The sequence below is a fragment of the Rhinatrema bivittatum genome, chromosome 14 (genome assembly GCF_901001135.1).
Source record: "Rhinatrema bivittatum chromosome 14, aRhiBiv1.1, whole genome shotgun sequence".
Lineage (NCBI taxonomy): Eukaryota > Metazoa > Chordata > Amphibia > Gymnophiona > Rhinatrematidae > Rhinatrema > Rhinatrema bivittatum.
Window position 1 is genome coordinate 52840890 of NC_042628.1, and position 576716 is coordinate 53417605.

General features: G+C 46.5%; 3 protein-coding genes across 10 annotated transcripts in view; all 3 read left to right on the forward strand.

The window, feature by feature from the left end:
- Window positions 1–837: 837 nt before the first annotated feature.
- On the forward strand, window positions 838–267596 carry POU2F2 (POU class 2 homeobox 2). 7 transcript variants are annotated; one of them, XM_029577335.1, is made up of 18 exons: window positions 838–999; window positions 27322–27374; window positions 164490–164602; window positions 215739–215804; window positions 220369–220403; window positions 220493–220549; window positions 222230–222334; window positions 223996–224181; window positions 248471–248576; window positions 257243–257334; window positions 258981–259142; window positions 259601–259742; window positions 260812–260960; window positions 262126–262302; window positions 262649–262715; window positions 263785–263986; window positions 264380–264453; window positions 265191–266216. In XM_029577335.1, the coding sequence occupies exons 4-18, from the start codon at window positions 215747–215749 to the stop codon at window positions 265511–265513; spliced, it is 1935 nt and encodes a 644-aa protein (XP_029433195.1). In that variant the 5' UTR covers window positions 838–999; window positions 27322–27374; window positions 164490–164602; window positions 215739–215746; the 3' UTR covers window positions 265514–266216. The 7 variants fall into 7 exon arrangements, with proteins under 7 accessions (XP_029433195.1, XP_029433194.1, XP_029433193.1 ...); XM_029577334.1 differs by lacking the exon at window positions 164490–164602; XM_029577333.1 differs by lacking the exons at window positions 838–999; window positions 27322–27374; window positions 164490–164602 and adding an exon at window positions 195463–195597.
- A 37414-nt stretch (window positions 267597–305010) lies between these two features.
- Window positions 305011–311122, forward strand: LOC115076041 (zinc finger protein 574-like). Of its 2 annotated transcripts, none has more exons than XM_029577127.1 (2): window positions 305011–305148; window positions 307991–311122. In XM_029577127.1, exon 2 carries the CDS (start codon window positions 308097–308099, stop codon window positions 310827–310829), a length of 2733 nt encoding a protein of 910 aa, XP_029432987.1. In that variant the 5' UTR covers window positions 305011–305148; window positions 307991–308096; the 3' UTR covers window positions 310830–311122. The 2 variants fall into 2 exon arrangements, with proteins under 2 accessions (XP_029432987.1, XP_029432986.1); XM_029577126.1 differs by lacking the exon at window positions 305011–305148 and adding an exon at window positions 305210–305362.
- A 53307-nt stretch (window positions 311123–364429) lies between these two features.
- Window positions 364430–576716, forward strand: part of GRIK5 (glutamate ionotropic receptor kainate type subunit 5) — a 248979-nt gene continuing 36692 nt past the window's right edge. The window contains 7 exon segments of the mRNA XM_029577154.1: window positions 364430–365861; window positions 545094–545231; window positions 546553–546717; window positions 548695–548792; window positions 553253–553418; window positions 555276–555454; window positions 555697–555750. Of these exon segments, the coding sequence (XP_029433014.1) occupies window positions 545147–545231; window positions 546553–546717; window positions 548695–548792; window positions 553253–553418; window positions 555276–555454; window positions 555697–555750 (747 nt within the window). The 5' untranslated portion in view covers window positions 364430–365861; window positions 545094–545146.

Here is a 576716-nt window from a genome sequence, read left to right on the forward strand (position 1 = left end):
AACAGAAGGCATGGGATTACTACCCTTAACCAAGGGGCAAGCATGGGACAGAGATGGAGGGGGATCATGAGAAAAGGGTCATGAGATCAGGTAAAGACATGGGGAGAGGAGGCAGGAGGAGGTTTGGAATGGGCAATTTGGTCATTATTTATCATCTACTATGTTACCTTGAGTTTCTCGTTAGCAGCCTTGTGCAGCTAGCCGAAGCTGGGACTCTTTGTCTAAAGCGTTGGCTAGCATTACTCTGTTACTTTTTCTTTTTTGCAGTTAATAAAAAATAAAGGCTTGCATCCTGTTCCCAAGAAAAATGTCTTTTCTTCAGGTAAGACCAAGCTTTGTCAAGGACGAACTCCCTTTACAATAGTTGATGCTGGACTTTAATTGTATTTGAGTTCTATGTTTTGGTAGTTGTATCTTTGCATCCCAACTGTTTTCTTAATGCTTCTTGTAAGAATAACAATAGCATAAAAAGTGAATGCAAGTCACACACAAAAAAAGAGAGGGGATGGGTCTTGCTTCTGTCAATAATTGTGACCATAGGAATCACTTTATGTCTTTGGGCCTGAGCTCTATGGTTTGACTTTGCCACTATTTGGTGTGGGTCCTTGCTTTAAATCGCTTTGTTTTCCTCTGCCTCCCTGTCACTGTGTGTCACTCTGGTACGACCCGAGCTTGTCAACGGGTGGGGGAGGGGTAGTCAGTGTATCGCGTTTTCACTATGGCTCTTCTCTGCCTGAGGTACTTCCTTCAAGGGGCCAGCAGGTGGTGCCAGCGGGCCCCTTATCCTAAACACGGTCGGACACGCGCTCCGGAGTTTCCCCGCCCCTCGATGGCGGGAAGCCACGTCTCCATAGCGACGCGCGCAAAGGTGGGCGGGAGGAGGAGGAGGCGGCGGCTTGGCCTAGGGCGCGCGCTGTTCCCTCCTACTCCTGCTTTGGCCGGGCCCACCTCGCGCGCGCATGGCGGAGTCAGCAGCGGCGCCCACCGATGGAAGCAGGGGTAAGGTGCACGCTTTTTTTTTTTTTTTTTTTGCCTTCCTCTCTCTCCATTTAAAAATCTTTAAAACTTTGCATATTAATATCTGCGCTTTGCATAATCTCACCCGCGCTTTATTGATTGCAAAATGCTTAATGCAGCAGCCGCCGGCCTGTGGCAGGAGCGCTCCAGCTCTTGCCCGGCCGCTGCCACAACAAAATGTGGGGTTTCTTCTCCCCGGAAAAAAAAGAAGCGAGAGAAGGAGAGAGGAAAAAAAAGAAATAAATGCAACTAGGAGACATAAAAAGAGCGAATGCTGCAGGGAGAGCGGTTTCCCGGCCAGGTCCCGCTTTGTTCCCAAACTGGGGGCTGCCTTTAGCAAATTAAGCTGAAAAGGGAGCTTTCCTCTCCCGGCAGCCGTGCAAGGGGCAATTTAGAGATTTGCCCGTGGGAAAAAGGGGGAGCAATAATTTGTTCTGGGGATAGGGAATATGTTATTGTTATTATGGAAATTGGGTTTTTGCCCCCCATTTATTTGTGTGCGAGGGGGGAGTACTGTTGAGATTTATCGCCGCGGCCGGAATCGGGAAGGGAGGCTAAATTGGGAGCGGGAGCCGGCGGTGCGGGGACCGGGGCAGACCTGCCCCCTCCTCTCCAGGCCCTGCACTCGCTGACCGGCACCGGGGGGGGGGGGGAGCGGGGCAGGATCGTACCTATAACCCCGTGCGGTGAGGAGGAAGGACGAAGCGAATGAATGGGAAACGGCGTGAATAGGAATAAAAGAGCGAGTGACAGGAGGAAGAAACCGCACGAATGAGACGCGAAAGGAAAATGATTGATGGACGGGAGGATGCTCGGAGAATGGAGGAATAAATAAAGGCGAGCGAGGGGAGCCGGCGTCCGGCCCGGGACGGGGCCGTGTCCCAGCCGCACACTTTTTCTTTCCTTCTCTTCACCCTTTTCTCGGTTTTCTAATTTTATTTTCCTTTCTTTCGGTTACTTTTTTTTTGTTCCGTTTCCGCCAGTTCTTTTCTACTTTTTTAAAGCTCGTGTTGGCTTTTCTCCTTTCCTTTTCTCAGTCCTTAAAAGCATTCTAGTATTTAAAAAGAGACGGAATGGAGCACTTTTTCTTTTCTTTTTTCGCTTCTTCCTACCTCGCAGTTTTTTTTTAAATTTTTCTTCTTTAAGCCTCTTTTTTGCCCTTTTATATCTTCACGTCCTTCATTATTTCTTTCCTCTCTTCTTTCTGCTTTCTTCTAGTTTTTTTCTTTTCGCCCTTCTTTTATATAATTTCTTATTATGCCATTTTATTTCTTCTGATTTTCTTTCCTTAAATCTTGTATTTGTCGTCTTTCTTTCTCTTCCTTTTCCTCTCCTTCTGTCTTAATTTCTCTCATTTTTCTCTTTTCTCGTTCCTTCCCCCTTCTTTTCGGCATGTTTTTTTTTTTTACGTCAAGGAGATCGATGCAAAGCCGAATTAATTATTAAAAATCAATTAAAAGGAGGAGAAGGAGCAGGAGAGGGGCCGGCGGAGGAGGAGGCAGCTGCGGCGGCTTATAAACTGCAGCAGCCGGGCACGAGCGTAGAGCTGCTTCGGGAGAGAAGGCAGGAGAGGGAGCAGAGCCGGGGCTTGCAGCAGGTGCAGCCCCGGATCTCCGGGCTCAGGAGCTGGATGTGGGTCCAGGGCCGCCGCCGCCGATCCCCGGGGTCTGGGACTGGATCCGGGGCCGACTCTTTCCTTCGGATTTGTCCTGGGAGCCGCCACTGCAGTGAACCTCCGAGCTTGCTGCTCTTTCTTCCTTTTACTTTCCTGTCTCTTCCTCACTGTTTTTCTTGCTCCTTTCTGTTTTTATTTTTCTCCTTTGCCCTCCCTGATCTATTTCCCTCTTATCCCTTTTTTTCTTATTAATTCTTGTGGTGTTTTCTCCTATTCCATTCCTCCCCGTTTCTCTTTCCCCTTGTCCTTTTCCTCCTTCCTTCTCCTCTTATTCCCCTTTCCCTGCTATTTTCGATCACGTCCTTAAGCTTTCATTATGAATTTTATCCTCCCTTGCAGTAATGACCTCTTCTTCTTAGCTACACGACTAGGATTTCTCTTGTTTTTATATTACTGTTTGTGAACCTATATTTCAATTCCCTCTCTTTCTACCTGTCTGTATATCTTGTGAATCTCGCCCTTCCGATGTGAGGAAAACAGGCCAGCCAAGAAAATATAGAGCCGTATTGATCCTAGCATCTTTCTTTCCAATTAAAAGCAGAGGGGAACTTTTGGTAGCAGAGGCTGCAGAAATGGAGGATTGGCGCGGGGGGAGTCGCTTCCTGTGGTTGGGAGCTGAAAAAAAACCAGACTTGAAAAAGAGGAGTGCAGCCATGGCTCCTGCACCCAAGGGTGACTCGAGGGGCTGCATTAGTTCAGCAATACTAGACCTTGGCTCTCTGAACATTTAAAAAAAAATTTTTTTTTTTTGCTGCTGCTCTAGGGTTATTGGGCAATGCAAATTTGTCGATATAGTATAATTACTATTTAAGTAGTGGAAAATCATGGATGGCAAGGAAATGTTTCTTTTGCTAATTAGATATTGACAACAGGGATAATGATAACTATTTAACTATTGATGTACTGAGGTTAGGTTTCAATGGCTTTTCTTCCTGTTTTGGTGGAGGAGGAAGTTTGCATAGCCTTAACCTGTTTAAATGCACTAAAAAAAAAAAAAAAAAGGGAGGGTCATCACCTGTCCAGTTCATCCACTTGGAAGGAATAATTAATGCACATAATGTTCTTTTACAATCTTGTTTCTCTTCTATTGTCTCTCAGGCACTTAGGTGCACTAAAATGTATTTTTGTAACTAAAGAAAAAAATATTTCTCCACCTCTTTAGGTGGTCATGATTGATCTGCTTGCTGGATGTTTATGTTGGTTGCAAGCCTACTTGGGGCAGAGTTGCAGAATTTATTCCTGCAAAAGCGCTTGATTTTGAATTGTTTTAGTTATTTATTATTAATATAAAGACATACGTGCTGGGATTAGTTCCTGGAGCCTATTCCTGCTGCTGAGTCTCTGGAGTTGATCCTTGATTGCTAGTCTGCAGTGTGAGTTTCTTGGTGTCTGCTGTGAATAACTCCTTGGTTTCTGGTATCTAGGAATCTCCTGCTTACTGCCTTGTTTCCTGGTATGGGGTTGGTGTTCGTCTTTAGAGGGAGTTTCTGTAGGGCCTGCTTCCTGTGTTGTCTAGATATTTTGGGATCTGACCTTCTGGAAGGAAGGGATAAAAAGGGGATACTTTCAGCAGTGGATTTATACCCCCTGGCTGCCTTTAAGCATGTGGTCAGCCAGCTGTTCCCTCTTCCCCCCTCCCACCCCTACAAAACACAGCACCACAGCTGATGATGTAAAACTAGTGACTAGCACTGCAGGGCAGCTGCCCATAGGCACTCAACAACTCTGTCTATTGGTAAATCTTTCCCTGGATATTTTATACCAGTCTGATGCCTAAGCTGGTTGCTGGTTTGGTGGAACAGGGCCCAGTCCCCTCTGGGTGGGCAGTGCCAGCTTCTTTTCCTGCAAGGATTTTGATTATGGGACAATACCTGGACCCTGATCTTTCCCAGGTTTGAGAGATGATTTGAAAGTGGGTCCCCAGATGCAAAAAAAAAAAAAAAAGTGCCAGATCTACACATTTTTACACTAAGAAATTAACGCCTGCCCAGAGCAGGCGTTAATTTCTGAGCAGCCCAAAAAGTTGTACAGAAAAGTAGAGGAACCAAAAGTTTAAAAGATTAAAAAAAAAAAAAAAAAAAAGGGGGCCGGCGGTCAAGTTAGAGAAATGGATGCTTAGTTAACGAGCTTCCATTTTCCGAACATGTGGCTGTGCTTCATTTAGGAAAACGGGCGCTGATAAATTCAGCATCTGTTTTCTCAACCCGCTGACAGCCGACCTCTCCTGGGTTCCTGCTGCCAAGGAGGCGCTAGGGGTGCGCAATCAACCCTAGCGCCTCCTTGGAGGCGGGACCCATAATTTAAATATTGCACGGCGCCCCCAGAAGAGGTGCCTGGACACCTATTAGCAAAATGGATGCTGAACACTGAGCGCCCACTTTTTTGGCTCACTTTTATTGCATTGGCCCCAAAAGGTGTTCTAATCCCACTTTGGAGGCTAGAGGCCAGGTTGAATAGTGTAGTTTGCTTGTATAGTGTTTAAATGGCACACATTTTCCTACCACCTCTGGAAAGGAAAACAGGAATGCCACAGAAAAAAATTGGGCAAAAGTCTCATAGCATTTCTTGCTCTTGTCTTTTTTTTTTTTTTTTTCCCCCTATGGAAATGTTTTTGGCTTCTTTTAGTTTTACAGCTGAATTGGAACTGGTTCCTACTGGGGCTGCGGCTATTTGTAACACTTTACCTTATAGCCCAGCAGCCATTGGCTAAGAGGCATGGACTGCAGGTCTCTGGCATAAGTGCACTCTCAAGCAGCCAATAGGTGTCACTGTTGTACAATGTCTGGGGCTTCCTCTCACTGTAGGAGGTGCTGGATGTTGCTGGCTCCAGGAACTAAGCCCAGGTCTCCCACACAGCAGCATGCAGCTGCTGTGCCATTGGCCCATATTATTTTTTTTTTAATGTTCTGGGGATGGAATGTAGTGATGCAACAGACCATCTCTGACCAGTCGGATCGAAGTGATGTCACAAAGGTAGAGAGAGACAGAGAGAGCGCCTTCACCAGCTGTTAATGGCATTACCGTGACAGCAACCTTTGGGCTGCCAACTGGTTGATCCAGTTCTGCTTTCACCTCACTGTCTTCCTGTATTTGTAGTTCTGGTGCCCCTATTGATTTCCTGAAGAAAAGCGAGTGGAACAGCCTGTCCTGAAAATCTGGAACCAGTTGGCAACTCTCTTCTCAGACCCAAGCGGTTCCATTAAGAATTAATTTAAAACAAAATATCCTTCATTTGCAGGGCTTAGAGTTACGACTTATGAAGAGGGAGGCTTCCAGAAAGAAACATTAAGGATCTGCTTTATTACGTTTTTTTCTCCCCATAGACACAGAATGGTGGCTGAATGGCTATGCTATGCATTGCCATGGGGAAGGTCCACAGTTTGATCCCCACTTTGATGCTGGAGTTGCAGCGTTTACAGGGCCCCCCCCCCCCCCCCCCCCAGAAGAGAGACAGTTACGATCACTGCTTAATACTAACAGCTAGTGTCTGCATGCAGGGATCATGATTGCATAGAAGCCCTAGTGCAAGTTCCCAGCCCAAGACCCTCGCTGCAATGACCAGCGATGGGGGATGGGAGGCAGAGGGTATAAAATAGGAGGAGAAAAATCCCCTGGTAGTTCTGAATGAAGGCTCGGAGAGACAGGTCCCAGCCCTGCTTCTGACTAAGCTGGAAGCAGAAAGGAGCAGGAGAAAACCGCCAGGTCCAAACAAAATGAGTAAAAACCTTTAGTAAATCAGGCTCTGAGTTTGCAAAACGCCCCTCCTACTCAGAACCCTTGAGAATGAAACCTTTATCTAACATTGGTAGTGTGTCTGTAATTTATTATTGGTGTAAATCATGCTCTAGGAGGTGGAGATAGCTATCCCGACTTGTGGAGTGAGTCCTAATGTAGAGTGCTTCTGGAGTTTGAGGATGCGGAGAGAATGTTTGCCAGCTCATTGTATGTGAGGAGGGTTGTGTGACATTTTTGGCCTTGTGCTGTGGTGCTTGTGCCCGGCCTGGTAGGTTATTGCACTCTGTGGTGCAGGGCACCTGTGCGGAGGAGCCCTGGCTTAGAGTTTAGCAGCACTCCAGATGCCCAACAGGCTCATCCGTGGGTCTCCTCTGCCTGCCTGCGCATTGGCATCATTAAGAATGTGGCATAGCAACTCCCGGTTTTTGGCAGTGTCCCTTCTACTGCTATGCCTAGGAGGCTTTTCCCCTCTCTTGTGGTCACTGATGTTTCTGGGTGCCTGTCTGAACACCTAGTCAGTTGCAGCCTGGACCCATATTACTCCTTTGCACCCCACAGACTGCTCCCCCTGCTTTTCCCATGGTTTCTCTTATATTGTTCTCCCTCTTCATTTTTTATTTATTTATTTAACTTTTTTATATACCAACATTCAAGACGGTGGTCCCATCATGCTGGTTCACAAGAAACAGGGGTGCAATTATAATAAACTTTACCATTTAAACAATAGTGCAGAAAAGCAGTTACATATAACAAGGAAAACAATAACTTGGAAAGAGAAGGGAAATGAAGCTCAGATAGTTATATATATGTATAAATAACATTGTAAGAGGTGGCTATTAACGCTAATACTAGTGGAGCGTGTTGAATGAAGGGAGTTAGATGGAGTTGGAGTTAGGAAAGGCCTGCGTGAACAGCCACGTTTTGAGTCTTTTCTTGAATGTTGAGATGTTGGGTTCCATTCTAAGATCCGGGGGAATGGAGTTCCATAATGTTGGACCGGCTGTGGAGAATGCACGATCTCTAAGCGTGATGTGTCTGGTAGTCTGATGAGTGGTAGTCTGATGTGTGGTAGTCTGGTAGCGTGATGAGTCTGGTAGTCATAAAAGACAGCAAATCTTATAAAGGCCTCATTTTAGAACAAGGTGTAATGATCATCATCGAAGAAGAGTTGTACTGTGGGGGACAGGACCCTCAAGTCTGGGAGCTCAGAGGTGAAAGAGGGAAAAAGAGAGGGAGAGGCATCTGATCCTTAAGAGCTCCTGCTTGCTGCTCTTTGATACGGCCGTCTTTCACACACAGCCTTGCAGAAACCTGGATTTTTTTTTTTTTTTTGCAAGTTGTGATAGAATGCAAGAATTTCCCAAAGATGAGGGCGCGCGTGATCTTTCAGGATCACGCAGATCCCTTCTTCAGATATGTGCAAGGTGATTTGATTTTTTTTCAACTGTTAAAGTCTTGAAGTTCATCCACCTTCCTGCAACAACACAAACTGACGCTGAGATTGGATTTTCAGTTCTATTGCCTCAGAAACAGTGAGCGGTAATGGTGTTGGTGGGGATGTGTGTGTGTGTGTGTGTGTGTGTACATGTGTTTGTATGTCAGTGGGGGTGGCGACAGTCATGTCCTAGAGCACAGCCTTGATTTAAAGTCCCTGGATGTGTGCAGGCCGCAGAGCCTGCGTCTGCCATGGGCAGAAAGACCTCATTCCTCAGCCCTGACCTTTCCCATTACTGCCTGTGCCTGTAACCCTTGCAGTGCCGCGCTGCCCCTCTCCCTCCCCCGCGCCCCCCCATTGCACTGCAGCACAGCTGCGTGCCCTGGCTTTGCACACTTGAGGGGGTGGGGGGGAGATGTTTCCCTCTGTCCACGGAAGGCTGGAGCTCCATGCTAGGTTGAACTTTGCACGGCCAGGGGCGTCCTGCTTCCCTTCCTGTGCTGCTGTCGCTTGGAGCTTGGTGACAGCGCACTGCAGGGACCCCTGCTGCTCCCCCTCCTCTTTCTCTAGCTCTTTCTTTTAATTGGAATTTGCCATTGAGACAGATTTTTTCCAGCTATAGATTTGTGATTCTGGTGCTGCTATTTTTTCATGGTCTTGGAGAATCTTTTTTTTTTTTTTACTCCTTTACCTTGTGGCTTTTCTTGAGGTTTGTGGCTTTTTCACTGTGAAATTCTGTAAAGATTATATATATCTTTATAGAATATATATATATTATAATAGATTCAAACCATAAATCTTTCCACAAGTTATTTTTGTAGTTTTTCCAATCCCTATGTCTAATCTGATCCTTCTTTGTCATTTTCCTTTCTATGATCTCACTTCATTTTAAATCCCTCGTTATGTGTTTCTATTTAATTTCTATTAACGTGGTGCAGGAAAAAAAAATCAGAAAATTATCATTTTAGTGTTAACTTAAAACCAGATAAATAAAGTTAAAAAACCCCACTGTGTGATTTTTTTAAAATTTGTATTATACTTTATTTAAATATTGACCAGAAGTCCAATACGAGAAACCTTGTTTTCAGCTGAATCCCAGGTTGCCTTTCCTGCTGAATCTGCAGACATGCATGTACGTTTACATCCGTGTGCGCACATGACGTTGAGGCATGCATCTACATGTCCACGCGTGCAGGTTGTGGAGGGGTGTGAGAAGACCAGACCCCCGTGGCCAGGAGTCATTTCAAATGGTGAAATAAAAAATTCAGCGCTTTGTGCAGAGTGGGGTGCAGAGCCGGGCTCCTTGCCTTTCACAGGGTCTGTGATTAGGGTTTCACCGCATTGAGTCTGAGGCGCCCTCAGCGTAACCACCAGCCCTCTTCTGTCGTCTCTTCATGGCTCATTTTCCCATTTTCAGTCTTTTTATTTTATTTTTTAAGCCTTCAATTTAGCATACACGGCCTCTTTTCTTCTGGCCCCTTGGTTTTGCTTTTGCTATCGATGACTTGTGTACATGGGTAGCATACGTCAGGTTTGGAAGCAGCAGTTTCTTCTAATTCGGTGTACAGTCTGGACATAGGGTTCCTCCAAGCCTAGTGAGCTGTGCTTTCAAAAATTAACTTGCTCCCACCTTGCGAAGAACAGTCCCTACAGCTCTGTAGATGAAATGTGTGAGCTGGGGGAAAAGGGGTAAGAGTGAGAAATTTAGGGGTTATGTGGGAAAGACTTCCCTAGTTCAGTAGCTGTGCGAGTCCTGCAGAAAACTGCTGGCTGTGAAGTCGTTTTTTTTTTTTTTTATTGAGCCACTGTAAATTCTCCAAAGCTGGTGTTGGTCATGAGGTTTCCCTTCTTCAGATGTGACCAAGTATTTCCTTTTCTGCAGCTCTAGTTTTCAGGGCATCTTCAAATCCTCTGTTTGCTTCTTAGAGCTTTTGGTTTTATGGATTTGTTAGTAAATTGTATTTTTGCACCTTCTAGAAGAGCGAAAAGCAAACCATCCTCATTTTGGAATCAGTCACAAATAATGAAACAATCAAAATAACAAACATTACGAAAATATATAAAATGCCAGAAGACCATCAGACTTTTTTTTTTTTCTTTAAAAACAAGTAATCATTATAATGCATACGTTGTATGTGATTCAAAGGCATTTTCAGTTGCTTTTTTGTAATAAGACTCTTCCCTAAAGTTTTTGCTAATGCCTTGCTTTTCCTTTTGTTATGGTTAATTTTCTAGCGGGGAGTTATTTTTAATTATGTGGAGAGACAGGCAAAGCATTGAGCGGTGGAGCTCAGAGCCCTTATCAGAACTCCATCATCAAATAGCTCCTGTGTGTCACCTGCTGCCTGCACCTCCCTTCTTGGTCCTGCAGGCAGGATTCTTTATTACTGGGGATAAATTAAAACAAATAATTTAATTCCTCCTCGTTCTGGAGAGGGCTCCCTAATCTCCAAGAGTTGTTTTTTTTTTTTTTTTTTTTGGTCCGAGCACAGTGGGGGAGGATCCGCTTTGTGCTCTGAATGCCATAAGAGAGTCTTTCTCAGGACACACATCAGCAGGGCTCTTACATTTTTACTTCCTTACAGATTTGAAACCATTTCATAGGTAATTTTTTTTTTTCTTCAAAAGCTGCTACAGCTAGCGCTGGCGAGGGAGGTTTTGGGGAAGAAAGCCGAGGGCCGCACAGCGCAATCTGTCCGTGACACGCTCTGGCCTGGAGGAAGGTGCACAAATGTGTATCTTTAAATGCATTCGGAAGGAGATGCCTGCCTAACAAGGGGCACTGCTTGTTATCTGGGCATAAATGCATGTATAAAATTCAATAAATACAAATGATCCCAGAAGATGGGAGATAGCCAGGATTAAAAAAAAAAAAAAAATACCAATGGTAGAGGATTTTTAACCAGTTAAAATTATTCAGTTTTTTTAGTTTCCTTCCGAACGAAAAAGAATAGTTATGAGTCCAACACCGTGTACCTGCTGTGGAATTCTAGCAGAAGAATACCAGACGCCATACTCTTAGATCTGTTTGTTTTTTTTTTTCCTGTCATCCATTATATTAAAACGCTTTTTCTGGAAAGCTGAGTATGTCTTGTACTGAATCTTTTATAATTTGCAAATAGATCAATTAAATTTTTTATAAGTGTTTGTTTTATGGATATGAGCTTACTGTATAAATTGGAAAGGCTACATTGCCCACATATGAGTTACACAGTGTAACATTATATTAAGGACATAACACCAATTCTCCACACTATCTGCGCTGCATAACGTATGCATACAAACCCCATTTCCCACGCTGTCCTCATTACACAAGTTGTCCTGTAAAACTTTATATTTTGGATAGAATTTTCCCTTTCCTGTGCCTGATGTATGATTGTATATTAATGGTGAAATGGGCAATATCCTGAGAGAGAGAACGGCAGGGGACAGTAAGCTGAGAGCTTGTGAACGTTCCCGTAAGTGCCGCGCTGTGTGCACAGGTCTTAAAGGCTTGCACACTACTGTTGCTTCATTTTGTGACTCCACTAGATCCACGACACTGCATCATGAAAGGCAGCCAAAACGAGACCAGATTGTATTCTCTTTGAGAGAGATATATTCCTAGACTGGACCCACAATGGACAGAAAACGGAGCTGAATTAGCACAAGTCTGAAACGTGTGTACAGCAGTGCCAGTTGTCAAGGATTCAGAGTTTGCGATTGGGGGTTGTACATTACATTTACGCAGATGAATTCAATTTGATGTGCCCAGTATGAATGGCACCATTCCAATGGCAGAACCTCAGCATTGTATCAAGGGAAAGGTGATTGGCTAAGGGGACATCATTTAGTGCTGAATACAGCAAAAACTTCATTACTGTGGATAAGTAAATAGACTCTACCAAATGTTCAGATAACACTTCTTAATACAGGAGACTCATTAGTACATAATCTGTGTCATTATAGACTCAAACATACTTCCCCAGTTTTAACAAGTAGGTAAGAAAACATTTTATAAGCTAAAAATGCTGATGTCATTTAGACTGTTGAGTTATTTCGATCTGTTGTGCAGTCATTAGCACTTCGTCATCTGGACTATTGTAATAGTTTGTACATTGGGCTTCCAAAGAAGCATTTGAAAACGTTGCAATTAGTCCAGCATGCTGCGGCTCAGATTTTAACCAGGGTGAGCTGGTTCAAGCACATTACCCCAGTACTGAGACAGTTACATTGGCTCTCAATTTGTAAGAGAGTTCACTTTAAAATTGTGCTCGCAGTATTCAAACTGCTGCAACCTTCCAATTGTTCCAATTTAGCAAACGTCCTGCATACGTATGAACCTGGAAAACCCTGTGATCACAGGATACAAGCCTGCTGAAAATACTCCCATTAAGAGATTATAAATCATAAGTCACACATGCATCTGCTTTCTCCTATATTGCTCTCACATTGTGGAATATTTTGCCTATGGATATTTGCCAGATTAATGAGAGAAGATTATTCAGAAAGCAGGTTCAGGCCTTTTTTAATGAAGAATGTTAACTGATTTGATGTAATGTTTTATATTTTTATTGTTTGTCACTTGTGATCCACGTTGATCAATTTCTGGAGATTGCAGAATTTTAGAATTGCTAAATAATAATTCAACCCCTTTTTATATTTAATTCTTATGAGAAATTAAAAAAAACCAAACATCACAACTCCCAAAAGTTACTTAAAAGCAATTAGGGAGAGAGAATGTCCCCACAAATAACCTAAAACTGAAACCAGTGGTGAGGAGAAATATATGTAGTGGCTGGTAGAGACTGATTTCCTGAACCCTCCTGCATTCACAGAGGAAGGTGGGGTCCCTTAGTACTGCCACCACCTATCTCTGTGTCTGCATGTTACTTTGGACCAGATGACTTTTCCTTTTTCTTCTTGCTCGCTCGGAACCAGCACAAGGATCTGGCGCCATGAGCCCTTTGTTCACAGCTACCTGGGGATTTTTCCTGCTCCTACTCTTCCTAGTCTAGTCATCACAGCCACAGTCCTGAGGCTGGGAGCCGTGCATCAGGGGACCTTCTCGAAATGATGACCGCCCCTTGGCAGGGGCTGTGTGTGCTGCCTCCGCAGCATCTCCCGCCCCCACTGACCTGGGGTGCAAGAAGCTAGATACAGACTTGAACCCCTCCAGGGCCTGTCTGCATACCATGTTGATGGGGTTTTAGTTTTCTGACTTTCATCCCAAGACTTCCTGTTAGAATGTAAGGGTGAAACACTTTAAAACAGAAGTCAGTCTCCCATTCCACACTGACACTGAGTTGGGTGGGGTAGACTTGGGCCTCAGCATCTTTCCTTATCCTTCGCTAACTTTTTTGAAGGGCTGCAGCATCTCCTTCATTCTTCCCGCTGCCTCACCCACCTGGGCTTCCTTTTCTTTTTATCTTTCTCTATTTTTGACATCTTGTCTCTTCTGAGATTTTCACGGTTTCTTTTCCCTTCATCTCTGTTTCCTCCGCTCTTCTGGTCTCTTACTCCTTTACCCTCTACCCCATTCTGGCTTCCCTGCTCCCTTTTTGATTCTCCTTCCTCTGTGGGTAATTGCTGATTTGGGGGCCCGGCTTGGGAAGAAAGCTTATTATCTGGGGGAGGAAAGGGCAGGATGGATCTACTATTAATAACCTTGCTCATCTGCTTCGGCACTGGCACACTCTCTGCGATATGCACTTCTTGATAAATGAGTCTGATAAGATATAGTGTACAGCTCCTGAATTATGCCTGTATGCAGCAGGTGGGGACATACATTCACGCCTGTATGCCCAGATTAATCCGGCAATGGATTCATGTGCTCTCTTGCCTCATTATCTTAAAAGAAGCTTGATTCTGTTTCCTCTCCCTTTTTTTTTTTTTTTTTTGCTCTGGCATGGCTCTTTCCCCCTCCCTTTGACCAACTGTTGGGGGTGGTGGAAGTGGTGTGGTGTGTGCAGTCTCCTGTGGGGGTGCGGCAGGAGGTGGTGTGCTGCAGTGCCTGTAGTCTCCTAAGGAGGTGCAGGTGCTGTGGTGCATGTGGTCTCCTGTGGAGATGGTGTGGGGTGGTGTGTGCAGTCTCCTCTGGGGACGGAGGTGGCGTGGGATGGCGCGTGCAGTCTCCTCTGGGGACGGAGGTGGCATGGGATGGCGCGTGCAGTCTCCTCTGGGACGGAGGTGGCGTGGGATGCGCGTGCAGTCCTCTGGGGACGGAGGGTGGCGCGTGCAGTTCTCCTCTGGGGACGGAGGTGGCGCGTGCAGTCTCCTCTGGGGACGGAGGTGGCGCGTGCAGTCTCCTCTGGGGACGGAGGTGGCGCGTGCAGTCTCCTCTGGGGACGGAGGTGGTGCGTCGTTCCACGTGCAGTCTCCTCTGGGGACGGAGGTGGCGTGGGGTTCCGCGTGCAGTCTCCTCTGGGGACGGAGGTGGCGTGGGGTTCCGCGTGCAGTCTCCTCTGGGAACGGAGGTGCGTGGAGTGGGGACGGAGGTGGCTTGGAGTGGCGCGTGCGGTCTCCTCTGGGGACGGAGGTGGCGTGGGGCGGCGCGTGCGGTCTCCTCTGGGGACGGAGGTGGCGTGTGGTTCCGCGTGCGGTCTCCTCTGGGGACGGAGGTGGCGTGGGGCGCTGCCCGCGGTCTCCTCTGGGGACGGAGGTGGTGTGGAGGTGGTGCGTGCGGTCTCCTCTGGGGACGGAGGTGGCGTGTGGTTCCGTGTGCGGTCTCCTCTGGGGACGGAGGTGGCGTGGGGCGGCGCGTGCTGTCTCCTCTGAGGACGGAGGTGGCGTGTGGTTCCGTCTTCGGTCTCCTCTGGGGACGGAGGTGGCGTGGGGCGGCGCCCGCAGTCTCCTGTGGGTTTCTTTGTGCAGTCTCCTGTGGGGGCAGAGGTTGTGTGGGGCGGCGCGTGCAGTCATGTGTGGGGTTGGAGGCAGTGCAGTCATCTGATATTATACTGTATTTTTCTAGGGCTGTACTAATTCATGTGTTTATTAGAATACCAGTTATAAATTGTAGACATAAATCTTTCTGGATAAATATATGTTTATAATGTGATCTATAAATCTAGAATAATGAGGCTCCTGGGTGCAGTCTGCTCTATTAAAGACATGTATTCTTCCTTTTATTCTGTGTACCTTCCCCAGCACCATCTCTCCCCTTACTACTCTCTATCCAGCTCTCATCAGGGAACTATCATTTGGACCCTCTCTCTCTCTCTCTCTTAATGGAGCCATTAAGCATAGACTCTCTTCTTTTCATCAGTGAGCCATCGTGCATACCTCCTCTCCTTACCCCTCTCCATCTGTTGTGCCCAGCTTCTCTCCTTATACCTGTCCATCTGGTTCTCAGGAAGTCAATGTGCAAAGCTTCTCGCCTTATTCCTTTCCATTGAGCTCTCATTAGGGAGGCTGCATACCCTACCTCCAGTATCTTCCTGTTACTGGCCTTGCCTCCCACGTTTGGGTAACACTGCTCTCTTGTAATGGGGAGAAGCATGCTACTTGCTGAGCAGCTATTAGATACTGCTTCGAGGGGCAGGAATCTGGCTGGACATGGTGCCAGGTCCACTGCTTGGTACAGCTGGGAATGGAACCTAACTCTCCTACATGGCAGTGCAGAATCTGCACGGCAGGAGCCAGAGCCAGGAATGGAATCTAGTTCATGGAAAACAAGAACCACTGAGGCTTAGATGCAGATGGTTTTAGTTTGAAATGGAATTATTAATTTTTCTAGCGAATGATTTCCTTTATTGCTGTGAATGAATGTACTTGCGTACGTGCATGAATCTATTTGTGTGAAAGTGGTTTTCAGGCGTGCTTTAGAAGTTGACTTGAGGATGTTTTGCTGATCCATCTTGGCTAGTGATCTGCAGAGACCCAGGTCAGTGTATTATCCACATGCATCCTACTGGAGAGAAGGAAACGGAGAGCGGCAGATCGAGCTCCCCCTTCCCCTCCCCCAGCCTCGTGACCTTTAGGAGGGCAGTTTACAATACATATTTATGTGTTCCATTGCTGATAAGGTCCCTTCCCCCAGCTCTCCACCCTCAGGGCCAAGGAGCAAATTCAACCCCACCATCTGATAAATTAACCCTGTGACACATGGGGATGGGCAGCATTCTTACATGGTGAACAAAGTGAAACACACACACACACACACACACACACACACATCTGTAAGCACACAATCTAGAGCAATATTCAGTGCATTTAAATATACTCAGCCCACCTCATCTCACCCAGTGGAAAGATGAATTATAAATTCACATGTACTGTATAGAGGCCTACATGTTATAGAATTACACACACTGACAGGCTAGATTTGTTAAATGACTTACCTCCTGTTGTTTCTATGGAAGAATTCTTAGTACACTAACTTCCTATATACATACACACAGTTATCCTGTGTACATAAATGCACACATTGCATGTAAATAAAATATACAGGTACTTCGTCGGGCCCTCTGATAGGTGAATGGTATCCCATCCATGTTCAGTGTAGCGGCATTGTGATGTCATCAGCCAGTGTGAAAGCTGCTGTACTACTATTGGCTGCCTGCTTTGTGATGTCATGAGGCAGTATTATTGGTATTCTACAGCAATATTCTCTTTTGTGACTGAGCCCTATGAAAACTACTGGGCTACTGTTGGCTAATAGAGGGATAGAAAGGCATTTAGCAGGAGGTGATGCACATTCTCACAGATCCGGGATAGGGGTGCTTAATGTCTGTGGCTTTTTTTCACATTCTACAGAAAACTACAGTAAAAGCCCTGTTCAGCAGTCAGATAACCAGCAGGGCTTTTTATGTGTTTAACACTGCTGCTAAGAAGGTTTAAATGGAATATTAATCGGCATTAGGGAGCACAGTAACTGTTCTCTACCCTGCTCTGTCCACTTTTGCATCACCTTCTCCCTTCCTGTTCCCTGCATGGACAGGAAAGAGAGGGAAGGGATAGGAGGGGAGGGGCTGGATTAGGAAGCAGAATAGATTTCTTTGCTCTCATCTGTCCACTCAAGCATCATCTCCTCCCAACATGTTCCCTGCAGGCTGCTGCCGGAAGTAGGAAGCAGGAGGCTTTTAACTGCATGGACTATTCCCTATGCATGGCAGATAACAGGGCTTTTGCTATCACATAGTAGCATATACACAAAGGATTGAATTAGCACTAGTTTGAAATTTGTTAGCAGTAACATAGTAATGATTGTTTAAAAAAAACAAACAAAAAACAAAACATTCATCTAGTCTGCCCAGGATGATTCTTATGATAGCAACTGCGGCTCTGTGCAGATTACCCCCATGTTTCTGTTAAGGGGTTAAGGATAGTAACTTCCACTCTGTATCAATTACCTCCAACCCTTATGTTAAGGGTAGCAATATTCCATAACAAAATTACTGCTAGCAACATAGGATGAGCAGCCTTCTTGATAATTCAGACAATGCTGCTTGAACGTGCTTTGCTTTTGGACTTGGCCATAGAAGCAGTCCTGTGCTTTTTCTTTAATGTCTGCATGTCAGCATCCTGGACCGTAAAGGTCCGGGCCCAGAATTGGCTGCTGTCTGAATCCAATTCCCCTTTTTCCCCTTGCCAAAGTGGGGAGTGATGTTGCAGTTGCATCAAAAGCATCAAGGCTAATTGGTTAAGGGTAGTAATCCCCATGCCTTCTGTTAAGGGTAGTAATTGCTGCTCCATGCAGGTTTACCCCGTGTGCCTCTAGCCTTTGGGGATCTGCAGTGTATAGCCCATACCCTTTTGAATTTGTTCACTGTTTTCGTCCTCGCCACCTCTTCCAGAAGGCATCCACCACCCTCTCCATGAAGAAATGTTTTCTGATGTTGGTTGTCATCTCCTCCCTTGAGTTTCATTTCATGGCCCCTAGTTCTATGGAGAAGGTTTGAGGATCGTACATCATTAAAACCTTTCCGGTATCTGAAGGTCTGCATCCTATCTCCCCTGCACCTCCTCTCTTCCAGGGGGTACTTATTTAGATCCTTCAGACTTCCCTCATAAGTTTTTCGAAGGAGACCCCACACCATTTTGGTCGCCCTTTTCCGGACCAGCTCCATTCTGTCTCTGTCCTCTGAGATATGGGCTCCAGAACTGAACGCAGGACTCCAGGTGAGGCCTCACTAAGGACCTGTATAATGGCATCATCACCTTTTTTTTTTTTTCCTTACTGGTTATTCCTCTCTCTGTGCAGCCCAGCATTCTTCTGGTTTTAGCTATCGCCTTGTCACATTGCTTCACCGCCTTCAGATTGCCAGACACTATCACCCAAGGTCCCTGTCCCAGTTGTTCAGACCTCAGTCATAGCTACTGTCTATTTGTGCATCTCTTGTAAGCATTCATAATTCAGTCACCTTAAAAGTACAAAAAAATCTATTAAAAGTAAATCTTTCATTCACTAACTTCATGCGTAGATCATATATGCCCAGCTCTTATTGATCCAAGCATGAGGTGAATGAATGGAAGATTTACTTTTGATAGATTTTTTTTTTATGTTTTTAGCTGATTGAATTATGAATGCTTACGAGAGATGCATGAATGGACAGTAGCTGGAACTGAGGTCTTAACAATTGATGCTGCTGCTCACATAGTTCAAACTGGTGCTTATTCAACCCTTTTATTTGTATATTTTCAGGTACTAGTAACTAATTTTTTTTCACCCAAAATGAAAATAGTTTAAAATAGAGACAAAGTACACTCTTTTTTTTTTTTTCTTCAGAGCACAGTTACTGTGCTGGGACAAAGGCAGGGCTAGTTCATTAATTAGGCAAACTAAATGGTTGTCTAAGGTGCCGACACTTCAGGATTAGAAAATCTCTAGGTGCTGACTACCCACTTTAAGGCATGGCACCACAAGAGAGAAGGGAATGATGTGAGTAGAGGAGGGGGTGTGTGGATACAGAGGAAGCTAGGTGAGTGAGGGAGTTCGGAGAGAGAGTGCTAGGTGGAAGGGGAGAGAGGATTCTGATTAGATAGGGGGTGGAGAGAGGATGGTGGTCACGGCAAAGAGATTGGGGTGATGCTAATATACTAAGCATGGACTGAAAGGGAGAAAGAGGAGGATGTTAGGTAGAGCAGAAGAGAGCAGACATGCTGGACAAGGGAGATAGGGAGAAGAGATGGTGTGCACTGGGTGAAAAGGGGGTAAGGAGGGAATGCAAGATTCGGCAGAGGGTGAGAGAAGGGAGGGATGCTCTGCCAGAGCTGCAACCGATAGGCAAATAAGGGGGAGGGCATGAGATTGAAGGTTGGCCTAGGATGCCTAATGCCCTTACCTTGGACAGATTAATTTGGATTGGATGATTCTGGAACTTAAAATTCCAGATTGAGTCCTTTTTAGACCTTGGTCTTTGGGTTGCAGGGGCAAAAGGTTTGCATAGGAAGAAGGTATATCTAGTGTCCCTGCTGCTAAATAAAGTCCCCCATGCAGGGCAGAGAGGAGAACACCCTAGCAGTCTCACTCATCAGTATTTGCTGGAGCCTCTGTGGACCACAGAAGTGTGCAGACCTTTTTGGTTTTCTTAATCCGTCAGCAGAACGGTTCTCTGTTTCACTCTATAAATTAGTAATTTTATTTCTGTCATTTTGTATTATTACTTTCCTGTGATTCCCTCTCCTCATCCTCCCTCCTCCCTTCCATAAACCTTCCCTCCCCCCACCCCAACTATAGACTGCCTGGAGGAAGCTGAATGCCATGGGGCTTCTCCATCTTTCTTTTTTTTGTCTTTCTATCCCCTACCTCCGATTTTTTTTTTATTTCACTTTCCCTGTTTTTCTGCACTCACCCTTCTCTCATTTAATAAAATTTTATATACCATCTTCACAATCAAAAAGACCACCCAAAGTGGTGTGCAGAAACGACATCCAAGTACATCCAAGCAAATGAAATAAAAACAGACCCAACCAGTATAACTGAAAAAGAGAGCAAACCATCCAGGTGCCAGATGCCAAAAGAAATTACCTTAACTAATGGATCTTAAGCTACCATCCACTCATACAGCCACAGACCTCCATATAAACAGAATTAGGAGCTACCAGGCCAAACCTGTCTCTAACCTAATATCACCTAAACAGTAGCCAGCCTCATTCTGCCCTAGTCTAACCACAGCAGCATATGCCAGGAATGTAGCTTTGCCTACCCCAAACCCTATCCATTATCATTTTACTGAGAAGGTTCAGGTTTTCAGCTCCTTCTGGGAGGTGAGCCAGTTTACCTCCTACCTAACATCCAGGGGCATCCTCTTCCAGAGCTTAAGCACTGCAGTAGAACATGCCCTGGCTCAGGAGCGAGACAGTCGCATCTCATGCACTGTAGGGGTACTAATAGACTTCCTTGGCTGGATCTGAACTCTCACTCAGGCCTGCACCACTCTAACCTGGTTATCAAATGAGGCAGAACTTTACCCCGAACAGTGCAAAGAGGCAGGATGAAGATCTTACAGCTGGCCCTAGCAACAATGGAAAGCTAATGCAAAGTGCACAGTGGCAGAGTAGCCCTGCTACAACATTCTAATATCTGCAGTTTATATGTGGGATTTGTTGGTAAGCACAGATAGAAAGCATTGTAGTAATCAGTTGGTGACATCACCAAAAGGTGTATCATCGTCGTAAGTGCTCATGGATCCGAGAAGAATCACAGCTTTGCATATGCATCACACACTACCGTGGAAATATGGGTCTTCAGACTCAGCCTTGAATCCAGCATAATCCCTAAATTCCTTACTCCTGCTAGTGGTTCAACATAAACCTCCCTTTTATCATAGGGGCTGTGTTTTAAAGCTGGTATATTCACCTTTAGCACTCTCAGGAGCTCAGTCTGACTTCTTTAATACCAATCTGCTATCCTATAGCCAATGCACAATCTCCTCTAGATATTTATGTAATTGGTTTATATCAGTGCCTGGATCTTTGCCCAATGGAATGATCAATTAGATATCGTCAGTGTAAAGGTGTCCCTTAAAACCAAAGAAATGGAAAATCCTCCCTAAAGGGCATATAAAGATATCAAACAGCCGGGTTGAGAGGGAGGATCCTTGTGGCGCATCACAGCTGAAGTTCTACTAATAATTCGGACAGTTTAGGACCTTCTCAAAAGAAAAGAGAAAATCCAGCTGATAACATCATCAGTCAAGCCCACAGATCTTTTGCATCCTTCTAATAAAATAGCATGGTCTAATAAGTCAAATGCACTAGATGGATCCAAAAGAGCTACTAATATTGACTTTTCCTTATCTACAGAATGAGGAGCATCATCAAACACTGAAACCAGCACCAACTTTGTCCTACAGCTTGCTCCCCCCCCCTTATTTTTTCTCTCCCATTCCTCTCCTTTTTCTTTATGGGGCTTCTCCCTGTTTGTTCTGCATTTTCTGTTCAAGCTAACTCTTCTGGGTTACTTTCTGTCCCATGACTGGGGGGACTGCAAGGGAACAGGGAACTGAAAGCCTTAAGTAGGAGTGATGGCCAGAAAGTGTGAGAGAGGCTGGTGATAGAAGATGAAATGGGTGGTCAGCTTTCACGTTTTCGGCACAGGGCTTCCTCTTTGTCTGGAAGGACAAGTGTGAGTGTGTAGTTCAAAGCAGTGGCCATGAGAGGGAGTCCGGAAGACATCATCTGCCGCCCAGGGAGAGGTGCTGGGAGCTGTCAGGAGCTGAATCTTTCCCCATGGATGCAGAAATAAAGCTGTCTGTCATTCCCAGGCTGTAGAAGTCACTGGGCCTTAGCAAGAATGAAGCTTTACTTCGAGCCTTTAAACACAGAGCATAGCAGGCTCTCACCAACTTTTCCTTTCTTTGATATATGTGCAGGCGCTTGAGATTACGTAGGGCCATGTCTGCCTAGCAACGAGCACGCATGATAATGTCGGGCTGTCCTCACGCTAGCATGTGCACACATGGGAGAATTTGTAGGGTTTTATATATATATATATATATATATATGGGTGAAAATCTGTAAAGCCATGTTGGCATGCTAGTGTGCGGTCCTGCTTTAGCATACACAGAGTTAGATCTGCATGCCTTTGTGTGCCACCTGTATGAAACTGGAAGGGGGATGTATCTGGATGGAAGAAGATCCCTCTCCTTGAGTTCAGCACTTGTTCCACTAGCTCACCTTTTGGTAATTACCTGTTTGAGATGAACCACTGTTAGGCAAAGTCCCTCTTCTGTTCCCCAGGAACTCTTTCCTTCCTGACCCCAGGAAGATGAGCAAATCTTGGTATCTGCTCTCATCAATAATGTTATTTTTGTTTTGTTTTACTAACCTGGAATACTTTGTGGCTGCCAGAACTTCCAAGGTAATTATAAAGATCTTTCCTGAAAGGCTGTGTACATGTATCAAGTTCACAGAAATAGAGAAATGTGATGGCAGAAAAAGACCCTATGGGCTATCTCTAGTTTGCCCATCTAGACCAACTACTCAGCTCTGCAGCTCCCTCTGAGATCCCCCGTGTTTGTCCCATGCTTTCTTGAGTTCAGATACTGTCCTTGTCTCCACCACTTCCTCTGAAAGGCTGTTCCATGCATCCACCACCCTCTCTGTAAAGAAATATTTCCTTAGATTACTCTTGAATCTGTTCTCTTTCATAATCATCCCATGACCTCTTGATAAAGAGCCTCGCCTCCTGTATATTAATACCTTAGTGGTATTTAAATATCTCTCTCATATGTTTGGGTATTTACCAAGTACTTATAGCCTGGATTGGCCACTGTTGGAAACAGGATGTTTGGCTTGATGGACCCTTAGTCTGACCCAGTATAGCAACTTCTTATGTTTTTATATCTCTCCTATCCTGCCTTTTCTCTAGGTATACATGTTTAAATCTTTGTCTGCCCTCATATGCTTTATAATGAAGACCACAGACAATTTTAGTAGCCATCATTTGGACCAACACCATCCTGCTTATATTCTTTTTCAGGTGCGGTCTCCAGAATTGTACACAGTATTCCAAATGAGGTTTCACCAGGGACCGATAGAGGGGCAATATCACCTCCTTTTTTCTGTTGATCATTCCTCTTCTTATGCACCCAAGCATCTTTCTGTCTTTTGCTGTCGCTTTATCCACCTGTTTGGCATCTTGTGATTCTCAGAGACAATCACCCCCAGGTTTTGCTCCTGTTTTGTGCATTGAAAAATGTCACCCTGTAGATGCTACCGCTTCCTTGGATTTTTGTAGCCCAAATGCTCGACTCTGCATTTGTTAGCATTAAATCTTAGCTGCCAGACTCTAACCCATTCCTCAAGCTTTGCTAGATCTCGCCTCATGTTTTCTATATCTTCCTGGCTGTCTAATCTGTTGAATATTTTAGTATCATCCACATAAAGTCAAATCTTTCCTGATAGCCCTTGTGCAATATCGACAAGTACCAGTCCAAGAATCGATCTCTGCGGCACACCCCTAATAACGCCCCTCTCCTCAGCATGAACTCCTTTTACCACTAGCCTTTGTTGGCTCCCACTCTGTTGGTTTCTAATATAGTCATTTTAGGGCCCATCCCAAGGATGCTCAGCTTATTTTTATGTTGCCTATGCTTAACTGTTTCAGCCTTACTGAAATCTAAATACACTACATCTAGTGCTGTCCTCATTCTAATTTTCTGGTCAACCAATCAAAGACATTGATCAGATTTTGGTAAAACCATGCTGCCTTGGATCTAGTAATCTATTGGATTCCAGAAACTGCACTATCCTCTGTTTTAGCAAATATTCAACTAATTTACTTACAACTGGTCTGCAGTTCCCAGCTTTCTCCTTACTTCCACTTTTGTGAATAGGAACTACATCCATCTGTCTCCGGTCCTCTGGAATTATTAAAGGAGCATTGAAAAGGTCAGCCAGCGGAGTTGCCAGAACTTCCGTAAGCTCCCTTGTATGTATCACATCTGGCCCCCATCGCTTAGTCTACTTTTTTTGCTAACTCCTCACAAACACAGTCTTTTGAAAATTGTTTCAGGTTTACCTTGCTTCCAGTTCTATTTATGTCCATTTTCTGTGATCCTATTCCTGGCCATTGTGAATACTAACCATGAAAAATTAAGCCTCTCTTCCTTGCTCAACCTCTACATATTCCTCCCCCCACCTCTGAGTCTCCCAATGATATATTTGCACGTCTTTCTATCACTAACACATTAAAAAAAAGGCATGCCCCCTTGTTTTACTGTATTGGCTATTTTTTCATCCATTTGCATCTTTTTTTTTTTTTTTTTTTCAGCTTTTCTTAGCTTCTCCCAGATATTGTCGCCTGTCTTCCTCTTTTTGCGATCTCTTGTAATTTATAAATGTTAACTTTTTCCCACTTACCTTTTCGGCTGCTTCTTTGGGAAACCACTCTGGCCTTTCCTCTTACCTTTTTGTTAGGAAAGTAAAGAAAGGTATGTTTCCCTTACGATATCTCATTCTAGTTTTGCCCACTGCTCTTCTTCTCCCTCTACATTTTTCCCATCCAGCCTTGAGATACTCCCCCATTTTGACTAGGTTAGTTTTCCTGAAGTGTAGGACTCTCGTCTTTGATATTATGTCTTAATTTCTGGATTGATATTGTAACAGATCGCATCAAGATACCTTGATATCAATGTTTCACTGGAACTAATAAGAAATAAAAATGACAAAACTCCCATGTAAGAAATATCCATCACAGACCACAAAATGGGAAGAAACAAAGGAAAGTAAAAAAAAAAAAAAAAGAGGGCAACTTATACATAAATCTCATACAGTTCTCCTGATGAGAAATTAGGAACTAGCAATCATTGGTGTGAGCTGTCTCAGGCATATCTCTATTAAACCTAAATCCTTCCAGCATTATCCATCCTTGCCAAACATTTACAGGGAAATTGTAACATAAAGGTGGCCACAAGTGCCTCGTCTTTGATACTAATACACACATGCATGATATTACATATGCACATGCATGTGACTGAGATTTCTTCCCCTGTGATTGACAGGTTGGACTGGAAGGTTCCCTCGACCTGGACAGGTCAGGATGGAAGAATACTTTGCTGAAAAGCTTACTTTTTTCCTTCTCAATGAACAAGCAAACTTTGTTCCCATTCTGCTTTGCTGCCTCCCGTTGTCTCTGGGTTTCCTCCTTGTAGGCTTTCCAACTTATCGATAGGTTAAGCATCTAAGGTCAGGGTTATTGACCATTTGATTAGGTCCTTGTCAGATAAATTCCTAGTTAATTTTTCTCCCCCTTCCTCCTGTCCCAGTCGGGGAAGCGTACACTCCCTGGGCATTGATTTCTCTGTGCCTCCAGCACATTGTGGATCTAACATCTCCCGCTGACCTGCGTGCTGACACATTGATCCGCCCGATCCCTGCAGCAGTTCTTCACTTTCCTGCCAGGACTGTGGGAGCCCCCTGGGAAGGGGGAGTGTGTGTGTGTGTGTATGTGTGTGTGTGGGGAGGAAGAATTATGTCATTAGCAGTAATATCTTCTTTCCATTAGCATTCAGGTAAACGAAGCCTGGTTGAACCTGCTGTTGCTGCCAGCATTATGAGCATGGAACTAGCCCTCCCCATAATGATGAACCAACCTGGGTTACCCCACAGCGCTCACCTTATTTGTTCACTTGGGTCTCTATGCTGAGTTGCAGTGCCAGTTGGATTTTAGATGTAAGTTCTTGCTTTGCTAAACCCAAGCTCAAGGCAAATTACATTCCCTGCCCAGGAGGGCTTACAATCTAAGGCCCTGTTTTTTAAGCATTTTTCCCATATGCACAGAATGGGAGAAAATCTTCAGTAAATAGGGCCCTAAATTTGTATCTGAGGCAGTAAAGGGTGAAATGACTTGTCTAAGATCCCAGGGAGTGCCAGTGTGAGAAGCAGGATTTGGACCCTGCCTTTCTTGGTTCTCTGCTCTAACAGCTAGGCTACTCCTGCATGCCAATTGTCGGGCCACTGCTGTGAGGAAGCGCCTGCTGATGGGGACCATTGCCTGTATGGCCCCTGTGGCCTTACTTGTAACTTTTAGCTACATAACTTATAAAATGCAAGTGCCAAAGTGAAGAAAAATGTAAAAATGTGTGTTAGGCGTGAAGGACAAACTGCTGTGTGTTATGGTGCTGTTTTGTATTGTTTTCTTTGTGGATGGCATGGCGGTATTGTTGCACTCTTCTGTTGTGTTGCTGCAATTTTGCTGTGTTGTGCTGCAGTTCTGTGTTTATGGCACTGCTGTATTGCATTGTTTTATGGTGTCATTGTAGTATTGGGTTGTGATGGGAGGTTGCTGCTGGGTTGTGATTTTATTGCTCTTATCAGAGTGCTGTGCTTTGCTCTTTACCGTGTGGCTCTGTTTTCTGTTGCTGCTGTGTTGTGTAGTTGTACCGCTGCTTGTGTGCGTGTGCCCTCTCTTTCTACGTCCAATACAACTGGTATAAAGTGATGGTTTTGCTGTATTATGCAACGTTGTGTCGGTCTGTGTAGGAAGCTGGTGTTGTGTCTTGATGTCTCTGTGTGTGTGTTGCATTGCTATCCCATTCTCTTCCCCACTGCAGCTGGACTGTGGGATAAAGTTTGCAACTGGTGGAATCGGCAGAGGCTTTAAGGCAGTCTGGGAACCACCCCCCTCCCCACCCCAAACAGCTCCCATCACTTACACAAATATTGACGCTAATGCCGTGTAGGTACGATGTCGAGCATTTCTCGCTTCTAATTGTTTTGACTCTGAATCGGCAAGGCGATTAAACACCATTGATTTTCTCATACTAACTGCATTGATTTTTAAATTTCGTATTGATTCTCGTGCTAAATCTCTTTAAACAAGACTTCACTCCACAGATGACATCCACTGATTAGCTGGAGTAACCACATGGGCGTTAAACTTTGGAGAGCGAGACTGTTAATCTGCCTTTTTAGAGGCGCTGGGAGGACCCCCCTACTTTGCTTTTCCCTGTTTCTCGCAGCCCCCCTGAACCTTGATTTAAGCAGGCCTCTGGAAAGGAGACATCAATAACCAGGAACGAGCTGGAGCATCTTTAGCTGCTGAAGATCGGGGAGTACTAGTGCAGCCTGCAGAATGACTTGGGTAGTGGGATGATCCCCACACCCTAAAACAGGGGGCAGTTCATGAAATATGTGTGCATTATGATCAGCATATGTACATGGTTTGAATTAGGTCTATTTCCATGAAAGTATTTGTGTGTTATTTCAGTGTGTTAATCCAAATATGTGTACCAGTGTATTAGAAAGTCTATAAAAATGTGCCTTTGGAGCCATGTCCCAAGGCACCCACCTATGCATATATTTGCGAGTATGTATGGGTGCATATGTTTACATATCTGCGAATGGTTCAATTGTGTGTGTATGTGTGCATCTTTGTATCTGTGGAGATAACTGGGAGCATGTGCATGAGTCTGTAAGTGCCTGTAAGTTTTCATGTACACTGTGTACATATGCCTGTGTATGTGTTTCCTCCTCTGCTAGTTTTATGTAAATTGTTTACTAAATGTGAAAATAATTCAGAGAATTTCTTTTACAGGGTACAGATTTCACCGGTTTGAATGTTGCTTCCCATCCCACGCTGTGTGTAAGGTAAGGTGTTGTTTTATAGCCCCACATCTCTGGCTAGACAGACGGTATGGTTCATGGTATACATTTGTTTGCTATTTTGGTGCTCCCAGGGTACTGAAAGGTGGCTGCAGGATTGGACACATGTTGATACCAATCCACTTGTGAAGAAATTTTGGTGCCAACTGTTTGGGTCATTACTCAGGTTACATTTACTCTGGATCAGGACCATGGAGAGCTCCATGTGTGCTTCGACTTTGTCTCTTTAATATAAGGATCAGGAGGGTGGAACCTGCCAAACCTGTTCCTTTCTTCTCCTATAGAAACAAAGTTGCAGCTGATTAGGTTTTTAGGGGGTAATTTTGAAACTGGCCACATTGGTGAAAAGTCTGTGGATACTTTTTGCCTGCCAGACTTGACACCATTTTTCAAAGGGAAAGCACATGTACTTTCCTTTTGAAAATGATCCCATCAAAGCTGCCAGCATACAATTAGTCCTGCTAAAATGTGTGCAGAGTTTTTTTCAGGAAAAATTAAATGCATACAGGCCGACAGTTTTGTAAAAGGTTATTTCTGTAGGTAAAACACTGTTTTACCTGTGGAAATGACTTTGAAAATTACTCTCTTATTGGATTAACGTCACATATTTTTGACTAGCTTTATTGTTGATCTTTTGTTGCTACCTATTTTAAATGGAGTAACACAGGAGCCACACTACCTTGTTTTCTCCTGTAGAATTGCTTAGGATTTCGGAATTGAGTGTGCTACAAATCTCACTATCTTACATAAATCTTGTGAGCTATAGCACCAGTTGTCAAGGCTTCAACTGTGGCTACTGTCCATTTGCACATCTTCCATATACATTCATAATTCAGTACATTCATAATTCAGTTATTTTAAATTCTGTCTAAAATGGAAGTACATCCTACAGTCACCTCATGCATGGATCAGTAAAAGCATTCTGGCTCATGCTTTTAATGAGTTTCATTAAGAAATGTAAATAGTGGGGAAGCAAGTATGTAGAGGAATGAGACTGAGAGAGTAGGGTTTAGGAGAGAAGCACACTTTTTTTTTTAAGTAAATGCAGGAATATTCACGTTGAAATGGAGGATGAAAGTCACAGAAATATAGCCAGAGTCATATATTGCCACTGATTGGCAACCCTAAACAAGGTGAATGGGGTAACCTGAATGGTGTGGCAGTTATACCTTGCTGAGCAGACTAGATGGGTCATTGTAGTCTCTATCTGCCATCATTTATTATGTTACTATCATCCTGCCATCCTCATCTTTTTCCTATATATATTTCATAGCTTGTTTAGTTCTGTTTAAGCTTTTGAATTGTGCAGCTCACTTAAAAGCACTTTTTGACTTTCATAGTCAAGTGATCTCAACCATACGGGAAATCCATTTCCTAGGATCTATTAAGAGAGTGACCTTGGTATATATGCAAAATCCACCTAACCCTATTTTCATAGAAAAATGTGTGCATTTATTGGACACATGGTGACTTCTTGTATCTGTTATCATATGTCCAATATATGTGCAGATATTTTTATGTGAGTCTGAAATGGAACAATGCCATGCCATATGCTCATGCTCGCATATAGAATGGATCAGGACCATGGAGAGTTTCCTGAGGAGTCTGGCACTGTAGCATGGGATCAGGACCATGGAAAGTTCCATATGTGCTGTTGGCCCTACTCTCTTCTATGGATCAGGACCACAGAGAAAATAGCCTAGGTCCTATATCCCATTCGCATGTACAATTAGTTTTACCATTTAACATCACAGGAGATAACATGCCTCAATCAAACTTCCATGGTGCCATTTGCCAACATGAAGTCTGAATCTCCCTTTGATTGTATGGAAGTGAGGTATATCATAATAGTCAGTGACACTTGTCTATAAAATCAGAAATGTGTGGTCTGTTGTGGTTAATGATGAACATGTGTCCTGTAGCAAACTGAGAAGAACAGGCAAAAGGGAGAAAGCCAGGGACAAAGAACTTTGATAGAGATAAAGGACAGATCTACATTTTTGACAAAAATGTTGCAAAGTGTCTACAAGTAAGTTTGCACAATTTAAAAATGGTAAATCTTTTGCTAAATGATTTAATTTGTTGAAACTTTTAAAAAGGGGGGGGGGGGAAATCACCAAAATATCCATATGAACAAAAAACGTGTACAAAATGCAGGCTGGGGCTTTTGTCCAGTTCTTAAATTCGGTCCTTAGGAGGAAAACGTTCCAGAATGTATTTTTTGCAAACATCTCGGCTTGTACAGATTATTTTTCCCCCTAATGCTGGTGAATTGTAAATCCTTGGGCAAAAATTTGCCGGTTTCAGACTTGTGCCAGAACCCTGCCTGGTGGGCTGTTTGCCCTTATTTTGCCCAGTCCTTATAGCTGGTCCAAATAATGGATGGAAGAAGAGCCACAGGCATGGGAGAGAGGATGGATTAAGTGAAATTATGCATCCTGTTTGCAGACTTTGGAAACTTCCACTCAGTCTTTCGCGGATGGCAGAAAGCAGACCCATCTGTGAGTCTTTCTGCTTTAGGAGCAGTAGGAGTGAGTGGAAGCTTGACGTGTACACCCCCTACCCTTCTTTCTGTGTCTTTCCCCATCCTTGGCGCAGACTTGCAGGAAGTTGGAGAGCACTCACTGTGTGTGTGCAGGGCCCTGGAGAGGACTTGACTTTAATTCCTTTAAAACCTGCTGTTAATAGCCAATACTGCGGAAGAACTCCAGAAGGATTTAGTGAGGATCATAGGAATAATTAATAGCATTAAAAAGGCAGAAGTAAAATGGTCTATAGCACGATAATGTGATGTTACAATTGACATAGCCATGGACTGAGATAGTGACATGTACAGACCAAGGGGCCTATTCACTAAAGGGTTTTCTCCCAATTTAAGTCTCTCTAGAAAAAAATTTCACAAATACTTTTGAGGCATTCCAAACATAGAAGATACTGTTTCCTTCAAAGTATGGTACATGGCTGAATTGAGGAATATATTTCCCTGGGTATAGCACCGTGTGTATGGAGGGTAACCTGGGATATAATTCCTGGAGCATGGTATAAAATAAGCCTAGGATATAACATGTGAGGATGTCAAAGATTAAATTGCCCTGCAGGGGAACGGGGAGCACTTTGGGTTAGGTTGTTGTGCAGGAGTGCACCTGCTTAGCGGGAGGGATGGCAGGATTACAGGGATTAAATGAAGGCTGTCTGTAATTCCAGCACATGCAGGGGGATGTAGCCGCACACATGCTGCCCGAAGTTCTGCTTCAGTCTTTTAATGTTTGCCTTTTTCAGCTGCTGGACTGCTCTTCCTAGGGAAGGCTCCAGCCACCAGAGAGAAATCCCTAGGGGAGTGCAGAGGGTGCGAGTTCTGCTCAGCTGAGGCACACAGTTGATTTTCAAAGAAAATGGTAACAAGAAACTTAAAAAAAAAAAAAAAAAAAAAGCATGACTCCATCTTGTTTAGTTTCTGACGATTGTATGGTGGCCCTGCTGGATCTTGGGTTTGCAGCTTCTGGCTCCTGCTTCTGCTGCAGATTAGGAGAGAAACCTAGGATTCAGTGCAGTATTGCATGTGAATATGGGAATGTCTGTGTGCACGCGCAAGGCGGGGGCAAGGAAAAAAATTGCTTACACCCCCCCCCCCCCCCCATTTCCTCTGTATGGGTAGATGGCTGCTTTTCCAGTCTCTTCCCTCCTCACCAGTAGAATCTCTTTCCTGCTGTTCCAGTGTCAGAAGAGAGTGGGATGAGAGGTTAAGTGCTTTTCCCTGCTCCTGTAGGTTCCATGGGGTGGAGTCAGGTGCTGGGTGGCTGTGGCTGGGTCTCCATGCTCTGTGCACCCCTCCTGTTCCCAGCCCCCCTGCAGCTCATGCACCACATGCGGGTGAAGGCTTTGCAGAGCTGTGCAGAGGAAGCTGGCTCCCTCCTTTCCTGAGGTGCCGGAGGAGCGTGAGGTGTCCTGGAGACGGAATGTCTCCGCAGTGCAGATGGACACCACGCGTCTGTGCTTACTAGTGGTGTAGCCAGTACACCATGCATTGTTAATATCTGTCTGTCCTTTTAGAATCTGCAGATATAGAAATAGATAGTTGTCATGTAACTAGCAAGAGAAACCTAACATCTGTACATGGGTATATACCTGAATCCATAATGATACAATTATTTATATATGTGTATACATACACACTGCCTCTGAAAATATTTATATAAATACATCCATGTATGTGTAGCTGCTGCCTTCAACATCACAAGGAAATTATAGGAGAAAAGTGACAAAGAAGTATTCCATTAAATATTTGTTTCTTATACCATTTCTTTTCTTTTTATATAAAGACCTAAATATATCTATTACACCTATACATTTAATGATACAGAGGGGTAATTGTCTGCAAATAACAAATAGGTAAATATGTTTGCAAATGCCCCTCTGTCAATATATTTACAGGTGCAGCAGATATACAAGAAATAAGAAACCGATATTCAAGGGCATCATATTTGTGTCACTTTTTTTTACTCCTACAATAATTTCTGTATTTATTTGTTAATTTTCTTCCAGTCTGAGATGCTGAAGCCAGCAGGTCCCCCTCACAAACACGGCCATGCAGGCACTTACCTACTACAGAAAACGAGTCCACCTGCAACAATTGACAAAAAAAAAAGGAAATCCTAATTTTGCTGCATCATATTTTTCTTTGTGGTTGCAAGATTTTTTTACTTTAATTTTTATTTTATGAAATAAGTATCTCTTCATTTTATCTTTTTTTTTTCTGTTGGATTTGAAGGGTTTCCTTTTAGGCTTCCACAATTTTTCTTTCTTTAATTTTCAACTCAATTTTAAAAAAAAGTATAAATATGGTGACAGAGAAAACAGGATTGTTCTTTTTAGTCTGTGTGCGAGGATGGCAATAATGCAATTGGTGTCTTTTTTTTGGGGGAGGATGGTTGAGTTGGGTGGCCAAATTTGCTTTTTTTTTTTTCTGTAATAAAATGTGCTTTCCATGTGTAAACCGCTCCTTGAGTGTTTGAATGTCAGGCGTGCACTTCCTCGCGTTCCCCGTGGAACCGGTGTAGCCCCATAGGCCTGGGCGTTTTCTCTGTTTCAGGGGTCTCCAACCAAGGTCACGGCTTGGCTAGCTACTGTCTGTTATTTGTCCTATTTTTTTTCATATTTCCAGCAAAAGAACTGTAGAGAAAGATGTCACAGATATATCTCCCAGTGTACTCTATATTGCTATCCTTTCCTTTTCTGGGTTTGGGCTAGTCAGAAAATAAATCCAATTTGTACTAATTTGTCTCTACATCTAGCCTCTTCTACAGATTTACACATGCATGTAAAAATAATAGCAGAATTTAAAAAATTAAACATGACAGTTTTTAGAAAGTGGTGGTATATTCTAGTGGGTTTTTTAAATTTAAAATAATAGATACAGTTATTGGCACGAAATAAAAAAACATGTATAGAGGTTATATTTTAGGTGAACAGCCACAGACTTTGTATGTGGTGTATGTGAATGTTTGTTTTTCCTTTGGGTAAAAAGCTTTTTGTTAACATTTTTGCACATAGAAAGCTAGAACTAAGTAAATGCAGCTAAACAGAGAGCTCTGAAACCGGATTGTTCCATCCTCTTGGGAATGGGGTGTGGAATTAGAGAGAGGAATTTTATAAAGGGCAGTGCATCCAGAGCAAAAAAAAAAAAAAAAGACTTTCGAAGGGGGTGGGGGATTAGATCAGTCAGAAGGGACAATTACTGAGGGTCGCAGTGGGCGGATAAAGAGGAGCTGACCCCCAGGTTCCTGGTCACCACACAGGGACAGAAGGGAAACTGAGTGGCAGGTTAACACACAACCTGCTGCGCCGGCCGCTTTCTGCCTCCTGCCCTAGCACAGGCCACTGAAGGCTGCAGGATTTCTCTTTCTGTCTCTAACAGATATCAACTAAAGAGAGCCCTGCATACGTATCTATATAAATCTATTGCTGCAGCCTCTCGGAAAGGGGCTATTTTGTTAACTTGCCAAAAATAAAAAAAAATGCCAAGAAAGCTGGAGTGTCTCCAGAGCTGGCACTTTTAAACCCTTACCTCTCCAAGGCTATCATATCTCTTCACCTATTCTCTCGGTATGCTTCTCACCAATTTCATTTTCTTCTGTCCCCTCCCTCTGTCTGCCCGTCCGTCCCTATCTAGCGCTCTTCGCACCGCTTGTTCCAAGTTCTGCTGAGAGCAGCAGCTTCCCTTACCTTGGGTGTCTCATTAAAATGGTTTGAGTGTAGGGGGTGAGGGACCCGGGCTACAGCCCTGCCAATTAAACAGCCCCACCGTCGCAGAGCGCTTTTCTGTCCCTTTAATTTTTTCCTAAAGTCCCAGGGGAAAAAAAAAAGAATGAGCTAAAATTGTTGGCAATTATGATCTTTTAATCTAAGATAAAAGAAAATTAAATTTCAATTATATTTTTTTCTGTGCTTTGTAGGATAGCCCTTTGCTCATCTAATAAAAAAAAAACCAGAGGCGGAAAAATATAGAAAAAATGCTTAAGGCAAACAGAGCAAAAAAAAAAGAAGCAATACAAGAAGAAACTGTAAAAGGAAAATAGAAAGGGAGAATAGAAGGCACATAGAATTAAAATAATGTGAAAAAAAGAATAGTGGTTCACACAAAAAAGAAAAAATAAAACAAATGTTTGAGAAAAAAAAACCCAGGATTTGTTTTACCATGTTTTATTTGTATGTGTAGCTGTCCTAATCTCATGTTTTATGTTTTCTGGAATCCGTTTAGGACAGCTGCAGGAAATAGGTGGAATATAAATGAATCTAAATAAATGAATAAAATAAATGAGCGGGTGCCCCGAGCCGGGATTCGACCCGAAATGCTGGCGCTCCAGCGGACGCAGCCCGGCTCGGCCATGCGTTTGCACTTCGCGCGGAGAGCTGGGGGAGCGCACGTTAGTGTTGTTTTTTTTCTCTCCCCCCCCCCCCCCCCCCCAAGAGCTCTCTCTTCCCGAGGGCAGCGGGGAGGACCGAAAGTTGTTTGGCGCGACTTAAAAAAAACCTCACTTACTCCCCCTTAGCGCTGCTTTGCCTCTCCTCTTTCCCCTTTTTTTTTCCGACTAGAGAGAGATCCGATTCCGAGGGGAAGAAAAGTGTTGGGGAAGGAGGACTTGAATGGCCCATAGACAGGTGGAGAGGAAAGTAAAGGGGGGGGGGGGGAGGGCTGCCTGAGCAGTGAGGCAGAGTGGGCGCTTCTCCGCTGCTTTTTGTGAAGATTTGCTTTGCCCTCAGATAGTGGCGGGTGGGGATCCGGAGTTTTAGAGGGGTGGGGGGAGGAAGCTGCTTTTAGTGACTGTGTCTTATAATGTAATTTTGTTTTAACGGTGGCTGCTATCAGCTCTTCTGTACCTGGCAAACGGTGTTTGTGATTTGGGGGAAGGTGCGCCGAGATGGGTTTTCCCCCCCATTTTTCTTTTATTGGGAGAGATGTTAGAGAACTAGAAGGAGTTGTTAATCTTTTTTGTTTCTTTCCTTGTTTTTTTTTCCTTTTCTTGTACCCACACTCTATTCTACCTAAGAAATGATTGCTTTTGTCTGGGTGGACTGGACTTGTATTGAGGGTCTGTTTGGGGGTTGGGGGGGGGGGGGGGGGGGGGAGGTGGTGGTAAGGGGGAGGGGAGGCTGTGAGGGAGCTGAAAGGAAACCAGGGGGGACTGTGAGGGACGGAGGGCTTGGATCACCGCGGCTGGATGTCATCTGTCAGACCTGAAGGGAGAAGCAGGGAGAGGGAGAAGGAGGGATAGATAAGAGGGGAGACAATAAAGTGGAGATCAGAGGGGGCGAAGGGGGGGGCCGTGCATTGTTAAGAAGTGGCTTGGGAGAAAGCGGCGAGGCATTAATATTCTGCTAGGAAATAGCGGCGCTCACACAAGCAAGCGGCGCTGACTGTGCTGGTGTTCCTACCCCTATAGAGAGCCATCGCGCTCTATGTACATTACATACACAGACACTGACAGACACACTCACTCGTAGAGGAGAGATGCCTGCTCAAGGTGGTTTTTTTTTTTTTCTCCTTCCCTGAGCCCGTAGCGGCTGAGCCATGAGCGGGAGAGCCTTGCACCTTTCTGGTGGCGGTGCAGCCTAGTGCAGCCTTTCCCGGGCGTGGGTGCGCGCCGCTTGCCCATGTAGCCCGGCTGCAGCCTCTGATCCGGCGCCCTTTATATGTCTCTCTCCACGTGCTGCCAGCGCTGCCGGGCTGCTGCTGCTCCTCCTCGCGGGCGCCGCCGGGTTATGCGAGGCTGCCAGACGTCGCCACGATGTTCATCCCGCTGCCTCTGCCCTTCGTGTTCCGGCGCTCGGGCTCGGAGCCGGGCTGGTGCCTGAAGGCCGCGGCGCACGGTAAGCGGGGCGGGGTGTGTGTGCAGTGCCAGGCGGCGGCAGCGAGCGAGTGAGCAGCGCCCGGCCCGCGCCGCTTCTTTTTATGCAGCCTCGTATCGATTCGCGGCTGTCACAGCCGGAGCCCGAGCCAGCTCCGGCGCTCGATCGATGGGGGGGAAGGCGGCGGCGGAGCGGCGGGGATTAGAGGTCCTGAGGGGGGAAACAATAGGCTACGATCGGCATTAAGCCGGCAGTAGATGAGAGAGGGCGACAGGTTGAGGGGGGGGGGGGGAGGGTCAGGAATTTTATTCCTTTTTTGGGGGGGGGGGGGGGGGTTAACCCTTCCCCCCCAGGCCCGTGCGAGGGAATCTGTGGGGGAGAGGGGACGTGGAGTGATTGATCGCAGCTTTCTTGGAGTACTTGTTCCCCACTTCCCACCTCTTAGGGTGCGTCTCTGCTTCTATTTTTACCCCCCTCCTGGCCCCAAACTCTTCCATTTTAGGGTGCAGTTCTCCCTGCTGTCCTGTGTTAGGCTGTATCCGCCTCCACCCCCCACACACCCACTCCCCTCTTGTGTATTTCTTTTTTCACCACCCCTTCTCCTTAGTTGCCCATTTTAAGAGGCATCTCTTTTGCCCCACTATCTCCACTTCACTGTCTATGGGTGCAGTCATATTTTCCCCACTACCCCATATGCACCTCTCTTCTGCCGCCTGCTCTTCCCATTCCCTCTTTTAAGAATGACGTTCTTTCTCATGCCCACTTTTCTCCTTTAGTTGATTTAATTAAAAAAAAAATCAAACAAAAAGGTGGAAGAGATGAACATATTTTATTTGTGCTCATGAATTATGCAGTGGGGAGCTCATGAATAATTCAGCACATGGGGATATATAAAATATATGGGCCCTTGCACTCCGAAGTGATTTTCCTGCTCTGGCTGTGGGAGGGCCGGAGATGAATCTGATTTACAACATTACCGCAACCCAAGCATACAGTCCATTTGCCCTGTTGGATGATGTTTTGTATCATTCAGTTATTGGTTTATTTAATTTTAAGTTAATTTTTTTTAACCTCTTCTACCTTCTGTAGTGTACTTGTTTTGTGCATCTTTCCTCTCTTTACAGCTCTGTTACCATATTTTCTTTTGGTAAATATCCTTAGCATTTTGCTGAGGTTGGTTTATGTTCGGCTCGAGAGATGTGGATGCAGGGAACGTCACCACTTATCCCTCTCTGCCATGAGCGACAAGGGAGTGGATCCGGGATCTGCCAGGTATCTCTTGGTGACCCGGACTGGCCAATGCCAGAGACAGAATGCTGGGCTCGATGGACCTTTTGGTCTGACCCAGCGTGACACTTCTTAATGTTCTGAAGGTGCTTGGCAGATTTTCGCTATATGCATTGTGATGCCACCTAAAGATATTTCAAAGTAACTTGTATAAAAATACTTCCCTGCTTGGAATCCAGATCCTGAACACTAGCAAGATGCATTTAATTGAATGAGAGCCACTCTGTGCATTTATAATTTGTATTACTCTCATTCTCACATGGACAGCAGTTACTGTTCACATTTCATTAGGGGGTAATCTACAAAGGTCTTTGTTTTACCAAATCCGTGTCTGTGGCGAAAAAAAGCTTACTGGATCATGTCCTGGATATATCCTATCTCAGGTAAAAGTGAGACCCTTGCTTTTTAGGACCGAGGTCAACGGCACAAGGACAAAATCTGCATTGTTTGGGTGTATGTCTAAACCAATAAGTGACCTTATTTCTACAAGGAGACAGGCAGTCTAGGCCAGACCTGGCTTTGTACACCCCCCCCCCCCCACACACATACATACATGCTCATTTTATATATTTTTTTGGCCTAACAGAGTCCTCCTAGATTTCAATTGGAATCAGCCTGTGTCGGGCTGCAATTCCACAAGCCTTCATTTGCATCTACCTGGGGGGGGGGGGGGGGGTTCCCACTTTTTACCTAGCTCAGCCTCTGCTGTGCTGGCCCTTGACTAGGGCCTGCAGATTGTGGCTGCTTCTGGAACCTGCAGCCTAAATGCAGCCAGGGTATGTATTGTCATTCAGCAATCTCAGAGACTCCCTCCTTCCTTCCCTCCGCAGCAGCATCCCCGGTTCCAGCAGCCCAAGGAACCTAAGTCAGTTTCGGACCCAAACCCGGGTCCTCCGCAAGACACTGCACAGTACTGCTAAGCCACTGGGCCAGTCACGGCTTTATTTTCAAATGAAAGAAGCAGAGGCTACAGTTACTACAGTGCACTGGGATGTGAGTTCAGAAACGAGGATCAGTGACGTCTTCCTTCAGGACCTGGCTCCTTGGTAGCTCTGAAGTGCATGTATGTGTGGATGTGATGGATATGAGGAGGGGTGTGTGTGTGTGTTGATACATTGAGTATGTGCACCTCGCTGGGAATATATATTTCTGTGTATTCTTGAGCACAGTCTGTAGGTATTTCCATAGTACCTGACTTGCTGTTTGTGTTTGCCGGGCCACTGAATTGTGTCTGTTTCCCAGGCACTGGGCTCTTATCCTTATGCTGTATTTCTCTCTACAAGCCCCATGTTCCACCTTGGATACCTCTGCTTTCTGAACCTCATACATTTATTTATTGAAATCTAAATACACTGAGGCTATTAATCCAAAAATGTTTGCAGTTAATTACTTCAGTATGAAAGCACTTGGGGTAATGTTCTCCAGGGGCTGTAATGCATTTTCTTGGTATTTCCAAAATATGGTTTTCTCAAGAAAGCGTAAAGATATAGGTGATTTTAAGTGTCAACCAGAGTGGATGCACCTTATAAATCACCCAGCAGTTATTACTACAAAAATAATTTAATTTCAGTCGGTTTTTATATGCTACTAAAGTTGATTTTCTGTCACAAAGTTGCTAGAATAAAGGAAAAGCAGTGAAACAATTTGAATTATTCTGCCTCTTAAATTAATCTGATAATTTGGGAAAAATTATCCCCCTCCTGGCATCCATTACCTAGAAGATAAAGGGGATTAGCAGGTGTTGTCCTGCTGACAAGTTTGGCCATTTTTAAACTTGGGCTAAGCGATGACATCCATTTGCAAGCTGCTGACCTGTGGTGCTTTTCTGAGCCGTCTCCAGGCAGACGGTTGGGAGTGGTGCTGGTTTGCAGGTTCCCTGGCTGTGTGAGCTTGCACGCAGGGCTGGATTAAGGGTGCCTTGGCCCCTAGGTGGTACCCCAGCTATGGCCTGCCTTCACTCCCATTACCCTTAATTCTCTAGGTCTGCACCCTGGGTGACTGCCCTATTTGCCTGCTCTGAATTCATCACTGCTCACGTGGATGCCTCATGTCATTTGAGCTGGGAAGCTGCCTTGTCAGAACTGGGAGTGGAAGACACTGTTTCTAGAGGATAGGCTGAGGGACCAGCTGGATTTTGACTGTATTACTTGATATTTACATTCCTCCTCTTGGGCTTGTCCTCCTGGGATCTTGGGAACTCCTTGATCATCTGGATCTCTGGAGGATTTCCTGGACAGGGAAACAGATACCATAAGGCTCTATCTAGTCTTCTGTGTGCATGTGTTCCTACCTGTCTGTGTATATGTGCTCATGCACAGGTGTATTTCTATCATCAATAAAGGGAATTTTGAATATATTCAAAAAGTGAGTATAATTAAAATCACACCTTTAAATGATGTATACAGCTTCTAAATATTCAAATTAATTTCTAAATAAACACAACAAAGTAGTTGGACAGAAAAAGAGGGATAAACAACACAATACAATATAGACAATCTCAACTCACATACCACATCACAACTAAGAAACACCCCACACCTAAAACTAAAATATAATTCCAAAATCCATTATTTTAAATAATAAATACAAGAGAGTTATCAAGAATGAAACAAAACAGCTGTTTCGCCCCAAAAATGCAATCATTAAATAATAAGCAGCTGTATAGTTAGTCTTGTCCTCTCAAACTGTCTATGCCAGTTTGTAGTAATTCTTAGTCTTGCATATCAGACACTTTGTTATTGTTTTATATGAGTTTAAGAAACAAGTTGTTAAAGTCTGTATTGCCACCTTTACAAAGTGAATATTAAAATCCCAAAAGTTCAACAAAGGCATAGATAGCGGACTTGAGGTTGTGTAAATCCTTCAAATTTAGATGTTAATGAGCACATTAGAAACAGCAATCCAAGTCCAGATCTTCAATGTGGCTGATTACTCATATGAGCTTGCATCACTGCTTGCAAATGATGCGGGAACAGATGAAAACTCAACAGTTGTAAGCCTGACATGTTTCGTCCTACACAGGTTTCCTCAGGGCCTACTCCATGCTGACTGTTCCCCATCAAAAAGTCCAACTACAAGAGAACACCAAATAAAATACAAAAAGCATGCGGATGATACAAAATTATTTAGAGTAGTTAAATCACAAGCGGATTGTGATACATTACAGGAGGACCTTGCAAGACTGGAAGATTGGGCATCCAAATGGCAGATGAAATTTAATGTGGACAAGTGCAAGGTGTTGCATATAGGGAAAAATAACCCTTGCTGTAGTTACATGATGTTAGGTTCCATATTAGGAGCTACCACCCAGGAAAAAGATTTAGGCATCATAGTGGATAATACTTTAAAATCGTCGGCTCAGTGTGCTGCAGCAGTCAAAAAAAGCAAACAGAAAGTTAGGAATTATTAGGAAGGGAATGGTTAATAAAACGGAAAATGTCATAATGCCTCTATATCGCTCCATGGTGAGACCGCACCTTGAATACTGTGTACAATTCTGGTCGCAGCATCTCAAAAAAGAGATGCGGCGACCAGAATGATAAAGGGGATGGAACAGCTCCCCTATGAGGAAAGGCTGAAGAGGTTAGGGCTGTTCAGCTTGGAGAAGAGACGGCTGAGGGGGGATATGATAGAGGTCTTTAAAATCATGAGAGGTCTTGAACGAGTAGATGTGAATCAGTTATTTACACTTTCAAATAATAGAAGGACTAGGGGTCATTCCATGAAGTTAGCAAGTACCACATTTAAGACTAATCGGAGAAAATTCTTTTTCACTCAATGCACAATAAAGCTCTCGAATTTGTTGCCAGAGGATGTGATTAGTGCAGTTAGTGTAGCTGGGTTCAAAAAAGGTTTGGATAAGTTTTTGGAGGAGAAGTCCATTAATAACTATTATTCAAGTTTACTTAGGGAATAGCCACTGCTATTAATTGCATCAGTAGCATGGGATCTTAAGAACATAAGAAAATGCCATTCTGGGTCAGACCAAGGGTCCATCAAGCCCAGCATCCTGTTTCCAACAGTGGCCAATCCATCTTCTTAGTGTTTGGGTAATTGCCAGGTTCTTGTGGCCTGGTTTGGCCTCTGTTGGAAACAGGATGCTGGGCTTGATGGACCCTTGGTCTGACCCAGCATGGCAATTTCTTATGTTCTTATATACGTTGAACCTAATCCCAGGGAAAACAAATCACCTCTCCACAAGGGCTCCCAGATGTGCAGCAAACGATCCCCTGATCCCAAATTCCAATCCTAAAACCCCTTCTAAACCAACACCAGCTAAACTGCTGATCACCTCTGCTACAATGGAATACTGCAGTCGTCATGCCAGCCCTAAAGAACAACCTCACCCGGGTGCAAACCGGTCCACCTTCTCATTCAAACCGAATGGTCAAAGTCAACGAAGAAATCCACTGCTCTGTTCATGGAGATAATATTAATCGGCTTCTTCTAAGTTCAGTGGCGATGTATTATATCCCAAAAAACCAAAGCCCATTAGTTTTGTGGCCCTATTCTATGCAGTGCTGTCTCACAGGCACATCAACATGACCCCTCTGAATGTAGCTCCTGTTCTCATGAAGGCACGTCTTCACTGGATGGAGTGTTTTGCCTACATATAGCAGACGACAAGGGCACTGTATTATATAAATAACGAGATGAGTATTGTGTAGAATAAAACACAAGGAATTTGATTAATTGAATACGGACACACCACAAAATGTCCACAACTATGGTGAGCCTACACTCGTTATCAGCAATGTTCATTACTGGAAACAAGTAGGAAGAAACCAACCAATACGTTTATTTCCAAGATCATTTAAAAGTGAACAAAGGCATCCCTTCAAAAATGGAATGGCACTGTAAGTGGCCATTGTTTCTTTATTATACCCATCTGGAGTGTGAGTGTGTGTCTATATTGTATTATGTTGTTTGTCCTGCTTGTTCTGTCTACTTTGTTGTGTTTATTTCAAGGTTATTCTGATTATTTAGAGATGTGAACATCATTTCGAGGTGGATATTAATTATACTCATTTTTTTTGAATGTGAGAAATTCTCTGTATTGTTGAATGTCTATTTTTTTTTTGTATTTGTATTATAGTTTGGTGACAGTTTTTTTGAATTTTTATGTGTACATGTTGAAGTGTATACTGTGGGTTTCTGATACTTGCATATTTGTGTTGTGCATGTATAGGATGCTATGCCTTTTAGGAGAACATAGAAGGTTTTTTACAAACCGCCCTTCATGCACGGCTCCTTCCCAAGCACATTTATGGGGAAGCCTTAGCTGTCTTGTGAAAACAAGTGATACGTTTGGTCAAACGAAAATCTAATGTAATCTGATTTCCCCTACTCCTGGTTTACATTGGTTATAAACTTTCTTGTATGGGAAAATATCAAGTTAAGTCCTACGCTTGCAGTGTAATGTAACTCTGGCTGCTGTTGCGTACAGCTATTATCAGGAAAGGGTAGTGGCTTTGTGATGCCGTTTCTCATTGTGAAAGCTGTTTTGCATATAGCATCACTGTGATGTTGTCATCTATTGTGACAGCTTCTCTCCTGCTATTAGCTAGCGACTATTCTGATGTCATCATCTATTGTGATGGCTTCTCTCCTGCTATTAGCTAGCGACTATTCTGATGTCTGTTATTGAGAAGATTATGTTCTTCCTTAGCTTGGTGATCAATAACTTGCTTTATATGAGGAAGTTTTATTTGTGTATGTAAAAATGTGTATTAAATTTTAGTGGAGACAGAATTTGGTAATCCCAAACAATACAGGTTGGTGTATTATGCCTTCTCTTTCTCTGTTTCCATTGCTCTTCTTCTCTCTTTATCTTGTTTCTCTTTCTTCCTCCCCCTGCCACCTCAGTTTCTGTCCTCTGAGAAACAACTTTTACTTCCTCAGATCTTCCAGCAATGCCACAGAGGTGTGGGGCGAGGCTGGAATAAAGAGGGTGCCACTCGTTACAAGCCCAAATCAATTTGTCTTTGGCATCTGCAGACCTGCTGCTACCCCTGTTCTCCCCGCCTCGTGTTATAACATTTTATTCCCATCAGACTTCTTACAATAATGAAACTCAGCTTCCAGGAAGCAAACCTGGTTTAGACACAAGGATCGATTCTCCACACAGTATTACACTTCCCAGGCTGCCGTTTGCTCTGGAGTGTGCACGCATGCATAATTATGTGTGGGTGTTTCTGTGCGGAGGGAGGTGGTGGTGTGCACTTCTGTGATGGCGGGCTTGCATGTATGTTCACGGGGCTGTGTCCACGTTTGCGAGAGAGATGGAACTTCTTCCTCTTAGCTTATAAGATACAGTGAAATCCTGCAGTGAAGAGCCCTGTTAGCTGCAGAAAGTTTCCTCTAGTACCGAGGGTCTACAGTTGGGTCTTTATCGGGAAACCCCTCTGAAATGGAGGAGACTGTCATCTTTATAATCGGAAGAAATTCACTGGCCTCTCTATAACAGGGTATCTGGAATATATATATAATGGGAGAGCTCTCAGTATCAGGCCTGACCCTGACTATTGTTGGGTGTGAGGAAGAGAAGAGAAGTCAAGGGCGTATTGTTGCACTTAATAGGATCAGACTTCTATAGGCCTGATGTCCGTCAGACTGGAAGAGAAGTCTGCGACTCTGTAGCTATTGTTTTTGTCTTGGCAGTTTCCTCCTCTGGGCTTCCAGTTAAATTGGAACTAGCCTCTTCATGTGCAATCATCTAGGGTTTTCCTAATTTATAACCCTCTCCCCCCTACTTCCCTTCCCACTGCCTGGCCTAATCAATGCAGTTGTAGCTTCCTTCTGAAACCAGGTATGCGTGCCCCTGAGTCTGGCTTCTTAGCCGAGGGGCTGCAGACACCAGGCCCCTGCCAACCCAAGAAGCGGACATCGGACTTGAGAGATGAACCTGCCTCCCATATAAAGGTGCAATGTACCTCCATCTGTGGCTCCTGTGTGTCTGACTCTGCATTCTCTCTCCCTCACACCCTCTCTCCTTCATTCTCTTCCTCTGTCTCCCCCAACCTGGTAGTCCCTGAGATGAGGAATGTGTAGGGGTGACCCTGCTGCCTGACCTCTCTCCATGCTCTAATTTGCTTGTTTTGGCAGTGAATGGCTACCTCACGCTGGCTCTCTGTTGGACCCTCTTCAGCCCTTCTACTGTGCTCTCCCTCCTTGTCTCTCTGCCTTTCTTCCTCTCTCTTGCTCTTTCTGGCAATCGGGATGAGGTACAGATGTACACATCTGGGTTTCCTCCTCTCACTGCCTTGTCGGTCCCTGACCCATGAGAAATTGCTCCTTGTATTAGGAGTGGTAGCAGTGGGAGCTTCCTGGCTACTCTGTTCATATTCTGCTTGTCAGGGAGTGGGGGACGGTCTGTAATACTCGTATCTTTTATGAGAAGGTAGAATTATTTATAACATGCCATCAATGTACACAGCACTGTGCCGTCACAAAGCGACTGTCGGTGTGCAGAGGGATGTACAGTCGCTAAGCAGGGATTATTGTAAGTAGAGACATATCGAGATCTATTTCCCCACACATGCGGGTTATATTTTATATTACCTCCTCTGAGCAGGGCTTGACTTCTGTATTCTGCTCTTTGTTTTTTCTTTTTCTTTTTGCTGGGAGGGGTGGGGGGTCCCCAATATTATAATTCGATAAAGCAATCGCGAGTGCTTGTTGCCTCCAATCAAAAGCCTGTTTATTACAGTGCCCGCATGATTGAAAATGACAGAATGTCAGTGTGCCTTTGTTAGGCAAGTAATGAAGAATCAATGGGAAGCAGCACACGAGACTGCTGGCTCTTCCTGCATTCACAGTGACACAGGCTTGCTCTGCTCCAGAGCCCCTTCCTCCGATAATGAAGGGCAGCGCAGGCAAGCCTCCAGATCACCCCTCGGACAGCCCCATTCTTTATTCTCTCTCTCCCCCCCCCCCCCCCCCCCCCCGCGCCTCTCTCCAGAAATCCCAAGTTCCCGGATTTCTGTACCCGGTAACCCTTCTTGGCCCCCTCTTTCTACTAACCTGAGATCTTCAGACGGGAGAAACTTTCTTGGCAGGGCACTTTTTGTGTCGCTAACTGGGGAAAGGCTGCAGCCTGACGTAGCAGACTGGCGGAGGTCTGCCAAATTCAACAGCTGACTGCTCATAAGAAATCTCTAACCACACGCAAGAGAAAGTAGTAAAAGGGGAAAATTACAAAGCACAGAAGAAAATAACAGACAATTCCAGGCTTCTCCGGATATTCCGGGTTACCTCTGCTCAGATTTCATTTCTGGCCTGGTGGCAGGAGACCACGTATTTTGCTGCTGTAGCTTTTTCTCCCATTTCTCCTACGATTAGACTGAGGTTTTCATGCTCATTCTTTTGTGAGAAGCTTTTTTTTTTTTTCCCCTACTAGTTTTGGGAAATGTGCATGTCGGATATCTTTTGCATTTTGCACACTACAGGAGGAAATGTGTTTTCTGTTTGCATTTCTCTGCTGTTGCACTGCATACAGAGTCGGGCTTCTCGAGGTTTCCAGTTCAGTTGGTGTCTGCATGTTTTTATTTCTATGTTGTGGTCACACAGTCTGCATTTGGGAGGGTCTAAGATGAGGGCTGCTGCTAGTGTGTGCGTTTTATGTAGAGATTGGTAGCCATCCTTATTTTGTTTTCCAGTCTACCTTCAGGTCTTCTAGAGCCCCTTCTGCTGTTACTATTTGAAGTCTTGCCTTTTCATAGGTAGGAGTTTTGCAGTTGTGCCTTGGGAGTTTGGCAGATGCTGAGCTTTTTGGGGGGAATGCTTTGTGTTATTTTACAAAGTATCTGGTAATGTGAGGAGTTTGTGTCATTGTTGCTAAGGTGACATCTGAATTTGAAAAATGTTTTCTTACATGCCAATGCAATATAGCATGCTCAGCTGAGCGCACGGCTTTACATGCGATTGGGCGTGCGTTTTGGACATGCATCCATAACCCCGATGCAATAGAGGGATTAATGTGTCCAAAATATGCGTCCAAACTACTGCGAAGCTAATAGCGCTCGTCACGTGTAAAATACATGTAGATGAGGCTATTAGCTAATCCCTGCGATTAAAAAATTTCCCATGCAGCCAATGCGCTCATTGCAACGCGGCAAATTTTACATCAGCCTGGGGTTGGCGTAAAGGTCTGCCACACTCAAGGGCTCATTGGAAAAAACAAAATAAATCCAGCTTTCTGTGATTCCTTCTCCTAGTATCGGCAGAAAGCAGATCCAGGTAAACAAAAAAGTCTTGAAAAAAAAAATTCTGGGCGCCCAATATACATGCACAAGATACGCGGTCCAGGCTGCGTATATTGTGCCAGTAGCGGGAGAAAATAGACAGTCGTATTGAGCATCCATTTTCCTAACCCACACTGATAGCCATCGATGCCGAGGAGGCGCTAGGGTCGCACAGTTTTTCCTAGTGCTTCCTTTTTAGTGCGACCCCCATCATTTTAAATATTGGACCCAGGAGAGGTAGCTGGGCACGCACCCATATTGCATTGGCCTGATGGTGAGCAGTAAGGGGAAACATCCTAGTTCTACTTTGTACCCTTTGTAGGGGGAGTTTCTGTGGATGTAGCATATATATTACAGAACTGGAGGTGCACGGTTTCTATGGGGGATTCTGTTCCACTCTGTATAGTTTTGGGTTAATGATGGACTCCTCCTACAATGGGAGTGATATGTAAATAGGTTGAATAATGATAAAGAATAATTTTAATAATAGTTATAATATGAGGGGGAGAGAGAATAGGACCAGGGTTAGGCAACTCCAATCCTAGACTGCCACAAACCAATTTGGTTTTCAGGATATCCACAATGAATTTGTATGATGTATTTTTGCATGCACTACCTCTATTGTATGCAAATCTCTCATGCATATTCATTGTGGGCATCCTGAAAACCTGACCTGTTTGTGGCATTCCAGGGCCAGAGTCGCCTACCCCTGAATAGAGGGGGAAAACTGGCGAGGAGTTTCTTTATTGCATAGAAAAGGTGTTTGAAATAAAGATCAACAATGTTCTAGGTGATATCTCAAAGGAGCAGAGCCCTCAAAATTTAGCTAAGATGGTACTGAATTAGTCCGATAAGAAAGGGACACCTACAAATGGCTGACCCCTATTCAGGTGGACTAACATGGCAGCGACACTACTTTTGTGCTCAGAGGAGGTGGAAAGAGGGGGTGCATGGAGGAAATTAGGATGAAGGACAAAAGCCTTCCAGTCTGCACTTTCTTGCTCTCCCACCTCTCCATGTGTCTTGGGTGCTGTTTTCAGGCAGTACTGGCCCACAGTGAATCTCTACCTGGAAAAGCAGCGTTCGTGCTGGTTCTGCTTCCACCTGTGCATCACTGTAGCTTGGTGATGTCACACCTGTGCTGTGATGCAATTAGGTATCAAAGCTTCCTTACCATTGGTCAGAGCTTCAGGACCTATGCAAATGAAGGCTGCTCAGCTGCCTGTGGATGAGTCGTGTCACCATCCTACACTGAGAACTTGCCCGACCAATCAGGAATCAGACTTTCCCATGTTTACTTTATATTAACAGTTAATGGACCATTAACAACTTAGCTAGTGCAAGCTAATTAAAGAGCAATTGATTCTGGTAGGAGTACTAACTGATATTTAAGTCTATTAGTCTTTAATTACCTGACTAATTTGTTAAATGTCCATTAAATGCTCAGTGGAGGCACTTAAGTGATTGCTGCCTGTTCTGTTTCCTTTTCTCTTCCTTGCTGTCTCTCACCATTCTTTGTAGTCGCATTCTGTGCCTGTTTTTCTCTCACCTTCTCTTTTCTTGTTGCTTTCTCTCTCTTCCTCCCCCTTCTCTTTCATCCTTTCTCCTCTTACCTCTTTCAAGAAACTGCCTTGGTTTCAAAATTTGTGCATGAATTGCCAAAGTAATACATAGTGGTGAATGGCAAACAATGGTAGTGCAGAAGAGAAATAACAAAGATTATTCCCGGATTCTGGCGCTGGTTTGCATTGTCTCCGGTCAGATTAGGTTGCAGTCCTGATGGCATTGTACAGAGTTTTTCCTGATTATTTTGGGGGAGGTCTTTGATTTTTCTCTATCAGCTTTGGGAAATGTGAATCTCTTCCCTCTTTGTACTTTGCACAGCCAGGAGGAAATGCCTTTCTGTTTCTTTTTCTCCAGTGCTGCACTCCATGCTGAGTCCAGCTTCTTGGGGGTTTCCATTTCATTTTTTGTCTGCATATTTTAGATTTCAATTTGTGGTCATCAGTTCTGTATTTGAAGGTCTTCTGTGACCCAGCTGAGGGATTCTGCTAGTGTGTAGACTGGGCTGCTGCAGATCCCTGTGAAGGGATCTGCAGCAGCCCAGTCTATGCTCTTTTCCATACCGCACCTCTCAGTAGGAGCTGTAGTGCTGCTGTTGTAGGGTCCAGTGTAATGTTTTTGCATGTTCCCTCTGTACCTTCCAGGCTGTGCAGCCCCTATCCTGGTATTGTGCAGACTGCCAGCCTTCAGACCTGATGCGGCTGAATTCTTTCCCCTTGGCTAGATGTTAGGACAGACGCCAGTGTGTGCTTCCTGATAGCAGGCCAGGGACACAAATCACCTGTCTGTGAAGACAACACAGGCTGCTGGGCTCCGTGACACTTAGAACTAATCCAAGAAGCCACATTTACAGAATGTTGTCTATGTTCTTTCTAATGGAGTGGGTGTTTTCTGGCTCTTGTTCTTCATCTTTTCCACATGCTGTTTTCCTGCTTCTTTTCTTTGCATGCCTCTCCACCTTCCTTGCATTCTTGCTGATGGAAGTGACTGTGGAAGTATGCACATTCCTCTGCCCCTGGGAGAAGTGAGCTGTACTGTTCTGCCTCTCTTCCTTCCCCTAGTCCTGCTGGAATAGATGTAGTAACTCTGCTTCTCCCCTCCTTACCCCCTGCATTGTAGCCCCCTTCATTTCCTGTATGGCGTAAGCTGTGTGGTGATCCTTCCTCTGCCTTTATCCTTGTACACCCCAGGATAGAGTAGAGCTCTGGTTCTCCGTTGAAAAGCAGGCGTGAGGTAGCCATAGTGCTTGGGGTGATGTCATCCAACAGCGCCAACATGGATCCAGATCTCAGAGCTCAGTAAAACTTTGCTGAGCATGTGTGTGCGAGTTCCCACCTATGTGCTGCCTTATGAGCCCTTCCGTGTCCAATTTACTGCATAGACACATTCCAGTCTCTGATTTTTTTCATCTTATGGCCTTGTGCTTGTTACTGTCTTGTTGCTGTCTATTTTCTTGCTGCTGTCTCTGCAGCTCTTCAAACAGAACATTTCAGTTAAAAAAAAACAAAACAAAACAAGATAAGTATGGTGAATGCCAAGAAGCTTGCATTTAGAGGGTTCAAGGCCTGTATCTGTGGGCACTAGAGATCTGTTACAGATATGCACACAATCAACTATTGCTGTCTGGGCCCAGATCTTGACGCTCCAGCTGCTACAGCTGTGGCCAAATGACCTCCAAGGTACAACAGCATTGTGCCTGGAAGATGGAGGCCCTGAGGAGCGTGCCAGCAGGTAAAAGTCTTAAGCCTTGGTAGGGCGTTGAACAACAGAGGTGCTCCTTATCTAGAAGCTGAGGTATCGTTGGGTTCCCAACGCGGGGAGTCTAGGTGAAATTCCTTGCCATCTTGACCCTCCCTTTCCCACCCCCCCAGCGCCAGCTCCAGGTCAGGGGTTGAGTGTGGCACAGAAGCCTGTGGCACTTGATGAGTTGCCAAGAAGAGCACCCAAATGAGTTGAGGGACCCCCTTCAGTGTTATCCCCCTCAGAACTGAAGAGAGAATTTTTGCTGTTATCACAGGGTTCTACCAGAGTGAACCCCCTCCTCCGACACCAAGGTGGGAGATAGCCTCATTGGCACAGGTGCCTTCATCCATTATGGCACAGAAGATTTCCATGATGCAGAGTCTTTTTTATTTTACCTGGGTTGACCAAGGTGCTGTTTGTATCCTTGGGGCAGAGCTCTCACTCTAAGGCCCAGACATCCTGCTCTGCATGGCATGCCAAGACAGCGTGCATTGTATTGGAGCTGAGTGCTTTGGTGTATAAACTCAGTAGTCCCACCACTGTGGTAAGGGCTCAGCAGGAGAAGTAGTTAGTGCAGTCTAAGGACCAGGGCAACATTCAAAGAGAAGTGTCAGTGCTTTCGGTATGTGTACAATTCTGGTCGCCGCATCTCAAAAAAGATATAGTTGCGATGGAGAAGGTACAGAGAAGGGCAACCAAAATGATAAAGGGGATGGAACAGCTCCCCTATGAGGAAAGGCTGAAGAGGTTAGGGCTGTTCAGCTTGGAGAAGAGATGGCTGAGGGGGGATATGATAGAGGTCTTTAAGATCATGAGAGGTCTTGAACGAGTAGATGTGAATCGGTTATTTACACTTTCGAATAATAGAAGGACTAGGGGGCATTTCATGAAGTTAGCAAGTAGCACATTTAAGACTAATCAGAGAGAATTTTTTTACTCAATGAACAATTAAGCTCTGGAATTTGTTGCCAGAGGATGTGGTTAGTGCAGTTAGTGTAGCTGGGTTCAAAAAAGGTTTGGATAAGTTCTTGGAGGAGAAGTCCGTTAACGGCTATTAATCAAATTTACTTAGGGAATAGTCACTGCTATTAATTGTATCAGTGACATGGGATCTTCTTAGTGTTTGGCAAAACCAGGCCACAAGAACCTGGTTTGGCCTCTGTTGGAAACAGGATGCTGGACTTGATGGACCCTTGGTCTGACCCAGCATGGCAATTTCTTATGTTCTTATGGGGTGCCTTGAAGTTGGCCACTGCCATGGCAGACACAGCTATCACAGTACATAGTTCTTCTGTGATTATGTAGACTTTCCTTAGTAACGATGAGCTGATTTGGGTTTCTGAAGAGGATGTCTCTCTTCCAACTCTAGAGTAGAGGCTTAAAGGGTCTCAGTTATTGGAGTTAATAAACAATTTGTTTGCCTCCTTAAGCCCTGGAGATCAGAGACGGAAAATGAAACCTCTTCTAACCAAGATGGAGGAAGTTTTCCTATATAGTGGGGCCACCCAAGGTTCTGTATCAGTATGTGCCTCCCCGTAGGAGCTTCTGGAGTTAAGAGTAAGTCCTCACCACAAGATGGTGGGTTCTGCTTATCTAGGGGAGCTCCCTCATAATTCAGAAGGGGATAAAATGGACTCTTTCCATTCTGTTCTTACCAGATAATTCCTTCTCAGAGCAGCAGTAGCCCTCATGCTCATTGGCATTGTGGCTTAATATTCCACCATGGTCAGGAGAGGAAGAAGATCCTATGGGGGATTCCTTCAGATCCACTACTTGATTTGTCTCAGCATGCCTCTCTTCTGGAGGATCTCTGCTACCCCCAAGTTCTTGGCTAAGTTGTCAAAGATGTGGTCAGGAAGGAAAAAGACCCAAGAACAGATGTTTTCAGGCTTCTTGTGTTCCTTCAAACTCCAACGGATTCTGTGGCTACTCCATTTCACAAGCTTCTGTAGGTCCTCCAAATGAGGATGTGGCAAACACCAATATCATTTCTGCAAGTGACCCAAAAGTTGGATTTAAAGTTCAGGATCCAAGCCTCCTTGGATTTTGGAATTTTCCAACTTCCCTCCACCAATCTGGAGTGATGAAATGTGCTATACACATTCATGATTACTCCAGCATACCTCCTGGGAAGGACCCAAAGGCATTGGACAGATTTGGGGGAAAAGGGGGTCCATGTTGAGTGTCCAGATCTCAGCTCACTAGGTCTACATGATGCAGCATCTGTACGAATGCATGTAAAAGTTAAAGCCTCTGACAGATTCAGCAGACTCAGAACAGGCTGAGCAGTAGAGGGCATGGAAGAATGTGTAAAAAAACCTCATCTATTCCGCTTAGAAAGCTTTTGATACTGTAGTCAAATCTTTATCTCTTCTATAGGAACCTTACAGCTCATGTGGCTGTGAAAGAGTGGTCTCCAAGATGATGTGCACATTTATCTTGCTGATGTGCCTTGCACGGGGACAATTTATTCAGCAAAAAAGATCAAGAGAGTTGGCTTTGATTAAAGAACATCAAGTCATCTTGCAATTATGTCAGCCGTGGCAGGGGACCAACTGCCCCTTTCCAATGCCAGTATTTTCTCCACATATTTCTTCCTAAGAGACCCCTTCTGCTGTTTTTATTGTCTTTGAGCTCCTCCCATTCTTCAGCAACAGTTGCCCACCCGAGGTCAACAGAGGGAAAGACATCAGAAAAAAGCAGTATAACCAGCTGAGGTCTAGGACGGGTTTTGGGTGAATCAGAGACCTACCTCCTCTGGTGGGGTGAAGAGTTCAGTCCTTCCTCCTGGAATAGCTCTGTATCTCCAAAGACTGGTGGGTCCTGAAAATTGTGGAGAATGGCTGCCACTTAGGATTTTCTTGCCCTTCTGTAACCCAACGAAAATCATTCTTCAGATCTGACCCTTCTCAGTCAGCCTAATTTAATTGGAAGTGGAGTCGCTCCTTCAGCAGAAGGCAGTCAAACTTGTCCCTCCTCAGAAGTTTGGCTGAGGATTCTATTCCAAGTATTTCCTGATTCCCTAGTTGGAGTGTCTAAGACTTATACTGGACTTTCAGAGACTAAACAAGTTTTTGGTGCCGGGGAGGTTAAAGATGAACTGCCTCCAGATGATTCTCCCTTTCATTCAACCAAAAGATTGGATGTGTGCTTTGGATCTGAAGGACGCTTGTGTATACATTCCCTATTCACCCTGCCCATCAGACAGAGAGGTATATAGATGAGACCTTCAGGGACATAGTAGTCAAGTCCCAACTTCAGACTGGCAGCCCTGGTGCTGCCTTGGAGGAAGAAGGTCTCATGATGGGAGAGCACCAACCAGGTGCAGCAGGAAAGGATCCTGTAGCAAGGGCCTGCTCTCCAGGTGATGCATTGTCCTTTCGCACTGAGGATATCTCCCCAAGGCCTACTGCCCAGGAGGGAAGGGTTAGGGCGGCCGTCATAGTTGGTGATTCGATTATTAGGAATATAGATAGCTGGGTGGCTGGTGGGCGTGAGGATTGCCTGGTAACATGCCTACCTGATGCGAAGGTGGCGGACCTCACGTGTCACCTAGATAGGATTTTAGACAGTGCTGGGGAGGAGCCGGCTGTCGTGGTACATGTGGGCACCAATGACATAGGAAAATGTGGGAGGGAGGTTCTGGAAGCCAAATTTAGGCTCTTAGGTAGAAAGCTTAGATCCAGAACCTCCAGGGTAGCATTCTCTGAAATGCTCCCTGTTCCACGCGCAGGTCACCAGAGGCAGGCAGAGCTCCGGAGTCTCAATGCGTGGATGAGACGATGGTGCAAGGAAGAGGGATTCAGTTTTGTTAGGAACTGGGGAACCTTTTGGGGAAGGAGGAGTCTCTTCCGAAGGGATGGGCTCCACCTTAACCAGGGTGGAACCTGAATGCTGGCGCTAACCTTTAAAAAGGAGATAGAGCAGCTTTTAAACTAGAACAAAGGGGAAAGCCCACAGTCGCTCAGCAGCGCATGGTTCGGAGAGAGGTATCTTCAAAGGATACTAATGATGCATTAGAATTAGGGCATCCCGACAGTGAGGTTCCAATAATTAGAAAAATAGTCCAAGTGCCTGTAACTAAAAACTCACCTGAGCTAAAAAATTCTAACTTATCCCTATCAATTAAAAAGCAGAATGAAAATACAAACAAAAAACAAACTTTGAAATGTTTGTATGCTAATACCAGAAGTCTAAGAAGTAAGATGGGAGAATTAGAATGTATAGCAGTGAATGATGACATAGACTTAATTGGCATCTCAGAGACATGGTGGAAAGAGGATAACCAATGGGACAGTGCTATACCGGGGTACAAATTATATTGCAATGACAGAGAGGAGCACTCGGGAGGAGGTGTGGCGCTTTATGTCCGGGATGGCATAGAGTCCAACAGGATAAACATCCTGCATGAGACTAAATACAAAATTGAATCTTTATGGGTAGAAATCCCTTGTGTGTCGGGGAAGACTATAGTGATAGGGGTATACTACCGTCCACCTGGTCAAGATGGTGAGACGGACAGTGAAATGCTAAGAGAAATTAGGGAAGCGAACCAAATTGGTAGTGCAGTAATAATGGGAGACTTCAATTACCCCAATATTGACTGGGTAAATGTATCATCGGGACACGCTAGAGAGATAACGTTCCTGGATGGAATAAATAATAGCTTTATGGAGCAATTGGTTCAGGAACCGACGAGAGAGGGAGCAATGTTAGATCTAATACTCAGTGGAGCACAGGACTTGGTGAGAGAGGTAATGGTGGTGGGGCCGCTTGGCAATAGTGATCATAATATGATCAAATTTGATTTAATGACTGGAAGAGGAACAGTGTGCAAATCCAAGGCTCTTGTGCTAAACTTTCAAAAGGGAAACTGATAAAATGAGAAAAATAGTTAGAAAAAAACTGAAAGGAGCAGCTACAAAAGTAAAAAAATGTCCAAGAGGCGTGGTCCTTGTTAAAAAAAAAAAACCATTCTAGAAGCACAGTCCAGATGTATTCCACACATTAAGAAAGGTGGAAAGAAGGCAAAACGATTACCAGCATGGTTAAAAGGGGAGGTGAAAGAAGCTATTTTAGCCAAAAGATCTTCATTCAAAAATTGGAAGAAGGATCCAACAGAAGAAAATAGGATGAAGCATAAACGTTGGCAAGTTAAATGTAAGACATTGATAAGACAGGCTAAGAGAGAATTTGAAAAGAAGTTGGCCGTAGAGGCAAAAACTCACAGTAAAAACTTTTTAAAATATATCCGAAGCAGAAAGCCTGTGAGGGAGTCAATTGGACCGTTAGATGATCGAGGGGTTAAAGGGGCACTTAGAGAAGATAAGGCCATTGCGGAAAGATTAAATGATTTCTTTGCTTCGGAGTTTACTGAAGAGGATGTTGGGGAGGTAGCGGTAATGGAGAAGGTTTTCATGGGTAATGATTCAGATGGACTGAATCAAATCACGGTGAACCTAGAAGATGTGGTAGGCCTGATTGACAAACTGAAGAGTAGTAAATCACCTGGACCGGATGGTATACAACCCAGAGTTCTGAAGGAACTAAAAAATGAAATTTCAGACCTATTAGTAAAAATTTGTAACCTATCATTAAAATCATCCATTGTACCTGAAGACTGGAGGATAGCAAATGTAACCCCAATATTTAAAAAGGGCTCCAGGGGCGATCCGGGAAACTACAGACCAGTTAGCCTGACTTCAGTGCCAGGAAAAATAGTGGAAAGTGTTCTAAACATCAAAATCACAGAACATATAGAAAGACATGGTTTAATGGAACAAAATTAGCATGGCTTTACCCAAGGCAAGTCTTGCCTCACAAATCTGCTTCACGTTTTTGAAGGAGTTAATAAACATGTGGATAAAGGTGAACCGGTAGATACAGTATACTTGGATTTTCAGAAGGCGTTTGACAAAGTTCCTCATGAGAGGTTTCTAGGAAAAGTAAAAAGTCATGGGATAGGTGGCGATGTCCTTTCGTGGATTGCAAACTGGCCAAAAGACAGGAAACAGAGAGTAGGATTAAATGGACACTTTTCTCAGTGGAAGGGAGTGGACAGTGGAGTGCCTCAGGGATCTGTATTGGGACCCTTACTTTTCAATATATTTATAAATGATCTGGAAAGAAATATGACGAGTGAGATAATCAAATTTGCAGATGACACAAAATTGTTCAGAGTAGTTAAATCACAAGCAGATTGTGATAAATTGCAGGAAGACCTTGTGAGACTGGAAAATTGGGCATCCAAATGGCAGATGAAATTTAATGTGGATAAGTCAAAGGTGATGCATATAGGGAAAAATAACCCATGCTATAGTTACACAATGTTGGGTTCCATATTAGGTGCTACAACCCAAGAAAGAGATCTAGGTGTCATAGTGGATAACACATTGAAATCGTCGGTTCAGTATGCTGCGGCAGTCAAAAAAGCATATAGAATGTTGGGAATTATTAGAAAGGGAATGGTGAATAAAACGGAAAATGTCATAATGCCTCTGTATCGCTCCATGGTGAGACCGCACCTTGAATACTGTGTACAATTCTGGTTGCCGCATCTCAAAAAGGATATAATTGCGATGGAGAAGGTACAGAGATGGGCTACCAAAATGATAAGGGGCATGGAACAGCTCCCCTATGAGGAAAGGACTTTTCAGCTTGGAGAAGAGACGACTGAGGGGGGGATATGATAGAGATGTTTAAAATCATGAGAGGTCTAGAACGGGTAGATGTGAATCGGTTATTTACTCTTTCGGATAGTAGAAAGACTAGGGGGCACTCCATGAAGTTAGCATGGGGCACATTTAAAACTAATCGGAGAAACTTCTTTTTTACTCAACGCACAATTAAACTCTGGAATTTGTTGCCAGAGGATGTGATTATTGCAATTAGTATAGCTGTGTTTAAAAAAGGATTGGCTAAGTTCTTAGAGGAGAAGTCCATTACCTGCTATTAAGTTCACTTAGAGAATAGCCACTGCCATTAGCAATGGTAACATGGAATAGACTTAGTGTTTGGGTACTTGCCAGGTTCTTATGGCCTGGATTGGCCACTGTTGGAAACAGGATGCTGGGCTTGATGGACCCTTGGTCTTACCCAGTATGGCATTTTCTTATGTTCTTATGTTCTTAAGTTCCTCAGATTTGTGGTGGACATACACTACCAATATAAAGTGCTCCCCTTTGGCCCTGAAGGTATTCACAAAATGTCCTGTGGTAGTGGCAGTACAGGCTCATTGGCAGGGAGTCTGCAGTGTTCCCATATCTGGACAATTGGTTGTGATGGGGCCCACCTCTGTTAGGAGTTCTGGAGTCCCTGAAGAAGAACATATGGCTCCTTTAATCCCTGGGTTTACTGGTCAACTTTGCCAAGTCAAACCTGGTTCTGTCTCAAAGATTTCAGTTCCTAGAAGTCTGGATAGACTCACTTCAGAGAGTGTTTCTCACAGGACAAGCAGGATGGTAGTCTCACATATGGGTGACATCATCAGGATGGAGCCCAATCACAGAAAACTTCTATCAAAGTTTCCAGAACTTTGATTGGCCCCTACTGGGCATGCCCAGCATGGCACTAATCCTGCAGCTAGCAGGGGTCCCCCTTCAGTCTTCTTTTTTTCCTCGCTGCAGTAGCCTTGCGGTTTAGGAGCTCTGTGGAGATTCCTGACATGAATTTTTCTCACGGAATTAACTAACGTTAAATTGCCCCACAGGGGTCCCTCCTCTAACTTCTCTCTAGCCACGGTACTTCGGTAAGTTTTTTGACAGTTTTCCATCGATTACCATCGAGTTTGGCCCTTGCGGCCTACTGGCCGTCGTCCGTCCCGCGGCTCGATTTTTTTCTATGGCCATGGCGTCGGGGTTCTGCCGGTGCCCGGACTGTACTCGCACCATGTCTATCACAGACCCTCATGGCGTCTGTGTAATGTGTTTAGGCCGGGAGCATGATGTCCTGACTTGTACCAAATGTGCCCTCATGACACCCAAAGGTCGCAAGTCAAGGATGGAGAAGATGGGACTTCTCTTCCATGCTCACACCCCGACGCCGTCCATCACATCGACGTCATTGGAACCGGCACCGTCGACGTCGCACCAGCATCGACCACCATCCGGTGACCGTCCGCCATCGACGTCTTCACGGCCATCGGCGCCCGTTACTCCCCCTCAGGATCGAGGGGATCATAGGGAGAAACATTGCCATCGGCATCGTAAGACTCGGACCGTCGAGGGAGCGAAATCATCGACCTCACCACCGTCCGAGCCACCATCAAAGAAACCCCGTCCAGGAATGGCACCGACCATTCCTGCGACCGAGGCATCGAGGCCACCCTCACCCGATCGGGGTTTGGGAGTCGCGATTCCGCCTGTAAAGGTGGTCCCTCCGACTGTGCCTCCACCTCCCTCTTCTGTCACGGAGCTGAGGCTGCTTGCTCCAGGTCTCCGGGAAGAACTGGACTGGCTGGTCCAGGAAGCCATCGACAAGGCGATGCAACGACTCCAGGTCCCTTCGGCACCGACACCGGCACCGATTGTGGAACCAGTCATCGACCCGATTCCAGCAGCGCTGGCACCGCTGCTATCCCGGATGGAGGCGCTCATAACCGCCCTTCCACCGATGGTTTCCGGGTCTCCGATGGCTCCGGTGCGCTCCCGTTGACAGCTTCATCGGGAGGAGAAACACCGTTCCGCATCCCTCCTTTGGGAGTTTTGCCTCAGCCATCGATGCCAATTCGTTCCTCGCCACCGATTCATTCATCGATGCCTTCGATACTGGCACCGATACCCTCCAGCCCGTCCACGGTGCCCCTGGCGATTCCTTCGATTTTCTTGGAGCCTCGGCCGGGGCCTTCGGGTATCCAACCCCCTTCTCGTCCTACAGGTCAGTCTGCTGATCCTTGTGACACCTGGGGTGATGATACTTCTTCAGACGCCGATGACTTACCTTCACCTCCCTCTCCTACTGAAAGTTGAAAGTGTTCTCCTCCAGAGGACCTTTCTTTCATTAATTTTGTGAAGGAAATGTCTGAGTTGGTCCCTTTTCAGCTTCAGACAGAGCAGGATGATAGGCACCAGATGATGGAGCTTCTCCAGTTCCTGGATGCCCCTAAAGTGATCACTTCTATTCCCATTCATCAAGTTCTTCTTGACCTCCTCAAAAAGAACTGGGAAAACCCTGGATCCATTGCCCCAGTCCATAGAAAAGCTGACACTACCTATTTAGTGCAGTCAGCCCCCGGCTTTCAAAAATCTCAGCTCGACCACCATTCAGTTGTGGTAGAATTGGCTCAAAAGAAAGCAAAAAGGACGAAGCCTCACTCATCTACCCCTCCTGTTAAGGAACACAAGTTCCTAGACAATATTGGTCGATGAGTGTTCCAAGGGGCCATGCTCATCTCCAGAATTGCTGCTTACCAGCTGTATATGACCCAATACAATAGGGTCATCTTCAAACAGATACAGGACTTCTCTGAAACCCTGCCTGAACAATTCCAACACCAGCTTCAAATCCTTGTCAACAAGGGGTTTGAGGCAGGAAAGCATGAGATAAGAACAGCTTACGATATCTTTGACACCTCTACTAGAGTGTCTGCAGCTGCCATTTCAGCAAGACGATGGGCCTGGCTCAAATCTTCTGACCTTCGCCCAGAAGTACAAGACAGGCTGTCTGACCTACCATGTGTAGGAGACAATCTGTTCGGTGAGCAGATCCAGCAAATGGTGGCTGAATTAAAGGACCATCATGAGACCCTTAAACTGCTCTCATCGATACCTTCTGACTTCCCCTTAAGACAGCCCTTCAGGAAGGACTCTAAGAAGTCATTCTTCCGTCCAAGGAAGTACTATCCTCCACCAGCAAGGTCCCGAACTACGAGACCTTATCAAAAGCCTCAGCCTCGCCAGGCCTGAAAGCAAAAGCCACAAGCAGCTCCCCAGCCGGGGCCTGCTTCATGTTTTTGACTTTCACTTGGAGAGCAGCAGCCTGTTCCTCTGCCAAGCATACAAGTGGGAGGTCGATTGTGCCACTTTCACAACATGTGGCAATCAATCACAACCGACCAATGGGTGCTAGCAATCATTGCTCAGGGTTACCACCTAAACTTTCTTGCTCTTCCACCAGACTCACCACCTCTGCAGGTGTGGAGAGTATTCGACCACTCTGTCCTGGAGCAGGAGGTTTCCCTTCTTCTCCAGTTAAGAGCAATAGAACCCATCCCACTCTCTCAGCAAGGCCTAGGGTTCTATTCCCAGTACTTTTTGATCCCCAAAAAATCCGGGGGGCTTTGTCCAATTCTCGACCTACATGCTCTCAACAAGTACCTCCAGCGGGAAAAGTTCAAGATGGTAACCATGGGCTCGCTTCTACCTCTTCTACAAAGAGGAGACTGGCTTTGCTCTCTGGACCTCAGGATGCATACACCCACATTGCGATAGCTCCAGCTCATCTCAAGTACCTCCGGTTTTTAGTAGGCCCAAAGCACTATCAATATCGAGCGTCTGCACCACGAGTCTTCACCAAATGCCTCGTGGCTGTAGCAGCTTTCCTCAGGAAAGAAGGTGTGCACATCTACCCCTATCTGGACGACTGGTTAATCAGGGCTCCAACCCAGCAAACTGCTCGGTCGTCCCTCGATTTCACCCTTCACACTCTAATTTCTCTAGGATTTCTTGTCAATTACGGGAAATCCTATTTAATCCCATCTCAAAACTTGTCGTTCATTGGGGCAGACTTGGACACTTTACAGGCAAAAGCCTTTCTACCTCGACAACGAGCGCTAACACTCGTGGCCCTCGCTCACCAGTTGCAGTCTCAACATACAGCAACAGCTCGCCAATTCCTCATCCTGCTAGGACACATGGCGTCCTCCGTCCATGTTACACCAATGCATGAGACTCATGCATTGGACTCTGAGGTCACAATGAATTCAAGCTGTTCAGCCTCTGTCGACCATTGTCCACATCACCAACTCACTCCGTTTGTCTCTCGCCTGGTGGAAAGATCAGACCAGTCTCCTCCAGGGACTGCCTTTTCAAGTGCCAGATCCTCAACTCATTCTCACCACAGACGCTTCCAACCTCGGGTGGGGAGCCCATGTGGACAATCTACAGACACAAGGATCTTGGTCTCCAGAGGAAGCCAAACATCAAATAAACTTCCTAGAACTTCGAGCAATGCAATATGCTCTCAGGGCTTTTCAGGAATGCCTATCAAATCACGTCATCCTGATTCAGACGGACAACCAGGTGGCCGTGTGGTACATCAACAAACAGGGAGGCACAGGCTCCTTCCTCCTGTGTCAGGAAGCTGCGCAGATTTGGGCGGAAGCACTCTCCCACTCGATGTACCTCAGGGCCACCTACTTGCTGGGAGTGGACAATGTCTTGGCAGACAAACTGAGTCGCGTCTTCCAGCCACACGAGTGGTCTCTCAACCCCTCAGTAGCGACCTCAATCTTTCGCCAATGGGGATACACCCAGACAGACCTCTTTGCGTCCCCTCAGAACCACAAAGTGGGCAATTACTGCTCCCTCATTCGGAGCGAATGCTCTCAGCCCAGAGATGCATTCTCCCTCTCGTGGGCAACCGGTCTGCTCTATGCATTCCCTCCACTTCCTCTTCTTTCAAAGACTCTCGTGAAGCTACGTCAGGACAAGGGAACCATGATCCTGATAGCACCTCACTTGTCACGCCAAGTGTGGTTTCCCATACTCCAGGATCTCTCCATCCGCAGGCACATTCCCTTGGGAATGGACCCGCATCTGATCACTCAAAACGACGGATGCCTACGCCATCCCAATCTTCAGGCCTTGTCCCTGACGGCATGGATGTTGAAAGGTTAATCCTTCAACCACTTAATCTTTCAGATTCGGTTTCTTGTGTCCTGATTGCTTCACGGAAGCCTTCCACAAGAAAATCTTATTCCTATAAATGGAAAAGGTACACATCATGGTGCAGTTGATCCCTTTTCCTGTCCAATCCCAAGGTTTTTGGACTATCTCTGGCATCTGTCAGAGTCAGGTCTAAAAACCTCTTCCATCAGAATGCATGTCAGTGCAGTAACCGCCTTCCATAAAGGTGTCGGGGATGTCCCTATATCAGTACAACTCCTCGTAACACGATTTTTAAAGGGCTTGCTCCATATCAAGCCACCTTTACATCCTCCGGCCTCTTCTTGGGACCTTAATTTGGTTCTCGGTCGGCTCATGAAAACTCCATTCGAGCCTCTTCACTCCTGTGACCTAAAATATCTCACATGGAAAGTGATTTTCCTTTTAGCTATCACTTCAGCTCGCATGGTTAGTGAGTTTCAGGCCCTAGTTACCTATCTGCCTTACACTAAACTCCTGCAGGACCGGGCGGTACTCCGCACTCACCCTAAGTTTTTACCCAAGGTAGTTTTGGAGTTTCACATTAATCAATCCATCATACTACCTACCTTTTTTCCCAGGCCCCATTCCAATCCAGTGGAACAGGCTCTGCATACCCTTGACTGTAAACGGGCTCTAGCTTTCTATCTAGACCGTACACTTGCCCACAGGAAGAGCACTCAGTTATTCGTCTCTTTCCATCCCAACAAATTAGGGCAACCTGTGGGTAAGCAGACTCTCTCCTCCTGGTTGGCGGACTGCATATCTTTTTACTACCAGCAAGCAGGCATTCCTTTTCAAGACCGTGTTAAAGCACACTCTGTGAGGGCCATGGCAACATCAGTAGCACAGCGACGATCAGTGCCGCTTCCTGACATTTGCAGGGCTGCCACCTGGAGCTCTCTCCATACCTTCGCAGCCCACTACTGCTTGGACAAAGCCGGAAGACAAGATTCCATCTTCGGCCAGTCTGTCCTGCGTAACCTATTTCCAACTTGACGTACCAACACCCTTCCGCCTGCCCAGTGGGGTTCAGGATGCCCTCTACCAAATTCCACCCCAGTTGTTGTGCCTGTTGCATGCCGTTCGGTACATTTGGTGCATGTTCAGACATCCTCAGCTCGGTACTCACCCATATGTGAGGACTACCATCCTGCTTGTCCTGTGAGAAAGCAAGTGTTGCTTACCTGTAACAGGTGTTCTCACAGGACAGCAGGATGTTAGTCCTCACGAAACCCGCCCGCCACCTTGCGGTGTTGGGTTCATAACGTTTTGTTGTTTTATTTTTTCGGCACTGCCTGTAGCTATCAAATAAGACTGAAGGGGGACCCCTGCTGGCTGCAGGGTTAGTGCCATACTGGGCATCCCCAGTAGGGGCCAGTCAAAGTTCTGGAAACTTTGACAGAAGTGTTCCGTGATTGGGCTCCATCCTGTGATGTCACCCATATGTGAGGACTAACATCCTGCTGTCCTGTGAGAACACCTGTTACAGGTAAGCCACAATTGCTTTCTCTCCGTTGAAAGAGCCACATTGCTGATAGGCCTAGTCAGGGCCAGCAGAATACCTTTTTGGTTGGGGGGGAGGGGGGGAGGTGAGCAACCAAGCTCTGCCCTTAGGTCCACTCCAACACCACCCCCAGCTCCTTCCCCACTCCTACTTTCTTTGCTTAAATCATAGAATATAATTATTCATTCACAGACTAATAAAATGTTCAATGATAGAAAACCACTGGGGTCTTCTTTCTGTCTGTGGGCGGGGATGATCTACCCCTGAGAAAAACAACTTTATTAATAGTGTCAGTACTAAGCAACTATTCTGTACTATGTATGGAGAGAGAGAGAAGATCATCAAATACCAAGAGATGTAATCAGAGACCAATAAAATGTGGCCTGAAGATAGAGAAACAGTCGTATTTGCACTTGATTAAAAAGAACATCAAAGCTCATCTCAATATGCCGCCTCAGCATTCCCCCCCTCCCCCCCGCTGGGGAAGTGGGAGATGGGTGAATGGTAAGGGCTCATGTGTGGTGAATTCTCTTAGGGTTGGTGTAGGGTTATTAGGTGCCCTAGGCGAATCTTACAGCCTTGTGCCCTCTCTGCCCTCAACATATATAATAATTATGCAATAACAGATTTTACATGTAAAAGGTCATTCAAAGTATAGTCTTCTGAGGTAAAATCATTGACAACAGCATGTATGTTATATTTACACTGCTGTTTCGCCAATGAGAAAACCCTGCAAGAAAGACACTCGGAATCTCTATTATTAGGCCTATTTTAAAAGTGTGTTGGGTTTGGACATGGCCCTCAGAAAGCCATAAGTAAACTGAACTACAGTTACAATATAACAAACCTCCCATATAAAACCCCCCCCACTAATTGCCAGCATTCAAACAATAAGAATCCTGCCCATGAAAATGCAACACTGCAAATATTACTCCAGGCCCTAAAACACCAATACACATCCCTATTAGGAAAAAGGTTGGGCTGCTATAGATCGCCACACAGAAACTATTCGCTAGTAGAATACCTCACCTGTATCACATATGCAAAGACAGACATACTCTCACTATATTATAGAGAATAAAACGTGCAGACAAAAACTGAATTGAAAACCTCAACAAGCAAGACTCTGTTTGCAGTGCAACAATGGAAAAACAGAAATGTCACCATTCCTCATAAAACAGCAAACAATACAATAAAAAAAAATATAAAATGCAAATCATAATAATAAAATCATACTAATAAAAAGAATAAATATTTCAAAACAGCTGACAAATAGGATAACATTATATAATTGTAGAACAAATTTTAGTTCCCAAAAATCTATAAAAAACAATTCAAAGCATCCAACAATAATTAAAACTAATAAGGGTAAAATACATTTCCCACTCTTCTATGAAATTTTGATTTCTAGTTATCCCGCGATTGCACTCATTCACACTCACTCTCACTTTCTTCTCCTGAAACCAAAAGTGTAAGCAATTTCCATCTGCAGCTCCTGGATCTGACTGCACTCCTTTCCTCTTGGGGCTTGGGCCATTGCTGATCCTGCTCCTTCCCACTTGCACAGGCTCATGTGATACATCTTTCTTTTCTGGATCCAATCGGGAGGGAAGTACAAGGAGTCACAAGCATTGCAGTTTTGCCACTGCTGTCCCACCCCCAAAACTGTGGAGTTTTAGGCAGCTGCCAAGTGCTTCTACTAGCCCTACACCCTCTCCCACTCACTCCCACCCTCCCAAACAATGTCATTCCCTTTCTACTTCCCAACCTTTCCCTATTACTCCCCTCTCCCATTTCACTCACACCCCTTCCCTTTCCGTTACTCCTTACATCTCCTCTACCCACTCAATCACACTTTCCTTCTCTTCCATCCCTTCTCACTCTACCCCTTCCCTTCTCCCCTCTTTCACTCACCTCCTCATCTTTCCTCTTCTTCCTCACTCACCCCTATCCCATCTCCCTCCTCTCCCAAACCCATTCCCTATCCACACTCACACACACGCACATTCTCATTCTCTCTCACTGACTCCCTACAATCCCATCCCTTCTCCACACATTCTCATTGTCTCTCTATCTTTTTCACTTACTGAGCCCTCCAATCCCATTCCCTCTCCACACACATTCTCATTCACTCGTCTTTGGTGCTGTGGAGTCCTCACTATTCTGTACTGCAGGTCCTCTTCCTACTCAGGAGGACTGGGAACCCTGTGGATGCCTCAGTACTCCGCACTGCTGCGGGTCCTTTTCCTGTCTACGGAAGGGTGGGAACCCCCATGGGTGTTTCACCATTCTGCGATACCCCAGGTCCTTTTCCTGCCCATGTGGGGTGGGAGCCCCATGGGTATGTCATCATACCACACTGCCGCAGGCCCTCTTCCTTCCTGCAGGTGTGTCGTCATCCTGCGCGGCCATGGGTTTTCTATCTGCTGTGAGTTATTGCTGGTGCAGCCCAAATATTTTCTTGAGGGAGGGCATGGCCCCTGTGGTCTCCCCCATTCTGTCTCTCCTTCAGAAGGATCTAGTGTCAGTAAGGTCAGTTCTGATACTTCTTAGAGAATAGCTGCTGTGGTGCATGTGGTTCCTTTGACTCATTTCACCATGATCCCTCTAAATCTTTGTGATCCCTGGGATCAGAGCATCCTTGCAGTAGTGGATGAATCTGGGTTTTGATGCACGTTCCATCAAGTGACTCTGTCTACTGACACTTCCACCAAGGAGTGGGGTGCATACCAGAGATGTGTGGTCCCCAGCAGAGAGTCATCTACAAATTAACCATCTGCTATGCCCTCAGGGCTTTCTCTCACCTTCTTTTGTGTAAGAATCTTGTTCTAGATGGACAAACAAGTGGCTATGTTCTGCACAAATAAGCAGGGAAGCATGGGCTCTTATGCCCTCTAGAAGGAGGCCTGCTACATCTTGTCATTAGCAGGTTATTACAATACCCCTTTTCAGGAGACCTATATTTTGGAAATCCAGAACACATTTGTGGATCACCTCATCAGACAGTTACAACTGCATGAGTGGTCCCTGGATTAAAGGATCGCAGATGATTTATTCAGTCACTAGGGAATGCTGAGGAAAGCTGGCAATTGATCTGTTCACCTCAGAAGGCAACAGAATGGTAAAAAAAATTCTACTCCATGCATCTGAGCTGCTACAGACAATCCAAAACATCCTTTGGGACAAGGAGAGGATAATATTCATGGCACTAGCCTGACCATGACCGGTGTGGTATCCTTTATTTTGTCTGTGTCAATTCAGTCTCGGGTTCCAATGGGAACATCTCTGATTCTCATCCTACAGGAGGAAGGCAGGCTTTGCCATCCAAACTGGCCCTCACCTCATGGATGCTGAATGCATAGTAGTATCCTCTTTGTGCCTTCCCAAAGAGGTTGAGGATGTTCTGATTTCCACCAGAAAACCTTCGACCAGAAGATCTTATGACTTCAGATAGAAGTTTTTGACTTGTAGGGCCAGCAAACTGTACCTCTTCTCATATAGCCTGAGAAACCTAATTCAGTATCTTTGTTCCTCTTGTCCTCAGGCTTTATCACTTCTGTAGTCAAAGTTCACCTCAGTGCCATTGTGGCATATCTCCAGCAAATAGAAGAGGCTCTGATCTCTACCCATCCCCTGGTATCAAGATTCATGAAAGGATTGTGATATTCCAATCTTCTGCTCAGTAAACCTCCAGTGGCTTTAGGACCTTAATGTAGTTTGTTCTCAAGTCATGAATCTCCTTTTCAACCTCTTGAGTTGGTGGACTTGAAGTTTCTCACCTCGAAAGTGTTTCTCATGGCTGTAATTTAGGCACAAAGAGTATTTATTGATTTATTTATTTAGGTTTTATATTCCACTTTTTCAGACACTTCAAAGTTGCTTAGATTCAGGTACTGTAGTGAACTACAGGCTCTGATTTCATGTTCACCATACTTGCAATTTTTTTTCACAACAGAGTGATTCTACGAACGCATCCCAAGTTCCTTGCAAAGTAGTATCTGTGTTTCACATTTAATCAAGTTATTGTGCTGCTCACATTCTTATCAAGACCACCTGTGCACAATGAAGAATAGATTCTTCATGCCTTGCACTGTAAGAGAGCCCTAGTATATTACCTGGAGAGGACTTGACTTCACCATTAAGCTTCTTAACTGTTCAAGTCCTTCGATCCCAACAGATTGAGAAAGGCAGTTGCCAAACGAGCTCTTGTTGACTAGCAGACTGTATGGCACATTGTTTCACACTGGCTGGCTTACAGATTACAGACTCTGTCAAGGCTCATCAAGCAGGAGCCATAGTGACCTGAGTGGCTCATCTCAGGGCCACTTCCAAGGTGGAGATATGCAAAGTTGCTACTTAGTTATCAGTTCACACTTTCATGTCGCACTATTGTCTAGAACCAGGGATGAGCAAACCTTTTGAGCTTCAGCCCCACTCTTCCATCCATATGATTTGTTGGGCACCCACCCACCAAAGTTGGGTTACATCATGTATATAATATACATTTATATGTGTCAGTCTCTCATCACCCAATCAGCTATTGAACCGTTTGCCAAATAGCAGGCAATCACACTGCCAGCCAGAAACCCAAAATTAAGGTTTTGATTCTCTTCAGGTTGCTGATAGGAGCAATCAGATACACACAAACACAAAGAGAGGCAGATACCACACTACATCCAGACAGGCACCTCACAGTAACAGCAGCACAAACTCCTTCCACTGCCAGCCACATTGTAAAAAAGACACTAAAAATCTATACAGCAAACTTATCATAACGTAACAGTAGTTAACACCAAGAACTCAAACAAGAGCCCTACCTGTGAAAAAGAAGCACACTAAATATTACACCGAGTCCCAGAATACCAATACACCACCTTCTGGGGAAACAAAACAAATCCAATTGCTATGGATCCCTACACAGACACTACATGCTAGCAGAATCTCTCACCTTCATCACACACACAGAGCAGAGACTGTCACCAAATACAGAATAAAGGATCACAAATTAGAACCAGCAATATGCAGACAAAAAGTGAAACGGAAAGTCCAAAAAGCCAGACTCTGTCTAAAGTATAACAATGGAAAAACAGAACCAACATTCCTCATAAAACAATAAAATCAAGAAAGCATCAATTATAATAGAAGAATCATAGTAATAAAAGAATAAATATTTCAAAACTACTGACAAATAGAACAACTCTATTAGTCATATACATTAAAAAAAAAATTTCCCAAGCACCCATAAAATATTTCAAAACAGTACACATATCAAATAACACCCAATAATGAAAACTAATAAGAATAAAAAAAAAGCTCCTGCTGTGTCCATACCTGGGAGCTTGATTTCCAGTCACACTGAGATTGTTGATAATAGGTGACTAGGGGGACCACCCGAATTTTATTCTCTCTTGCTCACACTAACACGCTTGCATGTTCATTCTCTCTCACACATATACATACGTAAATGCTCTCATACATACCCACACACTCATACACAGGCTCTAAGTCCCTCTTCCCCCATGTTTCCTCATACACACACAGACTCTCACCCGCACAAACCCCCAGGCAGGCACCCATTCATTCTCACACACACACAGATCGTCCCCCAGGCATGCACCCATTCTCTTACACACATAAACATACATACATACTGTCATATATACCCACACAGCCTCATACACAGGCTCTAAGTTCCTCCCCCCCTTGCACACAAAAGCTCTTACTCCCCTAGATTCCCTTACGTGCAGTCTCTCACCCGCACAGACCCCCAGCAGGCACCCATTCATTCTCACATATACTCACACACACACACACACACACACACACACACACACACCGATCCCCAGGCAGGCACCCATTCTCTAACAAACACACACAGGTCGACCCCCAGGCAGCCACCCATTCTCTCTCTCTCTCACACACATAGGTCGAGCCCCAGGCAGCCACCCATTCTCTCTCTCTCTCACACACACAGGTCGAGCCCCAGGCAGCCACCCATTCTCTCTCTCTCACACACACACACACACACACACATACAGATCCCCCAGGCAGGCATTCATTCTCTCTCTCTCACACACACCCACACCAGGCAGGCACTCATTCTCATTCTCTCTCTCTCTCACCCACACTCACACCCACACACCAACCCCCAGGCAGCCACCCATTCTCTCTCTCACACACAGAGACCCACAAGCAGGCACTCATTCTCACACACACACACACACGGACCCCCCAGGCAACCATTCATTCTCTCTCTCTCACACACACCCACACACATGCACAAGCTCCCATTCATGCACACACTGAAGGCATGCCCCCTCTCTTTGTTTTGCTGGCAGCCTCGGAGCCTCTTTCATTCCTGATGCCGTTGATACTGCCACCTCATGGCTATTAGGGAGAAGTCAATCCCTCATCGCTGCTTCTGGCACTGCCCGTTCTGCTGCTGCTTCCTCCTCTGTACAGGCCTTGCGATATCAAAAATTGGCAGGACTAGCACTTCCTCCATACTGATCTTGTGCATTGTGAGATAAGCATAGAGAAAATGCTATTCTTGTGAATTCTAATATAGCGAGCCTATACAGACAGGGTGTCCTTCTCTGCTCAGCTGCTGGTGGGATTGGGTCCAGTGGCGGCCACATGCACCTTCCCCCACAGTACGACATTTGTGGCCCCCTGGAATCTCATTCATGGCACCCTCCCGTTTGAATACCCCTGGCCTAAATCAGTGTTTCTCAACCTATTGTATGCCAGAGACTGGCTTGCTACTTTCCTTAAATAATGTGGACCAGTTGCAGCGCTGATGATTGGAGTTTGAAGGGGGCGGGAGATATATTCTCCCCACTACCTGGTCTTTAATCTCATGAATCAGCCCTGCAGCTGGTCTGTGTCATTTTAAGAAGGTATCTAGCCAGTTTATGAAAACTTTCTAAAATAATAATAAAAAAGCACTCTTTCTTCCCCTCATCCAATCAAAAGTATAGTTCTCAGAAAAGAAATAAAAAATCTCTCTCCTTCTCAACCAGCCACTGCTTAGGACGAGTCTCTGTTGGCTGGTGCAGGGTAAGATTTGCTTCCTCTTCATCTTACTGCAATCGTTCTGCAGACTGGCAAAAATGCGTTTGGGTACTGGTGCCGGTCCATGGACCAGTGGTTGGGAAACCTTTTGGTTTAGCCCAGGGGTGGGCAGATCTGGTCCTTGAGGGCCACCAACCAGTTGGGTTTTCAGGATATCCCTAATGAATTTGCATGAGATAGATTTGAATGCAGATGGCCTCAGTTGTATGCAAATGCACCTCATGCATGCTCATTAGGAATATCCTTAAAATCCCAACCGGTCAGTGGCCTTCAAGTACTGGAGTTGCCCACTTCTTCTCTAGGCAACATGTCCTGAAGAGTAACTTTGGACAAGCAGTTCTGTGCAGCCTGTTCTCCCAGTAGCCCATTCTGCACTTGATGGGGTTGAAGTTTTTCAGTAAATGCCCGCTTGCTGACAGACAAACACATTTTTTTACCTGTAAACAGGTTTCTAGCTAGACAGTAGAGAGAATTAGCCGTACTGGATACCTGCCCGCCTCCCTGGAGAGTTGACTACTTTGGTAAAGGTTAAGCTTTAGAACAGACTGAGGGGTTTATGGGGCTGCACACATGAGAACTCCTGAGCATGCTCAGTAAAGATTTACTGAGCTCTGAGACCCGGGACTGTATCAGCGCCATTGGATGATGTCATCCTAAGCATTATGGCTAATTCATACGGTCTACGGAGAAAGGGCGCGTGCCTGTAAACAGGGAATTTGCTTGATTGTGCCTCTCCCTGTCCCCTGAATAGTATAGTTGCACTGATCTGCCTCTTGCTTTTCTTCTGGCCTTGTATTTCTCCCTTCCAGAGTGGCTGTGGCAATTCTGCCTATCCACTACTTCTGGCCTTGTCTCCAGTCCCCACCCCCCACCCAACCTTGGATGGAGTAAACTGTGGTGATTCTCTCTCCATGCTCCTTTCCTTTGTTGTGAAGAGGAGGGCAGTGTGACCCTCTGTGACCTCACTCTCAGCCCCCTGATGTTCGAAATGACTCGGAGCATTCCTGTTTCACAGCTTGTATCCCTCTGCCAGACCAGAGTGACAGACAGCTCTTCCAATCGCCCAAATTACTTGGAGAAGGGGGGAGGGGAGAGAGACAGAGAGAGGGAGAAATGAGGGGCACCGAGAGCCAGAAGAGGGGAGGGGAAGAGGGGAGAGATACACAGCAACGGCGAAGAGAGGGAGGAGAAGGCAAGGATAGAAGGAGAAAGGAAGATTGAAGCACATGGGGAAAGGCAAGAAAGAAAGGCAGGGATAAGAAGGATTTAGGGGCCAACTGAAAGAGAAGGGGAAAGGAAATGGCAGAGCTAGGGCTTCCGTGTCGAATTAAAATCCTACTGTGAGATCATTCATGGCCAGTGGAAGCTGTTTCCTGGGCCGAGGTCTCTGAGGAGGAGGTGACAGGACTCTGCTAATGTCCCTCCCCAGGATCCTCCTTGCTGGAGAGAGGTTTGGGATCCTGAAGGCTGTCAGCAGAGTGCCTGGGGGATCAGAAGGCTGATTTTCAAGAGCAGGGTTTGGTGCAACCTTTGCTACAAATTTTTGCACAACACCAAATCTGTGTTTTTCAGACGTGCACAGGATAATTGATTTCCAGCATTTCAGTATCTTTTTGGGGTTTTTTGCACTTTTAAAATCTGTTACAAAATTATTTGACTAATAAAAATGGAAGCAGATGGTGACGAGCTTCAGATAGGGCTGGTGCCAAGGGTATTAGGCACCTTAGGCAGATCTTCAACCTTGGAATTCCCTCCTCCATTAAGTTTCAAGCCCATAGGTCACCCCCCCCCCCCTTTCCTGAGATTTTGATAATTAAACTCAACAATGATGAATCCTGGAAACAAAAGAAAACACATAATTGGACATCATACTTTTAAATATTACATTTTCTTTCATCTCTCCATCTCTATCTATATGCATGTGTGTGTGCATATGTATGTGCTGTATATTATTTATTACACGTTGTACAAATGTTCTAGAAGTCATCTATGTCTGAGAAATGTGTCATTTGTGATTTTTAAATCCATACTGCATTGGCTGAAGGTAATCTCTGAAATGATTGGCTGGCCTGAACTAGAATTTTTTTCCCTAACTAACTCACCATAAAAAAAAAAATGGACTTCTATTGTTACCTCAACAAGAGTGACATAAACTCCCTCCATTACCAGAGACTGTGAAGTAACACAAAACCCTGCAAAAAAAAGTCACTAAGAGCCTATATAGCAGGCCTGCCATACTAAAACAGCACTAATTCCAGAACTCAAACAGTAACAACCCTACCAGTGAAAAGGCAGCAATGCAAATATTACTCAGGGGCTTACAATGCAAATACACCACCTACTAGGAAACAGAAGCTGCTATAAATTCCTTCACAGAAACTACAAGTTTGTAAAAGACTTCACTTCAGTCATAGAAATAGAAATATGCAGACAAGGCCTAGTTTTAAATCACCGGCGTGCATAAAAACTGGGAGAGACCTGCTTGGCTGAACGCGCCGCAGGGATTTTTAAAGGCGCGTATCTCCTAGTACGCGCGGAGAACCGGCGGCTTAAAAAAGGGGCAGGCTGGGGGAGGGGCATGGGTGGGCCGGGATAGTGCGTGCTGTGCAACTTATTGCTGCTCTGGGGAGCAGGTAATTTGCAAAATAAAAAACAAAATTAGGTTAGGGGGCTTTTAGGGGTCAGGCGGATGGGGAAAAGGGAGGAAGGTTAGCTAGGGGATTTAGGAAATTCCATCCCAGTCCGCTCTTTTATTGTCCAGACCCCACATGTTTCTTAAATCCCCCCCCCCCCCCCATTTCACGCGGGTATCGGATTTTATAACATGCATGTGGCGACATGTACGTGTTTATAAAATCGGTGCGTCCATGTGTGCGCTCTGGGAGCTGCCCGTGCATGGACGCCCATATGCGGCTTTTAAAATTTACCTGAAACTGAATTCCATCCTGACCTTCCTCCCCTCTTATTCCCTGCTGGGCTGCTGGGAACATGTCACTCCCAAATGTACTGACTGTCCTGCTAGTCCAGGAAGAAAAGTTGCTTGCCTGTGCTGTGCTACCACCTCATGACGTGAGGGGGGGGGGGGGGGGGGCAGAGCCGTTGCATCACTATGTAGTGCCCTAGGTGAACCTTTTGTCATGTGTCCCCCTCCCCCATTGTATCTACAGGCAGCAGATCTGGCCCAGCATGCCAGCCTCATGACAGAAGTGCCTCCAGCCACTGTTGGCTTGAGGACAGCACTCCTCTGGACCGTGCACTGTGGGATTTTATCAGCCCCCCCCCCCCCCCCCCCCCAAATTTTGGCGCTTGTAAGCAACTGCCTGGTTTGCCTTGGGAAGAACCGGCCCTGGGAGAGAGGCTGGATCATGGAGCTGGAAGCCTACTCTTCCTCCTATTCCGTGCCAGCTGCTTGGAAGGGGAAGGTCTGGAGCAGGAAGCAGAGATTTAGGGCAGAGTCCTGGGTACTCAGGCCTAGGTGTGAGGTTCCCCCCTCAAATCGCTGCGCTCTAGGTGACTGCCTAGTCCTTCCGATAGGAAGAACTGGCCCCGGCTATGAAGGGATCTCAGAAAACGGAGTGAGGGATGGTAAGGTAGCAGGTGACTTTAAGCTTGGAGAAGTGTAAAGCAATGCAGATGGGGAAAATATTCCAACCTTTTCGTACGTATTGATGGGCTGAGGCTGGGCCAGGAGCACTCGGAGTGTCGGTGAACAGATCCGGTGTCCGTCTTTCACTCACACTCTAAGGCCAGCGAGGAGGAACTATTATCTGCAATATGGATACAAAAAGGCTTTTTTGGGGGGCGAGGGGGTAGAAGTTGTCTTAGATATCTTGCTCCCTGATATACAAATGGGGCCAACGTAATGAAACCCATGAAAATGTATAGCACAGGTTTTATTTTACTTGCAAGCTGGAAATCCCTGGTACCAAGGGATGCAGTAAACTACTGGCTTGTAAATGCTCCGTGATTAAAAAAAAAAAAAAGCATGCTAATTGTAAAAAAAAAAAAAAAAAAAATGCATTTTTAAAATTCACAGGCCATTTTCATGCCTTTAAACAGACATTACAGGCAAGTGTGCTGTCCCCAAAAACAGCTCCTACCCAGCTTATTTCTTATGAGGCTAGCAAGATGAATTTCAGCACCTATTTAACCCAGAATAGATTACCTGAATCCATCTTCCCCCAAGGTGTTTAATTTGAGAGATTCTCCAAATATAGTGCAAATGAGAAAGCAAAGCATGATCTTCGACAGTTGAACAGGGATACAGCAAAGTGAAGTCAGACCTTTTGACTTGTCTTATTGTAGCAGAGTCGGTGGTGATTTTAGAGATGGAATTGCCTTTCTGGGCAAGATAGGGGTGGATTATGGAAACTGGTGCAGTGCTGTGTCCCTCATTTGATGCTGTCGTATGATGATTTATGTTATGAAATAATGTGTATACGGCTACTTCTGCAGTCTGTGCTAACGGTCCTTGCTGGGGCCCTGGACTTTCCACAAAATCTCCATTTGTAAACTGTAAATAGAACCAGAGTGCCCTATGCAAACAGTGCATTGCAGAACTAGTGAAAATTGGGCCTTTTGCTTCTTTTTGTAACCTTGCTTTAGAGCGTTTAGTGTGAATTTTGGCTGACGTGACTCATTGTGTGTTAAAGGCTGTCCGGAAATGGATGTAGTTTTAGCACAGGGAAGGATCAATTATTTCTTGTTCCCCCCCCCCCCCCCCCCCTTTAAATCTGCTAGGACATTTCTTAGCGATTCATGCACTCAAAATTGTTGTCACCCTGACTTCCAAAATATACTCTTTTTTTTTTTTCCTCTAAAATTCATGTTTGTGCGGAGAGCAGAGCCACCTCCAGCCTGCCTTCCTGCAGGGTAATAGCGGACGCCCTGATAACATGGGCTTAGCATGTCCCTGTGCTAATCCTAGTGGGGGTTGTAACTCCTGTGTTACCGTTTGTGTTTTTTTTCAGTGCTAGAATCCCTATTACATATTGGGGTTATGTTTAGAGCCAAAAAATCTGCGCAAAAACAGGAGTTAAAAGCTGCGTTAGGGTCAGCCCGGCTTATTACGACGGCCCCTGGTACTCATCTCTGTGCAGATCTCTAATTACTTCCTCACAAAATGGTGACTATGTGTTAGATGAATAAGATGCCTTGCAACAAGCTTTTCCTCACTTCGCTTGTATTTTTCTTTCTTTCCCTATGTGACTCTCTTTTTAACTTTTTCTTCTTCTCTCCCTCCTTTCCTCTCTGCCCTCTTCTCTGACTCCTCCCCCTCCATTTTTCTTTTTCAGTCCCTCTCTCCCACTGTCTCGCTTCCTTTGCCTCTTTCTCCCTCTCTGCTAGGTGTTACAATGACATTGGGCTGTATCCTTGTGAAAAGTGGAGAGGCTGTAGCAGACATGCTATTTCCCAGAGAGCACTGGGGAAGTGGCATATTGCAGAGACAATAAAAGAGCCATAGAAACAGCAGGGCCAGTTTGCTGAGTATGTGTTCTGGTATTTCAGCAGCAGCCACTATGGTCCACAGCATTAACCGCCCTGCTGCCAGATGTCTGGCCAGCAGAACAGGGAGCTCCAGGTCCAGAGTGAAGATTTCTTATCTGAATACCCATCCTAGGACGTGTCTGGGAAGAGAGCAGAGTAAGAGAAATGCGTGCTTATCAGTGCCCGGTCTATGCCGTCTCTTGCTCTTCATTGTCCGTACCATTCCTGACTGGACTCAGATACTTATGGCGAAGGGCACTGTAAAAAAATAAATAAATAAAAAATAATTTCTTTTAAGAAACCCAGTCAGTGCAGAGTCTTTATCATAGTGGTGGTGTGCACAATTAAAAGGAAATTGTATCTATTACTTATTCTATTACACTCCAGTTTTGTCTTTTCCCCCTCCTCACCCCTTCGAGCATCCTCCACACTGGAACGCATGCCTGGGCAATACGTGCCCTTGCCAACCAGGAGGGCTTGAGGGAACATTGTGGTGCTTTCGGCCAGCAGGGGTTGCTGCAGTAGAGGTAACCATCTTCCTTCTGGCCTTGGGATCGAGCGCATGATGCACGTGGCTTCAGCAACTCTCAGAATCCTTTCAGGTCCTGTCGGACAGGAGACCTGAACTGAAGTCTCCTGCACTGTATCACCTGAGTCAGTCCTCAGGGAATGCTGACAGCAGAAGCTGCCATCTGCTGGTGGGTAAGTAGTACTTGCTGAGAAAGAGTGCTTAAATCCTGCAAAGGAATTGGGAGGGCTGAACTATTAATGTGTGTGTGTATATTCATTAGAGCTTGAATTAATCCTGCGTGTATTTTGAGGACGAAGTTCAAAACTGCTTGTGTGCACCCATTTATGCGTGCATGTGGGCACATGCAAATTCACTACTGTATTTTATAATCTGCGCGCAAATGATTTATGCAGGTTCTAAAATACGAATACATATTTGCGCAAACATGCTCCTGTATATAGAAACTGCGCAAGTTCAGGCTTATCCAGATAAGTAGCAGCACTTAGCTGGATAAGTCTGAAAAGCATTACTTGTTCATCTAAATAGCGCTTTTATGTAAGATTGCCAGATAAGTCTAAAAAGAAAAAAAGTGACGCTTACCTGGCTAAGTCCGGTAGCTGGATAAGTCTAAAGTGCTACATATCCAGCTAAATCTGATAGCCAGTTAAGTAAAGTTTTTAGACTTATCCGGCTATCTGACCTTTTTGGCTAAATAGCGCTTGCACAAATCTGAATATAGTTGGATAAGTTTAGTTTAGTTTATTTAAAGTTTTTGTTTACTGCATTCATCATAAAAATATTGAAGCAGTTTATAAATGCAACTACTTATCCAGATAAGCTAGAATTTATCCGGATATGTATACGCAAATGATATACCCATGTATTTGTACCCAAATTTTAAAGGGATACATGAGTAGATTTAACTCATGTTATTTAGACACATTTATCCCCATAACTCGATTGTTATATGCGTTGCAATTAAATAACCAGTTTTATCAATTAGTCTGCCAGTTCACCCAGTTTATCTACAGCTCATACCCTATCTCACCCAGACCCTTACCCAGTCATTTATAATTCTTTAAGATGTTTATGATCACTTACTCCTGATAATGAGTAGGAGTAAATATATGCCAGTAAGATGCTACATTTACATGTGTTTATTGCTTATAGAATAGCAACATACTCGAATCAGTGTTGGCCCCTCCCCAGAACGCCCCTGGCCCACCCCTTTTTTACATATGTAAACGTACTTGCGGATCCTAATTTATGCATGCATGTTGAGGTTTTTAAAATCACAAAAACTGAAAATCCAGAAATGGCTGGAAACTACTAAATAGCAAAATATATTAAATCCAGCTATGAAAGATAAGGGTAAATGAAAATTTTTAAACTCTGGAGAAACCTCATATAGTGCCACTAGGGGCTACAAGCTTTTGATTGGAGCTCTAGAAGGCGCTAGGGCTTTTTAATCATTGGTCACCCAGAGTCTATGATTCTTCATTAGAAGCTATCAAGCACATATTCTGTATGATAGGTTTAAGTCCACCTTATGGTTGAATAGATAAGTCTTTATGTTACCAGTCTGTGTGGAGTTCACAATTAGGTTGTACCGGGCTTCATTTATAAAATGTCTTGTGCTGTCCGACACTGCAATGTTTCGGAGGACACTCCTTCAGGGAAACAGAGGATGCTTGATGCTGGCAAGTTGCGACTGGTGGGTAACCTAGAACAATGTGCAACAAAAAACCCTTTAAATGATGAATAACATCTAAATATGGAGGCACAACAGGATTTGGGAGGACACCTACTTCGTCTATGTGGAACGGTCAATTTATCATTAGGACCAAGACCGCTGAAAAAAACGAGCCAAAAGTTCTAAATTTACATTTTGTGCAAAATCCAATTCTATATTATTGTGTAACGGACTACAGCATAAAACTTACATGCGCGGCGAAACATGGCCTACCTGCTATATTCGATGAGTCCGTTATTGACAATTGCCCGCTGTAAAACGCTGACATTTATATGAAAAACTTCCCCACCGGCCTGGAGGATTGACAGGCGGATGTGAAGTGAGTATATCCAAAAGTTATATATGTCATTCGGCGGCCAGTTTGGAAAAACAGGGAAAGCCTAGGTCTCCATAAATGGGTATGTACATCATCTGGAAGCCATCTTGAAAAAAGAAAAGACCTTGTAACATTGTCACATCGGAGAATACCATTCAACTTTTTCATTCAATCCAACGGTTCAATGCACTGTAAGCGGTGGATCCATTGATTCTCCTTAAAATTAAGAACATTAAGCAACATGTGGTCAGGGCAGCTCTCCAGACTAAACCAGCAGCCAGTGCAGTCTGACAAACCCAGTGTGGGAAATGCATCTTCTGTGCACAAGCACTCATAGGCATAGAATGGATTGACCCCAGAAGTGGTATTAAAATATATAGAAAACAGGAAGTAGACTGTAACATGAGCTTCATGGTATATGGCCTACAATGTCCTTGCCTTTTGACATATGTTGGCCGCACAAAATGTAAAATCCGGACACGATTAACCGAACATAAAAGTCGCGTTAAAAACAAGGATCTCAAAGCACCCATTGTACAACATTGCATCTCTGCCAATCACTCCTTTGAATATCTCAAATGGTTAATTTTAGAGCACGTCCCCCACTCGTGACGTGGAGGGGACAGACATTCGATTCTTAATTTTAAGGGGAATCAATGGATCCACCACTTACAGTGCATTGAACCGTTGGTTTGAATGAAAAAGTTGAATGGTATTCTCCGATTTGACAACGTTACAAGGTCTTTTCTTTTTTCAAGATGGCTTCCAGATGACGTACATACCCATTTATGGAGACCTAGGCTTTCCCTGTTTTTCCAAAATGGCCACCGAATGACATATATAACCTTTTTTGGATACTCACGTCACATCCACCTGTCAATCCTCCAGGCCGGCGGGAATCTTTTCATATAAAAGTCAGCATTTTGCAGTGGGCAATTGTCAATGATGGACTCATCGGATGCAGCAGGTAGACCATTTTTCACCGCTCATGTAAGTTTTATGCTGTAGTCCGTTACATAATAATATAGAATTGGATTTTGCACAAAATATAAATTTTGAACTTTTGGCGTGTTTTTTCCAGCGTTCATGAAGTCTCGATCCTAATGATACATTGACCGTTCCACATAGACCAAGTAGGTGTCCTCCCAAATCCTGTTGCGCCTCCATATTTAGATGTTATTCATCATTTAAAGGGTTTTTTGTTGCACATTGGTCTAGGTTGCCCACCAGTTGCAACTTGCCGACATCAAGCATCCTTTGTTTACTTGAAGAAGGAGTGTCCTCCGAAACATTGCAGTGTCGGACAGCACTAGGACAGCACAAGACATTTTATAAATGAAGCTCGGCACAACCTAATTTTGAACTACACACAGACTGGTAACATAAAGACCTATTATCTATTCGACCATAAGGTGGATTCAAACCTATCATAGAATATGTGCTTGATAGTTTCTAATGAAGAATCATAGACTCTGAGTGACCAATGATTAAAAAAGCCCTAGCGCCTTCTAGAGCTCCAATCAAAAGCTTGTAGCCCCTAGTGGCACTATATGAGGTTACTCCAGAGTTTAAAAATTTTCATTTACCCTTATCTTTCATAGCTGGATTTACACACGTAAGTGCTATTTTTTACATACACAACTTTTGAAAATTCACCTTTTAAGATTTGAATTAATTTAGAGTTTATAATTGTTTGTGTGTGCTGGAAAATAGACTGAGTTTGCAAATTCACTTGCTTGATCTGAGAAGGTGTGAGTATTGATATCCTGAGCAAGTGTCACAGTTGTGAGCCCTTGGGCTGGGACGTGGTTGACGCAGCCTAATAAGTGAACCTACTAGGCCCATGCCGACAGCTGGCGGACATGCCCTTACTGGGATCTGAGCTGGAACTTTACCTGTGCTAGCCCCATTCCCTGCGGGTTGATCCTTTGGGTTCCAGAGGCTGGCAGGGCTTAGGCAAGTGTCCTTTAAGGGCAGGCAGCGAGCATTCGATATCTGGGTCCAGGCCAAGGGTCAGAGCAGACAATGAGAGACAGTCAGAATCCAAGGCAGAGGTTAGAACTGGAGAATTAGGCAAGACAGATAGAGACAAGACATTAAGGGACAAGACAGGGCAAGGTGGAAGGTCAAAGCAACGGAGGCAAGGCAAGGGCAAGGATAGCAAAGTAGGCACAGGGTCAGCGAGACAAGGCATAGGGATTAGCAGCATGCACTGCAAGGCAGGAGGACCTTTTGTTGAGTTGCTGAGGAACAGGATGGACTGGGCTTATGAGGGCAGCCTCCCATGGCATCATCAGGCAGCGCTGCCATAGATTTCCTTCTGTGGGGCCAATTTGAGAGGAGAGAGTGAGCACAGCCGCAAGTATGGGAGCACACAGTAGCAGCGGTGTTCCAGCTGTGAAGGAAGCAAGTTTGGCTTTGGGTGGGTCAGCGGCTCCAGGGGGTAAGTGTGGCCGGACGCGGGGCTGTCCCATAACCTGTCAAGTGTTACAGTACTCCCTCTTCTAAGCCCCCTCTTCAGGCCTCTCAGCTTCAACTTCTGGGGGAAGTGCTGTCTTACATGCTTGTGCTGCTGTTCTACAGAATGTGAAAAGATGAGGATGTCATTCAGATATACCACAAAATGGGAGTATAGGAGGTCCAGGAAGATCTTGTTCACCATATGTTGGAAGATGGCATGGGCATTGCAAAGGCCAAATGGCATGACCTGATATTCATAATGGCCATCCCTAGTGTTGCATGTCGTCTTCCACACTCGTCACCCTCCCATATATGATTATATCCTTTTCGCTGGGACCCTCCTCGGGGTAAGAGACCGCCAACGAAGCTGCCGCTCGGGGTAAGAGGCCCCCTCCGAAAGCGCTGCACCGCCGATCGACCCCCACCGCAGCACGGTCCACCTGGCCTGACGCAGACCTTGCCCCCTCCAACACCACTGGCCTATCCGAGGCCAGACCCAGCACAGACGACTTCCGCCTGAGATGACCGGAAGGCCCTTTAAATCGGGGCACTCACCGCTGGCACCCTCCTTTTCGCCGGGACCCTCCTTGGGGTAAGAGACCCCCAACGAAGCTGCTGCTCAGGGTAAGAGGCCCCCTCCGAAAGCGTCGCACCGCCGATCGACCCGCACCATCGCACGGTCCACCCGGCCCGATGCAGACCGCGACCCCTCCAACACCACTGGCCTATCCGAGGCCAGACCCAGCGCAGACGACTTCCGCCCGAGACGACCGGAAAGCCCTTTAAATCGGGGCACTCACTGCTGGCGCCATGCACCGGAGTGTGACAAAGGGGCCTGCCCCTTAGAGTGCCCCTTTGAGCAGCACACTTGAGCAACCACCCTACCTATCTTACACGCCTGAACCTGCTGCGAGCACACCCGTGCGATCGACACTGACCCACCGGGGTCAGGGTGCCTAGCCTCCAAACGACCTGTCCAGTGAGAGAGCTCGGCCTACCTCTGAAGTCTAACAACTACACCAACGCCTGCCTGCCGCAAGTGACCGCCCCCCCCCCCCCCCCCACTGAACTGATAGCACCACGAGGGGCGTCATACCTGGACTTGAAAGTAGGCCCAGACCACCGGCAGCGTGCGCATGGCGCACTACTTAGCATAGACCCATCTCTCACTGCGCTTTCCTCCACCCCTAATCTCCCCTTAAATATACTCTTAATCTACCCCACCCGCTTCCCTCTCTTTCATTGCCATACTCATACATAGAATATTATTCAAACATAAACAGCGCACAACCCAATGCAAGAAGAGAGCGCTAATAAGACACACTCATAATAACAATTTCCCATTCAAATTAACCAATTCAATATTCAACTATGGCAACCCACACCATCCCGATCATCAAACGCAGAATATCCAAAAACACACTTCTTCTCATCAACATGCCCACAGCACACAGAAAATCCCTCATTCCTATCACAATCTCCCTCCTCACACAGCTCCTCAGCCTTACCACTCTCTCCATCATCTTATTCAACTCTCAATCCCTAGGGAAAAAATCCTCCATCCTCAACAACCTCCTCATAGACTGTAAACCTGACCTATGTGCAATCACGTTAAACCTGGTTAAAACACTCTGACACAGTCTTCCTCAACCAACTCCCTACCCACTCCTACGACATCCACTCAATTCCTAGGGCAAAGAAAAAAGGTGGGGGATCCTGCTTGCCGTAAAAAAGCATCTTAACATAAAACCTATATGCATCGATCCCCCACCCCTGGAAATTGGTCTTTTCAAATCCCAAGAATTACAAATTTGCCTAATATACGCCCCTCCAAACCTCCTGGAGCAAAATCCCTTTCCTCTCATCGAATACATCACAGTCAGTCTAAACACTGATGCCCCCACCATCATCCTAGGTGACTTTAACCTGCACATAGATGACACCAATCCCTCCACCTCCTGCAAAACCCTACTTAACGCCCTCAATGCACTAGGATTCCAACAACTCCTTAACACTCCCACACAGAAAGCCGGACACTCCCTCGACCTAATATTCACCAACTCCCCCATCCACGCATCCCAACTCCCTTCCTGCACACCCGTGCCATGGTCTGACCACTACCTCATAAAAACACACTTACACATAAACTCCCCCACCACAACCCCTCCAACTCGTGACAAAACCATACAATTTAAGAAACCTTGCAAGAAAGAGGACCTCACAGCTGCTCTCACTAACTCCCTACACAACTTAGACCTTACCAACCCTGACCTAGCCCTGGCCTCCTGGAACAACATCACCACAAACATTGCCAACACACTCTGCCCTCTCACTTCCAAAGAAATCAACCACGTGCAACATACAAAAAATCCTTGGTACTCCTCTCTCCTAAAAAACCTTAAACTTGACCTTAGACTTCTCGAACGAAAATGGCGCAAGAACCCCTCACCTGACCAACTCACCCTATATAGGTCCACCCTGCAAATCTACAAAATAACAATCCTCAAAACTAAACGCGACCACTGTGCAGCAAAAATTCATGACTACAAATTTAACCCCAAGGCCCTATTTGCCTTAGTTACAGAACTCGCCAAAACCAAACCCCCCAATAACCTAGACATCGATCCCAAAAGCAAATGCGAAGAACTCACACAATTCTTCCATAACAAAATAAAGAACATCTTGCTGCGTTTCTCAACCCCTTGCCCCCTAACTTCCACTATACATTGCAACAATAACACAATGATGGACACACTAGACACTACCTCTGCTCTAGAAATTGAAACCATACTAAAAAAACTCAAACCATCCTCACACCCCCTTGACACCATACCCACCAAAGCACTGCTAGACATCCCAGATATCATCGCCAAACCCTTAGCGCAAATAATCAACTGCTCACTCACCTCTGGCATAGTTCCCGAGCCCCTAAAAATTGCAGCAGTCAAACCCATCCTGAAAAAATCTAACCTTGACACCTCAGCCCTTGCCAACTACTGACAGATATCCAACCTCCCCCTCCTCGCTAAAGTCATAGAAAAAGTGGTCAACATCTAACTCACAACTTACCTCGAAACCCACAACATACTTGCACCCAGCCAATTTGGATTCCGGAAATTCCTGAGCACCGAAACCCTGAAGCTTTCCCTTACCGACACCTTGTTAAAAGGAATGGAGCTTGGCGGCTCTTACATACTAGCCCTACTTGACATCTCTGCTGCCTTTGATACCGTCAACCACGACACCCTAATAAGACGCCTTTCTGAAATCGATATCACTGGCTCAGCCCTCCTCTGGTTAACCTCCTACCTTAAGGATAGGCGCTATGTAGTCAAAATTGAAAACTCCAAATCCACACCCACCCTACTCACCCAAGGGGTTCCCCAAGGATCCACACTCTCATCCACACTATTTAACATCTACCTCCTCCCCCTCTGCCAACTACTCACCGACCTAGAGCTCCCACATTTCCTCTACGCAGACGATGTCCAAATTCTCATTCCTGTCCAAGAATCACTAGACAAAACCATAAAAATATGGGAGAACTGCCTCAGCTCAATACACCTTGCTTTGAACACTACAAAAACAGAACTCATCATCATTTCCCAGCATAACACCACCAAGGATCTAATAGACAGGAATTTGCATGCACACGCAATTTCCCTTCAACCACAAGCTTGTAGCCTCGGCGTCACTATTGACAGCCAACTCAATTTTAAAAAATTCATCAACGTCACGATAAAGGATTCATTCTTCAAACTCCACACCCTTAAGAAACTTAAACCCCTCCTACACCTCAACGACTTTCCCACCGTCCTTCAAGCTACCATCCTCACGAAAATTAACTACTGCAATGCAATCCTCCTGGGACTCCCTGCGTCTTACATTAAACCCCTACAAATACTCCAAAATGCTGCAGCCAGGATACTAACTAACACGTGTAGAACTGACCACATAACTCCAATCCTTAAGGATCTGCATTGGCTACCAGTTTCCGCCTGCATCCTCTACAAGAATTTACTCATTATACACAAATCCATACACAACAACAACATTAGCTGGACTAGAAACCACATTCACCTATACATCTCTGAATGCCCCATCAGAGCAATCCACAAAGGCACCCTCTGAATCCCACCTCACAAGACCTATCGTCTAACTTCCACTAAAACACGTGCCTTCTCTATAGCGGGTCCCACACTTTGGAACTCCATGCCATCAGACCTGCGACTGGAAACAAATACGCAAAAATTCAAAACAAAGCTTAAAACTTGACTTTTTAGAAAAGCCTTCCCAGATTAACCTCATTTATCCATCCCTCCCCCCTACCTCCCCACCTTCCACTACCACCCCATCCTTTCCCATCACTCTTATCTGCCCAGTCTAATGGTAAAAACTAACTCCAATGTCATGGCTTTTGCCTTATTTATGATATGCAATGTTTATCCTCCAACACAGCTTGATAACTACTCGTTAACTAATTGTAAATACTAACTGCAATGTTATAGCTTTTCCCGTTTTAAGATATGCAATGTTTGACTCTAACAACTTTTCTTAGCTATCGTCTATATACCCTTCCAAGTTCAACATTCACCCTGTTTAATGTATTTCCTTTCTGTTGCACGTTACATGTAAACCGATTTGTTTCGACGAATACCGGTATAAAAAAACTTTAAATAAAAAACAAGATTGTAGGCCCCTCAGAGATCCAGCTTGGTGAAGATTCATGCCCCTTGCAGGTGGTGGAATAGCTCTTTAATGTGGGTATCTATTCTTTGAGTAATGGCATTGAGGCCCCTGAAATCAAGGCATGGCCTAACAGAGCCATCCTTTTTGCCCACAAAGAAGAATCCTGCCTTCTCAAGAGACAAGGAAGGGCAGTTGAAGTCCTGCTCTAGATTTTCCTGGATGTAGTTGGTCATGGCTGTGGTTTCTGGGGCTGTGAATGGCTAGACCCTGCCCCTAAGGGGCATCTTACCTGGCAGGAGGTCAATCAGACAGTTGTAAGACCTGTGAGGCGGCAGGGTCTCTGCTTGCTGCTTACTAAAAACATCAGAAAGGCCACGTACTGAGGGGGAAGGCCCAGAAGTTCTGGGATCTGTGTCCAAGCAAGGGTGACTGGCAGGAGGACCCGGGAGAGACAGCATTCTTGGCAGGAAGAAAATTTTCCAGCGGGAAATTTGTAGTATCCCCCCTCCCCCTGCCAATGGAGGGATTGTGGAGCATGAGCCAGGGTAATCCAAAATCGATGGGGTTGACAGCCTTGGGTAGAACATATAAGGAAATTCTCTCCCAGTACAGGAGTCCCATCTGGGTTTCACCTTTACCAACCCCTTTCCCCGGAGGTTGAGTCCTTGGGTTCAGGGACTGCCAGGACTTGGGCAAGTTCCCAATGGTTGAAGGAAGTCTGGGTACAGACCAATGGTCAGGGTGGACAGCGGTGAAGTTGGAATCCAGGCTGAAGTCAGGGCAGGCGTGCATGATGAGTCAAATACCAGACTGAGGTCGAGTCAGGAAGCATTCAGGGAGAGTCAGATAACAGGCCAAGGTCAAGCATGAGAGATCTGTCCGAGAGGAACTAAGGGTTAAGGTAAAGAGAAGAGGGAGGTAAGAGAGAGGTAAGGGCAGGAGCAGGGAACACAGATAGAAGCAGGAAAACAGGAAGCACACACAGGATCAGGAACGAGGCACAAACAGGATTAGGAACAGTGAAGTAGCAACATGCATTGTAGAGCAGGAGGACTTGTTGCTGAGGCGTTGGCTGGTCACAGGAGACTTCCTTATATGCTCATTCCAGATGTGATATCATCAGCCAGCGCTACACGAAGTCCTGGCTGAAGGATCTATAAAGGAAGTTCAGAGCTACAGGAAGTTCTAGCCAGGGTCCTTGGAGCAGCTTGATGCTGGAGTCTCTTCAGAACAGAGATGAGGGGCATTACAGTATCCTCTCTTTTAAGCCTTCTCCCCAGGCCCCGTGGCTTGGGCTTATGGGGATAAAGGCTATGAAATTTCCTGGTTAGCTGAGGGGCATGAACATTTGATCAGGCTCCCAGGTATTTTTCTCAGGACCGAAACCTTGCCATGATATGAGATAGTATAACTTGCCTCAGATGTGCTTCAAATTTAAGATGGCCTCCACCTCATATTCTATATTCTTCTGTGACTATATTGTTCAGAGTAGTTAAATCACAAGCAGATTGTGATAAATTGCAGGAAGACCTTGTGAGACTGGAAAATTGGGCATCCAAATGGCAGATGAAATTTAATGTGGATAAGTGCAAGGTGATGCATATAGGGAAAAATAACCCATGCTATAATTACACAATGTTGGGTTCCATATTAGGTGCTACAACCCAAGAAAGATCTAGGTGTCATAGTGGATAACACATTGAAATCGTCGGTACAGTGTGCTGCAGCAGTCAAAAAAGCAAACAGAATGTTGGGAATTATTAGAAAGGGAATGGTGAATAAAACGGAAAATGTTATAATGCCTCTGTATCGCTCGATGGTGAGACCGCACCTTGAATATTGTGTACAATTCTGGTCGCCACATCTCAAAAAAGATATAATTGCGATGGAGAAGGTACAGAGAAGGGTTACCAAAATAAGGGGAATGGAACAACTCCCCTATGAGGAAAGACTAAAGAGGTTAGGACTTTTCAGCTTGGAGAAGAGACGACTGAGGGGGGATATGATAGAGGTGTTTAAAATCATGAGAGGTCTAGAACGGGTAGATGGGAATCGGTTATTTACTCTTTCGGATAGTAGAAAGACTAGGGGGCACTCCATGAAGTTAGCATGGGGCACATTTAAAACTAATCGGAGAAAGTTCTTTTTTACTCAACGCACAATTAAACTCTGGAATTTGTTGCCAGAGGATGTGGTTAGTGCAGTTAGTATAGCTGTGTTTAAAAAAGGATTGGATAGGTTCTTGGAGGAGAAGTCCATTACCAGCTATTAAGTTCACTTAAAGAATAGCCACTGCCATTAGCAATGGTTACATGGAATAGACTTAGTTTTTGGGTACTTGCCAGGTTCTTATGGCCTGGATTGGCCACTGTTGGAAACAGGATGCTGGGCTTGATGGACCCTTGGTCTGACCCAGTATGGCATTTTCTTATGTTCTTATGTTGGTAGACTCAGGGATGGTACGGGATGGCCAAAACAAAATTAATGTCTTGAGCAGAGGCGTGGAAATTGTTATGCATTTTGATAGTAAGAGGCAATTTCAATAGGACACAGGACCCCCTTGACAGAGAATTAGGAATGGGCCAATGTATTTGGGTGCGAATTTCATGGAAGGTATCTTCAGTCTCAAGTTTGAGGGAGCTTAACCAAATTCTGTCCCCTGGATTTGAAGTTGGGTGCCAGGTGATATCTTTTGTACCCTTGCTTCTTTTATTTATCCACAGTTGCAGCTAGGAGTCATTTAGTTTCTTGTGATAACTTTCCTAGTTGTTGACCCATGGCGTCCACCACCGGGGATGGTATTACCAGTGGGAGTGGTAACAGCAGGTGAGGTTGCCTGCCATAGGCTATTCAAAAGGGTGAAGACCTGGTTGCCTCGCTCATATGGTTGTTATGGCAGAATTCTGGTTAGGGTAGCAGTGATGTCAAATTGTCCTGTCGCTCATTTACATAGGCTCATAAAAACCCTTAAGAACTTGGTTTGTCTATTCTGTTTGTCCATTGATTTGAGGGTGATAAACTATGGTGAAGTCCAGGGAGATAGATATTGAACTTGTTGCACAGACTTCTTCAAAATTTTGAAGTAAATTGTGTTCCTCAGATAAGATTCTCTGTGGTAGGCCATGGAGTTAGAAGACATGTAGTAGGAAGAGTTGCACCAATTTTTGCACCAAAAGCAACCCGGGCAACAGGATGACGTAAGCTATATTGGAGAAGCAGTCTACCACTACCCAAATGATGGTGCAGCCATCAGATAGTGGATGGTCTGTCACAAAATCTGTGGCTAACTGGAACCGGTAATGGTTACAACAAGCCCCAGGGATGGGCATGTGAAGATTTATGGGCCACACAGGTGGGACAGGATTGTACGTAGTTCCATACATCATGCTTCACTTGTGGCCACCAATAATGGCGTGATAATTCCAAAGTTCTTTGAAACCCTGGATGGGCCAGCCAGTTGAGAATCGTGTGCCCTTTGTAGTAACTTTTCCTGGAGGTGTTTAGGAACAATAGTTTTTCCTGGAAGTACCAGGAAGTTTGTGGCTATGAGGATCTTTGCTGGATCTATGATATGATGTGTTGGGTCCGGGGTGTTTTCAGCTTCAAATGAGCAAGAGAGGGCATCAGCACATTGGTTCTTTTTTGCTAGCCAATACTTAATCTCAAACTCAAAGTGGTTAAAGAATAATGACCAACGGGCTTGGAGGGGGTTCAGACATTGTAAATTCTTACGGTCTGTGTAGATGGTTATAAGGTGTATGGCTTTCTTGAGCAGTGGCGCCATTCCTCTATTGCCAGTTTTACTGCAATTCTTTATCACTGATAGTGTCATTTTTCTCAGCTGGTAAGAACTACTTGGAGAAGAAGCAAGGCATCAAGCTGCCTTTGTCATGCTGGGCAGAAGCATCTACCTCTATGACAAAGGGCCTGGAGGTGACGAGGTGTTGGAGTCACGATGCATTGAGGAAAGCCCTTTTCAGGTGGTTGAAAGCTTTCACAACTTCTTCAGGCAAGTCTGTGGCATTGGCTCCCTTCTTGGTGAGAGCCATGAGTGGTCTTGACAATGAAGAGTACTGGTGGATAAATTGTTGATGATAATTGCAGAAGTCCCTTAGTCTTTGTACTTTTTGAAAGAGTAAACAACCAATTCACGTTTACCCATTCCACTGTAACCTATCATCTGAAACAGTCGCAATACCTGAAGCCTGGAGGGTGCTCTGTGTAATGCCAGTTTTTAAAAGGGTCTCCAGTGGTGATCCGGGAAACTATAGTCTGGTGAGCCTGATGTTGGTGCTGGACAAAATGATCTTATGGATAGGCATGGTTTTATGGGGAAGAGTCAACAAGGTTTTAGTAAAGAGAAGTCTTGTCTTACCAATCTTTTAGGTAAAGATGAGCCAGTTTCTATACTGTATTTGGATTTTCAGAAGGCATTTGACAAAGTCCCTCATGAACAAGTCCTCAGAAAATTAAAAAGTTATGGAATAGGAGGCAGTGTCCTATTGTAGATTGGTAACTGGCTAAACGATAGGTAGAAAATAGGAGCCAAAATGAATTGGGTGGGAATGATCGGTAGTATGAGGTAGAAATTATTTTGCATACTATGATAGCCATGGAAATGATCTAATGAGTTGGGCATAAAGATGAGAGGGAGGCTAGTGTCTACTGGCTAAGGTGGATAAGCCTGGAGGAAGAGAAGCTCTTTACCTTGCGGCAATATGTCAGGGGCTAGTCTGGCCTGTGTCTGAAGCAAGTTCCAGAGCCTGGAAATGAATGTGTAGAAGGTGCACCTGCGGGTTTGGGCTAGCCTAGCAACTTTAGGAACCCATCCGTTTTGAATCAGAGATTGCAAGAGGGTTTGTAGGGGGACAGGTGATCCTATAGATTGTGCCCTGATTGTTTAGTGTCTTGACGGCAAATACAGAAGGCTTTGAATTGAGCCTGGTAGGAAACTGGTAGCCAGGAGCTTTAGGTTAATGTGGTCCCTGCAGCTGCAGTCAGATAACATCCAAGCTGCAGCGTTTTATACTAATTATAGACATTTTGAGGGAGACCCATGTACAGTATGTTGAAGTAATCTATTCAGGACAGGACAAAAGCTTATATCAGAGTGGTCATGTTGCCTTTATCCCCATATAGCTTTACCTGCTTTGTTCAACGAAGGTGGTAGAAGATGTTCCTTGCAACTCAGGAAATTTGGGTTTCCATGTTTAGTTTGGAATTCAGGAGGGCACCCAGGCTTCTGACCTCGGGCTTTGAGAGAGATGTATCATTCAGTGAAAGCTGTAATTCTTCAAGGGATACAGGAGATGTATGTAGTATTAATAGCTCTGTTTTGCTGGATTAAACTTGACTTTATTAGCATACCTGGGAACTTTTGATTTCCATCACCCTGAGAAATTTGTGGATAGATCTGGGGGGAGGGGAATGTTGGTAGGAACATCAGCTTTCTCCTCTCTTACACACATTTTCACATGCTCACGTACATTCTCACTCCTCTCATTCTCCATTTTACATGCGCACTGTCTCTAGCACATACTCAGTCTCACGTCTCTCCCTCTTCCTCACTTACACTCACTTCTCTCCTTCTCACACATACATTCTCCCACTCTCACACACATACTCACCCATTCTCTTTCTCCACCACCTCTTTCTCCCCCCCCCCCCCCCCCCAGGGACAAGCCAGCAGCCTCCTCTTTTGGGCCCATGTGGTGGGTGGGAAGCTTTTTCTTTCTGCTGGCCACATGGGCTGATGACACCCCTGCTCCTTCTGCCGGTGATGTGGGCTGACACTACCTCTGCTGCTATTTATGGTCACATGGCTAATAGGCCGCCACCTCCTTTCTGCTGCACATTGATTCTCGTTCTTTTGCCTGCCCACATCGACCCAGATGACTTCCTTTTCTGGGGCTCGCATAAGCTACCTCAGCTCTGCACCCAGAGTTTGTTTGCCCAGAGACCAAGGAATTCCTTTGTAACTTTGGAGCCTTTGGGTCAGATCCAGAGAGTTCCCAGGTAGGTTTATTCGAGGTGGCCCATCTCCATATTTTTGCAAGACAATTGTTTATCTTTTGTTTGGCTACTTTTCTGTTAGATCCACTGATACAAAAACCTGAATGATACTGGTGTAGACAAAATATTGGAGACTGGATTTCTTAATTATTTCATTTAGTGGCTTGAAATATCGAAAAGGATTGTTGAGAAGATTGATCCTTGTGGAGGAGTAGCCTAGTGGTTAGAGCAGCATGCTGTGAACCAGGGAAGCCAAGATTCAAATCCCACTTGACCTTGGGCAAGTCACTTTACCTTTGCTTCAGGTACAAATTTAAGCCTTCTTTACTAGGCATTTTTCCCACAGACCCAAAATGGAAAAAAAGCCTTAGTAAATTAGGCCCTTAGATTAAAAGCCATCTGGGGACAGGGAAACACCTCCTGTGTTCCTAAATGTAATCCACTTTGAAGTGGCTGACTATTCATGAAAGGCAGAATATGAACTGAAAAATAAATAGAACCCTACAAGGCAGGAATTTGACAGAGGAGGAGGTATTCTGTTATGGTATGTCCATTAGGAACGGCTAAAATCATAAGACTGGGTCCTTCATACCGTGCCTATTTATTAGGACATTGTGGTATCAAAGGCAGTGGAAAAATCAAATAGGATCAGGATGGAGGGCTTTCTTGCATCAGAGGCCCTAAGGATGTCATCCAGTAGAGCCAGGAGAATAGCGTTAATATTGTGGTCCTTCCTGAAACCTGATTGCAATTTGTCAAGAGGATGTCCTTCCTTCAGCAGAGACAGGAGCTGATGGAAGGCTATCTTTTTGATGATCTTGGCCAGGAATAAGGTCTTTGATATGGGCCTGCAGTTATCTGAGATCTTGGGGTCTAGGGAGGCTTTCTTTGAGGAGTGAATGAACAGTGACCTTCTTTAACATGGCGGGAATAACACCCTTAATTAGTTTTTATGAGTAGGAAGTTGTAGTATTCTTTTTTTTTTTTTCCATCAATTGTGAGAGGGTTTGTAGGGAGATAGGCCATGCTTCAGATAGATTGGATCATGGTCATTTAGTGATCTGACGTGTATGTGTCAAAGAGAACTCTACTATATAAGATACTTGTCATCAGTAGAAAAAGTAGCTGGTGACAACTAACAGTAGAGTATGACGGTAGATAAAGATTGTAAAGCCAATTTAGTCTACACAACTTATTTTCTGTTACCATACCATAGACCCCCCAGCAGGAGCCAAGTCACCTGGGCACCTACAATTTGCCACCTGATGCTTAAAATTCAGAAAAGCAAAAAATAAAAAAAGCCCTAAACTGTAAAATAGATTAAGCAGAATAGCAGCAACAACAAAAAAGAGAAAATGAGAAAAATATAAGGATACATTTTCCCTGGCTCCTAAAAAATATTTGACTGCCTAAGTTTTTTAAAAATGATTTTTCACTCCATGACCTCAGTTGATCTGATTCTTTTTTCACCTCCTCATAATTTAAAAAAAATACAGACTTTGACAAAATGGGGATGTACCTGGAGGAAGAAATTAGAAGACTGGGAGAAAATGGGCTAGGTGGAGCAATAGTGGGCTAAATTAAAAGGAGCTATTACTAAAGCAACAAATCTATATGTTAGAAAAGTAAACAAATGTACGAGGGAAAAGAAACCAATTTGGTTCTCAAAGGAGGTGGCTGCAAAAATAAAGGCAAAAAGATCAGCTTTCAGGAAGTATAAAGGATCCCCAAAAGAAGAACACCGGGAACAATACCTGGTGAAACTGAGAGAGACGAAGAAAGAAATCAGAAAAGCAAAAGGTCAAGCAGAAGAAAGGATTGCCAAAGAGACAGAGAGGTGACAAACATTTTTCAGATATATAAGAGAAAGAAGGAAAACCTGAAGTGGTATAGTGAAATTGAAAGGTGACGAGGAGCAATGTGCTGAGACAAACAAGGAAATGGTGGAAATCTTAAACAAATACTTCAGTTCTGTGTTCACTAAAGAAGACCCTGGAGAAGGACCGTTGCTGGTTCATAAGACCGTAGAAGGGAATGGGCTAGACACAACTCCTTTTACAGAAGAGTATGTATGGAAAGAGCTAGGAAAACTGAATGTGGACAAGTCCATGGGGCTGGATGAGGAACATCCCAGGATACTACGAGAACTCAGAGATGTGCTGGCGGGTTCACTAAATGACCTGTTCAATAGATCCCTGGAAACGGGAGTGGTGCCATGGGATTGGAGAAGAGCTATTGTGGTCCCGCTTCACAAGAGTGGTAGCAGAGAGGAGGCTGGAAACTACAGGCCGGTTATCCTCACCTTGGTGGTGGGAAAATTAATGGAGACTCTACTGAAATAAAGGATACTGAGCTATCTACAATCCAGTAAGTTGCTGGACTCGAGGTAGTATGGATTCACCAGAGGAAGATCCTGTCAGACAAATCTGAATTATTTTTTTGATTGGGTGACTAGAGAATTGGATCAAGCAAGAGCACTCGATGTTATCTACTTGGATTTCAGCAATTTTGATACCATCCTGCGTAGGATGTTTATGAACAAAACGAGAAGCTTCGGAGTGAGCGTGGATTACAAACTGGTTGACTGATAGGAGACAGCATGTAATGGTAAATGGCACCTACTCTGAAGAGAGAGCCATGATAAGTGGAGTGCCACAGGGATCAGTATTGGGACCGGTTCTGTTCAATATCTTTGTGAGCGACATTGCGGAAAGGATAGAAGGTAAAGTTCGTCTATTTGTGGATGACACCAAGATCTGCAACAGTGGACATGAATGAATAGTGATTTACAAAAACTTGAAGAGTGGTCGAAAATTTGGCAGCTGGGATTCAATTCCAAGAAGTGCAGTGTCATGCATCTGGGGTGTAGTAATCCAAAAGAGCTGGTTGTGATGTGGGAGGAAGTGCTGATGTACACGGTCCAAGAGCAGGATCTTGGGGTGATACTGTCTGGCGATCTGAAGATGGAGAAGCAATGTGATAAGGCGATAAGAAAAGCCAGAAGAATGCTGGGCTGCATAAAGAGAGGAATAACCAGTAAGAAAATGGTGGTGGTGATGCCCTTGTACAGGTCCTTGGTGAGGCCTCACCTGGAATACTGTGTTCAGTTCTGGAGCCCATATCTCAAAAGGGATAGAGATAGAATGGAGGTGGTCCAGAGAAAAGCAACCAAAATGGTGTGGGGTCAGTATCAGAAAACCTATGAGGAGAGACTGAAGATCTGAATATGTATACCCTGGAAGAGAAGAGGCGCAGGAGTGATAATGATACAGACCTTCAGATACCTGAAAGGTTTACTGATGTACAAACGTCAAACCTTTTCCGTTGGAAAGAAATCAGTAGAACTAGAGGTCACGAAATGAAATTCCAGGGAGGACGTCTCAGAACCAACGACAGAAAATTTCTTCACAGAGAGGGTGGTGGATGCCTGGAATGCCCTTCCAGAGGAGGTGGTGAAAACCAAAACAGTGTGAGAATTCAAAAGTTCATGGGGTAAATACTGTGGATCCCTAAAGGCTAAAGGATGGAAGTGAAGAAAAGAGTGCATGGGGTAACTTGCTGGTGCGGCGGTTACTACCCTTAACCAATAAGCCTTCATACTTCGATGCAACTCAAACATTGCTCTATGTTTCAACATCGGGGAAAAGGAGAATTGGATTCGTACAGCAACCAATGAGAGCCCTGACTTTTATGGTCTGGGAAACTGATAAGCATGGGGTAAACTATACAGCACAGCTTACTGGGCAGACTGGATGGACCATTTGGTTCTTTTCTGCCGTCATTTCTATGTTTCTGTATTTCTATAAATATGGATCCTGTGTGCTTGCATGAATTATTACTGATTTGGGATTAACCTCCTTTTCTGTAAAGAATTAACTATATTTTTCTTTCTATTGTATTTTTTGCCTTTGAGCTTCCAGCTCAATCAAAACCAGTCTCTATTGGCCACTAGTGTCATGCAGGGCCAGTGCGTCCATTAGGCAAATTAGGCGGTTGCCTAGAGCACCAATATTTTAGGGGGGCAAAATCCCATCAGCGAGAGGCACAGAGGTGTGTTTTACCAGAGCCAATACCAGCAAAGAAGGAAGCCCTGGTGCTGGAGCCACTGCTGCCAGGAGGAGGGAGCGCTGTGCCAGAGCTGCCACCAATAGGTAAGTTGACGAGATAGGTGCATGACCAAAGGTTCACATAGGGTGCCAGATACTTTTACACCGGTGTCACGAACCTTTATTTGCAACTGCTTGGGCTATATTTCCTATTTTTATAACTTTCCCTGGCTTAGTCATTACAATAGTGGTCTGTGAGCCATAGGTTGTGATTCCCTCTGGAGACTAGTATGTGTTGCCACTGAGCAATGCTGATACTTTTTCTCCCTGCCCTCCATTTTTGCCTTGCAGTTTCCTCGGCCCCAGCCAGGTCAGGAACTGAACCCCAGTATTTCACACAGCAGAGCACAGCAGCACTGCTGAGCTATTAGGCCAGCCCAATAAATATTTTCTAATATACTCCTGTCTACCCTCTGTCATGTGATGAACTCTTGTTCTAGAATTTTCTTTCTGCTGCAGTGTTTGTATATTATACCTTTGAGATATTTGAATGTTTTTAATGTCTCTTCTGTCCTCCTCTCCTCTCCTCATTCCATAGAAAGTTTGGTGCCAAATCTACACTATTTTGGTAGTTCTATTTTGTCTATAACCTTTTGAGAATGTGGCCTCTAAAAATAGACATAATATTCTAGAGGAGGTCTCACCAGTGATTTTTATAGAGACATCTCCTTTTATTTACTGGTTGTACATCTCTGTGCACCTAGGCTCTGAGATAATTGGATATAATCATCCTGAGGTCTCTTTACTGTTTGGTACACATCACTTTCTGATCCACAACATATTTTGTTCTCTTGTATTACAGTACTCTACATATATGACTATATATATTTTTTTGCATTGAATCTTGGTTGCCAAATATTTGACCATATCTCAAGCTTCATTAGATCATGCCTTATTTTATCTTCTCCTTCAGGAATGTCCACTTTGTGCAAATTTTAATATCATCTACAAAAGGACAAACCTTTCCTGCTAATTCCTCTGCAGTATTTATAAAAATATTGAATGGAGTCAGCATTAGGATTAATCACTGAGGCAAGGAAATGATAACCCCCTTTTCTTGAAGTGAACTCCATTTATCACTGTTTAAAATCTCTATCTTGGAAGCCCATACAAGATGTAGTCCCTACATTAGAAAAAGTATAAAGAAGACCAAACAACTGCCAGCATGGTTAAATGTGAGGTGAAAAAGGCTATTAAAGCCAAAAGGACATCTTTCAAAAATTGGAAGGTAGATCCAATTGAAGAAAATAGGAAAGAGCATAAACACTGGCACGTTAGATGTAAAGTGTTAATAAGGCAGGCCAAAAGTGAATTTGAAAAGAAGCTTGCCAGAGGCAAAAACCTAAAATAAAAACTTTTTGAAGTATATTCGAAGCAAGAAGTCAGTGAGAGAATTGGTTGGACCGCTAGAAGAATGAAAGGTAAAAGGAGTACTCAGGGGGAAGACAAGGTCATAGTGGAAAAACTGAATGAATTCTTTGTTTCGGTCTTTAACTGAGGAGCATGTTGAGGAGGTTCATATGCCAGGCACATTCTTTGAAGGTGGAAATCAAGATGAACCAAGAAGATGTAATAAAGCAAATTGACAAACTATAAAGTAAAAAATCATTGCGTCTAAAACTAAAAAAATGAAATTGCAGACTAATTACTAGTAATTAACTTCTCATTCAAATCAGTTTTAATACTTGAGGATTGGAGGATGGCCCATGTAATACCCATTTTTAAAAGGGTTACCAGGTGATCTGGGAAACTACAGAACGGTGAATTTGATGTCGGTGCTGGGCAAAATGGTAGAAGCTAGTCTGAAAAACAAAATTACGGCTATCTGGATTGACATAGATTAATGAGGCGGAGCCAATATGGATTTAGCAAATGGAAGTTTTAAAAATCTGTTAGATTTTTTTGAGGAGGTTAATAAGCATGTGGACCAAGGGTGAGTCAGTTGATATAGTGTTTGACAAAGTCCCTCATTAGAGGCTGATCAGGAAATTAAGAGTTATGGGATAGGAGGCAGTGTCAGTTTGTTGACTGGTAAATGGCTAAAAGACAGGAAATGGAGAGTAGGACTGAATGGTCATTTCTCGCAATGAGAAAGGTAAATAGTGGAGTGCCCAGGGATCTGTTCTGGGACTGGTGTTCTTTAAAAAATATATTTATAAATGATCTGGAAAAGGGAGTGATGAGTGATTAAATTTTGTAAATGACACAATTATTTATAGTAATTAAATCACAAACACGCCAATGCAGTATGGGTGCACGAAAAACGAGAGCTCATAATTGAGCATCCGCTGTCCTAATGCACCTCTCCCAGGCGCGCAATGCAGTAGGCTAATGAGCTGCTGGGTTAAAAAGGATGTGCTGGGGATAAATTATGTGTCCCTAGCGCCTCCTTGGCATTGGTCATCCAGGAGAAGTGGCTGTGGGCGGGTTAGAAAAATGGATACTTGTAAATTGAGTGTCCATTTTCTGAACCTGACCGCTGTAGAGACTTTTTTCTTAATTTTTTTTCCATGTTGCTGCTTTCTGTAGTTCCTCCAAATTAATGTTGCGACAATAGTAAGCCAGAGGAACCACAGAAAAGCAGAATTATCTGCTTTCTGTTAAATTTTGGGGGCTCCTCAAGACTTAATGCCAGCTCCAGGGCTGGTGTTAATTTTTGAGGATTAAAATGTGCACCTCGGGTGCACAGTTCTTTTTTACATCGGGAGTACTAGCTAATAGCTTCATCAACATAACATTTACATGTGATGAGCACTATTAGCTATACACTGATTTGGATGCACGTTTTGGATGCGCTGATCCCCTTTTTGCATCAGGGGTTATGGACATGTGTCCAGCCACGAGTTAACTTGTGCGCTAGCCTGTGCACACAGTATTGCATCGGCCTGAAACTGATTATGAGGAATTGCAAGAGGACTTGCAAGACTGGGGGATTGGACATTTAAATGAGAGATAAAAGTTAATGTGAACAACTACAAAGTGATGCAAATAGGAAAGAATAATCAAAATATAGTATCATGATGCTGAGTTCTGTATTAGGCATTGCAACCCAAGAAAAGGATCTTGATTTACTGTGGACAATACTTTGAAATCCTGAGCCCAGTGTGCAGTGACGGTCAAAAAAGCAAATAGAATGTTAGATATTATAAAGAAAGGAATGAAAAATAAAATGGAAGCTATCATAATGCCTCTGTATCAACCCATGGTGCAACTGCATCTTGAATATTGTATGCAGTTCTGGTCACCCCATCACAAAAATGTTATAACAGAACTAGAAAAGGTGCAGAGAAGGGTAACCAAAATGATAAAGGGGATGGAACAGCTCCCCTATGAGGAAAGGCTGAAGAGGTTAGGGCTCTTCAGTCTGGAGAAGAGGCAGCAAAGATGAGATAGAGGCCTATAAAATCATGAGTCGGGTGGAACAGGTAAATAGGGAACGGTTATTTTCCCTTTTCAATAGAACTAGGACTAGGAAACACTCCATGAAGATAATAGGTAGCACATTTAAAACAAATGGGAGAAAGTCTTTTTTCACTTGGTGAACAATTAAACTATGGAATTTGTTGCCAAAAGATTTGGTTAAAGCAATTAGTGTACTTGGGTTTAAAAAGGGTTTGGACAAGTTCCTGGAAGAAAAGGCCATAAACCATTGCTTATATTTGTTATGGTAAAGAAGGATTGGATTTATTCTTTGGGATCTTACCAGATACTTGTGATCTGGATTGGCCAGTGTTGGAGATGATAAGCTGAGCTTGATGGAATTTTGGTCTATTTCAGAATGGCATTTCTCACAGGACAAGCAGGATGGTAGTTCTCACATATGGGTGACATCATCAGGATGGAGCCCAATCACGGAACACTTTTGTCAAAGTTTCTAGAACATTGACTGGCACCTACTGGGCATGCCCAGCATGGCACTAACCCTGCATCCAGCAGGGGTCCCCCTTCAGTCTCCTTTTTTCCACGCAGCAGTAGCCATGCGGGTTAAGGAGCTCTCTAAAGATTCCTGACAGGAATTTTCCTCACGGAACTTCTTTCAAATTTTTCAAAACATTCTATCCCATAGGGGTCCCCCTATTGATTCAGTACTCCGCGGTCAAAAGTTAAGGCTTTACCCTCATTTGCGGTCGATTCACGTCAAGTTTTCCCTTCAGAGCCTACCGGCTATCGACCACACCGCAGTTAAAATTTTTGTTGAAGCCATGGCGTCGGGTTTTTGTCGGTGCCCCGACTGTCCTTGGACAGAGTCCATCACAGACCCGCATATGGTTTGTGTGTTATGTTTGGGGTCCGACCATGACATCCTAACTTGCACCAGATGTGCCCAAATGACACCGAAGGGCCGTAAGGTCCGCTCAGAGAAGATGAAGTTTCTTTTTCAGGCAAATCCTCCGACTCCATCGACCGCTTCAACATCGTCTGAGCTGGTGCCATCGACCTCTCGCCAGCAGCGGGACACCGGTGCTGCCCGACCAGCACCGACTACTCCGAAGGTGTCGACTTCTTCCTCATCAGCTCCGGAGAAGGACCGAGGAGAGCATCGTGAAAAGCGTCGACAACGTCATCGGAAGGCTCAGTCTGCTGATCAAGGCAAGCCCTCGGCATCGGCGTCGACAGAGCCACCGATAAAGAAATACCAACCAGAGAAGGCTTCATCCTCCTCTGTGACTGGGTCACCGAGGCGTTCCCCACCTTCATTGGTGCCGGGAGCCGCGACTCCATTTTCACTGGTGGACCCTCCAGCTACGCCAGTATTGCTTCCTACTCCGGAGCTGGAGTCCCAGGCTTCATCGAGGAATTGGATTGGATGACCCAAGAGGTCATCGGTAAAGCACTGTGTTGCTTCCAACCCCCATTGGCGCCGACACCAATGCCAGCCCCAGTCACTGACCCGATACCCACGGTGCTCGCACCGCTACTTGGCAGACTGAATGCGCTGATCGGTGCCCTTTCACCGGTGGAGTCGAGGACACCGGTATGTCCACCGCCTTCCACACCGATACCTTTGTCATTGGAAGATGAGGAAACACCAATGCCAGAACCTATCCCTGGACCGTCTGGGATCTTGCCACAGATTCGCCCGTCGATGTCACGGTTCCATCGGTGCCTATTCTGCCATCGATACCGCATCATCCTCAATCGGTGCCACCATCGATGCCGTCTGTGCCTAGGCCTGATCCTTCAGGAATAGCACCATTACTCCCCTCTGGAGATCCTATGGGAGCTGGTGATCAACCTTACGATCCTTGGACCGATGATTCTTCCCAGGGTACTGATGATCTACCTTCAGAGCCGTCTCCCTCTGAGGAGAGAAGATGTTCTCCTCCAGAGAACCTGTCCTTTATTAATTTTATAAAGGAAATGTCTGAAGCCATACCATTCCAACTTCAGACAGAAGAGGACTCCAGACACAAAATGCTGGAAGTGCTCCAATTCATAGATGCACCCAAGGAGATCATGTCCGTACCTGTTCATGAAGATCTCCTGGACTTGCTGAAGAGGAATCGGCCATCCTTCAAGCCACGGAGATGTTATCCTCCTGCTACTCGAGATCGCCCCTCCAGACGTTACCAGAAAGGTCAGGCCAGACAATCCTGGCCTCAGAAGACTCAGCCAGCCCCTCCACCGGTGCCAGCTGCTGGATTTTGACTCCTCGCTGGAGAGCATAAGCCAACCTCCTCTACTATCCGTACCCGTTGGCGGTCGGTTGTGCCACTTCACCAACATATGGTGAAACAGTAAATTTACCCCCCACCCGGACGGGCTCAGCCCCGATCGCGCGACCGCTCCGGCAGCTTAAAAATAAAAAAAAAGAAAAGCAGCAAATATAAAAAAAAGAAGCGCGCCGAGTCCCGCCCACCATCCTGAGGCCACCAATCAGAGCCAGCCCTGCTGGGCTTTAAACGGGGCTCTGCGGGCACCATTCCTTCCTCTTCTCGTCTTCTTCGCTGGATCGCTTCACCTGGGGTAGGCCTGCGCGATTGGCGCCAAGCCCCGTCGGGGGAAGGTCAGTAAATTTACCCCCCACCCGGACGGGCTCAGCCCCGATCACGCAACCGCTCCGGCAGCTTAAAAATCAAAAAAAAGAAAAGCAGCAAATATAAAAAAAGAAGCGCGCCGAGTCCCGCCCACCACCCAGAGGCCACCAATCAGAGCCAGCCCTGCTGGGCTTTAAACGGGGTTCTGCTAGGTGCTGTGCGCCGCGCGCCGAAGGAGCACGACAAAAGGGCCAGCCCCTTTGTGCGCCCCTTCGTGCAGCCCTGAGTGGAGTCACAGCAGACAGTCCAGGTCAACATCTCTCCACTCCCACGGCGGCCATATCTCCAATTCCTCCCACAGCAGGGTAATTTCAGCAAGTTCTGAGCAATTTTCAATTCCGACCAGTCCACCATCAAATATAGTTCTCTCCAGCTCCAGCTCTACTCCCTAGACCTTCGAACCTCGTTTCATACTCTCTAGATTCAACAACACTCCACCTCCTACATCCCACAGCCCACCCTATAATTTTTACCTTCAACACACCCTCCACAAAAAAGCAAGCATGGCTGCCTCACCCATCACCATCATCCATAACATCAAGAGAACTCCAGCAAAAAAACAAGCTATACCACACACTATACAAAAAAGATTCATCCCTATTATTATCTCGCCCCTGAACCAACTGCTAGGCCTCTCACTATTCACTTTATCTTTGCTGAACGCACAGGCTCTCACAAAAAAAACTCACCTTCTTCATGACTATCTTCTTGATACACACACTGACCTTTGTGCGATCACTGAAACCTGGCTAAAACCAGAAGACATTGCTACAATCAACCAACTCCCTGTGCACGCATATGACATATTCTCCATCCCCAGACTGAAAAAAAGAGGAGGTGGTCTCCTCCTTGCAGCTAACAAAAAACTAGGAATCTCTCTACAGACTACAATATCCTTACAATCTCTAGAATTTGCTGTATTCAAATCCTCCCACCTGCAAACAGGTCTCATATATACCCCCCCAGGATGCCTTGAAGCAGACCCATCACCTTTGATTGAAAGCATAGCGAATCACATCAATACCGACATACCAGCTATACTCCTGGGGGATTTTAATCTCCATGTGGACTCCTCTCCTCGTTCACCCAGTTGTGAAACTTTCCTCGACACACTTAACTACATGGGTTTCATACAAATAGTTAATGAACCCACCCATAAAGCAGGTCACACGCTCGACCTCATTTTCATTAACCACGGCCTCTCTCCCTCCTCCATTTTAACTTGTCTACCAGTGCCTTGGTCTGACCATAAGCTCATCACCACCGCACTTAAGATACACCAACCTATCCCCCCACAAAAGCAGAACAACACAGTCCAATTCAGAAAGCTTTGCAGCCAAGAAACTCTCAGCAATAGCTTATCCACAGAACTTAACCAACTGGACCTCACAGACGCGAACTCAGCCGTTGATTCCTGGACCAACATCACCAAAAAAGTGGCCGATACTATCTGCCCTACTATCACCAAAGCCTCTCAAGCAAACAAAGGCAACAAAAAACCGTGGTACACTCCAAACCTGAAATCCATGAAACAGGAACTCAGAAAAAAAGAACAGCTTTGGCATAAAAAACCTTCATCCACCAACCTCACAGCATTTAAGTCAATGATGCACCAATACAGAATCTCCATCCTCCAAGCAAAGAAAGACTTTTACTCACAAAAAATACACCACTTCCTCTTTGACCCCAAGGCGCTTTTTTCCTTGGTTTCGTCCCTCACCAAACCCGCCTCGACGTCTATACCAGATGATAAAGCTGCAAGCAAAGCAGAGGAACTTGCGACCTACTTCAAAAACAAGATCCCAAACCTATTAACTCAAGCCAAGAAAAACAAAGATAATACGCCTTCAACACCTCTAGCTGCCAATCCACCACAAAAGGCAAGCCTTGGAGAATTTGAGCTGACCTCATCCTTAGAAATCGAAAACATACTAAAAAAAATTAAACCTTCTTCTCATCCTCAGGACACCATCCCAACTAACCTCCTCATCACCTGCTCTAAATCCATCTCCAAACCTATAGCCCAAATCATCAACTGCTCCTTATCCCAAGGGCTAGTTCCCGACCCTCTCAAAATGGCAATTGTAAAACCACTCCTAAAAAAACCAAATCTCTCTTCAGATAACCCGGCCAACTTTCGCCCAATAGCAAATCTGCCCCTCATCGCAAAAATCATGGAACGAATTGCAAATAAACAACTGACAGAATACTTGAGTAACAACAACATACTGTCCCCTTCGCAATTCGGCTTCTGCCAATCTCGAAGCACAGAAACTTTTCTAATCTCATTAACGGACTTCATCCTACTGAACCTCGAAAAAAAACAACCTTGTCTACTCATCCTCCTTGACCTAACAGCAGCATTTGACACGGTCAATCATAATACACTGATTGATCGTCTGTCAGACATTGGCATCAGAGACGTCGCCCTCGCCTGGTTCAAATCTTTCCTTCAGAACAGGCACTATAAGGTTAAGATCAACAGGGAGGAATCTCAACCAGTCAACTGCAACTGCCCCGGAGATAGCGAGGACATAGAGGGGTAAGTCCTCTGCTTTCCTTTTCATTTTGGGGGCATCTTAAAATCCTCTGAGAAAACTTTCCAAGAGAAAAACGCCGGAGCAGTCTCACTGTGCTGTCGATCGAGGCACCATCTTCCTGTTTCCTGTCTTTTAACCAGTTTTCCAATCCACGAAAGGACATCACCTCCTATCCCATGACTTTTTAGTTTTCTTAGAAGCCTCTCATGAGGGACTTTGTCAAATGCCTTCTGAAAATCCAAATATACTACATCTACCAGCTCACCTTTATCCATATTTATTAACCCCTTAAAAAAAAATGTAGCATATTTGTGAAACAAGATTTCCCTTGTGTAAATCCATGCTGGCTGTGTCCCATTAAACCATGTCTATATATATGTTATGTAATTTTATTCTTTATAATGGTTTCACAATTTTTCCCAGCATCAAGGTCAGGCTCACCGGTCTATAGTTTCCCGGATCGCCCCTGGAGCCCTTTTTACATATTGGGGTTATATTGGCCACCCTCCAGTCATCAGGTACAATGAATGATTTTAATGATAGGTTACAAATTACTAGTAATAGATCTGAAATTTCATTTTTTAGTTCTTTCAAAACCCTAGGGAGTACCCCCATCTGGTCCAGGCAATTTGTTACTCTTCAGTTTGTCAATCTGCTTTACTACATCTTCCAGGTTTACCATGATTTGGTTCGGTTCATCTGACTCATCCTTGAAAAACTTTCTGGAGCAGGAATCTCTCAAACATCCCCATTTGTAAACACCGAAGCAAAGAATTAATTTAGCTTTTCCACAATGGCCTTATCTTTCCTAAGTGTCCCTTTAACCCCTCGATTATCTAATAGTCTCCCTCACAGGCTTCCTGCTTCGGATATATTTAAAAACATTTTTTGAATGTTTTCTTTTAAACAATGTCCATGCCCGTTTTACACACTTAACTTTTGTAGCTGCACCTTTCAGTTTTTGTTTTGGTTTTTTTTTTTTTTTAATTTTCCTCATTTTATCAAAGTCTCCCTTTTGAAAGTTTAGTATGAGAGCTGTAGATTTACTTAATGTCACCCCTTCCAGTCATTAAGGCAAATTTGATCACACTATGATCACTGTTGCCAAGTGGCCCCATCATTAAATCTAAAATGGCTCCCTCTTTCGCTGTTTCCTGAACCAATTGCTCCATGACACAGCCATTTATTCCATCCAGAAAACTGACCTCCCTAGCATGCCCTGTCATATATACCCATCAATATTGGGGTAATTGAAATATCCAATTATTACTGTGCTGCCAAATTTGCTAGCTTCATTAATTTCTCTTAGCATTTCATCATCCATCTGATCAATTTGGCCAAGTGGATGGTAGTATACTCCTAGCACTATACTCTTATCCAACACACATGGGATTTCTACCCATAAAGATTCTACTGTGCATTTAGTCTTTTGCAGGATCTTAACCTCCTTCAGAACATCACTAATCCATGGAAAAGCTCAACTCTACACTACATCAACATGAAATATCAGATCAGCTAATTCTTTCTTGATACTCCAACTGCAAAACACATGAGACTAGCAATAACTCGGGAAAGAGCATTTTCCATTGTAAGGCCAGAAATCTGGAACTCAATCCCGCTAGAAATAAAGTCTATATCCAGTCACAAGGAATTCAAGAAAAAAAGTACCTATTTACTCAGGCCTTCCAATCAGAAAATTTGCCTTCTTTCTGCAGAGAATGTTCCTTGATTACTGTTATGAACCTGTTTTGTTTGAAAATTTTGTATTGACTGTTGCCTTTTAAAATTGTGTATGTTATTCATGTAACCCGCCCCGAACCTTGGAGTGTGCAGGATAAAAGTAATTATAAATAAATAAATAGTAAAATCTTGGTTTCTATGCCATCCCTAAAATATTTAATTGGTAACTGGATAAAAGACAAGAAACAAGGTTAGTACTACATGGTCCGTTTTCCAAGTGGAGAAAGATCATTAGTGGAGTTCCCTGGGGTCTATAGTGCTATTTAGCATATTCATAAATGATCTGAAAAAGGGAAAAAGTAGTAAGGTGGCCAAATTTGCAGATGACACAAAATTGTTTTGAGTCGTTAAAACAGCAGCAGGTTGTGAGAAACTGAAAAAGGACCTTGTGAGACTAGGAGACTGGGCTTCTAAGTAGGGATGTGAATCGTGTGCCCGATCGTCTTAACGATCGGGTTTGGCTAGAGCAGTGGTTCTCAACCCTGTCCTGGGGACCCCCCCAGCCAGTCGGATTTTCAGGATATCCACAATAAATATGCATGAGAGAAAATTTGCATGTTATCGAGGCAGTGTATGCAAATTTTCTCTCATGCATATTCATTGTGGGTATCCTGAAAACCCGACTGGCTGGGGGGGTCCCCAGGACAGGGTTGAGAACCACTGGGCTAGAGGGAGAAAAAAATCTGATCCGTGGTGATGTGAATCGGAATAGGTTCTGATTCACATCGTAAAAATTTTTTTAGTGAGGCCCAACCCTTTAAAATTGACCCCTTACCTTCCCCCACCCTCCCGAACCCCCCCAAAACTTTTTACGAGTACCTGGTGGTCCAGTGGGGGCACGGGGACCGATCTCCCGCTCTCGGGCCATCGGCGCCATTTTGGCTGCCACTCAAAAATGGCGCCGATGGCCCGATAAAAAAAAACCCCACCAGAGAAGGGTTTGAGTGATCCGGCTGTCGGGTCGCAGGAAGGAGAATGCGACCCGACCTCGGAAGTATTCTCCCTCAGCCCTTTGGATCAGAGACTACCTCCCGCTGAACGGGGAACCTCGACACCCGGCCCGACTGGAAGCCCTGACTAGGACGTTCGAGTTAACTGGGAAGAGGGGTTAGTGCCGGGGAGAGACACCGTTCAGATACCTGGAGGAACCAGAGAGAATCTTGCCAGAGGCCTTGTGCTGGAAACTGAAGAGGGGCAAGTCAATGGAAGTGGTGAGAACCTAGATTCCATTCCCTCTATTAGTCCTGGCGAGGTTATAGTACCGATAAAACCGGAGATAGTAACATTAGACTCTTTGTAGCCTTTAACATCCACCCTAGCAAAATCTCTATCGGAATGTTCTGCAAATATAAATTCTCTATCATCTCAGATGTGTTTAATGAATGAAAACTCTGAATAATTCAAACAGGAAGCAGTGGGAAAATTTCAAAAAAATGGAAGAAGATATAATAGATAAGATATAAAGTTAAAACGGTTCAATCAACTATGGTACAGAACTATGGGGCTATTAATAGAAAAATAGACTATCTGGAGAATGTGATGAGACATCTAAACCTGGGGATTTTAAACTTCCCCAGAGTGGTAGGAGAGTTACCTCGTTTGACTATCAAAAAAAGATACTTTAATGAAATACTTGAGATTTCCGCTGAAAAAACTCCACCTCTGGATAAGGTATACTTTCTCCCGATATGAAAAGCTCAACCGAAGCAAATAACCCCTAATGTTCTTGAGAACTTAACTGTTTTTTTTTGAATCATCAGCATATGAAATTGTGGAGAGAACAACCTTGTTAATTTCCTTCTTCAACGAAAAAGATCTTGGAGATATTTTAAAAAGACTAATTCCCACATTATGGGTGCATGTGTAAGAATATATCCTGACATTACAAAGACCAAGTAACAGAGGAGGAAGGCCTTCCTTGATTTGAAGCAAGAGATACAGGCACTGGGAGCGTCCTTTTTTTTGCGCTTCCCGTGCAAGTGTATTATAAAGTATAAAGATGATAGTTATATTTTTTACCAGCCGGAACAACTGAAGAGTTTTGCAGATGGGAAGAAAGCTCTACTACAATTGAGTAATAATATGTCTAATCCATAATATAATGAAGACGGTTTGAGAGGCTCTTTTTCTTCAATAATTTTCCTTAGTTATCTCCTAAAATGTGCAGTTACCCATCCCCCCTATCTAGAGGTCTAACAGGTAATACAATGGAAAGAATTATTTCCTAAAATTTGAATTCATAGTTGTTTGTTTAATCAAGGCTATATATTTTTCTTTTCTGTATTGTAATACCACATTTCACATCAAAGTGGATACTTTATTAATTTTTCAAAAATTTTACAAAGAGAAATTAAAAAAAAAAAAAAAAAGACAGGAAACAGAGAGTAGGATTAAATGGTCTGTTTTTTTCAGTGAAGAAAGGTAAACAGTGGCGTGCCTCAAGGATCTGTTCTGGGTCTGGTGCTTTTTAATATATTTATAAATGATCTGAAAAAGAAAATGATGAGTGAGGCAATCAGATTTGCAGATGACACAAAATTATTCAGAGTTGTTAAATCACAAGCGGATTGTGATAAATTTCAGGAGGACTTTGCGAGACCGGAAGATTGTGCATTGAAATGGCAGATGAAATTTAATGTGGACAAGTGCAAGGTGATGCCCATAGGGAAAAGTAACCCATGCTGTAGTTACAAGATAAGTACCACGTAGGAAAAAGATCTTGGCATCTTAGCAGACCATACATTGAAATCCTCGGCTCAGTGTGTGGTGGCGGTCAAAAAAGCAAACAATGGGTCATGTTGTGTGAGCCCTTGCACTGTGGTGAGGTTGGTGCTGACCAACTGATGTTCCAGTGGGGCCCCTACCACCAGCAGGCAGACTTGTAGTAATGGGGGCCAGATCTGAGCTTCATCTTTACCATCCCCTTCCTCCTCAGGTTGAGCCCTTGGATTCGAGGGCCGACAGGACTTAGGTGAAGATTCCATAGAGAACAGCTAGGGCCAAGGAGCAAGGGCAGGTGATAGACAGGCATAGTTGAGATTCAGACAGTGGTAAGGCCAGGGTCAGAATCAAGTCAGAGAGGACGGAACAAGAGAGACAAGGATCGAAGCATACAGGGAGCTGGACTGGATCAATAAGGAGAGGAGCAAGGCTGGGGACAGGCAAGAGCTAAGGCAGGGAGACCAGGAGCTGGACAAGGCAGGAAGACTAGGATCTGGATGTGAACCACGGCTGTAGGATGAAGAGTAGGACAGGAAACAGTCAGGCACAATGAAGAGAAGCAACAAGCACTGCAGACAAGGCAGGAGAGCCTGTTGCTGAGATGCTGGGTGGTAGAACTGAGTTTCCTTATATACCAGAACTGGAATGACCTCATCAGTCAGCGCCCACAGGAAATACTGGCTCAATGGTCTATAAAAAGGTTATAGGAAGTGCAGGTGGTTTCAACCAGGCCCTAGGATGCAGCACACTTCAGAAAGCTGTGCCAGGGGTGTGGAGATAAGGGGCATTATAGAATGTTAGAAATTATTAGGAAAGGAATAGTGAATAAAACAGAGAATGACATAATACCTTTATATTGCTCCATGGTGAGACCACACTTTGAATAATATGTGCAATTCTGGTTGCTGCATCTTAAAAAAAAGATATAGTTGCACTGGAAACAGTAAAGAGAAGAGCCACCAAAATGATAAAAGGAATGGAACGGTTCTTCTATGAGGAAAGGCTAAAGAAGTTAGGGCTGTTCAACTTGTTGATGGCTGAGGGGGGATATGATAGAGGTCTATAAAATCACAAGTGGACTAAAATGGGTAAGTGAATCGGTGATTTACTCTTTCAGATAATAGAAGGACTAGGGGGCACTTCATGAAGTTATCAAGTAAAACAAATTAGATAATTTTTTTTTCACTCAATGCACAAGTAAGCACTGTAATTATTTGCCTGAAGATGTGGTTAAGGCAGATAGCATAGCTGGGTTTAAAAAAGGTTTGGACAAGTTCTTGGAGGAGAAGTCCATAAACTGCTATTAACTAAGTTGATTTAGGGAATAGCAGCTACTTATTACTGGCATTAGTAGCATGCGATTTATTTATTGTGTGAGTATTTCCCAAGTACTTGTAACCTGGATTGGCCACTGTTGGAAACAGGATGCTGGGCTTGATGTACCCTCAGTCTGACTCAGTATGACAATTTCTTATGTTCTGATAGGACACTGACTCCTATCCCATGACCTCCCAATTTCCCAAGGAGTCTTTCATGGGGGACTTTGTCAAATGCCTTCTGAAAATCCAAATGCATTATATCAACTGGTTGACTTTTATCTGCATGCTTATTTACATATTCAAAAAAATGTTCTTCCATTCCCCGACACATCTGGAAAGTCTGTTCACCTTTTATTGTATTAGATATTTTTTCCTTTAGTTACTACCTTCCCTGCTTCTCTCAGCCTTTCCACATACTCTTCCCTGTCCTCTTGTTTCTGAGTTCCCTTTTACTTTTTGAATGGTAGTTTCCTGTACCGCCTGCATTTCAGTTGCTTGTAATATTTTTAAATTAGGTACTACTCTTCCACCTTTTCTGCCAATCCTATCCTTCCTGAACAGACTATAGCCTGGTACAGCTGTTGTTCCTTTCCCCTCTCCAGACCGAATTTCATTTCATGTTGGTTTCTCTATGTGCCACCTGCCTTCCTGTTCTGTAATTCTAGCTCTTTTTCCAAATGTGGGCAGCTAGGAGACATCAGCAGTAGCTGCAGCAGGCAGGATGTAAGCATGGGGTCTGTGAGCCCAGCATGCTTACAGGCCCTTCGGTAGCTCTTCTCCCTCCTTCCTGTAACACCACCATGCCCAGTTACCTTGGGGGCATGTTCCTGGGTCTGGGACTGATCTGGTGGGAGCCCGCCTCGGGTGGGCTACATCGGTCCTCGGGTGTTTGGCATCTGGTGCCTCCACCTGGGGAAGAAGGTGTGAGTGGGTGGGATTTCCCTCCCTTCACCCTAGGAAAACCCCAAAAAACAGATCGGACTGTAAACAGGGCTGGCAGTATTTACAAGTATGTCCAAATTTTATTAGACTGTATGACTACATACATTTTTATAAGGTTTCAAAGAGCACATTTAGTGACTTGGTCCCCACAAGATATCACTATATAGAAAAGAAAGAACCTCTTGCATTCTCTTTGATCCAGTACAGTTACGCTGCCCCTCATTTTCTTCCCACTGTACCCCATCTCACCTATGTGAAGGAATGCAACTGGACCAGTGGGTACTGCCAGTCATAAAAGGTGGGGGGGGGGGGGGTTCCACTGTGTCCAGATTGCAGCCACTGGGTCCATCTCCTCCTGAGGACTGCGATTCCACCCCTGCATAACCAGTCTCTGCACAGCCATGCCCCAGAGCATCCTTTTTCAAGAGAGGGCTTTCTGTCCTAAGGGTTTGTAACTTAGCTAAGCTTATGGCTTGTCCAGCTGAGCAAAGTTCATGACTTGCTGTTATCTTTTACCCAGATTGTAGACTCCTCCTCTCAATCAGAAGGCTGAGATTTAGGAAGAAGGGAGAACATGCAACTTCTCCTATCCCATCTGGCCTTATCTGTTTTATTCTAAAACTCAGATGCCCTAGGCGTAGGCTGTTTTGACCCCCCCCCCTTCCCCCTTGTCGTGCAGGGTGTGAATCTGTTTGTTTGATCATCCTGTCCTTCAATACATAAGAACATAAGAACTTGCCATACTGGGTCAGACCAAGGGTCCATCAAGCCCAGTATCCTGTCTCCAACAGTGGCCAATCCAGGTCATAAGAACTTGGCAAGTCCCCAAACACTAAGTCTATCCCATGTTACTGTTGCTAGTAATAGCAGTGGCTATTTTCTGGTCAACTTAATTAATAGCATATAATGGACTTCTCCTCCAAGAACTTATCCAATCCTTTTTTAAATCCAGCTACACTAACTGCACTAATCACATCCTCTGGCAACAAATTCCAGAGTTTAATTGTGCATTGAGTGAAAAAGCACTTTCTCTGATTAGTTTTAAATGTGCCCCATGCTAACTTCATGGAGTGCCCCCTAGTCTTTCTGTTATCCGAAAGAGTAAATAACAGATTCACATTTACCCGTTCTAGACCTCTCATGATTTTAAATACCTCTATCAAATCCCCCCTCAGCCGTCTCTTCTCCAAACTGAAAAGTCCTAACCTCTTTAGTCTTTCCTCATAGGGAAGCTGTTTCCAACATAAATTCCTCTTTAAGTCAAAGTTATGAAATTTAGGACTTTACCGCTATCGGTTTGTGAAGTGATATTTGACTGTAATTCAGCAGTAAGAGCCAGGGGTTGTCATATGCAAGCCCCAGTCTGAAACTGTGACTCATACTTTTACAATAGGGGCTAATCACCTTCAAAGTAAGGGTCTTGATCACCTTCCAAGGCTGTCTGCTCATGTTACACTGTCTCTACCTATTGAGGCATATTTCAATGGTAGCATGCTCGTCCCTCCACCTCCCACTGGGGGGTCATTCCCCTCTAGATCTCATTTGAAAAGGGAGCGGAGGTTTTGCATGGCCTGCCAACAGTCGCTAGCCAGTTGGCAACCCTAATAGCTATGTGCCATTCATGAGAATCATTGAACCACATCTTTTTAAGAATAACAACCATATTTCATTTTTCCTCTACTATTTAGGCTTGCAAGTCTGTGAATTTATCTAGTCCTAGACCATGAGCATTTGTGCTCATAGAGTTAAGAACATAAGAACATGCCATACTGGGTCAGACCAGTAGGGGAGCTGTTCCATTCCCCTTATCATTTTGGTAGCCCTTCTCTGTACCTTCTCCATTGCAATTATATCTTTTTTGAGATGTGGCGACCAGAATTGTACACAGTATTCAAGGTGTGGTCTCACCATGGAGCGATACAGAGGCATTATGATATTTTCCGTTTTATTCACCATTCCCTTTCCCAACACTCTGTTTGCTTTTTTGACTGCCACAGCACACTGAACCGACGATTTCAATGTGTTATCCACTATGACGCCTAGATCTCTTTCTTGGGTTGTAGCACCTAATATGGAACTCAACATTGTGTAACTATAGCATGGGTTATTTTTCCCTATATGCATCACCTTGCACTTATCCACATTAAATTTCATCTGCCATTTGGATGCCCAATTTTCCAGTCTCACAAGGTCTTCCTGCAATTTATCACAATCTGCCTGTGATTTAACTACTCTGAACAATTTTGTGTCATCTGCAAATTTGATTATCTCACTCGTCGTATTTCTTTCCAGATCATTTATAAATATATTGAAAAGTAAGGGTCCCAATACAGATCCCTGAGGCACTCCACTGTCCACTCCCTTCCACTGAGAAAATTGTCCATTTAATCCTACTCTCTATTTCCTGTCTTTTAGCCAGTTTGTAATCCATGAAAGGACATTGCCATCTATCCCATGACTTTTTACTTTTCCTAGAAGCCTCTCATGAGGAACTTTGTCAAATGCCTTCTGAAAATCCAAGTATACTACATCTACCGGTTCACCTTTATCCACATGTTTATTAACTCCTTCAAAAAAGTGAAGCAAATTTGTGAGGCAAGACTTGCCTTTGGGTAAAGCCATGCTGACTTTGTTCCATTAAAGCATGTCTTTCTATATGTTCTGTGATTTTGATGTTTAGAACACTTTCCACTATTTTTCCTGGCACTGAAGTCAGGCTAACTGGTCTGTAGTTTCCCGGATCGCCCCTGGAGCCCTTTTTAAATATTGGGGTTACATTTGCTATCCTCCAGTCTTCAGGTACAATGGATGATTTTAATGATAGGTTACAAATTTTTACTAATAGGTCTGAAATTTCATTTTTTAATTCCTTCAGAACTCTGGGGTGTATACCATCCGGTCCAGGTGATTTACTACTCTTCAGTTTGTCAATCAGGTCTACACATCTTCTAGGTTCACCGTGATTTGATTCAGTCCATCTGAATCATTACCCATGAAAACCTTCTCTAGTACGGGTACCTCCCCAACATCCTCTTCAGTAAACACCGAAGCAAAGAAATCATTTAATCTTTCCGCGATGGCCTTATCTTCTCTAAGTGCCCCTTTAACCCCTCGATCATCTAATGGTCCAACTGCCTCCCTCACAGGCTTTCTGCTTCGGATATATTTTAAAAAGTTTTTACTGTGAGTTATTGCCTCTATGGCCAACTTCTTTTCAAATTCTCTCTTAGCCTGTCTTATCAATGTCTTACATTTAACTTGCCAACGTTTATGCTTTATCCTATTTTCTTCTGTTGGATCCTTCTTCCAATTTTTGAATGAAGATCTTTTGGCTAAAATAGCTTCTTTCACCTCCCCTTTTAACCATGCCGGTAATCGTTTTGCCTTCTTTTCACCTTTCTTAATGTGTGGAATACATCTGGACTGTGCTTCTAGAATGGTATTTTTTAACAATGACCACTCCTCTTGGACATTTTTTACTCTTGTAGCTGCTCCTTTCAGTTTTTTTCTAACAATTTTTCTCATTTTATCAAAGTTTCCCTTTTGAAAGTTTAGCACGAGAGCCATGGATTTGCATATTGTTCCTCTTCCAGTCATTAAATCAAATTTGATCATATTATGATCACTATTGCCAAGCGGCCCCACCACCATTACCTCTCTCACCAAATCCTGTACTCCACTGAGAATTAGATCTAAAATTGCTCCCTCTCTCGTCTGTTCCTGAACCAATTGCTCCATAAAGCTATCATTTAGTCCATCCAGGAACGTTATCTCTCTAGCGTGACCCGATGATACATTTACCCAGTCAATATTGGGGTAATTGAAGTCTCCCATTATTACCGCACTACCAATTTGGTTTGCTTCCCTAATTTCTCTTAGCATTTCACTGTCCGTCTCACCATCTTGACCAGGTGGACAGTATACTCCTATCACTATAGTCTTCCCCCACACACAAGGGATTTCTACCCATAAAGATTCAATTTTGTATTTAGTCTCATGCAGGATGTTTATCCTGTTGGACTCTATGCCATCCCGGACATAAAGCGCCACACCGCCTCCCGGGTGCTCCTCTCTGTCATTGCGATATAATTTGTACCCCGGTATAGCACTGTCTCATTGGTTATCTTTCCACCATGTCTCTGAGATGCCAATTAAGTCTATGTCATCATTCACTGCTATACATTCTAATTCTCCCATCTTACTTCTTAAACTTCTGGCATTAGCATACAAACATTTCAAAGTTTGTTTTTTGTTTGTATTTTCATTCTGCTTTTTAATTGATAGGGATAAGTTAGAATTTTTTAGCTCAGGTGAGTTTTTAGTTACAGGCACTTGGACTACTTTTCTTATTATTGGAACCTCACTGTCGGGATGCCCTAATTCTAATGCATCATTAGTATCCTTTGAAGATACCTCTCTCCGAACCATGCGCTGCTGAGCGACTGTTGGCTTTCCCCTTTGTTCTGGTTTAAAAGCTGCTCTATCTCCTTTTTAAAGGTTAGCGCCAGCAGTCTGCTTCCACCCTGGTTAAGGTGGAGCCCATCCTTTCGGAAGAGACTCCCCCTTCCCCAAAAGGTTCCCCAGTTCCTAACAAAACTGAATCCCTCTTCCTTGCACCATCGTCTCATCCACGCATTGGGACTCCAGAGCTCTGCCTGTCTCTGGTGACCTGCACGTGGAACAGGGAGCATTTCAGAGAATGCTACCCTGGAGGTTCTGGATCTAAGCTTTCTACCTAAGAGCGTAAATTTGGCTTCCAGAACCTCCCTCCCACATTTTCCTATCTACGACAGCTGGCTCCTCCCCAGCACTGTCTAAAATCCTATCTAGGTGATGTGTGAGGTCCGCCACCTTCGTACCAGGTAGGCATGTTATCAGGCGATACTCACGCCCACCAGCCACCCAGCTATCTATATTCCTAATAATCGAATCACCAACTATGACGGCCGACCTAACCCTTCCCTCCTGGGCGGTAGGCCTTGGGGAGATATCCTCAGTGCGAAAGGACAATGCATCACCTGGAGAGCAGGTCCTTGCTACAGGATCCTTTCCTGCTGCACCTGGTTGATGCTCTCCCATCATGAGACCTTCTTCCTCCAAGGCAGCACCTAGGCTGCCAATCTGAAGTTGGGACTATATACCTCTCTGTCTGTCTCAGCTTCTCCAGGTCTGCCACTCTAGCCTCCAGAGATCGGACTCGTTCTCTGAGATCCAGGAGCTCTTTGTATCGCATGCACATGTACAACTTCTCACCGGTGGTTAAAATCTTACATGTAACACTTGATGCAAAAGACTGGGAAGCCCCCTTCTTGCTGCTGGACTGCTGCCTTCATCTCAATTTTGATCAGTTCCTAGTTAAGTATATTTGGTTGAGGTACTTGTGGCCAGTAGAGTCCAACAGGTAGATAATCAATTTGTAAATGGTATCTAATGGCACAGCAGAAGATGAACAGGAAATAGCAAGGTCAGGTTTGAGCTGATGTCAGTGCCTGGTTGTGGATTAGAGGAAACAGGGAGTGCAGGAACTGCAAAGGTCCAGACAAGCAAGCAGCAGCAGGTGAAATTCCAGGCGAGTAAAAACAGGCCATACCTAGAATCATGGGAAGCAGGTCCAGAAAGTCCATTGTACCAGTAGAGAGCCAGGATTGCAAATGGATCCCTTGCTGGTCTAAAGAACTGGCTACTGGGAAAAACCCAGGTAGACAGAGAGGACTGAAGATAAAAACAAAGAACATGATGGCCGATAAAGACCACATAAGGCCCATCCAGCCTGCCCACCTCTTCTGCTTTTTCCTCTTCCTCGGTGGCTCTCCCATGTTTTCTTCAGTTCTGATACTATCCTTGTCTCCACCATATCTATAGTGAGGCTGTTGGATGCGCTATCCACCCTGTCTGTAAAGCAATATTGACTTAAACTACTCCTGAGTCTTTTCCCTTTCATCCTCATCTCAGAACCCCTTCTTCTAGAGCCTCCTTTCCGTTTACTCCTTGCAGGTATTTTTAGAAACAGAAACGTGATGACAGAAAAAGACCATAGGGCCCGTCCTAGTCTGCCCATCCATCTAGTTAAATTTAGCATTATAATTCCCATCATTTCCTTAGAGATCTCTCATGCTTTCTTGAATTCAGATACTGTTTTGTCTCCACCACCTGTACTGGGAGGCTATTTCTTAAGATTATTCCTAAGTCCATCTCCTTTCACCCTCATCCCATGATCCCTTATTTTAGAACCTCTATAAAGTAATAGCGATAATATTCAACATCGTTCATTCCAATAACATGGACTGCTAGGAGTGACATTACAGTCCTACAACCCTAAACGAACACTAAAATCCCAAAATAAAGATCTCCTGAATATTCCCTCTATATGGAACACACATTTGACGCAAATAAGAGAGAGAGTATTCTCCATAGCAGGTCCAAAGATCTGGAACTCTCTACCAGAAACTCTACATATGTTACCAGATAGAAAGAAACTTAAAAGTGAATTAAAAACATGGCTATTCATTAATGTATATAATCTAACTTAAACCTCAGAATATATGAACCCAATAAAAGACAAGAAAGACAAATGATAATCGCAGCATGAAGAATAAATCAAACGAGAGAATGCATGATTCTCAAATAACCCATAGACTAAGAAGTGAAAACTACCTTATCTGTGATTACCAACACTCCTAGCCTTATGTTCTGGTCATAATTCCATTTGCCCCAGAAACCATCTCTAGATAGATGGAAATAATTAATACCTACATATGAACTCCAACATCATAACCAATCGTTTTGTTTTGTCTATGTTTTGTCTGTTTTTCTCACAGGACAAGCAGGATGGTGGTCCTCACATATGGGTGACATCACAGGATGGAGCCCCAATCACGGAACACTTTTGTCAAAGTTTCCAGAACTTTGACTGGCCCCTACTGGGCATGCCCAGCATGGCACCAACCCTGCAGCCAGCAGGGCTCCCTCTTCAGTCTTCTTTTTTCCGCGCAGCAGTAGCCACATGGTTAAGGAACTCCACAGAGATTCCTGACAGTTATTTTCCTCACAGAATTATTAAAAAGTTTCATACCCCACAGGGGTTCCTCCTTCAAATTTTTGACTTCGCGGTACTCCGGTAAGTTTTTACCCGTCTTCGGTCGATTCCCGTCGAGTTTGGCCCTCGCGGCCTGCTGGCCGTCGACCGTACCGCGGCTCGAGTTTTTCATGGCAATGGCGTCGGGGTTCCGTCGGTGCCCGGACTACAATTGCACCATGTCCATAACAGACCCTCATAAGGTCTGTGTAATGTGTCTCAGATGTGAGCATGATGTCCTGACCTGCACCAAATGTGCCCTAATGACACCAAAAGGTCGCAAGGCCAGAATGGAGAAGATTTAACTTCTCTTCCGTGCTCAAACCCCGAACCTTCTATTGCATCGACGTTGTCAGAACCGGCTCCATCAACTCCATGCCAGTATCGACCGTCCGGCATCGATGACTTCTCGGCCTTCAACCACCTCTACTCCCCCTCAGGATCGAGGGGATCATAGAGAAAAACATCGCCACCGACATCAGAAGTCTCGGACCATCGAGAAAGCGAAATCATCGACCTCGACATCGTCTGAGCCGCCGTCAAAGAAACCCCGTCCAGAAAAGGCGACCGGGTCACCGAGGCAGCCCTCACCTGAAAGGGGATTGGGAGCCGTGACTCTGCCTTTAAAGGTGGTCCCTCCGGCTATGCTTCTGCCTCCTTCTGTTCCAGAGCCGGGGCTACTTGCTCCAGGTCTCCGAGAAGAACTGGACCGGCTGGCTCAGGAGGCCATCGACAAGGCGATGCATTGACTCCAAGTTCCTCCGACACCGGTACCGATCATGGAACCGATCGCTGACCCGATTCTGGCAGCGTTGGCACCGCTGCTCTCGAGAATGGAAGCGCTCCTCGCTGCTTTTCCACCGATGGATTCCGGGTCACCGATGGCTCCGGTGCCCTCTCCGCTTACCTTGACATCGGGAGGGGAAACACCGTTCCGCATCCCTCCATTGGGAGTTCTACCGATGCCTCAGCCATCGATGCCAATATGTCCATCGATGCAGATACGTCCATTGGTGCCACCGATCCAATCATCAATGCCCTCGATGCCTGCACCGGTGCCTTCGATGCCTTCATCGGTGCCTCTAATTATTCCTTCGATTCCTTCGGAGCCTAGACCAGGACCTTCAGGGATTCCACCATCCTGTCCCCCTAGGGCTCCTAGAGGGGCAGATGCCAATCCCTACGATACCTGGACAGATGATTCTTCACCAGACACCGATGACCTGCTTCACCACCTTCTCCTTCTGAAAGCAGAAAGCGTTCTCCTCCAGAGGACCTTTCTTTCATAAACTTTGTAAAGGAGATGTCTGAATTGGTTCCCTTCCAATTACAGACCAAACAAGATGACAGGCATCAAATGATGGAGCTGTTGCAATTCCTGGATGCTCTTAAGGAAATAACCTCCATCCCTATTCACCAAGTTCTTCTGGATCTCCTCAAAAAGAACTGGGAACCACCCTGGCTCTGTTGCTCCAGTCAACAGGAAGGCTGACACAACTTGTTTGGTACAGGCAGCCCCAGGTTTTCAAAAATCTCAATTGGATCACCACTCTGTCGTTGTGGAATCTGCCAAAAAGAGGGCAAAGAGATCAAAACCTAACACTTCCTTTCCCCCAGGCAAGGAGCAAAAATTTCTAGATGCCATTGGTCGCCAGGTCTTCCAGGGCTCAATGCTCATCTCTCAAATCGCCTCTTATCAGCTCTATATGACCCAATAAAACAGGGTCTTATTTAAGCAGATACAAGACTTGACAGACTCCCTGCCTCAGCAATTTCAAGATCAGCTCCAAACCCTAGTAAACAAGGGTTTTGAGGCGGGCAAGCATGAGATGAGATTATCTTACAATATCTTTGACACTGCTACCAGGGTATCTGCAGCTGCTATCTCGGTGAGAAGATGGGCCTGGCTCAAGTCTTCGGACCTTCGCCCTGAAGTGCAGGACAGATTGTCCGACCTGCCCTGTGTAGGAGACAATCTGTTCAGCGAACAGATTCAACGAACGGTGGCGGAACTCAAGGACCATCATGAGACCCTGAGACAGCTCTCTCTGATGCCTTCTGACTATGCCTCCAAGCAGCCATTCAGGAAGGATACTAAAAAGTCATTCTTCCATCCAAAAAAGTCCTATCCACCACCGTCTAGGACTTGTTCCATGAGACCTTTCCAAAAGGCCCAGTCTCGTCAGATACGAAAACAAAAGCCGTAAGCAGCTCCTCAGCTGGGCCCTGCTTCCGGTTTTTGACTCCTGCATAGAGAGCAGCAGCCAGCTTCCCCTGCCTCAGATACCAGTGGGAGGTCAATTGTGCCATTTCTACAAGTGGCTCACAATCACCTCGGACCAGTGGGTTCTCGCCATAATCTCTCAGGGTTATCACCTGAACTTTCTCTCCATCCCACCGGACTCCCCATCTCGGCTGAAGTGCGGAGCATCTGACCACTCGCCACTCCTGGAACAGGAGGTCTCCCTCCTTCTCCAGTCCAGAGCAATAGAACCAGTGCCCTATTCCCAACAAGGCCTAGGATTCTATTCCTGGTACTTTCTAATCCCCAAACAAATCAGGCGGCGTTCGTCCAATTCTGGACCTACTTGCCCTCAACAAGTACCTCCAACGAGAAAAGTTCAAGATGGTAACCTTGGGTTCTCTCCTTCCTCTTCTGCAAAGAGGAGACTGGCTCTGCTCTCTAGACCTCCAGGACGCATACACTCATATTGCGATAACTCCATCTCATCGCAAATACCTGCAATTTCTAATAGGCTCCAAGCACTATCAGTACTGAGTGCTTCCATTCAGCCTCGCGTCTGCACCATGAGTCTTCACGAAATGTCTCGTAGTAGTTGCAGCCTTCCTCAGGATTCAAGGTGTTCACATCTACCCCTATCTAGACGATTGGTTGATCAGGGCTCCCACTCAGCAAGCTGCTCTGTCGTCCCTACATCTTACCTTGCACACCCTGATTTCGCTAGGATTTCTCGTCAACTACAACAAATCCTACTTAGTCCCATCTCAAACCTTATCATTCATAGGGGCAGACTTGGACACCTTGCAGGCAAAAGCTTTTCTACCTCAACAACAAGCTCTCACTCTCGTCTCTCTCGCACACCAGCTGCAGTCTCAGCGCTACATGACTACACGCCGCTTTCTCATCCTACTGGGACACATGGTGTCCTCAGTTCAGGTCACCCCAGTGGCCCGCCTAGCTATGACAGTCATGCAGTGGACTCTAAGGTCACAATGGACTCAATGCATTCAGTCCCTGTCGACCATTGTCCACGTCACTGACTCACTCCGTCAGTCTCTCGCCTAGTGGAAAAATCAAATCAATCTCCTCCAAGGCTTGCCCTTCCAGGCTCCAGACCCTCAAATAATTCTCACCACCGATGCTTCCAATCTCAGCTGGGGAGCCCATGTGGCCAATCTGCAGACACAAGGCAATTGGTCTCCAGAGGAAGCTAAACATCAAATCAATTTCCTGGAGCTTCGAGCAATCAGATATGCTCTCAGGGTATTTCAGGATCGCCTCTCCAACCAAGTCATCCTGATTCAGACGGACAACCAGGTGGCCATGTGGTACATCAACAAACAGGGAGGGACGGGCTCCTACCTACTGTGCCAGGAAGCTGCGCAGATGTGGGCAGAGAAGTCCTAATTAGATGTACCTCAGGGCCACCTACTTGCCGGGAGTGGATAGTGTGTTGGCAGACAAGCTAAGTCGCGCCTTTCAACCGCACGAGTGGCCTCTCAACCCCTTAGTGGTGGACTCGATCTTCCAACAATGGGGTTACCCTCATATAGATCTCTTTGCGACATGTCAAAACCGCAAAGTAGAGAACTTTTGCTCTCTCACTCACAACCAACACTCACAACCAAGAGATGCGTTCTCCCTCTCGTGGGCGACAGGTCTCCTATATGCATTCCCTCCACTTCCACTTCTCTCAAAGACTCTCGTGAAGTTACGTCAGGACAAGGGAACCATGATCCTGATAGCACCTCACTGGCCTCGCCAAGTGTGGTTTCCAATACTTCAGGATCTCTCCAGTCGCAGGCACATTCCCTTGGGAAAGGACCCGCTTCTGATTACACAAAACGACGGGTGCCTGCGCCACCCCAATCTTCAAGCCTTGCCTTCACGGAGAAGGTGGTGGATGCCTGGAATGCCCTTCCGGAGGAAGTGGTGAAGACCAGAACTCTGAAGGACTTCAAAGGGGCGTGGGATAAACACTGTGGATCCATCAAGTCTAGAGGACGTGAATGAAGAGTGGGTGGCTCACGGGAGTGACGGCTACTGCCTGGAGATTATGCCCTTATTCAATGAACATGCGCATGGTTGGTGCGACTCCAGCGTTGCTCTGGGCTTCAGCAGCAGGAGGAAGTGTGGAAAAAAAAAAGGATTTGCATTCACGAAAAGCGGGGAGTGGCTTGCTTGTCACGGCAGTTGCTGCCCCAAACTAAATAGGCCAGATACTTTACTTTCAATGCATATCCAGCATAGCTCTCTGCTTCAACGGCAGGGGAGAAGTCTGATACTTCAAGCAAATCCAACATAGCTCTCTGCTTCTATGGCAGGTGAGAAAGTCTGATACTTCACTTCCAACACACATCCAGCATAGCTCTCTGCTTCAACGACAGGGAGAAGTCTGATACTTCAAGCAAATCCAACACAGCTCTCTGCTTCAACGGCAGGGGGAACGTAGAAAGGTGGATCTATATACAGACAATAACCAACAAGGACTGAGTTACATAGTCTGGGTAAACAAAGGCATTGGTGTAGCTTGCTTATTGCAGCGGTTACTACCCCTAACTATGGTAGATATTCACTTGGATGCAGTTCCAACACTGCTCTCTACATTAATGGTGCGGGTGGAGGGGAAATGGAACCAAGGGGTTACTAAGAGCCATGAGTAACAGAAATATGAGAGAAAGAAAAAAGAAAGTGCATAGCTTACTGGGCAGACTGGATGGACCGTTTGGTCTTCTTCTGCTGTCATTTCTATGTTTCTTTATATATTGTCCCTGACGGCATGGATGTTGAAAGGTTAATCCTTCAGCCACTTAACCTTTCTGAATCAGTTTCCTGTGTCCTGATCGCTTCACGGAAGCCTTCCACGAGAAAATCTTATTCTTACAAATGGAACAGGTTTCAGTCATAGTGCTCAGCTCAATCCCTTGACCCCTTTACCTGTCCAATCACAAAGTTTCTGGACTATCTCTGGCACTTGTCGGAGTCAGGTCTAAAAACTTCCTCCATCAGAATGCATGTTAGTGCGGTGGCCGCCTTCCATAAAGGTGTCGGGGATGTTCCCATATCAGTACAACCCCTTGTAACACGTTTTCTGAAGGGCTTGCTTCACCTCAAGCCTCCACTGCGTCCTCCGGCCCCTTCTTGGGACCTCAACCTGGTTTTGGGTCGGCTCATGAAACCACCATTCGAGCCTCTCCAATCCTGTGAACTTCGCTATCTCACATGGAAAGTGATCTTCCTTTTGGCAATCACTTTGGCTCGCAGAGTTAGTGAGTTACAGGCCCTAGTTACCTATCTGCCTTACACTACTGCAGGACCGGGCAGTACTCCGCACTCACCCTAAGTTCTTGCCTAAGGTAAGGTAGTATCGGAGTTATATCTCAATCAGTACTACCTACCTTTTTTCCCAGGCCCTACTCCAATCCAGGAGAGCAGGCTCGGCATACCCTTGACTGTAAACGGGCTCTAGCGTTCTACCTAGACCGTACAGCTGCCCACAGGAAAAGCACTCAATTGTTTGTCTCTTTCCATTCCATTAAATTGGGGCAGCCTGTGGGTAAGCAGACTCTCTCCTCCTGGTTAGCGGACTGCATATCCTTTTGCTATCAGCAAGCAGGCATTCCTCTTCAAGACCGTGTTAAAGCACACTCTGTGAGGGCCATGGCGACTTCAGTAGCACTCCTATGCTCTGTGCCGCTTCCTGACATTTGCAGGGCTGCCACCTGGAGTTCTCTCCATACCTTTACAGCCCACTATTGCTTGGACATGGCCGGAAGACAAGATTCCATCTTCGGCCAATCTGTCCTGCGTAACCTATTCACAAAATCATGAGAGGTCTAGAACGGGTAGATGTGAATCGGTTTTTTACTCTTTCGGATAATAGAGAGACTAGGGGGCACTCCATGAAGTTAGCATGTGGCACATTTAAAACTAATCGGAGAAAGTTCTTTTTCAATCAACGCACAATTAAACTCTGGAATTTGTTGCCAGAAGATGTGGTTAGTGCAGTTAGTATAGCTGTGTTTAAAAAAGGATTAGATAAGTTCTTGGAGAAGAAGTCCATTACCTGCTATTAATTAAGTTGACTTAGATAATAACCACTGCTATTACTAGCAACGGTAATATGGAATAGACTTAGTTTTTGGGCACTTGCCAGGCTCTTATGACCTGGATTGGCCACTGTTGGAAATAGGATGCTGGGCTTGATGGACCCTTGGTCTGACCCAGTATGGCATGTTCTTATGTTCTTATGTTCTTAACTTGACGTACCAACACCCTTCCGCCTGCCCGGTAGGGTTCAGGATACCCTCAGCCAAATTTCACCCCAGTCCTAGTGCTTTGCACACCTGGGTACATTTGGTGCATACTCGGACATCCTCAGCTCGGTACTCACCCATGTGTGAGGACTACCATCCTGCTTGTCCTGTGAGAAAGCAAATGTTGCTTACCTGTAACAGGTGTTCTCACAGGACAGCAGGATGTTAGTCCTCACGAAACCTGCTTGCCGCCCCGCGGTGTTGGGTTCGTTACGTTTCTTATTTTATTTTTCGGCACTTCCTGTAGCTTATTAAACAAGACTGAAGGGGGACTCCTGCTGATTGGCGCTCCATCCTGCTGTCCTGTGAGAACACCTGTTACAGGTAAGCAACATTTGCTATCTGTTGAATGTATAACTATGAATGTCATCTTGTAAACCGTTATGATCTATACATGGAACAACAGTATATAAAATGTCTAAATAAATGAATAAAATATTCAAAGAGGCTCACCTCCTGAGCATGGAAACCTTTGAGTTGTTTAAATGTCTCTATCATATCTCCCCTATCTCGCCTTTCCTCTAGGGTCTACAGGTTTAGATCTTTGTCTGTCCTCATGTGCTTTAGAACGAAGACCACTGACCATTTTAGTAGCCACCCTCTGGACTAACTCCAGTTGGTTTATATCCCTTTGAAGGTGCAGTCTTCAGAATTGTACAAAGTCTTCCAAATGAGGTCTCACCAGGGACCTCTGCAGGGTAATATCACCTCCCGTTTTCTGCTGACCATTCCTCTCCCTATGTAGCCAGGCATCTTTCTGCAGTTTTATTCACCTGTTTGGCCACCTTAGGATCATCAGATACAATTGCCCCCAGATTCTGCTCTTCCTTTGTGCTTAGAAGAACTTCACCTCCAATACTGTACATCTCCCTTGGGTTTTTGCACCCTAAATGCATTTCTCAGGATTTTTAAGCATTAAATCTTAGTTGCCAGATCTTAGAGTATTCCTCAAGTTTTGCTAGATCCCTCATATTTACCACAGTTTCCTGGCTGGCTACCTTTTTCAAGGTTTTGGTATCATTGCCAAAAGACAAATCTTTACCAATAATCCTTATGTTGAAAAGAATTGGTCCAAGAAAACCTCTAGTACTGCTCCTCCCCCTCAGTGAAAACTCCATTTGCCACTACCTTTAGTCGCTTCACACTCAGTCAGTTTCTAACCCAGGCAGTCACTTTAGGTCCCATACCAAGGACGTTCAATTTATTTATAAATCTTCTATGTGGAAGCGTGTCAGAGAGGCAGTGCTGGAAGCATAAGCTCGAACGTAAGCTTATGCTTCCAGAGCTGCCTCTGACAGAGCAGCGCTGAGGACCCCTCACACCTGGCAGAGAAAAAAAAGGTATTGGCAGGGATGGGAATGGGGTGCAGGAGAGACACTTTCCTTGTGGGTGGGTAGGTGGGGGGGTAGGCAGGCTGAGCTCCTTTTGAAGGTAAAATTGGAATGTGGGCCCAGTTAACAATACCGGACAAATCACTACTATTTTAAAAGATTGGAGGGGTTAGGGAGGGGAAGAGGCAGCTTATTTTGTTCTTTTCTTTAGTAGATGATAGCGCTACTTAGCCGGATATCTGGTTCAAAATATCCGGTTAAGTAGTGCATTATCCAGCCACACTTTAGACTTGCTTCAGAGCATGTAAGTTATCCATCTAAATGGCTGTTGAAATTGACCTCTTTAAGTATAATTAGCTCCTTGTGAACACATTGCTCTGAAAATCGTATTTGTGTTTGTTTTATATGGTCCTGCTCCTAGCCCTTCTACAGTGAACACTGAACAGAAATATTTGATATGCAATTTTGCTTTTTCCTCATCAGCCTCTGCATATTCCTCCCCTTCACCTTTGAGTCTCACAATGCCACATTTGCACTTAGAAACATAGAAACATAGAAAATGACAGCAGAAAAGGTCCATCCAGTCTGCCCAGCAAGCTTATGGTAGCATCTGCTGCGCCATACAAGTCTCCCCTTTACTTAGTTTTCCAAACTGTCAGTCAGGACCCTTGTTGGTTGCTGTCTGAGTCCAATTCCCTGTTATCTCCTGCTGTTGAAGCAGAGAGCAATGTTGGAGTTGCATTCACATTTTCAGGCTTATTGGTTAAGGGTAGTAACCGCCACACCAGCAAGTTCCTCCCATGCTTATTTGTTTTCCCAGACTGTAAAATCCAATGTCCTTGTTGGTTGCTGTCTGAATCTAATTCCCCTTTTCCTCTTTTCCCCCTGCCATTAAAGCAGAGAGCAATAATGGAGTTGCATCAACAGTAAGAAGGCTTGATGGTTAAGGATAGAAACCGCCACACCAGCAAGTTACCCCCATACGTTCTTTTCCTCATTTCCATCCTCTAGCCTTTAGGGATCCACAGTGTTTATCCCACGCTCCTTTGAATTCTTTCACTGTTTTTGTCTTCACCACCTCCTCCGGAAGGGCATTCCTGGCATCCACCACCCTCTCCATGAAGAAATATTTCCTGACGGTTCTGAGTCGTCCTCCCTGGAGTTTCATTACATGTCCCCTAGTTTTACTGATTTCTTTCCAACGGAAAAGGTTTGTCGATTGTGCATCATTAAAACCTTTCAGGTATCTGAAGGTCTGTATCATATCTCCCTTCAGATTCCACTTCCTTCTATCACTAACATATCTTAAAAAAAAGAAAAAGTCTTGACCCCCATTTTACCGTATTTGCTGGTTTTTCTTCTGTTTGAATTTTTGCATTCCTGACTACTTTCCCAGCATCTCTTAGTTTGTCATTGTCACCTGTCTTCCTCTTTCTGGGATCTCTTGTAGTTTATAAATGCTAATCTTTTCTCCCTTATATTTTCAGCTACTTCTTTAGAAAACCATAGTGGCCTCTCTTTCCACTTTTCTTTATTTACTTTCCTAGCAAAAAGGTTAGCTGCTCTTGTAATATCTCCTTTTAGTTTTTCACAGTGCTCTTTTACTGCCCCTAGATTTTCCCAGAGGATAAGCAGTATGACAGCCTCATACATGGGTGATATTAGCAGAAAAGATGAAAATGAAGAGGCCCCTGCATGGACGCTTGGTAGTATAGCATGCTCCACTGTACCTATGGTCGCCATGTGGTTATCAGCATAGTTCATTTGAGAGGGAGCCCCTTCCTGGAGTCCAGTATGTGCTTCTCAGTGCCTCTTCCCCAAATTCAGATTAAAGGACACAGCAACCCATAGACCAGGTAGCTGAATTGTTGAAGATTTTTTTTTTTTTTTTTACCTCATTAGGAGCAAGTGACAAGGAGAGAAACTTTCAAACTCTCCTGTCCAAAATGTTGGTTTTATTCCCGCAAGGTGGAGTCCTTCGCACTTCCATGTCTTGGGAGATCCCATCAGAGGTTCCAGTGGCAGGATCTAACCTTCGCCAGCCATCCCTCTCTGAGGAGAATTTCAGATAGTTGGAGTATGGGATGCCACTATCTGGAATATGCCCTCGGACTCCGCCCTTATTGCCTTGGTCTTCACTGATGTCATGGAGTCATGGGCTCGTGTCCCTTCACCTCTGGATTTGGAGGAAGGATCTATGGGGATTCCCTCAGACACCCCTTACCTGACCTGCCAGCTACTTAATCTCCAGAAGACATCTCATACTCTAAATTCCTGTTTCAATTGGGTAAGGTGATCGGAATCAATGTCCATATTAATAAAGATTCTCGTGCGGAAGTCCTCTGGATACTACGGATTTTGGAAACATCTGCTAAACCTGCAGCAGTACAGATTCACTCAATCCCATGGGGAGTTGCCAACAAGAATGTGAGGTAATCCAGCTTCCTGCCTCTTTCCCCCAGTAGCCAGGAAACTGGACCTCAAATACAGGGGCCCATTAATCACCAGGGTTTGGTGTGGTTCAACCAGCATTAGTCCATGGTTATAGAGTCAGCATTGAAACAAACTAAAAGACCAAGATGGTTCCCAGCATCCCCCACCCCCCCCCACACACACCCCCTAGGAAAGGTCCCTATATTGTTGAAAAACTTCAGGAAGAAACTGCCAGAACTTTATGTTCCATGCCCAAGTGGTTGCCCATCAGCTTCACATGGTACAATACTTACATGGCGGCATCAATACATTGAAGCCACTTGTAAAGTCTCTTGACAGGAAGCAGGAAGGCTATCAGCAGGCCCTTCTGGATGCAGAAGTGTGTGCACATCAACTCCTCCCGTCAATCATTTGAAATCTTGGTGAGTTCTTCTGCTGCAGCAGTCGGGCCTCTCTGAAGGTCTTTACAAAATGCCTAGCGGTAGCAACGCACACCTTCATCACAAGGGGATTTGTGTCTTTCCTTACCTGGACGACCGGCTGGTGAGTGAACCTTTCCAGGTGGGGGTGTAGGGCTCCCTGCAAAAGACAATCCAGCTTCTCCAGTTGCTAGGGTTCATAATCAAGTTTGCCAAGTCAAACCTAATCTTACCCAGAGAATCAAATTCATCGGGGAGTGGATAGATTCATTGGAGGAGACAGCATTCCTTCTTTCCTGTCTTTGAACACTGGTTCAGATCAAGCTCTGGTCTGGGCACATGACAGTAGCAGTGTGTGTGATCTCTATGATGTACCTCTACATGATGGTTCTTCAATGGGGCCTCTGCTCCCAGTGGGATCAGCTGCTCCAGCCCTTGGCACACACTGTGAAAGCTGTAGCAAAGATGAAAACATCTCACCTTTGTTGACTAGATCCATAGATCCTGGTGATAGGTGCTTTTCTTTTAATTCTATCTCATCAAGTAATGCTAGTGATGGATGCATCCATCAGAGGGTGGGTCGTGCACATAGGCCCCTTCCAAACTCAGGGGATCTGATTAGTAATGGAACATCTTTTACAGATCAGTCACTTGGAGCTACAAGCCATTTACCATGTGTTGAGAGTATTCTCGGAGCTCCTTCAGGGAAAGAGAATTCTGATCAAAACTAACATTGAAGTGGCAATGTTATTTGTAAGCAAAGAAGGGGACACAGGGTCCTGGACTCTCTGCCAGGAATCTCTAAAAATTTGAGAGTGGGCTTGCAATCACAGAGCTTTTCTCCAAGCAGCTTATCTTTCTGGAATCTCCAACATGCTGGTGCATTGTCTCAACAGGGCTTTTTGTCCCCATGACTGGTCCCTGGTCCAGGGTATGGCAGACAGACTATTTAACCTCTAGGGCAGTGTTTCTCAACCAGTATGCTATGGCACCCTGGTGTGCCTTCAGACCTGATCAATTGTGCCACAAAAAAGTCACCCACAGCTTCATGCTCAGATCGAGGCCAGCACCCGGGCTCTGCTCTCAGTGCCTCATAGTAGCAAGGGACACCAGTGCTGGATCTTAAATGTGTAGGAGCTTCTCTTTGAGAACATGTGTAATCATGCATGCTGCTTCTTCCTAGCTATAGCATGAGCCCTGGAGTGTGGTATTTAATGGTAGCATGAAGGGCATGTGTGTGCTACATATGTGGCCTTCACTTTGTGCAGCATACACATTGCACACAATACCTCCTCATCTTCCCTGACTTTGAGTCCTTCTAAAAAACAACACGGAAGCTGATCCAATGTAGCAGAGTCGCTAACAAACCAGAGGTGGATCAGTGTCAGACTGCAGACTATCACATGATTAATAAAACCACCTTCTTCTGACACTGATCCACCTCTGGTTTGTTTGAGTCCTTCTAGCCTCTGTCCTATCTCCAAATTGAATGAGATGGGGAGAATGTGCACTGAGAACTGGATATGACTTACATGGAGTGTTGGGAACAACAGCAGCAATGTAAGAGCTCTGGCAGCCACATGCAGCAGCCAAGATAACCAACAAGTCAGCTGCTTACATCACACCAGCTTCTCCCTTCTCCTGCACTTGTGTATAGAAGGAGTGGATGCATCGTAAAGGGTTCATATGTTCCTCTCTCCCTTTATTTTAAAATTTGGAAGAGAGACTGATGGTGCTTTTAGTGCTTCCCTAGTTCTTCTTTTGGTCATATGAGTCCTCTCAGTGTCTGCTCTGCCTGCTCCCTGGAGGTTGGGGTGCCACACAATATTTCTTTTAATGTAGGTATGCCTTGGACTTGAAAAGGTTGGGAACCACTGCTCTAGGGTCACCCATCAGTCACCCAGTTCGTGTCAGAAGACAATAGGAAAGTTGAGAACTTTTGCTCCATTTTTCAGAGCAGGTTCATATCCACTCTGGATGCCTTTCTGCTCAGGTGGGATGCAGGTCTGCTGTATGTCTTTCCTCTGCTTCCATTGGTGGCAAGAACAGTGCAGAAGGTACTCAAAGACCAGGCACATCTTATCTTCTTTGCTGCAGCATGGCCCAGGCAAGTATGGTTTTCATCAGATTGTTTATCCACCAATCCCTCTGGGATCCAATACGGCTCGACTAAGTCAGGAAGAGGGTCATCTATATAATCAGAACCTCCCCTCCCTCAGCTTGACAACACAGATGTTGAGTGCTTGATAGTCTCATCATTGTCACTATTTATGAAGGTTGAGAACGACATGAGTTTGGACAGGAAGCTGTTTACGAGCATACAGTTTCAAATGGAAGTGTTTTTCCTCTTGGTGTCAGGCAGGCTTCTTGAACCCATTCCGCCTGTGCTCCGAAAGATCTACTTCAGTACTTGTACTCCCTCTCCTCTTTGAACCTCAGTATGTCATTGATCAAAGTGCATCTCGGTGCCATTGCTGCTTACCACCCTCAAGTGGATGGAAGCCAATCTCCATCTATCCTCTGGTATTAAATGAAGAGTTTGTGGCATATGCGACCTCTGGTTGCAAAGCCACTGGTGCTATGGGATGTCAATATCATCTTGGCACAACTGAAGAAGTCTCCCTATGAACTGTTGGGAGTCGGCTTCCTTAAAGTTTCTTACCTGAAGGTGGTATTTCTAGTCGTTATCGCTTTGGCTAGAAGAGTCAGAGCTACAAGCATTGGTTCATTACTTTCTGAATCTACAGTTTTTCCACAAAAGAGTGGTGCCCCACATTCATCCTAAATTTCTACCAAAAAATGCTTTCAGCATTTCATTTCAATTGAGCCATTGTTTTGCACTCATTCTTTCCAAGACTACCTGCAGATAGAGGGGAGAAGGCCCTCCATTTACTGGACTGTTTAAGGGCCTTGGCCTATTATCTGAAGAGAATTGAACCACATCGTCAGGATTCTCAGCTTTTTGTCTCTTACATTCCTAAGAGACTGGAATTAGCTGTTGCCAAGCATATGTTGGCTCATCAACTAAGAGCTATGGCTACTTCAGTTGCTCACCTAAGAGCCGTCTCCATTGAAGTAATCTGCGAAGCTGCAACTTGATCATCTGTACATATCTTGATCATCTGATCATATCTGTACAGATATATATATATATATATGTACAGATGATCAACTTGATCATCTGTACATATCTGTACAACCAACCTCAAACCCTCTCTCACTAATTCCTGCTGAATATTTATCATACTATTACCATTCACAACTGTGTCATATTTATTCATTTGATTACCTATGTACCGTTTCATAGTCTTATTTTTTCACTTGCTATTCTAATGTATCAATAGGCTGAAATGTAAATATTGTGCTGTTCAATTTCTCCCCTTCCATCCCAAGTTTATTTTCCTTGTTTTTTGTAACCTTCCCTCTCCCTTTTTCTGATTCACTGTATTTAAAGTTCAAGGTTCTTATTGAAAATATTGTTTTTTACGTTACGTTATGCTTTACACTCCTTGTTGTTTGTAAACCGGGTTGATGTGATGCCTATCATGAAACTCGGTATAACAAAAACAATAAATAAATAAATAAATATCTTCATGTGCTACTACTGTCTGGGCAATCTCTCAAGAAACGACAGTAACTTTGGGAAAGCAACCTTTTCACCCAGTAGTGCACTGTCCACAGGGGTGGGGTTTGGGTTGCTTTTTCAGTAAGTGTTCTGGGTCAGGTAGATGTCCGAGTTTGCCATCCAGGCAGATAAAGTTTTTCTCCAATCAGTCCTCAAGACAAAGATTCTTTAAGTTTGAAATTATTGTACAGGTAAATTCTGCTTACAATTGTTGCATCTCAAACGTAAGCCCCAAGGCAAAGATCTTTGGTAACTGGAGACAGGGTAGCAGGAGGGAGAAGGAGGTCTCTTGTGTTGCAGGAATTAGTTTATGGTAGAGGTAGGAAGCATGAGGGATATGAGGCTGATTTAGTCTTCTCATGAAGAGAAAAGGTAAAAACACGATCATTTCAGGAAGTTTTACAGAGTGCTGCTGGCTCAGGAACAAGCATGGGCAAGACTGAACTCTCCTCGAGAGCTGCTAAAGGAAACACCTCCACAAGCTGGGGGCAGGGGGGCAAGGTCCAATGTCCAATGGCAGTGAGCCTAAGAACCATGTGATACAGGGGGAGCATGAAGGGCAGTCCCTTGAGCCTATAAGGCACCTAGGAAGACTCAAGTTAGATTGAGGGGCATTCAAGCTCTTCTGATAGTGAGAGAAAGTGGAGGGGGGAGGGAGCTTCTCTTAAGGGCAAAGACTCCTCTTAAAGGCGAAGGTTCACAGACTTTTATCATGGGTTACAAATAATGTTTCAGTATCAAGAATCCTTAGAAGGGAGGACTGCACTAAACACAGTTAAACAGTATATACAGATACAAACATGTATCCACTGCTGGGGACAGAACAGTAAGTGCTCTGCTGCAGCCCGCAGCTTGGGACTCCTCACATGTCATGGCTATTTCATTCCTTCTTGTCAATAGAGAAAGCAAGTTTGCTTACCGTAAACAGGGTTCTCTGTAAACAGCAGAATGAATTAGCCATGGAGAGTTGCTTAGGTTTAGCTAGGTAGGTTCTACAATCAACAGAGGTGCTCAAAGGCAATGTGTGCACAGGAACTCTCTTGCATGCTCAGTAGTAAAAATCTGCTGAGCTAGAGAGATGGGTCTGTTCGACACTGTCTGTCTTCCCCCATAAGTCATGATTAATTTATCCTTGGAGCCGGATTTAAGATGTTGATGCTTCTAGTCAGAGTGATATGGTGGCTCCCCTGTGATGCTGTGCCGGCATACTACCCTAAAGCAAGTGGAAGCAGGCTCTTTGGCCTGGATACTTGGCACCTTCAAAATTTGGCGCCCTAACTTGGGAATGCTATTGGAGATGATATGGTGTACCTCAAGTGCTCTGAAACTGTGTACATGAGCTGGTCTTTAATGATGACTCTTTCTAGTTTCTTACTGATAACAATGTAGTTATATCTATAAATTCTACCTCTGTACCTAAACATGATATTGTGCATCTGACCTCATGCAAATTGTTAAATAAAAAGTTTAAAAAAAATAAAAAAAATTGTCGCCCTAGGCCCTGTTTGTTGCGGTCCCGACCGCCCCTCTCCTGATCGGGCTCAGGCCCGCCTTCCTCCGCTCCGGCAGCCGCGGGATTCCGCCCAGCCCAGGTCCCGGGAGGCCCTCCGTCCACGCGGTTCCCACGCGGCGGACGCCATTGCAGGCCTGTTCTCCCTCCGGCCTCGTGTGTCCAGCTCCCGGAAGCCCGGCTCCGCTTTCTCGGTTGACGTCACGCTCTGCTTCCGACATAACCGGCGTTCAGTCGTTCATTAAACGCCTTGCAACGAGGTTCCTAGCTGACTAGTTGCTTCCTGTCTGCGTTTCCTGTTGATTCCCAGATACCTGCCTTGACTCCGGTTTGCTTCTGACTTCGCTACAGCCTGCGGCCTGCCTTGACTCCGGTTTGCTTCTGACTTCGCTACAGCCTGCTGCCTGCCTTGACTCCGGTTTGCTTCCGACTTCGCTACAGCCTGCGGCCTGCCTTGACTCCGGTTTTCTTCTGACCGCTACAGCCTGCTACTGCCTTGACCCCGGTTTGCTTCTGACTTCGCCACAGCCTGCAGCCTGCCTTGACTCCGGTTTGCTTCCGACTTCGCTACAGCCTGCTACCTGCCTTGACCCCGGTTTGCTTCTGACTTCGCCACAGCCTGCAGCCTGCCTTGACTCCGGTTTGCTTCCGACTTCGCTACAGCCTGCTACCTGTCTTGACCCCGGTTTGCTTCTGACTTCGCCACAGCCTGCAGCCTGCCTTGACTCCGGTTTGCTTCTGACTTCGCTACAGCCCGCTGCCTGCCCTGACCCGGGTTGCCATGGACTGCTTACCACTGCCCGCCTGCTCTGGCCCTGAGCGTTCCCTCTGGGCCAGCCTTCTGACCCGGCCTGTCTCTCTGACTCTCTGGCAAGCCTCTAGCCGGCTCAGCTCCTAGTGGGCCTCCTGCCTTCCCTGCGCACTACCGCTCCACGACATTCTCAGCAGTGCCCAAGCCTCCCAGGGGGATCCCAGGCTCCGGGTGAAACCTTGCCAGTTCGTGCCTTCGCCTCCCGGCCTGCCTTGTGGTCATCGGTAGGCCGGCCCAAGGGTCCATCATCTACCCTCACTGCAGTCTAGCCGTAACACTGTTGCCTATGTTGAAATCCCGGCCTGATTATCCTGCTGTCTATCGAAAACCCATTTATGTTAAGCAAACTTGCTGTTTCCTAGCTTCTTAGGTTTTCCAGATTTGTTGCCTGTTTTCCTTTCTGCAGACTCTTGCAGTTTATGACTGCTAACCTTTATTCCCTTATCTTTTCAGCTAATTCTTTAGAAAACCATAGTGGCCTCTATTAGCTCTTATACTTATTCACTAACAAAAATATTAGTTGCTCTTATAGTTTTGCCCACTGCTCTTCTACTTCCCCTAGCTTCTGCCACCCTTTAATGCTTCCATGAGCTACTCCCCCCATCCCAACAAAGTTAGTGTTTTTGAAGTTAGGACTCTTTCTTTGAAAGACCCACCACTCCCTGTGCTCCAGACCCTTGCCTAGTATGACATTCGAATCACTCTCCCTATTTGTACATTTCAGCTTCAGTAAGGCCCATTCACATCTTGGTTCTGTTACTAGTTGCCGGAACATTTCTTCCTGAAGACAATCCAAGACTTCCTTGCTTCTAGATAACACCAGAGCTGGGATGTATCAATCAAACCTGGCAGATTGAAATCACTTATCGATAATATTTTCCCCCTTTCATAGCAATTTTGTGAATGTCTTCAGTTTATCCATTTCTTCTACCTGTGAAGGAGATCTGAATATCACACTAATAGAAATGGATGTTCCATTCCCTCTTTCCAGATTAACCCTCAGTGCATCCTCCTCACCTAAACTGCAGTTCTGTTGCTTTAATAATATTTTTTATTCATAGAGCCACTACTTCTCCTTTTGCTCCTTCTGTGTTCTTCCTGAACACATTATAGCCTGATATAAATCTATCCCAGATGAAAAAAATAAATACATCTTACCATATCCTCATTTTAAATAAATCAAAAAAGTGACTCAAATAGAAAATTTCAAATATCTTTAAAATATTTCTTTCTTCATGCATAGACAAGTTGTAAAGCTTATAAATACAAGGTTGGCATCATTTGTAGGCATACAGCATAATTAAGCTATTAATGAGGCCAGTAATGGTGGTGTCATATGCCAAGTCTTTTTTTTTTTTATATATGTGAATATTACTTAAAATGTTTTAGTGTATCAAAAGTTAATTTTATATTCAAATCTTGCGTTGTAAAGTAAAAAAAAAGACCAAGTTGTATGGCAACCAGCTAGTGAGCAGGTGTCTTGAGCAGAGCTCTGTGGCAGACCCCACAAACATTGCTCGTTACTCTTGCATTTTTCTGTGAGTGTTTGGTTTTGGCTGCTTTTGAGGTGTTTTTGCTTAGTAGCCTTGGGTGTGGTTTATGGACAAATCTTTGTCTCGGGAGTCCCCAGAAATGCTACTAAAATTCGGAAGGCTCCTGTGGAGAAGGCCAAAAATCTCGTGGAACCCCAGGTGCTTGAGCTTCTCTTGGAAAAACATGGGAAAGAAATCTCTGGAACTCTCCAAATCAGTTAGCAAGTCAGTCACTGACGCTTTGGAAGACAGACTTTCCAAAATGCGGTCGTTCCCGGAGGGAATGAATGAGAAGGTGAACTCGCACTCTATTCACATCCAAATGACCGAAAATTGGATCTCGCAGCGGGAGGACAGGATGATGGAGCTACAGACTCAAGTATCTCAGTTACAGCAAGTGAATACACAACTCTTAAAGTGGAAGATCTTGAAAATAGACCTCGAAGAAGTAATGTTCGAATAGTTGGGGTTCCTGAGATGTGCACGCTCCGGGAGATACGCGCATATCTCTGCAGCTTTTAAAATTCACTTGGTGCTCGAGTGCCCAACATATTTGCTCATCCCCTAATTAATGCGTGCATCAGGCTTTTAAAATTCACCTTTAAGTGCTTGAGCTAAATTTTTCTCTCCTGTTTTATCATGAAGCCTGGTTTTATTGTCCCCTTTTTTTTTCATTGAGGAGTGAGGGCCTGAGTGTCTGTCTGGTGAATCTGAGCCTTCCTTCTATGACCTTCCTTGAGATCAGAGTATGGGTTTATGTCTGTTCCAGTCTTCGTAACCGCTGTCCAAATGATAATCGTATACTAAATGTAACTTATTGCAAGGAGCTATGTTAACTTGAACTCATTTGATGGCATTTTGTTTTATATTTTGTACTCCTCTTACACTGATGTTAGGTTTTGCTTGATAATTTTTTCTTTTTAAGCGGCTATGTTTTTTCATAATGTTGTGTCCTGGTTACCAAGCCTCAACTGTTCTCGTATTTAAAAAGTGGTTTTGTTTTCATAATGTCATCTGCATGTTGGCGAGTTGCAGCATTTCTTATTCTGTTGATCTTTGGGGAAGCACCGTGAGGCTTTTAAATGTGATGGAGTCTGTGGAGAAGGAGTAAAAAGCGAGAAGAGCTATTTTGTATTGCAGAGTTGGGAGGTGTCTTGGGTAGAAGTGTTTGAATCTTGAGGGCCACTTCAAAGTGGATTACATTCAGGTACCTAAAGAACTGCTTTGAAGTGGCTGTAAAGCAGAATGTAAATCTAAATAAATAAGTTTGGGATGAAGGATGCATTGATTGTGTCTGTATGTGCTGGGGTTTGTGGGTTGCTTTTGACAGCTGGAAGCGCATTGCCTGAGATATGCCAATTTCTCCACCTTAGGGGATCTAGCTGGGGGGAGGGTTCCTGGGGTTGCAAAATTTCATGTACTATGTGTTGCTATGTCTTTGACTGCTACAATACTTGAAATAAATTTTTTTTCTCCCTGAATATGGATTTATTTATTTAAACATTTTATATACCATCGTTCCTTGAGTAGATCACAGTGGTTTACAAAGTGACATTCATAGTTATAAATTAAGCAAAATCTGAAACAAAAGATTGGATACAGTGTTGGTTATTGTCTGTAGGTATTAATTTCCCTCTGACTAGAGGCGGTTTCTTGGATAGGAATGGTAGTTTACATATTTAAGACTGTGGGATGTTTGAGAATCTTGCGATCTCTCAGTTGATTTATTCTTTGTGATAGTTATCTTTTGTCCTTCATGTCTTTAAGGCACCATATACTCTGTGTTTTTAAGTTAAATTATATACGTTTATGAATAACCAGGTTTTTAGTTCACTTTTAAAATTCTTTCTATCTGGTAGTTTACGTAGAGTCTCTGGTAGAGAATTCCAGAGCTTTGGACCAGCTATGGAGAATTCCCGATCCCATATTTGTGTTAGGTATGTGCTTCATTTTGTGAGAAGTCCTTTATTCTGGGATCTTAGTGTTCATTGAGTTGTGTGGCTGTAGTGTTACTCCTAATAAGCTGGTGTTATTGGAAAGAATAATGTTAAATATTATTGTAATTACTTTCTAGTAGATTCTGGATTGTATTGGTAACTAATGCAGTGCCATCGTATTTCTTAGATCCTATTAATAGTCAGAATGCCTGAAGTAGTTGAGCTGGTTTTAGTAAGGAGTTACAGTAGTCCACCTTTGAGAATATTAGAGTTTGTAACACTATACAAAAGTCCACCATAGTTAATAGTGGTCTCAATCTTTGTAGTGTGCGCAGTTTAGCGTAACCTGTCTTAATCAGTTTCCTTATGTGCATTTTCATTGTTAGATTCTTATTTAGCTGTATGCCTAAATGCCGTGTTTGAGTTGAGGGATTCGTTTGAAAGTTGCCGAGGTCTAAGGCGGGTGGCTTACCCATTGATGGGCTTCTACTTAGCCAAATTATTTCAGTCTTTTTAGTGTTTAGTGTCAGTTTAAGTTGAGAAAGTTGTTGTATTGCTTTCATGTATTTGGATATTATCGTTGCTATATTTTCAAATGATCTGGAGAGTGGTATGTAGTATTGTAGGTCATCTGCATACAAGTAGAATTTAATTTCTAGATTTGTCAGTAATTTAAATAGTGGAAGTCTGTATATATTGAATAGTGTAGCTAAGAGGGCTGAGCCTTGACGGACACCTGTATCACACAGGAAAATGTCTGATATCTGATTGCCCAGTTTGACTTGAAATGTTCTGTTAGAGAGAAATGATGAGAACCATTTGCTAACTATACCACCGATCCCGATGTTTCTGAACTGAAGGCATAATAGATTATGATTGACCATGTCAAAGGCTGATGTTAAGTCAATTAGCACCAAGCAATAAGATATGTCTGAATCACGTCCTCGTAGTTTCAAGTCCATTAAAGAGAGGTTTAAAGTCCATTAAAGATGTTTCCTAAATCCGAATTGATTTGGGTATGGGATATGGTGCTCTTCCAAGTGATATTCTAGTTGGGATAATATTGCTTTCTCCATAACTTTTTCTGGGAATGGCAGTCACTCAACAATTAAGAGGAATAAAATACTGAACATGTTCAAGAAATTTAAAGTAGACATTGGCTTTTTGCAGGAGACGCAGCTAGACAAAAAGGAACATCGTAAGTTGTGCAGAGATTGGATAGATCAATTTTCTGTGTCCTTTTCTAGCAGGTGTTGCTATTTTAATTAAGATGAACTTTCCATTCCACTTGGAAAAGCAAATTGAAGATTCATAGGGATGCTATGTACGTTTGATTAGCTGTATAGCAAATAAAAAATATGCTTTATTCAATGTGGATGTGCCCAGTGTTTATAACCATTTTGGGTTTTTTTTAATGGTTGCCCAGGTTGTCTGCCTTTACTGATTGTCATATTATTCTTGCTGGGGACTTTAATATCACAGCTGATAGCAGAATTGATTGTAAGCCTGCAAGGGCACTAAAGAAGGATTGGGAGTATATGAGCATTCATTTGTACATCTGAGCTCCAGCTGATGGATGTTTGGCGTGTTTTACACACTCTGCTCCTCATGGTGTATTCTTTCATGTAAACTCTCTTCTCTCCAGTACTGTTTTTGCAACTCTGGTATAATCTAAAATTAAGAATGTGCTTTCTGATCACTCTGTTGTGGGTGAGGGTGGCCCGATACATTTTGGGAGGATGAATCCAAATCTATTTTATGATGATGAGTTTGGGGAGTTTTTATCTGTGGCCTAGAATAACTGTTATAGAGACAGTATTGATTCTGGGGTTAGTGTCTCCGCTTTTTGGGAAGCGGGTAATGCAGATCTCAGAGGGCAGATTATTGCCTATATAGCTGGTAAGAGGAAAAAAGAGAGATATGTATTTTACAGTTAACCCATGACAATCAGAAACTTAAGCAACAGCAAGTCCATTCTTTGCAAGAGTCAGATAAGCAGAAAATACTGGATGCTAGGAAAAATCGAAGTAGTTTATTGGCACAGAAAGCAAATATTCAATTTGTTTAGTACAAATTTAAGCTTCATAGGCTTGGCAACAAAGCAGGGAAGTTTTTGGGCAATTGATAAATAATGAAAAATGTAAATATATTTCAACAATCAGATCCCAGAATGGCTCTAGAACACGTAAGTTATCGGAGATTTCTCAAATTTTGTACTCTGTGCAGCCTAGTTCTCATGCTTCATTACTCTGTTTTTCTGAAAACCAGTACCTCAGTTATCTTCAGATCAGATTGCTTATCTATCGGTCGATCTCTGAAATGGAAATTCAGTCCAAGTTCAGTTATTGAAATTGTCCAAGACGCCAGGGCCTGATGGTCTAGGCAATGAGTTTCATAAAGATTTGGTGCTCTTAGTGGTGCTGGCATTAAAGTCAATGTTTGAAGAGGCTGTGGAGGCTAAATGGTTCTCTGCAGATATAAACAGTGCATGCATTAATTATTATTTTGTTGAATGTAAGGGCCCTGAGTTGCCTGAATCTTTTCAACCCATATCACTGCTCAACTCTGATTTAAAATGTTTTGCTTCCATTTTGGCATATCATCTGATTGCTTCTGACCAAATACGATTTGTAGAAAATAGGTACTCTGTTGTTAATATGGTTAAGGCCCTTCTAACGCTTGAATCTAAACAATTGTTGGCTCTTCTTTTGAGTTGGGATGCAGAGAACTTGTTTGACAAAGTTGATCGGATATATTTATTCTGGCTGTTTTCTAAATATGGATTTTGTGATTTTTTTTTTTAATGGGTTGATGGCCTTGCATGAGACATCTCATCTACTGCCAGGATTTTGGTTATCACTATTCTGCTATATTTTCTTTATGTAGAGGCACTGGAGAGGAGTTCCCCTTGTCACATTGCTATTTAAATTTTTTTTGGATACATTACTGGTTAAACTGTGGGATCTGGCTACATTTTGAGGCAATGTCCTTCACAGGTAGAAAATTAAGATTAGTCTCTTCATGGATGACATGCTGTTTATGGGGGATCCCAAGTGGTCTATTCCATTCATAAAATCATAAGAACATAAGAAGTTGCCATACTGGGTCAGACCAAGGGTCCATCAAGCCCAGCATCCTGTTTCCAACAGTGGCCAATCCAGGCTACAAGTACCTGGCAAGTACCCAAACACTAAGTAGATCCCAAGCTACTGATGCCAATAATAGCAGTGGCTATTCCCTAAGTCAACTTGATTAATAGCAGTTTATGGACTTTTCCTCAAGGAACTTATCAAAACCTTTTTTTTTTTTTTTTTTTTTTAAACCCAGCTACACTAACCACACTAACCACATCCTCTGGCAATGAATTCCAGAGCTTAATTGTGTGTTAAATGGAAAAGAATTTTCTGACTAGTTTTAAATGTGCTACTTCTAACTTCATGGAGTTACCCCCTAGTCCTTCTATTATCTGAAAGAGTACATAACCGAGTCACATCTACCCGTTCTAGACCTCTCAAGATTTTATAGACCTCTATCATATCCCCCCTCAGCCATCTCTTCTCTAAGCTGAACAGCCCTAACCTCTTTAGCCTTTCCTCATAGGGGAGCCATTTTGGTTATCATTTTGGTTGCCCTAGATGAAATTTCACATTATGATTTGTTTTCTGGGCTAAGGGTTCTCTATTCTAAATCTGTTGCTTTCCCCATGGATGATTCTTTACCTCGTGTGTGGGGTTCCAACTTTCCTTTCAGGTGGGCTGAGGATTTATTTTGTTTACTTGAGCTTTAAGCTACCTAGGACATTTCGGTCTATATTTATAATCTTAATATTCATACAGTCATTAGTGATCTGAAATCCTTATTGGCAAAGTGGCAAAAAGTGCCTCTCTATTTGGCAGGTGTGGGTTAGTTAAAATGGTTATTTTGCCTTCGATTTTGTATTCCCTTCAAATGGTCCCTTGTTGGGTAAAACAAGATGATATTAATATTTTCAGATCAGCTGTTGTGTGTTTTCTTTGGAGAGGGAAAAGGGTTGGAAATAGTTATGCAGTGTTAACTCTAGATAAACAATTACGTGGACTAAATGTGTCTGATTTGAGATGGTATAATGTGGCTTGTCAATTGAGGCTAATTGCAGTCATATTGTTGAATCTTAATAAAAATAATGTGATCGCCTTCATTCCAAGAAAGATCATCTCTATAATTAACCTGCTACATTAAAGAGTGTTTGTGGCCCCCCCCCCCCCCCCTTCCCATCAGTATCAGTTGAGTCAGTTATTTGTATCACTGGGGAAAACCTGGAGATGGGTGCATGCATTTTTGGGGGTTATCTCCTAATGTATCCCCGTTTTTATAGATTGTTGATAATACTCAATTCCCTTTGGGGTTAGATTTCGTCTCTTTCACATTTGGAGAAATAAAGGATAGGACAAGTTTTGGAAGATTTCTTTCCGGGCTCCACTGATCTTTTATCTTTTCAGGAAGTGAGGAATCCGCTGAATATTCCCAATACTCAGATACTCATTTTTAGGGAATATTTGCAAGTGAGACATTTCATTTTGTCTACTGTGTGAGGAGGCGTAGCAGGTGCTATTTTGGAGGACTTGGATTATTCTCTTTTTGGTACTTTTCAATTGTATAAGATAACATGGTGGTATAAAAAGTTGCAGGGTAATGTTAAAATATTGCATTTAACTGATTTGGCTTCTTAATAGTCCGAGGATTTAGGTGTGTGTGCTTTCTGCTTTAGACCTGCAGAAATGTTTCACTTTGTATAAGTTACTGTCTGATGTTTATACTAGAGAAACTCAATTTAAGATTTTATACAGGGCTTATCTTGACAGGGTTAGAGGCTTTAAGTTCCATCTCTTTGATTCCCCTCCTTGTTCTAAATGTCACATAGACATTGGTGCACCAAGCTAGAGTCATTTTGGTCTGAGGTTTTGTCTAGAATTGTGAGAATGGTTGGGAAGAAAATCACTTATAGGGCTTCAGTGATACTGCTAGGACCTGTGAGTGAGTTGGATAATCTTAGTGCTGTGTTTTGTTTTTACTTGGCAGTTTTGTTGGCCCAAAAAGGCTATTTAAACAGTTTGGGTAGAAGTTTATTCACCTACTACTCTGTTATAGCAGCAGCTTATGGTGACCTGTTTTATGATAAAATCTTCTTTATTAAGGAATAAACACAGAGGAACAAATACTGAACAAGCTGAAACAGCGTACATCAATATTTCCACATCAAAGTGGTAATAGACATGTTCATTTTTAGCCCCCTACCCTCTCTCCCAGAGCAATTTCCCCAAATATACAGATGCTAAAAGTGAGTCCAAGGCACATTTTGTTTTTTTGTGTGTCCAGGCCTTGTACCAAACAGACATAAATGCATATATTCAACTTTAATTATATCCCCTAACCCCCCTCCCCCCCCCCCCAAAAAAAAACGCTCCCATCCCACAGACCATCAGCCACCAGGGCAGAAGTGGCTTGAGAGCCGCAAACAGGCCTGAGTTTCAGGATATCTACAATGAATGTGCAAGAGATAGATTTGCATTCACTGCTTCCATTGTGTGCAGATTATCTCATGCATATTCATTGTGGATATCCTGAAAAACTGACTTGTTTGTGGCGCTCAGGGATCGATCAGAGTTGGCCACCCCTGCACTAGGGTATCCTGGCACTAATAGCCTTGTCATGTTGAGAATGGTGAACTATTTAATAATGCTTTTCTACATCTGAAAATGGGGACTTCTCCATTGAAGCAGGAGGACCTTGCGATTGTGGGACCTTTTTTTATTTTTGCTGTACTTTGCCTATGGAGTCTGTCATCTATTGCATTTTTTGTGACAATGTATAGCTAATTCTATGGATTGGCTGTGGTTGTGGAGGGTTTTGTGTGTGTGGGTGTGTTATTGATTTAATTGTTATTGTGAGAAGAAATTAAAAATTTCATCAAGAGAATATTGGTCTGCAATTTTAGCAATTTTATGGCTTATTTTCTGGAATAATGTTACAGGCTGCTTTATGTCTCTTGAATGAATAAAGTTTAAAAATTAAAAAAAAACAAACCCAAAACATGTTTACAAACACCAAAGGTACAGCAAAGCCACTCTTACCTTGTGCGTCTCCAGTAGTGATTGTTGAGTTCCTTGGCCGGATGGCCGTGGTCCCCTACCTGAACCCGCGACGGCGACCCGCCGCGGCAGCATCGGGGGAAGCTGTTAGAGCCCGGTCCCCGTCGTTCCCGCGCACTGACGCGGGTCCCCGGGGTGGCCGCTGGGCTGGGAGCCGTCCCTGCTTCTCCCTCGCGGCATCAGGCAGCTCTCCTCCACGGCCCGAGATCCAAGATGGCCGCCACCATCTTAGGTGCGAGGCTGCGCCTCCTTCCGAGATTTAAAGGGACCTCACCCCTTTAAGTGACCACAGCTGATCCTTATGAGCCAGAGCAGAGGAAGTATATAAGGAAACTTCCTCTGCTCATTCTTTGACTTGGCAACATCCTTCCAGCGTTGTTTGAGTCTGCTCGCTTCGGTGAGTCTTCTTGTGCCTTGGATCCTTGCTTCTTGGTTCCTGTCTCGTCTTAGTGATTCCTGGTTTCTGACTTCGGATTGGCAAGCGGTGATTCCTGGTGTGTGACTTCGGACTGGCAAGCGGCAATCCCTTGGTGTGTGACCTCGGCCTGGTAAGCGACGACCCTCTGGCACTTGACCTCAGACTTTCTCTGGACCATCATCTCCAAGGGCCCACCTAAGTCCCAGCGGTCCGGGTCCCTACGGGCTCCTCCCGGGGGGACCGCGGGCTTCCAGTGGCGGAGACTCAGTTGTCTTCTCGACGTCAAGACTCCTCGTCTGCCTCCACAGCCACCTCAGTCTCCAGTGCCGAGGGTCAGCTGGTCGCATCTTCTGTTCTGCCTCGCCACCCGACGGGAGAACCTACGGATCCACCTTCTAAGGTATACCATCCTCCCGTTGGTCCAAGGGTTCACAAGCCTGAGCATAACAGTAATATTTCCAAGTTGTCCATTTTTTCATGTAATCCAGTTAGTCTTGACATTCAATGATGGATTTAGGATTTTGCCACTCCAAGGCACTATTGTTGTTGTCGTGCCCTCTGCTCCCCCACCTCTATAATGTTGGACAACAAGGAGTAGAAAGTCTTACGACACAGTCCCACAGTTTCCTGCAGTTACTCAGGGGTAGATTATGTGGAAAAAAAAGTGAAAATTTCAGAAAAATATTGACAAACGTCTATTGTTATAAAATAGTCATTTTTACAACCTTGCTTGTGTCTGTATAATTTATTTTCTTTTTGTTGGGTGAGGAAAAGGGATCTCAAATATCAATACAGGGAGGAGATCTCAAGGATGGGGAGAAGATGGGATCTCAGGAATGGTGAGAGGGATGGGGGAAGGAGTCTGAGAAGGAAAGAGGATGGGGAGGAAGATCAGAAATTTGGATGGGGGAAAAGAGGAGGAAATCAGAGGTTATTGGAGGTGAGTCCAAAGATCTGGGCGAGGGGAGAGGTAGGAATAATGCTTCCAGGATCTGGAGTGTAGAATCCAAGATCAAGGAGATGTAACATAGCTCCAACATTGAGTTCTGGCATAGTCTCTGGCCAAGGCCCCTTGTTTACTTCCTGGTTGGCTTTAGCCTCTCTTCACTTCCTGGTTTTTTAGGCTCAGCACCCTGGACTTTCTGTGGCTCACCCTGATTATGTCATTGAACTCATTTCTGTTGGATGATGCCTGAGCAACAGGTTCTGAGTCTTTGAGCTTTGGATCCTGCTGCCTATCTTGATCTTTGCCTGTTCACTGATCTCCGCCTTGTCTGCTATCTGCCTTGGCCTCAGGCTGTTTTCAGACCTTGCCCTTGCCTGCCGACTGCCTTAACCTCTGCCACTTCTTCGGATTTTCGCCTCCTCTGGCCTGGTTGTGGCCTGTCACCTGTCTGCTGACCTGTTCACAGAGTGGACCTTCTCCCTGTGCCACATGTCCAACTCTGACCAGTCCGAAAGGGCTCATGGAGCAGTCGGAGGACTGCCTCTGTTACAGGAGAGATGATTTGGCATTTGACTTGCAGTGTGGGGTGGAGGTAGGTGTCCCTACCATGCTCCAGTCCTGCCCCCCCTTGCATCCAATCTCTAACCTCCCACCAAATCTGGCATACTCACACACAGCACCAATCTCTCCTCTCTCACAGAGAGACACACCCTAGCTTATCCCCTCTCATCCCCAGCCTCTTTTCTCACCCCTTCCAGCCACCCCAAAATGACCCCCCTTTGCTTTTTGTTCTCCAGGCTGTCCCTAAATGATAAGAGGGGAGGAGCTGTAATAGGGAGCAGAGCAGCTCTCCTTTGCTGTGTTGTGTCTGCTCTAGGCTCACGCCACCTTTCCTTCAGCTGCCTGGGAGTGCAGTGGAGGGGCTGGATTATTTATTTATTTAAAATACTTCTAGACCGCTTAGCAATAATTCTAAGCAGTTTACAATTCAGGATTAGGAAGCAGAAGGCTGTTCTGTGCTGAGTTCTGAGTTCTGCTTTTCAGCTGCAAATGAAGATTTGCAGCTGAAAAGCAGCAAATCTTCAGCCAGCCTGCTGCCCCCAGATTTTTGCCAGTCTAGGCATAGGCTTGTGTGCCTGTTGACAAATCCATGCCTTCTGATGTTTCGGCTGTAGCTTTCATCTGGGCAGCAATACAACATGTATGAGCAAGAATTCTCCACATGTATACTATATCTGTCAAGCTTCTTTGTGTAATCATGACAAAACTGTATCATATGAGAGGGACAAATCTTATTAAACCCAATCTATACAAAATATATTAAAAAATGTCCTGTTATCCACAATTTTATTTAATATAAGGAAGACAGTATCAGAATGACTGTGCTTGTGGTGTAATCCACTGTCTCTTTGCCCGCAAAGGTGGAGGGAGCTTCCGTTGTTAAAGGTTCTTTGTGTACCATGCAATGTGACTACCACTGTATACAAGTCAGCCTTTTTCATGGCTGCTTCTAGATCTGGAATTATGTTTCCTATCCTGTGAGCATTGGTGCACATAATTTTCCAGCTGTTGCCTTTTTTTCCCATTTCTCTTAAGTCTTGTTAACCCATCCTCGACAGTCCTAGTTTAAAGCTCTCCTCAGTCGATTTTCTCTGCTCAGCAGGCCTTGGAACATCATCCCATGGCCCTGGAAGCTAAAACACTCTTGTAGACACCATCTATGCAGCCATTCATTCATCTCCATAATAGGAGCTTTCCCGCCAGGATTTTTATCCTTGAATGGGAGAACTGAGGAGAATACCACCAGTGCAGATATCTGCAGATATCTGCTTCATCCTCTCTCAGAGCCATGAAGTCACTTTTAATTTGTTCTATGTGGTACTTAGCAGTATCATTCATGTCATCATGGATGAACAGCGTTAGACAGTAGTCAGTGGGCTAGATTTTTCTTGGCAATCTCTTCATAATGCCTCTGATCTTGGCATCCAGCAGACAGCACGCTTCCCAGTACAGCATGTCTGGTCGACAGATAGATGCCTCCATACCCCTCAGAACGGACTCATCACCACCACTACCCTTTACTTCCTAGTTACAGTGGCTGCTAGATGTTCTCCAGAAAAACTGACTCAAAGCACAGGCTCTATGCCAGTAAATGCATGGTTTGCCAGTACAGGACTGACAAGGCATTAAATTATTCACCAAGAAAAAAACATCCGGTATATTCATTCAATTGTTCAATTGAAGGTATGCACAAAAGTGTTACAAACCAATATTCACAAAAATATCCATAAACATAAAAACTTGCAGGTTGGCATGTTTTAAAATGGAGGAAAAAGACTTCAGATGCCAATTCACAATCAACCACCTTATGAATTGGTTGAAGGGGCAAAATAATTAGTCACAAAAAAACCTTCCTATTAAATAGCAGCACCGTTATAACGTCAATCCATTTATTTTTCCTTTGATTTTCTATTAATTTATGTATTTTCTATATTTTTTTCAAAATTACAAATGGCTGCTATGGCACTGCTTAATTGACCAAAAACCTATCTTTAATTATTCGATTTAAAAAAAAAAAAACTTCGATGCTCAATATAGAATTAGAAAAATCCTTAGGATGTGCTTCTCAATACTTTATCCAGGATACAAAAATTCTTAAATAATACACTTAGCTTAATCCAAAAGTCGCGGTCAACAAAGGCTTTTTACCTAAACAGGCTGCCTCTTGTGTGTAAAGCCAAAAAGAACAAAAAACGTATGAGCTAGAGAAATTTTCTTTACAGAATAAAAAATTCAACTCACTCAAAGCAAAGCCATCTGTGATGTGATATACATTTTATCATGACAGCAACCGTCTACAAATTCAAAGAAAAAGGCTGGTGGCAGTCTTTTCCTCTGTTTTAATACATCCAGATCTGCAAGTTTATGTTTATGGACATTTTTGGGAATATTGGTTTGTAACACATTTGTGCATGCCTTCAAATGAACATAATCACCGGATATTTTTTCTTGGTGAATCCAGTCTGTATATATGGTGGTCTCCTTTTGCTATTCAGTAAGGCATGAAATTATATCTCTGTCTCCCAAAAGGGATCTCCAGAGGCCCTTGGAGCTGGTTTTTGAAGGTATGCTAGATAGGAAACATTTAACTAGGTTGTATATGTTAAAGTTTCCGATTGACTTCCAGGTGTGCTCCTCTGGGCCCATACCTCTCCCAGTCCACAAGAAAGTAAAGGTCTCAAACTGTCTTTGAATGAATTGTTTATTTCTTTTACCTCAATTCTTCCTGACCTTGAATCATTACTGGGGTTGGAGGTGGGAATGGATTACTATGATATTGTTTTAGTGTGCTGCTGTAAGACAGGATAGGCTTGGAATGATTGTGGAAAGTTGGAGTTCAAAGTTCACTATGTTAACCTGTTTACAAATAAGCCTATAAACTTCTGATTTAATTACCAACCTTGAGTCTTTAGGTGTTGAGCTGATACCTAGATCTTCTCTCCTCTCTTGATGATGAGTGGCTCTGTTTAATTCTTCTGGAGTTTCTTTGCTTTTTCTTCATATTGCACTAGCTGAGCATGGATGTTTTGAACTGCTTTTATGCAGCCTAATATTGCAGGATCCTTCAATTGCTATACAGGTACTGGATGGAAATGAGCAAGCAGGCCATAATTAGTATATATTTTTTTTCTCAGAAAAGGAGTGAGTGGCTTTATTGTATTTAGACTCTGCTGTCCAAAGTAGAGTGACCTAATCATTCTGGTGGAAGGTGCATAAACAACACAAGTATACTCCAGGATGTTATAGTTCTTCTCTGATCATTCGTCTTCACTGATAGGCTGTGGACAGATATAGACTAAACCCTCAGTAGTATCATACGTTCCTGCCAAACCTTAGATGTGAACTGCGTTCCTTGATCCAAAACAGTGTTCATGGGAGTCTGGGTAATTTTACCACCTCATTCATAAGAGCAAAAATATGGCCTTAGCTGAGGAGAGTCCCATAACTGGAATGATGTGTGCTATCTGGTAAGTAAGTAAACCACCACTAATACCATGGCGCAACCTGTGATGGTGTCAGTTCTATAATGAAATGCATTGAGATCAGTTTTCAGGGTCAAGATGGAGGTGGCAATGGCACCATTAGTCCCTGAGGCTTGGCATGTAGTACTTGGAACAGGCTCAGACCCTGCAGGATAGAAATTCTTTTACAAATCTTCATTGATTTCTGTTCATTAGAAAGAGATGGTCAGGTTTGTCATCTTTTTTTTTTTTTTGTCCCAAAATGACTAGTCGATGGGAAATCATGACATAGGTGTATATTCTTTAACCATAAAGAGTCCTCTGGAACCTATATGTATTTTTTGATATACAGACAATCCTTCTGCCAAGATAGACCCATTGATCTCCTCAGAATTTTTAAGTTGTACTTTTTGCTTGACAGGTAGATCTGAAGCAGATATGTGTGATTAGCTCTGAATTAACAGTGCTCATAGCTAAATAATCTGGTCTTATAATTGAACTAGGTGAGGGTACATTCACTGCAGACAGCTTCTGGGAGTAAAATGCACAATGGTGAACTACATTCTGTGGTACTGGATATGTCAATTTCAACCTCATATGACTGAGCTGAGGGTCCAGAGTAGCAAGGCAACTATTAAGGAAGTCAGAAGCTTTCTGAAGCCCTACTTTTCAACATAAGGGAATACCTTTCTTTAACAAGGTTGTTACTGGTGAAGCTAGGTAAGAAAATCCCTTGATGAAGCAACAGTAAAAGTTAACAAATCCTTGGACTAGTTGTATCGCTTTGATATCCTTGGATGAGGACCAATCAGCTACTACCTTTTCTTTCTTTTTGTATAGGCCCATGGCCAGTCTAGTCAAGATTTTAATAGTGTTTACCAAATGTTCTCTCCTCTAACTTAGCAAATATCTTTTCTGTCTTAGGTGAACCAGAACTAAGAACACACAATGTTAATTTTTTGCAAGGTCATCTTGTAATCAAAGTTCTTTTTTTGGCGAAACATTTCACCAAATTTTGAGTTCCAACAAATACAAAAGTTCTCCTTTCATTGCAGGGGCTTCTAAAGAACAAAAAAAAAATGAAAATGCAATCTATGTAGATGACGAAAAACTGCTCTGTCATGTCAGAAAAATATGTTAACAACATTAATAAACTACTGGAATATAGAAGGTGCACTGCTGAGTCCAAATGGCATGAACAAATACTCATATTGTCCATAACAGATTTGAAAAGCAGTTTTCTATTCACCACTCTTCTTGACCCACAGCATATTATAAGCACCTTGCAAATCTTGTTTTGCAAAAATGTGTACTGCATGGAGGTGTTCAAACAGTTCATTAATGAACAGTAGCAGATATCTGTTATGGATGGAACTGAGTTTTAGGGCTAAGTAGAAACACACAAGAGCATAAGGAAATATCTTTCTTTGGTATACAGAAGACGGGGAGCTCCTGAAGATATGTAAAAGGTTGGAGCAAGTCATTTTTCCAAGTTATCATTCAGATATTCTTGGAGCTTTGCAACTCAGGTTCTGAAAAAGATTAAAATTATTCCAAAAGAAATTCTACTCCTGGCTGGAGATCAAATAAAGAAGGACATCTGCCATGATTTTTTTCTATTCTATTTTTATACCACCTTTTTCTCCAAAAAGAAATACAAAGCAGTTTACATAATACTTTTTTTTAAAGTACAATGCAATAACAGTTTGTCCCTGAAGCTAAGCTCCCTTTTCCCTACTCTTTATAGGAGAGTGTTTAGGATGCATCCCATAATTATAAATTCCTCTCAGCAATACAATAACATTTCCTAACAGATAATTTAGTATACATTAAAACAAAATTTACTTTACTAAGGGGCCAATATTCAAAGCTAAATGTCTATTTAGCTAACTGGATAAGATTTATCTGGCTAATTTACATAGGATATTCAGCAGCTAGTTATGGCAGAATAAATGTTATCCAGCTAAGTTTAGACCTGCTTTGAGCTACTTACTTGATAAGTATGAATAGTGCTACTTATCTGGCTAAGCTTAACCAAATAACAGCGCTGACCTGATCCGAACATTGCTCTCCCACACCTTACCTGGCTATGTACTTAGCTGGGTATGTGACTTATCCAGATAAGCGGCGGCCACTGATGTAGTCGGATATTCAGCTAGCCATCACTTAGCCGGATAAGTCCTTTTATCTGGCTAAGTAGCATTTGAATATTGCCTCTAAAAAAAACAATAAACAAAGCAAAAAACCGCTCTCGCCGACAATAAAATAGCATTCCCATCATACAAATCAGTCTGCAATAACAAGCAAGTCCAGTCCCTTCTCATAAATACTAGCTCCAAAACCCACCTTCTAATCTATAACAAAACGCTTACATATCTCAATCCAACTAAATTGTTATAATTAGTGAAGTTTGGGTGGACCCTTGGACACTATGGCAGCTGACCATGCCCACGGGGGGAAGTCCCGTGAGGGGCCACAGGTCAGGCTCAGCTTAGGACACACAAACACAGAGATTGATCTTTATTAGACAATGTGATGAAGCCACCAGAGGTGGCAGTAGTGAGTAGCAGAAGTAGCCCGGCTGGGCTAGTATCCCTCAGGCTCTGGAACAGCGACTCCTCCAGTAGCAGTGCTGTAGTGGAAAGAACTGAGAATAATGAGTACAGTGGAATATGCACAAAGCCCCAGTATGGAGAACCCAGGATAGGGAGAGTAGGCCTCAAGGAGTGAGTACCTGATCCCTGAGAGCTGAGAGGCTTGAGGTAATGTACTCACACAGCGTTCCACATAGGAGAAGGCAATAGGGCTGGAACGGAGGCAGGCCCTCGAGGAGCGAGTACCTGGTTCCAGGAACAGCTCTGAGGTGAAGATGATAGTACTCAGTGGTGTTGAAGGTAGCGAATCCTTCCAGGCAGAAGAGAAGGTAGGAGCAGGCAGCGAGTCAGGGAACATGGGCCCTCGAGGAGCGAGTACCGGTTTCCTGATAGCGACCTGAAAAGCAAGTGAGGCCCACCGAGAGCGGGTACCCCGTTAGCATTAGAGTCCAATGGAAATGGAGAGGCAGAGTAGCTGGGTATGGAGAGCAAATCCCATCCGTAAGATTCCCCTTGCTAACTCAAAGGCTAGCAAACATTGTAGGCTTTAAATATCCGGACAGCGTGACATCATCACAGGGGATGTCCCTGAGGTTCGCGCCAAGTAGGAAATAAGAGTGAGGTCTCGAGGCGCGCGCGCACCTAAGGTACCCGGAGCATGGCGGGAGGCAGCGCCCAAGCCGGTCTGGGGCGCCGGAGAGGATGGCAGGCAGACGCCGCGGAAGCCAGGCATCCATCCATAGCAGAGGAGGTGCAAAGAAAGAAAGGTAGGTGAGTGAAGCTGTCAGGAAGGACGGTTGCAACAGTACCCCCTTCAAAGGGCGGTTTTCCTCTGCAGGGTACCAGGTTTTTGTTTCCAAGGATGCGAGAGATGAAACTGATGGAGCATCTCTTTGTCAAGGATATTAGCCAGAGGTTCCCAAGAATTTTCTTCGGGGCCAAAACCTTCCCATGAGAGAAGGTATTCCCAGGTTTTGCCTCCTTTGCAGACATCAAGAATGGCTTCGACCTTGTATTCTAGGTCATCTTCTGCATTGATAGGAGATGGTTCCTGAGATTTGGAAGAGAATTCACTGATGATGAGTGGTTTCAGAAGTGAAACATGAAAAGCGTTATGGATGTTCAATCCAGGAGGGTAACTTCAGACTGTAGGTAACATTGCCAAGACGTCGGACGATTGAAAATGGTCCAACATAGCGAGGAGCAAATCGAGAGGAGAATAACTTCAGTCTAAGGTGCTTAGTGGATAGCCAGACTTTGTCACCAGGTTGAAAGACAGGCACTTTGGAATGATGAGCGTCATAAAACCTTTTGGCTCGATCACTCGCTTTGAGTAGCATTGCTTTCATCTGAGTCCATAATTGATGGATTTCTTCAGCAGTGGATTGAGCTGCTGGGGACGTCACTGAGAGCTTCAGTGGAAGTGGCGGTGATGGTGAACGTCCATTTACCACTTCAAATGGTTTTGATCCAGTTGATGTTGCTGGATGAGAATTAATGGCGAATTCAGCCCATGGTAACGGTTCGGCCCAGTTATTCTGACGGCAACTCACATAGGCCCGAATGAATTGTTTCAGGGTCCTGTTCATCCATTCTGTTTGGCCATTGGATTGAGGATGATAGGCAGATGTATAATCTAGAGAGATGTCGAAGAGTTTGCTACAGGGCCTTCCAGAATCTTGCCGTGAACTGTGATCCTCGATCCGAGGACTATGTGCTTCGGTAGGCCCGTGGAGGTGAAAGATATGGACATGAAAGCTTCGCAAGTTCCGAGGCTTGAGGGTAAGCCAGGCAGTGCCACGAAATGGGCCATCTTGCTGAAAGCAGTCGACTGTGACCCAGATGGTATTCATACCTCCAGAAAGGGGGTAGATCGACTACAAATCAGTAGCGATATGCTTCCAGGGCATGTTCCAGGAGCTGGAAGCGGTTGCAACAAATCCCAATGGTTGGCCAGAAGTAGGTTTGTGCTTGGCGCCATTTGGCACAAGATGCCACATAGGAGAGTGTATCTTCCTTATAGTTGGCCACCAATAATACTGCTGTAGCTTCGCAGGGTACGGCGTTGACCGGCTGGCCAGCCAGCTTGGAATCGTGGCGCCCAACTAGAGCACTTTCTTTCTGAGATGCTTTGGCATGATGGTTTTACTGGGGGTACAGAATGAGTAGCGCTAAGATGACTTTCTTCGGGTCGATAATGTGCTGCGGCTCTTCGGAATATCTCCGAGAGAAAGGAGCGTGATAGGGGCAATCAGCTCTGGTATTCTTGTTTCTTCTCCGGGGTGATATTTGAGCACGAGAGTCAAAGCGGTTGAAAAATAAGGACCATCTAGCTTGTCTATGGTTAAGACATTGCGCATGGCGAAGATACTCTAGATTCTTATAGTCCGTAAACACGTTAATTTGATGTTGAGCGCCTTTGAGCCAAGACCGTCATTCTTCGAATACCAACTTAATAGCCAGGAGATCTTTGTCACCGATCCCATAATTCTTCTCTGCCGGAGAGAAGCATCGGGAGAAGAAAGAGCAGGGACATAAGGACTTGGAATCTCCAGTCTGGCTCAGAACAGCCCCCACACCGACGTCAGAGGCATCGACCTCTACGATGAATGGCTTGTTGGGGTCCGGATGACGTAGGCATGGTTCGTGGAAAAGGCAGTCTTTAAATCTTCGAACACGGAAATGGCCTCTGCAGACCATTTAGAAGCATTGGCCCCTTTCCGGGTCATAGCGGTCAAGGGCATCGTTAAAGAAGAGTAGTTCTGTATAAAGCTTCTATAATAATTAGTGAACCCCAAAAATTGTCTCAGGGCCTTCAGGCTGGTAGGTTGGGACCAATTCTTGATACTTTCTAATTTTTGGGGATCCATCTGGAAGCCATCTTTAGACACAATGTAGCCAAGAAAAGGCATGGAGTCTTTATGGAATTCACACTTGGATAGCTTGGCGTAGAGTTGGTGTTCTCAGAGTCTTAGTAGAACTTGGTTGAAGTCTTCTGAGATATATTCTGAGAAAATATCAGGATGTCTTCTAGGTACACTACGACACTCTTGTACAACAAATCCCGCAGAATGTCATTCATCATGTTCTGGAACACAGCGGGTGCATTGCACAGGCCGAAGGGCTTTACTAAGTACTCAAAATGACCGTCTCGAGTGTTGAAAGCAGTTTTCCACTCGTCACCACTGCGAATTCGGACTAAGTTGTAGGCCCCCTTCAGGTCATGTTTTGAAAATATCTTGGCTCCCTGAAGCCGGTCAAACAGCTTTGAGATTAAAGGCAGGAGGTAACGGTCTTTAATCGTAATCTCATTCAGACCTCGATAGTTGATACAAGGATGTAAAGTTCCATCCTTCTTTCCCACAAAGAAGAATCCTGTGCTGGCTCACGACTTTGAAGGTCTAATGAAACCTTTCTATAAATTCTCATCGATGTACTCGGACATTGATGTTCTCTATTGCAGAGAGTGGAAAGACACGTCCTTTCGGAGGTTCAGTGTTTGGTTTCATCTGAATGGCACAATCATAAGATCTGTGTGGAGGGAGGATGTCAGCAGCTTCTTTGGAAAACACATCACTGAATGATGCATATTAAGGCGGCAGTCCTGCCATCACTGGAGTTGTAGGCATGCAGAGAACAGGAGAAACTTCCTTGAGGCAACTGCCATGACAACCTGGGCCCTAGCGGGAAAGTTCCAAGGAGGACCAGTCGAATTGAGGCTGATGCAACTGCTGCCAGGGTAACCCCAGGATGATAGGGTGCATGGCCTTCTCTAACACAAAGAAGGGGATTGTCTCCGTATGGAGGGCTCCGGTGTGAAGAGTCACTGGTTCGGTGCGACAAGTGACATCAGCAGGCAAAGGCTCTCCATGGATAGATGACAAGAGTAGTGGAGCTTCTAAAGTAACGAGGGGAATCCTCAAATGTTCCACTAGGCGATGAAGTATAAAGTTGCCTCCTGCCCCCGAATCCACAAGGGCAAGAGTTTGGATTGTAGACGGTCCGCAAGTCAGGGAGACTGGTAGAGAGAGCGGAGGAGAAGGCGAGGTAAGGCCTAAGTCCTCCTATAGGACTAAGCCCCGTCCATTTTCCGGACGAATAGGGCATGTTGGGACATCGTGACCAGCTTGTCCACAGTACATACATAAGCCATGCCTCTTCCGAAGTCTTCTCTCTTTTGAAGTCAAATTACTGCGACCAAGTTGCATCGGTTCTTCTCCACTGGCAATAGGTACTGCTGGAACCATCTGTGGTGCAAGTTTAGCTTGAGTCTCCTTCTAAACCGGTCCTTTAGTAGGCTTGAGTTCTTTCACCTTATCACGAAGCTGGTGGTCAATTCTAGTAGCCAAAGCCACTAGTTCATCCAGCGAGTCAGGTGTCCAATGAGCGGCAAGCTCATCCTTCAAGCGGGTATTCAGACATCTGAAGAAGAGAGTTTTCAGCATCTTAGGTTCCCAGCATAATTCTGTAGCAGAGTCTTGAACATCATATTGCAAAATCAGCCAGTGGTCGGTTGGCCTTGCTTCAGGTCTACCAGGTCAGAACCAAGCAACAGTCACTCAAGCAGGATCATCAAAACGGATTTAAATAATTCTAGAAATCCATCAATATCCTGCAGGATTGGATCCTTATGTTCCCACAGCGTTGAAGCCCAAGACCAAGGCCCTTCCATCAAGATAAGATAGAATATAAGTAGTCTTGGTGTAAGCTGTGAGGAAGTATGCAGGTTGCAATGCGAAATGTATGCAGCATTGGTTTAGGAAACCTCTAGTTCTTTGAATCTCTCCAGAGAAACGAACTGGGGCAGCCAGAGGTACCATAGTCTTTATAGTACTTCAGGTAACTGACCTTCATTACTGGAAGTAGCGCCTTGCGTCTTCTGGCTTGTAGCTGATGAAACGCTGAAGTGAGCTTCTCCAGGCATCTTGTTGTTTAGCAATGCGCAGGGCTAGGCCAGGGACGGCCTGTAAGGCATTGAGCTGTGTCGGATCCATGGAGTTAGCAATCTGTTATAATTAGTGAGGTTTGGGTGGACCCTTGGACATTGTGGCAGCTAACCACGCCCATGGGGGGAAGTCCTGTGAGGAGCTGTCAGGCTCAGCTTAGGACACACAGAGATTGATCTTTTATTAGACAATGTGATGAAGCCACCAGAGGTGGCCGTAGTGAGCAGTAGAAGTAGCCCAGCTGGGCTAGTATCCCTCAGGCGCTGGAACAGTGACTCCTCCGGTAGCAGCTCTGTAGTGGAAAGACTGAGAATAATGAGTACAGTGGAATATGCACAAATCTCCAGTATGGAGAACCCCAGGATAGGGAGAGCAGGCCCTCAAGGAGCGAGTACCTGATCCCTGAGAGCTGAGAGGCTTGAAGGTAATGTACTCACACAGTGGTTCCACGTAGGAGATGGCAATAGGGCTGGAACGGAGGCAGGCCCTCGAGGAGCGAGTACCTGGTTCCAGGGAACAGCTCTGAGGTGAAGATGGTAGTACTCACAAGCAGAAGAAAGATAGGAGCAGGCAGTGAGTCAGGGAACATGGGCCCTCGAGGAGCGAGTACCGGTTTCCTGATAGCGACCTGAAAAGCAAGTGAGGCCCCCGAGGAGCGGGTATCCCGTTAGCGTTAAGAATCTAATGGAAATTGGAGAGGCAGAGTAGCTGGATACAGAGAGTGAATCCCATCCATAAGATTCCCTTGCTAACTCAAAGGCTAGCAAACATTGTAGGCTTTAGTAAACAAATGGGTCATCATAGAAAAACGCTCTGGGCCCACCAATATCCGTCTCCACAAGTCCCAGACTCGAAGTGTGGTGTGCAGAGCAAATGCTATATTATCAGTACCCCCTCTAGTCACTTGTGGTTGCCAAGGAAGAGCATCAATTGGGAAACGGCCCAGGTATGCCTGCTCTAGCCTGACCCATTGCGGAATCTCCTTGGTACCGTGAAGAGCAACTAAGGCCCCTAGTTGTGCCGCTCCGTAATACCACAGAAGATTGGGCACCTGTAGTCCCCCTCGAATTTTAGGCTGAAACAAAGTAGCCCTGGCTATCCTAGGAGGGCGCCGCCGCCAGATGAAGTGGCCCAGTATTTGTTGCTAATTTCGAAGCAACATGGGGGAAAGGTATATAGGAATAGTGGTAAAAAAAATATAAGAAACGAGGGAGAACATTCATCTTAATAGCTAATCTACCTAACCAGGAGTGAGAAAGCTCCAGCCACTTCTCCAAGTTATCCCTGATCTTATCGACCAGCGGTCTATAATTTAAGTCATACAGAGAATTAGTGTGCGACCCCAGCCTAACCCCCAGATATTTTAGAGATGTAGCTGCCCATTTAAAGGGAACCGTTGCTGTAAAGTCGGTGACCACTGAGTGTGGATAATGTTAATTAAGGAATTTCCGATTTATCAAATTGATTTTCATGCCAGATCTTGCAGTAAAGGCGCCCAGTTCATCCATAACTCCCTGGAGGGAGCGCCCAGGATCCGTAAGAGTAAACATAACATCATCGACAAAGAGGGATATCTTAAAATGGGCACCTCCCTTGGAAATTCCCTTAACAGCCTCATTGCCTCTGATGTGGATGGCAAAGGGTTCTAAAAAGATAGCAAACAGAAGAGAGGAAAGTGGGCACCCCTGCCTGGTACCCCTCTGAATGGAGAACTGGGGTCCATAGCTGCCATTAACTTTGACTCTGGCTGCGGGATGGTTGTACAGTTTACGAATCCATGTAATAAAAGTTTGCCCAAAACCCATAGCATTTAATGTCTGAAAAAGAAAATCCCAATGAACTAAATCAAATGCCTTTTCGGCATCCAAAGCAAGTAGTATGGCAGGGAGGTTTTCCTTGTGTGCTAGATCTATAATGTCCACAATCCGACGGACATTGTCCGCTGCCAAGCGTCCCTGTACGAAACCCACTTGATCATTATGTATAATCCCCAGTAAGACCCCATTCAGACGGGCAGCTAATATCCTAGCCAGAATTTTTAAATCTATGTTGATTAGGGAGATCGGTCTGTATGAACTAACACTGTGTGGGGTCTCTTCCAGGCTTAGCAAGGAGCTGTTATGCCAGCAGTGTTTGCGTCCTTGGAGAGCTCGGAGCTTTCTAATAGGAATTAATCGCTTGGGTCAGAGGCTCAACCAGTGAAAGAGCGAACTTAAGGTAATAGGTACCCGTGAAGCCATCCATCCCCGGTGCCTTTCCAGGTTTTAGTTTCTGAATAGCTGCTAGCACTTGGGGAACAATGGGCTTGTCAAGGACTTCTTTTTGCAGAGGGGTAATTTGAGGTAACGGAGTACCCTTCAGATAGTCACCAATGTTATCAGGGAGTATGGAAGTTTCCTGGGAGTACAAATGGGCATAGAAATCCGTGAAGGATTGGCGTATTTCTTCTGAGGATGTAACTACCTGCCCCTGGGAAGTTGATATTTTAGCTATTATTGTCTGGGCTTGCGCTGCCCGTAACTGTCTAGCCAATAGCTTGCCTGCTTTGTTCCCCCCTTCAAAATACTGCTGCTTTAGGAGCATGAGAGAATGACTAATAGCCGAATCTTCTAATGATCGGAGCTGAGTCCGAACCGCTGAAATTTCTTTGAGAAGCTTCTCTGACTGAGAACTACTATGCCTCCGGGTTAAGTCAGTAAGTTCTAGTAAGACGGCACCTCTGAGCCTCCCGCTCTTTATTACAGTATGCTGCTCTGGCAATGCATGATCCTCGTATCATGGCCTTAGAGCATTCCCAAACTGTAAGGGGTGATATGCCTTCCATTTGGTTTACATGAAAAAACTCTGTAATCTGTGCTGATAAAGATGTTATAAAGGTAGGATCTTTAAGAAGGCTATCGTTGAGCCGCCAGGTGCGAAGTCCTCCACCTGAATCACCCAGTTTGCAAACTATCCAAATGGGGGCATGGTCTGACCATGTGATATTATCAATATCTGCATGTTGCACCCTCGGTTGCAAAGTGGTTGAGACAAAAAAATAATCGATGCGTGTATAAGTAGAGTGAGGGCAGGAGTAAAACGTATAAGAGCGGGGAGTTGTTCAAATCTAGAACGCCACATGTCTACCAGACCCCACTTCTCCATTACCCCATGCCAAGCGCATCTAGCCTCCTGGTGTGATGGCGTGCCCGAGCTGGAGTCCTTAGCTGGGTCCATAACAAAATTAAAATCCCCCCAACTATCAGCTCCCCCTCTGCATGTTGCTGTAACAGGTTATGTAGCCGTTTAATAAAAGTCACCTGGTGATGGTTAGGAAAGTACACATTAAGAAGAGTGAAAATTCGTTTATCAATTTTGATTTTGTTAATGAGAAATCTACCCCCCGGGTCAGTCACCACTTCGACCTGCTCGTGTACAAATGAAGAGGAGAACAAAATACCCACCCCCGCGTACCTCTGTTCAGTTGTGCTGGCGGCCCACCAGGTGATAGGAAATTGTGGGAAAGCTAGTAAATGCTCATGTTTCTTTCGAACATGTGTTTCTTGAAGAAAAATAATCCCGGCTGCCTGCCTTTGAAGCTCCCGCTTAAGAAGCTGCCGCTTTTGGGGGGAATTAAGACCTTTTACATTAAGGGATATCAATTTGGTCGCCATTAAGAAACGGTGTTGCGTGCATCCATCTATACCCCCAGAGTAGATAGTGCCAAACACCCTCCAACCCTCATACAATGTGCCTCCATTTGTGAGTATAAGCCTCTGTCTGTCCACTCATCCCATAAAAAAAGGAGCTAGTTTGGTTGATTCTGAGGCCTAGACATCCTGCCGTATCCCAAGTCCCGCTGTAGGATACTTGACTCCTAGGGGCCTGGAAACTCGTAATGTGAAGAATTATATGATAACCCCCCTAATTGTGAAGAACAACCTGAGAATAGTATAAATACATTAGAACATAAGAATATGAAACAAACAGTTCAACCCAAAGCCAATCAAAAACAGTCAACGCCTGTGGCAAACCTGGCGAGGAAACCTCATCCTTCAGGTCGTATAGTACAAATGAACCTCTGCAAAAAGAGTTAGCTCCAGTTCATCCTTGATCAGAGTTTTGAGATTTGGTTCGCTCTGTTTGGCGATGTGAGCCTTTTACCTCCTTTTCCTGCCCTCTGCCACCGTGGTGCTGTGTGAGGAGCAGAAACCGCCCATGGTTAGCATTGGAAAAGGAAACTGGCAGCTGAGCCTTGAGAAAAGCTGCTTTTGCCTCTACTAAGGAGGTAACCCGATGGTTGACCCCCTGATAAGTAAAGGACAAGCCAAAGGGGTATGTCCAACGATAGCGTATATCCTTGTCTCGTAGTGCTGCTGTTACCTCTCTCAAGTCAAATCTCTTTTGAGTGTGATCGGTGCCAGATCTTGATACAGAGAAATATGGTGATTGTTCCAGGTGATATTCTTCAGTTGCCTTGCCTCATTCAATATATGTTCCTTGAGAGGATAGCTGGTAAAGCACAATACTATATCCCGAGGCTGCTGATCTCTACGTGGTCCCAACGCTCTGTGAGCTCGCTCAATTCGTATTTTTGTGTTGGGCTCTGCTGCTCCCCCCGGGGCATCTTCTCCTTTATTTAGAATAAAAGTACAAATCTGTGTCGCAACAAGTTGTGCATCCGCGAAATCCAGGGTTTCCGGGACTCCCTGGATCCTCATTATTCCGCCTGCCCCGGTTCTCTAAATCCTCGAGTTTGTCTTGAATCGATTTAAAGTCAGCAGCTGTAGCTTCTTGCTGAGTTACCAATGTGTTTATCAGGTCCCCATGGCCGTTCAACATGATTTCTACTTCATCCACACGGTACCCATGGCTGCCAGGTCATCTTAAGGTCAACCACGGACGCCATGATATCAGCCTTATACTGCTTCAGGTCGGATCTCAATTCTATAAACCATCTTCTTGCCTCCTCTCGGGTGAGTAAAGAAGTGGATGTACCCTCTCCCGAGTCTCCCAGCTCGTGTGCGCTTTCCTCCACTTCTTCCGAATCAGAAGGCTCTGGATCCTGAGAATCAGCGCCATCTTGGTCCGTGCCTGCTGAATTTTTCCCGTATGAAAATTTGCGGAGATCGGTCGGTCTCTGTTTGCTGGTCATCGTAAAAGTCTGATTAATATGGTTGAAAGCCTCAGGTTGCGTTCCGCCGAAAAAATAGAAATTATTTTTGTGATTTTTTTGGGGGTTTTTAGGCCTGGAGGAGGCGGAGCAGAGCCGACGTGCGTCCTCTCACATGGAATGCGAACAGCGCCCCCCCCCACATTGTAGGCTTTAAATATCTGGGCAGCGTGACGTCATCACAGGGGGATGCCCCTGAGGGTCACGTCACGTAGGAAATAAGAGTGAGGGCTGCACGGCGCGCACGCCCTCAGGTACCAGCGGAGCATGGCGGGAGGCAGTGCCGGAGAGGACAGCAGGCAGATGCCGTGGCAGCCAGGCGTCCGTCCATAGCAAGAGGAGGTGCAAAGAAAGAAAGGTAGGCAGAGTGAAGCCGTCAGGAAGGGACGGTTGCAACAATTGTAAATTTCGCCTCAGCTATACCTGTAACTATTAGTTGCTCCCAAAGAGGCAACTTCCTTTGAGCTCGCTTCTCTGGGAGTGATCTGCCCCCAATGCAGCTCTTTTCTTGAAGGCAGCCACTATTGACATCATTGGAGGGGGTGGAATCTCCACAGCACTGAGACCAGAGCACCAACAGGCAATGGCTGGAACATCAGCTGATAAGCCGATGGGCTCGGTGGATGGAAGTCCCCTTCTTATTACCATTGCTGCTGTCCAGATGCAAACACCCTCCTAGAGTGGCCCCCCTTCTAGAAGTTGGCTGCTGATGAAATCACTGGAGGGGTGAGGCCTCTGCAGCACCAGGACTGAATCACCAGTAGACCATGACTGGAACTAGTAGCTGCCCGGGATCACCAGGTGACCTTACCAACTACATCACAAAATGCTGTACACTTAATAGATAGCTCTGAGGTACTTTATACTGCCACTCCACAGAGTTACTTTGGTTGGCTGAAGTCAGAAGGGTGAAAGATTTTCCTTCCTAAGTCCAGTTTGCAATTTTGGCTGCAGAGACCGACAAGATAGATCCTTGTCTCCAAGCAATTACTTGGTCATACTGCTCTAATGAGACCAACCTCAGAATGATTGATAAACATGGAGCATGGATCAAGTCAAAACAAATTGATTTTTGACGTGCCTCTGTGGTGTTTATTATGACTATGGTTGTTTCCAGGCCCACTGGTCCAGAAGATGAGGCAGAACCATCAACTGTTTCTTCTGGAATCAAGGATTCCTTATATTTCACTGGAATCCACTGTTACTGAGCAAAGGTGGCATCCACGAAACTGGCAGAAGCTGAAGACTTGATCATAGCCTCCTGCTGGACCTCCCTTCCCTTCCAAGAGCTGCATAGAGACTTCCAATGGATTTTAAAACTCTGCCCCTATCCAACCTTCTCTGCTATGTTGGGACTGGCAGTTTCCCACCTCTGGTCCCTCCAGTTACTGGGTCTGATAGAAGAAGAAACCAATCGATGGCTGGCTTGCCTGCAGTAACAGCAGAGATCTGTCTAGCAGTGGTGTTTCTTCCTGGCTAGAGGTAGATCTCTGGATGCTCAGTAGGAGCCTCAGACACAGATGAGGCAGGAGTTGGGTCTGGTAATTCCTGATCTCTCTCTCAGGGATTCTGCAAGGCATCCCCTAGTTTACTTTACTAGCCAAACCCCCTCTGAAATGAAAGGGAAGACCTGGCTCATTCCACTGGAGGTCCGATACCCACCTGCAAAATTCAGAAGCATACACTGACTTTTGCTTTATATTCATTAAAATGATTTCTATGAATAACAATGTCAGATTCCCCAAAATCTTGAAAATTCATAATGATGAATTGTTCAAAGTAGTCCAGTAATAGGAGGGAATGGACCAAACCAGAGAGTCTTTAGTTAATATTCTAATTACCAAGCCCTCCTTTGTAGTCTGTGAATAATAAATATTGAGCTGCAAGCAGAACAGGCGACTCTGATAGGGAACCCCTTAAAATGTATTTTATCAAACTTAACAGAGAACAGCACTGAAGAGTTCAAGCAGGGGTGAAGATCCCACATGGCGTAGTTCACTAACTCTTTGTTCAAACTTTTAATTCCCCTGATGCAGGCATTTTGCTGAAACGTCGGCCGATGTTGGGACTGAATCATAGTGTTCAGTACATGTTTATTAACTTTGGAGATATCACTTGGTACAATTGATTGTTAACTTGGATTTATGTTTTTAAGAGTAGCATTTCTACATGAACTTTGCACACTTTGCATATTAGAAGGGGTAAATGATAGATTTTAGAGGGTTTTGCAGGCATTACATACCTGAGCCCTTGAACTGTCTGATACTCCTGTGTATTGTTTAAACATTTTCAGTATAAAATGTTTAAATAGTAGTTATAAGTTTGCATTCACGCCACTTTTTTTTAAGATACATTGTTCAGTAACTGCTAGTTTAGGCCCCATAACAAGTTCATCTTTTGTTCCAGGTGGTGAAACTAGCTTTGCATATTCTGAATAGCAGCTATCAGGTCCTTTGTCATGTTCGGCCTTCATTGCTGCATGTTTTTGCAGAGTGCTTCCTGTGCAATTCCAGTGTGAGGTGAGCAATAATAATAATGCTGCATTGCTGCTGTGTTCAATGATAGCGTTGCCTTGTTAACATGCTCTTTTTTTCTGAAGAAAGACAACTAGGCTTTCTCTGTGGGTGTGAGTGTGTCTCCTCACCCCCACCCCAAATAACCTTTGGACTGAATTTTTAAGGGAGTTATGCGCAGCAGGTTTCTTGTTTTTTTGATGAGTGCTATGCCATTCTCATTGACTGGTGCTACTGTCTTATCATTGACATCATGGTGGATATTGCACTGCGCTGGTTTGATAAGTTTGCTGAATGTTTTATAATATGTAGATGTTGACTGTGTTGAATTGATGTTGATAACTTTGTAGCTTAGCATAATGAGTGGATGTTGATGAGTCTAGATTTAATGAAGTCCATTTTGAGTTCTTACTGCATTTCTCACTAAAGAACTTATTCAAAGAGGATTGTTTTCCATTCTGTACCTAAAAATTATTTTTTGAATAAGACCCTAAATGTTTGGTGATGGTGCATTTTAATGATGAATGACTCTGCAGTATCAGTTTGCCCATTCAGCATAAGATGGCATTATTGTTTTGTCTGTTACTGAGAATTTGGCATCCTTGTATGGTGTTGAGATACATGTTCTTTATTATTTTTTATATTTTTTATCTTGATGGATTGCTTGCTGGTGGTGTTTCTTGCTGAACAACTGGTGATAGTCTTGCATTTTCTTGACAGCCGGTGTTGTGTTTCTTCCTGGGTTTGCTACATTTTCTGTTGAGTAGATGATGTGATTGCTATGTTTCTTTTCAAGCTTATAGTGGGATGGTTGGGTTTCTTGTCGAACAGATGCTGAATTTGTTGCATTTTTTTTTTTTTAGTACAGAGTTAGGATTATTGTATTTGCTGTTGAGCATTATTAGATTTGTTGTGTTTGTTGTCGAGCCTTCACTGTATTAGTCCATGTGCTGTCGAGCTTGGTTTGACTTTTCCTATTTAGTCTATATTGCGATTGTTGTGTGTTTTTGTTAACTCATTTAGGGTTGTTTCCCTTGGGTTAGTGTTTTTCCAGTTGAGCCTGAGCTGGATTTGCTGTTTCTTGTTGAGCATATGCTGAGAGTGCTATATTTTCTGTTGACCATAAAGTATGATTGTTATTAAGTTTCTTTTCTGTTGAACCTATGTAGGGTTTTCTTGGGAAGTCTATTCATCCCAGGCTGATGGTTGTTTTCTTAACATTGTTGCTTTTCTGCTGACTCCATATTGGGCTTTTGAGTTGCTATTTAGCCCATGCTGGTGGTGGTATCATGATGCATTTGAGTTTTTCTATAAACAGCAATTGTTTTTATGGTGTTTTATGTTGAAAGTGGTTGTTGTCATTGCTTAACACACAGGGCAGCAATGAAGTTGTTACATTACCAAGCAAATAGGGATGGCCTTGTTGAATAAGTCATTATATTGTGTGATAGTTAATATTTTGGGGGATTTTTTTGGGGCTTTTTTTTTTTTAGAGAGTACCTGATGCTGTCTTAAAGATATTCACTTGACTTTGTTTTTCCTTGTCCCATTGAATTCTGCATTCGCTCTAATGTTCAAATAACACCAGTTTTGAATGATCACTGCAGGAAGCTAAAATTCAAAGAGGGAAAGCGACAGAAGGTGAGAGCAAGGAAAATGTGAGAATGAAAAAGGGATGGATGAAAGACAAAGGAGGCACGAGGGAACAAAGGAGAGAAGAGAGGGAGTGCAGACAACTGAAAGCAGAAATTTGATAGGAAGGGACAAAATTAGAAGTGGAGAGAGGAGGAGGGGGAGAGCACAGGGGATGGAGAAAGTGAGAGGAAGAGATGAAGGCAACGTGCCAAGGAAACAGACACTGAGATCCCTATAAGAAAATGAGTGAATGAAGCTTGTAAAATGTAGTTTCACAGTGAGGGTTTTCTGCTTTTCATGGAACATTTTCTTCAGCTGGCTACAGACAAATGGTGGCCAGACAAACATCCTGGTATTTAGGGGCTGCTAGGAGTAACTGGTAGAAGGAATGACCCAGGAACATGCTTGGGAAAATTGCAGAAGGGTGGTGATGGTCTGGGCAGTGGAAATGTGGGTGTGCATCTTCCCATCTGGGTAGACCGGATGGGCCAATTGGTCTTTATCAGCCATTGTTTACTGTGCTCCCTTGTTACTTTGAAATTGATGTATGGGCCACTGGGTAAGTTGGTTTTGACAGGGAAGGTGACCGTGAAAGATTGGAAGGTTCTAGTTGTGGTTGAATATTTTATAGCCCGCATGTTGTAGCTTGAGCCTTAAATAGTCTTCCAATATGTCTGCAATGATGATGCCAGGAACTAAAAGCTTATACAATGGCGTGTATACCTAGGCCAACAGACTTGAAGTGTTGAAGATGCTATACAGTTCTTGTGGCAGCTTACATTTTTATTGTGCACGCCACACTATGTTCCATATTTCCTCCTGCTGTTTCACTCCTTTATTGTGTCTGAGGACAGATGTTTTGGTGACGGACACATACGTGAAACCTCCTGGGGGACTGGATGGCTGCAGAGCCTTTCTTATACACTCCCTGGCAGTCAGGACCTGTGGGTGCTACTGCTAGGGGGAGTGTTTTAGAGAGCAGCTTGTTCAAACTGGACGTTTCATTATTGCACTTTCTGTTCTGCTGCTTTCTTGACTTTCTGCCATGGTGTTTTCCACCCAGCTTTTGGCAGGAAAGGAGTACTACTTCTGGGGTGCCTCTGCCTCCACCAAAACATGGCTGCCACGTGCACCAGTAGGAGCACGGATGCTGTAAATGGTGAAAGTAGGGTGTCTCCTGTGCGGGCGTCCCATGGTCAGCATCTTAGAACCAGGCTTTCCAAATTACTGTAAGCCAGCCCCACAGGCCTGGAATTTTCTGTGTTTTGACATGGGAATCAATTTTTTTGGACTGCAAAGCAGTGCCTCTTGTGAATCAGGTCCTTTCAGGTCAATACAATTTTTATAAGATTCTGACTCTTTTACCATAAAAATTAAAGGGCTAAATCAATTTTTTATTTGCACGTTTGAGCAGGTCAGCAATATCTCTCCCTTAGGCCTGAGGCTCCTGGATCAGTCCTTGATTGTGCCAGGACTTCCAGCATGGCCTCCTTGCTGCAGTGTTGGTGGGGCTGTCGATCAGGCTTCCTATTTCCTCCCGTGATTGGAAAGTGTTTTGGATCAGGAAACCCCAGAAGAGCTCCTGCACTTAAAGATGTAGGGACATAGAGCCTGGGACTTTTAGGTCAGTACCATTTGCAAGCCGTTTAGACTATTGACTTCTCCCATGTGGCACTGCCAGGCATTGCAGTCTTTCACAGACCATTCTAGAGCTGGTTTGAGAACCTCTCTATATTTATTTATATTCCGCCTTTTGGCACATCAAAGAAAAATGCCTTCATTAAGCTTGCTCACGCACTGCAAGCATGATGCAGCTATCGTACGTGTGAGAATGTCTCTGTGCATGTTGCAAGTCATGTGTGCTGCATGAAGCCTGGGTGTCCCTCTTTCAGGTGGTGGATGGAGCTAGAGACTTCTTTAAAAACAGATATATATTTTCTTTGCTCGGTGCTTCGATTCTGCTGACAGTCAGAAATACAGTGACAATAAAAACTCTTCCGATTTACTGATGCCAGTGTGTAGCAAGTTGGGGGGTCAAAAGGTGCTGACCAGCCCCCCCCCTTGTCATAGCTTCTCTTTCAGTGGCTTGTTATTGAAGAAAGCCCAGGGAAGGAGCTTGTTATGGCTACGTGATTGTCCCTGTCATTGTGTAGTTTCGGGGTGCAGAGGAGTCCAGTGCCAGCTCTCTGGGATCCATGTAGGACAGACATGCTTAAGTAGCATAGATCGTTACTGTAAGATTCATATTTCTTATTTGTATATCATGCTAGCAGATGTAGCCCCATATTAATGTATGGCTGTAGTATAAATCATGTCGGTACAGTAGGTAAGGAAGTTCTCTTCCCTAGATAGCTTACAAGACACTCGGGAAGAAATGGCATCTAGCGTTATCGAAATGATTCGGAGAAATCTAGCTTGAGGATGGGGCAGTTACAGGACTGCTGCGCCAGGGGATCACCTGGGAAGGGGGACAGGCTTAAACAGAGTAAGTGCTTCTTTGAACAAGTGCATCTCCAGTAGGACTGGAGAATGGAGGAGAGGAGGTTTGAGAGTGAGAGAGGTGGATAGTGCAATAGATGGATGGCTGTAGCTGTAAATACTGGGACAGAGGGAGGGAGAGTGACTGGGGGGCAATAACTGAGTTCTTTTGTTGGATCATGTATTTTTGTCTGAAAGATTTGTTGCAACTCTGAGCTGCCAAATATATATCTATACGTATAAAAAAAGATGGTGAAGGGGACAGATATGGGTGATTAAATCCTACACGAATCCTAGAGAGAGAGAGAGGGTAGTTTATGGTTAGCACCAGAATAGCATTAGAGAGAATGAACTTTTCCTGGCACTATTTTCCTGCATTACTTGGTGCCCTGATCTCCGTATGTAACAGCTAAGCTGGAAATTTCTTTTACTCCGCTCTCTGTGCTCGCTGTTTCCCTGCGAGCGACTCTTAGATGTCGCTGATCAGGGCAGTACGGTACAGGAGGCGAGTGGCGTGGGTGACAGAATTCCTCGGCTCGGGAGCCTGCTACTATATTTCCCCATTTTAGAATCGCGCTTAACCTGCGCGCCTGCTGGGAGTTGCTGCTGGCTGGGAAGAGTGTGGCTAAAGGATTTGAAGGCCTGTGTGGAATCTGCACGATGGGCTATTTATTTTTCTGTTGCAGCAAGTCATTGCAGGCTTTGATGTCTGCATCCCTCACTTAGACATATTCTGTTGCTCACAGGACGGTCTATACACAGGTAAAAATTAAAAAAAACAACCCTCCAAATTCAGTACTCAGGAAGATAAATAAGGTTGCTTTTGCCCACAGAGATGGGAACAGTCTCACATATATTAATTATATTTAGGGCATCTGATTTTTATAAATTGTAAATTCAGGTGTTTATTGTCCAGCTAATAGGGGTACTTTGTGGGGGTACCAAAAATCAGTGTTTGTCGCTGTTTTCGTGGCACAGGTCCGTCCTGTTGTTGGGTGCTTTTTCTGGTTGAATCACATACGTACATTTGTGCAGCTCAGGCATCTTTAGCGTGGAAAAGACACAAAGGCAAAGCGGAAGATCCAGAAAAAGCAAAGGAGGGGTGAGAGAGCACTAGGGGAAGCGAGGGCTTTCCAGTGTTTATCTAATAAACACCTTATTTAGTTATTTATTTTTGCATTGAGGTTGTTTTATTGCGGCTTATTGGTTAAAACCTAAAATCCAAAGCCCTAATTATATTTCTATAACAATATAAGAGCATTTTAAATGGGGAGAGAGGAAGGATTAAGGATAGATTGAATATCCAATGTGAACTTTCATCTCAAATTCTTTGGAAATCGGCTGCAGTTAGGAAAGAGAGCTCGCCTTGATCTTAAAACTCCTCCTAATGACGGAAGGAACAGCTCTTTCCTAGAGGTTTGTACCGGGTGGATCCTTACTATATTTGCCATAAAAAGATGAAGTTGTTGCAGCCACAAATGTAATCGACTTAGAACATTTCAGGAAATCTGGAAACCTGTAGCGCATTCTGTATCCCAGGGGCTGTAATTGAAGCCCTTTTGTTGTATCAGCAGCTGTGATGTGCAGCATGCTAGTAGTCTCCTCCCAAACGAATTAATGCTACGTTACCTAAATGGAAATGATAAACACAAATTCTCAAGAATTCAATAAAAGTATCTGAACAGAAGAAACCCTTAACCAGGTTTGTAATTCTTCCTTGGTGTGGTCTTCTCTGAATGCATTCTAAAGAATGCTTTGAGTGTAGTACAGATCCTAAAGAGATTCGTGGGGAAGGGGGCTGCCGCCACAGTGGAGGAGGCCTGTGAAGCCGTATTTTCTGCCTTCGGCGTCATTATCTGTACGCCAGGAAGGAACTCGCCATGTCTGTGTGGATGCTCTGCTAGGGCCCTTTCACTTGCTCCGCACGCATTAGGCAAGGCGTCTTTGCAAAGAATAAAAGTTCTGGATGGGGTTGGCTTGTTTTTAGAGAGCCACACGGTTTGTGAGTGCAGTGCTGGGGATCCCCCTCCCTGGTCCTGGGATTGTAGGGCCGCTGGCCTTCCTCCCCATGCCACAGGAGAGAGAGAGCGATCGCCGGCGGAATTTAAAACATAAGAAATGTTTCACAGGCGCCCACTTGTGAAGTCTGTATTTCTATATCGGGCTTTGTCTACCGACCACATATTTTTTTCTTTCAGTATCTCCTTCCATAGTGCTGAAATTAGACTGTAGCTTTAAAAGTAATATAACAATCAGAGCCAGCTCTGGGCCAGATTCAGGAAACTTTCTTGTATGTGAATAGGAAAATGGAATGACTTGCTTCGCCATAGACAATAGCAAGAACAATTATCTGGGTGCTGGTGCTGGTCCCTACTTTCCCTGGCCCGTGGCAGGATACGACGTATTTTACTGCTTTAGCTGCTGCTGCTTCTCCTCTTCCCCCCAGGATTATATGGAGCCTTTCCTGTGGGAAGTCTTCAGTTTTCCCTGTCAGCTTTGGGAAGTATGCATCTCTGCTGTCTTTTGTATTTTGCACAGAAGAGGAGGAAATGAATTTCTGTTTCTCTCTTTCCAGTGTTGCTCCATATGCAGAGTCTGGCTTCTTGGTTTCCCGTTCAGTTTTTAGAAGGCAATGCTACATATTGCTCTTAACTGTCTTCCTCCTACATGATGTGGTGTCCTTCTGCTCTGGTAATGGGAAATACCTCTGATAGTCTTTTAGCAAAGATAAATAATGTGAGGGCAATATTCAGCCATGGGGCATCTGGCTGAAGATACCTGGCTATTAGGAAGTTAGCCAGGGTGACGCCAAACAGCAGCATTTCTCTGGCTAACTTAGCTGGGTAAGTGGCCCTCTTCCTGGAACAGCCCTGGATTGTCTGGCTACATTTTTTCCAGAGAAGTTGGAGGCAGTGCATGCCCGGGAAATTTGAAACCTTGGCGTTTGTCCGGCCAAGTGCCAGATTCACTGAGTGTAAGATTGTATACGAGGCACCTGAGATATCACAGGTCACACGGCATGAAATGCAAGGGAAATGCATTCCCCACTTTCTGGGAATGATCTCTGCACGGATGGATGCATCAATGATAGAGGGGATAGACTGATGGAGAGAGGTTAAGGAGTTAATTGATAAACTTGGACAGCAGCCAAACCGTTTTAGGAGCTAAGAAAATTTTTCCCTTAATTTAGTTTTTGCTTTTATGCTCTTTTGGTCTTTTTTATTCTTAGTTTGCTCCTTTTTTTGTCTGTTTTTGTTGCTTGATTTTGAGGGTTTTTTTCAGCTACGTTTTGGATTTCTTTCCTCACCTCTTCCTCCTCTAGCCACTTCCCTTCCTTTTCCTCCCTTCAGCTGCTCTTCTCTATTCCCTCCAGTCACTTTCCCTCCCTCCCTTCTAGCTTCTTTCATCCAGTTTTTCTATCTCCACTCCTTCCATGCCTCTGTATCTTAATCTAATCTATCCCACCATTTTAGTCCTGAAGGACCACCCAGAATGGCTTACAACAAATGGATATAGAATTTCATAAATGCAGATTACAGAATCCAGCACTGTAAATATTGAATTCATAAATACATATACAACTCAGAGAAAACAATTAATAAGCAATGCCTAAAGAATTCCATGTATTCAGATTACAAAATACAAATTAATACAACATATACAAAATTGAGTTCATTAATGCATGTTCAATTCAAAGGAAAAACATTTTAAAAATTCATAAACACTACAATAAAGATAGTAAAAAAAATAGCAGCCCTAGCACACAATTGACTCACATGTCCTACACTCACTAGGGGAAGAGTCAGCCAAGACTTAGAATTCAATAACATAACAAATTACAAAACCCCCAAATCTAAAACTTATCACCCAGCATCCAGACCTAGCCTGTAACACCCAGCATTCCACCATGACGGGTCCCAGTGGCAGGGGTGTGCTATCTCTCCTCAGGCCGAGGTCAGCTACAGTAGCAGTGACTCTTTTTTACAGCCGGAGTGGGCGCAGGCTGGCCACTATGGTATCTGTCTTTGGGACTGGGCCACAGCCAACTTGAGCAGCAGTGGTGTTATTTCTCTCTCGGCCCAGCCAGCACCAAATTTTAGCATTACAGGGAAATTTGGGCCTGGGATTATTCCAATCCTGGCAAAATGGATGTGTGCAATTCTGGTCACTGCATCTCAAAAAAGATATAGCTGAAATGGAAAAGGTACAGAGAAGGGCGACCAAAATGATGAAGGGGATGGACTGGCTCTCATGTGAGAAAAGGCTGAAGAGGTTAGGGCTGTTCACCTTGGAGAAGAGACGGCTGAGGAGGGATATGATAGAGGTCTACAAAATCATGAAAGGTCTAGGACAGGTAAATGTGAATCAGTTATTTACTCTTTTGGATAATAGCAGGACTAGGAGGCACTCCATGAAGTTAGCAAGTAGCACATTTAAAACAAATTGGAGAAAATTCTTTTTCATGCAATGCACAATTAAGCTCTGGAATTCTTTGCCGGAGGATGTGGTAAAGGCAGCTAGTATAGTTAGGCTTAAAAAAGGTTTGGACAAATTTTTGGAGGGGAAATCCATAAAAGGTTATTAACCAGATAGACTTGGAGAAAGCCACTACTTATCACTGGACATTAGTAGCATAGAATCTATCTACTGTCTGGGATCCTGCCAGGTACTTGTGACCGAGATTGTCTGCAGTTGAAACAGGATACTCTCGGTCTGACCCAGTATGGCAGTTCTTATGTTCTTATAAATAGATGCATGTGTAGACAAATGTACAATGATGGGCAAATGAATGGCTGACCAGCTAAGTGCAGTTTTGGAAGTTAATTGTATGATGTGCAATGCTAGGTGTTATATGCAGTTTTGGGGGAGTTAGGCATTTGAGGAGTGCTGGGTGCTTTCATGCAGACTTGGACTGGTGTATAAGGAGGCGCGTTTGGTGTTTTCATGCAGGTATTGAGGAGACTGGTTTATGATAGTGGGTATGGGTGGAGGTGTTAGGCTCAGGATTTGGATTAAGTGGGAGCTACAGATTTCTCTCCAAATCCTACAGCACATGTCTAAGAGAAGTCTGGCCGTTGGAAAGGAAAGCTCTCGGTGCCAGACATGCTGCTTTCCATATCTGGCTGTCTGTCTCCCCTAGCAATGGTATCCAGGCAGCCCGTCCACGGCCCGCGGTGCTGGCGTGATGTCACGCATGCATAACACAGCAGCCCTGTTACCAGCTCCCAGCTCCTTCTCTGCTTGCCTTTCACATTCCTGGACTTGCTGTCTCAGGGGAGGGAGGGAGGTCAGGAGGAGACCCTGAACTTGGCAGAGGGTCTGCATCTTAAACAGCTCGCAGACAGACTGGGTAGTGGCAAACAAGACCCCCACACAAAGACTCTTTTGTACCCCCCCAAAAGATGTAAACTGGTGGGCTTGAATAGAAGCTCAGCTGGAGTCTATTAGGGATCATCAAAATGATAAAAGAGTGAATGTGCCTGGGGGGTGGGGTGGGGGGTGAGGGATGATAAGTGCTTGAGGAAGGAGAGAGGGAACACGTGCCTGAGGGGTGAGGTGGGAAAGAGGACGTGTGCCTGGGATGGGGTGAGGGCGGGGAGAGGACATGCCTGAGAGGTGAGGGATAACATGCGTAGAACATGACAGCAAATAAAGGCTGTGAGGCCCAGCCACATCTCCTGCTATCAGCTTTATGGTCCCTACCTCTCCCTCGGAGATCTCCTGCGCTTGTCCCGTGCTCGCTTGAATTCAGATACCATCCTTGTCCCCACCACCCTTTTTATAAAGAAATATTTCCTCTTGGGGGTTCAGAGCAGGGAGGGTTTAGTCTTTTTACAGAGTTTGATGATGTGCTGATAGCTTAAACTGCTGTATGGAAGAGACAATATGTAACTGCAGGAGGACTTTGCAAGACTGGAAGACCTGGGCATTTAAATGGCAGATGAAATTTAATGTGGACCAGTGCAAAGTGATGCGGATGGGGAAAAGTAACCCATGCTGTAGTAGACATGATGTTAGGTTCTATATTAGGAGTTATGGCCCAGGAAAAGGATCTGGGTGTCATCGTGGACAATACTTTGAAATCTTCATCTCAGTGAGTAGTGACGGTCAAAAAGGTAAACAGAATGTTATCAGGAAAGGAATGAAGAATAAAATGGCGAATGTCATAATGCCTCTGTATCGCTCCTGGGCAAGGCTGCGCTTGGAGTACTATGTTCAGTTCTGGTCACCACATCTCAAAAGATCGGAACAAGTACGGAGAAGAGTGACCAAAATGATAAAGGGGATGGAACAGCTCCCCTATGAGGAAAGCTAAAGAGAAGAGAAGTCTGAGGTGGGGATATGATAGAGGTCTATAAAAGCATGAGTGGAATATAACAGTTAAATGTATCTGTTATTTACTCTTTCAAAAAATACAAAGACTAGGAGGCACTCCATGGAGTTAGTAAGTAGCACATTCAAAACAAATCTGAAAAACTTCTTTTTCACTCAACACGTAATTAAGCTCTAGAATTCATTGCTGGAGGATGTGGTTAAGGCAGTTAGTGTAGCTGGTTTTAAAAAAGGTTTGGACAGGTTGTTGGAGAAGATATCCATAAACTGTTTATTAACCAAGTAGACGTATGGAGTAGCCACTACTTATTGATAGTAGCATGGGATTTATTTACTGTTTGGGATCCTGCCAGTTACTTGTGACCTGGATTGGCCACTGTTGGACACAGGATGTTGGGCTTGATTGACCCTCGGTCTGACCCAGTCTGGCAAATTGTTACATTCTTAAGGAAGTAGAGTGGGGATGAGTGCCTGCAAGGGTGAGTGGGCAGGGCAAGGCTGCATGTCTGAGGTGGGAGAGAAGATGTGTGTTTAGGTTTTGAGGCGAACACACATTCTTGAAGGAAGCAGGGAGTGTGTATGCTTGTCTTTGAGGAGGGCTAGAGAAAGGAGAAAAATTAGGGAAGAGAAAAATGAGGGGTAGGAAGAGAGAAGTCACTATAGAGAGAGAAACTGGAACGTGAATAAGGAAAGAGACCGACATAAATAAGAAAAGATTATAAAAAAAAGAGTGCATAAAAAGCATAGAGACTACATTTTTTTCCAGATATAAAATATAGGAGAAAGCAATTTAGAAATGAACAGTGGCTACTCAGAATTCCTCCTGTAGCCAGTGGCATACTAAGAGCCCCTGTAATTACTCTCAAATAAATATTCTCTTCATTATGGTCACACAGCAGTAACCTCCTCCCCATCCTGCCCCTTTCACCCCTGACTGCTTCGGTGCAAATCTTTCTAGGTCATGAATCAGCCTGTTCAAGCTCCGTACAAACTATATTTGCCTTCAGCAGGCGCAGAAAGACAGCAGCACTAGGATTTAAGGCAAGAGCCATCTCCAAGGGTGAGCGAAGAACCCAGGCCCGGGGGCCACCTCGGCTTGGAAAAAAAGAGGAGCTGGATCTCTGGGCTCCCTCCCCTGGCCTTATCCACTCCCAGAAATATAATTTTCATCTGCATTTATTGATGAATTTTGCCACTTTGCAATTTTTTATTGCTGGACCTTTCCTTGCATTCAATGGACTGACACTCGAACCACACAACTTTAAAAGCTGCCTGTGTATGGGGAGTGTGTGTGTGTGTGTGTCTTCTACTCTGCTCTCACCCTCTCACTTTTCAAGGGTTGGTGCCCGCGGTTACCTACATTGGCGAGCCCTAGCCCAAGTGTGTGTATGTGTGGGTGGGTGGGGTGTGTCATCCTCAGCTGCCTGACTTCCTTTTTCTTTTGAGTCTTCATGTACTTCTTACTGCACATCAAGTGTATGTCACCGGCCACGGCATGCTACCGGTTTTCTGCATTGTTTCTACAGCTGTGACAGGTATACTGCTTACACCCCTGTTCTGCAGGATTCCTAGCTAAATGCACAGAGAATGCACCCTGTTGATTAGAAGTGTTCCTCATGTTGTATACATGAATATACATACTTTGTGTGCACCTCTGTTATTTGTAAATACCCCATGATACAGTGAGATAGAAGTGAGAGAGAAACGCCTGGGGATGGTCTTTATTCCCTGCAGCCTGTGATACAGTGAGATAGAAGGGAATGAAACACCTGGGGATGATCTTTATTCCCTGCAGCCTGTGATACAGTGAGATAGAAGGGAATGAAACACCTGGGGATGATCTTTATTCCCTGCAGCCTGTGATACAGTGAGATAGAAGGGAATGAAACACCTGGGGATGATCTTTATTCCCTGCAGCCTGTGATACAGTGAGATAGAAGGGATAGAAACACCTGGGCATTCCCTGCAGCCTGTGATACAGTGAGATAGAAGGGGTAGAAACGCCTGGGGATGATCTTTATTCCCTTCTGCCTGTGATACAGTGAGATAGAAGGGGTAGAAACACCTGGGGATGGTCTTTATTCCCTGCAGCCTCTGATACAGTGAGATAGAAGGGATAGAAATGCCTGGGGATGGTCTTTATTCCCTGCAGCCTCTGATACAGTGAGATAGAAGGGATAGAAACACCTGGGGATGGTCTTTATTCCCTGCAGCCTCTGATACAGTGAAATAGAAGGGATAGAAACGCCTGGGGATGGTCTTTATTCCCTGCAGCCTCTGATACAGTGAGATAGAAGGGATAGAAACGCCTGGGGATGGTCTTTATTCCCTGCAGCCTCTGATACAGTGAGATAGAAGGGATAGAAACACCTGGGGATGGTCTTTATTCCCTGCAGCCTGTGATACAGTGAGATAGAAGGGATAGAAATTAAATGTTAGGAATATTCAGAAAGGAATAGAGAATAAACCTGAGAATATCATTGCCTTCTACCAATCCATGGTGTACCCGTACCTTGAATATTGGGTGCAGGTCTGGTCGCCCCATTTCAGAAATGACATAGCAGAATTAGAAAAGGTGCAGAGAAGGGCACCAAAAGTGTTGAAGGCTCCCTTATGAAAAGAGGTTGAACAGGAATCACAAAATCTTCAGTGGGTTGGAAGGAGGTTATTAGGGAGTGCGCCATGAAACTTGCAGATTTAGAACAAAATTTAAGGGAGAAACTTTTCCAGCCAATGCGCTGCACATAAGCTGCAGGTCTGGGCAGTGCCTGGGGGAGAACGACAGGGAAGGGATCGTCCCCTTAAGATCTGTTGTGTACCCAGACTGGCCCCTGTCAAAGACGGGGTGCTGGGCTCGATGGACCCAGCAGGGCGCTTTCTGTGCTTTCGTTAAACGTCCGGGGATGCAGTGAGACAGAGGGAACAGAAATGCCCGGGGATGGTCTCTTATGCCAACTGGGCGTCTCCGGTATTGGAGTTTGGTTTTTTAAAATCATGTTTCTGGTATAAAGGTTATGCAGCGTGAGGATCCCTTGCTCTGTGTGTTCCTACATACATGTACACGTGTAGGCAGGCAGCGAGACATCCATTCGCTTGGTGCAGGTTTGTGTGTAATGCGGGGGACAGACACACAGACAAGAAGAGCTGACAGCAGCACATGAGGGGGAGGAAAATGGTGAGGAGAGCAAAAAATAGCTTCAGGGAGATGGGGGGTGGGGGGCGGATAGGGATGAGGGGGTAAGGAGGAAAGGTCTGGGTGTGGATGTGAGGTCAAGACAGTAGAGAGGGTGAGAATGGGGTGGAGGAGGGGGGAAGAGTGAAAAGGGGGTTTGGAAGAAGGGAGTGGGGTAAGGGCGAGACAGGTGGGGACGAGGTAGGAGTGGGTGGAAAGAGGCAGGGAAGAGAAGGGTTGAGGGTTTAGGGACAAGAAGAGAACGAGAGAAGAGGAGGAAGGTGAGTGTGTGCAGGTGAGGGTGAGGGGCAAGGTAGGGGTTTGGGGGATAGCGAAAGGGGGAAGAGTTGAGAGCAAAGAGGCAGGGAGAGAGCAGGGGCGAGGGGTTAGGGTGAAGTGATGGGAAAGAGAATATTTTCAGGGTTGTCGCTGGGATTGTGCAGTCAAGAGAGTAGCTGGAGCCCCCCTGATGGCCCCCCACAAACCGATCGATCGAAAGTCTAAGCAATAAAGCATTTTCATTGTCAGCTGCCCTGAATGCCAAATATGGTGTGAGCTCTGCGTGCACCCCCGGTCCCCCCCCCCTCAACAAATCTGAGCACTGCAGCCGTGGCCTGTCACCAGCATCCCAAGCACACCCCCCTCCCCTCCCCCACCCCTTTTATTTCAACCTCTTCAATAATTTACAGCCATCACCTTCTTAGACTTGAAAAGATATATTTCCCCTTCGTGGACTCCTGCGGCTGAGACTGTCTTGGGCTGCCAAACCTACACTGCTGCTCTTCCTCCTCTCTGTCTTTCCATCTGTCCTGCCCTCCTCCTGCCCCCATCCCTCTTTCTCCCTCCCTATTGCTTCTCCTCCTGTCTTCTCTTCCTCTCTTCCATTCTCTGTTGCGACCCTCTGCTTTCCTCATTGTTTCTCTCCTTTCCCATTTTTCTCCCTCCCTCCCTCTCTATTCTCCCTTCTTTGTTCTTCTATCTCTCTTATCACTCACTCTCATTCAGTCATGGCTAGCTCACCTTTTCTTCTCCAAGACTCTCAGATCTAAAGAGCAGAGCCTTTTAATTTTGTTGTGAATTGTTTGAAAAAAAATTGTATTTTGGATGCTAGAAATATCTTGGATTAAGTGTCTGTCAGGAGAAAGTGAGGGTAGAGGTATAGAAGGGTAAGGAGAGTATTAGGGTGGGCTGCAGAATATAAATCTACATCACTCATAGACTGATGCCCAACTCTCCGGGCCTAAGAGAGAAAGCTGTTCTTTTACTGACGCCCAAAATGGATCCAGTTCCCTCATGGGCACCACTACAATGAATGCATCTCCTCGTAACAGCCTTCAAATGTGAGCTCCAGCAGACAGAGGCACACACACACAACATATGGGCAGACCTGAAGGGATGTGTTTCCTTCTTCCATTAATCTTGGGGTCAGACCCATGGGTAAGTGGGAGTAACCCCTAAACCTCTCTTTCAAGGGCTATGGTGAACTTTTCCTATTGCTCTGGCTTCTGTTTGATTGATTGCTTCTGAATCATTTCTCATTGGTTGATGACGTGTTGATATTATACTCTACATTTATAGTAAGGTGCTCTGGGTAGACACCATACAAAAGCCTAAATAAATATTATAATATGCAACAGAGGTGGATGCGTGCTTACATACAGAGTGAATGTATAGACGTAAACACATGCACATATTCTCCCGTCTTTATGGGCGAACAGGCAGTGACTCCCATGACATGGAGAATGTGCTGTTGGCCTAACCCCTACAGCTAGGCATCAGCACTGGCACTTAAAGGGCAAATAATGTATTTGCAATCAAACCCTGCAAGATGCCTCACTCCTGTATCCAGAGACATTGCAGTCAGTGCTCCCTGGACGGCCCTATCTGCACTTAATTGGCAGGACTCGGGGGCTCATTCTCTGGCCATGGCAGGACAAGCTCCCCTCTCAGTACTGGGCTGCCATTCCTGAAAGAGCCTGGTCACCGTTAGGCGATTCCTGGATGCGTGGCTCAGGCTTTGCAGGAGGTTTTGCCTGATATTCTTCATCCTGCCCCAGGTGAACCGCTGCAGGAGGCCAGGACACACCTCTGCCCACCGACTCGGCCCGGTAATAGGGACAAGTCACATTACCTCCCCGGGTCTCGGTTCTAATCCCCGTCTCTGCCACCGACTCTGCATGGCTTCGGGTGAGACACTTCAGAAAGCAGAAGAGATGCAGACAGGTGCGACAGAGGAGGGAGAAATAGAGGGGCAGGAAGGAGAGAGGCAAAGAAGCAGTGAAAGGGAGGGGAGACAGACGGGGAGAGAAGGGAGGTAGTAAGGCAGCGGAATACTTTGTGTTTCTGGAATTTGGTGCGCTCCTACCCCTGCTGGCTCCCTCCCTTCTTCCCCTCCCTCCCTCCGCCTGACTCCCCCTGGGGAGAGCACTCTAATAATGTATTTGATCGACTCCCGGTCCGCGTACAAGCGATTATTGTCTTGTAGGGAGTCAAAAGTATTGATCCAGAGAGAAATATGAGTGTGGAAAGTGGAGCCCGTGTGTCAGTTACAATAACCGCAGACTCGGGGGAGCGGCAGGCACCGACACAAGCAGTCTCCTTTAATTACCACTTCCCCGTGATCTGTCTTCCCCAGCCGCTGCCACCACTGTGGTGTGCACAGCCCCAGAACCCGCCCCCCCCCCCCCCATACCTGCTTCCCTGAGAATGGAGCCTGCATCCCCCCTTCTATCCCTAGCCTTTCCACCCGCCAGCAGAGGAAGTCTCGGCACCCCCCCAAAAAGTCAGGAAGGCTTGATGCCACGTTGGTGAGAAAGTGGTGTGCGTAAGGGCAGTAATGACAGTACCAGTTCCCTCTGTCCCTCAGTGTGCCTGCCCTTCGTTCTCTCTCTTCCCCTCTCCGTCCGTTTCCCCACTGCATATCCTCCACTCTCCGGCAGAGAGATGGAGGGAAGCAGAGAAAGACAGACGGAATATATTCCACTCCCGTGCAAACCCCCAAATAACAGAAGCCTGCCTTTCCTTCTCTGACAGCCTGGCATGGGTGGCAGCGCCTCTAGTGTTCAGCACCCAAACTGCACCCAGTGAAATGTCGTGAGGCGGACTATCAGCATGGGCTAGGGGTGGAGGGAAGGTGTAGAGGAGAGTCACAGGACAAGGTGTCAGCAAAGTTTGGAGTTTGCAGGATGGGCCAGGACACTGTGCACACTACAGCGCATGCTGCAGGGGAGAGGCACCAGGATGGTCAGTGCACATAAGGGAGAACCGCAGTATAGGCAATTGGGGAGTCATGGAAGGAAGGAGATGTGTGGGAGGGAAGAGGAAATACCCGCATGGAATCCAACGCCCACTCCCATGCTGTGTCTTTTAGGATTGTAGCTGCCGCTCTGTGCAGGTCTCCCCCCTGCCTTCCAGGCAGCACAGTGCCGTCACATCACTACTATTTTGGACTGTAACTGTCATTCCAATAAAGTCACTCCCCCAAGGTCACAGAGCCAGGGACCAGAGCCTAGACGCAGTGTGTGTTTGCATGTGTGTATATGTATCTATGTATCAGGCAAAGAAGTAGAGAGAGAGTGTGTGTGTGTGGTTTGAGGAGGTGGGTGCTCTCCGTGTGAGGAGGGAGGTAAGGGTTTATGTAAGAGAAGAAAGGTGAGGAGTATGTGTGTGTGTGTTTTGGAGAAGGGAAGGCATGGAGTGTGTGCATGTGTTGGGGAATTAGGGAGTTTCAGGGAGGGAAGGCACTGTATGTGTTGGAGGAGGGTGGTAGGGAGCGTGTGTATGTTGGGAAGAGAGGTAAGGAGTGTTTTGGGGAGGTAAGCAGTGTGTGTGGAAGGAGAGAGGTAAGGAGTGCGTATAAATCTGGTAGGGATGAGCCTGCATCCGCAGTATTTATCGACTGTCTGTGCGGGTTAGTATTAACTTGCTTTAATGGGAGCCATCTCACCAATATTAACACCATAAAGCATTAATACGAATCCCTGACAAGAGCACCAGGGCTCCTCAGGGAGTCTCTCCAGCACACAGCTACATATTAGCTCCCATTAATCCTGGAGGGAGCTGCTGCCGACCCCTGCACTGGCATCCCAGGGAGGGGGCCCGGCATTGGATGGGTAGAAGGCGGGCCGCTGAGGCACGTCTAGCAGTGAGGGAAGAGTCTCACTTTATACCTAACATGGCTTGCGGTGAGGCAGGGATGCTCCCAGCTCTGCCATCTCTGCTCTCCCTTCTTTCCTGTGGCGCAGGGCCTTGCTGTGGTAGTGACACGCAGGGCTTCTCGTGGGCCCTGTGCTCACCGATAACCTGCCAGCTCCGGACTTTCCCAGCAGGCCTCGTGCCTAACCCATCTACGCCACAGGGCCCGCCTTAGTTCTGTGCCACCACTGCTCTCCTCTGTATCTCCCCTTTCTGTCTATCCCTGTCTCCTCTCCCTTTTCCATCCTTCTTTCTTCTCCCTTACTCTCCCTGTCCTGTCTTTATCATTAGAAAGCTGAGCGTTGGGTATCGTTTCCCAGGAGTACGCCAGGCTGGGCCTGAGATGTACATTACAGCTGAAAGAGGGAGGGGAGAAACAGGAAGGTGGAAAGAGAAGGAAAAAGGGGAACCTCATGGGGTGAGAGAGTAAGATGGAGGTGTAAGCGTATTTCTGTGGCTGTGCATGTGTGTATAGACAGATCTGTGACTTGTATGTGTGAGTTTACTGTTGTCAGGAGTGTGCTGAAGGGAAGAAGGTGTTTTGGGTAACTGAGGTGTTACAGAAGATCGGGAAGCACAGATGCACAAGGCAATGCTGCCCTCTTGTGGCGAGGAGCTAGGCTTGCACCACCAAGGGAGCACTTATCCATGGGTCCCCACATTGGGATAAAATCTGCAGGTTCGTTCTGCCCACGCATGTGTGCCGCTGCCTTTTTCTGCAGGTATCCGTGCAAATGGCTTTGGGAATTGCCCTGCCCCTGATTAAACATCACTCACATATATCGGCTATCCCTCTACCCCGTCATCAATGGTGCACAGAGGAATTGAGCTGTAGATGCTTACTTAGATACTGGGGGCCCCCGTGGCACAGACAGAGAGAACCACTGGGAAGAGACCGCACTGGGGAGTAGGGACCCCCCGTGGGAGATGAATGTGGATTACAGAATCTCCTATGAGAAATAAATGTCTGACCAGGGCCGGTGTTACCTGCTGGGACCCCAGTGCTTAAAGTAAAGGGTGTACCTTCTCCGACCACAGGCCTTTCCTTCCTCGTCTTCCTGTCTCCCATGTTTGACCCTCCCCCACCAATCTCCATTTTGTCAGAGGCGTGATCCACATGTCCATCTCACTGTTGGCCTCCACGTCCGGTACCACCCTTCTCGCTTCTCTGCCATGATGTTGGGTCTGCCCCATGGCACAGTCTGGCAGTCTTCTTGGCATGTGACCCTTGAGACTCTTGGGTCTTGCACGGTCCATACCATGAAACTGGTCCTATGCTGTGCATGTGGGACAGGGCAGCAGGCAGTGCCATACCGCAGAAGAGGATGATGGCATGGCAGTGGGTAATGCTGCAGCACCACGCTTCTCCTGCCAGTGCAGATCAGTACTGGGGGTCGGCTCATGGGCACAAGAAGAGGGGGAGGGGTCATGACCCCTGGCAGCAACATTCACCACAGGGTACCTTGCAATGTTCTCTCTCATTTTTGAAAGGCTGTGTGCTTAAAAATGTTCTTTAGTGCAACTTTTTATAAACTGAATTCAAATCTGTGTGCTACAAACTAAGAGGTGAATTTTGAAAGAGTTGCTCATGTTAAAAGGCTCATATATGTGAGTATATGGGCCAGGCATGAGCAGCTTTTATTTCAAAATTACGCGCATATATGTGTGTGTGCCCGCAACACCGTGAGCAAAATAAAAGGGGCGGATTTGGGGTGGGTCGGGAGCGTTCCGGGATTGGGGGGGGCAACATTTACGAACATAAAACCCGATTTTAAATATGCGCTATTTCCTGTGCGTATTTACTTCTGCTTGTTTTCAGGTGAAAGTCAGAATAAAACTCGTTATGGCTGGGTGAGGGATCTGGCTAAACTGAGGGGAGTGAAGGCTGAAGAGCCAGAGGGGTCTTGATGACCTAGAGATAGACTGGGCAAACTGGTGGACTAAGTGGTCAAACTGGTTAGTTCCTTCACGCTCACATGGTATACAATGTGCTGACTTGCACCTGTGAAAGCCGACAGGTTCTAAGGAAAGACACGCGAATAACGTTTCCTCGCGCAACCGCTTAAAATTAGGCGCACAGACTCGCTCGCTAGGCTTATTTAATATCATGTGCGCACACTTGCACGGACTATTTATAATTCCTGCATATGTGAGCTCGTACCCACATACGCGCTTACGTGGGCAGGTGCACGCTCGTTTTAAAGTTACTGTCCCCGAAGATAACTTTCAGGACTGCTCACATGCACTCATATATGCGCGTATATGGGCGCATATGAATTTACTACGTATTTTATAACCTGTGCGCACATGATATGCACAGGTTATAAAATACAAGTACGTATGCGCAAACACATGCTCGTGTTGGTAAAAACTGTGAGCTACGCAAGTTCAGACTTATTTGGAAAAGTGGTAGCACTTAGCCAGATGCATCTGAAAAGCGCTACTTGTCCATCTAAGCAGCCCTTTTCTGATTTATCCGGGTATAAAAATAGCCAGAAACGTCTGGGGGGGGGGGGAAAGCATTATTTATCCAGATAAGTTCAAATTTGTCCATCTAACAGCAGCAAAAGCGTACTTAGCCGGATAAGTTGAAATTTAGCTGGATAAGTGTATGTAAATGATATATCTGTGTATTTGTACTTCAGATTTTAAAGGGATATATGAAAAGATTTTACTTGCATAATCGGCTTTTACATGCATAAGTCAGGGGATTTTCTAACAAGCACGCAACAATTAAATGGCCACTTTTACCAATTAGTCTACCAGTTTGCCCAGTTCATCTGCAGCTCATGAAGACTCTCCTGGCTCTTCAGCCTGAGGTCTCCCCATTTCACCCAGATCTCCCCCCACCCAGTCATTTTTTCACTTTTGAGATGTTTCTGATCACTTCCACCGTATATTAAGCAGCGTATTAATACGCAAGTCGAAGACTTACGCGCCTCACTTTGGCTGGTTGTCAAACAGAAACTCATGCATGTAAGTGTTGGCCTGCCCCTGCTTTATATGTGCATAAGTTTCCGCGTGGTTCCCGATAAATGTGCGGATGTTGCGGTTCTTAAAATAGCGTATGCTCACGTACACACTGCTCTACGCCTGCGTCTTTTGAAAGCTCACCTCGATGTGTGCCTGAGCAAGATGCAGATAATATCAGGATTTCAAAAGGGCTGTTTAAGTAATTGTTCTAACGAAAATAATTCAGCATTAAGATTTTTAAGCATATCATTTCTTTTAAATAAATAGAAAACATCAAAGAAATGTGATATCCTGTTTTTTTTATAGTTAGGCATAAGTATGTAGTAAAGAGATCTGTGTTGCTAGGCCATTTTTTTGTGCGTGCTTTCTTTTGCTTTATGCGCAAGGTTCACGATCCGAGTGCGTGCGCACAGGTTAGAGGGAACAGTGTGTCCCTCGCTCATTGGTGCCATGGACAATTGTTCTGCTTGCCCCCCCCCCCCAGCCCCTCCCTCCCCCTCCCCTCCCAATGCTGGTCCTGCGATTGCTTTTTATGCACAGATAGACAGAGGTGCTCCTCGACTGCGGGGTCCCTCTCATCTTGCATGGACTCTTAATTCTGTCAGGCCACGGTAACTTTATCTGTTTGTTTCTCCCTGTCCGGCTGCTTCCTCTCTGTACCATCTTGCAGTGATACTTTCTCCTCCTTCATGCATGCCCTTCAGTCACTATACACACAGGAAATTTATACATTTAAGGAGGGAGGGAGAGAATGCAGGGAGAGGAAAGGGAGAGTGTCTGAGCTTGCTTGGGTGGGAAGAGAAAGACGGATACACAAAAAACAAATACCTGAGATTAATTAAGAAACCTCCCCCTTCCCCATGTATAAAAGGGGAAGTAGGTTTTACTGCCCAAGGAGCAGAGACCTTTGCTGACCCAGTTTGTGAGCGTCAGCAGTGCTAACCCTCACGCCCATCTCTTCCCGCACAGGGGGTGGAAGTGACAGCTAAGAATAACTGAGGGTTTTTTGTTTTTTTTTGGTGTGTTTTTGGAGGGCGAATATTCTGCCTTTTCAGCAGATCCTTATTTGCCAGAAGCTCAGCAAAGAGGCTTAACCCCCATGGTGGGTGGGACGGGCACGAGCGTGAAGAATTATTCTGATAGTGTCCTTCCCAAGGCCGAATCTCCTGTCCCATTCCCAGAATAAACACTTTCGGGATCTGTAGTTACTCTAAAGATACTCTAGGGGTCGGTGCAAAAAATCAGCATGGAAAACGGGTGTTGGTGTTGAGCGCCCGCTTTCCTAAGGCGCTCCCAGCCACCTCTCCTGGGCCAGAGATTGAATATTTAAATGAGGGGGGGGGGGGGGGGTCGCGCTGCCAAGGAGGTGCTAGGGACAAATGTGCGCCCCCTAGCGCCTCCTCGGCATCGGGCGCCCAGCGGGTTAGGAAAAGGGACGCTCAATTTTACGAGCGTCCCTTTTCCTAACCTGACCGCAGGCACACTTTTTTTTTTTTTTTTTTTTTTTTAAACCTTTTGGATGTACAGAAAAGCAGTATTTTCTGCTTTTCTCTACACTTTTTTGGGCTGCTCAGAAACTGTCTGCTCTGGGCAGGCGTTAATTTCTGAGCATAAAAATGTGCAGGTCGGGTGCACATTTTTTTTGGATCTAGGGAGAATAGCTAGTAGCCTCATCCACCGGCATTTGCATGTGATGAGCGCTATTAGTTTCGCAGGGGTTTGGACGCACGCTTTTGACACCCCTTATAGCATAAGGGGTTGTGGACACACATCCGAAATGCATGTCCAACCATGGGGTCAAACAGTGTGCTTGGCTGAGCGCACTGTATTGCATCAGCCCAGATGGGTACAATTGTGTATAATCTGTGCTGGTACTATGTTTTTACTATAGGAGTCTTATTTATAGATGCTGTAAGTGTGCTGTCTATACAGTTCTGACAGATTCTCCACAGATATTATTGGTGTGTTTTATCTATGCACATTCCATGTGTGTCATTTGAACAGATATTACACAGCTTCTACAAGTGTGTTATCTATACAAATGTGATTTTTGTTTTTTGAGGATTTTATTTTAGCTTTCTGCTCTCCTGGATGCCAAGCTCAATCAAAACATATTTTGTTGGGCTGTGGTGCCATGAGCCTTCATTTGTAAATACCTGGGGTTTTTCCCCGCTCTGCTCCCATCTAGTCCAACTGTTGCAATGACTGACTTTGGCTGGGGGCCACAGACCACAGCAACTTCTGGATCCTGGTACACGTGCTTTCTGAGTCTACCCACTAGATCTCGTTGCAGCAGAATGGCTGGGATTCCCTTGCTTTCCCTGTCCCCAACCCATCCCACCCCACTAAGGGGCTATGAATACTGCCTCCAGAGCATTTTTGAGTGGCTCGAGCAGTAGAAATAGGGCTTTGGCATCACACTTAGATCTTCCACTTGGCAATGCACACTCCTGCTTCTGAGTCACTGGGTGTGCATTATTTGTAGTGGTGCAATACAGTACTGCAGGCGTCTTTTATAAATGGTTCTCCAAGGGCAAGCAGGACAGTAGTCCTCACACATAGGTGACATCATCAGATGGAGCCCAGCTTCTAGAAACTTTGACTGACACACTGAGCATTCCCAGCATGCCACTATCCACGCATCCATGTGAGGTCCCTCTTCAGTATCTCTTTTTCCGTGAAGCTGAAGCCTTGCAGCTGTGGAGTTCATGCTTTTTTGCTGTGGAAAACAATCTTCCTCTTTTCCCCGAGTCTCGTCAGGTCCCTCTGCGTTTTTTTTCAGAGTTTTTTTTCTCAGTCTCGGTTAAGTTTCTCTCATAGTTTGCGGTCGATTACTGACAGTGTGGCCTCCTGGTGGCCGCCGGGCATCGACTGTGCGCCGCATTTTTTTCTCATGGTGTCATCCGGCTTCCGCTGTTGCCCCCCATGCCCCCAGACCATGTCCATCACAGACCTCACGAGGTTTGTGTCCTGTGCCTAGTGGCACTGCATGATGTCCATGGCTGCAAACTTTGTTCCCAGATGACCCCCAAGGGTCACTGGAAACGCCTGGAGAAAATGGAGAAATTGTTCAGCGCCGAGAAATCGGAGCCGTCAACATCAGCGTCTGAGACTTAGACACTGCAGGGTAAGGAGATCTTGGTCACGACCCCCTCAGTGTCCCCTCTGCTACTGGGTCCTGGTCCAGAAATAGGGGCAGGGGACTGTCCGAGATTGATATCCTCATGTTCTAGATTGGGTTCCTCTCCATCTCCCTCAGCTCCAGGAAGGGACCAGGCTGAGCACCGGGAAAAGTCCAGGAAGCACAGTTACCAGTCTTCATCATCAAAGGTGTTGGACCACGGGAGGCACTGACATAATCCATGCCTCCCCTGAAGCGGTCCTGGGCTGAGAACGTTGTACTCTCCGAACAGCCTGAGGAACCTCTGTGATCCCCACTGATACCAGTGAAGGGTTCGGTCACCCCACAATTCTGGGGGCGATCCGATTCTGCCACCTCCTCCTCCTCAAGCTGTCCTGTCCTCGGCAGCCTTTGAGGAGGAGTTGGAGAGACATGTGCGACTGGCAATTGGCCGAGCTCTGCAGGGCATCGAGCCTCTGGTTCCACTGGGACCGCCACTGCCACAGAAGCCAACTCCATCGGTGCTTGCACCTTTGTTGGAGAGGCTGGACCTGCTGCTTGGTGTCTTACCTACACAGTCAGCCTCGATACCTCGAGTCCCTTTGTTATCGAAGGGTGCATCGCCGCTGCTGCCACCAGTGCCTATTCTGGTGAGTGGTTCCTCTGATAAGGAAGGTCCATTGGAGTCGACGGCATCCCGGCTGCGCCCAATGCTCTGGCCAGTGCTCGCCCTCCCAGGGTCTTTGGACCTGATGCAGTCGGAGCCGCCAATTACCCCGGCACTTCCGATGCCTATGGGGCCATCGGTGCCGATGCATGCCCAGGTTCCACCGATGCCTTCGGTGCCTACACTGGTTCCACAGATGCCCTTGAGACTGTCAGGGTTTCGGCATAAGCCTCATTGGGGGCCCCACCTCCAGTGTCTCTGGGCATTCAGAGTGAGGAGGATGCCCCCTACAATCCCTGGGAGGGAGAGGCATTCGTTTCCTCGATGGAAGAATCTGAAGACTTGCCCTCTGAGCCCTCTCCACCAGAGGAGAGGCATAAGTCCCCGCCAGAGGATTTGACCTTTGCTGGATTTGTAAAGGTCATGGCAGAGTCAGTACCTTTCCAGTTTTAACAGAGCAGGATTCTAGGCACAAAATTTTAGAGGTCCTTCAATTCTTTGACGAGCCTAAGGAAGTGGTGGCTGTGACAGTATACGATATCTTCAAGGAGTTAGTAGTTCGGCTCTGGGAACATCCCATGTTGTCTAGTCCAACCCACCACTGGTTTTGAAAGCTGTCAACTTCCACACATGTCGGTAGTGGTGGAATCGGCCTTAAAGAAGGCAAAACGGCTACGTACTCATGCTTCAGCTACTCCTGGTCGTGAGCACAGAGCCCTAGATGCTCTCAGAAGACTGGTTTTCCAAGGCTCAATGTTGGCATTCATGTTTGCCTGTTATCAGCTCATATCAGCCAGTACTCCAGAAACCTCTGGAAACAAGTTCCAGGATATAGTGGAACATCTCCCACAATAGTTTCAGGATGATTTCCAGAAGGTAATTCAACAGGGTCTGGAATGTGACAAACATGAAGTCTGCTCTGCGTATGACATGTTTGAAACTGCAACAAGAGTTGCAGCAGCCAGAATTGGGGCTCTGCGCATGGCCTGGCTTCGTGCTTCCAACCTACGACCCGAAGTACAGGATCATTTAGCAGATCTACCCTGTACCAGGGAGAATCTGTTTGGGGACAAAATTAAGAAGCCGATAGCACAACTGAAGGACAATGATGAAACCCTTCAACAGCTATTGGCCAGCACCTTGGACCCTCAGTCCTCAGGCAAGAAGCCGCCCGGCAATATCCAAGATGCCCGTTTTACCAGCCACAAAAGTGTTTATCCACCGGCATCTAGGGCAAGACCCCAACGGACACCGGTTAGACCAAGGGCATGACATCCACGTGCCCCTCGACCGGCTCTTCCCCCACCACAGAATCCTGCCATGGGGTTTTGACTGGTGGCAAGGGAATTTGAACCAGCAAGTCCTACGCCAGGAAACCGATCCTACAGCAGGAGCTCTTCACCGATCGATGGATTTCAGTCACCTCGGATCAATGGATCCTATCTATCATTCAGCAGGGGTACATGTTGCATGTCCAACGGGACTCCTCCACTTTCTCTTCCGTGTCCTCTGTGGAGATGTTCAGAGAACCAGCAAATACTTTGATTAGAGCTCTCTACCCTCTTAATGGCTCAAGCGGTTGAACCTGTGCTGCCAAACCAGCAGGGCAATGGGTTCTTCTCCAGGTATTTCCTGATTCCCAAGAAAACTGGTGGCCTTTGCCCCATACTGGATCTAAGGGCATTAAACCGCTTTTTTTGTCGGAGAAAAATTCAAGATGGTCTTGTTGGGAACTCTGATCCCTCTCCTGAGGGCTAGGGACTGGCTCTCTTCCTCGATCTAAAAGACGCATACGCCCATATTCCCATTTCTCCCGGTCATTGGAAGTATTTCCGCTTCATGGTAGAAGGGGAACACTACCAGTATCAGGTACTGCCCTTTGGCCTGGCATCGGCACCCCGCATCTTTACAAAATGCCTGGCGATGGTGGGAGCTTATCTCAGGAGGCAACAGGTACATGTCTTCCCCCACCTCGACAATTGGTTCATCAAGAGCGACTCCAGGCAGGGCATTGCATTCCTGCATTCCACCATACGTGCTCTGGAGGACCTAGGATTTTTCATCAACTACCGAAATCCCACCTTCAACCATCGCTACAATTGGACTTCATCGGAGCCAGGTTTGATACTGTCCAGCGGAAGGCCTTCTTGCCTTGGGACAGCACTAACCTTCATGTCTCTGGCGAGGGTAATCTCACACTGTCCTCATGTCTTGGTGCATCAGTTTCTGCGCCTTTTGGGCCATATGGTGGCGACGGTTCACGTCATGCCATTTGCTCAGCTGCACATGCGCAGGGCGCAATAGACATTGCGCTGTTAGTGGTGCCAAGCTACCCAGGACCTTCGGGCTTGCATCTTAATCATCATTCCACTACGACAATCCCTCGTGTAGTGGGAAACCTTGTCCAACCTGGAGAAGGGTAGCCTTTCAGGATCGCTCAGGCCCAGATCGTTCTCACCACAGATTTATTTATTTTATTTATTTAAGGTTTTTATATACCGGCAATCATGACAACATATCTTGCTGGTTTACATAAAACAGGGGTGCAGTATATACATCAAACTGGAACTGTGTGTCAGAAGGTGCAGTTACATATAACAGGGGTAGCAGAACTGGGAGAAGGAGGAAGAGAAAGGATAGAATAGCGGTTAAACAATATACAAATTAAGTGCTATAAACAATGCATGGTTGAAGGCTGGTAGTTTTGAGGAGGTGATAGTGGGGTCGTTAGATTGTGTCCGGGTTTAGATTGTGTCCGGGTTTAGATTGCGTCTCACATAGGTTGGGGGACCCACGTTGCGGGCCTCGGTACTCAGGGCCACTGGTCCACCCAAGAGCAGCATCTCCAGATAAACTTCCTGGAGCTCCAGGCGAACCAATACGCCCTATGGGCATTCCAGGATCACTTGTCCAACAAGGTAGTCCTAGTTCAAACTGATAACCAAATGGCGATGTGGTACTTGAACAAGCAGGGGAGGACGGGATCATTACTCCTCTGCCAAGAAGCAGTACAGATTTGGTCCTGGGCTCTCTCACAGGGCATTTTTCTCAGAGCCATGTATCTCCCAGGGATGCACAGCATCCTGGCAGATTTGTAGAGTCAGACTTTCCGGCCCTACGAATGGTCCCTGAAACAGGAGGTTACGAACTGCATCTTTCATCTATGGGGAACCCTGGACATAGATCTGTTCACTTCCCTGGACAAGAAAGTAGATCGATTCTGCTCCATGGTCCAAGAGGGCGAGGGGTCGATGTCAGAGACCTTCTCGCGTCACTGGGGCATTGGCCTCCTGTACGCTTATACTCCGCTACCACTAGTCTCGAAGACTCTCCAAAAACTCCAACAGGACCGAGGCACCATGATCCTGTTTTGTGCCTTTTTGCCATGCCAGATTTGGTTCCTGCTTCTGCAGGACTTGTCCTCAATGACCTCTGATCTGGCTGTGGTCTGTTCCAGACCTGATCATGCAGGATCAGGGCAGACTACGCCTCCCCAACCTCCGAGCCTTGTCCCTCATGGCATGGATGTTGACCAGGTGACCCTGCAGACCCTGGACCTTTCAGACGGCTTGTCTCTGGTGGAATCCAGGAAACCTTACACGAGGAGATCTTACAGTCTCAAGTGGAAGAGGTTCTCGGTTTGGTGTGAGGGTAATGGGGTGGAACCATTCTCATGTTCCACTCCAAGGCTTTTGGACTATCTGTTGCACCTCACCTAGGCTGGCTTGAAAACCACCTCTGTGTCAGTTCACCTTAGTGCCATCGGAGCATATCATCGGGGGGGGGGGGGGGGGTAGATGGAGCCTCCATATCCTCCCATCCGCTTATAGGGCATTTTATGTGAGGTCTACTGCAGCTTAAACCTCTGATAAGACCCCCAGCGATCTTGTGGGACCTCAGTGTGATCTTAACTCATCTCATGAGGGTGCCATTTGAGCCCCTGCGATCTTGCGACCTGAAATTTTTATCCTGGAAGGTCATCATCTTGGTGGCGGTCACCTCAGCACGCAGAGTCAGTGAGCTTCAGGCTTTAGTGTCATATCCACCTTATACAAAATTTTGTTATAAGATGTTTCTGCGTACACATCCGAAGTTCCTCCCATAGGTGGTCACAGAGTTCCATCTCTATCAATCCGTTGTCCTGCCCACCTCTTTTCCAAGGCCACATTCTCACTAGGGTGAACATTTCCTGTACACACTGGAATGAACAGCACCGCACCACCAGTCCACTCAAGTTTTTGTCTCTTTCGACAAGAACAGGTTAGGAGTCACAGTGTCCAAACAGACCTTATCTCATTGGCTAGCAGACTGTATTTCTTTCTGCTATGCACAAGCAGGACTATAACTTGAAGGCCATGTCAAGGCTCATTCGGTTTGAGCCAGGTCAGCTTCGGTGGCTCACTTGCGTGCAGTACCTGTATACGAGATATGCAGGCGGCGACCTGGAGTTCCCTCCACATCTTTGCCTCTCATTATTGTTTGGACAAAGATGGATGACGTGACAGTCATTTCAGTCAGTTGGACCTCTGTAATCTCTTTCAGCCATAAAAACCCAACTTTTCCTACCTCACTCCCTTTCTTTGGGTGCAGGCTGTCTCCCCGTGTTCTAGCAGCACTAGTTGATGTGCACGTTTGCACCTGTTAAATGCTGCCTATGTTGAGAGCAGCCTGGAGTTACATATTCACCCATGTGTGAGGACTTACCATCCTGCTTGTCCCTGGAGAAAGCAGAGTTGCTTACCTGTAACAGGTGTTCTCCAAGGACAGCAGGATGTTAGTCTTCACGAAATCCACCCGCCATCCCACAGAGTTGAGTTTCTTTAGGTTTGTTTTATTTATCACAAATTCTATGTAATGAAACTGAAGAGGGACCCTGCTTGGATAGTGGCATGCTAGGCATGCTCAGTGTGTCACTCAAAGTTTCACATGCCGGGCTCCATCTGATGATGTCACCCATGTGTGAGGACTAACATCCTGCTGTCCTAGGAGAACACCTGTTACAGGTAAGCAACTCTGCTTTACTGTACAAGTCCTATAGGCATGCTCTATACAGATCCTAGAAATGTCCAGTGTAGGCAGGTACTATTGCTATGTGTTATCTTTGCAAACTCTTTCTATTATTTATACAGGGACTATGCAATTACTACAGGGGTTATCTATACAACTCGATGGTTGCTGTTTCTGCATGTTTTTGAATGAAGAGGAAGGAGAGATGGGGGAGGTTCATTGATCACAGCCGTGGGTGTGTAATAGCGAGGTAGGACTGCAAGAGGAATATGAGAGAGTGTTCCATTGAGGTGTGTGGTGGAAGATGTTACGAATAACCCTGACACCATACCACTAGATTTCTAAAAAGGAGTCCTCATAGTAAGTAACCTCCCAGCATCTTCTTGGTGAGAGAGGTAATATATGTGTCTCTGATTGTGTGTGTGTCAGTGTCTAGGTAGTTGCCTCTAGCACCAAGTTTTGAAAGCACCATTGATCCCCATATCTGGGAACTCACTGTTTACTGCTCCAGCTGCACCCCACTTCAGATATCATGCAGGTAACAGGAAAGAGGGAATGGAGAAGGGTGCAGAGCAATTGAGAAGAAACAGAATGGGAGGGACTGAAAAAGGAGCACCAATTGTTTGCTGCTCTGATTTTTCCTTCCAGCTTCACCCACTCCCCTCTTGTATCAACAAACAGCATATGGGGGGGGGGGGGGGGGTGCTGAAGGAGACAAAATTCAGCCTGAAGCTATCTGCAATCCTAGGACTTGGATCTCAGCTGAGGGCACGGAAACCCTGGAGTACAAATCAGAGTTGTGAGTGATTTATAGAGATGAGGAGGAAGGAGCATGCTGGGATTAGGGAGAAAGAAAGAGAGGGAGAAAGAAGAGAGAGAGAGAGGGAGAAAGAAAGAGAGGAAAGTTGATGTGCTTTCTCCCCTACCCTTCTAATCAACAGCTAGGTGACCACTGCTGAAAAGTTTCCAGGGGCTTCCCTTGCCCTGCTCTCCCTCACCCCCAGCTGTGTTTGCATGCCTCTCACTGTGTGTCAGTACATCCGTGTGCACGTGTACATGTCAGTCTGGCACCGTGTCTCTGTGGGTGTGGCGCTGGGCTTCTGGGTGCATTGCTATGAGAGGTAGCTACTTTAAACCTGGCTCTATAGCACTGCTTGGATGCCTCGCCCTCCCTTCCAGGATCAGCTGCTGCTGAAGGGCAATGTTGAGGAGGAGGGGACTAGGGTTACAAGTGGCATGTAGTCTGGGGACGGATGTGGTGATTCTTCCTCCCTCCCTCCTGTCACAGAGCCTTTGCCTGATTGTGACTCTCTTCACGTTACTTTACCATCCTGGAATACACGGCAAGCTATCCTTTAGTGGGACATCTGCATGCTAGGGGTCTAAAAGGACCATGGTGTACTCCAGCAGATGGCCAACAGGTAGGACACATTTTTAACTCTTTCAGACATGTTCTCTCGGGATTCAGCATCTCCTGAGCTCACATGAAACCCTCCCACAGCTCTTATCAATGCACCTCAGTCCTGCTCTACAGCATCCCCTGCTGTGTCTGCCTCTGCAACATCTGGTGATGGATAATATTTATAGGTAATATCTGTGAGCCAATACTGGGAGAATTGTCTTGGGAAAGTGCATTTTATTGTGAAGTGGAGACATTGAGCTCCTTTGTGGATTTCATAGCCCAGGCTTGCCTTGTACAGACAAAAGTATGCAGCTGGGATGGGAAATGTATTCACAGATACCATGTTGTCTAGGTTAAATTAGACTCTTCTTTCAGTTAATTATTATAGCCTGAGTGTAGCACAGCTGCAGGGTCATGTCATCAGCCTTTGCTACAGCTGCTCTAGTTCCTCTCTGTCATCAGCCTTTGCTACAGCTGCTCTAGTTCCTCTCTGATGTCATCAGCCTTTGCTACAGCTGCTCTAGTTCCCCTGTGAAGTCATCAGCCTTTGCTACAGCTGCTCTAGTTCCTCTCTGATGTCATCAGCCTTTGCTACAGCTGCTCTAGTTCCCCTGTGAAGTCATCAGCCTTTGCTACAGCTGCTCTAGTTCCTCTCTGATGTCATCAGCCTTTGCTACAGCTGCTCTGGTTCCCCTCTGATGTCATCAGCCTTTGCTACAGCTGCTCTGGTTCCCCTCTGATGTCATCAGCCTTTGCTACAGCTGCTCTGGTTCCCCTCTGATGTCATCAGTCATTGCTACAGCTGCTCTAGTTCCCCTGTGAAGTCATCAGCCTTTGCTACAGCTGCTCTAGTTCCCCTGTGAAGTCATCAGCCTTTGCTACAGCTGCTCTATTTCCTCTCTGATGTCATCAGCCTTTGCTACAGCTGCTCTAGTTCCCCTGTGAAGTCATCAGCCTTTGCTACAGCTGCTCTATTTCCTCTCTGATGTCATCAGCCTTTGCTACAGCTGCTCTAGTTCCCCTGTGAAGTCATCAGCCTTTGCTACAGCTGCTCTATTTCCTCTCTGATGTCATCAGCCTTTGCTACAGCTGCTCTAGTTCCCCTGTGAAGTCATCAGCCTTTGCTACAGCTGCTCTGGTTCCCCTCTGATGTCATCAGCCATTGTTCAAGCTGCTATGTTGCCACTGGCAAAAAGCAGGGAAGCCAGAGGTTTTGTTACTGCTTGCTGCCCTGTTGGAGGACCTATATGAAGGAATATGTGTGTGTGTGTGTGTGGGGGGGGGGGGGGGGGGGGGGGGGGGGGGATCCTTTACCCTCACCCCTTTTCTCTTGCAGACTTTGGGCTCCCTCTCAACTCTGGCATACTTCACAGCCCAGTTGGCTGCTGCTGTTTGTGGCTTTTTTATTTCTATATTTAGGGGGGATTTCAGTAAACTCTTGTTTGTAGTGAGCTCTAGAGCAGTAAAGGAAGAGATTTAGAGAAGTGAAAGTGCCACTGAGGGCTGCAGCCCAGACTGCATGCACCCACAGGAGGCCCTGCACTGTAGGGAGACCTCCTGCAGTGCTGCAGGGGCAGAGTCTATGCTGTGTAACCATGTGTGACTTACCTCCCTCTTGGGTTGAAGGACAGCACCCCCTTACCACCCTGCTGGGGTGCTGGGAGATGGAGCATGTCCTGCACTTCATCACTTAGCGCTTACGTTATTTTATTCTGTTTGCCTTGTTCTGCCAGTGGTGTGTCGGGGGGGGGGGGGGGAATTCCCCCTTCTAGTCCTTGAACCGTTCTCACTGGGTGCCCCCTTCTGTGTGTGGGTGTTTGGGGGTTACACATATGAATAGGGAATCCTGCCCTTTGGGACCGACCCTCTGATTCTCATCATGGAGGGGGACGTCCCCAGCAGTTTTTGGCAGCGAGTGGATTCCTCCAGGGTCTCTCTCTCTCTCTCTCGTCTCCCCTTGCCCTCCATCTTTTTAATTTTCCTGATCTCAGCTTTCTGACTTTCCCCCTCCATGTCTTTATTCACTGATAAGATTTGGGTGTTGTGTGCACAAGAGGGGGATAGGGTCTGATAAGATGAATCTCCAGCACTAGCCCCCTTCTGATTGCCACATTGTTGCTGTAGCACTAGGTAAAGGGCATTGCTCCTCATTAAAATCCTTGACTTCAGGTGATGCCAGAGTTTGTGGCTGCACCCTTACTCCCTACTCAGATCTGCCTCTGTTCACTAGTTGAAAGTTGCTTTTTAAAATTCTTGGTTGACTGCAGAGTGGCAATGGAGCGCAAAGCTCAGGAGGTGTTCGTGGTGTTGTCAGCTGCCTGTTCTGGATGGTGGATAGTGACAGCTGGCTTGATGTGGCTTGAGGTTAGGGAGTTAATTAAACAGCACCCAGGAGTGAGCGAGGGGGCCTCCTTTGCTTCCCCCAGCCCCTCTCATGCACTGGGGAGATCAGGGGAGCCTGGGGGCATTGGAGACAGGAGCACTGTCCCAGTCCTGGCTGTGTTGGAGGCAGGCAACACATCCACTCCTGTGGTTGAGCGTCACAGACATGACTGTTCCCATTGCTACGGTAAATCCCGGGCGCTCCCAGGGGGTTCTGCGGCAAGACTTAGAAAAGTTGACTGCAAAGTTTTTGAACTTCCACGCCCATTCTGCGACTTATTTACAGGATATAAATCTCCAATACTTTTACATTATATTCCAAGCTTTGTGTCTGGGTGTTTTGTTTTCCTGTTTTGCTTTTCTTTCCTTGCCTCATGTCAGTTTAACCTTCTTTTTTTTTTTTTTTAAACTTTTTTTCATTCCTTTCTCTCCCAAAGGTGCCTTCTTCTCTTGCTGCCTCCACCCCTCTATTTTTCTCTGCTCCCTTTCGTCTCAGGCTCCCTTCGTCATGCTCTGTCCTGCAGTTTTTCTCTGCTCCCTTTCATCTCAGGCTCCCTTCGTCATGCTCTGTCCTGCAGTTTTTCTCTGCTCTCTTTCATCTCAGGCTCCGTTCATGGTCTGTCCTGCAGTTTTTCCTCTTTAATGCTTCGTCTCTGTTTCATGCAACCTCTCATCTCTCCACCACCACCCCAGCAATCTCTACTCCCTCCTGCCCTCTCTCTGACTTCTCTCGCTATCCCTTGACCCATTCCTGGTCCTCCCGTCTCTGTTGGTCTCCCGTATTCACGGTCCTCTCTCCCACTCCTCCATTCTCTCCCCTGCTAATTCTCTTTCCCTCCCCCCTGCCCTTTCTGTCTCCCTCCATTCCTTTTCTCTCAGTTCTTCCTCCATTCCTTTTCTCTCAGTTCTTCCTCCTCCTCATTTCCCTTTCCCTCACTTCTCTCCTCTCAGCTGCCCAATCTTGCCCCTCGTCTTGAAGGCAGAAGGAGGAGGAAAGTGTCTCTCCCTGCTGTGTCTGCCTCCTGCCGCCCTTGGGTGAACAGCGAGGGGGAGCCTGTGTGGTGCAAACCACAAGTCAGCGGCAGGAGAAGGCAGACACGTCCAGGGACTGTAGGATCTGCGGGCGCAGGAGAATGAGGGATGGCAGGGCAAGAGGGGGAAGACCAGTAAGGTGGAGGAGGTGCACCCCAGTCCTGCTGTCTCCTCCCCCCTAGGTTGCCAGTTTCCTGCGAGTCTCTGGAAAATGGCAAATACTGCCGGCAGGGCCATATTTTGCGGCCTTGGCCATGGGGGAATGTGACTGCATCGACCTGTGGCATTTCTTCTCCATTAGCTGGAGGGGCTGCCCGCGCGAAGGGGCACAGGGATTTTTTTTTCACTCCCTCTCCAGCCTGGGCTGGGCTGGGGGGGTGCAGCCTGTCGGTGATCTGACAGACCCGCCATTCTGCGTGGATCCTCTCAGGAAGTGAGAGGACGTTTCCTTTCCGTGGCCTGCGCTGCTGCTGCTGCTGCTGCTGCTTCCTGCAAGCTGTGCCGTGGACGGCTGACAGACGGCCGCAGGAAGCCTCCTCTGCCATCCTTCCCTTTCCCCCGTGTGTACATTCACACTTGACTCACTGACCACAAACAGCAGAAGATTTGAGCAGACTCTGCGGCGTACCTGGCCCTGCCCGCGCTCTGATTTCTCTGTGTGTAGCTCCACTCTGATCCTGCGTAACTTCTTCTGGCCCTCTCTGCCTTTCCCCCGACATGAAGTGGAGGAGCAGCCCAGTGATTAGAGCTGGAGGCAGAGAACCAAAGGAGGCAGCGTTCATTTCTCGTTCTCCCCACCGATGAATGCTCCTTGTGTCTTTACAGACCAGCAAGTCGCTTCACCCTCCATTGCCTCAGATACGAGTTTAGGCGTTAATTTTCAAAGGAGTTAGGGAGTTATTGTAGCAATTTTCAAAAGCCCACTTACACATCTGAAGTGCATTTACACATGTAAAACAGTTTTAAGCATCTAAATCCTCATGAAAATTACCCCTTGATGGGACAATTCTGTAAAAGTGCGCTCAGCCGTGCGCACTGTTTAACACGGGTTTGGCCGCGTGATTTCGATGTGCGTCTATTACCCCTTATACTGTAAGGGGTTTTTAGCACCTCGAAAACGCACGGCCAAACCCCCTGAAAACTAATAGCGCTCATCACATGTAAATGCATATTGATGAGGCTATTAGTCAGTCACCAGGGATTCAGAAAGTAAAATGTGCGGCCAATTCGCACATTTTACGCTCATAAATTAATGCCTGCGTTAATTTATGAGCAGCCCGAAAAAGTGTACAGAAAAGCAGAAAATACTGCTTTTCTGTACACCCTCCGACTTTATACCCTCGCGATATTAAGTTGGAGGAACCAAAAATGTAAATAAATAAATAAATAAAAAATGTGCCGGCTGGTCCGGTTAGGAGAACGGATGCTTGATTTTATCAGCATCCGTTTTCCTAACCGATCGCTGTCGGCGGGTTTGGAAAACCGATGCTTGTAAAATTGAGCGTCAGTTTCCTGAACTCGCTGACAGAGCCACCTCTCCTGGGCCAAGGAGACGCTAGGGGCACGTAATAGCCCCTAGCGCCTCCTTTTTAGCGTGACCCCTCTTTTAAATATAGGATTGCGTGCCCAGGAGAGTGGGCGCTCAACACGGAGCCCCCGTTCTCCCGCGATCCTTTCTGAATCGGCCTGTGAGATCGTAAGCCCTCTGGGGCAGGGAATTACCTATTGTATTTGAATTGTAACTTGCCTTGAGGGTTGGGGATGGAAAGGCGAGTCATTTAACTAAAGAAAAAATTCAAATCCTCCGGATCTTCTATGTGCTGCTGCTTGATCCCCAACCCCGCTGGCTTGGACAGGAGGAGAAGGGGTGGATTTCTCTGCTGACAGTGGGTGCTGAAAGGCTTCCCAAGTGAGTCAGAAGAATCAGACCGTGGAGACTGCTGCTGCTGCCTACTTGGCTCCTTACTCTGAGTCCGATGCTGTCTGACAGCTTTCAGGGCAGGGGATGAAGGAATGGAGAGAAGGTTTTCTAAGCTGTAAATCTAGAGAGATACAAGGGATCTCTCAGGCCTCTGGTGCAAGGTCAGAGATTATGGGCTGGGAAGCTTTGCCTCCTGGATCTCCTTTAGAGCACATTAGCTGCGGGGGGGGGGGTCAGACCCGCCTCGCAGCTCCTCCAGTGACTCACCAAAATATGCAAATGTAGCTGGAAGATGCAAATGAGGTTTGGAGGAGACTTGTGGAGGGCCCAGTATTACAGCGGAGACACTGGCAGGAGGAAGCCGAGCTCTGCCACCCTTGAGAAGGGCTCCTGTTGGCATGGCTCCCAGCATGGCAGTGCATGCAGGGTGGGTGGTGCAGGACTGGCCCCGAGTTGGGGGAGTGGGGGGGAAGTAAGGGGGGCTGGCAGAAGCAAATTCAGCAGATTGTGAGCGACTGGGGAACTGAAAGAGGTGACAGCTGAGACTTGTAAGGCGAACGTGGGAGAAGAGGTAAAAATATTCCCTGCTGTAACAGTAGATCAAATGTGTATATTCAGATTTCAGAATTTAAATGTCTGTGTATTAACTCATGTATATGCGTGCTTTTCTATCAGCCTGCGTGTGAAGGAATGTGAATGTGTATTTGTGTGTATGTGTACAAGCAGCTGAAGCATGGAACTGGGGGAAGAGGTAAACAGTGGAGTGCCTCAGGGATCTGTACTAGGACCCGTGCTTTTTAATATATTTATAAATGATCTGGAAAGCGGCATGACGAGTGAGGTGATCAAATTTGCTGATGATACAAAATTACGCAGAGTAGTTAAATCTCAAGCGGATTGTGATGAATTGCAGGAGGACCTTGCGAGACTGGAAGATTGGGCAACCAAATGGCAGATGAAATTTAATGTGGATAAGTGCAAGGTGTTGCATATAGGGAAAAATAACCCATGGTGTAGTTACACAATGTTAGGCTCTATCTTAGGAGTTACCACCCAGGAAAGAGATCTAAGCATCATAGTGGATAATACATTGAAATCGTCGGCTCAGTTTGCTGCAGCAGTCAAAAAAGCAAACAGAATGTTAGGAATTATTAGGAAGGGAATGGTTAATAAAATGGAAAATGTCATAATGCCTCTATATCGCTGCATGGTGAGACCGCACCTTGAATACTGTACAATTCTGGTCGCCACATCTCAAAAAAGATATAGTTGCACTGGAGAAGGTACAGAGAAGGGCAACCAAAATGATAAAGGGCATGGAATGGCTGCCCAATGAGGAAAGGCAAAAGACGTTAGGGCTGTTCAGTTTGGAGAAGAGACGACTGAGGGAGGGATATGATAGAGGTCTCCAAAATCATGAAAGGATTTGAACAAGTTAATGTAAATCGGTTATTTACTCTCTCAGATATTAGATAGACCAGGGGGCACTCTGTGAAGTTAGCAAGTAGCTCATCTAAAACAAATCGAAGACAATTCTTTTTCACTCAGTGCATAGTTAAGCTCTGGAATTCATTGCCAGAGGATATGGTTATGGCAGTTAGTATAACTGGGATTAAAAAAGGTTTGGATAATTTCCTAGAGGATAAATCCATAAACTGCTATAATAGTAATTAATAAGCAATAGTAGCTTGTGATCTGTCTAATGTTTGGGTACTTGCCAGGTTCTTGTGGCCTGGTTTGGCCTCTGTTGGAAACAGGATACTGGGCTTGATGGACCCTTGGTCTGACCCAGTATGGCATGTTCTTATGATTGTTCAAACATGGACGGACTATAATAAAAGGTGTACACCTCTTACACCAATATACTGTAAAAATATAAGAAATAGGATTAAAAGAGAGAAGAGACCTAGGAATAAGACCATGAAGCAGTAGCTGTTTGTGCTTGAAGATTGTCTCTGCATGAAGTTTAAATTGTTTGTAAAGCCACTGCCGTCAGCACACAGAATCAGCATGAGCATGCACCCAATGGCTTTTTCTTGGGGTTTGAAGATCTGTGTAAGTAGAACAGCTGCGTGCTAGGAGAACCTCTTTACTAAGGACACTTTTCTGGTATGTTCTGTTACTGATGAGAGAGCTGGATTCCCTGCAGGCTGTGCATTAGAAATAGGCAGACGTGATGATGTATATATGAGCTCTCAAGAAACTCTCGTATACAGTTTTTCCTTCTGCGGATATGACGGTTGTGGTCCTGTAAGCTCGTATCCTGCCCCATCTTTGGAGAGTTCTGACCCTGGTTCAGTAATGGAGCATTCTGAGAGCCCGGCTTTCTCTGGGGACATCTCTGCCTCCTGCCTAACTTTACGTTAAGGATAACATTTTTGCTTCCCTCACTGTCTGTCTGCAAATTATCAAAGGACACTTAATCAGTGGCACGAAGTCCGTGGCACAGTCGGGATTAGAACTGACTTTGGAAATCCGTTTTATGCTGGGGGGACGTCACTGCTTAGGCGGTATCGGGCAGCGTGATTTTGGCACTGGTTTAGAAAGACGCCTCCTGCTGCTTTAGAGAGACGTTTCCTCCACTGATCCGAGCCATCAACACCATGTGGGGAAACACAAAAAAAACCTTGTTCTGTTTTGGATTTTTCCAGGGCTCAATGAGTACAAACCAAATGTGTGACTAAAGCAGGCCTGTAAGTCGGAGCTTGCTATGGAGGGGGAGTGTTGATGGAGAGGTGATGGGTGCTGGTGGTCCTCGGTGGGACACCTTGCTGGCCGGATGCACTAACACTAAGGGACATGCTGATAAAGGGGATGCTATATGTGCATGCCTGGGTACATATGCATTCAAGTATGCCAGTCTGTATGAATGTTGTATATAATCAGTGTGCTCATGGATGTATTCCTGTATGTTTGACCCTATATACCATGGTCTGTTGAAGCATATGTGTGGTTGCTGGTTGCGTGTCCATGTACAGGTGTGTGCGCTCTAGGTCTGTTTGCCAACCAATGATTATGTAGCAGTCAGCTGGCGTGTGTGTGTGTGTGTGTGCTAGAATGTATCTCTGTGTGTCCATGTATGTGTGTGGTTGTTAGTTTGTATGTATATGCATGTTTTTCCGTCTACATCTGTCGCTGTTTATCCGGTACTGATCACTTTTTCCATGGCTCATGATCTTCAGAGAGGTTTCATCAGCTGCTCTCGCCGCCCATGAGTTGGTGTGAAAAGGGCACTTTCTCTCACACACTCTGCTTCCTCCTGGTAGCACCTTGTGCCAGAGGTAGGAAAAGGTGAAGATGGGAGGATGCAGGATGGATGAAGGCAATGTATAGTGTGACCTCATCAGTGATGTCAGCAGTGTGAAGTTACGAGGATAGCAGAACAGAGGGTGTAAAGAGATTATCAGCTCTCAACAGTGAGATCAGCGTGCAGTGAGGTTATCCACGGTGTACATTAGGAGAGAGGAACAGAACAGAATGACCAATAAATGCCATGTGGCCCATCTATACCTCCAGCTCAGTTTTATGGGCTCTCCCTCAGAGATTCTCTGTCCTTGTCACATGCCCACTTGCATTCTGATATTGTCCTTGTCTCCACCATTTCAGCTGGGAGGCTGTTCCATGCATCCACCACCCTTTTTATAAAGAAATATTTCCTTAGGTTACCCCTTTTACCCTCATCCCATGACCTCTCAATCCAGAGCCTCCTTTGCATTGAAAGAGGTCCACCTCCTATGCATTTATTCCTTAGAGGTCTTTAAATGTCTCTGTCACAGCACCCCGGATTTTGTCACCCTTAGGCACTTTCACCCCTGTTACAGGGTAGCAGAGGGCTGTTCTCAGGAGAGCTGGAAAGCAGTGAATCTTAGCCAGCCTGTTGCCCCTAAATGTTTGCCAACCCTAGGCACAGGCATAATGGGTGCCCATTGACAAATGCAGGGCTGGGTATACATGTTTAGATCTTTAAGTCTGTTCCTATATGCTTTATGATGAAGGCCATTTTAATAGCCACTCTGTGGAGCAACTCCATCCGGTTTATATCCTTTAGAAGGTTAAGGCTCAGAAGCGTACATAAGATTGAGGTCTCACCAGGGAATTATACAGGGGCAATATCACTTCCTTTTTTTTCTGCTGACCATTCCTCTCCCTATGCAGCCAAACATTTTCCTGGCTTTTGCCGTCACCTTAAGACCATTAGATATGATTATCCCCAGGTACTGCATGCAGTGGGGTTCACTGCAGTTTACAATATGAGATCAGCATGCAGTGCTGTTGGTGTTCAGTGTGTGAACATGCACTGATGTAAGTGTATTACTTATGTCTTCTTGCCCCACTAAGGATGTCTGGGTTCTGACTGGCGTAAGGCAGCAAGGAGCTGAACATTTTAGTGATCAGATGCAAACCCGGGACTGCGTGTAGTGCGTTTCCCCTGTCCCACGCATGACTCCTTCCTGTCCTGGGGAATTGCACACTTTCCCTCTTACCGGAGGGACCCAGCTGCATCTGTAACAGGCTCATTCATAATCTAAAATAATTCAGTCTTACATGGGACAAAAGAAAAAAAATTGTCTTTATTCTAATAATAATAATTTAATAAAAATCCCAATTTGCTGCATTAGATTCCATTCCTCACAAGTAGATAGTCTACTTAAAATTTAATAGGATCAGGAAACAGAATTACGGGCATGAATGTCTGAGACATTCAAGTACTAACATGTGAAAACTCACAGAGCTAGATCCCAGGCCGACTTTGCGATGGGATGAGATCTCAGCGGAACTGGGTCACGTCTGCGTGGGTCAAAGCAGTACCTAGACTGGTTCTCTTCTAGTCCACCAGGCCTGTCTGGCAGATGATGCAATCTGGTCTCATTCGCCTCAGCCGTCTGTATCTGATAAGTGCCCCAGAATTTAGACCTTTACTGTGGAAGTCTCTAGAAATTTTCTATCTTTGCAGCTACGTCATTCTTTTGTGTATGGGAGAAAGATATTTATCACAAATACTTTATAGTAGGACCACTCCCCTGAATGCAAGGATTATAGTAAGACTCCTTCAAGAATCTGTGTCAGCTTATCATAGTTTACCTTATAAATCAGCTCTGATTGTTTATAGAATAAAGATTTCGATCTAATTCACCACATTTCTTAAATAAGGACATGTCTTAATTCCAAGAATACAGGATGCCATCTCCTGTGTGCACGTAAATCTCATTCCAAAAACATAAGCAGGTACAACTAATGCAAACTTTAGATAATAAATGACTGATTCCAATTACTGTGCTTAATGGAGGTGTAACTTTCAGAAATGGGCTTTTTGGAAAATTACCCCATCCCGGGGGCAGGGTTGAGGCATGGGAAACCATTTGCGTGCCTATTTTTAATTTTCCAAATTGCTCTTGAGTGCACGCCACGCAGGGTGGCACGCATGTGCTCGCTGATTTCCAAAGCAGACTCTATGGGGGTCATTTTCAAAGGAGTTACGCATGTAAATGTGACATACTATCGTAGCAATTTTCAAAAGCTATTTACTCGAGTAAAGTGCACTTACTTGAGTAAATCCTATGGACAATTCAATGGCATATATTGTACCAATTTTGAAAAGCCCACTTACTTGAGTAAAGTGTATTTACTCGAGCAAAAACCAGTTTTGCTCGAGTAAATGCTTTTTAAAATCTACCCCATGTGCGTAAGTCCATTTTGAAAAATCAGGGTGGAAGTGCGCGTGCTCGTCATACACGCTGACAGGGGCAGTAAGTATCCAGAGATACCGAGGGGAATTTCCAGCGGCGTGCCTAACTCGGCACATAAGTAGATGCCCCTAAAGGTACGCCAGCGTTTTACTGTGCAGTGAGAGGCGTGCACCTCATAAAACCCCCCATGTCCCCACTCTGAAAGTATATTTATATGTTACACTACATACATGTTTTTTAATGCTGGGTTCTGCGTAATTTATCCACCTATTTGATAAAAGTACGTACATATATTTTACAGGTTAAATTGTAGCCTGTGCGAGTTTATGCACATTTTATAAATGTAGGTGTTGTATACTTGTGCACATGCTTCCAAGCACCAGTTCACGGACACCTCCACCAGGTTCACCCGCGCTGTCCACTGCTTGCTCCAGACCCCCTCCCCCACCCAAAAACTGCAGAGAAAAAAAGATGTCTGATGTGGTATTTGCGACATGATTAGCAGGTGTACAAGCATGAGCGCAGGTTTGATGACACATTCATGTGCTCCATTTACAAAATACGTGAGTGTGCGTGTACTTCCAAAGCCCACCCAGCAGTGCCTCGGAGACCACTGCCTTTGTACCTGCAACATGTGCACCCACCCTTCTGAAGATTCACTTACCAACAGACAGAGATTGCTTGCGAGATTGGCATATACATGTGCGTATCTACCTACCCTGCACGAGTCTTAGAAAATTACCTTCAAAGCACTGATGACAAACAGGAGGTAACAGGTTAATTCCAGTCAAGGACTCAAACTTCTCTGAAATGGAAGTGATGTAATCCGCAGACCGGAGGGTTCTTGCATTAGGAGTCTGGTCCGGTAGGTTGGCCTCATACAAGATGATCGTCCTGTTAACTAGCTCCCTGCAGATTTCTGTGCCTGAGTGCAATGAATCTCATACGTTTTGAGTTAAATGTCAAGGAAAACAGAGGTCCTTTGGATAGGGAAGGGGGGGGGGGGGGTCCAACTGGAGGATGTGATAATTCAGGTAAGGGGCCACTCTCTTTATACACTCAGATTTCTGCAGTGGTTAAATCAGCATTTGCACTGCTTTGTGTGATTTGGTAGTTGAGAGCGTTTCTATTGCAGAATCGTCCGGCCATGGTTATTCAGGCACTGATATTGTCTAGGCCGGAATATTGCATCAAGCCAGAGTTCAAATCCTGCTGATGCTCCTTGTGACCTTGGACAAGTTACTTCAATCTCCGTTGCCTCAGGTACAAACTTGGGGCCTCATTTACTAAACATTTTTCCCCACAGACACAGAATGGGAGAAAAGCCTTAGTAAATCAGGCCCTGAGACTGTGAGCCCTCGGGACAGGGAAACAGCTCCTGTACCTGAATCTCACTCGCCTTGAGTTACCAAAGAGAAAGGCCTGAGCTAAAATAAACTGAAATGAACTTCCCTGCATGCAGGGTTTCCTCAGGTTACTCTAAGGAGGCGTCAGCTGGTTCTAAATACAGCAGCTCATATTCTGGGAAATATAAAAGCCAGGGACCACTCGTTACTGGGAGAATTTCAGTGTAAATTTAAGATCTTAATATTAGTCTGTTCAGTTTTTCGTTAACCACTTTAAAAACTATTTCACAAACAGTTTCAAGCCATGCATGCCAGTAGTCATTGCAGGAGGAATTCGTGTGTCCCTGATACCAAGGAGACCTATGTACAGGGACCTAGCAGTTGCATTTTCTCTGTTACGAGAGCAATGTTTTGCAACGAGTTGCCTCTTGCTCTTGGACTGCAGAGAGATTATCGCTGCTTTCTTAAAGTGATAAAAACTTAGCTGTGTGGTAACATCATTAATTGATTTTGGCATCCTCCCTTTAATTGAGTTGGAGGTTCTTGAAGTGGGATGGTTGGTTTATGAATTTTAGGGTTGGCTGCTCACGGATGTTCACGTTATTGTCTATGCAGGTTATCCGGCTAAATAATTGCATTGTATAGAATGGATGATGGGAACATTAGGCTGGGGTGGGGGTTTGAGAGGTTAGGAGGGCTTGCCTCGAATTGTTAATGTCTGTCGATGTTTGCATATTTCATTTTTACATGTTATGAAATGTCCCAAGTGGTGATGCATGTGTGGAATTATAAAGATAAAGCTGACCCTGCATCCTGTGGCATGTTACCGAAGGGTCCCCTGTGTCTTATCAAGGGGGTTATTTCAAGCTAATTGACACACGTCTCGGGGAATCTTAGGCGGGTGGGGGTTAACTTTTGCAGTGTCTAGTGGGGTTGCTTTGGTAGGACAGTGAATGTTTTGCCAAGGTTTCACTATCTCTTCACCCAGCTACTTTCAAGGATCACTAACGGGTTCATATTTTAACTTATGTTTTATTAATTTGGAAATATCAAGATTTAACATCTCGACATAAATGACAGCATTCACAATTGGATTACAACAGTAAGATTTCTAACACAATACAACCCTCCCAACACACACACGCACGCACAGCAGGTTCCATAACAAAATGAATTCTAACATACTTAGATGAAATTCTTATAACACAAAAGTAGGACTGGCCTGGTAGATATTAAACTGCATAGCTGGGCAGTGTGTGCTGGGGCGCCAGACTCCTCTCTCATCTGTCACAGCTTCCTTTTGGTGGGTTAAGGTTTCAAATGGTTTAATAATATTTCTGAGGACATCAAGACTTCCTGCTCCCACTTTGGTGCAAAATGATGTTTATCTGGTGCAAACTTAAGACAGGATTAAAAATGCAAGTTGAAATTCCCCCATTCACATGATCCCCCTACTTTAAGTTAAGATGGTTTTCATGTCTCCTCGAGACCAAAAGCAAAATTGCACGTGAAAGAGGTAGCCTTGAAAAAACTGGTAAAGGTAGTGGGGGGGGGGTGTCTGGATGTGTAGGCGCTGGGCTCACGACTGTGTAAAATAATGCTCAGAGGGGAATTGAAGGCCGTCTGATGTCTACCTTGCACTGCAAGACGTGTGCTGAGGAGGGAACCTCTTCTCACGCTGTGGCAGAACTGTGCTGTAGCTCAGGTTTATTGCATAATGGTTCCCAGAAATATTGGAGATGTTAATTGGCCGGACTCTGTCCATAATTCTAAGATGCTGACTCCGTGGCCTGAGGATCTGTAGATCTCGACTGTATTCAAACTCGTGCTACGCTTGATTTCAGCCACCAGAATTACCTTAGGGAAACGCTGGAAGCAGCCCCAAGCCCCAAATAAGAATAAATGGTTAGATAAAAGCCGAGGAGACCACAGCTAAGAGGCAACTCGCAGCAGAGATATACAGAATATATTGTCATCTGGATGCATTATTTTACATTATTGGACTGGAACAAATGTGACAATAGACCCCTCCACCTCACCACCACCACCTTCTGTGGTGGGAACCGTGCTGTGTCTGTGTGTATTGTGTGTACTTTGTGGTTGCATGAGCTGCATTAGACACTGGGCAGGTCACAGCAGCTCTCTAGGTTTACGTCTCTCTCCCTCCTGCTGACCATCCTGGAAATGCTCACCCATTATCCTGTTTTCGTCTACTTGGAGTGGCCTCCATTTCATTAGTAAAAGAGCAGAACCAACGAGTGGGAAAAGTGCCTATAATAAAAATGTGTAATGAACTTTGCAGATGTTATGCAATGCATATTCTAAAAGTTAGCAGTCAAATATAACCAACAAGTACAGAAACAGCATCCCGAGCCGTTCTCGAACTGGCTTCTGGCCTCCCCGTGCCACTGAGATAGTCCTGGCCAAAGTGCCAAGGCTAGTGGCCAGTATTGATCCTCATCTGCTACCTTCTGTCCGCTACATTAGACGCTCTTAATCACCATCTATTTATTTATATTTCTTAATCGCCTGTCTTGGGGCTCTAGGTGATTTGCAATGACACGATGAAATACACAATAACAAAATCACAGTCTTGACGCTCTGGCCTTGCTTGGATTCCAGGACTCTGTTCTAGTTTGGCTCTCCTCTTATCGTTCCTATCAAACCCGTGGTGTTTGTTTTAGCAGATCTTCTTCCACCACTATCCCATCATCAGTCAGTGCATCCCAAGGCTCTGTCCTAGGCCCTTTCCTCTCTGCACTCAGTCCCCTTGGTGTTCAGGCACCTCCTACAGCTTTCGGTGCCATCTTTTGTACCTGTGACTCCCAGATCTCTTTCTCTGTCTCTCGCTCTAACCATGCACTGGAACTTTCATCTGGAATCCAGTGCCAGATCTCAGTTTGACAAAGCAGCACTGCGGTGATTTACAGTTTGCCCAGCCACTTTAACTGAAGTTACAATTTACACGGACACTTTTAACGAGGGTTGCAGCTAGTTTCACAGAACAGACTGATCCAGTCCTGGTTTTGCCGCATTGCATGCCGCATGCATTGCCGCATGCCACATTGCAACTACAAATCCATGCATTGCATGCATGGATTTGTAGTTCTGCTTGTCCCATTGATTTCCCTAAGAAAATCAGAGCTACAAGCCCCCTGCACCCAAGGGATGAAAACCTGGAATGGATCAGTCTGTTCCGTCAAACTGGGGTCAGCTGGCAACTCTTTTAGCGCATGTACTTTAGGGAAATTTTCAAAGAGAGAAACTTCTTGCGTTGTGCCTTTGGAAATTAGCAAATGCAAGAGTTGCGCTAAGAGCATCCACGTGCTGTGCACATGTGTGGGGGTGCGTGTGACAAAGGAGCGCGTGCACATTGGAAAACCAAAGGCTTGCACCTCGTTTCCCCTCCCCCAACCTAAGCATGCCCACAGGAACGCCTCTCTTTCCCATGGCTAAAAGTGCCCCTGCGGTAGTAGCAGTTTTCAGCCCGGCCGTTTCACCACATTTCGATGGGCCTTTGCTGTTTTGTGGCGAGAGAGCGGTAGTCTCGTGAATGTGGCAGGGCTTACTGTACATTGCAACTCTGAGGGGATTTATCGTGATATTGGGCATGTCTGTTCTCTTTCGGGATGTGATGCAGCCATCCGCCTCCCCCTAGTAAGAGCAGAGCTTGGGAGGGGGCAGTATTTAGGGACTGATTATTATTCGCACTGCCTTGATGGATGATGTCAGCTGCTTTGGGTCCCCCTTTGGGGGCGTGGAAAGTAATAGATGCCTTTGCCAATGGCCCTCATTGAGGGCCTCTTGTTTCCTGCGGCAGTTCAGGGCAGATTCTACAGTGAGAGTTAAGAAATTCTGTGGCTCATTTGCATAAATTTGAATCATTTATATTGGCATAGTAAAATTTAGTTTTCCCAACTTGCATTGGGCGTGCATAATTTATTTTGTCTTTTTAGGAGTGTTATGGGTGGAGGATCTAACCCCCTCACCCAAAAAAATCATATCCCCTCTAGAACTCTGTGTTCCTCTATTGATCCCACCTCCCCATCCCTCATCTTCTGGCACTGATTGGACGGCAGCAGCGTCCGGCCATGTCACCCTCCTCCTGCCACCCAGGCCTGGCTGCTTCTTTGAATCGTACGGCTGTAAGCTTCACCGCGCAGCTTCGAAGCAGCAGTCAGCGCTGGGCAGCACAGGAGGAGGATGTGGCCTGATGTGCTGCCGCCACCAGTCAGTGCTGGAGGGAGGGAGTGAATGATCCAGGAGAGGGGAGCAGGAAGTGACGTGCACCACCCATCAGCCTTGGCCTTGGGCTCCCGCGGTGATTGTGTGGGAACAGGCTAAATCCGCAGGGATGGCTGGATTTTGTGGCCCTGTCTGTGGCTTTAGAATCACGGGAGCCCAGGGATCCTGCCTTCAGTATGGCCAAGATTGAACTTGTTACCTTTCCTACCAATCCTACTTCTCCCCTTCCGCATCTTTCTGTCTTTGTGGATAACAGTCATCCTCCCTGTGTTGTGTTCATGCCTGTTCTCGCCCTCGCGCCACCCTCTCTACCTTAGAGGCGACTCCCTTCAGATCTGACGGACAGATGTTGTTGCGGCTTCTCCTCGCCGCTCCAGAGTTTGTACTGGCAAGGGCGCGAACCTCGGGGGCGTCCCCCTGTAGTGACGTCATCCGCTTCTACCTTAAAAGGTCTTTGCTTGCATCTACAAATCGAGTTAGCAAGGACTCCATTTGGACTAGCTTTGGCTGTCCAAGACTACTTGTACTCGGGGAATTCTTTCTCCGCTGCTCTGCCTCCACTACCTTACCTAGGGGTACCCGCTCCTCGGGCGCCCCGCTCTCTCTTCTTGATTTCAGATTGCTAAGACGTGATCCGGTACTCGCTCCTCGAGGGCCTATGTCCCTGAATGCTCAGAAGACTCCTTATTACCTGGAAGCGATCGCAGACGTGAACACAGTGAGTTCTATTACAAATAGGAACCGGTACTCGCTCCACGAGGGCCTATGTTCCTAATCTCCGAAGACTCCCTTCTGTCTAAGACATTATCGCAGGTATGGAGATCGTGAGTCATTATTGTAGATTGCAGATAGGAACCAGTACTCGCTCCATGAGGGCCCATGTTCCTAAATCCCTTCTCAACTCTCTTCTATATCAGAAGCTATCATATATCCATATCTTGTGCATTATTATTATAGATTGCAGATAGGAACCGGTACTCGCTCCACGAGGGCCTATGTTCCTAAAACCCTCCAAAGACACTCTTCTATTCAATAAGCCATCTCATACACAGATATTGAGTTCTCATTCCAGACTGCATATAGGAACCAGCACTTGCCTACGGCTCCTGTTCCTGAATATACTGAAGACTCTCTGTTGCATTGAGGCCATTACAGATATCTACAATTGTGAGTGTATCATCTACTACTGTTATGTATCCAGCATACCCTGTCTACTCACTACCTATGGTCTCTCTCTACAGCTCAGCAACCCAGAGACCGCAATTCCAGTATCTGAGGGACTTCAGCCCTGCTGGGCACATCAGCTCACTACTGCCACCTCTGGTGGTTCTACTTCCTGTCTAATAAAGAACTATCTGTGTTTGTCTCCATACTCCAGCCTAGCCGGTGGTCCCTCTCAGGATATCCTCCTGGGGGCGCTGGCACTGTCATCTGCCATCGGCCCAGGGATTCACCAATTTACCTCAAGTGTTCATTCCTTACACTACTAGAGCGGTATTATACGACTGCCACTCTGTGGGAAGCCAACCCACTACAGAACACTAACTCCGCCTACAGAGTATTACAATTGTTAGCTTTTCCCCTTGGCAAGGTGATCCATAACAGATTGCTAATTCCCTGGCAAACTTATAACAGATTGCTAACACCTCCCCTTGGCGGGATGATTTATTACAGATTCTAACTCCGCCCCTGGGAGCAGTTTCTACAGATTGCCACTTCTAGCAGCAGGGATTGATAACAGATTGTTAACTCCTCCCTCTTCAGGAGGAGATCCATAACAGATTGCTAACTCCTCCCTCTACAGGAGAAGCTTAATAACAGATTGCTAACTCCGAGCAGCAGATTTATAACACCCTGGCCCCATGGTGTGCAATGTTGGCGTTCTCTTTGTCTTCTCTCTCTCTCTTATGCACATATCCAAAACATTGCTAAAACTAGGCATTTCTTTCTTTATTGATTCACCAAAAATCAGGCTCTTTCCTTTCTGAACATAGTAACCCTTATCCACTCTTCTCCCTCCTGCTTGGACTCCTGCCGTCTCCTCCTAACAGGTCTGTTGCTAAGCCATCTTTCGCCACAAGAGTCTATCCAAGGTACAGCTGCGTGACTTAACCTTCCTCCGCGTTGTTATGGTCATGCTATCCCTCTTCTCGCAGTTCTACACTGGCTACCCATCTGCTTCTACATTCAGTTCTGCAGCTCCAGGCTTCCTCTTATCGCTCCCTACATCCCTCCTCGTCACCTTCATTCATCAGACATGCTGCTCCTGTCCTTGCCCTTCTCCCTTCTCCTCCATTGCTAACTCCAAAATGCGTGCTTTCCATGAGCATGGAATGGCCTTCTTGAGCTGGTGCATTCTACTCCCTTACTGGCCATCTTCAAGGCCCATCTAAAACCCTTCCTCTATGAGATTGCTTTAAATTTAAAATTCATGCCAGATCTTGGCCTTCTGCTTTTAAACACATTACTATGATATTAAGTGATTATTAGAAATGTATTTGTTTTATCTGTATCTCTCAAATAGTTCCTGCTCCATGGAGCTTTCAATCTCTTACACACACCTGTATATTGCTACATCCAGCATGTAGCACTACAGAAATATTAAGTAGTAGTAATTAAGAATATATCAACTCAAATTCTTCCTGGTGGTGTCAGCAGTGTGTAAGCAACAGCAGTGGTGAAAGCAGAGTGCAGTGGGGTTAGCAGCAAAGTACAACAGGGTGAGAGTAGCATGCAGTGCAGTTGGCAGCAGAGTATGGCAGGATAAGAGCATCATGCAGTGGGGTTAGTGTACAGCAAGATGACAGCTGCATGCAGTGGAACTAGCAGCAGGGTGAGAGCAGGATGCAGTGGTAGCAGTGTACAGCAGGGTGAGAGCAGGATGTAGTGGTAGCAGTGTACAGCAGGGAGAGAACAGCATGCAGTGGGGTTAGCAATTACAGAGTGTGAGAGCAGCATGCAGGTGGGGTTAGAAGCAGTGGGGTTAACAGGGTAAGAACAGTATGCAGTGGAGCTAGCAGCAGGTTACAGCAATGTGAGAGCAGCATGCAGTGGAGTTAGCAGCAATGTACAGCAGGGTGAAAGCAACATGAAATGCAGTTAGCAGCAGCATGCATTGGAGCTAGCAGCAGAGTATGAGCAGTATGCAGTGGGGTTAGCAGCAATATACAGCAGGATGAGAGCGGCATGCAATGGGGTTAGCAACAGTGTATAGTATATGGCACTGTGAAATGCCCACAATAGCTGGGTGACATTAGTGATGGTGAGGGCAGTGACAGCAATGTTGGGGCAGTTACTATGTACACCACTCTATTTGGAGGATAGTGGCGTGGGATTGTGAGGTCCTATTCCTTATAGCTCACAGCCCGCTGGAAGGTCAGAATTAAGGCATTTCACATTCATGCAAATCAGTCTATGCTAGTGCTTAATTTTATTAAACTCCCCATGTTGGTTTAGCCCCATTGAATAGGAGCCAGGAAGCCATCAATGTGTTTCTTGTTGCATACTGCTTATGAGCACTTCCTCTCTTTTCTCTCTGTTTATCCAGAAATAAGAATGTCTAAACAGCTGGAGCTGGAGAAACCCCGGACGGACTCACATCTGGAGCACACAGGTAAAGCAAACATACAGAAAAAGCTCTTTTCCCATACATTAGCGTAGACTGAGGGGAACCATCTCTCCCAGGCACTAGCATAGACTGAGGGGAGCCCTCTCTCCCAGGCACTAGCATAGACTGAGGGGAGCCTTTTCTCCCGGGCACTAGCGTAGACTGAGGGGAGCCCTCTCTCCCAGGCACTAGCGAAGACTGAGGAGAGCCATCTCTCTCAGGCACTAGCGTAGACTGAGGGGAGCCCTCTCTCCCAGGCATTAATGTAGACTGAGGGGAGCCCTTGAGGAAAGCCTGGGAGCACTAGCATAGACTGAGGGGAGCCCTCTCTCTCAGGCACTAGCGTAGACTGAGGGGAGCCCTCTCTCTCAGGCACTAGCGTAGACTGAGGGGAGCCCTCTCTCTCAGGCACTAGCATAGACTGAGGGGAGCCCTCTCTCTCAGGCACTAGCGTAGACTGAGGGGAGCCCTCTCCCAGGCACTAGCGTAGACTGAGGGGAGCCCTCTCTCTCAGGCACTAACGTAGACTGAGGGGAGCCCTCTCTCCCTGGCATTAGTGAAGACTGAAGGGAGCCCTCTCGCTCAGGCACTATCATAGGGTTTGTGGGCCCTGGGCTCAGGTGAGAGGTAGTACCGCCCACGTGGAGGAGCCCCATGAGCCTTACCGTCGGGAGGCAAAGTCTCAGCTGCTGGGTGTGAAGGACAGCAGGTACTGGAGAGAGAGAGAGAGAGAGAGAGCGACACTGCCCGCGGAGCAGGAAGTGTAGTAGAAAGTCCCACAGACACAGAGGTGCCACGGAGTCTGTGAAGTGGGGTATACCCAAAAGAGGATTCCTCTGTAGAGATGATTCGGCAATGATCCGCACAGTGGGGTACACCAGTGAGGGTCCTCAGTAGAGATGATATGGCAGTGGTCCGCAGAGCGGGGTACACCGATGAGGGTTCCTCAGTAGAGATGATACAGTAGTGGTCCGCAAGCGGAGTACTCACAGTAGAGATGCGATAGTTCCAGAGGAAGCCCCTGGGAACGGGGCAGGCAGCGATCCTAGGCGCAAGGCCCTCTGTGGAGTGGATAGCCAGAGAAAAGGAAAGGGCCCCTGAGGAGCGGGTACCCGGGACATCTCACGCAGAGGAAGCAGGAGCTGGAACGGGACGTCCGTAGTGAACAAAGCGGATTCAGCAATGAGGAAACTCGTTGCCAAGTCGTAGGCAGACAGGGCCAGCCGGCTTAAGAGTCCATGGAGAATGATGTCATCCGGGGGGACGCCCCCGAGGTTCCTGCCATGACGTGCATAAGACTGGCCCGGAAGCGCGCGCCTAAGGAACTCTGAGGACAAGATGGAGGTCGGCAGCATCCATGCCGTCCAGGAAGGCCCGTGAACAGGGTGGGTAGGCCGGTGATAGTTGGCAGAGGCCGCAAGTCTACCCCATGGAGTCAGTGCAGTTAGACAAGAGGTGAGCAACAGCGGTCGCAGCCATCTGAGACCGATGGGCATAACACATAGACTGAGGGGAGCCATCTCTCTCAGGCATTAGGGTAGACTGAGGAGAGCCATCTCTCTCAGGCATTAGGGTAGACTGAGGGGAGCCATCTCTCCCAGGCATTAGCATAGACTGAGGGGTGCCCTCTCTCTCAGGCATTAGTATAGACTGAGGGGAGCCATCTCTCCCAGGCATTAATGTAGACTGAAGAGAGCCCTCTCTCTCAGGCACTAGCATAGACTGAGGGGAGCCCTCTCTCCCAGGCACTAGCATAGACTGAGGGGAGCCATCTCTCTCAGGCACTAGCGTAGACTGAGGGGAGCCCTCTCTCCCAGGCATTAATGTAGACTGAAGAGAGCCCTCTCTCTCAGGCACTAGCATAGACTGAGGGGAGCCCTCTCTCCCAGGCATTAATGTAGACTGAGGGGAGCCCTTGAGGGAAGCCTGGGAGCACTAGCATAGACTGAGGGGAGCCCTCTCTCTCAGGCACTAGCATAGACTGAGGGGAGCCCTCTCTCTCAGGCACTAGCGTAGACTGAGGGGAGCCCTCTCTCTCAGGCACTAGCGTAGACTGAGGGGAGCCCTCTCTCCCAGGCATTAATGTAGACTGAAGAGAGCCCTCTCTCTCAGGCACTAGCATAGACTGAGGGGAGCCCTCTCTCCCAGGCATTAATGTAGACTGAGGGGAGCCCTTGAGGGAAGCCTGGGAGCACTAGCATAGACTTGAGGGGAGCCCTCTCTCCCAGGCACTAGCATAGACTGAGGGGAGCCATCTCTCTCAGGCACTAGCGTAGACTTGAGGGGAGCCCTCTCTCCCAGGCATTAATGTAGACTGAAGGGAGCCCTTGAGGGAAGCCTGGGAGCACTAGCATAGACTGAGGGGAGCCCTCTCTCTCAGGCACTAGCGTAGACTGAGGGGAGCCCTCTCTCTCAGGCACTAGCGTAGACTGAGGGGAGCCCTCTCTCTCAGGCACTAGCGTAGACTGAGGGGAGCCCTCTCCCAGGCACTAGCGTAGACTGAGGGGAGCCCTCTCTCTCAGGCACTAACGTAGACTGAGGGGAGCCCTCTCTCCCAGGCATTAATGTAGACTGAGGAGAGCCCTCTCTCTCAGGCACTAGCATAGACTGAGGGGAGCCCTCTCTCCCAGGCATTAATGTAGACTGAGGGGAGCCCTTGAGGGAAGCCTGGGAGCACTAGCATAGACTGAGGGGAGCCCTCTCTCTCAGGCACTAGCGTAGACTGAGGGGAGCCCTCTCTCCCAGGCACTAGCATAGACTAAGGGGAGCCCTCTCCCAGGCACTAGCGTAGACTGAGGGGAGCCCTCTCTCTCAGGCACTAACGTAGACTGAGGGGAGCCCTCTCTCCCAGGCATTAATGTAGACTGAGGAGAGCCCTCTCTCTCAGGCACTAGCATAGACTGAGAGGAGCCCTCTCTCTCAGGCACTAGCATAGACTGAGGGGAGCCCTCTCTCCCAGGCACTAGCATAGACTGAGGGGAGCCCTCTCCCAGGCACTAGCGTAGACGGAGGGGAGCCCTCTCTCTCAGGCACTAACGTAGACTGAGGGGAGCCCTCTCTCCCAGGCATTAATGTAGACTGAGGAGAACCCTCTCTCTCAGGCACTAGCATAGACTGAGGGGAGCCCTCTCTCCCAGGCACTAGCATAGACTGAGGAGAGCCCTCTCTCCCAGGCACTAGTGTAGACTGAAGAGAGCCCTCTCTCCCAGGCACTAGCATAGACTGAGGGGGATCCATCTCTCCCAGGCACTAGCGTAGAATGAGGGGGATCCATCTCTCCCAGGCACTAGCGTAGACTGATGGGGAGGGCCTCTCTGTCAGGCATTAATGTAGACTGAGGGGAGCCCTCTCTCCCTGGCATTAGTGTAGACTGAAGGGAGCCCTCTCGCTCAGGCACTATCATAGGGTTTGTGGGCCCTGGGCTCAGGTGAGAGGTAGTACCGCCCACGTGGAGGAGCCCCATGAGCCTTACCGTCGGGAGGCAAAGTCTCAGCTGCTGGGTGTGAAGGACAGCAGGTACTGGAGAGAGAGAGAGAGCGACACTGCCCGCGGAGCAGGAAGTGTAGTAGAAAGTCCCACAGACACAGAGGTGCCACGGAGTCTGAAGTGGGGTATACCCAAAAGAGGATTCCTCTGTAGAGATGATTCGGCAATGATCCGCACAGTGGGGTACACCAGTGAGGGTCCTCAGTAGAGATGATATGGCAGTGGTCCGCAGAGCGGGGTACACCGATGAGGGTTCCTCAGTAGAGATGATACAGTAGTGGTCCACAAGCAGAGTACTCACAGTAGAGATGCGATAGTTCCAGAGGAAGCCCCTGGGAACGGGGCAGGCAGCGATCCTAGGCGCAAGGCCCTCTGTGGAGTGGATAGCCAGAGAAAAGGAAAGGGCCCCTGAGGAGCGGGTACCCGGGACATCTCACGCAGAGGAAGCAGGAGCTGGAACGGGAAGTCCGTAGTGAACGAAGCGGATTCAGCAATGAGGAAACTCGTTGCCAAGTCGTAGGCAGACAGGGCCAGCCGGCTTAAGAGTCCATGGAGAATGATGTCATCCGGGGGGACGCCCCCGAGGTTCCTGCCATGACGTGCATAAGACTGGCCCGGAAGCGCGCGCCTAAGGAACTCTGAGGACAAGATGGAGGTCGGCAGCATCCATGCCGTCCAGGAAGGCACGTGAACAGGGTGGGTAGGCCGGCGATAGTTGGCAGAGGCCGCAAGTCTACCCCATGGAGTCAGTGCAGTTAGACAAGAGGTGAGCAACAGCGGTCGCAGCCATCTGAGACCGATGGGCATAACACATAGACTGAGGGGAGCCATCTCTCTCAGGCATTAGCATAGACTGAGGAGAGCCATCTCTCTCAGGCATTAGGGTAGACTGAGGGGAGCCATCTCTCCCAGGCATTAGCATAGACTGAGGGGTGCCCTCTCTCTCAGGCATTAGTATAGACTGAGGGGAGCCATCTCTCCCAGGCATTAGCATAGACTGAGGGGTGCCCTCTCTCTCAGGCATTAGGGTAGACTGAGCGGAGCCCCCTCTCCCAGGCACTAATCTCTAGCTCTCTCTTTGCAGATGGAGAGAGGAATGGGCCTGAGATTAATCACCAGGTAAGGTTTAATCAGACAATCCTGTCTGTGTGCCGATAAGGAAGAGGATTCAGGAGTTCTTACCTCTTCATTTTTTTAATCCTCTGCAGAAGCAGCAGAATAAAGGGCCTCCCTTCTCCCCGTCTCCCACCGGTCCCAGCCCCAAGGTAAAATTCCTGGCATCTGTGTTATAGAATGCAATAGTAAATATTTTATCACAGTACTCATCAGTGCACTTCCTGTGCTGTCTGTGCTTTAAAGTAGAATTATTCTTTCATAGCATCAGTACAAACATTGATTACCAAGTTTCCCATGGTTTGTGTGCTGTACGATAGAATAGTGCATTTTTTTTTTTTGTCCCAAAAATGTCCTTCTCCTTTGTACTTTCATCTTAGTCATAGCTCACAAGCCTTCATTTACAACCGTCTGAGGGTTTTTCTCTTATTTAATATCCCCTCCCAGCTTGATTAATGTAGCCCTTGTAGTGGCAGTCCTTGGCCAGGGGCTGTGCATCACAGCTCCTTACACAACCCTCCAATTATGGACCCTAAATCTAGTCACAAGGCACTGGCATTGTGTGATGACCACAACTTCCCTCCCCACCAAGGGCTGTGAGCCCCAGCATCCCCATTGCCAGCTGATGCATGGAGCAGAAGGCCTAAGCCAGGAGTTAAACCCAGCTCCCTCCGCAGGACAGCGCACCGCCCTGTCGTGAAACCCCCGAGCTGACCCGGTGCATTATTCTATTCCAGGCTCCTTGTTCTTTCCATGGCTTGCCCCCGGCTGAGGCTGGTTGTCTGTCCCAGTGATATTGGCCTTTTAAAAAAAAAATTTTTAAATTCTGTTTTCATGAAGAATCATTTCTGCCTTGCTATTGATCTCTTGGACCGCCTGTGATGATGAGTCAGGGCTCAGGTCTTTGATCTGCCATGCCAGAGCTGCAGCTGGGGAAATCCCAGGGCCCGCCAGCAGTGTCGGGGTAATCTGGCAAACAGGAAGCACACCATGAGAACACGCTACCAGCGTGAGAGCGAACGTGCTAACGAAAACAGGGCCTCTTGCTGCATGCTTCCCACATCAGAAACACACACAGCTCTCTGGTACTCTTTCCCCTCCTTCTCTCCAGCTGTCTGTCTCTTTCCACCACCACCCCCCTGTCCCACCCCCCTCCATCTTTATTCTGTGGTACTGAAGGCAGCACTACATGTGTGGGGTGGAGTTTGAGGCAGGGTCTAACCCCCAAGCACAGTGTTAATATGTCCCTCTGGAAGGCAGGGCTTAACACCCCCAGCCCACCTCACCCCAGCTCTGAGGCATGTCCATATAACTCATTCTTTCCATCCCTAAGCTGCCTGTGCCACCACTATTTGTAGGAGGGAAGTGGAGGTAGAGGAATAGAGAAGGTGAAACATTTTATTTGGTTCTAAAAATAATCTGTCCCCCGCAGCTTCTCTTTACGGAGTCTGTAACTCCATCCACAGCACAGGAGGTAGGCACATCCTAACAACAGAGTGAGGTGCTGGGAGATGAAACATGTCCTGATTATGAAGGCACCTCACCTCTAGCCGCACACTGCCCTTCAACATTGTGCTGGGGTATTGGGAGATGGCACGTCCTGATTATGAAGGGACACACTGCTCCCCCCTCCCAACACTGTGCTGGGGGGTATTGAGAGAGAGAGCATGTCCTGGTTATAAAGGGACTCACTGCCCCCCCCCCCCCCCCTAACACTGCTGGAGTGTTGGGAGATAGAGCATGTCCTGGTTATGAAGGGACACACTGCCCCCAACACTGTGGTTTTCTCTCTGGGTTTGTATTCACACCATGCATTACTGTGTTTGCCACAGATCAAGGCTGAAGATTCTGGGGATTTGCCCCCAGCTCCAGCTCCTCAGCCGCAGCCCCACCTTCCCCAGGCTCAGCTCATGCTAGCAGGAGGTCAGCTTGCTGGGGTAAGTCTTTAAATTCTTCACAGGTTGTGACACCTTACTTTCACTGGACCATCATTTAAGAATATCTCAGCACCACAGAGACAGACGGGCTGCCCAGCTTGCTTTTATCTTGAGCAGAGAGGGTAGAACTGAGCGCTGCTAGCTTTCCTCATGGTCACAACGCCCCTTGCAAGCGGGTTGATTCTGTAAAGTGCGCTCAGCTGTGCGCACTGTTTAGCACGGGTTTGGCTGTGTGTTTTCGAGGAGTGTCTATTACCCCTTATACTGTAACGGGTTTAGCACCTCAAAAACGTGCGGCCATACTCCCTGAAAACTAATAGTGCTCATCACATGCAAATGCATGTTGATGAGGCTATTATTCACCCAGGATTCAGAAAGTAAACTGTGCGGCCAATCCGCACATTTTATGCTCATATATTAACGCCTGCCCAAGGGCAGGCGTTAATTTATGTGCAGCCTGGAAAAGTGTACAGAAAAGCAGAAAATATTGCTTTTCTGTACACCCTCCGACTTAATATCCTAGCGATATTAAGTCGGAGGAACCAAAAATGTAAATAAATAAATAAAAGTGTACCGACCGGTCCGGTTAGGAGAACGGGTGCTCAATTTTTCCGGCATCCGTTTTCCTAGCCGATGCTGTCAATGGGTTCAGAAAACCGATGCTTGTAAATTTGAGCGTCAGTTTCCTGAACTCGCTGACAGAGCCTCCTCTCCTGGGCCAAGGAGGCGCTAGGGGCACAAAATCGTCCCTAGAGCCCCCAATTAGCGTGACCCCCTCGTTTAAATATAGGATCGCGTGCCCAGGAGATGTGGCTGGGAGAGTATGTTGGGAGAGCGGGCACTCAACACGGAGTGCCCGTTCTCCCGCAATCCTTTCTGTATTGGGCTGTGAAGGTGGGCAAAGCGGAGCAGCTGCGGACTCCCCTCGGTGCTGCAGCGCCCCCTATAGAGAGGGGCAGAGTGGAGAAGCTGCTGCCTTCCCACTCCTTCACAGCACCAGCTACAGGCTCCTCCTCACCTCAAAGCACTCCCCACAGGCGAGGGCATAGGTGTTGCAGGCTCCTCTTCTCTGTCGCAACACCCCTTGCAGGCAAGGGAACAGGCTTTCCTTTCCATGTTAGAAAATGTTCCCCCTGAATTAGGAGAGGGTTGCTGTTGCTGTTGCTTGGGGCATGCAGAATGTGCAAAGCAGAAAGAGATTCTCCTCATGTGTGCTGCTGCTTATTCTGTGTCTTTCTGTATGCATGTCACCCTGTGTGTGTGTAACTGTGTGTATATTACACAATGTCCATGTGTGTGGCTGCGAACCAGCGTGTTATGCTTTCTATGCATGTCTGTTGGTGAATTTCCATAAGTCTGTGTTATTTTGTCACCATATGTGTATGCATGTGTGCATATTAATTTTGTGTGTTCGTTTGCCTGTGTTACAATGTCCGTAAATGTCTATATGCTACGGTCTTTGTATACATCTGAATTTTTGTGGATATGTGTGTTATATTGTGTGTGTGAGTATATACTAGAGTCTGTTACTGTGTGAATGTGAATCTGGGCTCCTGTGACAGATGCTTTGCTCAAAGTCACAAATATTTACAAGCCATCTCTCTCCCTGTCTGTCTGTCTCTCCCCCCCTTCTGCTTCCTTCCCTGCCCTCTCTGCTGCAGCTTACTGCCCTAATGCCCGCTCAGCAGCAGCTGCTCCTCCAGCAGGCCCAAGCTCAGCTGCTGGCTGCCGCAGTCCAGCAGTCCAACGCCGCGGCTGCCGCTTCTCAGCAGTCAGGCCAGGACACCCAGCAGAACCCCAGCCAGCCCCAGCTCGCTTTGTCTCAGCCTATCCAGCTGACTGCACAGGTAAGGCAACGGTCCAGACATGGGCCCTGCCACTGCACAGGACTTCCTGCCCATAACTCTAATGCTTTCTCTTTTAGGTCTTATTCCTGGGTCGTCTTCCTTTTTAATATAATTTAATACTCCTTTTTTGAGAGAAGGAAGCCATTGCTATGGTCTGTTCTTAAAAAATCTCCTTTCCTGAGACCCATGCTTCAGCATTCTCTGCTATATTTATGCACCATGTGTTGGCTGTATGAGTTTCCGATGAAGATCTATACTTCACTTATCTTTGCTGTATTCATGCTTTGTCTATGTATGGGTGACAATTGCATTGGGTTTCTTATAAAGATTTGTTCGTCAGTTATCCATGCTTTACATGTATTGCTATGCCACCTTCATGGGGTTCTGATGAAGGCCCGCCCCTCAGCTGTCCATGCTGTATTCATGCTTTCTCTGAGGACAAGCAGGATGATTAGTCCTCAGCAGTGGGTGGCGTCATCCGATGGAGCCTGGCGCAGGAGATTACACCAAGCCTCTAGAAGCGTTTGCAATGCTTGACTGAGCATATGTGGTGCCACTCTCATCACTACATTGTGCAGGGCCACTTCAGTCTTTGCTTTCCACTGAGTCATAGCCAGCATCTTAACCAAAGCCTGGGACGGGGTTTTGACTGGATAAAGGAGGGCATAGCTAGGATCCCGGTATCTGCACTGGAGGAACTTCTTGTTGGGGGAAGGCTCAGGGTTTTACATAAACCTGTTGGCCGAGTGTAACCTTGGAAATGGATACAGATTGGGGTAGATTTTCAAAGGGTTATGCGCGTAACCCCGAAAACCTGTCCCTGTGCGCCGAGCCTATTTTGCATAGGCTCGGCAGCGCGCGCAATCTCCGGGACGCGTGCATGTCCTGGGGCTTTGAAAAAGGGGCGGAAGGGGGCGGGGTCATGGGCATGGCGCCGATCCGGGGGCAGGACCTAGGCCTTCGGCACAACGGCTGTGCCGGGGGATGGCGCACCTGGCGCACGCAAGATACGCCTGACAGAGGCAGGCGTAAAAGGTTTAACAAGGTGGGGGGGGGGATTTAGGTAGGGCTGGTGGGTGGGCTAGATAGGGGAAGGGAGGGGAAGGTGGGGGGGAGCGGAAGAAAAGTTCCCTCCGAGGCCGCTCCGATTTTGGAGCGGCCTCAGAGGGAACAGGGAAAGCCATCGGGCCTCCCCTAGGGCTCGGCGCACGCAAGGTGCACAAGTGTGCATTCCCTTGCGTGCATTCCCAAGTGTGCATTCTCTTGCGTGCGCCGACCCTGGATTTTATAACATGCGTGCGGCGGCGCGTGCATGTTATAAAATCGGGTGTACATTTGTGCGCGCCGGGTAGCGTGCACAAATGTACCCCGCGCTCGGTTCTCATAAAATCTACCCCATTATGTCTATTGGGAAATGAACAAAATCACACACCAAGAAGCTCTTGGTCTGCTTCTCATCATCAGGTAGTACTACAAAAGGAACTCTCCTCCTCCTCAGAGGCTAGTGCGGTCAAACCTATTCCACCAGGAGGGAGAGGGTGAGAGCTTTGAATAAATTCCCAGTGAAGGAAACATTCAGGATGGTTTCCCTTGGCACTCTAATTCCTTTTCTAGTAAAAGGGAACTGGCTGAGCTCTCTGGATCTAAAGGATGCTTACACACATAGAGATAAGCCCAGGTCACAGGAAATAATTCAGATTTGTGGTAGGGAAACACCCCTTCCAATTCCACGTACTGCCCTTCGGCCTAGCAGCAGCACCATGGGTGTACACAGCCTGTGCGAATTTGGAGTGCATGTATTTCCCTATCTGGATGATTGGCTGGTCACAGGCATCACGGACTCTGATTAGATCTGCTTCTCCAAAAATATCACCCAAACAAAACATTTTGCTAAGAGAACTCTTCCTCACAGTCCTCAAACTCCTAGGACTCAGAACTCCCCCCACCCTCTTCCCTTACAACAGGAACCTATTGTAACAAGCTAGTCTTATTCTTCACTAACAAAATCAACTACATCAGAGCAGAACTCAACACTGTCACCATCAAGTAAGACAAATTACACTCTCTAGCTTCCTCATTGCCTTCCACTCCCTTCTTGAAAAAGATGTGGACTCCTATCTCTCCTCAAACCCACAACCTACCTGGCAGATCTCATCAAACAGGCCAGACCTGGAATATTCATTTGCTTCCAGCCTATCAACAACTCTCCATTATCTGAGGGCCACCTACCAAAGGGCCTAAAAGAACTGTGGTAAGGCCTATGCTGAAGAAACCAAGCCCGAACCTTACTGCCCAGCCTCAGGCCTGCCTTTCCTCAGCAAGATCATTGAAAAGGCAGTTAGTCCTACTACAAGCCGCTCAGATCTATTCCACTCTGGATTTAGACCCCATCACAATACATAAACTGCACTAATTAGTCTAGTTGATGGTTAGGGTCCTTCATTTTCTGTTTCTATTTTTTTTATTTTTCCCAATAATTTATCAGGGTTTATTATGACATGAACAACAAAGGAGAAAATTAGTGGAAAAAAAATCTTCTTATTTTCTGGGGTAAATGTCAGTTTATTATGGTGGACAGAAGCCAAGACTGTAAAACATATTAAGCATATTCTCCCACCCATACACTCAAGCTGTATCCCCCTCTTTATTCCCAATCTCTGCCCTGTCCCTAGAATCTCCCTTTCTTCTCCCTTCTCCCTCCTCTACCTAAAATCTCCCTCTCCTCCACTGCAACAGCATTCATCAGTGGTGGCTCCAGGCTTTCTCTCACTGCTCCCTTGGTAGCATGCCTACTGTGTGTCTTGCGCTCTGTAGCACTGCACTTCGGCTTTTGTGCATGGCCAGGGAGCCTGCCAGGAAGTGCTTCCAGTGGGGAGGGTCCACTGGCACTGGACAGCAGGCATTACCATTACCTTCACTGGTGGGGGGTACAGGGCCGGTGCTAGCATTTTTGCTGCCCTATGCGAAAAATTGTGTGTCTCTCCACCCCCCCCCCCCCCCCGATAAAGCCCTGCTCTGTCCTGCAATCTATATTTTTAAAAACTGATACCTTCCCCCACCACAGAACCCATGGATAGGGGAAGGGTATGAGGTACGCTAGGCAAACCTTACAGCCTTGCACACACTCCACCTCCCCCCCCCCCCACACACACACACATACACTCCCACACCCTTTACAGATGCAGACAATTAAATTATGCATTTATAATAAATTTTACATGAAAAAGAACATTTAAGAGTACAGTTTTCTGAGGCAAAAATATCACTTACAACATGTATAATATATTTACATGCACTCCTGTGGTGCCAACCAGAAAACTCTGCAGAACAGACACTTGGAACTCCTATGGAATTAGACTTTTTGTAATGTGTATTGGGTGTGAGCTTGGCCCTCAGAAAGCCAAAAATAAGCAGAATTACCATTACAATATAGTAAATCTCCCATACCAAAACAACCCTAACAACCTTATCTATGAAAAGGCAACACTGCACATATTACACCAGGCCCTAGAACACCAATAAAACTCTTATTAGGAAACCAGGCTGCTATAGATCCCTGCACAAAAATTACATGCCAGCAAAATACCTCACCTCGGTCACATATGCAGAACACAGACAGACCCTGACCAAATACAGAATAAAGAGATCAGAAAGTATTAATAGAAATGTAAGGAGAAGAACTGAACTGGAACCCACAACAAGCCAGCTTCTACAAGCAGAGCAACAATGGAAAAACAGAATCATTACCATTCAACATAAAACTTTAAATAATAAAATCAAGAAATATAAAATATTAATTATTAATTATAATAGTAAAATCATATTCATAAAAAGAATAAATGTTTAAGTTAATGAATAGAATATCCAAAATTTCCCAAACACCAATAAAATATTTCAAAACATCTGATGAATAAAAAATCCAATAATAATTTTAAAATCTTCTATTTCCCCCTAAAAAATTAAATATTTCAAAAGAACAGAATCATCAAATTATACCCAATAATTAAAACTAATAAGGATTAACAAATTTTTGCCCTCACTACCTGAGATCTTCTGATTTCCAGTCACCCTGAGATTGTCATGGATTGGGGGAGGTAGGGATGCACAAATTGTATCTTCTCTCTCACACACATGCATAGTAACACATTCATTCTCTCACACACCCCTCCGTCTCTCTAACATACACAGGCTCCCTCTCCCTCACAGATACATTGTGTGTATGTGTGCCTGAGAGAGCCTATATGTGACACATGGGCTCTCACGGGCACATAAACAAACACAAGCACACAGGCTCTCACACGCAAACACACATGCACACAAACACAGGTTGTCACTCACTCACACACAATTACAAGCTCACACACATACACACATGGCCTCCTGTTGTCATTGGGCCATAGTGGGATGAGCTCCACCACGGCCTCTGACCTTCCTGCTTCACGGGGGGAGGGGGGAGCAGAAGCTATCTGTAGGTGGACGCACAACAGAAGACCCGGGCTTCTCACTTTCAGCCACTGGTAGATTGAGCGCTGTTGGCCTGCAGCATTTCTCTTTCTTCAGCCACCAGCAGGTTGAGTGCCAGTGACCGGCAGCCAAAGAAGGATTAGGCTCCACCGGTGGCCACGTAGCCTCTCTTGCTGCTGGCCCACCGCCCTCCCTGAGTGTGCCGCCCCGTGCAACTGTATGGTATGCACACTTGGTCATGCCGGGCCTGTTGGGGTATGGAACTTGAAATACAACAGGTGCTTTGGCCCATGCTGGCTTCCAGCAGTGGTGAGAGGCCTTGAAATGCTACATCTGTTGCTCTGGAGCTTCTCTTTAATCATCATAAAATTAGGGTGACAATCAGTTTAAACTGAAAATGAAGGACCCTTTTGATGATCTATGACTTTGCTTAGATTGGGATAAACTATCTTCCTGGTACTCCTGGACTTCTCAACAGCATTCAAAACCACAGACCACAAAATTCTCATCCCTCGCCTAATGGTCCTAGGACTTAGGCCCAGTTATAGCATGGTTTAAATTGTCCCTTGGTCAAACATCTTTCCACCTTCACCCTCAACCCCTGTAGTGTGCCACAATCCTCTCCCTGATTCTAAGCATCTACATGGCCCCACTTGGCAAATCAGAGACTCCCAAATTATCTACCATGCATATGCAGATATCATCCAGCTGCTGTTTCTAGTATGGCTTAGACCATGACCAAGAAATCACTAACCTCAACTGTCTCAAAAGGATCTCAGACTAGTTCAAGCCTGGATTTAGGCAGACAACATAGCCAAAAAGGAGAGCAGCTGTGCTAAGGAGGAACCTTCTCCCACTGTCCTTTGCAAAAGGATGTCGCTATGGCAATTTGGGGGAAGGTAGGGGGAAAAGAATTCCCCTCCTTTCTGTGATCGCTAGAGTCTTCCACCCCCTACCTTCAGCCCTGCTTGTGGGCATCAAATTTTTAAATCTGGACCTGGACTGGTTTTACTTCAGCAAACTGAATCTAAACCATAAAAAAATGGAGGTGATATGGATTGACAACAGGAGCTAGTTACTTTCACTCTAGAGTGTGTGTGGACAGATTCAACCCTACCCTTCAGCCACCAAATCTGGAGCTCTGGCTTCATTCTAGATTCCCAACTCACCACTGAAGCCCAAATATCATTAGTAACAAAATCGACCTTCTTCAGTTGTGCCAACTATACCACCTCCTCCTTCGATGGATTGCAACACAGGGTCCAGGCCTATATAATCTCCCACCTAGACCATTGCAATTTCTTGTACATCAAATTGCCTAAAAAGCTGATTCAATAGCTGCAACTCATACAAAACTAAGCCACACGAACCATGCTAAATGCCAGCAAGTTCAACCGAATCACCAACACAGTACCACACCATATTCAAATCCTGGTCCTGGCTTTCAAGTTCCTTGAGGACCTGGCATCACCCTATCTCGTACACTGACTTGCCTTATTCACATCCTTCTGATCACTGCACTCACTACCCCAAGCCCTCAAGAAAATGTGACTCAAACACAGGGAAGAAACTTTTCTCAGGATCAGTCCTCTCCTCTGGAACACCCTCCCAGTAGAGCTGAGACTGAGCTCCTCACCTTTAGGAGGAAACTGAAAATCTGGCTATTTTTAGCAGCCTTCATCCTACAGCTGGAGCCCTGAACCCTAAACTATACCTGAATATTTTTTCAATCACTGATGTACTCTTTGTTTCTTGTATAGCCTGTGTTTTGTTGTAATATCTGTTTCCATATCATCTCTAACCTAATGTAACTTCTACTTGTAATTCATTTAACGATGTACTGTACCCTTCTGGTAAAGTCCCAGTGTTATGAAACAAGCTTTGAACTCCTCTGCTGGAAAAGCATGATATAAATAAACAATGATGAGGATCCTGCAGAATGAATGGGTGTTGAAGCTGCTAGGATCCTTCATGAATTACCCCAAGTCCCTATTGAAGCTGTCATTTACAGGAGCTCTGCTAGACATGATTCAGGTGAAAGCCTTCCTCACACAGGAAAGGATCATCACATTAATGTCCACAGTGAAGATATGAATGGGTCAGAAGACATCAGCATGGGATACATTAAGGTCGTTGGGCCTCAGTGTATCAACAGTACATGTCACTCCCTGGCAAGTCTTCATGTGAGATAAGTTCAGTAGACCCTAAGGTCACAGTGATCTCAGGATCCCTGACAGCATCTGTACTATCCAGCATCTCAGGGACTCCCTATCCTGGTGGCTGATTTGATCAGATTTGGCCAAAGGAATAGCCTAATGTCAATAGACTATCATCAGAACAAAAGCCCGCCTACTATTTAAACATTTCAACCATAAGACAACGAGGAACAGAGGCTTTCAAAATAACATATATCCCCCTGAAAAAAATCCAAACAAACCACTCTATTAATGAGCCATACTGGTGTCATATAAGGTGAATAAATAATGAGCAAATGGTCTCTCAGACCACAGCAGTCAGTACCAAGCTGAATATGTATGCCACTATCACAGACTGTCTCACCAAAGTTTTAATCGCCCACCAGTTAATTTTTTTTTATGCAGTATAAAACTAAATGTGAAAAAAACCCCACTTATCTGAAAATCTTTCCTGCAGACCCTATGAAATTTTTCATGCCAGCACAGGAGTTAAAAAAACAAACAAAAACTAACCAAAAAACTTTATCCGACCAAGAGATTTTGAACACGTCAGTCTACTTGCTGGCCATAAATCTTGTAAAGGTCCACTCTTAGTTAAAACGTGGTATTACTATGTCCAGCAACATGAATCACCCACCAGATGTTGCAGTGTTTCGGCATCCTAGTGCCTGCATCAGGGGTATTGTAGATTAACTGCTTCCATTGGACCTAATTCTCACTTTCTTTCAAAACATGGCAGACACATGCCTTCCAAATTCCTCCAATGCACATTGTCTTAATCACAGATGCATCCAAGCTAGAGGAACCTCATACCCAGGACCCATGGGAAAGACTTCATCACTTAAACTTCCTAGATCTAAGGGCAATACGACACACACTGAGGGCTAATTGTTCTCATCCAGGCAGGTAATGATGTGATGATCTACATCAGCAAGCAGGGAAGAGCAGTTTCAAGAAACTGTCCAGATGTGGTGCTGGGCCATTTCTCATGGACTAGTCCTTAGAGTCATGTATCTGGCCTGACAGACAGATGGGTTAAGTCCTGCGACCTCAAGAATGGTTCCTGGATGAGGGCGTAACAAGCCTGATATTTAATGAATGAGGTACATGATCTGTTTGTGTCTCCTATGAACAAAAATTTCCCGAACTTCTGCTCCAGAAGGAAAACTAACCTGGGATGTCTTCTCCCTAGATTTGGACAGGGCCTTCTGTATGCTTATCTTCCCGCTTTCTTTGGTGGCAGGATCCCTGCTAAAACTCAGAAAAGAGTAGGGGATCATGATCGTCATAACCTCTGTTGTCTAAGACACTTCTTTTCTGCTTCTACAGGAAATGTCAATCAGGAATCTAATCAGGTTGAGGAATTCCCCATCTCTCATCGCTCAGGATCGGGGAATATTGCATCATCCTAACATCAGGTTTCTATCCCTCACAGCCTAGATGTTAAGAGGATAGCATTCTGTTCCCTGAACCTGTCTGAGGATGTGTCTTGTATTCCAGTTTCTAGGAAAAATTCCCTGAGGAAATGTTATGGTTTAAAATGGAGGAGGTTTGCTTTCCTGGTGTGAGGAAAAGGCAGTAGAGATCGTTTCTCCTGTTCCCACACAAAAATTGCTTGAATATCTTCTACATCTTTCGCAGTCTGGTCTGAAGACTAACTCTTTGCAATTGGCACTTATCACCACTATATAGAAGGTAAATCTATTTCTGTATAGCCTTTAGCTGTCCTCCCATCATGCCATCTGCTGCGTCATGGGATCTCAGCGTGGTATTGATCCAGTTGATGAAAACTCCCTTTAAGCCATTAGGCTTCAGTGAGCTGAAGTACTGGATCTGGAAGCTATAATTATGGTGGCAGTCCCTTTGGCACAGTCGGTGAGCTTCAGGCCTTAGATTAATTTTTTTTTCACAGTGTGCCTCTGTACACGCATGCTAAGTTCCTGCCTAGACAGTGTCAGAGGCCCGCCCACCGTAATCAGTAAGTCATCCCAAGGCCACCTGCCCACAAAGGGGGAACAAGCTTTGCACAGTTTGGATTACAAGAGGGCTTTGGCCTTCTCTCTGGAGCAGACAGACACCTTTAAAAAGTCCACCCAGCTTGGTGTTTCTTTTGAGCCCAACAAATCTGGACCTGCCATTGCCAAGTGTATACTTTCCAGATGGCTAGCAGACTGCATCTCTTTTTCTGGCCTGGTAGGGCGCGCCAGGGTGCATAGTGTTAGAGCCATGGCCCACCTAAGATTTGCAAAGGTGCACCATGGAGCTCTTTCCACACATCTGCATCTCACTGCTATGACAGAGGGTTTCTTCAGCCTGCCTGCGGAGGCTTTTTGAGACTTGGAGCCCAACTCCATCCCCACTAGGGCCCATTATCTTTTTCTTTTCCAGGCTGCCCCTATTTAAAAATGAAAATGGCTGGTTGCCAGCAAAAACAATTTTGCTAGTTGGCAGTGTTTTTCAGGTTCTATTTTCCCCTTTTTTTGTTCAGGGCAGTCTTCAGCTGGCGAGTCCCTCCTGGTGAGGGCTTCTCATCCTGCTTGTCCTCGGAGAAAGCAAGGTGTGCTCTGAGGCCCGCAGGATATAAACCCTCACAAAGCCCACTTGCCTCCCCTTGGAGTTCATTCTTCATGTACCCTTAATAGCTATGAAAGAGCTGAGGGGTGATATGTACTGTACTGCACTTGCTCAGTCGGGCATCCCGGAAGTTTCTAGAAGCTTCTGTGTACAAATTCTGCAGCGGGCACTTTCAGATGGTGCCACTCACTGAGGAGGACTTATATCCTGCTGACCTTGGACCTGTTACGGGTAAGAAACTCTTGCTTTACGTGTATCGAAATGACGACAGGATGGGGCTTTCAGCTCCCTGCCTCCTCACATGCCACAGTGGTGCCCGTGCATACTGCAGGGATAAAGGGACGAGAGGGGGCACTGTGAGTTGGTGCTCTCTCTCTTGCCCCTTACTGATGAAGCTGCTACCCTGGAGATAGGAAGGGGGAGTGAGGGAGAAAGAGAGGCATGAGATGCATACTGAGTTGGGGGGGGGCGGGGTGGGGGTGGAAAACCAAGAAGGGAACTTAGAGGCTCTTGGATGTTATAGGAAAGATAATTTGTGTGGTGGGGGATGGGGATGTAGGGATTAAAGCAGCGGAGGAGATGAGGGGAGGGGGGTTCGGAGACTAAGAGAAAATGGAGGCTGGAAGAAGGGGTTGGGAGACTGAAAAGGGGACATGGAGGATGAATGGAAAGAGTATGAAGGAGACATGGGGGATGGGAGGGAGTAGGAGACTGAGGAGGAGAGATGGAGGATGGGAAGGACTAGGAGACTAACAGGCCGATACAGCACAGTGTGCGCGTGTTTTCGACGCGCTAGCTTTACCCCTTATTCAGTAAGGGGTAATACCGCATCAAAATCGCACGTCCAACCCCCCTGAAAATAATAATAGCACCCGCAACATGCAAATGCATGTTGATGAGCCTATTAGTTATTCCCGTGCGATTCATTAAGTAAAATGTGCAGCCAAGCCGCACATTTTACTTTCAGAAATTAGCGCCTACCTGTCGGCACCGGGAAATATCATGGCGATATTAAGTCGGAGGTCCCAAAGTAGAAAATAATTAAAAAAAAAAAAATTTTGAATCGGCTCGCGGGTTGAAAACCGAAAGCTCAATTTTGCCGGCGTCCGGTTTCCGAACCCGTGGCTGTCAGCGGGTTTCAGAACAGACGCCGGCAAAATTGAGCGTCGGCTGTCAAACTCGCTGACAGCCACCACTCCTGTCCAAAAAGAGGCGCTAGGAACGCGCTAGTGTCCCTAGCACCTCTTTTTACCGCAGGCCCTCATTTAAATACTGAATCACGCACACAGGATAGCGGGCGCTCGCCTGTGAATTTTACTGTATCGGCCTGTAAGGAGGAGAGAAGGAGACTGGGATAACGGGACTGGGCATGTGCTGGTGTTGCTTAACATCTCAGCCACATTTGCTACCATCAACCATTGTGTTTTACTCTCGAGATTAGCAGATATCTGAATCGTGGGGATGGTACTAGAATGGTTTACATCCTACTTTACTGGGCGAACCTAACAAGTGAGGAATGGCTCTGTGTCCTCTTGGCACAGTATATCAATAGGACTTTCCTTTGGCCGTTTTCTTTAACATCTGTATTGCCCCAATCTGCAGACTCCTTGTTGGCCTTGGCGTTGGCTACCACATTTATGCCAGTGACATAAAGCTGCAACATGGTCAGAAACTTTTGCTTTATTCTCTGTGGGAATTCCAATTCAGTGGCTGTTCTATACCCAAACCTGAGGGTCTGACTTGGGTCAGATCTATCATTACATGCCCAAGAGCAAGCCTTGAAAAAGGGGACTGAAGCCATTATTAAATCCCAGGGAATTTCGCTGTGTTCGACGAAATATTGTAACTCAGTCCTTATTGGGCTCCTGGAACCACGCTCGGAGCCCTTCAGCTGGCCAAAATTCAGCAGCCGTGAGTATTAACCAATACGGGTATGAGGGAACATATCTCATTGGTTCTTCAGGCACCACACTGGCTTCCCTTGCAATGGCAAGCACAGTATAAGCTGGTTTCCCTGTACATACCCGGATCAGTCCAGACAGTGGGTTGAGCCTCCTGTCCAGCAGATGGAGCCAGAGAAAAACTGAAAGGGCATACCATATAAGGACAGCGCTCACCCTGCACCCCTCAGTATTTCTCTGGTTCTAGCAGATGCAGACGGATGAACCTGCGGTTCCCTCTTCTTAGTGATATTTCTTTATTTCTTCTTGCGAAGTCTTCAGTTTTCTCTTCGCTGGGTCAAGCAAGTATTTCTAAAATATACAGGAACAGTGAATTTTCTTTTCTCTGGAGACAGTTCTGTCTCCAGGCTCTTGTAGAGACCTAGAGGGTTTTTTCCCCCTTGAGTAATTCAGCCTAGGTCTCTTTCCTGGTAGCCTAATTCCCTGCCTAGGGGTGATACTGGTGGTCCAGTCACTCCCCCTCTTTTGCACTGGTGACCCAGATGTTTTAATTCCTCTACTGTGGCACAAACCCTTCAGCCTGTTTAGCTGTTTCTCAAAAAAAAAAGAAAAAAGAAAAGGAGAGACACAGCAGAATTTTTTACTTTCAGTGTAAAAGTTGGAATAAGGCAGTTCTTCACGGCTCCGGGCCATCTGGCAGGGAAAGCGGCGACTCGAGGCCGTTCAGTTGGCTTCTCCGCTTTGCAGCAATCAGGCTCAGCTGTTTCACACACAGCTGACTTCCCGATGCCGAGGTCAGCGTTTTGTCTTGCCTGCGAGGAGCCTGTCTCGCGGCTTTCCCACGACAGGCTCTGCTTGCCCAGAGGGGAGGGACCCTCCATGGCTACTTTGAAGTCGACGACCCAAGGTCAGGTCGGCAAGCGTGCGTCCAGGTCGTCCCCCACACAAAAAAACAACGGGAGCGGTGGCCATTTTGTGCCCGGACCTCGCAGCAGACTCGGATCCTCAGGGGGGAGGGGAGCTGGATTTTTGTTGTTTACCGCATGACTTAAGCCCTATGGGATCTCCTGATGCTGATTCTGACCCTCCCCGAGGGGGCCCTCTCCCCCCAGGGATCCGACAGAGCACATACTCCTTTTTCACCAGAATTTGTGCTCCTTTTACACAAGTCATTTTTAGCAAGCTTGGAGGTGTAGGAGGATCCCACTCCGGGCCCTCCACTGGCAAAAATCCCTCGTTTGGTTGTTTGCCAGGGGTCTGGCGTCCCAGACTCGCAGGGTACTACTAGGGTCAGGACTGTACCTGGTGGGTTGGACCCACCTGACCTTCTCCTCCCACTCCACTGCCTGATCCAGATACCGACCCGGATCTTTCTCTCGATAATCCCCCCCATGGAGGGAGATGACCCACGGGTTTTGAGGTTTAAGTGGGAGGAGCTGGACCCGCTTATTCCTTTTCTTTTGGATGAACTTGGAATCGATGTGCCCGCAGAAGAGCCCGCCTCTGCCTCCTCCTCCCGTACCATTGACCCAGTCCTAGCGGGTCTGAGGGCTCCGTCCCGTACTTTTCCCTTCCATCCTATGCTTATGCAGCTTCTGCTTAGGGAATGGGAGGCTCCCGAGTCTGGTCTCCGCATGGGCAGGGCAATGGATAAGTTATATCCCCTCCCGGTTACAGCTCTTGAGATGCTCAAAGTCCCCATTTTGATGGTTTGGTGTCTGCTGTCACCAAACGCACCACCAATCCCGGTTGTAGGGGCCACAGCCTTAAAGGATCTTCAAGATCGCAAGTTGGAAGTACATCTCAAAAGGATCTTTGAGGTTCTGGCTTTAGGTGTCCGGGCGACTGTTTGTAGCAGTCTCATGCAGCGGGCAAAACTCAGGTGGGTTCAACAACTACTCAGCACCCATGACCTCCCGTCTGCAGAGGCTGAACAAGTGGAGCGGCTCGAAGGTGCGATTGCATATGGGGCTGAAGCCCTTTATGATCTCCTCAAGGTGCAGGTCTCAGCGGTCTTCGCCAGATGGCTCCTCTGGCTACGAAACTGGGCAGTAGACTCCTCTTCCAAGTCTCAGTTAGGCATTCTCCCCTTCAAGGGTAAGTTGCTTTTTGGGGAGGACCTAGAACAGCTTATTAAATCCTTAGGTGATAATGTTCATAAGCTGCCTGAGGACTGTCCTAAACAGTCAAAATCCTTTTTTCCTTCGCGCTCTCGATTCCGGGTCAGCACAGGTACAACAGAACTAGGGGGTCCTCTCAGCGTCCTGCCTCTTCCAGATCGCAGGCATGGTCTCATTCCTTTCGAGGACGTCGACCGTTCCGGGATGGCAATCTCCATGGATCTGCCGCCAAGTCCTCGCAATGAGATGAGGCAGGCCAATTCCTTCGCTCCTGCCTTAGGTGGATGTCTGTCCCTTTTTCTTGGGGAATGGGCCAATATCACCACGGATCAGTGGGTCCTCGATATGATCGACAAAGGTTATGCTTTAGAATTTGCTCGGGATCTTCCCGACAGCCACCTGATCTCTCCATGTGGCAGTCGAAAATGGCCAGCGGTGTGCCAGACTCTCGACAGGCTCCTGGAACTCAGGGGCCATAGTCCCTGTTCCTCCAGAGGAACAGGGATCCGGCCACTATTCCATCTACTTCATCGTCCCAAAAAGAACGGTTCCTTCCGACCGATTCTGGACCTCAAGAGAAGTCAAATGGGGCGCTCAAGGTTCCCCATTTTCGGATGGAAACCCTGAGGGCGGTCATTGCGCTGGTTCGCTCCGGTGAGTTCCTGGCTTCGCTCGACCTCACAGAAGCTTACTTTCACATCCCAATTTGCAAGGAACACCAGAAGTATCTTCGCTTCGACATACTGGGCCGGCATTTTCAGTTCCAAGCTCTCCCATTCGGGTTCGCCTCTGCCCCTCACACGTTCACCAAGGTGATGGTGGTGGTGGTGGTGGCCTTTCTCCGAAGAGAGGGGGGGGTCTTGGTTCATCCCTACCTGGACGATTGACTCATCCGGGTGAAGTCGGAGCAGCTCTGTGTGATGGCGGTCAGTTGGGTGGTGTCGGTGCTCACCTCCCTCGGGTGGATAGTCAACTACTCCAAGAGCAACCTCTTGCCCTCTCAAGTTCTGGAATTTCTGGGAGCTTGCTTCGACACTTGCATGTCCAAGGTCTCCCTGCACGAGGTCCATGCACTCAAGCTCATGCAACAAGTACAGCATATCTTATCTCTGTCGATACCCACGGCCTGGGATTACCTTCAAGTTCTGGGCTCTATGGCATCCACTATAGATCTGGTGCCCTGGGCGTTTGCACATATGTGTCCTTTGCAGAAAGCTTTACTGGCTAGTTGGAAGCCGGTCTCGGAGGAGTTTCGGGCGCCCCTACCACTTCCCGAGTCTACCATCATCAGCATGCAGTGGTGGCTCTCTCTCGTCCACCTGTCGAGGGGCATGCCCTGTAGACTCCCCAGTGGATTGTTGTGAAGACGGATGCCAGCCTCTCCAGCTGGGGAGTGGTTTGTCAGTCTCAACTGACGCAGGGCTCTTGGTCTCTGATCCAATCCAAATGGCACATCAATCGTCTGGAGGCCCGGGCAGTTCGACTGGCACTCAAGTTCTTCCTTCCCTTGATCTGTCGCAAAGAGGTGAGAGTCCTCTCCGATAATGCCACCACGATAGCTTACATCAATCACCAGGGGGGCACCAGGAGTTGCCTGGTAGCCCTGGAGACCAGCCTATTGTTCGCTTGGGCGGAGCGCCATTTGGACTGCCTGGCGGCTTCCCACATTGCAGGAAAAGAGAATGTTCAAGCAGTCTTCCTCAGTCATCAGCATTTCGACCCCGGAGAGTGGGAGTTGTCAGACGAGGCGATGGATCTAGTCATCCGCAGGTGGGGGGTCCCCCACTTGGACTTGATGGCCACCCTGAAGAATGCGAATGCTCCTCAGTTCTTCAACCGCAGGAGAGAACACTGCTCGGAGGGTGTGGATGCTCTGGTCCTGCCCTGGCCCAGCGATGTCCTCTTTTAGGTATTCCCTCCTTGACTTCTGGTGGGAAAAGTTCTCAGAAGGATAGAACTTCACCACGGGCCAGTTTATTCTCATAGCGCTGGAGTGGCCTCGGAGACGGTGATTTGCAGACCTCATGAATCTCACGTCAGACGGCCCTCCTCGTCTCGCTCACCTCCACAACCTCCTGCAACAAGGTCCAGTATTTTTAGTTCAGGCAGATCGCTTTTGTCTTGCGGCCTGGCTTTTGAGCGGCAGCGGCTGAGGAAGAGGGCTACAAGGAGGAAGTGATTTCCACGCTGTTGCAGGCCCATAAAACCTCGACATCTCTTTCTTATGTTCCGGGTTTGGAGGGTTTTTTGATAATATGTACATGGAGGCTGGGGTATTGACGCTCAGAGCCCCGGTCTCTCTGGTTCTTTCTTCCTTCAGAACGGGCTCTCTAAAGGGTTGTCTTTCAACTCCTTGAGGGTTCAGGTTTCGGCTCTCGGCTCCCTCTTGGGCAGGCTTGATGGTTACTCGGTGGCCGCCCATCGGGATGTCGTTTGATTTCTTAAGGGGGCTAAGCATTTGAATCTGCCGGTCAGGGCTACTTGCCCGTCTTGGAATCTTAACCTGGTCTTATAGGTTCTCTGTGCGGCACCTTTTGAACCCCTCCGTCGGGCCACACTCAAGGATCTCACGCTTAAGTCGGTGTTCCTTCATGGCTATTTGCTCAGCCAGGAGGGTTTCCGAGCTGCAGGCTTTATCCTGCCGGGAGCCCTTCCTGCGATTCTCTGATTCGGGGGTTTCTCTAAAGACGGTCCCTTCTTTTCTGCCAAAGGTAGTTTCCTCCTTTCATGTCAATCAATCAGTGGAGCTCCCTGCCTTTTCTCTGGAGGATATTGCTGGCACGTCGGGTGCTAATCTCCGACGCTTGGATGTTAAGCGTGTTCTCCTTCAGTACTTGCAGGTTACTAATGATTTCAGAGTCTCCGATCATCTCTTTGTTTTATGGAGTGGTCCTCATAAAGGTCAGAATGCCTCTAAAGCCACCATTGCTTGCTGGCTAAAGGAGGCGATCGCATCGGCATATCTTGTCGGGGCCGGCCAGTTCCGGAGGGACTAAAAGCCTATTCTCTGCATTCGCAGGCTACTTCTTGGCAGAGAGCCAGTTGGTTTTCTCCTCAGGAAATTTGCAGAGTGGCTACCTGGAAATCTATGCATACTTTTGCTCGGCATTATCGTCTTGACGTTCAGGTGCCAGTTTTTGGTTCTTTTGGCAGACATGTGCTCCGAGCGGGACTGTCTCAGTCCCACCCTACTTAGGGTGTTATGAACCCTGCCCGCGGAGCTAATCCCCGCGAGCAGGCCCTGCTCACCTCGCTTCTGCTGCCGTTTTCTGCTGAGGCCGGCGCCGCTTGTTGCCGTCGTTGTCGGGCCCTCCATGCGGCCGGAGCCACGGACTTTCCTGTTCCTGCGGCCCAGTGGCCGCCCCTCGTGCCTGCTCTTCACTGCGGCCGGAGCCGCGGACTCTATTTCCTCTCACGGCCCAGAAGCCACGCTTCATGCTCCTCTTTGCAGCCGGAGCCGCCCCGACGTCCACGTCATCTTCGCGGCACCTGCACTCCTTGGCGGCTTGAGCCACTCTCGGGGCTTCCTGCAGCGGCTGGAGCCGCTGCTGTCTTTGGGGCCTGCCTCCTGGCCCAGCCCTGCGTCTGCATCTGGACGTCGGTGCAGGACCGCTGTCCACGGTCCTGCACAGTCAGCTTCCTTCCTCCTAGGCGCGCGGCCGCACCTCTCTTCAGAATTTAAAGGGCCCACGGCCGGATATGCCCTGGGCCCCACCTAGAGACTGACTTCCTGTGCTAGCCCTATAAAAGGGCTGTTCCTGCAGTTCCTCTTCGCCTTGCATCGGAGTTTCTTCACTCTGGATGCTCCTGCCTGCCAGAGCTCCGTCAGGTCTTCTTCGTGGAGCTCCTCATCGTTTCGTCTTCATGTCATGTCATGTCTTGATTGCCTGAGGTCCCCGTCCAGGTGTCTTGGTGTCTCGTCTTTGGAGGTCCCGCTTCCTTATGTTCCTGGTTCCTTGGTGTCCTGCTCCTGTGTCTTCAGCGCTCCTGAGCCTTCTGGTCCTGTGAGGCCTTGGTCCCTCGGATGACATCTTTCCCGAGTGTGGAGTGGCCTGCAGGTGGAATTCGTTCCTGTGCTCCTGAGCTGTCTTGTCCTGCCAGCCTTTGCGGAGCTCCGGATAACATATGGCTCCGTTGTCAAAGTTCTGCCTCGGCTGGATTGTTCCCTGCGCTTGTCCCGCTCTCCGCGTGGTCCGTGACCAGCCTCCTCGGGCTGTGTGGGGCACGCAGTGGGACAGGGTGGTCCGCGACCAGCCCATTGGGTCCGCCCGTGAAGGTGGGCTGAGTAGGGCGCCCTGAGAGACAGTGCCAATGTCCTCTTGCCCAGCTTCTCATCTCGTCTAGACTTCGTCAAAGTTCCTTGTCTCTGATGCCGTCGCATTGACCCTGGTCTGTGATGCCGTCGCATCGACCCTGGTCCGTGATGTCTTCGCATCAGCCTTGGTGTCATGTCTTCAACAGCCTTGGTGTCATGTCTTCAACAACCCTCGTCTGTGATGCCGTTGCATCAACCTTGGTGTCATGTCTTCATGTCAAGGCCTCCGTCTGCCCTCATCCTCTGGCCGGCCTGCTGCTCCATGCCGATCCAGGCGGCGGGTCCGAGGAGGCTCGGAACAGTCGGAGAAACGTTCCCCTACCAACATCATCATGTTATTGGCGCTGGGAGCTTGCAGGCCTGGCAGAGGGTAAGACCGTAGTCCCACCATGCTGGAACATGCCGTCATCCCTCGGTTCGGTCCTGGATCCGCCTGGGGTTGGACTGAGGCCCAAGGACACACTAAAACATGCGATACGTAACAGAATGCAAGGCCTTTCGAGGCCGCTCTACGTAACATAGGGAAGCTTTGGTACATCCCACTGTCTGGACTGATCCAGGTACGTACAGGGAAAGGAAAATTGGTTCTTACCTGCTAATTTTCGTTCCTGTAGTACCACGGATCAGTCCAGACTCCCTCCCGTATTTCTTTTGTCAGTCCGCTCGTAGTTTTTTCCTTTTCAGCTCTAGTGAATGCCTTCTTCCTTGCAGAACTTTGAGGTAACATGATGATTTGGCACCGGATGTATCTAACACACAGACAAGAGCTGATTTTGTCTTGCACTGTTCAATGTTCTCATTATATTAGCCTTGTTGGTTTTGTTACTTGCTTGATCTTATTCTGGTTCGATTTGCGTTTGTTTTTTCTGCTTTGATAACGCTTATACTATTGAACATTCTTCCGGCTCGAAGGGGTGTAGGGTGAGCGCTGTCCTTATATGGTATGCCCTTTCATTTTTTCTCTGGCTCCATCTGCTGGACAGGAGGCTCGGCCTAGTGTCTGGACTGATCCGTGGTATTACAGGAACGAAAATTAGCAGGTATGAACCAATTTTCCTGTCCTTAATACAGAAGCACCTCACCGTGGACCTCTGATATTTGTAATCTGTACACCACTATGCGCATTATGATCGGATAACCTGTTCCAAGTTTCATAACCTTGTTCTATGTAATGCCTTTTGGCAATTTTCATGTTCTGTTTCAATGTAAACCGATGTGATCTTTATTTCATATAGGAACACCGGTATATAAAAATCTAAAAATAAATAAATAAATAAATAACCGTAGTTTGCTTGCAATCCCCTCACCTCCATCTGCTCATTTGGCAGAAGCCCATGAGAGGGCATTTTTGGTGGCTGCCCCTGTGCTGCCTGAAAGTTTACGTGTCTTGCCCTCCATGCAGATGTTCAGAAAGCAGGTGAAAGCATTTTTCCTTATGCTAGCACTTGGGGTGTAAGCATGATTACATTGTTCCTTTATAGTCTCTGCGTTTGGGACTTGGGGGATTTTTTACTACAGGTTTTCTCATTGTCTAGTTTAAGTGTTTTTATTCTTCCTTACTGTGGGTAATGGATAAGGCAGGCTTCAATAAAGTTAGCTGGATGCGTTATCAAGGATATTCAGCGCAATAAACGTCCCACTGAATGTTCTCATATGAAGTTATCTGTCTATATGTAGTCAAATAACTTTGAAACCTAACCGGATATTTTTGAATGTTGCCAGTTAGGTTTTAAAATTAGTCGGGAACGTGTTCTTGGATATCTTTAACCAGATAAATTCAAAGAATATAGCCGGTTAAGTGGGAACCAATTAAAAAAAGACGAAGTGAGTCTGCTGGTCTGATGCCCTAAAGATATTTCCAAAGTGAAAGGTCTCTGGCACTGATTGCTGCCTCACTCCTCTGTGGTTTGCCCCCTCCTTATCCCCCCTCTCCCCCCTGCCCCACCTGGCACCCTTCAGTACCCTTTCGGCCTCCAAGCACAGAGGACCCCTCTGTAATTGGCAGCCCCAGCTGTCTAAGATGTTGAGAAATGTCTTTATCTCCTTACTTCCAGAGAGGATGTGGCACAATAATTTGTTCAGCTAAATCCATGTTGGAGTTAGCCAGATAAATTACTTGGCTATCTCAACTCCACCCCAGAACACACACAGAATGCCGCCCATCTACTGGATAAAATGTATCTGGATAAGTGGCGCCGATATTGAGACTTCAACATTTATGAGGATAACTTGAGTTAACAGGATAAACTTTCCTTGATCCTATAGAAAATTCCCTTGACCTTATAGAAAACTAAGGCAGATTAGCACCAGAAGACTGATATTGTGGGTCCATTCCTGATCGCAGGTTTGCCCATCGCATCCTCGTCTCTAAGGTACTTGTCTTGGGCTTTCTTCAAGTCTCTCACTATTTTTGCCTCTACCACTTCCTCTGGGAGGCCGTTTCATGCAACTGAACACCCTTACCATGAAGAAATATTTTCTCATGTCATGAGAAAATATTTCTCATGACATGAGAAATATCACCATTTGTAAACCAAGTGAGAGATCTAGGAGCCACGCTTGACACCAGAATGAACCTTAAAATGTTCAACACCACCACCAAGGAATGCTTCCATAAGCTTCATGTCCTGAAACAACTAAGACCTCTCCTTCACTTTCAGGACTACCGGTCAGTACTACAAGCCATACTGTTTTCAAAGATAGACTATTGTAACGCGCTCCTCCTCGGCCTTCCTCCTCAACGAAACCACTACAGATGCTTCAAAATGCTGCAGCAAGGATCCTTACAAACTCTCGTCGTAAGGACCACATCACACCAATCCTAAAAAACTTACACTGGCTACCTATCAACCACAGAATAATGTTTAAAACCTTATCCATCATCCACAAAAACATCTATCACCGATCCACACTCCAACTCAAAATACCACGCGAACTTCACGTTTCCACAAGACCGATCAGATCGGCATACAAAGGAACTCTCCAGGCCCCCCCTAACAAATCCACTAGTCACACCTCCATCCAGAAACGAACCTTGTCCACGGCTGGACCGTATCATTGGAATCTTCTTCCCCCAGAACTTCGGCAAGGTCAGTTCCTGTCATGCTGGGCCACATGGTGGTGGCAGTCCACATGGTTCCTCTAACTTGTCTTCATATGCAGGGCCTTCAGTGGGCCCTCCAGGATTAATGGGATTAACTTCTCCAACCATTAGCTCATCAGATATCAGTAACTCCTAAGATGTTGGAGTCCCTGGAGTGATGAGTAAACTTAGAAGTTCTTGCCTTAGGATTTCAATTGCATATGCTGTCTACTGATGCTTCCATCAGAGGTTGAGGTACACACAAATAGGTGCTTCATGGACTCAAGAAATGTGGTCTGAAGCAAAATATTATCTGCAGATCAACCTTTTGGAACTGAGGGCCATTCAATTTGAACTGAGAGCTTCCTCACCTGTTTTCGGACAAGAGACTCTTGATCTAGGCGGGCAATCAGATGGCTATATGATAAAGCAAGAAGGCACAGTCTCTCATGTTCTCTGCAAAGAGGCCCTGTAAATCTGGTCATAGGCCTGTCATCACAGCTGTTACGTCTAGGTGACTTATCTCCTGGGCATTCAAAATACACTAGTGGACTGGCTCAGCAGAGTCCTACAGCCTCACTAGTAGACTCTAGATCAAGATCCCAGATGGCCTGTTCCTCTGTTGGGGAACAGTAGTGTTTGACCAATTTGCATCTGAGGACATTTAGATCAGTTCTGTTCCATGAGACTGAACAGCTTCTGACATTTTTGTGCTAAACTGGAATGTTCTGCTTTATGTATTTCCTCCAGTTCCACTCATCACCAGGACCGTCCAGAAGATTCTACAGGACAGGGCTGGAGTTATTCTCAAAGCCCCAGGCTGGTTAGGTCAAATGTGGTATCCTTACTTCCTCCATATGTCGATTCTTCCTCTGATCCAGTTGGGGGTGGCTTCCACTCTCATCACTTAGGAGGGTGGAAGACTTCCACCTGAATTTTCCATCCTTGGCCCTCATACATGGATGTTGCGTGCACAGTAATATCCTCCTTGCCTCTTCCCAGAGCTGTGGAAGACATTACTATCTCAACTAGGAAATTTTCCACCAAGAAGTCCTACAGTTTCAAGTGGAAGAGGTTCTGTATATGGTGTGAGACCTGGACCCCTTTGTATGGGTCTGAGAGACCACCTTCCTCTCAAAATCAAGCCTCAGCATTTCTTTGTTCAAAGTACATCTCAGTGCCTTTGCAGCTTATCACTGGATGGATGGAGCTCCTTTCTCACTCCAGCCTTTGTCAAAGGTCATGAAGAGACTGTAACATACCAAGTCTCCAGTCATTAAATTACCAGTACTATGGGATCTCAGTGTAGTCCTGTGTCAACTCAAGAAACCTCCCTTTGAATCTCTTGAGTTGGTGGACCTGAAGTTTCTCACCTGGAAGATAATATTCCTTGAAGCTGTCACTTTGGCACAAAGAGCGAGCAAGTTATAGGCTCTGGTCTCTTATTCGCTATACCATAAGTTTTGGTTTTTTTTTTTTTTCACAGCAGAGTTTATCTGTGCACTCGCCCTGTTTCTACCGAAAGTGGTATCTGCATGCTTCACTAACCAAATGACTCTGCTGCCTACATTCTTTCCAAGCCAAATGTTACCTGCAGACGACTCAACCTCACCATCAAGTTTCTCAGCTGTTCCAGTCCTTTGATCCCACAGGTTGGGTATGGCAGTTTCCAGACAAACTCTTTCTAATTGGCTAGAGGACTGTATAGCATAGTGCTGTGTGCTGGCTGGCTTACAGATTACAGTGTCTGTCAGAGCTCATCGGGTAAGAGCCATGGCTACTTCCATTGAAGATGACATCTGCAAAGTTGCTACTTGGTCATTTATGCACACCTTCATGTCCTATTGCTGTCGAGACAGTATGTCCTGCAGAAACAGTAGCTTTGGACCAAGCTGTTCTGCACAGCCTGTTCACCAGTAGTCCACTTGGTGGGATCAGGGTTGTTTGTCAGTTACTTACTGTAGAAGGCAACCCTCATCTTGGGACTCCCTACTGGTTATGGATGATTTAATCCTGCTTGTTGATGAAGACAGCAAAGTTGCTTACCTGCAACTTGGGTTCTCCATTGACAGCAGGATAAACCTGGCATATATGTATCATCTAGCCGCCCACTGGAGAGTTGACTAGTCATCTTAGGCTTCAGTTCTGGAAGAGACTGAAGGGCTCATGAAACTGACCTCACGCCCATGCTGAAAAAGATTTCGGAGCTCTGAGAGCTGGGTCCCTGTCGGTGTCATTGGATGACGTCACTTTACGCATTATGGCTGATTTATCCTGCTGTCTATGGAGAACCCCTGTTAAAGGTAAGCAACTTTGCTTTACTTCTTTACCTGTTTTCCTCTGTCTGTTCCTACTTTCTCTGCTCCCCAGACCCTTTTCTGATATTTTCCCATGACCTTCTGAGATCCCTTCTACCTCTTGAATGCCGATTTTTTTTTTTCCTTCTTACATTTTCGGCCTTCTCTTTTCAAAACCATACATTAGCAGTATCAGTCTGCAGGAGATTTTGAAGAAGATCTACTCTTTGGTGCTGTATTCATATTTTATATGCAGCAGTATGATGTTTGCATAAGACTCTGATGATTATAGCACAGCAGTGCTCTTGATTTTGTTAGATTTATAAACCTAGGTATGACTAAGCTGGGGAGGAAACTTTTGGGAATTTTACACACTTATTCTAACTCATAAATTAAATAAAAATGTGAGAAAAAGGGAGGTCTAAATTTATTTATTTTAGCTGTTAGCTGAATGACAAAGAAAAGTTTTGCTAGAGAAAACTGATTTGTTTCTGGTACTAGGTTGACATCTGGTGGTTATCTGTAGGAATTGCAGGCATGTGTTCTTTTTGCAAGAAATTGTTTTAAAACATAGAAACGTGATGGCAGAAAAAGACCATGCAGCCTATCTAGTCTGTCTGCCCTAACAATTCCTTCCCATATCAGGAGTTGAACCCGGACTGCTTGGGTGGAAACCAGGAATCCTGACTGCTAATGGTGTACTAATGTATCAGGAGTTTAAAAAAAAAAAAAAAGACATGTAAACCTGAAAATGTGCACACGCAGATATGCTTAGCACACATGAAATGTCTATGCACAGAAAGTGCAGGACCCCTGCATCATGAACTGCCAGTTCAGCCCCAGAAACTACTCTACCTCTGACCAAGAGTTAAGAAAACTAGAGCACACCTTTCTGCACTGGGGGCTGTGGTTATTTCCTCAGTTAACAGAGGAGCGCTAATTTGTGCACACAGTTTTACTTACGTTTGTGTGCACATTTTTTGTGCACTAAACTCCTTGTTAATCTGGGAGTAAAGTTATGCGCACAACCAAGTGCACCTTATTACATCGGCCTATTAGTGAGAACCAAGCCTGTTCACTGTTACCTCAGCCTTTAGTATTAAAAAAAAAAAAAATCCACTGGTGTAAGATAGCCAACCTCTGAACCCCCGAGGAAACGCAGACTCTGACGCTGAGCTTTGAGCTGGCTGAATAGAAGTGATGGTGGGAGATGGTTCACTTTAAATTTGAACTTCTAGACACCCATTCAAAAAGTTCTCTGACTAACCCCACTGCAGATTTTGGAAAGTTCTTCTCATGTTTCTACTTTTTCTCATTTAATTTTTTTTTTCCCATTGCTAGGACATCCAGCAGCTGCTTCAGCTTCAGCAGCTAGTTCTGGTCCCAGGACACCACCTCCAGTCACCTGCTCAGTTCCTGCTGCCTCAGGCACAGCAAGGACAGCAAGGTAAAGCTTTCAGGAAGAGGGCAGGGGCACAGTAAAGCAGGTGGGGGAGGGGGGTTATGGGGGGGGGGGTTTATGGTACGTGTATATTGATGTTCCGTGTGGCATCGTCAGAGGGTATCCTGGGTCCCTTGGGGCAAGGCAGGGGCATGGTAAAGCAGGTGGGGGAGGGGAGTGGGGTTATGGTACCTGTATATTGATGTTCCGTGTGGCATCGTCAGAGGGTATCCTGGGTCCCTTGGCATGGTAAAGCAGGGTATCCTGGGTCCAGGGGCATGGTAAAGCAGGTGGGGGAGGGGAGTGGGGTTATGGTACATGTATATTGGGGTTCCGTGTGGCATCGTTAGAAGGTATCCTGGGTCCCTTGGGGCTCGGCAAGGCAGGGGCATGGTAAAGCAGGTGGGGGAGGGGAGTGGGGTTATGGTACGTGTATATTGGGGTTCCGTGTGGCATCGTTAGAGGGTATCCTGGGTCCCTTGGGGCTCGGCAAGGCAGGGGCATGGTAAAGCAGGTGGGGGAGGGGAGTGGGGTTATGGTACATGTATATTGGGGTTCCGTGTGGCATTGTTAGAGGGTATCCTGGATCCCTTGGGGCCTGGTAAGGCAGATTTCCCTTCCTTTTCCCACTCCTCCCCCTGCTTCCTTCCTCGGCAGAACCTGTTTGCACCCTGCTCTCTCTGTGCTGACATTAACTGAACTGATTGCAGCCCAGCAAGGCAGGGCCATTCAGAAGAACTGGGTGAGATGGAGGACCACCCAGGGTGCCATGCACTACCACGGCTGTCCTTACAGTGGTGGCAGATTTCAGCCCATGCACATTCACTCTATGTGGCCTGAAGGGGCCTACCGGTGGCTCTGTCATCAGTGGGGGGACTCCTCTCTGCCTGTGATGTTAGAGGGGGCACACCAGCCTCCCCATCCCTCTTCCCATTCTTGATCCGCAAAACCCCATGATGTCACTGCAGCCAGGAGGTGCTGCTCTGCAATATCTTGGTGCCAGCACACACAGAAAAGAACATAAGCAGAGGAAGGGCTCCCATTACTGAGGTCAGCTGAAAGGATGGGGAAGGAGAGAACGACAGGGGGATAGAAGAGGAAAGTGAAGTAGGGAAGGATAAGATTAGAGAGACGGGGGAAATGTGGAGTGAAGGGCGGGTTTGCGTCTCAGGCCAGGCATCCGGGTCAATCAGGGCTGGGGATGCCGGGGGAGATAGGAGAGGAGTCCTAGTCATGGCCAGATGGCATGCAGGCGTACCATGTCCCGGAAGGCGCTCTGCTCTGTGGCCTTGGCCAGGGCCTAGGGAGGAGGCAAGGGGTGGGAAATGGAGAGCTGAAGGGATAAGAAACAGGAGATGGTGAGTGATAATGGAGGGAGGTGGAGAGTTGGGAATTTATGGAAGGTAATGGAGAAGGGTAGGAGAGAGGGAGCTGAAAGATGTAGGAAGAGCTGCAGTAGATTTGATGAGAAGAGTGATGGGGAAAATGATATGAACGAGAAGACAAAATGTAAGAAAGACCAGGAAAGGGAACCTGGATCAAGAAAGGTAGAACAAATCCTTTTATCTTCAAGTTAGGACTTATTACAATGCAGAGCAGATTTGTTTTAATGTTTAACTTTTAGCTGGCAGTTCCTGAACATACCCAGATCAGTCCAGAAAAGTGGGTTGTGTATCCCTACCAGCAGCTGGAGTCAGAGAACAATTAGAACTTTGGGCACTGCTACATAACGTGAGCGCCACCTGCAGTCACTCAGTATTTCTCTGACTCCAGCGGCTGGTACAGATGCACACTTGCAGTCTTTAGTTATATTTTTTATTTAGTTGGTTTGAATTTAATTTTGGGGTTTACGGTCGCTTCCTGAGGTGTTAGGCGCCTTCGTGGACCATCCCTCAGTAGAAGCCGGGCGTCCGGGGGCTTAGACATCCCTGACTGTGTTTCGCCCGCTCCGTCCTGGGGTGTACAGGCTGGGGGCTCCTGGTCTTCCTACCCCCAAAGCTGCTCCCTCGACCCCTGTTAGTGCAGGCTTCAATAGTTTAGTTGTTTAAAGTTAGTTTAAAAAAAAAAAAAGTCTCTTCAGTCTGAGGTAAGGAGTCGGCACCGGGGGAACCTGCTGTGCAGCAGGCTGTGGGGACAGCTTTGAGCTGTGGCAGTTTCGTTTCCTTCCTCTCCCGGGGCTCCGGGTTGATAGTGAAGGTAGGCAGTGTGTGTGCCGGGTCCAGGCCACGTTTTCAGCACCCGGGTGGCTGAACTGCGCGGTTCCTCGCAGAGGCCTTCTTTTCTTTTTTTTTTCCCACGCTGCCTGCGGCACTTGCATAGCTGCAGGTCTCGGGCCTATTTTTTTTCTTCCCTCAGCTGCTCTGACCGCGTGGCTACGCGGCCCGGCATGGCGCCGTGAAAATCGGCGGTCTGCCGCTCCTGTGGGGCACGCGGGCAGAATTTGAACTCTGTGTCGTTGTGCCCAAACTGCTCCGGTTTGGAAGGCCCGTCGGGGATTTCCCCCCTCCCGCTTTGGTCCCCATGGCAGTAGATCTGATGTTGGGGACTGGGAATCGGCCCCACAGGACCCCCCAGATGGGGAGGTAGACGCGGGAGATTTTTCCCCAGGGTTTATCTTGTTGATGCATCAGGACATTTTGGCACGGAGACAGACTTCCTTAAAGAGACCCGGGCGCGCTGGGGATCCCGCTGAGCCCCCTCTGAAGCAGGGACGTCCTGCAGCCACCTAGCAGCGCCCGGTGGTCTGCTCTTGTCCTGGAGAGGATGGTCGCGGGGATCCCCATGGGTCCAGGTTTTGGGGCAGGGGCGGCACCGGTCCAAGTCTGGGGGTCAGATCTGCGCAGCTACCGGGTGCGGATCCGGACCAGAATCCTTATCCGGTGGACACGGATATGGATGATCCTGATGGGGATGACCTCCCTCCGGTGGAGGGTGATGAGGTCTTAAGGTTACTCAAGAGGATTCCGATAATGAAGGGGTTAATCCGGTTCTGGATGATATTCGGGGACCATCAACAGCTTTTCCACCGCCTAAGAAAGTCCGAAAGCTGGTGACCCGCGAGTGGGATACTCCGGATGCGGACTTAAAGGTGGGTAGGGTGATGGGAAAGCTCTACCTGCTGTCGTCAGAGGTGCTGGACCTGCTGAAGATTCCGAAAGTGGATGCAGCTGTCTCGGCGGTAACAAAGAAGACCATGATACCCGTGGCAGGATCTGCCGCCTTAAAGGACATGCAGGACCGAAAGCTGGAGGTCCAGTTGAAGCGGGTTTTTGAAGTGGCCGCTTTGAGCCTTCGAGCGGCAGTCTGCGCTAGTCTTATGCAACGAGCGTGCCTGTGCTGGGTCCAAGAGGCGAGTACTAATGCGGCGGACGCCGACGGTGGAGAGTTGCAGCTGGCCCGTTTGGAAGCTGGAATTGTGTATGGAGCAGATGCGCTATACGACCTCGGCTTGGTTCATGGTGTCCGTGATGGCAGCTCGTCGCCTTCTCTGGTTACGGAATTGGGCAGCGGACCTCTCCTCAAAATCCCAACTTTGTAACCTTCCCTTCAAGGGCAAGCTTCTCTTTGGGGAGGAGTTGGATCAGTTGGTCAAGCTCCTTGGGGAGTCCAAGGGCCATAGGTTGCCAGAGGATAGAAGAGCGACCAAGAAAGTTTTTCCCCCTCGGGCTTGTTTTCGGGACTCTCACTGTTTTCGATCTGGCAGATATTCTGCTCCGGCGGGTCCTAAGTTGACACTGGGTCGCCAATAGTCCTTTCGCGGTGGCCGCCGCTCTGGGAGGGACTCTGGACACATCTGGGCGAGTAGCAGTAAACCCGCCCAATGAAGCCACGAACACCCATTCCGTCGTAGAAGTGTCGGAGGCAGATTATCTGGCTTTTACGCGGAATGGGCAAGAATAACCTCGGATCGCTGGGTCTTGGAGATGATCAGGGACGGTTATGCCGTGGAGTTTGCGCGTCCAGTCCGGGAAGTGTTCGTGGAGTCCCGTGTGCTCTCTCGCGCCAAACGCGAGGCGGTACAGGATACCCTGCATTGGCTGCTCGACCTCAGAGCCATTGTCCCGGTGCCGGAAGCGCAGCAGGGATGGGGACGGTACTCAATTTACTACTTGGTCCAAAAAAAGGAGGGCACTTTTTGTCCCATCCTCGATCTGCAGAAACTCAACCGTTGTCTCAGGGTCCCTCGTTTTCGTATGGAAACCCTACGGACTATGATGGCAGTGGTTCAAAAGGGCGAGTTTCTAGCGTCCCTGGATCTCACGGAGGCGTATCTTCATATTCCAATCTGGATGCATCATCAGCGGTTCCTGCGCTTCAAGGTCTTGGGTCAGCTCTTCCAGTTTCGAGCCCTTCCGTTTGGCCTCGCCACAGCTCCTCGGACTTTCACCAAGGTTATGGTGGTGGTAGCGTCTTTCCTTCGCAAGGAGGGTATTCTGGTCCATCCTTACCTGGACGACTGGTTGATTTGTGCCAAGTCTCGGGAGGATTGCGTATGGTCCGTCCACACGGTGATGGTCACCTTACAGTCACTCGAGTGGGTCATCAATGTGCAGAAAAGTCATTTGGAACCCACCCAGAAGCTGATTTACTTGGGAGCGAGAGTCGATACATTACAAGGCAAGGTGTTTCTGGCAGAGGATCGTCTGCGGAAGTTGCAAGAACAGATTTACGCTCTCCTGCGGAGCAAGCAGCCCACAGTGTGGCATCATCTGCAAGTCCTGGGCTCCATGGCTTTCACCTTGGATTTGGTGCCCTGGGTGTTCGCTCACTTGCGACTGTTACAACGTGCGCTCTTGTCACGCTGGAGTCCATTGTCGGAACAGTTCCATCTCCCAATGCAGCTACTTCCCGAGTCCAGACTCATTCTGTTGTGGTGGCCTTCGCGCGACAATCTGGAACGGGGAGTGGACTTGGATCCTCCAGATTGGATAATAATCTCCACCGATGCCAGTCTGTCCATCTGGGGAGCAGTGTGTGCAGACAGAACCAACCAAGGGCTCTGGTCTCCGATGAGGGGTCCTGGTCCATCAGTCGGCTTGAGACTAGAGCCGTATGGCTGGCCTTACAGGCGTTTCTCCCCTGGATACGGAACAGCATGATTCGCGTGTTCTCCGACAATGCGACGATGGTAGCTTACATCAACCGCCAAGGTGGCACAAGAAGTCCCGCGGTTGCTCTCGAGGCGCGCCTCCTGTTCACCTGGGCGGAGCGCCATCTCCAGGGAATTGCAGCTTCTCACATTGCGGGAGTGGAGAACGTGCAGGCCGATTTTCTCAGCAGACAACAGCTCGATCCCGGGGAATGAGAACTGTCTTGCGACACGTGGAACATCATTTGCACCCGTGGGGTGTGCCGCAGTTGGATCTGATGGCAACCAGGGTGAACGCGAAGATGGACAGATTTTTCAGCCGTCGGCGAGAGCAGGGCTCGGTGGGTCTCTATGCGCTGGTGTGTTCCTGGCCCACGGGAATTCTTCTGTACGCCTTTCCTCCATGGCCCCTCATCGGTCGACTTCTTTGTCGCATTGAACTCCATCCCAGCAGGGTGGTTCTGGTGGCACCAGAGTGGCTGCGTCGCCCGTGGTTTGCGGATCTGATTCGCTTGGCCCTAGAGGGTCCATTGCAACTCGCTCAACTTTCGCATCTTCTCCGTCAGGGGCCCATATTTTTGGATCGGGAGGATCACTTCTCTCTCACAGCCTGGCTTTTGAGAGGCGACGTTTACGCTTGAAGGGTTATTCCGAGCAGGTTATTTCCATACTCCTACAGGCTCGCCGTCCAGCCACGTCTATGGCTTTTGTTCGCGTTTGGAAACTGTTTGAGGCATGGTGTCTCCCACGCTCCTGCAATCCGTTGACGGTGGACGTCATCCGGGTGCTTGAATTTTTGCCTCAAGGACTCGCTAGGGGGTTAGCGTTTAATTCCCTTCGGGTTCAGGTGGCAGCGTTGGGCGCCTTGCGTGGTCGGTTGAATGGTGTGTCTCTAGCTGTCCATCCGGATATTGCTTACTTTCTCAAAGGGGTTAAACATCTGCGTCCGCCTGTCCGGCCTTTATGTCCCGATTGGAGTTTGAATCTAGTTCTCCGGGCGCTGTGCGAAGCCCCCTTTGAGTCTCTGCGCAGGGCTTCGTTGAAGGATCTGACTTTAAAAACAGTGTTTTTGGTGGCTATTTGCTCTGCCTGCCGGATTTCGGAATTGCAGGCATTGTCGTACCGCGATCCTTCTTTGGATTTATGACGATAGAATTTCCCTGTGCATGGTTCCCTTGTTCCTTCCCAAAGTGGTTTTGGCCTTTCATGTCAATCAGGCGGTGGATCTTCCTGGTTTTCCGCACTGGGCTCTGGATTCCTCTCAGGGCAGGGACCTTCATCTATTGGATGTTCGGCAAATTTTGCTGCGCTACCTGGAGGTTACTAATAATTTCCGACGTTCGGATCACTTGTTTCTCCTGTTTGGGGGGCACAAACAGAGTGACAAGGCGTCTAAGGCGACTATCTCTTGTTGGATTAAGGAAGCCATTGGCTTCGCCTACATTTCTCGAGGGCGTCAAGTGCCGTTGGGTCTCAGAGCACACTCAACCAGGGCACAAGCGACCTCTTGGCGGAGTGTCAACTCCTGTCACCTCAGGAGATTTGTAAGGCGGCAGTGTAGTCTTCTTTACACACTTTCACTAAGCATTATAGCTTGGACGTTAAAGTTGATGGTCCTTTGGTGAGAGTGTATTGCATGCGGGTCTTTCGGGTTCCCGCCCAGTGTAGGATGGCTTGGGTATATCCCACTTTTCTGGACTGATCTGTGTATGTTCAGGAAATGAAAATTGGTTCTTACCTGCTAATTTTCATTCCAGTAATACCTCAGATCAGTCCATAGGCCCACCCCTTTCTTCAGATACCGAAAGACTGCATTGCCTTACGATTTGCTGTTTTTTTAATTATGGAGTTCCATGTTGACAGAGTTACTCGATGGAGCAGTTTCTGAGTCTATTTGTTGAGGCCGCAGGTTGTCGTTTTTTTGTTTGGGTTTCAACCTCGGCCGCTAGTTAGTTCTGTTAGTGTGGGCTTGGGTACAGGACAATACTGAGGGACTGCAGGTGGCACTCTCGTTATACAACAGTGCCCAAAGTTCTAATTGTTCTCTGACTCCACCTGCTGGTAGGGATACACAACCCACTTTTCTGGACTGATCTGTGGTATTACAGGAACGAAAATTAGCAGGTAAGAACCAATTTTCATTTTTCAAAATTGTGCGGGATAACTGCAAAGCCTGTGGGTGCTTTCCCTTTGAAAAATGAACCTGAAAAACTTTGCACCTTTCTGTGGGCAAACCAAAATGCCTAATTATGAAAATGCAGAAGTGTGCATGGTGTTGCCTCTCCCGACCTAACCCCAGCCTCAGGAATGCCTCCACAAGAGCAGTGATTTTTTTCTTAATTAAAAAAAAAAAAAGGCACCAGGATGGGGCCAGTGGTGGCCTTCACCTTCCAGCCCAGCTGCATTGGGGAAAAGGAAGCAATCCAAAAAGTTCCAGGTCAGCGCCCTGATCCGACTTGGCAGAAAATCCGCACTCCGTAAAAGCGTGCTGCTTGTGGAAAAACATCCCCGCCTTTACCTGCACCCAGGGTGACTGACTTTTTGATTCATGTAAAATAGCCATTCATGCATGACTGATCAGCAGACGGAAGTAGGGTGGCCACTGACGCATTCCCAGGACGCAGGACATCCCCTCAGGAAATGCCACAGCAAACATTGCATGATTAACGGCCCGACCTTCCCACGTGCAGGCATCCTGAAGCTCTGCCTCAGTGATGCCACTCAGCTTCACCAAGGGGGCCTTTGTTGCAGTTGCCTTGCTTGCCCCCGCTAATGCTAGCCCTGACAGTAAACACGCACTGCCATTCTCTGCACTTTATCCCCCCTCCCCCCCCCTTCTTGGCTCTGGATTGCAAAGGAATGGGGCTGAGACATGGAGGGGTGGGGGGGGGGGGGGGGAGAGCTGCTGAGGGGTCAGGGCGCATGCGCTTCCCATGTCCTCTTCCCCAGTACTACTCTGTCCATAGCACTGTGTCCCGAGAAACTGAGAAGACAGTGGAGATAGAAAGGAATGTGAGATGAGGGAAGGGAGAGGGGGAGCAGGGAGGGGAGACGGATAGGGCTACAACTCCTCCCATCTCACTCCTTTTCTGTTGCCAAGCTGAATCCAGTCCAGGCTCCCCTCCCTGGACAAGGGGGCAGGCTAAGGAGGTTTGCATTTACCCCTCTTGCATCTGTGAATTTCTAGTTCCTGCTTTGCTTTAAGACATTGAAACTATAATTTCCTGCATTCGGTGAGAGTAAAATGAAGCCTTGGGTTGGTCTGCCCCACAGGCAGGGAAACATCATTCTGCATATTATGTTGGCAAAGATGTAAAATTGTCATGCCAAGAAAGTTATCTGAATCTAATAATCCTATCAAAAATAAGCAAAGGGCTTTTCTTCTTTTAGTGCTCACCTTGTCTTAAATTATGCACGTGGTCTCTCTGCACGCAAATGGAAGTCTCTTGTTACCCGTGATTGTCCTTCAAAATAATCTTTAAAAGGTTGCCTTCCCCAGAATCTGCCTGTTTATGGGTAAGAAGGGATCTTTGTCCCCTGCGTTATGTGACTAAATCACTTCATTCCCTCATCAATCTTCCAGGTTTGCTATCGACACCAAATCTATTTCAGCTACCTCAGCAAAATCAAGGCGGCCTCCTACCAGCTCAGCCCAGGGCAGGGCTCCCCGCACAGGTCAGTATGCCAAGGAAAGTCCTCTGCTCTCCAAGGCCTACCTAGCTTCCCTCCCTACCATCGTCCTGTTTCATGTTACCGGGCTTATAGTTTCGTGACATCACCACCCAGGCAAAGAATCGTGCAGTCACTGTGGACAGTACGTTGAAAGACTCAGCCCAGAGTTCAGCGGTAGCCAATAAAGCAAATAGAAATGAATCAAGTAAATAGATGATTATAAGGAAAGGAATGGAGGATAAAGCAGAGAATATCATAATTTGTATCGCTCCATGGTGAGTATTGTGTTCATTTCTGGTCACCACATCTCAAGAAAGATAGAGCAGGATTAGAAAATGTACAGAGAAGGGCAACCAAAATGATAAAAGGGGATGGAGCAATTCCCCTATGAGGAAAGGCTAAAGAGGTTAGGACTCTTCAGCTGGGAGAAGGGACAGCTAAGGGGAGATATGCTAGAGGTCTATAAAATCAGGAGCAGGGTGGAACAGGTAAACGGTGAAAGGTTATTTACCCTTGCCAATGCCACTAGCACTAGAGGGTATATTCGGGCCCAGGCTTAGGCACAGGCAGCTGCCTAAGGTTCCACATTTTGAAGCCACCAAATATCCAGGCCAAAGAGGCCCTTGTTTCCACTTACTTTAGGGCAGTGTTTCAGCACAGCATCGAAGATGCACCACCCTGGCACTCTACCTATAGGCGCCAAAATCGTACATCTGGCCATGGATACATCCATGAAGCTAATAGGTAGCAATTTTGAAACAAACACGAGAGAGTATTTTTTCACTCTGCACACAATTAAAGTGGAATTCATTGCCGGAGGATGTGGCGAAAGCAGTTAGCGTAGCTGCATTTAAAAAGGCTTTAGACAAGTTCCTGTATATCCTGGTTATGAGCAGGAAGAGCTGGATCTATTCTTTGGAGTCCTACCAGGTACTTGTGACCTGGATTGCTTTGATGGACCTATGGCATTTCTTTTTTTGTTTGTAATTTAATGTTTATTAAACAAAACAGATGAACTATAGCACAATGAGAACATACAGTGCCATGAAACCATACAGATATTTCAGTAAGATGTTACCATTAACATGCTACCACAATAATAAACCATCATACATGACCTATGGCATTTCTTATGCTCTTCTGTTAAGGCCTGCAATGTAATGTTCCCAGCACAGGGAGGTCAGTGACCTTGACTCAAGGACACTTGGCCTTTTTGTGCTCCAGGCTATACTGTAAATGCATAAAAATAAAAACAGTAACTTAATTATTTCAAGTTCATGAGACCATGAGATGGCACCTAGGAATCCAGCTGAGTGGAGTCTCCTTGACTTCAGTTAATTGTCAGTAAGAAACGGTAGCTTTTTCTTAGGGTACATAGTCTATTGTTTGTCCATATCTGGATCTAGTCTATAGCATTCCCCAATATCATTCAGTCTTCTCCTGCTACTGTTCTGCTGCCCCTTTATGCCAATACTTGTCCAGTGCAAGGTGGGAACAGCCCCTCACTGATACCTCCAGTCAAGCTCTTTAAATTCTGCTTATGAAATTCTCTGGCTAGGAAGTTCTTGTGACAAGGGTGCTGCAAGGTAAGGCAGAGAGGTGTTTTGGGCTGGGTTGCTGAGACCCTCTTCTCTGGTTCCTGACTGCAGGTGGTAACCAGGCCCGGGCTCCCTGAATCTCACCTCTCCCACTCCCAGCCAACCAAGTGCTTGGACACAGCCTCTCACCCTGAGGAGCCCAGTGACCTGGAGGAGCTGGAGCAGTTCGCCCGAACCTTCAAGCAGCGCCGAATCAAGCTTGGCTTCACTCAGGTAAGGGACGGACCTCCCGGCGGACTTGAAAGCTCAAAAAAGTAGGAGAAGATAGGGTAACAGGACTTCTAAGCGCAATGTCGCTCAGAGTGGTTGAGGGGCATGAGGATAACAGGGTGGACGAGAGGGACTTGGATTTCCCTGGGTAAGGGGAAGTGGATGGAGACCTCCAAGCTTGATGGCTCTCAGGTAAGGGTGGAGAGTGGATGGGGGAGAGCTCGGAGTTCAGCTTCACTCAGGTAACCGGGCAGATGGGGAGCAGGTGGGGGCATCAAAGGATTTCACGAGCATGCCCAATTTATCTTAGGCTGTAGTACTAGGACAGTTATGCTACAGTATCGCTAAAAGCCCCATTTCCTTTTATAACGCCTTGCCTCCTTTGTACAGCTGTACCTTATTGTATGTGAGTGTAGATGAGGGGGTGCAGGTGAACATACTCCTTTTCTTCCTTCTCTCAGGGTGATGTAGGGCTGGCCATGGGGAAGCTGTATGGGAATGATTTCAGCCAGACGACCATCTCTCGCTTTGAGGCGCTAAACCTGAGCTTCAAGAACATGTGCAAGCTAAAACCCCTGCTGGAGAAGTGGCTGAACGATGCAGGTGAGATTATGGGCGCCACCTCTGTCCCTGGGGAATTGGCTTTGTTATATGGGTGGGCCCTCTTCCCTAGTAGCAAAGATGAATGAGCTTACACATTCCTGCAGTTCTGCTGGTCCCAGCACTGGTGGAAGGTTTGAGTTTATTTTAGTGCAAATCCTATGGGACCTCCTGCTCATGTACATCTCCTCCTACTACTACTGCTACTGTTAAACATTTCTCTAGCACTACCAGGTATACGCAGCACTGTACACATAAGAGAGAGTCCTCAATCCTTGGACCTTACAATTTAGTGAAAACAGACAGACCAGACAGATAAGGGTTTGGGGAGAGACTGGGATAAGATTTAAAGTTTATTGAAGATGAGGATTGCTTTACCTGATTCAGTAAATCTTGAGGTTGAATCTCTGCCCTAAAAACCATCTAGATAAGAAAAGCAGGACATGAAGTGGGTGGGTGAGGGGTAGAGTGGGAGGGAATTACCTAGCCCAGATTAGTTTTTCAAAGACTGCCTTAAGTGCTCCAGCAGTTGAGTGGGTGATATACTGTATCACAAGACACCTGAAAACAGATTTTTTTTTGTCAAAAACAAAAGATGGTTAGTATAGCTGTGTTTAAAAAGGATTGGATAAGTTCTTGGAGGAGAAGTCCATTACCTGATATTACTTAGAGAATAGCCACTGCCATTAGCAATGGTTACATGGAATAGACTTAGTTTTTGGGTAATTGCCAGGTTCTTATGGCCTGGATTGGCCACTGTTGGAAACAGGATGCTGGGCTTGATGGACCCTTGGTCTGACCCAGTATGGCAATTTCTTATGTTCTTATCTTTTTCTGTCTTATCTGATAAGCAGGAATCTAGTTCCAAGCTGAAGCTCCAGTGACCACACAGACTCATGCTAACAAAAGTTTAGCCCGTTTGCTTAAAACTGCTGAAATCTAAGAATGCTTCAGCCACCATGAATAAATTCTTCACATCTAGCACAGAATAGTCTTGCAAAAAGACTTAAGGCAGCCTCTGCTCATCTGCCCCTCTCTCTCTCTCTCTCTCTTCCCCATGGGATGGCCTCAGAGACCATGTCAGTGGACACCACTCTGCCCAGCCCCAACCAGCTGAGTAGCCCCAGCCTGGGGTTCGACGGGATGCCAGGGCGCCGAAGGAAGAAGCGCACCAGCATCGAGACCAATGTTCGGTTCGCTCTGGAAAAGAGCTTCATTGCGGTGAGAGGTCGCAGCCTGGGCTCTGAAGGCCTGTGAGGAGGAGCTAGCAAATTGTGCTGTAGGGCTCGTAATGTTGTTTGAACCTCTTGTCCACCGGTACAGTAATCGTATTGGATGGTATATTCAAAGTTCAGTCATTACACAGTGCAAGAGGAAGGAGAGAACCGGGAAGAAAGGAGGGAAAACCAAGAATGGGGACAGAAGAGAAGACCAGGGACAGAGACAAGAGGGATAGGAGAGAGAATGAGAGGAGATGCTGGGGGTTTTTGCTACATTTCAGGGACTCAGGGCAGCTTACAACAACATCAATGACTACAAGCATATAAAAATATAATAACATAACACAATAACATCAATGCAATACCATAAATATATAGAAATACCTTTCAACATGACCAAATTACTCACTATACTTAATTATTCAAGGCTGAGATTTACAGAAGCAGTAAGAAAAGGGCAATCTGGTAGAGGTTTATAAAATCAGGAGTGGGGTGGCATGGTTATTCATCCTTTCAGATCTTGTCAGGATTAGGGGACACTCCATGAAAGTAGCAGGTAGCAGATTTAAAACAAATGGAGGAGAGAATTTTTTCAGTCTGCACAATTAAGCTGTAGAATTTGTTGCCAGTGGTCAAAACTAATATTTAGGGACTTTCATGTCAGTTTGTATTTTATTTTCTCTGGGATTTTATCAATGTTTGTTACAAGAACAAAAGTGGGAGAAATTGGTGGAAAAAATTTGACTTGCCATTTTTCCAGGTAAATATTTTTGTTCTTGTTGTAATAAAACTGAGAAATTCCCAGGGGAAATAAAATAAAAACAGAAAACAAAGTTTCCCCTACTAATATAGCTGGTAGACTGGAGGATGGCAGCAGGGAATGGATTCCCCCATTAGGGTCTGCAGGTACTTCCAGGTGCTGTCAAGAGAGAGGATGCTGGGTGTGATGGACCATGGAGATGATCAGATGGACATCCCTGCTCTGTCCCCTGCCTCACAAACCCCTCTGTCCTCCCCATGTGATCTGGGTCAGCAAGGATACATGTCCCACTGCAGCTTTAAAGCGAAGGTGTGGGAGAGCCCAGGCTGTCTCTGCATTAGCCCACCTCTCCAGCACTACAAAAGTGTGTAACCCTGCCTTCTCTGCTCTTTCCTGTGCCCATCAGAACCAGAAGCCTACTTCAGAGGAAATCCTACTGATTGCTGAGCAGCTGAACATGGAAAAGGAGGTGATCCGTGTCTGGTTCTGTAATCGCCGACAGAAGGAGAAGAGGATTAACCCCTGCAGCAGTGCGCCACTGCTGCCCAGCCAGCCAAAGCCAGGCATCTACAGCCCCCACTTGGTGCGTACAGATGCCCATCTCCTTCCCAGTGACAGATTAACAGAGTAAACCCCAGAGGATCCTTTTCTGAAGTCCCACTAAGGATTCCACATTCACTGGGAGCCAGAATGCCTTTGCATTCCATGCTTCCCCGTCCCTTGGTAGACTGGAGGTCGGGAAGCCTGGGTTCTAATCCTAGCTCTTCCACTGACTTTGTATGGGACCTCAGACAGGTCACTTTATCTTCCTGTGATTGGATAATTGCCCTGGTGTAAAAAATGTGCTGTGTCACCAAGGGATGTGGTATGGAAGGCGCCGTTTGGAATTGTATATGATCTTGGTTTCTTCTCTTTTCTTTATTTTGCAGGTGACGAATCAAGGGACAGGAGTAACTCTAACAAACTCCCAGGCTTCCAGCAGTCTCAGCACAACAGGTCTGTCTTGGCCTGGCCAGTCCTGTCCTGTAAGAGTAGAGGAATTTCCCTGTTCCCCAGTACCTCTCCTCTCTCTCCTGTATTGTAGTAGCAGACAAAATCCCTCATGTTCCTGTAACCTGATCTCTTCTCACCCCGATACAGGCCGATGCAATAAAGTGCACCCGGCGTAACAAGCGGTTGGAAGCGTGTCCATAACCCCCAATGCAATAAGGGGATCAGTGCGTCCAAACAAGGCATAGCTAATGGCGCTCATCACATGTAAATGCCATGTAGATGAGGCTATTAGATATTACTCTGCGATGCAAAAAAAATCCTTGTGAGCCCGATGCGCACTTTTTAACTTGTAAAAGTTTACACCACACATCAAGTGCTCAACTTAAAAACAAAAAAACCCTGCTTTTCTGTGGTTCATCCTACTTAATATCGTTGCAATCCTAAATAGGAAGAACCACAGAAGGCCGCACCAAAAAAAAAAAGTATTGACATAAAAAAAATTTTGGGGCACACAATATGCACCCCCAATATACACGCTCCGGGCCGAGTATATTGAGCATGCGTATTGTGCAGTAAAATAGCCACCGCAGGCATTCCTAACCTGCGCACAGGCCACGACTCCTGGGCACCCGATGCCATGGACGCGTCAGGGACGCACAATTTATACCTAGCACATCTGTTGTAGTCCGGCAGCTCATTTGCTTATTGCATCAGGCACCCAGCAGAGGTGATTGCGCGCGCGTTAAAAAAAAAAAAAAAAAAGCACATTTTTAGCATGTCCGTATTGCATCAGCCTTTAGAGGAGCTCCCCTGTGTGCCTGCATCCTCCGTAGTCTAATCTCCTCTCACCCATGTACCATACAAGAGAAATTTCCCCGGGCTCCGTCTCTCTCACCTTGTACTGTAACACTAGAGGAGCTCCCCTCTATCCCTATAACCGTTTGGGCTCTGCTCCCCCCCTCCATCCTATGTTGTAATACTAGAGAAGTTTCCCGGGGTCTCTGAGCTTTGGAAGCCTCTCCATGGCCTGAGTTATTCCTAATCCCTGTCACTCTTTCCTTCCCTCCTGCAGTTACTACCTTATCTTCAGCTATGGGATCTCTGGCTCCCAGCAGGACAGCAGGGGGAGGGGGTGGGGTTCCCTTGCTGAATTCCATCCCCTCGGTCACCCCACCCCCAAACAACAGCACAAACCCCAGTCCCCAGAGCAGCAACAGCAGCAGCAGCAGCGGCCACTCCGCCATCGGCTTCTCAGGGCTGAATCCCAGCACGGGGTGAGTGGTGCTGGCCTTTGCTTTTTCTTTGACTGACAGTTCCTGTTTTGCTGAGTAACTTCATTCCTCTCTCTCTCTCTCTGTCTGCCCGGTGCAGGATGATCCTCCGTGGACAAAACAAAGGGAGGGGAGGGGGGAGAGGTGAAGTTTGAAAGGCATCCCTCTTCAAGAGGGTTGGGGGTTGGAGAGGAGACGTTTGAGGACTGTCCTCCTGCAGGGGTGAGGCGTGGGCTTACAGGACTTGCCCCTCTCTTTGGGGGGGGGGGGGGGGGGATATTGTAGTGCTGCGCGCTTGCTTTGGCGTCCCTGGCTGCGCTGTCTCTGTTCTTCTGTAACTGCTCACTCCCGCTGCTTGGCTCTGATTGGTTTGTGGTATGGTTTTGATTTTTTCAGGGGCACAATGCTGGGGGTGAGCGCAGGGTTAAACCCCACTCTCATGGCCAAGAACCCACTGGCCACCATTCAAGGTTGGTGTGAAGACCTTGCCCCATCTGTCCTCCATCCTGTGCACCCATATGCCATCTGTGTGTGTGTGGGAGCTGGGAGCCAGGGCTGGGGCCTTCACTCATACCCTGTGTCTGGAGCTCTCGCTTTCCCTCCGCATTCTCATCCATGCTTGTCTGACGCTTCACTAGCAATAGGCCTATAAAAATGCCCTTTCAACTAGCATTTCAGCCTCATGTGGCATTCTTACATTTTTGCAGGAGCGGGGGTAGATGGGCTTTGGACAGTTCTGTCCTGTCTTGGGGGTGGCAGGGAGGTACTGGACTGTTCCGTGTTGCTTCTCTTGGGGGAATACTAAACTGATCCACTCTGTTTTCTGAAATGACTATCCATTGTTTCCGGTTTCCTTCCCTTTGGGGAGTGGGTTGGGGGCTGGGCTGGGATAGATTTTTTTTTTAATTCTCCCAGATATGTTTTTCCGTGGCAGTAACCAGGTGATTCCAGTCAAAAGAGGAAGCAGATGAACCAGAGTTGAGTTCTACTGCATTCTGGGATATATACGGCCTAGCCTTAGACTGCAAATCTATCATGTTTTAGGTGCAGGATGGAGGAAGGGCTAAAAATTTCTTGTAGGATATAGAACTGATTGTGTCTTAGTTACAGTTTCTCCATCTCTTTCTCTTCCTTATTTTTTCTCACTTTTCCACTTTCTCTCTCTCCCCTCCCTCTGTCTCTTTCTCCTTCTCTTTGTACTTCTCAGCATTGGCCACTGGTGGGACCCTGCCCCTTACCAGCCTTGATGCCGGAGGGAGCCTGCTCCTGGGCACAGCCACCTGCGGCGCTGGCACCCAGAGCATCGTCACCTCGTCCCTCTTCCTGAACCAGGCGGGACTTCCCCTGATCAGCACCAGCCCTGGTGTGGGCCTTGTGTCAGCTGCTGTGGCAGCCTCTATCACAGCCAAGTCTCCGAGCCTCTCCTCCTCCTCCTGCAGCTCCTCCTCCTCTTCCTCCTCCTCCTCCTCCTGTGAGGCAACGCCTGTCCCAGTGCAGGGGGTCTCCGATGCAGGCGCCAAACCTGAGTGAGCTCCGCTCCCCGTCCAGTCTCTCTCCATGCGCAGCAGGAAGAGAAGGACACACGGTGCCCGAAAAACAAGAGGAGAGGGTCACCAAAAACGACAGAAAGAGGGGGAAAAAAAAAGAAACCAAAAGAAAGGGACCACAGCAAAGAAGAAACAAAAACTCCACACCAAAAAAAAACAAAACCCCAACTGACCAAACTGGCACCAGAACCACATACACTCCCTGAAAAGCCAAAAGAAAACCTTTTCTTCTCTGTTCATTGTCAACGGAGATCTCAAAAGATGAAAAATAAAAGTAACAAAGCAAAACCAAAAAAGGTCAAACCACAGACACAAACTTGGGAGCTAGAAGAAGCCCCCAATGCCAAAACTCCAAAGCTGCATCCAAAGTTTCCAAACACAAACGCACCCACACCCAGGCAGACACCAAAAGGACTTTTAGAGTTCCAACTTTTTCTGAGCGTTGCTTTCAAAGCAGTTTTTGTGTGGTTTTTTTTTTGTTTTTTTAAACTTTTGAGTTCCTGAATTTGTGTTAATATTATTATTATTATATATTTGTATATATTTTTTTGTTTATGTTCTAATATTTGTTCTTTGCTTACAAAATTTTCTTTCATTTTTTATATATTTTTTGTTTCCTGAAAAAGCATTCCCGTTTCATTGAAGTTTTTCTTTTGATGTTGATTTAATGTGTATAATAATGTAAAGGGAGAGTGTAGCTATTTTCTTTTAATATAATTTTGTAGAAATCTGAGAAAAAATTTTATTATTTTTTATATCATTATTATAACTTGGGATTTTTATTATGCATATAATTTGCCTGATTTTAGTTATTTTAATTTTGTTTCCTTCCTTTTTTCATTTAAAGTATTTTCTGTATTTTATTTCTGCACACTTTAATCTAGTGCCTGTCAGTGGGAGTTATGAACAAAAAAAAAAAACAATTTAAGTTCCAAAAAAAAAACCCAAGAATACTATAAACCAAAACTTAAAAGAAGAAAGAAAAAAAATAGGAAAGGTGAATTTAATGGGACCTGCCACTGGAAGGAAGATGAGATTTCCATGTGTTTATACAGTGGCAAAAGAATATTTAACCAAAAAAAAGAAAGTAAACCAAAACATATGAAGAAATAGGAACAAAGGAAAGCCCAGCTCCAAACTTTGAAAGAAGAGTGTGTGTTTGATGTTCTTAGGGTGTAGATGTTGAGTTTTCTCTGCCTACAAAATACCTCATTAACAAGTTTTTTCAGAAGACAATGAAGAAGAGCAAAGCTATGAGGGAAGGGAAACCTTCTGAAAGAAAACCAAAAAGAAAGCTTAAAAAAATCCAACCGGCCCAGGAGTTCGCCCTTACCTCGAGTCTTGAAAGCTTTACGTGGGCTGCTTGAAATGTTCTAATCTTTATTTTGTTTGTTTATTTTCTAATTTACTTTTGTGTTTCTCTCTCTTTCTCTCTCTCTGAACCAAAGTCTTGCTTTTGCAGAGAAAGGATGCTTTAGCCATGGGGAAAAAAATACAGAGAAACCCCTTAAAAATTGAACATCAAAAGTTAAAGCAAACGTGATGATGGGGGAAGTTTGGGGAACCTTGAACTTTGACCTTTCTTAAAGGAATATTGACCTCATTTTAGCCTATTTGCTTAAATCGTGTTAGATTTTCAGGTGGTTGAAAGAAAATACTGTGAAACTTAGATTTCAGGAAACGAAGAAAGGAAAAAAGAAAGAGGAAGAAAAAGAAGACTGAATTGCAGGTGGAATGGACTTTTAGAGCTGTTTACTGGTCTGCTGTTACCTGGCTGATTCTGTGTGCAAGTACAGGGGAGCGGTGTTAAGTGAAGGGAGGCGGAGGGTGTGTGTTCATACATCATGCTCCCCCACTTCTCTCCCCAGCACGCACACAAATTCCTGAATATACGGTTTAGAAGGAATGTTTTAACCTGTAGTGGTCCTCGATCGATAGGGAAAAGATGTCTCTATGTTCTGTATTTATTCCTTATTGTAAGAAAACAAAAAAAAAGACAAAAAAATTATAAAAACAAAAAAAAAAATTCAAGAACCAAAAAAAAGCTATTGATTCTAGACCAAAAATGAAACTATCTCTCCCTGGTAACCACCTCGTGGTGGGTATGGCAGGGGGCCCTCTGTGGGGGGGAATGTTGCTGCATTTCCAAACAGGGGGGGGGAGGGGTCATTGGGAAATGGGTAGACGGAGAGGGGGGACAAGCCAGCAGCCATGTCTTAGTGTGGGTCCACTTCCATGTTCCTGGCCAATGAGAAATGGAGGTTGGAAGGGTGCATTCCCATCCCCGCCTTACAATCCTGCCAGTGAAGAAAGTTAGCTTCTCATTTTTAGGTGGTGGTTGCTCTACAGCCCCTGGCTCAAATCTCTGTGGTCTGCTAGTAGGTTTGAAAAATAAAATCACCATTTTTACACACTCGGGCTTGTGCACAAAAGCAATTGAATCAGAAGTCTGGGATGTGTTCCATTGCCGCCTTGAGGGTGTTTTTATGAAGGCGAACATTAATGATTAATCAATCCCTGAGCATGTACAAATGCATCCAAAGGAAAGGGGATATTTTTAATCCATAAAGTGCGGTGATCTGAGGATTAAGTTTGAGCTTTGCCCTGTTGACATCTATAGGGCTTGCAGTTTCGCTGCTTCAAGCAAGTTGTAGGCAAAACCATTTTCCTGGCCATCTTTCCAGAGTTATACTCCTTCAATCCCGTCTGTGATTCTGCGCTGACTTGATGAAGAGAGCAGAGCTCTCGGAAGCTGGCCAGAAATGTATTGTGAAGTCCAGTAAAAAAAAAAAAAAGTCTGGCCCACACTTTGTTTGCTGACCCTTGTTTCTAGGGTCACCTTCCAATAAGCTGAGCAGATCTGAGCCAGGCGTGGCAGAGCAGAGACCCACGGGCATTTTCACCCTTCGTTCACATGGCTGCCTGCGTCTCAGAAAGCATGCGTGTTTTCTGAAGCTGAGCAGAAGCCCTTCTGCGTCTGCCCTCCTACAGCCTTCTGAAAATAACAACAATAAAGAAAGAGAGAGAAAGCTTTAACCAGCTGTAAAACCAAATATTTAAATGCAGGCTCCTCTTGAGGGGGGGGCCTGTGGGGGCTTGTCTTTGGGGTGAGGCATGGCTGCAGGGTCCATACCAGGCACCCAGGTGCAGTCCCACCCCCTCGGGCTCCCATATTGTTGCGTTACAGACCCCACCACGAAGGTTTGGGGAGATAGTCCGTTTAAATACCTCAGACTTTAATGATTAAACCAAATACGAAAAAGAGGGAAAAATGCTTTAAGGGGACAAGTGTCAGTGAAATGGTCACAGTGGTGGTATCCTAGCAAGACTGGGGTAGTAATGTGTGCTGTTTTTCTGGCTGTGCTGCAGTTTACTGAATGTCCCCCTCCCCAAGCACCGTTTCACCAGACAGAAGCCAAGGTGTGAAGGTGCCCGGGCTTCGGGATTGGGTTTGGGGGAGGGAGGTGCGTACTGGGAAATTAGTTATCCATTTCTGGTCTTCTGCTTCCGCTCCCACTTCTGGGCACAGTCCTGGGTTTTTGGATTCCTAGCAGGGGCAAGAAGTGAGCAGAGGTGGTGGCTGAGGCCCCCGACCACGGCCTACCGCAGTAAACAGACGGCCAGCACTCCCCACTGTGCTGCTCTCTGATTCACTGGCCCCTGGGGGGAGCTGCTTGTAGTGGACATGACAAGGACGGGTGAGGCTCCTCTCCCCCATTTCACCCGCCAGTTCCTCTCCCCCTCCTTTCCCTTCCCCAGTGGCCTCTCTATCTAAGTGGGGGGCCTCTGTTGCCTCTTAGTGATGCCAAATCGTGTAAAATCAGCAGGGGCGGGGGGAGGGTATGTAATGGGGGAGGAGGGGAGAGAGGCACAGAAAGGAAAGAAAAGAAAAGTAGAATATTCTTGCCAAAGGTAGAGTCCTAGCTTTCTTCCTTACTCGTCGGAAACTGCTTTTGTTTGTTTTTTCTTTCTTTCTTTTTTTTTTTTTTTAACTTTTGTTGTTTATTGCTGTTGTACTTTGCTGTTGGAAGATTTTTGTTGTTGTTGTTGTTTATTTATTTTGTACCTCAGACTTTAGAACCGACTGAAAATGTATCCTGTACAAACCGTACGGTTCTCGTATCATGTCCTTATTTTTTAAATACCGCAACCAAAGACGAGGCTGGAGGGAAAAATCCTCAACCTAGTGTGTACCAACTCCATTCCCCACCTGCACTCCCTACCCTTCCTCGCTCTCTCTCTCTCTCCCACTAAAAGCAGCATTGGGCAAGTGAGCTGTTTTATTTGGTCAGTGCAATATTCTTTGTTTTCTGTTCTTAAAGTCGCCCAGTGTTGGAGACATTGACGCCATTGGAAGTGAATGCCTTGTTTGGCCTGATGGCTGTTTCATGTCTGTTAGTCCCAGCTCACTGATCAGTTTACTGGGCAAAAAATGAAAAAAACCCCAAACAAACAAAAATTCACATTTTTAATGCATTTAGTTCCTGCAGAAAGAAAATGGACTTCAAAGCCCTGGATGTAGTTTTTGTAGCCAGTCATGCTGAGATCGGCCATAGAAGGAAGTATCTCGGGCTTCTGATGACATTTTTACAGACAGTGCTTGTGTGCGCACAAAGAAAAGGTTGCCCAGTAAACCGAAACAAGTGTGAGTTTGGAGGCACACAGATACATGGGCCAAAGGTCTTATTGTCACAGAGATATTGGATTGCAGGATGGAGACAAATTCAGCCTTAGAGCCTCCAGTCATCAGAAGGGATACAAGAACATCTCACACACACTGAATTGCAGCTGGTGGGTGCCCGGGATGACATTTATGACAGTTAAGAGAATCACCAGGTGATAGGGCAGGAGGAGAAGTGTGGGGGTCAGTGGAACTTGAGGTCACGTCTAAAACGCTGCCTGACCCTGTGCCAAGGGAGGGAGTCCAGAGTGCAGGGAGGAAGGGGGACGAGGACACAAGGAAGGAGCACAAGTAGACCTGAGGGGAAGGGAAATGGAGGAAAAATCAGTGCCGGAGAGGAAGTGGGCATTTAGTGTTTCCAGGTAAATGCGTTCATCGCAAATTGACTCCTCCTGGCGTTTTCATGTGTATATGAAAAGGCTGGGCTGCTCCTCCCCCCCCCCCCCCCCTCCCAGTACCTGCCAAAATCTCAGGGTCCCGGTTATGGCAGTGAAGCGTTCTTGAGCTGTGAAAGGTTGTCTTTTTGTTTTATTAGGACTGGTGTGACTAGAGGAATTTCAGCACCTCAAAAAGTTTCAAGATGACCTCTAATGGAAGCCCGTTCACTGGAACATTCCTCCAGCTTGCTGGCTCCATTTTTGTCCAAGGCATTGAATGTTTGTCCAGGATGTTCTCCATTGAATACTCTGAGAATGATATCCCTGACTTTCCCGGGAAAAGCAGGAACGATTCATGCATGGAATGGGTGCAAACCAGACCCAGACCAGCCTCCTCAGAAAAAATGGAGCCTGCTGGCAACGCTTCCAGTTCACCAGGGTCTAGGGTCGCCACCGCGCTCCATGTCATAGGCCGCAGACTGAGCCAGCCCTGGTTTTATCTGTGGGACTTATAGCCCCAGCTTAGGGAGATTAGAAGAACCGAGACTGGCTCTGCCTGTCTGTTATGGCTTGGAGTCTGCCGCCAGGCCTGCTTGGGGCCTTCCCAGTTTTTATTTTGCCAGATACTGACTTGTTTGGGGCTTGAATTGCTTTAAGGTTAAAATGACCAAATTGCTCCATGTGTTAAGGGAGGGGCCGAGTGGGTCTTGGTTTTACTCCCATTGCATCCCTGAGCTTGTAGTTTCGGTGTCTCCAAGAAGTGCAGGAACCACAAGGGCTCCTAGATGCCAGGGTTAAAACCAAGATAGGCTCAGCCCTTCCCGTATGACATGGCGCTTAAAGAGAGAGAGACATCCACAGCAGCCCTGCTTCTTCCCATCCCTGCCCCCTCCACCCCCCCCCCCCTCCCCACAACCTCTCTTCATGGCAAAAAAAAACAAACTGTAATCCTCCGGGAAAAAATAAAAAATAAAAAAAAAACAGCTGAAATCCAAAGCCGTTAGAAACATGGAAAATACAAGAATTCAGAAAGCTTGTATAAATATAGTAGGGAAAGAAACAAAAAAGAGGAATGAAAGAAACCAAAGAGTATTTCATTTATCAGCAACAACACAGAATAAAACTAGCAACTAGGCTACCTTCTTGAAATGCAGTTACCCGGCATGGTGACACACGACCTCAGCAATCCAAAGTTTGAAAGAAAATGTATATTTTTAAACTGTCATTGAGATTTTAGCTTCTCGTAATGATGATGATAACAATGATTATTATTTGTAACTCTGTAGCTTGTTTTTTTTTTGTGCTGCCAGATCTTAGATGCAGGAGAACATTTTTAGCAACTATAGGGGTATTTTTTTTCCCTGTTATCCCTTTTCTCCAACCCGTTGTCCTCCTCACTCCTGTCCAGGCTCCCTCACCCGTACACACTCATCTTTTATTTAAGCACATTTGTGTGATACATTTTGGGTTTTTTTTCCCCTCCATCTGTTATGACTGAGAAGCCAAAAAAAATAAAATTCAGTTAAAAGATCTTCCCCCCCCCCCACCACCATTTTGCTCTCCCCCATCATCTTACAAACCCCAAAATCTAAACGTAGCAGTGTCTCTCTTCCATCCAAAAATGCAGAGCTGTTAGAGAGACCCTCTTAAATTAACGTGAAGATAAAGGGGACTCTTTAACAGGGCCGGAGTTATGATTTTGGCTCCCACAGGCAGCATGCCAGGGCTGTGCCCCTTTGAAGCTGTGCCAGCACATGGTCCTTTGGCACACTCAAAATGTGGTGCCCTAGGCAGTTGCCTAGCTTGCCAGTGCGTAAATCCGGACCCGCTCTTTAACGAGAGCATTACATCTAGGTATGTCTCTGCTTTAGCTTTTCAGTTCTTTTGTATAGGGATACATTTTGCAGAACACAACCTCAACAGAACTAAACTTCATTTGGGATCTTGTGCTGGGCAGATATGTAGAGTGTGCTTTATACAACCGCTCTATGCTTGGCAAATGATGGCTGGCAGTACCCCGCAGAAGGGAGACTATTGGCCACCAAGGAGGCGGGAAGAGTGACTAGGATTATAGTGCCCAGCCTAGACGGAGGGGGCACTTCGATTTGAAGGTTTCCTCCTGGCCAATAATTTCCCACCTCTTGATGACTGGGGCAGCCAATCTTTGCTTTAGAACATTTCTTTATAAAAAAAAATAATTATTATTGCAGGGATGGGAAGTTTGATGTCACCGTGCCAACCAATGCCCGTATTGACTGGGTAGTCATACATTATATACTATTGACTGCTTCTCTTCGGCCATGTGATCTTGCCTGCACAAGCTGCAGGTGTACTATTGGCAATTTAAGGCATTATAAATGTGTATATTGCATTTCCATTGTGTTCCCCTGTGGGGGCGTGACATGAAGGGATACTCTGAAAAATCTACTTTCTTAAGGAAGGAGGTTGCTAGATTTTGTCTGCTATTTGGGAGGGATTTGATTAATAAAGGTGAGAAAACAGAATAAATCTTAGGATACCAAGAGAATGTTTTGCATTACAGGAAGCAACAAGAGGGATGATGATCAGGCTTTATTTTAAAAAAACAAAGAAATATCCCTCCTAAATAGGGCGACAGCTGGCAAGCCTTAAAAATTACAATTATTGTGATAGTGCCAAAGCCGATGGACAAATAACAAGCTACTTTCTAGTTTGCAGCAATGTTTTAATTAAATCTTTCACTTTTATTGTGAGGGCTAAAAGGATATTTTCTGAAGACCACAAAATTATCACCAGGGTCAATGTTTATTAAAGCAATGTATCAAAGAACAAAAACAGCAAAAAACAAAAAACCCCAAATCCTAGCATTGACTTTGAATTCCTGGAGCTAACACTGGTCCGGGAGTTCACTGCTCTCCCTGGAGGCCCTCTCTCTCTCTGCAAAGAGGCCCTGGAATGAAAAGGATTTGGTGACAACCCGAAAGGAATGGATTGCTCTTGGAAATGTCTTTTTCAGTCAGACTGGGATTGCTCACTAGCCCTTCTCTGTAGTCGCTGCCTTGGGGCTCGATGTAATAAGGTGCACTCAGCACAGCGCAGTCTTACCCACAGGTGGGCACAAATGTTACTTCCAATGCAACAAGTTTTGTGCACAAAAAGTGCATGCGTAAAACTGTGTTTTCTATTTAGGGCCCTGGAATGGCAATCCCATGCAAATGAAGACATTAGCAATCCCCCCCCCCCCCCCCCTGCAAAGAGCTCACCTCGTGTGTTCTTAGCACTGGAAATTTTACTTCTGGTCAGAGGTGGAGAAAGGTTTCCAGGCTAATGTTGGTTATGGGCAAAAGCAGGAATTCTGACACCAGACCTGTAATTGGGATTTATGGACAGAAAACATTGTTTTCTGCACTGAAAGCATTTTTGTGTGTATGAATCACATCTGAGAGACTCCCTTCACACCACGCCGAATTAAAATGTGCAATCTGCCTGTGATGAAAGCACATTTTAACTTGGGTTTCTGCTTACATTTTAGGTGTTCATGCACTGTTTTAACGCCCGATGCATTAGCATGACATTACCTAACTGCATTGGGAGTTACACATTTGTTTTAACTCGCGCCTTAAGAAGCTGCTGAGTTTCAGCACACTGTTTTAACCCACAGCTTATTACATCGGGCCCTAGGTGAATGACAAAAATGGGTGGGAACCCTCCGTAGACCTTCTACTACCTATTCTAAGTTCCACCTTGAAAACGGTTTCCCCTCCTGCTTTACTACCCTATTTGCCCTCTCCGTGCCCTTTTCTGTTGTAGCAAACAGGCACTGGTTCCAGAGATCTTTGCAGGTTTAGAAATGGCATTTCCAGGAGAAACCCTCTGAAACTGGGTTTATTAAAAAAACAAACAACATTTTGGGGTTTGAATCTCCATTGAATCTGACCATGTTTTACAAACATTTTTTATATTATTTTTAAGCATTGTTAGCTTTACTTCCTAAAATCTGGATGTGTCTGATTTAAAAGGTGAATAAATTCTTTAATGCATACTTACCTCACACAGCCAAAACAAAAATTGTAAAAAATGTTTTAGAAAAAGGAATGGGTAGAGAATATACCCTGCCATGCCCTTAAGCAGAGAAGTTGTAAGACCTCCAGATGTTTTTCGATTTTGTAGAATTATCCTTGGAAGATCCTCAGAAAGGCACAGGGGCCCTGACTGCTCCTGAGTCCCACACTGGACCTGTGTATTCAGTCAAGCACTGTCTCCCCCTCCCCCTCCTGATTATTTTCCAGGAGGGAGTGGGGAAGGGCGCAGTTTCAGCTTTCTCCACTGGGAGGAGCTGTAACCTGTCTTTCTTTTTCAAATTCAGTTGCTTTATTTTGTTAATTTTAATTTTTCCTGGTTTCCCCTCCTGCTTTTTGTACTCATTCTTGAGTTTTGTCTGTACTGAGGTTAGTGATCCCCTTTTCTCTCCTTTCTCGTGGTAGCAAGGTTTAGCTTATCTGTGTATTTAAAATACAACCTGCTTGTTCATTGTACGTTGTGCTTCTTCTTTTAATGCCATTTTTGTAAACTTGAGTGTTTTCATCCATCGGGGAAAAAAATTAAAGTGTACAGAGAAACAAACTTGGATCGACTCCTGGTTCTTATTGCTTTAAAGCTGTATTGAAGATACCTGTGAATGATTATAGCAAACTGTGCCTGTACTGTAAAAGTTGAGTTTAAAAGGGAGTTCATAGTTTATGGGACTTGGCTTTCTCCTTTAAGGTGAGGGCTGTTAGCTGGGGAAAATGACAGACATTGCAGCCCCACGTACCAGCAGAGACAGTTACACACTCACACTGTCAGCACCAATTCACCCACGCAGTCTGCCCTGTCATCTGTCTCTCTGCAGTTCTACCTCTTCCAGTAGAAGAGAATGTGAAATCCCCATCCTCACACCAATACCAGATTCCTCCAGCTTCACAAGCCTTTTCCTACCACTGCCCTTTGTCTGTCCCAAGCCTGTTTGCATTCTGCTGCTGGGCAATTTCAAGCCTGCTTGTCTTTCACTTTGGTTCCATTATTTAATCCAAAACCCCCTCCCTCCCCCCCCCCCTCAAAATCTTACCATCAAGCTTTGCAATCCAAACAGGAACCAAAACTACTGAGGCAGCTGTCTGACATCTGGCTGCCCCATGCTTGTTGATGTTAGGGTTGTAGCTGTGGCTGTATATCACTGAACATATTCCCCCTCCCCCCAATTCCTTCTACCTTAACTCGCCCACCACCCGCACCACTGCATGCTGCATCTGTCTCAAACATTGACATTCTGCCTCCGACTTCTCTCAGTATCTTCTGAACTGTCCTCTCTATAACCCTGTATCATGTCCCTGACTTTCCTTTTCGATAAGAAATTTCACTTCCTGTGATTTTCTGAAGCCTGTCCAGTATTTGAATATTTCTGTCATATCCTTCCTCTTTCCAATCTTTCCTCCAGCATCTTAATTCTCTCTCTATAGAGTTTGTGTTGCAGGCGCTGCATTATTTTAGTATTTCACACATGGACACCCTTTCCCATTAGGGTTGAAAATGGATTGGTTCCATTGCATAAAGAAGTTAACCTAGTTATGGTTTAATCCTGTTGCGTACATGCACTTGAATCGTTCTGTTCTTAAAAAATGCATAAATAGGGTAAAACCAGGACTGGGTTAACCTCTTCCTTATGAATTGGAGCCAGCTGGCAATTCTACTTTCTGCTCTCAAATAAATACTGTCACCCTTCCCCACTGAAACACACACCCTAATGCCCTCCCCCTTCCCATCCCCAGCAAACTACTCCTTCCCAGTCCAGTCACAAACCAAACCCTGTTTCTCCCTGCCCCCCCTCTTCCCCACACATATAGAAACCCTCGCCCTTTATAAATCTTTCCTCATTATTATAGTGCAATAAATGGTGCAACCAGTCTGTTAGGTAATTAATAAAAGCTTTTAAATAAATATTTGCTTGTAATACTGTTTAATAAAATGCTGACATACACAGAACTATATATATGTAGCAAATGGAGAATGATAAATTAGATTTACAAGTTTACAGTCATGTCTACAGTAAAATTAAGGTACATGGGCAGAAGTACAGTATGTGGGTCTGTTGGGTTGGTTTTTTGTATGTTTTTTTTTGGGGGGGGGGGCTGCCAGTTTCTTCCTGCTCCTTAATACTTCTGGCTCACTTAAGAAGCAGGGCTGGGATGTGTACCATGAAGCTTCATCCCCTTCTCAGTGCAGTCATGGGTTTGGGAGCCGGGCACCGGACCTCCTCCTACAACCCTACCAAACCCTCAGGCCACTAGGCTTCACTGTTGTGCAAGGACCATGAATTTACAGGCAAATCATGAAGCGGGAATCGAACCCTGGTCTCTTCCCATGACCGTGCAGCATGCTCCCAACGGGCCAGCCTGCTGAACTAGTTTTTTGTTTTTTTTTTTAAGAATATCGTCTAGGCATTCATCCAAAAATACATCTTTGAGTGGCCCAGTCACTGCTTGCAAAGCAGTTGCTTACTTGGGCAGTAATCCCCTGACAGTAAATGTCCAAATTACGGAAGATACACAAATGCGTTTATTTTAGGAGCGGTAGCATTAGATGTGTTTTTTGTTTGTTTTAATTCTGAGCAGCAGTTGACACAGAACATCAAGAGCAGGATCCCCGGTTTCCCATTATTCCGCAGTCGTGGGTAGGGCTGCAAAATCCATCCCATCCTGTGGACTTGTCTGGTTCCCACGATATTGCCAGTTTCACTCCCCCGCCCCCTGCACACAGAGTGGCAGAAAGAGGGGGAGGGGAGGCATGTCAGGCCATATCTTACTCTTGCCGCTCAGAGCCCGACTCTTCATTTGAACCTCGAGGAAATAAAGCCTCGCAGTTCAAAGTAGCTGCTCTCCTCCTTACAGGCGTCTGAATGATGTGGGTAACGGGGTCTCGGCGCAGCAGCAGGAGCCGGCAGCCATTGCTCCTGCTGCACTCCTCCCAGGCTGCAGACACACTTATCTCCTGCTGCTGCTTCCACTGCTGGCTCTGAAAGCGAAGGGGGGGGGGGGGGTGCAGAGAGCGAGAGAGAGAAGCAGGTCTGGATTGGCTTGCCCATCCCAACCAAAAAGGTGTTGCTGCCGCTGCTGCCTGCTCCGTGCGGGAGTGGGGTGGAAGTATTGTGAAGGACAGTGGAGCTGGACTAGAGAAAGCATTAGGGGAAAGGAAGAGTGAGTGAGGGATTGCAAGGATGAGGGGTGAGCAGGGATTGGAAGGGAGGAAGTGCGGGCAATGGGATCTGAGGGCTAGAAGAGGGAGGAGATGGGAATGGAGGAAGAATGAGTGAGGAAATCTAAGGGGTTGCAGGGGAAGAAAGTCTGAGTGAGGGGATGTAGAGAGGGAAGTGAGTGAGGGAATCAGAGGGTTTGCAGGGCCCTGTTTGGAGAGACATTGAATTCGAGGATTGGAGGGTGTGTGGGATGTTAGTGAGTAAATTGAAGGGAGTATGGAATCGGCATGAGAGGATCAATGTTTGGGGGAGTGATGCAAGTGGCTCCTTTCTTCCTTTCCTGACCCTTGATCCCATTTTGCAGATCTCCTCTTTCTCCTCCTTCCTGATTCACGTCCTCTGCTCTCTCTGTATCTCTGACCTCCTCCATACCTTATTTTTCTAACCCTCCTTCCCAAAATTCCTCTTCTGAGATCCCCTCTGTTCCCCTTCATTGCCAGATCTTTTCCCCATATACCCCAGCACCAGTCAATAAGATCTTTTTTCCTCCAATAAACAACCACATAAATCAATTGGACATAGAAATCCTAGAAAATGATTTTATAAATTTTTAAAAAACCCATTTAATATGCAAATGTATGCAAATGTTCTACATAATTTCTATAGAATCTTGACAAATCTGCCACAGAATTTGCATTCTTGCCCAGAATCCTGAAAAATCTGGAAGAAACAGGGATCTATTCAAGAGTCCTGAAAAATCTGGAAGAAACAGGGATCTATTCAAGAGTGGCCCAAGTCATTAATCGCATGTTCCAGCTAATCAGATCACTTGAAATCTAAATGGTGATTTTAATCTGCCAGATGTGGATTGGAGAATCCCTTCTGCAGAAACTGCAAGAAGAGAGATAGTGGATGCATTTCAAAGGCTTCTGCTCAAAAAAATGATAATGGAACCCACGAAGAAGGGTGTGATACATGATATAGTGCTCCCTAATGATCAGGTAGGGGCTCTCCTGAGCACGACTGATCCATCAGTCAGTATGGTTTGATTTTGCGAATAGGATACAAAGAAGTCACACAAAGACCCAAGTTTTGAATTTCACAAATATGAACTTTGCCAAAATGGGGACGTATGTGGAAGAAGAACTGGAAGATAATGGGGCAGGTGGAACAAACATGGGCCAAATTAAAAAGAACTATTACAAAGGCAACAAATATATATGTTAGAAAAGTAAACAAGAGTACGAGGAAAAAAAATGGTCTGGTTCTCTAAGGAGGTGACTGAAAAAGTTAAGGCAAAAAGAATAGAGTATATGAAGTATAAAGGATCCCAAAAAAGGGATAAAAAGGGAGATAAAGATAGAAATCAGGAAAGCAAAAGGTCAAGCGGAAGAAAAGATTGCAAAGAGGTAAAGCGAGATGACAAAACAGTTTTTCAGATATATCAGAGAAAGAAAGGAGGCCAGAAGTGGTAGAGTGAAACTGAAAGGTGACGAGGAGCAATTTGTGGAGAGAAACAAAGAAATGACAAAAATATTAAACAAATACTTCAGTTTGGTATTCACTAAAGAAGACCATGGAGAAGGACCATTGCTGGTTAATAAGACTGTAGATGGGGGTGGAGTAGACAAAAATGTTTACAGAAGAGAACGTATGGGAAGAGCTAGGCAAACTGAAAGTGGACAAGGTCATGGAGCCAGATGAAATACATCCCAGGATACTGAGGGAGCTCAGAGACGTGCTGGTGGGTCCACTGAAGGACCTGTTCAATAGATACTTGGAAACGGGAGTGGTGCCATGGGATTGGAGAAGAGTGGTGGTGGTCCCGCTTCACAAAAGTGGAAGCAGAGAGGAGACTGGAAACTACAGAGGTGGGAAACTTAATGGAGACTCTGCTGAAGAAAAGGATAGTGAACTATCTCCAGTCAGGAGGATTACTGGACCCGAGGCAGCATGGATTCACCAGGGGAAAGTCATTTCAGACAAATCTGATTGATTTTTTGGATTGGGTGACTAGAGAATTGGATCAAGGAAGAGCGCTCAATGCAATCTACTTGGATTTCAGCAAAGCTTTTGATACGGTCCCACATAGGAGGCTTGTGAATAAAATGAGAAGCTTGGGAATGAGCGCCAAGGTGGTGACGTGGATTACAAATGAGTTGACTGAGAGGAGACAGTGTGTAATGGTAAATGGAACCTACTCTGCAGAGATATAGTGTTAAGTGGAGTGCCACAGGGATCTCAGTGTTGGGACCAGTTCAGTTCAATATCTTTGTGAGAGACATTGCAGAAGGGATAGAAAATAAAATGTGTCTATTTATGGATGATACTAAGATCTGCAAGAGTGGACACACCTGAAGGAGTAGAGAGAATGAAAAGTGATTTAAGAAAGCCTGAAGAGTGGTCAAAGATTTGGCATCTAGGATTCAATGCCAAGAAGTGCAGAGTCATGCATCTGGGATACGGTAATCCAAAAGAGCTGTATGTGATGGTGGTGACAGATTAATGTGCATGGACCGAGAGAGGGTTCTTGGGGTAATAATGTCTGGTGATCTCAAAATGGCGAAGCAATGTGACAAGGTGATAGCTAAAGCCAGAAGAATGCTGGGCTGCATAGAGAGAGGAATAACAATAAGAAAAAGGAGGTGATAATCTCCTTGTACAGGTCCTTGGTGAGGCCTCACCTGGAGTACTGCGTTCAGTTCTGGAGCCCATATTTCAAAAAGGATAGAGACAGGATGGAGGCAGTCCAGAGAAGGGTGACCAAAATGATGTGGGGTCAATATCAGAAGACGTATGAGGAGAGGCTGAAGGATCTGAATATGTATATCCTGGAAGAAAGATGGTGCAGGGGAGATATGATATATACCTTTAGATACCTAAAATGATTTAATGATGCACGCACGAACTTTGAACCTTTTCCAATGGAAAGAAAACAAAATAAAATTCCAGAGGGGACAACTCAGAACCAAAGTCAGGAAATATTTCTTTATGGAGAGGATGGTGGATGTCTGGAATGCCCTTCCAGAGGAGGTAGTGAAGATGAAAACAGTCAAAGCATTCAAAGGCACTTCCAAAGTACACACACCTTGCTGCTCACGCACATATGCACTCCCAAAACGCCCCTGCTCCCAGCACACCTACATTCACCCTTACTTGCCCTATTCCACCTCACAGAGACAAGAAAACTAAATGACACAGATTCTCAATTCACCCCACCGTACACCCCTGCCTAAGCATATAAAAACAGGTTTTAAAAAGCCCCAAATTGGAAGTGTCCTGCCCCTGGTGGTGTGCCCAACGTTTGGCTCAAATATTTAACCTCTCTCTACCAAGACCTGGCTACCTGCAAAAAACAGTTGGTCAGACATCCAGAATTAAGAACATAAGTTGAAATACTGGGTAAGACTGAGGGTCCATCAAGCCCAGCATCCTGTTTCCAACAGTAGCCAATCCAGGTTATAAGTACCCAAACCTTAAACAGATCCCATGCTACTAATGCCAGTAATAAGCAGTGGCTATTCCCTAAGTCAACTTGATTAATAGCAGTTTATGGACTTCTCCTTCAGGAACTTATCCAAAACGTTTTTTTAAACCCAGCTACACTGTCTGCCTTAACCATATCATTCAGCAATAAATTCCAGAGCTTAATTGTGTGTTGAGTGAAAAAGAAATTTCTCTGATTTGTTTTAAATGTGCTACTAGCTAACTTCATGGCGTGCCCCCTAGTCCTTCTGTTATCTGAAAGAGTAAATAACCAAATCACATTTACCCATTATAGTTTTCTCATGATTTTATAGACCTCTATCATATCCCCCCTCAGCCATCTCTTCTCCAAGCTGAACAGCCCTAACCACTTTAGCCTTTCCTCATAGGGAAGCTGTTCCAGCCCCTTTATCATTTTTGTCGCTCTTTTCTGTACCTTCTCCAGTACAACAATATATTTTTGGGGATGCAATGACCAGAGTTGTACACAGTACTCAAGGTATGGTCTCACCATGGAGTGATACAGAGACATTATGACATTCTCCATTTTATTCACCATACCCTTCCTAATAATTCCTAAACTTGTTTGCTTTTTTGACTGCTGCAGCACACTGAGCTGACAATTTCAATGTATTATCCACTATGTCACCTAGATCTTTTTCCTGGGTGATAATTCCTAATATGGAACCTAACATTGTGTAACTATAGCATGGGTTATTTTTCTCTCTATGCATCACCTTGCACATTAAATTTCATCTGCCATTTGGACACCCAATTTTCCAGTCTTACAAGGTTGTACTGCAATTTATCACAATCTGCTTGTGATTTAACTACTCTGAATATTTTTGTCATCTGCAAATTTGATCACATTGGCTAAAAGGAAAAACACACTTCCTTCCATAGGTAGATCTAACTAATACCCCCCCCCCCCCCAAAAAAAAATTATCAACCAATAACTTGCCTGCCTACATTGCAACAGACACAGATAGAATACATGTTAAAATTGACTCTAATAACATCTTGGCTACAGAAAAGTAGCAAAAGAGGCGCCTAAGGAACCAAAGACTAGTTGATGCTGAATAAAGCCATTATGACAAGCTTTATAATAATTGAAACTTCAGTATAGCATGTATTGACTATAAGAAAGCTTTTGATAGCATTCCAAACATTTGGATAGTAAATTGGCTTGAAATTTACAAAGTGAGCCTTGTACTGATTGAGTACATCGTTCATCATGAAAATATGGCAGACCACATTCCATCTGAATTATGAGAATGGACAATTTGTCATTCTTAACATTAAGATCCAGTGAGGAATGTTTCAGGGAGATTCCCTGTTTCTACTTTTGTTTTGTCTGCCACTAAATCTGCTGAATACTCCTTGGGTTATGGAATTAGCCTTAGTCTTACAGCTACCAATCCCCAGCTGATGGCATTTTGCTTACTATTTGTAGATGACTTGAAACTCTACAGTTCTTGTAATTCTCATTTAGTAAAACAACTCCAAGTAGTGAAGAATTGTTCAAATGACATCAGGATGACATTTAGCCTGGACAAATGTGCTAAAGTGAGTGTGACCTTTTTTAAAGGAAAATTAAGCAAAACTGAAAACATCTCCCTAACAAAATATTGCAATATAAAAACGGGAGCAGAAAGGTGTATATAAATATCTAAGAGTAGAGGAATGGGGAAAAAATTTGGCATAAGGTACTGAAAGACAGATCAGTAAAGAATGCTATAGAAGAATGAAACTCATATTGAAAAGCGCCTTAACAGCATGGAATACGATATAAGCCATAAACTCTGCATTTCCTGCACTCTCATGCAGCTCTGAAATAGATTGGTCCCATAAATATCTTGAACAATTGGATGTAAGAACAAGAAAGCTCCTCCATGCCTATCAGATAATCTATAAAAAGCAGTGTATGGCGAGATTGTACATCCCTAGAGCTAAAGGCAGTATCATTGAAATTGATTACACCTATAGAGCTACCATAATAGGCCTTCAGGCATACTTAATGGAATTAACAGACCTCAATGCCCAAATCGTGCTGAAGTATGAGAGAGAAGAAGCATCATCAGTCTCCATTCTTAAGCTTGGACAATCCTTTCAGCAAGTAGAAGGAATGACAGAGAATCCACCAGTGACAAAGGGAAAGAAGCAACAGAATTTGCAAATACCTACAGTACCTGAATGTAATCCACTTTGAAGTACTGAAAGACGGAATATAAATCAAATCAAATAAAAAAAATAAAACAGAAAAAAAACTCTTTAAAGAATTGGACCAGCAAGTAAGGAGAGAGAACTTGCAGAAGCACAAAATCAAAGCGTACAAAGTGTTCTTCAGAAATGCCACATAAATTAAGATTTGACTCAGTAGTGGCTAAGGAGAGGTGAACTCAAGCCTAAGGAGTAGATATTGATAATTGTAGCACAAGATGGTTGATAACATATAACATATTGATAAAATATAGAATCCTCTATAAAACCACATCAATAATCCACAAAGTCATCAATAACTCCACTCCAATTGACCTCACCATCCCTTTACAGCTTCACATCACCTCCCGTCCGACGAGATTAGCCCAGAGAGGCATGCTAAGGGCCCATCCGCTCAAAACATCACTAAGTAGAAGAGCTCTTTCCACCACTGGCCCTAAACTGTGGCACTCACTCCCTCCTGACCTTAGAATTGAACAATCGGCACCCACCTTTAAAAAGAGACTCAAGACCTGGTTGTTCAACCAAGCATTCTCTTAATCCCAATAACCAAGCTTTGAATCTCCATGACCGCCGACTTCAGTCTTGACAAAATCAGTACCAGCAATTATGTTCACTTTTCCTCAAAATATATTGTATTTAAATTATACTCTCCTTGTTCATTTAAGTTATTATTATTTATTTTTTCCAAGTTCAATTTACCTTGTTCATTGTAAGACATTATTCTATGTACTGTCAATTCAATTGTTGTAATGTAAACCAAAATGATTAGTAACTCTGTTACCAGAACTTCGGTATATAAAACTGTTAAATAAATAAAATAAATAACAGTGAGTAGGATTAAATGGTCTGTTTTCTCAGTGGAGAGAGGTAAACATAGAAATGATGGCAGAAGACCAAATGGCCCATCCAGTCTGCCCAGCAAGCTTACACACTTTTCTCTCTCTCTCTCTCTCTCTCTAAAACAGTGGAGTGCCTCAGGGATCTGTACTTAGATGGGTGTTTTAAAAATATATTTATAAATGATTTGGATAGGGGAATGACTAGCATCGTGATCAGATTTGCAGAAGACAAAATTATGCAGAGTAGTTAAATCACAAGCAGGTTGTGATAAATTCCAGAAGGACCTTGCAAGACTGGAAGATTGGGCATCCAAATGGCAAATAAAATGTAAAGTGAACACATACAAGGTGATGCATAAAGTGAAAAATAACCCATGCTGCTGTTATACAATGTTAGGTTTTATATTAGGAGTTACCACCTAGGAAAGAGATCCATGCGTCATAGTAGATAAATACATTGAAATCGTCGGCTCAGTGTGCTGGAGCGGTCAAAAAAGCAAATAGAATGTAAAAGGAATTATTAGGAAGGGAATGGCGAATAAAACGATGGATGTCATAATGCCTCTGTATCACTCTATGGTGAGACCGCACCTTGAATACTGTGTACAATTCTGGTCGCTGCATCTCAAAGGTGAAGGTATAGAGAAGGGTGACAAAAATGATAAAGGGATGGAATGGGTCCCCTATGAGGAAAGTTTAAAGAGGTTAGGACTGTTCAGCTGAAGAAAAGATGGTTGAGGGGGGTTTTAATGGAGGTCTACAAAATCATGAGAGGACTAGAACAAGTAAAAGTGAATCAGTTGTTTACTCTTTCAGTAAATAAAAGGACTAGGGGGCACTCCATGAAGTAAGCAAGTAGCACATTTAAAACAAGTCAGAGAAAATTATTTTTCACTCAACACACAGTTAAGCTCTGGAACTCATTGCCAGAAGATGTAGTTAAGGCAGTTAGCTTAACTGGATTTAAAAAAAGGTTTGGACAAGTTCCAGGAGGAGAAGTCTACTATTCATCAAGTTGCCTTAAGCCCACATTTTCAAAACCCTGCTTGCACCAAAAAAGGGGGGATACATGCACGGCCCGAGCATATTTTCAAAATGTCCCGACTGTGCACGTATCTCCCGGTACATGCGGAAGTGCAGGGTTTTTAAGAGGGGTGGAGTCTGGGCAGGGGTGGGGTGGGGCATGTGCTGGCCGAGACAGCGGCCATTAGACCCTGTCCCGGGGAAGTGCATGCAGGCCGGCTGCTGGCATGCGAAACTTACTCCTGCTCGGAGGAGCGGGTAAGTTCATCAACAAGAAAAATGAGGGTAGATAGGGTTAGTTTAGGGGTCAGGGAAGAGAGGGGAAAAGGGAGGAAAGGTAGGTAGGGGTATAGAAAAGTTCCCTCCTTAATTGGAGCAGACTGAGAGGGAACTGGGCAAAGGCCCAATCGCGTTGCTGCGCGTATTTTAAAAAATTCCCCCTTGTGCGCAAGTCGCAACCCGCCCGCACATGCACACGCCGACATTAAAATCGGTCATGCATGTGCATGCAGGTATATTTTATAACATGCGTGCATCTCTGCATGCATGTTATAAAATTGGCACGTCCATGTGCATTCGTCAGGAACCGCACGCACATGGATGCACATGTTTTAAAATCTACCCCTTAGGGAATAACCACTGCTATTACTAGCATTAGTAGCATGGGATCTACTTGGGTACTTGCCAGGTACTTGTATCCTGGATTGGCCACTGTTGGGAACTGGAAGTTGGCTTGATGGACCCTCGGTCTGACCCAGTATGGCAACTTCTTATGTTATTATGTACAGACAAGATAGTTCATGGTCAGCATAGAAAAAAATGGTAAAATGGATAAATTCGGTTCTGTAAAACAGTATGGAAAACGGTTACACATCTAATCGCTGAATGTAATCTGCCGATGAAGACCTCTATATAGAAAAGCACAACAAGGTGGCTTGTAACGTACATAGTAACATAGAATTGACGGCAGAAAAGACCAAATGGTCCATCCAGTATGCCCAGCAAATTTCTTATGGTAGTAACTGCCACTCCGTGCTGGTTACCCCAAAACCTTACATTTAGGGTAGTAATATTAACATTCAAAACCAAGCACTGTCAAACCCCTATCAACATTTTTACAGGATGAGCAGTCTTCTTGATAAATTCAGATAATGCTGCTTGAATATCGTTTGCTTTTGGACTTGGCCATAGAAACATTCCTGCACTTTTTCCGTAATGTCTATGTATCAATACCCCGGACCATAAAAAGTCAGAGCTCTGACTTTTTCCCCTGCTGTTGAAGCGGAGCGAGATGTTGTAGGTGCGTCAAAATCATGAAAGCTAAGAGGTTAAGGGTAGTAATCTCCATGCCTTCTATTAGAGGTAATAGCTGCCGCTCTATGCAGGTTACCCCATGCCCCCTTTCTTCATTTCTACCTCTAGCCTGTAGGGATGTGCAGTGTTTATCCCATGCCTTTTTTTTTGTCTTCACAATATCTTCTGGAAGGGCATTCCAGTCATCCAATATCTTCTCTGCAGAAATATTTCCTGATGTTGGTTCTGAGCCATCCCCCCTGGAGTTTCCAGTTTCCAATGGCTCATCCATTGTAAACACTGTGTAAACCCTATAATATTGTTGTACCAGAAAAAAACACTGGTATCACAACCCTAACAGAGCTGAAGCTGTGATCACCTGGGATATTCCTATTCTAATGGCTAGAAAAATGAATGCTAGAAAACTGGATATTGTAGTAAAGGAGAAAAACGCAAGAATGGCACTGCTGATAGAGGTCTCAGTACTCAGTAGAGATGTGAATCGTGTGATCGATAGTCTTAACGATCGATTTCGGCTGGGAGGGGGAGGGAATCGGATCGTCACAGTTTGGGGTTTTAAAATATCGTGTAAATCGAAAACCGGCACACTAAAACATCCCTAAAACCCACCCCGACCCTTTAAAATAAATCCCCCACCCTCCTGAACCCCCCCAAAATGCCTTAAATTACCTGGGGTCCAGAGGAAGGGTCCCGGTGTGATCTTTTACTCTTGGACCTCCGTGCGTTGTAGACATGGTGCCAGCGCTACGTTTGACCGTACGGCGCTACGTTTTGACCGCTACGTTTGACCGTACGGAAAAATAATTCGACTGCAGGAGGTCGTTCCGGACCCCCAGGTAAATGGTGCCGGCCGTACGGCAACACGATTCGACTGCAGGAGGTCATTCCGGACCCCCGCTGGACTTTTGGCAAGTCTTGTGGGGGTCAGAAGGCCCCCCCAAGTTGGCCAAAAGTCCCTGGGGGTCCAGCGGGGGTCCGGAACGACCTGCAGTCGAATCGTTTTTCTGTACGGAAAAACGATTCACGGTAGGAGATCGTTCCGGACCCCCGCTGGACTTTTGGCAAGTCTTGTGGGGGTCAGGAGGCCCCCCAAGCTGGCCAAAAGTCCCTGGGGGTCCAGCGGGGGTCCGGGAGCGATCTCCTATGCTCCTGACTTCGGGGGACAAAAAAACAAAATGGCGCCGGCGCTACCTTTGACCTGTCATATGACAGGTCAAAGGTAGCGCCGGCGCCATTTCTACAACGCACGGAGGTCCGAGAGTAAAAGATCACACCGGGCCCTTCCTCTGGACCCCAGGTAATTTAAGGCATTTTGGGGGGGTTCGGGAGGGTGGGGGATTTATTTTAAAGGGTCGGGGTGGGTTTTAGGGTTGTTTTAGTGTGCCGGTTTTCCCGCCCTCCCCCTTCCCCCGATTTACGATTTTTTGACGATAAATCGGGGGAATTGTTATTGTATCGCGGCTCTAACGATTTTTGACGATTTAAAATATATCGGACGATATTTTAAATCGTCAAAAAACGATTCACATCCCTAGTACTCAGCAACTATTCTGTGGATCGTATGGAGAAAGCAAAGAGCCTTAAGTACCAAGAGATGCAATCAGAGATCAAGAAAATGTGGCAGAAAGATATATAAATAGTCCCACTCATATTGGGCAGCACTGGCCTGATTAGGAAGAATTTTCAAGCCCAGCTTGACGTTACCCCAGAAGGAGACTGTCTTTGGCATAAAGCAAATATTAAGGGCATTAGCATAAATTTGAGTAATTTAGATCAGCCACAACATCCTCTGGCTTATGAATGAGGTTCATTCCTGTCAAGGTGTGCCCAAATAAGTTCATTAGGAGACACTGATTTCAAAAACATAAGGAATTCCATGCTGGGTGAGACCAAGGTCCATTGAGCCCAGCATAATCCCAAAGAATAGATCCATTCCTTGTTCCTCACTCCCAGAGATAGTAGTAGCTTTTTAAATTTTTATTCTGTGTGGCTAATAACTTGTCATGGACTGTCCAACCCTCTTTTAAACCCTGCTGTGTCAGTCGCCTTGACCACATCCTCTGGTAAGAGATTCCACAGCTTGACTGTGCCTGGAGTGACAGTCATGTAATAGTCATGTAACAGTCTTCACACCCTTAGACATTTTTCACATTCTGCTGTTTAAAAAATACAAATCAAAATGCTGGCCCACATGTATGGAATAGTCTCCCCAACGAGATTTGGAACATCGAGTGCTATTTTCCAGAAAGTGTGTGAAAGCTTTCTTTTATAATCAAGCTTTTAATATTAATATGTAAACTTGTTTTTTCTTCTTTTTAATATGAACTTTTTTTTTCAGTTTTATCTGTGGTTAATGTGTTTTGTTGAGTCTTTTGTTAATGTTTTGTTATTTGTACCATTTGTCTGGAATGCTTTTATATTAATTGTGTATGTACTTTTGTTACCTGCCTAGAACCATGGATAGTGCGAGTTACAAATTGTGAAAAGAAATAAATACAATTAAGCTAGGAGTTTGTTTCCCTGATCTGTACAACATACTCTACACATGAAACAACAATTAGAGAAATATTTTGAAGGCAAAACGATTACCATCATGGTTAAAAGCTGAGGTGAAAGAGGCTATTTTAGCCAAAAAATCATCCTTCAAAAATTGGATCCATCTGAAGAAAATAGGATAAAACATAAGCATTGTCAAGTTGTGTAAAAAGACAGGCGAAGAGAGAATTTGAAATTAAGTTGGCTATAGAGGCAAAAACTCATAATAAAAACTTTTTTAAATATATCCGAAGCAAGAAACCTGTGAGGTAGTCGGTTGGACCATTAGATGACCGAGGGGTTAAAGGTGCTCTTAGGGAAGATAAGGCCATTGCAGAAAGAATAAATGAATTATTTGCTTCCGTGTTTACTAATAAGGATGTTGGGGAGATACCATTTCCGGAGATAGTTTTCATGGGTGATGAGTCAGACGAACTCATCACTGTGAACCTGGAAGATGTAGTAGGCCAGATTGACAAACTAAAGAGAAGCAAATCACCTGGACCAAATGGTATGTATCCTAGGGTACTGAAGGAACTAAAAAATGAAATTTCTGACCTATTAGTTAAAATTTGTAACCTATCATTAAAATCATCCTTTGTACCTGAAGACTGGAGGGTGGCCAATGTAACCCCAATATTTAAAAAAGGCTCCAGGGGCGATCTGTGTAACTATAGACCAGTGAGCCTGACTTCAGTGCCGGGAAAAATAGTGGAAACTATTCTCAAGATCAAAATCGTAGAGCATATAGAAAGACATGATTTAATGGAACACAGTCAACATGGATTTACCCAAGGGAAGTCTTGACTAACAAATCTGCTTCATTTTTTTGAAGGGGTTCATAAACATATGGATAAAGGTGAACCAGTAGATATAGTGTATTTGGATTTTCAGAAGGCATTTGACAAAGTCCCTCATGAGAGGCTTCTAAGAAAACTAAAAAGTAATGGGATAGGAGGTGATGTCCTTTTGTGGATTACAAACTGGTTAAAAGACAGGAAACAGAGAGTAGGATTAAATGGTCAATTTTCTTAGTGGAAAAGGGTAAACAGTGGAGTGCCTCAGGGATCTGTACTTGGACCGGTGCTTTTCAATATTTATTTTATTTATTTTTATTTATTAACTTTTATTTACCGACATTCGTGAAACACATCATGCCGGTTTACATAGAACTCAATTGGGAAATACATTATAACAATATAACAATATAACAGTATGACATTGAAACAATAGGATGTTACTAAAACGAGAAGCAACAAACAGAAAGACCAAAAGCAAAATACAACAAAATAAATAATGTTAAAGGAAAACGAGGAGTGTAGATTGTAAGAAGGGTAGGCCGGGGGGTAGGGCGAGGGGGGGGGAGAGGGTAAGGGGTAGAAGGTAGGAAGGGTGGGAAAAGGGGGATAAGTAAGGGAAAAGAAAGGTATAGATTGAGGAAAAAGGGGAGAGAAAGTGGGAAAAGGAAAGGAGGGGGAGAAAAGGCTTGTTTGAAGAAGTGAGGGGAGTGAAAGGCAGAAGTGAGGGGAGAAAAAGGCAGAAAGGAGGGATACCATGTACAGATGGCTAATGTACATGGACTCGCTTAACTAGGTAGGATTATGGAAAGATGAAGTAGGTGGTATTCAATGGGGTAAAAGGTTTTCTTCAGAGGAAGGACCTGGGAAAGGGGGGGAGCAAGGAGTATAAGGTAGAGCAAGGGGGCTAATGGGGATATTAAATTTGATTTGTGTCGGGGTAGGCCTGTCGGAAAAGCCATGTCTTGACTCCTTTCTTAAATTTGTGAAAGGATGTCTCTTGGCGTAGGAGGGTGGGGAGGGAGTTCCAGAGGGTGGGGCCAGCGACAGAGAAGGCTCTCCCTCTGGTATGAGTTGAATGTGCTGTTTTGAGGGATGGGATGTGGAGAGTACCTGTATGGGTTGTTCTTGTGGGGCGGTTGGAGGAGCGGTAATGAGGCATTTCATCGAGCCAGGTGTGGTTGTGTTTATGTAGGGTGTTGTGAAGGATGGTGAGGGTTTTGTATTGTGAGCGGAAGGAGATGGGCAACCAATGTAGGTCCTTAAGTATGGGGGTGATGTGGTCTCTTTTGCGCGTACCGGTTATGATTCTGGCCATGGAGTTTTGTAGAATCTGAAGACTGGAGGGTGGCCAATGTAACCCCAATATTTAAAAAAGGCTCCAGGGGCGATCTGTGTAACTATAGACCAGTGAGCCTGACTTCAGTGCCGGGAAAAATAGTGGAAACTATTCTCAAGATCAAAATCGTAGAGCATATAGAAAGACGTGGTTTAATAGAACACAGTCAACATGGATTTACCCAAGGGAAGTCTTGACTAACAAATCTGCTTCATTTTTTTGAAGGGGTTCATAAACATATGGATAAAGGTGAACCAGTAGATATAGTGTATTTGGATTTTCAGAAGGCATTTGACAAAGTCCCTCATGAGAGGCTTCTAAGAAAACTAAAAAGTAATGGGATAGGAGGTGATGTCATATAAATATAGATATAAATGATCTGGAAAGGAATATGACGAGTGAAGTTATCAAATTTGCGGATGATACAAAATTATTCAGAGTAGTTAAATCACAAGCGGATTGTGATACATTACAGGAGGACCTTGCAAGACTAGAAGATTGGGCATCCAAATGGCAGATGAAATTTAATGTGGACAAGTGCAAGGTGTTGCATATAGGGAAAAATAACCCTTGCTGTAGTTACACGATGTTAGGTTCCATATTAGGAGCTACCACCCAGGAAAAAGACCTAGGCATCACAGTGGATAATACTTTAAAATCATCGGCTCAGTGTGCTGCAGCAGTCAAAAAAGCAAACAGAATGCTAGGAATTATTAGGAAGGGAATGGTTAATAAAACAGAAAATGTCATAATGCCTCTATATTGCTCCACGGTGAGACCGCACCTTAAATACTGTGTACAATTCTGGTCGCCGCATCTCAAAAAAGATATAGTTGCGATGGAGAAGATACAGAGAAGGGCAACCAAAATGATAAAGGGATTGGAACAGCTCCCCTATGAGGAAAGGCTGAAGAGGTTAGGGCTGTTCAGCTTGGAGAAGAGATGGCTGAGGGGAGATATGATAGAGGTCATGATAGAGGTCTTTAAGATCATAAGAGGTCTTGAACGAGTAGATGTGAATCGGTTATTTACACTTTCGAATAATAGAAGGACTAGGGGGTATTCCATGAAGTTAGCAAATAGCACATTTAAGACTAATCGGAGAAAATTCTTTTTCACTCAACGCACAATAAAGCTCTGGGATTTGTTGCCAGAGGATGTGGTTAGTGCAGTTAGTGTAGCTGGGTTCAAAAAAGGTTTGGATAAGTTCTTGGAGGAGAAGTCCATTAATGGCTATTAATCAAGTTTAGTTAGGGAATAGCCTCTGCTATTAATTTCATCAGTAGCATGGGATCTTCTAAGTGTTTGGGTAATTGCCAGGTTCTTGTGGCCTGGTTTGCCTCTGTTGGAAACAGGATGCTGGGTTTGATGGACCTTTGGTCTGACCCAGCATGGCAATTTCTTATATTCTTATGTTCCAAAAGTAATTAAGAATTAAAAAAAAAATATTGTGATTGTGTAAATCATAGCAAACTCAAATGCAAAACACTGGCTTAATAAGTGAAATAGAGCCCATCGTGTTCAGTCCCAGTAGCTGAGATGATTTGAAAACTCCAGGATAACCTTATTCAAAGGTACAGATTAGGGGAAGGCTGTATAAAATGTTTGAAATGCCTGTGGGTCACTGTCACGTCCATCACTGTAAAGTGGAAACAGTTTGGCTTCAACAAGACACTGCCCCGATCAGACCATCCCTCCAAAGTCAGTAGCTGTGGGTTAAGGAAACGGCTGCAGAAGGTCACAGTGAGGCCAAAGATTACTTTAAAAGAACCAGAGAGGTCTCTGGCTGAGACTGGGGAAAATGGTGACCATTCAACAATTTCAAGATTATTCCACAAACATGGCTTCTGTTGGAGGATGGCAAGAAGGAAGCCACTGCTGAAGAAAAGTCATATGATATGATCATAGCATTTGTAAGGAAACATTCAGGAGATGCTGCATACATTCAGGAGAATGTATTTATTTGATGTATATTCTACTTTTCGGCGACTCAGAGCAGATTACAATCAGGTACTGTTGGTATTTCCCCTGTTCCCAGAAGGTTTACAATTTAATTTGCACCTGAGGCAATGGAAGGTGAAGTGACTTGCGCAATGTTTTGTGGTCTAATAAGACTCAAGTGGAATGTAAAGGACTGTACGTTAGTTGAGAACCAGGAATTTAACCTGGTCCACCTTAAGACAACCACAAGGGAATCCTGGTTGCAGGGTATTTCCCCTGGGGAGAGGGATAAGATGCAATGGCCCAGGGGCCCAGATGAGACTAGGAGAAAGCAGGAAGTTTGCTAACAACTTATGTGACTAAACTGCTGCATTTCTATTTCCAGCATTGCTGAGGTAAGCAGGCTTGTGTTTTCTTAATTTTTTATTGAATTAAAACTGCAAAAGGAAAGCCAGAGTCCAGACTGATTCTTTCCTCTGGTAAGCCAAAGACTGCTCACGGTGTCATGTGGAGCTTTTTGATCTTGATTCTAAGTGAAATGTGTGGAATAAAACTCCTGGGATAGCAAAGTCCAAAAGCTTCCAAAACTGATTCTCTCAAAACTCTTCTCTGGACAGATGGGCACAGGGCAAGTAATACACCAAGACTCTCCATCAGGCAGGGAGGGTTCCCTCCTGAAATGGGATCAAGCTTCAAACAGTATATAAAAAAAAAATCTTTCTTTCAAAAAGTCAACCTCTCCTACAAAAGCTTCTTTTCCCTTTTCTTCTCCAGGCCTGGGGGTGGGCTAGCCAGGGATCACTGCCAAAAGCCTCTCCTCACAGCATCAGCCCCACCACCCTCTACCTTTGGCATATGCTCAACCCCAATTTATAGGGCCAAGCTGACCAATCCCAGCCTTGGGAGAAGGAAACTTTTAGGGATGGTCTAAAACATGATACGTCCCTAGTGCTGGTACAAAAAGTGAAACACTGGTAAGGGATCAGAGTATCCCTTACAAGTAAAAAGACAAAAAGTCTTGATTACATAAGTCTTCACACCCCTTAATACTTGGCGGAAGCCCCTTTTGCAGCAGATGTTTAGGATTCGTGTCCACCAACCATGCACAGCGGGATGGTGCAGCTTTTGCCCATTCTTCTTGGCAGAAGAACTCAAGCTCTTTCCAGTTGGCACTGGACTGCACTCTTCAAGTCCTGCCACAGATTTGCTATTGGATTCAGGTCAGGGCTTTGCCTGGGCCACTCGAGGACATTCACTTTCTTCTCGCTGAGCCACTCCATCGTTGCTTTTTCCTTGTGCTCAGGATCATTCTCCTGCGGAAAGGTGAATCTTCTCCCCATTCCCAGATCTATGGCAGACTTGGACAGGTCCATCCATCTTTCCCTTGATCTTCACAAGCCTTCCTCCTCCAGCTGCTGCAAGGCATCCTCACAACATAATAGTGCCACCACCATCCTTTAGGTTGGTGCTAGTAGGATGACATGCTGTGTTTGTTTTGATTATCATTGGAGAGAATAAGACCTAACCTTTTTTCAGAAGCCCACTCAGTCACCCAGGAGAGTGGGTGTTAAGTTTGTGCCTACCCCACAGGGATTTCTTGGCTCAAGGAACAATAAAGTGAGAACAGGCACTGTGAACCTTTGTGTTTTTGTAAAGATTCCTGAACTTGAATGGTCTGTGTAGTTATTTTTGTTACAGTAAATTTATTTGAACACCACCTCCAGTGTCCTGCCAGTTTTTCACCTTGAAGGTAGGCACCGTCCCTGTGAGCCAGCAGACAGTGAGTATTAACTGTGGGAGAGTGAACAGACTGAAAGTGAGTTCCCCATCCCCCTGCCCTAGGGTTGCCAATTGCCCGGTTTTGGATAGCCAGGTTTTCAACTGTGCTGATACTGAAAATCCAGTTTTTGCTCGAGGCTCCTCTCTGCCACAGCTTCCTGGTTATAGGGGAAGACAGAGCCCAGAACTGAGCTGTGTGCCCACCCACTTGCCTCCTTTCCTGTGTTGTGATTGGATGGGATGGGAAGGGGAGGCGGGGCACAGCACAGCCCTCAGTTCCCAGTGGCTCCACAGATCTCTGCAGCAATGCCCTCTGGGTCCCTCCTCCTCCCTCACTGTCAGGCCGATACAGTAAGGGCGCGTAAGAAAAAGTGCGGCAGTGCCGGGCGCCCGCTCGTTTGCCGCGCACACAGTTCGGATCACATACCGCTCGATACAGTATTTAAATTAGATGCAAATGCAAGCCGCGTCCAAAGCGCGTCCATGAAGTGCAATCCATTTTACTGTATAGAGCGCTATACAGCGCCTATACAGTATCCTGGGTGCGCTGGTACCTGTCATTTCAAATGACATGTGAAATGACAGGTACCAGGAAGTGGATGGTTCTCCTATGCTCGGGCATCGGGGATTGCCAGTCCTCTCTCCCCCCCTCCCGAAGCAAGGCGCAGGGCGAAAATCGACTCGACATGTTATTAAAGCAAATAGAAATTGTAACAAAAGTAAACTTACTGCATGCTTCCAGCAGCCCCAGTCCTCTCTCCCCTCCTCCTGAGGCGCCCACCGCGGCTCCCCTGCTCCCGGGGGCAGCCGGCGGCGAAAGCGGCTTCCAGCAGCTCTGCCGGCGAAGGTGCATGAACGCACGTCCAATTTGGGCGCTCAAGCAGCGAAGGCGCATGAGCGCACACCGTGACCTCGGATGTCCATCTGGGCGCTCAGGTCACTGCGTGCGCTCATGCGCCTTCGCTGCTTGAGCGCCCAAATTGGACGTGCGTTCATGCACCTTCGCCGGCGGGGCTGCTGGAAGCCGCTTTCGCCGCCGGCTGCTCCCGGGAGACAGGGGAGCCGCGGTGGGCGCCTCGGGAGGAGGGGAGAGAGGACTGGGGCTGCTGGAAGCATGCAGTAAGTTTACTTTTGTTACAATTTCTATTTGCTTTAATAATAAGTCGAGTTGATTTTCGCCCTGCGCCTTGCTTCGGGAAGGGGGGGAGAGAGGACTGGCAATCCCCGATGCCTGAGCGTAGGAGAACCAGGCCCGAGCGTAGGAGAACCAGGCCACACCATGTTACTCGCTTGCTCCAACCCACCCACTTATTTGACCGGAGCCTGCCTATTGCTGTCACATCCCTCTAACGCCATGGTCAGGGTAGGCGGTAAATTAGCGGGTTAAAGACGCGGCAAAACAGTTGGTTAAAAAGACGATAATCGGGCCGCACGTTACTGTATGGGAGGGAATAGCTAATCCGATCGTTTACATATCATATACATGCCACGGGCGGAAAGGGATACACGTTGATTTAAAGAAGCAGTAAGGATTGGTAAAACGGATAGTGAATCGCGGGTTAGACTTACGCGGCCAAATTGTGGGTACAAAGTGGGTTAGAAACAGGGTAACCACGGCCGCGCTTTACTGTATAGGCCTGTGTGTGCTGGGCCAAGACCTGAGAGAGGGGCTGCAGCCAGTAAGCTGAGGGATACAGTTACAGAGGAGGGGAAGAGACAGTCACAGGGTGGGGAAAGGGAAGAGACAGAGGGGACACAGAGAAAAGTGGAGGGAAAGGAAGATAGACCCATGGGGAGCAAGGGAGGAAGGAGATACAGAGAGGGGGTATGGAAGGAAGGTCACAGGGAAGGGGAGAGGCACAACAGGAACATGAGGGAAGGCAGGAGACAGAGGGGGCAGGGAAGGAACAGACAGAAGAGGGACAAAGTAGACAGGGGACCCAGAAGGAAAGGAAATAGAGAATTAGGAAGGCATTGAGGAGAGGGAGACAGGAGGGAGAGAAAGACAAGCATAAGGAGGAGAGGACTAGAGACAGGAGGGAAGCACATAAGTGGAGTGCACAGAGGAGGGGGAGGGCATATTGAGAGGCAGATGAAAGGCTGGGAAGGTTTTAAGGAAAGGGACAGCGAATCACCAGTGTCTGAGACAGGAGGCTGTGTGGGGGTGTGCATGAGATAGGAGGATGGATGTGTTTGGGAGTGTGTGTCTGTGTGTGTGTATGAGAGGAGGCTGTGTGTTTGGGAGTGTGCACGTCTAGATGAGAGAGGAGGCTGTGTGTTTGGGAGTGTGTGTGTATAGGAGAGGAGGCTGTGTGTTTCTGGGGAAGTGTGGAGGTGGATGTATATTAGAAAGGCTTTAATTGTGATAGAGAGCAAAATTGCATGAGAGACCCTGATGTATTTATGAGGATAGTTAAAATAACATTTATAAAACAAAGTATATTGAAAGGGGTGCTTGAAAGCCAAGTAATGAATGGATTGACAACTAACAATAGTCAGTAATTCCCCCCCCCCCCAAAGCATGAAGTTTAGTGGGATGTCCAGTTATGGTTCATGGAAAAATTGGCCACCCCACCCTGCCCGCCTTGTGCCCAGGAGGTTAAGCCTCCCCTGGAGATAATTAATGCCCTGGGGTTGAAAGGACTGGTGCCCAAGAAATGGGACTTAGCCTCAGGACTGAGTGTGTCCCCCTGCAACAATTTGGCCCAAACACCAAAGTAGGGGGCTACATACTCTTTATTACTTTTGGAGTATTTTTATGTAATGGACTCTTCTGGATTATTACCATTAGTGGTCCTAGTTTAACAATCTTAGCTAGAGCAGTTTAGGTTGGAAAATAAGGAGAGGAACCATTTGGTGCAGCCTCTTCCTTTGAGGGTGCTATTATGGCTGTCCCCCTGCTCTGCTCAGAGACTGTGGGCAGTGCTTTGAGTTGGAGTTAGGTGGCAGTCATGCAAGATTTTTTCCAAGTTGATTTTTGAGCCTACTTAGATGATCCAGGCAAAACCTGTCAGGGGATCTTGAGCAAGGTCGGGAGGCTGCACTACCAATCCACTACCTGACTGATTGGGCTTACCTGTGGGTTGTTTTGCTGGGTTTTTGCACCTTTTTGTGGTAGGAAGCTTTGAGCGACTTCTGCTTGTTGCCTGGTTTCAGGGCACGGGGAACCCTGGGTCTGGGGGGGCCCGGGATAGGGACTTGTCCCTCTGCTATCTTTTCAGGGACCAGCGATATGTGATGACCTGATTCAGGATTCTCTTAACAGAAAGAAGAACCAGGAGGCAGATTTCTGCTGTCCCTTCCTGCCTGAAGAGAAACACTGAGGGCTGCATGTTGCTGAGGGGGGTTGCTTCCAACTTGGAATTCGATACAAAGGAAAAGATATTGAGAACGAGAGAGAGAGAGACAAACTGTGAGTAAAAATCATCTAGACATCAGAGGATCCCCAACTGGAGTCCCTGGGAAGAGAATAAGTCTAATTTTTGCAGATTTGGAGGGGTTTTACTGCCCTAGCAAAGGATACCCTGGCCACCTCACTTAGCCAAGCCCTGAAGGGTGAAGGTTTCCTATGTCCTGATGATAAGAAACACTTGCACAGATAAAGGGAAGGACTGTAAGAAAGGAAAAATCATCTAGGGTTCTTGAAGTGTATTTATTATGGATGTGCATGTGTTCTATTTGTTTTGGAGTTGCGCGTATATCGCCCAGGCTTTATAGTACATGTATAATGGATAGTATGTGTGTATATTTAATAGCTTGAGTTATGCACACACTACCCATTTTTTCTGCTCGTGTACTATAAAGCCCGGCGCCTAACTGTGAAACAAATGAAGCAAATGCACATCTCTAGCATTTATTGTGCCACTTATCCATCTAACTACCCATCAGTAAAAGGTTTATTTTTGGACTCTGCACAAAAGTTTGGTGTTTTATTGGCACTTATAGCACACAGAGTGGGACAACGATGTGTACTTCTCCCTTTAAAAAAAAGTAAAACAAGGCACCCCTATCGCTCCAGGCCCTGAAAGATAAGCCTTTCCCCCCCATCAGCAAGGAATCCAGACCTTGGCAGAGAGAGACGTTAAAAGAGCTAGCCAGGAGTGGTTCCAGCCCCGAAGAGACAATACAATCTTTTATGGCTCTGTCGGTGGTTAGTAGCCACCCAAGAATTTATAATTGTTCTTTCAGGAGGAAAGTGTAGAGAATGTGTATTTCAGTGAAACCAACTCTCTTACGTTAATTAATTTTGGTTTGTATATGTAACCTCTGTTCCATCTGGAGTCACCTTCCAGCCCTGAGGAAGCACTAGGTAGCTTTCCCAGATTGGGGAAACACAATAGCTCTTGGGCTGGGGGCAGGGAAACCTGCAAGGCCAAATCAGGCTTAGGACAACCACCACAAAACTAATGTCCACAACAGTTTGTGCTCCAAACAAAGTTTATTGTAAAGAAATTGTATAAGATCAAAATAGTAGAGCAAGGAAAAAAGTTTTAAAAAGAAATCCAAACAGTGTTTTTCTTATATCAAATAATCATAGCAAAGGAACTAATTCACACTTCGACCTGTCTAGACCCATTTTAGTTTCTAGTCACCCACTTACTGTATTCACTGAACATCCAGAACAGACTTAGGAAGATTCACTCCTTTTTATCTCTCAGCAGTGAAGTCCATTGAGTGCCCTGATAAGTTCCAGTTAGGCACAGTCCTCCCAGTTCTCACCACCTTTACTAAATCCTTCTCTATATGCTTCCTTATTCTCACACAGTTTCTCTTTCAGGTATTCTGAAATGCTTATGTAACCCCCCTTTCCGTGGGGGTGTTGCCTTCAGAGGATGTGGAGGTGGTGAGAGATACTGCTGCAGCTCTGAGATGAGTGAGTTCACCAGGTATTGTCAGCTGGGGACTAAACATCTTATGGGAGCCTAAGGGGACATTTACCAAATAACTCAAGGTCCACAAAGCTGGTTGGTGCTGAGACATCTCCGGCCACTATTACACCCACAGGATTTCCGTACAGTTTTACAGGCATTAGCTTTAACAGGTCTTGACTATTGTAATGCCCTGTACCTAGGGTTACTAGAAAATTCCACAAGAGTATTACAGATAGTTCAAAATGCCACTGCCAGACTGCTAACTGGTGCAGGAATGCATGATCATATACCTTCTATTCCATCAACCCTGCATTGGTTACCAGTCCAGTAGCGCATGCAGTACAAATTATTGTTTCTAATTCATAGTCTCCTCCAAGACAAGTCCAGACCTTGGTTCAACATGATCTTATGTTTTTATCAACCAGATCAGCGATCAGCAAACAAAGGTTTTCTAGAAATTCCCTCAATTAAATTGGTGCATCTTGGCACAATTAGAGAACGAGCATTCTCGATCGCTGGACCATACCTCTGGAACACACTGCCTGAGTACCTTCAAACAATATCATGTGCAAAATTAGTTAAGAAGGCACTAAAAACCTATTTGTTCATCAAGTGTTGCAGACCCTCCTGGTCTGGCCAGTAGATGCCACTATTCCTGTTCTTAGAACATATGCAGTAGGAACCATCCATCCCTTCAGGTCCTCCCACCAGGAGGCTTTGGATTGGGTGACTCAGTGCTATGTAACTTGGCTATTTTAACAGCCCGGGGGGGGGGGGGCGTTCAGTTAGAGAGGGGATCTGCAGAATAAACATGTATTTTTCCATGCTCTGGTAGGGCCTCCCAGCCTTGCCCAAAGGAGTTTTCTTTTAGAAGAGACACCTCACCGTACACTCCCTGCCAGAGGGTCCTCCTTATAATTTACAGTAAGATAGACTTTTAAGCCAGATACCCTTTTCGGGGCAAAAGGGCTCTTTTCAGGGAACCAAAGACCTGAGATCCTACTCTACTCAATAGGTAGGCAAACAGCAGGGATGGATCCTGCTGCGAGAGATTGACGGTAGAGAACCTATCCAGATTTTTTTGGACCTAAAGAATAGTAGGGAGGCGTTTTGGACTCCCCTTCCCCACTGGGATTGCAGTGCTGTGGAATAGCCTGGTCCCCAGAATTTTCCCATGAGAAATCCCAGAAGTAACAGCTAAGGAGAATGAACATCCGAATCAAAGAAAGAAAGAGAAGGAGATCTCATTCGGATTTCCACCCACAGAAGCGGGACAGGCTGGATGTCCACGGGAAAGAAGATGTCTAAAGGTAGGATTTTTGCAGTTAAAAGGGAACCCTTTTATTAGGATTCCACAGGACAGCCGCTGAAAGTGTGTGTGCAATTAAAATCACCATGGGCTCTACCCAGAGGTCTGAATTAAGGACACCTACCTACACAGAAAGAAACCCTGTAACTACTCATCATTTTGGACAATGGACTTTATTTAACTTTATGAATCAGTAAACTTTATTTTAACCCCCAGACTTGGTCCTGTCTGAGATTTTACAGCCCTTAAAATACAGCACTTACACTGGTGACCTCTTTTCATCATCTGGGCCATACGTGAGAACTTCCCCAAATAAAAAGAGTCCCTCTCAGGGATTAAGAGTCAGCGTGGGCGTGAATGGTTAGCTGGAGTAGCTGCAGAATATATAAATAAGATTGTGTGCCTTTAGGACAACACACCCCACTAAGCATTACACAAGCAGTTGGAGATCAGGCCGAAATATCAAGGCAACAAGTCACAAGCCAGTAGAGTGTGTATGACACAGTATTGACATCATACTTACGAGGTACAGCTAATTCCTGCAAGCTTGGATGAATCAATTTTGTCTGTTTTTAATCTTAGTTTTATTATTATGAATATTTTATTTTCTATAAGCCGCTTGAAAACTTGGGTAAGTGTGGATTAACATTTTTTTATAAATTAAAAAAAATTAAAATTACAAAAAAAAGGGAAAAGAATTTATTTTCCAAATTCAAAGCAGAATCTTCCAAGTCTCAGAAACAAAATATCAATATCTGGATTCAGTCCACATAGTAAAATCAAAACCAGTTCAGAATCTCACAGTAGAAATCTTCTTAGACAAGGAAAGACAAGAAATAGTCTTTACCCCCAAGGTTTTCGGGATAGCATCTTCTCAAACAGAAACAAAAATCTTTGTAAGATCTTCACTTGGGCTTTACCAGCAAGGACAAAACACTCCTGAGCTCTAGGGCTGAGTTTGCTACAGCTGCTCTTGGTGATCTTAGATAGCAGTCTTCAACCACACCACCCTCTCTCAGGGTCTGAGGCCTTGGACTGCCACAACTCCTTTCATCTCCTCTTTTATCTCTCCTGCAGTGCCTGTGGAAGCACTCTTTATTGCCTCTCCCGAAACCCATCCCCTTTAGGGGAATGAACCTCCTACTACTACCCAACCATATCAACAGCATCCCATCACTCAAACTTATCCAATCCCCTTCCAACCCCTCCTTAGCAGGAAGGATACTTGCATATTGCAAGAGATCTGCATGCACAAAGCTCTCTGATCTATTACTGAACCCCAGAGAGCAGGAACTCTCCAACAAACTCTTTAGTTACTTTACACTTAGGAGAGTATCCCATATGAACTCTTGCTTTTTGCCAGCTGTATTCCTTAGGAGGGCGTATCAGCTACATCTTCCTTTTTCTCAGACACTCTGGAGAAACTCCAGTCCCTCATGGAACCAGGGTTTTTATAGTCTACTCTAAACCATGCCCAAAAGGGGCTGAACTACCCTATCACTCAACAGTGTAAAATGACACATCCTCTGTTTAAAGTTGAACCTCCTTCACTAGAACCTTCCTACCCCATATTGACACAACCCTTACACACCTCTGTGGCACTCAGGAGCCACATACATTTTTAGACAGCAGAGTGTGAAAAATGTAAAGGGTGTGAATACTTGTATAAGTCTTAAATCTATGGGTTGTTAGTTTCATGAAGTGGCTCCTGGTTTTAGTATAACAGACCTTTTTTTCCAACCCATTCATGATTTTATAAAACTTTCATCATGTTCCCTCTCGGCTGTTTTTTTTTCTTTTTCTTCAAGCTGAACAGCCCTAACCTATGTAGCCTCTTTTCATAAGGGAGTTGTTCCATCCCCTTTCTAACTTCTGTTGCTCTTCTTTGCACTTTTTCTAGTACCATTGTCTTTTATGAGATGGGGCAATCAGAACTGCCCACAATTCTCAAGGTGCTGTCGCATCATGGCTCGAAACAGGCAATATATTTTCCATTTTATTCTCCATCTTTTTTGGATCGTTCCTAACATTTTATTTTCTTTTTTGACTGCTGCCCTCTACTAAGTTTGAAGATTTCAATGTGTGGTCCACAAGGTCTTCTCTTCCTGGGTGGTAACTCCCAATACAGAACTCAGCATTGTGTACATGTAGTTGAGATTTTTCCCTGTGTGCACTTTTTAATATTAAATTTCATCTCCCATTCAGATGCCCAGTTTTCTAGTCTCACAAGGCCCTACAGTTTTAACAACTTTGCATAATTTTGTTCATCTGCAAATGTGATTACCTCACTTGTTCCCTTTTCTAGATCATTAATGAATATTAATTTATTGTTGAATATAAATGTAATCGGCCATGACCAGAAGTACTGGTATCATGGTGAACTATAAATTGCTGTATATATTATTATTTGGATTTATTACCTGCCTTTTTGAATTAAAAAGTCACCCAGGTCAGGGTACAGTATTTGAATGGAGGAATATAATCAGCGTTTAGTAGTAGCTTAGCAATTCTCTTCTGAGAAATATGCACAGCAAGCGCTAAGCTTGAAATAAATCAATAATAATGACTAAGCTTAAAATAACAATGCAGCAAACAATAGCAAATAGCAGCATTTTGAGGCACTCAAGGTGGTGTCCGGTAGCTGATCGTAGTCATGTTAAACTGCATACTGATGACCTTTCTCCATTGGGGCAACTATTTAGTCCAATTCTCTGGTTTCCTTTTTTTTTAACCAGTTACTAATCCCCAGTAGGACACTGCTTCCTATCCCATCCTCACTTTTTAATCCTTTTTAATTAGCCATACTCCTAAAAATATAACGCACACTCAACTGCCCTTACACATGCAACCCTGCCGCAGATTAACCCTAAAGAACTCCGACACACACCTCCTCAGCCACCCCAACCAACTGAAACACATACCCCCCCCCCTCAAAAAAAAACAAAAACCCGTCCACATCCATTTCCTTCACTTACACAACCTACTTACCCAAAAATACAAACACCCCCATCCATTTCCTTCACTTACACAACCTACTTACCCAAAAATACAAACACCCCCATCCATCACTCTCCCATACCCTTTCCACACACACATTGCCACTTCCACCAATCCATATTAGAAAGCATTCCTAAAGCCATACCTCTGTATGTTTACTCTACTTGTTTATAAATGAAAACGTGCACTGTTGCCTTTTTAAAGGCTGCCTGAACCAGAAATCAAACTATGAATGAGAGATATTTTATAGATGGACCCTAAAAATTCGCTGTATCGGGTTAGGGATCACAAAGTCCAGTCCTACCTATCTGCCTATTACATGACGGATGTAGGTTAGCTTACAAGACTTCGACCCAAAAACTAGAGCGGTCCGCTTTCCGACTCGCATGCATACAGCTGTAGCCATATGGTGCGTCCGAGCAACCATCCCGCGATGGCCTGAAAATACATGAATGAAAGCACATAGAGCAAATTCTCACTGAATGTGAAAAGAAGGGATCAAAAAAGCCAGGCTGTGTGCCTAATGTAATGCTCTACGTACTACTGAGGATCATAGTAACATTCTGCTTTTCATCTGAGTCCCTGTGAGGGCTAAAGGTTGGCAAGATACATCATGTAATAAAATATAAGGACAAAATAGTTGCAGCACATCAACTACTACTTGCAAGGCGTGTTTATTATATATTCATGTAATTTACTTATGTGGAGCAATTTTCTGATTACTTATGTTTGTACTTGGCGTACGTCGCTTCACGTGTGCGTGCCTCTGTCACTGACACCCGCACGCCCTACACGTCATCGTTTGCCTTCCCTTTTGTAAGGATACTTTTCCTCACCGCCGGTCTAGTTTGACGTCTCTCCCCGCGCCCTCCGCGGCCAGCAAGTCGTAGCTATAGGGTAGGTTGCAGCGTGCTTCTTCTGATTAGTGGAGAGAGAGCGAGAGGGGGCGGGTGGGAACGTGTGTATGCCAACAGAGGGGGCGGGGTCGCGGCTGCACCAATGGTCTTGCGGTTTATTGGCAGGTCGCGGCCCGCTGCTGGAGTAGCAGTAGCTTGGGATTGTCTGTTATGTGTGGGAGTGGAAACGGAGATAGATGTCGTCGGAGTTAGAGGTGAGAATCGGGCGTAGGGTGGGAGTCTACACATCGCCCTTCCTGACATTAGTGTCAGGAAGGGCGAAAGAGGGGTTCCTCCCTTAAAGCCTCCAGGGACAGGCTGAGCCAGTCCTAGTCTTACGCCATTGCCTCCCTAGACTCGCATTTCCTGCTGTTAGAGAAATGCCATTTGCAAGCCCAGAGAGGCAATGAGGGTATAGCCAGTGCTGGCTGAGCCTGACAGTGGTAACTGTCCTCATTGCTTGTTCGTGCTGATTGTAGTGCGGGATCAGCACCCCGGCAGCCAGGTCCCCCACCCCGGCAGCCAGGCCCCTGTCTTCCTTGTGTCCATGGATCTTCACAAACTTTCAGCTCGCTGGCATCTGTTAGGAGTTTCTTGCATATCTGGCCAGCGAGATCTGAAATGGACAGAGGTAGAGAATGTAATGGCAAATAAGAACTAGTAGGTTCATATTCTTTGCCCAATTGAAATCGTTTAATTGCCTTTGGACCCCGATTAATTTCTGTCCTCTCCTTTATTCTTTTTTATTACTAGAGATTGTTTGTTTTTCCCAGGCTTTCTTGAATTCTGTTACATTTTTAGCTTCCACCACCTCTTCTGGGAAGCTGTTCTATTCATCCACTATTCTTCCTTTGAACAATTATTTTCTGATGCTACTATTGAGTATATTCTCTTTCAGTCTTGTATCATGAACTTTTCTTTTAGAATTTCAGTTGAAAAAAATGGTCACTTCTTTCGCATTATTTATAACTTTGAAGTATTTGATTCTGTATTCTATTTCTCTGTGTCTCAGCCTATCTTCTGAGAGCATTGGTCTTCAACCTTTTTTTCCATGGCACACAATAGAAGAAAAACATCCTTCTTCTGCCTCTCTCATGTGGACAGATTAATTCCCCATCCCCCATTGCTCACTTTCACCACCCCTTTCCTCCCTAGTTCCCACTCTCATGCTCACCACTTTCCCTCCTCTGATCTCCACCACACACTGTCTTTGTGCCTTCTCTCTCTGGTCAGTCACTTCAAGCTATTTGGTGCCTGTATTCTTGGGCTTCTTTGCCGTTATCATGAGAACAGTGCTGAGAATACAGGTACCATGAGACTTTTAGGAAATTTGAAATGTGGTACTAATACTTCCAATGTTGTTTTCATGACGAGGGCCAAGAAGCCCAATAGTACAGGCACCACATGGCTCAGTCACTTTGAGTTTTGTGGAGCAAGGTGCAGCAGGAAAGAGGCTGCTGCAACTGAGTATTGAGTCATGTCTCCCAAGTTTTAAAAACCACTGCTCTGAGGTATACATATTTAGGTCCTTAGGTCTCCTCTTAGATATATGGTGCAGACCCTAAATTATTTTGGTAGCCCTTTTTTGAACTGCCTCTATTCTGTTTATATGTTTTTTGTTTATTCTCTTAATATACCACTTTATTTGTAAAAACAAAACAAAACAGTTTATAGAAGAAATTATATAGCGGTATAGCTTACCGAACCAGGCACAGTATTTCAAGGGAGGCCTTACCAACATTCTGAACAGATGCATTATTGCCTTATTTGTTATGCTTCTCCCTGTTCACTCTAGCATCCTTCTGGCTCTGGCCACCATCATGCCATACTCTTTTGCTACTTTGAGATCATTAGAAATGATCACCCTGTGGTGTGTCTCCTACCTAGTGCATGCCTTCTCTCAATCGGAAACTGCTCCCTTGGATAGCTGCACCTCAAATGCCTGACACTGCTCCTTTTTTGTATTGAAGTTTAGCTGCCAAATTCTTGGCTCCTCAAGCTTTCTTAGCTCTCTCCTTATTCTAGATACTGCCTCAGGGGTGTCCACTGTGACAAATCTTAGATTCTTCTGCAGAAAAGACAAACTGCTCCTACTAACTATTCTGCAATATCATTCATGAAGATGTTAAATTAGATGCTGCCCAAGAACATGGCCCTCAGACACTCCACTAATCGCTCTTCTTTCCTTCGCATGCACTCTTTTTACTGTTACCCTCTGTCTATTCTTCAGTTAGGTTCTAATCCAGTGAACCACCTTGGTGTCCACTGGATTAGAAATGGAGACACAATTAAAAGAAACTGTTAAAAGAGATCAAGTTGTGGTGGGATGAAAATTTAGAAAGAGGGAAAATTTATGCCATAAGAGAATCAGAACAAAAATCAGTTCATACTACAGAGTATATGAGAAAAAAAAGAGAATATTGAAAGAAAATTGAATAGAGTATAGTTAAATGTACTTTCTTTTAAAGTATAATTTTTGCAGTACACAATCAGAGATTTAATTTCCACACAATCTTTTTTTCCTCTTAGAGTAGTAAAATTGGTGTATGCCCTATTACTGATTAGTACCATGTTATCTTAATTAAAAGTAAATAGCAGATGGATTCCAAGGTCCATAATTTTAAATTCTGCAATATTAGCTTATTTAAAAAAAAGGTTAGAGGGTGTGTGTAGGAATGCCTCCCACTTCTTATAAATATCAAGTTAAATTAAATTTTAATACATTCTAGATTGCTCTGAAATCTTAGGTTGAACAAATCACAAAAGGTCTCCTGCTATGTTTTTTGAGTCATTAGGAACTTATAAAATGTTCCCTTTTATATCTGCTTCTTTTTTTTTTCTAGTTGTAGCAGAACAGCATTTGATCAGATCCAGTAAAAGGGAGGTCCTGGTCTGCCCCCAACCTCATGGTAGCAAGAAGAGGAAAGAGAAGGTGAAGCCTACCGGAGAATGGCAGAGGAGACTGTGTTGTATGTGGAGCATCACTATGTGTGTTCGGAGTGTGGGCAAGTGTACTGCAGCCTAGAGGAGGTGCTGCTGCACCAGCAGAGCCACTTGCCCCAGCAGCAGTATGAAGTGGTGGGGGTTACGGACCCAGTAGCTGCAGACAGTGGTGTGTACCGAGCACTGGCTGTGCAGGAAGGGCACTATCAATGCCTGGAATGTGGCCAACTGTTACTGTCTCCTGAGGAGCTCTTAGAACACCAGGACCTTCATCCGAAGCTGCTGAGCCAGGAGCCACAGGAGGCTCAGGTTTCAAAGGCCAAACTGGCGAACAGCAGCGGGATCCAGTATGAGTGTATGGAATGCAAGGCCCTGTTCAATACACAAGAGATGTGGCTGAGCCACAGGCAGACCCACCTGGCTCAGCCCTCACAACAGATAGTCTTCCAGAGGGTAGCAGAGATGGAGCCAACCACATCAGAGCCAGTGCAAAACCTGGAGCTTGTAAGTCTTGCAGCAACCCAGAGCATACAGCTACCAGCCGACTCTCAGCTTCTGAATAACCACCAGTATTACCGGGCAGGCACCAGTCCTCATCAAGCCTTGGCACTGGTGGACTTGGAGCACTCTTACAAGAAAAGTGATGGGCAGAACGTTGGCACAGAGCCGGAGTGCACTGTGGAGCTGCTTCTGTACAAGTGCTCTGAATGTACACAGCTTTTCCAGACACCCAGTGAATTCCTGGAACATCAAGCTACGCACTTCACCACCTCCACCACCGTCTCAGATGCTGGGTCTGCAGGTGATCCTGCTACTACTGCAGGACAACAGAGCTCTACCCCAGCCTGTGCAGTGGAAGCTGTAGAGGGGCAGCTTGCGAGTGAGATATGTCCGCCAGCAGAGTCCAAAGAGCTGCCACTCCCCTTAGTGGAGGATACAGGAACCACAGCAAATGATCACAGCTATGAGCTAAAAGAAGGAGCAGTGGGTGGTGGAGTGGAGTCCTCAGAAGTAAGAAACAAGACTGGGGAGGAAGAGCCAGGGCAGCAGTTTCAGTGTGGCGAGTGCCAGAAAAGTTTTGCTTTCAGCCACAAATTGCGACTTCATCTACAGTCGCATCGTGAGGGCTCCTTCAAGTGCCCACTCTGCAGCAAAACCTTCCCCTCACCACAGGCATTAGAAGAGCACTTGGGAGCAGCCCATGGTGATGAATCTCTTCACCTGTGTGTAGAGTGTGGTTTGGGCTTCAGCACGGAGCTCATCCTGTTCTCCCATCGCCACAGCCACTCCTCTGACCCCCTCTACACATGTGACTGTGGCAAGACCTTCATTAACATGACCAAATTCCTCTATCACCGGCGCACTCACACGGGCAAGGAGAAGCTGGAGAGTGCAGCCATTCCAGAAGCCCCCGCCCGCCCAGATCAGGTCGCAGTGGTCAAAGCTCAGAACTCCACGGAGAGCAACTGTCCCATTGAGGGCGCCTACCGCTGCTCCCCTTGTGGGAAATTGTTCCCCAGACAGCTGCAACTCTTGCGGCACCAGCACTTTGTGCATATCCTGGAACGGCAGCACGAGTGTCAGCTGTGCGGCAAGATGTTCAAGAAGAAGTCACATTTGCACAACCACCAGCTGACACACACTGGGGAGCGACCTTTCCACTGCAAGGAGTGCAGCAAGACCTTCGCCTCCCAAGCTAACCTTCTGCGCCACCAGCTGACCCACACTGGAGAGAAGCCTTACCGCTGTGAGCTGTGCAGCAAGGCCTTCACGCAGTCTTCCACGCTGCAGCAGCACCGTTTGATGCACAAGCAGCACTACCGCTACAAGTGCCAGGACTGCGGCGTCAGTTTCATGAGGCGCAACCGTCTTCTGATGCATTACTACCACCACACCGGTGAGTACCCCTACAAGTGTGAGGAGTGCCAGAAGTCTTTCCTGCTGAAGCGACTACTGGAGGTGCACATGCTCAGTCACCAAGGCCTAGAGCCACTGCACTGCCCACTTTGTGGAGCCGCCTTTGTCAGCGATATCCGGCTGCAGGAGCACAAGTGTAGCCCAGATGGACGCAAGTTTGAGTGCATGACCTGTGGCAAGAAGACTGGCTCGGCGGTTCGACTGAAAGCCCATGAGCAGCTGCACAGTGGAGAGAAGCAGGCTACCTGGGGAAAGAAGAGCCGGGGAAGTGACAGGAAACGGGATCTCCAGGCCCGCACTGCTGCAGGCCTGAAGAGCTTTGAGTGCCCAGACTGCCACAAGATGTTCAGCACTGAAACCTCCCTGCATGTTCACCGTCGTATCCACACAGGGGAGCGGCCCTATCCCTGCCCAGACTGTGGCAAGGCCTTCCGCCAGTCTACACACCTGAAGGACCACCGGCGACTTCACACAGGTGAGAAGCCTTTCAAGTGCGAAGTATGTGGCAAGGCCTTCACCATCGCCATGCGACTGTCGGAGCACCGGCGCATCCACACTGGGGAGCGGCCCTACATCTGCGCAGAGTGTGGCAAAGCCTACCGGTCTTTTTCCAATCTCTGGAAGCACCGCAAGATCCACCGTGGCCAGGTACCGCCAGCCCAGTACACCAACAATGTGGCTGTCCTTGAGAGGGTGGAGGCTCTCCCTGTGATGGAGACTATTGAGGTCTTCCCAGCGAGCATTGATGTACAAGGTATCCACTTTGAGACCATCCAGGTAGAAAACATTCAGGTGGAGAACCTGCAGCTGGGGAGCCTGTGAGCTGCACTTTCTCCTTCCGTCCCATTGCCACCGTTTTGGTTTTTTACTTGTCTGTACACCTCTTCTGAAACTCTTAACTCCAGCTACTTGGCTCTGTGGACAGATATATTACTTCTCCTTTCTCCCCCTATCTTTCCTGGTGTCTGCGCCTACACCAGTTGTCGTTAACAAACTGGAACAAGCCAAGTCACTGAGATGCAAAAGATATTTTGTTTATTTTATGATGACTATTGAATCTGTTTTAAAACAAATAAATAATGTGCAAAATAAAATTGGTAGTGGGAGCCTTCTACTGTCAAAGGCTTCCTGGAGCCCTCTCACCTCTTCTCTCCCCCCCCCCCCCCTTCAATAAAAAGATGAGAAGGCTCACTGCACCTCTCAGGTGCAGGCTGACAGATGTTTTTAAGGGCAGGACAGTCGGCAGCAGCTTCTGTAGGGTGTAGGGAAGGGGGATTGTGAAGAACAGGTGCTAAGAGATAAGTACACGAATAATGACTTCATAAGAAAGGTGAGGCAGACTCCTTTATATGGTCAGTGTTTGCAAGGTTTCCTGGAGAGAATTTCAGTGAATCTCAGAAGAAATAATTGAAATCAGTTTGAATCTCTCTGACTTGTACCCTTCATCTTTTCAAATGGGTCTATACTGCAAAACCTCATTTGCCTTTTTCTGACATATGCAGAATTAGCAAGAAGGATCATGTGGGAAACTGGATGTAATCCGACTGGTGAACTGGGGTGCTGTAGCCATGTGTACTGGGTGTCCCAGATCATTTTACAGTTTAGTACTCAGTAAACACACATGCAGCTCTTTGTGGGGCAGACATTAATAGATTATAGGAAAGTTAAGTATCTCATCTGGCATGGTTAGTGAGAGAGCTTTGGATTATAATCCATGATGCAGTGGGAAGGGCAGGCCGTGGACTTCCTTATTCCTCACGGCTGGGTAGGATCAGAAGCACTGGACAGCACATCTCTTTCCCCTCCTATCTCTGCTGCTGATCCAGGCTTGGTGATGAAGAGGAACAACTGGGACACCATGGGCCTCGTTCCCCTTTTCTCTTACCTGGGGCAGGAGAGTCAAGACCCTTTGGTTCCAGGCAGCAGAGAAAGAGGAAGCAGCTTAAGGCACCACTGCTGTCCTCCAATCACCAAGCCTGGATCAGCAAGGGGGGGAGAGATTAAAAGGAGGAGGAGGCTTAAAGAGTGAGGGGACTGGATGGTGTGTGGGATGAGTGAAGATATTGGAGAGATGGGGGGGGGGGGGGGGGGGGGCGTGTAGGATAAGTAGGGAGCTTCATTTTTTTTTGGGTTTTATTTTTCCCAGGAATTTATCAGGGTTTATTATAACAACAAAAACAGGAGAAAATCTGGAAAAATGTGACTCATTATTTTTCTGAGTAAATATTGGAGTTTATTTTGGTGGCAGAAGCCAGGACAATAATACAATATTAAGCAGATTCTCCCACCCACCCGTTCAGCAGCATCCCCATCTGTACCTTCATCCCCTGCCTAGCATGTCCCTCTCTCTCCATACCTGCCAAGAATATCCCTCTCTCCTCAAAACTGCACTGCAGCAACATTTATCCTTACCAATGGGGGCTCCAGGCTTCTCCTCTCTCCTTCAGCAGCAGCACTGCATTTGTGCAGGGGCAGGGAGCCTGCTGGGAAGAGCTTCTGCTGGACAGGGCCAGAGAGCAGGGGCTGAGGAGGTGGGTACGGGCAGCACTGGAGGGTGAGCGCTTTTACTGGTGGGGGTGGGACTTGAACACAGCATGCGCTTTGGCCCTCACTGGCTTCCAGCGGTGACCAGAGGCCTTGAAATGCTGCATCTGCAGCTCTGGAGCAGCTTTTTAATCAGCCTATGAAAGTGGATCCTCTCACCCTCCCTCTGGCTCTACCCAGTGAGATCCCCTCTCCCTCATTTCCAGATCCTCTCTCCTGGCCCTATATTTTATTTCCTTCCTCCCCCTGTTACTAAGATCTTTCCCCCCAAAATAAAAAAAAATAAACTAAATAAATTATCCAGAGACACATCACAAAGTGAGTTAATTTTTGCAAAGTAAATACAAATTTATATTTAATATGTATATATACTGCAGAATTTCAGAAACATTTGCTTAGAACTGTCTAACTCTGGTCACTGCTGCAGGAAACTGAAGACTGATTTTAACTGAGTTTCAGGGAAATGGTGACTTCTGCCAAAGTCCCACACACAGAATTGGGATAGAAACAGTGTAAATTCTCCCCTTTTCTCTGTGCTGCTGGTACTGCATGTTGCATATTTGTCAGCTGTAACCCTTGCAGCACATTCTGAGCTCTGTGCTCAGAGCACTATTGGATAAAGAGTTAGGAAGGTGGCCAGGCACTATTGGATGTTAAAGGAGCTAATCTTCTGCATCCCTACATCCTCGGGTGGAAGGGCAAGAGCCATTTCCCTGTACGTACCAGGATCAGTCCAGACACCTGGATTGTGACTCTGCACCAGCAGATGGAGACAGAGCAAAACTTGTCGGGCACTCCTACATATAGTAAGGCGCCACCCACAGCTCGTCAGTCTTACTCTGTCTCCAGCAGATGGGGCAGGTCCACCCACAGTCTCTGGTGATCCTGGTTAGTGGTTAGCTAGTCAGGGGAGTTTTGGAAAAAAAAAAAATAAAATAATAATAATAAAAGGAAAGTTAATCCGCTGGGAGAGAGGTTTTTATTTTCGTGGTCAGTTCGGGGTCCTGGAAGCCTCCCAGGGGGGTTGCGAGGTTCTGAGGGGACCACCCCCCCCCCCCCCCGGTTGAGGCCGCTGCTGGGGTTGAGGACCCGGCCTATCTGGCAGCAGCGTCGGGGGTGACACCGGGGAGCCCGGTTCACTCACCCCCGCTGGAGAAGAAGGATCAGGACCAGGGCCAGTGGCAGGTTGTAAAAAAAAAAAAAAATCTTAAAATATAAGAAATCTAGGAAGAAGCGGAGAAGACATGGGGGCTCGGGCAGACCGTTGCAGCCGCGGAAGAAGAGGGCGGGGGAGGGTCCTCGGAGGCCCGTGGACCTGCCCGGAGACCGCCGGCCGCTGCGGGGAGTCCCTCAGGACACCGAATCTGACTCGTCCTCAGCAGCGGAGCAGGAACTGGACGGGGAGGTCCCGGGGGGCTCCGGAGCTCCCGTCACTGACGAGGGGGCGCATCCTGGCAACGCTAAAGGAGCGCCAGCGGTGGAAGGTGACGATCCTAAAGTGGTTCGCCTGTTTAGGAAGGAGGAGCTGGCACCTCTGATCCCGGCTATTCTGCTGGAGGTAGGAGTGGATGCCCCGCCGGTGGGCTCTAAACCAGACGCCAAAATGGATCCGGTGCTCCTGGGCCTCACGGGACCGGCAGTGGCTTTTCCATTCCACTTCTCAGCGACCGACATCCTGTTCCGGGAATGGGATACCCCGGATTTGGGCCTGAAGGTCAGTAAAGCTATGGACAAGCTCTACCCGTTGCCAGAGGACGCGCTGGACCTCCTTCGATTTCCCAGGGTGGATGCAGCGGTTTCCGCTGTGACGAAACGCTCCACGATTCCGGTCACGGGAGCTACGGCCCTATGAGATATCCAGGATAGGAAACTGGAGGTACAGCTTAAGAAGGTGTTTGAGGCTTCGGCCCTGGGGGTCCGCGCGGCTATTTGCAGTAACTTTGCGTTGAGAGCGGGCTTGCGCTGGGCTCAGGTGCTTCAGGCTAATGCTGGCCTATCGGGAGAAGAGTCGGCGCAGGCGGATCACCTGGAGGCGGTGATCGCGTATAGTGCGGATGCCATGCATGACCTTCTACGGACGTCGGCCAGGGCCATGGTCTCGGCGGTGTCAGCGCGCCGGCTTCTCTGGCTCAGAAATTGGGCAGCGGATGGGTCCTCGAAGGCTCATCTAGGGTCCCTTCCGTTCAAAGGGAAGTTACTGTTCTGTAAGGAGTTGGACGACTTGATGCAGTCGCTCGGTGAGAACAGGGCTTTCAAGCTGCCTGAGGACAGGCACCGAAACCGGACATCTTTCTCCAGTAGGGCCCGGTTCCGGGGGCCAAGAAAGTCCCGGCCGCAGAGATCATCGGGGCCCTCGTCTCGGGTCGGCTCGGGATCCTCGAGGCCTCCGGCATGGTCTCAGTCCTTTCGTGGGAGAACGGGGAATGGACCAGAATAACCACGGACCAATGGGTCCTCGACGTGATAAGACACGGCTACGCTTTAGATTTTGCACGTAACCCTGTGGACAAGTTTTTGATCTCGCCTTGCAAGGGGAGCAGCAAACAGGCGGCAGTCCGGGATACCCTGGATCGGCTAGAAGGCCTAGGGGCGATAGTGCCCATACCACAGGGGCAGCTCCGTCGAGGGCGGTACTCCATTTATTTCATCGTGCCAAAGAAGGAGGGTACTTTCAGACCCATACTCGACCTGAAAGGGGTCAACAAATGCCTTTGCGTTCCACGCTTCAAAATGGAGACTATTCGGTCGGTGGTCGCAGGGGTGCGTCCGGGTGAATTCCTGGCATCATTAGACCTCACGGAGGCGTACCTTCACATCGGCATTCAGCCGGCCCATCAGCGGTTCCTGCGCTTCTGTATCCTGGGCAAGCACTATCAGTTCAAAGCGCTCCCCTTCGGCCTCGCCACCGCTCCAAGGACGTTTACGAAGGTCATGGTGGTGGTCACCGCCGCGCTCCGACGGGAGGGATTACTGGTACATCCCTACCTAGACGATTGGCTCATCCGGGCCAAGACGGGAGTCCAATGCCGCCAGGCGGTCGACAGAGTCCTGCAACTCTTGCGCTCACTCGGTTGGGTGGTCAATCTGTCCAAGAGCCGACTGGTTCCCACCCAGCAGCTACAGTACCTGGGAGCACTGTTCGACACGAAGCAGGGCAGAGTGTTTCTGTCCCAGGAGCGGGTGTGCAAGCTTCAGGGTTAAGTGCGCCGGTTGTTGGCCCTGCGGTGCCCTCAGGTCTGCGATCATCTGATGGTGTTGGGGTTGATGGCGTCCACGCTGGCATTGGTGCCCTGGGCTTTTGAGCATCTACAGCCATTGCAATCCGCATTGCTCTCCCGCTGGCGGCCAGTGTCAGAGGATTTTCACCTGCCACTTCCCCTATCGGATCAGGCGAGGTCCAGCCTACTGTGGTGGCTCAGTTCCGACAATCTGAAGCGCGGAGTGTCCCTGATTATGCCCGCCTGGATGTCACGACGGATGCCAGTCTTTTCGGCTGGGGGGCGGTGTGCATGGGACACTCGGTGCAAGGACAGTGGTCCAAGGCTCAGTCACAGTGGTCCATCAATTGCTTGGAGACCAGAGCGGTCTTACTGGCACTGCAGGCTTTTCTTCCATTGATCCGGGGGGAAAGCGGTCAGAGTATTGTCGGACAACGTGACCACGGTGGCGTACATCAATCGCCAAGGAGGAACAAGGAGCCGATCTGTCGCGGAGCAGACGCGGCAACTGATGATCTGGGCGGAGAGGAATCTCCGCAACATCGCGGCGTCCCATATCGCCGGTGTGGACAATGTCCAAGCGGATTTCCTCAGCCGACATCGCTTGGACCCGGGGGAATGGGAGCTGCCGGAGTTGGCTTACCACCTACTCTGCGAGAGGTGGGGAACGCCACGCATGGATCTGATGGCCACCGCTCAGAACGCCAAAGCCCCGAGGTTCTTCAGTCGCAGGAGAGAAAGGGGAGCCGAAGGGGTGGATGCTCTGGTCCTCCCCTGGCCCACAAACGTGCTGCTGTACGTGTTTCCTCCTTGGCCCCTGATCGGAAAAGTGCTTCGGCGCATAGAGATGCATCCCGCGGAGGTGATCATGGTGGCGCCCGAGTGGCCACGGTGTCCTTGGTTCGCGGATCTCCTGCAGCTGGCACGGGAGCCCCCTCTCCGGTTCCGGGGGGAGGCGGCGCTTCTACGTCAAGGGCCCGTCTGTTTGGAGGACGCGGATCACTTCGGTCTTGCGGCCTGGCTTTTCAGAGGAGACGCTTGAAGAATAAAGGGTATTCCGATGCGGTGGTAGCCACCTTGCTGAGTTCTAGAAAACGTTCTACGTCCTTCGCTTACGTTCGGGTTTGGACGGTATTCGAGGATTGGTGTAGAGCTCGGGAGGTGAATCCTGTGCTGCCATCCGTTACGGATGTTCTTGCGTTTCTTCAGGCTGGTCTCGCGAAAGGTCTGTCTTGCAGTACGCTCAAAGTCCAGGTGGCGGCGCTTGGTTGCCTCAGAGGTATGGTGCACGGGAGGTCTTTGGCGCAGCATCCGGATGTAGCGCGTTTTCTTCGGGGTGCCTAGCATTTGAGGCCGCCATTACGTCAGCCTTGTCCTTCTTCGAATCTCAATTGCGTTCTTTCCGCTCTGTGCGCGCCCCCGTTTGAACCCCTTAAGCGTGCGACGCTGAAGGATCTTACTCTCAAGACGGTGTTTTGGTAGCAATCGCGTCGGCAAGAAGGGTTTCAGAGTTACAGGCGTTTTCTTGTAGGGAGCCTTTCTTACGCTTCTCTGAGGCGGGGGTATCGTTACGGACGGTTCCCTCCTTCCTCCCGAAGGTGGTGTCAGCTTTTCATTTGAACCAGTCGGTTGAGCTGCCCGCTTTTCCGGAGGGGGAGCGTTCTGATCCTGAGGCTAGAATGTTGAAGAAGCTTGATGTCCGCAGAGTTCTGCTCTGTTATCTGGAAGTTACGAATCCTTTTCGGGTTTCGGACCATCTTTTTGTTTTGTGCTCGGGGCCAAAACGCGGTGGGGCAGCTTCCCGTACCACGATTGCGCGTTGGCTCAAGGAGGCCATTGCTTCTGCGTATATACTAAAAGGGAAGTCTGTTCCTGCGGGTCTTCGGGCTCACTCGACGCGAGCGCAAGCCGCCTCCTGGGCGGAGTCGTCTCACGTGTCTCCACAAGACATTTGCAGGGCAGCGACTTGGAAGTCTTTGCATACGTTTGCTAGGCACTACCGGCTGGATGTGCAGGGACTGGATTCTGGGGGATTCGGAGAGAGGGTTCTGCGAGCGGGACTCTCTGGTTCCCACCCTCGGAAATTCAGCTCTGGTACATCCCAGGTATCTGGACTGATCCTGGTACATACAGGGAAAGGAAAATTAGTTCTTACCTGATAATTTTCATTCCTGTAGTACCAAGGATCAGTCCAGGGACCCGCCCACATATTCTGTACTTGTTTTGTTTGAGGTGGAGAGTCCGCTCGGTTGGGGCTGTTCGGTATGTTTTTATTGCCTGTTGGTTGGACCTCTGGTTCTGGAAGTGCTGATCCAGTTGGGGGTTCTTTGAATCGGCCCGGGGGTTTTCGGGCGGTATAGTTAGTTAGTGGAGTTTTTCCATTTTGCTTTGACATTACGTAAGACTGACGAGCTGTGGGTGGCGCCTTACTATATGTAGGAGTGCCCGACAAGTTTTGCTCTGTCTCCATCTGCTGGTGCGGAGTCACAACCCAGGTGTCTGGACTGATCCTTGGTACTACAGGAACGAAAATTATCAGGTAAGAACTAATTTTCCTTTAGAATAGGTTTTAGCCTGTTGGCAGAATGTTTGTCCAGGGAAGTGCTATAATATCTGGATCCTGCTGCTTCCCTTTCATGAGAATGCTGCACTCCCTGGCCGTCTGTCTCCCTGTGAGTGGGTGGAAGATGCCACAGGCAGGCTTTTGGAGAATTTTAATGACCAAAAGGGAAGTGTTTCCTCTTCGGTTGACATTCACAGTGCAGTATGTAAGTCCATGTAATGAGTATCCTTTCAAAAACTTTGAGAGGGACAGCTTGCACTGCTGCTGCCTGTACGTTGTACTGTTTTGTGGTAGAGCAGTATGTGCGAGGGACAGCTTGCACTGCTGCTGCCTGTACTCTGTACTGTTTTGTGGCAGAGCAGTATGAGTGAGGGAAGCTTGCACTGCTGCTGCCTGTGCTGTGTACCTGTTTTGTGCTGGGGCAGTAGGTGTGAGGGAAGCTGCCTGTGCTGTTTAGTGTGTGTGAGGGAAGCTTGCACTGCTGTTGCCGCCTGTGCTGTACCTGTTCTGTGGTGGGGCAGTGTGTGTGTGAGGGAAGCTTGCACTGTTGCTGCCTGTGCTGTTTCTCTTCTGTGCTGGGGCAGTGTGTGTGAGGGAAGCTTGCACTGCTGTTGCCACCTGTGCTGTACCTGTTCTGTGGTGGGGCAGTGTGTGTGAGGGACAGCTTGCACTGCTGCTGCCTGTACTCTGTACTGTTTTGTGGTAGAGCAGTATGAGTGAGGGAAGCCTGCACTGCTGTTGCCTGTGCTGTTTCTCTTCTGTGCTGGGGCAGTACGTGAGGGAAGCTTGCACTGCTGCTGCTGCCTGTGCTGTTTCTCTTCTGTGCTGGGGCAGTACGTGAGGGAAGCCTGCACTGCTGCTGCTGCCTGTGCTGTTTCTCTTCTGTGCTGGGGCAGTACGTGAGGGAAGCCTGCACTGCTGCTGGTGCCTGTGCTGTTTCTCTTCTGTGCTGGGGCAGTACGTGAGGGAAGCCTGCGCTGCTGCTGCTGCCTGTGCTGTTTCTCTTCTGTGCTGGGGCAGTATGTGCGAGGGACAGCTTGCACTGCTGCTGCCTGTACTCTGTACTGTTTTGTGGTAGAGCAGTTTGAGTGAGGGAAGCTTGCTCTGCTGCTGCCTGGCTGTCTCTGTTCTGTGGTGGGGCAGTGTGTGTGAGGGAAGCTTGCACTGCTGCCGCCTGTGCTGTACCTGTTCTGTATAAGGGGCAGTGTGTGCGAGGGAAGCTTGCTCTGCTGCTGCCTGCACTGTACCTTCTCTGGTGGGGCAGTATGAGTGAGGAAAGCTTGCACTGCTGCTGCCTGTGCTGTGTACCTGTTTTGTGCTGGGGCAGTGTGTGCGAGGGAAGCTTGCTCTGCTGCTGCCTGTGCTGTACCTTCTCTGGTGGGGCAGTATGAGTGAGGAAAGCTTGCACTGCTGCTGCCTGTGCTGGGGCAGTGTGTGTGAGGGAAGCCTGCACTGCTGCTGCCTGTGTACCTTCTCTGGTGGGGCAGTGTGTGTGAGGGAAGCTTGCACTGCTGCTGCCTGTGCTGCTCCTGTTCTTTGTTGTGGTAGCTTATAAGTGGAATGGGGCCAGCATCATCTGCTATTTCTTATGTCTATTGTTTGGCAGGTTGCAAAGGAACAGGTGTTAAATGCACTGACAGTGTATATAAATAATATGACCCTATGGCTCCATGCCTAAAGGGACAGGCTGGTTTCACCCCATTGCATGCATAGAGATTTAGTTCTGATTTTCCTATTGTAATCCTTCTTTTCTTAGGAAACTGACTTCCATGCCTGCGGACTGGCTGAACTTGTCCCCTTGGACGTGAAGCTCTATGGGCACCCTAGGTTTAGAACCTATTTATGAAGTCTCAGCCTGTACAGGCTGCCGTTCTCTTGCATTCCAGCAGAGGGTGATAGTTTATCATTTCATGGTCAGCCATTCTTGTGCCTGTAGTGACATTTCACTTTTAAAACCATAATTATATTTTTATTCATCCATCAATAGTAAAAAGCTATTTGGGGGTAATTTGGTCAGCTGTTGAAACAAAATCATTAAACTGCCCCTTTCTTTAAAAAAAAAAAAAAAAATGTATATTCTTGAAGAAATTAGTGCTTGCAAGGCTTCTGAAGAGCTCTTCCTGCTTGGCTGCTCCCATTGTTATAATTCTTAGTAAAGTGAGAGGCGCTGTGGTGCTGATTCTCATCAGAATCCCATGCATGAATCTCAGTGATGCACTCGATTCAATAACATCATGTTATGCTCTTCTGATGTAGGGTTGCTAACTCACTCCAGGTTGACTTAGTTCTGCTTTTGCCCTTGTTGTATGCAGGTATTTGTAGTTCTGACTCTGTAAGGGAAATCAATCAGAACTACACCTCCATGCATGCAACGTGGCAAAACCAGGATTGGATCAGCCTGTTTATCTCCTGGGGTGGTCTGGCAACCCTATAGTGGAGTTTCAGCTCTTGGCAGAACTTTTACAGCTTGAGGATTATTGTCAACTTTAAACTGTGAAAGACAAATCTGTGACATTTATCAGATTCCTGATCATTTTAGAATTGTAATTGCAAACAGGCAGATTGGGCAAAAAAACGATTTGTGTTCTGCTTATTATTTAGTTGTGGCCCACAGTGGAGAAATGATGCAGGGAATTTGACACAATGTGTGACTTACAATGTCATTACTGTTTTGCAAGGGCATGGGACCAGCCCTGGAATAACATGGTAGATCTCCAGGATCGACAAGATTTGTGGAAATATTTACAAGGTTGGGCTTAATGGCCTGGACCGCAGTTCTGGCATTTCTTTTCAGGTTTTAAGAGCCAGAGCAGCAGGGATGTGCTGTTCCAGTCCCTACCCTTCAGGCTGCAGGGAAAAGTAGGGGGAGAGGGGTACTGAGTAGACCGAGTTGAGAACAATCACTCTGCTTCCTAATTCAGCCCCTCCCTTCATATTCTACAGGGAACAGGAGGGAAAGGGGTGTTGATGAAGCAGAAACTGTAGAGGAAAGAACAGTCATAAAAAGAAGGTTTGAATTAGCACAAGTTTGAAACCTTACAAGCAATGTCACTAGTTGTCAAGGCTTCAACCCTGGCCTTGATGACTGGTGCTACAGCGCATACGTTTTTAACGTGTACTAATTTAACGCCATTTTGTGTTTGTTATCCAGGTCTTAATTTTGGGTGGAACAACCCAGAATGGCATTCTGCCACCTTTTTTCTGAGACCCAAGAAAGCAGAGGAGAGCCGGAAGTGTAATTCAGTTCTGACTTTCCTGCGGAAAAGGATCACTGGTGCTGTAAATCAGTTACAATTCCCCTGCAGAGCCAGTGGTGGTCTGTGTCATTCTGGCCCCCAGAGCAAGCAAAGCAGATTGTTTTGGAGCTGCTTACCCTGAGATGGAGCAGTCATATGGCCTTGAGTATTGTGCAGTTTCCTGGTACACTTGAAGGAGGCTGTGATGGATAATGGCCTAGGTCAAAGAGAAAAGAGGTAAATGCCTATCATCCCCACTGCTTCTGCCACTACCGGGTTGTGTCAGCTTCCTGGCCAGGTTCCTGCTTACAGTACCGACTTCCCAGATCCCGCTGCCCAAGCTGCTGTTACCACACTAGGGGAGGGGGAAGAGTTAATGAGGAGATGGGGAGGTGCGGCGGGGGTTAATGAAGACAGAAAGAATGAGAATGGGGGGGAAGAGTGAAGAAGGAGATTGCAGGAGGGGAAGATGAGTGATGTGATTGGTACTTCTGTGAGTTGGGTGTGAGTCAAGGGAGCGGAGGGCCTATGAGGTATGAGTGAGAAGAGTATGAGGCAGTATGTAAAAGGGTTTGAGGAGCAAGGCCTGTACTTCCTAAGGCAAACTAGGCTGTCACCTCAGGTGCTGACCATTAGGGGGTGCTGAAGAGCAGCCATGTGGAGCCGCGAGGGGAGCCTATCCTGCTCTCAGCAAAGCAGAGTTGATTCGGCACGTCACAAGCAGTGCCCATCCTGCTTGTGGCCCAGAGAAGCGCACACTCAGTGGGTGTGCACGTGTGTATCTACCTATCAAAAAGAATGTGAGTTATCTGAGCTAAAGTGACTTGCCAAGGATCACCAGTGAGAGAAGTGGGATTTGAACCCTGGTTACTCTGCAGGTGACCTGACAGGGAGGGCAGGCACAAGGCAGAAGGTTCACCTAGGGCGCCTAATACCCTTATACCGGCCCTGTTGAGGCAGGGAAAAAGTGAATGAGGAGAGGAAAAGGCATGGGGGGGGGGGGGGGGGGAGAGACAGTGAGGATACCATATAGTGCTGCTCCCTTACTTCCTCCCCTCAGAAAGGATGCACTTTTGAATTCCAGACCCTCCCTCACCATGCAAGGAAGCTGAGAAGAGCAAGTGGTGCATGCTAGTCTGCCCCCATCCCTAAGGCAGAACATAACTGATTCTGGCTCGAAAAGGAGGCTTGTACCTTACTGGGAGGGGGGAGTGATGCTGGAGAGGATAGTTTTCTAGGAAGGGGGGGGGGGCATAGGGATGATGATTTGGGGGCTCTAGGTCAACTAAGGGGAGAATGAGGATCATTGGATGAATCATGAGGGGAGAGTGGGGCTTGGGTTGAAGAACTAGGATTACCAGGGCAGACAAAATGGGTTACATTCTCTCTACACTCTTCCTTCTTACCCTCGGTCTGAAGCCTCAACAGTGTTCACCCCCCAGTTGTCCTTCACCCACTAGTAGCTTTTGAACATTTATGGTTGAAGAATGACAGGTTGAGCACTGGTGGCTGCTGGGGATGAAAGATCACTGGGCTAAGGAGGAGGAAGAGGGTGAAGAGTGGCTCTGTCTTGGCCCCCTCTCCTTACAGGCTACACCCTACTCTGGCTCTGTCGTCTCCCCCCCCCCCCCCCACACATACACACACACACTCCACAGTTCTATTTCTTTTTTGTCTACAAATTAAGCCCTGTACATAGTGTTTCAGTAGGTTTTAGGCTTCCCACATGTTAATCTGGGGTTGGTGGTACAGAGGAGAGGGGGAGTCCTATATGGAGCAATTGATCCAGGAACAAATAAAAGGGGAAGCCATTTTAGACCTAATTCTTAGTGGACACAGAATTTGGTGCAAGAGGTAATAATGGTGGGGCCATTTGGCAACAACACTCAGTGCAATCATATTTAACTTATTGATTGAAGTGAGGACATTGAGTAAAGCTACAGCTCTAACAAACTTTCAAAAGGGAGCCTGATAAAGTGAGGAAAATAGAAAAGACCGAAAGGTGCAGCTTCAAAGAGTTTACATCAGGTGTGGTCCTTGTTTAAAAATACCATTTTGGAAGCTCAGTCCAGATGTGCTCCACACATTTTAAGAAGTGGAAGGAAAACCAAATGACTGCCAGCAAGATTTTAAAAAACCTTATTTCAAAAATTTGAGAAAAATTAGAAAAAACAAGTTAGATGTAAAACATTGATAAGGCTGGCTAAAATAGAATTTAAAAAATAAGCTGGCCTTAGTGGCAAAATAATAAAAAGAATTCTAAATATAGCTAAAGCAGGAAGCCAGTGAGGGAGTTGGTTGGACTATTAGATAATTGAGGGGTTAAAGAGGAACTAAGGGAAGATAAGGACAAAGTGGAAAGATTGAATTCTTTGCTTCAGTGGATTTTGGAGAGATACATGTGCTGGAAACTATTCAGTGGTGATAATTCAAAAGAAATAATACAAATCATGGTGAAGCTGGAAGATGTAATAAGGCAGAATGGCAAACTAAAGCAAGGCAAATCGCCTGGCCCAGATGGTTGGTACACACCCCAGAGTTCAGAAAGAACTCAAAAATTAAACTGCAGATCTGTTACTTGTAATTTTAACCTATTTTGGGCTTGTCCATTATTCCTGAAGATTGGAGGATGGCCATTGTAATCCTGGTCTTTAAAAGAAGCTTTGGGGTGATCAGTAATTCTGACCAGTGCCAGGAAAAAACGTGGAAACTATTCTAAAGAACAAAGTCATGGACCATATAAAAAGACATGATTTAAGGGGACACAGCCAGCATGGATTTATACAAGGGAAATCTTGCCTCACTAATCTGCTACATTTTTTTTGAAGGGTTTAATAAAGATTGATAATGGTAAGCTAGTGGGTGTAGTGAATTTGGATTCCCTGTACGTACCAGGATCAGTCCAGGACACCTGGGTTGTGACTCCGCACCAGTAGATGGAGACAGACTAAAACTTGTGGGCGGAGCCATATATGCCCCTGTGCCAGTCACAGCCCCCCAGTCTTACTCTGTCTCCAGTAGATGGTGCAGGTGCGGTCACAGCTCCTGCCTGCCCTGGTTCTGGTACTCCGTCAGGGTTTGTTCTTTTACTTGGTTTTAGGCCAGTTTAGGCTATAGTTGTTTTCTTTTGGGAATTTTGCATTTTGCATTGTAAATTGTCACTGACGTCCCGTCCGCCCTGCCTCCCAGGGGGGTTGAGAGGTCCTGAGGGGACTACCCTCCCCCGGTTGAGGCCGCTGCTAGGGTCGAGGACCCGGCTACGCGAGTAGCAGCGTCTGGGGTGACACCGGGGAGCCCGGTTCACTCACCCCTGCTGGATTAGGGCTCCAGGACGGTGGATAGTGACAGGTTTTTTTGTAAAAAAAAAAAAAAAAGAAAGTTGTTGATTTTGTTTCCGGCTCTGTTCCTTCGCGTCGCCGCTCCGTGTTGGCTCCGGGGGGGCGCTGATGGCGGGGGGAGGTCGGTCGCCTTAATCCTACCTGTTTATTCGCGTGGCTCTTCTTTTCGTCGCGTTTCGCCGGCATGCCTCGGGGCTGGGTCGTTTGCTCCCAGGAGGTTCCTAGGTCCTGAAGGGACCATTCCTCCTGGTAGGGCACTGGCTGGGCTACGGGTCGCGGATCCGGGGTTCGCTTACAGCCCAGCCGGGGGATACCGGGGGCCCGGTTCTCTCGCCCCGGCCAGACCGCCGTACCGCTGCGAGGGACAGCTCAGTTAAAAAAAAATAAATAAATAAAAACGGTGCAGTTTTCTTTTCAGCGCGCCGGGTTCTCTGCTGCAGCGGTCGTTTCGGCGTTTCCCTCTTTCTCCCTTCTCTCTTTTTAATTTTGCTTTTTCGGCACGCTTCCGAGCAGGCCGCTTGGGTCGGCCTGCTCGACTTGCGACTCCAGCGCCGTGCGCCTCTAGCGAGCGCGGTTTCATCAGGCGGCAAAAAGGGGGGGCACAGGATCGTCGGCCTGTCTTCAGGGGGTGCTTGTTCGGCGGCAGCCTCTCGCGTTTGCGGTCGGGGACCATCCGGCGGCCTTCCCCAAGCTGTTCCTGTCTGCCGCGGGAAAAGATTTAAAAAAAAAAAAAAAAAAAAAAACGCCGACCTCTCGCGCGAAATTGGCGGGAACGTCGGCCATCTTGGTGCCAGCGTCGAGCGCGACACCAAGCGGCAGGTCCCAGGATTTTCCTTGTTCCGTTCCCCCCCTCCCCCCTCCCCCCCCAGCGGCCGACTCCGCGGTCTATTTACCATCGGAGGCGGTGGGGGGGGAGGGCTGGGGGAGAAACGCTCTTTGCCCCTGGTTTGCTTTTGGCCTGGCATGGGGCCTTTTCTGTCCCTGGTTTTCTTTTGGCCTGGCTTAGGGCCTTTACGGCCCGCAGAGCCCTCAAGCGACCTTCTGGCCAGGTGGGGGGGCCTGAGAGGCCAATCAGTTTGGACTGGACGCGTATTCGGCCGCGGATCGCAGCGGCGCGATTCATAGCCAGATCGCCCGTTGGGGGCCCTACCGCCTAGCTTGGGCACGGACCCTGCCTCTGACTCGTCGGATCCGGTATTTCCTAGGTGCCCTCCCCTCCTCTGAGGGGGGCTGGGGGAGAGGTCTACATCTGATTCGTCGGGTCCGGAGATTTCCAAGGCGTCCTCCCCGCCTCCGAGGGGGGCTGAGGGGGATGGCGCGCCGCCGCAGGGGGGCGGCGAGGCAGACACAGGCTTCGGAAGGGGATCACTTGAGCTTGATCCGCCTCTTCATCAGGAAGTAGATGGCCCCTGATTCCCGCCATCCTGGAGGGGTTGGGCATCGCCACCCCGCTGCGGGTAGGCTCGGCTGGGCTTCCTTCCTTTTCACCTCTCTGGGTCAGCCCTGCCCTCTCGAGAATAGGATACTCCGGCGTTGCACCTTTAGGTCACGAACGCTTTGGGTAAGCTCTCTCCCTTGCCGGAGATCGAAGGATTTCCCTAGGGGAAATCGGGGTTTTTCCAACGGCCCGAGGATAAATTCAGGGCGCGGGATTCGTTTTCGGCCAGGTCCCGCTTTCGTGATCCCAGGACGTCACGTCCTCAAAGTCTCCTGGTCAGGCGTATAGGACTTCTTCCTCCAGGACCCCGCCATGGCGGCAGCAGTCCTTTCGGGGGAAACGAGGGAGCCCCGGAGTGCGCAGGGGTCCTAAGCTTCACAATGAAAGGGGGTCGGCCTCTCGCTCTCTCACCGCAGCCACAGCACGCCGTTCCCAACGTCGGGGCGCGGTGGATTTCAGTTGTCGAGAGATGGGCCGGTGTAACGTCAGACCAGTGGGTCCTCCACGTGATCAGACTCGGCTGCCTCCTCCGTTCCGGTCAACCACACGGCAGGGGCCGTTACTCCATTTACTTCCTCGCCCCAAGAAAGGCGGCACGGCCAGATCTATTCTGGATCTCGGTGGAGTGCACAGATGCCTTTGCGTTTCTCACTTCAACATGGAGTCGATTCGGTCGGTAATTGCTGCGGGGCAGCCCGGCGAGTTTTCTGACCTCCCTAGCTCTCGCGGAGGCGTATCTTCGCATAGGCATTCAGCTGTCGTTCCTGCACTTCGTCAGGTCCTGCGTTCTAGGACGGCATTGCCAGTTTCAAGCGCTCCCGGTTGGTCTCGCGACGGCCCCCGTACGTTCACGAAGGTGATGGTCGCGGTGGCGGCGCGGCTGCGCCAGTAAGGTCTCCTGGTACATCCTTACCTGGACGATTGGTGGATTCGGGCGAAGCCCGAGGATCAATGTCGGTTGTCAGTTGGCCAGGGGCCTACACCTTGGCAGTCCCTAGGATGGGTGGTCAACTTCAACAAGAGTCATCGGACACCCTCGCAGACCTTGGAATATCTGGGAGCCGTTGCCGACACGTCGCAAGGCTAGGTGTTCCTGTCACACGAACGGAGATACGAGCTGCCAGCTCAAGTAAGGCGCTTCTTGTCTCTCAGCCGGCCGCGGGTCTGCGACTGCCTTACGGTCCTGGGCTCTATGGCTTCCACACTCGCGCTGGTTCCCTGGGCGTTCGCTCATCTGCGACCATTACAGTCGTCCTTACTATCTCGCTGGGCGCCGGTTTCCGAGGAGTTCCGCTTACCGCTTCCACTAGGGGGACACGCGAGGTCCAGCCTGCTCTGGTGGCTGGATTCCAGTCATCTGTCCTCTGGAGTGTCTCTTCTGGTGCCCAATTGGACGGTGGTGACCACGGATGCCAGCCTCTCCGGTTGGGGAACGGTCTGCCTAGGGAGCTCGGTCCAAGGCCTATGGTCAGTGTCGCAAGCCCAGTGGTCTATCAACAGACTAGAGACCAGAGCGGTCCGTCTGGCTCTGCAAGCCTCCCTACCGGTAGTGCGGGGAGAAGCAGTCCGAGTGTTGTCGGACAACGCGACCACCATGGCCTACATCAACCGCCGAGGCGGGACAAGGAGCCCACAGATGGCGGAGGAAGCTCGGCGCTTAATGGTCTGGTCAGAGCTACATCTCGGCGACACAGCAGCCTCTCACATTGCAGGAATCGACAACGTTCAGGCGGATTTTCTCAGCCGGCATCGCCTGGATTCTGGAGAATGGGAGCGGGCGGACGAAGCTTTCTTCTCATTTGCGAAACGTAGGGAGTGCCCCACATGGATCTGATAGCCACGTGGCACAACGCGAAGGCTCCGTGATTTTTCAGTCGGCTTCGAGAAAGGGGGGCAGAAGGCATCGATGCGCTGGTGCTTCCCTGGCCGACGGATGTTCTGCTGTACGTGTTTCCCCCGTGGCCGATGATCGGCAAGATTCGGCGGCGCATTGAGTTGCACCCAGCCAACGTGATCCTGGTGGCACCGGAGTGGCCACGCCGGCCGTGGTTCGCAGACCTCCTCCAGCTCACAGTAGCGGCACCCCTTCAGCGCCAGGGAATGGCGGGTCTACTCCATCAGGGCCCCGTCTGTTTGGAGGATGCGGATCACTTCTGTCTCGCAGCATGGCTTTTGAGAGGAATCGGCTGAAGAGAAAAGGTTACTCAGATGCGGTGGTAGCCACGTTGCTACGTTCCAGGAAACAGTCGACGTCCCTGGCTTATGTCCGTGTCTGGGTAGTTTTTGAGGAATGGTGCGTGCAACGTGGGGTGGGCCCCACTACGGCTTCTGTCTCCGACATTCTGGCATTCCTCCAGACAGGTCTAGCCAAAGGTCTGGCTTGCAGTTCTCTATGGGTCCAAGTGGCGGCGATCGGTTGTTTGCAAGGTGAGATCCGTGGTACGTCCCTGGCTCTTCACCCGGTTATCTCCCGTTTACTTCGGGGAGCTAAGCACCTTCGTCCTCCATTGCGTCTCCCCTGTCCGGCTCGGAACCTCAATTGGGGTGAACCTTTGAAACACGTAACTATTAAGGACCTCACGTTGAAGACGGTGTTCTTGGTGGCGGTCGCTTCGGCACAGCGTGTTTCGGAGTTACAGGCCTTGTCCTGTAGGGAACCCTTCTTGCGCATTTCCGATTCCGGTGTTTCTTTGCGGACGGTTCCTTCCTTCCTGTCGAAAGTGGTGTCGGCCTTCCATGTAAATCAATCGGTTGAGCTGCCCGCTTTCGCGGTCGGGGAGCCCTCTGATCCAGAAGCGAGGGAATTGCGGACGCTTGACGTGCGGAGATCCCTCCTTCGCGGTCTGGAGGTCACTTATCCATTTCGGGTCACAGATCATCTGTTTGTTTGGTTCTCTGGTCCAAAGACAGGAGCTGCAGCGTCCCGCACGACGATTGTCCGTTGGCTCAAGGAGGCCGTTGGTTCGGCGTACTTGGTGCGGGGAAAACCACTTCCCGTGGGTCTTCGGGCTCGCTCGACTCGCTCTCAAGCTGCGTCTTGGGCGGAGTCTTCTCAGGTGTCGCATCAAGAGATTTGCAGGGCGGCTACCTGGAAGTCGTTGCATACCTTTATCCGGCATTACCGGTTGGATGTCCGGGCTACCGATTCCGGGGATTTGGAGAGATGGTACTCCGAGCGGGACTCTCTGCTTCCCACCCTCGGTAAGTTGGCTCTGGTACATCCCAGGTGTCCTGGACTGATCCTGGTACGTACAGGGAAAGGAAAATTAGTTTCTTACCTGATAATTTTCGTTCCTGTAGTACCAAGGATCAGTCCAGGATCCCGCCCGCAGTGCTGCGCTGAAGTAACGGAGAGTCCGCTCACTGTTCTGGGTTAATCTTGTCCGCTTGTTTCGCTCTCTCGGTTGGAGGGTCCGTTTCCAGAAGGGATGTTTCTTTCCCCGTTCTATTAGCGGTTTATAGCTAGTTTTGGTTTTAGTTCTCTGGTTGTGTTTCTACTTTGACATTACGTATGACTGAGGGGCTGTGACTGGCACAGGGGCATATATGGCTCCGCCCACAAGTTTTAGTCTGTCTCCATCTACTGGTGCGGAGTCACAACCCAGGTGTCCTGGACTGATCCTTGGTACTACAGGAACGAAAATTATCAGGTAAGAAACTAATTTTCCTTTTTCAGAAGGTGTTCAACAAAGTGCCCCATGAGAGTCCTAAGAAAATTAAAAAGTCACAGAATAGGAGGCAAGATCCTGTGGGGGATTGCAATCTGGTTAAAAGGTAGCAAACAGAGCAGGGCTAAAGGGTCAGTTTTTGCAGTGGAGAAGGGTAAACAGTGGAGTGCCTCATGGATCTGTACTGGGACTGGTGCTTTTTAATATATTTATAAATGATCTGGAAAGGGGAATGATGACTGAGAGGATCAAATTTGCAGATGACAAAATTATTCCAAATTGTTAAAGCACAAGCAGATTGTGAAAAATTGCAGGAGGACCTTGCGAGACTGGAAGACTGGACATTTAAACGGCAGTTGTAATTTAACATGAATATGTACAAAGTGATGCACAAGGTGAAAAGTAACCTACACTTGTTACACGATGTTAGGTTCCATATTAGGAGTTACCACCAAGGAAAAGGATCTGGGCATCATCGTGGATAATACTTTGAAATTCTCAGTGCAATGTGCAGTGGCGGTCAAGAAAAGAAACAATGTTAGGAATTATGAGGAAAAGAGTGGAGAATAAAATGGATGTCATAATGCCTTTGTATCGTGCTTGGGTGAGGCTGCACCTGGAGTACTGTGCATTTTTGGTTGCGCATCTCAAAAAAGTTATAGTTGCGTTGGAAAAGATACAGAGAAGGGTGACCAAAATAATAAAGGGGATGGAATGGCTCCCGTTTGAGGAAAGGCTAGAGACTTTAGGGCTGTTCAGCTTGGAGAAGAGACAGCTGAGGGGGGATATGATAGAGGTCTATAAAATCATGAGTGGAATAAAAAGGGGGAATGTAAATTGGTAACTTGTGAATAGAAGACTCGCTCCTTGCATCCCTCTAGAAAACAACACTCTACACATCATATGCTGGGTTTAAATAGGCTGCAGTTTATTGCTATAACTGAAACCCGAGCCCTTACAACAGTGTATATCTCGCCCCCTCTTCCCCTCCCCCCTTTTCCTTCTCCCCCTTTCTCCTTCTCCCCCTTTCCTTCACCATTTCCCTAATGGTGAAGTAACTGTACCCACCCCCATCCCCCTTACTCCGCCTCATACCAGCGAGAGTAAGCTACCTGCCGAGAACCAAGCCCCTTCGTTCATCAGCCCCCCGGTGCAGCAGCCCCCCCCCCTTGCTACACGGGGCTTGCCCCCCTTTTCCCCCTTATTTGCCAACCCCTTTTACAAAATCCGCATGGGCTCGGGTTTTTCCCGCCACCAAACAAGTTGGAACTCAACTTGTTCCCCCCAACTGCAGCCCTACCATCTTGCTACCTCTTTTTCTAACCCCTCTTGTATGGAGTTGTTAAACATATCCATACCTATTTCTGACAAATGAACCCCGTCTCCTGCAAACAACCCTGCTTCCTCCATCCAGGACCATTGATGCCTGACCCAAAAACCTCCCTGCCAACCCATCCATTTGCCCATCTGTCTATTCAATTTCTTGACTCCTATTCTCCATATTGCCTCCTCCCTGTTCCTCAAACGTATAATGATGTCCGACCAACCGATTCTCATTCGTGGCCATCTGATCCACAACTGTGAAAAGTCCTTCTTCATACACGTCAGCAGTTCTCTGCACGTTTTGTACCCAACATCATTCCCCCCCAAGTGAATCAGAAGAACATTAGGCACACCCCACATATCTATCCTCTCGTAAAGGAAAGGCCAAAGTTCGTCCCAGGTCATGCCCCTTTTACTGAACCAAGCTAATCTCCATCCTTTCGTGTTCAATTCTAAACTTTTGCCATAAGGCCATTTCAGCGCTCTTCGCTGTGCCCTGTGAATGTATTAATGGCCCACTAGCCAGGCACATCCCATGAAGTTCCTGGACCCCCCCGTGATCTGCAAAATAAACACACATCATTAAATCTCTCCCCCCCACCCAATCTCCCACTTCGAGAGACCCTTACGGACGAATATAAGACCTAAAAGCTTTGGACTTCCATCTCCCAAGTCCTTTTATACCGCTTTCTGAAAAGCCCGCTTCTGCAGCCGACGTAGCAGCTCCAATACGAAATGAATGGGCACTATATATACTCGCATCTCTGCCCATTTGGCCAAGTGCCGCCCTTAGTACACTGGTAAATTGATATCTCATCATCGGTCTGCAATTCTCATGTATTAGAAAGGCTCCGTTCTTGTTAGGCCTTACTTTGAGGTACCGTTTCGCTAAGCTTACGGGACATACTCTCCGATTAGCCTCCCTCTTAAACCTAATAACAGCTCCGTTCCCCTTTTGATCCGTTTTTGAACGAGCAATGAACATTCGTATCCCCAAGTCCCCAACTTGAACACCTTGTCGCTGAAGCTCTAGTCCACCACTACTGTGGCAAAATAACGCAATCAACTCGCTAACCCTCAAAGCTCGAAAAAGGCCCATGAGAACGCAACCTGAAACAACCTGATCTCAAATGAAGACCAACAAACCTGATATAACTGCACCATTAACGGGTCCAAGTCCTTGTACCTAATTGGCCGCCGGGTATCCGGTATTCTACCCTGCCCCCTCTCCCATCCCTGCAGCAACTTCTTAACTCGAAAACTGCAGATCGGACTGCCCCATCCCCTTAGCTTCTGAAAGAATGCAAAACCAGCTAGGTGTGACCTGACGGAGCCCACTGAGTACCCTGCACCCCTCGCCCCAATGACAAACTCCCCTACCAATCGCTCCGGTATTGGCCCTGCCCTCCACCCCTGTCCTTGTAAAAAACCTAACACTGTCTTTGCTCCTTGTATGTAGGCCTTCCAGGTCGCTGGGGTGACGGAACATCGTATCAGCTCCCATTCCTCGTCAACTCCCTGACCGAAGATGCTTGCTATAAGCTCTTCTTGGCTCCTCGCATACCTGCCACCTCCTGCAAGCAGACGAATAATGCCCAATTGCCATTGCATATACTGCTACCGAATCGAATCTCCTATCATACTCTTACCTAAAATTGTTTTTTTTTTTTTAACTGCGCTTAAGGATCTTGGATGACTTGTCGCTCGTAGCTGACTGGGCAACCGTACATTTGACAACCGGATGTGCTCCGCCGCACGTGGAGCATGTGTGCCGAAACTTACACTCTGGAAACAGGCACGACGACCGATTAAATCTCCAGCATATATCTGAATGAGGCCCTGTCTTTCTCTCAATCCCCTTTGCTATCCCTCCCAAAGCTTTGCCCACAAAAGCAGTACCCTCGCCTACACTGACCCCTTCATTACCCCCCGCCCCACCTGCTTGCCCTCCCCTGCCTAATGCCGAACCCTTGTACGTCATTTGCGACAACCATAAATTGATGTCCTGTGTGCCCCACGACATGAATCTGTTACCTGCCATCTTTTCCCTGAAACGCTCATCGTAATTTAACCAGGCCCACCCCTCGTAGTCCTTAAACGCACCCAGGATGCTATCGCAATAAGATAGCAGTGACCCGTACTGGTCCGGCTGGTAATGTCCCACCACACATGCTAATCTTAGGAAGCCTCTCACCCAGTTAATAATATTTTTGGGGATTCGCGTGCCCGCCCTTGCACTACTTTTCTTCTTCTTGCCCTTCTTCCGCAATTTCTGGTCACCTCGCCGTCCTTCTAACAATCGAAATATATTTACATAGCGCCGTTTCTTAATCCTTATGCGCAATTTTTTGGGCACCCCTTCCCAAAATTCTGTCAATGACGCTAACGCCGGGTGGCCCATGTCCTGGCAAGGTCCGAACCCTGTGAGTCTCCTGTGCTGCCCCGAGTCACTACTGTCTTCGCTAGACGATTCCGAGGAATCCGAGCTCTCACTGGAGCTCCCATTATGCTCTTTCTTCCTCTTACTAACCTTAGTGCCTGAACCTTTGTTGTTATACCCTTCATTCTTACCTGCTAAGGACCTGGGAACAGTCGACGTTGCTGGTTCCGTCGCTTCTCTACTTGCAAACCATGCCTGCAGGCCCTCACGATGTGACCTCTCATCCCTGGGCTGGACTTTCCGCGCCTCTCGGATTGGCATCTCTCTCTCTTGCAGCTCCTTATGCCCTAGGAAAGAAGATGCACCTGCGACAGCCTCCCAATCCGATAACGCTTCCCTCCTTGTACCTCCGGAATATCCTGGCCCCTCTCCCCGTCTCGGTTCTCCCCACCCTCCTACCTCATCCCTTCCGTGTTCCCCTATTAGTATAGTCCCTGCTGTTCCCACGTCTCCCCTTCCTCTGTCATGCCCGCCAACCTGAACCCTCCCACCCCGCTGTCTGCATGAAGCAGGCTCCGCTCCGCTGCTTCCGAGCCTCGCACCCCTGCTAGCTATAATAGCTCTCTTGCTTGCCTCGATCGCGGCTCCACACTCACCGCATTCATGCCTCGCTGCCACCTTACGCCTTCTGGACCCTCCTTGCTCCGCAAATGTTACTCGCTGTGTGCCCCGGCTTCGACCGCATAAAGCTGGGCGATCCCCTGCTTGCGCTCTGCTTCGCCCTCTTCCCGGCCTCCTCTCGTCGGCTCCGTCGTCACCTGCCTCTTCCCTCACTCCGTACTCTTGTGCCATCTGGCGCGCACGAGCTCTGCCCGAGCCTCGTGCTGCCACTGAAATCTCGGCCTGCTCCTCCTCCAGCTCTTTGACCGTTACCGTCTCCTCCCCAGGGGGCTCAACGTCTTCGCGGAGTGCGGCTCCCGGTAACGTATGAGAGACAGGAGTCATGGGTGAATCAGGCCCGCTAGTAGGCGATGCTTGAAATTCGCTCCCTGAGGCGCTGAAAGACAGCTCAGCTTTCTGAGGAGTCGCCTCGTGGCCGCCTGCATTCCCGCTTGCTACTTCATCCTCGGACGCTGCTTTGGGCCCGCTTTCCCCCGAGCTGGCCGCCATCACACGAGCATCCTGGGGAGCCCTGCGGCTCTCGTGTCCCCTGTCTCCACTCTCGGGTGTGTCGGGCGCATCGTCCCTGGATTTGCGCCCCTTCCTGCCCTGTTCCATCGCGTTATTATCAGGCTTTCCCCTTTTTTCTTTGCCGCCCGGCATGGGCCCAAGTACGCTTTCCACTCCCTCCTCCCTGACCCGGAACACCGATAACCCTGGCCGGTCTCCCATTGCTCGCCCGACTCACCGCTCGACGGCTTGATGGCACTCTGAGCGGCTTAAGTTAACCGTGAGCCTTGCAAAATCACGCGGGTGACCTCCGGATTCTGCCCAGCTGCACTGAAGCCTCGCTGGCCTGCTAATTGCTTGCTCAATGCAGCTGACAAGAAAACAGGACTTGTCACCTGCCTCTCCCTGGCTAATGTGCTGTGCACCCCTAACGTTTCTTGTTCATACCCTGAGCCTTCCTCCTATTGGCCTCTTTGCTCCTTTCCTCTTATCTTATTGGCCGTCCTTCCCCACCTTGCCTCCCCCTTCCCCTTTTCCTTGCCCCTCCTTCCTTCTCGCTGCTTCTCTCCCAGTTATCTGCGCTGTGTAAGACTCGCTTCCACAGCTTTCTTTTATTTACGCTTGCAACCAAATACAAAGATTAGGGGATAGTCCGTGAAGTTAGTAAGTAGCAAATTCAAAATTAATCAGAGAAAATTATTTTTCACTCATCGCACAATTAAACGTTGGAATTCATTGCCAGAGGATGCGGTTAAGGTAGTTAGTGTAGCTGGTTTTAAAAAGGGTTTGGATAAGTTCCTAGAGGAGAAATGAATAAACTGTTGTTAATTAAACAGACTTAAGCAATAGCCAGCCACTCCATATCACTGCACAATGGCAGCATGGTATCTGTTTACTGTATGGGATCTTGCCAGGTACTTGTGACCTGGATTGGCCACTGTTGGAAATGGCATACTGGGCTTGTTGGATCCTTGGTCTGAAGCAGAATGGCAACTTCTTATGTTTCTGTAATGTGAGGTTCAGCCCCCTGCCAACTGGCTGCATGCTGCCTCTTATGCCACTGTGACCACCTTCCTTTTGTTCGTGGCAGAGCCAGTGCAGGAATTCCTTACTGAGGGAGATGGGATTGGGAGGTGCCAACATCGCTGTGAATTCCAGTCTCAGTATTCAGCTCTTCAGTTCAGGGCCTGAGACTCCTTGCAGCTCACAGCAGGAAGGCTGCTGGCAGAGCTCTGTCGGGTGGCTCCCTTGCTTTTCTCAGGGGCTTCCTCTTTTCCGATCAACCGGATAGCAGTGTACAAAGACACAAGCAAGTTGTGTGAAATATTTTTACAGAAACCCTGAGAAAGCTGCCAAAATATATATCATTCATTTTTGTGAGGCCTTTTTCTGTAATTTCTTTGCTGTGGGGCTAGAACTGTTCTGCAGCTGGGGAGTTGGTTGTCCTTTCAGACCGGGAGAGCACAGACAGCCTAAGGCCTGATCCAGCCCACACAAATTGAAGCTCCTCGAAAACAGAAAGCTGCATTGAAAAGGGAATAAACGAATTCGGGGGGACCGCAAAGAAACTTGTTTTTTCCCCCGGATAATTCGAAGCTGCGATAAGGGGAGGGGGTGTCTGGGCGCTGTCCCAGGTCCTGAAACGAGCAGGCGATGGGGGCAGCACTGTTTGTGCGCACTCATTCATGTCATGCACTTATATTTTCACAGGCATCTCGGTTTTTGTGGACGTTTTTTCGTCTCGTTCTCTATTTACAGCAACAGAAAATACTGTAGAAATACTGCAAAGACTTTCTCATCTGCCCCTTTTCCCTTTCCTACTGCACCACTATAGACGATACTTGATCTCAGACTTTATTTCTTGCAACCCTCCCCCTGCTAATGATCATCTGTGCCTTCCCAGGCTTTACCCTTACTTCCCCACTACTGAGGATCCAGGCGTTACTCCTTATTACTTATTTCCCACCACTGGCAAACTGCTGGACCTAGCTCGGGCTTTACCCGGTTCTCCCACCATTGAAAATCCTCTCTGTCCCAGACTTTACCTCTCCCTCCCTCCCGCTCCCACTGAGGATGCTCTTTGCCTGTCTCAGGTTTTCATGAATTCTGATATTGTTTTTACTTTCACCCCATTTGCCTGGAAATTGCTCCATACATTAATCAACCTGTCGGTGAAGAAATATTTATGCTATTCCCGATTCTAACTTGCCCTCCCTCTACCATCCTCCCCTGTACACGTCTCATGTTGTGATACCTTGTGTGACTACTTCCTTTCTACTGAAAAATACCTGATTTGTATTTGTTCCTTTTGAGATATTTAAATGCCTCTACCATATCTCCTGCTCTTTTCTTACCACCTTTTTTTCTACTGGTAGTATCTCTTCCTTAGCACCCTAGCATTCTTCTGCCTCTTGGCAATGCCTTTTTACATTGTTTGATAACCTCGGGGTCTTCAGATGTGATTATTCCAAGATCTCCCTCCTGTGTGAGCACCTAAGTTTCTACATTACAAATGTGTGACTCGGTACTTTTTTGTATTGAATTGTAGTTGTTAAACTCTAGATTACTTCAGATTCTCTTAAAACACTAATAGTTTTCAACTCTATCTGGAGCATCCATCCTGTTGCAGATCTTTACTACCAGCCCCACTGCAATGAGTCTCTCATTGTTCCTATGAATGTCCGTATGATTATCTCTTTTGTGTCCTCCTCGTTCTTTGATATTTCGGTCCTCCAGTAGCTCTAATTCCCATATTGTCTTCCTCATCTCAGCATTTCTTTTTTTGCTCCTACCTGCACGCAAACCAGTTGCTGCTAACCCCTCTTGGACTTAGACTGATACACAGGAAACCGAACAGACAGTTCTCCCTGCTCCCTGCCTGCACTCAGCCGTGCCAGCATTAACAGTATTAATTGAATCTTTCCCCGCTGCTTCTCATCACACCTGGGTCTCTGAATCCAGCAGCCATTCTGCGGCCTGACAGTAAATGCATCTGACTCTTTGTATGGGGGAGGGGAAAATTCAGTGCTTTCATTCTTCCGTATCTCCATATTATTCAAACAGATTCGCTCAAAGCCTGCAATGGCAGCGTTATTTACATACTGTACTAGTGCAAAGAGATACAGTCAGCCGTCAAGTTCGGCGTTATTCACACACATTAGTGCCAGGATTCACTGCTTGTGAATGCAGAATTATTCATACATTATACTCGTGCAAGAACTCATAATCCCAGTTTGCAAATGCAGCATTATTCACAAACTAGTGGAAAGGAACACACTCAAGAGTGTGAGTACAGTGTTATTCTAGTTTAAGGATTCTCATTCCCATCCTGTGACTGCAGCATTATTCACACACTAGTGCAAGGACTCACATCAGTGCAGTAGTGCCTGGATTGACACTTTCAGCTTTGTTTTACCTTCCTTCTTGTTTTTTCCTGCACCAATTGCAAGGAAGGGGTGTACCTGATTTTGTTAGTGCAGTTAGTGTAGCTGGGTTTAAAAAAGGTTTGGATAAGTTCCTGGAGGAGAAGTCCATAAACTATTAATCAATAGGGAACAGCCACTGCTTGTTGCCAGCATTAGTAGCTTGGGATCTGTTTAATGTTTGGATACTCGCCAGATACATGTGACTTGGATTGGCCACTGTTGGAGACAGGATACTGGGCTTGATAGACCCTTGATCTGACCCAGTAGGGCATATCTTATGTTCTTATGTTAAGCTACTGCTTCTGCTTGTGAGAGACCCAATTATGGTATATGATCTCTCTTTTCTGCAGCCCCTTGCCGTTCATCTTAAAGGGCAAATGTGTCCATTACTATTTCAGCACTTAGAAGTGGATTGGTGAAAAGGAGAAATGCTGGTTTGCATTTGTGTGTCTTTTCTTTCCCTGTCTCTCACACATTACAGAAGGTAGTAATTATCACTTGAAGGATCTGGGATTAATATTTTCTGCCAAGAGTTTGCAGTAGGAGAGCTCCTTGGCAGGGGGAAATTTGGGAGAAATGAAGAGTCAATGGCATTATGGCAGAACTAAGATTAGAATTTAGGCCCAGTGAAATAAAGTGGCTTTCCCTAAAATTACAGAGCAGGGATTAGAACTCATTCTCAGATGTTCTTCTAACCTGCATGTCTATAGAATATCTGCCGAGCCTCACCTCCTGATTAGAGTTAGATATGTCAGATCACTATACATATTGGTGGTAGGGGAGATTGAGGTGGGGGTGAGATTACATTTCATGACTAGGGAGAGATTTGAAATGGAAACAGACCGGAAAGATCAAATATTTTCCTGATTAATGAGCTCCTACCGAGATGGAAACCAGGAAGGAGTAAACAGGACAAAGGAAGAGAGGATGGGGAAGGATAGAGGATGAGGAAAGAGGGTGACTGAGAGGAGAGGAAGACAAGAGGGTGTCACTGATCATCTCATCTTTTGCCCCTTTTCCTACCACTTACTCCTCCTATAGTTCCCCTGCCTCTCCCAATGCACGCTTTACCAACTGCTTTCCAATGTGCCCTCTTTGATATCCATCCATTTCTATCTTATGCTCTTCCCTATCCTCCTCTTCTACCTGCTTGTGTCTGCCACTTTCCAGCCTGTGCTCTATGCAGGTGCTGCACAGTCATATGGGAAGACACTCATAGAAGTATGGAATATTACAACAGATAAATGAGTCCAGATTAACTGCTGGTTTGACTGCTGGTTTAACTCAGGTTTGTACACTTTCATTAAAATAAATAAAAAGCTGGGGAATCAGGTTCTGTTATTGCAGCATGGCTTAAATTTCTTTCTTTGATATTTCTCTATCCATGGAATTTGCTAATCAATAAAAAGACAGGTTCATCTCAGGCTTAATTAGTGGCGGAATGGCCTGGAATGCAGCTTTGGCACTTTTCAAGTTTAAGAGGCAGAGCAGCAGGGGTGTTCTACTCCAGCTTCTCCTCTCCAGGCAGCCTGCAGGGAAGAGAAGAGGAGGGGGTGAGCCTGGAGCACACAGAGAAGAGAAAGCAGCTAACCTGCTCCCTAATCCAGCCCCTCCCCTCTTGTTCTCCCTCCCCCTATCTCTCCTGTAGTGCAGGGAAGGACTGAAGCAGAAACTGCATAGTAGACTCAAGAAAGAACTTGAATTAGCAGAGTTTTGAAACTTTTGAGTAGTAGTGCCAATTGTCAAGGCTTCAACCCTGGCCTTGATGAATGGCACTACTGCTCACAGCTTTTATACTTGTTCTAATTCAGCCCCTTTTCATGTCCATTACCGAGGGCTTAATTTCTGGCAGAACAATCTAGAATGGTGTTCTGCCACCTTTTTTTTTTTATGACCCAAGAAAGCAGAGCAGAGACAGCAGTGCACATCAGTTCTGGCTCACCTGAGAAATCAGAACAGAGCCAGTAGTTTGCATGGATTATTTATGGGCCCCTAGCCCTTGGAGGAAGCAGAGAACAGAGAATGTTAGAGCTGCTTATCCTGAGCAAAGGGCAGCCACGTGGCTTGAATTTGTGTGCGTGAGTGCGTTTTTCACCTGGCCCTGTTCCTGCCCCTTTAAACAGATCATCCCTGACCCTGGCCCAACCCATTTTAACCCTGCTCCTCAGTTCCACTTCCTTTTTATCTGTAAATCAAGCCCAGTGCCATCCTCTGACCTCACAGTGCAGCTGTGACATCATAGTATGGCACTGAATGTAGATGTTCTTCACACTAGAAGAACAGTATTACATATTTGTTTCATTAGTTTAAAAAATGGTTCAAAATTTTGCTCTTAACCCCCACCCACACTTGTGTCTTCCCCACAGGTAAGATACTAGTATTCCTTTGATGTAATCCTTTCTTGTTTACTTGCTGCTTTACCATTAAAATACTTTCCCTCTGCCACCCTTTCTACTTGTTCTGTGATCAAGGTTAATGGCCCAGCAGGAGATGTCTCATACACTCAATTAATGATAAATTGTAAAAGAGTTGCACATGTAAAAGTGAGCACATGCACGCACAAGTAGCACATATTCACATAAATACTATTTTATATACCTGAAACAGACACGTGCAAGTAATGGTGTGTGAATAAATGTGCTCATTTAAAAAAGGGTGAGCTGGGGTGGGCTAACATTTACACGATAAGGTGCTATTTTAAAAGCTGCAAATGTAACAAGTGCATATTTACACCTGCTTATTATCTGGCGTAAGTGAGAATAAAATTCTTTATAGCCAAATACTGCCTGGGTGAAGGGTCTGTATAAACTGAGGGCGGTGCAGGCTGAAGAACCAGGGGGGGTCTTGATGAACTAGAGATAGACTGGGCAAACTGGTGGACTAATTGGTAAAACTGGTAATTCCCTTCACACATGCATGTTACAAAATTTGATAATTTACATGGAAAAAAGCCAACAAATGCTAAAGAAAATACACAAATTATATTTCCTTGTGTAAATGATTAAAATTAGGAGCATAAATATGCACGCATAGCAGATGTCCACCACTTATCTGGATAAGACTTGGAAGCGGTACATAGCAGATAAGGAAGATAGCCGGATAAGTCATCAAATGCTTTTCATTCATCTGTCTTATTTATCTGCCTATGTAGCACTTTTCATTTACTTATCTGATTATCTAACATACAGGCCTATCCTGTAAAGTGCGGCCGTGTTTACCCTGCTCCTAAGCCGCTTCTAACTCACGTTCCGGCCGCGTTAGCCCTTCCTGCGATCCCGAATCCCCTTTAACCTACTTATACCGCGTCCTAAATTCCCCGGGTAACCCCTTCCGCCCGCGGCATGTATATTGCATGCAAACGAGCGAATTAGCTCGATATTGCATGCAAACGAGCCAATTAGCTATTCCCCTAGCATCCCGTAACCCGCGCTGTGACTAACGCTACCTTTCCCTGCCGTTTTGTCGCGCGTTTAACCTGCAAACTTACCGCCTACCCTGACCCAGGCGGTAGAGGCATGGGTAAGGGTAGGTGGCAAGCTTTCCCCCAGACCCCGCTCACCTGCCCCCGCCGCGATCATGGGTGCCGGTCTCCGTGGCAGCCCCAGTCCTCTCCCCTGCTCCCGAAGCCAAAAAAAAAAAAAAGTGAAAAAAACGTTGCAGCCCCCCTCCGATGTCTGGACTGGGGCTGCCACGGAGACTGCAACGGCAAAGCGACTTTTCAGTGTCCCCCCTCCTCTCGGAGCAGGGCGGAAAAGCCGCCCTGCTCCGGGAGGAGGGGGGACACTGACAGCGCAGAAGCAACGGCGAAGACAGCGGCGAAACGACTTCTCAGTGTCCCCCCTCCTCTTGGAGCAGGGCGCGAAAAGCCGCCCTGCTCCGGGAGGAGGGGGGACACTGACAGCGGCGAAGCTTTCCCCCAGCCCGGACACCTGCAAAAAATTTAAAAACTTACTTTTTACAGCCATCTGCAGGAACACGATCTGGCTCCCGTAGCTCCTCCCGAAGACAAAGATGGCCGCCTGCACGGGGAAAGCGTGCAATTGGCCGCTCAAGACGTGACATCGTGACGTTACGTCTTCAGCGGCCAATTGTACGCTTTCCCGTGCAGGCGGCCATCTTTGTCTTCGGGAGGAGCTACGGGAGCCAGATCGTGTTCCTGCAGATGGCTGTAAAAAGTAAGTTTTGCTTGCGTCCAAAAGCGACTTACTTTTGGGATCTTGACAGATCCCAAAAGTAAGTTGCTTTTGGAAAAAAACCAAAATTGTCAATTTTGAAAAAAAAAAAAAATTGCTTTTCTTTTTTTTTTTAGTTTCGCCGCTCAGTTTCGTCGCTTGTCGGGTCCGGGTTTGGGGTTGGGGGTCCGGGTCGGGTTCGGGCTTCGCCAGGTCGGGTTCGGGCTTTGCCGCTCAGTTTCGCCGCTGTCATCTCTTCTCCCCTCTCCCGGAGCAGGGCGCGAAAAGCAGCCTTGCTCCGGGAGGAGGGAGAACAGACTGACAGCGGTCCGGTTGGGGGTCCGGGTCGGGTTCGGGCTGGGGGAAAGCTTCGCCGCTGTCTCTTCTCCCCTCCTCCCGGAGCAAGGCTGCTTTTCGCGCCCTGCTTCGGGAGGAAGGGAGGGGGGACTGGCAGTCCCGACTTCTGGTATCTGTCATTTCCATTTGAAATGACAGATACCAGCGTGGCGTGAAGCCTTAGGCCCGCGCACCCAGGATCCTGTATAGGCGCTCTATCCAGTGTCCTGGGTTGCGCGGGCCTAAGGCTTTTCGGACGCGGCTTACATTTGCATATAATTAGGCTTCAGGATCGAGCGGTAGGTGAGCTGCACTGTGCGGGCAGTAACCGCGGGTGCCGTAGGCACTAACGCAGCTCTTCCTACCGCTCGGTACTGGATAGGCCTGATAGCAGGATATGTCTTAAACAACTCTACTTAGCTGGATAAGTTGCCACAGTGCGACTTAACCAGATATTTGTCACCACTTAGCTGGATAAGTCAAAATTTATCTGGCTATGTTTAAAATACATGCCATCTATTTTGTTTTTTATATGTGAGCATGTTGTTGGGTAGACTTATGCATATTTTATATAATGTATGTGCATTTGTGCCCATGATATAAAATACATGTGCATGCACATGCTTGTGCATATAGCTGTGTTATATGGGCATGCTTGCACATGTTTTAAAGTTATCCTCCCTATGAATTTCCTGCTGTGAAAATAAAGTTGATCTAAGACAATACAGGCAGGCTAAATCAGCCCTGTAAGGAAACTGTAAAAAAAAAAAAAAAGACATATAAAAATGATAGTGATAGAGAATATAGAACAGAGGACAACCACAAATCCAGCAGCAGGCACCAACATGATCCCAAAGTTAAATTCAATCTACTATGAACATTTTTCACTGGGAAGCATACCTCTGCAGAACTGAAAAACTTGCAGAAAAGGCCAAAAGCATGGGTATATATAGTAGATGACTGATCAAAGCCTTATCCGTCATCTTAATTTACTAGGGGTGTGCATTTGTTTGAAACAAATGGGCAAAACACAATGAATGTATTATGGGTTTGATTATTGTTTCCAAAACAAATGGACAGTGCCTCCAAAAACACACTAAAATTATTTCATTCGTTTTTGGGCACATCATTGTCTATGGGCAAGGAGCACTTTTTCAGTCAGCTTATCCCAGCATGACTTTCTCTTTTTTTAACCTGAAAGTTACAGAAAAACTTAACTTTGCTGCATTCACAATTTTGTTCAGTCATTTCTCTGCTGGATTTCAGTCTAAGAGGTTCTGTCTGATTTGACATTTTCAAAGTGAAAGAAAAGTTTAAAAAAAGATGTATAAAGAAAGGAGAAAGCAAGGTGGGCTGTTAGCTGTTGTCACTTAGTGTTACTTCATCAGAGGAGATACTGTAATCTCTCTGTTTATTGTTACAGGGTTACTGTATCATTCAATGGGGGTTAGAGTGTGTCTGTCTGTACTCTGCCAGCACAGTAGAGAGATAATTGTGTTTCACAGTGGCCAGATACAGGCACAGCAGCCCTTGCTCTCTGACTTTCTATGTGTGGATATGAGTCACTGCACTGTGTGTGTGTGTGTGTGAGACTGTTTCATAAACTGTGTCAGTTACCTCTAGATTCATCATTATTTATAGCAGAATGATGAAAAAAAAAGGGTGGAGGATGATAGTGTGCAGTTGGCCGCATTGTGGTGGTGTGGCCGTGCCGCACACTATTGCCCCCATAGTACCACGGGAAAAGGCGTGGTTATTTCCCCTGGTGCTGCCAGCGATAATGTGAAAAACATCGCCCGCAGTGCCGCCGGGATATAACCCCACCCACACTCCTACCACACACGATACCGGCACATTGCAGAATAAAGAATGATCTTTTTAGTTACTAGTTTGAGTCTACATATAGCCAGCAAGCAGACAGCAGTGCCTGACATGCTTTGTATTAAAGAAAAGTGACTGTGGCTGGTCTGTGCTGTCTGTATGTGTCCACATTAGTACTGGATGTACAGTATACACTAAACTGTAACACTAAAAACCTCTAGCCACTGGCATCAAAGAGCAGAACTGGTAACAGCAATGAGAAAGGAAGAGGAAAGGCTTTTCCTTCACTGGAACCCTAGCAAGGCCAGCACAAGTTGCACGACTGATGATAGTAGTGATCGGATCAGGAGTCTCTCAACCAAGAGGAAGATCTTTTTTTTTTTTTTTTTTTTAGTAAGGGGAGACCATCTATAGTGATAGGGTCAAGTAAGAAGCCAGTTCCAATCTCCATTGTTACTAAGGTACAGACCCAAAAGGCGGCAGTCAGTGAAGGTAATGTCAGCATCAGCAGTCACTAGGAGTGGAGCATGCAGAACCAGCACAGTGCTCATCCTGTTTCATTCTGAGCAGTGTCTGCAGAATATGTTTAGAGAAGCTACTGATTTAGTTGAATCATATGAGGGATTTTCAAACTCAGAAGATACTAAACATCTAGTAGCTCAAGAGGGTCTGGGGAGTCAAGTCACTAGCAAGCTATCCAATGAGCAGCTGCAGGAGGCAGCAAGCGATACTGCTGGGGACAAGAGCACCCACCAGAAAGAGTGGGAAGTAGGGCATGTGAGAGAAGCCCCTGGCCTTTTCCCTCCTGTTCTGCCCCCAGCCCTTGCCCCAGCAGCAGTCCTCAAGGATCCAGAGATGGAGAGGGGATTCTGCAAGACAGCAGATGTGTGGAGATACTTTACAGTACTGGAAGACCTGAAGGAAGATCATTGATATAAGTAAGGTCCTGAGCCATCATTCAAACTGTTATGCAGCATCATTTGCAAAATCAACACTCACTAGCACTAGTCTGCAAATGCCATCTTCCACTCCAAGCAGCAGCAGGAAAAGGGGAAGTCCATCTCCCAAGCCACCACCCATCTTTTTCCCCAGTGAAGTGGCAGGCAAGCAGCCCCTATGCCCATGTCAGTAGCAAGCCAGCCTAGAGAAGAGGAGTTGGTGTTTCACATTACTGTTCCAAGGGAAGAAGGAAGCAGCATCAAAAGTGGTGACACAATGCTTCAGAGAAATAATTGCTCTGGATGACCAGCCTCTGCAGATGATGAAGAGCATAGGATTTAAGTGGCTGTTGCACCTTTTAGCCCTTAATTACAAAGTGCCCTCTAGGACAACATTCAATAGGCAGGTGATCCCCACCTTGTACCCTCATTGCAATACTCGGATATAGGTGCAGCTGGCCAAAGTGGAGGGCGGTATCAGGCATTTCACCAGCAACATCTGGATCAGCCAGAACCCTATGCATACCTATCTCTATCTGATGATACACTGTTGGCAGCTGGATGATGCAAGGGCAAGCAGGAACTCTAGCAGGGGAGCCATCCCTCAGCCCATAGCTTAATGGCAATAAGGGGGATGATAGAGAGCTGGCAGCTAGGAAGGAGGGCCACTTTCAACTCAGGGCAGGGAGGGGGCCAGTGTTACATTGATCAGCGCTATCTGCAACCCTTTTTAACATATACATGCTCCCATTATGCCACTTACTTGCAGGACTAGGAATTATACATTACATTTACGCCGACGACATTCAACTAATTCTACCCATAGAGGACACCTTAGAGAAAACATTAAACCTAGCCAACATGTACCTAAGCATTATAAAACAACTACTGACACAAATGGAACTTGTAATTAATATTGATAAAACAGAATTTATACACTTAGAACGAAAAAATTCTGAAGTCAGTCAAACCTCAATAATACTCAAAGGTAACCAGAAAATTGAACTAGCTGGAAAAGTACGTAACTTGGGAATAATTATAGACCCCAAAATCAATCTGAAACAACACATATCACTAAAAGTAAAGGAAGGGTATGCAAAGCTCATGGTACTCAGAAAACTTAAACCACTACTAACTCAAAATGACTTCCGAACAATACTACAGGCACTAATTTCTCCAGCACGGACTACTGCAACACTCTTATGCTAGGACTACCTAATACGACATTAAGACCACTGCAAATACTTCAGAACACAGCAGCCAGAATACTAACAGGAAAACGAAGGAGGGACCATATAACTGAAACCCTAGCAGAGTTACATTGGCTACCAATTGAACACAGAATTAAATACAAAACCCTTTGTATCATTCACAAACTAATTTATGATGAGAAATCAGATTGGTTAAACACAGCATTACGGGTACACACTCCACACAGGAACCTCTGATCAGCAAATAAAGCACTCCTAGCCATTCCATCAGTTAAAACAGCAAGACTGACCCAAGTGAGAGAAAGAGCCCTATCACTAGCAGGACCCATAATCTGGAACACAATGCCTCCAGAGATCAGACTACAAAGTGATCTCAAGGCATTCAAGAAAAATGTAAAAACATGGCTTTTTAGACAAGCATTTTACAAAGAGACGGGCGAAAAGAGCGAAACTAGTCAGGAAAAGACAGAAAGGTACCGACACACAGTACTTAGGACTTTACAGTAGATTAGTCTATAAACTCTACACCACAATAAGCATAAATATAATTCTATGTGTAATAAAACTACCCAAGTAAGTACCTTGGTACATTTGGTCATGATCTACTTCGCTAAATGACTATGTATATTGATATATTGTAACCGAACCTTTAATGGCACCTGTTAGAATGTACTATAGTACACTTTTATCGACATTAAATATGTGCCTACATGTAAACCGTTGCGATGGTATTTAACTTAGCAACGGTATAGAAAAGTTTTAAAATAAATAAATAAAATAAATAAATAAATCCGCCTTAGGCGCAAGGGTCTGTAGAACCTTGTAACACTGCACTCCCCAAAACCCACCCTGCGTTGAAAGTGCCCCTCTTACAGTGGGAGATATAAAGAGTGGAAGATTCTCTCTCTCTCTCTCCACTTGTGAGTGCATGCGGTAGGGATATTTTAAATGGTATGAATGCACGATATAAAATTGAGCGTAATTTTGCTCGCATGCCCAATACGTGCATTTATGGGTGAACATGCACACCTTTTAGAATTTACTTGTAAGTATAAAAATGTTTTCTACTATTTGTTATGACTCTGCTGGTTTTTTGTTTCATGGAGTGTCCCCTTGCTTTATTATTATTTGAAAGGGTAAATAACAGTCCTATATTTACCTGTTCTACCTTATTCATGATTATACATTTCTATCATAACCCCCTGAGTTGTCTCTTTTCTAAGCTAAAGAGCCTTAACCTGTTCAGCCATTCTATCCCTTTCATAATTTTGGTTGCCCTTCTCTGTGCCTTTTCTATAACGGCTATGTCTTTTTTGAGATGGGATGACCAGAACTGCACACAATACTCAAGGTGTGGTCACAGCACAGATCTATACAGAGGCATTATGATATTCTTCATTTTGTTTTCCTTTCCTCTCTGAAGGGGCCCTAACACTTTGTTTTCCTTTTTGACTGCGACTGCATTCTGAACTGAAGATCTATTGTTCATCATTTTGCACTTGTCCACATTAAATTAGATGCTTAGTCTCCTAATCTCACAAGGTCCGTTTGCAATTCTTCATAATCTACTACAACTTTGAATAATTTTCCTGTCATCTGAAAGTGTAATCACCACACTCTTTGCTCCTTTTTCCAGATCATGAATGAATATTTTAAACAGCACAGGTCCCAGTGTTGCGGTCCCGGTCGCGAGGGTTGTGACCGGACCCTTACCTTGCCTCGCCACAGCATTCCCCGGTCTGCCCGGGCCTACCCGCGGCGTCCCCACGAAGGAGACGCCGCCGAACGCCGTCCGGACTCCGCCCCCCCTAGGCTCGTGTGCGCGCGCAGAGGGAACCTTTGAAGGGCCTCTGGTGCGAAAGCAGAGCCAGGCCCCTACGCTGACGTCAGACGCCTGGAGGATTTAAACCCGGCGTCTGACTCTAGATCCTCGCCTTGCAACACGGTCGACTCGGTGTGAGTAATCAGTTGCTGTACTGCCTACCTGCCTGCCTGATCCTGTTCCTGCCTGCCTGCCTGATCCTGCCCGCCTGCCTGTTCCTATCCGCCTGGCCTCCCGCTCCCGTTCCCGCCTCGGAACCTTCCTCGGATTGCCTTCTGGTCTTGACCCTGGTTCGTCTCTTTGTCCACGTCGTCTGCTGCCTGCCCTGACCCTGGTTTGTCATCTCATCTACGCCGAACGCTGCCTGCCTCTGATCCTGGTCCGTGCCCCCGTCTACGTTGCCTGCCACTCTCCTAAGTCCCAGTGGCCCGAGTCCCTACGGGCTCCTACCGGGGGGACCATGGGCTTCCAGGGCGAAGCCACCTAAGTCCCAGCGGCCCGGGCCTCCACAGGCTCCTCCTGGAGGAGCCACAGGCTTCCAGGGTGAAGATTGCCTGTCTTCAGTAGCGACACCGCCTTCCGACCTTTTTCTCTGCGAAGACCTACTCCATCTCCTCTTCGCCGGTCGGACCAAGGATCCACCACCCGATACTCAACACCAAGTACAGATCCCTGGAGCACACCTTTATTGAACTTTCTCCATTGGGAAAACTGACCACTTAATTCTACCCTCTGTCTCCTGTCTTTTAACCACTTACCTGTTCACGATAGGACCTTGCTCTCTATCCCATGACTTTTTATTTCCTGAGGTGTCTCCCATGAGGGATTTTGTCAAATGCCTTTTGAAAATTCAAATACATTGTATCAACTGGTTCACCTTTATACATGTTTACTTATACCTTCAAAAAAAAGTCAAATAAATTGGTAAGGGAAGACTTCTCTTTGCTAAAACCATAAAGGTGAATTTTAAAAAAGCTTGATGCGTGTATCAATCACTGGATGTGCAAATAAGTCAGGCCTGTGCACACCGAGCATATTTTAAAAGCTGCTGAGCTACTCGCAGATCTCCCGCAGTGCATGCATCTTGAAAAAAAAAAAAGGTGGGGCGTGAACGTAAAACAATGTGGAATTAATACTGACGTGACCTGATGCACGATGAAGCCCCCTGCTGCATACTTTACTTCTGCTATGGATGCCTTGTAAGTTAAAATGTAAAGAAAACTATGCAGATCTGCAGGGTTCTAAGGGTCAGGGCTAACTGGGGGGAGTGTAGTTTATCATACCAAGGGGGCTTGGTGGACCTACCTGTTAGCTGGGTGAACTGCGGAAATTGGGAATGGCATTGGCATTGGCATGCACCCTGTTTAAAGTTCCCTGATTTATGTGGTAGAAATGGGATTTGCATGCCCACTTAAAATGTGGCACAAGTGCATACGGCCAGATTATTTTACAGCATGTGCGCATATACATGCACAAGTTATAAAATAGCCATGTTCTTGGGCGCAAGCTGATGCACATGTGCGCCCATGCACCAGTTTGAAAGTTACCATCATATTGACTATTCCCCATTAAGTCATGCCTATTAGAGATGTGATTCAACCACCTTTGTTATCAGCCTGCCGCGGGAAATTTTGTTTTCCTGCGGTTCGGGCCGATTTCATTTTGTCTGCCCCCGAAACGATGCCCGAAACCCGCTCCAACCCTTCAGATTTAATTAATTGCAAACCCCCACCCTCCCAACCCTCCAAGACTTGCCTGACCCTCCCCCCAAGACTTACCGAAAGTCCCTGGTGGTCCAGCGGGGTCCCAAGAGCGATCTCCCTCTCTCGGGCCGTCGGCTGCCACTAATCAAAATGGCGCCAATGGCCCTTTGCCCTTACATGTGACAGGGGCTATTGGTGCCATTGGTCGGCCCCTGTCACCATTGGTGCCCTTACATGGGACAGGGGCCGACCAATGGCACCAATAGCCCCTGTCACATGTAAGGGCAAAGGGCCATCGGCGCCATTTTGATTAGTGGCAGCTGACGGCCCGAGAGAGGGAGATTGCTCCCGGGACCCTGCTGGACCACCAGGGATTTTCGGTAAGTCTTGGGGGGGGGGGGGGTTGCAATTAATTAAATTTGCAGGGTTGAGGTGGGTTTGGGGTTTTTTTTTTAATGTGCCCTTTCTCCCCTCCCCAAAAACGATAAGAAAACCACACAAAATTTCATGGGTATTCTTATTGTTTCAGTTCCCTCCCGAAACATGACGAAATAGGAAATATTGTCTCTATTTCCTAATTTGTTGGAAATGAATGCACATCCCTAATGCCTATCTATATCAAGAATAGCCAACTCCAGTGTTCAAGAGCCACAAACCAGTCTGGTTTTCTAGATTATCCATAGTGAATATCCATGAGATATATTTCAATGCAATGGAGGAAGTGCATGCAAATCTATCTCATGCATATTCATTGTGGCCTGTTTGTGGTTCTTGAGGATTGGAGGCCACCCTTGATCTATATGGTTTATTTGTTTTATACTGCTGTCAACGTTTTAATTGTGATCCGCAAGGCATAACAAAGTTACTATATGCGGAATATAAATGCTTTTAAATGAATAAATACATATGCAGTAATTTTGTTTTTAAAAGTAGCTTCCACCATTTTTCTTCACCCCAACATCAGGCTCTATAGTATCCCTGATCACCCCTGAATCCCTTTATAAAAATTGGTGTTATGCTGGGCCACCAATCTTCATGACTGTAACTGTTTTAAATGTTTTAGTGTTGCGCTTGGAGGTGGACCCTTGTCCTGGAGCAGTGGAGAACGGCTCCCTGGTAGGGACCAGGAAGCACCTGCCCCCAGGGGGCGGAGCACAGGAGGAGACAGAGGCTAGGATGAGCTTCACCACTGGAAGCCCGAGGTCCCCCCGGGTGGAGCCCATAGGGACCCGGGCCGCTTGGACTTAGGTGGGCCTCGCAGGGTCTCCCGGAGAGGTAGTAGAGAGGCGTGCCCACGATCAACAAGGGAGTGTGGTCAGACTTCACGCTGTTGGTCTGGAGAAGTAAGGAAGACCCAACAGCGTAGATGATGACAAGGCAAGGGACAGAGCCAGAATCAGGAGATGTGGTCAACAAGGCAGAGGTCAGAATCTGAGGGTCAGTCCGAGGAGTAGTCAACAAGGCAGAGGTCAGGTTCCGGAGGTCAGACAAGGTCACAAGGCATGCAGAGGTCAGGATGCAGGCAGCAGACAGGAAGGTCAAGGAACAGGCCGAGGTCAGTACCAGAGAGACAGTCCGAGGGTACTACCTGGGAAGACAAACAGACAGATGCAGGAACAGAAGGACGCTGGAACAGAAGGACACTGGAACAAGGCTGGAACAAGACTGTGAACGCAGAGGCAACCTAGCACACAATACAATGCCGACCCGATTGCCAAGGCAAGGATGTGCAGGCAGGGACTTCCTTATATCGTTCCATCAATCAGGGTGCGCCGCGGAGCTAGGACCCGCCCCCAGCCCTACAAGGGGCCGGTCGGTCCGCGCGCGCATAGGGGCTTGGCCAACACCACTGGAGACGCCGAACTCCATCGTGAGGCCTGGTGTGCAGTGGAAGGTCCGGCGACTGCTGCTGCGGGATGCCAAGGCCTAGAGGAGCTCGTGGCTGCTGCTGGGGAGGCCAACCCGTGACCTGCAGAGGAGTTAGTGAGGTGAGCAGGCCTGTGCGTGGGCCGGGCACAGACTGGACGTGCAACAATAGGTTACGTATTACTAGTAAGAGATTTGCAGTTTCATGTTTTAGTTCTTTTAGGATTCTCAGGTGAATACCATTCAGTTCTGGTGATTTGTTATTCTTTAGTTATATTACATCTTTCAGTTTCACAGGAATTTGCTTTAGTTGTTCAGAATCAACATCATCAAAAAACATTTCTGGTGTGGGTATGTCCCCAATATTCTCTTTAGTAAACACCAAAGCAAATAATTAATTTTGTTGTTCTTCTGTCTTCTGGCCTTCCCTGAGTACCTCTTCTTCCCCTTGGTCATCTAGATATCTAACCGATTCCTTCCCAGGCTTTTTGTTTCAAATGTACTTGAAAACGTTTTTATTATTAGTTTTTGCCTCTATGGCAAGCTTCTTAAATTCTTTCTTGGTTTGCTTTATTACTGTTTTACATCTAACTTGCCAATGCTTATGCTCATTCCTATTTTCCTCATTTAAAAGATCATTTTTGGTTTTAATTGCAACTTTCACCTCACCATTGAACCATGCTGGCAGTTGTTTGGCTTTCCATTGACTTTTTATGATGCATGGAATACAGTTTGTCTGGACTTCTAAAATGATAATTTTAAACAATATCAACACCTCATGTAAACTTTTAACCTTAGTAAATGTTCCTTTGAGCTTTTACTAATTTCTTCATTTTATTGTAATCTCCCTTTTTAAAGTTAAATGCTACTGCATTGGTTTTAGTATCCACCCTCCAGTGATTATGTCAAATTTAAGTGCATTCTGATTACTATTGCCAAGTGAATTCACCACTGTTGCTGTCCCTTGCACCATGTTTCACTGAAATTAGATTTCCCCCCCTTGATAAGATGTTGCATGAAGCAGGAATTTTACCTCCTTAATATGAGATTTACCCAATAAATACTAGAGTATTTGAATTCTTAAGTGTGGAAATGGGAGCATCAGAGGCAAAGGGTCAATGGGGTTGCAGTTGAGGAAAGAATGGACACATCATACAGTATTATCAATATGATCAGCATCCCCCCTCACCTTTATCCACCCCTTTGCATCACAAAGCAAGATCTTCTGACTTAGGCCATAGCTACAGTGGTTGGCAGCAGAGACCAATATCCCCTCCAGCCTAGAAGATCCTTGCACAAATATCAGTCACTTGCAGAGCCTATGGCCACAGACCTGTCAACATACCAGGCACACAAGGCAATACTTATATAAAGAAATGCTGATCTGGTTAAACAGATTAAAAAAACAAAACATTATTTGAGGTAAGGTACAATCAACCAAAAAAAAAAGTGCTTGTGCTTGATCTCCATCAGGACCTCTGGTTAGGACAGGGGTGACTGAGAAATGGGTTGTATTCTAGCTCTCATGGCTGAGCTGTGACCAGTTGACACAGAGAAACAAAAATTAGAAATCCTCTACACAATGGCAAAAAAATGAATTTCTGCTGGCTATTTAAGAGTGCTCAAGGCTTATAGAAAATATGATGCCTCAACAAATGTCCTAAAAAATCGGCTGAAAATTTAATGAGGGATACAAGCTACTCACAAAAATTAAGCATTCAAAGACTTTCCCAGACACTTTAAAGAAACATCATGAAGAACAAGATGAGAAAAATAGAGGAGAGGCTGAGAATGAGGATGTCTATTAAGCTGGCATCAGATGGAAGAAGAGAATCCTTATCCAAGATCAGAGCAAGCTCAGGAAGCAGGATAGCTGAGCAGGATTAGAGAAACCTGCCAAAAGAGAGGGATTCCAAATTATAGACTGGAAATATTATAATATCTAGAAGACCTAGTGGAAATACAGGTGCTCATGTAGCTGAGTCTGTCTGACAGGTTATGCAGAGAACCTAGGAAGCCTGACATTGGAGTAATAGTCATGTGAGGCTTGGTAGCTTTTCAAATTACTACAAACCTTTGTGGTTTGATATGGGAGACAAGGAGTGCTAGCTTTGAATTAAGCAAGGGATCTGGTATGCTCATCCACCCAAGAGCACATCAGAGGAAAACAATCAAAACTGGATAAGGAGTGACATCTTACCCGCAGTCATGTTTTATGGCTGGCAGCTGGCATATACCCTTATCAGAGTAGATAGGATTAACTGGGCAGACTGGAAGAGTCAATTGGTCTTTTTTCGCTGTCATCTACTAAGTTGCTGTGTCTATACTGAATGGGAATTATCTGACAGTGAAACTGAGGACGGTGTCCAAGATTATTACGGTCCCGGGACGTGCCCCAGGACCTGCACTTAGCACGCGGCCAGCCCGGCCGCAAGGACGCCTTACCCCCGGCCTCAAAGGCCGAAGACGTGGCCCTCCGCAGCGTTCTCCCTGCAGGGGAGACGCCAACACTGATCCCCGGCTGGTCCCGCCCCCTAGGCGCACACGCGCGTGCACTAGGGTTCCCTCTTAAAGGGGCCAGCGCGAGAAAACACAGGAACAGCCCCTGATGACGTCAGACGCTGCCGGGCCATTTAAACCGGCAGCTGCAGCAGATCAGGGCCTTGCAATGAGGTTCCACAGTCTTCTGTGTCTTTAGTTGCTGCATTAGACTTCAGTTCGCCTCTGCTGACACTTGACTCCTGGCTTCTGACCCTGCTTCGTCTCCTGACCACGACTTCGGCTTCCGCTCCTGGTTTTGGTTTGTCCTCTGACTTCTGGCTTTGACCCGGCTCCGTCCCATGACTCCATCTTCGGCTTACGTCCCTGGCTTTGGTTTGGATATTGGACTTCTGGCTTCTGACCCGGCTTCGCTCATGGACTCCGACTTCGGCTTCTTCCATCATCTCAGGTATCCGGTACTTGCTGGCTCAGAGGATTCTCCTAAGTCCCAGCGGCTCGGGCTCTCATGGACTCCTCCTGGGGGAGCCGCGGGCTTCCGAGGGTGAAGACTCTTCAACTACCTGGGCCCAGCCATCCTTCATCCATCTCTTTGGCCGCAGTCCGGACCCTTGGTCGCATAGGGTCCCACCTAAGTCCAAGAGGTCCGGGTCCCTACGGGCTCCTCCTGGGGGTGAAGCCTCTTCCGAGTTTCTTCAGTGCCGCCTCCCGGCTGAGACACTCGCTGTGGGCCTCCGCAGCATACCATCCACTGTTTCAGTGGCCCAAGGGTCCACAACCGTAACAGTTTGCAAGGCCATGGACCCGGCGGATCTTGCAGGCTTGAAAGCCATCCTGGGTACTGCCCAGAGGCTGCAACAGCAGCAAATCTGCCTTGACACTCTGATGGCAATGGTGCAGGGACTCGCCGACCGTGTTGGCGGAACCACGGCTGCCAGTCCTCCGGTACCCGGAACTGGGACAAGTTCCGGATCTACAGCACCCATACATATGCCAGTGCCTTCGAGGTTTTCAGGAGACGCAAATTTTTGCCGAGGCTTCCTGAACCAGTGCTATATCCGATTCAACCTCCTTCCGCTTCAGTTTCCGACAGACCGGGTCATAACAAGCTTCATTATCTCTCTGCTGGACGGGAGACCCCTGGTGTGGGCCTCCAACCTTTGGGAGCACCAGGACTCCCGCCTGGACAACCTGGTGCACTTCGTCTCTGCCTTTAGGCGGGTCGTCAATGAGTCCTCCCGCAAACCCACTGCTGCATCCGAGCTGCTTCAGCTGCATCAGGGTAACCGGCCCTTGGCGGAACACGCTGTGGGCTTCCACTCTTGCCGCCGAATTGAACTGGGGCAGTGATAGCTTGCACGGTATCTTTTTGGAAAGTCTCTCCCCGAGACTCCAGGATGAATTGGCAGCCAGGGACCTCCCTGACGACCTGAATGAACTCATTGACCTAGCGGGTCGCGTGGACTGCCGCATCCAGTGCCGGTTCTGGGAGAAGAGGTCGGCTCGTAGGCCTGGGACCTTTGGAATCACTCCCTTCCGGAGCGGGAGTTCTCTGCCAGCTTCTCCAGGGGCCCAAGACACCGAACCCATGTAGGTGGGTCGGGGGCCTATCTCCCAAGAAGAAAGAAGGAGACGCTGGTCTATGGGCTTATGCCTGTACTGCGGTAGCACGGGCCATTTCATTGCCTGCTGTAGCGAGCGTCCGGGAAACACTCAGACCTAGGGACAGTCGGGGAGCTAACCCTAGGTCACACCACCTCTGGCTCCCCGTGCATCGTGCCGGTGACCTTACTCCTCCCCAAGGGGGAGTTCGATACGCAAGCCCTGATCGACTCTGGAGCAGGGGGGAACTTCATACTTAAGGACTTAGTTCAGCAACTCCAGATTGAGGTTCAACCTCAAAGGTCCCCCTCTCTGCATGTCTTCCATCCAACGGAAACTCCTTCCAGGCACCATCGCTACCCGCACCAAGCTTTTCACCTTACACACTGGTATGCTGCATCAGGAGGAGATATCCTTCCTCATCCTAGAGAAATCCATGCATCCGGTCATCCTGGAGCTACCTTGGCTTCGGAAGCACTCGCCTGTAATCTCATGGGATTCTCTCCAGCTGGCATCCTGGGAACCAGCGTGCTTCGATTCCTGCCTGGCTGCGATTCCTTGTCCACCAGTACCTCTACTGACGGCTTCCTTGGCCCTGCCTTCGCACTACCAAGACTTCCACGATGTCTTTTCCAAAGAAAAAGCCGAGATCCTTCCAGAGCATCGCCCCTTCGACTGTGCGATCAACTTGCTTCTGGGTACCACACCGCCCCAGGGACGGGTATACCCGTTGTCCCTTCTGGAGACACAAGCCATGTCCGCCTATATCCGAGAGAACCTGGACCGAGGTTTTATTCTGCCCTCCAAGTCCCCGGCTGGAGCCAGGTTCTTCTTTTTTTTGTTTGTGATATTTTTTATTCATTATGAATCAGAAATCCACAATATAGAAATACAGATTATGAGCATGAAAACATGGAAACATGAAAAACATAAAAGCATGAAATTTGCTTAACAGTACTCCTGTTATACAACAGCTTAAGCATAACCATAAAATCCGAAAATTTTCTCACAGAGTACATTATCATCCCATCCATGTTCTTCTTTGTAGCAAAGAAGGATGGGTCTCTCCGACCCTGCATTGATTACCGGGGCTTGAACAGCATCACTCGGCGTTATCAGTATCCGTTACCGTTGATTCCTGAACTCCTCGACCGCTTGCAGGGAGCCAAGGTATTCACCAAGCTGGACCTTCATGGGGCATACAACCTAGTGCACATCCGTCCTGGAGATGAATAGAAGACCGCTTTTAACACAAGGGATGGCCACTACGAATACCTGGTTATGCCCTTCGGCCTTTGCAATACCCCGGCAGTCTTTCAGAATCTCATGAATGAGATCCTGAGGGTGATGTTACATACTTCCGTAATTGTCTACCTTGACGATGTCCTAATATATTCCAGTGACTTGGGAACGCACCGTCAAGATGTCCGTCAGGTACTACAAAAATTGCGAGAGAATCGACTTACGCTAAACTTGAGAAATGCCAATTCGAGCAAGAATCACTACCCTTCTTGGGGTATATCGTATCTTCTACAGGCTTCCATATGGACCCGGACAAGGTTGTTGCCATCAAGGATTGGCCTCAACCAGTGGGGGTTAAGGCACTCCAGCGGTTCCTCGGCTTTGCCAATTTTTATCGGCAATTCATTCCCCATTATTCCCAGATGGTGGCCCCACTGACGGTCCTCACCAGGAAGGGGGCCGATGCCAAGAACTGGCCGACCACGGCCACGCGGGCCTTTCAGGAATTAAAGGAAGCGTTCCTCCAGGACACCTGCCTTCGCCACCCAGACCCCCAACGCCAGTTCATCGTAGATGTCGACACATCTGACATAGCTGTTGGGGCTGTGCTAAGCCAACTGTCCGCCGGAAGCAAATCCCTGCCGTGTTCCTACTACTCATGTAAGTTCACGCCCGCAGAGAGGAACTACGGCATCGGTGATAAGGAGCTGCTGGCCATCAAACTAGCTTTCGAAGAGTGGCGCCAATGGTTAGAGGGGGCCCAACAGCCGATAGTTGTCTACACTGACCACAAGAACTTTGAATATCTGTGCCGTGCCCTGAGTCTTAATCCATGGCAGGCACACTGGTCACTCTTTTTCAGCTGGTTCGATTTTTCCCTTCATTACCGACCAGCCTCCAAGAACGTCCGGGCGGATGCTCTCTCCCATACGACGGAGACTGAAGACACCACCAACCTGCCTCAGTACATTTTGGACCCAGCCAAAGTCCTGCTGGCCGTCTCCGAGGTGGCTCCCGCGGGTAAGACTGTGGTGCCCTCTCATTCCCGCAGGAGAGTCTTAGCGTGGGCCCACGACTCACTGACTGATGGACACCCAGGAATTGCCAGGATGCTAGAACTTCTGACCGAGTTCTATTGGTGGCCGCAGGTCAAGAAGGACGTACAAAACTATGTCCAGTCGTGTCCTACCTGTGCCTGGCAGAAACCTCTGCATGGACGCCCCTGGGGGCTCCTGCAACCACTACCCATTCCCATGGAACCCTGGACTCACCTGTCCACAGATTTTATTGTGGATTTGCCGGTTTCCGACGGGAAGACCGTGATCTGGGTCACGGTCGACCGTTTCTCAAAAATGGCTCACTTCGTGCCTCTCGCCAATCTGCCTTCAGCGCCGGAGTTAGCTAGCCTCTTCACACAGCACGTCTTCCGACTACCTGGACTCCCTTCACACATTACCTCAGACCGCGGTCCACAGTTTACGGCGAAGTACTGGAGGTCCCTCTGCAGGAAGTTCTGCAGGACGTTCGGAGTGTGGCTGGATCTCACTACTGCTTTCCAGCCCCAGGCCAATGGTCAGGCCGAACGGACCAACCGAACTCTGAAGGCCTTCCTTCGGGCCTTCGTCGGAGAGCTACAAAATGACTGGGTCACCTTGTTACCCTGGGCCGAGATTTCATATAACCGCCACAAACACTCTGCAACTGACCTGTCCCCCTTTCAACTGGTCTATGGAAAGAGCCCTAGGCCTCCATTGCCTCTGCCACTGACAGTACCCTCGCCTGCAGTCCAACTCACGGCACGACAGTTGTGCACCCTCTGGACTTCTACCCAGGAAAAACTCCGGACAGCGTCCACCAGGGCGAAGAAGTACGCTGACAAACTATGGCGCCCAGCCCCGGTCTTCCTTCCAGGGAGTAAGGTCTGGTTGAGCACAAGAAATATTCGGTTACAGGTCCCTTCTATGCTGCCTGGCTCCCAGTGGCAGAGCGAGTTGGGGCTGTATCCTACCGCCTACGACTACCATCCACATTGCACATTCACAACGTGTTCCACATGTCCCTGCTTAAGCCTGTGGTGCTTTCCCCCTTTCATGCCAAGCTTCCAGAACCCACCGCCACTGAGGCCGAGACTGATGGCACCTATACGGTGAAGGATGTCCTGGATGTTCGATTTCACCGCCGCCGGTGGGAATACCTCCTCTCATGGGAGGGGTACGGCCCAGAGGAGAATTCCTGGGAGCCCTCCTCTAATATCCTGGATAAAAACCTCCTTTGTCAGTTCCACGTGGATCACCCAAATAAACCCAGGCCTCCAGGGAGGGGGCGTAAGAGGGGGGGTACTGTTACGGTCCCGGGCCGTGCCCTGGGACCTGCACTTACCACGCGGCCGGCCAGGCTGCAAGGACACCTTCCCCCTGGCCTCCAAGGCCGAAGATGTGGCCCTGCGCGGTGTTCTGCCTGCAGGGGAGACGCCGATGCTGATCCCCGGCTGGCCCCACCCCCTAGGCGCGCGCGCGTGCTAGTGTTCCCTCTTAAAGAGGCCAGCATGGGAAAACACAGGAACAGCCCCATATGACGTCAGACGCTGCCGGGCCATTTAAACCGGCAGCTGCAGCAGTTCAGGGCCTTGCAACGAGGTTCCACAGTCTTCTGTGTCTTTAGTTGCTGCATTAGACTTCGGTTCGCCTCCGCTGACACTTGACTCCTGGCTTCTGACCCTGCTTCGTCTCCTGACCATGACTCCGGCTTCTGCTCCTGGTTTTGGTTCGTCCTCTGACTTCTGGCTTTGACCCGGCTCCGTCCCACGACTCCGTCTTTGGCTTAGATCCCTGGTTTTGGTTTGGAAATCGGACTTCTGGCTTCTGACCCAGCTTCGCTCTTGGACTCCGACTTCGGCTTCTTCCATCATCTCAGGTATCCGGTACTTGCTGGCTCAGAGGATTCTCCTAAGTCCCAGCGGCTCGGGCTCTCACGGGCTCCTCCCGGGGGAGCCGCGGGCTTTCGAGGGTGAAGACTCTTCAACTACCTGGGCCCAGCCGTCCTTCATCCATCTCTTCGGCCGCAGTCCGGACCCTTGGTCGCATAGGGCCCCACCTAAGTCCAAGAGGTCCGGGTCCATACGGGCTCCTCCTGGGGGACCACAGACTTCCAGTGGTGAAGCCTCTTCCGAGTTTCTTCAGTGCCGCCTCCCGGCTGAGACACTCACTGTGGGCCTCCACAGCATACCATCCACTGTTTCAGCCAGCCAAAGGGTCCTCAACCGTAACAAAGATAACCAAAATCATGATCAACAAGCATGAGTTGCCAAAAAGGTGAAACACTTAGATAATTGCTTTACAGGTGCATATTAAATGTAAATAAGTTAAAAATAAAAAAAATTGCACCATATACTAATAAAAAGGCCATAGCAGGAAAATATATATCACAATGGGAAAAAAACATGCAAGAAGAAATGAAATCTCTACAGCATCACAATGTGTAGAAATCAGTAGACAAAGCCCTGGGCATAAAAATTATCAATTCAAAATGGGTATGCAAATTAAAACTGAGTCCTGACAACTCCATAAACAAGGGGAAGGCATGACTTGGAGCCATTAGTTGCATTCAAACACATGGGAAGGTCTTCAGTGAAACTTGAGAGCTCTTTTGATACTTAGCACTACCCACGACGGGCATTAAAATGTATGATGTTGTCACTGCATATCTTCATGGAAGACTGAAAGAAAAAATCTACATTTATCAACCTGAAGGTCACATCAAACTAGGGAATGAAAACAAGGTCCGCATCTTAGTCCAAACCATTTACAGCTTACAACAATCAGTCAGAGTCTGGTTTGAATCTTTTAAAAAATGAGAGAACACCTCATAGAGAGCAGATTCAAGTAACTAAAGAATGATCCATGTGTTTTTCATATGTCACAAAAACAGGGAAACTCGATGTTCATGTCAATGATGTACCTTGAAGATTACTGAGACAAAATCTAGAAAATCACAAACTGATTCAAATTGAAAGAGAGCAAACAGATGAATACAGTGTTAGGACTCAAAATTAGACAAACTGGATATCAAATAATTTCCCAAGAAACGCTTATAAAAGACATGCTTAAAAAGTTTGGTATGACAGAAAGCAAACCCAAAGAAACTCCCAAGGATCCTAATCAAAAGTTGGAAAATTTTTAAGAATTGCCAGAAAATGATATGAAGAGCTTCCAAGAAATACTGGGCAGCCTGATGTACCTCAGGCTTGGAAGTCATCCAGACCTCACTTATCCAATAAGTGCACTGTCACGTCGCAATACATGCAGAATCCCTCAAGACATGCAGGTAGTGGCTATTAATCACATAAAGGTGAATTTTAATAGCCCAACACATGCTGAAATTAGGGGATGTGTGAATATGTCGGGCTTGCACATGTTGAGCAGATTTTAAAAGCTGCCCAGAAACACGCGTAAATGTTGCTGTGCACACATTTCAAAACTTCTCAAAAAGAGGCAGGACATGGGCATGGTCTGGGTGGTACATGAGCGTTTTGAGACTTTAATCTGAAATTTCCATGTAAATACTTACGCAATCCAGCACTCACTGAGGCCCCCTGCCACGTAACTTTACTGCTGCTATAGATGGCGTGTAAGTCCAAAAAATAAAATAAAAAAACAAGACATTTTGGAAGGGTTTAAAAAGTCTGGGGTGACTGGGGGGTGTACAGGCTATCAAACCAGGGGGGGGGGGGGGGGGGTTGGAGGACCTAACTGTTGACTGGGTGAACTAGGAATGAACTGGTAAAACTGGCAAATGCATCAGCGCATGTCCATTTTAAAATCCCCCCACTTACGAGATAGAAGCAGGATTTGCATGCACAGGTAATTCAGTACACATGTATACGCAAGTATGTTATAAAATAGCCACGTCCCTGGGTGTGGGCCAACGAACCTATGTGCACATGTGCACCCATGCACCAGCCTAAAAGTTATCATCACGTGCCAATCTAAAAGTTACCATCCTTGTGCTACCTAAAAGGAACCATCATTAAGGAATCATCTATGCTAATAGAGCCAGATCACTAATTGGTTACACTGATGCCAACTGGAAAGATGATATCAAAGGACAGTGTTGAACAAATGGCTACCATCTTTTTTTTTTTTGGGGGGGGGGGGGGGGAAGAGCAGGAATAATTCAGTTGCGTGGAAATAAAATCAACACCACCCTACTGCTGTTGCTATATGCCAGAGTGAAATTAGTGCCACTGGGCCAAAGGCTCTTTTGGTTGAGAGAATTACTTGGTGAGCTTGATTGCGGAAAATGGTTATAAACGCCTGTTCTCATTAAGAACAACAATCAATTGGCATAAACATTGACAAGTAATGGAATAGTCAACACAAAAATGAAACATCTTGTTCAATACATGAGTTTTGTACAAATTCAATACTTGAAGATAATGAAGGTGGAATATTGTTATACTAAATTAATGTGGGCAGATTTCCTGACAAAATCGCTGGCTGGGCATAGACTCAAGAGATGCCGGAATGAAGACAACATGAAATAGTCAATGTACAATAGTCCCTTACATGGACTTTAGTTTATGACTTACATTAAAATATTTAATTGGGTGAGGTTCTCATTAATATACTTAAATTTGCAAATTACCTTTAGATTACATTGAGTGATATGCTACAATTGTTATCTAATTAATATTTCACTTATGTCTTGATAGATGATATTAGCTGAAGAATTATTATTAATGTTTTAAACCTTCTCAAAAAGGTGGGAGAGTCTTAGTGCACCGATGTTGCTTACATCTCCACCGGCAGCTGTGCCTCCTCCACATCTAACCTTGCCCTAATGCTTTGATGTAACCCTTTCTTGTTTCCTCACTTCCTGCTCTAGCATTAAAGTGTTTCCCCCCGGCACACTCTGCCACCTTCTTCTGTGCACCCCAAGAGTATTCGGTCAGGAAAAAACATGGTTCTTGCTTTGAAAAGTGGTGCATCCTGATAATTGCCTAATATGGAAGCAAAGTTCCAGCCAGAAAGATACCGGCAGGGTGAGCTTCCTCACAGCAGTGCCCTGCCAGTGGGTTTCCAGCAGCACTGGGTGCCCCTTTCTGCTAGGTGAGCCCCCAGACAGATATCCATGGCCCTCTGGGGTAAGCTGTGTGACCTCAAAGCAAGGCTCTCTGGCGAGCAGGGAGGGAAGGAGAGAGTCCTGCTTTGCTGTCTTGTTCAGCCCGGCACAATTCCTCCTCCTTCCTTCCCATACTTACAAATAGAGAGGGTCCATGATCCTCCCTTTCCACTGCTGCAGACTAAGAACCCCCCCCCCCCCCCCCCACACACACACACACACACAACTTTCCTTTCAGTAGCAGCCCTGTTGTCTTCCTTTCCTTGTGAATTATTCTTGATTCTTGCAGCTCCCCTCCTGTCTTTGTAGCATTTGCCTGGAGAACAAGAGAAGCAGGAGGATGGGAGCCAGACTTCAGCCAACACAATCCACAAGTCCTGCCCTCCTCTCTTCTATGAACTGAAGGCACCTTTCCCCTTTATCCTCTGTCCTCCTGCTCTCATTTCTTTCGTTCTTTGTTTCTTTTGTTCTCTCTTTGTTTTCAAGCCCTCTCCTCACCCCTGCCCATTCTCTCTTTCTCTCTCTCTCTCTCCTCCCCCGAGACCCCTCCACCCCCTCAGCCTTCCTTTCCTCCTTCCCCCTCACCTTTCTGTTCTTTCTCTCTCCCTCTTCCTCCGTTCCCCTCTCTCCGGGACCTGCCTGTCTGTTGTTTGCTCTCTCCGGCCTGCCCCTCTCCTCCCTCCCCCCCTTCCCTCCGCCCATTGATGGTGTGAGGAGCTGTGCTGAGACCTGCATACTGAGGAGCTGATCAGGATTCTTCCTGCAGCAGGAGCAGCCAGCACGGAATACCAATGCTCTGAGACCCCCCCCTCCTCTCCCGTGGCCATCGGAAGCCCCTCTCCTCCAGGAACCCCACACCTCCACTGTACGGACCCTCCAACCCCTCCCCCCGCTCCCGAGCCGGAGAGGAAGGGGCTCCTGCACTCCCTCCACACGCGGCAGGCCCTCCATCCCTGAGGCACCGGAGGAAGACCGGGATAGACAGAGCCTGGGGCCCTGCTGTGGCCCTCTCAGCAGCACCCCGGGAGCTGAGAGGACCGAGGCAGATCGGGCTCCGGCGGCAGCTCCCGCCCGGATCGGCTGAGCCCGGCTCTCTGGGGGCTTTCCCCCACTGGATGATTTTCCTCTTCGGAGACTCTCCGTGGCCTCCTCCCGGGCTGCGGGGACCAGGACGCTCCCGGTAGTTCTGCACAGCCCCCGCCCGAGCGGATCTGCTCCACCCCCCACCCCCCGGCAGCTGTCAGCCCGTCCCGGCCACCGCAGACACAAGGAGAGCGGTCCAGAGAGAGAGGGGCCCAGGTTCGGGGGGGGAGAGGAGGCGGAGTGCTGCAGCCCCCTCTGGGACCGGTGACTCCCCAGCTACTCTCTCCATGCCCTCTTCTGCCCTTTCCCATCCCCCCTCACCTGCCGCCTCTCCTGGGGTGCCATGAAGCGGACTCTGATCTTCGGACCCCTGGACAACCTCAGCCCCCCACATTTCTGCGCCGGAATTGGGGCGTTTTAACAATCCAAAGCCGACAGCCCCCCAGCCCCTTCTCCCTCCGGTGCGGGGTTTAAACTTCCCTTCTCTGGGCGTTGGTACTGGAGGAGGGGGGCCCTATGTATATGCTCCTGGGGGCCTCGATGTGTGCGTCCCTCTGGGGCCCGGTCCTTGTGGGGGCCCTTGGTCCGATTGTCAGTACAGGATGGCGGTCTCTTGTTGTACAGTCAAATAACCAGAATCGGGACAACCGAATAACCGCATCGTGACAGCACAACAATGATCGGGACAGAGTATGGTGATCGTGACAACAGAATAACCACATGGTGACAGCAGAATAACTAGGAGCCGGACACAGAGTAACCAGGTTCCATTCGGACAACCCCATCGGGACAGCAGGGTAACCAGGACCTGGACGAAGAACAACGAACGATCGGGACAGAGAATAACCATCGTGACAGGAAAATAGTTCCATGGGGGGCAGAGAATAACTATCGGGACAGCGGAACTTCAGGACCTTCCACGGGTTTCTGCGTTAGCAGCTTTTTGTGCGCTTTTGAGTGGATTTTCCTTTTTTGGGGGGGCGCAGGGGGTGAGTTTCCCCTGCCAACTTGTTGGTTCCCGGAGTCGCCTGGAAGGATGGAGACCGAGGGCTGCTGCTAAGGATTCCCAGGGAGGGAGGGAGCGCCCCTCCGGCCGAGGGTTTGGCATCTCCTGGACTCTGCACTTCACTGATTCCGTAAGTCAGCGCATGCCACCCCCAGTCCCGGACGGCGGGGCTGTGTGCCCGGGGCACTGTCTGAGGGGCAGACCTTGAAGCGCTATGAATATGGGTGGTACTACCCTAGCTGTGTTTGTGTGTATATAGGTTATGATTGTGTGTGTGTGTGTGTGTGTGTGTGTGCTGGGGCGGTGTTTGCATGTGTTGTGTGCAGGGGTGCTGTTTTGTGTGTATAGGGTTGGTGTCAGTATGTGTTTCTGGTATGGTTTGTTTGTGTGTATGGGGATAGTGTCTCGGTGTTGTGTGCATTGGTGGTGGTGGTTAGGGTGGGGTTAGGTGTGTGTGTGTGTGTGTGTATCTAAAATATGTGCTGTTTTATATAAGGGTGTGTACTGGGGAAGAGGAGTGGGGGGGGGGGGGGGAGGGGGGCAGTGGTTTCGCTTGCCCACCTCCCTGTGCCAGGGGCATCTAGTACAGCTGAGACATCTCTGCCTAGCACAGTACAGCCAGCCAGACTGCTCTTGCACCTGGCCTTACCCTCTCATTAGCTTTGAAGCTGGTGGATCATGCACAGGAAGGGGGTGGGGGAAGTGCTGAATCAATTAGCAGGTAACTATCCAACACAGCATGATTACAGAAAATCTGAGGAGGTCTGCTCTTACCAGAAGACCTTATAATCGGGTTATGGATGCTGCTGTTCAAATAAGACAGATAGCTGTTCAGTATTCATTCACTCTGGGATTAGTGGCCCATATACAATATTTGTCTGTCTGTCTAATCTTTCTTTTTCTTTCTATATCTTCTTACTTCTTCTATCCAATCAGACACACACAATGATGGATTATATTGTACTTATTTTCTGTTCTAGCATAGTAACATAGTAGATGACAGCATCAAACGACCATCCAGTCTGCTCAGTTATTCCTGTATACCTTCTGCATACTTTGTTACTGGGGACACATCCTAGGATTTTGCAGTGTGCCATAGAGACCATGTAGTCAGCATATTACATGTTTGTGTATTGATTCTAGATGTCAGCATCTAATGAACATCAGGCACTGCAAACACACCTTACACACCTGTACAGATACACACACACACACACACACACACTGCATATCCAGCCATACATATTCATATAACACCCTACATATTCATATAACATATATCTACATTTCTGCACATACACCACACATAACTCTTTATAAAAGGGCAGGACATTTATTACAGATTAAAGAGACAGAAACTTATTTAGAGAAGAGAACCTGCTCTTCTCTTCATCATGTCAGAGCTTGACCTCTTCTGTCCCCTTCTCTTTATGTCTCATTTCATTTCCTTGCTCTGTTCTTCCATTTCTCCCTTTTATCTTTTTCTCTTCCTTTTTCTTCTTTCCCACCTTTCTCCTCCTGTCTTTTTCTCTCACTTCACCATCTCCCCTCCCTTCCCATCTCACTCTTCTCTTTTACCCCTTTTCTCTTCCTCTTCTCTCTCCTCCAGTTTCTTTCATCTCCTCTTCCCCACTTACCTTCTCATCTCTCTCCTCTCTCTTTCGCAAATCTCCTATTTCTCATCTAATTCTTTCCCAAATCTACTCCCATTGCCCTCTCCTTTCTCTCCCTTCTCTATTTCTTTCTTCTATTTACTTCACCTTTCTTCTTCCTTTTCAATTCCTCATCTCCTATATCTTCCTGTGCTTGCTCATTTCTTTTCCCATCTTTTCTCTCTCTTCTCTCTTCTTCTCCACCTTTCCTGCAATTATACTCCTTTCTCTACAATGTTTTTTTCCATTCTTCTTCTCTCTCTTGTCCCACATCTCTTTTCCCATTTGTCTCCACGCATTAAGAAAGGTGGAAGGAAGGCCAAATGATTGCCGGCATGGTTAAAATGTGAGGTGAAAGAGGTTATTTTAGCCAAAAGATCTTCATTCAAAAATTGAAAGAAGGATCCATTAGAAGAAAATAGGAAAATGCATAAGCATTGGCAAGTTTAATGTAAGACATTGATAAGACAGGCTAAGAGTAGAATTTGAAAAGAAGTTAGGCGTTGAGGCAAAAACTCATAATAAAAACTTTAAAAAATATATCTGAAGCAGAAAGCCTGTGAGGGAGTCAGTTGGACCATTAGATGATAGAGGGGTTAAAGGAACACTTAGGGAAGATAAGACCATCACAGAAAAATTAAACAAATTCTTTGCTTCAATGTTTACTGCAGAGGATGTTAGGGAGATACCTGTTCTGTAAATGGTTTCCAAGGGTGACAATTCAGATGAACAGAACCAAATCACTGTGAAACTGGAAGATGTAGTGGGACAGATTGACAAACTGAAGAGTAGTAAATCACCGGGACCAGATGGTATACACCCCAGAGTTCTGAAATAACTCAAAAATGAAATTTCAGACATAAAACAATTAATTTGTAACTTATCATTAAAATCATCCATTGTACCTGAAGCCTGGCAGGTGGCCAATGTAACCCTGATATTTAAAAAGGGCTCCAGAAGTGATCTGGGAAACTATAGACCTGTGAGCCTGACTTCAGTGCCAGGAAAAATCGTTGAAACTGTTATAAAGAATAAAATCACTAAACATTTAGATAGACATGGTTTAAAGGGACACAGCCAGCATGGATTTACCCAAGGGAAGTCTTGCCTTGCAAATCTTCTACATTTTTTAAGGGGTTAATAAACATGGATAAAGGTGAAGCAGTAGATGTGGTGTATTTGGATTTTCAGAAGGCATTCGACAAAGTCCTGCATGAGAGGCTTCTAAGAAAACTAAAAAGTCATGGGATAGGAGGCGATATCATTTTGTGGTTTGCAAGCTGCTTAAAAGATAGGAAACAGAGAGTAAGATTAAATGGTCTGTTTTCACAGTGGAAAAGGGTAAACAGTGGAATGCATCAGGGATCTGCACTTGGACTGGTGATTTTTAACATATTTATAAATAATCTGGAAAGGGATACAAGTGACGTGATCATATTTACAGATGACATAAAATTACGTAGAATAGTTAAATCTCAAGTGGATTGTGATAAATTGTAAGAGGACTGCGAGGCTGGAAGATTGAGCATCCAAATGGCAAATGAAATTTAATGTGGACAAGTTCAAGGTAATGCATAGAGGGAAAAATAACCCATGGTGTAATTACATGATATTAGGTTCCATATTAGGAGTTACCACCCAGGAAAGAGATTTAGGCATCATGGTGGAGAATGCATTGAAATCGTCAGCTCAATGTGCTGTGGCAGTCAAAAAAGCAAACAGAATGTTAGGAATTATTAGGAAGGGAATGGCGAATAAAACAATGGATGTCATATTGCCTCTGCTTCACTCCATGGTGAGACCACACCTTGAATACTGTATACAATTCTGGTCGCCGCATCTAAAAAAAAATATAGTTGCACTGGAGAAAGTACAGAGAAGAGCAACCAAAATGATAAAGGGGATGGAACAGCTAAGGCTAAAGAGGTTAGGGCTGTTCAGTACAGAGAAGAAACGGCTGAGGGGGGATATGATAGAGGTCTACAAAATCATGAAAGGACTTGAACAGGTTAATGTAAATCAGTTATTTACTCTGTCAGACAATAAAAGTACTAGAGGGCACTCCTTGAAGTTAGCAAGTAACTCATTTAAAACAAATTGGAGACAATTATTTTTCACATAATGCATAGTTAAGCTCTGGAATTCATTGCCAGAGGATGTGGGTACAGCAGTTAGTGTAACTGGATTTAAAAAAGGTTTGGATAAGTCCATAAAACTGCTATTAATCAATAAGAAATAGTAGCTTGGGATCTACTTAGTGTTTGGGTACTTGTAGCCTGGATTGGCCACTGTTGGAAACAGAATACTGGGCTTGATGGACCCTTGGTCTGACTCAGTATAGCATATCTTATGATCTTATGTTCCTCTCTATTTCCCACTTTTCCTCTCACTCTCATTCTCTTCCCAATATCCCCTCCTATTAAACTCTCATTTTTCTTCCTCATCTTCCCACATCACTCTCTTCCCCATCTATTCTCCTTCATTACTGTCCCTCCTCTTCTCCTATATATTTTGTCTCTCTTCCCTTCCTTTCTCCCAGTTCACCTTTTCCCACCTCTCCTCCCATCCAGTGTAAGGCAATCATTGAGGTCTGCAATTAATGAAGTTTAGTCAGGTCTCATTTTGAGAAGTAATGGGAAGAATTGGTGAAGAGAGGAAAAATGGGAGGAGGATTGAGAAATATTGAGGTGAGAGATATGAATGAGATATTTGGGAAGTACTTTTTCTCTCTTCCATACCATTCCTCTCATCTCTTTCCATTGTCTTATCAGCTTCACATCACATCTGCTCTCTTCTCTCAGCTCTCCTAAAATCTCTATTCTGTATTCCTCACTCTACTCCCAACTGGCCCCAGGCAGTTTCCACAACTCTTTATTTGTCTTCACTCTCTTTCCACACCTCTTTCCCTTCCTCTGTCCTCAGTGCTCTTCCTCTCTCTTTTCTACTTCTGCACCCATCTCTCTGCAGATCTCTTTTCTCTAGTTTTCTCATCTCTCCCACCTCTTTCCTCATTCTTCCTTATCTCTCCTCCTATCTTTGTCCTCCCTTCTCCATCTCCTTCCCATCTCTTTCCTCTATAACCTTTACTATTCATCCCATCTTTCTTTTCCTTTCCCACCCTTCTTCCCCATCTCTCTCTCTTCTCCCCATCTTTCTTCTCACATCTCTTCCCAAATATCTCACTCACATCTCTCACCTCTTTATTTCTCACTCATCCATTTTTCTTCTCTTCACCACTTCTTCCCATCTCCTCTCAAAATGAGACCTGACCAAACGTCATCCATTGCAGACCTCAATAATTGCCTTACAGCAGTAGCCCAGTGGCTTAATGACCACAAACAAGTTAAAATCCTCCAAATCTGAACTCCTCTGGCTCTGCTGAGAGGGTTAGCTCTGTGAGGTACCCCATTACATCCTAAGGAGTCAATACATAGCATAGGGGTTGAGCTCACCATGGAATCTTTCATCGCTAAGGTGGTGAAGACCTCCTTTATGTACTTGCTCCAGATCTGCCAATTGCACAACTATCTCAATAAACATAACTTTGCCACTGTAATCCATGCAGTAATTACCAGCTGAATTGACTACTGCACCTCCTTATTTAATGGCATCACACAATACACTGTGAAGCACCTCCAGCTCCTACAAAGTACTGCTGCTAGAATTTTGGTAGGAGCCAGAGCAATAGAACACATACAGCCAATGCTCCACCAACTGCACTGGGTCCCAGTGGAAAGTAGAATCACATTCAAAACTCTTTGCTTCATTTATGAGTGCATGAATAAATAGGTACCTGAATACTTCTCTAAGCTTCTCTCCTCCCGCAAGCCGTACTACTCACAATGACTCTGCTGGGCCTTCTTCTCAGATGTGATGGCACGTCGCCATCCCCACCTGTGTGGCAGATTGCCGCTGGGCCCCTCTAGTGCACGTGTGCACCTACGCTCCCATAGTTAAAGGGCCTGCGGCAGGAAAAACCTTGCGGCATCCTTAGATGATGTCACTCTCCTGCCCTTCTGCCCCTATTTAAAGGCAGTCTTGATGCCCTTCAGATGCCTCAGCAAGAGGTCCAGCTACATTCTGTAGTGCGTGTTACTTCCTGCCTTCATCTGCCCAGCCTGTTCCAGCCTTTGCCTGCCCGATCTGCCTTAGCCCTATCCATAACTCTTGCTCTCCCTCGGATGAATACCTGATTTTGACCTTTGCTTGGACTCTTGTTACGCCTGATTGCTCCCTGCATCTGACCTTTGCCTGGACCCTTGTTTCGCTTGACCACTACCTGCCCCTGACCCTTGCCTGCCCATGGACCACATCTCTAGTCATCAGCAGAGACCTTTGCCTAAGTCCTGCTGGTCCTGGCACCCAAAGGCTCAACCCAAGGGGAATGTGGGCTGGTAAAGGTGAAATTCCAGACCGGTCTCTGCTTTGTCTGGGTCCGTCTGCTGGCCGTGAACCTGCAGGGCTCCTCCTTGCAGGCAGAGCCAATCTCACTCCAGCCCAAGGGTCCACAGACACAACACCAAATGGTCCTGCTTTCCTCTCCTCCTCCGGTCTCTGCTAGACTGTCCTGTATAAGACTTCATGCTTTCAGCTTCTATGCACCAAAAATTTGGAACAAGATACCACTGTTCCTTCAATGTATGTCGTGCTACCTCGCTTTCAGGAAAAAAAAATCTAAGGCATGGCTTTACAGCCAGGTCTTCCATACTGAGACCCAATTTCCCCTTGAGCTATCTACCTGAACTTCAGATTAAGGACTTTAAGTTATACTCCACTAGTTCCCAATGCTACTCTAACTGTAAATCTGTTCCCCACTTTAAGTTATCTCAAGTGTAATTGTCTGACTTAAATTTGTTGTAACACATCTTGAGGCTATTCTTGGTAAAATGTCTATAAATCAATCAATCCATCAATCAACCTCTCTCTTTTCTACATCTGCACCCATCTCTCATCTCTCTTCTCCCACATCTCCATAGATCTCTTTACTTTTTCTTTCCCACCTCTCCTCCAATTTCTTTTCTTTCTGCTCCCCACCTATCATCCCATATTTCATCCCTCCTTCTCCACCTTTTGATCTATCATCTTCTTCTCTTCCCCAGCATTCATCCCATCTCTCTCTCTTCTTTTCACCACAACTCTTCCCATCTTTCTCTTCTTCCTACTTCTCCTTTCATCTCTTTTCTATCTCTCTCCTCTCTTCTCCAACTTTCCTCCCATCTCTTTCCTCTTTCTTTCCCATCTTTCTATCTCTTCTTCTGTCTTCATTTTCTCTTTCCTTTTCCACAACTCACCTTCCACCTCTTTTCCCTCTTCTATTTCTCTCCTCTCTCCTCTCTCTCCCTTCTACCTTTCCTGCAATCACACTTCTCTCCCTATACCTCTTCTGCCATCTCTTTCTTTCTCTTTCAACTCTTCTTTTACCCTTTCTTTTTTTCTCTTCTTCATCTGTTCCCTCCATCTTATCCCATCTTTCTATCTTTTCCATACCTTTCCTTACAGCTGTCAACTCTATTCTTCCAGCTCCCCTTAAATCTCTACCCTCTATTATCCAACGCTCCTGCCATCTCCTTCCTCTCATCTTTCTTTTCATTGCCTTTCTTCTCATCTCTCTCTTCTCACACCTCTATAATCCCTTCACTCTTTTCCCACACTTTTCTCTTTCATTTCACTCTCTTCCCAGTTCCCTAAACCTCTATCTTTCTTCCCCACCTCTATTGCTTTCCCATCTCCTCCCCTTCTGCACCAATCTTTCCTCTTTTCTCCCAGCTCTCCTTATCTTTACTCTACATTCACCTTTCTACCATTTCCTCTCTGATCCCCTCTCCTCCCATCTCTTTCTTTTCTGCTTCTCACATTTCATCTCATCTTTCTCTCCTCTCATCCCCACATCTTCTCCCATTTCTCTTTGCTCCCATCTCTTTTTCCTTTCTCCCTACTTACCTCTCTTCCAAATTTCTCCCGTATCATTCTCCCTCCTTTTTTTCATTACCTCATCCTGTCTGACTCTTCTTTGTTCCCCTACCCCATTTTCTATCTTTCTTCCATGTCCTACCATATTCTTTCTCTATTTTGCCAAGCTCACCTCTTATATCTTTCCTCTCTCATCTCACATCTCTTTACTTTCTTCCTATATCTCTCCTCTTCTTTCTCCTATACATCCCCTATTCCTCCTCCCATTTTCCTCTGTTCCCCATATCTGCTCCTATCGCTCTCTCCTTTTTCTTTCCCACATCTCCCCATCTCTCTCTACTCTCTTTGCCAATCCCTCTTCCCTTTTTTCTCTTTCCTATGTCTTTCCTCTCTCATTCCCACCTTTTTTCCATATTTTTGTTTTGTCTGACATATCCTCATATCTTTCTACTTGAGACTCCTTTTCATTCCTTCTCTTTTGCCCATCTCTCCACCCAGCTGCCGCTTCTCCTTTCCATTTCTTTCCCATCTCTTTCCTCTTTCTTCCCATCTGTCCTTTCTTATCTTTCTTCTCTCCTCTTCTCCTGTCTCAATTTTCTCCTCTCCTTCAATCCATTTTCTTTTTGTTCCCTCATTTCTCTTCGGTCCATCTCTCTACCCATCTTTCTTTTCCCCCCAGCCCTCTGCCTCTGGAGATCCCTCTCCCCTCCAAGAAACCATGGCTATCTTCCATAAACCAGTGGTATCCTTGGAAACTACAATAAAATGAAGTGTGATTATGTCTTAACTGGCTATTGCCTTCTAAGAGGTCAATAGCGTATCCTTTCTCCAAATCAGAAATCTTGTTACACTTCTAAGGTGTCAAGAATACACCAATATATTCTCCTATGTGTATGCAATCAAAAGTATGCAATGGGTTATCTGGACATTTACTATGTGTGAATTCAGCGCCTTGAAGTGCATTGCCATTCCATTTGTATATAGTATAGACAATGCTGAGAGCTATTTCTTCCTAAAAAAAACACCACATAAATATAAAAATTGATGAATTAATTAATAGAATGCCTCTCAGATTAAAAACAAAACAAGTGAATCAAGTGAAATTTGTGAATAAAAAACTTTTCTTTGGTGTTAATGGTATGATTCAATGTAAATTTAAGACATATACATAGAAACACCAAAAATAAATTAACCAAAAATGGCATGCAGAGAAAGACACACCCATAGAAAGCCAGACATGTTCAGTCCATTTCTAGTCAGAGCTTCATGCACACTGACGTCTTTTTGAGCTGCTTTCTGTCTGTACCAGCTTGGGCCTTTTTCTCCTTATACCCTGCAGAAAGTGGTGATGAGCAGAGCAGGCGGCAGATGAAAGACAATGAGGCAGAAATGTGTCCATCTGTTCCAAAGATTTCATTACCGAGGCCACATCCTTCATGCCAGGGCCTGCCTGAGACCTAACAAGGATGGGGTTCAGTGGTCAGGTTGCCCCTGCCTCCCTCCCCACCTTTCCTGAACTGCTGTTCTCCCCTCTTCAATCTCAGAGCATCCAAACCATCCCTAACCCGTTCAATCTCAGCCTTTAGAGGGAAGGGAAGCCACCTCCTCCTGCCCCTCCCCCCCCCCCCCCCCCCCCCCCCCCAAGAACTGTCCTGCCTGGTGGGTCCCATGGCAGGCTGGAACATTTCCTCCTCTGTAATTGGGTCCTGTTTCCCTACCTTTGATGAGATGGGCTGGATGATGGAAGCAAGTGAGCTGTGAGCTGGGAGCTCCCAGCAGGCCTGGAGTGGACTGCAGCAAAGCCGCTGCTATGATATCTGCACATTACTGCACGATTGTTCTAGGGCACCCAGAGGCTCATTCTGAAGCATACAAAATGTGTATTCCTGTGGGAATGCATTGGGTTTGGCACACTCGTTTGTCTGATTCTATTTATTTATATATTTTTTGGAATTTATAGACTGCACTATTCCAGGCAGCTTTCCACCTCTCTTCCTATGCATTTCTGGGAGTCGAGAGTGGTGGGATCAGAGCCCCTCCGTGGTGCCTGCCGAACTTTGCCATTGCCTTCTGCAGCCCATCGGGGCTATCCCCTTCCATATCTATTTATCAGCTGTAGCTCTAGCATAGCATCCCCCCCTCTCCCCTCCCTGACTCGGCATTCTGCCCTCACCCTCTGCCCAGCCCAGCATCCCCCCTCTCCCCTCCCTGACTCAGCATTCTGCCCTCACCCTCTGCCTAGCCCAGCATCCCCCCCTCTCCCCTCCCTGACTCAGCATTCTGCCCTCACCCTCTGCCTAGCCCAGCATCCCCTCCCCTCCCCTCCCTGACTCAGCATTCTGCCCTCACCCTCTGCCTAGCCCAGCATCCCCCCCTCTCCCCTCCCTGACTCAGCATTCTACCCTCACCCTCTGCCTAGCCCAGCATCCCCCCTCTCCCCTCCCTGACTCAGCATTCTGCCCTCACCCTCTGCCTAGCCCAGCATCCCCCCCTCTCCCCTCCCTGACTCAGCATTCTACCCTCACCCTCTGCCTAGCCCAGCATCCCCCCTCTCCCCCCCCTGACTCAGCATTCTGCCCTCACCCTCTGCCTAGCCCAGCATCCCCCCTCTCCCCTCCCTGACTCAGCATTCTGCCCTCGCCCTCTGCCTAGCCCAGCATTCCTCTCCCTTTGCCTCCTGTCCATAGTGTCCAGCATCTTCTCTTTCTCTCCCTGCCCAGCATTGCTCCTCTCTTCTTCTTCCCCCAGCCCAGCATCTTCCTCTCGCCCCCTCATTCCTTGCCCAATATACTAGCATCACCCCAGTCTCTTTGCCCCCTTACTGCAGCACCCAAAATCCTCTCTATCCCACCCAGCACCCTCTCTTTCCACCTTCCTCCAGCCCAGCATTTTCTCTCCACCCCTCATGAGCCCAGTACCCTCCCTCCATCAGTCCAGACCCTCTCTCTCTTTCTCTCCCCATCCTTCAGAAGCCAACCACTTTGACTGCCCAGCACAATCTCTTTCTCTGTCCACCACAGCTACCCATCATCCATTCCTTTCTCCCTCTCTCTCCTTCTCTCTTCCACCACTGGCCAATTGCCCTAGGTCTCCTCCAGTCTTCACCAGCTGGTGGGATGAATTTTGCCAGCCACCTCAGATATCCTTTCCTTTTCAGCCACTGGTGGAATGAGCTCTGCCAGAGTCGTCTCAATGCTGGCACTGCAAGCATTTTTTAAAATTCACAGGCCTGAGTACTAATCTCATGATGCCATTGTTTATCTCTGGGATAAGCAGCATCGGATCTGTCTACTATTTGGGATCCTGCCAGGTACTTGTGACCTGGATTGGCCACTGTTGGAAACAGGATGCCTGGGCTTGATGGACCCAGTATGGCAAGCCTTATGTTCAGCTGTCAGGAGGTATTGGCCTGTGAGTTTTACAAATGCTTATGGTGCCCATACCTTAGCTTGTGAGCCCTCTGGGGACAGGGAAATGCCTACAGTACCTGAATGTAATCTGCTTTGACGTATCTGTAAAGGTGGTGCCCAGAGATTTCTGGGAGTTTTTTTGTTGCCCCCCGGCAACCAACTAATTCACCTATGGAAGAGCCAGCCATGCAGCCCACAGCACCTGATTTTCTTTGGTATTAACCAGGCCTCACCCTGCTTAGCGTCTGAAATCTAATTCGCTCGGCCTCTTTCGCCGGTTGGTGTTGCCGGAGGGGCATTTAGCAAGCTATCTTGTAATATTCCTGTTGTAATGCTCAGGACTTGGCATGCTGTCGTGCAGTATCCCTATAGGGTCACGCTCAGTCTGCTAGAAGGCTTTCTCCAGTCTCTCCCTACAACGTTTGGGCTTGCCTTATTCTCTGATCGATTCTGCTGACCTGAAACATGGGGCTGAAGGGTTTCACGCTTGAAGCGAAAGCCTGGTGTGAGGAGGCTGAGGAATCAGCAGAAAGCTCCGCCAGGGCCTCAGGCAGCCTCCTCCACTATTCCTGCTCTGAGCTGCTGTGCCTCACTCCTCAAACACTGGCTCCAACATGCTGCGGAAGGAAGCAGCTTACCTCGCACTGGAAGGGGGGACAGCCTGCTACCTCCCCGTCCAGAGGCAATGCACCTGTCCCGAAGACCCCTCCCTAGCCATCTAAAAAGGTCCATAGTACGGGAGCCTAAAGTTATCCGGCCAATAAAGGTATCTGGGTGGGAGGGGAGGAGGAGCACACTTAAGGAATTCCTGGGGACTCTGGCCACTTTTCTAATTAAAGGGAGCAGCCCAAGATGCAAGCTTTGTAGTGAGAGGCTTCAGCAGCCTCAGCAGAGCCGGATTTAGATGAAAACAGCACAGGCACCCGAAAACAGCGACTCCCCACTCTGCTCTCTGAGCAACCCCCCCCCCCCCCCCCCCCCCGGCCATCCCTGATCCTCTGCCTATGGGTGCCCTGATCTAAATTCGGCCCTGAGCCCCTGGCTCTTTCAGAATACAAACCCTGGCCGCAGCTGCAATTTTGGCTCCCTGATACTATAAAGAAGGCCTCATCAGGGAGGCCGATAAACAGCTATAGCGACTGCTGGTGAGAGAGCCGGGCTAGGCATGGGGAGGGGAGAAGGGGGAGGTGTATTTTCTTCAAAGGAAGCAGGAATCAAACAGCGGGACTATGAAAGGGCCGCTCTCAGCTAATCCCTTTTATCAGAGAGTAGCATCTCTCCTGCTGCTCCCACCCAGCTGGGCAGCTGTCTGATCAGAGGACGTTTAATGGTACAAGCTATGAGTTAATGGCAGTGATGTGCAGTCAGAGCCCGAACCCATCCCTGCATGCTCCCCTCCTGTCTCCCTTTCCATCCTCTTCACATTCAGGAAAAGGCATTGGCATGACGGTTGGTCCAGGTGTTACCAAAGTAATAAATAAAGTTGTTAAGAATAAAAAAAACATAATCTTTCTCTATAATTTGCCAGGTTTGTGTGGCGGTCACCCTGTCAGTCAAACTCCATAAAGCACATTTCTGCTGCCTTTTCAGGACATTTAATGATTTCTTATGTTTCGTTTGGGTGGACGTTCCTTATACTACCCAAAATCGTCTCTTAGGAGTTACAATGAAAGGAAAAAGACAATGAACATGTTTTTCACATTCTGTGTGTTTCCTGCAGGCATGCATGTAAAAGCAGGCCTGTGCACGTTTAACCACAGCAGAGAAAAGGGCAGTGGGCCCATGTGCGCCAATATGCCATTTTGCCCCATCATATATGCCTCTTCCATTAGTAAAATATTACTACTACTAATAACATAAAATTATAAAACACAGAAAGGACAATTGCAAGGCTAATTCCTGAGTTCTGGTCAGATCCCATTTCTGGCCCACTGGCAGGATAAAACATACTTTGCTTTTCTAGCTGCTCTTTCTCCTCCTTCCCTCGGGATTATGTAGAGTTTTCGAACTCATTCTTTCATAGAAAGTCTTTTCTCTATCAGCTTAGGCAAATGTGCATCTCTTCTCCCTTTGATTTTTCCACACTACAGGAGGAAATGCATTTGTTTCTCTTTTTGTAGTGTTGCGCTGCACCTGAAGTCTGGCTTCTTGGGGTTGCCAGTTCAGGGTATATTTGCAAGTTTCTGTTTCTAATTTGTGAACCTTTATTCTTTGTTTGGTGAGGGTCTGTCTGAGTTCTTCATGTGTGACTGAGGTGAAGGATTCTGCTAGTGTGTAGTTTCCATGCAGAGATTAATAGCAGTCCAGCCTGTTCTGTTTTTCAACCTGTACCCCTCAGCAGGAGGTGTATCAGTGCTCTAGGGCGTGGTATAATATTTGCAGTGCAGCCTTTTTATAGGAAAGGTTTTTGCTAATTGAGTTCTGGGAGTTACTGCTATCTTGATATAATTAGTTTGCTACATAGGTGTGGGGGTCTGTTTTTTTTTAAATAGGATTTTGCGCTACTTCACAAAATGCCTGCAGGGCAAGGAATCTGTGTAGCTGTTTGAGAAGTGACACTGGAATTTGAATAGATTTTTTTTTCTGTGGTGAACAGTAAGGGGAAGAGTTGTCATTCTGCTCTGCTCCCATTATTAAGAGTGTTTTTTTTGTAGACATGGAGCATGTGTTTACAAAACCTGGAAGTGCAAGCTTTCTGTTGGGGTGCTGCCCCATTCTGTACAGTTCTGGCTTAGTGACTGAGCCCAGACCTCCCTCCCATATAAGAGAATTGGTTGAATGATGCTATCGAATCATGTTAATAGTATTTGAAGTGGTGGGCTGAAGCTGGTGTGGGGTTTCTTTTCTTTTTTCACATTTATTGAATTTTCAATTATACTTCCAGGGAACACTTACTGAGAGCAATGCTGAATCCCCAGTATAAATGAAGGAAAAGGAAAATATCCAAGCCAATTCACACAGGTCTAATCACTCTTCTACCAGTCCACAAAATGGGAGGAGATCTACATCACAGTTCTAGAAAAAAATCTTGCCATAAAGGCTAATTGGCAAGCACATTAAGTAGAGAATAGTAGTTTAAACAATTCCAAATTGAAATGCATGTATTCAATTATAAGGTGGTGTTACAGCTAGAGAGGATGAAAGAGACGGACTCAAAGATTTTTCAGCACTTAAAAAATTAACAAGTTGAGAATGCTTCTCAAAAATATACCAAATTTCAGGTCTTGTGGAAAAGCAGCAGCCAAAAAATCCAAGCAGAATGTTAGGAATTATTCAGAAAGGAAGAAAAACCAAAAGTGGGAATATAATAATGCCCCTATAACGAGCCATGGTGCAAGCACACCTTGAGTATTGTGTGCGGTTCTCGCCATCTCGAGAAAGACATACGGGCCGATACAGTAAAATCGCGGGAGAGCGCGATAACAGGAATGGAACATCTCCCCCAGGTTAGGGATCTTCAGCTTGGAAAAGAGATGACCAGTGATAGAAGTTTATGAAACCAGGAGTACCCCACTCCTGGTTTCATCAACATTAGGTTCAGGGGGGCTGGACGTGCATTTTGGACACGCTATTACCCCTTACTGAATAAGGGGTAAAGCTACGTGTCCAAAACGTGCGTCCAACCCCCCTGAACCTAATGTTGATGGCCCTATTAGGTATTTCCGTGCGATACAGAAAGTAAAATGTGCAGCCAAGTCGCACATTTTACTTTCAGAAATTAGCATCTACCCAAAGGTAGGCGCTAATTTCTCCGGGCACCGGGAAAGTGCACAGAAAAGCAGTAAAAACTGCTTTTCTGTGCACCCTCCGACTTAATATCATGACGACATAAGGGATAAAGCTAGTGTGTCCAAAACGCGCGACCAATCGGCCTAAAAGAGAGGTAATAGAAAAGGTGCAGAGGAGGGCAACAAAAATGGTAACTGGAATGGAACATTTCCCCCAGGTTAGGGATCTTCAGCTTGGAAAAGAGATGACCAATGATAGAAGTTTATGAAACCAGGAGTGGGGTGGAATGGGTAAATGAAGGATGGTTATTAGTCCATTCAAATAATACTAAAACAAGGGGGCACTCCATGAAAGTAACAAGGAAGAGATTTAAAACAAATCATGGGAAGTATTTTTTTCACTCCCCGCACAATCAAGCTGTGGAGTCTGTTGCCAGAGGATGTGGTCAAGGCAACTGGCATAGAGGGATTTAAAGGAGGTTTGGACAAGTTCCTGGAGGAAAAGTCCATAAACAAGTCTTAACCAGGTAGACTTGGGAAAGGCACTGCTTATCCCTGGGAGTGAACAACGAGAAATAGACCTACTCTTTGGGATCTACTTGGTACCTCCTAGTGGTCGGATTGGCCACTGTCAGAGACAGGATGCTGGTCTGCCGCAGCCTGCATCTCTTGCTCTTAATGTCACATTAGCAAGGGAAGTATAACTAAAATAAGGCTCCCAGCTGCATAATCCCAGGTTTTCTAAAAGTTTTTCTTTTTATTCTGTGTAGGCTTAGTCACATCTGCAAATAATCTTACATTCAAATTAAGAAAGCACACATCTTTACGATGAAAAAGGAGACCTAGGACAAAATCTCTATCAGAGTTCAGTGCCAAGTTAACTCTCAACATAGATGAAGTAATCACATCATCTTAAGACTTTTCCAGAAATTCAGTTAAATCCAAAGGGTTAAAAGAAGCCAGAAATTCTGATGTTTGACTCCACTCTTAAACAAAGAAACATAGAAATATGGCAGAAAAGGACCAAATGATCCATCCAGTCTACCCAGCAAGCTTATGCTAGTATCTGCTGCACTGTGCAGGTTACCCCCATGTTTATCAGTTTCCCAGACTGTAAAAGTCAGGGCCCTCGTTGGATGCTATTTGAATCCAATTTTCCTTTACCCTTGTCATGGAAGCAGACAGCAGTGTTGGAGTTACATGAAAAGTATCAGGCTTATTGGTTAAGGGTAGTAACTGCCACATCAGCAAATTATCCCCATGCTTATTTGTTCCACAAACCATAAAAGTTGGGGGCATGAGTTGCTGTCTGAATCCAGTTCCCTTTTTCCCCTGCCATTGAAGCAGAGAGCAATTATGGAGTTGCATTAGCAGTATCAAGGCTTATTTGTTAAGGGTACTAAACCAAGTTACCCCATGTACTTTTTTCTTCATTTCCATCCTCTAGCCTTTAGGGATCCACAGTGTTTATCCCATGCCCCTGAGAATTCCTTCACTGTTTTCATCTTCACCACCGGCTTTGGAAAGTTATTCCAGGCATTCACCACTATCTCTGTTACGATCCCCCCTGTTGCTGCGCTACAGGTGGTCTCTCACCTTCCTCCGGAGGCCGCTCCAAAGCCAGGGCCTCGCCTGTGTTCCACCCGGGACTTGCTCCAGGGCCTGAGAGGCCTAGCTGTGCCTGTGGCTTGCATGCCTCTGCATTTGGACTTCCTGTTTGGCGACGCCCTTCTCCTAGGGGCCGGCCCGCAGCTCTCCACCTTATTTATAGGACCAGTGAGGGGCGGTCCTGGCAAGCTCCTCCTAGGGAGTTGCCTTCTACCTCCAGTATATAAGGACTTCCTTGTCATTTGCAACGGGCCTGTGGATTGGGTTCTACAGTCGTCTGTAACCTTGCCGATCCAGGTCCACCGTGGTCTTGCCTGTGTTGATGGTGCCTTGTCCTGTTTTGATGTCTGTTCCAGTCCAGGCCTGCGGATCGGGTTCTACAGTCGTCTGTAACCTTGCTGATCCAGGTCCACCGTGGTCTGCCTTGTGTTGATGGCTCCTTGTCCTGTCTCTGTCCGGATGTTTGCTTCCTGATGTTCCTGATGTCTGCCTTGATGTGTTCCCGATGTCCTGATCCTGTTCTGCTCGCTTCTGCCCTACGTCCTGTCTGGTTCCTGAGCCTTCTGTCCTGTTGGGCCCTGGAGTGGCCAACAGGAGGGATTCGTCCCACGGGCTCTTGAGCTTCCCTGCCTGCCAGCCGAAAGGGCTTCGGATGTCAGTATCCCAGCATCGGAGTTCCTGTTCGCCTGGATCTTCCGCTTTGTCTTCCCTGCACCCTCCTTTCCTCAGCGTGGTCTGCGACCAGCCTTCCTGGGCTGTGTAGGGCGCGTCTGGGACGGGGTGGTCCGCGACTCAGTCCCACGGGTGGGCTGAGTAGGGCGCCCTGATGGACAGTGCCATGTTTCCTTCCAGCCCTCCTCTTCAATGTCTTGCTTCAGCCTGTCTTAGATGTCTGCTTCAGCCCCCGTCTGACGTCTTCAGTGTAAAGGACTCTGTCTGCCCTCGCCTCTGTCCGGCCTGCTGCCCATTGCCGTTCCCTGCGGCAGGTCCGAAAGGGCCGGGAACAGTCGGAGGACCGTTCATCAGTCAACTTCCCCGTGTTGGCTACCATGGGCGTGCAGGTCCGGCTGAGGGTCAGACCCTGTGCCTGCTTCTATACCCGCCTGGCTCACCATGCCTGCCCAGCTCACCTCCCACGGTGTGGCTGGGGCTCCTCCCTAGCTTTCGCCGTGGCCCAAGGGCTCACCACCAGCTCGAGACGACCGCGCCCGCGCGCGCTCGTAACAATCTCTGTGAATAAATAGTTCCTGGCATTGGTTCGGAGTCGTCCTCCCTGGAGTTTCATTTCATGACCTCTAGTTCTATTGATTTCTTTCCAATGGAAAAGGTTTGACCATTGTAGGGATGTGAATCGTGTCCTCGATCGTCTTAACGATCGATTTCGGCTGGGAGGGGGAGGGAATCGTATTGTTGCCGTTTGGGGGGGTAAAATATCGTGAAAAATCGTTAAAAATCGTTAAAAATCGAAAAATCGAAAAACCGGCACATTAAAACCCCCTAAAACCCACCCCCGACCCTTTAAATTAAATCCCCCACCCTCCCGAACCCCCCCCAAATAACTTAAATAACCTGCGGGTCCAGCGGCGGTCCGGAACGGCAGCGGTCCGGAACGGGCTCCTGCTCCTGAATCTTGTCGTCTTCAGCCGGCGCCATTTTCCAAAATGGCGCCGAAAAATGGCGGCGGCCATAGACGAAAAAGATTGGACGGCAGGAGGTCCTTCCGGACCCCCGCTGGACTTTTGGCAAGTCTCGTGGGGTCAGGAGGCCCCCCACAAGCTGGCCAAAAGTTCCTGGAGGTCCAGCGGGGGTCAGGGAGCGATTTCCCGCCGCGAATCGTTTTCGTACGGAAAATGGCGCCGGCAGGAGATCGACTGCAGGAGGTCGTTCAGCGAGGCGCCGGAACCCTCGCTGAACGACCTCCTGCAGTCGATCTCCTGCCGGCGCCATTTTCCGTACGGAAAATGGCGCCGACCATACGCGTATGGCCGGCGCCATTTTCCGTACGAAAACGATTCACGGCGGGAAATCGCTCCCTGACCCCCGCTGGACCTCCAGGAACTTTTGGCCAGCTTGTGGGGGGCCTCCTGACCCCCACGAGACTTGCCAAAAGTCCAGCGGGGGTCCGGAAGGACCTCCTGCCGTCCAATCTTTTTCGTCTATGGCCGCCGCCATTTTTCGGCGCCATTTTGGAAAATGGCGCCAGCTGAAGACGACAAGATTCAGGAGCAGGAGCCCGTTCCGGACCGCTGCCGTTCCGGACCGCCGCTGGACCCGCAGGTTATTTAAGTTATTGGGGGGGGGGGGTTCGGGAGGGTGGGGGATTTAATTTAAAGGGTCGGGGGTGGGTTTTAGGGGGTTTTAGTGTGCCGGCTCACGATTCTAACGATTTATAACGATAAATCGTTAGAATCTGTATTGTATTGTGTTCCATAACGGTTTAAGACGATATTAAAATTATCGGACGATAATTTTAATCGTCCTAAAACGATTCACATCCCTAGACCATTGTACATCATTAAAACCTTTCAGGTACCTGAAGGTCTGTATCATATCTCCCCTGTACCTCCTGTCCTCCAGGGTATACATATTTAGATCCTTCAGCCTCTCCTCATAAGTCTTCTGATGCTGACCCCTCACCATTTTGGTCACTCCTTTCTGGACTGCCTCCATTCTATCTTTATCCTTTTTGAGATATGGGCTCCAGAACTGAACACACCAAGGACCTGAACAAGGACATCATCACCACCTCCATTTTCTTACTGGTTATTCCTCTCTGTGCAGCCCAGCATTCTTCCGGCTTTAGCTATCGCCTTGTCACATTGCTTCACCACCTTCAGATTGTCTTCCCTTTTCTTAAAGGGGAAAGGATACTGTGCTCTGGAACTGGAGGGAAGGACTTTCAGTATTTATAATAAGTATCTTTTGAGCATATCCAATGGGAATGCTGATTTGAGTTTAGGTTCTTACATCTCACTGCATTTTCCAACATTTCAACTTTGTTCTGAAGAATCAAATTTCTTTTGGCTAGGGAGTCAAAGCTCTTTCAAATCAATTCAACTTTATGTTCAGTGTTATCTTAATGTTATTTAGGCAAAAGTAGAAATCTCCACTCCCTGGTTTTTAAGTTTAACAGAGATTCTTGCACTTGCTTGTAAACTTGGGTCACTTGCTTAGAGATAGCAATTGTTTTCTGCTCAAATGCCCTCCAAGCTGATAACCCTGGGTTTTACCAGCACCAGCAGAGGGATCCTGTAGTGGCTGAATTTGAGATAACAGCTGGATCCATTCAGGCACATAGGATCCATTCCCCATAGTAACTGAAGTTTACATGGCTTGCTTGAAAGCCCCTCATCTAGCAGTCACCTCCTCATGCTGTGCTCGAGCAGGCTCTTCATTTCCCATGGTCGCCTCCAAAATCTGACATCATTCAGTGGCATCAAAATGGAGCAGGTGTTATCTTGCTTTGCCAAGGCTAGATTTGGGGAAGGATACATTGATCTGGGTTTAATGAAACTTCTGGGTCAAAGGATTCTGGCAACTCAACTTCTACTGGGATTCTGAGCATCGGCTCTCCAGAACTCCAGGCAACTGCTGGTAGTGCAGCATAGCAGTTGAAAAGGTCCATTGGGCTGACCAGAGGATTTGGAGCAGACTCCACAGGATAAACTTGAGCTTTATCCTTCTCTTTCTCCTTATGACGAAACAGGTCCAAGGGTAACTAGAAAAAAAAAGCAAGTTGGTCTCAGAGCATGCGGCACATCCCTACTACATGCCAATCATCTTGAATCTCCTTAGCGTGATTCTTGCTTGGGATTTCTTTATTGCATACACTAGGATCCGGAGAGCACATTTAAAACTGCTAGGTATATGTAGTGTCAGGCCAAAGTATGCATAATCTGGATTATGTCAGGTAAAATTTGAGTTTGTGTTGGAAACTTTTGGCCTTTTTTTTGGAAAACCACAATTGTTTTTCTTTCCAGGTTTACCTGCAGGCTTGTGATTTGCAGTAAATCTCTAATAGGTTTTAGCTTCTCTTACAAGTCTTCCAGAGTAGGGGCTTGAATGAGCCGATTGTCTGCATACAGCAGGCATTTGATCTCTTAGTCATTTAGGTTCCGGGCTGGGGCTGAGGATCTCTCTAGTACCCTGGGGAGCTAATTGATGTAGACATTAAAGAAAGTGGGACTGAGACTATCCCTGAATCTCACTCCTCGCTCCTGCCTGAAGCTATCTGTCTGCATGTTGTTTTTCTTTACCTTATAGCTGACGGACGAATACATGAATTTATATTAGAGGTTCTTCCCCTTCCCCCAGCTCCTCCCAATTTTAGTTTTCAGTAGTTTAAGGTTGAGGCAGAGGAGCCAGATAATATCAAAAGCTTTTATAAAGTCAATAAAACATGCAGATTTTTTCCCCAAGGAGGTCATTTTTACATGCTTGATAATAAGTGCCTGCAAGTTAAAGTTGTGGTCAGTGGATCAGTGGTTCTATAATTCTAACCCTCCCCTGCCTATCACCCTTGCCCTCTGTCTCGTCCTCATTCCTTGCTTCTGTCCTCTTCTACCCTTCCTCTTCCCTTCTCTTTTTCTTCCTATTTCTGATTCAGATTCAAGAAACTTTATTGGCATGGCAGTTGTATATGTATTGTCAAATAAATACACAAAGAGGAAAATATTCAAAGGGATCTAGCAGGCTAAGTAAGAACATGGCCAGCTAGATAGCATAGTAAATGTCGACAGAAAATGACCCAGCTATATCATTTTTTTGTTGCTCTGTGTAGTTTACCCCAGTAAGCATGGGTTACCTTTTTCTTTGTCTCCATCATTTAGCCACTAGGGATCCTCTGTGTTTATCCCATGCCTTTTTGAATGCCATTTCTATCCTTGTCCTCACTACCTCTTCTAGGAGGGCACTCCATGCCTCTGCCACCCTTTCTGTGAAGAAATACTTCCTGATGTTGGTTCTGACTTGACCCCCTTGGAGCTTCATATTATGACCCCTTGTTCTACGGTTTTCTTTTCATTGAAAAAGGTTTGATTCTTGTGCATTATTAATACCTTTAAAGTATTTGAAAATCTGCATCATATCATCCCTGGCTCTCCTTCCTTCAGTGTGTGTATATATATATATATATATATTTAAAATTTATACACCGCAAATCATAATTTCTAAGCGGTTAACAATAAAAACATTCATAAAATCTGTAATACAAATTGCAAATACTATAAACATAAAATAAAAACAACATGATCAACAAGACAAAGACAAGGATACATCAACAATTCATGAACTCAAGAACTAGGTCCTTCAGTCTCATCTCGTAACTCTTTTGGTACAGACTCCACAACATTTTAGTTGCCTTTCTCTGGACTTACTTCTATTCTGTCTCTATCCTTATTGAGGTAAGGTCTCCAGAACTGAACACAGTATTCCAGATGAGGCCTCAGCAATGAAATGTACAGGGGCATTATTAACTCCTTTTTCCTGCTGGTTATGCCTTTTTCTCTATGCAGCCCAGCATCCCTTTGGCCTTAGCCATTGCCTTGTCAAATTGCTTAACTGCCTTCATATAATCAGACACGATCACTCCGAGGTCTCTTTCCCAATCAAGCTTTCACTCCCACAGCTTCTTTGGATTTCTGCACCACAGATGTATGACTCTGCACTTCTTGGCATGAATTCCAACTGCCAAACCTTTGACCACACCTCACGTTTTCTTAGATCACTTCTCAATCTCTCTACTCCTTCTGTTGCAGATCTTAATGTCATCTGCAAAAAGACAAACTTTTGCATCTATCCCTTCCACAATATCACTCACAAAGATATTGAACAAAACTGGTCCCAGAACCAATCCCTGAGGCACTCCACTTATCACTCTTCCTTCCTCAATGTAGTTTCCATTTATGACTACTCACTGTTGTCTGTTGGTCAACCAATTCCCATTTCCAAATTTTTTGGTTTGTTCATGAGCCTCCTATGTGAGACAGTATCAAAAGTTTTGCTGAAATCCTGATAAATCAGATCAAATGCTTTCCCTTGATCTAATTCTCTAGTCACGCAATCAAAAAAGTCAATCAGATTTGTCTGACATGATCTTCCTCTGGTAAAACCATGTTGCCTCTGATCATTGAACCCACTGTGTTTACTATTCTTTCCTTCAGAAGCGTCTCCATTAGTTTTTCCATCACTGAGATGAGGCTTACTGGGCTGTAGTTTTCAGGCTCCTTCCTGCCACCATTTTTGTGAAGCAGGACCACAACAGTCCTTCTCTAATCTTGGAAACAGGACACCAGTCTTGTTTCCAAGGAACAGGTCTTTCAGTGGGCAGGTCACTGAGCTCCTTCAGTATCCTGGGACGTATCTCATTGGGCCTCATGAGCTTGTCCACTTTCAGTTTTCCTAGTTCCACCTAAACACTCTCTTCTATAGACAGAGTACTACCATATTCCCATTTGTGTTCTTACTAACAGCAACGGTCTTTCCCCAAGGTCTTCTTCAGTGAACCAAGAAAGCAAGGTGGAAGATGATGATCCTCACAAGCAAAGCCCATTCGTAAGGGTGAGGCGGAAAAAGTTCAACAAACATGGAAAATCCACATGAAGGGATTTGTGAAAGTGTATTTAATCAAGTCAGCAATCCGAATGGCAACAATGATTTAAGAGCTGTTCGTCCCCCAACACAGCCGAGTTTCACTATAAAGCTGCTTAGGAAAGGACAGCAAACTAGAACATAAAATGAGCATATCAAGAATCTTCCCAATAATGTATACAATAAAACAGCGACCCAATACCCTGGAGCAATAATACATACCAATATAGAAAGTGGATTTGACAGGAAGGACTGCAGATAAGAGCGCAGACAGCTGGTAGAAGTTTATCAATCCTATCAAGGGGATAGATATCAGATAAAGAATAGCTCAGACAAATATATAATCCACAGGCTTTTGCCCACAATGGGCTTCAACCAGCATCGTAAAGCTGAGTGAGCACACATCATTTGCTTATTCTCATTTCCTATGTAATTTATTAACTAACTTTATTCTTTCTCATACCCATGCTTTCAGACAATATCTAAAGAACAAAATGAACATCTTAATTTATTAAGCAAAAATCCGCTCTTTCCATGTCAAAAATCCTTCCCAATTGCTCAGCATATACCCCTTCCCAATGTTTCAGCACTTTCTGCCTGCCTCAGGGGAAACAAATTAAATCTTCCTAAAAGGCTGAGCACGGCTCACAGATCAGTTTGAAAAAAATGGTGTTCGCCGCCATGTTTTCAAACTGATTTTGGAAGGTTTTTTGACGTGGAAAGAGTGGTTTTTTGCTTAATAAGATAAGTGGTTCTTTTTATTGATTACATATTGTCTGAAAGCATGGGTATGAGAAAAGTAAAGTTAATTAATAAATTACATAGGCAATGGGAATAAGTAAATGACATGAAAACTCTGCTCAGCTTTATGATGCTGGTTGAAGCCCATTGTGGGCAAGAGCCTGTGGATTATATGTTTGTCTGAGCTACACTTATCTGATACCTATTCCCTTGACAGGAGTGAGTGGCTTCGGTTGTTATATCTGTCTCCAATTATTGAAACTCCGAGGCTTAGGTTGCTCTGTGTGTATTTTGATTTAATCATCAGAAGTGTATCAGTTACAAAAACGCATCAAAAGGGTCATGTAAGTTTAGCAAACCAATAGGAAGGGTGGAAAAAAGGGAACCAGAACCAGGGAGGGGACAGAGAAGGATAAAAGAGGAGAGGGGGCCGGGAGGAAAAAAAAGGGGGGGGTTGTGGAGTGGAGAAACCTCAGAAAAATAAAAGTAAAAAAATTTGAAAATAAAAAATGTGAAAATATGAGGAAAGATCGAAACGAGCCATAACTAAGTACAAAAACCAGCCATAAGTACAAAACCAGCCATAACTAAGTACAATGAAAGCAGAACATTTACTTTTATTTATTTTATTTAACATGTTTTGTATACCGTCATTCGGTTTCGCCATCATAATGGTTTACAGTAATCAAAAATTGGGAAAAATAGAATCAGGGTTTATACACGACCAATGGTGAGGTAAATAGCACACAGATAATATTGTACAGAGTAGTAATTGTAGAAGTTGAAAGCAGTCCAGAAATAAAATGTCCGTATACAGGTCTTCACATCAGTATAGGATTATCAGCATCCAGGGACCCGGAGGGAATCTTATGAGCAGGAACAGAAAAGAGCAGATAGAGAAGTAGACAGAGGGGTTGCGGGTGCTTTGAAAAACGGGGTCCATCTGTGGCGATGCAGAGAGTTTAAAGCAAAACTCCAGCATTGTTCACAGTCACTGCTGCAGAGGCCCTGGGGTACCAGGTGAGTCCCCAAAAGTTTCAGATCAGCAGGGCTATATCCTGCTTCCTGCCACTGTGCAATGAGAAGAGTCCTTCTCTTCAGTCTTCCTCACTTTCACGTCCTTTGGACTTTTGGAATGCCAATCTTTTTGCCTTTATTTTTTCAACCACCTCTTTAGAGAGCCCTGTTGGTTTCCTTTTCCTCTTACTTTTATTCACTTTAGCTCCTTTTAATTTAGCCTACTGTAGTCTACTTTTCCCATTTTAACAAAGTCTGTATTTCTGAAATCCATGGCTTTGATCTTCGTGTGACTTCTCTCTGTCTAAACCACTATTTCCAACCATACTGTCTAATGATCACTGGCGCTCAGTGGTCAAAGTCTTCTAAAATTTGCTGGTCTAAGCCACTAAATTTATCCTTCTAAGTTTCACTGACTAAATTTAGCCACTCAAACTATGGGTGGGCTTGGAGGTGGGGATAGGGAGGGGAGGGGGAAAAAGATGGCTAGTATTGATTTCTAGTGCTACTGCCTAATTGGGCCGATGAAATCTAGGTGCTGGAGTAGCAGTCCTAAATCTGGCTGGCCCACCTCCCTCCCTCCTGACTGAAGACATTATCTCCCTCCTGTGCATCCCATGTTAAAAAATCAAGATAGTGCAGAAGGCTGATATAAAAAAAACCCTTCAGCCATCAGATCTCCTTCCTACCCAATATAAACAAAGAAAAGAGGCTGCCCTCCGTCCCCCTTCCCAATCCCCCTCATTCCGGTAATCCCCTCCCCCAAGTGACCCCTGCACTTGCCTCCCCTGAACCTTCAAAAAGATTCCTCTGCCCAGCCGGGAGGACTCAGGCTTAGCATCTTCTTGGCTTGGCAATCATCATAGCTCTGAGAGGACCCCTGGAAACAAAAGGCAATTTACTGCTGTAGACTGAAATCTCTCCTGGTTAAAAAGCAGGTGCAGTGTCCAAGGGTGTAAGCAGTTTCCAAAGGTAAAGAACGCAGACACTTTTCCTGTGAAAATTAGACACAAGATCCGCAGTTTGTACCTGCGGACTTTGCACCTGGCTGGGGAGTTGGAAGATTGCCCCCGGAGTGGTAAAGTACAGAGTCCTTTCTCTTTGTCTCTTGTTCCATGATTCCTTCTCCCAGATCCAAAGAACTTTTTCAGCCTTTCAGGTGAGGGAGAGCCTGCCAGAACCAGTCCCAGTCATGCTGTGGGACTGAGCACTCGCATCCCTGTGGACAGCGGCAGGAAATGATGCCGAGCAGCTCTGGGAGAGCCCAGTGATCCCGCTCCACTGAAGGGTTTCCTGAGGGCAGGTTAAACATGTGTCACTGCTCTTCCTGCCTTCTCTTGAGGCACCGTGTGCGCCGCTTTCCTGAGAAGGCTTTTGTGTTCTCTTACTGCAGCCAGTTGTGCCAGCGCATTGTACAATGGACGGTACAAGAAGACAAGGGCTTGTGATAGCTGCATTCTGCAATTCGGTCTCTCTGTGCTTACAGAGGCTGCAGCATCCGCCTTCTTTCTGCATCCTGTTTGCTATATGCGCCTGATGCTTTCTACCCCTGGTTTGGGGGCATTTCCTCAATATTTGGAGAAGGCTTGGAGTCTTAGATTTATTTATTTATAAAATTTATAGCCTGCTGATCCACAAATCTCAGCAGGGAACAGCCATGCACACATAATGAGCTCATAAAACAAAAGAGTCCAATACGAACCATCCGACAATTAAAATATAATGAAACAGAGACACTAGCAACATAAAAAACTAACTGTAGCCAAGCCTTATTAATCCAGTGCCCACAACACCCCTCCAATCTCCTTGTTAATAACCACCCTTCCCTTTAAGACCCCAGTACAGCAGTGATTAGCAAAAGCCACGGGAAAAGGAAGGTTTTCAGCCGTTTCTTAAAACTGAGCAGATCAGGCACTGCTTTAAAGAGTTCTGGCAGCTCGTTGCAATAGACCGGACAGGCCACCCCTAAAACACGCACACGTGATTCTTTTAGACTCACCTGCTTGTAAGTATTTAAAAGATGAATGCAAAATATGGGGCAGGCAGTGCGCACATAAGTCAGCAGAAAAAACAATGAGGTGCAAGGCCATGCAAAAAATGTAAAAACTAAAACAAGAATCTTGAACCTAATACGCCAAGATACAGGAAGCCAATGCAAATTGGCTAGCACAGGGAAAATATGGTCATGCCGAGGACATTCAGAGATTAGAGGAGCCACAGAATTTTTAATTGATTGCAAAGCTTTCAGAGTAGATTTTGGGAGGCCTAGAAATAAAGAAATTACAGTAATCTAGCATAGGCAACATTAGCGACTGGGTTACGAAACGAAAGTCAACATAGCTTTAAAAAAGGATTTTAGTAAGCACAAAAGGCGAAGTTTAAAGCGAGAGCTCTGAATTAAAGTATGCACCAGAGGGCAAAGTGAAAGGGCAGAGTCTATAACAACCCAAGATCTCTAGCCTGCAACTTAATAAGGATCAAAGCATCATCATATACCCAGCAGGATGGAGCATTAACTATTTCTGAGTGCGAGAGTAACTTATTCTGAGTTTTTCTTCCATTTGCCACTAATTTGTTATCAGAAAGCCAGCAGCTAATCAAGGTAAAACACCTAGAAATTTATCCAGGGCAGCATCAAAATAAGAATTGATGGGAAAAAAGAATTTGAATGTCATAAGTATATAGCTTCAATGCTACATCTAACTGTGACATGATTTCACAGAGAGGCCTCAAATAAATGTTTAACAGAAGAAGAGAGAGAGCTGAACCCTGTGAAACCCATGGAAATCAAATGACATACACTCGAGCTAGCAACTCCAATAAAAACCTCATAAGTGCAGTCCTCAAAAATGAGGAAAACCAAGAGAGATTCAAGGCTGCAGAGCAGTACATAGTGATCCACCATGTCAAATGCAGCCGACAAAGCTAACAGGTTGAGGAATTATCTGACACCAAAGTCAAATACCCGCTAAACAGTCAAAACTGGAAAGGAGGAAGGCCTCTGTGTTATGATGAGAATGAAAACCAACTGGGAATCATGTCATAGAAGTTTATTATTTCATGTTTGTAACTGGTATTGGAGTGTCCCTTCACCCTTTCTTGTTCCCCATCTCTCTTTTCATTTTCTCTCCCATTTTACCTCTGTTTCCACTTCAATTCCCCATCTCTCACTTTCCCTTAAAAACTACAGTTGATTACTCCTGGATCTCAATAGTAGGTAGGATCCACTGATCTTGGATCTTTCTGGGAGACTGGAATCAGCTGTTCTTGGAGACTGGAGTCACCTGTATATTGTTCTTCCCGTATATTGAACCTGGCTACTCTCTGATCTTCTTTGGAAACTGCTCTTGGATCTTCCTGGCACACTAGATAAGACTACACTTGGCTCTCCCTTGGAGATCTGAATGTTATTGGATCATCTCAGAAGATTGGATTTTGGATCTTCCCATGAATTTAGATCTAGGATATAATCTCCCATGGAGATTATATCCTTCTGTAATTGGATCGCCCTAAGAAATTGAATTCAGATGATCCTGGATTTCCACAGAGTATTGGTTCTGACTGATCTTGAATCTTCAATGGAGACTGGATCTGAGTCCTCTCAGATCTCCCTGGAAAGTTGGATTTAGCTGCTCTTGGATCTCTTATGAAAACTGGACTTGACCTCTTTTGTATTTCCCTTGTAGCTTAGTTTGAGATGTTCTTGCATCTCCCCAGGAAAGTTAACCAGCTTACTTTTGATTCCCCTGAGAGATTGGATCCTGGGGTTCTTGAATGTCCCTTGGGAACTGGATCTGACTGCTCTTGGATACCCCCCAGAAGACTAGATCTAGTTAGTCTTGGATTTTCCCATGAAATTGAATCTCTTTTTGCATCTTCCATGGATATCGTGCAGATTCCAGCAAACTGCTGGATATACTTCACTTGGAATACATATCCAGCGCAACTCACTGCTTCAACGGCAGGGGGGAATAAAGAAAAGAGGAATTATATTCAGATAACAACCAACAAGGACTGAATGGCACAGGCTGGGTAAACAAATAAGCATGGGAGTAGCTTGCTTATTGCGGCGGTTACTACCCCTAACAAATTAGGCTTGATACTTCACTTTGATGCAGCTCCAGCACTGCTCTCTATATCAATGGTGAGGGTGGAAGGTAACTAGAACCAAAAAGTTACTAATAAGGGGCAAGAGTAACAGATAAGTATGAGAAAAAAAAATAAATGTGAAAGCTTGCTGGGCAGACTAGATGGGCCGTTTGGTCTTCTTCTGCCGTCATTTCTATGTTTCTATGCTTTTGGTTTGTTTTTTTTCCTGAGAGATTAAATCTAACTGGTCTTGGATCTCACTTGAACATAAGAACATAAGAAAATGCCATACTGGGTCAGACCAAGGGTCCATCAAGCCCAGCATCCTGTTTCCAACAGTGGCCAATCCAGGCCATAAGAACCTGGCAAGTACCCAAAAACTAAGTCTATTCCATGTAACCATTGCTAATGGCAGTGGCTATTCTCTAAGTGAACTTAATAGCAGGTAATGGACTTCTCCTCCAAGAACTTATCCAATCCTTTTTTAAACACAGCTATACTAACTGCACGAACCACATTCTCTGGCAACAAATTCCAGAGTTTAATTGTGCGTTGAGTAAAAAAGAACTTTCTCCGATTAGTTTTAAATGTGCCCCATGCTAACTTCATGGAGTGTCCCCTAGTCTTTCTACTATCCGAAAGAGTAAATAACCGATTCACATCTACCTTGAAAGAGTAAATAACCGATTCACATCTACCTTGAAACTGGATTTGGCTGTCCTTGAGTCTTCCTGGGAGATTGGATCTAGCTGGTCTTGGATCGGCTTTGGAAATCCCATCTAGGTGCTCTTGGATCTCTCCAGGAGACTGAATCCACTGCTTTTGGATCTTCCTTGAGTCTTTGAGAAGGGGGAGAAGCGCGAGTGTTCCCATTCTTATAGGTTAATCTTCCTGCAGCTTGAATTTGGAGTTGCTGAAGATGGTCCTGAATTTTCTGCTCCAACAAGTGAGGGGGAGCAAGAACTAGTGCCAATTGTGGAGGGGGGCAGCAGTGTGTAAAAAGGAGGGGGGGTCATACCTCCCCTTAAGGTAGAGAAACCTTCGGATTCTAGTGTTAGCAAAGCATGCTGCAGTCATTTTGTTATGTCATTAAAGCTAAAATTAGCTCTAATAAACTTCAACCATTGAATAAAAATCCATCTACTTCTAATAAGAGGAAACAACATTTCCCAGTGAGGGTGTCAGTTGGGCTGTTAAATGATCAAGGGGTAAAGGGGGCACTTAGTGAAGGCAAGACCATAGTGGAAAAATGAAATTAATTTTTTGCTTTGTTGTTTACTGAGGAGGATGTTAGGGAGATACCTGTGCTAGAAACAGTATCTAATAGTGATGATTTAGAGGAACTGAAGCAAATCACGGTGAACCTGGAAGATGTAATAGAGCAGACTGACAAACTGAAATGTACAAATCAACTGGACCAGATGGTATACACCCCAGAGTTCTCAAAAATTAAATAGCAGACCTATTACTAGTACTTTGTAACCTATCATTAAAATTGTCTATTGAACCTGAAGATTGGAGGGTGGCCAACGTAATGCTGATTTTTTAAAAGGGCTCCAGTGGTGATCTGGGAAACTATAGACCAGTGTTCATGGCTTCAATGCTGGGAAAATCATAGAAATTATTATAAAGAACACAGAACACAGAGAAAGATCACAGAACATAAGGACATGATTTAATGGGACACATAAGGAAAAGTAATCCAAATGTAGTAACACAATGTTAGGTTCCATATCAAGAATTATCACCCTTGATACTTTACCTTTTATATTGCTTTATCATTTTTACTTTTGATGCCCTCTATACTGGACATGTTATTCATTTTTGTTTAATATATATGTGTATATGAAACTGAGTTACCACTCAGGAAAAAGGTCTAGGCGTCATCATGGACAATACTTTGAAATGCTCAGCTCAGTGTGTGGCAGTAGTCAAAAAAGCAAGCATAATGTTAGGAATTATTAGGAAAAGAATGGAGAATATAACAGAGAATGTCATAATACTTCTGTATTGCTTCATGGTGAGACTGTGTGCAATTCTGGTCACCACATCTCAAAAAAGATGTAGCTGAACTGGAAAAGGTACAGAGAAGGGCTATCAAAATAATAAAGGGAATGAAATGGCTCCCCTATGAGGAAAGGCTAAAACAGGGCTTTTCAGCTTGGAGAAGAGACGGCTGAGGGAAGATATGATCGAGGTCTATAAAATCATGAGTGGAGCAGAAAGGGAAAATGTGAATCAGTTGTTTAGCCTTTAAAAAAATACGAGGGCTTGGGGACACTCCATGAAGTTAGTAGGTAGCATATTTAAAGCCAATCAGAGAAAATATTTTTTCACTCAACACAATTAAGCTCTGGAACTCATTGCCAGAGGATGTGGTAAGGGCAGTGTAGATGGGTTTAAAAAGGTTTGGACAAGTTCCTGGAGGAAATGCTTTATTGAATATAAACGATTATTAACCAGGTAGTTTTATGGAAAGCAACCACTGACCCCTGGGCATCAGTACCATGGGATCTATCTATTATTTAGGATCCTGCCAGGTGCTTGTAGCCTGGATTGGCCACTGTTGGACACAGGATGCTGGGCTTGATGGACCCTCGGTCTGACCCAGTATGGCAAGTCTTATGTCCTTATGTTCCTTCTCAGCTTTGTTTGTTATTGCAGCCTCCCAGAAGTCTCCTTGTCCACTGCTTTAGACTTCTGCCCAAAGCTCTTGAGCTTGTTTTTAGAAAAAAAATTATTCTGCAAAGGGGGAACCTTAAAAGGGAGGATTATCTGGAGAGGAGATACCCGTTTACTCATGCTTCAGGGCTGCAGGGGCTGAACCTCTCTGGCAGGAGCCAAATGTTTCACCTTCTCTCTCTGTCTTTCTTGCTGTACCTGGAGGTCAGTTCTCAGGCAGAGGTTGACCTGAGATGACCTTCACAGAATCTATGGGAAGCTTGGATCTTTCACATGGGGGCATCTCAGTCCATATGAGATGAGAAAGCAGCAAACTAGTGCCATGAACCAGACAAAGAAGGGGTATGATTAATGTCTCAGATGTTCTCAGCTGAATTCAGAGTTCCTGCGAATGCAAATCTTGTTCTTGTTATTCTCTCTTTAAGTGCTTGGAGTCCATTCCAAAGGGCACCCATTCATTTCCAGGTCTTTTCCTTCTGTGTGCTCAGAGTGTATTTCAGGGGGCAAATAAATCCAGTTTCAGGTCTTTTCCTTCTGCATCCTCAGAGTGTATTTCAGGGGGCATATAAATCCAGTTCCAGGTCTTTTCCTTCTGCATCCTCAGAGTGTATTTCAGGGGGTATATAAATCCAGTTCCAGGTCTTTTTCTTCTGTGTGCTCAGAGTGTATTTCAGGGGGTATATAAATCCAGTTCCAGGTCTTTTTCTTCTGTGTGCTCAGAGTGTATTTCAGGGGGCAAATAAATCCAGTTCCAGGTCTTTTCCTTCTGTGTGCTCAGAGTGTATTTCAGGGGGCAAATAAATCCAGTTCCAGGTCTTTTCCTTCTGTGTGCTCAGAATGTATTTCAGGGGGCAAATAAATCCAGTTCCAGGTCTTTTCCTTCTGCATCCTTAGAGTGTATTTCAGGGGGTATATAAATCCAGTTCCAGGTCTTTTTCTTCTGTGTGCTCAGAGTGTATTTCAGGGGGCAAATAAATCCAGTTCCAGGTCTTTTCCTTCTGTGTGCTCAGAGTGTATTTCAGGGGGCAAATAAATCCAGTTCCAGGTCTTTTCCTTCTGCATCCTCAGAGTGTATTTCAGGGGGCATATAAATCCAGTTCCAGGTCTTTTTCTTCTGTGTTCTCAGAGTGTATTTCAAGGGGCAAATAAATCCAGTTCCAGGTCTTTTCCTTCTGCATCCTCAGAGTGTATTTCAGGGGGTATATAAATCCAGTTCCAGGTCTCTTCCTTCTGTGTGCTCAGAGTGTATTTCAGGGGATATATAAATCCAGTTCCAGGTCTTTTTCTTCTGTGTGCTCAGAGTGTATTTCAGGGGGTATATAAATCCAGTTCCAGGTCGCTTCCTTCTGTGTGCTCAGAGTGTATTTCAGGGGGTATATAAATCCAGTTCCAGGTCGCTTCCTTCTGTGTGCTCAGAGTGTATTTCAGGGGGTATATAAATCCAGTTCCAGGTCTTTTCCTTCTGTGTGCTCAGAGTGTATTTCAGGGGGTATATAAATCCAGTCCCTGGTCTTTTCCTTCTGCATCCTCAGTGTATTTCAGGGGGCATATAAATCCAGTTCCAGGTCTTTTTCTTCTGCATGCTCAGAGTGTATTTCAGGGGATATATAAATCCAGTTCCTGGTCTTTTCCTTCTGTGTGCTCAGAGTGTATTTCAGGGGATATATAAATCCAGTTCCAGGTCTCTTCCTTCTGCGTGCTCAGAGTGTATTTCAGGGGGTATATAAATCCAGTTCCAGGTCTTTTTCTTCTGTGTGCTCAGAATGTATTTCAGGGGGTATATAAATCCAGTTCCAGGTCTTTTTCTTCTGTGTGCTCAGAATGTATTTCAGGGGGTATATAAATCCAGTTCCAGGTCTTTTCCTTCTGTGTGCTCAGAGTGTGTTTCAAGGGGTATATAAATCCAGTTCCTGGTCTTTTCCTTCTGCGTGCTCAGAGTGTATTTCAGGGGGTATATAAATCCAGTTTCAGGTCTTTTTCTTCTGCGTGCTCAGAGTGTATTTCAGGGGGTATATAAATCCAGTTCCAGGTCACTTCCTTCTGCATGCTCAGAGTGTATTTCAGGGGGTATATAAATCCAGTTCCAGGTCTCTTCCTTCTGCATGCTCAGAGTGTATTTCAGGGGATATATAAATCCAGTTCCAGGTCTTTTCCTTCTGCATGCTCAGAGCGTATTTTAGGGGGCATATAAATCCAGTTCCAGGTCGCTTCCTTCTGCGTGCTCAGAGTGTATTTCAGGCGGTATATAAATCCAGTTCCAGGTTGTTTCCTTCTGTGTGCTCAGAGTGTATTTCAGGGGGTATAAAAATTCAGTTCCTGGTCTTTTCCTTCTGCGTGCTCAGAGTGTATTTCAGGGGGTATATAAATCCAGTTCCTGGTCTTTTCCTTCTGTGTGCTCAGAGTGTATTTCAGGGGGTATATAAATCCAGTCCCTGGTCTTTTCCTTCTGCATCCTCAGAGTGTATTTCAGGGGGCATATAAATCCAGTTCCAGGTCTTTTCTTCTGTGTGCTCGGAGTGTATTTCAGGGGGATATATAAATCCAGTTCCAGGTCTTTTCCTATGCACCTCTTTAGGTGTGCGTGTGTGTGTGTGTGTGTGGTGATGATGGTGCTGATGGTGGGGGGGATGGGAGAATGACCAGTAGTGCTGTAGCCATGGGCTATGGCCATGAGCTGAGTGTAAGCTCCTGTATCATTGGCCACCAGCTCCTTGTTATGTGTGTGGGGCGTTCGGACTAGGCTGCTGCTGTTCTCTTTTGACTGTAAGGAGAGTTCCGGAGGCAGGGAGCTGTGATTTGCCTCTGCAGACAAACTGCAGAATAAGTAAAGTGGCCTTGAAGGAACCTTCCAGTGAGATCTGGGGATGTCTTAGCCTGAAGAGCTTTCTCCCCTTGTGCATGTTTCCTATGTGCTGTATATTGCTTGTGTGGTCCATATAATGAAATGCAAAGATACACCTGGTCATATAAAGCATTGTGTAACATTTCAGAACTGACTGTAGGAACAGCTTTTGGTGATTACTGAGGGGTGTCAAGCCCCAAGACCCCCTGCAGGGTTTTAACTGCCAGCGAGTGCCCTCCCGAGAGCCCTGCTTGGGAAGGTCTGATGCAGGAGGGAGGGGGGTGTGTTTGTGTGTGTGTGGGGGGGGAGGGACCCTTCCTGAGCTCCTGGGGGAGCCTCTGCATGCGTGTATATGTGTTTGTGTCTTTGTGTGTGCATGCGTTTGTGTGCGGGTGAGGTGCAGCTGCTGCGCTGGCATTGCCATAGAAACCGAGGGCGAGATGAGGAGCAGCTCCCGGACAGGAAATCTGTCTTCAGAGAGAGAGAGAGAGAAAACGAATTTCCTTGGCTGTGTGTATCTGAAAGCTGTGCTGATAAGGGTGCCAGACTCGCAGGATTGCTGCTTGACAGACAGGGAAGGGAGAAAGGGGAGGGGGGGACGACGACACAGAAATATAGACTGTGATGGCAGGTGAAGAGCTCCAGGCCCATCCTGCTGCAACACCACAGACCCTGCTAGATCACGGGGTTACACTGGCTCCTCTTCTCTGCTTATCCCAAGCTTTTGTCCGTTCTGTTTCTGCTTTCGTCCTCATAGCCTCTTCTGGGAAGCTGTTCCATGCATCCATTAGGTTATTTGCAAAGAAGTAATTATTTATGTTGCTCCTGATTCTACCCCTTGCAACCTCCACGATCCTCTATTCTAGACAGGGTCACAAGGGGCGGCCTAGGATGGTAACCTGCAGGGAGTAGGAAGGCCACTCCCATGGGACTCCACTGCTGTTGGCCCTCTCTTTTCCTGCAGCTGTACCTCTCTGTGCCCCTGCGTCACTCTCCAGGGACCCACTGCCACATTGTGCCTCCTCACTCTTCCATAGCAGTGGGGCGAATGCAGAGTTTGGTCCCTGGATCCCACTGTTGTGCACACACGGTGCCAGTGGTAGTAGCGGCAGCATCCCTTCCTCCCTTCCTGCGTTTGGGGACTGTGAGCTATCTTGCACTCACAGTGCCCAAGGCGCTCCCTTCTCTTCTATGGTTTATGTGGATGACGCTATGATTTGCAAAAGAGTAGATAAGTGAAGGAAGAAAGTAAGTGATCTAAGAGAGCTTGAGGAGTGGCTAAAGGCTTGGTAGCTGGGATTCAGTACGAAGAAGTGCAGAGTCATGCGTTTGGGGGGCAGTAATCCAAAGGAGCTGTACGTGATGGGGGACAAGAGACTGATGTGCACAGACCAGGAGAGAGCTCTTGGGGTGATAGTGTATGATGATCCGAAGGTAGCAAAGCAATGTGACATGGCAGTGACTAAGGCCAGAGGGCTGCTGGGCTGCAAAGAGAGAGGCATTACCAGCAAGAGGAAGGAGGTGATAATATCCCTATACAGGTCCTTGGTGAGGCCTCACCTGGTGGATTGTATTCAGTGCTGAAGGCTATACCTCAAAAAGCATAGAGATAGGATAGAAACTGCAGAGAAGGGCAACCAAAATGGTGTGGGGACTGCACTGAAAGCCTTATGAGATGATACTAGAAGACCTAAATATGTATACCCTAGATGAGAGGAGAGACAGGGAAGAGATGGTTCAAACTTTAAAATGCCTCAGACTTCTTCTGCTGGAAAAGAAGCTGTAGAGCTAGGGGTCATGATATGAAACTCCAAGGGAATGGACTCATGAGCAACAGCAGGAAGTAATTCCTTCTTAGAACGGGTGGTGGATGCATGGAATGTCCTCCTGGAGGAGGCGATGAAGGCAAGAACGGTCCATGGGATTCAAAAGGGCATGGGCTAAACTTAGATGCTCCCTAGTGGCTAGAGGATGGAACTGAAGAAAGGGGGTAACCTGTGGGTGTAACATTTCTGCATGGGGGTAACCAGCCCAGAGCAGCAGGTAGAACCCTAAACAGTAGGCATGGGGTTAGTCTGCAGGGAGCAGCAGTTACAACTGTAAACATTTTGCTGGGCAGACTGGATATTTTTATCTTCCATCATTTGTTACATTACAATGTCTCACTGCTTCGGCAGAGTGAGGCAGCCCGGGAGGGGCGGCAGGTGATTGGATGGATTAAAGCGAGGCAGTGATGGATGAGGAGCTGTGTGTAGGGGGACAGCGATGGTAAATGCCGGGGGTTTGCAGTAAAGGAGGAGAGTGCAAATCTTGATACTGCCTAAAGCAGCAAAATTTCTTACACTACTGAGTTTGCTTCTTGTGCACTATTTATACCCTAGATGCATTTTCTTTATTTCTAATAACAAAGAAGTGGAAAATACCACCAACAGCGACAGTGTTACTGCAGTGTTACTGCAACTTTCACAAAGCAAAAAACAAATATCATTTCTGTGTGCATTAACAGGAAGTCGGACATTGAAAACAAATATGATGTCATATAAAGCTGTGCCAAATGGCCATAGATAAGGCTCAACTTCAAAAGGCACCAATAATGTAATCATGTACCATATGTAAGTCACCAGACGCTCCCATTTCATATCAAGGAATAGCCCATCGATAGTGACAATATGAAATGGCCTAGTGAAGTGCATACTGGCAGAATGAAAGCCGTGTGTGGGTTCCTTCCTGTTTACCTGTATAAGGGTGATGGGGAGTGTCAATGGTGTATTTCTTCTTTGTGGTAGTGACTCTACTCATTGGATGTGATGTTTGTGGCTAACATATGTTGGAGGTGTTATTTGTGTGTGCGAGGCTGTTCATGTTCTATGGTGAGTTAGGGCACGAGGATAAAATAGTTGAATTGAGTTGCAATGCAACCAGATATTCACTGAAGTTCCCATAATTGAAATTGGCAATTGGGTAACTCTGGTCAGAGGGTAGCTAATGGAGTGCCTCTCCTGTATGGCTGCCACAACCCATCTGCTCTCACCGCTGCACTGTGCTCCGATTCTCAGTGTGTGCATGTTGTGGGAAGGAGTGAAATGGGATTGCGTGTGTGGAGGGGGGTGTGTGTGTGTATATAATTAGATATGGTCTGTGTCTGCTGGTGCATGTGAGTGAGGGTGACCATGGAATGTGTGCAGCTGTGTGACTTGGCACATCAGCTCTATGAGCATGTGAATGGAAGTGAGTGAGTGATGAGAGTGTCTGTGTTCAACTGAGTAGATGTGAGTGTGTTTGTGCAGTTTGCCTCTGTCTCTGTGAGTGTGGATATGTGTGATATTATGGTGTGCTGTGTCTGTATGTGACTGATTAGGAGGGGAATGAGTGATTGAGTGGGCAGGGTGTGAGTGAGTGGGTGAATAGCCCGCATCCCCTTGACCTCTGGTCACCCCTTCTCCCCAGTCTCTTCTTCCACACCATTTCTTCCCTCATCTCTCTGCTCCCTTCACTAACTATTTCCTACATCTCTCCTTTTCCTCCTTCTTCACATTGATCTTCCCCACTCCACATGCCACTGCATGGCAGCCTCCTTTCTGGCCCCATGTCCAGTCACCTCCTGGGCAGAGAGTCAGTGTGTACGTGTTGGATATAAAAGTGCAGTAGAGCTACGATTGTAGTGGTATGTGTGTGTGTGTGTGTGTACATGTAGATATGATCTGTGTCTGCTGCTGTTGGTGAACAAGGAGTGTATACATCTGGGTGAAGTGGTGCATGGGTTGCATGTGTGGTGTGCATGGAAGTGAGTGAGTGGTGTGAGTGTGTGTTTGTGAATGAATGTATCTAAGTGTGTGTCTGTGGGTGGTGTGGGCTCTGTGTGAGTATGGATCTGTATGAGTAGAAGCGATGTGAACTCTGTGGCTGACTGTATTGTGTCAGTGTGAAGGGTCTGGGCACTGTGTGTGTGTGTGAGTGAGTGAGCGGGTGGAGTTTGAGTGACTGAGTGGCCAAGGTGTGACTGAGTAGGTGCTAGATTGACATTCCTATTGCCTCTGGTTCCTCCTTTCCCTCAATTTCTCCTGCCTTACCATTTCCTCCATCACCTCTGTCCAGCAATTTCCCCTGTTCCCCACTGCTGCATCCTTGAATGCCATCATTGAAATCTCCTCTGTGGCTTTCTTGCAAGCTGTGCTGCACCTAACAGCCTCACATCCTTTTCTGGTTTCTTGAGCCATGGCTTTGCCACTCTGGCCACACATGCGCACACCACAGTCTCGCTGACCATGCATGTGCACAGGCCAGCACTAGGCTATGACTGACTGACACAATGGCAACTGGCCCATTATATTAAGGATATTGGGCATCACCTCAGGGCAGTTTCCAATACAAAATGTAAGATAACACTACATGCGAATACACTGTCTTTTCTTAAAACAGTGCGCTCATCTGAATGGCGAGAATATAGTTGCATATCTATCATAGCTCCTCTCCTTTAGGGCATATTTCGGTCTTTAAATCTGGCTTTGGTAGCCCGTCTCTACTCTTCTTATATCCTGTTGGACACAATATTCCATATGAGGTCTCATGAACGACTTTTCCAGAAGCGCTAGCTCTTCATTTTTCTGAGCAGGATGTAACTGTCTCTGGGCACCGTAGCATTTCGCTGGTGCTCTCTACTGCTTTGACAGTTTGGATTTCACTTGGGGTGGTATCCGCAAATGGTGCTTATTTCGGCACACACCATGACAGGAATGAAGCTCATTCATAAGCCAGGGTACGCTGGTTACAATCTCAGCCTCTCAAATTGACTGCTAATGCACATGGGCCCCTCATCCCCCACTGTGTAATATGCATAGGAGTTTCTGTACCTCAGATGCATAACTTGACACTATTATGCATGAAATCTTAGTCGCTAGATTCTTGACCACTCCTCAGGCTTTTCTACATCACATTTTCTCTGGTGTGTGACAGAGGAAGAGCGCTCAGAAGCAGGAAGAAAAGGAAAAGAAATAAAGTCTTGCAGGGTAATTTGTGTCTCTTTTATTAGCACAATTGGAACAGTGCATCGTATAATTCTGGAAAGCCAGTACTCGTCGTACCTGCTTTTCTTAGGCTAGAGGAGTATGGGCTGAAATTAAAACAATCAAGCACAAAGGGACTTAACAGAGATCTCAGACATAGTCTTCCTAAATTCTGCTGTTTATTTGTCTCCCTCATTTTTCTCATGCCTCTCTAAACACATCCCCCCTTTACAGCTCTTTTCAGTTTTGAAATCAAGCCTTGTTGCTGTAATCCAACCTAGAATTTACTTGTATATTCAGGCAACATCAAACTTAGCTTATTCTGCCTGTTTAAAACAAGAATAAGCCATGGTAGAGCTCCTCCTCAGTCCCCGAAGGTGATCACCACCACATGGCACAACCATGGCTTTCCACCATTTGGAGAGACCAAAGGAGAACTGGACTAATATGCAACAGAAATTGAATATCACGCCCACAACTTAAAGAAACAGTGCATGGAAGGGGGGATGTTGAAAATGAAATGAAAGTAAAAAAAAAAAAAAGAAAAGACATACCATGACCATGAAAAAGGGAGGTTTAGGGCTTGCTTTCGTTAACTCAAGATGCGAACCCCAAACTAGTGGAGGGCGGAATATTTCACCCCTTCTATAAGACCTGTCAGTTTGGCTGACTACTGATTCTGCACTGACCAGTGAAGGGCGCATAGAGCTGAAAGCTGGTCAAGCATATTAAGATAAAAGGTCTCACCTAAAGCTTGTTTGATCTTTATTTCCCCCTTTTCAGAGGGGAATTAGAACTGCATCTTTGACATCCCCATGTCAATCTCTTTTTCAACTTTCCCCTGTTTCCATACTCCTATATTCCCAATATTCCCAATCCCTCTGCCTCTTCCCCGGCATGCCATGGTGTTCTCGGCCACAGGGGTCTTCCTTCAGTCTCTTTTTTTTCCGTCTTGCTGTAGCAAAGCAGATCAGGAGCTCTGGAAAAAGAATTCCCTCATATTTCTCAAGGGAAGAAAACTTTTTCAGTCACATTTTCTTCATAATTGAGTCTTCCTTCGACACAGTCTTGGTGAGTACATATTTTGGATAGTTTTTGATAAGTTGTGGATAAGTGCAAGGATAAGTGCAAGGATAAGTTGTGGATAAGTGCAAGGTGATGCATATAGGGAAAAATAACCCATGCTATAATTACACAATCTTGGGTTCCGCATTAGGTGCTACAACCCAAGAAAGAGATCTAGGCGTCATAGTGGATAACACATTGAAATCGTCGGCTCAGTGTGCTGCAGCAGTCAAAAAAGCAAACAGAATGTTGGGAATTATTAGAAAAGGAATGGTGAATAAAATGGAAAATGTCATAATGCCTCTGTATCGCTCCATGGTGAGACCACACCTTGAATACTGTGTACAATTCTGGTCGCCGCATCTCAAAAAAGATATTATGTTCTATGTTCTATGTAAACCGCTATATTTTTTAGCGATAGTTACTGTTCTTTGTAAACCGGGGTGATATGTATACTATACAGGAACCTCCGGTATATAAATCATTTAAATAAAATAAATAATTGCAATGGAGAAGGTACAGAGAAGGGTGACCAAAATGATAAAGGGGATGGAACAGCTTCCCTATGAGGAAAGGCTGAAGAGGTTAGGACTTTTCAGCTTGGAGAAGAGACGACTGAGGGGGGATATGATAGAGGTGTTTAAAATCATGAGAGGTCTAGAACGGGTAGATGTGAATCGGTTATTTACTCTTTCGGATAATAGACTAGGGGGCACTCCATGAAGTTAGCATGGGGCACATTTAAAACTAATCGGAGAAAGTTCTTTTTTACTCAACGCACAATTAAACTCTGGAATTTGTTGCCAGAGGATGTGGTTAGTGCAGTTAGTATAGCTGTGTTTAAAAAAGGATTGGATAAGTTCTTGGAGGAGAAGCCCATTACCTGCTATTAAGTTCACTTAGAGAATAGCCACTGCCATTAGCAATGGTAACATGGAATGGACTTTGTTTTTGGGTACTTGCCAGGTTCTTATGGCCTGGATTGGCCACTGTTGGAAACAGGATGCTGGGCTTGATGGACCCTTGGTCTGACCCAGTATGGCATTTTCTTATGTTCTTATGTTCTTTAACACATCAATCACTGAAATACCTTTTCCTCCACCCAAAAAAAAAATCAGGCTAATAAAAAGAACAAAATACATTATCCATAAAGTAAACTGAAATTAACATTACTTATTATTCCAATCTATCCCAATTTATGTGATATCCTACAGCAGAATTGGTAAAAGATTTCAGAAACTTTGCTGCAGAATCTACCCCTGAGTTGCCACAAAAAATTGAAGGCTGTGCATACAGAGCCCCTTGTGAGATCTTCACTTTTGTGATTTTCTCCACTAATATCATTAGTTTACTGGGGGAATAACAAATCAAATTCAATGTCTATGCACAATCTGAATCACTCACCTAAGATCATGGCTCCCCTCACAGATTCAAGCCATTTATTTTCCATGTAGAGACCCAGCACTCAATATTTCCAAAACCCTCTTCTTGACACCCGTTCTTGGGCCATGTATAGAAGTTGCTGATGTGGCATTATCCTTACTGTAAACAGGCGATACCTCAGAAAATGCTATGGTCTTTGCCTGCTGTGTTGTGATCCTGCTTGCGGCAAGGCCGCGAGCAAGCTTTTACCTTTCTTCAGGCCGGCTCGGCCCAACCCCCTATGTCGTCACTGGCACGGCAGGAGCTATTTCATGCGGCTAGGAAGCCGCCGCCTGACGTCCCCATGTGGCCTGGAGGCTGACGACCTACCTCGGGCCCTCCGTGGGGAGAGGGCCTGCATCCCCGGGCTTGCTTGGCACCCGGAGCCGCCCTCAGTTCACCTCCTGTGGCAGGGAGCTGCCTCTACATTGTGGTCTGCTGGGAGGCCTAATTCCAGCTTCTGCTTCAGCTCTGCAGTCTTCCGTGCAGCAGGGTTGCTGTCCAGGGTCCTGCACTGCTTCCTCCTAGGTTTGGAGTCTTTGGGATGTCCGTTTCGTCCGTCCCAGCTGCCCTTCGCTGAGTGTCCGAGGCGTTCACCCTGATGTCCTGGATTTCCACCTGGAGGCCATTTTGTATATAGTTCTCCGATGCTCTGGACTCTGGCTATGCCTAGCCCCCAGCGGGCAGTGCTCCAGTGGATAGCCTGCGGGTCTTTCTGGCCACTGCAGCCTCCTTCCAGGCTGTGGGTGTTAGCGCTCTATCCGGAGTCTTCTCCATCCTGAGTTTTATTGATGATTTTAGTTTGCCTTGCCAGAGTTCATGTCTTCATCCGATCCAGAGTCCATGTCTTCATCCATGTTTGACCATCGTCCACGTCTGACCATCATCCACATCTGATCTTCATCCACATCTGACCATTTTCCACATTTGTCCTTCATCCAAGCTTGTTCTTGGTCCTTGTCCATCTCTGCTTCTTGCCCGGCCTGCCACCTCTGCTGCTCCCTGCAGCGAGTCTGAAAGGGCTGGGAATGGTTGGAGGACTATTCAGAGACCACCATTGCGTTGGTGGTCTCATGGAGGCGTGCAGGTCCGGTAGAGGTCCCCGGGTTCCAGCCTAGGATCGTCTCATCGCAAGGGCACATATCTCGTCCTGTGCTGGTGAGCGCCCCTTGGTGCTCTCCCCCATCACAGTGCTACATGCTGCCTAGGTCCCTCCCGTAAGTTTTGAACTCCTCCTGTCCTATGCTGACTTTGATACTAGCCTAGAGCCTCAGCAATTGGAAATCCATAAATATGAAATAAAGATAAAGGCTAGCCAGGTCATTGGTACCCAAATAGACTATGACATCACATTCCTTTCAATCTTCTTCTATAATAGCACGTATACTGGTAATATTTCTGCTAACTCAGGATCCTGGTAGACATTTGACTTTTTTGTTTCCCTCCAATTGTGCCACAAGTCATTGCCTCTGATGACTGAGTCCCCTACCATGAGGCGTTTCCTTCTCTTTTTTGGATCTTTTGACACCATGCAAGTCAGCAGGTGACTTCCTCCGACTCTCACTACTTCAAGAGTAACTCCTGTTTCCAGTTGTGTGAAGGAATTATGTATTGGTTTATTTGAAAGACATGTTTCTGTTTCACAGGTCTTATCCTACCAGAACCCACTATAATTCATTTACCTTAATTTTATCTCTCCTGGACTACTGTAATGTGGTTTATATGGGCCGTCCTACATACACCGTAAAGGCCCTTCAGCTTTTTCAAAATGCCACAGTGCATCTCATCACTGGCACACACATCCAGGAACATATCATCCCTGTGTTAGCTAAGTTACATTGGCTCCCAATCCAATAGCGTGTGAAGTATAAGATCACTGTCAGGGTACATAATCTTCTCCAGCTCCACTCCTTTCTTTGAGCCAATGCCCATTTGAAAATTTACATTCCCACTCAAAATTTACATCCTCTTAACTGGGGCAAGTTAGAAATCCTGTCACACAGATTGGCCCATCTGCCATTTCTAGAGAGAATGTTCTAGATGGCAGCTCCTGAATTTTGGAATTCATTCCCCATCTATCTGTGGTTCAAGACTGGGACAAAGACATTTAAAACTGAGCTGAAAACATATTTGCTCAGGCTAGCATTTATGTAAATATGTTGAATTTTCTCTTTAAGTACCCATAATCAGGCTGGTAGTTTTGTTTTGTCTTTGTCTTTTTGTCGTTTTTCTTTATTATAAGTATTTTAGAATATGATTATGTGCGTATCATTGTAAATGGCTTAGAGCCATATGCACCAGAACATAAGAACATAAGAAATTAGCATACTGGGTCAGAGCAAGGTTCCATCAAGTCCAGCATCCTGTTTCCAACAGTGGCCAATCCAGGCCACAAGAACCTGGCAAGAACCCAAATACTAAGAAGATCCCATGCTACTGATGCCAGTAATAGCAGAGGCCATTCCCTAAGTCAACTTGATTAATAGCAGGTAATGGACTTCTCCTTCAAGAACTTATCAAAACCTTTTTTTTTTTTTGGATCCTCTGTACAAATGGGGACAGATTTTCTGGACACTGTATATATGGGGAGTCACCTCTAATTCTTCTTGAGCTGAGTCCTTTTCCGAAATGCAGGGAGCAGTATACAGAGGAGGCATCCAACAAGCCTTTAGAGGTCTGCCTGAGGACTAATACAGTGTAATACTAATACAGTTATTACACTGAATAGTTTCCATGATATCTAACCACTTTTCTCTTTTCTAAATTTTCTTCAAACATCTCTTTGTTAACTACTTGATTTAAGTGAGTAAAGTTAAAGGAAAAATGTAACCTCTGAGAATATTCTATATAATACCAATAAGTACCATCCAGAACAAATGGAACCTATTTTCCAAGCATATGCATCTGTAGCCTATGCATATCCTTGAATCTGGAACCTCCTCTCCCCCTAACGCTGTCTGAATTCTTATGTCCCCCTTGACAAATCCTGAACATTTGCGCGCACACACACACACACACACACACACACAGATCTCATAATCCTTGGTTCCCTTCTGAAAGCAGGCTAAAAAGCAGGAAATGGTGTGGGAGGGACTATAAGTAACAAAAACCCTCTGAGTTGCTAAGCCAGCGCCAGTACAATACAACTTAAACATACTTATACCCCATTAACCACCTGTTGGAGACAGTTTGTGAAAAGTTAAGTCAGCAGGCTGCAAATGCCAAATAATAAACTCTTTGCTTTAGGATTATTGCAGCGTTTAAAGTCCCCAGCTTTGTTCACAGATAGAGCCAAAGCTTTTTTTTTGTCTTGCTTTTATTCACAGTCTCATTTATTTGCTGTCTGCCTGGGTCTTTCTTTTACTCTCTCATTTACACTCTGATTGTCTTTCTTTTACATACTTCTCTGTGTCTTTTACTCTTTGTCTGTCTCTGTCGTTTATTTATTTAAAACTTGTGTTAACTTGTTTAATAAGATGCTCAAAACAAGGTACAATCCACAATCAACAAACTGCAAAATTCAGAGCACAGAAATCAAACATAACAGCATAAAAAAGTAGCTGAATTAAAAATAATAAATCATTAATAAGGCATCCAAATTGACTTAGGAAGAATCTCCAGGGTATTTGGACCTACAAATATAAGAACAGAGCATGATTGGGGTTGCAGGCTATCTTCTTGTATTGAGGATGTGTCTCCAGGGTGTGTCTAGATGGAAAGGGATAGGACTGCCATGATTAATGGGAATTTGATTATTAGCGGGCCGATACAGTAAAGTGCGCTCCGGTGGAAAAAAAAAGAAAAGGTTAGCCCGCGTTTGGCCGTGCATTTTCGACACGCTATTCTTTTACCCCTTATTCAGTAAGGGCTAATAGTGCATAAAAAATGCACGGCCAAACCCCCCCCCCCCCGAAACTAATAGTGCCCGCAACATGCAATGCATGTTGATGGGCCTATTAGTCATTCCTGCTCGATACATAAAGCAAAATGTGCAGTGAAGCCGCACATTTTAATTAGGGTGGCACCGGGAAATATAGCGATATTAAGTCGGAGGCCCCAAAAGTAAAAAAAAAATTTAAATTAAAAAAAAAATTTAAAATCTGCCCGCGGCCCGAGGGTTGGAAGACAGACGCTTAATTTAGCCAGTGTCCGTTTTCCGAACCTGTGGCTGTCAGCGGGTTTGAGAACTGACGCCGGTAAAATTGAGCGTCGGCTGTCAAACCCACTGACAGCTGCCGCTTCTGTCAAAAAGGAGGCGCTAGGGATGTGCTAGTGTCCCTAGCGCCTCCTTTTACCGTGGGCCCTCATTTACATATTTTTCCTTACTGAATCGCATGCCCAGGAGAGTGGCCTGCGTGAGAGCGGGCGCTCGCCGGCTCTCTTGCGGGTTTTTCTGTATCAGCCCGTAGGAAAGTAGATAGTTGGGTGGATGGTGGGCCTGAGGATCGCTTGCTCACTTGCCTGCCTGGTGCAAAGGTAGTGGACCTCAATCGTCAACTAGATAGAATTTTAGAGAATGCTGGGGAGAAGCCCACGAGCAGGAAGGAGGTTCTGGAAGTCAAATATAGGCTTTTAGGTAGGAGATTGAAATCCAGAACCTCCAGGGTAGCAGTCTTAGAAATGCTCCCTGTTCCTCATGCAGGACCCCAGGGGCAGGCTGAGTTGTGGAGTCTCAATGCGTGGATGAGACAATGGTGCATGGAGGAGGGCTTTCGATTTGTTAGGAACTGGGGAGCATTCTGGAAAAGGGGAAGCCTATTTCAGTAGGCTGATCTTTACCAAAACAAGGATAGAATATGGCTACTGGCATGAACAAAAAGGAGATAGAGCAACTTTTAAACTATATTGTTGGGGAAAGCCAGCAGTCGCTCAAGAGCGCAGGGTTTGGATCAAGTTAGCTTAAAGGATTCTTAAAAAAACAGAGAAGTCACAATAAACTATTAGAGAGGAGGTAGTAAAAGCTGAGGTAGCTCAAGTGGATTTAAATGAAGAATGGATAAATATGAATGCTTCAAAATTACCTGAATTAACTGCAGACTGTAATTAGGGATAAAAATCATAGATGTAGTTGTCTGTATGCAAATGCCAAAAGTCTAAGAAATAATATGAGAGAGTTAGAGTATATAGCACTAGATGAAACAGACTGTGAAATACCCACAGACATTAGACAGGCTAACAATTTGGGCAAAACACTAATGGGAGATTTCAATTACCCCGATATTGATTGGGTGAACTTCTCATCAGAGAATGCAAGGGAGATTCAGTTTTTAGATGCCTTAAATGGAGCATTTGATGCTGGAACTGATGAGAGACTTAGTTCTCATTAGATTGCATGCAGGGGTGGTTCTGTCATGAGGGAGGGTGAGGCAGCTGCCTAAGATGGCAAAATTTTGGGAGCTGCAAAAAAAAATGCCCTCCTCAAAAAAACACCCCTGTGGCAGTCACCTCACTTTGCTGAAAAGCAGGGCTACACTGGAGCCCATCCTGCCATGATCATGTCTATGTGCATGTCTGTATATGTGTGTGTGAGAGAGAGAGAGAGAGAGAGAGAGAGATAGGCTATACCTGTGTGCATGAGTGTGTATGTGAGAGAACTTGTGTGCTTGTCTATATGTGTGTGAGAGAGCGTGAGTACTGGCATGCATGTATGTGGTGTGTGAGAGATCCTGTTTGCATGTATGAGTGTGCGTGTGTGTGTATGTGAGAGAGATTGTGTGCAAGTCTGTATGCATATGTGTATGTATAAGAGATAGGATGTGAGTCCTGTGTGTGTGTGTTTGTGTGTGTGAGAGAGCCTGTGTGCATGTGTGTGTGTGAGACATGGTGTGAGTGAGTGCTTGTGTGCATATGTGTGTGTGTGAGAGAGTCTGCATGTATGAGTGTGTGTGTATAAGAGAGAGCCTGCATGCATATCTGTCTGTGTCGGTGAGAGGAAGAAAGAGAGGGTGTAAGTGCCTGCATGCATGTTTGTGTGAGAGAGAGCCTGTGCATGTGTGCATGTGTGTGTGTGTGAATGAGATAGATAGATAGGGTGTGAGTGCCTGCATGCATGTGTGTGTATGTGAGAGCTTGTTTGTATATGTGAGTGTGTTTGTATGTGTGTGTGAGAGAGCAAGAAAGAGGTGTGTGAGAAAGTCCTGTGTATGAGTGTGTGTGTGTGTGTGTAAGAGAGAGAGAAAAGGTGTGTTTGAAAGCCTATGTGCATATGTGAATGTGTGTGTGAGAAATAGAATGTGCATCTCTGTATGTATGAGCGAGAGAGAGAGAGAAGTTGTGTGGGTGTATGTGTATTTATTTATTTAGCAAGTTTTATATACCGATGTTTGGTGTTGATCTTCACAATGGTTTACAGTTTCTTTGTAAAAGCAAAAATACAATCATAAAAATATAAAAATTACTCTTATTCTACTAACAAAATTAAAACATTCAATAAAAATATAAAAGTATGAAAGATGGGACAGAGAACCTCTGTATGTGTAAGAGAGGTAGTATGTGTATGAGAGCATGGGTGTGTGTATGAGAGATGGAGTGTGTAAGTGTGCATGTATATGAGAGAAAGAATATAGTTTATATGGCCCCCCTCCCCCTATCCCTGACTATCTCAAGTCGACTGTAAATCAATAGAGAGTGAGGATTTTTATTTTAATTAATTTTAATTATTGGGTATTATTTGATGTCTATTGTTTTGAAATATTTTATTGGTTTTGGAGAACTTTTAACATTTTTTTCTTAAGTTTAATTATTGAATGATCTGTTTTTTGCTGCTTTGAAATACTTATCTTTCTATTAATATAGTTTTTCTATTATGATTAATATGTTAAATTTTTTATTTTATTATTGTGTTATGAGAAATGATGTTTTTGTTTTCTCATTGTTGCACTGCATACAGAGTCTGGCTTCATGCAGTTTCCAGTTCAGTTTTTGCCTGCACATACCTGTTTATACTTTATGGTCATTTTATTGTATATTTGGTGAGGGTCCGACTGTGTTCTGCATGTGTGACCAAGATGAGGTATTCTGTTAGCATGTAGTTTCTTTGTAGAGATCTAAAGCAACCTGGCTTATTCTTTTTTTTTTTTGTGATGTTTTAGGGCCTGGTGTAATATTTGCAGTTTCCTTTTCATAGGCAGGGTTGTTACTCTTTGAGTGCTGGCATTTACTGCTGCTTTGGTATGAGAGGTTTATTAAATTGTAATTGTAATTCAGTTTACTCATGGCTTTCTGGTGGTCAAGCTGACATTGAATATATTTTACAATATGCATAATACCATATGGGTTCCAAGTGTCATTTTTGCAGGGTATTCTGGTTGACACCACAGTCGCATAACCTTTGACTTCCCCATTGCAGCAGCAAGCAGAAATCTGATAGAAATATGCAATATACCATTTTAATCAGCATTCAAAATGGAATTAAGCAACATATAATTAATAGTTGGTGTGCCCAGCATTAGCTTGCAAAACAGCTTTAAAATGAGCAAGTATGAATATTACAAATTTTGAAATAAATCAGTATCATGTTCCAAATTTAATAAGACCAATTTCAAATTTCGATACAAAGTTTTGGTGGAATTATGTCCCTGACCACTTTCCTTCAACATTAAACTCTCCACCTCATCGTTAATAATGGCACCTATGTTTTCGGCAGCATTTCAAGTCTGGAGAATTCCCTGGCCAGTCGTCGTTACCCCAAAAATGAATGCTATTTTCTTTAAGCAGCTGTTGTGTGGCATTGGCTCGAATGCATTAGAGATGTGAATCGGAACCGGAATCAGTTCGGATTCCGGTTCCGATTCACATGTGGGGTTTTTTTGCATCGGGCCCAATCGCAGTTTTGTTTATCGGCTGCGCCCGAGCCGATAAACAAAAAACCCACCCCGACCCTTTAAAACTAACCCCTTAGCTTCCCCCACCCTCCTGACCCCCCCAAAAACTTTTTACAGGTACCTGGTGGTCCAGTGGGGGTCCCGGGAGCGATCTCCCGCTCCCGGGCCGTCGGCTGCCACTAATCAAAATGGCGCCGATGGCCCTTTGCCCTTACCATGTGACAGGGTATCCGTGCCATTGGCTGGACCCTGTCACATGGTAGGAGCACTGGATGGCCTTTGCCATCTAACCCCAATATCGTGGGGTTTTCCTATCGTTTTGACGATTTTGAAAATATCGACGATATTTTCAATCGTCCGAAGCCCAATTCACATCCCTAGTATGCATAATGCCTTATCATGGACAAAATAGCTTTTCCTACTACCAAAACGTTTTCTACATCACTTAAAATGGGATAACATTTACAGCTAAAATTGTATTCTGAACATAGGCGCCATCCCAAGATTCCACACATTCTTCGAATACCCACATTTCCTTTGTTGTGAACATGCCAGAAAGACCAATGCAAGTAGGGTTTCTGACCTCATCGCTAATTTCATTCAAAGTTTCTGACCAAACTCAATCATTTTGAAAAATTAGATTTTGAACTGACCAAATGAAAAATTAGTCAGAAGGCGCTAAATGAAGGAAATCCTCTTCATCCCAATTTCGCAACCAATTCGCCAGCCAGAGCTTGTCTTTTGGTTTTCAGTGATTTCACAATAACATGAAATGCCTGGATACCAGCCCTGACTCAATAACAACAAACTGTTCTTCTATCAACTTTTTTCCTCCTCTCATCCAAAATTGTTTGTGCCACTTGGTAATCACTTTTTTTCTACTTGTTGCTGGAATTTTCAATAAGTTTTTGGCTTTCTTGAGACAATTTTAGAAGTCGGCCATCATCAAATTCTGTAAAACACTCATCAGCTTTCGCTTCAGCCTAATCTTTCGGCAATCCACTTTTCATAATAAAGGTTGCTTCAGCATTACGTGCCTCACAAAATACAATACTGTACGTTCTGGCCATAAATAATAAATTTAAGTAATGTGTAAGGTACTGTTAAATTCCATATTGAATGGCCTACAAAATGGTACAAAAATTATATTAGTGGGATAATCCAGTGGGGTGCTGGGGGTATGGGGGGGGGGGGGGGGGGGGGGAGAGGCAAAGATTATGCAACATCCGGTACATATTATTGTGATATTTTTTACCTCAGAAGACTTAATGTCCTTTTTCATGTAAACTTTTATTAAAAATGCACAGTTTTTAATTGTGTTTGGTGAGGGCCTGGAAGTAGGGAGCACAAAGCTATAAAGTTTGCCTAGAGCATCTAATACTCTTACACCGACCTGGAGAGAATTCACCATACACAAACTCCCACCATTCACCCATCTCCCACTTCTTCAGGAGGCAGGTGGTAGGGTTCCTGGGAATGTGGCAGGGTTGCCAGCTTCCTAGAAGTATTATCTGCCATTGCTCTGGGAAATCTGACCCATGCTTTCTCCCCCTCTGCAGCATTTCAAACCACCGAAAGGGCTAGACTCCAAGGGGACCTTGTCTTGGACTCTTGATGCTTTGACCTGTGCCATGCCTTTGGAGGAGGAGGGGGGAGTGCCATCTCATCCCTCGCTTCTGGCAGCAGATTGCCTTGAGCCACCCTTCATTGCACAACTACCGTAGGTGCAAGGGGTAACGGTAGTGAAAAAATTAGGAAAAAACTAAAAAGGGCAATTGCAAGGGTTAAAAATCTGCATGAAGCATGGAGATTGTTTAAAAACATCATATTGGAAGCCCAAATAAAATACATTCCAGGCAGTAAGAAAGGTCAGAAGAAGATCAAATGACTGCCAGTATATTTAAATAGCAAGGTGAAAGAGGCTATTAAAGCCAAAAAGTCATTTTTAAAAAATTGAAAGCAAGTCAAAATGATAATAGGAAAGAACATAGGCACTGACAAGTAGATATAAAACATTTATAAGATAGATCAAAAAAGAATTTGAGAAGAAACTTGCCAGAGATGCAAAAAATAATAATACAAATTGTTCAAATACATCAAAAGCAAGAAGTCTGTGAGAGAATCAGTTTGACCAAGGGGCAAAAGGGGTGCTCAGAGAAAAAGCCATTGCAGAAAAACTAAATTAATTCTTTGCTTCAGTCTTTACTGAAGAATAATTTAGGAAGATTCTCACACCAGAACTGTTCTTTGAAGGTGATGAGTCAGAGGAACTGAAGAAAATCACTGATAATCTAAAGGATATATGAGAGCAAATTGACAGACAAATTAGCTACAAATCACCTGGACCTGATGGTATTCATCCCAGATTTCTGAAAAAAAAAAAAAAGAGAAATATGAAATTGTAGATCTGCTTCTGTTAATCTGTAACAAGAAGGCAATGTCCTGTTGTGGACTGGTAACTGGATAAGGGACAAGAAACAGATTAGGTCTAAATGATCTAAATTGTACTGGAGAGGTTGCAGCCCATCTGCAAACTTCACCCAGATGCTTGGGTAGTCGACTCCAGAAGTCACCACAACCTATCTTGGGCCTGAGCTGCTCCCATCCTGAGCTCCCAGAGCAGCCGGCCAGGTACTGAGGAGGTTACAGGCCTCCCTTTATGTCCTCTGACTCTCCTACATTATCTCTTGCCTGCTGCAAGCCACCTTCTCCATTCCCTGAATTCTTTATCTGACCTGCCATCCTGTCCTCTGCACTTGAACTTTAAACTTTGCTTCTTCTTATACCACCAGCTCCACTCTCCCTGACAGCATCTCATCCTTGGAGTTGTGGTCACACCTCCAGCTCTCTTCTACGTATTCTCCTGCTGCTCCTCCTCCCATCCTGGGATATCAATCCCAATCCTGGCTTGCCAAGGCAATATGCATATCCTACTGTTACCCCTCTAATCTTATCGCTATTCCCCTTTTCCTCTCCCTCCCTCTTCTCTTCCTGTCTTGTGCTTCCTGTTGAATGCTCACACCATTTCCAACCAGCTCACCGATATTCGTGACCTCTTTATCCCTCGTGCCTTGCCTGAGGCCTGGCTTTCCCCTGAGGACTCTGTTTCACTGTCCTGCAGGTTATCTTGTCCCTCATACACATCGCACAGTAGGCCGCAGTAGTTGTGTTGGACTGCTGCTCTCCCCCTCCTGTAGGTTATGACCCCTTCTTCCTCCTAGGTCCCACTCTTTTTCTTCCTTTGAAGCCCATTCCATCCGCCTATTCACTCTACTACCTCTCGAGTAGCTGCCATTTATCAATCTCCTGATAAATCCCCCTCCTCCTTCTTTCTCATCCACTTTTTCCCGGCTTTCCTTCTTCCTTGACCCATCTTCTTCTCCTCTTATTATTGGCAACGTTAACCTCCATGTTGCTGATCCCTCTAACTCTTAAGCCTCAAAACTCCTTTCCTTAACCTCCTCATTTGCTCCCCCATCCCTGCTCACAAGCATGGCCACTGCCTTGACCCAGTCCCTTCCTCCAATTCCTGTCTTTCAGACTTCTCCACCTCAGTTCTTCTTATCTCAGACCATCAACAGATAACTTTCACACTAAATCTTGATGCTTCAAAACACGGCCGCCAGAATCTTAACAAGTTCCAACAGAAGAGACCACATCACACCCATCCTCAAAAATCTGCACTGGCTACCTGTAAGCTTTAGAATCTTACACAAATCTCTCACCATCATTCACAAAACCATTCACAACCAGATCCCTATCGATCTTCAATGCCCACTCACACTCCACACCTCTTCAAGACCTATCAGAGAAGCGTACAGGGGATCTCTACACGCCCCCCCAACCAAATCCACCCTTCATTCAGCCACCAGAGAACGAACCCTCTCAACAGCGGGGCCAACTATCTGGAATGCTATGCCCCCTGATCTAAGACAAGAACCCTGTCTATTGACGTTCAGGAAAAAACTCAAGACTTGGCTGTTTCAGCAAGCCGTCCCTTAATTCAGGCCCATCTCAGCTATAGTCATATTCCAATGCCCTCTATTCAAGGCTCTCAGTTACCGATATTGTAAATCACTTGTTATTGTTATAGTTACCGAGTTATCTTCAGCTATTGGTTCCTCTTCACCCCAGTTCCAGTACCCCTGTTTTATTGTAACTTTTGCTTCCTCTATGTTTATGTTAACGTTATAACCCTTTGTTCCTTGTAAACCGATATGATATGATCTGTATCATGAATGTCGGTATAAAAAAGCACAAAAATAAATAATAATAAATAAATCACCCTCCCCCACAGCATTGTCCAGTCACCACCAGCACCTTCAGGAATCTTCAAGCTGTCCACCCTTGATTCCTCTCCACTGCTTTTTCATCTCTCCTTTCCTCCACTATGTTGTCTGAGTCAGCTGACAAAGCAGTTTCTTCTGACAGCTCTTAGATGCACTTACCCCTCCCCTTATCCACAGGGCTGGGGCTAGCTTTTTTGCTGCCCTATGCGAACAATTACTGTGCTGCCCCCCACCCTCGATTCATTCAGTCTCTGTCCCGGGCCCATCAAAAAAAGCCCAGCTCCCTCCAGCAGTCTATATTTTTAAAAACCGACATACTCCCCCTACCTGGAACCCATGGAAAGGGAAGGGTATTAGGTACCCTAGGCAAATCTTGCAGCCTCTACAGATGCACCCACATAATTAAATTATACATTTATAACAGATTTTACATGAAAAAAGAGCATTCAAAAGTAGTCTTCTGAGGCAAAATTATCACTTGCAGTGTGAACATTATATTTACATGCACTGCTGTGATACCAATCAGAAAAACCTACAAAAAAGACACTTGGAACTCCTATGGAATTAGACTTTATGTAATGCGTGCTCAGGGGGTGGATTGCAGGAAAATTTCGGCCCCGGGGATTTTTTCAAAACTGGCTCATGGGGTGTCTGATGCTCTCATGCACTTTCCCTGCTGCACATGTATCTTCTGGCTGTGGCAGGATCAGTGGCATAGCCAGAACTGATTTGGGGGGGGGGGGGGGGCAAAGTTAACATGGGTGGGCAGTAGGCATACATGTCTGAGCCCTACTAATTGTACCTTTATCCATAAATAATAGCTTAGAGGGCACCGGACAAAGAATTTCTAGGTCCAACAGCTGATATGCATCATGAGTGAAACTTTAAAATATTGTAACTTGTTTCAAGTACTTACCAACATTAAAAATTCATTATTAACCTGTATTAATTTTAAATCTATTGCAGTTTATAAATACACAAGAATATCAAATAAAAAACAAAGAAAATAAATATCGGAACCAATCAATCATGTTATAAAACAAATATCAATGAATTCTTTCATGAATCTTCTTTCTAGAAAGGCAGAGATCATCATAAGTACAATAAAATAGCAATAAATATAACAACCACATAAATGAGAAAGAGAGAGAGCCATAATGCCCTCACACTAGATAGGTATTTATATCTCTATGGGAGGCACCTCTAGTAACTTGAGGTGAGGTTTAGGTATTACTGTAGGGGTTAGGGGCCACTTTGACATTCAAAGTGAGACGTACGAACAGAACAGTGCTCTCTTGTGAAGATTTGATTACCTTCGGATTGAGGAAACTCACTCCAAGATGAGATTTGTGCAATGTTCTCTCAACCTGCTAGGTCATCAAATCTTCACAAGAGAGCACTGTTCTGTTCATGCATCTCACTTTGAATGTCAAAATGGCCCCTAACCCCTACACTAATACCTAAACCTCACCTCGAGTGACTAGGTGGCCTCTCATAAGAGATATAAATACCTATCTAGCGTGAGGGCATTATGTCTAGACTCTCTCTCTCTAAACAGTTGTTGCAATTTGCAATAAGATAGTGGTTTGCAAAGGTATTAGCACAAATTGTGATAAACTGCCTATTACCATAAAACATACCCCTTTTCCTATCGCATACGATATTTAGTGCAATTTGATAAATCCAGGCCTAAGGAATCAAACAGCACCATTATTTATGAAAAGGCAGCAATACTAATATTACACCAGGCCCTAGAACAATAATACACCATCTACTGGGCAAAAAGAACAAGCCGGACTACTAAAAATCCTTACAGAGAAAATATACACTAGCAGAAATATTGTACTTCAATCACAAACAGGCAGAATGCAGCCCCACTTTAACTAATACAGATATAAGGGCTACAAATTAGAAACATGAAGATAAAACCAAAATAGAAAGCCCGAGAAACCAGACTCTAGTAGAACTCTAAAGAGAGCAAAATACAAAAATATAAGAAAAATAAGAAATATCGGGTACACTTTTAAACCCCTGCATGCGTAAATCCTGGGGTTTTTCGCGCGTGGCCGGGCCTTACGGGTACCGGGCGAATTTTCAAACGGGCCTGGCCACGCGCGTTAACTCCGGTACGCAAATAAGTGCTGGGCCCAGAGAAAGGGGCGGTCTGGGGGGGCAAGGCTGGAGGCGGCCGGTACAGCGGCCATTTGCTGCTGTGCCGAGGAAGCGCACGCCAGCAGTCGGCCGGCGCGTGCAAGTTGCTTCTTAATTGGAGCGGACTGGGAGAGGCCCGATCTCATCGCTGCGCATACCTTTATAAAATTAGGCCCTCCTGTGCACACTGCTCGCATTTTATAAAATTGGCGCATCCATGTGTGCGCACTGGGAAGCACGCGCACCTTTTAAAATCTACCCCTATATGCACATTCCCAAAGATGGCATATTCCAATCACTAAAAACTCAATTTCTTTTTTACCTTTGTTGTCTGATCTTTTTATTTTTCTAATCAGTTGTTCCTGGTCTCTTTTTTCCCCTTTCCCCTTGTCTATCTTTTCCTAATACTTTTTTTCATGATCTCTTTTCTCTATTTCTTCTATCTCCTATCTTCTTCTCTTTCTCTCTCCCTCACACACAAATACATGCTCTTGCTTTCACATGCTCTTTTTTCTCACACACTGTTGCGCACCCCGCCCGCATCCGGCCCGCACACGGGCTGTTCACTTCTCTGGCGCCTCTGCAGGTCCCGGGTCGGCCTCCCCAGCGGCAGCTGCGAGCACCTCCAGGCCTCAGCGTCTCGCCGTGGCGGTCACTGGCCCTTCCACTGCGTATCAGACCTCACGCTTGAGTTCGGCATCTCCTGTGGTGTTGGCCACGCCCCTATGAGCGCGCGCGCGGACCGTCCGGCCTCTTGTAGGCCAGGGGGCGGGTCCTAGCTCCGCAGCGCGCCTTGATTGAAGGAACTACTTAAGGAATTCCCTCCCTGCACTTCCTTGCCTTGGCAATCGGGTTGGTATTGTATTGTATGCTAGATTGTCACTGCGTTCCAGTTTTGTTCCAGTCTTGTTCCAGTCTCGTTCCAGCCTCGTTCCAGGATCCTACTGTTCCAGCGTCCTTCTGTTCCTGCGTCTGTCCGTTTGTCTCCCCAGGTAGTACCCTCGGACTGTCTCTTGGTACTGACCTTGGCCTGTTCCTTGACCTTCCTGTCTGCTGCCTGCATCCTGACCTCTGCCTGCCTTGTCTACCACCTCTCCAGCAGACCCTGCGAGGCCCACCTAAGTCCAAGCGGCCCGGGTCCCTACGGGCTCCACCCGGGGGGCCCGCGAGCTTCCAGCCTCTGTCTCCTCCAGTGCTCCGCCCCCTGGGGGCAGGTGCTTCCAGGTCCCTACCAGGGAGCTGTTCTCCACTGCTGCAGGGCAAGGGTCCACCCCTGAGCGCAACAGATTGCCAAGCCATGGACTCGGCGGAGTCTCCTGCCTCCAGGGCCCTACCGGGTTTAGCAGCCACAGTCAAGGAACATCATCAAGCTTTGGAATCGCTAGCTTCTTTGGTTGAAGAGCTTCATTCCCAGCTACGACATACAGTTCTGGCCAACCCCGTGGGTCTATCAGCCTCTATGCTACCCAAAGCATCATTGGCGCACCCTGCACCTCCTCGATACAATGGGGACCCACGCTCTTGCCATGGCTTCCTCAACCAGTGCTTCATGCGATTTGCACTGCAACCCTCCTTGTTCCTGAAGGAGATCACTAAAGGGACTTTTATCCTTTCTCACCTGGAAGGGAAGGCTCTTGCATGGGCCTCTCCCTTATGGGAACGCTCTGATCCCATACTTTCCAAGTTATCCGAGTTTGTTGCTCTCTTCTAGCAAACCTTCGGAGACCTAGGCCGCCAGGCTGCAGCCAGCCATGATCTGCTCCACCTCAGTTAAGGGTCGCGGACCCTCTCTGAGTATACGGTGGAGTTCAAGACCCTGGCTACTGAGCTTGGGTGGCAAGATGATTGCCTGCAAGCCATTAATGGACTCTCCAGCGCTCTCAAAGATGAACTCTCTGTCCATGAGACTCCCACATCTCTAGAGGACCTGATTTCCCTCACCGGGAAGATCGACCATCATCTCTGGCAAAGGCGCCTAGAAGTAAAGGCTTTCCACTCTCCGATACTGGGCCCCACGCTTGTCCCGAGTCTTCCAGCCAAGACTCCAGCACCACCGCCCTTTTCCTTGGTGGAACCTATGGAGGTGAACCGTGGGCGACTGTCTCCGACCGAACATCTCCTTCGGAGGGAGGAGGGTCTTTGCCTTTACTGTGGCACTTCTGGACATCTTCGGCAGTCCTGTCCGGCTCGTCTAGAAAACTGCAATGCCCTAGCTCGGTGGGGGTCCTGAACTTAGGCGCTACTGTCACCGGCCCCCAACTCCTGCTTCCCCTCTCTGGGCATTGCGGCCCACTCCTTCACCACCACTGCTCTAGTTGATACTGGAGCAAGTGGCAGCTTCCTCATGGATGACATTGTCAAGCTTCTGAACATTCCTCTTCATCCATTAGATGTGAATCTCTGAATCGCCTCCATTCAAGGAGAACCCCTTCTGGGGCTGATCACACATCGAACAGTGGCTGTCCGTCTTACCGTGGGCACTCTCAACGAGGAGGAGATGTCCTTCTATGTATTGAAACATTCTACACATCCAGTTATCCTGGGGCTACCCTGGATCCAGGCCCACGAACCCCAGTTTGATTGGCATGCCCTGCAGGTGGTGCAGTGGAGTCCCAAATGCCAGAAGACATGTCTACGTCAAGTAACTCCTGTAGTCCCTGTTCTGAAGTCTACCACCCTATCTGGGTTGCCTACTCAGTATGCTGATTTCGAAGACATCTTCTCGAAGTAGAAGGCGGAAACCTTGCCTCCGTTGCACAAGTTCAATTGTCCCATAGAACTTCTGCCAGGCACCATACCTCCTAAGGCAGAACATATCCACTGTCTCACCCAGAAACCCTAGCCATGTCTATCAAAGAGAACCTAGAAAAAGGATTCATTCATCTCTCTGATTCTCTTGCCGGAGCGGGTTTCTTCTTTTTTAAGAAAAAGGACGGTGGTCTATGCCCTTGTATTGACTACAGAGGGCTCAACGCCATAACCCGCAAAGACCGATACCCCCTATCAGCGAGCTGTTCGACCGCCTACAAGGGGCATGGATCGTCACCAAGTTGGATCTAAGGGGTGCATACAATCTGGTATGCATCTGACCTGAAGACATCTGGAAGACCGCATTCAACACGCGGGATGGTCACTATGAATACACCGTGATGCCCTTTGGGCTATGCAAAGCCCCAATGGTCTGTCAGTGCCTTATGAACGAAATTCTCCAGGACCTCTTGTACTCCTTCATAGTTGTATATCTTGACGACATCCTGATTTTCTCCAAAGACCTTGAATCTCATCGAGATCATGTTCAGACTGTTCTCCAGCGTCTAAGTGAAAACCATCTTTATGCCAAGTTAGAAAAGTGCCCCTTCGAGCAAAGTCGTTTACACTTCTTAGGGTACATCATATCTGATCGAGGTTTCTCATGGATCCAGAAAAGGGGTTCCGAGACTGGCCCCAGCCAGTAGGCCTACGAGCTTTACAACATTTCCTTGGCTTTACCAATTATTACCGGAGCTTCATTGCCAATTATTCTACCCTAGCTGCTCCACTAACTGCCATGACCAAGAAAGGGGCTAACACTCATGTGTGGACTCCCAAAGCACAAGCCGCCTTTCAGTCGCTTAAAGAAGCTTTCTGTTCCGGTCCTTGTCTCCAGCATCCAGACCCAAGACTTCCTTTCGTCATTGAAGTTGATGCCTCTGCAATTGGAGCAGGAGCCGTCTTAAGCCAGTTTTCTCCCAAGGGTAAATTGATACCCTGTTCATTCTACTCACATAAGTTCTCTCCTATGGAACAACGCTATACCGTTGTTGACCGAGAACTTCTCGCCGTCAAGTTGGCACTCCAAGAATGGCGCCCCTGGTTGGAAGGGGCGCAACACAAGTTTACCATTTTCACCGACCATAAGAATCTTGAGCACCTTAAAGAAGCTCAACTCTTGAACCCTCAACAAGCCCGATGGGCACTTTTCTTTGAACGGTTCAATGTTCTATGTTATCATCCAGCTTCCAAGAACCTCTGTGCAGATGCACTTTCAAGATCCTTTGAACCTGAAGATGTCCCTGACGTTCCTAGATATGTTACAGATCCTGCCTGCGTATCCCTTGCCGTGACCACCACAGTTCCAGCTGGGAAAACCGTCGTTCCACATAGATTACATGAACGAGTTCTTAAATGGGCTCATGATTCCAAGTTGGCAGGACACCCAGGTTGTGCCAGGACCCTAGAGATGTTACGAAGACACTACTGGTGGCCCAACATGGTGCAAGACTCTTGTAACTATGTAGATTTATGCCCTGTCTGTACCCAATAGAAGCTGCCTACCGGACGGCTTTGGGGCCTACTCCAACCACTGCCAGCACCTACCGAGTGTTATTAACAACCGAGTGTTGCGACCATCGCTGCTCGATGTCCTCACTCCGCCCTCTTTACCTCTGTGGCGACTCCCTCTGGGTCTGATGGATGGCTGGCTGCCGCGGCGTCTCCATGCCATCTCCCTCGGTGTCCCTGGACCGGCTCGACATTGCAGATCCGCCATGTTGCCTGAAGACTTAGGGCGCGCGCGCACGCTCTGATTGAAGTACCAGCAAGGGCGCGAACCTCAGGGGCGTCCCCCTGAGATGACGTCATCCACTTCCAATATTTAAAGGTCTCTGTTATCACTATCAAACTGAGTTAGCAAGGGTTGTGAGCTACCATCGCTCTCTCAGAGCTTTCCCTGGAACCAGGTATTCGCTCCTCGAGGGCCTAAACCTTTCCAGCTCCTGAGCTTCCTTGAGACCTTACGTGAGTTTTGTCATCTAGTTCTGTTCATGAATGCTGCCTACTCTGCCTACTCACTTTCTACAGTTTCTCAACAGCTCAGCCATCCTGGATCGCAGTTCCAGTGCCTGAGGGACTACAACCCTGCCGGGCATATCAGCTCACTATGCCACCTCTGGTGGTTTCCAAAACCTGTTTAATAAAAGAACTAATGTGTGTCTGTCTCCATACTCAAGCCTAGCCGGCGGTTCCTCTCGGGATATCCTCCCGGGGGTGTGGTCATCTGCCACTGGCCCAGGGATCCACCCACAACTATATCAGATTGCTAACTCCTTATGGAAATTCATTACAGATTGCTAACTCCCAGCTCTAACACAGCGCTTTCCTAACAGATTGCTAACTCGTATCTGATTGCTCCTCCCATCAGATAGCAAAACCTAACAGATTGCTAACTCCGCGGTCTAACTCCTAACAGATTGCTAACTCCAGTGGATCCGGCTTAAATATATGGAATGCTGTTAACTCCAGTGGATTCGGCTTCAACTTTGGGATGTTATTAACTCCATGGATCTGGCACATCTCTCTGCCTTGCAGGCTATACCGGGCCTGGCCCAACGCATCTTAGAGCAGCAAGAAACTTTGGAGAAACTTACTGCAGCATTTCATCAGCTACACACACAGAAGATACAAGGCACAGCTTCTAAACAGAGGGTCAGTTACAGGAGGTAACTTTTAAGACTGCTGTACCACTGGCGGCACCTATACGCTTTTCCGGAGAAATCCAGAAGACCCGGGGCTTTCTGAACCAGTGCTGCATGCACTTCACCTTATAGCCAACTTTATTTCCCCTGGCTCTTTCTAAGACCACCTACATCCTGTCATACTTTGATGGAAGAGCCCTGTCATGGGCATCTACCTTGTGGGAATGCAAGGACCCTATTTTGCAGGACATAGAAGGATTTATGGACTTGTTTAAATCCATCTTTGATGACCCTGCTCATAATTCTGTTGCTGGTTTTGCTTTGGTGGACTTGAAGCAAGGCAACAGATCACTGGCTGAACTCGCCATAGAATTCAAGACTCTTGCAGCGGAACTTTGCTGGGACCCCAAATGTCTCAAGACTCTCTTCTGCAGAGGCCTGGATACCCGCTTAAAGGACGAGCTGGCTGCTCGCCAGACACCTCACTCGCTGGACGAGTTAATAGCCTTGGCCACTCGGATTGATCACTGGCTCCGAGACAAGGTGAAGGAACTCCAGCCTAAGATGTTACTTGGGTTGAAACAGGCTAGTACTACCACTGCACTTCGGATGGTTCCAGTAACTTCTGCTGCTGATAAAGATGAACCGATGCAACTTGGTCATGGACACTTGACCTCCAAGGAGAGAAGATTTCAGAAGAAATGCAGCCTGTGCATGTACTGTGGTCAGCCTGGCCATGATGTCTTTACATGCTCCATTTTGTCCGGGAAACGAATGGACTTAAGTCCTGCGAGAGGACTGTTCTTAGGCCTTACTGCGTCCTTTCCTCCATTCTCTCTCCCAGTCTCCTTGACCTACGGACCAGTCACGGTTCAGACTCCTGCCCTGGTGGACTCAGGGGCAGGAGGCAACTTCAATCTCAGGCGTTTAGTGGAATACTTGAGGATCCCTCTCATCAAATTAAAAGATCCACTACTGTTATCTTCCATTCACGGGGAGCCCTTACTGGGCAACATAACTTGCAAAACCGTACCAGTTACGCTTCGCACCGGAGCACTCCATACGGAAACTATCTCTTTCTTTGTACTGGAGAAGGCTATGCATCCTATCGTCCTGGGGTTATCCTGGCTGCAAATGCACCAACCCTAATTTGACTGGGCATCCCTGGATCTCTCACGATGGGGCCCAGAATGTCATGGGAGGTGCCTTAAGGAGATCTCATCTATCATATGCATGCCTACGACTCCAGCGATGCCAGGACTGCCGCCCCAATATGCATCCTTTGGGGATGTGTTCTCCAAAGAAGCAGCTGATATTCTTCCTCCACATAGGCCCTATGACTGTGCCATTAGACTGAAGCCCAATACCGAGCCACCGAAAGGACGGGTATATCCTCTCTCAGTTCTTGAGAATAAAGCTATGTCGGAATACATTGAAGAAAATCTCCAGAAGGGTTTTATCTAACCATCTAAGTTGCCAGTTGGCACAGGATTTTTCTTTGTGGGGAAGAAGGACGGTACCCTACGCCCATGTATCAATTACTGAGGTCTAAATGAGATCACGATCAAAGACCGTTATCCCTTGCCGTTAATCTCGGAGCTGTTTCACAGGCTGCAAGGGGCCAAGATATTTTGGAAACTTGACCTGAAGGGGGCCTACAACCTTTTTCGCATACGGAGTGGCGATGAGTGGAAAATGGCCTTCAATATGCGAGACAGCCACTTCGAGTATCTTGTAAAGCCATTCGGGTTGTGCAATTCGCCCGCCATATTCCAAAATATGATGAATGACATCTTGCGGGACCTGCTGTATAAGAACGTTGTGGTCTACCTGGATGACATATTAATCTTCTCCCAGGATTTGGACACCCACATTGCAGATGTCAAGCAAGTACTCTACCATCTCCGCGAACACCGGCTGTACGCCAAACTCTTCAAGTGTGAATTTCACAAAGTCTCTGTGCCTTTTCTAGGCTACATAGTATCGAAGGAAGGTTTTCAAATGGATCCTCACAAACTTGAAAGTATCAAGAATTGTTCTCAACCTACCAGCCTGAAGGCCTTAAGGAGATTCCTGGGGTTTGCCAACTATTATCGAAGTTTCATAAAGAACTATTCTTCATTAACTGTACCCTTGACTGCAATGACTCGCAAGGGTGCCAACACTTCAAAATGGTCAGCTGAGGCCATTTCCGCTTTCGAGAAATTGAAGACCACCTTCTCCACAGAACCAAGTTTACGGCATCCAGACCCCAATAAGCCCTTCATAGTAGAAGTCGACGCTTCGTATGTGGGGGTAGGGGCTGTGTTAAGCCAAGCTGGAGACTCGAAAGCCTTACGTCCCTGTTCATTCTTCTCATGAAGATTCTCTCCAGCTGAGAAGAACTACGGGATCGGCGACAAGGAGCTCCTGGCAATAAAGCTTGCATTCGAGTTATGGCGGCCTTGGCTCGAAGGCACTCAACATCAAATAACCATCTTCACAGATCATAAGAACCTTGAGTATCTCCGCCACGCACAATGTTTGAATTATAGACAGGCCAGGTGGTCTTTATTCTTCAACCGTTTTGATTTTGTGCTTAAGTATCGACCTGGAGATCGAAACACCAGAGCAGATGCGCTGTCTCGCTTGTTTCACTCAGAAGATGTGCCTGATGAACCACAGCACATAATAGATCCGAAGAAGATATCTCTAGCAACCAGCCAGTCTGTTTCCGCTGGTGATGCCACCATCTCTCATCCAGCAAATTCTACTGGAGAGTCATCTTTAGAAGTGGATTTTGGACGTATTCCTACATCACCATTTGCACTGAAACCTTCAGTGACGTCCACAGAAGCTCCATCCATTGCTGCTGATATCATCAATAACACTCTGCAAGATTCTTCCAAATCTCAAGATCCATCTGTCATCAATGCAGAAGACGAATTAGAAATTAAGATCAAAGAGATTCTGGATGTTCGTAACAGAGGCAGGAATTTTGAATACCTTCTGATTTGAGAAGGCTTCGGCCCCGATTTAATCTCTTGGGAGCCTCAGACCAATATCTTGGACAAAGAGATGCTTCATCAGTTCCACCTCACGCATCCTTCCAAACCTAAGCCTGGTACCCGAAGAGGAGATCGCCCTTTGAAGGGGGTTACTGTTGTAACCGTCGCTGCTCGACATCCTCACTCTGCCCTCTTTACCTCTGTGGCAACTTCCTCAGGGTCTGATGGACGGCTGGCTGCCGCGGTGTCTCCATGCCATCTCCCTCCGGCGTCCCCAGACCGGCTCGACGTTGCAGATCTGCCATATTGCCTGAAGACTTAGGGCGCACGCGCGCGCTCTGATTGAAGTACCAGCAAGGGCGCGAACCTCAGGGGCATCCCTCTGAGATGACATCATCCACTTCCAGTATTTAAAGGTCTCTGTTATCGCTATCAAACTGAGTTAGCAAGGATAAGGGGTTTGCTTCGGCTACACCTCCCAAGCTACTCTGCCTCCTCGGACTTACCAGGGGTACCCGCTCCTCAGGGGCCTCGCTCTTTTTCTTTATTTCAGATTACGATAGGAACCGGTACTTGCTCCTCGAGGGCCCATGTTCCTGGACACTCTGAAGATTCTCTACTGCTTGGAAGCTATCGCTGCTACAAACAATTGTAAGTTACCATCGCTCTCTCTCAGAGCTTTCTCTGGAACCAGGTACTCGCTCCTTGAGGGCCTAAACCTTTCCAGCTCCTGAGCTTCCTTGAGACCTTACTTGAGTTTTGTCATCTAGTTCTGTTCATGAACTCTGCCTACTCTGCCTACTCACTTTCTACAGTTTCTCAACAGCTCAGCCATCCTGGATTGCTGTTCCAGTACCTGAGGGACTGCAGCCCTGCCGGGCATATCAGCTCACTACTGCCACCTCTGGTGGTTTCCAAACCTGTTTAATAAAAGAACTAATGTGTGTGTCTGTCTCCATACTCAAGCCTAGCCGGTGGTCCCTCTCGGGATAACCTCCCGGGGGCGTGGTCATCTGCCATCGGCCCAGGGATCCACCCACAACTACATCAGATTGATAACTCCTCACGGAGATTCATTACAGATTGCTAACTCCCAGCTCTAACACAGAGCTTTCCTAACAGATTGCTAACTCCTATCTGATTGCTCCTCCCATCAGATAGCAAAACCTAACAGATTGCTAACTCCGCGGTTTAACTCCTAACACCGAGCCATGGTCTAGTATCTCAATGGACTTTATCACGGACCTGCCTTCCTCCCGCAACAATACCATAATCTGAGTCATCATCGACCGGTTTTCGAAGATGGGTCACTTTATTCCCTTGCCGGGCCTTCCATCGGCCCCAGAATTAGCCAAGTTGTTTCTGAAACATATTTTCCATCTCCATGGACTCCCAAAGGAAATTATATCTGATTAAGGACCACAGTTCACCGCCAGGTACTGGCGCTCCCTATGTAAGAAGTTTAACATTGCCTTGAGTTTCATGTCGGCCTATCACCCAGAGGCCAATGGTCAAGCTGAAAGGACCAACCGAACCTTAAAGATATTCCTCCGTTCCTATGTGAATGATCAGCAGGACAACTGGTCTGATCTACTACCCTGGGCTGAGCTGTCGCACAATACCCACGTCGCTGCTGCCACTGATGTATCTCCATTCTCCATGGTATTCGGACGACAACCTCGGCTGCCACTCCCAGTTCCTCTGACTGTTCCTTCTCCAGCTGCGCAATCCATGGCCCACATCATTCATCAGGTGTGGAACTAGGTCAAAGAATGTCTTACCCAGGCTGCTGAACGTTCCAAGCGTAGTTCTGATGCCCATATACGTCCTGCTCCACTCTTCCGCCCTGGCCAGAAGGTGTGGCTGAGCGCCTGACACATAAGATTGAGTCTTCCTTCTCACCGTTTGGCTCCCAAATACATCGGCCCGTTTCCGGTGATTCGAAGAGTGGGAGCAGTATCGTATCAGCTCCAGCTGCTGCGTGCCATGGGCATCCATAGCATGTTCCATGTTTTGCTGCTGAAGCCTTTGGTCCTCTCCTGGCCCTCGTGTAGAGTTCCCTCTCCTCCACGGGTCTCTGCAGAACCAGATACGTCTCTTCAGGTAAGAGAGGTCCTCGAGGTCCTCGGTGTCGAGGGAAATGGGAGTACCTCCTAGCCTGGGAGGGTTATGGGGCCGAGGAGAACTCGAGGGAACCTTCCCACAACATTCTTGATAAGGAACTCCTGAAGACCTTCTATAGGACTTATCCTGACAAACCACGGCCGCATAGAGGGAGGCCTAGAAGGGGGGATACTGTTGCGTGTCCCGTCCACGTCCGGCCTGTGCACGGGCTTGCTCACCTCTCTGGCGCCTCTGCAGGTCCCGGGTTGGCCTCCCCAGTGGCAGTCACGAGCACCTCCAGGCCTCAGTGTCCCGCGGCGGCGGTTGCCAGGCCTTCCACTGCGCATCAGGCCTCACGACGGAGTTCAGCGTCTCCCGTGGTGTTTGTCATGCCCCTATGTGCACGCGAGCAGACCTCCCAGCCTCTTGTAGGGCCAGGGGTGGGTCCTAGCTCTGTGGCATGCCCTGATTGAAGGAACTACTTAAGGAAGTCCCTGCCTGCACTTCCTTGCCTTGGCAATCGGGTCAGCATTGTATTGTGTGCTAGATTGTCACTGCATTGTAAGCCTTGTTCCAGACTCATTCCAGTCTTGTTCCAGTCTCGTTCCAGCCTTGTTCCAGGATCCTACTGTTCCAGCCTTGTTCCTGCATCCTACTGTTCCAGCCTTGTTCCAGCGTCCTTCTGTTCCTGTGTCTGTCCGTTCGTCTCCCCTGGTAGTACCCTCGGGCTGTCTCTTGGTACTGACCTCGGCCTGTTCCTCGACCTTCCTGTCTGCTGCCTGCATCCTGACCTCTGCCTGCCTTGTAACCTCATCTGACCTCTGGAATCTGACCTCTGCCTTGCCTGACTACGCCTCGGACTGACCGTCGGATTCTGACCGATGCCTGATTGACTATGTCTCCTGATTCTGGCTCTGTCCCTTGCCTTGTCATTGCCTACGCTGTTCTGGTCTTCCTTGCTCCATCTGACCTCAGTCTCGAGTCCGACTGCGCTCCCTTGCTGTCTGTGGGCATGCCTGTCTACCACCTCTCCAGGAGACCCTGCGAGGCCCACCTAAGTCCAAGTGGCCCGGGTCCCTACGGGCTCCATCCGGGGGACCGCGGGCTTCCAGTGGTGAAGCTTATCCTAGCCTCTGTCTCCTCCAGTGCTCCGCCCCCCTGGGGGCAGGTGCTTCCTGGTCCCTACCAGGGAGCTGTTCTCCACTGCTCCAGGACAAGGGTCCACCCCCGAGTGCAACACACACACAGGCTCCCATTCTCACATCCTCTCGTTTTTCTCTCACACAGGCTCTTACACACACACACACATAGGGTCTCACTCTCTCAAGTCCTTGATCCTATTTTCAACCATGGCCAATTCAGGTCACAAATACCTGGTAAGAACCCAAGGAGTAAATAGATGCCATGCTGCCATCCTGCAGAGATAAGTAGTGGCCATTTCTTAAGTCTACTAGGTTAATAACAGTTTATTGACTTCTCCTCCAGGAATTTGTCCAAACCTTTTTTAAACCCAGCTACACTAACTGCCTTAAACACATATCCTCTGGTAATGAATTCCAGAGCTTAATTGTGCACTGAGTGAAAGAATTTTCTCCGCTTTGTTTTAAATGTGCTGCTCACTAATTTCATGGAGTGCCTCATAGTCTCTGTATTTTTTGAAAAAGTAAATAACCAATTTACATTAACCCATTCTATTCCAGTCATGATTTTACAGACCTCTATCAAATCCCCCCTCTGATATCTCTTCTCCAAGCTGAATAGACCCAACCTTTTTAGCCTTTCCTTGTAGGGGAGCCATTCCATCCTCTTTATCATTTTAGTCTCCCTTCTCTGAACCTTTTCCAATGCAACTATATCTTTTTTGTGATATGGTGGCCAAAAATGTTCACGGTTCTCTAAGATGGTCATTTTCAAAAGTCTTTACACACTTAAAACTAGGTTTTACATGTGTACATGTAAACTACATGTGTAAGTGGGCTTTTGAAAATTGACACACTATATGCCATTGAATTGTCAATAGGTCTTACATGTGTAAGTGCACTTTACATGTGTAAATGGCTTTTGAAAACTGCTACGATAGTATATTACGATGACTCATAAAGCTTCTTTGAAAATTACCTCTTTGGTACAGCCTCACCATGGAGCGACGCAGCGCATTATGGCATTCGCCATTTTATGCTCCATTCCTTTCCCAATAATTCCAAACATATAGATACATAGAAGCATGCTGTTTGCTTTTTTGAGCACCACCATACACTGAACAGAGGATTTCAAAGTATTTTGCACTGTGACGCCCTGGTCCTTTCCTTGGCTATAACTCCTAATATGGAACTTATTTATTTATTTATTTAGGGGTTTTTATATACCGCAGTACGTAAAAATACATCACCGCGGTTTACAATTAATAATTAGCAACAGGCTTTACACATAACAGGTATATACGATAACAGGCAGTACAGTTAGAAAACCATAAATTAATATGTTTTACATACAAAAAAAAATGATTTCGGAAGAAACTAAAAATCATTTACGAACTAACACAACAACTTTAAACTTTAAACTTAGCATCTCTCTTCTCTTACACACACACACACACACACATGTTCTCGCTCTCAGGGTCCCCTCCACACACACAAGCCCCCCATGCTCTCTCTCTCTCTCTCACACACACAGGCCCCCTGCAAGCTCTCATGCACACAAACACAAGAGAGATGAGTCTCACACTCCCTCTCAATGCCCCTGTCCTAGCGGTTTCACAACGGCCTACCAAACCCCAACAGTCTTACAGTCATTCTCACTGCAAAGTTGATCCTGCTCCTTCCCTTGCTCCCTTCCCTCTCACTCACTCACCCCCTTTTCTTCTCTCACTACCCTTCCTTTTACTTCCTCTCACTCCTCCTCCATCCTTTCCTCTCACTCACAACCGCCCCCTTCCCTTTCACTTATTCAGTTCAGCTCCCTTTTCCTCCCCTCCATTCTCAGAAATAGGAAGGGGAGCTGAGATCCCCAGGCAGATGGAAACGGAAGGGATGGGGAGAGGAGGCCGGGGGAGTGAGGCATTCCCACTCCTCTTACCTTCCCTTTCACAGCCTGCCTCCCGCACCTCCTGTCAATTTAACGTGGTCTTCAGCCCATGGGAGATGAGAACCTCGTGGGCCACTCTTCACCAGGCCACTGTGTTTCTCTTCAACCCGCGGGGGTGGAATTCTCACGGGCAGGTCTTCACTGCGCCGTGGCCGCTCTTAGGTGCTTGTGGGGTGGGGTGGGGTGTTACGATCATCATCAGTGCCCTGCCATGGGACAGGATCGTCATCAGCGTGTCGCTGTTTGGGATTTCTTCTGGCTGCGGCAGGATGGGCTCTGCCGCAGCCTAGTAGGCCTCCCAGTCCCGAATGGCCGTTTGATGCGGCCGCGCCGGTTTCTCTTCGGGCCGCAGCAGCCCCTCTTCTTCCCCTTCACTGGGAATTAAAAAAAAAAATCATGTGATGGGAGCAACTGGCCCACCGAGGGAAGCCCAATCCCTCGATAGGGCATTCTGCCCCTGTGCGTGCTGGGTGTGGGCTTGGCCCTCAGAAAGCCATGAATAAACAGAATTACCGTTACAATATAGTAAACCTCCCATACCAAAACAGCCCTAATAACCTAATCTATGAAACGGCAACACCGCACATATTACATCAGGCCCTAGACTATCAACACACCTCCTATTAGGAAAATAGAACAAATCAGACTGCTACAGATTACTACAGATAAATTACATGGTAGCAGAATACCTCACCTCAGAGGCTCATGGAGAACACAGACAGACCCTGACCAAATACAGAATAAAGAGATCAGAAAGTATAAACAAAAACATGTTGAGAAGAACTGAACTGGAACCCACAATCAATTCTTCATAAAACATTAAATAATAAAATCAATAAATATCAAACATCAATAAAATCATAGTCATAAAAAGAATAAATATTTCAAACCAGTTAATAAATAGAATATCCAAAATTTACCAAACGCCAATAAAATATTTCAAAACATCTGATAAATAGAAAAATCCAATAATTAAAGTATGTTCTAATATTTCCCCAAAAAAGTATTTCAAAACAGCAGAAACATCCAATTTCCCCCAATAATTAAAACTAATATGGATTAAAAAAAATCTTCTTTTCCCCATACCTGGGATCTTCTGATTTCCATTCACCCTGAGATAGTTGAGGATTGGGGGGAGGTAGGGCAACACAAACTTTTATCTTCACACACACACATACACACATACATTAATTCTATCATACACTCCATTTCTGATATACATGCCTTTGCTCTCACACACACACTCCCTCTCTCTCAAATACACAGACTCTCTCTCCCTCACAGACACATTATGTGTGTGTGCATGCCTGTGAGAGCCTATATGTGCCTCATAGGTTCTCACAGGCTCACAGGCTCTCAATCAGACACACACACACACACGCACACAGGCTCTCAAACAGACACACTCAGAGGCTCTCACAGAGACATCTACAGGTTCTCACAAACACACACACACACACAAACTCACAAGTTTTCACACAGACACACATATATATGAACACAAGCTCTGACATAGACACACTCAAGCTCTCATAGAGACACACACACACACACACATACACATGTACACAGGATCACACACACACACACACACACACACAAGCTCTCACTCAGACACATACACATGACACTAGTTCTCTCACACACACACACACACATACAGGTTGTCACAAAGACACATGACCTCCTTTGTCCAGGCCACGGTGGGATGAGCTCCACCATGGTCCCGCAGGCTAATTTTTGCTTCGGCCCTGCTGGCCTTCCTACATTTTGGGGAGGGGGGGGAGGGAGAAAGCTGTAGTACATGAGCACAGCTAAGAGGGAAAACTTTTGCAGCCTTTCCTCATTTTTGGCTGCTGGCGGGTTGAGCTCCACTGGCAGCCCCGCAACCTTTCCTGCTGCTGCTGCCCCCAGGTGTGCCATCCCGTGCAAATGCCTGGTGTGCACACCCGGTCTCGCTGGGCCTGCTTACCCATCCTGTAAGTCGCACCAAACCCCAGCCTTGGCTCACTCATAGAATTTGCATCTACATTCCCATGCTTGCTCTGCAGAACATCTCTGGCTAAAATCCTGTGCCCATGCAGACTTCATGCAATTCAAATTCATGCTGAACTCCTTCCAGTTTGCTATTGCACTTGCCAAGGAAGACTACTATATCCATCTGACAAGCTCTTTTGCATCCAACCCGCACCATCTCTCTACCACACTCAATTTCCTCCACAAATGTCCTTCACTTTCCTCACCTCCTTCACTCTCTGCCCAGACTATGGCTGACTATTTCTATAACAAGATTCACAAGATTAGTCTTGAGTTCTCAACCAGGTCACCTGTACCTCCTTTTCTCCCTCTTCTTTCCTCTACCCTTCCCCTAGCCTCTGCCACTCTCTCATCCTTTTCTGAAGTCACAATGAAGGAAACTGCCCATCTTCTCTCTTCCTCCAAGCTCACGACTTGTTCCTCTGACCCTGATCACACTCAATTCGTCAACTCTTTCTCTACTGCAGTCATCTCTTCCATCTGTCACATCCTCAATCTATCACTTTCCACTGTTACTATTCCTGTTGCCTTCAGACATGCTGTGTTCACACCACTCTTCAAAAAATCCTCACTGCACCCTAACTATCCTGCCAATTATCGTCTCATCTCCCTCTCCCTTTTGCTTCCAAACTAATTGAACGTGCTGTTCATGCGGTTGTTTTTATTTTGTTTCATCTCAAGTCATTCTTGATCCACTCCAGTCTGGTTTTTGCCCTCTCCATGCCACAGAAATAGCCCCTGCCAAAGTTTCCAATAACCTATTTATGGCTAAAACCAAAGGCCTTTACTCACTCCTTATCCTCCTTGACCTGTCTGCTACTTTTGACACTGTTGATCATCACCTGCTCCTTGGTACTCTGTCCTCGCTTGGATTTCAGGACTCTGTCCTGTTTTGGTTCTCTTCTTACCTCTCCCATCACACTTTCCTCTGGTGGATCCTCCTCTACTGCCATTCAACTGGTGCGCCTCAGGGCCTCCTCTCTATATACTAATTCCCTTGGTGCTTGGATTTCCTCTCTTGGCTTTCAATACCATCCATATGCTGATGATTCCCAGATTTACCTCTATGCCAGAAATGTCATCAGAAATCCAATCCCAGATCTCAGCCTGCTTGACTGAGATTGCTGCCTGGATGTCCCACCACCACCTTAAACTCAATGTGGCCAAGACAAAGCTTGTTATCTTTCCCAAGCCCATGCCTGCTCTTCCTTTTTTCTTTATTTTGTGGATAACGCTGTAATCCTCCCAGTCCCCTTAGCCTGCAACCTTGGAGTCATATTTGACTCTTCTCTGTCCTTCTCTACACATATCCAAAACACTGCTAAACTGTACCATTTCTTTCTCTATAACATCATTAAAATCCGTCCTTTCCTTTATGAATACACTATCAGAACCCTTATCCACTGTCTTGTCACCTCCAGCTTAGAGTACTGCAACCTGCTCCTCACAGGTCTCCCAGTGAGACATCTGACAGTACTAGAATCTAAACAAAGAAGGAGATAGATCAAAAGTCCTTAAAAGAAGATTCTTTATTACAATTATGAAAATTGCCCAGCAGTCGCTAAACCCATACAAAGCCTCTTCTCAAGTCACTGCATTGGCTCCCTATCCATTCCCTGCAGCTCCTTACTACTTCTCCTCTCTTGTGTCTCCTTGTACTCGCCGCTCATCAGGCAAGTCACTCCTAGCTATGCCCTTCTCCTCTACCGCCAATTCCCAACTCCATGCGTGCAACCTGGCTGCCATGTGCGCTTGGAATAGACCTCCTGGGCTAATACATCAAGCTCCTCTCTTGCTTTATTTAAGTCCTGTCTAAAAACCCACCTTTTTGAGGCTGCTTTTAAATCTTATCCTCTGATTGTCTCGCTTACAGCCTCATTACTTTTTAATTATTCTATAATAAATGAAATTCCTAAAGTCTCCTTTGTCCTGTATGTTTGTTTTGACTAGATTGTAAGCGCTACAGAGAAGGGATTGTCTCTTATATGTTTTTTGTACAGTGCTGCACATGTCGGTAGCGCTATAGAGGTGTTAAGTATTAGTAGTAAATGGTCAGTTTTCCTAATGGAGAGACGTGAATAGCAGAGTGCCCAAGGGATCTGTACTACGACCAGGGTTGTTTATCGTATTCATTAATGATTTGGAAAAGGGAGCAATGAGCGAGGTAAGCAAATCTACAGATGAAACAAATTTTTCAAAGTAATTAAAACAGAAGCTGATTGTGAGGAATTGCAGGAGGACACTGTGAGGCTGGGGACCTGGGCATCTAAATGGCAGATGAAATTCAATGTGGACAAGGGCAAACAGATGTGCACAGGGAGAAATAATCCTAACTATGTCTGCACAATGCTGGGTTCCATATTAGGAGTTACCACCCAGGAAAAGGACCTTGGGGGTCGTTTTGGACAATACGTTGAAATCCTCAGCTCTGTGTTCAACAGCAGCAACAGCCAAAAAAGCAAAAAGACTAGTAGGAATTATGTGGAAAGGAATAGAGAACAAAACTGGGGATATAGTAATGCTCCGGTATCAATCCATGGTGTAGCCGTACCTTGAGAACTGGGTGCAGCTCTGGTCAGCGCATCGCAGTTCTGGTCAGCACACATTTCCAAGTTCTGCTAACTCGGAAAAGTAAAGACCTCTTTATCTTGGAGAAGAGATGACTTAGGGGATATGGGATGGAGCAGGTTAATAAGGAAAGGTGGTTTACACTATCAAATAGTACTAGCAATATGGGGCAATCCCTGAAGCTAACAGAAACCAGATTTAAAGCACATTTTAGAAAGCATATTTTCAGTCTGCGCACAGGTAAGCTATGGCTGTTATTGCCAGAAAATGTGGTGAAGTTTAAAAACAGTTTGGACAAGTTTCTGGAGGCCAGGTCCATAAATAACTATTAGCCAGACAGACTTATGGTTTCTCCACCTCTTAATTCTTGGGGAGAGCGGCAGGAAAGCAACGTTCTGGCGACCCGGGCTGACCACTGTCAGAGACAGGATGCTGGGTTCGATGGAGCTCGTCTGACCCAGCGTGACACATCTCAGGTTCTTTCTTTTACTCCTCATCTTCCCGTCCCATTTTCTGGCTCCTTTTTATTTCTTATCTTTTATTTGCTGTCTCCCTCTTTTATTTCTTGCCTGCCTGCCAATCTCTTTTTACTACTGCCTGACTCTTTCATTCAACTGTCAGGCCGATGCAATTCCGTGTGCTGCGGCCAGTGCACAGCTTAAACACGCGATTGGAAGTGCGTTTTGGACGTGTGTCAATAACCCCTGATGCGATACAGGGATCAGCGTGTCCAAAACGCGCATCCAATCGAGCGCGCAGCTCATAGCACTCATCGCATGTAAGTTCCTTGTAGAGGAGGCTATCAGCTAATCCCTGCAATGCAAAAAAAAAATTCCCCCTGCAGCCAATGCGCCCATTGCAACGCGGCAAATCTTACGCCAACCCTTGTGCTGGTATCTTGTGCTGGTGGCAGGGGAAAATGGACATGCATGTTGAGCCTCCATTTTCCTAGCCCGCACTGACAGCCACCCCTCCTGTGCGCCCGGTGTCGAGGAGGTACTCGGGACGCCTAGCGCGCCCCCCTCATTTAAACAATGCATTGTGCGCCCAGAAGAGGTGCTGGGCGCGCATTAACAGAGCGGGCACTCAATCATGAACCCCCTTTTTTACACGAGCCGATATTGCCTCGGCCTGTGTCTGTTTTTCTGGGTTTTTTAAAAAATAATTTTTATTGCAAGGAGAACGACTTACAAACTCAGGCCGCCACCGTGCTGGGGGAGGGGAGCCTCTAGGTGACTGGACGGTCACCCGGGCCCACGTGCAATTTGCTGCACCAGGATTGGTTGGTTCTTTGAACCACATCGTGGAGGGAGCTGATTGGCTCCCGAGGGGTTAGCAAAGGGGGGGGGGGGGGGGGGGAGAAGCCGGTTGAGGGATTAGGTGAATCCCTCAGGTCTGCCCTTCTTCACAGCTGGGCATCTGGCGCTGCATCCCACCCACCCGCCCTTGTTGTTACTGTTTGTTGTTTGGGGCCTTGTTGTTGTCTCAGCTCTTGTGGGAGGGGGGGGGGGGGGCGGGTAGCCCGAGCCGATTGGTGGGGGTTTATGTTGTGGTAACTGGTGGCGGACCTGAATGGGGGCAGGTCAGTGGTCCATAGCCAAACAACTGGATGCAGTTGTGGCTGGTACGGCTCCTTGCTGAATGGCGGCGGGGGTCGATTTATTCAACTCCTTGCTGGATGGCGGCAGGGGTCGGTTTATTTGGCTCCTTGCTCGATGGCGGCGGGGGTCGGGGGGATGTGATAAAGGGGCGGCGCTTCATGCAGGTTCGGACAGCCTGTGGAGCGTCCCTGGCAGGCTGGGACAGCCTGGGTTTACATGTTTTCAGGCTGGGATAGCCTGGGTTGCCCATCTTGCTGACTTGTGGCAGATGGGAGAAATGGGGAATTCAAGATGTATATTTGCCTGGCTCGGGCTCCGGGGTGTTTAATAAATCTGCGGCCTGTTGACTCCCAAATCAGTGTCTGTGGATTATTGGTTGTAAAGGGGCGGGGGCCTGGCTGCCCATATTATACAAAACAAGAAGAGATCCCTCAGCCAGCGTGCTCCCCCCCACCCCCCCGGCCTGTGTCTGTTTTGTTATTCGTTTGTGTCTTGTACTTGCTACCTGCCTGTTTCTTTTAATAGCTACATTGTTTCTCCTTTACTTACTGTTGCTCTGCCTCTGACTCTTTTACTTGTTGTCTAGCTGCCTCTTTGGCTCGCTTTCAGAATCTTCTTCTTCCTCCTCTCTTGGCTCCACCAGTGACTACCCTGTTATACTGCAATTAGAGGCCTCTCAGGGGAGCTCTCGGCCACAGCTTCTATGTCTGTGAGGCCCTGAAAGGAGGAAGAGAGTTAGGGAGTCTGCGAGGGAGAAGGTCAGTCCTTGGGGCTCTCAGCAGCAGACTCCCATCAGCACATCTGCCACTCCGCAGCCATAGCTCTGCCCTGAAGCACAGACCGGTAGATGAACCCTTGCTTCCTGCAATCTTGCTTTTCTTTCTGTGATGTTTTGAAGGATTGTTACACTAGCGTTTTGTGCAACAACAGCAGACTTCCCTGATTTATGTCATTTGAAGGTGACAGCTGAGGGCAGGGATAGGGTGGGGGTAGGATGGGGATGACATGAAAAAAAGTTCTTCAGGCACAACTGGAAGAAGCTGGGACTAGAAAATAGGGAACATCCACACGGAGAAGTCATTGGACAAAAGCACGCCCCACTCTGGTTTCAGTGCTCCTCTCTCCTTCCCTTTTGGCCTCATGTGCTAACAGAATGATGCAAAAGGGCTTTTTCCATTTCATCCTGCTACACCAGTCCAGTCGAGACAAGTGGGCTATGTCCCCCTACCTGCAGATGGCGGCAGAGAACACAGTTTTCCTTGGTGACATCACCAGCACTACTTAAAGGTGGCGTAACACAGGAGCAGCTCAGTATTCTCTGCCGCCAGCAGCTGGTAGGACACACTGGTGGTGCAGCAGGATTTTCACTAGGCTTGCTTCCCCTTTTTTTTCTTGGGGTTTGGCAGAGATAGTGGTTAAGAGCCAGACACCTGGTACAGCCAGGGTAGTGAGCCTGCAGTGGCATCTCCCAGTCCCAGAGGAGACCTGGTACAGTCCAGAGGGGTTTCATTTGGTAAGTATTAAAAACAAATTTAGAGGCATGAAGGAGTCTTGTGCTGAAGAAAAGATCTTCCTCAACTTGCCTCCCTCTTCCCCCACCCCCTGCTAAAGTTGGGAAAAATTAAAAAGAACAAAGGGGCTGAGGTGACTTGCTTACTTTTGGGTAAGTGATTTGGTGGGAGATTGTTTTTCAGCCGGCTCTGGTTTTATCCATTCTGTGGTGTTTGTGTGTGTGTGTGTGTGTGTTGGGGGGGAGGAGCCTTGACCTCCTCATGAGCAAAGTGTAGTGTGGCTGCCAGTGAGGAGCCTGCAGCTGCAGGCACACTGCTCGTGCAAAAGGCCACACATTTACAGCCTGTAACCTCCGAAATGGAGAGGTTCTTGGGGCTGTCTGCTGCTGCGGGAGCAGTGGAGAAGGATTCTTTAGCTGTGCAGCCTGGGAGAGACCTCAGAATCGCCAGGTTTTGGTGGGTTCAGCCGTCATTTTGGATTTTTTTTCTCAGTGAGTTTCCTGGCCTCCAAGCTCCATGAGGATGATTTAGCAGGGGATTTTTGGGGAGGATCTCCTAGCGTTGGCCCATGTGGGAGTTACAGCGAATCTGCTTCTCCCTCAGAATATGCATTCTCCAGGTGATTTTCCTGCTGAAGCTTTTGAGATTTCTCCACCAGGTCCATGTCTGGTGGGAATGGGAGGTCTCCTGCGACTGTTGCTTCAGACCTCAGTCAGAGGATTAATTGCCCTGTAAAAATAAAACAATAAAAAAAAAGAAACATTTTCTTCAGAGGCTCCCTTCTTCTTTTTTGAGGAGATGCTCTTTGAGAAGGCTGAAGGTCAGCCAAATTCTGCTAGCCTTGCTTCCCTGGAGGAGGTAGAGGTGCCCTTGGAAAAGGAGGATGACACAATTGTTCATCTCTTCCAAGGGGGTGAGATTGGGACACCGTTCAATCAAGAAGTTTTCTTCGCTGTGACTCATGGCTGGGACTCCCTTAGGAAGAGAACTTCTAAGTCTTCTAAAGTCTTTTCTCTTCTCACGGAGGAAATGATTCTTTCTGAAGGGGAATCCACTGAGAGTGGCTTCAAGGGATTGAAAAGATTTTATTGAATTGTATCCCCTCTCCCAAGAAGCAGTCCGGTATTTGTTTCATTTGCCTTGGGTAGGCTCTCCAGTCACAGCAGGAAGGGACGATACTTTGTAATAGGCCTGCAGGATAGGAAGACAGAGTTTATTTTCCCAGTCCTTTCCGTTCTAATTTCTATTTGTGGTAGTTTGGTAGCAGGGGTGCTCCTACCATAGGTTCAGCAGCTTCCAGAAAGTAAAGAAGCAATGCGAATGGAATCATCTGCTGCATTTTTAGCTGAGGCCCTTTGGGATCTCAGAATTTCTTCTAGGTTGCCCTCATTCCTGCTAGCCAGTCAGCAATGGATGTCCCCATCACTTGCTAATTGTTCTGTCACCTGTCCACTGTCACTGCAAGGTGTGTACATGCATGGCTGCACAACCTACCTCCAGCGACTGTCCACATTGCAAACCTGACTGCTTTAATCAGATGGCTGTACGGCTCCATCAGCACTCGCCAGGACCCGTCTGAAGAACTTCCAGCCACTGACGACCACCCTGCACTGTTTGTGCTGGCACTGCGAGTATTTTGAAAACTCACTGGCTGGCACTTCCTGGCTGTTGATCTTGTGCATTGCAAGATCAGCGGCCAAGAAGTGTCTGACCCTTACTTTAGAAATGCTTGTGGTGCTATAGTACAGATCAGGGGAGGCTCGAGGCAATCTGCTGCCTGAGGCGAAGGATGAAATGGTGAAATCACTGAGGGCCAGGGCAGGGGGAAGGCAATGAAGGGTGAAGTGACTTGCCCAAGGTCACAAAGGATGGCAATAGGATTTGAACCCTGGCTTCCCTTGTTTGTAGCCCACTGTTCTAACCACTCAGTTTTTGGGCCTGTTATTTTTTTGTTCTCAGACTTCAGCGTCTGCACTAGGGGGTGCCAGATAAATGTTTAATGGGTCGGATCAGCCTTTGGCCACCCCACCTCCTGGGGCTGGAAATAGGACTCCTCCATTCCTATTGCCTGCCTCCCACCCTTCTCCAGGATCTGTCCCCTGGGGGTGTGAGAGGTTGATGAATGGTTGGAGTCTGTGTGTGTGACGCACTCTCTTTTAGGGCTGATACAAAGGTATTAGATGCCCTAGACAAAACTTACAGCCTTTCTTTCCCCCTTCCTTCCCCTCCCCACATAATTAAAACTTATGCATTCTTATCCATTTAAAAAATGTATTAACTTCCCCACCTAAAAAGGCAAATTGCATATGGAAAATAGACATTCAAAGTACAATCTTCTGAAGTAAAAATATCACTTACAACAATGCATATATTATATAGGCATACACTGCAAAAAACACAGTTTCAATAATAATAGTTTAATAGACTTAATAAACTACCTTTCTCAGAGTAATCAAGGCAGTTTACTGTATCCCGGGGTGGTTCTATAATGAGGCAGGGTGAGGTGGCTGCTTCAGGTGGCAGATTTTTGAGGTGGCAAAAAATGCCCCTCTCAGAATAACACTGTGGCATCCGCCTCGCCCTGCCTGCCCCTGCCGCAGTTGCCAACCCAGGCCGGCGGTGGCAGAAAAGAGAAGGGTCGCTGCCATGGCGAGGAAGAAGGAGGAGGGCCACCAATGCCAGAGGCCAGGCCGGCGGCGTGGAGGAGGGAGGAGGGACGCTGCCGCTGGAGGCTAGGCCAGCAGTGGCTGAAGGGAGGAGGGATAGGGTGGGGTGAGCAGGGAGGAGGAGCGAGAGGAGGCAGGGCCAGCATGGGCAGGGCAAAGGGGCACCATCTCATCCCTCGCCTCAGGCAGCAGATTGCCTTGAGCGCCCCTGCTGGATCCCATATTGTATTAGGCCTATGGTAAAGTGCACTGTGTGGACTTGGCCCACAGAAAGCCAGGAATAAACTGAACTACAGTTCCAATATAGTAAGCCTTCCATATCATAATTGCCAGCACTCAACCTATGAAAAAGCCTTATTGCAAATATTACATCAGGCCCTAAACACCAATACACCTCCTACTAGGAAAACAGATTAAAGCCATTTTGTTGTAAATCCCTACACAGAAACTACATGAGCACAACACAGATAGACTCTCACCAAATACAGAATAAAGAGATCATAAAATATAAACTGAAACGTGCAGACAAAAACTGAACTGGAAATCACAAGAAGCCAAACTCTGTAAGCAATGCAAACACAATCAAGAAATATCAAACATTAAACATACCAAAAAAAGAATGTCAAATCTGCTCATAAATTCAGCCAATTAAAAACACGTATAAAAATGTTTAAAATATTACAAAACACTAACAAAATATTACAAAACAGCAGATACATCACATCCAATAATTAAAACTAACAAGGATAAAAAAAAATCTTCCACTCTCCATACCTGGGAACTTTAGATTTCCAGTCATCCTGAGATTGTCGTAGATTGGAGGACGACGCACAAACTGTAACCTCTTTCACACACATATATACAGGTACTTTCACACACGTACACACATGTATGCAGGCACTCTCCCTCATAGACACACACATAAACATATATACACACACAAAAACCCATTCATATATACATACACACACACACACATACATACATACATACACCTCTCATACACACTCACATACATACATACACCCCCCACCCTTTCATACACATACACACACATATCCTTTCATATACACACACACAAAAACCCATTCATATATACATACACACACACACACACACACACACACACACACACACACACAGACACCCTCTCATACACACTCACATACATACATATACCCCCCCACCCTTTCATACACATACACACACATCCCCACCACTCTCTCATACACACACACCACCCACCCATACACAACCCCCTCACTCCCCCATACATACAAACACCCTTACCCACCCCCCTCTCATATATACATATACCCCCCCACCCTTTCATACACATACACACACATCCCCACCACTCTCTCATACACACACACACCACCCACCCATACACAACCCCCTCACTCCCCCATACATACAAACACCCTTACCCACCCCCCTCTCATATACATACAAAGACTCTCACCCCCCTCCAACACACACACAAGCAGTCACCTATCTACCCAGGCAGGCAGTCACCCACGCGCGCACACACACACACCCATAGGGTCTAGGCCTTTTTTTCAGCCTCCAATAGGATGGGGGTCCGCTGTCAGCCACCGCATCCTCCTCCTCTCTTAGGTTGCCAGTTGTGGGGTGGGTGGCAGCAGGAGTTGCGTTTATCCCGATGTCAACTCCTGCTGCCAAGGGCAGTCTCGGGGCAGGGGCCCCCGGCAGCAGGAAATGACATTGGGATAAACGCGACTCCTGCTGCCTGGGGTTAGGGATGCGTGTTGTCACTGAGCGGATCGGGCAGGGGTTTGTTTTATCCCTGCCCAATCCGATGTTTGACTTTGGAGGCAGGGTGAGGTGGCGGCAGCTGCGGTAGAGGTGTTTCGGAGGGGCACTTTTTGCCACTTCAAAATTCTGCCGCCTCAGGCCGCTGCCTCACCCTGACTCATGATAGAACCGCCCCTGGCACAGCAGTGCAGAGAGGTCCACAGTGGCCCATTCTCCCAGTCTCAGGTTAACTAAGAGAGGTGGGGAAGGGGGGTGGTTAGGAAGGTACAGGGGAAAGGCTACTGGGGAAATACTAAGGAGGAAAAGAGGTGGGGAGGGGCAGGAGGGCAGATGCTGGGAAGAAAGGGAAGAAAGGGAAAGAGAAATGGAGGGAAGGAGTAAGTTACAGTCTGTAGTGAGATGTGAGAAGAGGTATTATAGAGATAAGAGATGGTGTGGAGATGAAAGAATAGGAGAAGGAGGTGGTGGGGAGAGAAGACCAGGAAAAACTATAGCAGGGCAAAAGACTGAGTCAGTGGAGGAATAAGTGAGAAATATGAAAGATGTGAAAGATTATGAAGGAGCGAGAAGAGAATCGATAGCAAGGACGGGAAGGAAGACGGAAGCAAAGAAGAAAAAGATGGAGAGCGTGAAGGGGAAAGGTGGATCTCAGGTCCCTGAAGGTGGCAGTGCTACTGTAGAAACAGCACATTTACAACATTACGTGCCCAGCAGCAGGGCACACAGCCAGCCCTCCCCCTCCCAAAGAACCATAATTACACATTCCCTCTGCTGCCTATTAGCAGCTGGGCTAGGCCACTTTAGAGAAGGGGTAGTGGCTTCCACTTGCCTCTTGACCCACCACAAACAAGCTGCTGTGGCCCTATGTTCACGATCTATTAAGTCCAAGTTTATTGCATCCTGGAAGTTTAACTTAAACAAATTGTTACCGATGTTGGATAAATGAAATCCATCAGGTTGGTATAAACCAGCTCATTCAGCTATTAAAAGTCCATGTCTAATAGGGATGCCTCCGAGATGCCTGACAAAGTTGCTTATCTGTTTGTTAACCTTCTTTCTGCTTCGATCAAGGGATGCGCATCTCTCCACACCCTCCTCAGAGCAATATCGAACTCAATCATTTTCACATTGGGAAAGACTGATTTCCCGTATAGAAACATAGAAATGACGGCAGAAGAAGACCAAACGGCCCATCCAGTCTGCCCAGCAAGCTACGCACTTTATCCTTTTTTTTTTCTCCCTTTTTCTCTCTCCCACATGTTACTATTGGCTTCCAGTACCCTCCAGCCCTAATTCCCCTCCACCCCACCACCAATGTAGAGAGCAGCGCCGGATCTGCATCCAAGTGAACATCCAGCTCAATTAGGGGTAGCAACCGCTGTAACAAGCAGGCCACACCTCTGCCCCATACTCTTACCCACCCCTGTTTTTGGTTTTTTTTTGGAGATGGCAGCCCTCTATCCTTCCGCTCCGTGAAGGTGGAACACCAACCACTGGCATCCCGCTCCGTGAATGCCTGTGGCTACTGCCGCTCTGTGCAGTGTTTTGCTGCATCCTCTTTATTCACGTCCTCTAGACTTGATGGATCCACAGTGTTTATCCCACGCCCCTTTGAAGTCCTTCACAGTTTTAGACTTATAGCAAATCCTTCTTGATTTTGCTATCAGCTGGACGCTGGATGATTTGCCCAAGCCATTTCCACCCAGATGGATTAGAAAGGTGTCCAGAAGGGCCTGCACCTTTCCATGTTGTATTGATTCTGGCCTCAGTTGGTCCCCTAGCGTCTCTCTGCTGCCCAGTCACAGCGCCTTCGCTGCCAGGCAGTGATGCTCTGCATGAGATCTGCAGCACGGCCCAGAAGGTAAAAGAGGGCTCGATTAGCCAGGCTATCTGAATCTGCTTCCGCACGCCTGAAAGAAAGGATGAAAGTTATGCCAGCCCAAAAGACAACCTGATCCATCCTGATATATTGTGGCAAGGGCTGCCAATCTCCATCACCTGAGGCACCAGGAAGCCGCACTTGTCACAGCACCAGTGCAGAATGAGTGGTTAAGGTGGATTGTGTTTAGGCTTTTATTTGGCTCCGCAGTTTCCTCCTGCTCCTTTGTACTTACAGCTCAGTCAGAACCAGAGCTGGGATCTGGCGTCCTGTCCCTTCATTTCCCCATTTTTATATCCACATCACCCCCCACCCCCGCCCACATACCTAGTCTGGCCATTGTAGTGACAGTCCTGGGCTGAGGGCCATGCACTAGGGCTCCTTCCAGGATCCTGCAGTCCTGAGCTCTGAATGGGCTGGAGTCCCTTCCTCTCAGGGTGCTGGGAGTACTGCCTCAATGGATTCAGAGAGAAGACCCAATTGCATTTAGGCTTCTTTTGGAGAAGGCTGGGAAATGATATTTAGTGAGAAGGGTTCAATTCTTGTACTTTAGGACAGTGGTTCTCAACTGGTGTGTCGCCAAGCACACGCAGGTGTGTTGCCACACTTCCCGGTCCCCTGCTGACCCAAGCAAAATAGGTCCTCCACCAGGGCTTAAATGCTGATAGCCCGGGTGGAACACGGCAGGGCAGCTGGAGTCCGCAGCACCGGCATGCTCTCTTCTTCCCCTTCCCCCACCCCGCGGCCCGGAAGAGGAAGTGGTGAGCAGCGGGTGTGTGCGCGGGAAGAAGAGACCATGCTAGTGCAGGCAGCATCGGCCCGAAGAAAAGAAGAGAGGTGCAGCCTGAGGAATGAGCTGCGCGACTCAGAGAACAACAAAGAACGTCGTCAACCCCCGTGGCCGATGGGACTCCTTGCTTCGCGAGGGCTGAAAATGAAGTAGGTTGCTGCTGCCTTTAGGGTTAGAAGTGGAGGAGGCTGCTGCTGCCGCTAGTTCAGGGGAGGGGGGGAGAGTGAGTGAATGAGCAAGCATGTGTGTTTGAGATCCTGTGTGTGTGTGTGAGTGAGATAGCATGTATGTGAATGACTGAGAGCTTGTACATGTGAAAGAGTATGTGTGTGATTGAGAGCTGGTTTAGGTGAGGGAGCATGTGAGTATGTGATTGAGAGCCTGTGTGAAAGTGAGAGAAAAAGAGACCATGTGTGTCTGTGTGTGACTGAGAACTGGTTTAGGTGAAAGAGCATGTGTGAAAGTGAGAGAAAGACAGCATGTGTGTCTGTGTGTGATTGAGAGCTGGTTTAGGTGAGAGAGCATGTGAGTATGTGATTGAGAGCCTGTGTGTAAATGAGAGAAAGAGAGAGAGTATGTTTGTAAGCATGTGAATGAGAGTCTGTGTGTGGAAGAAAAGGACAGCATGTATGTGTGTGATTGAAAGCCTGTGTGTGTGTTATAAATCTGCTGCTCAGAGTTAGCAATCTGTTATTGAGCTCCTCCTGTAGAGGGAGGAGTTAACAATCTGATATGGATCTCCTCCTGGAGAGGGAGGAGTTAACAATCTGTTATTAATCCCTGCTGCTAGGAGTAGCAATCTGTAGAAACTTCTCCCCAGGGGCGGAGTTAGAATCTGTAATAATTCATCCCGCCATGGGGAGGCATTGGCAATCTGTTATAAGTCTGCCAGGGAGTTGGCAATCTGTTATGGATCACCCTGCCATGGGGAAGAGCTAACAATTGTAATACTCCGTAGGCGGAGTTAGTGTTATGTAGTGGGTTGGCTTCCCACAGAGTGGCAGCCGTATAATACCACTCTAGTAGTGTAAGGAATGAACATTTGAGGTAAATTGGTGAATCCCTGGGCCGATGGCAGATGACAGCGCCCCCAGGAGGATATCCTGAGAGGTACCACCGGCTAGGCTGGAGTATGGAGACAAACACAGATAGTTCTTTATTAGACAGGAAGTAGAACCACCAGAGGTGGCAGTAGTGAGCTGATGTGCCCGCAGGGCTGAAGTCCCTCAGATACTAGTATTGCGGTCTCTGGGTTGCTGAGCTGTAGAGAGAGACTATAGGTAGTGAGTAGACAGGGTATGCTGGATACATAGCCAGTAGTAGATGATACACTCACAATTGTAGATATCTGTAATGGCTTCTATGCAACAGAGAGTCTTCAGTATATTCAGGAACAGGATCAGTAGGCAAGTGCTGCTTCCTATATGCAGTCTGGAATGAGAACTCACAATATCTGTGTATGAGATGGCTTATGGAATAGAAGAGAGTCTTTGGAGGGTTTTAGGAACATAGGCCCTCGTGGAGCAAGTACCGGTTCCTATCTACAATCTATAATAGTAATTCACAAGATATGGATATATGATAGCTTCTGATATAGAAGAGAGTTGAGAAGGAATTTAGGAACATGGGCCCTAGTGGAGCGAGTACCGGTTTCTATTTGCAATCTGCAATAATGACTCACGATCTCCGTACCTGTGATAACGTCTTAGACAGAAGGGAGTCTTCGGAGATTAGGAACATAGGACCTCATGGAGCGAGTACCGGTTCCTATCTATAATAGAACTCACTGTTTCACGTCTGTAATAGAACTCACTGTTTTACGTCTGCGATCGCTTCCAGGCAGTAAGAAGTCTTCTGAGCATTCAGGGACGTAGGCCCTCGAGGAGCGAGTACCAGATCCCGTCTTAGCAATCTGAAATCAAGAAGAGAGAGCGGGGCCCCCGAGGAGTGGGTACCCCTAGGTAAGGTGGTGGAGGCAGAGCAGCGGAGAAAGAATTCCCCTTGCTAACTCGATTCGTAGTTGCAAGCAAAGACCTTTTAAAGTGGAAGCAGATGACGTCACTACGGGGGGACGCCCCCGAGGTTCGCGCCCTTGCCAGTACAAACTCTGGAGCGCACGCGCCCTTACATCATCAGGAACATGGCGGATCCGCAGTGTCAGGCCAGCCCAGGGATACCAGGAAGTACGGCGAGGAGAAGCCGCAGCAGTATCTGTCCGTCAGACCTGAAGGGAGTCGCCTCTAAGGTAGAGAGGGTGGAGCGAGAGCGAGAACAGGCACGAATGCAACAGTGTGTAAGCCTGAAAATATAGACAGCATGTGTGTAAATGTGTAATTAAGAGCCTATATAAGTGAGAGAGAAAAAGCATGTGTATATGTGAGTGATTGAGAGCCAGTGTGAGAGAGAGAGGAGAAAGTTCCAAGTAAACCACTCCTCCTGCTAATTCAAAACAATCTCAGGGCACCTGGATATCAAACGTTCCCAGGTATGCAGAGCAAAACATTTTTTGTATCCTTATTATTTTTCATTACTGGGTCTTTGTGTCTGCTATTTTGAAATATTTTATTGGTATCTAGAAATTTTTTATATGAGTTTTTAATTATTGGATATTCCATTCTTCGCTGTTTTGAAATAATCTGTTCTTTTTGTTAATATGGTTTTACTTCTACTGATTTTATATTTCTTGATTTGTTTTATAAGGATGGGTGATGTTTCTTTTTTCCTTTGTTGCACTGCATACAGAGACTCTGGCTTGTTGCGGTTTCCAATTCAGTTTTTGTCTGCTTGCGTCTAGTTATGCATTTTGGTCTCTTTATTCTTTGTTAGGTGGGGGTCAGCACATGTGATTCAGGTGAGGTTTTCTGCTGGCGTATAGTTTCTGTGTAGGGCTCTATAGCAGCCTGACTTGGTCCGTTTTCCTAATAGGAGATGTATTGTCTTAAGGCCTGGTGTAATATTTTCAGTGTTTCCTTTTCTTAGGTAAGGTGGTTACTGTTAAGTGCTGGAAATTGGTGCTGTTTTGGTGTGGGATGTTTACTGTTTATGCAATTTCTGTTCAGACAGAATATGTATCTTTTCCTTGTGTCTTTCTGATGAATGTTCCTGGGCTGGACCAGACCTGAACTCCTTTTTTTTCTGCAAGTAGGCACCACTTGTCTCACAAAGCCTTTTTTGTACGTGGCTCCATGTGGAAGGGTTCACCGAAGTGGCTCCATGTGGAAGGGGTCACCGAGGTGAGTCTTCTCCACCTGCCAGAATACCTGAAATGAGGCCATAGGAAGTGAGAATGAGAATCAGACCAAACACCAGGAACCTGTCAAGCACCTACTGTTGAACTGCAGGGGACGCAGGACCAGCTCACACAGTAGATTTGCCACAAAGAATGCTGAATCATTTTTTTAGATTTTTTGCTGATCCTTAATTTATTCTCTCTTCTAACCCCATGTTATCCCATCCCATCACAGAACAATTTTTTGTTCATAAACCTGTCACCCTAAATTGCCAGTGCCACTACAGTTGGTAATAACTCTTGAAAGATGGTATTTCTAGTGATTCTGGCTGTAATCCAGGCCTCGAGTCACGGTGCCACACTCCAGGAGCCCTGGCAACAATCTCCAAAACCCTTGCTACCAGATGCATCTGAACAGTCACGGCTGGACACAGGAGGGGCCCTCAAGGTCATTACACTCGAACTTGAAATGTGATGTCTGCACTGGATACCACTGGATACCACTGGCAGTGGCTGTTGCTGCCATCTTGCACAGGACACGATCACTGGACATGCAAAATGTAAATGACTGAGAGGGACTGCATGTGAAACAGACTTACTTTTCTTGGTTGACTCAGCTTACATAGTAACTTGGTAAAGTAGATGATGGCAGAAAAAAAAGACTGAATGGTCATCCATTCTGTGCACATATTCCTATCCACACTGTCAAGGATAAATCCCAGCTGCCAGCCATAGAGTGTGACCTCCTGTAAGATATCATCCTTATCTATGATAGATTTAGTCAGCTCCTTCCACTTCACTCCTCCCTCCTACGTAGCTGAGCTTGTAGGATTCCCTTTTATAGCTTACACCCAGTATCCTTCCCCTTCCATTTCCAACCACAAGGTGCCACAATAATTCAACCAGCCATTTGCACCAATATGGCTGTTATACAAACATCTGGCCTTCTAGGGCTCTTTGGTCTTTCTGGACCATGCCCTGCTGGAACGACCCATTCAATGTGAAAAGGGCTAAATGAGAGACTGTTTTTCCACTAAGACTTCTAGTTTTAGTTATTATTGTAGATGTAGCCTGCCACAGACCCAGCTGCTAATTCATTCTTTCATTATCTTTTCACATTTTTGCAATTAAGGATCCTCTGAGTTTATTGCATGCCTTCTTGAAGTCTGCTTCTGTTTTAGCCTCCACCTTCTGTTCTAGGAGAGCATTCCAGGCATCCACCAACAAAACAAAAATATTTCCTGACGTTGCTCTTGAAACTATCTCATTTGAGCCTCATATCATGACCTAGACTTCCTTTCCAGTGAAAAAGATTTGCTTCCTATGTCCTATTAATACCTTCCAGTGTCAGGGGAAAATAAAAGTGCATTTCCTGGCTAAGAACCATGCCTGGGCCTTTATGCACAGAGCCTCCAAATGGCTCAAAGAAAGTCAGCTCCAGACTCAAGATAGTCTGCTATCTGGCCCCACCCCCTGCAGAGCCTGATTGGTCCTCAGGACTTTTAAAAGCAGTGCTGGAACAGCTGCAGGGTGTTCCTAGCATTTAGATGGCATGGATAGCAAAAGAGGAGGCCTATAAGTTCTTGCCTTGCTGTGCTACTACATCTGGAAGTCTGACTGCACCTTGTCTGCAACCAGAAGTCTTGTCTTCATTTATGCTGTGTGCTGCTAACTAAGAAAGTCTACAGTGAAAAGACCCAGACTGGAAATAAGCCTTACTCTAATTGTGAATTATCTCTTAAGTTTTGTCTGCAGTGCATGAGTCAGGAACTGTTACGTTCTCATTTCTAATAAAATCACTATTGCAACATTAAGTCCTGTGTTAGTGTCTTCAGGCTGACACTCAGATATCATGTCTCCCTCTGACTTGCCTCTCTTCTGTAGAATGCATACATACAGAGATCCCTTAAGGCTTGTGATGTAGATCAAGCCCATTTTGATTGCCTGTTCTGGACAGTCTCCACTCTGTCTATATCCTTTCAGAGGTACGACATCCAGAACTGGCCACAATATTATAGGTGAGGTCTCACCAATGATCCCTACATTGCATAATCACTTTTTTTCTGCTAATTGGGCCTCTTCTTATACACCCTGGCATCTCTTCAGTTCTGACCACTACTTTGTCACACTATTTTTCTAAATGGAAATCATCAGATACAATCACCCTGAGGTTTTTTTCCTGCTTGATGGATGTTAGTAACTCACTCCCCAACATGTAACTCTCCCTTGGATTTCTGCCTTTGCTTTCTCACTGGGAAGCCTGGAAACCATTCATTGTGAGTCAAGCTCTATTCCTAGGGAGCTGAAAATGGGCTTGAGACCTTCTGTCTTATCCTCAGCAGGTGGGATGCTAAAATCATTTGTCACTCAGCAAGAACCACAGCAATCTTGCACAGACTTGCTGCCCACAAACAGGATTAGCTTAGTGGTTAGAGCAACATACTGTGAACGAGGGAAGCCAAGTTTCAAATCCCACCTCTGTTCCTTATGATGTTGGGTAAGCTACTTTCTCCTAGGATGGTAGTCTTCCACATGGGTGCCATTATCAGATGGAGCCTGGCACAGAAACTTTGACTGGCACGCTGAACATGCTCAGCATGCCACTATCCATGCGTCCACATGGGGTCCCTCTCCAGTCTCTTCTTTTCTGCATAGCTATCGTCTCGCAAGTGTGGAGCTCGTGATCTTTTTGGATATCGGAAAGCTTTTTCCTGATCGATTTGTTGACCTTTCTGTGTCAGGTCCCTCTCCATTTCCCCGGCTCAGTTAGTTGGGTGCGCGACAAGTTTTCTCTCTTCTGTGCGGTCGATTCCTGGTGGTGTCTCCCTCAGTGCCCAGTGGTCACTAATCACATGCCGTGTTTTTCCTGTAATGGCGTTGTCGGGTTTTCATCAGTGCCTCCGGTGCCCCCGGATCATGTCTGTCACGGATCTGCATTAGGTGTGTATCCTCTGCCTGGGGGCATTGCACGACTTTTAGGGGTGTCGTTTTTGCGACCAGATGACCCCCAAGGGCTGGTGCGCCCACCTGGACACAATGGAGAAGTTTTTCGGGTTGAAGAAGTCCGAACCATTGACTCGCGTTGGGGGCCAAAAGGCTGAGAGGAACTGATGGACACTGAGCCTTCATTGCCCACCCCTCCACCGGGGCCCTTGATGGAGAGAGGCACCGGGATTGGCTGTCGTTGGTCTCATCACACTCCAAAACATCAGAATCATCTCCTTCCTCCTTGCCGAGCACCATGGGAAGTCCAGGAAACATCGCCACTGGTCTCCGTCTCTGCACCTGCCGTGATGCCCTCGTAGCGACCCCACAGAGATGAGGCACTACTCTCCATCAAACCCGGGAGTCCCAGGCATACCCCACTGATACTGGTGCCGGGCACCAATCTCCCTCTGGGCTCCAAGTGTTAGAGTTCGCTCCTCCAGAGGGGAGGAGTTAGCAATCTGTTATGGTTCGCTCCCATGGTAGGAGGAGTTAGCAATCTTATTATGACTAGACTCCTGTAGAAGGGAGGAGTTAGCAATCTGTTACCAGCGGAATGCTGGAGAGAGCATTCGGCTGTAAAGGAAAGTAGATAGGTGGGTCCTTGGGCCGATGGCAGATGACTGCGCCCCCAGGAGGATATCCTGAGAGGGACCACCGGCTAGGCTTGGGTATGGAGACAGACACAGGTAGTTCTTTTATTAGACAGGTTAGTAGAACCACCAGAGGTGGCAGTAGTGAGCTGATATGCCCAGTAGAGCTGAAGTCCCTCAGGAACTGGAACAGCAATCCCAGGGTTGCTGAGCTGTAGAGAAACTATAGATAGTGAGTAGACAAGGTATGCTGTGTTCATAGCCAGAACTAGATGACAAAACTCACATAAGGTCTTAAAGAAGCTCAGTAGCTGGAAAGGGTTAGGCCCTCGAGGAGCGAGTACCTGGTTCCAGGGAAAGCTCTGAGAGAGCGATGGTAACTCACAATTGTCTGTATCTGTGATAGCTTTCAGGTAGTAGAGAATCTTCAGAGTGTTCAGGAACATGGGCCCTCGAGGAGCGAGTACCGGTTCCTATCTGCAATCTGAAATAAATAAAAAAGAGCGAGGCCCCCGAGGAGTGGGTACCCCTGGTAAGTCCGAGGAGGCAGAGTAGCTTGGACGAATCTGTAGCGAGTCCGTATGTTTGTCCTTGCTAACTCAATCTGTTAGCAAAAGTAGAGACCTTTTATATTGGAAGCGGATGACGTCATCTCAGGGGATACCCCGAGGTTCGTGCCCTTGCTGGTACATCAATTGGAGCGCGTGCGCGCACGCGCCCTATGTCATCAGGAACATGGCAGATATGCAGCGTCGTGCCGGTCCGGGAACGCTGGAAGGAGACGGCATGAAGACACCGCGGCAGCCAACCGTCCATCAGACCCGGAGGGAGTTGCCACAGAGGCAAAAAGGGCAGAGTGAGGGCGTCGAGCAGCGACGGACGCAACACCAAAGAAGGTCTGGTGACGCCTCCCCCTCCTCTATCCATCCTGTCTTCGGCAGATTTCCAGGAGGAGTTGGAACACAGGGCATCAAGCCGCCAGCTCCACCATAACAGAGCCTGCACCATCAATGTTGGCACCAGTGCTGGAGTGCCTCAATATCTTTCTTGGCATCCTCTCCATGCAGCCACTGTTGTTGCCTAGGGCTCCATCAATACCCCAGTGGCCACTGTTGCCTCCTCCATCCAGTGCAATTCCCATTGTAGGTTCCTCCAAGGAGAAAGGCCAGTCGCCACGACCGGTGTTTTCCGGTCCAGTGCCGGGTCCTTTGCGGATCTCGATGCCCTCGGTGCCCAAGCCGAGGGGGCTGGGCAGGGGCCCTCCACTTGTGTCTCCAGGTGATCTTAGCAAGGAAGATGCCCTGTATGACCCGTGGGGTGATGAGACCTCCGAGTCTTCGTCTGATGACTCTGAGGATCTTCCCTCAGACCCGTCCCCTCCGGGGGAGCAGCGCTGGTCCCCACCTAAAGTCCTGACCTCTGCAGGCTTCGTCAGGGCCATGGCAGAAACAATTCCTTTCCAGCTTCTGATGGAAGAGGATGCCAGGCATAAGTTGCTGGAGGTTCTCCAGTTTGTCAATGCCCTGAAGGAGGTGGTGGCTGTTCCTGTCCATGAGATCTTCAAGGAGTTACTCCTTAGGATTTGGGAACATCCCATCTCAGTGCCGCCGGTGAACTGGAAGGCGGATGCTGTTTATTTGGTACAGCATGTCTTGGGGTTTGAGAGGCATCAACTCCCACATCAGTCAGTTGTAGTGGAGTCTGCCCTCAAGAAGGCCAAGTGCTCCCGCTCCCATGCCTCCACCCTTCCGGGTTGGAAGCATAGGGCGCTGGGTAGGAAGATGTTTCAAGATGCCATATTGATTGCCCGTATTGCTTTTTACTAGCACTACATGATACAATACTCTCAGAACCTCTGGAAGCAAGTCCAGGAATTGGCCGAGCGCCTGCCCCAGCAACAGCAGGATGCTTTCATGGCAGTCATCCAGCAGGGCCTGGAATGTGGCAAACATGAGGTGTACTTCACTACAACATGTTTGAGATGGCTGCTAGGGTGGCTGCAGCGGGCATTGGTGCCTGCAGGATGGCCTGGCTCTGAGCCTTTGATCTCCGGCTGGAGATCCAGGAGAAGCTCGTGGACCTGCCATGCACTGGCGACAACCTTGACAAGGTGAGGGATGCTGTGGCTTTGTTGAAGGATCACCATGAGACCCTTCAGCATCTCTCTGCCAGTACATCAGACCCACCATCCTCTGCCATGAAATCCTCGCATCAGGGCTGAAGGAGACCTTTTTATCACCAGAGGAAGTTTTATCCTCCTGCCTCTCATGCCTGTCCTCAATGTGTGAGTTCTAGGGGATGCCCCAGACAGCAGTGGACAGCCAGACCTCAGCCAGTGCCCCAGCCAAGCCCTGCTATGGGGGTTTGACTGGCTGCGGGGTAGCATAAGCCAATCCACCATACCCTCGATGCTGGGCCCTCCTGTAGGGGGCCGGTTGCGGTTCTTCATAGACCATTGGCCCAGTGTCACCTCAGACCGGTAGGTTCTATCCATCGTTCGTCAAGGGTTGAAGGTTGAACTTCCTGGGTGTCCCCTCGGATTCTCCCCATGCCCCTCGAGGGGTCTCTCCTTGCATCAGGAAATCCTCTTGAAAGAGCTCTCTGCCCTTGTAACAGCCAGATCAGTCGAATCCATTCCACTGTAGCAGCAAGGGCGGGGATTCTACTCTCGTTATTTCCCGATTCCAAAGAGAACAGGGGGACCACTCTATTTTGGACTTGAGGGCCTTGAACAAGTTTCTAAAAAAAGAAAAGTTCAGATGGTCTCTCTGGGCACCCTGATTCCCCTCCTGCAAAGAGGGGACTGGCTTTGCTTCCTCGATCTAAAAGATGCATACGCCCATTTCAAGATCTTCCCCGGTCACAGGAAGTATCTTCAGTTCGTACTGGGCGAGAGGCATTTCCAGCATAGGGTGTTGCTGTTTGGCCTCGCCTTGGCCCTATGGGTATTCACCAAGAATCTGGCAGTAGTGGGTGCACACCTCTACCAACTGGGGGTGCAGGTGTTTCCCTTCTTGGACGATTGGCTGGTCAAGAGTGCCATTCAGGAGGGAGCACATCGATCCCTGCACTTGACCATTCGGGTGTCGGAGTCCCTGGGGTTTGTCATCAACTACCTGAAGTCCAATCTTACCCCATCACAGAAATTGGACATTATCGGTGTCCAGCTGGACACAGCTCAGGCCAGAGCCTATGTTCCTTGTGAGCGGGTGCTCATGCTATTGTGCCTTGCGGGACTGGTTCACCAGAGCTGGCAGGTCTCGGCATGCCACATGCTCCAACTGCTGGGTCACATGGCTGCCACCATCCATGTCACTCCCTTGGCTCGCTTACATATGTACAGAGCTCAATTGTCCTTGTGGTCCCAGTGGCAACAGGCCACCCAGGACCTCCACATATGCATCCACATTACTCCGCCTCTCCAAACCTCTTTGTCTTGGTGGGAGAATCTGTCCAATTTGGAGCAGGGGTTTCTTTTTCAGTCTCCCCCTACCCAAGTTGTGCTTACCATGGATGCATCAACCCTGGGTTGGGGCACCCATGTGGAAGGGCTCCGCATGCAGGGTCTGTGGTCTGCTCAGGAAACTCAGTGCCAGATCAATTTCCTGGAGCTTCAAGTGATCCATTAAGTGCTTTGGGCATTCAGGGATTGCCTAGCCAACAAAGCTGTCCTGATACAGACTGACAACTAAGTGGCGATATGGTATATCAACAAGCAGGGAGGAACTAGGTCCTTCCTCCTGTGCCAGGAGGCAGTTCAGATTTGGTTATGGGCTCAGTCCCAGGGCATGCTTCGAGCCATGTACCTGGCCGGGACAGATAATGTGGTGGTGGACCGGCTGAGTTGAGCCTTCCGACCCCAGGAGTGGTTCCTGAATCAGAAAGTGGCAGATTGGATCTTCTGTCTCTGGGGAATCCCAGATGTGGATCTTTTCGCCTCCCCCTGCAACAGCAAGGTGAAGCAATTCTGCTCTCTGTTTAGGGGGACAGCAAACCAGCCACAGATGCCTTTGCCTGACATTGGGGCAAAGACCTTCTGTATGCATATCCTCCACTTCCTCTGATGAAGACTCTCCTGAAGCTCCAGCAGGACAGGGGGCTCATGATCCTGATTTCTCCTCGTCAAGGCAGATCTGGTTCTCACTTCTGCAAGAACTGTGGGTCCAAGGGTCGATCAGTCTGGGGACTTCCCCTGACCTCGGACACAGGATCAGGGCAGGCTGCGCCATCCCACCCTCAGGGCATTGTCACTAATGGCCTGGATGCTGAGAGGCTGATTCTGCAGCCCCTTGACCTGTTGGACAATGTGTCTCGGGTCATGGTTGCTTCCAGGAAGCCTTCCACTAGGACGTCTTATGGCCTGAAGTGGAGGAGGTTTTCCGTGTGGTGTGACTATCATGGCTTAGATCCATTCTCCTGCTCCACACTGAAAGTGCTTGATTACCTGTTGCACCTTTCTGATGCTCGCTTGAAGACCAACTCCTTCAGGGTACACCTGAAGGACATCGGTGCCTACCACTGGGGTGTAGATGGCTCACCCATCTCTGTGCAACCTAGAGTGGGTTGTTTTCTGCGGGGACTGTTTCAGTTGAAGCCTTCCCTATGGCCTCCTGCTGTCTCTTGGGACCTTAATGTGGTGTTGGCTCAGCTCATGAAGGATCCTTTCGAGCCTCTGCACCCTGTGACCTGAAGTACCTGACCTGGAAGGTCATATTTTTGGTCATGGTCACTTCAGCATGCAGGGTTAGTGAGCTTCAGGCTTTGGGGACATACCCACCATACACGAAATTTCTTCATGATAGGGTGGTTTTGCGTATGCACCCCAAGTTCCTGCCTAAGGTGGTGTCAGATTTCCATCTTAATCAGTCAATCGTCCTGCCCACCTTTTTTCCTACGCCTCATTTGCACCAGGGCGATCAGGCTCTGCACAGTCTGGATCGTAAGAGAGGCCTGGCCTTTTACTTGGTGTGAACAGTGGGCCACGGGCAGTCTACGCAACTCTTCATCTCTTTTTACAGGAATAGATTTGGAGATGCAATGGCTAAGCAGACCCTATCCAACTGGCTGGCAGATTGCATTTCCTTATGCTATACACAGGCAAGACTGCAGCATGGGGGCCATGTCAAGGCTCATTCTGTCAGAGCCATAGCAGCTTCAATGGCCCACTTGAGAGCAGTTCCCTTGGATGAGATCTGCAAGGTTATGATGTGGAGTTCCCTCCACACTTTTGCCTCTCACTACTGTCTGGACAGGGATGGCCGACACAATAGCAGCTGTGGCCAATCTGCCCTACAGAATCTCTTTCAGCTGTAGAACCCAACTCTTCTTGCCTGGGGCCCATTGTTCTGGTTCAGGCTGTCTCCCTCTGTTACAAACAGCACCTGTGTTGTTGTGCCTGTTGACACCTGGTTAGGTTTCTGTTGGTCTTGCTATGGTTAGAGAGCAGCCTGTAGCTAGGGATTCACCCATGTGTGAGGACTCCCATCCTGCTTGTCCTCGGAGAAAGCAGAGTTGTTTATCTGTACCAGGTTTTCTAGGACAGCAGGATGCTAGTCCTCATGAAACCCACTTGCCACCCTGCGGAGTTGGATTTCTCCTATGTTTGTTGTTTTATTTTTCCATAATTCTATGTTACAAGACTGAAGGGGGACTCCTCGTGGATGCATGGATAGTGGCATGCTGAGCTCCATCTGATGATGTCACCCATGTGTGAGGACTAACATCCTGCTGTCCTAGGAGAACACCTGATACAGGTAAGCAATTCTACTTTACCTTCCATTGTTTCAGGTACAGATTTAGATTGTGAGCCCTCAGGGGATAGGGAAATACCCACAGTACCTGAATGTAATCCTCTTTGAAGTGCCAAAAAAGTAGAATATAAATAAACAGTCCAAGAAATGGGCTATTGCTATTATGCAGTGCCATCAATGTTTGCTTTCAGCAGGAGTTTTCACACGTCCTTGTGGATGGCCACGACTGCGGCCCCCTACCTCACCCGCAGCAGTGACCCGCCGCGGCAACTCCTAGAATAGCCTCCGAGCCGGTGCCCATCGCTTCGGCGCGGGTCCCCGGTCTGGCTGCTGGGTGGGGAGCCGTCCCTGCTCCTCCCTCGCGGCGTCCTGCAGTGTTTCCTCTGTGGAGGAAATCCAAGATGGCCGCTGCCATCTTTAGGCATGAGGCCGCACCTCCTCCTTAGATTTAAAGGGACCAGGCCCCTTAACTACTCACAGCTGTTTCTAATGGGCCTGAGTAGAGGAAGTATATAGGGAAGCTTCCTCTGCCCATTCCTCGACTTGGCAACGTCCCACGTAGTCAGGTCTGCTTGCTTCGGTGAGTTCTTGTACTTTGGATCCTTGTTCCTGTCTCGTCTTGGTGTTCCTGGTTCCTGACTTCGGATTGGCTAGCGGTGATTCCTGGTGTGTGACTTTGGACTAGCAAGCGGTGATTCCTGGTGTGTGACCTCGGACTGGCAAGCGGTGATTCCTGATGTGTGACTTCGGACTGGCAAGCGGCGACCCCTTGGTGTAAGACCTCGGACTGGTAAGTGACGACCCTCTGGCACTTGACCTCAGACTTCTTCTGGACCATCGTCTCCAAGGACCCACCTAAGTCCCAGCGGCCCGGGTCCCTACGGGCTCCGCCCGGGGGACCACGGGCTTCCAGGGGTGAAGGTCCAATTAACCCTTGCACCGAACTCTCAACTCCTTGACCTCTCAAAGGTCCACCTAAGTCCCAGCGGTCCGGTTCCCTACAGGCTCCTCCTGGGGGGACCGTGGACTTCCAGTGGCGAAGACTCCATTCCTCTTCTTGACGTCACGACTCTTCGTCTGCCTCCACAGTCGCCTCAGTCTCCAGTGCCGAGGGTCAGCTGGTCACATCTTCTGTCCTGCCTCGCCACCCGATGGGAGAACCTACGGATCCACTTCCTAAGGTACACCATCCTCCCATCGGCCCAAGGGTTCAAAACCTGAGCATAATAGCCACCATGCTATCCAACATTGTACCAAACCTACTTCCTTGTGAGACAGAACCATTTTTTCGATCCACCTACTGTGTGAGCTAAGTTGTGAATCAGGTGAGGTTTGCCTGGTTCCTTTTTAGGGACTATGTCAAGGAAGGACTCCAGCAAATAGAAGAAAGGACCGACCACCTGGTCCAGTCTTGACTCATCTTCAATTTTCCTACACACCAGATTGTGCACCCGCTCGGGCAGGGCATCCCAGAGGGGACCTTGATAGGGGCCTTTGAAATCTTGTATGAAACTTTCCAGTAGGATCCTTGCATTGGTGATGACAGGATAGGTTTTTAACCAAGGGGCTATGTCCTCAACCCATGTTGGAGAAGGGGGCGCTGTTTATTATTTTGGTGTTTCCTAGGGTCCTGTGGGGCTTTGATGCCCTTTCTTGGCGCATGCTGCGAATGGATGGTTAACTCTGCAGTCGGCGCAGAATGAAGGTGTATGTCTTGAGGGCTGGAAACTACTCTCCGGAGAATTTGTGTTTCTTTTTCTTCAGCCACCGGAGGGGTGTTTGCTCTCTTGTATTACCGGTTGTAATTAAGCAGGCCCAGCCCCCCTGGGCTCTAAGGGGATAAATAATCATCTCAGAGTAACTCCACAAAGCCAGACTTTGGCGTGATCTCTCTCTTGCACAGGAGCTTGTGGAAAGCGTCATTTCTATCTCCTGAGATTCCTGCTGTGAGTGTTTGCATTCTTTTTTCCTTAAGCCCCTCAAGGTTCCTCTCGAGGAGAGACAATATATCAGTGTATCTACATTTTAAGTATTTTTTTCCTTAAGAGACCTAGACACATCTTTCTACAGAGGCCTGGGGGCACACAGTGCTCATTCCCTTTTCCCTGTAAGCACTGGACTCAGAATCAGTGGAAATGGCTACACTACAACAAGATGGGGGTAGCAGAAAACTGAGAAACTAGTAAATGAATCCTATGCCTCCGCAGCCGTTTTCCCCATGGGATTCACTGATCTGCTTTTTTGGCCTTGTGCCCTACAGCACCTTCACAGCCAAAACTCCTCCACCATTCCTTATAGCTCCTTCCGTGCTCCTCCTCATCTCCCTACAGCCATCACTCCTTCAGTATTCTCTACATTTCCTCTACAACTAGTCCCTCACAACCATCCCCTACAAGTCCCTCACAACCAGCACGCCTCTACCATTCCTTACAGCTCCCTCCGTGCTCCTCCTCCACTCCCTACAGCTCCCCTACAGCCATCACTCCTTCAGTATTCTCTACATCTCCCCTACAACCAGTCCTTCACAACCATCCCCTACAGGTCCCTCAGAACCAGCGCGCCACCACCATTTCCTACAGCTCCCCCTGTGCTCCTCCTCCACTCCCTTCAGCCCCCCTACAGCCATTAAACCTCCAGTATTCTCTACATCTCCCCTACAACCAGCCCCTCACAACCATCTCCTACAGGTCCCTCAGAACCAGAGCACCTCCACCATTTCCTACAGCTCCCCCTGTGCTCCTCCTCCACTCCCTACAGCTCCCCTACAGCCATTAAACCTCCAGTATTCTCTACATCCCCCCTACAACCAGCACCTCACAACCATCCCCTACAGGTTCCTCAGAACAGCACACCTCCACCATGTCCTACAGCTCCCCCTGTGCTCCTCCTCCACTCCCTACAGTTCCCCTACAGCCATTAAACCTCCAGTATTCTCTACATCTCCCCTACAACCAGTCTCTCACAACTGTCCCCTACAGGTCCCTCAGAACCAGTGCACCTCCACCATTTCCTACAGTTCCCCCAGTGCTCCTTAACTGCTGCCTGCAGCTCCCTCATTCAGGAAGTGAGCACAGCCCCCCACTCAGCAGGTCTGTTGCTAATATCATCATGCTTGATGACATATCCCCCTATAGCTCTCAACCACGTCCCCACTTCTTTATTCAATTTGCGCCTGCTTTTTTCAATGGCTTTATGTGACCTCGCGTCCCTCCATACCAATCGGGGGATAATGTGGGACCACACCAATACCACGGCTGGCCATATAGCCTTAATTGCAGTCAAGTCCTTCTTGATCGTGATTATTAAGTCAATGTTTTTGACTGCGACCAAATCGTTACCACCCAAATGACAGATGATAATATCAGGCTGTGGTAGTTGCCTGGCGTATTGGAGGATGCAAGGCATTAGTTGGACCCACCTCATCCCTCGGTTGCCGAGCCAGAATATGCTGGCCTTGCTACGAGGTATGCCCATCGGCTCGCTGGAGGTCTTTTTCTTGGTTCTAATGTGCGCCCAATAAATGTACGAGTGCCCCATGATCCATATCACTTTCGCGCTCCCAGCTGATGAGTCTATGATAGACAAAATAAAACGGTTATGTGTAACAGGACGGTAAATATATATGTTTTTTATGTTTCCCAGTGAAACTGTTCATTGGGCTGTCTGGTTATTGGGCCGTATGTATGTTTTGAATTTACCGGATTTCCACCGCCCTAGCGCCTTAATTTGATCTTCGCTTAAACCGCTGCTGCTTACGAAGGATGCTGCGCCTATTCGGAATGAATGTGTGTGATAATCTCCCGCGTCTTCCCCTATCTTTCCCAAGCCTTTGCGTAGTATACTGATAAACTGGTAACGCGATAGCGCGTTGCCATCTTTGTGTTTTAGAAAGGGCCCCCCCCCCCAGCGGGCGTACTTTGAGGTATTCTGTTGTAGCCCTTACTGGGCATATCTCCCCCGTATGAGCAGGGTATAATGTAATCCAGCGACCTACTGCCCGTTGATCAGTTTTTGCTCGCCTGAGAAAGATCTGTACTGTCTCCTTAACCAGCCTTATGTTTTCAATCAGGAGACCCCCATCCGATGCCCTGGTGGTCACCTTTGCCCTTGGGATAAGCTCGCTGTTTCTAAATGCACCAAAGAACATTAGTGAAAAAGCCACGGTCCATAGCTTTACCTCATAATTGTCCCAAACTAGGCTGGGGAGCTCCTTTACCAGTGCTTGTAGCAGCATCGGTGTGATAGGCTTTCTGGCGTCCCTTCTAACTGGCTCTTGTCTCCGCCAACCCTCTAATATCTTTTTTATGAGAAAGGAGTTGCTAATGGTGCCTATACCCCATAGTTTTGAGACGAAAACAATAGCAGCTACGTGTTGCCCTGCCTGTGTTCTTGATACCCCAGAGTTCTTGAGGTAGAGCAAGAACTCTGTTACATTTCTCTCTGTCAATGTCCCTTGAACTTGCGTGTTTTTTGTTTGGCAAAATTTTTGGAACAAGCTCCAGCCGCGTGCATATGCTCTCCCCGTACTCTCTGCCAGAGCCGATCTCAATATGGAGGCGATTCCGGGCACCCTAATTCCCAAATCCGCGGAGGGATGCGATAAGGTTGCTGCTCTGCTTCCGGGGCCAGGAATCTGAAATGAGACCACTGACAACGAGACAATGCATCAGCGATGCAGTTAACTTCCCCCGGAATGTACTTAGCCTTAAAGACCAGGTTAATGCGCAGGCAGAGCAGTACTAAATGCCGCAATAGCCTAATGACCCTGGGGGAGTGAGCGGTGAGAGAATTTATCGCCTGTACAACCGCCATGTTGTCTGACCAAAAAACCACTCTTCTATTGTGGAAACATGCTTTCCACATGTGTATTGCTGCAACAATGGGGAACAATTCGAGAAACGTGATGTCTCTGAGTAAGCCCATGGTTTCCCACTGTACTGGCCATCGTTCCGCGCACCATTTCCCAGCCAAATAGGCACGAAATTCAGCGCTCCCCGCTGCGTCAGTGTAGAGCTGCAGCTCCCTATTGGTCGTGATTGGGTCCCTCCAAACTGTCCGCCCATTATATTCCCCCAGGAATGTCTTCCATACTATGAGGTCCTCCCTGAGCTCCTTGGTGATTCTAATGAAGTGATGGCTCTTGCGAATACCTGCTGTGGCTTGGGACAATCTTCTAATGAAGGGGCGACCCATGGGCATGATCTTGCAAGCGAAATTGAGGTGACCAATGAGTGACTGCATTTGTTTTAGCGTGATTTTGCGTGATTGTTCGGTAGTAGATATGTTGGCGCGTAACGCTTCTAGTTTTGTGGGCGGTAGGCGTGTGACCATTTGCAGAGTATCAATTTCGATACCGAGAAATGACAATTTTTGTGACGGTCCTTCTGATTTGTGCTTAGCTAGCGGAATACCTAATTCGTCAGCTTTCCGGGTGAATGCTTCGAGGGCTTGCGCACATGCCTGTGTGTCCCTCTGGCCGGTAAACAGAAAATCATCCAAATAGTGTATGATTTTCCCTTTCCCGATGTCCTGCTCTACAGCCCATTGCACAAATGTGCTAAACCTCTCAAAGTAGGCACAAGATATAGAGCAGCCCATCGGGAGGCATTTATCGAAGTAATATTTACCTCGGAATTGAAACCCCAACAGATGGAAGCAGCTTGGATGTATTGGAAGCAAGCGGAAGGCTGATTCAATGTCGGCTTTTGCCAACCATGCCCCTTGCCCCCAATGCCTCACCATGTCTAATGCCTGGTTGAATGAGGCGTAGGCGACCGAGCATGCTTCGGGGTCCAAGTAGTCATTCACTGAACCACCCTCTGGGAAGGATAAATGGTGTTTGGTTTACATGTGAAGGAGCATTGGTTTGTATGAGCAAGCTGATATTTACGCTTGCTGCTGCACACAAGAATGACCCTCTCAGGCAGTCCCATAGCCATACCCTATGTGTGAGAGCCAGGCACTTCTTGGGGTCTATGTGGCAGGAAGCTAAGGCTCATTCATGGTTTAGAACATCAGCAGCAGCAATTAATTAAATCATCACATATTAATTTCCAGAAAGACTGAGCAGAAATTCCAAAAATAGAAGCTTCTGACAGCAGTTGATATTTCTAGATGCTCTCCCATTGCCAGGTGCGCCAGACTGTGCGTACACAGAGAGGGGGCGGGGACCCACCATAGCCCAGCAACGAAGTGAAGCCGAGAGTGCCAGCCTGGGATGCAGAGAGCTTCTTCTTTACTCTCCTCGTCTCGGTCTTTCTCATCTGCTGGCTGTCTTACTTTTTTTCCCCAGCTCTCTCTCTCTGAAATCCTCTCACACTTGCTGTTCCTTTTGGTTCTCTTCGTGTCATTGGTGTTTTCTCTCCATCAGATTCAGGAAACTTTATTGGCCTGACAATTTGCACACATAGAGGAAGGTTTTAAAAGCCTGGCGCGCTCCAAAATCAGGAGATGTGCACGATTGTAGGACAGGTGCACAGTCACTGGATTTGAAAATCACCTACATGCTCGCGTATCTCCCGCTGCGAGTACATCTCGCTCAGAACCAAAAAGAGGTGTGGTGTGTGCGAAGCATGGGTGTTTCGGGGCGGGGCCAAGAGATGTACACGCAAATACTTTTCGCCTGGGTGCACGCCTAGGTCTAGTGCTGCATAGCTTTACTTCTGCCATGGAGGAGGTGTAAGTTTAAAAAAACACAACAAAAAAAGCCATTCCTGAGGGGTTTAAAGAGTCTGGGGTAACTGAGGGAAGTGCAGGCTATTAAAGAGAAACTAGCTCTACACTGGGCAAACTGCTGGACAACCTGGTGAAACTGGTCTTGGCATGGATGCGCACCAGTTATAAAATTCCCTGACTTGCGCGGCCAAAATCCAAATTGCGCAGTTGGGCGTGCCTACTTGCAAAATTAGGTGCACACATATGCACGCCAAGGCTATTTTATAATTAGGGAACTTCATTTTCAGTTCTTATTATTCCTGGGATTTTATCAGGGTTTATTATAACAAGAATTTATCAAATACAAACAGGGATATAAATATATAAGCCAATGAACTAATGTCCGGTATAGCTCGTCTTGGGGAATGACCGTTTAAGAGTACATACTCACCAGTAAGCTAAGTACCGCTTTGTTCTGTGTATAAATAGATGAAAAAAACATTTTTTTAAAAATGTTATCTTTATGCAAATAAAAACTCTTGATATATAAATCACTTATTCCATCATTACTTTAAACAACTAGTATAAGATGCATTCATTCAAATCTATGCGAAGTAGTCCTCCCGATGGAACCTTGAGAAATACGGCAGTTCTATTAAAGCTGAAATCGCACTTATCTCTGTTGTTTGTACACAGATCTTCCATCTGATATATTCCTTCCAAGGTTCAAAGCACCAACTTGCCCGACACTGGCCGTGTTTCGACGCCTTGCGTCTGCGTTAGAGGCTGGGGGATAAGGGTATCATTCATGCATCTTCTAACTGCCGTCTCGCCATGGACAGTTAGAAGATACAAAAACAGGAGAAAATAAGTTGAAGAAAATGACTCATTATTTTTCTGGGTAAATATCGGAGTTTATTTTGGTGGATAGAAGCCAAGACAATAAAATCTTATTGAGCAGATTCTCTCACTCATCCACTCTGTAGCATCCCGAGCTCTACCCCATCCCTTGCCTGGCATGTCCCTTTCTCTCTCTCGCTCCCCCTGCCGAGAGAATGTCCCTCTCCCCGCTCCCCCCCCCCCCCCCCAGTGCGGGCTCCAGGCTTCTCCTCTCTCCTTGTGCATTTGTGAAGGGGCAGGGAGCCTGCTGGGAAGAGCTTCTGCTGGACAGGGCCTGCTTGAAATGCATTTGCAGCACCAGAGAGCAGGCAATGTGATTGTTTAGGGGCTGAGGAAGTGGGACGCGAAATCTGGCACGGACCGATTGTCACCTTTGGGGAAAAATCTGGGAATTTATGGGTAAAAATTGTTTTAAATTGAAAACGAAGGACCTTATTTATAATGTACAAGTGCATGCGATAAAACTGCCGCATCTTTGGGCATGTGTGCTGACGCTCATGCGTCAATTTGCATCCGCACGCCCCGTGGAAAGTTACCGTTCCTGGGAGGGGTAATTTTCTAACTACCTGCATCGGATCCTTTACCCCGAATTTTGAAAGTGGGCTTCTCAGCATGGCTTCACTTTGAAAATTCACAGGTTCGCCAGCTGCATAAATGGACAAACACACCCAAAGCTGGGCCTCCTCCCGAGCAGGTGTGACTGTGTGCGTGTGTAGCTTTTATGTGTAAATTCTTTCCCCCGCCTCACCTCTGCCCACCCACCCCCTACCCCAAAACACGGCTTTCAACTGCAGGTAAAAGTACTGACGTAATTTGAAAATCAACCCCAAAGTGGTTAAAAACTGAAAGAGAAAAAAATATATAATACTAATAGCAAAATAAAAATACAGAGTGTGAAAGGCCAATAACAGAGACAGTCCTCAGGTTCTGGTGATAGTAATGTGTCTGGTCAGATTATATTTCTGGCTTGCTGGCAGGACAGAACATATTTTGCTGTTCTCGCTGTCCCCCAGGATTAGGAAGAATTTTTCCTGCTCATTCTTTTGTGCTAATTTTCTCTATTAGCTTTGGGTAATGTAAATCTCTTTGTATTTTGCACAGAACAGGAGGAAATGCATTTCTGTTTCTTTCTCCAGTGTTGCACTGTATTCAGAGCCTGGCTTCTTGGTTCAGTTTTTGTCTACATATTTCTAATTTGTGACCCCCTTTCTTTGTATTTGGTGAGGGTCTGTCTGTGTTCTGCTTGCAGTGACTGAGGTGAGGGATTCTGCCAGCGTGTAATTTCTCTGTGCGGATCAATAGTGGTCCAGTTTTATTCTGCTATTTGCATTTCTCAGGAGGTGGTGTATTGATGTTGTAGGGCACGTTGCAGTATTTGTAGTCCTGACTTTCGTTTGGAAGGGTTTTGTTGTTAGAATCCTGGGAGTTAGTGCTGTCTTGGTATGGCAAGTTTACTACATAGGGTGTGTTATTTGCAATCTTTTGTGTTACTTCATAAAATGCTTGATAGTGGAAGGAGTCTGTGTCACTGTTACTAAGGTGATGCCAGAATAAGAACATAAGAACTGTCATAGCAAGTCAGACCAAGGGTCCAGCAAGCCCAGTATCCTGCGTCCAAAAGGGGCCAATCCAGGTCACAAATAATTGACAGGATCCTAGATAGTAGATAGATCCTATGCTGCTGACGCCCAAGTATAAGCAGTGGCTTTCCTCAAGTCTACCTGGTTAATAACGGTTTATAGACTTCTCTAAGAACCTGGCAGAATCTTTCTTAAACTCAACTATGCTAACTGCCTTTACCACATCCTCCAACAATTAATTCTAGAGCTTAATTGTGTGTTGAGTGAAAAAATATTTTGTGCTACTTAGTAACTTCATGGCAAGTCCACTATTCTTTTTATTTTTTGAGAGTAAACAACTGATTCACATTTACCTGTTCCACTCCACTATCTCCCCTTCGCCATCTCTTCTCCAAGCTGAATAGTCTTAATCTCTTTAGCTTTTGCTCCTAGGAGAACCATTCCATTCTTTTTATCATTTTGTTGTCTATTCTCTGAACATTTTCCAGGTCTGCTATATATTTTTGAGATGTGTTAACCAGAATTTCACACAGTACTATAGACGTGACTGCATCATGGAGCAAATCACAGTGAACCTGTAAGATGTAATAAGCAAATTGAAAAACTGTGCAAAATTTATATAACTATAAGAACTTTGACCATCCTATAATGCCCTTTACAGCTTGTGGCTTACATGAAGCCTTTTTGTTAGCACTGGGCTTTTCTAATCATAGGTCATGTTCTTATGTGTAGACTTCAAAAATGCCCTCAACCGGGGCTATAGAAATGCACTTATCTTTTAGACTGAATCTTCCACACTGCAGCAAAAACAGCGACTAGCTTGTAAGAACTATGGCTGGGATTGGTATCGGAACACTTACATTAGGGGTGTGCATTCGGATTGACCGCATTAGTAAAACGCAACTCATATTTTTTTTTTACTTAAAAAATTGATTCGACATAAACGATCGGATTTCCCACATATCGAACATAGATATGTTCGATATGTGGGAAATCGCGATTGTTGAGCCAAAATAAAAATATAAACCCCCTCACCCTCCTTAATCCCCCCCCCAGACTTACCACAACTCCCTGGTGATCGAGCGAGGAGTGAGGACGTCATTTCTGCAATCCTTGGCGAGAAGCATGTGACGTCGGCGGCACGTCGAGTGACGCCGGCGTCACGTGATTCCCGGCTCGTTCGCGCCGGACGGCTCGTTCGGCCCAAAAAGAACTTTTGGCCAGCTTGGGGGGGTCAGGAGGCCCCCCCAAGCTGGCCAAAAGTTCTTTTTGGGCCGAACGAGCCGTCCGGCGCGAACGAGCCGGGAATCACGTGACGCCGGCGTCACTCGACGTGCCGCCGACGTCACATGCTTCTCGCCAAGGATTGCAGAAATGACGTCCTCACTCCTCGCTCGATCACCAGGGAGTTGTGGTAAGTCTGGGGGGGGGATTAAGGAGGGTGAGGGGGTTTAAATTTTTTTTTTGCACATATGTACATATACCCAACTCATTGGATTTTTTTTATGTCCATATTGGCCGCAAGTGGGACCCCCTTTCGGACATAAAAAATATGAACATAAAATTTTGCTCTGCACATCCCTAACTTACATGTTTAAGAGAAGTGCGGTCAGTTTACTGGCGGGTTAACAATACTGATAATGCTGTAAATCAAGTCAAGGAAACGACGTGAAAAAAGGAGCAGTTCTTTTTTTGTTATATTTTAAAATGGCCCGAAAAGCTCCCGTTTGTAAAAATACACTTGTACTTATTTTTCCGTGATGTAGGGCTATCTGTCAGTGATTTTTTGCATACATTTTGTACAGATAATTTCTTTAACCTTCTCTTATTTCTCATTTATCTCACTGTTATCATACACCTGTACATAAGTTACTTTTCTATTATTTAACTTGGTTCCTTGTAAAGGCTATGCCTAACTGACAGTACTCTGTCAGATTTTCAAGTTATATGTAAACCGATACGATGTGCAAACGGATGTCGGTATATAAAAAATGCAAATAAATAAATTTCCCTATCTCTGACAAATGGCCGCGTTTGAAATGCCGTCTTTTAAAGGGGAACTCCACTGGCTGTACAGATGACAGCCAGATATGACGAGGCAGGGGGTTACCAAATAAGGTGAATGACATGTTATACGCGGCCATTTTGAAGGCCACTGTATACGGGGGATACCTGAATTGTTTTTCAAGTGAGCCAAATGAGGGAAAACCACTCGACTTTCTCATTAAGTCCATCCGGTTCTACAGACTGCAGTTTGAATATCCATTGATTTTCTGTTAAATTGAGCGATGATGACCTGTCTCCACCATGCCAAAAAGAGGAGACATGGTCCAAAATGATCCACTTGAAGTCCTCAAATGTATGGCCTTAGTCAATACAATGTTGGACCATGGGGGGCTTTATGATCTTTGTTATTAATGCGACTACGATGTTCCGTGAGGCGTGTGCGTATTTTTCAGCTTGTGCGTCCCATGTAAATCTTCTGGCATGGACACTGAAGAGCTTAAACCACAAACTAAGTCTGTGTTGCAATTAACTTCATATTTGTAACATACTTTGATGCCCGTGTTGTGATCTTGCCATGTGGTGTCAGTGTGGGCAGTGGCAAGAAAGAACAATTGCCACATATGGATTGAGCGGCTGTTGTAGTGGATGATGTAATTATGGACTCTATTCGGGATGCTCTGACCACTCATTGCTTAATATTTATGCCTCTTGAATAAGCAAACATGGGTGGTTCTCGAAAAATAGGGTGTAGGCTCAAAACATGCCAATATTTCATGATGGGAGTTTTTGATCAGTGGCGTCAATTCTATGTGTTCTAAGACACATATCAAATGCGGATTACCAGATTTCTGCCTATATTGTAGTAATTGTTGTCTGTCAGAAAATGTTGCCCTTTTGTATGTTTTCTGTATGACATGATTGGGATAGCCCCTTTCTCGAAAACGATCTTTCAGTTTCGCTGCTTGGTCTCGAAATTCTGTGTAATCAGAGCAAATTCTACGTATATGGAAATATTGCCCAACTGGTAACCCCTCTTTAAAGCGGCGTGGGTGATGGCTTTCGAAACGTAGAAAGTTGTTTCGGTCCGTACTTTTCCTATAAAGAGTGGTATGAATTCCATTATCATCTTTTTAAATTAAAATATCGAGAAAGGACACTTGATCGCGATGATAAGATATGCTGAACTTCAAGTGCGGGTTAACTTGATTTAACCATTTATGGAAAAGCAACAGCTGTTCTTCTGTGTGGGTCCATATAAACAATACATCATCTATGTAGCGGGACCATAGTATCACATGTTGAAAAAAAGATGATTTATAGACGTGATCTTCTTTATATTGTGTGACCTATAAATTTTCTACATCTGGTGCCACTGGGGACCCCATGTGTTTGTAAGTAGAATTCTTGCTCAAGTACAAAGAAATTGTTGAAGAGGATCAACTCTGTGAGAGATGTTAAAAATTCAAACGGGATCTGTTGTGGTCTGTCTCGACGTGATAAGATGTTTTTAACTAATGATAGTGCTTCTTTCTGCGGTATATTAGTATATAATGCATTGCTTCCACGTCTAAGCTAACCAAAAAATGCTCTGTCGATACTGTGATGAGACTGGAAAGTTTGTTCAACATATCTGAGGTGTCTTGAATGAATGATTGAGCATTTTGTACCGCTGGTTGTAGGAACAGGTCGACGAGGATTGCAAGAGGTTCAAAGATAGAGCCATTGGCTGAAACAATACGTCGACATGGAAGTTTCGACAAAGTTTTATGAATTTTGGGGACTCCGTATATCACCAGAATTCTTGGAAATAAAACATTAAGGAAGTTGTATTCTTTTATGGTAAGAAAGCCATCTATCTGTGCTTGCTGTAATAATTCCTGGATTTTAATAGCCTGGAGTGGGATCTGCTGTAAGTGGAGTATAATAAGTTCAGCACGGAAAAGTAAGTACAAGTCTATTTTTACAAACGGGAACCTTTCGGGCCGTTTTAAAATATAACAAAAAAAGAACTGTTCCTTTTTTCACGTTGTTTCCTTGGGTGTGTAATAGGTTGTAGTCATCATCCAATTGCCGATATGTCTAAGTTGATACACCATATTATATCACCTTAAATCTGCCAAACCTATTCCCCTCTCCTCCCATCTCCCCATCAGGATAGTCAGTGTTATATGTAGTATCTGGTGCTACCAAAGAAAAGTACGAATTAGAACTTCTATCCCTCGTATGTTTTTGGTAGTGAGAAAAATTGGTAACGTTTGAAGTAAATAAAGCCACTTTGATTACGGGATCATCTGAAACAAATTAACTTGCCCCACCAATGATAACAGCAGGTCTTCCCAATTAGGAAGTAAACATTTTATATCTTCATACAATCTTTTGTAATATACCAAAGATATTTTTGTAATATCTCTATACACATCAATACCCAAATATTTAATAGATTCCCCTGCCCACATCATTGGGAAAGAAGGGCCAAGTGATTCCACCACTATATCCAACATCAGCAGAGCTTCAGACTTAGTTAGATTTAAAGTAAGTCCAGCTAATGTACCATATCTCCTAAATTCTGCTATTAAGTGTTCAAAAGAGTGAGTTGGGTCATTAATAAGGAGCAGAATATCATCTGCAAAGGTGTCCATTTCAAATACATACTTCATTTGCAGGCCAATAGGAATCCCTCTGATACTGGGATTATCTAATGTCTTCTGGAGAAGATGCTCCAAAGTTAAACCAAAGAGAACTGAGGATAGTGGGCATCCCTGCCTCGTGCCTCAACGTATTTCAAAGGACCCAGAGAATGAACCAATTACCATCACAGAAGCCTGAGTCATAGCATAGAACTTGAACAACCTGCAGGAAATAACACATGTGAAATGCTCGCAGGGCCTCCTCCATACAAAACCAGTCTACTTTATCAAATGGTTTTTCAGCATCGAAACTTAGGAGAAGAGATAAGAGTCTTTGTCCAAACATTGGTTTCCATTGATGCCAGCAACCTATGAACATTAACACAGCTTCAATCTTTCACAAAGCCCACTTGTGCTTCACCTATCAGTTTTAGTAACAATTTGGCTACCCTATAAGCCATAATTTTTGCAATAAACTTGATGTCAAAATTCAATAGAAAGATAGGTCTGTAAGATTCTGGGCCTTCCAGGTGTTTTCCCAGTTTTAAAAGCACTACAATGTGGGCTCTATTTGAGAAAAAAGGTGTTGGTTCATGTGTTATAATCTCATCCACCATGCTCTCCAGCGGCAAGCTAACCTTATTCACTAACTGCCAAATTTTAAAAGGTCTGCGCATGTAAAAATCGGTATTTATGTGTGTGGCTGGGCCTTGTGTGCACCGTGCGCATTTTCAAAAGGGGCCCGGCCACGCGTGTAAGTACCAAAACATGTACAAGTGCCAGGACCTGAAAAAAAAAGGGGGGGGGGGGGGGGGGGGGGGCATGGTCTGGGCAGGGAGGAGTGGGACAGAGGCTGCTGTCCCAGGGAAGCGTGCGCTGGCAGTTGGCCGGTGCATGCAAACTACTTCTGCTCCAGGAGAGCAGTAAGTAGTAAAACAAAAAAAATGTAAGTCACTGGGACAGGTTTAGGGGGTGGAGAGGAGAGGGGAAGAGGGAGGGAGTTTTAGGTAGGGGGATAGGGAAGTTCCCTCCCAATCTGCTCCTTTATTGGGAGAGATCTGGGGAAGGCCAGATTGCCTCATCGCATGTAATTTGCAAAAATTCACCCCCCCTTGTGCGTGCCGCCCACACATTCATGCGCAGATTGTAAAATCCGGCGCACATGGGCACGTGGCCACCCGATTTTATAACGTGCATGCCGGTGTGCACATGTTATAAAATCAGCATGTCTATGTGCGCGCGCCGGTAACCGTGTGCGGATCTTTTAAAATCTGCCCCTAATATTTTATAAAATTCAGCTGGAAACCCATCTGGGCATGGTGCTCTCCGAATACTTGTCTGAATGTCCTCTGCACAAATGGGGAGATTCAGTACCGAGGTCTGATCTTCTGTCAGTTTAGGCAATCCAATGGATGCCAGGTGCTCTTGTACCTGGGAACGGTCTGGTGCTTGTGTGGAATATAATTGATCATAATCATCTGTGAATACTTTACATAAAACCTTGTTATTGTGTACTAGATTACCCGAGGCCTCGCTCATGCCTGTTATAAAACGAGCACCACTCCAACTCTGTTAATCTAACTAATAATCTCCCTCTTAATACCATAATGAACAAATTTGTAGCGGAAATAGGTCAAACCTTTTTTTGGCTCTTTGATGGAATAAATATTGAGGCAGTTTGTGTTTCAAAAAATCTTGCCTTATTAGAAGCACAATGATTTTTCTCCTAAGCCCTCTTTGCCTGTTGCATTTGGTGTTCCAAAGTCAAGATCTTTTGACTAATATTTTTTTGCCTAGCTGCTACAAAGGAGATGATATCGCCTGAATCTGCTCCCCAAACGCCTCCCACTTAGAGGCATCCCAGCCCTCTGATTGGTATAGCTTAGAATAGTAAGCATGAAAGGCCGTTCGAATACCTTCAGCATCAATCACTATCTGTTGGCTGTTTCCCAAAATAGTATCAGGGTCTCTTTATATTTATCATTTGCTTCAACAAATACTTCCCAGCGTTTCAATTTGTTGTGCTCGGGGGTGGATCCTTGGTCCTGGAACAGTGCGGGAACTGCCCCAGGGGGCGGAGCATGGAAGGAGACAGAGGCGGTGTAGAGCTTCACCACTGGAAGCCCGAGGTCCCCCCGGGAGGAGCCTGTAGGGACCCAGGCCACTTGGACTTAGGTGGGCCTCGCAGGGTCTCCTGGGAGAATGGTGGTCCGGTGTGCCCACTGAGACTAGGGGAGCGCTATCGGGTTTGAGGCTGGAGACAGGTTGAAGCAGAGAGAACCAGTATAGTGATGGTAATGACAAGGCTAGGGACAGAGCCAGAATCAATGGACAAGGTCAGGCAGGCAAAGGTCAGAATCCAGAGGTCAGTCCGAGGAGTGGTCAACGAAGCAAGGGTCAGGAGCCGGAGGTCAGACGAGGTCAAGGAACAGGCTGAGATCTTAGGCAGGTCAGGAACAGGCTGAGGTCTTAGGCAGGCGGCAGGCAGGCAGGTCAGGAACAAGCTGAGGTCTTTGGCAGGCGGCAGGCAGGTCAGGAACAAGCTGAGGTATTTGGCAGGCGGCAGGCAGGCAGGTCAGGAACAAACTGAGGTCTTTACCAGAAAGTCAGTCCGGGGTAAGACCAGGGAGACGAACAGACGGACATAGGCACAAGCAGGATAGGAAGCAGGAACAAGCAGGAACAGAACTGGAACAGAAGGATCCTGGAACGAGACTAGGGACAAGCAAGCAAGCTACACGAACAAACTGACCTGATTGCCAAGGCAAGGAAGTGAGGCCAGGAACTTCCTTTTAACAGGAACTCAATCAGGGAGTGCTGCGGAACTAGGCCCCGCCCTGGAGCCTACATCAGAGCGACTAGTCTGCGCGCGCGCACCTAGGGGCGTGGCCCGGGATGCTGAGGACGCCAAGGCTCGGTGTGAGACCTGGTGCACAGCCGCAGGCCTGGTGACCACCACCGCGGGTTGCCGGGGCCTAGCTGGACTACCGAGGGCTGCGAGGGAGACTGAACTGGGACCCACTGTGGAACCCCGAAGGTGAGCGGTCCCGTGCGCAGGATGGCCGCGGGCAGGGTGCATAACACAATAGATATTCTCGAAAGTTTAAGTCTTTGTAAAGATATGTAGGGAATCTCCAAATTTTTTAAAAATCATGTGGTCTGAAACCCTCAACTTCTACCTGTAGGTCTGAAAGGGCACTGTCTTTTATCTCCGCTCCATTTACCTTTAGAAAAACTGCACTGTTGAGTAACTAAGATGTAGGCTAAACGTGAGCATAAAATGTGGGTATATTCTTGGGACATAGGATGTAATATCCTCCAAACATCTACAAGATCTAAGTTCTGGCACAAATATGGGATACCTAAAATTTCTTTTGACTTTGCCCCATTCCCGGTGTCGTCTTGTCCAATACAGGGTCATGTATACAATTAAAATCCTCTCCAATTATCAAGGTGGTATGATCGTAATCAACCAATATACAAAATATCTTAGCAAAGAAATTATGATCATAGATGTTGTATCACTCCATGGTGAGACCACACCTTGAATACTGTGTACAATTCTGGTCACAGCATCTAAAAATATATATACTTGTGATGGAGAAGGTACAGAGAAAGGCGACCAAAATGATAAAGGGGATGGAACAAGCCCCCCCATGAGGAAAGACTAACGAGGTTAGGACTGTTCAGCTTGGAGAAGAGATGGCTGAGGGGTGATATGATAGAGGTGTTTAAAATCATGAGAGGTCTAGAACGGGTAAATGTGAATCAGTTATTTACTCTTTCAGATAACAGAAAGACTAGGGGGCACTCCATGAAGTTAGATGTGGCACATTTAAAACTAATTAGAGAAAGTTCTTTTTCACTCGACGCACAATTAAACTCTGGAATTTGTTGCCAGGGGATGTGGTTAGTGCAGTTAGTGTAGCTGGGTTTAAAAAAGGATAGGATAAGTTCTTGGAGGAGAAGTCCATTACCTGCTATTAATTAAGTTGACTTAGAAAATAGCCACTGCTATTACTAGCATCAGTAGCATGGGATAGACTTAGTTTTTGGGTACTTGCCAGGTTCTTATGGCCTGGATTGGCCACTGTTGGAAACAGGATGCTGGGCTTGATGGACCCTTGGTCTGACCCAGTATGGCATGTTCTTATGTTCTAAAATTATAGAGAGTCTGAAGAAAGCAGGGCTATCAGCTAATTTGAAAAAGTGCTTGCTAGGAGGGCAAGAGGTTCAGTATCTTGGCTACACACTGGGAAAGGGCAAGGTTCATCCACAGACCAGTAGATCGAGGCCATTGAGAGTGCCAATTCCACAAGCAAAAGTGAAAATGAGAACATTCCTAGGCTTTACGGTATTCTACAGAAGGTTTATTCCCAACTTCTTAGAGAAGGTGGAGCCTCTCACAAGGCTGTTAGGTAAGAAAGTACCAGAGAAGGTCCAGTGATTAGAGGAAGAGAGAAGGCCTTCAGAGCCCTAAAGGAAGTGATATGCTCTGAACTGGTCCTGATAAGCCTGGACTTCAGCAAACTTTTCATGGTGCAGATCGATAGCTCAGAAGTCAGCTTGGGAGCTGTTTTAGTCCAGGAGAAGGATGGCCAAAAACATCCTGTGGCATACATTAGCCGGAGGCTGATGTCATGCGAGAAGTGTTTCTCAACAGCTGAGAAGGAGGCCTTGGCAGACAAGTAAGCCTTAGAGTCTTTGCACTATTACGTGCTGGGATGGCAGTTCATACTCATAATGGAGCACCAACCACTCCTATGGATGAATAGGAACAAGGAGTCCAACTTGAGGGTGATGAGATAGTTCCTGGCCCTATAGCCTTTCAATTACAAGATCCAGCAAAAGGCAGGAAGGGAGAATGCTAATGCAGATTTCCTGTCAAGGAATCCGTATGGGCAGATGCTCAACCCAACAAGGCTGAGCTGAGGGGGAGGGTATATGAGGGTATACCGGAAACTCTCTTTTACTACCTTAAGAGACTGGCTACAGAAATCTAGCCAGGTCTTCCTTAAGGATCAGCCCCACAAGGGATTCTGGGCCCAGGGAGGATCCTTTCAGCCTAACATAAGTTGGCAGGGCTCAGAAGGGGAGCAGGAAGAGCCCTACCGTATGCTAAGATCTTTTATGTCTACGGGCGGTGTATTATCTGAAGCTAAGGTGAGCCACGTTGTTTGTTTTGAGTTGACATTTCAGGACTGTGTATTACCTGAGCTAAGCTGTGCTGTATTAGTTGTTTTGAATTTCCTTTTTTTTTCACTATAAATAAAGTGTACCTAAGGAACAGCCAGAGTCTGCCTCCTTTTTCCTCTGCTGTGTCCAAGCCGCTACCACTTAAGTTACTACAACTAGTTTTCCTTAATGTCCTCCCTCCAGTTATTAATTTAAATGTGATTGTGTTATGATCACGGTTCTGAAGTGGTCCCATTACCATTACCTCTCTCACCAAATCCTGCATTCCATTAAGAATTAGGTCTAAAATAGCTTCCAATCTCATTGGTACCTGGGCCAGCTACTCCTTGAGGCAGCCATTTATTTTATCTAGAAACTTTACCTCCCTAGCATGTCCTGATGTGATATTTACCCAGTCAATATTGAGGTAATTAATCCCATTATTACTGTGCTGCCAAATTTGTTAGCTTCTCTAATTTCTGTTAGCATTTCTTTGTCCATCTGTTCATTCTGGCCAGATGGATGGTAGTATACCCCCATCATTATACTCTTCACCATCACACATGGAATTTCTATCCATTTTGATTCCACAGTACATTTACTCTCCTACAGGATCTTTATCCTATTTGGTTCTATGCTTCCCCCACCAATTTGATCTATCCTATCATTGCTATATAGTTTGTACCCTGGTATCACACCGTCCCACTGGTTATCCTCCTTCCACCGAGCCTCTATGTCTACCTCTTCATTCAGTGCTATATATTTTAACTCTTCCCATTTTGTTTTTTATACTTCTGGCATTTGCATACCAAGGTATATTTTTTGTTTGTGTGCATAACCGTCATTACAGTTGACAGGAATAATTTGAAAGACATCCAGGTTATTCTTGCCTTTAAGTATTGAGCAGATTGAGTTAAAAGATTCCAAATTATCCCTGTTAACTGCAAGAAAGTTGCAGTTAACAGGGATAATTTTGCTTCTCTATCAGAATACTCAAACTTCCCTGTTTTGTTAGTATTTTTCAAAGATACACTCTCCAAACAATGCACTGGCGAGTGACTGCCAGCTTTCCCTCATATTCTAGTTTAAAAGCTGTTCTATCTCCTTTTTAAATGTTAGTGTCAGCTGCCTGGTTCCTCCCTGGTTAAGATGGAACCCATCGTTTTGGAATAAGCTCCCCTTTCACCAGAATGTTCCCCAGTTCCTCACAAATCTAAAGTCCTCTTCCCTGCATCATCGTTTCGTCCACACATTGAGACTCTGGAGCTGTGCCTGCCTCTGGGGTCCTGCACATGGAATGGGATGCATTTCTGGCAATGCTACCCTGGAGGCTTTGGATTTCAACTTTCCACCTAAAAGCCTAAGTTTGCCTTCCAGAAGCTCCCTCCTATACCTTCCTATGTCATTGATACTCACATGTACCATGACTGCTGGCTCCATCCCAGCCCTGTCTAAAATCCTATCTAGGTGGTGCCTGAGGTTTGCCATCTTTGCACCAGGTGGGCAAGTTACCATGAGATCCTCACATCTACCAGACACCCAGCTATCTATATTCCTAATGATTGAATCACCAAGTATGACAGCTATCCTAACCCCTTCCTCCTGGGCAGAAACCCTTGGGGTCCCATGCACAGTGTAAGAAGATAATGCATCATCTGGAGAGCAGGTCCTAGCTATAAGATCACTTCCTGCTATATCACGGTGATACTTTCCTTCCAGGTGACCTTGATTCTCCAAGGCAGAACAAGGGTTGCCATACTGAAGTTGGGTAGACTATTATGTCCCTGAAGGTCTCCTCTAAATACCTCTCTATCTGCCTCAGCTCCTCCAGGTCTATCACTCTAGCCTCCACAGATTAGACTCGTTCTCTGAGAGCCTGAAGCTATTTGCATCGAGCAAACATATATAACCCATCACCAACTGGTAAATAATCATATTTGTGGCACTTGATGAAAAGGCTGGAAAGTCCCCATCTTGCTGCTGGACTGCTGACTACATCTTAATAAGAACAGAAGCCATACTAGGTCAGACCAAGGGTCCATCAAGCTGTTTCCAACAATAGCCAATCCAGGTCACAAGTACCTGGCAGAATCACAAGGGGTGCTGCTTATCTCAAGAATAAGTAGTGGATTTCTGCAAATCTACTTTATTTATTTATTTATTTATTTATTTATTTATTTATTTATTGATGCCTTATTTATTTATTTATTTATTTATTTGAAGCTTTTATATACCGAGGTTTAGCACATGCCTTCACCCCGGTTTACATTGAAACGAAACAATGATACATAGAACAATTTGATAATTTAATAATGGTTTATAGACTTTTTCTCCAGGAACTTGTCCAAATCGTTCTTAAAAGCAGCTACACCATATCCTCTGGCAACGAATTCCAGAACATGCGTTGAGTAAAACAAATATTTTCTCATTAGTTTTAAATGTATTATCTAGTACCTTCATTGTGTGGCCCCTAGTCTTTGTACTTTTTGAAAGATTAAACAACTGATTAAAAGTTTACTCGTTCCATTCCATTCATTATTTTGTAAACCTCTGTCATATCTCCCCTCAGGCGACTCTTCTCCAAGCTGAAGGTCCTAATCTCTTCAGCCTTTCCTCATAGGGGAATCACTCCATCCCCTTTATCATTTGGTTGTACTCTGTACTTTTTCTAATTCTGCTATATCTTTTTTTGAGATGTGGTGACCAGAACTGCACACAATACTCAAAATGAGGTTGCACCATGGAGCGATACAGAGGCATTATGATATTCTCTATTTTATTCTCCATTCCTTTCCTAATAATCCCTAGCATTCTATGTGCTTTTTTGGCTGCTGCTGCACACTGAGCAGAAGATTTCAATGTATTACCAATGACGCCTAGATTCTTTTCCTGACTGGTGACTCTCAATGTGGAACCTTCAACCTTGCATTGTGTAGCTATAATTTGGGTTACTCTTCCCTAAGTGCATCATTTTGCACATGTCTGTTAGGATTTGTGGCTTGCAGGAAGGCCCCACAAGCAGCTGGACTTAACCCTGATGCCACCTGCAGTTGGTTGTGAGATCGTAGCAGGATGCTACCAGGCTCCCTCATGCAGCACAGGATGCTACCAAAACCGCCGCTCCTCTGATCCTTCCTAGGTATGCGCGCACTGGACCACATGCTAGTTAAAGGGCCCACAGCGTCCGCCAATGACGTCAGTGCCTCAGCCTTGTAAAAGGGCTTCCTCGCCTCAGCAATAGGTCTCCTGCCTAGCAGAGTCTGTTGCTACAATGTTCCTGCAGTCCCAGCTTCGTCTTCCAGTTCCAGCCATGTGCAGCCTTTCTTCCAGCCCAGTCCATCCTTTCTTGACATTTGTCTGCCACCTGGATCCAACTATGTTTGCTGCTGCCTGGACCTCACTATTCTTGCCCACTGCCTGCCCCAATTTTGGATTTCCTCTTACTCTCGTAAGCCTGCTATCTGGTATATCTCTGGACTCTTAAGTACTGCCTCCGCCCTAGGGACCCGGCTAAGTCTTGCTGGCTGCCAGAATCCAAGGGCTCAATGTGCAGAGGAAGCAGCTAGTGTAGATGAAGCTCCAGACTCTCCCGCTACAGGGCGCATTCACCAGCTGCCAGCATAGGTCTCGAGGGCTTGTCCTCAAGGATGTGTCAACTACGCCGCAACCCTAAGGGCTCACATACTGGTTGCTGAGGCTATGAACTTCAGACTTGCTACCTGGCTCCGCTATTACTAGTCTAGCACACCAGCTTCAACAGCAGCAAGATCAGCTGAATACTATCTTCAGGGCATTACGGCTCGGCCTGCTCCAGCACCCATCTTCCAACCTGTCACCCTCATCCTCCACTTGCCTCCACCTCCAAGGTATGATGGAGATCTCAGAAGCTGTAGAGGCTTTCTAAACCAGTGTCAGATGCAATTAGATTTGCAGGCACCATTATTCCCGACAGACCGAGTCAAGGTAACCTACATTCTTTCCTTGCTGGTGGCACCACATTGGCCTAGGCTTCCCTCCTCTGGGAAAGGGATGACCCTCTCTTGGGGGATGTGGCACACTTTCTGCAAGAGTTCTAACAAGTATTTGATGAGCCCAGTGTTATAAATCTCCTCCTGTAGAGGGAGGAGTTAGCAATTTTGTTATAAATCTGCTACTTGGAGTTAGAAATCTGTTATCGAGCTCCTCCTGTAGAGGGAAGAGTTAGCAAACTGTTATTGAGCTCCTCCAGGAGAGGGAGGAGTTAGCAAACTGTTATGGATCTCCTCCTGTATGCAGTCTGGAATGAGAACTCACAATATCTGTGTATGAGATGGCTTCGTGAATAGAAGAGAATCTTGGGAGGGTTTTAGGAACATAAGCCCTCGTGGAGTGAGTACCGGTTCCTATCTGCAATTTATAATAGTAATTCACAAAATATAAGTATATGATAGCTTCTGATATAGAAGAGAGTTGAGAAGGGATATAGAAATATGGGCCCTCGTGGAGCGAGTACCGGTTCCTATCTCTAATAGAACTCACATTGTTCACGTCTGCGATTGCTTCCAGGTAGTAAGGAGTCTTCTGAGCATTCAGGGACATAGGCCCTTGAGGAGTGAGTACCGGATCCTGTCTTAGCAATCTGAAATCAAGAAGAGAGAGTGGGGCCCCCGAGGAGCGGGTACCCCTAGGTAAGTTTGTGGAGGCAGAGCAGCGGAGAAAGAATTCCCCTTGCTAACTTGATTGTAATTGCAAGCAAAGACCTTTTAAGGTAGAAGCGGATGACGTCACTACGGGGGACGCCCCCGAGGTTCGCGCCCTTGCTGGTACAAACTCTGGAGCGCGCGCCCTTACGACATCAGGAACATGGCGGATCCGCAGCGTCAGGCCAGCCCAGGGATTCCAGGGAGAAGCGGCGAGGAGAAGCCGCGGCAGCATCTGTCCATCAGACCCGAAGGGAGTTGCCACTAAGGTAGAGAGGGTGGAGTGAGGGCGAGAACAAGCACAAACGCAACAGTACCCCCCTTCAAAGGGCGGTCTCCTCTTCGGGTACCAGGTTAAGTACCAAGGATGCGTGAGATGGAATTGATGAAGCATGTCTTTATCCAATAGGTCTGAGGCTCCCAAAGATGGATTTGGGCCAAAGCCCTTTCAAGCAAACAAAACTCAGCCTCTGTTCAAACATCCAGGATCTCTAAATTCTTGAGTTCAAGTTCGTAAATTCACAATGGCAGATGGATGTTGAGATCTGAAGATTCTTGCAGAGTGTATAATGAAGTCAGCAGCAATGAGAGGGCTGCCGTTGACGTCACTGAGGTTTCAGTGAAGTGGTGATGTAGAAACTTGTCCAAAATCCACTTCTGATTGACTCTTCCACAGGATGCTGGAAGAGAGATGATGGCAATACCAGCAAAACACACAGGCTGATGGATGGAGATATCTTCATCCCTGGAATCAAACGGTGCTGTAAACCTCCAGCACGACTTCCGAGTAAACCAAACGTAAAGTTGACAGTCAGAGATATCTTCTTCTTCGGAATCAACAATGCCATAGGTAGTTAGGCACGACTTCCGAAAGAACCAGTTGCAAAAGCTGGTAGCTAGAGATGTCTTCTTCTTTGGAACTGATGGTAGCACCAGCAGACAGCCAGGCTGGTAATTAGAGATATCATCTTCTTTGGAATCAACAGTGCTGTAGTCCTTCAGCACGACTTCCGAGTGAGTAGAACGTAGTGGATATCTCAAAATTGTAATCCAGGAAGACATTAAAGATGTAGAGCGCCACCTAGCTATGGCGCGCATAGTAACCGCTATGAAAACAGCAGGTAAAAGAAAAACTGCTGGTGATGTTGATAAGATCCTCAAAAGAAGTGATGGTAAAAACAATCGTCCAAGGCCCACTTCAAATTGTGATACAATAGTGGATCTTTAAATTTGCTGAATGGACTCCTCAGATCTTCCACAAAATATCTGAGATTAAAGTTGCCTCTTGCCCCTGAGTCCTTCAGGGCAGAGGTTTGAACCGTCACTAGTTCAGGGATCACAGAGACTGGACGAGAGAGTGGAGGAGATATTTATGTATAGCCCAAGAACAGTTCTCCCGCGGGACTCAGGCTTGTCCATTTCCCAGACAAATAGGGCAAGCAGAAACATCATGGCCTGGCTGACCACAGTACATGCACAGGCCGTTCTTCCTCCTAAATCTTCTCACTTTAGAAGTCAAGTGACCGTGACCAGGTTCCTTCGATTCCTTCTTCTCCACAGCAGGAGGTGCTGTCTCCCCTTGTAATGCAGGAGCACTGGTTCGCTTCAACCCAGGTAACACCTTAGGTCAGAGTTCCTTCACCTTGTCTCGGAGCCGCCAGTCAATCCGACTAGCTAAGGCTATTAATTCTTCCACAAGTCAGGTGTCTGACGAGCAGCCAGCTCGTCCTTTACACGGGTGTCCAGGCCTCTGCGAGTGTCTTCAGACATCTAGGGTCCCAGCGAAGTTCCGCTGCAAGAGTTTTAAATTTGATGGCAAATTCCGCCAGAGATCTGTTGCCTTGCTTTAGGTCCACCAAAGCAAATCCAGCAACAGACATACGAGCAGGATCATCAAAAATGGATTTAAACAAGTCCATAAATCCTTTTATGTCCTGCAAGATAGGGTCCCTGCGTTCCCACAAGGTAGATGCCCACGATAAGGCTCTCCCATCCAAATAAGACAGAATACAGCTGGTCTTAGAGAGGCCTGTGGGAAACAATGAAGGTTGTAAAGTGAAATGTAAGCTGCACTAGTTCAAGAAGCCCTGAGTCTTTTGGAGTTCTCTGGAGAATTGAATAGGCACCGCCAGTAGAACAGCTGATTTCAGAGTTACCTCTGGTAACAAACCTTCTTGTATAGAAGCTGTGCCTTGTGCCTTCTGTGTTTGAAGTTGGTGGAAAGCTGCAGTAAGTTTCTCCAAGGTTTCTTGCTGTTCTGAGAGGCGTTGAGCCAGGCAAGGCAGAAAGGTGAGCTGGGTCCATGGCTACATACATCAAATACCTTTAGCTGAATCCCCAGGAGTACTGCTTCTCCAAATACTTTTCTTGAAAGCTGAATTCACTATAGTACTGTTTCTCCAATTCTTCTCCAATACTTTTAGCCAGATACACTGGAGTTACTGTTTCTCCAATTCTTCTCCAATACTTTTAGCCGGATTCACTGGAGTTAGCAATCTGTTATAAATCTCCTCCTGTAGAGGGAGTAGTTAGTAATCTTGTTATAAATCTGCTGCTTGGAGTTATGGATCTCCTCCTGTAGAGGGAGGAGTTAGCAAACTGTTATGGATCTCCTCCTGGAGAGGGAGAAGTTAGCAATCTGTTATCAATCTCTTGTTGCTAGGAGTAGCAATCTTTAGAAACTACTCCCCAGGGGGCGGAGTTAGAATCTGTAATAAATCATCCCCCCAAGGGGAGGAGTTGGCAATCTATTATAAGTCCGCCAGGGAGTTAGCAATCTGTTATGGATCACCCTGCCAAGGGGAAGAGCTAATAATTGTAATACTCCGTAGGCGGAGTTACTGATCTGTGGTGGGTTGGCTTCCCACAGAGTGGCAGTCTGTATAATACCACTCTAGTAGTGTAAGGAATGAACACTTAAGATAAATTGGTGAATCCCTGGGCTGATGGCAGATGACAGCGCCCCCAGGAGGATATCCTGAGAGGGACCACCGGCTAGGCTGGAGTATGGAGACAAATACAGATAGTTCTTTATTAGACAGGAAGTAGAACCACCAGAGGTGGCAGTAGTAAGCTGATGTGCCCGGCAGGGCTGAAGTCCCTCAGATACTGGAATTACAGTCTCTGGGTTGCTGAGCTGTAGAGAGAGACTATAGGTAGGGAGTAGTCAGGGTATGCTGGATACATGCTGGATACATAACCAGTAGTAGATGATACACTCACAATTGTAGATATCTGTAATAGCTTCTATGCAACAGAGAGTCTTCAGTATATTTAGGAACAGGAGCCGTAGGCAAGTACTGGTTCCTGTATGCAGTCTGGAATGAGAACTCACAATATCTGTATATGAGATGGCTTCTGGAATAGAAGAGAGTCTTTGGAGGGTTTTAGGAACATAAGCCCTCGTGGAGCGAGTACCGGTTCCTATCTGCAATCTATAATAGTAATTCACAAGATATAGGTATATGATAGCTTCTGATATAGAAGAGAGTTGAGAAAGGATATAGGAACATGGGCCCTCGTGGAGCGAGTACCGGTTCCTATCTGTAATAGAACTCACAGTGTTCACGTCTGTGATCGCTTCCAGGTAGTAAGGAGTCTTCTGAGCATTCAGGGACGTATGCCCTCGAGGAGCGAGTACCGGATCCCATCTTAGCAATCTGAAATCAAGAAGAGAGAGCGGGGCCCCTAGGGAGCGGGTACCCCTAGGTAAGTTTGTGGAGGCAGAGCAGCGGAGAAAGAATTCCCCTTGCTAATTCGATTCATAGTTGCAAACAAAGACCTTTTAAGGTGGAAGCGGATGATGTCACTACGGGGGGACGCCCCCGAGGTTCGCACCCTTGCTGGTACAAAATCTGGAGCGTGTGGGTGCACCCTTACATCATCAGGAACATGGCGGATCCGCAGCTTCAGGCCAGCCCGGGGATTCCAGGGAGAAGCGGCGAGGAGAAGCCGCGGCAGCATCTGTCCATCAGACCCGAAGGGAGTCGCCACTAAGGTAGAGAGGGTGGAGCGAGGGCGAGAACAGGCACGAATGCAACACCCAGTTGCATCACTTCCAAGTCGTCTGAACCTCTGCAGATCAGACAAGGCTTCTGGTCTGTGGGGAAGTATGAGGTGCACTTTTGCACCTTGGTGTCCGGTCTCTAGTGGAGCAGTGACAGCCTGATTGCAATTTTCTGACAAGGACTTTCAGAATGCATTAAAGATGAGCTGGTTGCCCAAGACCTACCTTCTACCCTGGAGGGGCTGATCAGTCTAGCCATGCAAATAGACCTGAGGTTCCAGGAATGGGCCAAAGAAAGAAGCTTGTCCTGTTCACCTTGCTCCAACTTTTCAGAGGCCTATGACTAACCGTTCTCCTCTGGAGTCAGGATCACCGCCAGTAGAAACCATGCAAGTGGTTCGTTTCAGGTTCTCAGACAATGAGAAGCAAAGATGTTGTATATGCAATTTCTGCTTATGCTGCGCTGCCCCTGGCCATCTTGCAAAGTGCTGCTCAAATAAATCAGGAAACTCAAGGACTTAGATCTGGTGGGAGAGGCCACCCTAGGTTATTCTTGCACCTCTCCACAACTACTGGTTCTAGTACATCTGTCTCGTAAGGATGTCCTTGTTGATACTCTTGCCTTCCTGGACACCGGTGCTGGATGTAGCTTTATCCATGAGGCAGTGATCCAACACTATACATACCCACAGTTCCCTTGAATTCCCCGCTTTCAATATCTTCCATTTTTGGAGATCCCCTGCCTGGACAGATTACTAAGATCACAGTACCAGTGACTACACAAACTGGGGTCTTACATGTAGAACAAATCAGCCTCTATGTTTTGCCCAAGGCAATCAATGCAATCATTCTGGGCCTGCTGTGGTTCATGCTTCATCAGCCTCACATCAACTAGGCAACGATGCAAATTACAAGATGGTGCTCTAATTGTCAAGAACAATGTATTACCAGAGTCTCTCCTGTGGTACCTACGGCCTGGAATGTCACCTCAGAACTTCATACCTGCCACCACAGTATACCGACTTTGCTGATGTATTTAGTATACAGCAGGTGGAGGTCCTGCTGCTTCATTGCTCCTATGATTGTACCATAGACCTAATCCCAGCCAAGGTTCCACTTAGAGGCAGAGTTTATCCACTTTCTGCTCTGGAAACAGAGGCGATGTCTAAAAACATTACATAAAGGAGAATCTAGACCAGGGCCTTATTCATCCCTATTCCTCACCTGCAGGGGCTAGATTTTTTTTTTGTTGGGAAGAAGGACAGGTTGCTACATCCTTGCATTGATTATCGTGGTCTCAACTCCATTACTAAGAAAAATTGATATCTGTTTCCCTTGATTTCAAAGCTTTTTGACTGCCTCCAGGGAGCATAAGAATTCTCGAAGTTGGACCTCTAGGGTGTATACAACTTGATATGAATCCAAGAAGGCGACGAGTGGAAGACCTTCTTTAATACCCGTGACAAACATGAGTACCTAGTAATGCCCTTCGGGTTGTGCAATGCCCCTGCAGTCTTCCAGTTTATGGTAAATGAGATCTTCTGGAACTTGCTTTACTCCCATGTGTTTGTCTACCTAGACAATATCCTGATCTTCTCAAAATGATTGTATGAGCACTGACACCATGTGAAACAGGTTCTTCAAAGGCTCCATGAGCACCATCTCTATGCTAAATTGGAGATGTGTATCTTCGAACAGGAAAAATTCCCCTTTCTGAGGTATATCAACTTATGTCAAGGCCTTCGGATGGACCCAGAGAAATTAAAGGCTGTATTAGAATGGCCCTGGCCTGTAGACCTCAAAGCGATATAACACTTTCTAGAATTTGCAAACCACTAAGGCAATTTATACCTGAGTATTCCACCTTGGTGGCCTCACTCACGGCCTTGAGAAGAAAGGGTTCAGACATCAAGAATTGGACCTCGCATGAAATTCAGGCCTTTGAACAGCTAGAGGAGTTCATCTTCGATACGTGCTTACATCATCCAGATCCATCTCAACCATTCATTCTAGAGAGATCCCAATCCCTCGGGGTATACACTGTCCTCCTACAGCATGCTACTATTTTTCAAGGAAATTCTCTCTAGTTGAGAAGAATTATAACTTTGGTGATTGTGAGCTGCTAGTGGTCAAGCTAGCCTTGAAAGAATGGCAACATCTGCTGGAGGAGGCCAAGCACCCAGTAACCACTTATGTGAATCACAAGAACCTTGAATGTTTGGCACAAGCTCATAGATTAAACTCCTTGCAAGCCCGCTGGTCTTTGTTTTTTTGTTTGTTTTTTAAAACTCTTTATATATATTTTGCTTTTTAATCAATTTGGCTTCAAACTGCGGTACCAGCCAGCTGACAAGAACTGCTAAGCTGATGTTCTCTCCCAGTTGTTCAATACTAAGGATTCCTTGGAACCCCCACAGCCACAGTCTTGACCCAGCCAAGATTGTGGTTGCCACCATTTTCTCAGTTCCTCCCAGCAAGACTGTGGTATTCTGACATCTAGTCAAAAGGTTCTTGAGTGGGAACATGACTCCCATCTATCTGGTCATCCTGGAGTTACCCATAAATTGGAATTAATCAAGCAACACTACTGGTGGCCTCAGATGAAGATCAACATTCAATATTGCGTAGAATCCTGCCTTGCATGTGCCATAAATAAGAGTGTCAGTGCATGACCGTGGGGGTTGTTATAGCTACTGCCGGCACCCACAGAACCCTGGACTCATGTGGCCACAGATTTTGTCTGTGACCTTCCCCTCTCTGGTGGCAATATAACCACATGGGCAATTGTGGATAGATTCTCAAAGATAGTGCGTTTCTTCCTTGTTCCCAGACTCCTAACTGCACCTGAATTAGCTAAACTCTTTGTGCAACAAATTTTTCATCTGCACAGACTAGCACCTCACATTCTTTTGGACCGAGGGGTTCAGTTTATAGCCCGATACTGGAAAGGCCTGTGCAGAGAATGTGGAATTACATTGGATTTCACCTCCGCTTACCAACCTCAGAGTAATGGTCAAGCCAAATGGGTGAATCAAAGCCTTTCTGCATGCTTAGGTAAATCTACATCAAGACACTTAGGACTCTCTCCAGGATCATTCCCTTTTTATCTTGTCTTTGGATGACTTCCTTGTGTACTGCTTCCTATCTCTGACAATTGTCTAGTGGCCAATCTGATGGGTCAGGAGCTTCAAGAATTTTGGCAAAAAATTCTTCTTCTGGACAAGGCAGCAAAGCATTCTAAAGAACAAGCTGATAGGAAACGCCATCCTGCACCTCAGCTGCACACAGGAAACTTAGATTGGCTTAGCACTAAGAACCTGAGATTCAAGATGCCCTCTATGAAGTTTGCTTCACGATTCATAGGATCCTTTCCTAAAAACTGGCAACTGGGCCCTGTGGCATATAAGCTCAGACTGTCACAGTCTTTGAGGATTCACGACATATTCTACATCTCTTTGTTAAAATCAGCTATCCTATCTTGGCCAGACAGACTGCTCCTTCAGACCATTGAAATGGTCATTGAAGAAGATACCCAATTCGAGGTACAGGAAATTCAAGATTCACATAAGGTCTGAAATCAACTACAGTAGCTCAATTCCTGGAAAAACTATGGACCTGAGGAAAATTCTTGGGAGCCAGCTGCTAATCTGAAAGCTCCACAGCTACTCAAGGACTTCCATAAACCTGGACCCATGAAGATGGGGAGGGGGCTTTGGAGGGGGTACTCTTAGAATTTACAGCTCATGGGAAGGCCCCGTGAGCAGCTGGACTTACCCCCAATGCTGCCAACAGCTGGCCATGAGATTGTGGCAGGATGCCATAAGGCTCTCTTTTCATGTATCATGGGATGTTGCCATCACTGCTACTCCTCTGAGCCTCCCTAGGCATGTGCACACCAGACTGTGCACAAGTTAAATGGCCTGTGGCAAGAAAATGCCCACGGCGCCCACTGATGACATCAATGCCTCAGCCCTATATAAGCGCTTCCCGGACTTCCCTCCTTGCCTCAGCAATGGATCTCCTGCCTAACAGAGCGTGATGCTACAGTGTTCATGTCTTCCCAGCTTTGTCCTGCCTTGCCTTCCAGTCCAGCTTTGCCTTCCAGCCCAGTTCATCCAGCTTGTCTTCCTTGTTTCATCCAGTGTCTTCTGTATGTCTACTTCCACTCTCGACTTGTTGCTCTGGATCTTGACCTCTTGCTTGGACCTGACCATGTTTGTCTACCACCTGGATCTTGACCTCTTGCCTGGACCTGACTGTGTTTTCGTGATGCCTGGACCTGCTTATGTTTGCATGCTGCCTGGACCTACCTATTCTTGCCTGCTGCCTGCCCCATCCTTAGATTTCCTCTGACTCTCGTAAGCCTCAATCTGTGGTGTGTCTCTGGACTCTAAGTACCACCTCCACTCTAGGAATCTGCCTGTCGGTCGCCAGAATCCAAGGACTCAACCTGTGGAGGAGGCGGCTGGCTTAGGGGAAGTTCCAGACTGCCCCCCTACAGGGCACATTCGCCAGCTGCCAGCATAGGCCTCGGGGGCTCGCCTTCAAGGCTGCTTCAACTATGCTTCATCATTAAGGGCTCACATATGCCCTATCCCTTACACGTGTCCACATTAAATTTCATTTGCCATTTGCATGCCCAGTCTCCCAGTTTTGCAAGGTCCTCTTACAATTTCTCACAATTTAACAATTTTCAATAATTTTGTATCATCGGCAAATTTTTCACCTCACTTATTTGTTTCCATTTCCAGATCATTAATAAATATATTAAAAAGATTCAAATATTCACCTTTCTCCATTGGGAAAAAGTATCATTTATCCCAAATCTGTTTTCTAGTTTTTAACCAGTTGGCAATCCATAATAATACACTGCCCTCTATCCCATGACATTTTAATTTCCTAAGAAGTCTCTCCAGAGGGACTTTGTCAAATGCTTTCAGGAAATCCATATACACTATATCAACTGGCTCACCTTTATCCACATGTTTATTTATGCCCTCAAAAAGGGAAAGAAAAGGTTATGTCATATAGAGAATTTCAATGCCTGGCTCAAAACTTGGTGTAAAGAATGTGGATTTGGATACATTGGAGGCTGGGGCCGTGAATAGAGCAATAAAAGATTATATGATACGGATGGCCTACATTTGTCAATGGCAGGAAAAAGGATGCTAAGTGAAAAATTCAGATCATACGTTATCAGGCATTTAAACTAGGGAGCAGGGGGGCCAGTTAATTTGGTATGTCACCCCCAAGCAAAACAGGAAGTAGGAAGAGGAAGTAAAATCAAACAGTTCAAAAAAGCAGAAAAGGTGACTGTGAAGAGCAGCTGGAAAACTATGACTAAAAATGCTTGAAGTTTGGGCAACAAAATCCCAGACCTGCAGGCCCTCTAGATGGAGGCAGTCTAGAACATTGTTGCTGTTACGGAGACCTGGTTCACTGATTCTTATGATTGGGATACGGCTATACCGGGCTATAACTTGTTAAGGAAGGGCAGAGAGGACAGAAAAGGGGGAGGAGTAGATCTTTGTCAAAAACAATATACAAGCAACTGAATTGCAAGGGTTGCTGGGTAGAGAAGAAGCATTATGGATGTCCTAAAAAAAATAAGATGGTGCTTCCATTTTTACTAGTGTGATCTACAGGCCACCGACTCAAACAGAAGAACTGGACAGTGAACTCATTCAAGATATCCAAAAGGTGGGAAAGAAGGGTGAAGTGTTGCTCGTTGGAGATTTTAATCTGCTGGATGTGGATTGGAATATCCTTTCTGCAAAATTTGCGAGAAGTAGAAAGATAATCGATGCCCTTCAAGGGGCTCTGCTCAAACAAATGGTAATGTGACCCATGAAAGAGGGTGCAATACTCGATCTGATGCTCACTAATGGTGGTAATGTCTCTAATATTTGGGTAAGGACTCACCTGAGTGCCAGTGATCATCAGATGGTATGTTTCAATTTTGCAAATAAGATACAGAGAAGTTACACAAAGACCCAAGTTTTGAATTTCAAAAATACTGACTTTGTCAAAATGGGGACGTACCTGGAGGAAGAACTGGAAGACTGGGAGAAAATGGATGAGGTGGAACAACAGTGGGCCAAGTTAAAAGGAGCTATTACAAAGGCAACAAATCTATATCAGGCCAATACAGTAAAGGTCGCGGGAGAGCGGGCGAGTGCACAGGCCATTCTCCTGTGCGCACGATTCAGGGGGGACAAACATGCAAATTAGGGCCTGCGGTAAAAAGAGGCGCTAGGGACATGCTGTCAGTAAGTTTGACAGCCGACACTCAATTTTGCCGGCATTGGTTCTCAAACCCGCTGACAGCCACGGGTTTGGAAACCGGACATCGGCAAAATTGAGTGTCCGGTTTTCAACCCGCGGGCCAATTTTAAATTTTTTTTTTTAATTATTTTAAACTTTTAGGACCTCTGACTTAATATCGCCATGATATTAAGTCGGAGGGTGCACAGAAAAGCAGTTTTTACTGCTTTTCTGTACACTTCCCCGACACCGGCAGAAATTAACGCCTACCTTTTGGGTAGGCGCTAATTTCTGAAAGTAAAATGTGCAGCTTGGCTGCACATTTTACTTACTGAATCGCGCAGGAATAACTAATAGGACCATCAACATGTTGTGGGCGCTATTAGTTTCGGGAGGGGGGGGGGGGGGGGTTGGACGCGCGTTTTCGACGCACTATTACCCCTTACTGAATAAGGGGTAGAGCTAGCGCGTCAAAGTCCAAATGCGGGGTAACAGTGCGCGCCATTGGAGTGCACTGTACTGTACCGTCCCGTATGTTAGAAAAGTAAACAAGAATAAGAGGAAAAAGAAACTGATCTGGTTCTCTAAGGAGGTGGCTGAAAAAATAAAGGCAAAAAGAATAGCATTCAAGAAGTATAAAGAATCAAAAAAAAAAAAAAAAGAACACAGGGAAGATGAAGAAAGAAATAAGGAAAGCAAAAGGTCAAGCGAAGAAAGGATGACCAAAGAGATAAAGCAAGGAGACAAAACATTTTTCAGATATATCAGTGAAAGAAGGGAGGTCAGAAGTGGTACAGTGAAATTGAAAGGTGACAAGTAGCAATATGTAGAAAGTGACAAAGAAATGGAAGAAATATTAAACAAATACTTCAGTTCCGTATTCACTAAAGAAGACGATGGAGAAAGTCCGTCACTGGTTAATAAGACTGTACATGGGCACGGAGAAGACGAACCTCCATTTACAGAAGAGAATGTATGGGAAGAGCTAGGGAAACTGAAAGTAGACAAGGTCATGGGCCAGATGAGATACATCCCAGGATACTGAGGGAGCTCAGAGATGTGCTGGCGGGTCCACTGAAGGACCTGTTCAATAGAGCCCTAGAAACAGGAGTGGTGCCACAGGATTGGAGAAGAGCGGTAGTGGTCTCGCTTCACAAGAGTGGGAACAGAGAGGAGGCCAGAAACTACAGACTGGTTAGCCTCACCTTGGCAGTGGGAAAATTAATGGAGACTCTGCTGAAGGAAAGGATAGTGAACTCTCTACATTCTGGTGGGTTGCTGGACCTGAGGCAGCATGGATTCACCAGGGGAAGGTCCTGTCAGAGAAATCTGTTTGATTTTTTTGATTAGGTGACTAGTGAATTGGATCAAGGAAGTGCACTCGATGTGATCTACTTGGATTTCAGCAAAGCTTTTGATACAGTCCCACACTGGAGGCTTGTGAATAAAATGAGAAGCTTGGGAGTGAGTGCCAAGGTGGTGGCATGGATTACAAATGAGTTGACTGAGAGGAGACAGTGTGTGATGGTAAATGGAACCTACTCTGAAGATAAAAACGTGTTACATGGAGCGCCACAGGGTTCCGTTTTGGGACTGTTTCTGTTCAATATCTTTCTGAGCAATATTGAGGAAGGGATAGAAGATAAAATTTGTCTATTTGTGGATGATACTAAGATCTGCAATAGAGTGGACATGCCTGAAGGAGTAGAGAGAATGAAAAGGGATTTAAGAAAGCTGGAAGAGTGGTTGAAGATTTGGCAGTTAGGATTCAGTGCCAGGAAGTGCTGCGTCAGGCATCTGGGGGGTGGTAATCCAAAAGAGCAGTATGTGATGGGAGGTGAAAGACTGATGTGCACGGACCAAGAGAGGGATCTTGGGGTGATAGTGTCTGGAGATCTGAAGATGGTGAAGCAATGTGACAAGGTGATAGCTAAAGCCAGAAGAATGCTGGTCTGCAAAGAAAGAGGAATAACCATTAAGAAAAAGGAGGTGATGATGCCCTTGTACAAGTCCTTGGTGAGGCCTCACTTGGAGTACTGTGCTCAGTGCTGGAGTCCATATCTCAAGAGGGACAAAGGATGGAGGTGGCTCAGAGAAGAGCGACCAAAATGGTGTGTGGTCTGCATGAGAAGACTGAGGAGAGGCTGAAGGATCTGAATATGAATAACTTGGAACAGAGGAAGTGCAGGGGAGATATGATATAGACCTTACAATACCTGAAAGGTTTTAGTGATGCACATTTGACTTTTCCGTTGGAAAGAAATCAGCGGACCTAGGGATCAGGAAATGAAACTCCAGGGAGAACGACTCAGAACCAATGTCAGGAAATATTTCTTCACGGAGAGGGTGGTGGATGCCTGGAATGGCCTTCTGGAGGAGGTGGTGAAGACAAAAACAGTGAAAGATTTCAAAGGGGCATGGGATAAACACTGTGGATCCCTAAAGGCTAGAGGATGGAAATGAGGAAAAGAGTGCATAGGGGTAACTTACTGGTGCGGCGGTTACTGCCCTTAACCAATAAGCCTTTATACTCTTGATGCAACTCCATTGCCATTGAAGCAGAGAGCTCCATTGTGGCTCTCTGCTTCAATGTCAGGGGGAAAAGGGGAATTGGATTTGAACAGCAACCAACAAGGGCCCCGAACTTTATGGTCTGGGGAAACAAGTATGGAGTAACTTGCTAATGCGGCAGTTACTACCCTTAACCAATAAGCCTGATACTTTGATGCAATTCCAACATTGCTCTCTGCTTCAATGGCAAGGAGTAACAGGGAATTGGATTCAAACTGCAACCAGTGAGGGCCCTGACTTTTACGGTCTGGGAAAGTGATAAGCATGGGGGTAACCTGCACAGTGTCGCAGATACTACCATAAGCTTGCTGGGCAGACTGGATGGACCATTTGATTCTTTTCTTCCATTGTTTCTATATAAAAAAAAAAGTAGCAAATTAGTGAGATAAGACTTCCCTTGGTTAAATCTATGTTGGCTTTGTCCCATTCAACTATACCTATTTATCAGCTCGATACAGTAAAGTGGGGCCGCGGTTACCCCGCTCCTAACCCGCTTTCTACTCACTTTCCGGTCGCGTTAGCCCTTCCTGCGATACACTATCCCCTTTAACCCATCCTTACCGCCTTTTTAAATCCCCGGGTAACCCCTTGCATACGCGGCATGTATATCAGATGTAAACGATCAAATTAGCTATTCCCTCCCATACAGTAATGCGCGCCCCGACTATCGCTATTTTACCCTGCCATTTTGCCCCGCGTTTAACCTGCTAACTTACCGCCTACCCTTACCCCTGCGTTAGAGGCAGGGGTAATGGTAGACGGCAAACTTTCCCCCAAAAGGAAACCTCTAAAAACCTAAAATCCCCTCCTCCCGAAGCGACTCGACATTACTTTCTGTTGTTTTCTTACCTTTTGTTGCTTTTCAGCCCCTTCCCTTCTCTGCCGCCCTCCGGAGGGGGCAGCCGGCGGCGAAAGCGGCTCGCAGCGGTCCCCCCCACGCAGGTCCCGGTTCTCCTGGCTCGGCAACAGCAGTACAACAGCTAGGGCTCCATCCGACTTGCAGCGTTCCTCCCCCCCCCCCCGCGCAGGTCCCGGTTCTCCTGGCTCTGCGTGAAGTGAGAGCCCACTGTTCTGTGCCCTCTCCGGCACGAGCGAAGCGAAGCGTTCTTTCGTTGGCCAGAGCGCCCGTCGATTTGGGCGCTCCGGCCAATGAAAGCACATAGATGGGTGTGCTTTCATTGACCGGAGCGCCCGTCGATTTGGGCGCTCCGGCCAATGAAAGTACATAGATGGGTGTGCTTTCATTGGCCGGAGTGCCCGTCGATTTGGGCGCTCCGGCCAATGAAAGCACATAGACGGGCGCGCGTGACGTCACGGTGTGCGTCACGCGCGCCCGTCTATGTGCTTTCATTGGCCGGAGCGCCCAAATCGACGGGTGCTCCCACCAACGAAAGAACGCTTCGCTTCGCTCGTGCCAGAGAGGGCACAGAACAGTGGGCTCTCACTTCACGCCGAGCCAGGAGAACCAGGACCTGCGCGGGGGGGGAACGCTGCAAGCCGGATGGAGCCCTAGCTGTTGTACTGCTGTTGCCGAGCCAGGAGAACCGGTACCTGCGCGGGGGGACGGACGGGGGGGGGGACCACTGCGAGCTGCTTTCGCCGCCGGCTGCCCCCTCCGGAGGGCGTCAGAGAAGGGAAGGGGCTGAAAAGCAACAAAAGGTAAGTTGGCACATGTCGAGCCGCTTCGGGAGGAGGGATTTTCGGTTTTTAGGTTTTCCTGGGTTAAAGTTGGGATCCACTTCCTGGTGCCTGTCATTTCAAATGTCATTTGAAATGACAGGTACCAGCGCACCCAGGATACTGTATAGGCGCTGTATTAAGCGCCTATACAGTAAAATGGGTTGCGCGGGCCTAACGCTTCGCCTAACGCTTTGCATACGCGGCTTGCATTTGCAAGCAATTTAAATAGAGTATCGAGTGGTATGTGATCAGAACAGTGCGTGGGGCAAACGAGGGTGCGCCCGGCACTGCCGCACTCTTTCTAACGCGGCCTTACTGTATCGACCCGTAAGGTTGCTAAGGAAATAGTAATGCTTAATCTTTTTTTTTTTTTTTAATTTTTTTTTTTATTTAAACTTTATTGAGTTTTCATTTAAAACTTAAACAAATACATCAGAAAGTTATACAGATGTCAAATAAAATTTACAATAATAAACATAATAATCAAAATACATCTCTATTACTTAACCCATATTTGGGGGAGCAAACCACAATACTTATAATAATAAGTTTTACCTTAGAAATTAAAGGGAGCATTGAGAGGAATAGTTAATCTAATGTAAGTCCTTGAAATTTATTTGGTGTATTTAATGTTAGTTTGGTAATGACTTACAAGAGGACATCAGTTAATCTATGATAATGGCTGGGTTACTCCCTTGTTTATCTAACTCTCTTGAGTCTCATTGTGAGAAGTTCCTACTGTCCTCTTAATTGGGATAATAGTCTAAAAGAATGTGCTTGGTTTGGATGGAAAAGAGAGAAACACTAAGAATTTACCTATCTTTCTCTATTTACCTAGCTTTCTCTGAATATTCTTTGTATGTATGGTGAATAGGCTTGTTCGACACCCATTATTAGGAGTGTTTCTGTGGACATGGAGTGTCTGTTTGCAGAATTAGAGGTGAAGGGTGTCTTTTGAGGTTCTTTCCCATTCTGAATAGTTTAGGTTTAATGATAGACGCCAGATCTCACTGCTATATAAGAGAATTAGTTGAAAGATGCTATCAAATAATTTTAATACAGTGGAGCACCATTTATCTAAAGATCCATTAACTGGAAACTCTCATTATTCGGAAAAAAATCACAGTACTTGGGCCCTGATCCATTATGTGGAAAAACTTCTATTATCCGAAAATTGGTTGGCTTCATATGATTCATTATTCAAAATTCTTTCATCTGAAAACTCTCATTATCCATAATTTTCATTATCTGTAAAAACCTATTATTCTAGTAGTTTTACTGGAGGCTTGAAACTGACCAAGCTTTCTTTACTGTATATAAGACCTGTATGTAGATCTTTTTCTTGCAGTGTCTTTATAACCAATGTAAAATTCCCAGATGCACTTACTGTCAGGCCAAGGTGTACATAGACTAGGGTATGCTGTACTTACTTGTTATTTAGCTAAGCTTTGAATTTGTATTGGAGATTGTTTTCCTTTTTTTCTGGAAAATACTAATTTTTGTCCTTTGTAGATTCACCTGCAGGGCCTGTGATTTGGGATAGGGGATAGAATGATCAAATCATCTGCAGAGAGCATTCATTTCAGTCACGGTACTGACTACTGAGGATCTGCCCAGTGGTATGGGGAAGCTTTCTGCCCATGTGAGTGTGTCTCACTCTTTTCCCTTTTCTCCATTTCTCTGTCCCCATCTTGCCCCTTCTCTGGGACATTCATACTCTTAGCCAGTCGCATTGTGAAAGCAGAGATCAGCCAGGAATGGATATTCTCAGACAGTCACACACTGTCTCTATTATGTTAGAAGCAAGGGAAAAGTCTGAAAATCTTTAATGTTTTGGGCAACTGGAGTTCCGGGAATGCTGAAACTGGGCCCATGAGTTCAGTAAGAGAATGGCTAGGAAATTCTTCCAAATGCTGACCTGCAGATCCCATGCCTGGCTTTCTTTTAACTCTAAGTAATTGCAGGGTTTCCTGCTATGTGAAAATTAGCCTTAATTAACCTTATCACAGGAAGCAAGCAACCAGAGCCCTTCATAAACTCTTTAATTGCTATTAAACAGAAACTGTCCTTTCAGCAAACTCCAGTTAGTCTAGGGTGATTAGGTTGTTGGCACTTTAGCACCAAAATGCATTCAGATCCCAGAATAGTTGGAACTGGGGCAGTGTGAAAAGTAGAATTCCCTTTTCCTTTCTAAAGGCTACAATCAATGTGTGCAAGCACAGGGAAGTCTGTAAATGTTTTATTCCCCTAAGTGTTTTGCAACCCCAACATATCTGCTGGTTGTGTCTTGTAACATAACTGATACAGCTATTCTTTATTTATTTCAGCAGAAAAATGCACATTTTAAAATCCAGTCTGTCACCATTTTCCCACAGGTCCCAACATGCATTGGGGAAATGTCGTTTGTATATTTCTGCACTGACTCACAGGAAGGTTTCACTCCTTTCATTGCTCCTGGCCCCTCTGATTCTCTCCGGCCGGAGGCACCAAATCGGAGAGAAATGAAATGCCTGGCACTGCCTCTCTGTGGTTCAGTGCCAGGCATCACATCTCTCTCTGATTCAGGTCTCGGGCCGGAGAGAATCAAAGGGAGAGCACTGAAAGGAGTGAAACCAATACCTAGAGAGTGCATCTCTTTCTGGCTTTGGCATCCTCTCTCTCACAGATCTTATTGAACACACCCTGTTTCCCCAGCACAAACCCAGGTGTCTCACCTGCTCAGGTGACAAAGATTATGCATAGCGGGACCTGGGAAGGAGAAACACTATAGTCTACCAGCTCCACCTTCAGAGATGAAGAGGACCTTTACCAGCTGGCCCATAAATAGCAGGGAGGAAGAGTGTGGTCAGCTGGCTCTATGCCAGCTCCCGCTTCACTGGGGCAGGGCCCCTCGTTCATCTCAATGCCTTTCATTCCTTGTCTCCCACGACAGTATGCTTATTCTCTCTGGCCTAGATTGGGGAGAGAGATGTGCATGGGGAGGAAAGAAGTAGACCCAAGTGCTGGGAGGAGAGTGGCAGGAGCTGGAAGGTTGCAGGAGCCAGCAGGAAGAAGAGGCCCATTGGACGTGGAGCTAGGAGAAGTACAAGCTTGGAAAGAGAGTGAAAGACACATAGGGGAGGGAGTGTGGGAACCGGGAGGAGAAAGAAGCAGTGGTGGGTCAGAAGTTGATGAGAGAGGAATATTTCTGTGGGATGAGAAGTGAACCAATGAGGCACAGCAGGTGCACTAAAGGGATGCAGGAGCTGGGAGGAGTGTGGGATGCTGCTGTAAGGCGGCCACTAATATCCCCAGAATACAGGTAAAAGCTGGGCCAGACATTACCAGCTCCCCTCCTCTGCCTGGCAGTCAGATCAGCAATGGCAGGCAGAGAGCCTGGGGACATATTAAAATGCTCCCCCAGTATCTGCAGCTGCTGCTCCTCCCCAGCTTTGGGGTTTAGAAGGGAAGCCAGCAGGGAAGGGAGAGGGATCCAGTGCTCTGCCCAGAGTCCTGTGCCCCAAATCACAGAGGAATCTGAAGAGGAGGGGAAAACGTGAGAAGGAAGAGGGAGAGAGAGAGAGAGAGAGAGAGAGGAATCTAAGGGCAGGGGGGATAAAGAGGATCCTGGTCGGGAGAGGAACCTCTGCACTGGTCACCTGAGGAGATGGAAAGGAAGTTCAGGGTGAAGATTAATTTAAGGGAGATGGGAAATGGCGAGGAAACTGAGGAAGATGAGGAAGAAACAGATGGAGATAGAGAAATGGGAAGAAAAATGTGTGTGGGGGCAGGGGCGTTAATGGAGAGGAACCTTGAAGGGGATGGGGAATGGTGCTGCACCATCTGCATCCCCTTTTTTTAAATGGTCATTCTGCCCATGCACATCATGTCTGAAATTCAGTCAAATTTCTTTTTTTTCATGTACCCTATGGCTAGATTGAAATCAGGTCAGTTGTGTGCCCTGTTCTTTAAGCAGGACATAGGACAATTTCTTTAAAGCAGAACGCCCGGCCACCCGCTACTGCTGTGGAGACTGGAGTGGGTGTAGAGCAGTTTAGGACTGCTTTCACCTATGGATAAAGGGGGCAGCTGCCTTGAACCCTGCATGGAAGTGGGCCCATAGCACAAGCCCTGTAACACTGCACTTGCACTGATCTGCATGGACAAGAAGGAAGAGGATGTCTCAAACAGTGCTTGCATGCGCCAGAAAAAGGAGGCGGCTTGCAGCAGCTCTCACTGGCCAGAAGAAGGTAGGGGCGTGTTTGTGTCGGCCCATACAGGCTGAAAGAAGATAGAGGCATACTTGTGTTGGCCAGCACAGGCCAGAAGGAGGTGGAGAAGGGGGAGGCATACAGCTACTCTCTTGTAGAGTGGTGCAAAGGAGGAGGAAAAGCTGCAGCAGAAGGACAAGCAGCCTCAGACTAACAAGTAGAAATGGGATGGGGCATAGAGGCAGGTTTAGGTAGAGGCTGGTAGGGGAGGAAAACAGGAGGCTGCTGGAGTAGGGTGGGGAGAAGACAAAGGGTGACAGTCAATATGGAAAAAGTAAAAGTTTGCCATGGGCCCCTTAAATGAATAAAGCAACCTTGGTGCTTCTCACTGTATCCTGGCTAATGTGGGTCCTCTCATCTTCCCTGGAGTTAAACACTGCCACCAGATCAGCACTCAAACAACAAAATGACAATGGGGTTGGAGCCTCCTGGAACCTTCAGGAAATTGGTGGCAGCCAGTGTTTAAAAACTGGAGTTTTGTCCTTAAAATTACAGAATGGCTAAATTAATTACTTTATAAGAAATGGTGAGTAGGCATGTTGGGATTGGGGGAACACTTTGGGGGAATCAACCATTTTGATGGTACTTTCCTCTTTAAAGGGGACTCAGCAGGACCCTGTCACTGCCTGAGGTCGCAGAAGGCCCCAGTGAGGCCTGTCCATCCTGTGCTGTCCTAGGTCGCCATGGTGACAGCTGTAGTTAATAAGCCCGCAGAAGGAGTCTGCTGTGCTGTGATTAAAATGGAGTGTTTATTTGCCAGAAAATAATTATGGGTCTGGATAGATTGGGCAAGGGAGCAGAGAGAGAACAAGACTGTAACAGAGACAGCAGCATGGAGAGAGACAGAGAGTATACTGTGTGTACAGGCACACAGTATCAGAGAGACTGCAACAGAGACAGCAGCATGTAGAGACAAAGAGAGAGTGTAAGAGAGAGCAGAAAGAGTGATGCAGAGAGAGAGCACAAACATGCTGTAGTTGTATTATGGGTGTGTTGGCCTCTTGCCATTACAGATTTTAGATGACAAACAGTACGGTGGCACCACAATGTATTAATGATATTACAGGGCAAAATACAGTAGATTAGTTTCTGTGAACAACCTCCACTGCTTCTGAGATTAGGGGAAAAACAGTATGGAAACAGTGCAAGCTGCATGAATTTGCTGTAATTGCTGAGTGAATAATTTACAGTAAGTTGCATTTTGTTTATCTTGTGAGGGAGCCGGCAGCAGTTCTGATGAGCTCCAGGTGGTTTTTAGTATTTATGTGTCCATATGTATGTGTTTATTTAACATGCTTGTATTCTGCAAAGGGTGTTCCTGTGTGTATCGCAGGACACTTCATGGACATATCTCAGCTGCCATGGAAGTGGAATGGGATTGGGGCTGACCAGGGAAGGTGAATCAGTGGGAGTGGTTCCCCCCCCCCTCCCATGCCCATGAGATTAAATATACCTCCCCCCCCCCCCCCCCCAGGCTGCATTAGCTCCTAAACTGCTGGCAATGATGTAACATGTTAGAGGGTGCACAATCCAGGGCGATTGCTCATATTTGCCCCCCTCCCCTCCATTGTCCTAAGAATGGCCTTGGGTGGGAAAGGGAGGGGAGAAACCTCCCCCCCCCACTTGTGGTTTCTGAAAGCACTTTTTCTGCAATACAGAGAATGAGAGCAGCACTATCAGTCCTGGAGAAAACTGGACTCTGCAAGCTGTGATTCCTTTGTGAGGCTCAGTCAGGGCTGCTTCTTCCATTAGGAAAACTAGGCTGATGCCTAGGGTGCCAACATTTGGGGGTTGGGGAGTTGTGGCCAAACCTCACAGTGCTGCCTACCCACTTTGAAGGCATGACACAAGGAGAGAAGGCAGGCTGTGTAGATGTAGGGTGGGGGGTGGGGTGGGGACAGAGAGAAAGGTGGGTGGGTGGGTGGGGAAGTTCCTGAGAATGAGTGCTGAGTGAGTGGAGAGAGAGAGAGAGAGAGAGGGGATTATGGCCACTGCAAAAAAAAAAAAGCGTGAAAGATTGAGCTGATGCTGCTGTGCTGATCATAGAGTGAGGAGGAGAATGCGGTGCGGGAAGAAGGGAGGAGAGATGCTGGACAAGGGGACAGGCCCACAGGTCCTTCCTTCCCTCCTCCTCCCAATATTTTGATAATTAAACTGAAGAATCACAATCTCCACTCCTAAAACTCCAACATTCGTGTGGTGTGTAAACCTTTTAAAACAGTTTCCTAGGGGTTGGAGCAATGGGCTGAAATGAGGGAACTGGAGTCTGAATCCCACTTCCCCCGCTGATACTTCTTGTGACTCTGGGCAAGTCACTTTATGTCCCATTGCCTCAGGTACCCACTTACATTGTAAGCTCTTAGAGGCAGGGACTCACAGTACTTGAATTCTAAAACCAAAAAAAGGCTGTAAGCTACACTGGGCATTATTTGAAAAGGCTGGCTAAACATCCCCAGATTAAATTCAATGAAAAAGATCAGGGTGTTTCACTTACATTTACTGAGAGGGGTGGGTGGGCTTGCCTGATCCTGATCACATGATAAAGTGCTGCCTCATGTCAGGTTTGTTCTTCTGTCACATTCCCCTCTCTTCTTAAATGCTCACTCTCACCCCTGGTACCCCTCAATCACTTTCATTCTCACCCCAGTCTCCCTCACCCATCCTCATCTGTCCAGTCCCCCTCATTTGCTTTCTCATACTCCCTGCCCCCTTCCTCACCCTCATCCCCTCAAACTCCTCTTGCTGTCACCCCAGTCTCCCTCGCTCACTCTCTCACCCCTTCATCCCCTCTCACTTGCTATTTTACCCCTCCTGCTCTCACCCTCTAACCCCCTTGCTCACTCACCCCTTCAGCTCCCCTTGCGCTTATTCCCCAATTTATTTGCTTCCCCAGCCTGTTTGCTCTTTCTCTCCCCATTCTCTTCCCTCCTTCTCCACTCCCCACTCTCCTTGTTCCTGCTCCTGTGTGATCTTCCCTGCATCACAGCAGGCACAAGGGCCACCCTTCCACTGGCAGGAGGAAAGCAGTGTCAGCGCTTTTTACCGGCTTCCTCCTGGCTTTCACAAATATTACAAATACTACCAACAGGTTCAGCAGGGCTGCTTCAACGAGGCTCAGGGTTACAGATCTTCCTATTCCCGAGGTCCACAGTCTACAAATTGCCAGGAACACTGGAATAAATCCAGTGATCCCTTATGAACTCCTAAGGACCAATCGAGTCCTCTAGTGTGGGATTACGGGGCTGGCTGGCTGGAAGCAGGTTTGCAAGCATTCTCAGCTGACTTGGCTGCAAATAACAGAGCACAGGCCTTCCAACAAGACAGACCCTGGTTCAAGGCCAGCTCTTACTTTTTTCCCCCCTTACAAGCCTAAAGCAGGTGCAATACAAACAGGAGATGAGACTTGGGGCATGTTCCCTGTGTGCCCAGAGCTAATGATGCCCCTGGATTGCTGGGCACTGTGAACAGGGCGCAAAGGGCTTGGACTTGGACTTGGCAGAGAGAGAAGAGTTAGAAGCGGATGCTGAGCAGGGCAAGAAAGGGGGGAGCTGTGCCAGAGCTGCTAGCGCAACTAATACCCTTGCACTGGCCCTGCTACCAGAAGAATTCTCTTAAGATGATCCAGTTCGGGAACTCTGGAGACTGCACATGTCCTTTCTTGAGATGTAATGAAAATTCACATACTGAAACATCTGGAGAATTCTTCTGCTGGTCCCACAGCCTGCAAAAAATCCACTTGTCCCTTTTTCTGCCTTGATCCTGCCACTCTTTGGCTATTGGCGGTCTCTGTGACACTACCATGTTCTCTCTTCCATGGGCACTCTGTCTGCGATGCTCCTACTCATGTTTTACTGCCACTTTCACTGGGATAGCATTGCACTCTGTGATTCTCCGACACTCTCTGAGCCTGCCACTCCGTCACTGCTGCTATCCTTGTGTCTCCTCCGGCGCTCTATTGTTGTCATTGTGCTAAGACTCCCGCTGTCTGATGCTGCCACTCTCCCTGACCTGCGATTACTGTTACTCTTCCTGTGATGCTGCAGCCACCCCAGTGATGCAACCGCTCTCCCTTTCATGCTGCCACTCCCTGTGCTGCTGCTGCTCCCCTGGTGTTTCTGACTCCTGCTATCAGACACTGCCCTTAATGATTCGAGGGCACTAATGGAGTCCATCAATCACTCAGCTAGCACCCTGCACAGGGCATCTCTCATGCTTCAAGCTAAGGCTGTCTCTCTCTGGGTCTCTGTGAATCTCTGAATTCTTTGTGGAGAACAGACTTGTGTTTGTCTGAGTCTGAGATATTTCACATAGGCCTGGAGCAGTTTTTGTGTGACTGTAAATATTTACACAAAACAGAGCTTGTAAAGGAAAACACATATGGAAGGCAGTGTAAAGGTAAAACAAATGCATCCTAAACCAGCATCTCACCAAACCTGTCCCCTGCCATTCTCCTTCCTACTTCCAGAGTCTGCTATTTCTGGAACAAAGCTATTAATTATGGCTGTGAATAATATAATTTTCTGTGATCGGTACACCATACACTATAGCCAAGTACCTGCCTTTAAAAATACAACACCCCGCACCTGAGAATGCTTCTCCAACACCCCATATCCGTGCCAAATGCAATCCACAATCAACCTCCTTCCCTTCTGCTGTATACTCCCTATAATTTCCCTCCTTCACGCCGAGAATGTGCACATCACCCCCTCCCCTGAACGGAGAATGCTTTCCCATCAACTCCCTCCCGCTGTACTGAATGGGCTCCACCATCAACTCCCCCTGTGCTGAGTAAGGGCTCTCGACGACACCCCCACTCCCGCCTCCCCACTGCTGGTCTAGTTCCCCCTATGCTCCCTCCCATGAAAGGCGGCCCTTCTGTAGACTGCTTCTGTAGTGGCCAGACAGCCCGAGTCTCCCGGCTCTCCCGCATCCCCTGCAGGGTCTTCCAAAGCCACGTGACAGCAAAAACATCGGCTTAATTATTTATTTTATATACCGTCAATCTGTAGACAATCTAGACGGTGTTAGATTGGTGCTGAGCGTGCGTGCTGCAGGGTGCGCGCTCCGCACGAGCACTGGCACCTGGCTTCATGGCTTCTCGCCTCGCTGGCTCGCGCTTCGGGTCAGAAGGTCGGCGGCTGCTGTGGAGACGGTGTGTCAGCGCTTATTCCGCGACCCCAGCCTGGCTTCAGGAGACACTTGCGCTCCATCTGTTCCTGCTTTTTTTTTTTTTTTAAACTAGATACAGGAATGGGATGAAATGGGGGATGGTAGGGGGCAGGGGCTGAGAAGGAGTCATTCAAGGGACACAGGGGCTGAGGTCAGAGATTCTTAGCACTGGAGGGGGCCAGGGAAGGTTGAGAGCTCTGGGGGGAGCTGAATAGGGAAATTGAGGGGAGGAAAAGCATTCTGGGTGATGATCTCCTCATGACTTGCCTCCTAGGGTGGCTAATTCTGAGACAGGCCATGCAGTAAAACAAAATATTTAAATTAGGGTCCGTGGTAAAAAGAGGCGCTAGGGACACTAGCGCGTCCATAGTGACTTTTTTTGGACAGGAGCGGCAGCTGTCAGCAGGTTTGACAGCCGACGCTCAATTTTGCCGGCATCGGTTCTCGAGCCCGCTGACAGTCAAGGGTTCGGAAACCGGACGCCGGCAAAATTGAGCGTCCGGTTTTCAAGCCGCGGGCTGATTTTACTTTTTTTTTTACTTTTTAACTTTTGGGACTTCCGATTTAATATCGCCATGATATTAAGTCGGAGGGTGCACAGAAAAGCAGTTTTCTGTGCACTTCCCCAGCGCCGGCAGAAATTAACGCCTACTTTTGGGTAGGCACTAATTTCTTAAAGTAAAATGTGCGGCTTGGCTGCACATTTTACTTACTGTATCGCGCGGGAATGACTAATAGGGCCATCATAAGAACATAAGAACATGCCATACTGGGTCAGACCAAGGGTCCATCAAGGCCAGCATCCTGTTTCCAACAGTGGCCAATCCAGGCCATAAGAACCTGGCAAGTACCCAAAAACTAAGTCTATTCCATGTTACCGTTGCTAGTAATAGCGGTGGTTATTATCTAAGTCAACTTAATTAATAGCAGGTAATGGACTTCTCCTCCAAGAACTTATCCAATCCTTTTTTAAACACAGCTATATTAACTGTACTAACCACATCTTCTGGCAACAAATTCCAGAGTTTAATTGTGCGTTGAGTGAAAAAGAACTTTCTTCATGGAGTGCCCCCTAGTCTTTCTATTATCTGAAAGAGTGAATCGGTATTCACATCTACCCGTTCTAGACCTCTCATGATTTTAAACACCTCTATCATATCCCCCCCTCAGCCGTCTCTTCTCCAAGCTGAAAAGTCCTAACCTCTTTAGTCTTTCCTCATAGGGGGAGCTGTTCCATTCCCTTTATCATTTTGGTCGCCCTTCTCTGTACCTTCTCCATCGCAATTATATCTTTTTTGAGATGTGGCGACCAGAATTGTACACAGTATTCAAGGTGCGGTCTCACCATGGAGCGATACAGAGGCATTATGACATTTTCCGTTTTATTCACCTTTCCCTTTCTAATAATTCCCAACATTCTGTTTGCTTTTTTGACTGCCGCAGCACATTGAACCGACTATTTCAATGTGTTATCCACTATGACGCCTAGATCTCTTTCTTTGGGTAGTAGCACCTAATATGGAACCTAACATTGTGTAACTATAGCATGGGTTATTTTTCCCTATATGCATCACCTTGCACTTGTCCACATTAAATTTCATCTGCCATTTTGATGCCCAATTTTCCAGCCTCACAAGGTCTTCCTGCAATTTATCACAATCTGCTTGTGATTTAACTACTCTGAACAATTTTTGTATCATCTGCAAATTTGATAACCTCACTTGTCGTATTTCTTTCCAGATCATTTATAAATATATTGAAAAGTAAGGGTCCCAATACAGATCCTTGAGGCACTCCACTGCCCACTCCCTTCCACTGAGAAAATTGTCCATTTAATCCTACTCTCTGTTTCCTGTCTTTTAGCCAGTTTGTAATCCACGAAAGGACATCGCCACCTATCCCATGACATCAACATGCATTTGCATGTTGCGGGCACTATTAGTCTCGGGGGGGGGGGGGGGGGGGGTTGGACGCGCGTTTTCGATGCGCTATTACCCCTTACTGAATAAGGGGTAAAGCTAGCACGTCAAAAACGTGCGTCCAAATGCAGGTTAACAGTGCGCTCCACCAGAGCGCACTGTACTGTATCGGCCTGAGGGAAAAGTACCAGCACATGCCCATAACCTTCTGTCCCCAGCCCTCCTTGGCCTCCAGAATTCAGCTACTCCAGTCACTCCTCAGCATTCTCTCCTCCAGATTTAAAATGCTCTTTGCTCTCCTAGCATTCACCCTTCCCTCATTGCTCCCTGCCCTCAGCATTTCCTCTTCTTGTTATGCCATTACAAGGATTCATCCCCTCCCTATACTTCCCCAGCGCCCTGGTCTGCAAGGGGAATCAGAGCTGGGAAGTGAGATGGGTTTCAGCACCCTGGGCTATAAGGGGTTATTCCTCAGTCCCTGGGGGGCAGAGATAGGGTGAGATGGATGCAGGGCTCTTGGAGGAGTAGGAGGTAGGAGTAGGAGGTAGGGGGAGGGAGAGGAGGGATAACCCATGAATACAGCTGCTTTCTACTGGCATAGAAAGAAGATTGAAGGCAGCTGCCACTGTCCCTGACTTAGGGATGCAGAGAAACTTCTCAAGGTTAAAAAGGAAAGGGAATTCAAGCAAAGCAGCCTCGGGGTGCTGAGTTGACAGAAAAACAGAGATGATGAAATGGGGATATAGCTGTAATTCACCAGGACTATACACTAACTCCAGCCTGAGGGAAAAGCAGGTCTCCTTCAATGCTACACACACTGATGCCAGCTGCAGGTCTCAGTCTCCTGTGCCACCCTGGGTCGGGCTAAAATCCATTGAGTCCAGCATCCTGTCTCCAAGTCACAACTACCTGGCAAGATCCATTCCTTGCTCTCTCCCAAGGGCAGCAGTGGCTTTCTCAAGTCTACCTGGCTAATAATGTATTATATGGACTTTTCCTCCAGGAACTAACAAAAACCTTTAGATTTTGTTATTTTTTGTTACTTTTTGTTAGTTTTTGTTAGTGCGCGCTAACTCCTGTTAGCGCGCACTAATCCAAAAAACGAATTTTTGTGGAAAAATGGGAAAATCCCAATCATTTTTCAGGCTCCCTGAAACATGCCGAATTGGACAATTCAGAAAAAACGAATGCACATCTCTACAACCCACTTGGATTTCTGCTAGCTGGACAAGTTCCTGTAAGAGAAGTCCATGAACTACTATTAATCAAGCTGATTTAGGATTAGCCATTGCTTATTAACGGCATTAGTAGCGTGGGATCTATTTAATGCTTGGGTATTTGCCAGGTACTTGTGACTTAGATTGGCCACTGTTGGAAACAGGATGCTGGGCTTGATGGACCCTCGGTCTGACCCAGTATGGTAACATCTTATGGTCAGGGGTGTGTGTGCTGTAGCATTACCTCAGGTCAGTAGATTTTTTTTCCTCTTTTTATTTTCGATGGTTCCATCATATCTACTCTTCCTGATGCTAATCCCAATTATATTCCCTGCTGCAAACTACTGCTAACATCAAGTCCACTGACCTCATTCTCTACATTCTTCACCTTATCTGCCATTCTGTCTTCTGCCCTTTCTGCAGCTCGTGAGCTTGAAAGATTTCCTCCTCTCCTCCTGCCATATCCACTCTCCCTGAGAACATCTTATTCTTGACACTGTCATCCACCTCTCTTCTCTTTCTCTTAACAGCTGGGGATATCAATCCCAATCCTGGCCCTCCAAGGCTACTTTCATCCTATATGTGCATATCAAACAGTTACCCTCCAGTTTTATCCTTATCCCCCTCCTCCCTCCGTTTCTCATGTTCTCAGTGGAATGCCTGCTCTATTTCAAGCAAGTTTGTCTACATTCACGACTTCTTTATCTCTAATACTTTTCATTGTCTCACCTTGACTGCGACTTAGTTTTCCCCTGAGGACGCCGCTTCAGTTACTGTTCTCTGTTATGGAGGTTATCATTTTTTTCCATACACCTTGCACAGTAGGCTGTGGTGGTGGTGTTGGACTGCTGCTCTCCACTGCCTGTATATTTCAACTCACCTCGATCCCACTCCTTCCTTTGAGGCCCAGTATGGGTAGCTGTCGTTTATCAACCTCTTGATAAATCCCCCCTCTCCTTTCTTGCTAACTTTGACTTCTTACTTTCCTTCTTCTTTGAATCATCTTCCCCTTCCCTTATTCTTGGGGACTTTAACCTCCATGCTGATGACCTTTCTGACTCTTATGCCTCAAACCCCCTTGACTTAACCTCCTCATTTGACTTCCAGCACTGTCCTACATTATGGCCTCTACTCATTAGCATGGCCACTGCCTTGATCTAGACTTCTCCACCTCAGTTCTTCCTCTCTCAGACCATCATCTCATAACTTTCACCTGAACAATCCTCCTCCACAGCCTAGTCTGGTCACCACTAACCCCTTCAGGAATCTCCAGGCTATTGATCCTTGTATCTTATCCACTAATGTCATATTTTTCCTCTCATCCACTACACTGTCTGAATCAGCTGATGAGGCAGTTTCTTCTTACGACACTTCTCTTCTTTAGACACTCTTGCCCCTTCCCTTACCAGCCCTGTGAAGTGCACCAAACCCCAGCTTGGCTTCCCATGAGAATTCGCTTCTTTTCAAAACAAAAATCCCATGCCCATGCTGACTTCATACATTTCAGATTCATGCTGGCCTCCTTCCAGTTTGCTATAGCACTTGCCAAGCAAGACTACTGTGCCCATCTGACAAACTCTCTTGCCTCCAACTCTTGCTGACTCTTTACCACACTCAATTCCCTCTTCAGACTGTCTTCGCCATTCCCCTTTAGTCTCTGCCCAGACTATGGCTGATTACTTCCATGACAAAGTTCACAAAATTAGTCTTGAGTTCTCAGTCAGGTCACATCTACCTCCACTTGTCCCACTTCATTTGAAAGCTGCCAAAATAGAATAGGGGGAGAGTTTGTGGTGGACACTTTGTATGACCGGGTGTGCATACTGTGCATTTGCACGGGGCTGCACACCCGGGGAAGGTGGCAAGTCAGTGGCAGCCAAAGAAGGAGAAAGGCTGCAAGCCGCTGGCACTCGAGCCGCTGTTGGCCATCTGAGAGGCCTGTCTTCCATTTGCGTGTGCGTGCACGCCCATGGGTGCGCACATTCTGCTCTCCTCACCACCCCCCCAAATAATAAGGAAGGCCAGTGAGAGCCCATGTGTCACATATAGGCTTTCACAGGCACAAACACGCATCAGTGACAGTGAGGGAGCCTGTGTATATTAGAGGGAAGGTGTGAAAGAATGAGTGTGTTATTGTGCATTTGTGTGAGAAAGAAGATAAAATTTGGTCGTCCTTACCTCCCCCAATCCACGAAAATCTCAGGGTAACTGGAAATCAGAAGATCACAGGTATGGAGAGCAGGAGATTTTTTAAAATCCTTATTAGTTTTAATTATTGGGTGTAATTTGATAATTCTGCTCTTTCAAAATATTTAATTTTTTTGGGGGGGTGGAATATAACATTTTTTAATTATTGGATTTTTATTAATCAGATGTTTTGAAATATTTTCTTGGTGTTTGGGAAATTTTGTATATTTTATTCATTAACTGTTTGAAATATTTATTCTTTTTATGAATATGATTTTACTATTATGATTGTTTTATATTTCTTGATTTTATTATTTAATGTTTTTATGAAGAATGGTAATGTTTCTGTTTTTCCATTGTTTCTCTGCATGCAGAGGCTGGCTTGTTGTGGGTTCTAGTTCAGTTCTTCTCAGCACGTTTCTGTTTATACTTTCTGATCTCTTTATTGTGTGTTTGGTCAGGGTTTCTCTGTGTTCTGCATATGCGACCAAGGTGATATTTTGCTGACATGTAATTTCTGTGCAGGGATCTATAGCAGCCTGGTTTCCTGATAAGAGTTTTATTGGTGTTCCAGGGCCTGGTATAATATGTGCAGTGTTGCCTTTTCATAGATAAGGTTATTTCGGGTTGTTTTGGTATGGGAGGTTTACTATATTGTAATGGTAATTCTGTTTGTTCATGGCTTGTTGTAAGTGTTAGGTTTGCCTCAGCAGACTGTACGTTTGAATGTTCTTTTTCAAGTAAAATGTATTATAAATGCATAATTTAATTGTGTGTGTCTGTAAAGGATGTGGGGTTGTATGAGGTGGCGTGTGTGCAAGGCTGTAGGTTTGCCTAGGGTACCTAATACCCCTCCCTATCCTGGGGTGGGGGTGGGGGGGCATGTCAGTTTTTAAAAATATAGATTGCAGGACAGAGCTGGGCTTTATTTGTTGGGCCCAGGATATACACTGAATGAATCGGGAGGGGGGCTGCAGTACAGTAATTGTTTGCACAGGGCAGCAAAAAAGATAGCATTGGCCCTGTTTGTATGTTTTAATTAGGATCTCGTCCAAGCAAGTGGCGGCCATAGTTGTTATGGCAAGAAGGCGCCTGTGGCTAAGACGGTGGGCAGCTGACTCGCCCTCCTTAAGCAGGCTACCCTTTAAAAGCTGCTTATTGTTTGGGGAAGGTCTAGGAAAACTGGTAAAGTCCTAGGAGATTCCAAACCTCAGATATTACCAGAAGATTGAGGCTGGGAGTAGCAAAAACCTTTAAAAGTCACCCTCTAAAGAGTCAAGGCAATATAGGCCAGCTAAGGGGTCATACCCAGAAGAAGGGCAGGCCCAATTTAGGCCCGATTTTCAGGGTAGCCAGATAGGAAGTTGAGAGAGAGTGGGAGCTCTCAGAGGCTCCAAATGAATATTTGCAGGTGCACTGCTCGCTTCCTCCAGTAGGTGGTCGTTTTATTAAGATTCTGCGGGTAGTGGGTTCTAGGGATTATTCAGCAGGGTTATGCCCTGGAGCTGGCTGCCCCTATTCTCAAAAAATACTTAATGTCCCCCTGCATGTCCCAACTAAAATAAGGGTCCCATTCACTCATCGGCAGGGAAGCTATTCCACCTGGAAGCGGAAGTCCCAGTTCTCGACTCCGAGATTGGAAGGGAATGTTCTTTGCTTTTATTTTGTAGCTCCAGAGAAAGAAGGGACATTTTGACTGATATTAGACCTAAAAAGAGTGACCAAATACCTCAGTATACCCCATTTCAGAATGAAAACACTGAGGTCAGTCATGGGGGCAATCAGGAGAGAGGAGCTTCTTACCTCTCTAGAACGTGCATATTTATTCCCATCAAGGAAGCCCACCAGAGGTATCTGAGGTTCACAGTCCTGGGAAACCACAGAAGCACACCCCTTTACCAAGGTTATGGTACCTGAATGGAATCCACCTTGAAGTGTGTGAAAGACGGAATATAAATGGTTTGGACTAGTGGCAGTAGCATTAAGGAAAGAAGGGATTCAGTCCACCCCTGTTTGGATGACTGACTGATAAGGGCCAAGTCGAGGCCAGGGAGTGAGCACTCCACCCTGAGGGTGAGACAGCGCTTGGAAGCACTGGGATGGGTAGTGAAGGGATCCAAGAATCATACACGGTCCCTCTGTATCTGCGCTTCGATACGAAGTAAGGGAAGGTCTTTATGACCCAAGAGAGAGGGTCTTGAAGCTGCAGGCACAAGTGAAGAAATTGGTGGCAAGCAGGAAGCCCATTTAGAGCACACATCACACCAGTATTGAAAGAGCTTCACTGGTTACCCGTTGCGCAAAGGATTCAGTTCAAGGTTGTTCCTTAATTTTTAAAGCACTTCATGAGGATAGCCCAGTTTGTTTGGTCAATAAATTGTCAGAGAAGCAAGATAACATGTGGCAATTCACCAATATAATGAGAAGCATCTCATTATATGGTGATTTGGCTTTCCACCTTCCTATTATACACAATAAATTGTCAGGACATAATCCAATGCGTGTATTAAGGTCTGCAATAAGGGCTTTTTACTAGTCCCCACTGTTAAGACAGCATGATTGCATGCCACAAGTAGAAGCGCCTTTTCAATAATAGATCCTATCCTCTGAAAAGAACTACTGATTGAGCTTCATGACATCACTGACCTCAAACCTTTTAGGAAAAAGTTAAAAAGTTAAAAGTTAAAAAGTTAAAAGTTAAAAAGTTAAAAGTTAAAGACTCACTATTCTCAGATGGTCTTCCCATGATGATCTTTGCTCCTTATAAATTGATCTATGTGTTACCCATGCTTAGATATGTTGTTCTATTATTTGTTCTACTACTTTACTAATTTACTAATGCATTTTATGATTCATGTTTTAAGTTATATATACTGTAAGTTGGTATGTTGAATTATGTATGTATATTGTAAACTGCTTAGCATTGTACTTGCAAAATAAGCGGTGTATAAGCACTTTAAAATAAATAAATAAGCCCAAGACAAAGGCCTATCTGCAGATTCTGGGATCAATGGCTGCTGCTATAGATCTGGTTCCCTGGAAAGGCACACACGTGCCCTTTGCAAAAGGCACTTCTAGCGTGGTGGTCCCCACAGCATCAGAGCTACAAGAAGAGACTTGTCCTACCAGTAGAGGTCAAGAGGAGCCTCTGGTGATAGTTAAATGTCACCAGTTTGTTAGTAGGGATAACTCTGACTGAGGCCAGCCTGGTGGACTGGAGGGCCCATTGTGAAGGACAAGTAATGTAGTACAATGGTCGACAACAGAAGCCTCTTGGACAAGATAGAGATAAGAGCAATCAAGTTGGCATTTGACAACTTTCTCCTCAGGGTGAAGGAAGAAGCTATAAAAGTGCTATCAGACAGCGCTACGGCAGTAGCATATGTAAACAGGTAAGGAGGCACTCAGAGCCCGCAGTTAAAGAAAGAATCGAGAAGCCCGATGAGCTGAGCAGAGGTCCACCTAGATAGATTGATGGCAAGTCATATTGGAGGAACGGATCCAGGAGAATGAGAGCTGTCCAAGGAGGCATTTAAAAGCATAATAGAGGCCAGGAAAATTTTCAGCTGACCTGAGAAAAAGGTTCAGATGGGATAGATGCACTGATTCAGCCATGGCTGACTGACGAGCAACTCTGTGTTCCCTTCTTGGCCAATTATTTCAAGGACACTTTGCAGGATAGTGGATCACCATATTCAAAAACCTACATATAGCTACCACCGTGTAGTCTATATTGAATGGAGCACGGAAACCTCATAAAAATGGCGGGCTTTTTGTGTAGTAGCCCATAGGCTGCCAAATTTATAGTTTTTACAGTCACTATCGTGGCTGAGACTGTAAGTAACCAACTTATAATCATCGATTTCCCCACTCAGATGGCAAATTAGAAATACTTATTTAGAAAGCTTTTTTTATAAGTTGCAATAGCTGATTATAAGGTGATTATACATCATACGCATACAGTTTGGTTGAGTTTTGGGATAGTGGATCACAACAGTTGGGTCATTCTGATAGTGCTGAACTGGCCCAGGCACCCACAGTATGCAGATTGGGTAAGACTGATCAGGAAAAGGCTGCTCAGACTAGCAGATACCAAGGACCTTCTCCACCAGGGCTGACAGTCATGAAAGAGCTTGCTATTGAAGAGAAATCTGAGAAATAGGGGCTATAAGGACACAGTAGTTTTAACTCTTTTGAAAGCGAGGATGTGGTCTATGTATTTGGCATATGGCAGGGTCTGGAATCTGTTTGTGACTTATTGCAGGGTGGCAGGCGTTGCTCTGTTCAAGTCACAGGTGAAAATTATTCTAGACTTCCTGCAGGAAGGCCTAGAAAAGCACTTGGCATTAAACACATTGAAAGTACAGGTAGCAGGATTGATGTGTTTTAGAGGCCAAGTGGATGGGTCATCGATTGGTGCCCATCCAGATTTAGCATGCTTCCTCAGAGCAGTAAAATATGAGCTTCCCCCAGTTAAGCAGGTAGTGCCACAAGGGACCTTAACCTGGTGTTCAGGGCATTAATAAAATCACCTTTTGAACCCCTAAGAGAAACATTGGTAAAGGACTTGACATTAAAGACAGTATTTTTGGTGGCAATATGCTCAGTCAGAATGGTCTCGCAGCTGCAGGCACTGTCATGTAGGAATCCCTACTTGACATTCTATTAGGACAGGGTCACAATCCATCCGGTCCCGTCCTTCTTGCCTAAGGTAGTGCCAGATTCCATGTAAGCCAAGAAATATCATTTCTGGCATTCAAGAGATCGGTGTGTGCTGGGAAAGGCCTGCATCTATTAGATGTCAGGAGAGTTCTGCTGCGATATTTTAAGGTTACAAATTATTTTAGGAAGTCAGACAGGATGTTTGATCTGTTTGAAGGCCAAAAGAAAGGGCCAGGTGCAAGATGGATCAAAGAAACAATTATAGGGACTTAATTGGAAGGCAGACAAGAGACACCCAAATTAAAGGCCCATTCGATGGGGTCCTAGACCTCGTCATTCATGAGCAGAACACAAGTTAGTATCTCCACAAGATATTTGTAGAGCAGCTACTTGGTCTTCTTTATATGTAAAGCATTATTGGCTGGATTTGCAAGGAAGAAAGGAGCTGTCATTTGGCAGATAAGTTTTAGGGGCCATTGAGGTCTCATCCCACTCTGGGTAGGCACTACTTGGGCATGTCCCACTTGGCTGGACTGGTCTGCAAGTCAAAGAGGAAGGTAAAATTTAAACTTACTGGTTAATTTCCTTTCCTTGAGTCCTGACAGACCAGTTCTGAACCCTCCCTGGGGAGATAACTAGTTGGGAAAGTTCCATTTCTTTTTTTTCCCTCTCTCTTGCTGTGGGAAATGGAGAGGGAGGAGGATTTAATTAATGTATAGTTTGAAAAGGACTCCCTCTCTGACTGCTGAGTTTCTCTCAGCAACAAATTAAAAAAAAAAAAAGATAATGTAAGTCCACCCTTTCTTCACTGAGAAAGGAACAAGGAGGGTACCAGAGAAGGAAAAACAGAACCTGTTTGTGATCTGGATAAATATTTGAACTTATTTTCTTTCTCTCTCTCTCTCTCTCTTTTCTTATAATTTTGCCATTTTCAACTCTGGTTGACAAATGTAGTGGATGGAAAAGTAAAGGGAAAGGAAGCTAGGGCAACAGGCTACTGACTTATTACCCTGCTGTCCCAGAATATACAGGCAACCAAAACTGCACACAATACTCAAGGTGTAGTCACAGTATGGATCAATGCAGAAGCATGATAATATTTTCCATTCCTTTCCAAATTCTTCCTAACATTCTGTTTGCTTTTTTTGACTGCCATCACACACTGAGCTGAGGACTCCAAGGTCCTTTTCTTGGATGGTGACTCCTAGCATTGTGAACCTGTAGTTGGGATTATTTTTCTATATATATTTCTCTTTTTATTTATACACATTAAATTTCATGTGCCATTCAGACGCCCAATTTCCTAGTCTCACAAGGTCCTTCGGCAGTTCCTCAGAGTCCATGGCTGTTTTAATAACTTTGGATAATTTTGTGTCATCTGCAAATTTGATCACCTCATTCATCATTCCCTGTTCCAGATCACTTAAGAATATGTTAATTAGCACAGGTTCCAATATTGATCCCTGGGGCACACCACTCCATCTGGAAAATTAACCAGGAAAAGAGCACATGGGGGTAACTTGCAGGTGTGGCGGTTACTACTCTTAACCAACAATTCTTCATACTGTTGATGCAACTCATTATTGCTTCCCTGCTTTAATGGCAGGGGGAGAAGGGGATTTAGTTTCAGACAGCAACCGACTAGGACATGAATTTTACAGTCTGGGAAAACAAATAAGCATGGGGGTATCTTGCTAATGTGGCTGTTACTACCCTTAACCAATAAGCCTTATACTTGTGTTGTAACTCCAACATTGCTCTCTGCTTCAACGGCAAGAGATAACGGGGAATTGGACTCAGGTAGCAATCAAAAAGGGTCCTGACTTTAATGGTTTGGGAAACTAAGTATGGCGGTAACTTATACGGCACGGCAATTGCCACCCCCCTGGTGATACATTTATGGGGGAGAACTGTATGGCGCAGCTGTTGCTACCATAAGCTTGCTGGGCGGACTAAATCGACCATTTGGTCCTTTTCTGCCATCATTTCTATGTTTCTATGTTACTCCTACCCTCTGTTTCTTGTCTTTTAAGCAGTTGCCTCCTATCTAATAATATTTTAATTCTCTGAGGAGTGTCTCATGAGGGACTGTCTCCTTTAACACTACACACGCTAACTAGCCTGAAGAAGAGGCAAGGCTCCTTTAACACTTTATAAAACTCAGGTCTTTGCTTTGTGCTGTAATCCAGTTTTGAAGCTGGAATTGTTTCCATGCTCTCCAGGTTTGCAAGCTTGTCACAGAGGGAAACCAGGGCATGAGAGCATGATGCACATTTTTTCAGGCACTGTTTATACCTGGGGGGGTGTCCAGCCCCCTCCAGGAGGGCATCAGTAAAGTCAGAGTTGGCAGGCTGCTGAAGACCTATCATCTAATTAACACATTAAACTTTAAACATGAAAGGAAATGGAATGGAAGGCTTCTGAATTCAGCTGAGGGGCTTGGGGGCTTGTAGCCCGTTATGTAACTGACGGGGAATGTAATGTTCAGATTTAAGAACTACAACTCCCAGAGGCCTCTGGCTGCATAGCCAGCTCTTGACAGCCTTGATGTGATCTGTAGGGAGTTCTGGATGGAGGGCAGGAATATTGACTCACTAGCATATGAAAACAGAGGCGTTGTTAAAGGCACTGACAGAGGGCACTGCTGTGAGGAAGCTCCCCCTTCTGGTCTCTTTCTGGTTAGGCACTGCTATGAGGAAGCTCACATTGGCACTGACAAATATATAGTGTTTGCAATAAATGCGGTTTATATATAAAAAATATTTAGGGACCTTCATTTTCTGTTTTTATTTTATTTCTTCCGGAGCGATCAGTGGAAAAAATTACTCCTCATTTTTTCCAGGAAAGTTATCATTTTGTTCTTGTTATAACAAACACTAATACATTTCCAAGAAAAATACAATAAAAACTGCAAACAAAGATCCCTAAAAATATGGAATAGCATGTAGGTGAATAGTGAGTATTCCTTCCTCAGAGAAACTTGGAGGTCTCTGAGCTGGCCTGAGGGAATGGAGCAGTCTGCCTTTGTTTGCTTTGCATTATTTTATATCGTAAAGAAACATTGGACATAGGCTAACACAGAGAAAGCTGGCTGAATTTGCATGGTTTGATGTAAGCATGAAGTGAGCAGGGGTTCTGCCTTGTTTATAATGAAGTGGGCTACTGCTACTTAAGCAAATTCAGCCATATCTCTATGCCCAGTGACTGTAAAAGGAAACTGGTGCCCGTCAGCATGTCCAGGGCTGCTGTCTTCAATCAGCAGGCTCCACGGTACAGAAAACAAATACACACATGCACACATTGATATGAAAGGGGGATAGACCTAGGCACATGCAGACGCGCTGATAGAGTAACCCTGAGTGCCTCGCCTGCACATGATGTGGGATCTCACCCCCAGGGAATGAGTTCATATTTTCGGGGGTGATTTCTTCCTTTGGCTGACAGAGAACACTGAGGTTGGAGCTTCAAGGTGGATGTGATCCCTGAATGTCTTTCAGTCTCTTCCTCTGTGGCTCCTGTTCATCTGTCTCTGTGCAGTAAAGGAAGCCTCCAGATGAGTCCTGGTATTCTGAAACCCTGAAGATGCATTCTGGTGCATTGCTAGTGCTGGTTTCAATTGGAAAGACAAGACTGCAAGTCCCATAGTGCACTGAGATTGTGGCATGTCTGCATTCTCTCCCTTTCTGATGCAGATTCAGGAAATGTTATTGGCAGGGCAATTAGTAGATATGATGTCAAAGTAATACATAGAAAAATATAACAACAACAGTAAAATAAAATTCTAACATGGAGCAAGGACAATAGCAAGGACAATGCTCCTACCGATTCTGTAAACTTTATCAGCATAACAATTAGTACATGTTGGCAAAGTAATATACAGCCTGGGTGAATTGTCTATTCAGAAAAGCAGGTAAGTCTTTAACCAGATCTCTATATGCTCTAACCTCGGGTTTAATGTTCTGTGATGTGATTGCAGTCTGGATTGCAATTTTAACACCTTCAGACTATTTTAAGAACAGTCAGAATATGAAATATTTATAAAGAAATAAATCCAAATAAATGGAATATAAATGTAGCCCCCATCCCGGTCAGCTCTTAGGCATGAGTGCCCACTGGGAGGCTCGCGGCCAGTGCAAGGCCCCCTGACCTCCCAGGGCTCCCGCTCAGGAGGAAATAAAGTCTTTTCAAGGCCTTTAGGTTTTTCTTTACTCAGGGGCTCTTTTATACCCCAGTTCAGCAGAATCGCAAAAACAGCACATGGGGTCCCAGACTGCAGTATCTGATGGCAGGGAAATGATTCACAAACCAAAACTCAGTCTCTGTTTATTAGGACTCCACAAGAATCCACCAAACATCGTAAGCTCTTGGGGACAGGTACCCTGCCTTCCTTGGTCCCTTTTGGTAAAGAAGATCTTCTTTCTCATGTCTTTAGGAGAGCCTCTGGCCGATGCGATTAGTCAGTCAGCAACTCCTTGGGACCACGTTGCTGGTCTGTTTTCCTGTTCTAGCTGTCGTTTTTTTCCTATTTCCCCCAGGATTGTACAGAGTTTTTCCTGATTAATTTGGGGGAAGTCTTTGATTTTTCTCTGTCAGCTTTGGGAAATGTGCATCTCTTCTCTCTTAGTATTTTGCACAGCTCAGGAGGGAATGCCTTTCTGTTTCTCTTGCTCTAGTGTTGCACTGCATGCAGATTCGGGCTTCTTGGGTTTCCAGTTCAGTTTTATTCTGCAAGCTTCTGTTTCTACTTTGTGCTCATTTATTACTCCTGGGGGAACTCTGCACAAAAAGATTGCAAATTCTGCATGCAATATTTTAAAATTCTGCAGACTTTCTGTGTTCAGATAACACAATATAATCATTGAGTTTGAGTAATAATTTATAGGGCAATACAGAAAAAATTGTTTATTTTTCATGCAGAATTTTCCCATCATAATGCTTGGGCCCTCCCAGGCTCAACCCTCCCCACCTCTCTCCCCCTTATGGCCTGAGCCCCTTTTTCATGCTTGGGCAAAACCTCTGTTCTCTCATTACCTCCTCCTCCTCCCTTGGTTGACCCCTCTCCCATCCCTTTCTCCCCACTAGCTTTCTCTCTCTGGTCCACCAGGCTCAACCTCCCCGCCTATTCGCTTTCTCTCCCCCCCCCCCCCCCAAGGAAGCCCTCCCAGCTCTCCTTTCTGTTCCTCCCGTTCTCTCCCCTCTCCTCAGTACTACTCCCTAGGTTTCGGTCTGCCCTCCCCTCCTTTTACCAAGATGCTAAACGTTCTTTGTCTGCCCCCACCCAGGCTTGATTCCTGGGGGCGCAGACTGAGCGAAAGCTCCCCCAGTTCTCTCCCCTGACTCCAGCAAGACTCCCAAGGCTTTTCTCTGTCTGCCACCCTCTCTTTAGCAAGACCTCCAGCTCTCTTCTTCCTTCCCCCAAGCTTGGGGTGTACTCTCTCATTCAGGTGCCACTGGACACCCACTGCTCCCTCCTTTCTTCGGGTTGCACAGGCCAAGGTTGATGCTGCAGGCTCATATTTTCCAGCCTGCGTGGGCCACTGCAATTCTTCCAACACTCTTCCCAACCCTGTAGGCCAGCCTGCTGCTGCTCCTTTCTTATTTCCAGCTGACACTGAGGCTATTCCTTACTCCCTTCCAACATGCACAGGCCTTCACTGCTGTTGCTGCTGATTCCTGGTCCCGGCGCCGGTGGGGAAAATGCGGAATTCTGTGCAGGAGATGAATTGTGCACAAATCACGCACAACTGTGCAATGCAGAATTCCCCCTGGGGTCTGTATTTGGTGAGCATCTGGGTTTTGCAAGTGCGACCAAAGTGAGGAATTCTGCTCGTGTAAGGTTTCTAAAATTTTATATTCCGCCTTTTGTGACACTTCAAAGCGGATTATTGTAGGAATTTTCCTTATTCAGTTTTCCAGTCTGCCCTCCCAATAGGAGGTGTATTGGGTGTTCTAGGGCTCCTTGCAGCATTTGCAGTGGCAACTTTAGTCCTTGGAGCCAGAGCTGTGCTGAAAGCTTCATCTGCAGAGACCCCACTAATTATGTCTCATCTCCACAGCGCACCCCCCTTCTCCTGTACACAGGGCAGGGCAGAGGGGCCTTCACACTAACCGAAGAACAGACACAATCTTTTCTTTCTACCAAATTCACACTTTTGTTTCCCCCAAAACAAAGGAAGACCTTTCCATTCCAGCCTTGTAATTGTCACTTTATGCTAATCATGTTCTTTGTTTTCATGTTTGCTGCAATCAGAAATAATCAACCAAACCAGAAACAACTACCAAGCAAAGAGCAATCAGCAATCCTCCACCATTCCCTATAACTCCTGCAAACTCAGCGCTCCTCCACAATTCCCTACAGCTCCCCCACACCCAGCGCTCCTCCAGCATTCCCTACAGCTCTCCCACACCCAGCACTCCTCCACCAATTCCTATAACTCCATTCTCATCCAGCGCTCCTCCTCCATTCCCTACAATTCCCCACACACCCAGCACTCCTCCTCCATTCCCTACAATTCCCCACACACCCAGCACTCCTCCTCCATTCCCTACAATTCCCCACACACCCAGCACTCCTCCACCATTCCCTACAACTCCTGCACATCCAGCGCTCCTCCACCATTCCCTACAACTCCTGCACACCCAGCGCTCCTCCACCATTCTCTACAACTCCCACATTCTCTACAACTCCCACATTCTCTACAACTCCCCTCCACATTTCCCTACAACTCCCCACACACCCAGCCCTCCTCACTATTCCCTACAACTCCCCCCACACCCAGTGCTCCTCACTATTCCCTACAGCTCTCCCCCACCATTCCCTACAGCTCTCCCATATCCAGCTCTTCTCCACCATTTCCTATAGCTCACCCCACACCCAGTGCTCCTCCACCATTCCCTACAGCTTCCCCTACACCTAGCGCTCTTCCACCAATCCCTACAGCTCCCACAGAGCGAGCAGCCCTCCACAATTTCTATAGCTCCCCCCTCTCGCAGCGCTCCTCCCCAATCCCTAAATCTCCCCCACAGCTAGCACTCCTCCACCAATCACTACAGCTCCCCCACAGCCAGCATTCCTTCACAATTTGTTATAGCTGCCCCCAGAGCCAGTACTCTTCTACCATTCCCTGCAGCAACCCCACCGCCTGTGCTCCTCCAATGCCCCCTACAGCTTCCCCATATCCAATACTCTTCCACTCCTCCCAGGGCTCCCCCACAGGCAGCACACCTTCAACATTCCTTTCCTGTTCCCCCTCATAGTAACAGAATACATGTTGACAGATAAAAACCAAAATGATTGATCCATTCTGCCCAGCAAGGTGGTTAGAGTTGTAACTGCTGCTCCGTGCAGGTTTTCCTAATGGTATGGAGGCCCCTTCCAAGCCGTAAAAGCAATTGATGTCCAGAACATTCTCTCCAAAATTATTTATTCCTTCTTTCAGTGCACACAAGGCCTGCCTTTGCCATAGTATTGCAAGAGCGAGTGCCCCTGCCTTACTGCCATAATGAATGAAGTAATGTAAACAGTAAATAGCTAAACCATACATTTACTGTAAGATATGCCCAGATGCATCCTTTGAATGCATTACTGGCTAGTTGTAACTGGTGCTTTCTGCAGGTTACACCCATGCAGAGATGTTTCACCGAATGTTACTGTATGTTTCATGGAAAGGGTGGTGGATGCATGGAAGGCCCCTCCTGGTAGAGGTAGAGAAGACGAAAACTGTATTGGAATTCAAAAGACCTTGGGATAAAACCAGAGGTTACCTGGAGACTGGAGGATGAAATAAAGGTAAGGGGTCACCTGCATGGAGCAGCAGTTACTACATGTAAGAGAATAAAAATAAATAAAGAATAAATAAATAAAGCTTGCTGGGCAGACTGGATGGACCACTTGAGTCTTTTTCTGCCTTCATTTACTACATTCCTATATTACTGTGGTTTTTCAGCCGGTGCTCCTTCACCATTCTATAAAGCTACAAACACTCCTCATCAAATCCCTCCAGCACCCACCATATCCAGCAATCATCCACCATTCCCTACAGCTCCCTCAATCCAGCACTCCTCCACTGTTCCTTACAGCTACTCCACAGCCAGTATTCCTCCACAACTCCCTACAGCTCCCGTCATTCAGCACTCCTCCACCATTATCTAAGCTCTTCTCACAGCCAGCACTCCTCCACAAATACCTACAGAACCCACAACAACCAGTACTTTCTACATTCCCTACAGATCCTCCCCTAACCACCTCTACCATTCAAACAGCACCCTTGTTTTCAGCTACCACTTCCTAAAGTATCTCCCATGGCCAGCGCTCTTCCAATAGTCCTTACAACTCTCCAACAGCCAGCACTCCTTCACCAATCCCTACAACTCCTCAACTAAGACAGTACTACTCCCTACAGATTCCCCACAGCCAATGCTCCTCTACCACTCTCTACAACTGCCCCATCACCAGTGCTCCTCCAATGCTCCCTACAGATCTTTCACACCCAACACTCCTCCACTACTCTCTGTGGCTCCCCTACAGGCAGTACTCCTCCAATATACCCTACCTGTTCCCCACAGCTCATGCTCATCCTCTGCTCCTTACAGCTCCCCATGGCAAGTGCTCTCACACAAATTTATACAGTTTCTCCCCAAGCCTGTGCTCCTCCACTAATCCCTACAGGTGCACCACAGCCAGTGCTCATCCATCATTTCTTACAGTTCCTCCCACAGCCAGTATTCCTTCATCATTCCCTATAACTCCCACTACAACCAGTGCTCCTCCACTATTCCTCCATCTGCTAGCACTCCTTCTTCATTCTCTGGTTACCCCCACCCTCAACATTCCTCCACCATTCCCTTAAATTTCAACCTCAGCCAGCAACACCACCAAGCCCTACAACTCCCCCACAGCAGCACTCCTCTACTGATTCCTATAGCTACTCCTAGCGTTCCTCCACCATTCCCTACAGCCCCCCCCCCCACCAGGTAGCACTCCTCTTTCAATCCCTGACTCTCCCACAGCTAGCACTCCTCCTCCATTCCCTATAGCTCCTCTCACAGCCAGTGCTTGTCCACTGTTACTTATAGCTCCTCCGCAGCCAGTACTCCACCACCATTCCTAATAGATGCCCCCACAGTCAGTACTTTCACCAATCCCTGCAACTCCCCCATATCCAGCACTCCTGAACTATTGCTCCCACCATAGCAACTGCTCCTCCATCACTCCCTACAGCTCCCCACACACCAGGCACTACGCCACCTCCTAATAGGGTTTAGTGTGGAACTGGAGATTTCCTCCCTTGTAATTTTTACTAGGCTTAATATGTCTACCAAAATTGAGCTTGGATTAGGCTTTTTATTTATCATATATGTTTAATAGCATTTTCTGACTTGCATTCATGGCCTTGATCTTATTACTTGCTATGGGGTTAACTTTGAAAAGGTTTCCATTTGTAAAATTGGTGTATGTGCTTTTGTAAGGAGCATGTGTATGCATATGTGCTGTTTTTGAAACATTGTGAGTATGTGCATACTTGCAGTGCCGCTTGTGAATATTAACAGGGAAAAATGGGGTAGTTTAGGGCTGTTCCCGTACAGGATTGGAGAGTACAAATGCAAGCTGCTATTTTGTAAGCGCTACACACACATATGTTATCAAGCTTGTCCTCACACTTGTACATCTGCTAATTAAGTCATGGAAATGAACTTGTACTTATCTTTTGTCTGCAGCTTTTAGGTAGGAGGCTGGGTTAAGTGGTGGGGGGGGTCAGGGTGAAGTAGTTGAAGGTCTGGGGGAACCGGTGGAGGGGTCGGCAATCTGGTGATTTCCAAGTACGTGCGCAAATAAGTATTTTCAGAACCGGATTAGGCGGCATCCTTGACAGAACACCTGCCTCTGTGTATAACTCAGAGGTATTATGCACATATGTTCTAGTTATTAAGCGCATAATATATATGCACAGAATTTTATGGACTTATCCGCTTAACTTTAAGGTAGCCGCTGAATATCCCAGCTAAGTGAGCCGGATAAGTTTATCTGGTTGACTTTCCTAGCTCCAGAGGCTGAATATGAACCTCATTCTTTTTATGTTAAATTGTAACCTGCCTTGGGTGCTATGAGGCTACAAATTCCATCAAATACATAAATTGATTGATTGATTAATTAATGGCTCCCCCACCACTAGTGCTTCTGCATCGCTCTCTATAAATTTTCCCACAGCCAGTGCTCCTCCATCAATCTATACAATTCCCCCATAGCCAGAGCTCCTTTACCATTCCCTACAGCTTCTCCCACAGCCAGGGCCCCTCCACAATTCCATACAACCCCTTCCCCACTCCTCCAGTATTCCCTACAGCTCCCCACAAAGCCAGGGCTCCTAAACCAATCCCTGTAACTCTTTCACAATCAATGCTCCTCCACCTATTCCTAAAGCTCCCTCTCGGCATGCAGTCTTCTGCAATTCCCTATATCTCCTCCACCATTCCATACTGCTCTCCCAAAGCCAGTACTCCTTCACCATTCCCTATAGTTCCTTGCACAGGCAGAGGCTTCTCCAGTAATTCATACAACTCCCCCACAACCATCATTCCTCCACTGCTCCCTATAGCAACCCCCTCAGCCAATGCTCCTCTGCTAGTCCCTATAGCAGTATCCCTCCTCTATTCCCTACAGTTCCCTCTACCGCCAACACTCATCCATCATTCCCAACAGCCTCTTAACCGCCAGCGCTCCTCCACCAATAGCTACAACTCCACCCATACCCAGCACATCCTCATTTCCTATGTCTTGAGAGTCTTGAGGAAATTAAAAAGTCATGGGATAGGAGGCAATGTTCTAATGTGGACTGAGAACTGGTTACAAGATAGATGGTCAATTTTCTCAATGAGGAAAGGTAAATGGTGGAGTGCCCCAGGGATCTGTAGTGGGATGACTGCTTTTTAACATGTTTATAAATGACCTAGAAATGGGAACAGCGAGTGAGGTGATCAAATTTGCTGATGATACAAAATTATTTAAAGTTGTTTAAATCACAAGAGCATTGTGAAAAATTACAATAGGACCTTGTGAGAATGGGAGACTGGGCATTGGACAACTGCAAGGTGCTGTATGTAGGAAGAGCAACCCAAATTATAGCTAGGGTTCCACATTAGAATTCATGACCCAGGAAAAGAATCTAGGCATCATCGTAGATAATATGTTAAAAGCCTTTGCTCAATGTGTGGCAGTGGCCAAGAAAGCAAATAGAACGCTAGCTATTATTAGGAAAGGAATAGAGAATAAAACAGAGAATATCATAATGCCTCTGTATCGCTCCATGGTGCGACTGCATCTAGAATATTGTGTGCAGTTCTGGTCACCGCATCTCAAAAAAGATATAGCAGAATTAGAAAAGGTACAGAGAAGGGCAGCCAAAATGATAAAGGGGATGGAACAGCTCCCCTGTGAGGAAAGGCTAAAGAGGTTAGGGCTCTTCAGCTTGAAAAGAGACAGCTGAGGGGAGATATGATAGAGGTCTATAAAATTAGTGGAGTGGAATGAGTAAATGTAAATCGATTGTTTACTCTTTCAAAAAGTACAAAAACTAGGAGACATGTAATGAGATTACTAGATAATACATTTAAGACAAATAGGAGAAAATATTTTTTTACTTAGTGCATAATTAAGCACTGGAATTCATAGTAAAAGCTGTTAGTGTAGCTGGAATTAATAAAAGGTTTATTCAATTTCCTTGAAGAAAAGTCCATAAACCATTATTGAGGTGGACGTGGAGCAATTCCTTTTGTATCCCTAGGATAAGCAGCATGGAATCTATTGAACTTTTAGGATCCTCCAGGTATTTGTGACCTGGATTGGCCACTGTTGGAAACAGGATCCTGGGCTTGATGTTTTCTTTCTGCCGACCCAGTATGGCAAATCTTATGTTCTTAATGTCTAACCTACCACCAGTGCTCCTACAAGATTCCTAATTGCTACCTGCAAAAGCCAGCCCTCCTCCAGCACTCCCTAGAGATATGCCCATATTCACTGCTCTTCTACCATTCCCTACAGTTCTCCCAGAGCCAGTGCATCTCACCATTCCATACAACTCACAGTAACACGGTTAATGACAGCAGATAATGACTGAAATGGTTCATCCAGTCTGCCCAGCAATTTACATACAGGCTGATGCAATATCGGTGGATGGTATTGCATCGGCCCGTTAGTGTACTAACTTATGTTCTATGTAGGTTACTCCCATGCTTTTTGTTAAGGGTAGTATCTCTGCTGCCCTGTGCAAGTAACTTTCCATATTGCACTGGCTACTTATATCCTTGCATATTCAGTTTAAGATTGGATGTTTGACTTTCAAAGATCTGCGTTGGGAAGTACCTTTATATATCTCCTCTCATTCCCCTTACCTACCAATACGCTGTCTAGAATGGGCCCAACAACCTAACCTGTGCAAGCTTTTTTTCAAATTTTGTCTTTGCCTTCCTTATCAATGTTTTGTTTCTAACTTGACAGTGCTTATGCTGTTTCCTGTTTTCTTCATTCGGTTCCCTTTTCTGTTTCTTGAAAGATGTTCTTTTAGCTATTAAAGCCTTTCTCATCTCACATTTTAACCATGCTGGTAGTCATTTAGCCTTCTTTCCATCTTTTCTAATGATGGAATACATCTGGTCTGGGCTTCCAAGATGGTATTTTTAAACAATCTCCATGCCTGATTTGTTATGTTTAAGGAAGGATGTGAACCCTGGGCTAAGATGAGAGATGTTTCCGTCCACAGGGAGGAGCCCTGTGAGCCTCACCGTCAGCTGGTGCAGACTCAGTGGCGTGGGACACAGCTAGAAGTGGAGACTTTATTATATTGGAAGGAAAAAGTAATGTCCACAGAATGGAGAAATAGTAGTACAGTCCTGGGCAATGGGAATTACCCAGAGTGAGACACAGCAGGTACAGATCCGGTAGTGGTCCGCGGAGTGGGGTATGCCGAGGATGTTTGTACAGTAGATGTTGAAGAACTGGTAGCAATGCTGGAACCCGGAAGTGGCTCCTGTAGATGGCATGTAGGTATTCTGTAGAGCAGGAAAGCTGAATGACTTCCACTGAAGAAAGGCGGTAGTGGCCCGAGGGTCGGGGTACATCGCGTGGAATCCACAATGCAGTCTGTATGGTAGAAGTCAGAAGAGGTACTCACAGTAGATGGTTCCTGGAGAGGAATAGAGATCTGAGAAGCGGATAGCCGGGAACGCAGGGGAGCCCCGAGGAGCAGGTACTCAGAGCATCCAGATGCCAAGACCGAGTCAGGAACAGGAAGTCCTTGAAAGTGGAGAATTCAGCAAGATGGAACTTCTTGCTAACTCGAGGAAGGAAAGGGCTGGTCAGGTTAAATACGCTAGCAGGTTGACGTTATCGGGCGGGAATGCCCCCAAGGTTCCCGCCATGTCATGTTCAAATGAGGCCCTTGTGCGTGTGCGTCTAAGTAACTCCAGGTTCAAGATGGCGGTTGGCAGCTCCCACACTGTCCCAGGAACGCCGGAGAGGTCGGCGGTGACTGGCAGAGACTGCCATTCTTCCCAGACTTGATGGAGCGGGGAAAAAAGAGGTGAGCATGAGAGGTCACAGCTGTCTGCGACCGACAGGCTTAACACTTAAACTTTGCAGTTGCTCCTTTTAGTTTTTTCCTAAACATTTTCCTCATTTTATCTTAGTTACCTCTTTGAAAGTTAAATGCTGTCACAGTAGATTTCTTTAGTGTCCTCCCTCCATTTTTTAAGTTAAATTTGATCATGTTGTGATCACTGTTGCCAGGTGGCCTTCAACACTGTTACCTCTTATACCAAATCCTGTGTTCCACTAAGGACTAGGCCTAAAATAGTTTTCTCTCCTGTTGGTTCTTGTACCAGCTGCTCCATGAAGCAGTCATTTATTTCATCCAGGAACTTTACCTCTATAGCATGTCCTGATATGACATTCACCCAGTCAATACTGGGGTAATTGAAATCACCCATTATTACTGTGCTGCTGATTTTGTTAGCTTCCATAATTTCTTTTAGCTTTTCATTGTCTGTTAGTTCATTCTGGCCAGGTGGACGGTAATACACCCCCACTGCTATTTTATTCCCCTTGTCACCTGGAATTTCTATCCATAAAGATTCAACATTGCATTTTCTTTTCTGCAGAACTTTAATCCTGTTTGACTCAATGCTCTCTTTAACATATAGCACCACCCCTCCACTCATTTGATCCATCCTATCATTTCAATATAATTTGTACCCTGGTATCACAGTGTCCCATTGGTTATCTTCCTTCAACCAGGTCTCTGAGATGCCAATTATATCTACCTCTTCATCCAGTGCTATACACTCTAACGCTCCCATCTTATTTTTTAAACTTCTAGCATTTGTATACAGACATTTCAAAGGGAGGAGGAACAGCCTAGTGGTTAGAGCAGTGGGCTATGAGACCAGAGTTTGAGTCCCACTGTTGCTCCTGCTCCTTGTGACCTTGGGCAAGTCACTTTAACCTCCATTGCCTCAAGTACAAAACTTAGATTGTAAGCCCTCTGGAGATAGGGAAATACCTACAGTACCTGTGATATCTCAGATCAAATGTTGGTGAATACATGTTTTTGTTTGAATTAACAACCTCTTTATGAGTTGGCAGGGGTAATTTGGAATCTTTCTGCTCTGCCTGTTCTTTACTTAAAGACACATTGTCCATTTCAGCATTTATTGCAATCTCTCTGCAGGGACGCCTTAATTTCCCTGTTCTGTTACTTGCCTTCAAAGATGCATCATTCCAAACCATGTGCTTCTGAGCGACTGTCTGCTTCCCCCCATCATCTAGTTTAAAAGTTGTGCTATCTCCTTTTTAAAGGTTAGTGCCAGCAGCCTGGTTCCACTCTGGTTAAGGTGGAGCCCATTCTTCTGGAAAGGACCCCCCTTCCCCAAAATGATTCCCAGTTCCTAACAAACCTAATACCCTCTTCCCTGCACCAAGTAACTCTGTCTCCTAATTCGGCCGCCCTTTCCACTGTTTTTGCTACCCCTTACACCTTGTCTGTCGGGAACAGGAGGGAGGAGGTGATCCTGAGGCACACACTGCAGACCAAAGGACACAAAAAAAGGGTTGAATTAGTAGAGGTTTGAAACTTGTGAGCAATATGGGCAGATGACTGGCACTACTGCTCACATCTTTCAAACTTGTGCTAAATTCTACGCCCTTTTGTGTCCATTACCTAGGTCTTAATATCTGGCAAAATGACCCAGAAGAATATTCTGTCACCTTTTTTCTGCGACCCAAGGAAGCAGAGTAAAGCTGGCAGTGTAAATCAGTTCCCTCCCTCCCCCCACCCCAGTGGAAACTGAGCAGAGCCAGTAGTGGCCTGGAACATTTCTGGCCCCCAGCTCCTGCAGGAAGCAGAGCAGAGAGTGCCAGAGCTGCCTACCCTGAGACAGGGGCAGCCACATGGCCTTGATTTTTCTGTGATTTCCCAGCACAACTGAGGCAGCTGAGAGGGAGAATGGCCAAGGCTGAGGACACATGAGGTGAATGCTTCTGCCGCTACTGATTGCTGGCCCGCACTGCTGATCATGCTGGCATCCTGGGTCCATCCCCTCTGTCACTGGAGACCACCTCGGGGGAGAGAGGGTGCGGCGAAGGGCAAGAGTGAGTGAGTGAGTGAGGGGATCAGCGGGAGAGGAGGGCAAGTGAGTGAGGGGCTGTGGGAGGGCAAACGTGAGTGAATAGATCAGAGGGGCTGTGGGTTATGTAAATAAGAGGGCTCGAAGGCGCTGCGGGTTGTGAGAGAGGGGATTAGAGAGACTGAGGTTGAGTGTTGGTTCGAGAGAGAGTGAATGAGGGAAGCGGATTGAAGGGGTGAATAAGGAAAGTATGTGGTGCTGCTCCCTTCCTTTCTTTCCCAGGGAGGGAAAGAACAGATCACATTTTTTAATTCTTGTCCTCCCTAATCTAAGGAGGCTGAGGAGAGTGAGCGGTGTGCACCAATGTGCCCTCATCCCCCAGAGCTGAGGAGAGCCAGCTGATTCTGGCTAAAGAAGGAGAGCAGCTGCTGGAGAGGGGGAGGGGGGGGGGGGGAGCTTGAGGGCTACCAGGGATTAGGGGTGAGACTTTGGCCTAAGGACCATTGGGGGATTCTTGGGGTGGGGAGATGGGAATGGAGGACTAGGATCCCTAGGGCAGGGAGGAAGAGAGGGATAGAGAGAAAGGGCTCCTATCCCTCTACCCTCCTCTTCCTCCTCCTTACCCCAGTGATCCTATATCCCTTGCCCCTCAGCAGGGCTCAAGCCTCCAGCCAACGTTCACTCCCCAGTGCTCATCAAGCGAAGACTGGCTGGGGATGGAGGATCACTGGGATTAGGAGGAGTGTGTGTGTGTGAGAGAGAGAGTTTGTGTGTGGGAGATAAGTGAGCATTCACACTGCCCTGGCCCTGCCCCCCTCTACAGTGCCAATTCCTTTTTTCCTACAAATTAAGGCCTCACCCAGGCAGATACTTTTCGAGAGGACCAGGGAGATTTGGTTTTCTTTTTTAGCTCCTAGTTTTTGGAATCCACTGCCGCTTTCCTTACATCTTGAGGAAAACTATTTAAAATACAGAAAGGCCCTGAAGACGTCTCTCCTCAAAGCTTTTCCACCCAGCCAGTTTACCTAATTTTAGCAATTCTCTCAAAGCTTTGCTCGCCTCGTTAATTCATCTTCATTTAGTAATTTTATTCTTTCCCTTTTGCTGTCAGTTGTTTTGAGTTCTTACTGGGCTTTCTGATTTCACAACTTTTGTTTTATTTCATTTTTAGCTGTTGATTATTTAAATTTTTTTTTATTTTGGTATATTTTAGTTGTCAGTGCTAGCTTTGTTTTCTTTATTGTACATCACTCTGTTTTACAGATGTAATAAGATGCGATTATTCAAGTAAATGAAAAACCAAATATCTAGGCATTTTGTCTTTGTTGCTTTTTGTTTCTTAAAGCCAATTTTATTTCTTATTTTAAATTATGTATGTAAAACTTGTAAACCACGATGAACTGACTGAAACGTACGGGTTATACATCTTTTTAAATAAATAAAATATACTAAAAACTCCTCCACAAATTCTTACAACTCCCCCAAGCAAGCAGTTCTCCACAATTCCCTATAACTCCTCGCAGAGCTAGTGCGCCTCCACGAACTGCTGTAACTTCCCCATAGCCAGCGCTCTTTTCCAAATCCCTACAGCTTCCCCCACAGACAGCCTACCTCCACTGTTCCCTGAAGCGCCCCCACACAGCCAGATCTTTGCCATCCCCCAGTCTTCCTACTGCCAGCACAGGTGCACTGCTCCCTCCACAGCCAGTGCTCCTCCAGCATTCCCTAGAGCTCTCCCAAACAGGCACTCCCCCATAGATGGCTTTCCTTCATAATTTCCTAAAGCACTCCTCCTCCATTCCCTACAGCTCCCCCTGCAGGCAACAGTCCCATACTACCCCCAGCTTCTTTCCTACAGCTAGTGCTCTTCCGCCATTCCCCACAGCTCCCCCTACAGGCAGTACTCCTTCATCATTCCCTATGGATCCCCTACAGCTGGCTTCTTCCAGCTCTCCCTTCAGTGACTTCTCTACAGAACCAGGAAATTGCCCATTTGTAGACTAGCAGAGACTGTTTCTGTCTATTTCTGTGCTGTTTTTCCACGGTTTTCCTTCCCTGCTGGCGAGGCACTTTGCTCTCCACCTTGGGGATGTCACAGAAGTAAGTGAAAACCCTTCTAGGTGCGAGTTCTCTCCTTTGGTGTGGGGGAATATGAAAGGAAATACAATCCTAGTTAATCGCCGGGGATCTGCTGATGACAGCAGTCCATAAATCCACCTGCTGTCCCCGAGAATGTGAAATGCTTTTCTTGCAGGAGGAAGTCGGGTGGGGGAGCAGCAGTGCATTTCATGTCAGGCACACAGAATCCTTCAGCTGCTGCTCTGCTGTACTCACTCACTTAAGACTCCTGGGCAGTGACAGATTTAGGATTTTGCTGCCCCTAGGTACTTTTGATGCTGTTGCTCCCCCGTCCCCATAAGTTCAGACTGCAGAAGGTCTAAGGCAGAGTTTCCTGCAGTGGCTCAGTCATAGATTCTGTGGCAAAAATGAAATGGCTCGGAAGCGCATTGGCAAACATATCCATCTTTTAATTTGCATTATACAATTAGAGCGGTTTTCCAAATTTGCTTTTGTCTGTATAATTTTTTTTTTTTTTTTTTAATGGGTGAGGGAAAAGAATTTCGAGTGTCAGTACAGGGAGGACATTTCAGAGATGAGGAGAGGGTGAAAGAACCAGAGGATAAGGTCCGAAGGCCAGAGACTGGGGGAAGAGTGCAAGAAGGAAAGAGGGATGGGGAAGACTGGAGCTGGTGGAAGCAGTGAGAGTTTTAGGTTTTTCCTGCCTCCAGGCAATCTTGGTGTTGTCTCCCCTCCCCCCCACACACACATGACAAGAAGGGAAGGACTGGATTAGAGAGCAGGGCAGTTTGTCTCAGCCTTCCAGCCTCACCTCTGTCCTTCTGCTCTGAATGTTGCCCGGCCTCAGGAGGGAAGGGTCGTTCTCTGCCGAGTGAGATTCATGGCAGCTGGGAAGCAATAATCTGCAGCCAGCCTGCTGCCCCCGGACTTTTGCCATCCTAGGCACCGAGCTAGTGTGCCTGTTGACAGTCCAGGTATAGAAGGACAATCAGGAATCTGGAATGGGGGGAAGCAGGAAAGTTCCAGGATCTGGGGAATAGAATTAGAGATCAGGGGAGAAGGGATCTGAACTGAAGTAAGGGTTAAGGATGGGGATGGGGGGAAAAGGCAGGGCTCCCTACTGTGCTCCGGTCCTGTTCCCCCTTGCATCCCCTCTCTAATCTCCCTGCCGATCTGAGCTACACACAAACACACGTACACCTAACACCAATCTCTTCTCTCTCACATAGACGCATGCCCCCTAGCCAATCCCATCTCACCCCCCAGCATCACTCCTTACCCCCTAATGATTCCCACTCAGGCCCTCCTAACCTCCCCAAGACAATCCCTCTTTGCTGTGTCTGCGCCAGGCTCATCCTCCCTTCTTTCCCTGAATGACAGGAAGGTAGGGGGCTGGATTAGGAAGTAGAGTAGCTCTTCTTTGCTTTGTGCCTATTGCAGGCTCAACCTCCTCTCCTGCTACCTGCACCTTGTCAAGAAGGAGCTGGATCAGGAAGCAGAGGGCTGTTCTCTGCTGAGTGACATTCAGCATAGCTAAAAGGCAGCAAATCTTCCACCAGCCTGCCGCCCCCCCTAGATTTATGTCTCCCTAAGCACAGGCTAGTGTGCCTACTGACTAATCCAGGCCTGCTCTTGGGTGGGCAAGTTGGGTTTTTACGGTAGTCATATGGTTACTGCAGACTAGAAAGGTGAAACTAAGAGAGGTGAAAACCAAGCCACAGGGAAATAACCAAAGAGAACAGAACTGAGGTTGTGGGATGGTCTGACTCTGCTAGAGCTGGGACAGTAGTTTGGGCGTTTCAGAGTGATTGAGGCTTTCTGATTCCATGGCTGTGGTTTTAGGTGCACCCCAGAGAAAGTGGGATGCTGGAACCATGGCAGCTTTTGGGATAGAGAAATACTGAATATGGCCATGTTTGGCCTATATTAGGCAGATCAGTGCTGCTACTATGGCAGTGTATAGGATAGAGGAGTACAGATTCTGTGGCTATGTGTGGGGAGCACTGATTCTGTGACTGCATGTAGGATAGAGGAACACTGATTCTGTGGCTGTGCATAGGACAGAGAAGCGCTGATTCTGTGGCTCTGTGTGGGATAGATGCATGCTGATTCTGTGACTGCAAGTGGGACAGAGCACTGATTCTGTGGTTGTGTGTGGGATAGAGTAGTGCTGATTCTGTGACTGTGTGTGGAATAGAGGAGCACTGATTCTGTGGTTGTGTGTGGGATAGAGTAGTGCTGATTCTGTGACTGTGTGTGGAATAGAGGAGCACAGATTCTGTGGCTGTGAGTGGCATAGAGGAGCATTGATTTTGTGGCTGTTTGAGGGAGGGAGATGTGCTGATTCTGTGGCTGTGTGGCGTAGAGGAGCACTGATTCTGTGGCTGTGTGTGGGATAGAGGGTGATGATTCTGTCAATGTGTGTGGGATAGTGGAGCGTTGATTCTGTGTGAGTGTGAAGTGCTGATTCTGTGACTGCATGTGGGATAGAGGAGCACTGATTTTGTGGTTGTGCATGGGACAAAGAAGTGCTGATTCTGTGACTGTGTGTGGAATAGAGGAGCACTGATTCTGTGGCTGTGTGTTGGAGGGAGATGCGCTGTACCTGAGGCTATGTGTGAGATAGAGGAGTGCTGATTCTTTGCCTATGTGTGGAAGAGAGGAGTGCTGATTCTGTCAATGTATGTGGGATAGAGGGGTGCTGATTCTGTGGCTGTGTGAGGGATAGAGGCGTGCTGATTCTGTGGCTATGTGTGGGATAGAGGAGTGCATATTCTGTGGCTGTGAGTGGCATAGAGGAGCACTGATTCTGTGGCTGTGAGTGGCATAGAGGAGCACTGATTTTGTGGCTGTGTGTGGGAGGGAGATGTGCTGATTCTGTGGCTGTGTGAGGGATAGAGGCATGCTGATTCTGTGGCTGTGTGAGGGATAGAGGCATACTGATTCTGTGGTTATGTGTGGGATAGAGGAGTGCATATTCTGTGGCTGTGAGTGGCATAGAGGAGCACTGATTTTGTGGCTGTGAGTGGCATAGAGGAGCACTGATTTTGTGGCTGTGTGTGGAAGGGAGATGTGCTGATTCTGTGGCTGTGTGAGGGATAGAGGCATGCTGATTCTGTGGCTGTGAGTGGCATAGAAGAGCACTGATTCTGTGGCTGTGTGTGGCATAGCGGAGCACTGATTCTGTGGCTGTGTATGGGAGAGAGATGCACTGATTCCGTGGCTGTGTGTGGGATAGAGGAGCACTGATTCTGTGGCTGTGAGTGGCATAGAGGAGCATTGATTTTGTGGCTGTTTGAGGGAGGGAGATGTGCTGATTCTGTGGCTGTGTGGCGTAGAGGAGCACTGATTCTGTGGCTGTGTGTGGGATAGAGGGTGATGATTCTGTCAATGTGTGTGGGATAGTGGAGCGTTGATTCTGTGTGAGTGTGAAGTGCTGATTCTGTGGCTGTGAGTGGCATAGAGGAGCACTGATTTTGTGGTTGTGCATGGGACAGAGAAGTGCTGATTCTGTGACTGTGTGGGATAGAGGAATGCTGATTCTGATAATCAGGCTGATGCAATATTGGGTGCTAAGGTCAGTGTGCTGCTAAACACGCAGTTGGATGCGCGTTTTGTACGCGCTAGACTTACTGGGATTAGTGTGTGCAAAATGCTCATCCAAACCAGCGCGTAGCTAGTAGTGCTCATCATGTTGATGAGGCCACTAGCCATTACGACTGATGTAAAAAGTTACCTGGCACTGAACACGTAGGTTTTTATGCTCAAAAATTAACACCAACCCTACTCGTGTTAGGTTTTGAGGCACCCTAACCATGCACAGAAAATACTGCTTTTTCTGTGCACTTCTGTAGTTCCTGTGGCTTAATATTGTTGCGATACTAAGCAGGAGGAACCACAGAAGCACAAAAAAAAAAGTTCTTTAAAGTAGTCAGGAAAGGAAAAGAGACACTCAGTTTACGAGCATCCATTTTCCTAACCCATGGCTGTGCATGGGTTAGACACTCATAAAATTGTCTGTTTTCCTTAACTTGCGCACAGCCACATCTCCTGGGCGCTCGATGCCATGGACGCGCTAGGGAAAGACATTTTATCCCTAGCCTGACTGTTTTAGCAAAGTGGCTAATTTTCCTATTACATCAAGCTCTCAGGAGAGGTGATTGTACGTGCATTAAAAAAAAGGTGTGTACAGTTTGGATGCACGTTTTAGAGCGTCGGTATTGCATCAGTCTGATTGAGTATGAGATAGAAAGGTGCTGATTTTGTGGCTGCATGTTGGATAGAGGAATGCTGATTTGTGGCGATTTGTGGGACAGCAAAGCACTGATTCTGTGGTTGTGTGTGGGAATAGAGGAGTGCTGATTCTGTGGCTGTTTGTGGGTTACAGAAGCATTAATTCTGTGGCTGTTTGGGGAATGGAGACAAGCTGATTATGTGTCTATGTGTGGAATAGACATGCATTAGTTCTATGGCTGGATGTGGCATGGTAGAGCATTGATTCTGAATATGGGATAGAGAAGGGCCAATTCTGTGGCTATATGTGGAATAGAAGAGTGCTGAATCAATGTCTATGTTCAGGATATAGGAGAGCCGATTCTAGGACAGCGGTTTGGCAATGGAGTAGTGCTGATTCTTTGGCTGTGTGTGGGATAGAGGCGCACTGATTCTGTGGCTGTGTGTGGGATAGAGGGGCCCTGATTCTTTGCCTGAGAGTGGAAGAGAGGAACGCTGATTCTGTGGCTGTGTGTGGGATAGAGGAGCCCTGATTCTTTGCCTGTGTGTGTGATAAAGGGGTGCTGATTCTGTGGCTTTGTGTGGGATAGAGGCATGCTGGTTCTGCGATTATATGTGGAATGATAAAGGACTGATTCTGTAACTGCTTGTGGGATAGAGGAGTACTGATTCTGTGGCTGTGTATGGGATAGAAGAGCACTGATTCTGTGGCTGTATGTGGGATAGAGGGGCCCTGGTTCTTTGTCTGTGTGTGGGATAGAGGGGCTCTGGTTCTTTGTGTGTGGGATAGAGGAGCTCTGATTCTGTGGCTGTGTGTGGGATACAGGAGCACTGATTTTGTGGCTATGTGTGGGACAGAGTGGTGCTGATTCTCGGGCTGATTGTGGGATAGAGGGGTGCCGATTCTGTGGCTGTGTGAGGGATAGAGTGGTGATGATTCTGCGGCTGTGTGTGGGATAGAGGAGTGCTGATTATGTGGCTGAAAGTGGGATAGAGGAGTGCTGATTATGTGGCTGAAAGTGGGATAGAGGTGTGCCGATTCTGTGGCTGAGTGAGGGATAGAGTGGTGGTGATTCTGTGGCTGTGTGAGGGATAGAGTGGTGGTGATTCTGCGGCTGTGTGTGGGATAGAGGATTACTGATTCTGCGGCTGTGTGGGGATAGAGGGGCACCAATTCTGTGGCTGTATATGGGATAGAAGTGTGCTGATTCTGTGACTGTGTGAGGGATATAGTGGTGATTATTCTGCGGCTGTGTGTGGGATAGAGGAGCACTGATTCTGTGGCTGTGGGATACAGGAGCGCTGATTCTGGCAATCAGGCCAATGCAATATTGGGTGCCAAGGTCAGTGTGCCATTGGATGCACGCTTTGTTTTGTATGCACTAGACTTACGCCCGATGGAATACTGGGTATAATGTTTCCAAACTGCGTGTCCAAACCTGTGCCTAGCTAATAGTACTCATCACATGTAAATGCATATTGATGAGGCTATTAGCTAGCACAGCCAATGTAAAAAGTTACCAGGCACTGGAAGCTTATATTTTTATGATCAAAATTTAATGCCAGCCCTGCTGGTGTTAAGTTTTGAGGTACCCCTATCATGTGTAGAAAATAGTGCTTTTCTGTGCATTTCTGTGGTTCTTCTGACTTAATATTGTCACAATACTAAGCAAGAGGAACCACAGAAGCAGCAAAATAAAAAAGTTTTTTAAAGCAGTCAGCATAGGAAAAGAGTTGCTCAATTTACGAGCGTACATTTTCCTAACCCATGGCTGTGCATGGGTTAGGATAACAGATGCTTCTAAAATTGAGTGTCTGTTTTCTCTAAACTGCGCACATCCATGTCTCCTGGGCACTCGATGCCATGGACTTGCTAGGGACAGACATTTTATCCCTAGCATATCCGTTTTAGCACATCGGCTAATTTTCCTATTGCATTGAGCACTCAGGAGAGGTGATTGTACGTGCGTCCAGTTTGGGTGCATGTTTTTAAGCACATCTGTATTGTATCGGCCTGATTTTGTGTGTGAGATAGAGGAATGCTGATTTATGGCAGTTTGTAGGACAGTAAAGCACTGATTCTGTGGCTGTGTGTGGGAATAGAGGAGTGCTAATTCTTTGTCTGTTTGTGGGATAGAGGAGCATTAATTCTGTGGCTGTTTGGGGAATGGAGACAAGCTGATTATGTGTCTATGTGTAGAATAGACATGCATTAGTTCTGTGGCTGTATGTGGAATGGTAGAGTATTGATTCTGCATATGGGATAGAGGAGGGCCAATTCTGTGGCTATACGTGGGATAGAAGAGTGCTGAATCAATGCCTATGTTCAGGATATAGTAGAGCTGATTCTGGGACAGTGGTTTGGCCATGGAGGAGTGCTGTTTCTGTGGCTGTGTGAGGGATAGAGGAGCACTGGTTCTGCGGCTGTGTGGGATAGAGGAGCGCTGATTCTGTGGCTGTGTGTGGGATAGAGTGGTGCTCATTCTGTGGCTGTGTGTGGGATAGAGAGGTGCTCATTCTGTGGCTGTGTGGGGTAGAGGAATGCTATTTCTATGGCTGTGGTGGGGTAGAGGAGCACTGATTCTGCGCCTGTGTGTGGGATAGAGGAGTGCTGATTCTGTGGCTGTGTGTGGGGTAGAGGAGCACTGATTCTGTGGCTGTGTGTGGGATATAGGAGCGCTGATTCTGTGGCTGTGTATGGGATAGAGGGGCATTGATTCTGTGGCTGTGTGTGGGATAGAGGAGCGCTGATTCTGTGGCTGTTTATGGGATAGAGGGGCATTGATTCTGCGGTTGTGTGTGCGATAGAGGGACACTGTTTCTGTGACAGGTGCTGACCTTGTTTCCCTGCAGGTGGCGACAGTGAGGCCGCGACCCCGATCCTTCTCCATGAGGAGGAGAAGAAGATGCTGACTCTGCCTGCCCTGCTACTGCTGCTGATTCTATCCCTCACCAAGAGGAGCCAGCAGGTCCTATCCTCCCTGCGCATGGGTGAGTCCTTCTGCCCCTTTAACTCCGTCTCTGCTCATACCCCTCATCTCTCTGTCCTTTACCTTCTGCTCCTTCACCTCTGTCTTCTCATGGTCCTATTCTCTCTGCCCTTTGCCCTCTCAACCTTTTAGCCTTTGGCTATCCCCTCACATGAGTCATTCCAAGAGTGTCCTGTTGGTGATTTCCAGACTTGGTTTCTCCTAAGGTCTTCTGAGGATAGACTGATCCTGGGGGAAGGTTATTGTTTGCGTAGAAGAAGTAATAAAGTTTTGTAAATGGGATTACTGGAATGGAAGGACTGTTAGCACTAATGAATCCTCTCTTCTGTGGCAGCGAGGATGTCACAGGGCCTATCCTGAGTCCCTCTATCCCAGTCTTATAGTTCCAAAGATTATATTGGGAAGAGAAAGGGGATACAGGAGAAGTGGCATGAGCTTGTGGTGAAAACACAGACCTCCCTCAGAGGAAACACAAATTCAAATGCTATGGTATAAAGGTAGGCCCCTGGCCATGTCTTATTAAGTTTTTGTCATTCTCGGATACTGCAGAGTTAACTTGGCAGAGGATAACTGAGCTGTATTCCACTTCCACCACAGACAATGATCCCATTGTATTTAACTATAGGAGGATTGCTGGGAGATGTGTGCGTAGGATTATTGCTCTACTGTATTATGATGCTACTTACGAATTGTTATTTACGAGGTCAATTTTCAGCAGCCGGTGAGTTGAAAAGTTAATGGATATTCAGCAGAACTTATCCAGATACGTTTTCCACTGAATATGCCTGGATAGAGTTATCTGGATAACATTAGTACAGTTATTATTCTGACCTGACATGCCCAGCTAACTTTATCTGGCTAACTGGATATTGATGCTTGCCAGATAAAGTGATACCATGCCAGGACCACCCCTTCTTAATCCAGTATTTTTTGTGCAGGTAAATAAAATTTAGCTGGGGAGCAGGGGGAAATATTCACATCTCGGATTTTGTCTGGCTAACTCCAAAAGTTAGCCGGAAAAACCCTTTGAATATCGACCACTGTGTATTCACTGCATTGTTGTGAACCACTTTAGGTCAAGCTTTGCTTGAGGGAGGTGGTATGTAATGGTAAGAAAACATAACATAAGCTAACCCTTTCTCAGCTAGGATGAGACTGGTAACCACCCTTCCCCTGAAGGGAGCTGAGCTATGTCATATTCCAAGGATTGTTTGTAGTGAATGTTCTTAAAGCATCACACAGTGATAATGGTCTCTGTGTGGGCATAGCAGCGCTGTGCCTGTGCTTTACATCACGTGGCAGTAACCTCTAAGATCTTGCAGCCGCAATCCTGGACGATCAGACGGTGTGTGGCCGCGGCGAGAGACTGGCCCTGGCCCTAGCACGAGAACACATCAACAGCATCATCGAGACCCCAGCCAAAGCCCGGGTGGAGGTGGAGATCTTCGAACTGCAGACAGACAGCCAGTACGAGACCACCGACACCAGTGAGTGGGGGAAGGGGGCTGCTCATTTACAGTGGGGTAACGGACTCCCAAATCCTCTATGGCACACTAAATGGGCCAATGGTATAAAATCAAGGCCAATAATCCTATGGATTTTCCAAAAATAATCCAACAATTGCAAAACATAAATATGTGACAACCAGTATTTATATTGTATAAATCAACTTCTATTCAATATTTCAAAAAAACAAGGTAAAAAAAGCTCAGCCCAAAAATTAGTTCTGCTACAAGAAGCAGCTTGACAGTATAATCACTGCTGGCAAAAAACCTAAACATATCTCAGATTACCAAATCCAAGTATAAATTCCTTTTACTTATCTTTCTAATAAATTATAATAAACTGTTCATATCAAAATCTATTTACAAAATTCAACTTCTCCCCTATCTGAGTCCCAAATCCCAAACAAGGTCCTTTGTTTCACCAGAAAATGACTGGCTTCATTCAAAAATTCAAAAATCCTGACTATTGAGTCCAATTGGCTTCTATGTGGTCCTTAATGTATCTTTCCAGCGCAGCTGCTGCCTTCCATACACGTCGGCATCAGATTTCCAAACACTCCTGCAAAACAAATGAGCATGCACTACCAGCATCTTGTCTGCACTGATCTATCCCCTTCCTTAAATGTGAGCGCCACGTTACCTACCTTCTTATGCATTCCAGGTTTCTTAATTTCCAAATGACATAAACTGAATTTGAAGCTGAATTTGAAACCCAGTTTGTTTGCCCAGCGCTATTTGTCATCCTTTGATGACCAAACAGTTCACTCCTATGAATGTCATCCTCTGAAAAACTTATTGCCATTCCACTTTCTGACTGAGCCTCTGAGGAATCCAGGTCTGCCACTTATAAATGGAAAACTATTCCCATTGCTGCAACGTCTCCAGCATACTTTAAGTTAATTCAGTGAATAACAAAAACCTTCAGCTGCTCCAATGCATGAAGTTCCTGATTCCAGTGCTCAGCCAACTCGTTTTGTTTGGGTTCCCATTGCTCTGTTTCTGTCCCTCGTTGGGAACTATAACAGAAGGTTTGGGGGCCTGATGATTGCAACTGGCAGAATGTGCACGGTCTAATCCTCGCCTCTACTGCTGACAGGCCAATGCAGAAAGGTGCGTTCAGCTGAATGCACCTTTCTGCCTACACTTCAATGCATGTTTTCTGTGCGTAAGACTTCCTGCCGATGCAGCAAGGAGTTTTGCATGCAGAAAATGTGCTTCCCTAAATGGGAGTACTGCTTAGCAGCCTCGCATGGAAATCCCATGCGAATGAGGGCATTAAGCAGTACCCCCACCCTCCGATGCAGAGAGGTGTGCTGGGCTAACCTGGATTTTCTTAGGGCGGGATACTTAACTCCAGGTCAGAGATGGATTTAGGTTCCCAGTGCTACTGTGCTGGCACTTAACAACCCCCTCCCCCCCCCCAAAAAAAAATTAAAAAAAGAAAAGAAATGTCAGGAACATTTCAGTGGGATAAATACTCACATCGGGAACTCCAGTCACCCCCTTCCCAAATTAAAATGTGCATTCAGCCTTTACTGAACACACACTTTAAGGTCAATGTGCTTTTATAAACTCCTGATGCATTAGCATATCATTAGCTTGCTGCATTGGGAGTTAAAAATTGTTTTTAATCTGAGCGTTACAACTGTTCACTGAAATCCAGCGTTTTAGCGCTCAGATTGCTGCATTGGCCTGTCTGTGTGTGACCTCAGGCAAGTCGGTTTATTTCTTTCTTTATATTTTTAAGTTGTCTGTCCATATCAGGTTCCAGGTTGCATACAATCAGATTTATAACACTTTATCTCCCCTTGCCTCAGTTCTAATCCCTGCCTTTGCCACAGACTCTGTGTGTGTGAGACTCTCTCTGTGCCTCAATTCTAATCTCAGTGCTGCCACTGACTCTCCGAGTGACCCTGTTGGTACAGTGCCACCTCTGATACAGCTCTCCTTCCTTCACAGTGTGCCAGATCCTGCCCAAAGGTGTGGTCTCAGTGCTCGGTCCTTCTACCAGCCCTGCGTCTGCCTCCAGTGTCAGCCACATCTGTGGGGAGAAAGAGGTAAGAGCGGGACATCCCCTGACCAACATTCCTCTGAAGGGGGGAAGATGCTGAAAGAGTGAGAAAGAGACTCACATATACAGAGACCCGCACACAGACACACGCAAACAAACACAGACAGATAGACATAGACACACATCACCACATAGACAGAGAGAGAGAGAGACACACACATACACAAACACATAGCTAGATACAGACACATCAACTCACATCGCAACATAGACACAGAGAGAGAGACACACACATACCATATATACACAAACACACAAGGCTAGACACAGACACATCAACTCACATCGCCACATAGAGAGAGAGAGACACACACACACACCATATATACACAAACACATAGCTAGATACAGACACATCAACACACATCGACTTTTAGACTCAGAGAGAGAGACACAAACACACACAGCTAGACACAGTCACATCAACTCACATCGCCACATAGACAGAGAGAGAGACACACACACACCATATATACACAAACACACACAGCTAGACACAGTCACATCAACTCACATCGCCACATAGACAGAGAGAGAGACACACACACACCATATATACACAAACACACACAGCTAGACACAGACACATCAACACACATCGCAACATAGACAGAGAGAGAGACACACACACATACCATATATACACAAACACACACAGCTGGACACAGACACATCAACACACATCGCCACATAGACAGAGAGAGAGAGAGACACACACACCATATATACACAAACACACACAGCTAGACACAGACACATCAACACACATTGCCTTTTAGACTCAGAGAGAGAGACACACATACACAAACACACACAGCTAGACACAGACACATCAACACACATCACAACATAGACAGAGAGACACACACACACCACATATACACAATACACACAGCTAGGCACAGACACATCAACACACATCGCAACAGAGAGAGAGAGACACACAAACACAGCTAGACACAGTCACATCAATGCACATCGCCTTATAGACACAGAGAGAGATACACAGGGAGTTCCATATTCAATGGGTCAGTGAGCAGAAAAGTTATCCAGGAAAGTGTAGATGGATATCATTATCTAACATTACCTGTGTAATTTTAGGGCGGTGATGTCCCTGGCACTACCCGGATACCCCAGAACACTTCCTGGCCTGCCTTGTTTTATCCGGCTAAATTTTACCCAGATAAAAGTTTGTCAGTGAGAGGGATAGGAAACGTAAAACTTGGGGTTTGTCTGAGTAACAAGAAAAGTGACCTGGACAAACCCTTTAGAGTATCAGCCTCACAGTTTTTCCAATGAAGAAAGGTGAATTGGGGCATGCCCCTGGAATCTGGAGTGGGGTCTGTGCTGTTTAACATATTCATTAATGAGATGATCAAATCTGCAGATCACACAAAATTATTCAAAGTTGCTAAAAATGAACAGATTATGAAAAGTTGCAGGAGGACTTTGTTAGACTGGGGAATTGGGCATCTAAATGGCAGATGAAACTTAATGTGGAGCTGTGCAAAGTGATGCATGGAGAGAAAAATAATCCCAGTTATAGGTGCTCAGTGCTGGGTTCAGTATTAGGAGTCCCCCACCCAGGAAACGGCTCTTGGGATCATTGTGAACAATATGTTAAACTCCTCACCTCAGTGTGCAGCAGCAGTCAAAAAAGCAAATAGGCTGTTAGGAATTATTTGGAAGGGAATGGGGAAGAAAATGGAGAATAACAAATGCTTCTCTGTCCACCCATGCTGCAACCTCATCTTGAGTTTTTTATGCAGTTCTGGTTGCCCCATCTCAAAAAAAGATATAGCATAACTCGAAAAGGTGCAGAGAAGAGTGACAAAAATGATAAAAGGGATGGAACTGCTGCCTTATGAGGAAAGAATAGATTAGGTCTCCTCAGATAAGAAAAAAACATCTGAGAGCAGATATGATAGAGGTCAATATAATCTTGAGTGCAGCAGATAGTACTAGGACTAGGGGGGTCCCTCCATGAAACCACACAGATAGCAGATTTAAAACAAATTGGAGAAAGTATCTTTTCACTCTGCGGTAGATTTTCAGAGCCCTGCTCGCCTAAATCCGCCCAAAACCGGGCGGATTTAGGCGAGCAGGGCCCTGCGCGCCGGGAAGCCTATTTTACATAGGCCTCCCGGCGCGCGCAGAGCCCCGGGACTCGCGTAAGTCCCGGGGTTCTCGGAGGGGGGCGTGTCGGGGGGCGGGCCCGGTCGTCGCGGCGTTCCGGGGGCGTGTCGGCAGCGTTTTGGGGGCGGGTACGGGGCGTGGCTACGGCCCGGGGGCGTGGCCGCGCCCTCCGTACCCGCCCCCAGGTCGCGGCCCGGCGCGCAGCAGGCCCGCTGGCGCGCGGGGATTTACGTCTCCCTCCGGGAGGCGTAAATCCCCCGACAAAGGTAAGGGGGGGTGTAGACAGGGCCGGGCGGGTGGGTTAGGTAGGGGAAGGGAGGGGAAGGTGAGGGGAGGGCAAAGGAAAGTTCCCTCCAAGGCCGCTCCGATTTCGGAGCGGCCTTGGAGGGAACGGGGGGAGGCAGCGCGGCTCGGCGCGCGCAGGCTATACAAAATCGATAGCCTTGCGCGCGCCGATCCAGGATTTTAGTAGATACGCGCGACTACGCGCGTATCTACTAAAATCCAGCGTACTTTTGTTTGCGCCTGGAGCGCAAACAAAAGTAGGCTGTTCGCGCTCGTCTGAAAATCTACCCCTCTATGCACAATCCAGCTGGGGAATTTCTTACTGGAGGATGTGGTCAAGGCATCTAGCATAGCAGGGTTTAAAAGGGATTTGGTTAAGTTCCTGGAGGAAAGGTCCATAAACTACTATTAGCCAGGTAGACTTGGGAAAGCACTGCTTCTCCCTGCAGAGAGCAACAAGGAAGGGATCTACTCTCTGGGATCATGACGGGTGCTTGTGACCCAGACTGGCAACTATTGGAGACAGGATGCTGGGCTCGATGGGTCTTTTGTCTGAACCAGCACGGCACTTCTTATGTTCTTGGGTTCAGATACAGATAGACACATGGAAACAGTGTAAACACTATAACATCATGCCCCTGACAGAACTGCAAAGAATAAAGATGTGGTCACATGGGACATTCCCATTCCAGTGGTAAATGAGAAAAATTCAAGAAGAGTATCGCTAATAAATTATCGCTAATAATAAATAAATAATCCTATTATTTAATTGTTTTTTGACCCTGTTCCATGGCTCCAAGTTATTCTTTCCTTGTTAAATGTAAAAGCATTCTTACATGCTAGTTAATGTTATTCTGTAAACCGAAGTGATATGTAATTTTCTACATGAATTTCGGTATATAAAAGTGTTAAATAAATAAATAAATAAATAATACAAGCACCAGTACCAAGTGACTATTCTTTGTAACATATGGAGAGAGAGGAGATCCTCAAGTACCAAAAGATGCAATCGGATACCAAGAAGATGTGGCAGAAAGATAGAGAAATGGTCCCAAATATATCAGACACCATGTTCTGATTAAAAATCCTCCAGACGCACCTTGATCTGCTGCCGGTACCTATTACATCCTATAAACTCTACAAGGAGGCTTTCTTTGGCACAATGCAAGTATTAAGGCAAGCACTCGCACTAAATCTGAGAGATTGAGATTGTACCCAATACACCCCCGATTTAAGAGCAAGGTTCATTCCAGTCTTGGTATGTGAAAAGGAAAGCCATTTGGAGACACTCCCCCGAGAAAGACACAGAGACACACGGATGGACAGATGAAGGGACATGCACAAGCACGCAGTTCTTAGGGCTGGCCTTCTCCAATACATTCAAATTCATCTCATGCATATTCATTATGGAAATCCTGAATAGCAGACTGGCTGTGGGGATCTCAGGACAAGTCTGGGCAGTCTTTAGTGTGATCCAGATAACTCTGAGGCTCCAGGTTAGAAGCTACAGCAGGGCCAGGCCTCTGAATTTTTCCATATAATAACTTGTGGAAATGAAAGGTAAAAATCCAGGAGCAGTTCTTCTGAGCTCTCTGACCTGGAGCTGAATGAGATGGGCTGAGAGTAGAGGGGGAGACAGGAATCTGAGGTCCTTCTTTGCTGTGGCATTTGGTGATTTATAGGTACAGGAATGACAATGGGGGGAAGGAGGATGAACGGCTCCTGCCCACCTCCATTCCATGAGGGGACACAGAGCCCCTACATTGTTAGACAGAGGGTCGTCAACAATGTGAATTAGGATAGGGTAGAGAAGAGCTGCTCCCATCAGAGATCCTAGAAGAAGCCACCAGCCCACATGCTTTTCAGCAGGAGGAGAGCCTTCTTGAGTTGGCAGGGCTCAGCTCCTCACTTGCCTCCCCTAAGCAAGTATTTCTCTCTCTCTCTCTATGCTTGCTGCTCGCTCATCCTCTCTTTATCGTTCTCACAAAATCTAAATCTCTCTTTCCTCCTCCTGCTACTACCCAGATCCCTCATGTGAAGGTGGGCCCAGAGGAGACCCCCAAGCTCCAATACCTGAGGTTTGCATCGGTCAGTCTGTATCCAAGTAATGAGGACATAAGTATGGCTGTGGGACGGATCCTGAAATCCTTCAACTACCCATCGACAAGCCTCATCTGTGCCAAGGCTGAGTGTAAGGGCCCAGGGGTTTTCTCGTTTTAGCTTCCATCACCCAGGTCCTCTGTGGGCACTCTAGACACCACCGTCTGACAAAGTACTGGACCAGAAAGAGAACTGTGAGAGTGAGACCCACAGCCAGCACTCCTCCACCATTCCCTACAGCACCCTCCACAATCTGCGCTCCTCCACCATTCCCTACAGCACCCTCCACAGTCTGCGCTCCTCCACTATTCCCTACAGCACCCTCCACAGTCTGCGCTCCTCCACTATTCCCTACAGCACCCTCCATACCCAGTGCTCCTCCACCATTCCCTACATCACCCTCCACAGCCTGCGCTCCTTCACCATTCCTACAGCACCCTCCACAGCCTGCGCTCCTTCACCATTCCTATAGCACCCTCCACAGCCTGCGCTCCTTCACCATTCCCTACAGCACCCTCCACAGCCTGCGCTCCTTCGCCATTCCCTACACCACCCTCCACAGCCTGCGTTCCTTCACCATTCCCTACAGCACCCTCCACAGCCTGCGCTCCTTCACCATTCCTACAGCACCCTCCACAGCCTGCGTTCCTTCACCATTCCCTACAGCACCCTCCACAGCCTGCGCTCCTTCGCCATTCCCTACACCACCCTCCACAGCTTGCGCTCCTCTGCTAATCCCTATAGCACCCTCCACAGCTTGCGCTCCTCTGCTAATCCCTATAGCACCCTCCACAGCTTGCGCTCCTCTGCTAATCCCTATAGCACCCTCCACAGCTTGCACTCCTCTGCTAATCCCTATAGCACCCTCCGCAGCCTGCGCTCCTTCACCATTCCTACAGCACCCTCCACAGCTTGCGCTCCTCTGCTAATCCCTATAGCACCCTCCACAGCTTGCGCTCCTCTGCTAATCCCTATAGCACCCTCCGCAGCCTGCGCTCCTTTGCCAATCCCTTCAGAACCCTTCACAGCCTGAACTCCTCCTCCACTATTCCCGACAGATCCCCTCATATCCAGCACTCTTCCACCGCTCCCTATGGATCTCCCCAGAACCAGTGTTCTTCCATTCCCTACAGTTCCCTTAGCTCTTGTGTTCCTTCTCTGTTTCTTGTATCCTTCATTCCTTCCCGTGTGCTCATTTCTCTTCCTTAGGGTGTTTGGAGTGAGAACTAAATGCAGCCTAGTAGCAGAATCCTTCAGCAGTCTGTGTGTGTGAGTGGGTTGTTTCTCCCTCTGGACTAGGTTACTTGTCACCACTACTGTTTCCTTTCTGTCACTCCTGGGGTGCTTTGGCAGTGTAAGTTTGTCTGGAGTTTTCTGTCAGATATTAAAAGCTGACCCTGTCATGCTTTCATCCTTTTGCTGTCCCCCATGTCCTAGCTATGGTACACAACAGACGGACCTGAGGTGTGTCTGCTCTCTATTGCCCAACCCAGTCACCTCTGAATGTGTGTGTGTGCATATCTGTGTCGTTGTCTGTATCTAAATATGTCTATGTATGTTTCTGTGTCTACACATGTGTATATCTGTCTGTTGTATCTGTACATCTGTCTGTGCATGTGTATATGTGTACATGAAAGTGTCTGTCCGTGCATTTTTCTGTTTCTGTGTGTGTGTGTGTATCTGTGTTTGTTTACATGTGTAAATATCTGTATTTCTGTGTATTGTGTTTGTGTACTTAAGTGTGTGCATACACATGCTGTCACATCTGGCAGTGATTGGGAAAAGAGACTGCAGATTCTGTGGGGCTCTAGGGGCAGGAGGAGGATCACAGCCTTCATCTTTGTACCTGAGGCACTGCAACCATGTAACAAGAATGGTGCTCAGCACCTTTATGTCACCATTAGAATCTGCATGAATTCACAGTCACTTCCCTCCTCTCACATTACAGGCCTTCTGCGGCTGGAGGAGTTGATCCGCCAGTTCCTCATCTCAAAGGAGACACTGTCCATTCGCATGCTGGACGATACCAATGACCCCACGCCCCTCCTGAAAGAGATTCGAGATGACAAGATCTCCACTGTCATCATTGATGCCAACGCCTCTGTATCTCACATCATCTTGAAGAAGGTGAGGCACAGGGGGCACTGCTCTTGCTACCCTAGCCCCACTGATGGGGTGGGAGGGGAAGGGGTGGACACTGCTGTGAGGAAGTTCACGCTGCTGTGAGGAAGCAGTGTCTGTGTTCGGATCTCTCTGCTAGTGACATTACAAAAGTGAGGGAGGTATAGGCATCATTGCTCTCTGACAGTGCCACCAGGTGGCTGCCTGGGGTATTGCTCTAAGATTAATTTTCCCTTCTCTTCCTTCAGGCTTCCGAGCTGGGGATGACATCAGCACATTACAAGTACATCCTCACAACCATGGTAAGAGGCTCCCAAGCGCTGCATTGCACCGCATGTGGGTTGTGATGGTGTGTACGTGTCCCTGTGTGTATACACATGCATGCACACCTTTGCTTATGCCTGCTAGTTTTTTCCTCACTCTCCTCTGCTGCTGATTCAGAGGCTGCTGCGTTGTGGAATTAATCCACATCCCACTGAACAGACCACAACCAATCTGAAGCTCTGGCAAGGATGGGAAGGTCTTATCGGGGGCAGTTTGGGTGGGTGAGGGGACATTATTCTGTTCCTTGTTGACAAGAAAGAGTTATTTCTGAGCTTGGAGGTTGGGAGAGGCTTTAATTATTGATATAGATGAGCCTCTGGAGATGGAATGGCTTTTCTTAAGAGCTGCAGCCACTTTGCGAGGGTGCCACAGAGAACATTTATCATAGCAGTGCTGGGGGAGGGTGATTAAGGTCTTCCCCGCCCTCACGCTGCAACCAAGAATCCAGGACTCCAGATGCTAGGGAAGGGAAGGAGTGGAGAGGATTTCATTTGCATGTGGGAAATGGACAGATGTGTCTTTCAGTTAAGGATGCAAATATACAGATATATATGTAGGACAATATGCAAATCGGAATCAATTTGTGTTCTCTGGAATGAGATCAAATAAAAGGGAGGTGAATCCTCCATGTACTCCCTTGAAAATTTACTATTACCCCCCCAATGCAGAGAACTGTGTTGGCTCACCTTGTATTTTCTTAGCACTGGAAACTCCTAGTTTGAGGTGGAGTAAATTTTCCAGGTTAATGTTAGTTTATGGGCAGAAGCTGGAGTTCTGATGCCGGGATTTTATACACAGATAACATGGAGGTAGATATTTAAAATAAAAAACAGCTTGGTAAATTAGCCGAATTAACTTACCTCGGATATTGTTGCGTAGAGTGGTGGACCCCTGGACTGAGACGAGGTTGGTGCCACCTATAGGAGAGGAGCTCCTATAGGTCCTCATCGCCAGGAGGTGGATACAGGGGGTGGAGACCCAACCGGACCTTCACCTATACCAGCCCTTGTTTCTCGCAGGTTGAGCCCTTGGGTGCCGGGGCCAGGAGGACTTAGAAGCGGGTCACCGGACGAAGACGATCTTGAAGGCAGAAGGTGGAAATGAGGTCGGACGTTCCAGAGGTTGGGGCGGGCAGCTAGCAGGAGAGATGGTGAGCAGGCAAGTGGTCAGACAACGCAAAATCCAGGGATGAGTCTAGAACCAGAAGAGCAAGCCGAGGGGACGAGGAGCTGGAGTTGGAACAAGAGGGCACGGAGCAGGACCAGGAACACATGGAGCAGGAACAGGAACACTGAGTAGGAACAGGATCAGGAACAAGCAGATCAACCAGCAGAGAGCAGAACGGGATCTGTTGCCAAGGCAAGGGGGAAATGGCAAGGCAGGGTATATATACCTGCCTTGCCCGACCTCCTCTTTGCGGGCCGTGGGGACCTCCCCATTGCTGGCCCTTTAAATAGAGGTAGGGTTGCATGCATGCACACTAGGGGAACTCGGCAGTATTGTTGTCGGGCGCGGTGTGATTGGAGGCCGGCTGCAGCGGCAGGAACCGGTAATAGGGGCCGGCAAAGGACGTGGCAGGCGCGCGTCCTCGGCCCCCTAAGGTGAGGAGACCTGGCCGTGCGGGCCCACAGCCAGGGCGCCTAACAATATCCCCTCCTCTACGCCCCCTCCTGGAAGGTCTGGGTTTCTCAGGATGTGTTGGAGCAATGTTTTATCTAAAATGTTTTATCTAAAATGTTGGAGGCAGGCTTCCACGTATTCTCGTCAGGACCAAAACCCTCCCAAGAGATTAGATATTCCCATCTTTTGTGGTGACGCCATATGTCCAGTACATCCTTCACTTAATATGTTTTATCCTCCTCAGAGGCAAGATCCTGGGGTTCAGGGAGGTTGTGTTGCGGCCATGATAAATCCAGAGGTTTAACGAGAGACACATGGAAGGTGTTGTGAATCTTTAGGGATGATGGTAATCACAAACGGCCCGAGCCGTTGAGTGATTGAGAAAGGTCAGATGTAGCGGGGTGCTAGCCTCATTGAAGTTACCTGGAGGCAGATGTGGTGCGTGCTGAGCCATACTCTGTCCCCTGAGTTAAAAAGGGGTGCTGGACGTTGTGCTTGTTGGCTGTTTCTTCTGTCGCCATCCGGAGGTTTTCCTGTGTACGATTCCATAGGACGCAAAGTTCCTGGGCGGTGAGCTGAGCTGCCAGAGAAGGCACCGAGAGGGGTGTAGGAAGTGGTGGTGCAGGTTGTCTCCTGTAGTCGATCAGAAATGGCGAGGTGCCAGTAGCTGAGTTGGTATGTGAATTGTGGGAGAACTTGGCCCAGGCAAGAAGGGTGGATCAATCATCCTGCCGGTCATTCATGAATGAGCGAAGAAAGGTTTCAAAGTTCGAGTAGTACATACAGCTTGGCCATTGCCTTGAGGATGGTAGGCCGTGGTGAAGTCAAGTTGAATGCTGAACTTCCTGCACAGAGATCACCAGACCTTGGCAGTGAACTGAACTCTGCAGTCAGAGGCGATGTGCTGTGGGAGTCCATGGAGGCAGAAGATATGTTGAATGAAGAGTTTGGCCAGTTCAGGGGCTGAGGGAAGTCTAGGAAGTGCGGTGAAGTGGGCCATCTTCGAGAATCTGTCAACGACGACCCAGATGACCCGGTGGTCATTAGAAAGGGGCAGGTCCACCACAAAGTCTGTAGACAAGTGGGTCCATGGTTCCTGAGGAGCTGGTAGCGGTTGGAGAAGGCCCCAGGGACAACCTGCTGGAGTTTTTTGCTGGGCACAGATTGGGCAGGAGTCCACATAAATTTTGATAACCCTTCCTACATGGGGTCACCAGCAGTACTGTTGTAATAAATTTAGTGTGCGGGCTCTCCCTGGGTGTCCGGCAATGAGGGAATCATGAGCCCATCTTAGGACCCTCTGTCTGAGCCAAAGGGGGACCACGGTCTTCCCTGGTGGGATGGGCTGAGTTGCAGCTAGAAGCATCCTCGCTGGATCAATGATATAAGTTGGTGCCTCGGGTTTATCCTCTGTGTCATATGCTCTAGAGAGAGGGTCAGCCCGGATATTTTTAGAGGCTGGTCTGTAGCAGAGGATGAAATTAAAGTGGCTGAAGAGTAAGGACCAGCATGCCTGGCGGGGGTTCAGCCGTTGGGCATGGCGGAGATACTCAAGTTTCTTATGATCCGTGTACACGGTAGTGGGGTGTTGTGCACCCTCCAACCACTGCTACTACTCCTCAAAAGCCATCTTGATGGCAAGTAATTCTTTGTCCCCTATACCGTAATTTCTCGGCCGGGATAAACCTCCGTGAGAAGTAGGAGCATGGTAATAAGGCTTAGCACCGTTCCCATGGCTGTGGAGGAGGCATCTACATCCACGATGAATGGGTGAGAGGGGTCCAAGTGTCAGAGGCAGGTGTCTTGAAGGAAGGCTTGTTTTAGTGTACTGAAGGCTATAACAGCCTTAGGTGGCCATTGCTTGGGGTTGGCCCCCTTTCTAGTGAGGACTGTAAGGGGTGCCACAATTTGGGAGTAGTGTGGAATAAAATGTCTGTAAAAGTTGGCGAACAGCAAGAAGGGCTGCAAGACCCGGAGCCCTGAAGGTTGTGGCCAATTCTGGATTAGGTGATCTTCTCAGGGTCCATACGGAACCCAGTGCTGGAGATGACATACCCCAAGAAGGGAAGAGATTCCCACTCAAATAGGCATTTTTCTAGCTTGGCATATAGCTTGTGAGTCCGTAAACGCTGGAGAACTCGCTTGACCTCCTGCCGGTGGGAATGTAAGTCCTTGGAGAAAATGAGGACATTGTCAAGGTATATTATGAAGCTAGTATATAGTAGGTCACGAAACACTTCATTCATTAAGTGCTGAAAGACTGCAGGAGTGTTGCAGAGGCCGAAGGGCATCACTAAACACTCATAGTGTCCGTCCCTGGTATTGAAGGCAGTCTTCCATTTGTCACCTGGTTTGATACATACTAAGTTGTACACCCCCTGAATATCCAACTTTGTGAATACCTTGGCCCCTTGTAGCCGATCCAGTAGCTCTGGAATGAGTGGTAGTGGATATCAGTCCCTCCTAGTGATGGCATTCAAACCCAGGTAGTCTATACAGGGCTGGCATGACCCGTCCTTCTTGGCCACGAAGAAGAAGCTGGCCCCAGCTGGAGAGGTGGAGGGCCCAATAAAGCCCCTTTCCAGGTTCTCCCGAATGTATTCAGACATGGCCTTGGTCTTGGGGCGTGACAAGGGGTATACTCACCCCCGGGGGGACGTGGTTCCTGGGAGCAAGTCTATGGTGCAGTCAAAGGGACGGTGTTCGGGAAGGGTCTCTGCCCTCTCCTTGGAGAACACATCCGTGTACTCTGTGTACTGAGGAGGTAATGCCAGCGGGGCGGTCACCACGGTAAGGCCAGTACGCTGCACCTTGTGAAGACAAGTGGCATGGCAGCGAGGACCCCAGGAGGCGAGCTGCAGAGTCTTCCAGTTGATGTAGGGGGAGTGCCATTGTAACCATGGCAGTCCCAGAACTACTGGATGTATCGCCCTCTTGAGAACAAAAAAGGAGAGCTCCTCTTCATGAAGGATGCTAGTACACAGCCATATTGGGGCGGTGAACTAGGTTATCCGACTGGGCAATAGTTCCCCATGGATGGAGGAGATTATTAGTGGTGGAGCCCTGGCAAAGTGGGCAGGGCTAGCTGCCCGACCAAATCTGTCAGGATGAAATTGCTGCTGGCGCCGGAGTCAATCAGCACCAGGATGGTGAAGGTACCATGGGAGAGGATAATGGTCATGGGCACCGTGCATTGGGGAGTAGAGTTGGCAAACCCCAGTGTCATCTCCTCATTGACACCCAGGCTTGAGAGTTTCCTGGCCTTTCCAGGCACTGTGCCAGCATGTGCCCCTTTCCTGCACAGTAGAAGCAGAGGCCCAAGGTGCATCTCCGCTGCTTCTCTTCCGGTGAGAGGTGGCTCTGGCCAAGCTGCATGGGCTCTTCAAGGTGAGTATGGATGGACTCTCCCGGAGTCTTGGGCATCATGGGCCGAGAGAAAGATGGTGCCAGGGCCACAGGCCTGCAGGGTGGCTTGACCTCGTGGAGGCGTTGCTGGAGGCATCGGTCTATCCAACCCAAGAGGTTGATGAGGGCTTCCAAGTCATCCGGGAGTTCCTGGGTGACCAGTTCGTCCTTGATCCTTGACGATAATCCTTCAAGAAAAATACTCCTAAAGCTATCCTCCCGCCAGCCTAGTTCAGAAGCCAGGGTGCGGAACTCAACCGCATATTCTGCCAAGGTTCTGGAGTCCTGGTGAAGGTGGAGTAGGTCCGACACAGCGGTGGTTTGTCGGCTTGGTTCATCAAAGACCTGCTTGAACACGCATACAAAGCGCTGCAGATCCTGTAGCACCAGATCTCCCCACTCCCACAAGGGAGAAGCCCAGGCTAGGGCCTTGCCATCCAAAAGTGAGAGAATTAACGTCGTTTTGATGGTGTCACTGGTGAACTGGGCAGGTTGCAGAGAAAAATGCATAAAGCAGTGGTTTAGGAAACCATGACACTGCCGGGGGTCCCCGAGATAGTGAGGCGGGGCTGGAAGGTAAAGAACCACGGTCAAGGTAGAAGGAGTTGGCACTACCAGAGCACTGATGGCAGTGGAGGACGGTGCATTTAAACGAGAGGCCAGGTACTCAACCGTGGCCGTTAGCATGTCTGTTGCTGCTGCTGTAACCTCTGGGCTAGGCCGGGGATGGCATGCAAGCCAGACAGTTCTACCGGGTCCCATCAAAAAATGCTACTTAGCCGGATAAATCATAACCAGCTAAGTTAGATCTGCTGTATAAGTCTCAGTATCGGCACATTGCCCATCCACTGGATATCCAGCTATGTGGCGACTGCTGAATGTAGCCAGATGTTCAGCAGCTGCCACTTTGCTGAATAAGTCACTACTTATCCAGCTAAGTAGCGCTGAATAGTGGGCTCTGTCTGCTCTATGTTCCTAAATTATGATTTTATGATAAATTATGATAGTTTTAATGCTCATCTTATTACATCAGCGTCTGACTGAGGACTTGATTATTTGGGTTTGACATCATAATCATATAATGGTGTCATTGTATCTATACATATGTATGACATATCATAAACCTGATACAGTGAGCGTGAAGGAATAGAAATGTTGCCAGAGGATGTGGTTAGTGCAGTTAGTATAGCTGTGTTTAAAAAAGGATTGGATAAGTTCTTGGAGGAGAAGTCCATTACCTGCTATTAATTAAGTTGACTTAGAAAATAGCCACTGCTATTACTAGCAACAGTATCATGAAATATACTTAGTTTTTGGGTACTTGCCAGGTTCTTATGGCCTGGATTGGCCACTGTTGGAAACAGGATGCTGGGTTTGATGGACCTTTGGTCTGACCCAGCATGGCATGTTCTTATGTTCTTATGCCAGGGGATGGTCTTCATCCCCTGCAAATGTGATAGTGAGATAGAAGGGGTAGAAATGCCTGGAGATGGTCTTTATTCCTTGCAGCCTACGATACAGTGAGATAGAAGGGATAGAAATGCCCGGGGATGATCTTTATTCCCTGCAGCCTGTGATACAGTGAGATAAAAGAGAGAGAAATTCCTGGGGATGATCTTTATTCCCTGCAGCCTGTGATACAGTGAGATAGAAGGGAATGCCTGGGGATGAGGAAGTGACGTCACCTGGGGAAATGGCAACCTAAGCCCAGACCTTCTAACCCATTCTTAGCAATCTTGTGCCATCAAAGTATTTCGGCCAGGCAGTGTTAGCGAAAATATCGAAAGGCAATTGAGGATTATCATCCGGATGTTGCAGAAGAAAACACAACCCAATTTGAAACACTTCTCCTTCATCAATCAGGAAGTGATCAGAACAGTGGGAATAGAGGAGGAAATGGAGGATGGCAGCATGGTTGACGAGAAAGGCCGCGATCCCCATTATGCAGGCAGCAGCGGGGAAATTAGCAGTGTGCCGAGCTGAGACAAATTCAAACCGTGGTTGGAGTAGGTTAGTCAAAATATGGCTGAGATTAAAACTGAATTCAGAGCCATGTTAGCAGAACTGAGAGGAGATGTCTCCGATCTGGGCAGGAGGGCAGATTGGATGAACAGGCCGCAGATTTGAATGTGCATCATTAGGATCTGGCTGGCTTTTCAGGAGTGGCAATGGAGCTGGAGTTAAAGTTAGAGGACCTAGAGAACAGATCTAGGTGGGTTAATCTTTGCTTCTGAGGGATCCAAGAGCCGGCAGAATTTGCAGACTGTACACAGCATTTGTACAATGATATTGGACACAGATGAAACGGTAACAGACATGCCCTCTATAAAGCTGGAAAGAGCCCAAGGAGCTTTTGGAGTGCAACGTGGGATCCTTCTATGAGATATAGTGGCTTGCTTCCAGAATTTTACCCTTAAAGAGAAAGTAGCCCAACAGGCCACAAAAATGGGGCAAATAAATTGGAGAGACTAGAAAGTGGAAGTATTTCAGGATTCACTGATTACAATAAGGAAATGTCGGGAGTTTAAAAGTATGACAGCAGACTTGAAACGTGAAGATATTAAATTTCGCTGGTTGTTTCCTTGGCTTGTACTTTTTCATTCAAGGTAAAACAGCTAGAGTGAAAATGGTGGCTTGCAGCTGCAATTTTCCTGCGAGAGGCAGGCGTGACTGTTTCTTTGGGAGACGTTGCGGATGGCAATTTGACTGCTTTGAAGAGGAGGGAGGAACAATCTAAATGTTAAAGAGTTCCAGGGGCTGGTAGCAGACTGCACAGGCACCCGGGAGATCCCTGGTCACCTGGAACGGCGAGTGTGAGATGAAGAGAAGGGGAAGTTTGTTTGGTTTTATTATGGTTCTGGTTCTACGTAACCGCTCCTGCAGTTTTTCATGTTGGTTGCAGGGAGCAGCCGGGGCTTCATGTAAGCCTGGTACTGGATCCCTGATGGCTGATAGATGTGATGTGAAATGGGGGCCGATATAAAATCTGGGAGGCTTGGAGAGGGTCTGATTGGCAAATAAAATCTGCAGATAAGGGGTACATAGAGTAAGGGATTGGGGTGCTGGATAGCTGGGAGTCAGTCCTCAAGATAGGGGGAGTAAACCCTGGGAGGTGGTGGTACACAGGGGAGATGGGGAAGAGGGGAGGGGGAATTGGAAGGAAGCTTCAGGACGTGGGAGAGGTGTGTGGGTTTCAGAAGGATGAGTGTGTGTGCATTATGGTCTGGGGAGTGTGGAAGTGGGGACGTGCTGGGGAGGGGGCGGAGATGGATTAAAACTGAGGTCCTTGGATGTTAAGGGATTTAATTCACCTCATAAGAGGAAGTTACTGTTGAAGAGGCTGAGCACCTACTGGCAAATGTAATTTTTTGTCAGGACACTCATCTGAGAGCCAGGAATGAGAGACTGCTGATTTCTAGAGCATTCCCAACTCAATACTTTACACCTTCTGGTAAGATAAGTATGGGGTGTGTGAATTTTATTCACAAAACACCTGATAGTAGATGTTAAAGCAGTAATAAGGGACACAGAAAGGAGGTTTTTGATACTGGAAGTGATTATTCAAGGGGAATTATTCACATTGGTACATGTTTATGTGCCTAACATCTCTCAGGGGGGGGGGGGTTTCTTAATTTCTCTAATACTCTTATGGGTTTGGTAATGGGGGGGGGGGGGGTGTAGTTGCGCCTCAAAGACACAGAGAAATGGACTGATGGAGCTAATTACCTCCTGGAACTTGTTACATGCGTAGAGATTGAGGAATCTGACACTAGATTTCACCTTTTACTCAAAACCACATATATTCTACTCCAGGATAGATTTTATCCTGCTAGATAAAATCTTAGTGGGAGCAGGGATAGGCAATATAACCTGGAGCAGGGATAGGCAATATAACCTGGTTGGATCATGTGCCAGTGTGGGTAGAGCTAAAGGTAGGGCAGGAGCAGGTGGGGGCAGAAATATTGGATGCTAAATGAGAATTTGTTATCTGATAAAAGGTTTAATGAAGAACTGATGAAGGGCAACCAAAATGATAAAGGGAATGGAATGGCTTTCCTATGAGGAAAGGCTAAAGAGATTAGGGCTGTTCAGCTTGGAGAAAAGATGACTGAGGGGGATATGATAGAGGTCTATAAATTCTTGAGAGGTCTAGAATGGGTACATTTGAATCGGTTATTTACTCTTTCAGATAATAGAAGGACTAGGGAGCACTCCATGAAGTTAGAAAATAGCACATTTAAAACAAATCGGAGAAAATTCTTTTTCTGTTGCACTAGCGGATGGCCTTGAGAGGCCTTCGCAATCTGTTGCGCTCCAGTGGCTGGGAGCGCTGGGGGTGAGATGTGTGCCCCTTGCAGTAAGACGGACCTCGTCTAGGGTTGGAGCTGACCTGCATGCCTGGATGAGGCCAACCACGCAAGGTTGGTCTCTGAGTGATCCTCCAACTACTCCCAGCCCTTTCGGACCTGCTGCAGGGAGCAGCACAGGCGGCAGGCTGGACAAGGGATGAGGGCGGACAATGGCTGAAGCTTGAAGGCTGAGACGAAGGCTTCAGGACTCAGGAGAAGAACACAAGGCATCAACATCCAGAAAGGCGAGCAGATGGAAGCTCCGGTCATAGAAGGCATCTGAGACTAGAGTACGTGGAGTCTCAAGGCAACAGAAATGTCCGAGGCAAGGATGACTCTTACGGACCTTGGGAAATCCAGACGAGATGAAAAGGACTTGGTAGACTTAGACGAAGACAAGTGGGCACTGTTCCTCAGGGCGCCCTACACAGCCCTCTACTCAGGGCGGACCCAATGGGCTGGTCACGGACCACCCTGTCCTCTACGCGCCCTACACAGCCTAAGAAGGCTTGTTACAGACCACGCGGGAGCGGGGCAGGCTCAGGAAAGAAATCCAACTGACAGAGGCTCCAATGACCGGAAACAGGAACCGGACAGAACGGATTTACCCTCGGGGTGGCCATCTGGAGGACTCGGGGAGCTGGAACATTGCAGGAATAGACATCAGGAAGATCAGGTACATAAGGACCTCTAGCCATCGAGGACGTCAGGCCTTCTGGAACATCAGGAGGGCAGAGACGGAGGATGTCAGGAACATCAGGATGGCAGAGACAGAGGACGTCAGGCTCAGGAAAGGAATCCAACTGGCAGAGGCTCCAGTGACCGGAAACAGGAACCGACAGAACGGATTTACCTTCGGGGTGGCCATCTGGAGGACTCGGGGAGCTGGAACATAGCAGGAACAGACATCAGGAAGATCAGGTATATAGGGACCTCTAGCCATTGAGGACTTCAGACCTTCTGGAACATCAGGAGGGCAGAGACGGAGGACGTTAGGAACATCAGGAGGGCAGAGACGGAGGACGTCAGGAACATCAGGACATCAGAGACCGGGATCAGGAACAGCAGAGACGAAATGAAGAGGGATCCCTTGGAATACTGGAACACCAAGCAAGAGCAGGAACATTGAGTCCAAGGGGAAGGAGTAGCTCCTCAGACGACTGGCTCATTGCGAGGCAAAACTGACTGGAAGTTGAAGTCCTTTTATAGGGCTGAAGGCAGGCAGCTCCCTGGGAGGAGTTTGGATGGGCCACACCTAGCTGGCCCTGTAACTGAGGAGAAGTGCTGCGGGCCGGCCCCTAGAGAGAAGGGCGTAGCCCAAACCAGGAAGTCCATGCAGACCCAAGCAAGCCTCAGGCAGGCCCCAAGGACATCGAAGGCCTCCCAGGCCCTGGAGCAAATCCTGGATAGTTTGTAGGCGAGACCCCGGCTAAGGAGCGGCCTCCAGGAAAGAGGTGAGAGGCCTTCTGTAGCACAGCGACAGGAGGATTCATAACATTTTCACTCAGCCCACAATTAAGCTTTGGAATTTGTTGCCAGAGGATGTGGCTAGGGAAGTTAGTGTAGCTGGGTTTAAAAAAGGTTTGTATAAGTTCTTGGAGGAGACGTCCATTAACTGCTATTAATCAAGTTGACTTAAGGAATAGCGACTGCTATTACTGGCATTAGTAGCATGGAATCTACTTAATGTTTAGATACTTGCCAGGTACTTGTAACCTGGATTGGCCACTGTTGGAAACAGGATGCTGGGCTTGATGGACCCTTGGTCTGACTCAGGATGGCAACTTCTTATGTTATGTTCTTAGGATATTCAAGAGTATTTGAATAATAATGAAAATGGTGAGGTTAATCCAGCAGTGGTGTGGGAGTGTTTGAAGGCAGTAGTCATAGGTAAATTGATTTCTAGGGCATCATAGTTGAAAAAGGAGAGGGAAAAGACATGACTAGAGCTGATGCAGAAGATCGTGAAATTAGAATTGAGGCATAGAAGGAATAAGGAGGCAACCACTATGGCCTTGTAGGAGACGGCACAACAGGAATTAAAGACTCTAGACTTGTCAGGGATAGCTTTTCAAATGGAGAGGGTAAAACAAAAATATTTTGAATTTGGTAATAAGGCAAGGAGATTATTGACCAGGAGCTTGAAGGGGAAAATTATGCAAAATCAAATACTGAACTTACAAACAGATGGAAATTATATTCAGGCAACAACCAACAAGGACTGAATTACATACAGGCCGATACAGTACAGTGCACTCCAACGGAGCGCACTGTTGACCTGCCCTTGGACGCGCGTTTTCCCTTACCCCTTATTCAGTAAGGGGCGGAAAACACGCGTCCAACCCACGGAACCTAATAGAGCCCTCAACATGCAAATGGATGTTGATGGCCCTATTAGTCATTCACGCGCGATACAGAAAGTAAAATGTGCAGCCAAGCCACACATTTAACTTTAAGAAATTAGTGCTTACCCAAAGGTAGACACTAGTTTCTGCCGGCACCAGAAAAATGCACAGAAAAGCAGTAAAAACTGCTTTTCTGTGCACCCTCCAACTTAATATCATGGCGATATTAAGTTGGAGGTCCCGAAGGGTAAAAAAAGTAAAAAAAAAAAATTTAAAATGGGCTGGCGGCTGTCGGGTCGAAAACCGGACGCTCAATTTTGCCGGCGTCCGGTTTCCGAGTCCGTGGCTGTCAGCGGGCTCGAGAACCGACGCCGGCAAAATTGAGCGTCAGCTGTCAAACACGCTGACAGCCGCCGCTCCGGGCTAAAAGGAGGCGCTAGGGACGCACTAGTGTCCCTAGCGCCTCCTTTTGCCCGTTTCTACCGCCGGGTCTCATTTAAATAGAGAATCGTGCGCACAGGCGAGTGGCCTGTGCGCGCGCCGGGAGAGCGGGCATTCGTCCGCTCTCCCGCGGACTTTACTGAATCGGCCTGTATGTCTGGATAAACAGATAAGCATGGGTGTAGCTTGCTTATTGCGGTGGTTAATACCCCTAACTAAGCTATTTCACTTAGATGCAGTTCCAACACTGCTCTCTACATTAATGGCGGGGGGTGGAAGGGAAATAGAATAAAAAAGGTTACTAAGAGTCAAGAGTAACAGATAAGTATGAGAGAAAAAAAAAAGTGCGAAAGCTTGCTGGGCAGACTGGATGGGCTGTTTTGTCTTCTTCTGCTGTCATTTCTATGTTTATATATATATTTACGATAGCAAACTTATTTCAAATTGATTTGCTCAGTTCTATGAAGAGCTTTATTCTGCAGATGGAAGCATTAAGGAGGCCACTACTGAAAATATTCTCAGAGATGTACCACTGTCTTGTCTTCCTGGAGAAGTAGGGGAATTATTAAATGCTATAATAAGAACAGAAGAGGTATCTATGGTAATATCTGATTTGAAATCAGGGAAGGCTCCGGGATTAGATTCTTATCTAAATTTTACAAAATTTTCAAGCTAGCTGTTATCTGACCTCAAGTCGAGATGTTTAATTTTTATAGGGAAAATGGGGAATTGGCTACTGGAGCCAATGTGGCACGCATAATGGTCTTGGCTAAGAGGGGGAAGAGACCCAACCCTATGCAATTCGTACTGGCCCATATCTCAGATAAACTTGTATTTAAAAATATCAGCAAAGGTATTGGCCATGAGACTGGGTAAATTTTGCCACTTTACTTATACATGAGGATCAATCAGGATTCTTTCCCTGGTAAATTAGCTGCAGATAATGTGAGGATGGTGGTAAATTTAATGTGGTGGGTGAATACTAAAGAAGTTCCAGCGGTATTACTGGCCATAGATGCGGAAAGGCCTTTGACAGGGTGCATTGGCCCTTCTTAATCCAGATTTTGAGGAAAATGGGATTGGATGACTATTTCATAAAGTGGGTATAAGCATTTTCTCACAGGACAAGCAGGATGGTAGACCTCACATATGGGTCACATCATAGGATGGAGCCCAATCACGGAACACTTTTGTCAAAGTTTCTAGAACTTTGACTGGCACCTACTGGGCATGCCCAGCATGGCACTAAACCTGCAGCCAGCAGGGGTCCCCCTTCAGTCTTCTTTTTTCCGCACAGCAGTAGCCACACGGGTTAAGGAGCTCCACAGAGATTCCTGACAGGAATTTTCCTCACGGAATTACTAAAATCTTTCATACCCAACAGGGGTCCCTCCTTCGAATTTTTGACTCCACGGTACACCAGTAAGTTTTTACCCATTTTCGGTCGATTCCCGTCGAGTTTGGCCCTCGCGGCCTACTGGCCGTCGACCATAGCGCGGCTAAATTTTTCAAAGGCCATGGCGTTGGGGTTCTGTCAGTGCCTAGACTGTACTCGCACCATGTCCATAACAGACCCGCATAAAGTCTGTGTAATGTGTCTCGGGTGCGAGCATGACGTCCTGACTTGCACCAAATGTGCCTTAATGACACTAAAGGTTGCAAGGCCAGAATGGAGAAAATGGAACTTCTCTTCCGTTCTCAAACTCCGACGCCTTCTATTGCATCGACGTCATCTGAACCGACACCGTCCATTTTGCGCCAGTATCGGCCACCGGCCGGTGACCGGCCGGCATCGATGACTTCTCAGCCCTCGACTACCTCTACTCCCTCTCAGGACCGAGGGGATCGTAGAGAGAACCATCGGCATCGACACTGCAGGTCTCGAACCATCGAGGAAGGAAAATCTTCGACCTCGCCCTCGTCCGAGCCGCCATTGAAGAAACTCCGTCCAGAAAAGGCACAGACCCTTTCTGTGACCGGGTCACCAAGGCAACCCTCACCCGGACGGGTATCGGGAGCCGCGACTCCGCCTTTAACGGTGGTCCCTCCGGCTATGCCTCTGCCTCCTTCTTCCCTTCCGGAGCTGGGGCTGCTTGCTCCAGGTCTCCGTGAAGAACTGGACCGGATGGTTCAGGAGTCCATCAATAAGGCGATGCACAGAATCCAAGGTACCCTGGCGCCGAAATCGGTGCCGGTCGCAGAACTGACCATCGATCCCATTCCGGCAGCATTGGCACTGCTGCTCTCGAAGATGGAAGCGCTCATAGCTGCTTTTCCACCGATGGATCCTGGGTCACCGATGGCTCTGGTGCCTTCCCTGCTTACCCTGTCATCAGGAGGGGAAACACCGTTCTGCATTCCTCCATCGGGAGTCCTTCCGATGCCTCAACCATCGATGCCGATGTGCCCATCGGCACCACTGATCTATCCATCGATGCCCTCGATGCCTGCACCATTGCCCTCGATGCCTTCATCGGTGCCTCCACTACTTCCCTCGATGCCTTCAGATCCTAGACCAGGACCTTCAGGAATACCATTGTCCCGTCCTTCTCATGTTCCTTCAGGGACAGGTGCTGATCCCTATGACACGTGGACTGACGATTCATCTCAAGATACCGATGATTTACCATCGCCACCTTCTCCTACTGAAAGTAGGAATCATTCTCCTCCAGAGGACTTGTCCTTCATAAATTTTGTGAAGGAAATGTCTGAATTGGTTCCCTTCCAATTGCAGAATGACCAAGATGATAGGCACCAAATGATGGAGCTGTTACAATTCCTGGATGCTCCCAAGGAAATAACCTCCATCCCTATTCACCAGGTTCTTTTTGATCTCCTCAAAAAGAACTGGGAACACCCTGGTTCTGTTGCTCCAGTCAACAGAAAAGCTGATACCACTTATTTGGTCCAATGACCCAGTACAACAGGGTCTTATTCAAGCAGATGCAGGACTTTGCAGAGTCCCTGCCTCAGAAATTCCAGGAACAGCTTCAAACCCTGGTACACAAGGGTTTCGAGGCAGGGAAGCATGAAATAAGATCCTCTTATGATATCTTCGACACTGCTTACAGGGTATCTGCAACTGCTATTTCGGCAAGAAGATGGGCCTGGCTCAAGTCTTCGGACTTGTGCCCTGAAGTACAAGACAGATTATCTGATCTGCCCTGCATAGGAGACAATCTGTTTGGCGAACAGATTCAGCGGACGGTGGCGGAACTCAAGGACCATCATGAGACCCTTTGCCAGCTCTCTCTGATGCCCTCTGAGTATTCCTCCAAACAGCCTTTCAGGAAGGATACTAAAAAGTCATTCTTCCGTCCAAAGAAGTCCTATCCACCACCGTCTAGAACTCGTTCCACGAGACCTTTCCAAAAGGCCCAGTCTTGTGAACCTTGTAAACAAAAGCCACAAGCAGCTCCTCAGCTGGGCCCTGCTTCTGGCTTTTGACTCCTGCCTAGAGAGCAGCAGCCAGTTTTCACTGCCTCAGATACCAGTGGGAAGTCGATTGTACCATTTCAACAACAGGTGGCAGACAATCACCTCAGACCAATGGGTCCTTGCCATAATTTCTCAGGGTTATCACCTGAACTTTCTCTCCATCCCACCGGACTCCCCACCTCTACCGACGTGGACAACATCCGACCACTCATTACTCCTGGAGCAGGAGGTCTCCCTCCTCCTCCAGTCCAGAGCAATAGAGCCAGTGCCATCTCCTAACAAGGCCTAGGATTCTATTCCCGGTACTTTCTAATCCCCAAAAAATCAGATGGCGTTCGTCCAATTCTGGACCTACGTGCCCTCAACAAGTACCTCCACCGAGAAAAGTTCAAGATGGTAACCTTGGGCTCCCTCCTTCCTCTTCTGCAAAAAGGAGACTGGTTCTGGTCTCTCGATCTCCAAGATGCGTACACACACATTGTGATAACTCCATCTCATCGCAGGTTCCTGAGATTTCTGGTAGGCCCCAAGCACTATCAGTACCGAGTGCTACCATTCGGCCTGGCATCTGCACCATGAGTCTTCAACAAGTGCTTCATAGTAGTAGCAGCCTTCCTCAGGACTCAAGGTGTTCACGTCTACCCTAATCTAGACGATTAGTTGATCAGGGTTCCCACTCAGTAAGCTGCTCTGTTGTCCCTACGTCTTACTTTACACACTCTGATTTCGCTAGGATTTCTCGTCAACTACGCGAAATCCTGCTTAGTTCCATCTCAAACTTTATCATTCATAGGGGCAAACTTAGATACCTTGCAGGCAAAGGCATTTCTGCCTCAACAGCGAGCTCTCACTCTCATCTCTCTCGCACACCAGCTACAGTCTCAGCACCGCACGACTGCACGCCAATTCCTCAACCTGCTGGGACACATGGCGTCCTCAGTACAGGTTACCCCAATGGCCTGCTTGGCCATGAGAGTCATGCAGTGGACTCTGAGGTCACAATGGACTCACTCCGTCCAACCTCTATCGACCACTGTCCACATCACCGACTCACTTCGTCAGTCTCTAGCCTGATGGAAAAATCAGATCAATCTCCTCCAAGGCCTGCCCTTCCAGGCTCCAGACCCTCACATAATTCTCACCACCGATGCTTCCAACCTCGGCTGGGGAGCCCATGTCGTCGATTTGCAGACACAAGAAACTTGGTCTCCAGAGGAAGCCAAACACCAAATCAATTTCCTGGAACTGCGAGCAATCAGATATGCTCTCAGGGTCTTTCAGGATCGCCTTTCCAATCAGGTCATCCTGATTCAGACGGACAACCATGTGGCCGTGTGGTACATCAACAAACAGGGAGGGACGGGCTCCTACCTACTGTGTCAGGAAGCTGCACAAATATGGGCGGAGGCCCTCTCCCATTCGATGTACCTCAGGGCCACCTACTTGCCAGGAGTGGACAATGTGTTGGCGGACAACCTAAGTCGCACTTTCCATCCGCACGAGTGGTCCCTCAACCCCACAGTAGCGGACTCACTATTCAAACGTTGGGGTTGTCCTCACATAGACCTCTTTGCATCACCTCAAAACCGCAAAGTAAAGAACTTTTGTTCTCTCACTCGCAGCCAACACTCTCAGCCAAGAGATACGTTCTCCCTCTCATGGGCAACAGGTCTCCTATATGCGTTCCCTCCAATTCCACTTCTCTTGAAGACTCTTGTGAAGTTACGTCAGGACAAGGGACACATGATCCTGATAGCACCTCAATGGCCTTGCCAAGTGTGGTTTCCAATACTTCAGGATCTCTCCATTCGCAGGCACATTCCCTTGGGAACGGACCCGCTTCTGATCACTCAGAACGACGGGTGCCTACGCCACCCCAATCTTCAAGCTTTGTCCCTGACGGCCTGGATGTTGAAAGGTTAATTCTTCAGCCACTTAACCTTTTGGAGCCAGTTTCCCGTGTCCTGATTGCTTCACGGAAGCCTTCCACGAGAAAGTCTTACCTCTACAAATGGAACAGGTTTAAGTCATGGTGTTCTTCTCAATCCCTTGATCCCTTTACCTGTTCCACCACGAAGTTTCTAGACTATCTAGACTATCTCTGGCACTTGTCAGAATCAGGTCTAAAAACTTCCTCCATCAGAATGCATGTCAGTGCGGTGGCTGCATTCCATAAAGGTGTTGGGGACGTTCCTATTTCGGTACAACCCCTCGTAACACGTTTTCTGAAAGGCTTGCTTCACTTCAAGCCTCCACTGCATCCTCCGGCCCTTTCTTGGGACCTCAGTCTGGTTTTGGGTCAGCTCGTGAAACTACCATTCGAGCCTCTCCAATCCTGTGATCTTCGCTATCTCACATGGAAAGTGATTTTTCTTTTGGCGATCACATCCGCTCGCAGAGTTAGTGAGTTACAGGCCCTAGTTACCTATCTGCCTTACACAAAACTTCTGCAGGACCGAGCAGTACTCCGCACTCACCCTAAGTTCTTACCTAAGGCAGTATCGGGGTTTTACATTAATCAATCCATTAAACTACCTACCTTCTTTCCTAGGCCCCACTCCAATCCAGGAGAACAGGCTCTGCATACCCTTGATTGTAAACGGGCTCTAGCATTCTATCTAGACCGTACAGCTGACCACAGGAAAAGCACTCAATTGTTTGTCTCTTTCCATTCCATCAAATTGGGGCAGCCTGTGGGTAAGCAGACTCTCTCCTCCTGGTTAGCGGACTGCATATCCTTTTGCTATCAGCAAGCAGGCATTCTGCTTCAAGACCGTGTTAAAGCACACTCTGTCAGGGCCATGGCGACTTCAGTAGCACACCTACGCTCGGTGCTGCTTCCTGACATCTGCAGGGCTGCTACCTGGAGTTCTCTCCATACCTTTACAGCCCATTATTGTTTAGACAAGGCCGGAAGACAAGTTCCATCTTCGGACAATCTGTCTTGCGCAACCTTTTTACAACTTGATGTACCAACACCTTTCCGTCTTCCCGTTAGGGTTCAGGATGCCCTCTACCAAATTCTACCCCAGTCCTTGTGCCTATTGCACATCTTGGGTACATTTGGTGCATTTCTCGGACATCCTCAGCTCAGTACTCACCCATATGTGAGGACTACCATCCTGCTTGTCCTGTGAGAAAGCAAATGTTGCTTACCTGTAACAGGTGTTCTCACAGGACAGCAGGATGTTAGTCCTCACAAAACCCGCCCACCACCCCGCGGTGTTGGGTTCGTTTTCTTATTTTATTTTTCGGCACTTCCTGTAGCTTTAAACAAGACTGAAGGGGGACCCCTGCTGGCTGCAGGTTTAGTGCCATGCTGGGCATGCCCAGTAGGTGTCAGTCAAAGTTCTAGAAACTTTGACAAAAGTGTTCCGTGATTGGGCTCCATCCTATGTCACCCATATGTGAGGACTAACATCCTGCTGTCCTGTGAGAACACCTGTTACAGATAAGCAACATTTGCTATACAATCAACTGAAGGCTTGTATTAAGGTCAATGGGGGGTATTCCGAATTGTTCTCAGTGGGGAGAGGTACTAGAAATGGGTGCACGTTATCACCTCTCTTATTTGTTCTTACATTGGAACCTTTGACAGCAAAAATTAGGTTGCATCCATTTATAAAGGGTATTACTATACGAGAGAATTGTTACAAGATGACATTATTTGTGGATGATTTGTTTATGCTGATTGATCCCAAATCATCTTTAGAAATTTTTTTGGATGAGTTGAGGGGTTATGGGGCCATTTTGGGATTTATGGTCAATGAAGATAAGTGAAATGTCTTGAACATTATCATGACTAAGGAAGAAGTGTGTGGTTTGCAGAATCATGTGCCTTTTCGATGGGTCAATTAGAGTGTGAAATATTTGGGTGTACGGTTGTGCTCGAACATGGACAATTTATATGATTTGAATTATAGACTGTTAGTGGAGGGGATATATAGTGATTTAGAGAGGTGGAAGCAACTACAATTATACTGAATGGGAAGAATACAAATTATCAAAATGAACATTTTGCCTAGATTTTGCTATGTTCTTCAAACTCTTTCTATTCATGTTTATGATATGATGATAACAAGTTGGGAGAGGACAATCTTTGGATTTCTTTGGAGGAAGAGGCCGCCAAGAGTGGCCAGATCGGTACAATATCAGCTAAAACATCAGGGGGGTTTATTGCAGTACAACTGAGGGTAGTGCTGGAATGGCATTGCGTGAAGAAACGGAAGCTTTGGATAGTTTTAGAGAGAGAAATAGCTGGGGTTTCATTCCTGGATAGCCTTGTGAAGCTGACAGAAGGCCTGGTGGAGAGTCTAGAAGACGTTAGCCTTATGGGTTAAAGTCAGAAAATGTTGGTGGGAGACAAGCATTGTCAGCATAGAACCTCTTTACTACATAATAAAGATTTTCCTCCAGGTAATTCTAAAGGGGTGGCAGCCAGATGGCTGACAATGGAATTGGTTAGACTAGTACAGATTTGGGATGGAAAAGGGGTAAGGTCTTTTGAACAACTGGGCCACAATCATTCTCTAAGGGGAAATGATAGGCTCACTTATTTGCAAGTAGCTTCGTTTATTCAATCTAGGGGGGTATTAGGGGCCCAACAACAGAATAGGACGTTGTTTGAGGCATATTGTGATAAAGTCTCTAAACCTATATCAAAAATTTATACACTTCTGTTGGGAGTTCTAGGAACAAAACTGAATCGCATAATAGCTTGGGAAAAAGATTTGGGGGTTGTGCTGGAAGAGGATGCATGGGACCTTTGTTTCCAGTTAACAGGGAAAAGTTCAGTTCAATCAAACATTGTGCAGATTGGATATAAGATTCTATACAGATGGTACTCGACCCCTGCCAAACTAAATAAAATATATCCTTCAGTCTCAGATCTCTGTTGGAGGGGTAGTGGGGAGAAGGGTGAGTTCTTTCATTTGTGGTGGACATATTCCTAAAGTAGAGAGGTATTGGGGCATGATTATAGAATTAATATGTGAGATTTATGGGATGCACGGTGGGGATGGATTTGGGAGATGGGGGGAGAAATTGAGGCAGTGGATCCTTCATATCATTGTGGTGGCTAGATGTGAATTGGCAGCATGATGATGTAGGGAAGAGGCCCTGACCAATGATAATGTGCTGATACAGTTGGCTAGAGGGTTTAAATGGGTAGGCTTACTGCTGTATTACAATATTCCCTTCAAACCTTAAAAAAATCTTGTCTGGAAGGAAAATGTGAGCTTGACATAAAATTGACTTAAATGTGTAGCAACTCAAATATGGGGGGAAGATGGGGGAAGAGAGTGAAAGGGATTGACTGGCAAACTGAGCATGCCAGCCTGCCACTAT

Coding starts and splice junctions, on each gene's coding strand:
- LOC115076041 (XM_029577127.1), top strand. CDS start 308,097: ATGGCAGAGGAGACTGTGTTGTATGTGGAGCATCACTATGTGTGTTCG.
- POU2F2 (XM_029577333.1), top strand. CDS start 195,570: ATGGTGTACTCCAGCAGATGGCCAACAG. Junction 262,716..263,784: donor CAGCAGTCTCAGCACAACAG/GTCTGTCTTGGC, acceptor TCCCTCCTGCAG/TTACTACCTTATCTTCAGCT. Junction 263,987..264,379: donor GGGCTGAATCCCAGCACGGG/GTGAGTGGTGCT, acceptor TGATTTTTTCAG/GGGCACAATGCTGGGGGTGA.